Raw genomic sequence first — 576,716 nt, forward strand, 5'->3', positions numbered from 1 at the left:
CAAACACAGTTTGACAAAACAGTATAGAAACTACCATTTTTTAAAAGGTGTATGTGTGTGTATGGTGGAGCTATTTTAGCTAAACAACAATAATACTGTAACATAAGTCTATAAGGGCAGGTATATTCTGTTTTGTTTTATTTGCCATAGTATCTCCGGAACTTAAAGCAATGATTGGCAGATGGTAGGCATGCAATAAATATTTGTTGACTGAATGAATAATGTAACTATATGAGAAGTTGCCTCCTGAAGTATATGCCCTAGATTTACTTTTGCAAGATGCTTTTTTAGCTGGGTCTCTGAAACCTGACAGCCACTAACTGTATCTTATAGCCCCAGTTTTGCAAAGCCTCAGAAGCAGCCAAAGATGTGAATCACAGGAACCTTCTAAATTTGGTGAAACCTTACACTTGCTTTATTTTAATTTCTCAAAAGCCAGTTTTAGAAGATACCAACAAAGGAACTTGAACTCTTAGGTCACTCTTAGGTCTGTAGAGAGCCATGTTATGTACACCTGGATGCACCTGCTGCTTAACTCTGGGTGTCTGCAGCCTTTACACTTTCCCTCAGGTAGGATGTGATCTGCTAAGAAGGCTGCTTCGATCACCAATATACAGTCATAAAAGTTGTAGTTTATTGCCACCTCTTTGCATTTATTGTCAGGGAGATGATGGAGATTAAACTTGGGGCTTTATGTATATACTCACAGGTATTTTGCTCTCATCCATAGCCCTGATTTCTCAATATACTAGAAGTATCAAATGACATTTGGGCAAATACCAGGCTTAAATAATTCAACATGACTCATTGTCCCTCCATGTATCTTTAAAAGATGTTTTCAAAAGAGAATTTTTCCTCCTATTGATTTACTCTTACAAAAATATCTTGCCATATTTTTAGCACTCAATATACTTTTGAGAAAATACTTTTTATATGCACAATTACTTACAGGCTGTGAATGTGAGAGAAGTAATGCTAAAAGTAATCTAAATAACTAGAAATGAAATTCACGATTCTGTCAGAAATGAATTTTTCACTCTGAAAAAAATCAGAATCATCAATTTATTATCTCTCCTTTTTATAGATTTCTAGTGAAAGATTCATCCTGGTTCTTTTAAGCTAGATCCTTGTCAGTCTTTATAACTACCTTAACTCTATAAGAAAACACCAATGGGGCTTCCAGGGGAGTTGTGTGCTAGAATACTCCTGCCATAAGGTCCAAGGAGAAGAAATTGCTCTCTAGAGAACAGTCTAAACTAGTCCAACAGTTTGCTTCAGGGAAGCCTGAAGTAACAGCATGTTCTCACTTTGTTTCAAAAAATAAAAACACATGTAGTAGCATGAGTTCAATTTCTATGAATGTGCTACATGTTGGCTAGAAGACATAAAGTCCTTAGTTTTTGCACAAGAATTCATCCAATATTAGGAAGACTTTCTAGTTTTCCATTTTCCTTTGCAGTACTCTAATACTTTGTGTGTATATTAGATAGGGAGACATTTTGCTATCAGTAAGATTAGGAAATCTTACCAGTCATGGCATAAGCAAGAATGGCCTCCTTTCTAACTTGGCACAAAGTTTGTGTGTAGATGGTCTGGAGGTTTAAGCAGCAGCTTACCTCTATCACAGAGGGTTTAGCTTCTTTGGGATTTACCATTTTGCCATGTTTAGTATAGTGCTTGTTTCTCATAGTTTCAGGATGGCTGCTGTAGCTCCTGGCATTGTGTCTGGGCTCACAGCAAAGAAAAGGAGAGGTAAGTGTGAAGTCAACTGTGCCTACACTTTAGGCAGTTCTCTAATAAGTCCAGTAGTAAATGTTGACATTTCCTTAAATTGTGCCAGGATGTTACTTACAAAAGACAAACTTGAAGTTGCTTATCTCATTTTGTCCTTCATATTGTTTGTCATTCAGGATTTCCCCCACCTGTGAATGAGTCTATTTATCTATCTTTGGAGAAATTGTGCTGTGTTTGCTTCTTCAAAAAAGTAATTGGATTCTTCTGTGGATTTCTGACCAGTGCTCTAACCTCACCCATCACCTCTTCTCCAGCCCAAGGGAAATCTGAGCTTTATTTATAAAGGAAAGAGTCAATTGACAGGCCAGAGACAGGCAGTAATGAAATGCTGGACTCAGGTGGTGGCAGCTTCAGCTCCTTTCACAGGACACTGAACAAGAATGAAGACTCAAGGGCACCTTTCAGGGAAAAGCAGAGATGAGGATTGTACTGGAGTGGGGGAGGTGGCTATGCTGAAGCTCCCATCAGCCTTTGTCTTTCAGAAACATTCCCAGCTGTGCAATTAGCCTGGTTTATGGAAGAATGGAACAGTTCACTGTAAAGATGCAATGTGCTGCAAACTATTTTATAACCTCAAAGGGCTTCAGACGTAATCTATGAGGCAATGAAAAGTATGAATGTTTCACAGATTATCTCCCAACCTTAGGGTCCCAGGAGTACCCCTTTTCAAGTCTGTGGTTTATGCTCCTTTGGGCATGGAGGTTGGATCACTATTTTGGGAACCGACAACAGAACAGTCAGTTTGGCTGTGTTCATGCTCTTGAGTGTATTTAAGCAGCCACAAAATTTGGCTTCTTAATATGAAATGACACCTGATATGAAACTGTCCCCTAAGGAGGTGTCAAATACAAAAATTCACCAGAGACTAGGGAGCATGAGTCCAGATGATCGTGCACACAGACCCAAGGCTTATCTCTGTGTAGTAAAAGAAACTGGTAAAGTGAAAGTTGTAACAAATTTGAAATAGTATCCCATATGCTTTATTGGGGAAAAAAATCATCATCAGGGGCTTAGTCAGAGGATGGAAAGCGTTGCAGAGCCCATGTCAAAAATATTTCAGAGAATACTTAATATTTACTTAGTGTTTGTGAATATCCAGGAACTATGTTAAGCATTTTTAAAGCATTATTTCATAGGCTCATGACTAAATTATTTGAAGAAACTGCTATTATGATCCCCATGTTACAGTTAAGAAAACTGACGTTTAGAAAGACCAAATAATGCATAGTTAACCCATGTCTGTCTGAGTTCATTGCCCCGAAATCTTAACTGATAGACCCTGTTTAAAATTCATCACAAATTTCAAACAGGCATTATACCAACTATAACTGAGAAATAATCATCTGGAAAATGTTAATAGTCAGAACTATCATTAAATAGACTTGAGGTACATGCATTCAAAGTAATTCAAAGATTTGCCCCATATAGTAAACAATTTCAGAATATCCTGTTTGTCAAAATGATAGCCTTTCCTTTGAAAATACAAGTCTTTAAAAATACAGGTACCATGCCCCTTTTTTTTTTTGTTTATTTTACATTTTAGCACAATGCTTATGAGACTTCTGCTATCCTTTAGACCCTCGTTTTCATCTATTCGGTTGTTTCAAATGTCCGAATGCTGTTAAGTAAAGGTACATGGCTGTCCAAAATTTTCCTACTAAAAGTTACTTTAACTCACATGGTTAAAAGGTTCAATATCTCCTCAAAAAAAGCACTGTGTGGGTCAGGGCAAGGCACTTAAAAATAAAGTGCAAAAGCTTGAGCAGCAATGTTAGTTCTGAGAGCATTAATATTTATTTTCCCCACTAGAGGACAGTGCTTGAAAGAGTAACAGTGCTTACCTCTGAGGTTAGGCAGTACTAAGGACTAGAACAATCACTCCTTTGTTACTTTCCCTAACCCACGTGCACAGCATATAAAGATTTTATTTCTTTGGAGGAAAAAGGAGAAATAAATATGTTTGCTCTAACTTGAGGCAGAAATCAATGACGATGCTGTCTTAATTTGCTGAGCACAGAAAATGAGAAATTCCAGTACAATTTAATATTCAGAATTACTAAAGAATAAACGAAAGAGGATAGCCTTGTAAACATATATTAAATCCTTTTACAATAAACTCTTTTACAAAAGGGAGCTGTGACTAAATGCTCAGAAAAAAATCTCAGATCCCCTGATTTGATGATCACTGGAACTTACTATGGCCAACAAATTATTTCAAAGATATCTTATTTTCCTCCCTCAGTGTAACAGTCATGCATGTTGTATGGTATAAAATACCAATTCAAAAATTATTTAGTATTATAAAATGGTTAAGCATTGTTCTTTGCAGAAGGGGCTGAGTATTGGAGGGAAAATACTTAAAGGAGGTTTTGAAGGTAGATTTTTAAAGGCTATAAAACCCCTTTTTTGGATACCTGCGTGAGTCTTCCAGCAAGAACATCATTAATTAGGCAGACTGCCAGGTGGAGGCATTGATTCTTTAAACCAAAATTAAGCCCCATAACCCCAGGGCTTGACCTTTGATTCAACAAAGATGACAAGGACTCTGAGGGACTACTTGAGCATTCATACTTTTCAAAAGGGGCTGGTGGGAGTGAAGGGAGAAGGGAAAAAGAAGTGACAGAGTAAAGAATTTATCACAGGATACAGTCAACTCAGCAAGGAGTGACTGAGTGCCTACAGTCACAGAACTGGAGAATATTAGGGAGTCTGGCACTATGCAGGGTGCAGGAAGAAATTAAATGGATGCAGTCAACAATCCAAATGTAACATGAGGGATACAGAGAAAGTAGAAAAAGGTCAGATGTAAGAGTGTAATGAAGGGTATTAATTTCACCCCAATTCAAGTAAGTCTACTTCCTTCTAAAAGCTTACATTGCAGCGGAAAAGACATCCCAATACCCAACTGACCATTCACTCCCCTAGCTGGAGGGCACCCTGAGGAGTATTAGGTGTTCATTCTCATTCATTTCAGCCCTAGACCTGAACAGAACAATTTGGTGGACCTTGAAAGCAGTATTCTAAGAAAAATCACTATCATCTGGAAAGTGAAGCATTTTTTTCCAACCCATCCTTACTGTCCCTGCCCAGGACAACCACTGTGTGCAACACAGTTTCCTTCTCAAAATGAGATTACAAGCATACCCACTCACAGTGGCAGTGTGTGGATGGACAGGAAACATGAGTAGAAGCAACTCTTATGCTCTTCACAGAGCTCTTTCTGTTAGGGGTCCATCATGATCTCATAGATTGCTAATTTCCAAGGAAAAAGCTTTTTGTAGCTTTCATTTTGGATGTGCAAAAATTTAGCCAGAGATACATGGACACCTGATTATTTCAGGAATCTTCAACTTTAAAAATATTAAAGCAGGAATCATTTTTAAAAATTCAATAATTGTCTTTCAAATTAATTAGTTGCACTTGTAGAATATGAGATCTGGAAGGGATCTTAGAGATCTTTTATGTATTCTGCTCACTCACCCTTCCACTCCCAAGTATGAATAAGGAAATAGCAATTGAAATGTTTTACTCACATCAAGAGCATATTTTTTGAAGAAATGGTCTTCTAAGAGTCTTAGCCCTGTAAGTTGTTTAGCTGAGAACTATAAATATGAGATTACATGTATATATAAAGGTAAAGTGACTTAAACTCATCACGTTATCCAATGGCATTTGCTTGCTAAGGAATTCTACACTGTACAACTAATCCGAAATATATTTATAAGAACTACTGAAGTTCCAATATCAAGGGTAATAAAAACTGTGCACAAATACTATTTATTATATGTAGTCACTGACCAACCAGGTTATTTCTAGTCTTATCAAAATCAAGATGCCAATAAAATGTCTCCCTATCCTTCCAACCTCCTCATTAAAATGCATTAAATTTGTTTTTCTCACACATAGAAAGATAAGGTAATTAATTACAGGGACTGCTTATCAGCAAAATGTGAAATAGCAGGCATCACTAACTGGAGTTTTAGGGCAGATTGGTCATGAGAATTTTATTTCACAATTACTGAAAATAAATATGCAGCAAATAGAAGGCAAGGGATTATATTCTCTCCAGAAAGCAGAAAAATGGAGCAGTTGATTCTGCTAAGTGGGCAGCCAGCTCTTGGGTGTTGTTTTCTTGTCTGTCAGTCGAGATATCCAAAGATGGGGGTGATGATTGGGAAATGGATTCTTTTTTTTTTTTTTTTGGTACTGGGTATCAAACACCGGTCTTTGCGCTTGCATAGCAGGCGGCGAAACCACTGAGCTAAATCCCCGGCCCAAGGGAAATGGATTCTTAACCATGGGTGTCAGTCAATAACTTCAGTCTTGAAAAATGACCATATCAATATTGGAGTCATTTGCATTCAATTTCTGCAAATTTACATGTCATGGTCACAGGTTTTAATTTCTGCCACAGAATAAATCAGTGAAAATCACTTGTGTTGACCTGAAAGTTTTCGGCCTAATTCATCGGAAATATCTATATCTTTGTCCGTATCTGTATATGTATATTCAGTGAGTAAGTTGAATCACAGCCCCTAATTAGCAAAATAAGTACTGGATATTGGGAAGACATTATTCTTTTTCCTTTTTTGATTAGGAAGGAATATTTTTAATATATTTGAGTGTTCATGGAGGACAAGGAGCTTAAATTCACAAGTTCTTATGCTAAAACAACTGTTTTTGCAGAATACATCATTCTATGTGTATTGTCTACCAATCTGTATACATATCTATCTACCTATTTGCCTACCTTTCTCCTTATTAAGAGTGCTTTCCCGAAGCTTTTTTTCAGCTGTAGAACATTTAAAAACTTATCTGCAAATGTAAGATACAAACAGAGATGCTCTGGCTGGATCTGAAGAGAAGCCCATACTCAGGCTGATCCTACTGTGTCCCTGCTTCCCTTCTCCCCATCTTTTCCTTGGAAGAAGAGAGATGTGTGTGTTTGGGAAAGGAGCCCTGGTGGCTGAGGGAATAGCTGTGACACTGTGGTGGCTACTTTTGGTAATCTCAAAGGGAAATGCCTGCAAACAGCCCCTGCAACAATAATAAAACAAGCTACTTCAAATTTTACTAACCCCAGTGATGAAGAATTCATAATCAAATATGCAATGCCCACTTTTAAGTTGTACTGACTGGAAACAAACAAAATCAACAAACATTTTACATAACAAATCAAGTATTAAATATCCCCCAAATCATAGCCTTTGCATAAAAAGGACACTGAAGCCAGTGAGGGGAAGAATAATTCAGAAAGAATAAATTGTTGGCCCTTTATAAAGAAAGTATCTCAATTTACAGTTTCTAATTTATTTGCTTGCATTTTTTAAAACTTCAATGTATAAAGAAACCTATTTTAGCTGTTGTTCAATACTTTATATTTTGGCCCAGTGGTGTTTAATTACATATCTGATTCAGGGTTGGTTGGGGACTAAAAGCTCTCAGAGGACGGAACTCACAGCTGCTTAACCTCATTCCTCAGCCAATTGCTACAAATCATTAGGTGCTCAGGGCCTTGGGGCCACAACCCTTTCTGTTGCTTCCTTTTAAAACCTCCTTGTTCTCCCTCTGCTCTCCAGTTAGACTTTTTAATAAGAGTAAACTATTTTCCTCCATAAAAAGTTCCAGATGCAGAATTTTCTTGTGGAGCAGATGTCATGTATGACCTAAAATGTAAAAGATGTTTGGTTTTAGCCCTAATAATTGTAAGACACTTTGAAGTCATCTGCTATGAGTGATCCAAAACATGGTGAATGTTTAAATTTTAAAAAATAACCTTTGTTATGGTACAAGACACAGTACCATTAATTCCCCTCAAAATACTCACCATTGTTTTGAACACACTTATCATACTGTTCTTGCCACTTTCGGAAGTAGTTCTGGAAGTCCCAGCTCATGAATATCTTTAGTTGTACTGTCACGACTGCCTCAATGTCCTAAATTAATTAAAAACATTTATCTTTCATGGTCGCTTTGAGTTTGGGGATAAGCCAGATGTCACATTGTGCCAGATCTATTGAATAAGGTGGATGAAGACTCACCATAAAGCTTTTTATAGCCTGACTTTTTATTGAATGACCCTAGAAAGTAGCACTCACTCTATTTTTCATCATTCCTCATAAAGACACTTGAAAAGTAGTAAGAACAATGAGATAAGTAGGCTCAAAGTGAGGGGGATTAATGGCAATGTGTTTTTCACTGTAATAATTTTTTTAAAAAAGTAACACTCATTGTATATTTTGATCACATCTCATAGCTGTATTACAATGGCAAAGTGTTGTACTTCTTAATTTTTTAAGTAGAACATTCAACCCTGGAAGTAACTCATTAGATTATTCCAATAAAGCCCAGCCAATCATATCTTATAATCCCAGGGGCAACATTTTAAAGTAAACATTAGAAGAAATAGGTGAGTAGATGAGTTACAATTGCCTATGACAATGTAATGGCCAGGGTGGGCATGGGTGTCTTCTTAAACATGGACTCAGCTTCCCTCTGCAACTTGTGCAGATTGCATTCAATTCTCAGGTGCTTTCTAGGTCAGGAAGAAGGATGCTGTTACCTTGAAATTAGTATCTCTTAGTGAATTTAGATCAGTGCATTAGTCCCAGGAATTTTAGCAAGTTCCAGTACTTGGACAGCAAGCTCAACCCTACGGAGATCTCTCTTCTCACATGTATGTTTTGGGAAGGAAGAGCTAAAAGGTGGGGAGAAGTGACTTTTAATTGATTTTTAAAATATCAATTATTTTCAGATATCAGAGTCCTTAAGGCTTTAAATGAGCACTTATTTAGAATAATTGGTAATCATCCATTCATTCAATAATTCTTTCAGCAGATGTTTATCGTGTGTCTGACATATACCAGGCATTGGGCCAAGTTTGGTTTAAAATGAACAAGGTACTTGTCCTTCCTCAAAGTTTATAGGCTTGTGCTGCAGACATGGAACTAAGCAAAAAGGACTGATAGTGTATAGGCAAAAAATGCACAGGGTCTTGACAAGAACAGAGAAGGGCACCACAAACAGTCCTGAAGGGGAGAGGGACTCTGACATGAGTTGGGGTAGGGGAAGTGGATATAAGAGTGATGAGGAGTGAGGAGGAAGAGAGAGGGAAGTGAGGAGGAAGTGAGGAGGAAGAGATAACCAGGCACCAGGGTTTGAAGGGTCTTGTGAATCAAATTAATTTATCTGCCCTTGATCTACTTTTGTTTCTCAGACTTTGATATCTTGGTATGGCCAACTCCTCCAAACTACAAGATAAACAAGAAATGTCTTCTGGGACCATTGCTTTTGCTATGTGGAATGTAAAATATTTGTTACTAAAGGGTTAGGATGCAAAATCTACATACATTTATTAAACAAATCATGAGATTTAATATATTTTGTGCATGTAGTAGGTAACTGCAGGTTCTACCTCCAGATCTGCTCTCTCCTGCCATTAGGGCGAACCCTTAGGGAAACGTTTACAAAGCATATTGTGATGAGGAACTATTTAGGAGTTTTAAGCAGACCAATGACAGGAGCCAATCTATAGTTTAGAAAGACCTCAGGCTGTGAGGAAGATAATGATTTAGAAAGGAGTGACAGTGAAAGCAATTAGAGCTGCTAGGGGCCTATTTCAGTCACTGGTAAGAGAAATTATACCGGCTCCATCTCAGGTGGTTTCAACAGGGATTAAAAATGATTTGCAAGATACTAGAGTAATGAAATCAATGGGATAATTGTTGATTTATCTATTGATTTAATAAACTGTTATCGACTGGCTACCATGTTCTGGGCAGTGTTCTAAGAACACAGCAGGACAGAACAAAGGAACAGTCCTGCCTCTCTGGGGCCTATATTCTAGGGCAAAGAGATAGGCAAAATGAAACAAACAAGACATTAACTCCATTGTGTCAATCAGCCATAAATGCTCCCAAGGGAATGAACTGGGTAAAATGATATTTCCTTGAGGAGCAGGTAAGGTGGCCTGAAGTGGGATTTGGAGAATGAAAATAAAAGGAGGCAAACATGGTGAGTGAATGACAGTATCCTATATTGAGACCAGGGACACAATAAGAAGCAGTACTGTGTTTGATAAAATGATGTTGATTTCAGTTTGGAAGATTTAGAACGGTATATGCACAGGAGAATTGCTTTAGAATCTGTACTAAAACTATAAAGAGGTGATAGAAAAACAAATACTAGGGACCAACGGAGCATGAATGATGGTTTGGATGACAGATCATTTATTCTTTATTAGCTTAAAATCGTTGTCATTTGTGTAATAAATGGCAGGTTTCTCTGTGGCCAGTTGATGCAGTCAATTGTGTGATAGTTTGACTTGGTACATGTGCTCCTCTGCTTTTATTAGTGGAAATAACTCTGTGTGCACATAAGGAGCTTCAATCAGTGCTTTGTTCTGGGCGTACTTCAGACAGCACTTCCTCACTGTCCACCTGAACTTCAAATGCCACCTGCACTTGTTCCCAGAGACTCCGGCTATAATGAGGGCTGTGGCCAGCAGCTCCGGGAAGCCATTAAGATACTGAAGGAGGCTGGTGTTCTTCCTTGCAAGTTCCCTAGAGCCTCAGTTAGGGAATTTAAAACCCCAAATTCCAAGTATGTGTTGACATTGAAAACCCCTAATGTTTTCCTCCCTAGAAAATGTGAGACAATAAAACCTCCAGGATGTAAAAGGAGGAAACCCAAAAAACTCTTTCTAGTAAGAAGAGGAGGGACAGTATATAAACAACCTTTCATCCACCTTCACCCTCCACCAGTTCTTCCACCACTACAAAATGCTTTTCTTCAACCAATATTGCTTAATAATGTTAACATTTATGTTGACCTTTAACTTGGTCGTCTGGCTAGAGACACTTCTTTGTGAGACAGATTTAGTTAGGATCTGCTCATTGGTTTATACTGAAATCGTTCCTAACTGTAAAAGCCACAGACCTCACTTATGAAGTCTTCCAACATCAACACTAAAGAACGCCCTACCTTCAAGAAAGGGTTCCTTCTTGAAAGAGCAGTTTGAGTAAATGAAAGCATGTTTTCTGATGTGCAGCATTAAATAGGTGTTTTCACAGGTCGCTGCATTACAGTAGATGGAAATGAGTGGTTTCCTCCCAACCATGCAGTTAAATGTTAAGAACAGGTTTAAAAGCCATCATGTGCTGGGCAGAGCCTGAAAGACAAACATCTCTGGAGGAGGTTGGCCTGTTAATTGGTTATTCAGAAAGAGTAGATATTAAAAAGAAGAAATTAGAATATGAAATTGATAACATATGTTTATCCAGATAACATATGTATATTCCAGAGTTAAATGTGGCTCCCCCTCTAGTGTTTGTCTTGGTTTTTCTGTGTTTTTCCCCATATATTCAGTGTCAAGAAATTCCTGGTGCATACCCAAACTCCGAGGCTATTTTTATACTTGTCTAGGTTTCAATGGTATAGAAACCAAAACTCCCTAATTTTCTAAGTCTAGACATGAGGGGATGTCCAGTGACCAATTATGTGTGCCCACTTTTTGTTTCTTTTTCTGGGAAAAGTCAGATTCTATTAATACATTTCTATAATCATACCTTTCCAAACCAAAGACTGGATGCATCTGTCACCTTTCTTAAGAATGAGATGAAACCCAGCCAGGTACATTACTGAGGGATGCTGTATGTCATTTCCATATTAGGCTCACACTTTAAAAAGTAGTTTTAATTTGATGTTAAAATAACACAAGGTATTGTGTTTCCAGTTTAAAGATATGAGGGAACTGAAATTTTAAAAAAATGTCATTTGCCTAATGTGATTTAATACTAGCAAGAAGAATATTCCAACTTGAGGTCTTTTAATTCCAAAGATGTTCTGTTTTCTTTGTGTGGGGGTCTGTTTCCTACATAGAGAAAGCAGAGGGAGAAAATTAATTTAAAAGCCAGCGAAGACATACACTAAGAAAATCTGCACAGACTGTGTATGTTGGCAGATGTGGCCGGCCAGTACTGGGACCAGAGTATACCAATGGGTTGGCCTTGGTCTTGGTACATTTATGATGGCTTAGGTCATGGCTCTCTATCGTGCAAACTTCAAAATTTGATGTGAGTTATATTCCAAAGTTAATCCAGTTGTGTATATCTTTCTTTTTCAGATAGCACCAAGATGTGTATACAACCAGAACAATCTTTAAACTTGTAAAATAAGAAATATAACAACCAAGTTGAATGGACAATCATGTTTACATGACCTGCACATTCTCTTTCCATACTCACAAAGGTAAGTTGCATGAGACGGCAAATTGTGGCTAGAACAAGCAAGCTTTTGTGTATGATTCAAAAGTATACCACGTCAGACTTCAATAGCCATGCACACAATTGGGAATGGATTATTAAGTTTATTAGGCCAAGATTTGAATCAGCCTAATGCTTAGATCTAGATTGCCAGTGTTTGCCTCTGGCACTCCATTTTCCAATGCTTCTTTGGCTAAAAATCTCTCTTTAACTCACTACATTAGCACAATTAATTAGACTATTGCCAACCCTTGAGGCCAAGGACTCATTTTGATTTTTTTCTTTAGATTTCACGAAGTACATTTGTGTTTAGCCACTGTATTGTTCATAGCTCAATTTTCAGATGGCAGCCATTATTTTTATTTAAATCTAGTCTCCAATCCCACCTAGAGGGTTGAGACTTTAGCTATAGCTGGGACAACAAAACAGCCCAATTTTTATTAGGTTGACATAATAAATCAGACAAAAAACTAAAAATATGGAAATGATACAAAGCTATTTCTTAATCCACTGCTTCATTGAGAAAAATTTCAATCACTTCATTTATAACATAAAACTATTATTTTGGAGAATACTTCTTTCATAAGGAGTTATACAAAATTTAAATAAAAATTCTGCCAGCAAGTGAATTTTTTAAATTCTGCTTTTACTATATCAGAGCCTCAACTTCCATCTGTAAATACTGAAGATGAATTTACCATCGCTGTAAAAAGATAATAACTGGCACTTTTCCAGTATAATTGCTCAAAGACAGGAGAGCATTATGTAGACTGCAAACACTTGCACAAAGGATGTGGCTAATGTATGAGGTAAAGCAAGGGCATGAGAGAGGAAATAACACTTTTAAACTCATTACAAACATTATAAAAAGATCATTTCAAAAGATAGTGTCGTTGAGTTAGGAAGGTTAGATTCCAAAACACAATTACACTCCCATGAATAGAAAAAGGTGTGCTGCACTTGTGGACATCAGAAAGCCCACCAAATTTCAATCTGGATTATGTTATATACATATTGGTGAGGAAAGATGGACAGGCAGTAATTACTTATAGGGGATCACTACTAGTGATGAGATAAGGATGTGAATGGGACCAAATCTGCCCATTTTTCAGTCCAGAAGAAATGGAGGCAGGACAGAGAGTGAACCCAACATTGGCTCCGAGAGCTGGACTTACAGGTGAACTAGCCAGGGATGGTGACATTCAGGAGCAGGAAGATGTCTCTTCCCCAAAACAATCCTGCCGTTATTCTCTGCCAGGGAAATTCCCCCACTGAACTTCTCCATGGCAGTGCTATTCTTTCCTCAAACTCAAAATACCATTGGTAATAAAAAGGTATTAAGCTGCTGCCAATTATTTATTTCTTAGTAGGAAATAATATGAACATTTATTTAACAAAAGCTTATTTATGTATCAGGTCCTGTAATACCTATTGGGGAGCCAATATGCAACTAATACAGACATAAGTCTTTGTCTCATGGATCTTAGGTCCTAGTAGGGGAGACAATCATCCATCAAATAACCCCTAAATGAGTGATGCAGGCTAAGATAAGAGTTGTGCAGAGAAAAGGTTAGTTTTAAAAGAAGGAATGACTTCATTTAGGCCTGTAAGTTTCAGGAGGAAAGGAGCATTGAGCTGATTGTTGACAGATGAACAGGAGATAACTAGGTAAAGAGAAGGATAGCAAATCACATTACAAAAAATAATAGTGTGCTCACTATCCATAAAAAGGAATCCTCTTTAATCATAAAGGGAATCAAGTACTGATAAATGGTACAGCATGGTGAAACTTGAAAATGTTATACTAAAAAATCACTTATGTGAAATGTCTATAATAAGCAAATCCATAGAGACAGAAGTCAGGTTAGCATTTGGCAGGGCCTGGGGATAGGCAGGATTGAGAAATAACTGTGTAATAGAAATAGACTTTCTTTGGGGAGGATAGAAATGTTCTAGACCTGAATAATGGTGATTGTTACATAACATTACAAACATAATGGAATGTAGTTGAGTTGTCCACTTTAAAATGGCTACAGTGGTGAATTGTAGGTTGTGTCTATTTTACAATATGAGAGAGAGAGAGAGAAGAAAGGAAGAAAGGAAGGAAGGAAGGAAGGGAGGGAAAAAAGAAAGAAAAGAGAACCATGCTCAAAGGTCCTCCTTTGGGCAGGAGTGAGCACTGTCACTTTTAGGAACTGAGAGATGGTGGTGTGGATGAGGGGTAGAGACTTTGGGGGAGGAGGAAGACATGAGGTCGAACAAGACCATGTAGAGACATGGAGCCCAGCTTCAGATTTGGCCTTTATCCTAAGGGCAAAAAGGGTTCACCATGTGCAAACCAAAAAATGTAATATATCACATAAACAGAAGCAAAAACAAAAATCACACGATCATCTCAGTAGATACAATAAAAGGTCTTTGTCAAAATCCAACATTCATCCACGACAAAAACTCTGAAGAAAATAAGTATAGAAAGGCTTTACCTCATTCTGATAAAAGCCATTTATGAAAAATCCACTGCCAACATCATACTAAATGGGGAAACTCTGAAAGCATTTCCTCTAAAATCAGTAACTAAACAAGGGTGTCCACTCTTACTACTTCAGTTCAACACAGTACTTGAAACTTTTTATCCAAGAGCAGTCAGGCAAGAGAAATAATAATAAAAACAGGATATATATAGGAAAGGAAAAATTCAAACTATCCTTATTTACAGATAACACAATCCTTTACACAGAAGACCCAAAAAATTAAAACAAAAGATTCCTACAACTAATAAAGAAATTCAGCAAAGTCGCAGGATACAAAATCCACACAGAAAAATCAATAGTGTTCCTATATGCCAATAATAAATCCACCTGGAAAGAAATCAGGAAAACAACACCATTCATAACAACTTCACAAAAATGTCTGAGGAATTAAACTAACCAAGGAAGTTCAAGACTTTTATAACAAAATTATGGTACGTTGAAAAAAGGAGATCAAAAAGATCTCAAAAAATGGAATGGCATCCCTGTTCCTGGATAGGCAAAACCAATATTCCCAAAATGGCCATATTACCAAAACTTTTATATATATATATACACACACAGTTGATGCAATTCCAATCAAAATACCAATAGCCTACCTTACAGAACTAGAAAACACAAACATAAAATTTATGTGGAACCAGAAGAGATCCAGAATAGCAAAAACAATCCTAGGCAATAAGAACAAAGCAGGAAGAATCATGATCCTGGATTTCAAGTTATGTCAAAAGCTACAGTGATAAAAACAGCACGGTTCTGGCACAAAAACTGATACATGAATCAACAGAATAAACAACTCCAGACGCATTTAGCCATTTGATCTTTGACAAATGGGCTAAAAACACACTAGAGGGAAAATAGTCTCTAACAAATGGTGCTAGGAAAACTGTTTGTCCACATGTAGAAGATTGAATCTAGACCCATTATCTCTCACCATGTACCAACATAAAATCAAAATGGATCAAAGACCTTGATATTAAAACAGAAACAATCTGCTGAAGGATAAAATAGGTAAAACTCTTGAAGTCACTGGAATAGACAAGGACTTTCTGAATAGAACCCTAGTTGCCTAAGAAATAGAAACAAAAATCAATAAATGGGACAATATCAAATTAAACAGCAAAAGAAACAGACAAAATGAAGAGACAACTTACAGAATGGCACAAAATTGTTATCAGCTACTTTTGGGACAAAGGACTAATACCTGGAATACATATTAAAAAATTAGACTCAAAATAAAATAGACTCAAAATAAAAGACTTAATCAAAAAATGGGCAATTTAAATGAGTAGACACTTCTCAGAAGAATTACATATGCCCAATAAGTACATTCAAATAATGATCAGCATCTTTGGTCATTAAAGAAATGCAAATGAAAACAACAGTGAGATTTCATCTTACTCCAGAAAAAATTGCCACCATCAAGAACTCAGAAAAACAATAAATGCTGGCAAGGCTGTGGGGGAAAAGAAATCCTTCTACATTGTTGGTGGTTATGTAATCTAGAAGAACCATTAAGAAAAGCATTACAGAAATTCCTCAAAAAACTAAAACTGGAAATTACATTTGACCCAGTATTCCCCTTCTAGTTATCTTTCTGAAAGTTAAAAACATCAAATTATAGTGAAACATGCATTCCCAAGTTTATAGCAGCACTACTCATAATAGCCAAGCCTTGAAAGCAGACTATATGCCCATCAAAAGATGAATGTATAAATAAAATGTGGTATATATCTATATATACACAGTTCTCTTAATGTGGTATATTACATTTATTGATTTGGATATGTTGAGCCATCTCTACATCCCTGGGATGAATCCTATTTGCCCATGGTGTATTATCTTCTTGATGATTTGCTGCATTCTGTTGCTAGTATCTTATTGAGGATTTTTGCATGTATGATTATTAAGGAGATTGGCTTGTAGTTCTTTTTTGTTGGATCCTCCTCTGCTTGTTGTAATGGGGTAATGCTTGCTTCCAGGAATGACTATGAGAATACCGCTTCCCTTTCAATTTCATTAAAGAGTTTGAGGAGTAGTGGCATTAGATCTTTAAAGGTCTTGTAGGATGCAGCAGTGAATGTGACCAGACTTGGGCTTTTCTTTGTTGGTAGTTTTAAAAAAAAATTTCTTTAACTTCATTGACTGATACTGGATTATTTAGAATTTTTACATCTTCTTGATTCAGCTTCGATAATTCATATGTATCTAGGAATCTGTCCATTTCTTCTGAGTTTTCCATCTTATCAGCATATAGGTTCTCAAAGGTACTGATAATCTTCTGGGTTTCTGCAGGATCTATTGTGATTTCACCTTTTTCATTCTTAATTGTGTGTATTTGAGTCTTTTCTTTCCTTTTTGTATAACATTGGCTAAGGGTATGTCTATTTTATTTAATCTTTCAAAGAACCAACTCTTTGCTTCATTAATTCTTTGTATTGTTTTCTTAGTCTCAATTACATTAACTTCTGCTCTAATCTTTATATTTTCCTTCTACTATGGCCTTTTGGTTTAACTGGCTCTTTTTTCCCCCTAAAACCTTGAGTTCAACATTAAGTTATTTATTTGAGCTTGCTCTTTTTTTCTGATGTAGCAATTCACCACTATAAATTTCCCTCATACAGCTGCTTTCACTGTATCCCATAAGTTCTGGTATATCATGTCTGTTTAATTGTAGAAACTGTCTAATTTCTTCTTTAATTTTGTCTCTGACTCATTGGTTGTTTTGCAGAGTATTTTTTAATTTCCATGTGTTTATGTAGTTTTTATCTTTCTTTTTGTCATTTATTTCCAATTTCACTACATTATGCTCTGATGATATGCATGGGATAATTGCAGTTCCTTTGCATTTACTTAAGCATGTTCTATTAGCTAGTATATGGAGATCATCCCATGTGCTTCTGAGAAGAATGTGTATTCTGTTGCTGTGGGGTGGATGACTCTGTAGATATCTAAGTCCGTTTATTCAAAGGTTTGGTTCAGTTCTAATATTTCTCTGTTAATTTTTGTCTAGTTGATCTGTCTATTTGTGACAGAGGGATATTGAGGTCCCTCATTACAGTTGGATTAATGGTTATCTGATTTTTCATCTCCATTATTGTTTGTTTTATATATGCCAGTATTTGGTGCATATATATTTATGATTGTTATCTCTTCCTCTTGGATTCCCTTCACAAGTATGTAGAAACCTTCTTTGTCCCTTCTGATCAGTCTTGACTTGAAATCCACTCTATCTTTAAATATAATAACTATCCCTGCCTTTTATGAGGTTCCTGTCGAATAAAGTATTGTTTTCTATCCTTTGACTTTCAGTCTACAAATTTTTTGTATGGAGCATATTGTTGGGTCTTGTTTCTTGATCCATTCTGCCTATTGGTTTCTTTTGATTGGTGAATTCAGACCACTCATATTGATGGTTATAACTGATACTGAATTATCCTTGTCATTATATTATTTTCCTGTTGTTCATTCCCTTTCTTTCCCTTCTTTTTAATAGGTTGCTTTCCCTGATGGATTTATTCTATTTGGATTCTTGTGGTCCTTGTATTTTTCTAAAATATCCTTCAGAACTTTTAGAGTGCTGGGTTAGTGATCATGAATTTCTTCAGGTGTTCTTTATCATAGAAGTATTTTATTTCTCCATCAAGTTTGAAAGATAACTTTGCTAGGTACATCAATCTGCATTGGAGGCTGTTTTCTTTTAGGGCTTGAAATACTTCACTCCAAGTTCTCCTTGACTTAAAGGTTAGTGTTGAGAAGTCTGTTGTGATTCTGATGGGTTTCCCTTTATAGATGATTTGTTTCTTTTCTCTAACAACTTTTAATATTCTGTTCTTGTGTTGATCTCTGGAATCCTGACTATTATATGCCTTGGGGTAGTTTTTTTCTGATCATAGCTATTTGGACTTCTATATACCTCATTTATCTGTGTGTCAAATTCTTTTTCCATGACTGGAAAGTTTTCTGCTATTACTTCTGTGAACAAGTTTTTTATGGTGTTTTTGCTGTTCTGACTTTTCACTGATTCAAATTCATCTTATATTATTCTTTGCATCATCTAGCAGCTGTTGGATTGAGTTTTCATGGTCCCTTGTTATTTTTAAGAAATCTTTCCTTTGGTGATTGCCAACAACAACCCTGTCTTCTAGATCTGATATTCTCTCTTCACATTGGTTGATTCTGCTGTGTATACTTTCAGTGGAATTTTTAATCTCTTGGATATCTGTTTGAATCTGTTCTATGACATCCAGTTCTATCCTTTGTTGTGCATTCATGGTTTTTGTGTCCTTCCTAAGCTCCTCAATTTTTTTATCTGTATCTACTCTAGATTTTACTAATTATTTCCTATATTATGCTCATCACCTCTTTAATTATCTATGTAATTATTTGTGTTTTGGTTTTGTCAAACAACTTGTTCATCTGTTTTGCTACTTCCCCTACTACCATTTCAGAAAGTTCAGCTGGGTGGCTTCTGTTTCTTCTACCTTAATGCTCCCTTGATTTGCCTTGGGGGTGTTGGGTTGTATCTTGCTTCTGTATTTTCTCATTTTCTATTGTGTTTGTTTGGTTTTTTTCTGCATTGAGGCTTCAAAATTGCTTATGGTAGATAGTTTTTATTACTAGTATCAAGGCCTTTTAAGGAAATGACTACTTTTCAGAGATGTCATCTAGGCATAGCTGGCTTTTGGCCTTTGAGTCTGTCCCAGGATCTTGACTCTTTTGTTTATTAGGGATAAAAGGTTGCAGTTTATTTGGCCTTGCACTCAGTTCTTTAGTACTGGGCTGTAGTATTGTTTATGACCCCAAGACAATCTAGATATTGGCATACAAGAAAGATTAATTGATCACAACAACTATGTCACTTTGGGTAAAGTACTACAATCAGTAATAACAATAACATCAAACACAGGCTGGAAAATGACAAACTGCAATAACTAATAATTTTCCACCTTTAACCCTAGGTACAAGATTTATAGTTATACAACAAAATCTAAGACAGATCAGAAAATTATATACATAAGCATCCACCAAATAGAATAATTTTACCCTAAGGGGAGAAAATTTTAAAGGGAAAAATAGAGAAATAAAAAAGATTAGAGAAAATAGACAAAAAGATTAGAAGCAAGGCTGAAGGACAAAGGAAGATTACCCAAGCCTCAGGAAACTGGTGATGAAGGCAGGAGGGAAGGAAAGAAGGAGAAAAAAAATAAAAGAACAAAACAAAACAAGACAAAAAAACAACATTCACACAAAATAAATAAAAACAACCAATCAAATAAAACAAAAACAAACTGAACAAAAATTTTAAAAAGACCAAAAGCAAAGAGAAAAAATTTCTATGGTTTCAAGTCTGTAGTTATCTTCTGGGATAGACAGTTTTGTGGTATTGTCCAATTGAGGGTGTAACTCTGTTCCTGCTGGTAGACAAGGGAGGCAATCAGAGCCCAGATCCATCCTGGATAATTCCCAAAAGTCAGCAGTAGGATAAGAGCATGATGCCAGTTCTTGGACTTTCAAAACCACAGAAATTTAGGGTGAACCTGGCCTCTGATCATGAGGGTAAGGCCTGAATAATTTAGCTTATAGCACCCTGAGTGTCTCTTGCCAGCCTGACCACAGCTCCCTGACCATCCATGTCTCCCATGGTAGGCCTTTACTCAGTCATTGTGGGAGTTTAACACTGGGCACTCTGAGATGAAGTCAACCTGTGACTGCTCTGAGTCCCAGGTTCAGTTGGACCCTCCCTAGAATGGCATCCAATCAGGCATCCTTTCCACAGGATATGGCAGATGCTTGGACTGGAGTCACCATCAGCTGTTGAAGTGCATGGTATCCACTGCTCTGTTCCCCTGGTGTATTTCTCCCTGAAGGCCTCTGGGATTGCCAACTTTCACTGTGTCTCTGTAGATTCAATCTTCGTGTCTCTTGACATGAACCAGGAGATGAGGAGAAAGTGCAGATTGCCCTATGTTTTTTTCTGTGTTGTAGTCTGTCTCTTCAATTTCTCTGTAGGCTCCAATTTTCTTGTCAGATCCTTTGTAGGTTCCAGAGATCCACCTCCCTTTTTTTCTTCTTCCCCAAGTTGTTATTTTCCAGTGTCTTGATTCCAAATCTTGAAGAGACTGATTCATTGCTGCTTACTATCCCATCGTCTTCCCAGAAATCCCTCTAGCATTTCAAGTTCCCAAATAGAGTATACTACAACTACTCATGGGGGTCAGGCAATACTCTCATATCTGTGTTCCCTAGTATTGGTAACATCAGCATGAAACCTTAGCTTTTTTTCTAATGTATTCTTTTCTGCTGAGGATGGGCATTTAAAAATCTAGGATACAGGAACATTAATTATACTCAATGGGAAAAAAAAGCTTAATATTCATGCCCTTAAGATCCTCATTTGGCTCATTCCTTCACCTCTAAAAATTTTGATAAAATGTCACCTTGGCCACATCATCTAATACATGTCCCCTTATTTCCCCAGTCATCTTTGTCCTAGTTTATTTTTTTCTCTAGCACATATTACATACTATCACCCTATATCATTTAATTTATCATTTGTTATTGTCAGTCTTTTTTCATAAGAATTCCAACTCCATAGGATAAAAATGTTTGTTCATTATGTTTACAACTTATCACTATCTCCTAGAGCAAGACACAAGTTGGCACTATATAAATATTTGTTCAATGAATAAATGAATCCATAAATGAATTTTACAGCAACATAAGCACAGTTATATTGTGATATGAACTGCAAAATATGTATGAATTGAAAATATCACACATCAATGAGAATACATTAATTTTTATATAATGTGGTATGCATTTTTCACTGTAATAAAAATTTAAATGAAAATTTTATAATTTTACAAATAATATTATAAGGATGCAAATCAGTATCACTTGATATATACATAGAAAAATTATTGAATCACTAACATTAAGTATTATATATAGCATCTAAAATCTGCATTATACTCTAAGCATACAGTCCATACTTGGGGAAACATTAGTGTAAGAAGGGTAAAAATATTCTAGATTAGAGATTACTAACCCCAAAGCCTGGAAGAGACTGGAGAAACTACTTCATTATAGAAATTAACCAGAAGGTGAGAGGGGTTTACACTTGTTCTTAGCTTCACTAGGATGCAGCAGGGGTCTTTACCACTTCTACACAGCTCCTCCATCACAATGTGTGTCCTTGCTCCTAACCCTACTGTATCCTTCACAATTAAGCAAATCATCACTGGCATTTCCCTGTCCCTGAGCTTTTGTTTATCTTGAATATTTTCTTTGTTTTTTGGTTCCTTTACCCTCATAGCTCAGACTCATTTTAAATGTCACAGTTTCCATGAATGCTTTCTGTTTCTTTTGTAGTATTCTTATTATATTGCCCTTTTTGTACTTGCCTTACATTTCCTATCTTCTTGAGCTTATGTGAAGAAATGCCTCATTTTTAAACTTTACCTGTAGCATTATGCCTTATAAGTAGTTTGTACTCAATTTATTTTATTTTTTTTGCAATGAACTAACTCTTATTACTACTTGAGAACAAAGCCCTGAAAATGTGATGCTGGTGGTCTTTCTATGTTATAGGGCCCATCTGTTTGCTATCACCTGTTTCCCACCTACTGTCATTACTAGCACAAAACTCCATCTGCTGCTCCTTCTCTTCCAAACCTGACTTGGCATTAAATCTGTCAAACTCTATATCAGACTTGCCTAGTCAGCATTACTTTTACTTAATGATTTTTACTAATTGCTATTTTATTTGCCTTTTGACAGTATCTGTAAGATGTAAGTTTACTAATACTGCATCAGGACAATTTGTCACTAGTTACACATTCAGGTTTAGAAATGAAGTGTGAGTGGAGGTTACAGACCGCAGAGTGTGACCTTGGAAGATCATTTCACTTTTGTGGTTTTCAGTGTTCTCAGCTTTATGATAAGAGAATTAGGGACAATGTCTCCAAAGACAGTGTTCCAAATGTAACATCTCTGATAACAAATATTCATCCTTTAGGGCATCCTCATCCCATAACCTTCACAACTCTTTCCTGACCTCTATCCTGATGAAAGCAAATCCCTTGAATTCCTATCATCTTTATTCTCACTTATTTCACTGGATACTTTGTCCTGCATTGTAGTCAGGATAGCTGTTCCGTTCTCTATTATACTAACCTCTTCCCATAAACAAGGGGTTTTTTGAAAGCAGTAATACAATGCCTCGCCAAGTTTGTTACAGATAATACGTGCAGTACACAATAAATATTTGACTAAAAATGAATTACTGGTCATGATGGTACACGGCTATAATCTGAGCTACTTGGGAGACTGAGGCAGGAATATCATGAGTTTAAGGCTAGTCTGGGCCATGGAACAAGATCCTCACTCAAGCAAAACAAAACAATAAAATAAAATAAAAATGAATAGATTAATGAATAAACTGAAAGAATATGACACTGTGATAGTTCAGTGATGAAAGAAAAACGAAAACCCAAAAAAATGCTACTGAATGGATAATTAAAGAAATTTGAGGGAGGGTTATGAATTTTAGTCACCCTATAAGTGACTCCAGAAAACAAGTATAATGTATAATTTAAACATAATAGCAACATACAGCACATTTAATATGTAACTATTAACTATGGAGAAAAGGAGGAGCAATGGAGACAGAAGGTTCTAAGGATGGGTGTATGGCTTTCATTCTGACCTTGATAGTTTGAATGAAGTATGATCTAAAACTATAATGGAGGTGTAATTTTCTAAAACTTTATTACAGTAAAAGACACATTGCCATTAATTTCCCTTAAAATATTCACCCTTGCTTCAAACTCACTCATACAGCCATTCTTGCCACTTTCTGAATTCTGGAAGTCTTCTTTTGTGAGTGTTTTTATTGCACTGTCATGGATTCCTCAATATCCTAAATAGAATAAAAATGATTACCCTTCATGGTGTTTTTAACCTTGGGGAACAGCCAGAAGTCACACAGTGACAAATCCTGTCAATAAAGTGGATGAGGACAGGCTGTCGTGTTTTTAAGAGTCTGTCTCCCACTGGATGTCACTTGGAATTGGCATTCACCATATATTTTATCATACTTTGTAAAGACACTCTCAAAAGTAAACTTTCAGAACTTCTTCAGAAAGTGGCAAGAATGATAGGATAAAGGTGATCGGGAGTATTTTGAGGAGGAATGATGGCAATGTCTTTTACTGTAATAAGTTTTTAAAATGTAAAACATTCATTGTATGTCTCAGTCATACCCTAGTATGACTTTGGCAAAGCTGTGTAACTTTGTTTTAGCTGTATCATCTTGAGAATATCTGCTTTGTAGAGTTATTGTGAGCATTAAATGAGTATCTAGTGTGAATTAAGTTCTCAATAAATATTTGTGTTTATCTCACAATTGGTACTGAAATATGTCTTGTCCTTTAATACTTGAAATGGTGGTAAAGGAAGCTTTCCCCTAGAAGCAATGTGACTTTTATGACTATTGAATATGTTCTATTTGCATCTTTATATTAATACAAACATAGCAACTTAAAAATAGATAAAAAGCACTGAGACACTTTAAAGGTGACCTGGATTCTTGCTCATCCCACTATGTTTTTTCAGGTTGAGAATCCTGCAATATTTTCTTGTTTAAAAAACTTTTAAAGTGTGAACTGAACACTACAGTTATTTTCTTAATAATATATGCACATCAGGGAGAAAATGCATGAGTACTATCTTAGTCCACTCAGGGCTGCTATATCAACAAACATTCATTTCTTTGTCGTTCTGGAGGCTGGGAAATCAAGGCACTACAGATTCCATATCTGGTGAAGGTCCACTTCCTGGTTCATAGAGGGCCTTATTTTCTCTATGTCTTCACATAGTAGAAGGGGCCTTGATCATGATAGAAAACCACTTACCACTGAACTACGAGTTTGCACTCCCCAGGCCCAGAATCATTTTTATAAGGGTACTAATTCTATTCTGTGAGATCAACCTCTAATGACCAAACCACCTCCCCAAGACCTCTTCCCAATACCATCACACTAAGGATTAGGTTTCAATATATAAATTTTAGAGGGACACAACATTTAATCAACAGAAACATGAATATTTTACCTTAAAACTTCAGAAATTAAATTGTACAATATTCTTTTCTTTTTTCAGAAACATTTTCCTTTCTGAGACAATTAAACAATTTCCCAAAATCTGTCTTTTAGAGTAAATTTGTGAGATTTAAATTAGTGATTAGGTCATAGGCTTCAGGATTGGACAGATGATGAATCACATTTCAGCCACATAAAACTCAACATGTTACTTCATCTTTCTAAGCCTCAGCTTCTCCATCTGTGATAGGGTAATAAACAGCTTCCTTACTCAAAAGGTTATTGTAAAGATTAAATGAGATCACATAGAAAGCACTGAGTATCAGAAAACAAAGGATAAATGCACAGGACAGCTATTTTGATTTCTAATGTAATACTCTTGTAATTATATCAGCAAAATGGTTAATTTTAAGCCCATTTAGGAATACTGCATTTCATAAGGAGGTTCCAGGTTTCTATAATACCAACTGATTGAACGATTAAAGGGATATTTTTTTGAAAGGCAAAATTTTGATTGGGCAATGAAGTCTTTTTAACAAGGTTTTATATCCTAGGATAACGATACCACCACAGTGAGTTTCAATATCATCTCTCATTCCAGAAAGACTGAGAATCCATGGAATTGTTTGCCTTAAATACAGACAGCTTTACTTTCAGAGTAACAGGAATAGAATGCAATATTTAGGCAAGAATGTGGGAGTGTTTCTGAGACAATTAGATCTCTGCCAAACTTTCCCAGCTAGAGTATGAGCTCTCGTAGTGTCTCTGACAGCATCTAGAACTGAAAGAGTTGCCTCCAGGTCAACAGCATAGTCATTTACATCATTTTCTCTTCTGCTCCCTTTCCCTGGCTTCTCACTCAGTTGGCCATTGAAGGATCAAGTCCAGGAAAGCACATAAAAAATTCAGCAATACAGCACAACCTAACCATATAACAAGGTGACTTTACGGGTGGCTTAAAACATGAGGAATTTCTTCTGAGAAAAAGGCAATGATATCGTAAGTAGTTTGAGAAAAATCGTTTTATAAGATATTTTGGAGGTAGGTTGATAATTTATGATGATAAAGTGCCACAATAAAAAAAAGCCCCTCAGATTTAGTAATGAGCAAAGTAACAGTCTCTGATTTTATTGACCCTCTTGAATCTGCTTTAATTCGCAACATTCCATTGACAGCTCATGGAGCTATGTATGCATATCTTTTCATTTCTACACAGAAGTCATGCTCAGAAGCCCTCAAGCTGTTTTAAAATGCCAGACTTCCAGCTGCCATTCTCCTAGAATACAGCAAATTTGTAATTTCTTCACACATTTTCATAAATGGCTTGAATGCATAAGAAAGTCTTTATGAGGCGAAGGTTACCATGAACTTTGATTGTGAGTGACCAATTACCTACTACCAGCCCTTATCACCCGATCTCTTCATAGAGAAGGAGAGGATACAGAAATGTCATTAAAGAAATCTAATATCACCAAAAAAGATGAAACAAGAGACATCTGACTAACTCTATAAACTACAAGTAATAGGGTACATCTGTGTCTCTTCCTTATTAGGTCATTAAGCCAGGGAAAACAGAGGGACATTAACAACCTCAGTACTTAAAATACCGTAAACACTCAGCATTTAGTTTTCTCTCTTCTTTCTCTTTCTCTTCCTCTCCTTTCATTTCTTCTCTCCTTTCCTCCACTCTTTGCATGCCCTCTGGCTTCCCCTGTCTCTCATGTGAAAACTTTATTACTTGAATAACATATACAAATTTGCAATGTTCAACTTTCGGAGTCTGGAAATTTTACTTAACATAATGGTTCCTAGTTCCATCCATTTTCCTAGAAATTATATGATGTTATTCTTCTTTATGGCCAAGTAATAGCCCATTTGTATACATACCACATTTTCTTTATTTATTTATCTGTTGGTGGGTATTGAAGCTGTTTCTAAAGCTTATCTATTGTGAATTGCATTGCTATGCACATATATACCACTGTACTATGCAGTCTTTAACCCTTTTGAGAATTTGCCCAAGAGTGGTATTGCTGTGTCAAATGGTACTTCTATGTTTAGTCCTTTAAGGAATCACCATCTGATTTCTTCAGTGATTGTACTAGTTGACATTCCCAACAACAATGTAGAAGGGTTTCTTTTTCCTCATATTTTCACAAGCATAAGTATTCTGACTGAAGTGAGATGGAATTTCAATATAGATTTAATTTGCCTTTTTCTAAAGGCCAAAGACATTGAACATTTTTTATATAGAATTTGGCCACTTGAACTTCTTTGGGGAAGCATTAGTCAGTTCATTTGCATATTTTCTCTTATATGAGAAACCAAAAAAAATAAATAAATGAATATAATAAAATAAAATAAAGGAGAGAGGTCAAGAAACAAGGAAGTAGACTTATGGCGACAGAAAGGGACAAGAGAGAGTGGAGAAAACAGAAAGGGGACCAATGGGCTCAAAACTGATTAAGATAGGTTAAATGCATGTATCAACTTCCCAAAATAAATCCTATTGTTATATAACATTAACATGTACTAATAAAATATAATTAAATTTTTAAAAATTATTAAAAATCTGAAGTCCTATCTGTCACCTAGAATGGCGTCTAACATGTTAGAGACACTTAAAAAAAAAGAATTAAAACATTTAAGAAATTGTAACTATAAGACATTTCTATATAATGGAAATGCTGCTTAGCATTTCAATTATTTAAAACATTTACATCTCACATGCTGAATATATACAGTCTTCAAATATCTAGAGTACTTTTGTATTAAAAATTCGCTTGTAATGTGATTTGGGCTAATTCAGAGAAATATATGAATCAGTAATCATGGAAAGATGAAAACTACAGCAGCCCTTCTGCTGTGACATCTCACTTCAAATTTAGTCAAGCATTATCTCTACATGTATGTGAAACAAATAAAAGTAAAAAGAAGTTTATTCTTATATGAATAAACTCTCAACAAACTCACATAGAAATCTAGGTAACTCTGTCTTTCGTAAAGTATTTATTTTCTTTGAAAGATATTCAATCTTTGAAGTAAAAGCACAGCTTTTACTAAGTTTGGTTTCTTTTTTCTCAGCACAGGTACCACCACTCCAAATTTGGTAAATTTTATTACATTTGCTGTTTCATTTTCAGGGCAACTTCTGATATAGAAAAGATTTACTGAGTCCTGAGTAGCCCATCTCTCTGTGAATGCAGCAGATTTAGTCCTGAGCCAATAAGAAAAGAAATTTGATGATTTAAAAAATTGTACCTGCCTGGGGAAAAATATTTTAACAATAAATATTATATACTGTATTGGATAGTACAGAATGCAATGTAAGTGACTGCTATGACTCTAATATTATGCACATGTTTTTCTCCACTCTTTTACTGCATGTTCAGAGCCTTCAGGAGGCCATCTGGCAACACTCAGTTTCCTTTCCCTTCTTTCCGTTAGTACTAAATTGTGCTGCTTCTCATTTCCTCAGCCATGTGCCCTTTAATGAATTAATTGAAGCAGTCTGAGCTTAATATGATACTGTCCCTAGATTACATTTGTGTTTTCATTGGACTTTGGTGCTGCCACCTCAGATATTGAGGAGGAATGGGAGTTTGCAGCCCCATACTGAGATCACCTGGAGAGGGGTTTCCCAGAGCCACTCAAGTCCACTAAGATGAAGGGAGGAGTTAGGAGAGGTTTTTATTTTTGAGTGAGCAAATTATATGTGTGTGGAAAAGCGATGAAAGTAGAATTCTGTGGTGTATAGACACACTTCTAAACAGTTGTAACCCTGATGCTCTAACTGAAGTGTAATACAATAAGAATAACGGATCTGCATTAAACTTTTCTGAGTTACTAAAAGCATTTCCAAGAAAAAATTCCCCCAAATATGTTTTTCAACACACACAGCCATCTCACCCCGCCCAACATACACACCTGTTAGCACAGATTGCTTAAAAATTTTCGGAGGTTAATAGCACCAGATGGTGTGAGATGTGGGTTTCTCAGTATAGACAGACATCAGGAAAGCAGTTAAAGGTCGAAGTCAGATTGGCCTTCTGGTTAACATATGTACAGTCCAAATGCTGTTAAAAAAAGAAAAAGAAAAGAGTTGTTCCTGTGATACTGACTCTCTCAGGGTAAGCACTACTGATAATTTAATGTTTCAAGAAATCACATACTGAAATAACGTCTTTTTTAAAAATTAATTTTATTGATATACTTTAGGCATACAATTCGTTCACATTTATCATTGGGTGCTTGTACCTGTACATGATGTATCTTGGTTCTTATTTTTTTCCCCATTACCTGTGCGCCCTTCACCCCCTCTGCCCTTCCCTATTTACATAGACATCATTTCCATTTTTTTTTCTTTTCTCATAGTTTTTCCTTTCCCTCTTTTCCTTTCCCCTTCCCCTCCCTTCACTCCTTCATCTTTGGACCTTTTTTTCCTATTTCAAATTATCAAATATTCATTTTAATCATTTTAACTCTTGTTTACACTATCAGTTTCTCACACTAGTGAAACTATTCGGTATTTACACGTGTGTCCTGTTTATTTCACTTAAGAGTATGTCCTCAATATGCATCCATTTAGCTATAAATGACTCTAGTTTTTCGTTCTTTATGGCTGAGTAGTACTCCATTTTATTAAAACACCACATTTTCTTTACCCAGTTTCCAGTTGATGGGCACTTGGTCTTCTTCCAAGCTTTAGCTCTTACAAACTATCCCGCTATGAACATGGGTGCACATATATCACTGTGGTATGATTCTTTTAATTCTTTTGGGAAGATACCCAGCAGGGGAATACCTGGGTCAAATGGGACCTCTAGTCCTAGTTCTTTGAGGTATCTCCATACTGACTTCTACAGTGGTTGCACCAGTCTGCACTCCCACCAGTAATGGAGAAGGGTTCCTTTCTCCCCACAACCCCGCCAGAATTTGTTATTGGTTGATTTCTTGATAGCAGCCATTCTTTCTGGGCTGAGATGGAATCTCAGTGTTGTTTTCATCTGCATCTCTTGAATGACCAGTGATGTTGAACATTTTTTCATATATTTGTTTGCTGCTTTTACTTCCTTGTCTGAGAAATGTCTATTCATTTCAGATGGCCATTTTTGAATTGGGTCTTTGAATTTGGGGGGTCTGATTTTTTTTCAATTCTTTATATATTCTAGATAGTAGTCCTTTGTCTGAGGTACAGCTGCTAAATTTTTTTCCCATATTGTAGGTTGTCTGTTAGCTCTGTTGGTGTTTTCTTTTGCAGTGCAGAAGCTTTTTAATAAGATGAGATCCCCGTTGTTGATTCTTTCTGCTACTTCCCGTGATACTGAGGTTTTGTTCATGAAGTCTTTTCCTATGCCAATGTCTTCAAGAGTTCTACCTAACTTATCTTCCAGCAAGTTTAGTGTTTCTGTCTTAATAGTTAGATCTTTAATCCACTTTGATCTTAGTTTAGTGCATGGTGATAGATATGGGTCTAATTTCAATCTTTGGCAGGTTGAAATTCAGTTTTTCCAACACCATTTATTAAAGAGGCTATCTTTCCTCCAATGATGGTGGTTGGCTCCTTTGTCAAAGATGAGGTGGCTGAGCATGTCTGAAGTTATTTCTGCATCTTCTAATCTATTCCACTGATCCCCAGGTCTGTTCCTTTGCCAGTACTGTGCTGATTTTATCACAGTAGCTTTGTAATATAGTTTCAAGTTGGGGATTGTGATATCCCCAGCCATATCTCTGTTGCTTAGAATTGCTTTAGCTATTCTAGGTCTCTTATGGTTCCAAATGAATTTTTGAATTGTTTTCTCTAGTTTTGTGAAGTATATTGTTCAAATTTCAATTGGCATTGCATTGAATCTATATAGTAGTTTTGGAAGTATGGGCATTTTCACTATATTGGTTCTTCCTACCCAGGAGCAAGGGATATCTTTCCATTTTCTTGTATCCTCTTCAATCTCTCTTTTCAGAGTGCTGTAGTTTTCTGTGTAGAGGTCTTTTGCTTCCTCTGTTAGATTGGTTTCTAGATATTTCTTTTTTTGGATGCTATTGTAAAAGGAATTGTTTCCCTAATTTCTCTCTCAGTGAGTCTGTTATCTGTGTACAAGAAGGCTATTGTTTTTTGAGTGTTGACCTTGTATCCAGCTACTCTACTGAATCTGTCAATTAAGTCTAGAAGTCTTTTGGCAGAGTTTCTTGGGTCTTCTATGTAAAGCATCATATCATCAGCAAATAATGACAGTTTAACTTCTTCTTTTCCTATCTTTATTCCTTTTATTTCTTTCTCTTTTCTAATTCCTGTGGCTAATGTTTCCAGAACTATATTGAACAGGAGTGGTGATAGTGGGCATCCTTGTCTTGTTACTGATTTTAGCGTGAAAGTTTTCAGTTTTTGACCATTTAGTATGATATTGGCTGTTGGTTTTTCATAGATAGCCTTAATCAGGTTAAGACAGAGACCTTCTATTCCAATTTTCTGTAGGGTTTTTATCATGAATGGGTGCTGGATTTTGTTGAATGCTTTTTCTGCATCTATTGAGATGATCATATGGTTTTTGTCCTTGACTCTGTTAATATAGTGTATTACATTTATTGATTTATGAATGTTGAACCATCCTTGCTTTCCTGGGATAAATCCAACTTGGTTAGGGTGTATGATCTTATTGATGACCCTCTGTATTGTATTTGCCAGTATCTTATTGAGGATTTTTACATCTATGTTCATTAGGGAGATTGGCCTGTAGTTCTCTTTTTGGGTTGGGTCTTTCCCTGGTTTTGGAATCAAAGTAACACTTGCCTCCAGGGATGAATTTGGAAGTATTGCTTCCCTTTCAATTTCCTTGATGAGTTTAAAGAGTAATGATGTTAGTTCTTCTTTAAATGTCTTGTAAAATTCAGCAGTGAAGCCATCCGGACCTGAGCTTTTCTTTGTTGGTAAATATTTTATTACATTTTAAATTTCACTCATTGTAATTGGGGTGTTTAGAATTCTATATCTTCTTCATTTAACTTTGGCAATTTGTATGTATCTAGGAATCTGTCCATTTCTTCTGTGTTTTCCATTTTATTAGTATAGAGATTCTCAAAGTAGGTATTGATGATCTTCTGGATTTCTGTTGGATCTGTTGTGACTTCACCTTTTTCATTCTTAATTGCATGTATTTGTGCCTTTTCTTTCCTTTGTTTGATAAGGTTGGCTAAAGGTTTATCGATTTTATTTATTCTTTCAAAAAACCAACTCTTTGATTCATTGGTTTTTTGTATTGTTCTCTTAGTCTCCATTGAATTGGTTTCTGCCCTAATCTTTATAATTTCCTCTCTTGTATGAGCTTTGGATTCGTTATGCTCTTCTTTTTCTAGGAGCTTGAGGTTCTACATTAGGTTATTTATCTGAATTTTCTCTGTTTTCCTAATATGGGCATTCACTGCTATGAATTTCCCGCATAGAACTGCTTTCATTGTGTCCCATAGATTCCCGTATGTTGTACTGGCATTGTCATTTACTTGTAGAAACTGTTTAATTTCTTCAATTACTTCTGTGACCCATTGGTTGTTCAAGAGGGTGTTATTCAGTTTCCATGTGTTTGTTGGGGTTTTGTGGTTTCTTATGTTATTGATCTCCAATTTTATTGCACTATGGTCTGATAATATACAGGGGGTAACTTCAATTCTTTTACATTTACTTAGATATGTCCTATGAGCTAGCATGTGGTCTATTTTGGAGAATGACCCATGTGCAGCTGAAAAGAATGTGTATTCCAACTTTTTGGAGTGGAACACTCTGTAAACATCTATTAAGTCCATTTGTTCAATAGCTTGGTTCAGTTCCAAAATTTCCTGTTATCTTTTTGTCTAGATGACCTATCTATTCGTGATAGTGGGGTATTGAGGTCCCCCACTATAACTGTGTTAGTGTTTATTTGGTTTTTCATGTCTATTAACATTTGTTTTGTATAGTTGGGGGCATTCATATTTGGTGCATATATATTTAGGATTGTCATCTCTTCCTCTTGGATTGTTCCCTTCACAAGGATGTAGTAACCATCTTTGTCTCTCTTAATTAGTTTTGGGTTGAAATCTACTTTGTCTGCAAATAAGATTGCTACCCCTGCTTTCTTCTGGGTTTCTGTGGCATGGAGAACTGTTCTCCATCCTTTTTCTTTCAGTCTATGAGTTTCTTTTTAAGTTAGGTGTGTTTCTTGTATACAGCATATTGTTGCATTTTCCTTTTTAATCCATTCTGCCAATCTATTTCTTTTGATTGGTGAATTGAGGCCATTAACATTGAAGGTTATAATTGATAGATATTGATTTATCCTTGTCATGATGTTTTACTTTTGTTGGCTCTTTTATTTCTTATTTTTTCCCCCTAGTGTCTTACTTGCCTGGTGGCTTCCCTCTGTTGGGCCTCATGGAGTTGTGACTTTCATTGCTTTTTTCTAGGATATTGTTTAGAATTGCTTGTAGTGCTGGTTTGGTATTCATGAAATTTCTCAGATGTTCTTTGTCATGGAAGTATCTAATTTCCCCATTGATTTTGAAAGATAATTTTGCAGGATACAACAGTCTAGGTTGGAAGTTATTTTCTTTTAGGGCTTGAAATACTTCACTCCAGGCTCTCCTTGATTTGAGGGTTTGTGTTGAGAAGTCTGCTGTGATTCTGATGGGCTTTCCTTTGTAAGTGATTTGTTTCTTTTCTCTAACTGCTTGTAGGATTTTGTTTTTCTGTTGGGTTTCTGGGATCTTGATTATTATATGTCTAGATGTAGATTTTTTTTTGATCATGGCTAGTTGGAGTTCTATATGCCTCACTTATCTGTATGTCCATTTCTCTACCTCTGTCTGGGAAGTTTTCTACTATTCTGTGAACAGTTTTTTTATGTCAATTGTGCTTTCTCCTGTTTTTTCATGGACTCCTATCAGTCTTATGTTATTCTTCTTTGCATTGTCTAGCAGTTGGTGGATTGATTTCTCATGGTCCCTTACTATTTTTAAGAAATCTCTATTTTCATGATCTCTAACCATGATCCTGTCTTCTATATCTGATATTCTATCTTCAGATTCCCTTAATCTGCTGTGGATACTTTCAATGGAGTTTTTGATCTCCTGAATATCTGTTTGAATCTGTTTCATGGATTCCATTTCTTTCTTATGATGGGCGATCATGGTTTCCATTTTTTTCTTATGCTGGGTATTCATGGCTTCCAGCATGTTTCTGAGCTCATCTGTTTTTTTATCTGTTTCTGTTCTAGATCCTCTAATCATGTCTTTCATTCTGCTCACCATCTCTGTGGATATCTGGGAGATTATTTCTGCTTTGAATTTTTCTAGAGCCTCATTCATCTGTTTTCTATCTTCTTGTGCTATCAGTTCAGGGTATCCAGGTGGTTGGTTTTGGGACTTTTCCATCTCATTTCCCCCAGGATTTACCCTTGGTGGGGTGGAAGTCTGAGTTTGTGCCTTGCTTAAATGTCTTCTCATTTTTGTTTCTGGTACTGTCCTTGGTTTAACTCCTGAGTTGATAGTTTGAAATTGCTTATTGTAGGTATCTTTGTTGCTTGTAATTCGAACCCTTATGAAATGATTGCTTCTCAGAGGTGTCTTCCAGATATAGCTGGTCTTTAAGTTTTGAGTCTCTAATGACACTAAGGCTATCTCATTTTCCTTATACTAGGAAGGTTCATTGACTAGATCAATACCAACACCTTAGCCCAAGTGATATAATCAGCAACACCATTGCATCAAGTACATCTTTCAAAATGACATTTTGTGGTAGTTATTAATCTATCACCTTTAGCTGTGTGAATTAAATCAAGATCAAGGACCAACCCAACATATAGTGAATAAACTCTTCAATATAACAACTTTACCCTTTGGGATGGGGAGTTAGAAGGGGTTGGGGAGGGAGGATAGATGGGAAGAAGTATAGGGGAAGGTTAGCAGTGTGGTCAGAGGATACAGGTGAGAAGGAAAAGAGAATACTAGGAAAATAAAGAAGAACTCCGAATGAGGACCAAGACAGGGACAAAAAGGGAAGATGAACAATGTGGGAGAGCAAGAGAGTGAATGTAAGAGAGAGAGAAAGGAAAGAGAAAAGAAAGAAGAAAAGAGAAGAAAAAAGGAGAGAAAACCAAATATTTGCAAAGAGTAGGGAAAAAAATTAAAGATAAGAGGAGCAAAAGAAAAGAAAAGAGAAAAAAACCAAAATAATAAAACTAATTTTGGGTATAAAAAATAACCATGAAATGAAGGGCCTCTTTCAGGGTATGTCTCCGCTGTTACAATAGACAACGTGGGTTGCAGTGTGCAGATATATGTCAATGAGTCTCAGAAAGCTAGTTGCAGACTCATGAGATTCAGACAGATTTCTGGCTGCAAGTCCCATGTTGAGCTCCCTCTCCTCCTGTAGGGTTGAACTCTGCAGAGTTGTATTGCAGGTTCCAGCTTCCCTTCCCCTGAAGATAGTCCCTGTCCTGATGGGAGGGAAGATGACTCCAACTTACCCAGTACAGTGGTCTGGTGGTCCGGTGTCCTCTGCGTCTTTGTAGTGTGGAGCCAGGTGGCTGTACAGAAGAGCGGGGCGGGGGGGTGGGGGTGGTTTTCCAGTGGATTGCTGCTGGGGCGCGGGCTGATTCAGCGCATTCCGCGCAACTCTCGATGTTGCTACGGCATCCACAGGCCTGCCTGTCTCTGGAATAACTTCTTAATAAAAAAGAACACACTTGAGAAATTACCAAGAATGATAAACTCTATGGTGGCTCCAAGAGACTGAGTTCTTATGAATCCTTTGATGTCATGAATTAGTCATAAAGCCACACAAAGTGAATTTAAAAATTTGAAAACAGCTGAATGTACTGATCCTCACAGCAGGGAAGAGTCAGTCTCTTATTCCCACCACATCCAAACACTTCTAAGAAAATATATCTTTAATAAGTTCTCATCCATTCCAATTTTCCAAATTATATATAGGGCTTTTTAAAAATGTTTCTTACAGAACTAATGTACCACAAACGTACCAAACTCATACTGCTACAGACAACTCTATTACTAATCCAGCAAAATGTTTTTGGCACAAAAGAACATATGGGAAAGGTCAATGGGAACTGTGCTTTTCACATGCTTGAAGATTATCAGGTAAGTTATGGCATGTACAATGTACACATATACAATACAGGTAGAATTGCCACTCATGGTTGGGTAAGTTGTGTAGTGTACAATTTACATGGGCATCTGTGACAGCTTGTAAATAAAGTAATGAACAATAGGAGTTGAATGATGAGAGATGTTTGTTCTACATGAAAGATCAGGAAGGATTTCCTGGAAAAAATTATGTTTAGGCTCTGAATTAGTTGAAAGGATTTAGACACATAAACATTGTAATGATGGTAGAAGAAACTCAGCTAGAGGAACAGGATGAATTGACATCCATGGCCAAGGATTCACTAACTGATTTCAGTTCTACACAGTGTGATCAGCATGTGCCACTCCTACCAAACTTGTCCATGAGACTCCTTTTTGTATCTGCTGATTCCCTTGTCAGGTATGTGGTCCTTCCCACCCACCACTTCTCTCGGGTAACTCACCTGAGGGTCTCAGCTTAGACTTTACTGCCTATCACCCACTTTTCACTCCAGCCATTTCTATATATCCCTGTGATTCATCTCTTGTATCACCTGCCACATGTGTCCTGAATAGCTTTCTTATCTGGATCCCACACAGAAGTATGGGGCAAAGATGCTGTTCACCTTGTTCTACAATAGTAACACAGTGCATGATAGCTAGTACATACTCAGCAAACAATTTTTGCATGGCTTACATGAAGATTTTTTGTTACATCAAATTAAAATATGTATTTAAGAAATATGAACCTGTGCCATATACGCAAATGTTTGTACAATTCAACATTGTCAATAGTGCCTTGATTTTAATAAAAAAGAACTACAGATGGTACAAAGGCTTATCTCTTTAATTTCTCAAACTCCACTTTTAGAACATTTGTGTTTTCTTTTCAACTAAATAAATAAAGTCTCCCCCACTCCCATTAATCTTCACATGGAAGGAATATAAAAATTCATGAGTAGAGAGAGCATATAATTTACCCATTGATCCCTTCATCCAAAAAACACTCTCTTCATGCCAGGATTGTTCTAGACACTGGGGACACAGTTGGAAACAGGATGGAGAGCATGGTAGGGGGAGATAAACACATAAACATACAATAATCAAAAAGATTGGGGATGGAACATGTTATCAAGAAAACAATATAGGGTTTGTGACAGATGGGGACATGAAAGAGCCAAATTTGAGTAAAGGAAGGAATATTTAAGACAAGGCAAGGACCTTAAGAAGTAAGTAAGAACAAGAATTTTGGAAAAATACATTTGGAGCCCATGGAACACAGTTTTAAAATACAAAGTTTAAATGTTCCGCTTTCAGGAAATATAAACTTATTGGCCGGGGATTTAGCTCAGTGGTTCCAGTGCCTGCCTCGCAAGCGCAAGGTCCTGAGTTCGATCCCTGATACCAAAAAAAAAAAAGAAATATAAATTTATTGATGCCACAGGGAAGTCTAATCTATGCTTCTGCAGTTTCCCCTTCTCTGTCTCTCTCTTTCCTCCCCCACAGATTTGCTGCTTGTCTAGCTTGGAAACAACACCTCACAGTCTCAGGAGCAAGTCCTTGAAATGGGACAGGTGAGAGAGTGCTGAAGTTTGAATGTGTCTCTCAAAGTTCACGTGTTGAAAACTTTATCCCCAGTGCAACAGTGTTGAGAGCCAGGGGCTTTAAGAGATTAGGCCACAGGTTCAGCCCTTTTGGCTGGACTAATGTCAGCATCAGGAGCGTATTCATTACAGTGAGTGGGGTCTTTACAAAAGGTGAGTGTGGCTGCCTCTCTTACCCTGCACCCCACCATGCAATGCCTTCTGCATGTCACTAATCACCATGCATTAAGAAGGCCCTCGCCAGATTCAGCCCCTCACTCTTCACCTTCCTTGTCTCCAGAACTGTGAGCCAAATAAAATTCTGTTAGTTATGAATTACCTAGTCTATGGTATTCCATTATAGCAGCATAAAACGGGCTGAGACACATGGACAGCTTTACTTTTTATTTTAAATTCCATCCCCATTTCTGATTTATATAACACTAAAGAGCTCTCTTCCAACTTGAACCGGCTTCAGGTTTTCAAACCACCAATACTGGGCTTGGCTAATAGAAGATGAAAGTAATTTACTGTTGGAAGCATATGAGGATTTACTGACATGATGGAAATGCCAGAGAATCAGGCTAAACAATGGGCAGAAACATGGAGGCTATGTGCACATAGCCACATCCCTAGCATGTGTATCTTCTCAAGGCACAGAGTCGGACATTAGTGCTCCCTGATACACACAACCAGAACTGCCATGCTGCCAGGTGGCTACAAGACCATTAAGTTCCCATCTCACTCCACCGCCACCACTGCCAAGAACAATTCCTCAATATTCTTTTGCCTTCATATCTCTCCTTCCAGGCCGAATTATTACATGCCTTTGCCTTGATTTTCTAATGTTGAAAACTGGCACACTGATATCCATTTTATATTGCTACTGTTGGGCTGTAATTAGATAAGTCAGAATATGACTATTGTGTTATTTACATAGTTTTTGCTCCTATTTTGAGCTCATAGGGGTCATTGGATAAGCAAAGTAGCTACTTATACCTTTATTCCAATTCTAATTGCTGTTTCCATTGCGGGGTTTCCATCTTCTCCCTTTCATCTTTTCTTCCCTCACTATCTCTTCTGTCTCCTCCCATATTTTCTTTAACAAATCTTAATTTTCAGACTTACGTGTTTTATAAATAATCACTGGCCAATCTTACAATTTTATTTCAGTTTATGAGGCAAAAGAATGTCTCAGGTGTAATTATGAGGACTTTATCCTTCCTTGCCATATTTTTTAATTGATAGATTTGTTGTTGAAGGAAAATGCACGTTTTATCCTTGTGGTTTTTAAAATATTGATAAATCCAAAAACAGCCTGAAAAACTGGAGGTTATGAAGATTATTCTCTAGATCACTTTTTGGGCCTTAGAACCACTGATATCTTTGGCCACATAATTCTTTGTGGTTGAGGCTATATTGTGCACTGAGAGATGCTTAGCAGCCTTGCTGGCTGCAAGTATTTCCCTTCTCTCCCACACCAGTGTGACAACCAAAAACATCTCTTGGGGTGCAGTGGTGCATGCCTGTAATCCAGCTACTCAGAAGGCTGAGGCAGAAAGATCCAAAGTTGAGACCAGCCCATACAATGTAAAGAGACCCTGTCTCAAAATAAAAAACTAAAAGGGCTGAGATGTAGCTCGGTAGTAGGGTGTTTACCTAGCATGTGCTAGGCCTTAGGCTCAATCCCCAGTACTAAAAAAAAAGTTTCCCTGGGGGTAAACTGTCCTGGTTGAGAGCATTTTACCCATGATTACTTTGCAGATGACTTACATTTATCCTACTCTGTCCTTACCATGAGGATTTTTTCTAAATAGTATTTAAATATTTTGTTCCAACGTAGGTTACTTTGACCACTCTTTGAATAAGGGAACTAAGTTTTCCAGTTTGTAACCACAAACTACCTCTTGGACCTCATATGAGGCTGACATAGCTTGAGGGTGGGGTTGTAGGCCATGCCCTGGTAATTCTAGTCCATACTCTGTCTATAAAACAATTCAAATAGATCCTTTCTACATATGAAAAGTAAGCTCACTACTGTTCAAATTTTATAATTCCTTATTTGTAAAATATCTTGGATTGTAGGATTCATGAGACTTTATTTTTACTTAAATTACATTAAATTTTCCCAAGTTCTTAATAAACCATAAGTGGCACATGTATTCACATTCACTTTATTCCTCAGAATTACTCACAAATTTTAAGTCTAAGAATGTTGTTGAGTGTTATGATACATCAGAATCATCTTGGGAGTGTATTAAAATAAACATTCTTTTTTTTTTTTTTGGTACCAGGGATAGAACTCTGGTCCTTGCACTTGCGAGGCAGGCAGCAGAACCACTGAGCTAAATCCTCAGCCCTAAAATAAATATTCTTGACCCTCTGCTCCATAGTATGGCTTTGAATATGAGTAGGAGACCTCCTGTGATGGAATCAATTATAGTCAAGCATCTCAGTGAATTCTGCAGCAAATTGTCAATATCCATTGAGAAAGATTGGCTTAAGCCTTCTTCACATTTAGGACACAAAGATTTTCTAAATCACTGCCAGCAGGCATGTTCACCATCCAAAATAACACATTGCTATTGACAGCTCGATCATGAACTTGAGACACATAAAGAGCACCAGGGGTTCATTTGAGCTTTCTATTTAGCTAAATTTGTAGTTTTGCTTCTGGTAATTAAATGATGCACCACTGGGAATTGAATAGCTTGTCTTATAAGCCAGCTGGGACCTTCAAAAGATGGATGTGTGATGCTGTAGTGCTAGACTTTAATAATACATTAGCTATAATAACCTTCACTATTTTAGAAAATCCTCTCCCTATTCCCCAAATTTGTTACTTTCTAAAGTCTTTCACTATATCACTTGAGGTGACAGACAATCATCTGGATATAACTATCTTTTATTTGAAGTGCGCATCATATCAATTTTAGAAAAAAATTTAAGTAACAAGAGATATGGATTAAATGAAAATTCTACCACAGTGTGATGTTGCTAATCCAAAGCTCTTAATTGCAGTGACAACTGGATGATCAATGACTAAATTTGTGTTTTTAGTTATTGACAACTACTTCTGGTGGCTATAAAATTTGATTAAATTTTAATTATAAGGTACATTCAAAAGTTTTAAAAAATATCAAAACAGTCTATGATGAAAAAGAAGCAATTCTTATAATTGAAATTTTAAATCTAAAATCACTATTTCTAAACTCACTGTTTCTTCTTTATTTATTTTTCTTTTTTGATATTTGCCTATTTTTATTTTTTATTGTTATTTTTTATTAGTACATGTTTATACTACTTCTAACAGTATATTTTCAAGGATAGTATAACATTAGTCACATTTAACTGAACAAGGGAATTGTGTTATATAGAACTTTTTTAAAACAATAAATTTAATTATTACATAAAAGGAATAGTAAAATTTCTGAATTAATGTAGCTTCTATTTACATCATATATACTAGTACCTATAATTAACATGTTCTTAGCAAGTGCATCCTTTCCTAATTAAAAATATGCAAGCTAATCCCATAATGAAGACTTAAAGTTCTAAACAAACTATAGAAGATGCAGAAGTAGGTTTATCACATGGAAAGCTGCAGGATTGTCTGTAAACAAAGTTAATATCAGATATTGTTTAAGTCTAATTTCGGCAGTGTGTGTTTCAGTGATTACTTAGCATATATACCAAAATAGATTTTTTCCCACAGACTGCTTCTACCCAAAATTATTTGTATAGTATGTGTCAGTAGCTCAAGAAACAACTGATAAGCTATTCTTATCCTCTACAGAGACTACATAGAATAGAAGCAGAAGGAAAGGCAGAAGTCTTCTTATTCTGGGCTGCTCATCTTAGAAATAATTATGATTTATTTACCACCATCCCCTGATAAATGTTGTTAGAAAACATAAGCACACAGGAAAGGTAAAAAGAATGAAGCATCTTAGAAGACCATTGAGTAACAAGTGTCTTCACTTCACAAGAAGCACATACAGTGAAAAACACGTATTATGATTTATGGTCAAGTTACAAAAAGGAAGCAGATCCTCTGCCTTGCAGAACACCAGTAAATGAGTAGAGCAGTGCCACTGACCGCACAGGAAAAGCAGAAGGACATGTGTTTTGGGGTCCAAAGATGCATGGCCTATGCTTATTAAATTTGAAAAGCCAATCCAGTTGTAAGCTGTAAGGCTCATAGGGAAACAGAAATAAAACCAAAGAAAGGACTTGGGAATTTGTACATGTCAGTGGAAAGCAAAGGAGCACATATGTTTTCCAAGGGAGACAGCTATAGAGATAATACTTCCCCAGATCCCTAAAAATGAAAGCTTCAAGAATACTTGTGTAGTAGAGGGAGAGAGGGAAAGCAGGCATCTGAGAATACAGGCAAAATTCTGCACATTTCTAGAATGTTCCAAGGCAGAGAAGTACATTTTAAGGAAAGGGCTGGTCAGCTGCGTTAGCAATGCATTTAAAGACCAAGGATAAACCAAAGGCAGATGACATTACAATGAACCCAGTGAAAAGTAATTAAAGCAGTTTGTGCAGAGTTAAAAGCAAATTTGAAGGAAGACCATTTGGTGACGATCCCCCAGGGATTATGGCAGTGACACTTTATATTTCATCTCCAGTTCAGCCTGAACAGATGGCACAAATGAGACAATCTTCATACAAGGTTTCATCTGGATTTATCACCTAGTCAGTCCCATTTCCTTATTTGCTTCCAGAAGAGCTAGAATCTAACCTCATCTGCATTCCCAGAGGAGGCAGAATAAGATTCATTAATAAGATGTTTGAGATGAGACTGCGTATGGTTGTGGAAAGAAAACTTTATGAATTAGCAACATGATATGCTACATAGTACAATCTCTCACCATCACAGAGATGGAATTTAATGCTCTATAATGTCGCTGTACTTTAAATGACATAATTGGTGTCAGAATTGCCAGGTTTTAGCCTCTTAAAATTGGCTATTAAAAAGTAAGATTGATAAAATTATTTTCACATCAAATATTAGGGTGGTTTTTCTCTAAGAAATGGAAACAAGATACTTTAAAATTTTCAGATTTAACAAATACTAAACTGAACCTTTTCACAATAATAAATCTCTGTGTAGTATACCAAAATTCTCTAGTCTATCCTAGGGGTTTGAAATAAAGTCTGAAATTAACACATTTTATTGCTATAAAATACTTCAAATTTTCTCTTGATATATGGCACTCCCTCCAGATTTTGTTTGTCCTGATTTTATTAATGTGATTTCACTTAATCATATTTTATTATATACTATGGAGCATTACAAATTAAGAAATAAGACTGTGATTTAATTAGTTATAGTCCAGAGATTATGTCTTTTGACTAATGAAAGTAATTTCTTCGGTTATAACAGAAATAATCCTTTTATAGACATTATTTTTTATGAACGGGTAATAATCTTTTGTTTTATAGAGTTATCTCTGGTTATAAATAAAAGAATACTTCATTGAACAATCACCACATTTTCACAATAACTAAAAGTTAGTAAACAAACCAAGTATGGAATGTGACAGAGCTCCAAGAATGATCTAGAATGATCTGGGGTTTTTTTCTCCCTGGTCTCAGCAGTGGAGGAAAGCATTACCAGAGACAGAGAGATCAATAGCACCCAGATTCTATATATTAGAATTCAGTCATTCTAAGTGAAACTAAATATTTTCTCTCAATTCTAATTTTAAAATTCCTAGGCAAAAGACTGGTTCAGGTTTCATCTATCCTTAGACAAATCAACTCTGGCCACAGACTAGGTCTACAGCACAAACTGTGATTTCTGACACAACCTATCAACAACGAACAGGAGTCATGGACACACTGAACAAAATGGCTGCCCTGAATCAACAGCCATTCTGATGGAGAAATAATGTATGCCACAAGAGGCCACCCTACAGAGTAACAAAATAATTCACTGATTAGGTCACCCAAATTTTTTAAAAAGTCAACATACATAAAAGAAAGCTACAAACATGACTATTATTTGAGCCAGCTTAAATATTCTTAACGAAACAGTCTGCTATTTTGGTGATGTGTAAGCACACTGCAGTTAATTTTAGTAGTCTATTGGGGGATCAAAATGGAATATTAGATGAGTAGGATGACAAATTTTTAAAAACACAAGATAGATGCTCTTATCTAATCACTGATTCATGACAGAGGAAGTTCAGGGTTTAGAATTCTTTTATGTTGTTCTGGAAGGCATTTGAATAGTTGAACCAACTGTTTCATATCTGCTTTCCTCCACTGTCGAGACCAGGAAGTAAAAACCTATCTTCCCTATGTCTCCTAAAGCCACAGATGGCTGTTACACAAGTCTAGCTGCCCTTTCTACTTGGGGAATAACTGAAGTACACCAACCATCCCTAAGGATGGCATAGGAAAAGAGGAGAAAATGAAAAGCCATGGGCTGCTTATGCTTAGACCTCCTGATGTGTGAGGCAGACAAATTCCTTAACTTTTATAAGCCACCCTATAGTGTTGTCCTGGAACCCAAACTGAACACAATCCACTGAATCTAGCTATTCTAATACCAGAAGGAAGACACCAAATCACCCCGCTGCAGACAGGCAAGTCTGCCCACACCCTGCCGAGGTCCCCAGTCGCGCGGAACACACACCGAATCAGCCCGCTGCAGACAGGCAGGTCTGTGCACGCCCTACTGAGGTCCTGAGTCATGCGGAAGACGCCGAATCACCCCACTGCAGACAGGCAGCCACCTAATTCCACATTACCAAGGCACAGAGGACACCAGACCACCAGACCAAGGTACTGAGTCCCACTGTTCCCGGCCCAGAGGTAGGGGCTTCTGAGCCATCGTCCCACTGCTCCTGGCCCAGAGGAAGGGGCTTCCGGGCCACCATCCCTCCCACCGCTCCAGGCCCAGAGGGAGGGGCTTCTGAGCAACCATCCCACTGCTCCTGGTCCAGAGGAAGGGGTTTCCCAGCCACCATCCCTCCTGCTGCTCCCAGCCCGCAGGAAAGGGCTTTGGGTCACCATCCCTACCGCTGCTCCCGGCCCCTGTCCCACCTCACCCACCTCAGAGGAGGTAATCCATGCAGGCGCTAACAGCCCCCGTTCCAGTTGAAATGAGAAAACACGTAAATAAGTCTCAAAACCAGACTTCCAGATCACCTATAGCAACCCCAAAGGGAAATGAGATGGAACACTCTGATACTCAACCACCTGGACCCACTGAACTGGCAACAAAAGGGGATCTGGAAAAAATGAAATCAGAAATAATTTCTCAGATAACAGGAGAAATTGTGCCCCTAGTGCAAGACATGATTAATAAACCTAGAGAGGAGCTGAGAAACATGATAGAATCCCAACATAAGAAACAAATGGAATCCATAAAACAGATGCAAATAGATTTCCAGGAGATGAAAAACTCCACTGAAAGTCTGCACAGCAGAATGAGCCAGTGTGAGGACAGAATTTCAGATATAGAAGATAAGATTACAATTAGTGACCAGGAAAAGAAAAATTGCTTCAAAATTATAAGGGAACATGAGAAATCAATCCAGCAGCTGCTAGATGATGCAAAAAAGAATAACATAAGACTGATTGGGCTCAATGAAGAAACAGGAGAGAGTGGAGATGACATAAAAAATCTCTTCACAGAAATAATGGCAGAAAACTTCCCAAGCAGAGGAAAAGAGCTTGACATACAGATAAGTGAGGCATAGAGGACTCCAAATAGCCTTGATCAAAAAAAATCTACACATAGGAATATAATTGTTAAGATTCCAGAAACACAACAGAAGAACAAAGTTCTCCAAGCAGTCAGAGAAAAGAAACAAATCACATACAAAGGAAAGCCCATCAGAATCACAGCAGACTTCTCAACACAAACTATCAAGGCAAGAAGAGCTTGGAGTGACATATTCCAAGCCCTAAAAGAAAACAACCTCCAACCCAGATTGATGCACTCTAATTCCAGAAAAGTGGCAAACATAAGTGTGTGCCTTGATTCTAAAGGTAGTCAAATTTCATTGCTAATCTTTCTGCCCTTGTGATAGTTAATATCATCTGTCAACTTGACAGAGTGACAAGATATTATCCTGAGGTCTGTGAGGATATTTCTGGATAAAATTAATATTTGAATTCATTGACTGAATAAAACAGCTTGCTTTCCTTAATGTGTGTGGACCTCACCCAACTAAAGACCTGAATAGACTAAAAAGGCTGAATAAGAGGAAATTCCTTCTGTCTGACTACATAAGCTGAGAAATTTGTCTTTTCCTCCTTTTAGACTCAAAATGAAAAACTGACTCTTGAATCTTGATCCTACCAGCCTTCAGACTGGAATTTGCACAACTGAGTTTCCTGGATCTCAGACCTTTGCACTCAGAATAGAAATATAAGATCAGCTCTCCTGGCTGCAGATCATAAATTTCTCTGCCTTCATAACATGTGGGCTAAATCCTCCCTTAGGGGTGTTTGTGTGTGTGTGTGTGTGTGTGTGAGAGAGAGAGAGAGAGAGAGAGAGAGAGAGAGAGAGAGAGAGAGAGAGATTTTTCCAAATTCTCTGGAGGATACTGACTACTTGGGAGATACTGTAAACTGAAAAATAGTTCTCTCAAAGATACCCATGTCTAGCTGAGGATTTAGGTCAGTAGTTCCGCCGCCTGGCTCACAAGTGCAAGGTCCCAAGTTCGATCTCCAGGACCAAAAAAACACAAAATATCCAGACCTTAGAATATGTTATATTACATACTTAAAAGAATCTTTCAGGTAGAATTAATGATCTCGAGATGGGAAGATTACCCTGGATTATTTGGGTAGGCCCGATGTAACCACAAGGGTCCTCATAGGAAGAGGAAGAGAGTCGGAGAAATGGAGAGATGTGCAAATGCAAGCACAAGTCACAGAGGAAAGAAGATGTACACTGCAGACTGAATGTGAAAGAAGGCACCATGAACCAAGGAAAGTAGGCAGCCTCTGAAAACTAGAAAAGACAAGAAAATGGATTCTTCCCTAACATCTCCATAAATAATGCATCTTGTAGAGTAGACTTCTGACTGCTGTGATTATAAAAAACTAAACTTGTGCTGGGGATTTAGCTCAGTGGTTCTGCCACCTGCCTCGTAAGCGTAAGGTCCCGAGTTCCATCCCCATTACCAAAAAAAAACAAAAACAAAAAACTAAACTTGTTATACTATTAAATGTGTGGCAATTCATTACTACAGAAACAACAGGGGCTTTAATTAACAACAGTATCAAAATAACTGAACTCCTGCATGAGTTCCCAAGGAATCACACAACCTCTAAGCACCTCCAAATCCATGCACAACTCTGCAGAGGCAGCAGGAGATTGTATCCTTTCAGGAAAGTAAGTGGCCTTTCTGATCTAATAAAAATAGCAGGTCAAATCTGGATTTTTTTTTTTTATCCAAAATTGACTTTTGAACTTAGCCACTCTAAAGTTTTTTTGTTTTGTTTTGCGTTTTGTTTTTTTGTACCGCGAGGATTGAACTCAGGACCTTGCGCTTTCGAGGCAGATGGTGGCACCACTGAGCTAAATCCCTGGCCCAACCCTGAAGTTTTTGTGATGAGGTTGTATCTACTGAGTGGAAATTTCATTCATGTGACATTTAATATAGAACTCTCTGAATGCATGATTACTTTTTGGAGATCAGATATTACCTCATTATCAGATTTACAGAAAGTAGCAATGTAATTATAAAGCAGCTATTTTCAGCACACTCTGCCAGGTTATTGCTCTGCCAAATCATTATGCCCTGGGAAACAACTCATGGTATTATTGAAAACAAGTTGGGTCTCATGAGCAATCAGTTCAGATAATTGCATCTTTATTATTGACAGTTCCCTTAGGAATTTTGAGTCTCGAGATCTATTCTGCCCTGGGAGGGCAATTCATTAAGATTTCTACCCTGAGTCAGTTTTAATTAAATTGTGCTCCTTTTCTCTTTAGCATCGCATAGCTCATTTTTCTTAGCAGGTCACAGTTATTGTAGAAATCCAGCTGTTCAATTAGCCTGAGAACCCCTCATATCTATCATTCAAGGAACTTCCCCTTGATTTATAAGGTCAGTAGTTTATTAAGGTGACTGAACATAAAGAATATGCTTTCTTCTCTGTAAAAAGAAAGCCATAAACAAGAAAGGAAGAAACAAAATAAAAGAAAGATATGACAAATATCTCAGTTTGCATCTTTTAGAAAATAAAATTGGTATTTAGAGACATTCATAAACTAACACCATGCCTGTGGCAACAATACTAGTATTATTAAATGATTTGTTTTTAGCTTTCTTCATTCTGAAATTAAATTGCCTTGTGATTAGAATGATATGATAGACACACTTCTGGAAGATTCATAGTTTTTCATCCCTTTTCCATTACAATTCTCTTAACAGACTACAGTCATTTTTTATAGACAAAAATGAGATAGGTTTGTTTGTTCCTTATTTGTTTTTACAGAAAAGCAATAATGCACCATTAACTGCCTCTCTCATTAGTTGTCATTATCAGTCTTGAGAGTGATAACTTTTTTGAGCAATACAGGTTCTCCCTCGCTGTGGGTTAAAAAAAAGTCTCTTTGTTTATCCAGAAATCTAACAAATATTCATTGAGTGTCTTCTTTGTGAAAGGCCTAGTACAAGACACTGCACAGAATATATAATTGTCAAAGATAGTCTTTACTTTCTGGCAATTACTAAGGTAAGTTATACATGCTGACTCTCATTCTCTGTCTCAAAGAGCTCCGAACCCATGGCTTTTCCTCCCCCACCTCCCCACCACTATCTTTGGAAGGGAATGTGTGATAATAGCAATAGGGATAAGGAGAAAAATATTACCATGAGATACATCTAAAAAGAAAAATGCAAAAGAACTTAGCAACTGAATGGCCCTAATGGTAATACTGAGGGTAAATTTTTAAAACTAATTTTTCCTTGAGTTTTTAAAAAATATATATGCCTATTTAAAAGCAAAAACTAAGACATTGTCTTATAGAGCTTAAAATAGGTAGATAGATGCAGATGTATGGAATGCACGTGAAAGCTAGAACATAAAAAAATGAATAGAATGGGGATAAATGGAAATATACATCATTGTTAAAAGATTAATAAATTAATGTGAAGTGGCATATTTACTTTAACTAAACTGTATTTTATTTCCTACAACACCTTTAAAATTAATATCAAAAGGTATAGCTAAAAGGTCAATTCATCAACAAAAATAGAATTCTGAAAATTATGAAGAAAACTAATAAAGAAAAGAAATAGAGGGCAGAGAAGATATACTGAAAACAAAACAAAACTAACACTATCAATAATTGCATTAAAAGTTAAAGAAAAATAGAGTCTGATAAAAAATGGCAGGGATTTCTAGGACAAAAGCAAAACCCAACTATTTTCTGTCAATAGGAGATACAGACAGGTTTAGATTAAATAGATAGAGAAAGAGAGGCATGCAAACAGGCTTAGTGGCTATACAGCATCAGATAAAAGAGACTCTAAGACAAAGAAGTGCTATCACATATAAATAAGGAACTTCATCCTCACAAAAGTATCAATCTATTAGGAAGATATACCAATCATAAATGTGTATGTACTTAAGAATAGAATAACAAAAGAACTAAAAAGATCGACAAAGTTAAAGGGAGAAATAGCTTCACAAACATGGGTACTCCATTTTCTCAGCAAGTAATAGAACAGTTAGACAATTAGTAAAAGCACAAGAGAGTTGAAAAACAAAATTACCTTTTTCTCATTGTTTATTTTAGAACAGTACATCCGAATTTGGTCCATTAAACCCCTTTTCAAATGTATATAGTATGTTTATAAAGGAACCATATCTTAGACAAAAGACAAATCTACTAAATGTTAAAAGGATTGAAATTATTCAGAGGGTGTTGTTCTTGAACTACAATAGAAAACAGAAAACAAGATGTCTAAAAAGCTCTCTGATATATGCAAATTAAACAATATAATGCTAAATAAGACAGAAAACCAAACTCACAAGAGGGATTGGAAAATACTTTGAATTGAATAAAAACAATAACACACAAACAGGTCAGGGATGGAGCCCAATAGTCGAATGCATGCTTAATATGTGCAAGGTCCTGGGTTTCATCTCCAGCACCACAAAAGAAGGGAAGGGAGGGGAGGGGAAGAAAGAGGAGGCAGAAGGGGTAGGGGGAAGGCCAGGGGAGGGAGAAAATTTGTAGAGTGCAACTGAAATAATGCTTAAGCAAAAATTTATGGCTTTAAATGCTTCTATTACAATGAAAGAAAAATCTAAAATGAATGAAGATCTATCCTGGGAAACTATAAAAAGAACAAAATACAAGAAAGTAAATATAAGAAAGAAAATAATAAACTTAAAAAATAGAAATTAATGAAAGAGAAAACACAAAAACAATAGAATAAAGTTTAAAGCTCATTCTTCAAAAAGTTTAAGGAGATATGAAAGCACTAGCTAGACTAAATTAAGAATAAATAGAGATGATAAATTATAAATATTGAGAAGCAAAATATTATCCAATAAAGTTGGTGCTGAAGAACAGTGGGGGAAGTTCAGTAATTTGAATCAATGTTTCTGGGTAAATTGGATATCCATTTGGAAATAAAGTAGAATCTTAACACTCTACCTCTCACTACACAGAAAAATCAATTCCAAATAGATCTTAGACTTAAATATGATAGACAAAACAATAAAGACTCTAGAGGAAGACATGGAAATATTTTCATGATCCAGTATATTTTTTAAATAAGAAAGAAAACTTGAATTACATTAGCATTGAGAATTTCTTTTCATTAAAAGACACTATAGGGCCGGGGATGTAGCTCAGCGGCACCCTGCCTGCCTGGCCAGTGCAAGGTCCTGAGTTTGATCCCTGGTACAAAAAAAAAAAAAAAGCACAGTTTAAATATGGAGATTGGAGGTGATATTTGCAGAACACATAACTAACTAAAAAGGTTGTATCTAGAAAAAAATATATATATATATATATTAAAACTTCAATAAAGCAAGAACAGGCAATGTGATAGAAAAATGAAATGAGCAAGACTTAAGCAGCCATTTCACAAAATAAAATTCAAATGGCCCATAAATGGTATATCAGCACAGGAAAAGATGTTCAACCTTATTCATACTGCATTGTCATTATAACCCTAAATGGAGACATTAAGAAAACTGATAATACCAGATGCTTGCAGGGACATGGGACAATGGGAACTCTGATACAACACTGACAGAAGTCTAGATTGATACAACCCTTTTCCAAAACAATTATCCACTAAGTTTGATTTATGCAAAGCTAATCGTCACCACTACTTCTACTCCTAGATATATACCCAATACAAATGCATGCACATGAATGGCCAAAGATGCAGACAAGAAAGTTCACAGAAATATTATTCGTAGTAGGCAGAAATTAAAAAATCTCAAATGTTTACATAGAGCAGAATGAAAAAATGTAGAATAACCATGTAATGAAATAATATACATCAGTAAAAAAGAATTAATCATAGCTACATGCAACAATAATGGCGCATCTCACAAATACAACGTTGGACTAAGAAACTATACACAAAATAATATATACTGTGGGCATTTATATACCTTTTAGAAATGGGCAAAATCAAACTATTATGTTTAGAAATGTATTCCTGGGTACCAAACAATAAAGAAAACCAAAGAAGTAATTACCATAGAAGCTGGCATAATAATTATTTTTGAGCTTTGAGCTGGAAGTGACAGGAACCTGCATGACGAGGCCGGTTAGGTATAAGAAATGCACTTGTCTGTGCCCCAGGGGGGTGATTATATCAGCGTATTTCCTAGAAAAATTATTTTGCTATATATTTTTTACTTTGTCTGCTTTCTCATTCTGTGTTATTTTGGAATGGGGAAAAAAGTTAAAAAAGAAAAAGAAGCCAAGGAAGTCTGTCAATTCATTTTAAAGTGCTGCAAAAAGATCAAATGGGAAAAACAGCTTTAACATTTGATAGTTACAAGTGATGCACATCTTTTGGAAAAAATAGTTTTGGGAAAGTGATGAAGACAAGGGGTCAAATAGCCAGCAGCCAGGAGTCAAAGATTACAGGAAGCTGAAGTAGTAAGTTCTTCCTACACCACCTTTGAGGGAAAGAAGAAAAAAGGCAAAATGAGGGTTAGGAAGGATATTGCTATTTCCTCCTCTTCCCTCTGTCCACCTTTCCATTCCCCTTCCCCTTCTCCTTCCCCTTCTGCTTTACCTTCTCCCCCTCCTTCTTCCTGGCATATGTGTGGAGTGAGAGGAGTTGAGAGCACATTTGTAGGCAAAGAGAAATGAACCATTTGGAAGAGAAATGGTAACAAAGTACAACTAGGTGAAGTGATAATTCCCTACATTGTGGTCTCCAGACTTTCACCAGATTACATTGCCTTTTGCCCTTTGCTCTAACACGAAACAGAACATGTGGTAAATGAGGTAGAAATGAGAGAAAGAAGAAGGAAAAGATAGCTCACAACTCACTCTCCATTTTCCATCCCTGGCTTCCCAGCCAAGAGTAGATGAGAGAGGAAAGGAATGGGAGCAGTACTATACTGAGTAAGGTGTAAACATTTTGAAATAAATTGGGCTAGGTTTGCAGTTCTGAATGAGGAATGTGTTGTTTACACCTAAAATTCCCCTAAGAAGCAATGATATTGATTAGTGTTCAGGCAGCAGGGCAAGGATGAGGCAAAATTCAACAAAATTTAAAGACAGGCCAGAAGAACAAAGTTTGGCAATCTGTTACATAGAATGGTGACTATAAGCTCAATTTAATCATCCCATAATGTAAACATATTGCACTCACATTGTGCCCCTAATAGAGTTTTCATCAATTAAAAGTACAGTGAAAAACCACATAAAGACAATGGTGAAAGATGAATGAAGCTAGTTATTGATTCCCCTGTAGCGTATGCTGTGGTTACCACTCTCTCTCCATAACCTTTTCAGAGCTAAAGCCCCAATTTCCCCAGTACTGTGGGTGTTGGCAGCTGAGTGCTCATAGCACAGTCCCTTTCTCAGGATTTCCTGTAGCCAAGGGGAGCCCCCCATCTGAGCCCCTGCCCCTTCCCAGGGGAGACAGTACCGGTATCTGGCTGCCCTCGCAAGACACTGTGAGGGGCCCTCCCAGAGCTCCCCATAAAATGAAGCAAGACTTTGGCTGTGACTGCTGCTCAGCTTTTCCTTTTACCTCAGGGTTTCTCACATTCAGCATTACTGATATTTTGAGTTGCACAACTCCTTGTTATGGTCACCACCCTGTGTGTTATAGGGTATTTAGAAGTATTCTTGGCCTCTACCCACTAGATACAAGTATGTCTCTAGAAGTTGCTAAATACATCGTGAAATGCAGAATGTTACCCAGTAGAGAACCATGATGCAATCTTACCTCCTTCATACCCCACAGATGTTGATCCTAAAGGGTTCCCCAATAAACTTCCTGCATGCAACTCACTGGATCTGTGGCACACCCCAATGAGGCTTCACTCAGTAAACATAACTATTTATTTATTGGTAAATCATACCATATTACTGTAATTATATTATGTACTCTATAGAGTAAAAACAAAAACAGTTTCAGGTGAGATAAAAATAAACATAATTAGTAGTTCTTTGTTTTTATCCTGCTCCCCAAAAGTGTTTAGTAGTCCCTCCTAGGGAGCCTAATTTCTATATTAGAGACAGATGCCCTAGGAGCTGGGAGGAAGCTGCAAAAAGAACGTGAGTGGAAGGCTTAGTCTTGGTAACCCTGTGAGTCAGGAGAAAAAGGAATAAGAATTTAAATAAAGATTCCAGCAGTGTTATGATGATAGGTGGCAAGATAGAAAAAGTCATAATGTATATCCAGATTACATCAGATAAAGAGAATAGGCATTAATACGTATCAGACACGGAGAACTTGTGCCTAAACAAAGTAGTAGACTCAGTGTTGGGTGTGTCTGACAGTGCTTACAAGCTACCCATTAAGACAAACATCCAAAAACTAGATCTCCCTACTCTTATTAAAATCCTATTTTAAAAGAAGAAATATAGCAGGAGCAGACATTCTCCTACTTAAAGGACATAGCAGGCCAAGCTACAAAGAAATGCAAAATACAAATGAACATAGTAAAAAAGATACAACAGCACTAGTAGTTAAAAACTCAAAACTATAATTAGATAGCATTTTCCTCTTCTCATATTGCAGCTATTCTTTCTGGGGGGGGAGCTATTTTATTTTTATATAACACTTTTGTTTTCCTTAGACTCTTTTATTGGTACATTTTAGATATACAGTACATTTACATTTATCATTGGGTACTTGTACCTTTGCATGATATATCTTGGTTCTTATTTTTTCCCCATTTCCTGTCCTCCACCCCCTCCACTCTTCCTTACTTACAAAGACTTTCTTTCCATTTTTTTCCTTTTCTTATAATTTTTCCTTTCCCTTCTTTCCTTTCCCCTACCCCTCCCACTTCCCCTACCCCTTTGGACCTTTTCTTCCTATTTCCCATTATCAGTTATTCATTTTAATCATTATTTACACTTTCAGTTTCTCAGACTATTGCAGTTATTTTGTAGGTAGTGCATTGAAGACTTAGAACAAATTGTTACAACTTTTATGGAAAATAACCAGAGAAATTTGGCAAAATTTATCACAAGTCTTAAAACTTGCATATTTTTAATGATTCTGTTTATAGAAATGCATTTTTCACAAATATCAGAAATGTGAGCAAGTAGGAATATATTTATTGTGATATGATTAACAGGAAGGGCAGTGGATTTAAATTATACCTCTTTGAGGGAATAATTAAATATATCCTAGTACATTCATTCAAAAGAGTGATTTGTGCCATACAAATTACACAAAGGATTTAAATAATTCAAAGAATATTCAGTGATATAGAGAAGGATAATAATACAATATTAAAAATACACAGTAAACACAAAACTGGAGATAAAACATAATTCCACCTTTGTACAGAAAAACACTGGAGAGTCATAAAAAACATTAAAACACTTGTAGAAGTTAGTTTTATAATGCTAAAAATATATATTTGCTATTCCTTTGTCTCAAGTTTTTTGCAAATAACAGTACTTTATATAACAATAGGTGACAATTTATATAAAACAAATATTGTTTTTAAGAGAGCAGATGAATTTACCTATAGTGTGAAAGTTTATAATTACAGTAGAATTAATGGAGAAACTTTAACTTATCTTTGGAAACATTGCAGTATAATTAACAAGAATATATAGAAAGCACAAAATATTTGGAGCTGGATAGACATATTTTACTCTTGGTTCATTCACTTATTTATGTTGTATTTGGAGCTTCCTAATCTAGTGGCTATAAATCTTCCCCTGCAGCCCTCTGGTGTGACATTGATGAGCTAATATACTCAATGTGCCTGGCATGTCTAATATTAAATAAGTTTTCCATAAAAGTTAGGTCCTATCCCCTTACTAATACTCAAATCTTACCCATTTGTCTTTCAGTTTTGATTTTTTTGCCTATGGTCAAATCGGTGTTGCTGTTATTTCCATTATGACCAATTAAAACTTAATTCCATCAGGGCCTATGCATGTAAAGTGAATTTAAAATGACATTTGACATGGCTGAATATAAAAGTACTTCTCCCTCGAGTATGATTAATTAAGGGAATAAAACATTCATTCAAAGAGGACTTAAAACTATGTTGGCTGAATTGAAAATTATTTCATCTTACTAATCATTTCAATTAGAAGTCAAACAAATAGTACATTGAGATGATTAAATTGAGTCAATTTGTTAATTAGATAATACTCTAATTACCCACTTTTTTCTTTATTAGGAACTTTAAAAGGAAAAATAGTATCATATTATTGTGAATGGCAAAATAAAACTTTCTCATTGAACTATTTCATAAACTCTTCTTGCATGTTATTATTATTTATGATTAACAATAGTTAATAGTTAATGGAATCAATAAATAGTGATATGTAATAAATATTTGTTGCTGATAATTTTTTATTTTAACTGAGTTGATTATAAAAAACTTGAGTGAACACCTGGTAGCATATTTCCAAAATATCAGGTTGTTTAAATACACACAAAACAGTACTATACATTGGTACACAGATATTTTAGATTAAGACAGTTTTTTGTACAATGATTTTGTACTGGCCTATATTTTTATCATCTGAAGCAAACAATATTTGTCATGAGACCTTCAATTAACCAAAAAACTGGTTAAGTGAATTTTCTTTTTGAGGGCATTACATTCTATTTCTCTCTATCACAAAGCTGAAAAGTTGAGCAGTGATGTTTGCCTGCTTGTTCTTTTCAGCTGAATGGAATGGAAAATTACACAAAATTGAACAAAGGAACTGCCTTGACCTTCTCTATTGCCTGGAAATGGAAGTGTTTATTCAAGCATCTACGTGGTGGCCCTGGTTCATGATGCCCTTGAATTAATATAAACTGTTTTCTCAGAGGTGTAAGATAAGCAGCTCAAGGCATATGCTTTCTTCACTTTGCCTCTGCTGAACTTCTCCATTTAGCACAACTCATTGGTCCTGAAAGAAAAATCCCCCGTGTCTGTCCCATCTCACCTGGACTCCCGCAGTGGGCACTGAAAGGCTCTGTTAACTTCCACCTTGGTCTTTTTATGACCCATTCTCCACAGAACACCAGAAGTATTTTTTTTAATGTGAAAAAAATCGTTTCCCCCTTTTATTAAACTAACTCCCAAACTGGCTGCCAATTGTGATTAGAATAAAATTTGCCCCTTTCGTAGTCCACAAGAGCCTATAAAACCCAGGTTCTACACATTACCCCTTTCCCACCTGGTTGGCCACAATGTTCTCTTCCCTATTCAAGTCCATTCCCATCGGAGGACCCCCATCTGCTCTTCTCTCTGTCTGGAATGTCTTGCTCTACACCTTCCATGGCTGCCTCAGTTTTTGCATTTAGGTCTCAGCTCAATATCATCATCAAATATCTTCCTTTCAGAGATTTTTTTTTTTAACCTCCTAATTCAAAGTGCAGTGGCCTGGCTCCTTAGTTACTTACCCATAGGCCTGTTATTTTCATTCTGCTTATTGCTAGCTGACATTATTTTATTCATTTATTGCATTGTTTTTCTTTCTACCCCTCACTGAAGCCTTGCTCCATAAAGGCAAGTATCTTGTTGATGATATTCACTGCTATCTCCTTAATATCTAAGACAGTGACAAATACTACTTAGTCCAGAAATTTTTAAAATTTATTTTTATTTACTTACTTGTTTTTGCAATACTGGGAATTGAACTCAGGGCCTTTGCACTGATCTACATCCCCAGATCTTTTATAATTCTTCTAAAATTCTGAGACAGGATCTGTTAGATAGCTAAAATGTCCAGGCTGAACTTGAACTTCCCATATATTCCTGCCTTATATTAAGAGTCCTGGATCAGAGATAATTTTTTACATGAACAAATAAATTTATCTGTAGAATAAATCAATCAGGGTTGTTTCTGTTTATGCAAGCAATAGAAACTTACTCTTGCCAATTGAAGCAGAAAGATATTTACTGAAAGGTAAAATGCTAATTTTTGTGCAAATTTAAGTCTGCACCACTGATCACCAGGCTAGATATTTGGTCACACATTATCCTGGGTGTTTCTGTGAGGCTGTTTTGGTATGAAATTAATATTTAAATCAGTGAACTAAGTAAAGAGGACTCTTCACCTCTCATGCTGAAAGTCTGAGTAAAATAAAAAGGCTGACTTCTCCCAGAGAAAGAGCAAAGACTTCCTGACTAACTGCCTTTGAGATATTTGCTTTTCCTTTGAGACTTCAAAAGAACACCGACTCTTCCTGTCTCAAACTTCCCCAGTTTCAGACTAGGACAGTAGCATCAAATCTCCTGTGTACCCAGCTTGCTGACTCACCCTAGAGATCTTAGGATTTATTATCTTCTGTACCATGTGAACCAATGCCCCAGGATAAATCTCTTATCCACACATACGCACTCACGCACATACAGATATGTGCAGTTGGTTGTTTCTTTGGAGAACTCAAGTGAAACAACAAATAAAAAGTGGCTCACAAAACAGCGAGTAGAGCTAAAGAAACAGGGTTAAAGAATAGGCAGGAAACAAAGCCATAACATCAGAATCACAACCATTTTGGCACTAGGGTACAGTCTGGCTGGAATGACACTACCTTAAGCCCTGTTGGTCATGGCCACAGAACACCCTCGAAGCATTCCCACCACCATAGCTGCTACTGGATGTTGTTTGTTGGTGCTCCCATACCACAATGAATGTTCACTCTCCTTGTTTTTTTATTTCTCTTTCTTCATGCTTAAGATTCCTTGCAGCAACAATCTTAGATGAGAGTAAGTTATGAAAACAATAATTTCTAGACTTTGAAGTTTTGTAATGCAGAGTATGCCTTGTCTCCAAGAATATCATAAGATTTGAAAAGAAAATAATTGCTTCTTATTTTTAATGATTAGCCATGACCTAGAGATACATTGATCTGGTTATATCTATAGAAAATCTGTTCATTTAATCAATAATCATATATTGACTTCTAATCCCTATATGATAAATCTTTTCTGAGCTAATGAATGGCCATAGAATCATAACCAGAATCTTGAGACTGGCTATAATTAGCCCCATGAAATATGAAAAGCCCTACAAATCTAATGATCTCAAGTACCCATAGGCAGCTATTAAGGCTGATGAAAAAATATAACCTCTACTCCAACACCAAGACTTTGTAATCATGTGCTCTCCTTTTTGGGTGCCATTCACAGTGGAGATGGGTTTGGAGCCACACTGCATGACTACACAAAGGACTTGGAGCCTTGATTTCTTTGCCTATAAAATGAAATTAATAAAATTATAATAATAGCTTTCCACTACTGCCTCAAGTTTTTCTGAGGAGCCTATAAGATGATACATGAGTAGGCTTGGAAGACTAAAAGATAAGAAAAGTACAAGAAAATATCAATATTATTGTTAGATAAGTAGCAAGACTTTAACAACTAGAGGGAATATCTGTTCTAATTATATGGGCTACTATCTTAATCCATTCTGTACTGCCATAGCAAAGATTCCTGAGAGTGAGTAATTTATTTGATTGGTTGATTGAGTGTTTGTGTGTGTTGCTAGGGATCAAATCCAAGGCTTCACCCATGAGACACACTCTCTACCACTAAACTACAACCCCAGATCAAGACTGGATAATTTAAAAAGAAAAGGAATTTATTTTCTTACAGTTCTGAAGATTTTAAGTCCAAGATCAAGGTGACTGCAGGTTTGGTTGTCAGGTGAGAGCATCTCTCTGCTACCAAGATGGCACCCTATTGTTGTATCCTCCAGAGAAGACGTCTGCACCTTCACATGATGAAAAGCAGAAGAGCAAGCAACCCAAACACTGATGTCCAGTTTACAAAGGCCTTGATTCAATTCAGAAAGGAGTCTTGATGACCTAATTACATTTTAAAAGCTCACTATAGCTTAATAAAGCTTGATGTCTTAATACCATCACATGAGTTAAATTCATTCCACAATGGAATTTGGGAGGGGACACATTCTAACCACAGCTACCATTTGTTTATCTCTTGTCTGTGCTCTAAACATCCATGGCCCCTCGTCCTCCATTCCAGCAACTCCTGTCAACCTAGCTAATAACAAATATCCTTCGTCTTCTAGATCCTCTCAAGGGCCCTGTCCTTCCCTCTCAGCCTCATGCTTCATATGAAGAGATTTTAGCTAACCCACCCCTATTCCAGTCTCCCTGCACAAGGAAGAGGGATTTATTTGACTGATGAGTTTGGGGGACAAAAGGGACCCCTTTTAGACAATAAGTACCAATAATTCATTTTTGCCCTAAATACCACCTTGGTCATTTCATTGTATTCTGTGACAATACCTCTGTAGGGAAATAAAATTATCACTATAATATATATTATTTATACACATTATTTTTTACTCATTGTAAAAATCTTAAGTCGTGGAGATTTGACTAGTTCCTGCTATAGCTGGCTATCTATATTTAATACATGAACTATTGTATTTTGTATTAATTACAGCCAAATGCAACTTCATAATATCTTATTAGCTCTGCCTTTATTCACAATCTAAAACTTACAGACCTCTCTACTTAGAACAGTTTAAAATACACATTCATTTTAAGTACTAGCATGATAAGACATGGAGAATGTGACACAGAAAGAATAAACAGCAGTGTCGGTGCCCACAGTGCAAGAGCAGCACCATGGGCAGATTTTTTTTTAAGGCTCAGGTCAACAGGGAATAGAAAGAAGAAAACACAAATGTCTCTGCCCTGCTAGAAGTCTTTCCTCTGTGTGCTCTTTCCTGGCAGATGAAAAGCAGAGAAGCGCCAGCCTGTATTGCTCCCCAGGGACTGGAAAGAACAAAAGAAAAGTAAACACTCCTCTGCTTCCAAGAATGACATTTAGGAAAGAATAGGTTGTCTTTTTGTTTCTTCATCTTCTTCTTCCTTTGTTATTAAACACGATTAGTGATAAGGGGGAAATGCTTTTTAAAATTTTTAGTTTTGGGGAAGAGTTAGTTTGTTTTTAAATGACAGCAGAAGTTATTTTGTTTCCCTCCTTCAAATTGCCTAATGAAGTGTTTGGTTGTTAATTCTTGAATAGCTTGAGTCTTTCGTGGTGCAATTGAAATCTAAGACCTCCCATTTTGTTCAAATGATATATTATCCCATGCACTATAGGGAGTACCTATAGTTAATGCTGATTACAAGTAACTTTTCTTTGCAACCTAACTTCTTCTCTTGAAGTTTTATATGTAGGACTTCAGCATATTTTTTATTGTACTAGGGTTTAGCACATTCATGATGGGAGATAATTCTTATGTCTCGCTGCCAGGTGGTTCAAGCTGGCAAGAATGTGTTAAATGCTCGTCCCTCTATGCCCTAAAATTTATTGTTGAAATTCTAATTCTCAAGGTGATAGTATTAGGACCTGCAGCCTTTTGGGGGTGATTAGATCATGAAGGTGGAGCCCTCATGAAAGAGACTACCATCTTTATAAAAGAGACTTGAAAGAGGACACAGTTTGAACATGTCATCTACAAGATAGCAGGTTTTCACCAGATACAAATCTGGCTTTTATCTTAGATTTCCTAGCTTTCAGAACTACAGTACAAGAAATAAATTTCTGTTGTTTATAAGCCACCTAGTTCATAGTATTTTGTTAGAGCAGCCCACACTAGGACACATATCCACTCCAAAGATTTGGCATGTTAGGCAATTCTTGGACAGACTCAAGGTTAATAAGAATATTATCATTCCACACCTCTGACCTTAGTAACAGTGCCAGGCTCCTGGACCTGACAGTGTGAAGTGATTTCAGGTACTGAAATGGATGACTAAAACCAACCACTGCTCAGCCCCAGACTACAGTGAGAGAGGGGCATCTACTACCCTGTCTGTTTCATGAGCCCTGTCCCAAATAGAAGCCTATGTGCAGGAGCCATTTTCTTATCCAATCCAACAATTACCGCTGCCAAAATAATGTCCAAATCCTACATTCAGTATCCTCATCCTCTAAATACTAGCATGTTAAGACAAGTACCATTCTGAAATCCTTTACTTATGTTTCTTCCTTTCAGTGGGGGTCTTTCTCCAAGATGAATTATCTAAAGAGAAGAGAATCTTCTTCAGTTTCTGCTAATTAGATCCACAAATGCCTTTGACTTTAAAAACACAAAGTAACCCTTCACATCCTATTCTTCACCCTTGATGTCTTTAATGCTCTATTCTTATGAGCTTGCCCTAATCCTCCAGTTATTCATTTTCGTATCTTTCTAGGGAGCTTTTCCTCTTTCTTCCATTGCAGGAATTACCCAGGCTTCCATCCCTGGCTCTCTGCTTATCACATCCTATACTGTAATTCATAAACCCAGTGCTTACAGGTATCTGTAGATAACAAATAAATGAAGCAGATGTTAGGAGAGACAAACCATGTGGCTCTTTTAATCTTTAGTGGTTTTTTTCATCTTGAATACAGTAAAAAAATACCTTTTCACTTATAAGGAAACAAACAAAAGCACAATCTTGAATGCATCTGCTATTAAGTGTGAGGGTGATAAGAAGGAGCGGGCGATTTTGTGGAGAAACAGGGAGCAGCTACTTCTCACTTCCAGCCAGTGTGGACCAGTAGGTAATGTGACTATTAGCAAATTTTTTTTCCATTTCTCAAAAGGATATGGAAATTTAGACTTTTATTTAAAATCTTTGATATTTAAAAATTTTGTTCAAGCCTAACAATTTGCATATCAGAGAGAGCCTACCCAAGAGAGTCCATCTCCATGCCAGGGATGGCCAGTGGGTCTCTATTCGGCAGCTCCTTTATCACAGATTACTAGCGTCAGTGCTTTTTTAAATTTTATTTATTTATTTATTTATTTATTTATTTATTTATGTATTTGTACTGGGGATAAAACTCGGGACCTTGTGCTTGCGAGGCAGGCAGCAGAACCACCGAGCTAAATCCCTGGCCCGAGTCAGTGCTGTTTAAACTGCAGAGGGTAACCCATTGTGGGATCACATAATCAGTATAATGGGATGTAAGTAGCAATTTTATATAGCATAGAATTGCATAAGAGAAAATAAAATTGAAAACAATAGAATACACATGTAATAAGGGTAGGTATTGTTACAAGAAACATAGGCATATGTGTGTGTGTGTATAGTTGGTCACTATAAAAATATCTCTTCCTGCCTGTAGTCAAAGGGTTTAAATGTCACTACTGTCTAACGGTGGATTGCCATTTGAATGCCAATGATCATAAAATCTGTGTCTGTAGGAAAAATTTTGAATTTGAACTGCAGTCCTGTGTTTTCAAATATCTGCTCTACTATCATGTGGATGCTTCACAGGTCTTCCAAATGCAGTTGTCCTAATGACAGAATGATTAAAATAATGGGCCTCGTAGTCAGACAGATCTTGGGATTTCTCAGCCTGTTTTCTCATCTTTAAAATCAGGATAATTGAGCTGAGTGGGATTTAAGAATTTGTTCTTAAAATAGTGCAAGGAACATAACAAAAATAAATATTTCTTGAGAAGCAAGCTTGTTCCAGGCATTGTTCTAGGCACTAGAGATTGATGAGAAAATTCAGCCCCTCCATTTAAGACAGGGCTGCTTTTCAGTAGTTTGAGAAAGAAAGTTAAAATCAGCAAAACATTCCTTCAAGTTTTACTGAACAGATACAGTAATCCTTTTAATCTGTATTCTATCAGTACCCTTTTCAAATAAGCTCTTTGAAGTTTACTAACTTATGACCACAAGGATGACCTTCTACTTCCTGCTGAGTGTCAGAAGCTCTTCTCTCCCCACCTGAGTGTCATGAGATCTTCTTGCCCAGCAAGGTACAAGGCAATTCTCAGAAAAATCAAAACTGTACTTCACTATGCAACAGAATCTGCAATGTCGCTGTGTTAAGGAGCTCAGCAAGTGAGACGATGTCCTTCCCTACTGTGAAGTTTGCCAATAGTGACCCATAAAATGGATCACTAAATGATCATAAAATGATTTTGGCTGGAATCGTGACACTGTCTGTGTTTCTATGATAAAGTATGATGATGAGGGAGGAAAAGAATGAACATACCATTCCTTCCTTTCTTTCCCTTCTTTGACCTACTTCCTTTTTTTCCTATATTCCAGGCTCAATGACTCACATTTGAACTAGGGCCCACAACAGATCCATCTGTTCCAGTTTGAAGACTCCACTCTCCCCCATTTCTAAAATCCATCCACTCTCCACTCTTCCTGCCACTGGGTTATGCCAGACTCTGTCATCATTCCTCCAGGTCCTGTGGCAATCTATGATTGATGCTTGCTTCCAGACCCATCCCTCTTTCCACACATCCACCCTGAAAACACAGACTTCTAACATGAATTCTGGTCATGTCCCTTCATTTTCTAACCCTTGCATAACTTGCCATTGTTATCTGTAGAAAGTCTAAGTTCTTAATAGATATACCTGACCCTTCATGATCTTGTCCTTACTCAACTCTCAAGTATCATCTGGTCTCGCATTCTGTCTGCCTGTCCAGTAGAATGAGTGGCAGTTTCTAATACTCTTATTTCTGTATTGGGGATTGAGGCCAGGGCCTCACACTGAGCTATATTCCCAGTCCTTTATATTTTTTTATGCTTTTGAACTTGGTGATGCTCTTGTCTCAGACTCTTCAATAGGCGGCTGTATAGACAGACACCAACACACTGGGCTCCATGACTTTAAAGCTTTCTGTCACTTCTGAGCTCTTATATAGGCCACTTTTCATCCTAGAAATCTTTTTGCAGTCTCTGCTTTCCTAATTTCTCACATACCCACCTCAAATACTTAATATTTCCACCCTTCAATTGGGTACCCCATGAGCTTTTTACTTTTCTTGATTCTCTCCCTAACTGATATGGCTTGTGTCTAGATGTGCCCCCAAAGCCTCATGCAGCCATAGGTGGGGCTTTTCAGAGGTGGCTGGGTACAGAGTGTGTGATCCTGGTGTTAAGTGTGTGATGTTGAGATCAAGGGTGTGTGATTACTAAATTAGTCCACTGATTGGTTTTTGCATAGTTCTACTGGATAATGGGAAGGCCCTCCCTGGGTGTGAGTGCTACCTGCCCTAAAGGTGGGTAGCCTGGATAAAATATAAGGACAGAAAGAGGGTTGCTGCCTCTGTTTGTCACTTGCTGCTTCCTGCTTTGGCTGTCTTCTGCCTGGCAGGAAATGTTTCTCCTCTGTGACACCCCTCTGCCATGGAGCCAGCCAATAATGAGCTGAAACCTCCACAAACTGTGAGCCAAAATAAACCTTTCCTCCTTTAATTCTGGGCATTGGGTATTTTGTCTCATCAATGAGAAGAGTAACTAAGCCAATAACTAAATAAGTAAATTGCCTAGCAGATAAGTGGTCCCTATATTTGTTTCCTATTGCTTTAATAACAACTTGTCAAAAACATAGTAGTAGCCTAAAACCAATACAAATTTATTATCTTCTATAAGTCAGGAGTTTGACAAGTATCATCTGGTCAAAACTAAGGTATAAAATAAAATAGAAACATCAACTAGTCAAGGCATCAGCAGGGCTGCATGCTTTTCTGTAAGCTCCAGGAGGTACCTATGTCTTTGCCTTTTCAAATTGTTGGAGGGCATCCACACACATGCTTTAGCTTGTGATCTTCTTATTATCTTTAACAAATAGCAAAGGTGAGTGAGTCCCCATATTGCATCACCCTGACCTCCTTTGCCTCTCTCTTCCACTTTTAATGTCCCTTATAATTACATATCTCTTAGATAATCTAGGACAGTCTCTTATTTTGAGACTTTCTGATTCATGATGTTAATTCTCCTTTGCCATGTAAGGTAATATCTTCATAGGTTTCAGGGATTAGAACATGAACATCTTTGGGAAGGAAGGTACTATGCAGAATATCACAGACCCATCAATTGTTTGTATATGGATATGTAATTAAGGTGTGTGGTGGATCATTTTGGTAGTGAGTGGCTACTGCTCTTGCCCAGCCAATACTTGTGTTCTTTATGTGAACATCTTCACATTTCTAGGAAAGCTACTCTTCCCTTCATTTCATAGTCTAATGACTGTACGAGTTAAGGTAATTCTGATTGCTATTTCATATACTACCCCAAATATAGTTGCCTCAACAAACAACAACAAAAAATATTTTTATGTAAAGACCCATTGAGTATTTCTGGATTGAATGTTCTCCAGGTGGTCAAGTGGCTCAGAGGATTAGAGGCTCAGGTTCCTCCCATCTTGTGACTTTCCATCTGCAATACATAATTGCCAATATCATCTGGGAATTTTGTTCAGTCCATTCGGATGGGAACAGAAATGAGCATGAATATGTAAGGGAGATTTTTATAGGCCATATCAGGAAGTCACATACATCGTTTCTCATACTATAAGGAACAGATGTCAGTCCTGACTAATGAGAACAGAAATCAGAAATGCTATCCAGTCACACCTAGGAAGACAGGAAATAGGCAAGAAGACCATCTAGCAGTTCCTGCCACAATGAGACATCTGTGTCCAGGAATCCCTTGGCCAAGGGTTATGCTTATAATGGGGGTTAAGTCATTCATGAACCTTGAGTCACCCTCAATTAAAATTATGCTTAGTTATAGGAACCAAAAAATACACCTCAGCAGTTCAATTGAATATAGGAATTTAAGGTCCAAGCTAAGATGTTTGGGGATAGTAGGCTAAGCAATGTATGCCAGCTCGTTGAGTTATTAGACAGCCGAGTCTCCACCATTTTCCTTCACCATCATGCAGCTACAGAAACTTTAGCTATCTCTTCCACCTTCTGAGCAAAAAGAAGGTAAAAAGTGGAGGATTGGAAAATTCTGCCCAGAGCTTTAACTGTGCCTGTACACACCCCCAACTAGGGGATTTGGAAATTAAATATGTTCCTTTCATAGATTCCAATAGTGGAAGCCAAGAGAGGGATCTGAACAGATGCCCACTGAACATCTGTCTGTCTGCACAGTTGGAATGTTTAGAGCTGATTATCCCTAATGAATCCTTAACTGTTAAAATTCCTCCACCTAAATCTCCGGTGCTCTTCTGGTTCCAATTTCTTCAGTCTGGTTCTTAAGACTCTTCTTCTACTTCTCTGAGATATTTTCTTTTTCCAATAAATTCCTTTTACTGTTTTAATTTGTAAAAGTTAATTTCTTTGGTGATGCCACCTAACAAATGATTCTGGATATTTAAAGCAGCTATCAAGCTCCATATTTTTACAGTTCAGAACTCACACTTAGTCTTGTCAATAGAATGCCCCAGCAGCAATTTGAAATTGGAAATTTATAAGAACACTTGGCTATCCAAAATAGGCTTTTAAATATCCAAAATATGCTTTTTGGAAATGGAAATATTCATTCAGTGGGGTATTCAGGTAAAATGTTTCTATTTTCATTCTTGAAATCCATTCTTATTTCTGAGGAGAATCACTTGAACTATCACACTGAAACTTACTCGTATATTGTCTCTTTGCATAAAAAATCAGGTGGACTGAAAAAAGAAGATATTTTTGTGGCTTCTGTAATATCAGTAGTTTCTTCCCTTATGAGCCAGTCCCACTCCTCCACCCATCAGATATATGCCTTTCAAGTTTTACAGGAAGAAAAAGAAAAAAGAAAAAAAGAGAAAAAGTACTATATCAAATTATGGCTGATTTTTCCTTTATTAACAACCTTTAATTTTTGATATTTTGACTTAGCCATTTGACTGTTGCAAGAACCTTTTTTTAAAGGTCCTTGAGCAGAAAAACAGGTTACTATCCGAAACTTAATGCTGAGTGAAAACATGACTATTTGGGACAAAAAGCCATGCACAACTGAAATGGACATTTGTTAAACTTGCCATCCTGCATATATTTGCCTGTCAACAACATTCCAATTTTCCCTAGGGTAAACCACCATAATTCACTCTAAGTCCCTGTGGTTTTGATAGGACTGATCACACCCCAAGTCCCTGGGATTGTCAGTCCTGCTGGTTCAGACAATGCATGTTTAGAGCCAATAAGAATTAGAATTTGGATTTTTTCTCTTGGAAAATTATTGGTTTTTTTAACCATAATTGTTAAGAAGCATTGATGTAATACTGAACCTCTTTCACCTGTTTGAGATGAACCTGCCAATTGATCTGATATTTATAGTACTGACATCCATTTGAAGCTCTGAGTTCATACGAAAACCAGCTTTACTTCTGGGGATTTTAGGATTTAGAATCTATAAATCCCCTCGACCAGTCAGGGTTCAATTTTTTATCACTTGCAATTGAAAGGATCCCAACAGACACAGTTATGACATCTATAGTGACCTTTGTGCACTATATCCAAATCAGCACCAAAAGGATCTAGTAAGGAAAGTTCTTTTAAGTGCTGCTACTGCAAATCTACAAATTACATGAACCTTTTAAAAAGAAAGTATAGTCACCAGGCATATAGAATAAAATATAATCCAGAAAGCAAAGTTTGTCCAATTTTGTTCCTTTAGCTATTAGAATACCAAAGCACAAAAAATTATTGCACACCCCAAACAAATGAACTCAATGTATTATTATTCAAGCAGCTCCAGTAATTTATATCCAGGGCTTTTTAGCTTTATGCCATGAAGTACTTCACTCAAACTAAATGTATAGAAAAACAAAAATAGGAGCTACAGCATGTATGGCCAGTATACAGCCCTGCCTGATCTCCTTCCCTTACTCTGACCACACCCCAATTTTCCCAAACTGTCTTATATATGACAGAATAAAACAAACAGATCTAAACGACCTTAGGTGACTGACCATTTAGCAGCTTAGTCATAGTGTGTGACACAAGCACATTACAACATCTTGGATTTAATGACTTTCTAAAGAGCTCCCATCCTAGTCCCCAAAACTAGCTTTGAACTCCAAAGCACTTAGGATAAGTCTAAAAGAAGGTCTAGTAAGAGTTCTTAATGAAAATTAAATTATTATGAAATTCATAATTGTGAACGTTAGAAATGTTAAACACCTCTCATAATAGATTTTCTTTCTTGGCATTATTTGATAACTCAACATGGACTACTAAATACAATGTGCCAGTAGTTGCCAGGGAAAAAAATTCAGCAGTCTTTGAAGATAGATAAAATCTGAAGACTCAGATTTTAGTATTGGGGAGACCGTGAACTAGAGAATTCAAAGTGAGAACAATATATAAACTATATTATTACAGGAACAAGGAACCAATATTTAGTTGGCTACACTAAAGAAAGAGAAGAGACCAACTTAATAAAACAAAAGAAAAATCAATCACTTGTGTTTGACTTGGAATACCCTCTGATCCACACTCTTTACATTCAATCTTTCTCCACACTAATCTCAGTAACCTGGGGACAGCTTGAAAGTAGGAAGTTGGAGGCCTTGAGGTCATTAATAGAGATTTGACCAATGCACTGAGGCTAGTTCACGTAGTTAACAGAGCCAAGGGCTTGGATGGCTGTGTCCATTCTCTTATCTCCTTCCAGGCCCATCTAACACAGGCTCCTCCTCCCCCCCAACTGCAATCTCTTCTCTTTCTGTCATTTCCGCTGCCCTTGTCACCACCCCCTCTTTTCCCACTGAACTATTTTAGTTATGAGAAGCAGAGTAGCTGACACAATTAGAGCAGTTAAAGAAGGATGAATGATCCTATTTGTCCCAAATTAAAGGAAGCCTCCAGAAGTGCTCACAGAAAGCACACAGTCCTCTACACTGTCTGCTACCCTAAGATTCTCTCTTAACTATATGGGCTTTCGAGCAACTTGCCTACAAGCCTTACTGTTGTCCTGTGTCCTAACACAAAATATGTGCTAAAACATAGGAAGGAGAAGCATATAAGTAAATGATAGATAGAATATAGATAATTCAACAGAAAGTAACATGAAATTAACATCCAGGTATTCAGGTCTTCTGATGTTCAATCATTTTGTCTAAAAAAATTTTTTTTTGCATTACTTCTAACTCTTAGGGCCACTAATGGATGTCACTTTTAAATGCCTCTTAAGAAAGTCAAGAGAAAAATTTTGCTTCTTAAGCAAATTCAGTCTTATTTGTACAAATTTCTTGAATAGATGGTTAATAACAATTGATCATTATACAGTATTTATTACGGAACCAGAATACATAGACCATAAAGGAGGGAGCATCTGAAAACATTCACTCCAAGGAATGAAAATATGCAAAGTCAGGAGCTGTGTAGATAAAGCTGTTCAGTTCAATATTTAATCAATGGCATTAATTGAGCACATACTATAAGGTAAGCATTGTATTATAAACTTGTACAATAGCAACAAAGATCTCTCTGTGCATATACCAAGATGTAATTCCTCAGGAGTTGATTCTTGTGATTGTGTTGCATTTAAATCAACAAAAATTTCTATCCTCTCTTCCATTGCTCACAAAAATTCTTGCCAGATCCAGGGGAAAATTTGTTACGCTTCTTGATCCTTTGCTATATTCGGGTACTCTGAAGCTTGGGCGAATATCTCACACTTTGACCCAGGAGAACCTCCCCTCATTCCTGCCCCAATCATTGCTATCTTGGCCTCTTGACTGCACTCCACACATAGCTACCACAACAGGTTTCATTTGTTGATCATCTTTATTCTGTCATATGTTTAAATAGATCTTGTCTCCAGAGATCATCAAATCTAAAGGAAAAGTAAGAAATACAAAGATTTCAATAGTGATACCATGTAATACGTCATAACAGAGCTGGGTACATGTTTCCATGGAAGTCTGAAAGAGAGAATAACTCCTGGTAGGATAGAAGAGGGCAGGACCCAGGGCAGGGACAGAATGAGGACACTTTGAGAAGTGTCATTTCCCCAGGACAGAAAGCTGAGAGTACCAGGAATCCTTCCTTAAAAGGTATAAATCAAAACATAAGAAAAGCTGTAATTTTTGTCTCCAAGTACAAAAAAATGCTCTGTTTTATCACTTTTTTCCCCTCAACAAGTGCCCTCACAAGTTCTTGACAGTAATTTACAATTACTACACATAGAGTTTCCTGAGTTTTATTGCATCTGCAGGCACTAAAGTATCACTTTCTCCATTTGTCACCTCCTCTACCACTTCCCTCACACAAACATTAGCAGAAATATAAGCTCCTTTTAGGGTTAAAAAAAAAAAAATCCCACACCCAAGCAAATCCAGAGAACTCAAAAAATCTATGACACGTCTGTAACATGGTCTGAGAAATGTATTCAGAACTACAACAAACTATAAGAAGATGAACATAAAAGTTAAATTTAAAAATCTTTAAGAAGTATTTAAGATCATCTTTGTAGATTTTATATATTTGGGGAGAAATAAATATGTATAAAGAAGCAAACAATTCTAAGCTACATGAAGTAAAAAAAATTTATTTATCATATGGAGTGGTTTTGCTTTAAAATGCACCAAAACGAGAAATTTAGAATATTGATTACAATGTAATTTTCAAGACCTCTTAAGAATGTCTCCCTTGCTCCAATGGAGCAATGTAGTTTTTCAATTAATTTGGTGAATAAATATTACCCTTTAATGATATCTCATTAGCCTGACACAAATTGGGTCACTCTGTTCTTTATCATTCAAGGTACATTTTTATTATAAGATGATAAATTCTAGGAAATAGGGTTCATAATGGAAAAGTAATTGCCCCAGAAGAGATGTGCATAACTTATAATCTTGTAAATTAATTCTGCCTGAGCTGCCTTCCAGTACTCCAGGGAAACAATAATTAACAAAGGGAAACCCACCAAATGGCAGGAGAAGAAACAGGAGTGCAGCCTCACACTCATCCCAGGCATAGCCCAGAATTTCATCAGGATGCAAAGCAAAATCTTTTTTTCCTAAATAGTAATTTCATTAAAATACATGCGGCAAATGAAGGTATGAGTACAAAAAAAGCAGTAAAAAGATCATAGAAAGAGTGGGGCTATAGAAACCACACTAACAGCTGCTGATAAATTTGAACATTCAGGTAGAGTTATGGGTAGTTTTGCAGTCTTATGTGCAGAAAAGATTATGCAGCATACTTTATTAATGTCATTTTATCAAAGTTACAGGTGCTAAAACCTAATTCCTCCTTGAGCTTTGGTGTTTGCCTTCTTATTCTAATTATAAAACAAGTAAATAATTACAAGCATTTGTGAAGGAGATTTAAATAATGTTGATTCATTTCTACTTACAAATTTGGTAACCTAAACACCTTGAAATATTCATAAATTTATATACTCTATTTACTTCTAAGTTAATAGGTCTGATTGACAAACTCAAAATCCTTAAGTAATTCAGATAATTCAAATTAACTTTATGCATATGGTGAAACTTGAGTCTCTTTAATATTCTAGTACTATATATAACCTTAGTGATATTCAACAAAATTTTTATTTAGTTACACTTTTGAAATCAAAATTAGAAGATCATCACTCTAATTTACCAGGTTTCTTCAAATTCTTAGAATACTGACTATGCATAAACTTCAAGTGTAATATTAATGCTATGGTTATGGTTCTTTTAGATCTTTTTATACTGCTTCTCTGTGCGGGAAACAATTGCATTCTTTATTAATTAGATGACTTTTTACCAGCGGTTTTGTCTAGGAATGAGACTGCCACACTTTGGATATCCAGGCCGATTCTCACCACTTAGTATTTAAATGGTTAGTATTTGAAGAGTCACCTTAGCATCCTTGAGATGGCCCAGTGGCTAGAGACTTAGACAAAAACTTAATTTTTAACAAAAATTCATAAACTCCATTTCTTACTACACACATCTCCAGGGTCCAAGATACCAATTGTGTTGTGGTTTAGTTCTAAAATATCAGCTCAAAGTCTCAAATGTTTATAAAGTTACTGGGTCACGGAGGTGCTGTACTCATTAGTAGAGATTCATTCATTGATGAGTTCCATAGCTAAACGTGCTATTAGAACGCTGGGGCCTGGTTGGAGGGGGGTCACTGGGGGCGTGGTCTGGGAGGGTGTGTCCTTGCCCCTGGCTCCTCCCTTCTCTCTCTGTTTTCTTGCTGCCCTGGGACTACAGCTTTCCTCTGCCATGTCATTTCACTGTGTTTCTCCCTGGAACCCAGCCAACTTTGGACTTAAACTACTGGCAACTGTGAGCCAAATAAATCCCTCCTTCTTTAAGTTGTGGATGTTGAATATTGTGTCCCAGTGATGGGAAAGTGCCTAATACAAATGGAGTCTTTATAATCACTTTGAGAGCTCTATGCAATTTTTAATCCCTACTCCTACCTTCTCTTCCTCTCTTATCTTTAAAACCCCTAGTGCCCTCTCTCATATTCATTCTTCTTCACCTCCACTAGTATATTTTAAATTTTTAGTTTGATTAGTAAACATCTATAGTACATAATTGTTACATTCACTGTGGGGAGCTGGTATGTGTACATAACACATCTTAATTCTTTTTATGTCCCCTTCCCTTCATCTCTTGGTCCTCATTTTATTTTCTTGACGGTTTGGCTACTTGCCTGACGTGCTTCTTCAGTCTCAGAGCCTTTGTACCGGCTGTTTCTTCTGCTTGGAATACTCATTCTCCCAGATGTATGTATGAATTGCTTTCTGATGACCCAGATTTTTGCTCAAATATCACTTTCTCAGAAAAGATTCTCCCAACCACCCCACTTAAAATTACTAGCCTGCCCTCTATCTACCCTGCCACTCTTCCTTATTCTCTTCTCGTTCCATTTATTTTTTCCCATATCTGAATACTATGTATTTTATTATCAGCTTTATTGCCTGTTTTTCACAAAGGCTCATGAGGCATAGTATTTCTTTTTCTCTTTTGTTTAGTGTTGAACCTTCATCACCAAGTGCAGTGCCCAACATTGAGAAGGTTCATAAAAACTGTGTTCTGAATGAATGAGTAAAATGAAAGAAGCAGCTAACTTTGTTTGTTTGGGTTTTTTTTTTTTGGTACCAGGGATTGAACTTGGGACCTTGCGCTTGCAAGGCAGGCAGCGGAACCACTGAACTAAATCCGCGGCCCAAGAAGCAGCTAACTTTGGCCACAAAGAAAGACCATGCTGGCCTTACACTTTTTAGAGAGAGGAGCTTCATACTTTTATTTTATTTTTTTGAAGTAAAACATTTATTGGTACATTTTAGATGTACATAATGATCACATTCATCATAGGAAATTTGTACCTGAAAGTGATATATCTTTCTTCTTTTTTTCCCCATTCCCCTCCCCTCCATTTGACCCCTCTTCCTTTTCTTATTTACAAAAGATTTGTTTCCATATTTTCTTTCTATTCTTTTTTTTTCTTGTCTTTTCTTTCCTACAAAGTTGTACAAGTGCTTAAGCAGCAGGTTCCCCAAGCACATGTGGATTTGGAAACAGCCTTCTTTGTGCTTCCACGCAGCCTGGGATGACCTCCGACTATTTCCAGCCATTACTGATGGAAATTATTCACATTCAAAAGTTTATCACATTTCTTGAAAAATATTCCTTAATCAGAATTTTTGCTTTTTAAAATCAGCCTTCTCTTTTAATTAATCCAAAGTGGTCACTGAAGCTTATATATCCCAGGGTGATTCACTGAGTTTCTTTACCACAAACTCCCATTTTTCTCATTTGTACCATTAGCCATCAGTGGGGCTGAGAGAGAAATAAATTGTTTTCTCATGATGAAAGGTCTGAATAAACTAATTAGGTCAGTCAATTCCCTGAGTGCAAGGGCTAAATTTTCTTTCTTGGATATGTACCACATATTTGCAAACCACAGCACAGTTAGTTATCAAATATTCTGCAAATGTTCCCATGTGGAACTCTCTCTGAGGACAATCAGTGGAGCCTGATACATTCAGAAAGGCCGCTGCCTGCATTTTTATTGTGCAGGAAGCCACTGTGTGAGAGAAGACTATTCCTCAGCTTCTTTTGTTACTGTGAATATAGGAACAGAGCACAAGAAGAGCTAACCCCACATCCCACACTGTCCTGAATATCTGGCCACCTGCTTTATCTTTGTTATGGCAAGTACAGGATTATGGGGTGAGGGGTGGAAATTACTTACTATTCATATTCTTCTATCATATACATTATATAGGAAGATGAATTTCTGCCCTGACTTGTACTATCCTGAGGAAGACAAATTAAGTACCCTTAATAAGAAGAATTCACAAACGTTCTATACACTAACCCAGTGGCAGTGAACCTATGGCATGCGTGCCGCAGAGGGCTGCTTGTTGTCACTGAAAGCTCTAAAAGGTTTGCCATCTCTGTACTAAGCCATGGTATAGGCTCAGTGAAAAGGCCCACAAAATACACCCTTGGAGTAAAAGTGAAGGTCAATGGCACCTCTGAGGAAAAGCTCAGGCTGAAACTTAGGGCTTTCAAAGCCATCTTTCTTTTGAATATTGTTTTCCTTAAACCAAAAAGTAAGCATGTAATTTGTGAATGTCTGTAGATGCCATATTTGATGATAGGAAGCCTTCCATTCTTGTAGTAAGAAATAAACCAAAGAACAGTAATGACCTTGTGGAGTTGTCTTTCTGCAGTGGACACTGTTCAGTATATTTAAAGAAAATAGGGCCCCTCCTTTTTAAGACTAGGCCCTAAGATTTATTTCAAGAAGACCTTGAAGGGTGATTGCCATATAAGGTTACTGCCACTGAAGAAAGAAGAGACTTCCTAGATCTAACATTGAGAGTCTGTCTCACCCCAGAAAGAATGGCTATCAAGAAGTCACCGAATAACAATGCTGGTGAGGCTACAAGGGAAAAGGAATCCTTCTCCACTGTTGGTGGGAGGGTAAATTTGTACAAACACTACAGAAATTCCTCAAAAAACTAAAACTAGAAGTTCCATTTGACCTAGGTATTCCCCTTCTAGGTATCTTCCCAAAAGAATTAGAAGCATCATACCATGGTGATACATATATACCCATGTGTATAGCAGCAAAATTTATAATAGATTAATCTTAGAATCAATCCATTAACAGATGAATGGATAAAGAAAATGTGGTACTAATATACAATGGAGTACTACTCCACCATAAAGAAAGACAAACATGAGACATTTTTAGGTAAATGGATGAAACTCTACACCATAATCTTAAGGGAAATAAATCACACACACAAGTTTAAATAACACATTGTTTCCTTGTGTGAGAAACCCAAAGTATAAATAAGGGGCAAAATGGAGGATATATATTAGGAAGTATGAAGAACTTTTTCTGGCTTTATTTATTTTATTAGCACGTTAACAATTCATACAGTTTACAATCATCTTGGTGAGTCATTGCATGTATGTATTACAGCTTGGTTTTTTAAATTCCCTTCTCCTTCCCTCCCCTTCTCCCCTCCTCCTCTAGCTCCCCTATCATCTTTTTCATACTTGTTGATATCATTTTTCTTAGCTCATGTCATGACACACAATGTTTACACTGATTTGAGTTATTAGGATCCTATACGTGGCACATCTTTATTCCTCTCATTTCCCCTTTCCCTCCCCCTCACCCCTCTCCTTGTTCCCTTGGACCACTTCCCTATTGGATGAGATCTGTCCCCTTGTCACTTTCTCTCCAACTTTTATCATTTTCTTTGTCCTTTGCTTCACTCAAATGGGAGATACCATATGGTATTTAAGCTTGTGTGTCTCATTTATTTCACTCAATATTATGTTTTCCAGGTGTATCCATTTTCCTACAATGTTTCAAATTTGTCATTCTCTATGGCTGAGCACTATTCCATTATATATAGATATCAAAGATATTTTGTTTATCCAATCATCTGTTGGTGGGAATACAGGCTGCTTCTAGGATTTAGCTATTAGGAATTGTGCTGCTGTAAACATTGGTATGTACGTATCACTGTAGTATGGTGACTTAAGCTCTTTGGGAAGATACCTAGCAGGGGAATACCTGGGTTGTGTAAAATTTCTAATCTCAATTCTTTGAGAAATCTATATTCTGATTTCAATAATGGCTATACTAGCTTGCATTCCCACCAACAATGCAGGAGAGTTCCTTTTTTGGTACAGCCATGCCAATATTTGTTATTGTTTGATTTCCTAATGATTGCCATTCTTTCAAGAGTAAGATGGAATCTTAGCATTGTTTTAATTTGGATTTCTCTAATGGCTAGAGATGTTGAGCATTTTTTCATACATTTGCTGATCATTTGTATTTCTTCCCTTGTGGAGTGTGTTCATTTCTTGCCCATTTCTTGACTGGATCTTTGATTTTAGGTGGTTTAATTTTTTGAGTTCTGTGTATATTCTAGATACTAGTCTTCTATCTGAGGAGTAGCTGGCAAAATTTTTTTTTCCCATTCTTTTGGTTGTTTCTCCACACTACTGATTGATTCTTTTGCTGTACAGAAGGTTTTTAGCCTGATATAATCCATTTGTTGATTCTTGCTGCTATAGGAAGAACTTTTTCAAATGAGAAAGGGAACAAGAGATGAGGGGGAAGGGAAAGTGATTTATAAAAAAAGAGTAATTGATGGAAAAATGGAACTAGAGCTTTTGTAAATGAGGAGAGGAGGAAGAGTTGAAAGGAGGAGAAGGGGACCATAAAAAGGGAATTAAGATGTGTTATGTACATGTACAAATCCCCTGTGATGAACGTAATCATTATATACTTCAAACATGTACAAATAAAAATAAATAAATTAAAAACAACAACAACAAAAAGAAATGAGAGTTTGGATTTTCATCTAGATGGACTCATTCTTGTTTTGAAAAAATGCTTTATCTAGACCCTGCAGTTTCAGAGAAATGAATGAAATATAGGTCTATAGCTTATGAAATAACTGAATCATCATTTACCTGAGTGCTGTTGCTGAAAGTGAATGTGATACTACATATCATCTCTCTTTCAACTGCTTTATGCTTTTGCATATATTGTGGTTCAGTGATCCCAGCTACCTCTAAATTTATTAGTGACGATTTTCTGCTTCTCTTTGTCATTTTTTTCTTGTTGTCTTAGGATAATTTATAAAAGGATTAAGTGACAAAATAACTTTATTTTGCAGTTTAAAAACTAAAAGTGGATTGCTGCAATTTATTGTGCCTTATCATTATAGTAACTGTATGAGATGGGTATCCTGGTGTTACGGTTTAGATTTAAAAGGCCCCCCAAAATTCTCCTGTGTGTGGATGGTGCTTAGATCATGGGGAACCTCTACTCATCAATGGATTCACCCATTGATAAACCCAGTAGCCAAATGTCCTGTTGAGCAAGTAGTGGGGCCTGGTTGGAAGCAGATCACTGGGGTGTGACCTGGAAGGGTGCACTGTTGTCTCTGAACCCTCCCTCTGTCTGCTTCCTCCCTGCCATGGGTCCATCACCTTTTCCTCTGCCACGCCCTTCTGCTATGCTATCTGCCTTGGAACCAGAGGACCATGGTCTGAAATTGGAAGCCAAAATAAAGTTGAGTATTGAGCATTCTGCTCCAGTAACAAGAAAGAGACAAAGACAACTGGAAAGGTAGAATTTGATATAAATAGAACTAAAGAGAAAATTTCTGCCTTTAGGAGAGGCATGGGCTGATCCTCACTTAGATCATAAACCCTTATAAGCTTTTTGGAGGAAAAAGTTTGGCTTGCTTGGCATTGTTCACATTGCAAGGGCTGAAATGCCGCAGATCTGTTTACTCCCTCTGTGAGGGTTTATTCAGTTTGATAGAAATCAAAGAAGAAAGGGGAATGGCAGTCTGGGTACTAGAAGGAGGGAAAGTGAGAAGGGGAAAAATATGAAGAAAGAACAGAAAGGGAAGAGGGAGAGGGGGTGAAGGAAGAAAATACAGAGGGAAGGAGGGAGGAAAAAAGGGGAGAATGGGTCGTGGGGTTCATGAAGAGCATGGCCATAGCTAGCAACAGAAAAGAAGGTCACCTAGTGAGAAGCTCCCTCTGTCCCCAGGGCTGGGAAACTGCAGAGCAGCAGACTCCTCCTGAGGCTTGATCTTGTGCTGGGCTGGGTTGCACCTGCCTCTGCCCACTGACACGTCCTTCTCTCTTCAATGGAAAAGCTATCCCACTGCTCTCTAAAGCCAATCCTCCCATCTACTCTACCACTGAGGGAGTTTGATGACCATCCCTCCTTCTTGTTTACTCAATTTCTGTCTCCTGGATTCTTCCCAGAAGCTTTTAAATACAAGCAAATCACTTCAGTCTTCAAAAAACCTCCTTCAACTTCACTTTTAACTCAGCACCCCTTTGTCTTCCTCCACTCCTTCATAGTTAAAGATTTCAAAAGCATTATCAATTCCTCTGTTTCCATATTCTCCCTACCTAATCTTGCCACAGCTCACTTCAATCTGACTCCCATCCCTGTTGCACCATTAAAACAGCCCTGGCTTTGGAAGTTACCAATGACCCCAAGAACCTTAGACAGGCACTAAGCCTTATGACCCCTTAGGCATTCCGAAATGTGGGGAAGAGAAGGACACAGACATTTTACTTGGCCCTGGAAAGCAAAGGTAACCCCAGGAGACTGGAAACTCAGGACACCGGCCCAGCATCCTAGTGTTCACACAGATGTTGCTCTGGCAGGCTCATAAGAGGAGCTGCCAGACCATAGATGAAGTCAGACTTCATTCGTGGGCTTAAAATCTGGCAGCTCAGCAAAAGCATTCACAACAAACCCCTTCTACTTCAGTTTATCTAAAGTTGAGGTCAGGATTCTATATCCTATAGACACTCCTTACTGCCACAACCCCATTCAATTCTGATTGATATATGACCAGATTTGGGAAGCATGGGACCAAATAACCCTTAAGATATTGTTCACCCCTGCATTTTTTTGAATCTCTAAAAATACAACTGAGATTTTGCTAAATAGAGGCCATGTAATCTTTGAATCAAGTCATAGATTATTAATTATTTTATAAAACGAAGATCTGATGAAATCCTTTTTATCCACAAAGCACTGAACTACTTCTAAGTACAGTAAATGTATTCATTAGGAAGGAAATGAGGTTGGGTTGATACAACCTCTTCCCTTAATGAATTATAATACAAAATGATTAGAAAAATTATATGTCAAAAAAATAATTAGGGACACATAAGGCATTATATGAACTAAAATATCCAGTTATCTATCCATCAACATAACTAAGCATCCAGAAAGGTCCCTATCTACAAATATAGGGAGTACCTTTGACCTGTTGCACCTTACCCTTCTCACCCCTTTGTGAACTTTAACCTCCTATCTCTTTCTTATATAGCACTACATCTCTATTTGTAATGCCTTTCTATGATTTTGCATACATTTTCACTTCAGATATTTATCATGTACAATTTTGCTGCATATAGCAGGAGTTTACCAATCAAACAAAAGAAGAGTGACTGTTAGCTTCTCAAAATGATTTCTATTTTGCACCAAAACCCGGAGATGTCTACAAGGCAATGAAGAACAGGAAGGGCAACAGAAATGAGAAAAGGAATCTGCAGAAAGGAAAAGTAGGAATGCGGTAGCAGAGGTTGATTATGGTGGGATGATATAAAAACAGTAACCACACTGGAAATAGAAAAGTAGCAGTTAATTCTCAAGAAACTAAGAGAAAAGACAGAAATTATAGCCAGTGTTTTTCCTCAGTGGCCTGTGACATCCCAAGTATATGCCACCTCTAGCAAGTGTTAGAAATGAAAGGTGGGAATAAAAAGGAGGAGAAGAAAATGGAAACATGTGAAGATTCAGTAGAAACCCCTGAAGGAGTCATTTTGGTCCCAAGACCTTCCCGGTCCGTGGGCAGGAGGGTGAGGCACATTTGTCACACATGAGAGTTAAGTGATAACGTCATCATTCTATCCCATACCCCATGGGCCTTTATCATTTCCTGTATCTAGACATTCCTTCCAGTGAAATATTACTTCATACTCCAAAGATTGCCTTGAATAAGTACTTATGATGCTAATGTACTCATATTAACAGGTAGAGAAAAAGACAGTCATAGCCACAATTCATTGACTAGTTTACAAAAGCCAGATTCTTTGATAAATTATGTCATTTGCAACTCGTGTCAAGCTAATAATGTACATACTCTTATCCTTCTCCTTTTACATTTGAAAAACCAGCTGGTAAGTGTTTAAGAACCAAAAAAGCCCTATTTGTAGCATTTACTAATTTCTATTATGCAAATATTCCCATTTGGGGCAACTTAAACTACCACCATGCTGTCACTGAATGCAGAGTTCGAAAGAGTTGTACAGTAACAAACCCTTGTACAATATTGCCACTATACCATAAAATAGATTTTAAAAAATAGCCTCTAGAGCATATAGTAAAATGTAGAAAAATAAATAGGAAATGTTGACTTTGAAATATTTATTCACTTTAGTTTAAACACAATTGGTTTAATTATAAATTAATGTATTTCAACTTTTAATAATGACTATGTCTGACAATCATCACACAAAGTTTTCGAAAACCCCATGACAGCTCTCATGAGCCAGCTCCACCACTCTTCTCTCAGTCCATGTGATTTGGAATACAGTTTCACCCATAACAACACAACTTTGAACCATTCTTAAAAGAATCACACCACGGTGATAAATGTCCACCCATGTTCATAGCAGCACAGTTTGTGATAGCTAAAACTTGGAAGCAGCCCAAATGCCCATCAACTGGAGACTGGATCAAGAAAATGTGGTTTTTTATAAAATGGAGTACTACTCAGCCATAAAGAATGAGAAATTAGAGACATTTATTGCTAAATGGATGCACATTGAGGCGACACTCTTAAGTGAAATAAATAGGACACAGATGTGTAAATACTGGATTGTTTCTCTAGTGTGAGAAACTGAAAGTGTAAATAAAGACTGAAAGGTATAATAGATAATGTGAAATAGGAAGAAAAGGGGCAAAGGGGAAGGGGAAGTGGGAGGGGTAGGGGAAAGGAAAGAAGGGAATGGAATTAATATGAGAAAATGAGAAAATGGAAACAAAGTCTTTGTAAATAGGGAGGGATGGAGAGGTGGAAGGGAGGGCAGAGGAATGGGGAAAAAATAAGAACCAAGAGAGATTATGTAAAGGTGCAAATTCCTAATGATGAATGTCATTATATTGTATACCTAAAATGTACCAATAAAATTAATTTTTAAAAAAGAGAAGACAATGGATATTTTTAAAATATCATGCCTTTTTAATTAAGGATTGAACCTTATATTTTAAATTTTGTCCCCAGGGCCTCAGAGATCCAGCTACTAGGGCATGAAGTTATCAGTCCTCTTACAAAGAAGCGTAGGATACAGATCAACAGACTAAGGATGAGGGTCATAGGAAGCAAATCCCTGTATGAAAGCCAGTATGTGACAAGAGGAATCAAACCATGTCCAAGAATGCCTGAACTAATATAAAGATAGCTCTTCCTACACTGTATATCCAGACAAGACTGAAATTAAATCCTGGAGGTGGAGGCTTTTGAAACTGCAGGGCAGGATAGGCAAGTGATTGGGCTCGACCACAGGAACGAACCCTGGGGCTACCTCTCCTACATCCCGACCCCCTTTCTTATATACATTGTTGTCATGAGGGGCAAGCACTGGGGATGCTGACTTCAACAGTTCTTAGGGCTCAAGAAAATCAGAGCATTCCTACCACCTGGCCACACATGTTTGGATCAGCAAGCAGAAGGGAGGGTTTGCTGAGGCTTTGTGGTAAATTGTAATTAATTCTTCAGGAAGTGGATGGACCCAGGCTTGTCAGCCACTCTACTGGGACAGCAGCCTTAACAGGAAGCTACTCCACTGAGCGTCAGAGGAAAGGAAAGAACTAGGTCCTTGACAAGGCAATTGTGCCTTTGAATCAAATACCTAAAACTTGTGGGCTTTCAGCCAATACCTCTTTCATGGCTTAAGCCAATTTGAATTGCGTTTTTTTGCACAGCATTGTAACTGGTACAATTTTAGAAGTAATCGAGCAGATGTTCTCTGAAAATGGAACCTGCTGGAGGAAAGTAGGGGAATGAGAAGGGAGAGGAGGCTGGAAGAGCTAATGGAGACCACACCAATACCCGCAGAAGTGCCTTTTTAGGAAGTACAGGCATGGCAGGTGAGACAGAGAACAAGCCTTCCTATCTTCACAAGGTATGGCCATCTGCAGAGGAATGGGCTGGGACCAGCTGAGCATGGCCCTGCCCTTTCCTCCCTGTGACAGTTATGGAAAGGAATTCCTCCATTTCCTAGTGAGCAGCGGCTCCACCCATTGCACCAGCTTTCTGTGCCGGCCTGATGTTGACTCCTCAATCAGGTATGGTATCTAGAGGAAATGAATGCCAACTTGCAAAGGTAAAAAGGCAAAGGGAGGTTCTTTCCAATTTGCCCCTGGAGAAACTGACAAGACAGATAGATGTAAGTAAAATTGCCAAGTAATCCCTGTATGAGGTATAAATCATGACCACACAGTTCTTTGAGAAATTTGCCTTCACTCTCAAATGTGATATTCTTTTTGGTTTATTCTACAATTAGTTAATAAAGATATCTAGAATCAAATCAATGTACATAATGAGGCAATCAAAATCAGAGATGTGTGCTATACTTCGACTGGAGATGCTGTTCCTTGATAATTCCACAGGTAAGGGGAGAGTAAGGGACAGGGGGAGAGAGAGGGTGGGGGCAGGCCTCCTAATATCTGCTTCTAGGGCTTGTCCCCAATGACCTAATTTCCTTCCACAAGCCTTGTCTCCCGGAGGCCGCCCCACAGCCTCTTGTATCAACATAAAACAGAGCCAATGGAGCAGAAAGGCAAGAATAATACACAGTGGAAATCTAGGACTTGCATGGTCAGTCCCTCAGAAGTATACCCCTCTCCAGTTTTCAAGAGGAAATAAGAGAAAAATGTCTGAAACTGCCCTTCATTAGTGAACCTGTGTGGCTTAGTATTTGGCAGTAACATGTTAGCAATTCAGTCAGATTTTCTAAAAGTATTTATCTTTGCAGATAGTCCGGCAATAATTTCAGATACACAGCCTCTGATGACACTTTCCTGATGTTTGCTTTTTGAGAAGTTCCTTTTTTTAAAATTAAATTTATCTTCTCTTGTGTCTTTTTCCCTCCTTCCAGAAGTCTTATGCAAGTTTGTGTCAGAACCTGATCCATAAGCTGTTTTTCTACCTCTTCAAGAAAAATGATGGGGAGAGAATTCAAATGTGCATCCCTCAGGACACTCTCAGGTGTCTGGGACCTGGTAGTTTTGAGGCCAAGGCTATGTCAAGCTGGAAAGGCCTGAATTACAGAGACTCTTCCAATACCCAATGCCTCACAGCCTCTTTGTCCGTCCAGAGAAGACTGCAAATATTGTCTAATGTATGAAGTAATTTTCTTATAAATATGAAAGGAAATTCTTGCTAGTCTTTTTATATTATTATCTACTTCGTTGTAAAGGCAATTTGAGATAAATTTGCCATCAAATGAGCATTTGAGAGAGGCAAAGTGTCATAACAGTGAGCGCAGACCCCAAGGTTAGACAAAATGAGTGTGAATCCAGGTTTACTCATTGATCAGATCTATGAATTCTGGCAACTTACTTAATCTCTCTGACCCTTGCTTTCCTTTGCTATTAAAAGGAACTACTGACATCTGCATTTTAGGGCACTTGTACGGATTAGGAATTATCTACATAACACAGTGGCTGGTATAATAAAGCAGACATTACACTTATTGTTTTCAAAGTTACTATAGTTCAAACACTTGGAAACCAACTTATGCTTCTAAGTCACTAGATGCCCCTAAAGTATTTTTCCCCATAAAAATTTCTGTAATTGTACACATTGGCCATGAATCAATTTATGAATCAAGAACAATATGTATAAAGTAATCCTATTCTAGCTTAAAAATAAATTCTAATAATTTGCCCCAAAAAAGGAAACAATCAAGCTTTCCATTAAGACAAATTCAGTAACTACAAAAGCAGACAGAGCTAGACAAAGGAAGATAGTACTATTCTTTCCACGAGTGTGTGACTCATTCTCAATTCAAAGATGGAGCACAGAAAGGAAATATTCATTTACCCACGGGGTTGCTCAGAGCCCGCAGGATGCAGACAACACCCCACTCAGTTCTTACATATCCAGACAAAATGTGATGTCCTTCTTCACTGGACTCCATCCCATTTTTGCAGGTGTAACTTTTATGAGCAAGACTGAAAAGGGAAAAAATGTGTCTATTTGGGAATGCATTCAAAGCCTGTTAAGATGACACATTTACTTAAATTTCTCTTTAACCTTCAGGACACAGGACAGTCTCTTAACTGTGCTAGAGAAGCAAGGGCACAAGGCCAAAAACATCACAAAATGAATATGATACTTCAAAAATGCCTGAAAAGGACAGGTGTGCTTTTCAAGAAGCCTTTTCCCTCAGTGGCTTTTGTGTACAACCCGGATGTAGCTGTTAAACCAAGGCGTTCTGACTTTGCCGACTGGTAGATATAATTTTCATATTGTATATGGGAAGATAATGCTCCCAATGTATTGGACAGTTGTCCCTGTGTTATCGAGCAGCCCTATTCTCTTATTTCACTAACAAATGTGCAGACAAACACACATTGTTACAACTACAAGGAAATCATTAGCTTGTGTTTGAAATTTAAGCCTCCCCATTCTTAAGAGTGGAGCTGTATCTGGGTGGTAGAGAGACATGGCACCAGCAGTATCCTTTCTTTCCAGCCTCCAGAACTCTACAATAGCTAATGTATTGCAGTGTGTAATTCTGATCCCAGCTACACAATTACTGTGGCATAGAATGCTCCCATAAAAAGAGTGGATTTCATTTTAAAATGAAATATTCAAAACAGAAATCCTTCTTTTGCTTTCAAATCTTCCTCCCTCTTGTGGCCAACAAATATTAATCAAACTAAGGACAAAATAGATGAAGGAATGTTTTCTGTGGATTTCAATGCCTTTCTACCAAGACACTACCTGTTTTCATTTAAACCTACTTCATTTCTTTGAGATGAGACAATTTAGACAAAGTTATGATAAGCTACCAATATCATAGCAGAACCAGCAGATTTAAGATCAGAATTCTATTGCCTGCTTGTCCTTTCATGCAATTCCTTTCTACTTTCAGCAGAAAAATCCCCTCTTGCAGCTACTTCCATCTTTGGAATATTTATAGGCTGATGTCCTACTTAGTCATCACTGAGATAAGCTGCAATCTTTTAATCATTTATCAGAAGTCATTTTCTCTATCTACTTAATCATTTCAAATTACTTCTGATCCACCCAATGGGTCTACATCCCTTAGACATAAGATTTCAAAACCAGAGCTTAGCCCTCAAGGGAGAAAGAAGGAGGTCAGGTAATATCAAGATTCTTGGTAATAGCATGTATTCTCACAGGTGACTCCACAAAGGTGCTGCGGATTCTTCAATTACATCTCACCGTCTGGGGCAGGCTGCAATCTTTACCAGAGCTCTAGGAATGGCACTGGATCATGGAAGAAACTGCACTACTTTTTTGTTGTTGTTGCTGTTGTTGGTACCGAGGATTAAACCCAGGGCCTTGAATAAGTGCTCTACCACCTAGCTACATCTTAAGCACTTCTTTGTTTTTGAGACAGGGTCTCGTTAAGTTGTCCAGGCTGATATTAAACAATCCTCCTGCCTTCTGAGTAGCTGGGAATACAGGCTGCCCCACCACATGTGGCAACTGTACTTCTTTTGAGCCCAGGCTGCAAACTTTGCCTTCCCATGTCCTACCTACGTAACCGAGGCAAGCTATTTAATGTATCTAAATTTTAGGGCCTTTGCTGAAATAGCTTGGGGAAAATACTATGTCATAAGATTCTTGTGGGAATTAAATTCGATAATATACATAAATGTTCTGTATATTATATCTTCCTGTATAAACTACATCCATATCTAGTATGTATAGCATTCCCATCAATCCAAAAGTACAAAAAGTAAACTAACTTCTCTTACTTTACTCCAGGTTACCAGAAAATTTTCCTACCTTTCCTTTATGTTTTCAAAATTCATCCATCTCTTTCTATCGATCTGAGTTACACGGAGGTCAGCCACTACCTGACCTGAACTGCCATCATTTCTTACCAGACGGTGGGATGGCCTCCCCTGACTCATCTCCCTGCTTCTTACAATCCATCCTCTACACTGTAGCAATGTCATCTTTTAAAAGATTGGTTGGGTCTGTCCACTTCATTGCATAAAACCTGGCATAGGCTTCCTTCCACACCTAAAAAAAAAAAATCCATGTTTACCGTGGACTACAGGGCCCTATGTGATCTCTCCCTGCCTGTATCTCTCAAGTTATCAACCCCCACTCCCCCATCACTGATCCTGCCTTTAGCCACACAGATCTCTTGTTCTCTTGAGCTCACTAAACTTATTAACTACAGACCTAGAGTTTTGAGCTTACCATCCTCTGAGGCTTAGATGTTCTTCCCTCAACTCTTCCTGTGGCTGGTTTCTCCTCATAATTAGTCTAAAAGCAGATGTCACCTCCTTCAAGAAGCCTCCCCTGGTTGCCTAATCTTGTTTTATCTCTCTCTCATACCTCCCCCAACACAGTTTCTTTATAGCACATTACTTTCTCTTATTTTCTTTATGGTATTTATCACTATTTGAAGCTATCACATTTATTTGTCTACTTCTAGAATGTCTGTCTTTCCCAACAAAATGTCAGCCCCTTGAAAGAAGGACCTCTGTCTCCCTTACCTATCTCAATATTGTCACCTCCTGAAATAGTGCCTGTTATAAAGTAGACACTCAATAAATAGATGACAAATAGATAAAATGGTATTCTAAAGCCTGTCCTAGAATTGAGCTCTGTCAATACTTTCTAAAAGTATGAAGTCCCCATACAGGATAAGGAAATCTTAACATGTTCTCACAAAAATTTAATATCTCAGGCCTAAATTTTGCATGGCCAGAAAATTCTGGAGCGTTTTAAAGGGGTTTAAAACACAGAGAATATGTTAGCCTGGCTTTGCCACTTCCTATCTATGTGACCTTGGACAAGTCAGTTAACATATTAAAACTGGTTTTTCTCATCTAAAAATGTAAGAATAATAACACATACACTAGAGGGTATTGTGAAGATTAAGTGAACTAAGCCTTTAGCCCAGTTCCTGGAACATTGTACACAAAAATAAATAGTGGTTATTATTATTCTGGTTATTGTTATTACTGTAATTAATTCTGGCATCCTGCTTTACAAAGAACATTGACAAATTGGGGCTCATTCAGAAGAGAACAAACAATCTAGTGAAGGGTCTGGAAACCACAACTTGTGAGGAATAATTGAAAGAGCTGAGGATGTTTACCTTGGAAAAAGACAAATTTTAAGAGGAACATGATAGTTTTTTTAAACACTGAAAAGAACTGCCTATGGAAGACAGGTTTATATTTATTCAATGTTATTTTTGGAACATACAATTAGAACCAAAGAGTGACAGTTAAATCTTAAACTCTTGCTGATCTAATAACCAAACTGTCCAAAACCAAAATATACTGAATTTTATTAATAAAAGTAAAAAGATTTATGCAATAGTTATATAAATTTATAAAAGTTATGTAGCACATGAAACTATTTACAATTACCGCAATGAAGATTCTGCATCAATATGAAAACTGTGCAGTTAAATGAAAAAATAAAGCAGACTATAAAATGTATGCATATATTCCATGATCTAAGAGAGAAGTGAGAATATAAGAACAAACACATACAAAGGAAATAGTTCGCTTGATAAAGTAATACGTTTCCTTTCACTCCATATGCTAAAGCAGAGGCAGGACAACTTCCTAGAAGTTATAGCATGCAAGAAATGATGTCTCATGGAAAGCACTAGACAGGGTGAATCCTTAAAATATTTGAAAACACTATAGGCCTAGGATCCTATGAAATATATTGTTGAATTGTGGTGATGTAAAATAATGTTTTTTAAAAAGTCAAATGAACAATAATCCCTTCAGATATCTTCTTATCCCATTAAAAACAGTCAAAACTATTTACTCCTCAGAGACCCAGAGAGCTGGGCTTATGGTCTTACAGGGGCATTGTGGCATCAGGTAGGACATCTGTCCCTGCTGTTTATTTTCTCCTTCAGCAAGGGCCTGTCAGCCTCTCTCAACCTTGTTTCCTTTATCCTTCCCTAAAAAGAAAGAAGGTGCAAACTTTCTAGGTCCAAAGTCTATGATTCATCTAGATTATTTTGTTGCATAAATAGGAACTTAGGAATTCAAAGCTACTGGGACTTTGTAAATAAGGAATTTCCAAGAATACCAACAAGGAAATAATTTTATTTGAATTTCGGTCCAATAATCAGAGAGGTTCCTTGGCCTCTGCCAAGTCCAAAGAGTAATAAATGATTCCTTTGATAATTGGATGAGTAAAAAGCTGAAAACTCAAGAGACAGGCTTCCACAGTAAGGTTTACCAGGAAAGTCCCAATCTTTATACCTCCAGTAGTCATTTGCATTGTTTTTTTAGCCTCAGATGGAAAAGCTGCTCTTCTTCACTGTCGTCAAAGTTCCAGGCATAGCTCCCAGACTGTCTTCTTCTCCTCCAAGAGTCAACGGAAGGAAGACTTCCAAGCACTGACAACACTATCTGGTCCTTGCCTGAGGTTAACCTACTTCCCACCACACGTGACTCATAATGGTGGTGAAAACATGTGTCTTTCCTCTTCCAGTCATTGGACCATGAGATGTGCTTCCTTTACCAGGCAGTGTAGATGCTACAAAGCAGTAAACCCACAGAAGTGCTCAAGACATCATGAAGATAAAATGGGACAGAAGACTGGAGAATAGCCTCATTCTCTTCCAACCATTGGTTATAATTCACACAGACTATCTTGTGGGAACAGAACAAAGTACGTGTTGCTGTGCCATGCTGCTCTTGGGAATATTCTCTGTGGTCTGCACTCTAGAAGGAAACATTGTAATCTGACAATGGCCAAGAGGCCCCTGCTCACATATCCAGAATTGACCCATAGAGTCCTCAAGACAATGACCTCAAGCCCAGATATTTACCACCTGAATAGAAAATGACTTTTTTCAGAGTTTAGAATTTTTTGTAAATATTTTTATAATTGAGATGAAATTCCCATGCTTCAAATTAACCATTATAAAATGAACAGTTCAGATCTACATTATTCAACCATCACCTCTGTCTGGTTTTAAAATAATTTCATTTTTCCAAAATAAAATCTTGTATCCATCAAGAAGTTACTCCCAATTCTCCTCTCTCCCCCATTACTGGCACCTATCAAATATTCTCTCTATATATAAATTTACCTATTCTAGATATTTCATATAAAGGGAGTCATATAATATGTGACATTTTTATTCTGGGAAGATACACTTTTAATCATTCCACAGTATATACTTTAGGAAGAAGCCAAATCTATACAAAGTAATAGACAAAGCCAATCATATCAATTTACCTAAATAATCATTTATGAAGACTTGGCACTTGTAAAACATCTAAAGTGTTTTATTAACAAAATAAAAAGACCTATTAACTGTCTTCAAACTCAGACAGCCTATATTTAGGAAGAGGAAAGCAAAGAAAGGGAACTAGGATCCAAATCTAGGAGGCAACTGATTTTTGGCAGCTGGAAGTGTGGTACACAGGGAAGCTTGAAGCTTTTCGGGCTCTCTTTGTCCACATCAAAGAATGGTACTTCTATTAGGATTTGTGGTTGCTGGCTCCAGAAATTCAATTAAATTAGCTTAACTCAAAGGGGGAGAAATAAATTATGGGGACACAAATGTAACTCACATCTAATAGTAAGGATTGAGCCCAAAGGCAAAAGAAAAGCTCAGGAACATCTGTTTCTCATCTTGATTTCTTTGTCTGATTTAATAAAATATTAGAGTAGGCAGCTTATAAACAACAAGTTCATTTCTCACAGTTCTCTGGGCTGGGAAGCCCAAGATCAAGGCTCTAGCAGAGCTGTCTGATGCAGACCTCTTCCTCACAGGCAGCTGTTGTCTTGATCTAACTTCACGTGCCAGAAGAGACTAGGAATTTCTCTCTAGTTGTTTTTGAGGGTTTTTCTTTTTAAATAAGGGCATTCGTGCCATTCAGGAAGCATCTTTATGACTTTATCACTTCCCCAAAGCCCTACTTCCAAATATCAATACCTTGGGGGTTAGAATATCAACATACAGGCTTGCAGGGGAAGTCAACACTCCATCCATGGCAGCTCCAGTGTGCTGCACCTCACTTCTTTGCTCTCTGTTCTCATTCTGGCCAAAAGATGACCACCCCGTGACTCCCAAGTTTATGCCTTTCTTCAGGCAGGTTGTCACTGAGTTGCCCAGGCTGGCCTGAAACTGCTGACCTTCTTGCCTCACCCTCCTCAGTAGCTGAGATTACAGGTGTGTGCCATCACACCTAGCTTATGCCTTTGTTCAAGAGAGACCACACAGGGCCTTAACTCAGTGGTGCCCTGTCTGCCTCAAAAGCGCAAGGTCCTGAGTTTGATCCCTGTACTGCAGGAAAAAAAAAAAAAAAGGCAGCAGCACATGAGGCTCAGAATGTGAGCTCAAGAGTTAGAAGTGAGTCTAGATGCTAATTCTGCTGGGCGTAGTGCCACACGCCTGTAATTCCAGCACTTGGGAGGCTGAGGCCATGAGTTCGAGGCCAGCCTATGCCACATAGTGAGTTCAAGTTCACCCTGAACTACACAGCAAGACCCTGTTTCTAAATAAATAAATAAATAAATGCTAATTCTGCCATACTGACCCTGTGACACTGGACAAGTATTTAATCTCTTGGGCTTCAGTTTCCTCATCAGCAATAACACAGAAGGTTCTTAAGAAATTTGATTAAGAAAACACATATAAAGATCCATGTCTAGCACATAAATGTTCAATAAATATTAATGATTTCATATTATTGTTTCCACTATTATTTAAGAGGCCAGTCCCAACTGAGTAAATCTTAGTTATAAATACAGATTTCTAGGAAAGAGATTCTGATTGATCCAATATGGGTCAGGTGCTCACCTCTGCTGCCCAAATCACAGCCAGAGTATAGAGTTACACTGAGAAACAGAGCTAGCAGGTACACAGTCCTATGTTACAGACGGGAAGAGAAGATGCCAGGAACCAGAGCAAAGAGCAGTGGGGTGAGAAGTCAAAGGCTCTCTCGGCTCAAAACACAGCAGCCTATGGAACCCAGGGCTTAAGAATGAGAAACCTGTCACAGGCCTTTTGGTCTTAGCTCAAGGACTCTCTCAAGTAACCTTGAAACTTTCTGTTATTGCTCATTTAATTCAGTTGGTATCGATCAGTTAACCTCCTGTGCTTTTTAAAAATTGCTTTAGCTTGTTTGGGGTTAATTTATTCTCTCCCTGACCTTTAGTTTTAAATTTTACTTTATCTTAATTGCTCTTACCTCATGGTTCACTTGCTGTATTCTACTTTCTTTTATTTTATTTTCTGAGGTTTTTTTTCTGGAAGGTGAGTGGGTCATTTATTTAATCTAGTGTCTTGTATCATTTTATCTATATTTAACTATTCCATCTTACTTTTTATTGTTTTATTGCTGTTTTTAAATCATTTTTGTTGTCTATAATTTCAGGTTGTCTAAAATACTGACAGAAAAAGGGTAGGAAGATGGGCATTATATGCTTGGAAATGTTACTGGGAACAAATTTCCATTCCACCCATTATATAGGGTCTCAGGGCCAGAAGCTGACTATACAAACCTCCCAAGATCTCAGTGTAATTCCACCTATGGCCCCCAGTGCCAGGAGTTTCACATCAGTCTGCACTTTATCCAGGGAGACTGGAAACCATACTTTGTTTCTCCTCCCCTGGATAAAGCATCTCCCTCCAGCAGACTGAGTAGGCAAGGAACTCCATCCCTCTGGAGAACAAACAGCTTGCAGCTCTGTCCAAGACTGTACTGCAGACGAAGGAGGCATTGCTGGGAGCTGCAGGACTCAGCCCCAAAACCTCTTTTCTGTGCACATTCAGTCTTTGCTTGATCTCTTTGATACAATACACATGCTGATGACTCCCACTGTGTATTTTCAGAACCAAACATCTCTTGAATTCTATCAAGTTAACTTTCCATTTGACATTTCAATTTTAATGTCTAATAAGCATCACAAATTTAACATGTCCAAAACTAAGCTATCGATTCCCACCCCCACTCCCACCTGCCCCTGAACCAGCTCATCCAAAATAGTGTTTCCATCTTGGATAGTGTTAACACCATTCTTCTAGTCACATAGGCAAAACACTAGGGGCTATCTTATGTTAATTCCTTCCTCTAATACCCCATCTCCAATCAATCAGCAAATCCTGTTGATTCTACTTCAAACTTCAAACCATCATGACCATTCACTGGAATATTACAGTAGTATACTGAGTAAATATAGGGAAAAATAAAATTTTTTTCTATGCTATCATTCAATGGTCAACACTTTTGTGGCCCCATTATGTGTGGTTTTCCTCACACACCAAGCAAGCTATCAATTCTGTGGCAGATTCTCCAGCAGACACCAACTGGGTATTCTCTAATTCAATTCAATTCTGACATAGTTATAGTAAGTAATAGGTTCACCTATACATCTGACCAGCTATAAATTAGAGTTCCCACCACCCACTCCTTGGGCTTGATTAATGTGTTAGGACAGCTCAAGGAACTCAGGGAAACACTTACGTTACTGGCTTATTTAAAAGATATCACAACTGACACAAGTGAACATCAGATGAAGAGGCAGGTAGGCAGTGGCATGGGAGGTGCAAAGTTTTCTTGCCCTCTCTAGGAACACCACCCTCCAGGAAATCCATATATTCAGCTATCTGAAAGCTCCCTGAAACCAGACCTTTTGAGTTTTTATGGAGACTTTATCACATAGGCATGATTAATCCTTAGACCACATCCCTTCTCCCCACAGATTTGGGAGAGGGGAGTGAAGTTGGAAAGTCCCATTATATTAGTCATGCCTTGGTCTTTCTTGTAACCACAGCTCCATCCTGAAGCTATCTGGGGGCTTCCAGCTAACAGTCAACTCTAGCCTACAAAACACACAGCACTTTGGAGAGTCTAAGGATTTTAGGAGTACATTCCAAGAAATGGGGGCAAAGATCAAAAGCATATTTGACCGCATCACACACACTTATTGTCTCCCTCTTTCCATCCCTACCTTCCAAAGTCTATTCAAGTTACAGTTAGAATGATCCTTTAGAAATATATGTTCTATCATGTTTTTCTGCTGAGAAGCCTCCAGGGAGTCTGCATCTCATTGATACTAAAAGCTGCATTATTGACTATGAGGTACAGGTTCACATGATCTTCTCTACCAGCTAACTATTTACTCCCCAAGCTACCTTATCTAACCTCGTTCCCTACCATTTTCTCCTGGTCATTCCATCGCAGCTCTGCTGGTTTCCTTGCTGCTTCTGTGACACCAATCATAATCCTGTTATAGAACCTTTATATTTGCTCTTCTCTCCTTTTGAAACTCTTTTCCACCAGACACTCATTTTCTGCTCAGATGTCACTTTATCATCCTGTACAGAACAGTTCCACCCCATCATTCTAGCTCCTTCCCTACTTTAGTTTTTCTTTGTAATACTTATCCCCATCTGCCACATCTGTTTACTATGTGTCTCCCTTAATTAAGATGCAACCTCCATTAGAAGAAAGGATTTTTTTTCAATTTGCTTCCTACTGCATCCCAATGTGTAGAATAGTGCCTGGCACTAGAAGATGCTCATTAGTTTTTTGAAGACTTATTGAATGATTAAATAAATGATTTAAAATATCTTGGTATTATAATTCAAGCAGCATTTTCAAATACTGTGTATATGTAGGGCAAATGGGAAAGAGAAGAAAGTAAAAAAGAAGTCATCAACTGTTGAATGAACTCCTATTGTTTGCCAGGCATTGCAATGGATGTCTTTTGTGGTTATTGTTTTTATCCTAAATTTTATAAGATAAATGATTATATTGGATGAGATTTACTGTGTTTTCTGAAATGTTTCTTCCCTTATTCATTATCTTTCCACTCAAGCAATAGCACCTGCAAGATATACAGACTTTCGAAAATGAGTCTATTTGTTATACATTTTTCCTCCTAGCTTTATGGCAGGTAAAGGTGGGTTGACCATATTTATTCTGGTGAGTTAAAAATAAAATGTGAGCCATAAGTAAGGGTATAAAATACGACTACATAATGAAAGAAGGAATTATCTTCAACACATAAAATCAGACTACTTTGGTAAAAAGATTACATTTGATCTGGGTCTCAACAAAGTGACAAGCTTTGTAAACTTAGATGTTTGATATAAGGTAAGCTATATATGAAGAATAACAAAGGATTCTTAAAGTGCACATTGTGCAAATAACCTTTGAGTAAATATGAGACACTTTCAAAGGTACCTATCCCCATTCCCACCTACTGTTACTTATTCTCTTGTGTAATGCTATCCACTTGGAGATGAACGGAACTTAGGATTTACTGCTAGCCAACAGAATGTGGCCAAGTGGGTGGATGTTACTTCAATAATTAGGTTACATAAGATTGTAGACTCTCTGTTTCTTTCTCAGTGAGTATACTTTGATGAAAGAAGCTGTCATGTTGGCTAAATCCATGTAGTAAAAAATTGAGTCTCTAGCTGGCAGGGAGCCAGCACCTGAGGCCCTCAATTGAACTGCCTTCCCCAGTCAAGCTTTCATACAAGAGCTTTGTCTTCCATGACACCTTGATTCCAGCCTGTGAGAGATTCTAATGCAGAGGACCCAGCTAAGCTGTGCCAGGATTCCTGGTTCAAAGAAACAATGAGGTAATAAATATATATTACTTTAAACTGGTAAGTTATTTGTTACAAAACAAGAAATAACTAGTCCAGTTAGGGACTAATAAAAAATGTACACTTTTCCCCAAATCTTTTTTGAAAGACATCATTAAACTTATAATTCAAGCATCCATTTAATAAATATTCATTAGGAGTGTTTTGTATGCAATTATCATTATAGTTGCTATAAACGTTAGAAATATCAATCAGAAGAAGATGCTTCATTCAGGGTATAAGACACATGCAACTAGATAGAACTGGATCAGTAGGTTGAGACCATGTTATGAAGCTCCCAGAACTCTGAGAAAAGTACCAAGAGTTGGTACATTTTTTTTTTTGAGTTGGTACATTTTTAAAAATATTGTTCAAACTCTATTGCCAAAAATAACATAATCCTAATGTTCTTTTTGAAGCCTTCCTCATCCCACAGCTAATACTTTTAAATATTGGACCAATGTAAAAACTTCCCATGCTTTGATCATGTTCAAATTCATTCAAGAATACTTATCCATTCCCTTCTTTCCTTTCCCCTACCCCTCTCAGTTCTCCTTCCGGGAGGGCAGGGGAATGGGGTAAAAATAAGAACCAAGATATATCATGTAAAGGTGAAAATTCCCGATGATGAATGTCATCATATTGTATACCTAAAATGTACCAATAAACTTGATGAATAAAAAAAAAGAATACTTATCCAAAGTCTTCATGAAACAGCTCATTGCATTTCATAATGTGATGGGAAGACCGACATATTAAAATTAAGAGATTAACAGCACCAATAAATTACACTGTGCATTTTTACTATGAATGAATTATTCTGTTTAATGTGTTTGTTTGCAATAGAGAAAAAAGCCTTCCACATTTTTATTTCTGAAAATGTCACTGTCTTGGAGTATTTATTCATCAGTGTTTGGAGTAGGCCACATGGTCATAAAATATGTACTTATATCTAATTTGTACACAGCTTTTACTTGTTATTTCATAGAAGGTAGTTGAAATGGAACTTGAACAGACAATTTTCCCTTGTATATTTACCAGCATGCAATCACTTAGAAAATTCATTCAAGAACATCTTGAAATTAATCTTCTCTGGAGGCTCTCTCTACATAATTTCTGTGAGTTACAAAATTCTTTGTAGAGGTTCTCAAGGTGTTTGAAAATCATTCTGTTCACCCAGCAAGATGTGTTGCATTTTCTAGCCTTTCTTATATTACTTCAAAAAATAGTACAAGTTTACTATCTTCCACACTTAATAATAAAAGTATCCTGAGATCCTTTGAAATTGTGCTTCAATATTTAAATGCTCCAAACAACATATAACCAAGTATCCCTCAGGCTTTAAAAGTAACAACAGTGTTTTTGACCTTGTCTCTTTCAATTTTGCACTGTGTACATCTCATTACACTTACAGCACACATAATCCCATGACACCAACCTGTTCAACAATCAAATTGCCATCTCCATACCTTCAGAACTAAAAACTATTTATAATTCAGTGTCACAGTTTAATTTTTTTGGTTGATGATACTAAAGGACCTGGAAAAAATTAATGGGGTTCAGCAGAGGTACAGTCTTAACCAAGGTTTATAATTGATATCTGAAAAATGTAGCCTATCCCTTCTTGAGAGACAGTCTAATTAGGTGAGGTCTGTATGTCCACACAAGGAAGGACGAGGAGCAGCCCTGAACGCCCTGAGGACTTAAATCTCCTTGACTCTTTCTCCATTAGAAGAGTTCCCTGGAAGCAAGAGAGGTAGCAATGAAAGACCCTTCAAACATATTTGTAATTTACATGTGTCATTCTCTAATGAGTGTTCAAGAGTTTGGTGGTTTTCTCTTTTAAATTGTATGTGTGTATATGTGCACACCCAGGCAAACACTTATTCACTTAAAATTATTTAAACTTGACAGTAGCATTCACTTTGGAATTTTTTTTTTTTTTTGGTACTGGGGATTGAACTCAGCACCTTGTGCTTGCTAGGCAGGCAGCAGAACCACTGAGCTAAATCCCCGGCCCTGGAATATTTCTAAATAGTAAATTCCTTAATTCACTTAAAGTGACTTCACAATACAATTGATATTAAATTATTTTTAATAAGTCCCCTTAAGAACCATAATTTGATTTATAAATTATATTTTATAACCCTGTACTTTAAAGTTTGCATATACAGTACTTAATAAAATGAGTTGTATGAATTTTTAAAAATTATTAATGAATTTACTTTTTCTAACTTATGAAGCAACTATTTTATGAAAAGTTTAATTTTTCCTATATTATATTTTTATTAGTGCATATTAATTTTACAAAATATTGAGTTTTATTGTGGTATTTTCATATATACATAATATTATGGACAGCTAAGTTAAGTAAAAATATTCTAGGCAGTCAGAGAGGGCTAGGCCTTCAAGAGAGTCAGTGCAAAAGATAAAAACACATTACAACCCTGGCCTGACACACATCCCTTAGAGGCCAGGCCTCAAGCTAAAAACAAAATGACCACACCTACATATGTCCCCAAAGGACAAGATAGGTGATAACACTGGGCCTAATGAAGTCTGGACATCAGTCACCCCAGTGGGTGACCAAGACCTCTGGACTTCTCATTTCCTAGAAAAAGTCTTTGTTCTTCCATACACACTTGTTACATGACCTGTTCCTCCACTGGATCACTATTACCTAAGCAACTATACTTGTAACCTTACTGGTTAACCTTATTGGTTGATAATAGTTTTAAGTCACATTGTACCCACATGGTTTTGCTCTATAAAACTTCCCTGTAAAGTGTGTTCCTTGACTACCCAATTGGGACCCCTCTTTTCTCTCAGGAGCTATCCTCTCAATAAATACTTCCTACTCTTAACCTCCATTATTCCTAGAATTTATTCTTTGATTTTAGAGAACACAAACTCAGCATATCAGACATCTAACAGGTTGAGAATTATATTTCCCTTGTATCATTTGAAGGTCCTATTTCACCTCCTACATCATCCCTGCGTCAGTATGACATCCTCTGATCATATCCATTCCCCTTGTTACACTCCCTTACATCCCCCATCACTTTCTCCAATAGCTTCTAAAAAGGTTATTTTTTTATTATCTTTTCCTTCTTCAAAGACATTTTTCTTCCTTTGTTTCCAAATGTACTGCTTAAAATAAAAAAGTTGCTTTGAGACCTCCTGTGTTTTTAACTACACCAACTCCCTTTTCATTTCAGCCTTTCAAGATAAAAAAAAATGCTCCTAACTTTTGCTGTTACAAGATAAATGTCAAATCTTTTCAATACTTTCTTCATAATTTCTCTGGATATTAAAGTTGAAAATTTCCCATACTCACAATATCCTATACACGTACCTCTTAAGTTTCATGTATTACTTATAATATTCACCCCCAATCTTGCTTTCTATGCATTTTAATTTAAAAGCTTATGCATTATTTTTATCCAACACACTCCATAATAAATACACTAGTATATTCATATCCATTCATTCTAAGCACTTTAATTTTCTATTGATTACCAGAGGCAAAATAATTCAGCAAACCTAAATTTAGTACTAAATTTAGAAAAATAAGTAAGTGAAGTGGTAATCAAGATACAACATTCCTATCCAAAATCATTAATTCCAGAAAAACAGTGACCATGTGGTGTTATTACTTTTTGTATTCTGTGTGGCTCACAAATTTTCTGGGAGGTATGCACTATGATTTTTCCCATTTTGTTGATGAGGTCACAACATTAGTAGTAGTAAAGCCAAGGTCCAAACCCAAGTGTGGAGTGTATATTCTGAATTATTATGCTGTGCTGCCTCTTGTAAGCATCAAAAAGTTCTACAGCTCTTAGAATTAGACTCTGTTACATACATAAGAATTTAGTTGACTTAACATAGAAAAAAAGAAAATGAATTTTATACCATTACAAGAAGATTTTTAAAGTGATAGAATATTATCATATAATCTCAATCAAGCATAGAAAAACAGTTATGACATTAAACATTTAGATCTTGGAAAATCATAAACATAATTTCTGCTGCAGCATTTACCCTCTCTCAAATATTGCAGCACTGTAATTATAGGCATATAAATGCAGCAAGTTAATGGAAGGGTCCACTCCTACAGGTAGAAGAAGATTGAGATCAATATTATGCTATTACTGCTTGCTTTGCACATCAGAGGAAACATGGGAGACAAATGCCAAGGAGCCACAGTGGAAATCAGTACATTCAGCAAACAGTTGGCCTTATCTCTGAGATACCAGTCCATAGATCCTAAGTACTTTTCTTTCTAGAAAACCATGTGACTAATTTTTCCTTTAAAAACTCAGATTTATCTTTCACATGCTGACCTTCATTATAACGATCCACTGTAGGCTGGAAGACAGGACTTTAGTACCTGTTAGTTGCTTATGAATGGGTGCTAAGTCCTGACATTGTTCTACACGAGTAATGTTGGGGTAGCAAAGACCCCAAAGGGATGACGCACAAAGTCAGCAGGAATCACTAGATGGAAGACATGAAACAGTTCTGGTTCCGGGTAGGTGCCCCTCACTGAAGTTAAGCCTTAAAGGAGTGCGAGGTGGTGGGAGTGTGCCGCTGGTACCTGGCAAGTCTCCGTAATTATTCACAACCTTTGCCATTATGAGGCTTGAGTAATCCTCACCCTTCTCCCCAAAACATATAAAAAGATCCAATCTCAGAAAATGCTTCTTCTTTAAGAAAAAGTGAAAAAAGAAAAGAATAATTTTAGTTACTAGTGCCAGCTGAGGGAATTGAATTTTGAAGTAGCCAAGAGCTAAAATGTTTTCTTAAATCTTCATTTTGGAAAATCAGAGTATGAAAAGGTTTGGAGTGTGCTCATCTCCAGAATGAAGTTTCGGCTGCACAAATAGAAGGCACACTGCAGTACTACACTGCTATTGGCTTCTGCAGCTGCATGTAAGTTGGCAGGAATAATGGCCGAGCACATTCCAGAACTAAGTAGCTGTTTGAAATGGAGACTTAGGAATCTCAGCTAGGAAAAGAAGTTTTGTGGACTAATTCTTATGCATAAAGTCTAAAGACACAAACACTACCTCTGTACTACTGTGAAGCAACCTAGCACCTAACACAGTGTATCATCTAAATAACTTGTCAAGATGCATATACTAGGTAAAGATTGCTAAAGAATGATGAGATTTTAGTTTTCTCCAACACTAGTCTGTCCACGGTTTTGTTCAATGTTAAACAACTTAACATTTATTGAGCATCTAATTTGGCAAAGGCATGCTAATCCTAACATATCTATATGCACAAAGTAAGGTGTCATTGTGCTAAGTGGAAGTATGACAATGACCTCACTTGATTATCTCTATTCTATTATAGAAATTGTCTGCACAGTGCTTTTATAGACTACCCTGTGTGTGTGTGTGTGTGTGTGTATGTGTGTGTGTGTGTTCTACTAATAATCACATCCTCACTAAGCACTGGTCCCACTTTATAGGTGAAGAAATAAAGCATAAAAAACTTCCTAGATTTGCATAGATTTGAGTAATAGAGCCAAGGCTTGAACCTAAATTGATCTTACTAGGCCACTTCAGGATCCCCTATGGGAGCTGCTTCCCAATAGGGCCTTTCAAAATTAAAAGTGTTGTTTTCTCAGAAGCCAAATGGAACTCTGTCATTCAAACTTCATCTAAGCTATTCTTGGAATTATAAATATCACTTTCAAATTCTAGAAGAGAAACAACTTTCTTTTCTGATTATTTTAATTAGATAACATGCCATTCATATGATATATATGTAATGAATATTCTTGCCCTTAGAGTAGGAGTTAAACTACTGGTTTTAGAGTCAGACCATTTAATGCCATAATACTAGCCTGGGGGGGGGGGGTGACACTGGGCAGGCTACATTACTTCTATGGCCCCTTTTATCTCCTTATCTGTAAAAGGGGGTAAATGAAAAGTCTACAGAGCATATTTAGCATAATGTCTATCACATCTTTAGCAATCAGCAGATATTATTTCTTTTCATATTTTCTGTTTCCTTTTATTCAGGCTATATTACATCAGTGAATATATAAGATCAAGATATTGACTATGGCCAAGGAGAAAAAAGACTAATGTATACCGAGCTCAATTCACACATAAACATTCTATGATTTTCCCTAATGTAGACTCCTGTCCTTCATGTGGTTTATTAGTGAGTAAAACTTCTCCCAAGTTCATGAACAGGTATAGCCACAGGAGAACCGCAAAGTAAAGATGAGCAAGTAAAGCTTATCTTTCTTGTTCTTAATGTCCAAGTGCTACATAACAGCAGCACATTAACAGGCTCTTTCTCTTTCCATAATAAAGCCTGATTTTAAGAAAGGATGGAACCTTTGTTTGTATTAAGATGAAAGTAAGTGAATTCTACTCAATAACAAATGTATTCTAAATGGACAATTTTAAATGATTATATCTTGAAATCTTCCAAGAATGCCTAAAAGTATCATGCATTTCAAATTTAAAACCTTGTACATAAATTATCTAACTCTCTGGATGTACCTCTGGGAAATGAGAAAATGCTCAATCAGGGGCAGTGGGGCATGGTAGGGCTCACCCAGGGAAACAGTAAATAACTGCTTTAAAGTAATTCTAACAGAACTACTAAATTCTGAAGCTATGTTATAGCCAAGGAATACAGTAGGTCATTTTTCTTTGTTACTAGATCAAGATTTCTTTTTACATCCTGTGTGTTTAGTGAAAAGAGATGAATGTCCAGCCTAATCCTGAAAATGAAAAGCTAGAGATCAGGGCAGCTTCTTTTAAAAACACGTTATTGAGATAGAAGTTAAAAACATGAATAAGGCTTCAGTTGACTGAAAAACCCTCTTGCTTTCCATTTATCACAAGTCAGTGCCCATGAACTTCTTGAAACATACCCTTCTGCTCCTATTCCGTGCCTAACACTCTGAGACCTAGTGGACTGTGTGCCTTGAACTCAAAGTGACTCTTCCTAAAGCCCTGGACACTAACTGCCTTCCACTTTGTCCACTTAAGGATCAATATCATGAGCTCCATGAGGAAAACTGTTAGATAACATTAAACTGATTTTCCTATTGACTTAGAATTTTAGCAGAAGCCCAAGTACTGAGCAGAACTACACTCAAACAAGTTGAGTGGAGATCATTAATTCAAAGCAGGGACCTTGAAACTGTCGTTATATGAGTCTCCAATACACACATAGGTGGAGTTTGGCTCCTCAGCTCTACTTTAAGAATGTGCATAGTGGCGGGCTGGGGATTTAGCTCAGTGGTTCCATCGCCTGCCTCACAAGCGCAAGGATACGAGTCCGATCCCCAGTACCAAAAAAAAAAAAAGAATGTGCATGGTGAAGGTTCCTCAGTGACACTCCTCCATAGGTTATGCACCTCCCTGACACACACTGGTATAGGGGGAAGGAGGGAGTTCTACTCCTGTGCAATTCAAACCAAACAAAGAGAGATGCAGAGGCCCACCTAGAGAGCTACACTTGGGTCTCCTGAAAGTTTGGTGGCACAAACTGCTCATCTGCTTGCCTCTTGTCATGTCCAAATCATTTAATAAAGTACCTTAGGGCTAAAAATTATATCTGACTCAGACCTGAAAAAATTATAACATGAGAGTCTGATTCAATACCCTAGAAAAGAGCTAGGAAGAGGCCTTCAATGGAAGTTAACTGTCCTCCCACCAATGATGGAACAAAAGTGTAGGCTTTCTAATAGCCAAATATGGATTCTGTGGAAGGCAGCTGAGCTTTGATCACCTTTATAGGAATTCTGAATAAGAAGCCTATCTGCAGGGTGAAGGGATACCCACAGAGAGAATCTGGGGAGTGTGGACCATTGGAAGCCAGAGGCTGAGAAGAAAATTGTAGGAGTTGTCACCCATTAGCAGGGAACTGCAGATGGACAAGCCACAGTCACAGGACTTTCCTAAGTACCCATAACATCTCACCACACGCCCTTATCTGCAGACCTTGTTAGTGCAAATTTCTCCCACCCATCCTTCCCCTTAGCAATCTCAGCGAATCCACAGACAGCTAGAAATGAGGAAGGTGTACAAGAACTGGGAGAAGAGCAAAAGAGATAATCAAGTTTATCTTCCCATTGCAGAATTTTAGCAAAAATCGAGATGGGATGAATAAGATGAAAAATTAAAAAGTGTATATTGAGCTAGATTTGACTTTTTACTACTTGGAAATGATCATGAATATGACATGAAAGACTATGGAGTCCACCTGAGATTTTACCCAAGGGAAGAAAAGAAAATTAAGCAGAATAAGTTTAAAGGCATAGGAATGGGAAAGAATCAGGTTGTTATCTGCTTGCTTGCTGTCAAGCCCAATTCATTTAATAAACTGTTATATTATGTTTATGAAAATTCTGCTACTAGTACTTAGGGGCTATATTGAATTTCCATAAATAATAATAGCAGTGATACCTTATGTTTATGTTGACAGCTGGAATGTGTCAGACATTTGCTAAATCTTTTTATAAGCATTATCATTTGAGCTTAATAATCATCTTATGAAATTCATTAAACCCATTTGCAGTTAGGGGAAGTAAAGCTTCAGGTAACTAACCTGATCAAGGTCACACAGTTAGGACAACTTAAACTCAGTAAGTCTGCCTCCAAAGCCTAAATTCTTAATCAGTAGGTTTTCTTCGTAAAACACTGGATTAGGCATTATACAAAATGATAAAATTGTAGTGACTTTACTGTCTACATCTATGCCATATCCATTTATCATATTATTTTGTATTTAAAAATTCTCGTATCTTCTACATTTTTATCTGGATGGTAAGAATAAAAATTTCAGCAATGAGGGAAATAGTCTATATGTGTGCTGTCCAATACAGTAGTCACTAGACACATGGGACTACAAAACACTTAAAAATGGCTAGTACAACTGAGTAACTAAATTTTTAATTAACTTCAAGTTTAAATAGCCATATGTGGCTAGTATCTATAATTTTTGAATTCTCAAATATAATACTGCAGTCATATCTTGGCCTATCTCCAACTGTCAGATCCTGGAACCCTGAAAACAATTCAGAGGACAGCAACTAGGATAAAGGATTTGGAAAGGTAGTAACACGAAAGAACATGGAGCAGTTAGCCAAGAAAAGAGAATGCAATGGGTTGTATGGGGGTGCTGCCTTCAATCAGTAGAATGCTTTTCTTGCAGGAGAGTGAGTCAAGTTATCTGCATTATTCCAAAGGGAGGAATAAAGGTGGAATTTAAGAGGAGATCAGGTGGCCTCAATTTAAGCAAGAATAAGAGATTGAGCAATTAGGTAGAATTCATTGCTGAAGAAGTGACGCAGTCCAAACATGAGTTATGTTCAAGCAGGTAGTGATAAATCTAAAATTCCAAATTTTAAGTTATAGTTAAAACTAGAGACCATATATTTTAGTGGCATTTAAGGAGAATTTCTCATGGGAATTATAACTACACAAAAGCCTGGGTTAGCAATTTGGTTTTCCTTGGAGCAAAACAAAAAGGAGGATGTTTTGTGAAAACTACATTTATATGTTAGTTGCCATAAATTTAAGTTATATGTGTATTTTATCATCAAAATCTGAGAATTTATTTAAACACATTTCCTGAAAAAGGCAAAGAACTTTCCATTATGTTTCATAGTTTAACATTTCTAAAGAGCACTGATGGGTAAGTTAATTGTAACGCCTGATATTTGTTGGAATTTGTTGAAAATTATGTGTATTCTAGTAAGGCTGAAAATTGGTTTTAGAGGAGGCAGAATTTTCTCATTAATCTTATAAAAACTAGTCCAACTTAAGGTATCACTGACATACTTCAACCTATATAACCTATATAAAGTATAGATACTAAGTAAATTATTTTAGAATTAGGAAAATACCCAAAAGCACCCCTCTTTGTAAATATTTTTTGCAAGTAAGGTAAATATGATTCTAAACAATTAATTTTATTTATTTATTTGTTATTTTTTCAGTATCGGGGATCGAACTCAGGACTTTGTATTTGCCAGACAGGTGTGGCGCCACTGAGCTACATCCCCAGCCCTAAACAATTAATTTTAAAATACAATGCCCAAATCTTATTTCTCTGTCCTTTTTTTGTGTGTGTGCTGGGGATCAAACTCAGGACCTTGCACTTGTGAGGCAGGCGCAGTACCACTGAGCTAAATTCCAGCTCCCAAATCTTATTTTTCAAAACCTATGTTTTCTCATTTTTTGCCAGAAATTCTCTCTTCTTCCTTTTTTTGTTATCCAACTCCTACCTGTTCTTTGAGGCCCTATGCAAGCTTTTTCACCATGAAGACTTTCCAGGTGGCCTTGGCCTTACTAGAGTTTATACCATGGACATGCCTGCCTTACTCTATGGTACACACTGCAGTCCTTATATGATCTCTATAATGTTCTTCATCCTTGTATATGTTTTCTATTTGACTGTATTGTCTTACACCTGCTCTAGCATGGTGTTTTACATTAAAAGCCACATGCTGATTAATTGATTAAGTTAGGAAATCCATAGGTGGAGAATAGGTCAGAAAAAGAATTTCTCAGTTATCTTTGCTGTATAACAAATTAACCCAAAACATAGTGGTTTCAACCAACCATTATACTATATTTACAGATGCTTAATTGTCAATCAAGGTCAGTGGAAGCAAGACTTGATATCAGACGTGTCTGTCTGACTCTGGAGTCCAGATTTTACTCATGAAGCTGCACTGACTCTATCAGATAACATTCTCTGCTTGAAGAGTTCAAAGTTTTCAATCCTATAACTCTTGTAAATTCCTACACCTACCTGGTATTTTTAGATTTTCTTTATTTTCTAGTATAACTTTTATTCTATTTTTGAATCATACTTTAAGACTCAGCCCCTGTTCTGAAGTGAATGTATTATTGCATGCAATTGGGAGAGATTTATTTGACTGCTTGCCTAGGTGATGGTTTTCTCCAATTTATTGGGCAGCACAGTTACTCCTCCTGCCAGAATTTTTTCCTTCCAGTTAAACACAAATTAGCGAAACCTAAGATCCCCAAGGACTAATTAAAGAGAAACTGTCAAACTTTTTTGGAAAAGAGCATTTCCACATAGATTTACCTAGAGCTATGCTTATCAATATGTAAAAAGCTAAGAACAAATATTTCAAGTAGTGATTAACAGTCTAAATGAAATTGCACATGTGCTCAAGAGCCTATTTTATATACTAATAATGGAAGGTACAATTGTGGATAGACTGCTCCATATTTATTTCCTTGGAGATTCAAATGCAGCAAACAAGTTAAGTCGGCACTCAAATGAATTGATTTTTTCCCCCCTGAAATGGACTCAAGTTTCATCCCTACTTTCCAAATTCTTTTTTTGTTTTGCCAGCCAGCTATCCCTTTTTTTTTTGCACAAGAACAGAAAGCCACAAATTGCCTAAAGGCAGGTGGTCTAGCTTTGAAAAATGCTAATATACACTATTCAATATTCCAAGGTGTTTATTATTTTAAATTAATTTTATTCATATATTTTAGGTATACAATATAATGACATTCATCATTGGAAATTTGCACCTTTACATAATCTTTCTTGATTCTTATTTTGTCCCCATTCCCCTGCCTTCCCTTCATCCCCTCCATCCCTTATGTACAATTTGTTTCCATTTTTTTTATTTTCCAATATTACTTATTCCCTTCTTTCTTTTCCTCTACCCTTCCCATTTCCCCTTCCCCTTTGCCCCTTTTGTTCATATTTCACATTATCTATTTTACATTTTAATCCTTATTTACACTTTCAGAGAAACTATTTGGTATTTACACGTGTGTCCTATTTATTTCACTTAAGAGTATCACCTCAATGTGCATCAAATTAGCTATCAATATCTCTAATTTCTCATTTTTTATGGCTGAGTAGTACTCCATTTTATTTTTAAAAAAAAAACAAAAAACCACATTTTCTTTATCCAGTCTCCAGTTGATGGGCAATTGGGCTGCTTCTAAGTTTTAGCTATTACAAATTGTGCTGCTATGAACATGGGTGCACATATATCACTGTGGTGTGATTCTTTTAATTCTTTGCGGAAGATACCCAGCAGGGGAATAGCTGGGTCAAATAGGACTTCCAGTCCTAATTCTTTGAGGTATCTCCATATTGATTTCCACACTGGTTGTACCAGTCTACAATTCCACCAGCAGTGGACCAGGGTTCCTCTTTCCCCACAGCCCCGCCAGCATTTCTTATTGGTTGACTTCATGAGAGCAACCATTCATTCTGGAGTGAGGTAGAATCTCAGCATTGTTTTCATTTGCATCTCTCGAATAACCAGTGATGTTGAACACTTTTTCATATTTTCATTTCCTGTTTGTACTTCTTTGTTTGAGAAATGTCTGTTCATTTCAGATGCCCATTTTTGGATTGGGTCTTTAAATTTGGGAGATCTGATTTTTTTAAGTTCTTTATAGAGTCTAGATAGTAGACCTTTGTCTGAGGAACAGCAGGTGAAAAATTTTTCCCACACTGTGGGTTGTCTCTTCACAAAGTTGGTGGTTTCTCTTGCTGTGCAGAAGCTTTTTAATAAGAAGAGACCTCACTCCCCACTTGTTGATTGTGGTAGTTCACAGGCAACTGAGGTTTTGTTCATAAAATCTTATCCTACACCAATGTCTTCAAGAGTTCTACCTTACCTCTGTTCCAGCCAGTTCAGCATTTCTGTTTTAATATTTAGACCTCTAATCTACTTTGATTTTTAGTTTAGTGCATGGTGAGAGATATAGCTCTAGTTTTAATCTTTGGCAAGTTGAAACCCAATTTTTCCAGCACCATTTATTAAAGAGGCTATCTTTCCTCCAGTGAGGGTATTTGGCTCCTTTGTTGAAGATGAGGTGGCTGAGTGTGTCTGGAGTTGTTTCTGCACCTTCTAATCTGTTCCACTGGTCCTCAGGTCTGTTTCTTTGACAGTACCATGCTGTTTTTATCACAGTACCTTTGTAGTAAAGTTTCAAATTGGAAGTTTTCATACCCTCTTCCATGTCTCTGTTGCCTAGAATTGCTTTTGCTATTCTAAGTCTCTTCTTGTTCCAAATGAATTTTTGGATTGTTTTTTCAAGGTCCATGAAGTATGCTGCTGGGATCTAAATTGGGATTGCATTGAATCTATATACCAGTTTTGGAGGTATGGCCATTTTCACTATGTTGATTCTTCCTACTCAGGAGCAAGGGATGTCTTTCCATTTTTTGATATCTTCAATCTCTCTTTTCAGAGTGCTATAGTTTTCAGAGAAGAGGTCTTTGATTTCTTTCATCAGGTTGATTCCTAGGTACTTCAGTTTCATGGGTGCTATTGTGAAAGGAACTTTTGCCCGATTTCTGTCTCAGTGAGTCTATTGTTTGTATAGAGGAAAGCTACTGATATTTGTGTGTTGACCTTGTGTCCAGCTACTTTACTGAATTTGGATATGAAGCCTAGAAGACTTTTGGTGGAGTTCTTGGGGTCTTCTATATAGAGTATCATGTCATCTGCAAATAATGACAATTTGACTTCATTTCTTATCTTTAATCTTTTTATTTCTTTCTCTTGCCTAATTGCTGTGGCTAATGTTTCAAAAACTATATTGAACAGGAGTGGTGATAGTGTACATCTTTGTTTTGTTCCTGATTTTAGTGTGAAGGATTTCAGTTTTTGACCATTGAGTATGATATTGGCTGTTGGTTTTCCATAGATGGTTTTTATCAGATTGAGGTAGAGAATGTCTATTTCAATCTTTGTAGGGTTTTTATTATAAATGTGTGTTGGATTTTGTCAAATGCTTTTTCTGCATCTATTGAGATGATCATATGGTTTTTGTCCTTCATTCTATTGACATAGTGTATTACATTAATTGATTTGCATATGTTGAACCATCCCTGCATCCCTGAGATGAATTCCACTTGCTCAGGGTGTATGATCTTCTTGATGATCTTCTGTATTCTATTTGCCAGTACCTTATTGAGGATTGTTGCATCTATGTTCATTAGTGAGATTGGCCTATAGTTCTCTTTTTTGGTTAGGTCTTTCTTTGCTTTGGGGATCAAGGTGATGCTTGCTTCCAGGAGTGAATTCGAGAGTACTGCTTGCTTCCCTTTCAATTTCGTTGAAGAGTTTAAACAGTAGTGGCAGTAGTTTCCCTCTAAATGTCTTATAAAATTCAGCAGTGAAGCCATCAGGATCTGGGCTTTTCTTAGTTGCTAAGTTTTAATTACATTTTCAATTTCATTGATTGTTATTGGATTGTTTAGAATTTTTAGGTCTTCCTGGTTCAACTTTGGTAATTCATACGTATCTAGGAATCTGTCCATTTCTTCTGTGTTTTCCATCTTTTTGGCGTATAGGTTCTGGAAGTAGGTATTGATGATCCTCTGGATTTCTGCTGGGTCTGTTGTAATTTCACCCTTTCCATTCCTAATTGTATGGATTTGGGCCTTTTCTTTCCTTTTTTTGATAAGGTTGGCTAAGGGTTTGTCAATTTTGTTTATTCTTTCAAAGAACCAACTCCTGGCTTCATTGATTTTTTGTATCATTCTTAGTCTCCATTACATTGTTTTCTGCTCTTATCTTCATAATTTCCTCCTTGTATGAGCTTTGGGTTTGTCCTGCTCTTCTTTTTCTAGAAGCATGAGGTTCAGTATCAGGTTGTTTAATTGGGCTCACTCTGTTTTCCTAATATGAGTATTAACTGCTCTGAATTTCCCTGATAAGACTACTTTCATTGTGTTCCATAGATTCTGGTATGTTGCATTGTCATAGTCATTTAATTGAAGGAACTGTCTGATTTCCTCTTTAATTTCCTCTGTGACCCATTGGTTATTCAGAAGTGTGTTGTTCAACTTCCATGTGTTTATGAAATTCTTACAGTTCATTTTGCTGTTGATCTCCAATTTCATCGCACTATGGTCTGATAATTTACAGGAGATAACTTCAATTCCTTTGGACTTACTTAAATATGTTCTATAAGCAAGTATTTATTTTGGAGAATGACCCATGTGCAGCTGAAAGAATGTGTATTCTGATTTTGTGGAATGGAACACTCTGTAAACATCTGTTAAGTTCATTTGTTCAAGGGTTTTATTGAGTTCTAGTATTTCGTTGTTTACTTTTTGTCCAGTTGATCTATCTATTTGTGATAATAGGGTATTGAGGTCCCCCACTACTATTGTAGTAGTGCTTATTTGATTTTTCTTGTCTGTTAGTATTTGTTTTTTATAGTTATGTGACCAGTGTTTGGTGCATAGATATTTGTGATTGTCATCTTTTCTTCTTGGATTATTCCCTTTACAAGGATCTCGTGTCCTTCTTTGTCACTCTTAATCAGTGTTGCTTTGAAATCCACTTGATCTGCAAAGAGGATAGCTACTCCTGCTTTTTTTCAGGTTCTTGTCACATGGAATATTGTTTTCCACCCTTTAACTTTCAGTCTATGAGTTTCTTTTTGAATTAAGTATGTTTCTTGTATGCAGCTTGTTGTTGGATTGCTTCTTGACCCATTCTGCCAGTCTATTTCTTTTGATTGGTTAACTGAGATCATTAACATTGATTGTTATAACTCATACGTATTGACTTATCATTGACATGACGTTTTCTTTTTGTTGGATTCTCCCCCCTTTGCATTTAATTTCTTGTCTTGCCCAATAGATTCATTCTGCTGGGCTTCCTGGGGTTGTGATCCTCATTGTCTAAAATTTTTTGGAGAGCTGGTTTGGTATTCATGAAGTTCCTAAGGTGCTCTTTGTCATGAAAGTATCTTATTTCTCCATCCATTTTGAAAGATAGTTTTGCAGGGTATATCAATGTGGGTTGGAGGTTGTTTTCCTTTCAGACTTGAAATATGTCACTCCAAGCTCTTCTTGCCTTGAGGGTTTTCATTAAGAAGTCTGCTGTGATTCTGATGGGCTTTCCCTTGCATGTTATTTGTTTCTTTTCTCTAACTGCTTGTAGAATTTTGTTCTTCTGTTGGGTTTCTGGAATCTTAAATATTATATTTCTATGTGCAGATTTTTTATTATCAAGGCTAGTTGGAGTCCTATATGCCTCACTTATCTGTATGTCAAGTTCTTTTCCTCTACTTGGGAAGTTGTCTGCCATCACTTCTCTGAACAGTTTTTTTATGATGTCTTCACTCTCTCCAGTTTCTTCATTGACTCTAATCAGTCTTGTGTTATTCTTCTTTGCATCATCTAGCAGCTGCTGGATTGATGTCTCATGGTCCCTTACTATTTTTAAGAAATTTTTCTTTTCCTGGTCACTAATTGCAATCTTATCTTCTATATCTGAAATTCTGTCTTCACATTGGCTCATTCTGCTGTGTAGACTTTCTATGGAGTTTTTAATCTCCTGGAAATCTGTTTGCATCTGTTTATGGATTCCATTTTTTTCCTATGTTGGAATTCCATCATGCTCCTCAGCTCCTCTATTATTTTGTGTCCTTTCTAGATTTATTAATCATATCTTACACTATGGGCACAATCTCTGCTGTTATCTCAGAAATTATTTCTGATTTCATTTTTTCCAGTTCCTCTTTTGTTGCCAGTTCAGGGAGTCCAGGTGGTTGAGTGCCAGACTGTTCCATCTTGTTTCCCTTTGGGGTTGCTTTAGGTGATCTGGAAGTCTGGTTTTGAGACTTGTTTACATTTCTTCTCATTTCAACAGGGGGAGGAGGGATGTGTGCTGCTGGCACCCACATGGCTCACCTCCTTGCTGCTGGGGGCAGTTGTACAGAGGCCCAGGAGGTTCACGTCCTCTGCGCTTCAGGCAGCTTTGCTCCTCAGGGCTGGGGGCAGTGGAATAGTGGCCCGGAATGTTCTCAACCTTTTTCTCTTTGAATCCCAGCATTCAATAAAAAGACCCTGGTGCTATAGCTTCTTCAGAGGCAGCAGTACCTTAGTAGTTGAAGCTGTCAATATGGAGCCTGTGGGCACTGTTCTGTCAACTTTGTCTTCTTTAGCATATGTGCTGCTGAAGCGAGCACAACTTTGTCTTCTTCAGTTAGTTCTAGCTGCTTCCTCTATGTCTGATCCCCATAAGCTCAAGGAGGGAAGATTTATTTTAGTTCACAGTTTGTAGAAGTTTCGATCTGTAGAGGCAGGACAGCATGGCAGAGCAGCATGGCAGGCAGGAAGCAGGGCTTCCAAGGTGTTTAAATGAGCTCTGATTTTTTTGTTTAGCCTTAGGAGGGAAACAAAAAATTGGCTTCCCTTCAGCCTGAGCAAGGGGACTAGGTATTCTGAACGTTAACTTAAAAACCAAGAAATAAGAAAAAACATTTCAGGTAATGTAACAGCTGCTGAGCTCTATAGAACTCATTACTTAAACCATCTTGGATAGCTGTGGAGTGAAACACAGAAAAGACTTTAGCTAGTACAGGTTCCTGGGTAGATTTCAAATGTCCCATTCTAAGATGCTGAGTGGATATATTAGTGGAAGTTGTACATCTGGAACAATCACAAAATAACTGGGATGGAAAAAGAAGGAAAGATGACATTGTGCGTAACAGTCACTGAACACAGTGACCCATGAAATGAAAGGGTGAGTTTGATAGTATTGGGGTCCTTTCATAAATTTCCTACATTGTAGACTATGAAAGCTAAAAGGAATCTCAAAATAACTTTCTGCACAACTTTCTTATTATCTATCTATCTGTACATATCAATGTGTAGAAAGCTAAGAACAGATACACACACATATATATGTATAGGTAGAGAATTTTCATATATATTATTTCATTGAATTTTCACACAATGTGAGAGGTTCAAAAAGGAACCAGTCCATTTTAGAGATAATATATTTTCTCAAATGCAATTAAATGTAGAGACTTTAATGTCCTAATATTAGCTACATAGGTAATGATACCAAAAAACAAACAAAAACAAAAACAAAAGTCAGGCCTCCAACTTTCCAGCCCTATAGTTTTCCTACTAGTGAAAATGTCCCAGGTAAACATAAATACTTTATATTTAATATGCATATATGTGTGAGTGTGTGTGTGTTATCTACACTGGAAATTCAGTGATTATGTCTATTGACTATTACCAAGTACAAATATTTCTCATGTTGTGTTATATACAGTGCTACCTTAGAATAGTGTCATTTTATAACAGATCCCTTTGTTTAAAAAAAAAAAGTCCATTTTAGAAAACAAAGCATAGACAATGGGCACACAGTAGCATGGTTACATAGGTGTCAAAATTTAAAACCAAACAGCCAGTAAACAACTTGCTTCACTTTTTTTGCCTATTATAAGAAAGATATAGCTATTGAAAAGCAAAGAAAAGTTTCTTTTCCTTTTTCAGTCACCACATTTTTCTTAACCATTATCTTAACCCTTTCCTCTTACTGGAGAAGGAAAAGCTTATTTTATTCATCAGTCCCTCTGTCCATTCATTCCTTGCTATTTATTGGGCACATAATCCATGCCAGAACTATGCTAGAGGTAGTGTATATAATGAGGACCAAGACATGCCAAGAAATTTCCAATCTAGTGGAAGGTGAGGAAAAGTAAAATGGCTTTTACAATAGAGTGTAATAGGGCTATGTTTAGAATAGTACATCTTGGCTGCCTGTAACCCTTACTGAGGAGGTCAAGAGAAAATCTTCTCAAGAAAAGGATTCTAATTGGAGACCTAGAAGGAGACAGAGGAAAGAATATTTAAGGGGGTGGTAGATTTAAAGGAGTGAACACAAAGAGTTTCCTCTCAAGAGAAGTGAAAAGAGCTAGTGGGAAAGATCACAGGGGCAACTGTGGGAAAAGGTGAGATCAAAATGGGAGACCAGGACATGTCTCTGAAAGGTGCAAGCCCCGCCAAGGCCTTGATCTCAATCTTAAAGGCACGCGGAAGATAGTTAAAGGGTTTCATTCAGAAAGCTATAGACATATACAAGTTTCAAAGAAAAGACTCAGACCAATCAGGGAACCAATTAGGGGGTTGTTACTGCAATCCAGGTGAGAGAAAGCAGGGGCCTAAAATGTTTCACAAACTATTCAGTTAGCAGGAGAAAATTTTGTGTCCTCATTTCTACATTTTGGTATACATTCTTTACCGCCTATTACAGAGGAATCGTGTCCTGTTGAACATTTTAAGATATATGTAAACGAATGCAGACACATTTCAGGGCCAGTTGCCCCCAGAACTGCCCTGTCCTCTGAATCCCATCAGCCCTCTCTTACTTTGAAGATGACCTGCAGGGGCTGGCCAGGCTCAATCACACCACCTTTGGCCTGTAACTTCCCCCAGGCCACTTTTTCAGATCTTTTTCCTAGATCTAATTTATCTTTCTCCTCCATCAGCCCTAAGCTTTCTGCACATTTTCTTAACCCAGACGCTTTTTCCATAAGACTCTTATTATTTTGACCTCTGCTCTCTGAAATGGAAGTTTGACACAGACACATTCTTTTTGGTAACAAAGGAGTTACTGATCATAAGTTTGTTCATGCAGTACATTTCAACTTGCTCCTTGCACTTCTGTCCACGAGTTGATCTTCCCTTGGGCTGACATAGTCCCTGAGACTGGCAGCCTCTCTGCAGCTGTGTTCATATAGAAATGGCCTTGAGCAGCACAGCCTCAGAGCACATCTTGGCAGGAATGTTGTAGAAGTGAAGAATCAGCCACAGGAGGAAGCCAGAGCACTAGAAGATTTTGTACTCTCTACTGGAGCATTACTCCCTAAAAATTCATCAGACCACACATTCCACACCCACAAAAACATGCATCACACTTTGAAGATGATGAAAGTTAAATCTCACATGATTTTAACCAAATTCACATTCTACCACAAAAGGATATGAAAATGGATTTTGTCTGAAAAGAAAATAGTCAGCATGGTTTTTGGCAATATAACAATGGAAAAAACTAATGTGATTAGGCTAATTCAATCATGTTCTGAGTATCTATACTTATTAAAGTTAATATGGGTAAAAGTTAGATTCCAAAAGAGTTTGACTCTGTTGAAGAGAAACTAAACTGAATTTGAAGAGGCCATATTTGGACCGAATTTCACTATCTCAAAAATGGTATTATTTAAAGTCACAGTACTCTGACATTGGGAAATCTATGTACAGGTTTAAGCCACAAGGCCTTAGTAAACTACAACATGAGGCAGTGAAGTTTCCCTAGAAGGAAACTGACATTCTCACTGTCAATAATGTCACAAAGATATCAACCCTGAGACAAAAAATGAGGGCTTTGAGAAAGAACAAAGACTACCCTTCCCTTTTTTACATTAGGAACTCATCTCAACAAACTGAAGCCTGCATGCTCTACTAGCAAGATAGTGACCAGGTAGGAGGTGAGTGTGTCCTCTAGCAGGGGTGAAGCAAGAATCAGTACAGTGAGGATCTCCAAACAGATAGGGAACAGAGGCAGCAATTTTAAGATTCTCCATACAGGTTGTAATTCTTCCATTCTTTTCACCATAAACAACCCTAGATATGCTTAAAGTCCTGAAAATCTGAAAATAATGAAATGTAGTCCCTGGTCTTTGCTTTAGGAAGGGAAATTAAAGGAGAAGAACAGGCTCCAGGTTGGCACAAACAGGTCCAGTGCAGCTTTTTAGCCTTCTCCAAGGCCAAGGTGGGAAAAAACTGTGCCCACAGAGTGGTGCTCTCAAAGGGCAGCAGCAAACGGCTTGCCACAGGTAGGTTCTGCAGCAACCAGCACCGAGCCAGTGAGTACAGATGGCCCTGCCACAAGGGCAGAGGACAGCAAGCAGGGAGACCAGGCCCAGTGTCTTTCCGAAAATGTCACCAGCTCATGAGTCAGAACACACAGTCACAGTGGTTTGGGCCATTGCACAGTTTTAAATTGTTTTTGTTCTTATTCATTGTTTAATTTATATCTGTGGTGGATCATTGGTTAAAGACAGGAAGCAAAAGAACACTGATGTTGAAATACACATTTATAGGGACCATTAAAAAAAAGATAATTCTATAAATTTCCTAAAGATTTGCTTTAGCAAACACAGATTGCATTCAACTAATCAAAATATTTATGCAGCATGTCAAGGAGTCCCTAGATCCACAAAAACCAATGTCAAATGGAAAAACATCTTGCCAATAATATGAAATTTGGTTTTTGTCTAACAGAATGAAAGATTATCCATAACAATATGTCTTGTTTGAGAAGAAAGGCTAGCAAAGAACAATTTAGTTCTTTTCTTTCAACTTGTATTTTAGGAACAAAACCATGAAAATTATACAAATAAAGCAATTCATGATTTTAAGAGAAAAGTGCAAGAAGCTTAAACTTATAAAATAAGCAGTTTTGTTATGTCACCACAAGTAGTTAGATTTTAATCTGTATTTTAAGGTACTTTTAGTCTCAAACTAAACATTGACAGATATCACTTTAAGTTTCTGGTCCCTTTATAATGCCTTTAGATACATGATTAATTTTTTTAAATTGAGTAGAAAATGTCACTCATTAAATTGGGAAAATTAAGATGTATTTTATATAACTATTATTCAGATTGAATGTAAACATCCTATAGTTAGAATAGCTGCATAATTTATCATTAAAACTGAAAGTTTTGAGACTAGAAAGGGCTATTAATAACTAATAATTACAATGTAATATATAAAAATTTAAGCATATCCTGAAGAAATCAGGACTTTTAGTTACACTCTTAGTATAAATTATAATATATTTATTTTTAATTTTTCAAAAATTATTTATTCTGCAACACAGATAATGAGATGATTTTTTAAAATGTGTTAGTGATTTGGTTAGGGAATTCAACTATATGAGACTGTAAAAGAATTTTAAGCCAAAAAGGGATACCTGAAATAGATTATGCTATTTTAATTTAATCCCTTCACTTCACAAATGAAGATCCTAAATCTAAGCAAGCTAAAGATCCTGACCAAAGTATGGCATTGACGACAATTTGGATTTGGAATGTCCTGCAAAGACGTATGTTTTAAGATTTGGTTGCCAGCCTGTGCCACTCTACAAAGGTGGTAGAACCTTTAGGAGGCACAGGACCTAGTGGGAGGAAGTTTGGACATTGAGGGATATTAGGAAACTAGTCTCATCTTTCTATTTTGCTTCTCAGCTGCTATCAGAGGAGCAGCCTCTTCCACCACACACTCCCACCATGATGTACTCTGCTGCCACAGGGCCAAAGCAACAGAGCCAAGTGACCATGGACTGAAACCTCTGAAATCATTAGCCAAAATAAATATTTTCCTTTATTAAGTTGATTTTCTCAGGTATTTTGTTATACCAATGGAAAGACAACTAACTCAACATTGAAGCTAGAGAAAACTTTCATGCCCTTAATTTATACCTATTTTCTAGAGGTCAGGTAGTAAATCTACAACCTTCATTGAAAAAATGAGTCCAGGAGTTAAAAATATAATTTAAAAAATTACTTCCCAAACTTTAACTAGTGTGAAATAATTGGCCACTTAATAAAATCATGAAAAATAATTCTTTTTGTCAATATTCTAAGGATTTGTACTGTGTCTATTCATGGAAATTCTCAGTAACAGGAAGGCTTACCAAGGGCATCAGAGGTGAGAAGAAAGTTCTGAACTGGCCACTTGGCAGTAGTGACCTGAACAGTCTTATCTGGAGGCTCATTAGGAAGGCTAGGATCTAACAGAACAAACAGTAAGCCTGCAAGCTCATCCCTACCCTTCCAAAGTGGTGGTTCAGTTAAGCAATCACTGAGTATGAGAGAGGGCACTGAAAATATGATGATCTTGTGTCCAAATGTAGGAGATATAAAATCTGGATAAGTAGAGCCAATCTGCAGTAGCATACAGAATCTCTCTGCTACAAAAATAATGCTAAGACAGAGGTAGATCAATGGTGTCTAGTAGTCAGAAGAGACTTTCATTCTCATTCTGTCCATTTACAAACAGGACCAACCCCAAAGAATTCAGTAGAGCTCAGAATCCTTGAGGAATCGTAGGGAGGAATGTAATCAGGTGTAGAATATCCTACTAAAGGGTAGAATGAACATTTTGAGCTATTATTTGGAAAACTAAAGGTTATATTTGTATTTCAGGTAGGAAATATCACATTATTCTTACAGAAGCTGTTCTCAAGGGGTATTTTCATTATACTTAAATTAAAATTTTGTGAAATAAAGCTAAAATAGAATGATAACTGGTAAATTTAGACATAGATTATCTATATGGATGACTGAATGATTTCAATGTATAGAATTATAATATATTAGTTGACAAATTGGAATAACCAGAAAAGAAAATAAGCAGTATTCTGATTAAAAAAAATAAAGGCAAGAAATGAGGAGAATAATGCAGAAAAGTGAAACATAATAAACATGAAGGTGGCCAATGAAAACATGTTAGGTGGGAAAATTATTCCATTGTTATTTAGCTGCAGTTTTTCTTGTTTTACTTTATTTTGTTTTCACAGTGAACATTTTACATAGCCCACGGAATCCTATAGAGAAGACGGGAAAGGAACTGAAAGCAGAAAATTTGAACTGAAATCATAGCACTGCTACTGACCTTGAGCAAATCACTTTTTTTCTTTGTTCCCTTTTACTAAGAGTAGAAACGTCATACTTGCAGGCCCCGTTGAAAGAAACAAATATGATTATTAACTAATCATGCCAACCAAATTTGCTAATTTCTTTCTAAGAATATTTTAAATAATCTTGAAAAACAAAGGAAGAATGTATAGAAAAGTGAAGAAATGTTAAAGGAAATGTGCAACCCTGAGAAGTCTTGTAATGAGTTAAGAGCTATTTAAAAGAGCTTATTAGCATTTGATAACCTTTGCAGTTGGCAAAGCCTTCTTCTGAAGATTCTATTATTATGTGGTATACAGGTTGCAATTAATGAAAGAGGGGAGAATGAAAACTCAATCTATCAGAAAATTGCCAGTTAGCAGGAAGGGATTAAGAATATAATTGCAATTTGAGAAAAAGCATTAATAATTAAAAAGTCAAGATGATTCTACTCCTTAGGAACTCATGTTACAGGGAGTTTATAATGTAAATTATATCTTTTACTAGCTATGGAAAGGGAAAACTTTATCCCTGAGCACATAGTCTTCTAAAAGAGAATAGCCTTTTTCCTCTATCTTCTGCTGTTTTATCTGGACATCACTATCATCTTTATGAGCCATTCACTGAATGTACCAGACCCCCACATAAATTGTAAATTATTGTTTATGTGCTAAAAATTTTTAAAAAAATATTAAACAAGGAATCCAAGCAGCAAATAAGGACTAGACATAAAGAATAAACCACAAACATCAAATTTTTGAGCCTATATCAGGGTCATCATCACCATCATAACATTTATTGTATCCACTGTCACAAATGCTAGGGCATTCCTTAACCTTTCTCCTAACAAATTCCAGAAATCTGCAGACATTATTTTAAACATGTTGAATTTGAGCTACATAGATACCTGTTACTTTCTGTCATTTTTTGCTGCCCCCATTTCAACAGCTGTGGCAATGATGCCTGGAGAAATAGCAGAATCATCAAGCAGGCATCCAGATCAATTCCATGAGCAATTTCAGTAAATTATGTCTTCTCTACTTTTTCAGGTCAGACCAGATTGGCTTACTTCACATTCCAGTGTTCTAACAAATAGAGAGAATAGTCCTCACCGCCAATTTAACTGCCCTGTAGTATTATCTTTATGCCCAAAACATCTGAAGACATTCCAGATATTACTAGTAAACTAAATCCAACAGCACATTAAGAAGATTATTGGCCATGATCAAGGAGAATTCATTCCAGGGATGCAAGGATGTTTCAACATAAACAAACAAATAAATATGATACATGTGTTATGCCATATAAAAAAAGAATAAAGCATTACATTATGTGACTTCAAAATATAATATAAAGCTATAGTCGTCAAAACAGAATGAGATTTACATAAAATCAGAGACATAGATCATTGAAACAGAAAAGACAGCCTACAGTCAACTGGTTTTTATAAAGATAGTAAAAACACACATTAGAGAAAGAACACTTTCAATAAATGATGCTAAGAAAATTGGGTTTACAAACAGAAGATTGAAATTAACCCCTATATCTCTTAACAACTATAAAAATCAGTTCTACATTGATTAAAGATTTAAATGTAAGACCTGAAACTATGAAACTACTCAAAAAAACACACACAAAAAACAAAAGGAAAACACTTTGTGATATAGGAATGGACAAGAATTTTTTGAACAAACCCCCGAAATACAGGAAGCAAAAGCAATAAAAGACAAGATTACATCAAAGCAGAAAGCTTCTGCACAACAAACAGTCATCAGAGTTCATACATAATCTACAAAGTGGGAGAAAATACCTTTAAAAGGCTAATATCCAGGATACAGAAATAAGTAAGAAGAAAATTTCAATACCAAAAATATAGTACCTGATTAAAGAATGGGTAGTAGATCTAAGAAAAGATAAAAATGGCCAATAGTTATATGAAAATAATGTCCAGCATCACTAATCACCAGGGAAATGCAAATCAAAAGCCCCACATATCACCTTGCTCCAATAAGAAAGGCTATTACCAAAAAGACAAAAGATAAGACATCCTGGTGAAGATACAGAGAAAAGGGAATCCTTGCCCACTGTCGGTACAAGGCAAATTAGTACAACCATTATGGGAAACGGTATCAAATTTCCTCAAAAAAAGTCCAGCAGTCCTACTATTGAGTATATATTCAAGGAAAATAAAATCAGTATTCTTAAGAGACATGTGCAGTTCCATATTTATTGAAACACTATTCACAATAGCCGAGAAATGAGAACAACCGAAGCACCCACAATCGATGAATAAAGAAAATGTGGCATATATATATATAATATATATATATATTATTCAGCCATAAAAAAAGAACAAAATCCTGTCATTTGCACCAACATGGATAAAACTGGGGATCATTATATGAAGTAAAATAAACTAGGCACAGAAAGACAAGTCATATATCATTCATATGTGGAATATTTTTAAAAGTTGAATTTTTATGACTTTTTTATTATTAATTTTATTGGTACATTTTAGGGATACAATATAATGACATTCATCATTGGAAATTTGCACCTTTATATACTCCATTTTGGTTCTTTTTTTCCCCATTCCCCTGCCTTCCCTCCACCCCTCCCTGTTTACAAAGACTTTGTTTGCATTTTTTTTCATTTTCTCATATTAATTCCATTCCCTTCTTTCCTTTCCCCTTCTCCTCCCACTTTTCCTTTTCCTTTTCCCCTTTTCTTCCTATTTCACTTTATCTATTTTACCTTTTAGTCTTTATTTACACTTTCAGTTTCTCACACCAGAGAAACTATTTGGTATTTACACATGTGTGTCCTGTTTATTTCACTTAAGAGTGTCGCCTCAATGTGCATCCATTTAGCTATAAATGTCTCTAGTTTCCTTTTCTTTAGGGCTGAGTAGTACTGAGCCATAAAAGTTGATTTTATAGAAACTGAGAGTCGAATGGTGGCTACCAGTGGCTGGGAAAAGTAAAGAGGAGGGAGAGATGGGGAAAAATTGGTCAATAGGTACTAAGTTGTAGTTAAATACAAGTTCTAGCATGCTACTATACAGTAGAGTGACTATAGATAAAATTATGTACTGTATATTTCAAAAATTTAGAAGAAAGAATTCTAAATGTTTTCACCATAAAGAAATAATGATACATATCTGAGAAGACAGATATTTTAACCTGATTTAAACATTATAACCTGATTTAAATATTACGTGGCATTCCATTACTTTATATATGTTTGTTTTATGTATTAATTTAAAATAAATTGTAAAATGTATAATAATAAAATAATTACCAAAAAACAGACATTCCCATAAAACAATTCACTTTTTTTTCCAAATCTGTAATTGTTCTGTTAAAAACTGTGGTTTATAAAATATTAGAAAGCCACTTGTTTCCTACTTGCACTATTTAAATTTCTTCCTGAGGATAATTCTTCCCAGACTTTGGATGAAAACTTCAGAAGGCCACTTTTCAGAGGCTAGCTTAACAAAATAAAGGGCTGAGTGAATACACTTATGAAAAGCAGGACAAGTCTATGTCTACTGTGAATACAACATAAATTATCATTTCTTTGTCCCTCCACATATGTAATTCCTTATCATTCTCAGGAAGTCCCATCTCTACCCAGAGATGGGTATTGGACTCCATCTGTCTCTCTCTCTCCTCCTAGACAGTCCACAGACCACAATATTCTCAGGAGTACATATCTAAACTCTGAGCTATGTTGACTAACGCAAGAAAAATCAGTGGAAGACTTCAGCACAAGGTAGGGCTTAGCCTCCAGGACATAGCAGAGTTTACCATGATTTTAGAACTTTTGACAAGGAAACTTAAAAATAGTCTAGTGAGAATATGCTTCCACGCTGCCCAGTCATACTAATATACCTTAAGGCTAAAGACACCATATGATACTGGCAATGGAGCAAGAAACTGAAAACAAAATTTAAATGTTAATTCTCAGTGACAAGTTTTACCCAAAGCAAATTTTTTAACCACTTAAGTAACTGTTCTAAAATTTTAGGGTGGCATTACTGAAGTCCCAAAAGTTCAATAAGACCTTTCTTTATTACTTTCCGAAAACCTATAGGATAATCTCCCTGATGAGGCTGAAGACATAACCAAGAGTCAAGTATGTCTTCTTTGAGAAAATTCAAGAAGCTATCATAATGGATCATCCCATAACTGATGCCATCTAGGGGTCTCTCTCAAGGCTTTTACCCTTTAAGTTTAATGCAATAAAGTCTAATTTATATATAACCTATGTGCTTCAGTCTTCACTTTTTACTAATTTCAATCTTGTCTTTTGTATGCCCAATTTACTTAAATTAGTCACATTCCTGTTATAGGGACAAAATAGCAGATATGCAGTATAAAGGAGGAGAGGATTATTTTGGCTCATGATTCAGTGTATTCAGTACATGGTGTCTGGCTCCAAGGCAAAAATGCCATACCAGAACAACAGGGTAGAGGAAAGCTGTTCACCACATGGGGGTCAGGAAGCAGAGAGAGAAGGGAAGAGCTGGAGACAAGAAAACACCCTTTCAGGTTATACCCCCCAGTGACTTACCCCTTCTGACCAGATCCCACCCAGAATGTAAGACTTTTGGGAGACATTTTAGATCTAAACTATAACAACACTCCAAGGCTCTATTTGCGCATCAGCATATTCAGTAAATTCATTATACTACAATGGGTTTTATACACAGACTCCAAGAGCAAGAATTCATTTTCAGTCAGCACAGGATGTATGCTTATACATAATGACTTAATAAAAACACACACATGTATGAATATAACTGAACAAAAACATGAGTCACAATAATTACCCTAACGCACGTGATGCATTTTGAAATTTGCTATTCTATTTTTAATATGCATTTTCATGAGCTGATTAGCTGATCTAATAATGGCTTTCATGCTCAAGTTTAAGCCCAATTTTCTCTACTTCTAATTTACAAATTGTAGGCTGGAATCCATCAGTGCAAAATTAATGAAATTCATTATAGAATTATCTGGCCTTTAGACTCAACACCCAGTTTCTTTCTTTCTTTACTTTCGGCCCAAGAAGAACCATTGTGTCAAGTATGTTATAGAGTTCTCGATCTCTGAATTCAAAAAGGAAGTAATCTTGGCTTTTAAGTAAATCTAAGAGTAAAGGGCTTGTTTCATCAGAAAGACACCTAGACACTATATACACGCATATGTATACAAACACACACATACACACAGGTATTATGGCAGAGATGAGGTGTTGGAAGGGTGTATTCCAATTATACAATAGTGATTGTCTCAGGAATGTAAGACTGAGGGAAAGAATAAAAAGGAAGAGTTTTTACAGTACTCACTTATTGTTTAAAATAGATTTGTTTTGTTATTATAATTTTTAAATTAATTGTCTTCAGTCTTTAAATTTTTTAAATTATGAAAATAAATATTTTAATCTCTCTTGCCACCTTCTAAAGAAAATCAATTTAATAATTTAATGCATTTTTTATCTTTTCTTTTATGAACATGCAAAAACACATACATCCACACATATATACAGAGCACTATTACAGTAAACATATATTTTCATTCTTTTTCATTTAGCATTACAATAACATATTTATTCATGTTGTTAAAAATTCTTCAACAAATTAATTTTTTATAATTGTAAAAATTCATCAAACATGTTTCATAAAAGAGAAAAGTAATTATTTCCAGAATTTTTAATAAACAACGTAATTAGAAACTATCAAGAAAAGCATAAATTATTAAATTTATACCACAGTCCTGTGTAACACAGACATGAATTTCAAATACATGTACATGATTAATAACCAAATAATAGTTTAATAAGAAACATGTCTTAGTATCACTAAGCAGTTTTTATTCAGTCTTCAGTAAAACAGTTCACACAAATGGTCAGGACTTTGAGATTTAATCATTTAAAGTGACTTAGAAAGTTTTCAAAGAAATAAAATCTAATGAGGTTTAATAAAGTAGCATGGGTAGGTTATACAGAAAAACAACACCATGCTATTAAATGGGGGAGGGCTCCAGAATGGGCATAGGTTTAACATATTGCACTTGAGGTAGCTGTAAAAACTTAGCAGTCATGTGTAAGTAGACAGCTAGGACTGTGCCTGATGCTCAAAAAAGATGAAATATTCCAACTGTATATTTAGCAATAGAGGCCAGCGTCATGACTAGTGAATGAGACCAGGCAAGCACACTGTGTAGAATGAGAAAAGTAGACCATGGTTAGACAGAATAACCAGAACTAGGTCTTCCAGCCTGGCCCTACCTCTTTCTCCTTTAGCTTTAAAGACAGTTCATATGCATCATACCTATTGCATTCCTGAGCATAATGTAAACTTTTGAAGGGCATGTACTTCTCTTCTTCAGTGGTATGCAATACACAGTTGTATGCTAAAAGAACTCTGGACTTCTATTTCTAGTAATAACAGTGTCCATAATTCAGATAACCCTGTATACATTACACACAGTATCTTTTCTAAGGGAACTGGAGACATAATAAAATTGTGAGAAATTATTAGGCATGATCCAGAAGAAAAAATAAATCAAAAGAGGTGAGACAGACCAGAAGCACCAAACTCTCCCCTTTTTCCTGTGCAGGCCAGGGGGACTATGGTTTAGCAATGGCTTCCATGACCCACCCCCTCACTTCCCTTCACTTCCCCTACCACCCTCCCCATAGACTGAAACAACTTGCCTCTTGCCTCAGTGTCCTCGTGCCATCCCTGAGTTTGCTTCGCAGCCTCTCTCCAGGTCACTCCAACAGGAGATGCAGCCCAGGGGTCAGCCGCGGTGCCCCTCCCCCACTCCTGTCTGTCGCATTTTTGAAGGGGTTACTACTAACCCGGCTAAATCAGGAAAGGAGGGCTCTGTGCCCACCATTTATATCCTCAACTTCACCAAGCTCCAGTAAGCTATAATGAATGCAGCTAGCCCTCCTGAAGATGGTTTCAGCCCTGTCATTCTTCCACCTATGTCAGTCCAACAGATCAAGATACCCTGCCCTCTAATTGAATCTGGCCATGACAGTTGTGGCTGTTCCACAACCCCTGCACTCACTTGAACAAATCACAGGCCTACACTTGGGTGCAATCAACAGGCCCGAATTTAAACAAATCAAGGGTCTTGAGTTGCTCTATATAAGCAACATTCTCTTCATACCTCTTGTTGGTCCCAGAGGGCACTCTCTACTGTAATGACCCGTTGTGCTGCCACCCAGGTTCTGTTAAAATAAAGACTTGTTCTGGTGGGTCTATAAATCTGCTTGTGCTTTATTTCTCTGGTAAAGTGGCTGGGAAGATCCTATAAATCTACTCTTGAGTAGTATGCACAGAATGGTTATTTCAAAAGAAAGAACAATAAACACTAGGGGCTGTTATCTCTGAAGAGATCCAGAGGCCAACAGCCAATGAAAATCAGCAACAGGGACCAGAACCCTGACAGCATTCAGCATTGTCTGGCATCATACAGTGGCATTAAGACTGATAACAGAGCTGTACCTCACTGATTCATGATTTCCATCTGAATCTAGCAAAAGAACTTTTAACCAACTAGCAACAGAGGCAAAAACAGGATTTTGAAAGAGGATGCTAAAAGGCGAAGAGGCTAAGGGGAGCTCCTGACAATATCACAGGAAAAGCTGGAAGCCACAACCTGCTTGGGAATATAAAGAAGTGTTGATTAATCCCATGCACTGTGGGTTATGACTCTCAAGGCATACAGGTGAATGAGAAATGGTCCCTCACTGAAATTACAGTCAAGCTTTTAACTCTCTTAACTCTAGAAATTAAATTGAGATCACCCTTGGTTGTAAATATCCAGAGACAACTGTTGAAGAAAATATTATCTCTAGAGAAATATATTATACTGGGCCTCAATTTCTACAAACAGTGTTTAAGTACAACACCTGGCTCACAACCAAAAACATTCATGCATGTGAAAAGACAAAATAAAATAAAGGTGAATCAACAAAAACCACAGGACATTTAGAAGGCTTGTAAGGGCAAAAGGTTGATGTTATCCAACAAAGACTTTAAAATAAATCTGTTTACTATGATTAAGTTTATAAAGATACAATTGGGAACTTTGACAGAGATAGAAACTATGAAAAAGGTCTTTAATCCATTTTGATTTTAGTTTAGTGCATGGTGAGAGATATAGGTCTAGTTTTAATCTTTGGCAAGTTGAAGCCCAATTTTTCCAGCACCATTTCTTAAAGAGGCTATCTTTCCTCCAGTGAGGGTGTTTGGCTCCTTCATTGAAGATGAGATGACTGAGTGCGTCTGGCATTGTTTCTGCATCTTCTAATCTGTTCCACTGGTCCTCAGGTCTGTTTCTTTGCCAGTACCATGCTGTTTTTATTACAGTAGCTTTGTAGTATAGTTGCAGGTTGGGGACTGTGATACCCCCTGCCATGTCTCTGTTACCTAGAATAGCTTTTGCTATTCTGGGTCTCTTCTTGTTCCAAATGAATTTTTGGAAATGGATGCACATTGAGGAGATACTCTTTAGTGAAATAAATAGGACACACATGTATAAATACCGAATAGTTTCTCTGGTGTGAGAAACTGAAAGTGTAAATAAGGACTAAAATGTATAATAGATAATGTGAAATAGGAAGAAAAGGGGCAAAGGGGAAAGGGAAGTGGGAAGGGTAGGGGAAAGGAAAGAAGGGAATGGAATTAATATGAGAAAATGGAAAAATAGGAACAAAATCTTTGTAAATAGGGAGGGATGGAAGTGTTGAAGGGAGAGCTGGGCAAGGGTGAAAAATAAGAACCAAGAGAGACTATGTAAAGGTGCAAATTTCCAATGATGAATGTCATTATATTGTATACCTAAAATGTACCAATGATTAGAATGAATAATCGATAATGCAAAATAGAAAGAAAGGGTCCAAAGGGGTAGGGGTAGTGGGGGGGCAGGGGAAAGGAATGAAGGGAAAGGAAAAATGATGAGAAATGGAAAAAATGGACATAAAGTCTGTGTAAATAGGGAAGGGTGGAGGGGGTGAAGGGAGGGCTAGGAATGGGGGGAAAAAAAGAAACTATGAAAAAGGACATAATATACTTAAAAACACACTGAAATTCTAGAAATAAAAATACAACAAACAAAATTAGGAACTCAATGATGGATTTAACAATAGCTTAGACATAAATAAAAGAATTGGAGATACAATACAAATCAAAGGAAACAAGCTAGATTAAGGCACAAAGCAAAAAAAAGAAGCAATATTGAAACAATAGTTAAGGGTATTCTAAAACAATACATTCCAAGACATAGATTTAAGAAACTTTACAATCCCAAGCAAGTTAAATAAAAAGAAATCCATGTGTAGCCCTGATCAATATCAAGAACAAAAAAGATCATGCAAAACAGCAGAGATTAGGAAGATTACCTCAAGGGGGCAATGATTACACTGAAAATTGACTTCTCAACAGAACCAGTAGAATCTAGAAGATCCATATTTGAAATACTGAAGGAAAATGTTAAAAAGTGAAAATCTGTTTCCCACTGAAATTTATATGTTGAAGTCTTAATTCTCAGTGGAATTGTATTTGGACATAAATTCAATGAGGAAATAACAAAGTTAAATGAAGTTGTAAGAGTGAGCCCCTAATCCAACAGGACTTGTGCCCTTGTGAAAAAAGAGAGTGCTCTAGTTTTATCTCTCTCTGTCATGTAAGTAGGCAGTAAGTAGGCAGTTAGCAAGACAGGAAGAGAACCCTCTCTAGGAATCAAATTAGCCTGCACTTGATTTTGTACTTCACAGAACCCAGAATCACAAGAATACAAATTTCTGTTGTGTAAGCCCCTTCATCTGAGGTACATTGTTACAGCAGCCCTAGCAGACTAATCCTGAAAATTGGAGCTGCTCTTCTTTGTGTCTGGAATGTTCCCCTAAAGTTTGTGTGTTAGAGTCTTGGTCCCCAGAGGATTGCTTTGAGAGGTGGTAAAACTTTTAAGAAGTAGTACCTAGTTGGGAGGTCTTCCAGTCTTTATGAGCATGCTCTGTGGGAGAACTGTGCGACCCCAGACCTCTCTCTCTCTTTCACTTCCTCCCATCACGAAGTGAGTAGTTTTGACACAATCTGCACCATGATGTTTTACCTCACCACAGGCCCAAAAGCAATAGGTCCAACTGACCATGTACTGAAACCCCTGAAACTGTGAGTCGAAACTAATTCGTCCTCTTTTTAAATTGATGATCTCAGGTATATTTTATAATAAAAGAAGGCTAGTTGACACAATTGCTAATTTATAATTCTAGTGAAGGTGAATTGACATTTTTGGATAAAGTGAGAAAATTGATTACCAGCAGATTGATGCTAAAAGAAATACCCAAGGCATTTTTGAAGGAAGAGAATGAAACAAGATGAAAGGTCAAGGGGCAGAAGAGGATAAGGAAGAGGGATATACAGTATTTATTGCATCAGATTCATATATAATAATGTTTATAGTAATGTTGCTCATAATTTCCTAAAACTGATAACATCTGAGTTTTTATGAACATTAGAGCCAAGAAATAAATTACAATGTAGTGTAAGCCACTTAAAATTGACAAATTATTATATATAAAAATATGGAAAAAAATCTCATAAATATCTCACAAATATAATTTTTGCAAAGAATCTCAGACACATAAGAATGCATGATCCCATCTGAAAATAGACATTACTAAATCACAGCATTTAGAGATATGAGTGGTTGATAAAACTTTAAAGGTAAGCAAAAAAAGTGACACTAAAAGTTAGGGCAGAGTCGCGCGAAGACACCGAATCACCCCGCTGCAGACAGGCAGCCACCTGGTTCCACACTACAAAGATGTAGAGGGCACCAGACCACCAGACCAAGGTACTGAGTCCCACTGCTCCCAGCCCAGAGGTAGGGGCTTCTGAGCTGCCGTCCCACTGCTCTTGGTCCTGAGGAAGGGGCTTTCTGGTCACCATCCCTCCCGCTACTCCCAGCCCACAGGAAAGGGTGTTTGGGTCACCATCCCTACCGCGTCTCCTGGCCCCTGTCCCACCTCTCCCAGCTCAGAGGAGGTAATCCATGCAGGCGCTAACAGCCCCCCACCCCAGTCGAAATGAGAAAACATGTAAATAAGTCTCAAAACCAGACTTCCAGATCACCTACAACAACCCCAAAGGGAAATGAGATGGAACACTCTGATACTCAACCACCTGGACCCACTGAACTGGCAACAAAAGGAGATCTGGAAAACATGAAATCAGAAATAATTTCTCAGATAACAGGAGAAATTGTGCCCCTAGTGCAAGACATGATTAATAAATCTAGAGAGGAGCTCAGAAACATGATGGAATCCCAACATAAGAAACAAATGGAATCCATAAAATAGATGCAAATAGATTTCCAGGACATGAAAAACTCCATTGAAAGTCTACACAGCAGAATGAGCCAATGTGAGGACAGAATTTCAGATATAGAAGATAAGATTGCAATTAGTGACCAGGAAAAGAAAAATTGCTGCAAAATTATAAGGGAACATGAGAAATCAATCCAGCAACTGCTAGATGAGGCAAATAAGAATAACATAAGACTGATTGGAGTCAATGAAGAAACAGGAGAGAGTGGAGATGACATGAAAAATCTCTTCACAGAAATAATGGCAGAAAACTTCCCAAGCAGGGGAAAAGAACTTGACATACAGATAAGTGAGGCATATAGGACTCCAAGTAGCCTTGATCAAAAAAAATCTACCCATAGGCATATAATTGTTAAGATTCCAGAAACTCAACAGAAGAACAAAGTTCTCCAAGCAGTCAGAGAAAAGAAACAAATCACATACAAAGGAAAACCCATCAGAATCACAGCAGACTTCTCAACACAAACCATCAAGGCAAGAAGAGCTTGGAGTGACATATTCCAAGCCCTAAAAGAAAACAGCCTCCAACCCAGACTGATGTACCCTGCAAAACTATCTTTCAAAATGGATGGAGAAATAAGATACTTTCAGGACAAAGAGCACCTTAGGAACTTAGTGAATACCAAACCAGCACTCCAAAGAATTTTACACAATAGCCTAGGAACAGACATTGAGGATCACAACCCCAGGAAGCAAAGCAGAATGAACCCATCTGGCATGACAAGAAATTAAATGTAAAGGGGGAGAACCCAACAAAAAGAAAAAGTCATGGCAATGATAAGTCAATATGTTTCAGTTATAACCATCAATGTTAATGGTCTCAATTCACCAATCAAAAGAAATAGACTGGCAGAATGGATCAAGAAGCAAAATCCAACAATATGCTGCATACAAGAAACACACTTCATTCAAAAGGAAACTCATAGACTGAAAGTTAAAGGGTGGAAAACAATACTCCATGCGACAGGAACCCGAAAAAAAGCAGGAGTAGCTATCTTCTTTGCAGATCAAGTAGATTTCAAACCAACACTGATTAAGAGAGACAAAGAAGGACACTATATCCTTGTAAAGGGAACAATCCAAGAGGAAGAGATGACAATCATAAATAGCTATGCACCAAACACTAGTGCACCCAACTATATAAAACAAATACTAATGGACATGAAAAGTCATATATGCACTAATACAATTGTAGTGGGGGACCTCAACACCCCATTGTCACAAATAGATAGATCAACTAGACTAAAAACAAGTAATGAAATACTGGAACTCAATCGAACTCTTGAACAAATGAACTTAAGAGATGTTTACAGAGTCTTCCACCCCACAAAATCAGAATACACATTCTTCTCAGCTGCACATGGGTCATTCTCAAAAATAGACCAGAGACTCACACATAGAACATGTTTAAGTAAGTGCAAAGGAATTGAAGGTATCCCCTGTACGTTATCAGACCATAGGGCGATGAAATTGGAGATCCATAGCAAAAGAAACTCAAAAAATTTCATAAACAAATGGAAATTGAACAACACACTTCTGAATAACAAATGGGTCACAGAGGAAATTAAAGAAGAAATCAGACAGTTCCTTCAATTAAATGACAATACAACATATCGGAATCTATGGGACACAATGAAAGCAGTCTTACAAGGGAAATTCATAGCAGTGAATAAGCATATTAGGAAAACAGAACAAGCCCAATTAAACAACCTGATGCTGAACCTCAAGCTTCTAGAAAAAGAAGAGCAAGACAACCCCAAAGCTCATACAAGGGAGGAAATTATAAAGATCAGAGGAGAAATCAATGCAATGGAGACTAAGAGAAAGATACAAAAAATCAATGAAGCCAAGAGTTGGTTCTTCGAAAGGATCAACAAAATTGACAAACCTGTAGCCAATCTTGTCAGAAAAAGGAAAGAAAAGGCCCAAATCCATGCAATTAGGAATGAAAAGGGTGAAATTACAACAGACCCAGCAGATATCCAGAGGATCATCAATACCTACTTCCAGAACCTATATGCCAATAAGATGGACAACACAGAAGAAATGGACAGATTCCTAGATATATATGAATTACCAAAGTTGAATAAAGAAGACCTAAAAACTCTGAATAACCCAATACAAACCAATGAAATTGAAAATGTAATTAAAAACTTCTCAACTAAGAAAAGCCCGGGCCCTGATGGCTTCACTGCTGAATTCTACAAGACATTTAGAGAGGAACTGCTGTCACTACTGTTTAAACTCTTCAATGAAATTGAAAGGGAAGCAGTACTCCTGAATTCATTCCTGGAAGCAAGCATCACCTTGATCCCCAAAGCAGAGAAAGACCCAACTGAAAAAAGAGAACTATAGGCCAATCTCACTAATGAACATAGATGCAAAAGTCCTTAATAAGATACTGGCAAACAGAATGCAGAAGATCATCAAGAAGATCATACACCCTGATCAAGTGGGATTCATCCCAGGGATGCAGGGATGGTTCAACATATGCAAATCAACCAATGTAATACACTATATCAATAGAGCCAAGGACAAAAACCACATGATTATCTCCATAGACGCAGAAAAAGCATTGGACAAAATCCAACATGCATTTATGATAAAAACCCTACAAAAAATCAGAATAGATGGTCTCTACCTCAAACTGATAGAAGCCATCTATGAAAAACCAACAGCCAATATCATACTAAATGGTCAAAAACTGAAATCCTTCACACTAAAATCAGGAACAAGACAAGGATGTCCACTATCACCACTCTTGTTCAATATAGTTCTGGAAACATTAGCCATGCCAATTAGACAAGAGAAAGAAATGAAAGAAATAAAGATAAGAAATGAAGAAGTCAAATTGTCATTATTTGCAGATGACATGATACTCTATGTAGAAGACCCCAAGAACTCCACCAAAAGTCTTCTAGGCTTAATAACCAAATTCAGTATAGTAGCTGGTTACAAGATCAACACAAAAAAATCAATAGCTTTCCTCTACACAAATGACAGACTCACTGAGAGAAAAATAGGGCAAATAATTCCTTTCACAATGGCATCCAAAAAACTGAAATACCTAGGAATCAACCTAAGGGAAAAAATCAAAGACCTCTTCTCTGAAAACTATGGCACTCTGAAAAGAGAGATTGAAGATGGTATCAGAAAATGGACAGACATCCCCTGCTCCTGGGTAGGAAGGATTAATAGAGTGAAAATGGCCATACTTCCAAAACTGCTATATAGATTTAATGCAATCCCAATTTAGATCCCAGCAGCATACTTCATGGACCTTGAGAAAACAATCCAAAAATTCATTTGGAACAAAAAGAGACCCAGAAAAGCAAAAGCTATTCTAGGTAACAGAGACATGGCAGGGGGTATCACAATCCCCAACCTGCAACTATACTACAAAGCTACTGTGATAAAAACAGCATGGTACTGGCAAAGAAACAGACTTGAGGACCAGTGGAACAGATTAGAAGATGCAGAAATAACGCCAGACACACTCAGCCATCTCATCTTCCACAAAGCAGCCAAACACCCTCACTGGAGAAAAGATTGCCTCTTTAAGAAATGGTGCTGGAAAAATTAGACTTCAACTTGCCAAAGATTAAAACTAGACCTATATCTCTCACCATGTACTAAACTAAAATCAAAATGGATTAAAGATCTAAATATTAAAATAGAAACTCTGAACCAGTTGGAACAGAGATTAGGTAACCCTTGAAGACATTGGTGTAGGAAAAGATTTCATGAACAAAACTTCGGTTGCCTGTGAACTAGCACAAACAATCAACAAGTGGGATCTCTTCTTATTAAAAGGCTTCTGCACAGCAAGAGAAACCACCAGCAGTGTGAAGAGACAATCCACAATGTGGGAAATAATCTTCACCTGCTCTTTCTCAGACAAAGGTCTACTATCTCAAATCTATAAAGAACTTAAAAAGATCAGACCTCCCAAATTTAAAGACCCAATCCAAAAATGGGCATCTAAAATGAACAGACATTTCTCACACAAAGAAGTAGAAATAGCAAGTAGATACATGAAAAAATGTTCAACATCACTGGTCATTCGAGAGATGCAAATGAAAACAACGCTGAGATTCCACTTCACTCCAGAAAGAATGGCGGCTATCATGAAATCCACCAATAACAAATGCTGGCAGGGCTGTGGGGAAAGAGGAACCCTGCTCCACTGCTGGTGGGAGTGTAGACTGGTGCGAGCACTGTGGAAATCAGTATGGAGATACCTCAAAGAACTAGGACTGGAAGTCCCATTTGACACCACTATTCCACTGCTGGGGATCTTCCCCAAAGAATTAAAAGTATCATACCACAGTGATATATGTGCGCTCATGTTCATAGCAGCACAGTTTGTAATAGCTAAAACTTGGAAGCAGCCCAAATGCCCATCAACTGGAGACTGAATAAAGAAAATGTGTTTTTTTTATAAAATGGAGTTCTCCTCAGCCATAAAAAATGAGAAATTAGAGACATTTATAGCTAAGTGGATGCACATTGAGGCAGTACTCTTAAGTGAAATAAATAGGACACACACGAATAAATTCCGAATAGTTTCTGTGGTGTGAGAAACTGAAAGTGTAAATAAGGACTAAATGTGTAATAGGTAATGTGAAATAGGAAGAAAAGGGGCAAAGGGGGAGGAAGTGGGAGGGCTAGAGAAAAGGATAGAAGGGAATGGGATTAATATGAGAAAATGGAAAAATAGGAACAAAATCTTTGTAAATAGGGAGGACTGGAGGAGTTGAAGGGAAAGGGTGAAAAATAAGAACCAAGAGAGACTATGTAAAGGTGCAAATTTCCAATGATGAATGTCATTATATATACCTAAAATGTATCAATGATTAGAATGAATAATCGATAATGTAAAATAGGAAGAAAAGGTCCAAAGGGGTAGGGGTAGTGTGAGGGGCAGTTGAAAGGAAAAATGCTGAGAAATGGAAGAAATGGAAATAAAGTCTTTGTAAATAGGGAAGGGTGGAGGGCGTGAAGGGAGGGCTAGGAATGGGGAAAAAATAAGAACCAAGATGCATTATGTAAAGGTACAATTCCCAATGAGAAATGTAATTGTGTTTTATACCTACAATGTACCAATAAAAGAATTTAATAAAAAAAAAAGTTAAGGCAGGAGTAATCTTTGTCAAGGAGAGGTGGAAATTATAATAACTGGAAAGGAGATTTAAGAGGCTGTTTCCATTTCTACTTCTTGGCAATGTTCTATTTCTTGACCTGAGATGGTAGTTATACAGACAATAACTTCGTAATAGTTTATTGAACTGTGAGTTTTGTTTATTGTGTGTTTTGTTTTGGCTTTATGTCTCTTTTTTAAATGTTTAAAATAAATAAAGTCCTTTGTGAAAATTAATGATCCTTCCTGAAGTGATCTGGATTAGGTAGTGAATTAGTCAATTAAAAGTTCACCAACATAAAAATCATTTAAACAATGATGCTTATCTAATAAAATAGTTAATTTTGCAGCTCCACTCCTAGGTATTTATCCAAAGGAAATAAAGACATGTCCACAGGAAAGACTCCTGACACAAACATAGACTACTGACTACTGACATAGTTCCTTTATATACAGTAGATGCAAACTTGAAACAATACAAATGTGCAGCAACATAATTTGCACTATACCTATAAAATATACTGGTGAGCAATTGTTAACATATTTGTGCAAAGAACTACTATTCAGCAATATAGAGGATTGCACTACCGATTTACCCAACCACATGAATGAATCAATCCACTGATGTGTTGACAACTGGCTCTTAAGGGTAGGAAACACTCTGAGATGTAGCAATAGGGGTGAGGGAGATCTCTTCTTCTATCAAATAGACACCAATGCCCACAGCTACTAGAGTCCTAAATTGTTTCAATAGGACCTATAAACCTGTGCTTTATCAAATACTTCATTATTAATGTGTCTACAGTACTTTAAACATGTATAGTTTTGTCTGTTGGAGAATGCATTTTCAGTCCCCTCATATACATGTTTCAGTCTTCCAACAGTAGCAGTTCTATGCAGTGACATCTGTGGATAGAAGGAACATACCCTAGAAATTTATAAACTCAGTACTTCTGCATAAGCCATGATGCCAAACTCCTCCAAAAACCTGAAGAAGGCCCAACACAAAAGAGTGCATGCTGCATGATTTAATTAATATGAAATTTGAGAAAATTAATATAAAGTGAAAAATGTATTAAAAGTAGTCATTTTGAGGGCTAGTAGGTGGTTTGTATAAATAAAAGGCATCTACCCTGGGAAATAGGAACTTTAGACCTACAATCTTATTCACTCATCCAAAAGGTGGAAAGGAAGAAATAAAACTGGGCACAAGTCTATTTATGTGTTTATCTAGGCTGAACTCACCCTAAACAAAAGGTTGCTGTCTGTTGCATTGTTTTACCTCCTGGAGAGGAAGTTAGAATATGAATAAAGAATGATTACTTTTGTTCACTAAGAGACTATGGTCAGATATATTCTAGCCAATGGATATCCTTAAGTGAATATCAATGGGCCTTCCTCTTAGACCCTTAAAAGTCAAAAGAACAGGATAGAATAGCAACTGTTTGACTGACATATCCACAGACTACCTCTGAACACCTGTCCAGGCTGCTCCTAAGGCCCACAGTTCTGTTCAGGTGTATCTTTTAGGAAATTTAGGTAATCTGACCCTTCTATCCCCTCTCAAGGTTAAGGAAACTTAATTTCATACATAATAATAGAAATAGCTGTTATTAATAAAGTTTAACTTCCACTGTGAATCATCTCATTTGATCTTCCCAATAATCCTGACAGTGAGGGGAGATCTGCTATTATTGTTATCCATGTTGTCAAAAGTGGGAAAACGAGGCCCAGATGATTTGAATAAGTAGCTTCAGATTGCTTAGCTAACAAAAGGTACAGCCTGGATCCCAACCCCTGTAATCTGACGCCAGAGTGCACAGTATTAACCACTGACCAATAACTTGATTAACACTATGTAGTGAGGTAGGAGGAAAACATCAACAAAATACAACTATCCTTCCTTACGGATATAGTAGTCTTAGCCAGCCAGCTGAAAGTTATAGCTGATGTACATTGGTCTAAATCTGGCAAGTAATCCAAAATGTCTAAAAGACAGTGAGAACAAAAATAGTGTGATTATCATCTTGAGAAAACAGCAGAGACATTTTTACATCACAAGATTCAAAATAGAATGGCTCACAAGAGTTCTGGATTTTTTTCTGGCAAAAAGAGAAGTAAGAGTAAAAGGTGAGGACAGATTTTTTTTTTTTTTGGTACCGGGGATTGAACTCGGATCCTTGAGCTTGCTCAGCAGGTGGCAAAACCACTGAGCTAAATCCTCGGCCCTAGGACAGATATTTTTTAATGATATTTTCTCTTTTTTTAAAGGATATTTTCTTTTCTTTTAGAACAATACCATTTTTGCCCTGGCAAAAAGAGATTAAAGTGTTTCACTGTATATTCTTGCTACTTACATCAGACATGAATTATCAGAATTCAAATACCATGTAGTATACACTGCAGTCACTTACTTTACCAATTCAGTTTTATTTTTTACACACTCAGATACCTTTCTCTCCTGCTCCTGAGACAAACAAACTATTAATAGAAATAAACCACATATAAGTGAGTAAGTGTTTATACAGGTATAATATAAATATATATTTCTATCTTATCAAAATACAGACTTCTAGCAAGGTCAGAAAGTACAGACCACATTAAAATTATTGCCTTAAAACACAAATGTTCAAAGATCCCTAGGATAAATATTTACAAGAATAAATATTTCATTGTAAAAAAGAACTCCTGGTTTACCATTTCAAGATCCCCTCCACCCTTGATCAAATGTATTAAAAGCATTACAAAAGAAAATGGCATAATTAGACACTGACCTTGGACAAGTCACTACAATTCTTTAATCTTAAGACAAGGGGGTGGGCGTCAAGGTTTTGACATTGCATTCTCTTTCAATCTTATTTAGGTCTCCACTATGACACAGTTGGGATGAGAAGTACAATGAAAGAGATTTTCTTTATATCCATTCAGATTTCTCATTCATTTCCCTATTTTGCATGGAGATTCCCACAAAATGGTAGAGGTTGAGCTAAGTGAAATGTTTGGCATCTCTGGTGGTTTGCCACTAGCACTGCATCTGCGTTTTGAAAAGCTATGAAACTTTAGAGGTATGGATTCCAAAGCCTAGTGAAGCTGGGACTGTTGTGATAAATCTTGTAAAAAAAAAATTAAAATTAAAAAAAAAAAACACCTAGGAGAGCAATAGAAAAAAGCATCTGGGTAACACAGGAAACTCCAGCTGATTGGAAATAAATGGGCTCTGTGCTCAGCAACAGCTGCAACAACAGCGGGCTGAGGCTGGATAGGTGGATGAGCGCAGAGTTAGCTGGGCTGGGGCCTGGAATTTCCCGAAATGAAATCCGAGAACTGTTTAGGTTGACCTTCTCTCCCAGCACAGTGACCCTTAAGAAATAAGAGATGACACATCCCAAAGCACACTGAACTTTTACAACAGCAGCTCAAAAAAAAAAGTAAAAGTTGGAAAATGCATGGGAGTCTTCTTGTAATGTTGGAAGAATAAACTAGTTGATTGGACTGCCTTCTGTTTGGGGAATAAACAAAGAGATTATTTAAAAATCATATATGCTGGGGCTGCTATGGAATGTACAGTTTCCAGAAAACAGATTTATCTGTTGATTATAACCAGGCTTCCTACACTGCAGGACCCACTTTCACATAGCAGTCAGGGTTACAATGACATAAAACAGAACGCCATGAACTGTGTTTAGAAAGACTGATCTGCAAAACAAAATGTGCTTGGGAGAAAGACTGAAATGTTTGGAGAAATACACATAAGCAAGTACAGTATAAGTGGGGAAATAATGTTCTATTTCAGTAACATGACAGCCTCCTCAGCAGTGTTTTCAATAGGATTTAAGAAAGAGCTTTCTTAGCAGGGAAGTCATGTAAGTGGAGTCACCTCCCAAGTAAGTGTATAAAGATATACCTTAAAAGGGTCCTCTAAAATAGCTTCCTATAAGGAGGCTATTTCCAAGTGAGGATATTCTGAGGGGCAGGCCCTCCAGTTACCCATTTACATAGAGCCTTAAAATCATGGGACTTAGAGCTGGACTTGATAGTGCACACCTGTAATCCTAGCACTGTGGGAGGCCAAGGGAAGAGGATCACAAGTTTAAGACCAGCCTAGGCAATTTAGCGACTTAGCAAGACCTTGCTCAAAATAAGGGGGGGGGGGGCTGGGTATGTAGCTCAGTTCAAAGCCCCTGGGTTCAATCCCCAGTACTAAATTAAAAAATGGGGGCACCTAGCAAGATAGACTAGAGTGGCAACTAGACATACCTGTCCTCAATAAGATTTCTCTTCTATCCATGACTGTGTCAGTCACTTGGCCCTTGCTTTGCTCTGTTGGGTATTTACACGCTGAAGTATTTTGTTAAAAAAAAAGTGCCTCACTTTCACAAGTCTAATGAAATAACAGCTGTCATGAGGACAATCTAGCAGGAAATGCATGGAAATGTAATTCACCAGAATTACTCAATAGGGAGAGACCTTCCTTGGAAGCCATCAGACCCTTGTTTTTCATATGTTGCTCTGGGCACCTGTATTCTTTGTAATGTAATGATCAGAGAAAACAGAGATAACACTGATTCTGTAACAAACAATGTATACAGATGTAATGATTTTAATAAACTCTTACTTTGATTGCAGCACCATAAATGAATGAATGACAAAATTAAAAGAATTATCTGTAATCAGTATATTCTTTTCCCATTCTATCTTAAATCCACTGCAATGTGTTTGACCTCAATGCTAACAACTGTTCTTATGACTGCTAATAGTTACATTACCATTCCTGTGCTTGGTTTCCAGTCTTCAGTCTTACTTATTTTATCAACATTATCTGGCATAGCTGATCACTCTCTCCTTCTTGAACCACTTTCTTCACTCTGTTCTAAAGCATCACACTCCAGATCGTCTCTTGCCTTAGGACCTAGCCCTTCTTATTGTTCCTTCATCTTTCATTCATCCAACCTCTACATACTGAAGTGAATTTGTAAGAGCCCTCAGTAATTCACTAGCCTAAGGGAAAACAAAGAGGAGAGCACTAATTGAGTATACTGGGGACACATTTCTTAGCAGGGAATCCCCTGAGGTGCTGCATTTGAAATGGAGACAAGTCACTGCCTGTGCTTCCTCAAGTCTTCAGGAAAGCAGGCTGTTCCTATGACCACATCTCTTCTGCAATATGGGAAAGAGAGTAAATTTCTCTCTAGGGGCTCTTTATCTTACTCAAATGCTGAACCTTCACTATAGGGTGGCCATAAAGTTTGGAAACATAGGCAAATACTAGCCATTTTAAGTGCTCAATGATGCCTGTCATGGGTGGACTAAGAGTAAGTTGTTCAGAGTGATTTCATCTGGTGGCCCCCACTGCACCAAGGTGGTGGCCTTGAACTCCTTTGTGGAGGAGACTGATGGAGAGCAGCATCGTGCACCATGATCGTTGCGATTTTGCACAATGTGTTGGAATGACCGTGCTACATATTATAAAGTATTAACCAATAAACTTACATAAATTTTCCTATGTTTCCACATTTTTTTAGGCACTCTGTAGAATCTTCTTCCACTGAGCAAGAGAGGTAAATGAGTCCTGACCTATTCCGGTTCTCCAGTTCTAAAAGCTTATTGACAATATGCGTAGAAATCTTAGCTCTTGGAAAAACAAAGGGGTTTCTGACCTTTACAAAGCTCCCCAGAGAATGAACAAGAAAATTAATATTCATATAGTCTTTGTTGTGTGCTAGACATAGTACTAGAAACTTTCACACTTCAACTCTGTTTAACCCTTATGAATTCATAAGGCAGAGACTGTGCTTAATCCTCATTCCTACTCTAGAAAGTAGATGTGAGTACTTTTAGGCTTCAGGAGATTAAGGAACTAGAATAAATTCATTCCCTCTAGTTCTAAAGCTAAGTTTTTCTTTTCCAGTCCATAATTCTACAAATGTGTAAACAAAGGCTCCAAAAGGCGAAAATTTTCCCTAAAACTTCATAGCCTATATATAGCAAAGCTGACACTCAACCCAAGTCTTTCTTATCTTGGACTCACGTGTTCATTCTACTGTACAGCAGAATTAATATATATCTGTCTTAAAACCAGAGGTAATGAGGGAAGATAGGAGAAAGTCAGGAGAGGATTTGGGATCTGAGTCTTCATGCTGGAGAAGAATGATCTTGACGCATTAAAGAAAATAGGAGACTTCAGAACACTCTTTATTCTGTATTTCTACAAACCTGAGAAGTGGAGCTGGAATAGTTCCACAATGAGGCCTAAATTAAAGGCAAAATCACTGCATCATTATTCCAATGGAGAGGAGTACATGCTAATGAGGTCAGGGTCAAGATTTCAGACTGCCCAATCTTCATCTGTTCTAGAGCCAAACGGCAAAGTCTCCCCTACACCAACAACTCAGAACTTATCCCATTGGACCTGGAAGAAAGTATGAATCAGCACATCGGAAGAGCAGAGTTCGAGCACTGCCATGGCTAGTTGATTCCTATTATACTCAAAGGAAAGCCCTGTATATTGTACAGAGGGACAAAAAGTATGCTCTTCTTCTGTGGATTGTGTCAGAGGCAAAGCTCCTAGGATGTGTAATCCAATCATTAGGCCCAGAAGAAGATTCCCTGCTGCTCTTAAAAACCTTTTATTTCCTTCCAGTCCTTCCTATCCCCTTGGAGGCACAGAGTTCTCTGGGAAATAAACTCATGCAGCCTGGCATAATACAACAGGAGAACTGAGCCTCCAGAACTCAGGGGCACTAAATGTGATTAGCACCTTGCTTCAGAAATTCTGAGATCAGACCAGATTTCACACAATTTTGAATGTTTCAGAGAAGTACTTTTAGAAAAGAGATAAAGTTTGAGGACATGTAGGACCTCCATTAGATTGGAAGTGTCTATTCTCTTTAGCTCTCACTAATAGAGGTCAAGACACGTGTCCTCATAAAATGAAGGGTATAGCAAGGTACTAGCCTTGACTTTTATATGGTCATAAAAATCAAAGTGACATTTCTCAGGAAATTATGATTATTCAGTGCAGCAAATATTACACCAAACTGTTTTCTTTTAGGGAGTGGAGCGAGAAAAGTAATGCATTCCCTCTGCAAGGTTTCAAATGAAGAACAAAAGCAGCTCTGTCTGCAGTTTATTTCCAGGTGATTGTGATTATACTGACTCATTCTTTTGCCTTAAAAGGGGGCTGGTCTCTGAAAGAGACAGCTGGCCTTCTTGGTTAGATTTCCTGGCAGCATGGACTAGACAAGTCCTGAGTTCTTTTTCACACCCAGATGGTATGAGGCTAGTGTGTTTAAACTGTTTTATAAAATAAGTGTTTGTTATGTTTGTTGCCTGCTCTGGAAATCAAGGCTGAAACTCTTAGGTCCCAAAGCCTAAAGCACATGGTCCACAGCATATGGTCCTTGCTTACTTCCTTTCTTTCTTAATATATATGTTTGCACATGCACATTGTTAGTCAGGAGTTGATCTCTACTCAAAGGAGGCTTGGTTGTCTAGTTAAACAGTCCAAACGCTGATGGAAAATGCTGGTCTGACCTGCCTGCCACTGTGGCCCAGAGGTATTTAATATTCTAGTTGTCTTTCACCACCTTGCATAGCTATAAAGCAATGGCATCTAGTAATGCTGGAAAGAGTCATAAATTCCATCTATGTTCATAGAAATGAGCTAGTGTGTACCGTAAACAAAGGAAAACAGCCACCAAGACTCTTCAATCCACCAACAGTTTAGTCTAGCAATGCCATGAAATGTCCCAAAGTACAGGGAAATGTGTGTGCAGACATTAAATATCCAGTCCAATGAATTAGCCACCTACTTATTAAAGAAATATACCTTGGTTTAGAAGTGGCACATTTCTACCTGCTAAACGCTTCTTTGCTCAGATACTCTCTGCTAGCGAGAGGTAAGTTTGAGAAATTTTTTTGTGCACCATGGATCACTGTCTGGTGCTCACTTTAATCACAGTTAAGTTATGGAATTAGTGAGGACAATGGTCCTTTGCTTCCATATGCCCCCTCCCCAGAACATGGAAACTGAAATTTGCCCCATCACTAATTGAATCAGACTGACCACTACACTGAATTATCTACTTACAAGGAAGTCTTGCTCTTGTACTCATGTGGAGGGACAAGGGAATCCATTTGTGGCATATCGGACACAGCCTTACTTCACTACAGATAAAGGTGCTTTTAGAAAACTAAAAGTTCAGAACCTCACTTTGGGAAAAAATTTTGTCAACTATTCCTCAGATGGAAGACTAATATCTAGAACCCTAAAAAACTAGACCCCTCCACAATAAAAGATCCAATAAAAAAACATGCAACTGGAATGAATACACTTCTCAGAAGAAGTACAAATGGCCAATAAATACACAAAAAAGGTTCAACATCTCTAGCCATTAGAGAAACACAAATTAAAATAACTCTGAGGTTTCATCCTACTCCTGAAAAAAGGATACCATCAAGAAATCACACAGTAATGAATGCTGGAGAGGCTGCAGAGAAAGAAAGAACCCTTCTACATTGCTGCTAAGAATATAAAATTGTACAATCACTATGGAAATCAGAATAGAGATTTCTTAAAAAAACTAAAAAGAAATTCCATTTAGCCCAGCTATTCCCCTTCTAGGTATCTTCCCAAAAGAGACATCTTATTACTGTGATACATACATACCCATGTTTAGAGTAGCACATTTCAGAATAGCTAAATCTTGGTTGCAGCCTATATGCTCATCAACAAAAAAATGGATAAAAGCGGCATTTATACCCAATGGAGTACTACTGTGCCATAAAGAAGGATAAACTTTAGTCATTTATTGGAAAATGAATGTACTTTGAAATTATAATGTTAAGTGAAATAAATCAGACACACAAGCTTAAATATCACATGATTTCTCTTATGTAAGAAAGCCAAAATATAGGTCTGGGGATGTACCTCAGTGGCACCACACCTGCCTTGCAAGTACAAGGTCCTGGGTTCAATCCCCAGTACCAAAGAAAGAAACCCCAAATAGAAATAAATTATAGAGAAAAATGAAAGATAATAGGAAACAGGGAAACATGTCTTTTGCAAAAGGGAAAAGGACCAAGAGCTGGAGGGAGGGGGATGAAAAAAAGAATGAAGGTGTCATGTACATGGACCAACTCCCCATGATGAAGGTGATCATTATGTACTATAAGCATGGACTAAAATAAGGAAAGAGCAGGCCAGGTGTGATGGTGCACACCTGTAATCCCAGCACTTGGGAAACTGAAGCAGGAGGATCCCCATGAGTTCAAGGCCAGCCTGAGCTATAGAGTGAGTTCAAGGCAAGCCTGAACTGCATAGCAAGACCCTGTCTCAAAAATAAAAAGTAAAAGAAAAAACATGAATTAGGCAATGTGAACTGATGGATGCTATGCTCAGAAGGGAAAACCAAGCTGGATTTATTGACAGAAGGCAAGTATTTCCTTACCTATATTTGCAAATACCCTCCTTCCTCCACTCTGACTTTAAGCTTTCCAGTTTCTCTTCTCTGATCAACATAAATAGAAGGCAATGCTAAGATTAGTGATTTTAAAATAAAACTTGAAACAAAGGAGAAATAAATTTTGAATTGTAGAATTTACCTATTTGTCCTTATTTGTATGTCGCATTATTTTGGGCTTCATTCTACAGTTTTTTGTGTGGTGTGACAATGTACCAACTTCTCAAAATGCTTATTGTTATTGGTCAATAAATGTCATAAATTACCCAGGTACTATGCAATTCATTTTTTATTTTTAATGCCAATGAATTTCGTGTATAACTAATAAATAGATTATCAATATCTTAGAGTTCTTTTAAGTGTGTAAAACTTGCTAATGTGCAGAATAAATGTGTTTATTACCTAGGCCAGTGGTGGCCAACCTATGGCATGCATGTTACTATGTTTTTCTTTTAAAACAAAAGATGTTAATGTATGAATTGTTTTTTCTAAGCTAAAGCCTCAGTATTCAGGTTTAATTACAGTGTTGGCACTTTGTGATAAATAAGTGGATTTGGGGTTGCAGTTTGGCACTCAGTCTCTAAAAGGTTCACTGTCACTGACTTAAGACTATTCACTTTCCATAAAAGACCAATAGGAGAGGCTGGAGAATTTCAAGTCACAATTCAATTATAACTTTTGCTTAATTTTCCTCTGGGGTTCATGGTTAATTCCCTTACAGTTTCAGCCTAAGTGGAGATTTAATCAGAATACTATAATTTCTCTGTAATATCATATCTCAATAGCATTACCTTGAAACTGGGTAAGTTTCCAAGTATACAAAAAGCAAAGGCAAGTTGAACAACTTTTCAAAGGCTTTTGTGTGCTCTTTTCTAACCAAGGGACTTTTATTTACTTTGACTTATGGTTCTAGAAGCTTAGAAAAACCCTTGCTGGTGCTGCTGCAAATACTCAATAACTTCTCTTCAAATTGTCTAAATGTTAAACAAATGCCATTCATAATTAACTGAAAATTATCAAATGCCAGATTTGTAGCTTTTGGTGCCTATCTTCCTGACATTTTTTTAAAAGTTGGTTCATACTAAAAATGAAAAAACAGGAATATATATCCTCAGTTATCTAGCACAAGAACTGTTGTAGTTGGTTGTTTCTTAGTACGAGAAAGTTGATCATTTGAAGCTTCAAGAGCTATCAAGACAGAAATAGGCAGGAACCTCTGGTGTCTGTCTTTTCTACTTATTTGTTGAGTGGTCTTAACTCTTTAAACTTCAGTTTCTACATCTGTAAGATGGGAATAATTTACTTGGGAGACAATGAAAAACATACCTGATACATTATAAATATCGATTACAAAATTATGTTATTATGACAGAGGTTCTGCCTTTCCCCCCCACTGCTATTCAGACCCCGGAGGAAAAAAAATGCTTAAGGCCTTTTCTCACAAGAACAGATGAAGCAGCAAACAGAAACATCATCTGTCATCTTTGCACCGCTCATTTCCTTCTCCCTCTCAGATGCCTCCTGCTGCCTGCCAGGCAGTCTCCACTACCCGGTTATCATAGCCACAGCTTCTCTTCTTCACGGCATGTTTCTACTTTCCTTAGTTCTTTTGCCTTTCTCTCCTGATTTCCTTGACTTCTTTGATACCAATTAATAACAATACCAATTAATATATTCGTTACCCTTCCATTAGAGACTCAAAACCTAAAGACCAGCTATATCTGGAAGACTACTCTGAGAAGCAATCATTCTAAATACAAGCAACAAAGATAATTACAATAAGCAATATTGAAGTATCAACCTAGGAATTAAACCAAAACCAGCACCACCAACAAAAATAAAAATGAGAAGACACCTAAGCAATGTGCAAACCCAGAATTTCAGCTCACCAAAGGCTAATTCTGGAGGAAACGAGGTGGAAAAATCTGATAATCAACCACCTGGACACCCTGAACTCATAGTACAGGAAGTAACAAAACGATGAATGAGGCTCTAGAAAACTTCAAAACAGAGATAATTTCCCAGATAACTACAGAGATGGTGAGCAGAATGAAAGACATGATTAGAGACTCTAGAACAGAAACAGATAAAAAAAAAATAGATGAGCTCAGGACCATGATGGAAGCCATGAATGCCCAGCATAGGAAAGAAATGGAAACCATAATGTGCAATATACGAAAGAAATGGAATCCATGAAACAGATTCAAACAGATATCCAGGAGATTAAAAACTCTTTTGAAAGTATTTGAAGCAGAACGAGCCAATGTGAAGAGAGAATATCAAATATAGAAGACAGGATTGTAGTTAGTGACCATGAAAAGAGAGATCTCTTAAAAATAGTAAGGGCCATGGATTTAGCACCTGCCTCAAAAGAGCAAGGTCCTGAGTTCAATCCCTGCCAGACACACACACACAAATAGTAAGGGACCATGAGAAATCAATCCAACAGCTCCTACATGACACAAAGAAGAATAACATAAGCCTGATAGGAGTCCAAGAAAAAGCAGGAGAAAGTACAAATGACATTAAAATATTGTTCACAGAATTAATGACAGAAAACTTCCCAAACAGAGCCAAAGAATTAGACATACAGATAAGTGAGGCATATAGGATTCCAACTAGCCATGATCAGAAAAAATCTACACCTAGACATATAATAGTCAAGATCCCAGAAACCCAACAGAAGAACAAAATACTACATGCAGTTAGAGAAAAGAAACAAATCACATACAAAGGAAAGCCCATCAGAATCACAGCTGACTTTTCAACACAAACCCTCAAGTCAAGGAAAGCCTGGAGTGAGATATTTCAAACCCTAAAAGTAAACAACCTCCAACCTAGGCTGATGTATCCTGCAAAACTATCTTTCAAAATTGATGGAGAAATAAGATACTTCCACAACAAAGAACACCTAAGAAACTTCATGAATACCAAAACAGCACTCCAAACAATTCAAAACAATATCCTAGAAAAAGACAATGAAGGTCACAACTCCATGAGGCCCAATAGAGCAAAGCCATCAGGCAAGGCAAGAAATGAAAGGGAGAGGGGGAAAATTAAAAATAAAAGAGCTAACAACAGGAAAATAACATGACAAGGATAAGTCAATACATATCAGTTATAACCATCAATGTTAATTACCTCAATTCACCAATCAAAAGAAATAGACTGGCAGAATGGGTCAAGAAGTAAAATATAATAATATGCTATGTACAAGACACACACTTAATCCAAAAAGAAATTCATAGACTGAAAGTAAAAGGATGGAAAATGGTTCTCCATGTGACAGGAACCCAGGAAAAAGCAGGGGTAGCTATCTTATTCGCAGACAAAGTAGATTTCAAACCAAAACTAATTAAGCGAGACAAAGAAGGCCACTACATCCTTGTAAAGGGAACAATCCAAGAGGAAGAGATGACAATCATAAATATATATGCACCAAATACTAATGTCCTCAACTATACAAAACAAATATTAAGGGACATGAAAAACCAAATAAGCACTAATACAATTGTAGTGGGGGACCTCAGTACCCCCACTGTCACAAAGAGACAAATGATCTAGACAAAATTCAACAATGAAATACTAGAACTGAAGCAAGCTTTTGAACAAATGGATTTAATAGATGTCTACAGAGTGTTCCACCCAACAAAATCAGAATATACATTCTTTTCAGCTGCACATGGGTCATTCTCCAAAGTAGACCACACACTCACTCATAGAACATGTTTAAGTAAATGCAAAGGAATTGAAGTTATCCCCTGTGTATTATCAGACCACAGTGCAATTAAATAGGAGATCAATAGCATAAGAAATGGCAAGAACTCCACAAACACATGGAAATGGAATAACACTCTCCTGAACAACCAATGGGTCACAGAAGAAATTAAAGAAGAAATTAGACAGTTTCTACAATTAAATAATAATGTCAATACAACATACAGGAATCTATGGGACACAATGAAAGCAGTTCTATGAAGGAAATTCATAGGAGTGAATACCCATACTAGGAAACCAGAGTTCAATCAACCTAATGCTGAACCTCAAGCTCCTAGAAAAGTAAGAGTAAGACAAACCCAAAGGTTGTACAAGGGAGGAAATTATAAACATCAGACCAGAAATCAATGCAATGGGACTAAGAGAATGAAACAAAAATATCAATGAATACAAGAGTTGGTTTTTTGAAAGACTAAATAAAATCCATAAACCCTTAGCCAACCTTATCAAAAGAAGGAAAAAGGGGCCAAAGATTTAGCTCAGTGGTTCCAGTGCCTACCATGAAAGTGCAAGATCCCGAGTTCAATCCCAGGTACCAAAAACAAAAAAAAAAAAGGAAAGAAAAGGCTCAAATCCATGCAATTAGGAATGAAAAAGGTGAAGTCACAATATATCCAGCAGAAATCCAGAGGATCATCAATACCTGCTTTGAGAACCTATACTCTAATAAAATGGAAAATACAAAAGAAATGGACAGATTTCTAGATACATAGGAATTACCAAAGTTGAACGAAGAAGATACAAAAATTCTAAACATACCAATTATAATAAGTGAAATTGAAAATGTAATTAAAAATTCACCAACAAAGAAAAGCCCAGGTCCTGATGGCTTCACTGCTGAATTCTACAAGACATTTAGAGAAGAACTATTGCCACTACTCTTTAAACTTCTCAATGAAATTGAAAGGGAAGCAATACTTCCAAATTCTTTCCTGGAAGCAAGTGTTACTTTGATTCCAAAAGCAGAGAAAGACCCAACCAAATAAGAGAACTACAGGCCAATCTCCCTAATGAACATAGATGCAAAAATCCTCAATAAAATACTGGAAAACAGAATACAGAGGATCATCAAGAAGATCATACACCCTGACCAACTCAGATTTATTCCAGGGATGCAAAGATGGTTCAACATACATAAGTCAATAAATGTAATACACTATGTTAACAGAGCCAAGGACAAAAACCATAAGATCATCTAAATAGATGTAGAAAAAGCATTTGACAAAATCCAACACCCCTTCATGATAAAAAAAAAAAACCCTGAACAAAATTGGAATAGATGGTCTTTATCTCAATCTGATTAAAGCTATGCATGAAAAAACCAAGAGTCAACATCATACTAATGGTCAAAAACTGAAAGTTTTCACGTTAAAATCAGGAACAAGACAAGGATGTCCAGCATCCCCACTCTTGTTCAATATAGTTCTGGAAACATTAGCCACAGCAATTATACAAGAGAAAGAAATAAAAGAAATAAAGATAAGAAAGGACTATTTAAACTAATTATTTGCTGATGACATGATACTCTACATAGAAGAGCCAAAAAACTCTGCCAAAGGACTTCTAGACTTAACTGACAGATTCAGTAGAGTAGTTGGATACAAGGTCAACATTCAAAAATCAATAGCCTTCTTGTACACAGATAACAGACTCACTGAGAGAGAAATTAGGGAAATAATTCCTTTCAAAATAGCATCCAAAAAAAAAAAAAGAAATATCTAGAAATCAATCTAATGAAAAAAGACCTCTACATTTAAAACTGCAGCACTCTGAAAAAAGCGATCAAAGAGGATATAAGAAAATGGAAAGACATCCCCTGTTCCTGGGTAGAAAAAACCAATATAGTGAAAATGGCCATACTTCCAAAACCGCTATAAGATTCAATCCAATTCCAATTGAAATCCCAACTGTATATATCATGGAACTAGAGAAAACAATCCAAAAATTCATTTGGAACCAGAATAGCAAAAGCAATTCTAGGCAACAGAGCCATGGCAGGGGGTATCACAATTCCCATCTTGAAACTGTACTACAAAGCCACTGTGATAAAAACAGCATAGTACTGGCAAAGAAACAGACCCAAGGATCAGTGGAATAGATTAGAAGATGCAGAAACAACTCTAGACATACTCAGCCACCTCATCTTTCAAAAAGGAGCCAACCATCCTCACAGGAGGAAAGATAGCCTCTTTAATAAATAGTGTTGGAAAAATTGGATTTCAACCTGCCAAAGATTAAAACTAGACCCCTATCTTTCACCAAGCACTAAACTAAAATCAAAGTGGATCAAACATCTAAATATTAAAACAGAAACACTAAACTTGCTGGAAGATAGGTTAGGTAGAACTCTTGAAGACTTTGGCATAGGAAAAGACTTTATGAAAAAACCTCAGTAGTATGGGAACTAGCACAAAGAATCAACAACTGGGATCTCATCTTATTAAAAAGCTTCTGGGGCTGGGAATTTAGCTCAGTGCTGCCGCCACCTGCCTTGCAAGCGCAAGGTCCTGAGTTCGATCCCTAGTACCAAAAAAAGAAAGCTTCTGCACTGCAAGAGAAACCACCAACAAAGCTAAGAGACAAGCTACAATGTGGGGAAAAAAAATTCTATCAGCTGTTCCTCAGACAAAGGCCAAGTATCAAGAATGTATAAAGAACTTTAAAAAATCAGACCCCCCAAATATAAAGACCCAATTCAAAAATGGGCATCTGAAATGAACAGACATTTCTCAGACAAAGACACAGAAACAGTAAATAAACATATGTTGAACTGTTCAACATCACTGGCCATTCGAGAGTTGCAGATGAAAACAACACTGAGATTCCATCTTACTCCAGAAAGAATGGCTGCTATCAAGAAATCAACCAATAACAAGTGCTGTCCAGGTTGTAAGGAGAAAGGAACCCTTCTCCCTTGTTGGTGGGAATGCAGACTGGTGCAACCTCTGTGGAAATCAATATGGAGACACCCCAAAGAACTAGGATTAGAGGTCCCATTTGACCCAGCTATTCCTCTGCTGGGTATTTTCCCCAAAGAATTAAAAGAATCATACCACAGCAATATATGTGCACCCATGTTTATAGCAGCACAGTTTGTAATAGCTAAAGCCTGGAAACAGCCCAATTGCCCATCAACTGGAGACTGGATAAAGAAGATTTTTTTTAATATAAAATGAAGTACTACTCAGCCATAAACAATGAGAATCTAGAGACATTTATAGCTAAATGGATGCACATTGAGGCCATACTCTTAAGTGAAATAAACAGGACACGGGTGTGTAAACACCGAATAGTTTCTCTAGTGTGAAAAACTAAAAGTGTAAATGAGGATCAAAATGTATAATAGATAATGTGAAATAGGAAGAAAAGGTCTAAAGGGGTAAAGGAAGTGGGAGGGGTAGGGGAAAGGAAGAAGGGAAAGGAAAAAATATGACAACAGGAAAAAATTGAAACAAAGTCTATGTAAATAAGGAGGGGTGGAGGGGTTAAAGGGAGGGCAGGGTAATGGGAAAAAATAAGAACCAAGATACATCATGTAAAGGTACAAGTTCCTAATGATGAATGTAACTGTATTGTATACCTAAAATGTACCAATAAACTTAAAAATAATACATATGTATATATATGTATATATGTTTCTCTTCCTCTCTTTCCTTCCTGACTATGGAAAACATTCCAACCCCACCATGCTGATCTTTGGTTCTTAAAAGCTTCCTTCCCTGCCACAAATTACTGTCATTGTCTCTTTCTGTTCAGAAAGCTTAAGGGTGAAAAATAATTCTGATGATGACTTGCTTGGGGTCTTGATGCATCTAGTGACAAAAGTCATAATCACAATCAACTACTTGCTTCTATCATTTTTCTTAATTCTGAAAATCTATCTTTCATGTAATTGTGAAAAATATCAGTCTTTTTTATTAATAACAATTGTGAATATCCTGCGTGTCGAGAATTTACCAGGTATTGTTCTGAGTGTTTTAATTGTAAAATCTCGTTTCCTTTTCATCCCAAGAGATGATGATGATGATGATGATGATGATGATGATGATGATGATGATGATAATGATGATTCATTCCTATTCCACAGAAAAGAATCTGAGGCTCAGAAAGTTATCTGGCTATTCAAGTGTTCACATACAATCACTGATCCATCTTGCTTAAGAGTCTTAGCCCTTAACTCCATATACTATTCTACTTCTTACAAATGTACTCATAGAAAGTCCTCTGGGCTGATGAAACTTCAAATGAGAGAATTCTCAACTGAGATTTCCTGTTTAACAGAAACAGTAGTCATTTAATGAAATGTATACAAACAAAAATTTGTCTGCCTTCTTCCTCTCATTGGACTATGTTATCCATCTCTATTTAAAGACAATCACAAAAATCCAATTAAGAATTTATTTTAAAGATGTCATTATGGGTTACAAACCCCTCTGACACTACTGGTTTCTCTTTTTTTTGTATTAAATTCTTTTATTGGTACATTGTAGGTATACAACACAATTACATTTCTCATTGGGAATTGTACCTTTACATAATGCATCTTGGTTCTTATTTTTTCCCCATTCCTAGCCCTCCCTTCATGCCCTCCACCCTTCCCTATTTACAAAGACTTTATTTCCATTTTTTCCATTTCTCAGCATCTTTCCTTTCCCTTCTTTCCTTCCCCCTGCCCCTCCCACTACCCCTACCCCTTTGGACCTTTTCTTCCTATTTTACATTATCGATTATTCATTCTAATCATTGGTACATTTTAGGTATACAATATAATGACATTAATCATTGGAAATTTGCACCTTTACATAGCCTCTCTTGGTTCTTATTTTTCACCCTTGCCCAGCCCTCCCTTCAAACCCTCCAGTCCTCCCTATTTACAAAGATTTTGTTCCTATTTTTCCATTTTCTCATATTAATCCCATTCCCTTCTATCCTTTCCCCTAGCCCTCCCACTTCCTTCCCCTTTGCCCCTTTTCTTCCTATTTCACATTACCTGTTATACATTTAGTCCTTATTTACACTTTCAGTTTCTCACACCAGAGAAACTATTCGGTATATACACATGTGATGACACTATTGATTTCTGCAAAGTGTCAGAAAGTCCACTTGTGCACCAAGCAGACTACATATCTGATCTATGAATAAAAAAATCTAAGTAGAGTCTGTTGACAGGAATGATAATACAAGCAAACTTTTTAAATTTACAGAATTCAGGGCTGGGAGTATAGCTCAGTGGTAAAGTGCTTGTTTAGATGTGAAAAGCTCTACATTTAATCCCCAGTATTGAAAAAAATTCTGAATTTGGAGTCTTGTAGTCATTTTTAATCACTTTTTAATTTTCTCTATCAATGGATGGCCAAAATAAAGCAATTATCATTATAGTAATTGATATTTTACCTGGAAAGTGTTTAGACTCAAGAAATAGTGATCTGGAAATGACTAGATATGAGGTACCTGTTATTTTGAAAGGCGGAGCTGGCAGCCCAAATTTGAATGGGGCTCTCTACATTCTAACTCATTGCTTTGTAGGGCTGGTGTAGCTCAGTGATAAACAGGGCTGATGCTGACTGATTGTGTGAACTTTGGCAATTTATTTCACTTCTCTGTTCCTTAGATCCCTCTTCTATAAAATGGGAAAGCAATAATGTTTACCTGTTGTAAGAATTTTTAAAAAGGATTAAAGTCATGCCCTTAGAAAAGGGTTGGGCACAGAGTGAGGTTTCAGACAATGTTTTGTGTCCAATGCCCTTGCTAGAAGCAAATCCAATCGTGTTAAGGATTCACAGTCTAAATAGTGGAGTCATTTCCAACTTTGGTCATGACAGAATGCTATGTTTATGCTAACTCCTGTGTGCTCCTAATTCCTCTTACTACAGTTCAATTTTTTTTCGTAACATTTATCACACTGTCACGTATCATCTATTCATTGTTTATTGCTTATTAACTATCCCCCCAATAGAATGTAAGTGCTCTACAAAGGTGGAAAGATCCACCTATTACTTTATGTATAGATCAGTGCATGGTACGGAATCATTGTCCAATAAATATTGACTAAAAATATACAGTTTGTCAAATACCTTTCTTAAAATTCTCTTCTACTTTTCTATAGCCTGCTTCTCTTTCAAACTCTGTTCTCCAAATAATAAGAACAGGAATATAATAACATTTATTTGGCACATTCTGAATTCTAGGTACTGTGCCCAGCATGACAAATGCATTATTTCATTTAACCCTATGAAATAAGTATTACTTTTACCCCCATTTTACAGAGTCAGAAAGGATAAGGCACTTGTTTCAGGTGACACAGCTAGTTAAAGAAGGAACCAGACTAGAGCCCTGAGCTGATCTTGATCTTAACTGTGAAATCAGGGCTTTCTGAATATGACTTTGGGCCTGGCACAGTGTTTCTTCCCATAAAAGATGGAACATGAATATTATGGTCTAGAAAATGTTCACTAAAATTCTCATGTGTTCAGAGGTGAGGCTTTTGGAAGGTAATTGTATCATGGGAGAGCTAAACTCATCAGTGGGTTAATCTATTGATGTGATCATAATTGAATGTGCCATTTAGGAGATAGGACCTAGTTGGAGAAGTTTGGTCATGGGGGCATGACCTGAGAGGGTGCATTCTTGTCCTTGACCTTTTCTTTTCTCCTGGCTCTCTTACTTCTCTTTGTGCTTCCAGGTTGTCATAGATTGAGCAGTTTTTCTCTGACACCATTCCATTTCTGCCATGGAGCCGGTCAACCTTGGACTGAAACCTCTGAAACTGTGAGGCAAAATAAACCTCTTCTCCTTTAAGTTGAGAGTGTCAGGTATTTTGTCCCAAGAATGGAAATGTAACTAACACACTGAGTCCTACAGGCAGGACTGGGCCCCAGGGGAGGGGCTTTCTCTGCACACACTAGGAACAGAATCTCCACAGAGTCAGTAAAGTGAACCTGAGGCCCACTCTGCTTACTCACATGCTAAAATACCATTCTACAGTAATAATGTGCCTATCTTCTAGTTCATTGCATTTACTCTGTCATTGTGGATTCATGTCCAGTGCATGCTCATCCACCAACCTGACCTCTGAGCAAGGATAAAATGGAATCCTGCACACATACAACCCTGAATATTTAGCAGCATTTACCACTCAGTATTAATTAACTTGAATCATCCATGAAGATTTGGCTTTGCAAGGCATTTGCCTGACTCTAGCAGCAAGGTCCTATAAGATTATGTCTCTGAGCTATTGGAATAATTAATTTCACTAGCAGTGAAGGAGAAGCCCATTGGGATTTGCAAATGAGATGTGGGATTTAACCATGTCCTGGTTTCTATGGCAACCATGGCTTCAGTGACAACCAGGCAGGGAGGGCATGGAGTTACCAAATTCTTGGCCCCCTTGTCTAGCCTTGGTCACTTCCAGTTCACTCAAAGCAGAATTGGTTAGTACAGCTGAGAATATACTCATTTTATGGGAATGTGTAGAGCACTGTATTCAGAAACACAGGGTGGTGTTCACGGGGTGGAGGGGTGCCCTAGAGCTTTCTGGCAATGAGACCTCATAAAGAAACAGCTGAGTGAATGTTATGAGATCAGAGGTATAGGGCCAAGTACTGATAGAGGTAATCATCAAAACTGTCCCATGGAGCCGGCATGTGGCACACACCTGTAATCTCAGATACTTGGGAGCCTGAAGCAGGAGGATCACAAGTTTGAGTCCAGCCTGGGAAATTTAGCAAGACCCTGTCTCAAAATAAAACAGTTTTTAAAAGGCTAGGTATGTAGCTCAGTGGTAAAGCACCCCTGGGTTCAATCCCCAGTACCAAAAAACAAACAGAACTATCCCACGGTGTCCCAGCGAGGCCATGCATCTCTACTGGTTTGTGACAGGACAGCCATGCAGTAATAGAGAAGGAAAAGGGTCTCCACCACCACTTGCAGGCAGGGATGCCTGGGTCAGACTGAGCTGCACAAAAGTTCTCTCTACCAATTTTTCCCGCCCTTCCATTAACCCAGCTGATATTAATAGTCATTAAATGGAGTCACATTTCTTAAGGACGATTCCCCTGTTCCTCCTTAACTATCCATGTAAGTAAATCAGGCTCAATTCAGGGGCAAATAATCTCCTTGATTACTGAATAAAAATGGATCAATTGGTATTTTCATGAGTGAAATCTAGAATTAAAAGAACAACCTAGCGTTACTAGTTTTTACCAAGCAGTTTTTACCAAAAACTGCTTTTAGGTAAATTAGCAGTAATAAGTAGTCACATACATGATCCATATAAGAATAATTTATTTTCCTGAGCAGCAGGGTAGTTAAAGAAAGAAAAAGAAATACTTCACTTCAGTACTTATGTGAACTTGAGCTATATGAATTGGAAAAGCAGGAGAGCTGCTTTCCAGTTATCTAGGAGAAGGCAAGTTATTTTTCTTTCTATCCACCTAAACATGTTAAGGTAAGGAGATAAACATGGGTAAACAGGTAGGTGAATAGATGGATAAGTAAATTTATTCAATAAATATTTATTCAACACTTATTGTGTTCCAGGCAGCAGGAACATAGAAATGATCAAAGATAAAAATGGAGCATATAGTCTAGTGGAATAATATATAAATGACTTAATAAATTCCAAATGTGTCTGACAACTCCTGAGTCACTGTTAATTGTTTCACACACCACCATAGTGCATTTGCACCTGTGTAAACCAATAAAAATTAGTATTCTTATGCTGTAAAATTATTTCTGACATTGAAATCAAATTTACTTACCTTTATACTAATGAATGCTAGAATCATGGATGAAGCCCAAGGTTAAATCTAACGGAAGGTATTAAAATGAAAGTAGTATTTATTTCTTTCCTGTGAATGATAACAGATATTGCCAAAGAATACCAGGTGTGCTTTGTGCTGAAATGTAGTCACAAAGCAAAAGAAGACTGGTATATATCAGGCCACTTATGACAATGGCCATTATGACAACTTGGATTTTGCTTACTAAAAATAAGTACCAAAGGAAATGGAATTATTTATGGATACATGTTATGGCACCAGTAACTATAATTTCTGAAAGAAATTGTAGCTGTCTAGGAAAACAACCCTGAGATGATTTTTTCCCATGAAAATTTGTGTTACAACCAATAAAACACTGGAACCAGACCTTTAAATTCTAGTACTGACCATCCTGGTATGTGTATTTTAGGGACAAAATTAGATAGAAAGAAAAATTTCCTCTTAAATTTGTTTCTTCTTTGGAATTTTTAAGTTAAAAAAATAGATCATTTAACTACAATAGAAACTCTGTGGGGCTGAAGAGAATGAAGCAGAGGGGAAGCTGATTAGGTAATGGAGCTGAGTTTGCTGGGAATAACATAGTGAAATGTCCTGAGTCAACTGCTATTCTCAGATTTTCAAGTTCTGAAATTTAATTTCTGTCACGGTACACAGAGCTGTTTAGTCCTTAGGAAGCCATTCAGAAAAGGATCAAAATCACAAGATTCTAGTGTATAATGCAGAATGCTATTTTATGAATCAAAGTTCTGTCTTGATAGTTTATGCATTCTGAGGAACATGATGCTAAGACCACTAAATTATACATCAAAAGGCTTTAATTAAAACCAAGGAATTGAATGATCTCAAGACATGAGATTTCCCATGCTAAAATAAATTTATTTCTCTCTAAAAAATGGCATAGCACAGAAGCTAAGAGGTTAAGATCTGTATGAGACTGGGCGGGGGATTTAGCTCAGTGGTTCCGCAGCCTGCCTTGCAAGTGCAAGGACCCGAGTTCAATCCCAGGTACCAAAACAAAACAAAACAAAACAAAAAACAGAGAGACTAGAGTAAGGTCCAAATTCCATGAGTCATCTGTATTAACATTGGGAAGCCTCACTATTGCTGAGTTCGCTTTTCTGATGTATGAATTTGGGGGAGAAGGTCCACTTAAATCATTTAATACAATGAGTGGCACATAGGAAGTATTCAATAAGGATTCAACATTACTACATTCCTATAAAAGAAATGATACTGGTTTTCTGGGATGAACATCTATCTTAATAGAGTTATGATGTGAATTAATTAGGACACTCAAGAAACATTAACTGTTACTAGGTGCCTAGCTAAAGCACCAGGATGTTTTATGCAGTCACCTTCACCTTGATAGCACTTCTTGACAGACACTACAACTTCCTGCTCTCAAAATTGTTTCCATGAAACGCCACTGATCACATTACCATTACCTCAGGCAACTTGCAATCCAGTTCCATGGGAAGACAGTTTCTTTTCTTCCTATGGCTGGCAGCCACTCTGAGCTTGGGGGTGTTCTAAATCTCTCAAGCAAGTTACTTGGACAAGAGTATAAAGTTTGTCCATTGTTGGTCACCAGTTTCAGCCTCTAAACTTGCAGGTGAGTTTTCCTGACCATGGTATGAAACCCACGATTTAAAAAAGAGGAAGGAAAGGATCTCTATCTGGATCACTTGAGCATCTGGGTAAAAAGGCAGACGTCTTGGGATGGTTGGAATGGTGGCTGAGGACAGAAAGGGGCAGAGGTGTTCTGGGAAGGGGCAAGGCAAACATTCCAGGGTATTAGAAAGGTTCCTTGACTTGATTTGAGTAGTGGCTACACAGATGGACATATGAGTGAACATTCCTTGACCTGTGCACTTAAGGCGAGAGTAGTTTACTGTGAATAGGCAACACGGTGTTTGATTAAACACCAGCTAAAAGGTTTGCCCTCATCCCAGATCTTTTGAGTCAGAATCTCTAAGAAAATGACATCTGACTTAATTCCTAATATGCACTTTCAGATGATTCTAATGTACACTGAATCCCTGATCCAAAAATTAAAGCACAGTTTATATATCAAAGACCAAGAAAAATAATCTGAAATCAAGCCCATCCCAGGAAATGTGAAATAAACACCACAAATACCAGTATTCATAAGTTGGAAACCTTGGTGGTTTGAGTCAAAAAACCAACATCTGTTTCTTGTGCTACCTGATAGGTCTCCACATGCTGCTCTAACATGAAAATTGGACAGAGCCACAGGGAGGTGAGGACCTGACCCGCTGTGAGATGCGAGCAGCAGGGTTCTGTTCATAGCATTCACCTTTGCCACCAGGGCCTCAGGCAGATAACTCCTCTCTCCAATCTGATAACATCCAGGAGCAGGTCAAGTTACTGGGGGTTGAATTACAATGCAGCACATTTGGGAAGAGCACTTGTCAAGAACATACCTCCTCTCAAATAAGCAGGGGTCTGTTCTGAAAGGGAGAAAAAGAATCTGCCTAATGGAGCTTTTTGAAAGCTTAGATAAAAGATTTTCCTCTGTGTGGCTGCCTGCAGTGTGATGATTCTGAATGAAAGCCCTGCTGGCTCACAAACAGATGCTCTATGTTCGAGAGAATGAACTGGGAGAACTTTTAGAGATGGTCCAAGATTGCTGCAAGGATTTGTCTACTAAAGTCTCCTTTGGCGGTGGTGTTTGATTACACTGCACCATTTTCTTGCGGTATTCACCGTGGAGTTAACAGGGGTGTGTGTGGGCAGGGCCAAACAAACCTCAGAGGGCCCTTTGTGCCTGTGTTCCTGCATACAGACGGGGAGGATACCCAATGACGACGCACTGTAGGACAAACTATAGAACCCTTTACCTGCTTCTTGTGTTTTGTTTCCAACTCTGAATTTATATAGCACTCTTTTAATAAAGGGGCCTGACTGAACAAATGTTTTCTGGGTTGCAAGCAGAATGAGAAAATGCAAATCTAGGCTCTCCCTGTGGACAGTACGGCTAGGGTTACAATGAAAAGAAATCCCCAGCACAACCTTCATTACTCATCCTCTGCACCTTATAAAATGTCCCCCTTCCCCATTCACAATAATCATTTCCTTCAGCTTGAGCTCTACTCGCATCATCACACCTATTATTGCAAATCTATAATAACATAGTGTAGATTTCCTAAGGGAAATGGCAAAATGACTCAGGGTATTTATCTGTTGGCAAAACCGTGCTTTCCTCTGAAACTGTTGTATATACACAGATCTTTCTCCTCACATGAATCACTGTGTTTTCCAGATGGAAAAGACCCTGAGGATAATCTACAGCACTTTAACACATAGAGAAACAGAGGCCCAGGAAGACAAACTTATTCCCAGTTACACAGCAATGACGGATAAAACCTGAATCTCCGTTACTGTCCTCCAAATCAGGACTGTTTTGATCACTAATATTTTGTCAGTACCTCTAATCTTTTTAAAAAATAGGTTTGAATTTTACAGAAGTTTTAGATTCACAGCAACACTGAACGCAGGTTAGAGAAATTTCCCATATATTCCTCCCCACACACATAACCCCTGGTCTGTTTAAATTCTTGGTAACTGGCCCAATTCATGGAGGTTAAACCAATTCAATACCTTTCCCTGTCTGTGTTTATATTTTTCCAGAATGAGATACCAGACAGGAGAGAATGCCCTATTGGAGTCACTTGGGAAGGACCTTAAACACTGTCCTCATTTTCCTGCCACTCAAATTCACTTGCATAGTTCACCCCCAGCAACTAATTCTATTCTTTCTCTCTTGGCAGTAGATCATGTACCCCACTGCCAACATTACCTTTCCTTCTTAACCTTTGGGATATTTCCACTTCTGCTTTCCTAGGATCCATCATACACAGACTCTTTCAGTGCATAGAAAATTTATTGATTACTTTGAAACAGTTCACATTTTCCCCTAAGTGATTGTCATCAGTTTTATCACATGAAAGCATGGGTTACTTTGGGGTTCTTACTAGTCTGTTGCTACATTTCACTGGCCTCCTAAAAACTGAATGACAAAGATGTCCACCCTATTCAGTAAGCTGAAAATTTCCACTGTGCTCCATTATACCCCACTGTCCCAACCATGAATACACATGTTCAGGATGAATCATTCACTTCCTGCCAAGAACAATCAGCAGGTGAGCTGTGGCTTCCTTTGGTTTGTCACTTCTTAGTCTTGACCATTTATTTAATTTTTAAATGTTCAACTACGGTATATGATTTTAATTAATTAAATCCGAGATTACTATAGGCAAATGTCCTGTTCAATCTGATGACAGAGGTTACATGTAAAATACACATAAGCAACTCAAGAATTTAGGATTTGCCAACTAATGTTTATCTTAGCCTACTTGTTTTTAATTAAGCATTGACATGATCCATGGTAGTTGCAGTTTGTGCAGTTTACAATGGAGAACCTCAAACATTTCAGCAATGTTAGGTAGCTTAGTTTTGATGGATGAAAAAGTCAAAACAGCAAGTCCAAGGTCATGAGGCAAGCCAAGGCCATGAATGAGAAAATAGGGGGTAAAATATGTGCCAAAGCCTCCTGTCCAGACAGCCAAAATCTTGAAATTGTTCACAACAGATATGTAAATTGTCATCCCATACTCCGTGCTTAGCCAAATTTCCCAGCATTAATGCCTGAGCCCTTTCCCCTTAGGTTTCCCAGATGTTAAGCCATGCATTCTCTCTCACCTGCTTCTCCAGATCTGCACTGTCAGCAGCATCCAGAGCTTACATTCACACTTCTGCTCTTTCTTCCCACAGCCTCAACAAGAAAATGGAGATGAGCCACAAAAAGGCTAGAGATCCTTTACCTAGGTCTTCTAATTTTTAATTATTAGAAAGAGAGGCAATAACATGTAGTGGAAAGAATACTGGATTTGGTGTCAGGAACCATGAAGAAGTCCAACTCTGCCACTTATCAGCTCTGGCTTTCAACAAGTCACTGACATGGATTAATCTCATAGAACGCCAACGTCCTCCTCACTAACATGGCTTCAGCACACTGGATTACTGTCAGGTACAGGATTATTGAAAACCATATTGTATCATGTGGATGTAAAATAGTCTGAGAATGATTCCTCTAGGACTGAGGGTGAAGTGACACTAAAAGGGCTTATGAGGGCTTTAGTGGCTCCTATACACAAAGCTGATAATTATGAGAGGTTTTCATTAGCAGAGAGATGAATGAGTCAGAGTTCTAGGCTGAATGAAAGAAATGCATTTGAAAGTTTATTTCTATTCCTAAATATATGCTTTGAGACACACAGTTTAAATTTCTTATCCAAAGAAACTAATGCTTTGGAACGCCATGAAGCCACATGGCTCCTTGTGCCCCTGGAATTGCACCCTGGATGCATCTCTGTCTGCATCCAGGGAAGCCATCAGAGGTATATTATAATTGTCTCATTCTTGGTCTGCCTCCTTCTGACCAACACTTTGCTTTATTTCTTGTTTCCCTAGTGCTTATGATACTGCTGGCTATATTGTAAGCACCCTATAAATATTTGCTGGGTGAATGAATCAACTTCTTCTTTTCAAGGATAGATTTTTGGGGAAGCTGATAAATTACGTCCTAATTACCATTGACTTCCACTTGATAAAACTGAAAAAGGCAAAGTGATAGCTTTAAAAGTCAGATGGCTAGGGACAAATTGTTAGTCCAATCTGGCTCTGAACCTTTCCACTTATTGCTCAAAAACTCTTTTCTGATGCTCATATTATAAATGTTATTTCATCACAGGTAGGCCTGTGTTTGCATATGAACACTGCCAATGGCTTATTCTGCCCACTTAATTCCTGTAGTCCACAATTATAAATATAAGAAAACTTGCTCTGGTCTTCCACATTCCACAATGTCTGTGTCACACATAAATTTCCCTTTGAAATTAGTGAGCATTCTCTGCCAGAAGATGTCCTGGGGATGGGACAGGAAGGGAGGGAGAGGAGAGAGAAAGAATCAGAGTCACCATCTGTTGACAATACTCTTGTGCAGAGCCAGTTCTGAAGATTAATGACATGTCACGCATCCTCCAGCGTCTGGTAACAAAAACAGGCTGCTGTCCCAGAATTCGTCAGAGCAGTTGTTGCCCCATGGAAGATGTACTGTGTCAGCCAGCACTCCAGTGGGGTCCAGGAAGGCAGTTCCTGCCAAAAGCTGGATGATATGTAACAGTGATCCAGGAAAAACAACTTTCACCAAAATTCAAATGTGGAAGTGATCATTTTTCCCTGAGGACTGTAGAGGGGCTATAAAGCACCGACCTTCCAAAATGACCCTGCATAATTCTTTTTTCTTTTTATAAAGAGAATTTGCATTTCATCAGAACTTCATAGATATACAGATATAGATATCCCTTTCTCTTCCTATTTTCAGAGAAATAAAGTTTGTATTCTTGTAATGAAAACAGGCCCAGGGAGTCACCAAGTCTCCACCCCTGGATTCTCTAGTTGGTTAAATTATTGGCATTGCTGCTGATCTAAGGCAAATATGGGTCTGAGCTTTATTGACAGCCTACTGTTTAATGACTCACTTTGCTGTCTCATCAAGAATTCACCCAGTCGAAGGGCTACACTTTCTCAAAGTAATTGCATGCCTTCCCCACATCTCATCTGGGCTCTCTTTAATTTTCAAAGCCCTGCTCAGCAACCTTTGAAAATCTGAGCCCTTTACCACCTGGTGCTCCAGGGACATTTTTAAGAGGGACAGTTCTGCCTGTTGTTCTGTTAACCTAAGAACAAACCATCTGGTCCCAGCAGTGGACCTTCTGGTCCCAGTGGAGTGGCTTGAACACTGACTTGTATGGAAGGGATGGAGCAGGGAAACTGGAAAGTTCCCAAGCTCCCCCAGATCATGGCTTTATAATGTGGCATCATTATTCTGTTTGAAGTGAAGTTTTTGGACTTTAGCTTTGCTAATTTCAAATATAAGCAGAAATAATTGATTACTTGCCAGCTTGAAGGATCTGATTTTCAAGAGCAGACATCCAAATAAAAATAGTTTGGCAGTAGCAGTTGTGAGGTGCTGAAATGATCGGTCTCATTGAAGAAGGCAATTTGGGCCACATTTTCAGACTCTTCTTATGTGACTTTGTGTAAATCATTTAACCTCTCTGGGCCTCAAATTCTCTAACTCTAGAACTAAACTCAATCTAGTAAATATGTTTTCAGCCATGGAAAATGAGCAGTGATTTGTTTAGATTGGCACATATGGGAGGTGATATCTGTTTAGATTAGCATTTTTCTGCTAGAACTTTCTGTAACCGGACACTTTCTATATTTGAGCTTTCTAGTATGCTGGCTCCTAGACACATGGAGACCTTTTGTGCTCTTGAAATGCTATGACTGAGGAAATGGATTATTCATTTTATTTAATTTTAATTAATTTAAACATAAACATTTGCCTAGCTGCAAGTACATTGGACAGTGCAGTTTTGATTATTTCTAAAGTTCCTTGCTAAAAGTTGTTTGGATGGTTTTTAAACTTAGCTAAAGTCCCACAGTGAACCTTCCTTGTTCCACCTACCCTGAAATTTACTTCAGAAATAACATGGTATAAATGACTTCAATGGTTTTTAAAATTTATTTATTATTAGTACATGTTTGCCATACATAGTGCTTACATTCATCAGAAGGAATTCGTACCTGTACATAATATATATTAATACTTTTGTCTCAATTACCCTCCCCTCCCTTCAACCCTTCTTCCTCTCCCATTAACAAAAGTGGTTTCCGTGGGTTTTTTTCAATTCTTTTTAAAAATTCTTTTTCCCTTCCTTACCCTCATCTTGTTCCCATTTGAAAAAGTTCTTCCTACTTCTATTTTTTTCCATTAACTTTATTGGTGCATTTTAGGTATACAGTACAGTTACATTCATCATTAGGATCTTGTACCTTTACCTAACCATGTGGATAAGTGTGTTACATTTGTGGGGTCCACTGGAAAGAACATTTGCCTTGAAATCTTGCAGATATGAGCTTAAATTATAGCTCTGTCACTTCTTGTCTATGATGTGAATGACAGATAACCCAACCTAATTTGAATTTAGATTGTACATCTGCAAGTGAGGGCAATAGTCTTTACCCTGCAAAGATGTTATGAGAATTACATGTCAAATATTTGTTATATTAATAATAATCATCAGAATTTATTCATATATAAACCAGATCAAAGTCAATGGTAATTTATAGAGTATCTGAGGTCTTTCTCAGGCAAGTGAGAATGGCTGCCACACCTGGAAAAGACTCTCAAGATCCTAAATAGTATCGCAAGTAGAATGCACAAGGAGGTCCTTTCAGTATCAGAATCAATGCCTTGCTGATCTAGCTTCTTAGTCAGTGCCCCTTTATATTTACCATAATGCAAGTATGGTCATACTATAATAAGTCAATATAAAACTGTATTCAACTTAATAGTTAAAATCCATGTTGAACATGGTGCTCAGTACCAAATATGCAATTTTTACTTAATCCTTAAAGCCAACTAGTAAGACATTGCTATCTCTGTGACAGTTGAAACTGACAGAAGTCAATCAAATTTTCAAGGTCACACACCAAATGAGACTTCAAGATTTCAGGAAATATTGTTGATGGTAGAATTACTGTGCCATTTATCTTTCATGGTAAGATAACTCATGTTGACAATTTATGGGAAGTTTCACACATGAAAGTTCTTCTGCACTGAACTTGGTTAGTTCTATGGTTCAAATGTCCTGAAGAGGTGGATCAGAGTGGACTTTTGACTTCACACTTTCCACTGTAGCTGCCAGGACCATGGATCTGCTGTGGATGACAGCTCAAGGCAACAAGGTCATTGGCTGTTGCTGTCCCAGGCCCATAGTCACAGACTAAATGGCTCCAGATCTGCACAGCTGGCATTGTTATTGAGGGCAGAGGCATCAAAAATGGCTGTCAAATTTCTCAATTTTCATTAAAGCAGCAAGATAGTTTTTCAGTTTGGACTTATTTCTATTCTGTAGCTAATTTTGTTCTTTGAGCAAAGCAGTTGGGGATTCTGTGGCAACACACATCATTATAATTTTATTCTCAGATGAGATGGAATGGCTTATATTTAATCTATTAGTCCTATAATTCATTGGTTGTTTCATTAACTTATTTTAAATTTTGTTTTCTCATTTAAAATTCACTCATTAAGTTCTCCCTATGTAGTGACATATTGACAGGCCTCATATTATCATGCCAAGAATGTGAATGTTTTGGTTAAGTAAACATGATATTACATACTGCCTTTATAATTTACTTTTTTAATGACCAACAATGGCATATATGACTGTTAAGAGCATTAGTTTTGGGATCAGACAGATATGGCTTTGAAATGCCAGTTCTGCTATTTACTAGATCTGTGACTGAGGACAAGTTTCTCTAAGCTTTAGCTTCTCCATCAGTAAAGTGGAAAAAATAACACCTACTTTACAATATTCTTATGGAGAATCAAAGTAAAATGTGGATCTAGCACACTTCATATAATATCTGACAGATAATAGGTGCTCAGTAAATTTATATGTCTTCCCTCTGCCACCATGTCTCAGGCACTGTTGAAATCAATATCTTTAAGATTTACAAATGCCAGAAAACAGGGAATAAAGGGGGGGGAAACTTAACATATTAAGCACTTACCTTGTTTCAATCCATGTTTTAGACACTTTATATTATGATAGCATTACATTTAAATAAATATATACATTCATTCAATAATATTTATTTATGTCTGCTATGTACTAGTCACTCACTCTCACACTGGAGATACAGCAATGAATGAAATGGACCAGTTTTGCCTTGTGCTTAAATTCTATAAATCGATGTTTTCTGCTATACTTTGCTATACAAATGAAAAGCTGTAGAAATCAGAGAAGGTTTCATAGACAATGGAATGTTTGACTAGGGTTTCAAAGGCCACTGGGTTCAGGTTTTATGGAGGGAGTGGGGATGGGAAGAACTCACAGGCAATGACCCAAAGCAAGAAAAGGCAGGACCTGTGTGTGTGGAAGCAGTGAGTCTGAGTTGGTCATTGGGTGGGATAGGTAAAAGTGAGTAACAGGAAATCTTCAGGAAATGCATATGGAAACCAGATGGCAGTGCACACTGAAAAGCAGGGTGAGGGGAATAGGGCCTGGGCTTCTTTTGTAAACCACTGAGAGCCATATAAGTTTACTGAACAAGGAGATAATAGAATCAGGGAATTACTTCAGAAATATTAATTGGGCAACAGTGTGTGAAATACATTAAAGGAGAGGGGGAGAGATTGAGAGGAGACTAGGGAGACAGAAAGACTTAGGAAGTTGTTAATTAAACATCACGGTCTATTTAGGTTTCTTTATGGCCAATGACCTTCACCAGGTTCAGGTAAATCATTTTCAACAGAGTTTGTAAAGCTAAACATGAGGAAAAAGAAAGAAAGAAAGATAGATTTCATCTGAGAAAGCATTACATGATATCATACAGAGAATAAATTCCTTTGATACATAAGATATTTAGTATCCTCAGTAGAACAAACTAAATCAAGCATAAAAGTTTGAGAAAATCTGAGAAGATAGGTATTATGTTATTAATTTTCAAATTGAGTTGATTCCTAGACAAAGCTTTAAAATTTTTGTCACAAATTGTGATAAAAAGTCAATTTTAAAATAAGAATAAAGCAAAACATTTCCATAAGAATACTTGCAAGGTGGTAAATGCCCCAGCTCATATTGATCCTTGAGGTTATCAGCAGTTTCTGCTCTTCCTGGTTGGCAGTGCTGTTGATTTAGGTCTGGTTCTCAATTGATGGAAACAACTCATTCCAAGACCAACTGGTGTCACACAGCTTTGTGCCTTCAGAACATTACCTGCCTTTACTACTTTCTGCAAGCAAACTCAACCTATTTCAGATTAAGGCCATTCTTTGCTCCCCTCTCAACCCACCTAACCCAATCTGCTGTTGTCCTGCCTTTCTATTTATTCAGTAAATATTTACTAAGCACCTACTTGTAATCAACTCTATACAGACCACTGGAGCTTTGCAAAGGCTCCACCAATCAACAAAACCTTCAAATCACCTTCAATGCCCCTCATCCTCCCAGAAATGAAGAGCTGCTGAATTCTACTCTCAAGTGCCTTTCATATCCTCTGCCCCCTTCACTTCATTGGTCCTGCCTTAGTGTGGGCCTTCATGAACCATTCCTGAACCATTACAAAGCATCCTAACTCACTTTTCCACCACCACCCCCATACACACCCATCTCTCCCTCTCCTGGATCTCCTAATGTGATTTTTGAGACTCTTGCCACTCAAAGTGTGTGGTCTGCAGACCCAAGCAGTATTATCACCTGGCAGCTGGTTAGAAATGCAGGCTCACCATAGAATCTGCATTTTAACAGAGCTCCAGGTGATTCATATGCACATCTAAGTTCCAGATATACTGAAAGCACAAATCTAATCTTATCCCCATTTGACATTCCAGTGCAAGGGCCAACAAATTACTGCCTGCAGGCCTAATCTGGCTTGAACATGCTGTGGAGAATAATGATGGAGGGAAAACCAAAAGGAGAGTAATATGTCACAACACAAAAATTATATGAAGTTCAAATATCAGTGTTCATTTGTAGTTTTGTTGGAAAATACCCATGCTCATTTATATACTGCTGATGACTGCTTCGGCATACAATGGCAGAGTTGAATAGTTGAAGGACACTGTTTAGACAGCAAGTCCTGAAATATTTACTAAAATCTCTAGCCTTTTACAGATTACATTTATTAACCCTTCTTCTGGAAGGAACCTATATGAAAAAAGACAAGAAAAATAAATGTTATGTGATATGAAGGGAAAAAATAAAGACCGGAACAGAATTCTCCTGCACAACCACTGCAGGTGCTAATGCCCTTTTGTGATCCTACATGTCCACTATTGGTACAGTTTTTACAGAGCAGGCATTCACCAGTTACATTCATTCACTTTGCGGCTGCCAAATTTCCCTTAGAAGAATAGAAGGGCAGGTTTGTATCATGAGAAGAGCAGGATTGCACATAGGTTTAGAAATGAGAATCTCAGGATCAATTGTTTCATGAGCACTATTTCCACTTAGGTCCTTATTCCTAAAGGGAAAAACATCATCTTCTGGTTCTGGAGAACTAACTGAATTACTGCTGGGACTCATATTCTTACAGTGGCCAATGATTCCTCCACTAAAAGGAATGTCTAAAGATCCCAAAGTTCAGTGTTGTAAATACTAATACCCATTCTACCTTCAAACCTCTCTCTTCTCACATTCCCTTATTTCATGGCTGTACGAAATACTAAAGGATCAGTTCAGATTTCATTGGTCTTTCCAAATGCAGATTCTTCTGGAGTAACCTAAGAGAAATGTTTCCAGTGGTTTGCTCTGTACCTGATACATTTCTTTAAGGTCACTTTGTACCTCAGAAGCAGGTATGAGAAAATAGCCTAAATTCCAGTTCCATTCCAGTATGAGAAAGATGTAGAAGTGCATACACCAAGAACCTTCAAGAGGAGTTGTAACAGAGGAACTCAATGTGCTAATTCAGAAAGTAGACAACTTTCTACACTTTCTTCCCTGTCTTCACATTGTCTAGAAAAATTATGTTACCAGCTGACAGCAGTGGTTATCCAACATATCAAGTGCTCTAGTAGGTCCCTGGCCTGCAATAAAATAAGATCTTGCTCCTGTTCTAGAGAAATAAATGGCCTTGGGCAAAAGGCAGATGTGGAAGCAGATGATCACAAACCAGCACTGTGTGAGCTAGAGGTCTGAGTGAGAAATGGTACTATGAGAAGACAGAGATAAGGCTAACCCCAGACTCACAGTATCAGAAAGCCCTCTCAATGAGCAAGTCTGACCTGAATTCTGAAGGACCTACAGAATTCAGCCAGGTAAAGGGACGGAAGTTAAGATACAAATAGTATTCAAGGCAGAGAGATATTAAAGATGAAAGACTATGGCCCATTTGAATGCAGGAGTGAAGGCAGTAGCAAGAGCAGAGAGGAGAAAGTCTGGCAGGGTCAGATAAATAAAGAATGCTGTACCTGATATTACCAGAGACTTTGGAGTCTATACTGAGGATGAAGGGGATGTAGGTTCTTGGTGGGGTGGGATGATCAGAGTTGCATTTTACAAAGCAAATTCTATCTGCTTTGATACTGCTTTGCACTGAAGAAAAGCAAGTTTGGAGATAAGGAGAAGAATTAAGAGGACATTGCAAGGAGAAATGATGGTGAGATGAGCCCTGGTGAAGTGGAAGGTAGTAGAAAGAACAGGCCAAGGTCACCAGTATATTACCCTGCAGGTTACCCTCTACAAATCACTTTCCCAAGGAGTGAATGGTGGCTGAAAATCATACTGCAGTCTATTGGCCAACTATTGTGTCCCTGTAGGGAGAGAGGAAAGGGACCCTTTTCTATTCATCAGTCGGACAAGGTATCATCTTGTTATTCTTACGATCACCATTTTTGACCACAGTGCTAAAAGCCCTGTCAAAGATGACTATTTCTAGAGATTTGTTTTTAATAAGGTCTCACTGTGTATCCAGGCTGGTCTAGAACTCACTGTGTAGTCCAGGCTGGCCTCAAACTCACAATCTTCCTTCCTCAGCCTCCCAAGAGCTAGGATTAGAGGAGTGCTCAACCTGTGCCCCACCCCTTATCCTAGAGATGCTTAGTGAGGAAGGGTGATCAAGTACAGTAGGTCGAGGGAGAGAATTCCCAGAGGACCCCAAAATATTTGGTCTCATCATCCACTAAGCCAGGCAATACTTTGTCAGTTTACCCAGTTCCACTTTGCTTGTCTAATCCCATTCCTTTCTTGCTATAATGAATACCTTAAATTAATTCAAATTGATCCATTTAAGTAAATATATATACTTCATTTATATATAAATTTTTACTCCTTTTATTCTTTTCTTTTCCCTTTTCAGTTTATGCTACATATGAAACAACATGGTATAGTGTGAGCAAAATAAGCTTTATCATGGGACAAACTATTAACTACAATGTGTCACCAGCTGTGAGACCTATTGCTGTTCTGAGCTCAGTTGATTAATTTGTAAAGTGGAGATAATGATGCTATCCTGTAGCGCTGCTACATAAGCCACCATCTATATAAACCATCTAACCTAGAGTCCAACTTGTACAATAGAGGCCATTCAATATCTGAAACTACTTTTGTTATTATTTACTGATCAAATATTCTGTAGCATACTTCTTTTTCCATTCCTATTCTCTCGAGCTTTATAGTCCTGTCTTCCTCTTCTTTTATATTGCCAAAATTATCACAACAGTCAATAGTTTTATAGGCTATAATAAGCTTGCCTAGTTGTAAAACCCTTTTATCTAAAGAACTTCTCAAACGTACACGCTCAGCTCATAAAACTCCACTGATGATTCTAAAAACATATCCAAAATAAAACTCCTTAAAAATGATAATAGATTTCAAATTATGCGTATTGACAATGTGTGTGCTTACTTAGAAATATTTCCTGAAATTTATCAGAATAGGAAGGAAGTTAAAGGAAGAGGAATATAGATGTTGTTTGACTACGTAGGTTATATCACTTTCCATCACTTTCCTATCATTTTACCTTATGTAGTTTTGTATAGAGAGTATAAATATGTACTATATGTCTGGCACTATGTTGGATAATTTATGAATATCTTCTAGAAAATTTATGCATGGCTCCTCCTCTTGAGAAATGGGACTTCATTTTTTTTATCAGTTGGAGAATTTGGAAAGTTTAATTCTATTTAAGTAAGACTGTATTTACTGAAACAATTAGATAGGAAGCAAGATCTTAGTCAAGAATTTTTGGTTAATCTTCAGCAGCTTATACATAAAAAGATATTACTGGAAACACTTTCACATTTATTTATCCTCAGATAATGTGGTCTATTTTCATTCTGAGAATAAAATAAAGAATTTTACAGAAATAAATGCTTGCATGACTGACTGAGTCATACCATGTAGATTTTTTCCAGTAAGCTACATTATGCTGGATACTGCTCAAAAAGGAAAATGTCAAATGCACTGGGGTTCAGTCTGGCATGTGGGTGGGTTTACTCAAGCACAGAAATCAAATACAGGCATTGGAGCGAATACCTTGGGAAACAACAGAATGGCTTACAAATCAGAGCTGGAATTTCAGAAGTTCTTTTTCAGCTGAATCCTAGTAATGCAATATAAATAATACACAAGTGAGGACTTCAATGACATTTGTTGTATTTCTTTCTTAAAATCCCAAAGTTGAAAAAAAGTGAGATATTAGAAAATTCATCCTTTCTCCTATGCTGTGTCAATGAAATGTGACTCTGATAGATTTCTATACTTCTGCTTAATAATTCTGATCTGGGCATGCTGGTGCATCACTACAATTCCAGCACTCTGGGAAGCTGAGGTAGAAGGATCACAAGTTTGAGCCCAGCTTAGGAAATTAGTGTCTTATTGAGTGAGATTGTCTCACAAAGTATCAGGGGAAGGAGAGGAGTGGCTGGGGATGTACCTCAGTGTGAAGACTTGAGTTTAAGCCTCAGTGCTGAAAAAAAAAATCTAGCAATGGAGAGCTCACGACCTTGTAGCACAGCACCCACCCTCCAGGTTCCTTTGTTAGACAACTGTAATACAGAGAAAGGAATCTGGAATAATATAAATCAAGACAATAACAGCAGTTACCTATAGGTGGGTGAAATAATAAATTTTTTTGTTGCTATTCTTTTGCCGATCTGCATTTTCTAAATTTTCTTTAATGAATCTTTTTATGTAAAAATACTTTAAAATGGTGAAAAATTCAAATATTAACATTGAGATTATCCTAACTTTTCATTCTAAAAATCAAGGTAAAGATCAGTTGGCTGAAAATTAGGCACCCAAATTACCAATGTTCTAAAAATCTGTGACAGGGAATAGCAATCTTAGCTACATCAATACATAAACCAAGATAATATTGATGAAATTATTTCTGGCTAAATTGTTCTTAGTCAAAGAATATGTTATTCAAACATTCTTCTGCTAAACATCATAGTACCCTAAAAATGCCAAAAGTTTTAGTAACTATCACTCACTAGGCTAAACTAATATTTCTCCAAATCACCAAAAATGCAATATGTCCTATAGTTACCTAAATGATATTTTTATTGTACAGGTAAAAATTTATCTCTGTTACCTTTGATTGTATCACCTTTCATTCCTCCTTCTTACAAGGCACTAAGGAAAGTGTTCAAGATGTTCTGTGTTTGGTGGTAAAGGGTCATTCCTGGATGAGAAAGACCACTTTCTTCAGATCGCATTTTGATCATGTCACTCAGGTCTCCTCACCACTGTTTCTGCTTCTGTACATCCAGGTTCTTGGCCTTCCCTCCTTGTTCCTGGTAAATTATTAGCCAACTCCAAGTAAATAATATGCTCTAAAACAGATCGTATGCATTGAACATCTACTATGTGCCCAGCACTTTACATAGTTTACTGAACTCAACAGACCAGTTGGTAAGTTTCATTATCTGCATTTTGATAGTGTAAATAAAGGCTCAGAGATTAAGTAATTTTCCTGAAGTCACATAGTTATTCATTGACAAGAGTAGGATTTGAATCTACATCTGAGTTGTTTATATGCTAATGCTGTCTCACAATATTAACTGGCTTTGGTGTCCTGCCCTTCACCTTGCTCTCTGGTCTCAGATACTCTGTAACCTATTCCCTGATTTCTAACCCAAACCTGAATACCCTAGTATTTTCCCTTTGTACTATCCATAATTATGTTGGATCCAGTGCTTCCTGTTCTATCTAGAATTTGGGTATCCAATGTTCAAGGATTACCTTCAAGATATATGAGTTTATATTTGCTCATCTATATTTTCTTCTAAGCCATTGATAATGCTTGTGAAATATTTAAAAAGAACTTTTCTACACTGATATGTCTCCATGAAGATGATTTGAGTATATATTAAATAACCCACAATTCACCTTCTTGTCCATGAACATATTTTAACAAATTTTATCAAATACTTTGCTGAAATCAAAGCCTACAACATTCCCTCTGCTCTATCATCATGGTAATTTTCAAAGACTAACTTTGGTACACAAATTGGACAGAAGAGACAAGAGAAAGAAAGCAGAGGCCAATTTGGAAACTCATTTACAGAAGGCAAGTGAAAATTTAGAATTACTCTTAAGTAGCACCATGGTTACAGAGTGAAAAAGATATACTAAATAAGATTTTAAAGGTAATATCTATGAGATTTATCAACTAATTAGATGTTTAGGAATAAAAGGGAAGAATCAAAATTACTCATTTTTACCACCAAATGGCTTGAGGAATAAAGATATCATTTTAAAAAAGAAAACTTGGAGAAATCTGGGGTAAAGAGGAGAATGATGTATTTGATAATGTAACATGATGAACTTGAGGTGCCTATGAAATATTCAAATGGCCACTTATCATGAACAGTTGAAAATATTTGATTGGAGCAAAAATGAAAGATCTAGCCAGGGGAAAGTTTCAATCTCTGTCCTTTCATCATTTGCTTTATTTTTTTCTCTTCTAATTTCCAGTTTTATATACATAACTTAAATTTCCCAGAACTCCACCAGCCACAGGTCATGTTAACAATAAGACAATACAGGGCCGGGGATTTAGCTCAGTGGTTTCACTGCCTGCTGCACAAGTGCAAGGACCAGAGTTCAATCCCTGGTACCAAAAAAACCCAAACAAAAACAAAAACAATAAAGACAATATTGACTGGCTCATGTCAGTGCTGACCTCAGAAAGCCTCCCCCACCATTACCTCCACTCCCATCAATAGGGTTGGAGCAGAAATCCCACCTCCATTGGCTGTGGCTGCCACACTGTAGGCCCTGTAGTCACTGCTGACCCCACCAGTAGCACTTTGAGACCTTCAAGTGCCACAGTTGTGGTCCCCAGAGTAGTGGGAAAAACAAGCCTTTCTCCTTTGCATACCTGCATTATGAACCATCTCCAATGTAGAGCAACCTGTGCCCCAATGTTTTAAAGAAACTGCTTGGTCAATTCCAGATTCAGTTCCTATGTGGAATCCACACTTGACTCAAGCCAGGAATGACTCACAAATTCTGAACATGAACATATATTCTGAGAGGAACTCAACTTGGAGCTATGTCTGGTTAGTCGTGATTATTTGCAGGACAAGTTTTAATCATAATTCAGTCATTCTGAATAAATGATTGAATATCATTTATTGATAAATCATAATCCAACAACTTAACATTTGAATCTTTTTTTTTTTGGTACTGGGGATAAAACTTGGGACCTTGCACTTGCGAGGCAGGCTGCAGAACCACTGAGCTAAATCCCTGGCCCTTAACATTTGAATCTTAACAATTCCATGTAATTTACTAAAAGTTTACCATTTCACTTTCTACATCTTTACACTTTAAATCTGAGAAATAATTAAAAGAAATAATCTAATTTCTTTAGCTATGAGAGCCCATAGCATAGCACATAGATTTTTGAACTATGATCAAATGATTCAAGGAAAGCCATGAGAAATAGATGTTATTTCTTTTTTAGATCCACTATCACCCATAGCTCAGATAGGGTGATTTTTGCACACTCCAGAAGTTTAAAGTTGCTGGGCATGGAAGTACACACCTATAATCCCAGCTCGCAGGAGGGTGAAGCAGGAGGACTATAGCAAGTTCAAGGCCAGCCTGGGCTACATACTGAGGTCAAGGCCAGCCTGAACTGCATAGCAAGACTCTATCTGAAGAAAATAAAAAATAAAAGTTTAAAGTCTGACTCAGGCTACAGATGCAGTGAAAATAGAAACTCTATGAAATCAGATGAGATAGTTCTAGTTGGTGCATAGATAATCCAAAGAAAACAAGTATCACAAAAAAAAAGCACATATTTTAAGTGGACTTGATTATCAAGATAAAGCTTAAAAGGAGAAAAATAGTTTTAATTCTAAAAATTTTGCCTGTCATTTGCTTTTGTGTCCAAGTTGCTGGTTAATTTAGAGAGCCAAGTAAATCAATGAATTATTATCCTCATGCGTGCTTAGTCCTTTGCCTGGAAGTAAAATTTCCTTCATATACTTTATCTCATTCTATCTAGTTAAAGAGAGCACAGAAAAGAAAAGGTTAGACATAGTATTAAAGCTACCTAATAATAATTAGTATGGAGCTGGAGTAATGCTCTAGATTCCAATTAATGTGTACCTAAATGAAATCTGTGTGCTTCAAACACAGTGGATACCTTGTGGTTTGCAGATGCTGAATTTAGCAGATCAAGGAAATCATCTCCACACAAGCTTTATGTGAAGTAGCCTCCTGACAACAGTTACACAGTGAGGGTGAATGCTGTGGGATTGTCAATCTGTCCGCTTGGGAGAGGGAGCTCTCTGCCTTTTATTTCCAAGAAGGAGGTCATCTTTATGCATAGTCTTTTGCCTTTATTTAATTCCTCTGGATTGTTTCTCCTGGATCAGAATCATGAGTGAAAATTGAAAAGCTGTAATGCCGCACCTGAGAGGGTTTATATCTCTCAGTGGGGGAAAGCCAATGTCAAAACTATAAACCACTGGATACCTGAAATAGGTATAGATTCTAAAAGTCAAAACCCAAACACAGTGCTCTTTTTGTATTTCTTTATATGAGTGAAATACCAAAGCAAGCCAGAAGTCTTCGATGGACCTGGGATTTTTCCATTCGCACAAATACACCCACACATACTACATCCTGTCTCATCTGATCCCTCTGTCTGTCCCTCACTCCTTTCTTGCAAACACTGCCATTCAGTAGCAGCCCACTGCATTTATTTTTTGGAAACTAGAATCTGAAAAAGTAAATGTAAAGTATAAAGGTGTGTACACATTTTTCACTTCTTTGTTTAAGTACTAGGGATTAAACCAGGGACTTCTACATTCCAGCCTTTTTAATTTATTTTTCATTTAATTGTATTGGTACATTTTAAGTATACAATATAATGACATTCATCATTGGAAATTTATACCTTTACATAATCTCTCTTGGTTCTTATTTTTTCCCCATTCCCCGGCCCTCCCTTCAACCCCTCCATCCCTCCCTATTTACGAACACTTTGTTTCCATTTTTTATTTTCTCATATTAATTTCATTCCCTTCTTTCGTTTCCCCTACCCTTCCCATTTCCCCTTCCTCTTTGCCCCTTTTCTTCCTATTTCACATTATCTATTATACCTTTTAGTCCTTATTTACACTTTCAGTTTCTCACACCAGGGAAACTATTCGGTATTTACACATGTGTGTCCTATTTATTTCATTTAAAAGAGTATTGCCTCAATGTGCACCCAATTAGCTATAAATGTCTCTAATTTCTCATTTTTGATGGCTGAGAAGTACTCCATTTTATTTTTTAAAACCACATTTTCTTTATCCAGTCTCCAGTTGATGGGCATTTGGCTGCTTCCAAGTTTTAGCTATTATAAACTGTGCTGGTATGAACATGGACGCACATATATCACTGTGGTATGATTCTTTTAATTCTTTGGGGAAGATCCCCAGCAGGGGAATAGCTGGGTCAAATGGGACTTCCAGTCCTAGTTCTTTGAGGTATCTCCATACTGATTTCCACAGTGGTTCCACCAGTCTGTACTCTCACCAGAGTGGAGCAGTGTTTCTCTTTCCCCACAGCCCCACCAGCATTTGTTATTGGTTGATTTCATGATAGCAGCCATTCTCTCCAGGATGAGGTGGAATCTCAGTGTTGTTTTCATTTGCATCTCTCGAATGACCAGTGATGTTGAACATTTTTTCATATGTTTATTTGTTATTTCTACTTCTTTGTCTGAGAAATATCTTTTCATTTCAGATGTCCATTTTTGAATTGGGTCTTTAAATTTGGGAGATCTGATTTCTTTAAGTTCTTCACAGATTTTAGCTAGTAGACCTTTGTCTGAGGAACAGCAAGTGAAAATTTTTTCCCACAATATGGATTGTCTCTTCACATTGTTGGTCATATCTCTTGCTGTGCAGAAGCTTTTTTATTATTAATTTCATTGGTACATTTAAGGTATACAATATAATGACATTCATCATTGGAAATTTGCACCTTTACATAATCCATCTTGGTTCTTATTTTTCCCCATTCCCCTGCACTCCCTTCAACCCCTCCACTCCTCAAGATTCATACTGTAGTGATATATGTGCACCCATGTTCATAGCAGCACAATTCATGATAGCTAAAACTTGGAAACAACTCAATTGCCCATCAACTGGAGACTGGATAAAGAAAATGTGGGGTTTTTAAAATAAAAAACCACAACAATAAAAAAAACAGCCATAAAGAATGAGAAACTAGAGATATTTATAGCTAAGTGGATGTACATTGAGGTGATACTCTTAAGTGAAATAAATAGGACATAATAAGGACTAAAAGGTATAATAGATAATGTGAAATAGGAAGAAAAGGTGCAAAGCAGAAGTGGGAGGGATAGGGATAAAGAAATAAGGGAATGGAATTAATGAGAGAAAAAGAAGCTTTTTAATAAGAAGAGATCCCACTTGTTCATTGTTTGTGCTAGTTCACGGGCAACAGAGCTTTAGTTCATAAAATCTTTTCCTATACCAGTGTCTTCAAGAGTTCTACCTAACCTCTGTTGCAGTTGGTTCAGCATTTCAGTTTTAATATTTAGATCTTTAATCCATTTTGACTTTAGTTTAGTGCATGGTGAGAGATATGGGTCTAGTTTTAATCTTTGGCAAGTTGAAGCCCAGTTTTTCCAGCACCATTTATTAAAGAGGTTATTTTTCCTACAGTGAGGGTGTTTGGCTCATTTGTCAAAGATGAGGTGGCTGAGTGTGTCTGAAGTTGTTTCTGCATCTTCTAATCTGTTCCACTGGTCCTCAGGTCTGTTTCTTTGCCAGTACCATGCTGTTTTTATCACAGTAGCTTTGTAGTATAGTTTCAAGTTGGGGATTGTGATACGCCCTGCCATGTCTCTGTTGCGTAGAATTGCTTTTGCTATTCTAGGTCTCTTCTTGTTCGAAATGAATTTTTGGATTGTTTTTTCAAGGTCCATGAAGTATGCTGCTGGGATCTAAATTGGGATTGCACTGAATCTATATAGCAGTTTTGGAAGTATGGCCATTTTCAATATGTTGATTCTTCCTATCCAGAAGCAAGGGATGTCTTTCCATTTTCTGATATCATCTTCAATCTCTCGTTTCACAGTGCTACAGTTTTCAGAGAAGAGGCCTTTGATTTCTTTTGTTAGGTTGATTCCTAGGTATTTTGGCTTTTTGGATGCAATTGTGAGAGGAATTGTTTGCCCTATTTCTCTCTCAGTGAGTCTGTCATTGGTGTAGAGGAAAGCTATTGATTTTTGTGTGTTGACCTTGTAACCAGCTACTTGACTGAATTTGGTTATTAAGTCTAGAAGACTTTTGGTGGAGTTCTTGGGGTCTTCTATATAGAGAATCATGTCATCTGCAAATAATGACAATTTGAACTCTTCATTTTCTATCTTTATTTCTTTTATTTCTTTCTCTTGTCTAATTGCCATGGCTAATGTTTCCAGAACTATACTAAACAGGAGTGGTGATAGTGGACATCCTTGTCTTGTTCCTGATTTGAGTGTGAAGGATTTCAGTTTTTGACCATTGAGTATGATATTGGCTGTTGGCTTTTCCTAGATGGCTTTTATCAGTTTGAGGTAGAGACCATCTATTCCAATTTTATGTAGTGTTTTATCATAAATGCATGTTAGAGTTTGTCAAATGCTTTTTCTGCATCTATTGAGATGATCATATGGTTTTTGTCCTTGACTATATTGATATGCTATATTACATATTTTGATTTGCGTGTGTTGAACCATCCCTACATCCCTGGGATGAATCCCACTTGCTCAGGGTGCAAGATCTTCTTGATGATCTCCTGCATTCTATTTGCCAGTATCTTATTAAGGATTTTTGCATCTATGTTCATTGTGAGACTGGCCTATAGCTCTCTTTTTCAGTTGGGTCTTTCTCTGCTTTGGGAATCAAGGTGATGCTTGCTTCCAGGAATGAATTCAGGAGTATTGCTTCCCTTTCAATTTCATTGAAGAGTTTAAACAGTAGTGGCAGCAGTTCCTCTCTAAATGTCTTGTAGAATTCAGTGGTGAAGCCATCAGGACTTGGGATTTTCTTAGTTGGTAAGTGTTTAATTACGTTTTCAATTTCATTGATTGACATTGGGTTGTTTAGAATTTTTAGGTCTTCTTCATTCAACTTTGGCAATTCATATGTATCTAGGAATCTGTCCATTTCTTCTGTGTTTTCCCTCTTATTGGCATATAGGTTCTTGAAGTAGGTGTTGATGATCCTCTGGATTTCTGCTGGGTCTGTTGTAATTTCACCCTTTTCATTCCTAATTGTATGGATTTGGGCCTTTTCCTTCCTTTTTCTGATAAGGTTGGCTAAAGGTTTGTCAATTTTGTATATTCTTTCAAAGAACCAATTCTTGGGTTCATTGATTTTTTTTGTATCATTCTCTTAGTCTCCATTGCATTGATTTCTGCTCTGATCTGTATAACTTCCTCTCTTGAATGAGCTTCAGGTTTGCCCTGCTCTTCTTTTTCTAGAAGCTTGAGGTTAACATTAGGTTGCTAAATTGGACTTGCTCTGTTTTCCTAATATGAGTATTCACTGCTATGAATTTCTCTGGTAAGACTGCTTTCATTGTGTCCCATAGATTCTGATATGTTGTATTGTCATTGTCATTTAATTGAAGGAACTGTCTGATTTCTTCTTTAATTTCCTCTGTGACCCACTGGTTATTCAGATGTGTGTTGTTCAATTTCCATGTATTTATGAAATTCTTGTGCCATCTTTTGCTATTGATCTCCAATTTCATTGCACTATGGTCTGATAATATACAGGGGATAACTTCAATTCCTTTGTACTTATTTAAACATATTCTATAAGCAAGTATGTAGTCTATTTTGGAGAACGATCTGTGTGCAGCTGAAAAGAATTTATTTTCTGATTTTGTGGGATGGAACACTCTGTAAACATCTGTTAAGTTCATCTGTTCAAGAGTTTGATTGTGTTCTAGTATTTCCTTGTTTATTTTTTTGTCTAGTTGATCAGTGCGTGACAGTGGGGTAATTGAGGTTCCCCACTACTATTGTATTAGTGCTTATTTGATTTTTCTTGTCTGTTAGTATTTGTTTATATAGTTGGGTGCACTAGTGTTTGTTGCATATATGTTCATGATTGTCATCTCTTCCTCTCGCATTGTTCCCTTTACAAGGATGTAGTGTCCTTCTTTGTCGCTCTTAATCAGTGTTGGTTTGAAATCCACTTGATCTGCAAAGAGGATAGCTACTCCTGCTTTTTTTCAGGTTCTTGTCACATGGAGTATTATTTTCCACCCTTTAACTTTCAGTCTATGAGTTTCTTTTTGAATTGTGTTTCTGGTATGCAGCATATGGTTGGATCTTACTTCTTGATCCATTCTGCCAGTCTATTTCTTTTGATTGGTGAATTGATACCATTAACACTGATGGTTATAACTTAAACATATTGACTTATCATTGTCATGACTTTTTTCTTTTTGTTGGATTCTCTTCCTTTGTGTTTAATTTCTTGTCATGTCCCACAGATTCATTCTGCTGGGCTTCCTGGGGTTGTGATCCTCATTGTCTTTTCCTAGGATATTCTCTAAAATTTTTTGGAGTGCTGGTTTGGTATTCATAGAGTTCCTAACGTGCTCTTTGTCATGAAAGTATCTTATTTCTCCATCCATTTTGAAAGATAGTTTTGCAGGGTACATCAATCTGGGTTGGAGGCTGTTTTCCTTTAGGGCTTGAAATATGTCACTCCAAGCTCTTCTTGCCTTCAGGGTTTGAGTTTGAGAAGTCTGCTATGATTCTGATGGGCTTTACCTTGTATGTTATTTGTTTCTTTTCTCTAATGGCTTGTAGAATTTTGTTTTTCTCTTGGGTTTCTGGAATCTTAACTATTATATGCCTATGTGCAGATGTTTTTTGATCATGGGTAGTTGGAGTCCTATATGCTTCACTTATCTGTATCTCAAGTTCTTTTCTCCTGCTTGGGAAGCTTTCTGCCATCACTTCTCTGAACAGTTTTTTTATGATGTCTGCACTCTCTCCAGTTTCTTCATTGACTCTAATCAGTCTTGTGTTATTCTTCTTTGCATCATCTAGCAGCTGCTGGATTGATGTCTTGTGGTCCCTTGCTATTTTTAAGAAATTTTTCTTTTCCTGTTCACTAATTGCAATCTTATCTTCTATATCTGAAATTCTGTCCTCACACTGGCTCATTCTGCTGTGTAGACTTTCAAGGGAGTTTTTAATCTCCTGGAAATCTGTTTGCATCTGTTTATGGATTTCATTTTTTTCCTATGTTGGAATTCCATCATGATCCTCAGCTCCTCTATTATTTTATTTGTGTCCTCTCTAGATTTATTAATCATATCTTACACTATAGGCACAATCTCTGCTGTTACCTGAGAAATTATTTCTGATTTCATTTTTTCCAGTTCCTCTTTTGTTGCCAGTTCAGGGAGTCCAGGTGGTTGAGTGCCAGACTGTTCCATCTTGTTTCCCTTTGGGGTTGCTTTAGGTGATCTGGAAGTCTGGTTTTGAGACTTGTTTACATGTATGTCTTCTCATTTCAATGGGGGCTGAGGGGGGAAGAGGGGAAGGATGTGTGCTGCCAGTGCCCACATGGCTCACCTTCTCAGTGCTGGGGGCAGTGGTACAGGGACCCCCGGAAGGTTCACCTCATCTGCCGCCTTTTTTATTTTTTTGAGACAAGATCTCACCAAATTGTTCAGACTGGGCTTGAATTTGGAACTATCCTGCCTCACTTTCCTAGATTGCTGAGATTGCACCACCATTCCAGTTATACTTCTGTATTCAAAAATATTGGTGTTTTCAATGCTCAGGTACAATACAATCAGTAGGCTCTATGTGGCCAGTTGTTTGTGGGTTACCTGTAGTCTGGTAATTTAGAAACCCTGAAATAAAGACAAATTATCAGAACAAAACTGGGGAGACAATACCACTTTTCCATTTATAGATAAGTATTGTAAGACTCAGAAATGTCAAATAGGTTATCCAAGATCAAGATGTGGAAGTGGGCTTTGAGCCACATATTTGTGATTCCAAAGTTCATACTCTTACAACTACATACTACTGTGCTGCTTCATTATTTTTTCATGTATTGCTCAGTGAACCAGTATTTCCTCTGACTACTTTAAAAATCCTATCCAGGAGTATGTAAAACAACTTAATTCAGAAAAAGAGTAGGAAATACACAAGCAAAGCACAAAATTCCCAATCATGTAACTAATCAATCTATCATAACAGAACCTGTGATTCATCTAACCTCTGAGAAGCAATAAATAGGAGAATGGTTACCTCTCCAAGCTACTATCCATTTACTATTGAATATTTGTGTCCTAATCCCACTTCTGAACTGCAATTCATACTGAAACAAAAACATAATTATCTGTTGCTTAAACAATAAGACATTTATTTGCATATGCTTTTTAAAAAATCTCTGAGTTAAAAGACCTAGGCATAATGACAGAGCCATTCTCTCTTCCTAGTGTTTTCTATGTATTATCTTACTATTGCTTATAATAATCCTATGGATTACAGTCCTCTCAGGCCCTGTTTCTAATATTATTATTCTCTGGTTCTTGTGTATGCCCAAGAAGCCAAGCGCTGCATTATTCTCCAGGCCAGGACATAATTAATTGTCTCTGAATGCACATAAGTTGAAGTAAACAAAATGAAGGCATAAATTTACATTTTTAACAACTATGGTGCTCATTTAAGAAATAACTGAATGATGCCATCATTGTGGAATTAAGAAATAAAACTAATTTAACTGAGGGTCACTCCAACACTTTTCTACTCTATACAGAATTAAGCCCACCCTAGGGAATACTTAAGAGGAAACACTGAAAAATTTCAGGAAGCCCAAAAAAATAGAAAATCAGGAAAAATAAAACTGACTGAAAATAGTAAAGTGGGGGACTTTCCAGAGCTTAACAGTAAAGGTGAAGGACAAATCTAATATAATTCTTTGCTATTTTTGGAAAGAATTATTTTCTATACAGGGATGGGGGATGTAGTATTTCTTATCTAATGATTCAGATTAAATAGGTGAGGATCAGAATTTGTTAATATTAAGTTCAGCCAGTAAGTGACAGAAATGACAAAGTTGCAGTGATAGAAGTACATTTCTTGGGTTCACAGAGTCTGAGAGATGACAAGTCATTGCTCATAAGAAACTACATTTGGCTACCGAGGTCCTGAGTCCTGTGGAACATGCAGAATCAGCCCACACCCTGGCAACAATCCACTGGACCCCCACCCCCACTCCTCTGTACAGCCACCTAGTTCCACACTACAAACACGCAGAGGACACTGGACCACCAGAGCACGGTACTGAGTCCCGCTGCTCCCCACCCAGAGGTAGGAGCTTCTGAGCCACTGTCCCACTGCTCCTGGTCCACAGGAAGGGGCTTCCTGGCCACCATCCCTCCTGCTGCTCCCAGCCCAGAGGATAGGGCTTTTGGGCCACCTTCTGTCCCTCTGCTCCTGGCCAGAGGAAGAGGCTTCCAGGCCACCATCCCTCCCACTGTTCCCGGCCCAGAGGTAAGGGCTGCTGAGCCACCATCCCACTGCTCCTGGACCAAAGGAAGGGGCTTCCCAGCCACCATCCCTCATGCTGCTCCCAGCCCACAGGAAAGGGTGTTTGGGCCACCATCCCTACCGCTGCTCCTGGCCCCTGTCCCACCTCTCCCAGCTCAGAGGAGGTAATCCATGCAGGCGCCACAGTGACCACCCCAGTTGAAATGAGAAAACATGTAAATAAGTCTCAAAACCAGACTTCCAGATCACCTACAACAACCCCAAAGGGAAATGAGATGAAACACTCTGATACTCAACCACCTGGACCCACTGAACTGGCAACAAAAGGGGATCTGGAAAAAATGAAATCAGAAATAATTTCTCAGATAACAAGAGAAATTGTGCCCCTAGTGCAAGACATGATTAATAAATCTAGAGAGGAGCTCAGGAACATGATGGAATCCCAACATAAGAAATAAATGGAATCCATAAAATAGATGCAAATAGATTTTTAGGACATGAAAAACTCCATTGAAAGTCTACACAGCAGAATGAGCCAATGTGAGGACAGAATTTCAGATATAGAAGATAAGATTACAATTAGTGACCAGGAAAAGAAAAATTGCTTCAAAATTATAAGGGAACATGAGAAATCAATCCAGCAGCTGCTAGATGAGGCAAAGAAGAATAACATAAGACTGATTGGAATCAATGAAGAAACAGGAGAGAGTGGAGATGACATAAAAAAAACTCTTCACAGAAATAATGGCAGAAAACTTCCCAAGTAGGGGAAAAGAGCTTGACATACAGATAAGTGAGGCATATAGGATTCCAAATAGCCTTGATCAAAAAAAATCTACACATAGCCATATAATTGTTAAGATTCCAGAAACTCAACAGAAGAACAAAGTTCTACAAGCAGTCAGAGAAAAGAAACAAATCACATACAAAGGAAAGCCCATCAGAATCACAGCAGACTTCTCAACACAAACCATCAAGGCAAGAAGAGCTTGGAGTGACATATTCCAAGCCCTAAAAGAAAACAGCCTCCAACCCAGATTGATGGACCCTGCAAAACTATCTTTCAAAATGGATGGAGAAATAAGATATTTTCATGACAAAGAGCACCTTAGGAACTTCGTGAATACCAAACCAGCACTCCAAAGAATTTTACACAATAGCCTAGCAACAGACATTGAGGATCACAACCCCAGGAAGCAAAGCAGAATGAACCCATCTGGCATGACAAGAAATTAAATGGAAAGGGGGAGAGCCCAACAAAAAGAAAAAGTCATGGCAATGACAAGTCAATACGTTACAGTTATAACCATCAATGTTAATGGTCTCAATTCACCAATCAAAAGAAATAGACTGGCAGAATGGATCAAGAAGCAAAATCCAACAATATGCTGCATAAAAAAAACACACTTAATTCAAAAGGAAACTCATAGACTGAAAGTTAAAGGGTGGAAAACAATGCTCCATGCGACAGGAACCCGAAAAAAAGCAGGAGTAGCTATCATCTTTGCAGATAAAGTGGATTTCAAACCAACACTGATTAAGAGTGACAAAGAAGGACACTATATCCTTGTAAACAGAACAATCCAAGAGGAAGAGATGACAATCATAAATAGCTATGCATCAAACACTAGTGCACCCAACTATATAAAACAAATACTAACGGACCTGAAAAGTCATATATGCACTAATACAATTGTAGTGGGGGACCTCAACACCCCACTGTCACACATAGATAGATCAACTATACAAAAAATAAGTAATGAAATACTAGAACTCAATCGAACTCTTGAACAAATGAACTTAACAGATTTTTACAGAGTCTTCCACCCCACAAAATCAGAATACACATTCTTCTCAGCTGCACATGGGTCATTCTCCAAAATAGACCACATACTCACACATAGAACATGTTTAAATAAGTGTAAAGGAATTGAAGTTATCCCCTGTATATTATCAAACCATAGTGTGATGAAATTGGAGATCCATAGCAAAAGAAACTCAAAAAATTTCATAAACAAATGGAAATTGAACAACACACTTCTGAATAATCAATGGGTCAGAGAGGGAATTAAAGAAGAAATCAGACAGTTCCTTCAATTAAATGTCAATGACAATGCAACATATCGGAATCTATGGGACACAATGAAAGCAGTCTTATGAGGGAAATTCATAGCAGTGAATATGCATATTAGGAAAACAGAATGAGCCCAATTAAATAACCTGATGTTGCACCTTAAGCTTCTAGAAAAAGAAGAACAGGACAACCCCAGAGTTCATCCAAGGGAGGAAATTATAAAGATCAGAGGAGAAATCAATGCAATGGAGACTAAGAGAACAATACAAAAAATCAATGAAGCCAAGAGTTGGTTCTTGGAAAGAATCAACAAAATTGATAAACCCTTAGCCAACCTTGTCAGAAAAAGGAAAGAAAAGGCCCAAATGCATGCAATTAGGAATGAAAAGGGTGAAATTACAACAGACCCAGCAGAAATCCAGAGGATCATCAATACCTACTTCCAGAACCTATATGCCAATAAGATGGACAACACAGAAGAAATGGACAGATTCCTAGATACATATGAATTACCAAAGTTGAATGAAGAAGACCTCAAAACTCTGAACAACCCAATATCAACCAATGAAATTGAAAATGTAATTAAAAACTTATCAACTAAGAAAAGCCCAGGCCCTGATGGCTTCACTGCTGAATTCTACAAGACATTTAGAGAGGAACTGCTGTCACTACTGTTTAAACTCTTCAATGAAATTGAAAGGGAAGCAATACTCCTGAATTCATTCCTGGAAGCAAGCATCACCTTGATCCCCAAATCACAGAAAGACCCAACTGAAAAAAAGAGAACTATAAGCCAATCTCACTAATGAACATAGATGCAAAAATCCTTAATAAGATACTGGTAAACAGAATGCAGAAGATCATCAAGAAGATCATACACCCTGATCAAGTGGGATTCATCCCAGGGATGCAGGGATGGTTTAATATATGCAAATCAATCAATGTAATACACTATATCAATAGAGCCAAGGACAAAAACCATATGATTATCTCCATAGACGCAGAAAAAGCATTGGACAAAATCCAACATGCATTTATGATAAAAACCCTACAAAAAATTGGAATAGATGGTCACTATCTCAAACTGATAGAAGACATCTATGAAAAACCAACAGCCAATATCATACTAAATGGTCAAAAGCTGAAATCCTTCACACTAAATTCAGGAACAAGACAAGGATGTCCACTATCACCACTCTTGTTCAATATAGTGCTAGAAACATTAGCCATGGCAATTAGACAAGAGAAAGAAATAAAAGGAATAAATATAGAAAATGAAGAAGTCAAATTGTCATTATTTGCAGATGATATGATACTCTATATAGAAGACCCCAAGAACTCCATGAAAAGTCTTCTAGACTTAATAACCAAATTCAGTCAAGTAGCTGGTTACAAGGTCAACACACAAAAATCAATAGCTTTCCTCTACATAAATGACAGACTCACTGAGAGAGAAATAGGGCAAATAATTCCTTTCACAATAGCATCCAAAAAACTGAAATACCTAGGAATCAACCTAACGAAAGAAATCAAAGACCTCTTCTCTGAAAACTATGGCACTCTGAAAAGAGAGATTGAAGATGATATCAGAAAATGGACAGACATCCCCTGCTCCTGGGTAGGAAGGATTAATATAGTGAAAATGGCCATACTTCCAAAACTGCTATATAGATTTAATGCAATCCCAATTTAGATCCCAGCAGCATACTTCATGGACCTTGAGAAAACAATCCAAAAATTCATTTGGAACAAAAAGAGACCCAGAATAACAAAAGCTATTCTAGGTAACAGAGACATGGCAGGGGGTATCACAATCCCCAGCCTGCAACTATACTACAAAGCTACTGTGATAAAAACAGCATGGTACTGGCAAAGAAACAGACCTGAGGACCAGTGGAACAGATTAGAAGATGCAGAAACAGCGCCAGACACACTCAGCCATCTCATCTTCCACAAAGGAGCCAAACACCCTCACTGGAGGAAAGATAGCCTCTTTAAGAAATGGTGCTGGAAAAATTGGGTTTCAACTTGCCAAAGATTAAAACTAGACCTATATCTCTCACCATGTACTAAACTAAAATCAAAATGGATTAAAGATCTAAATATTAAAATAGAAACTCTGAACCAGTCGAAACAGAGGTTAGGTAGAACCCTTGAAGACATTGGTGTAGGAAAAGATTTATGAACAAAACCTCAGTTGCCCATGAACTAGCACAAACAATCAACAAGTGGGATCTCTTCTCATTAAAAGGCTTCTGTACAGCAAGAGTAACCACCAGCAGTGTGAAGAGACAACCCACAATGTGGGAAAAAATCTTCACCTGCTCTTCCTCAGACAAAGGTCTACTATCTCGAATCTATAAAGAACTTAAAAAGATCAGACCTTCCAAATTTAAAGACCCAATCTGAAAATGAGCATCTGAAATGAACAGACATTTCTCAGACAAGGAAGTAGAAATAGCAAATAAATACATGAAAAAATGGTCAACATCACTGGTCATTGAAGAGATGCAAATGAAAACAACGCTGAGATTCCACTTCACTCCAGAAAGAATGGCTGCTATCATGAAATCCACCAATAACAAATGCTGGCAGGGCTGTGGGGAAAGAGGAACCCTGCTCCACTGCTGGTGGGAGTGTAGACTGGTGCAACCACTGTGGAAATCAGTATGGAGATACCTCAAAGAACTAGGACTGGAAGTCCCATTTGACCCCGCTATTCCACTGCTGAGGATCTTCCCCAAAGAATTAAAAGAATCATACCATAATGATATATGTGCACCCATGTTCATAGCAGCACAGTTTGTGATAGCTAAAACTTGGAAACAGCCCAAATGCCCATCAACTGGAGACTGGATGAAGAAAATGTGTTTTTTAATAAAATGGAGTTCTCAGCCATAAAAAATGAGAAATTAGAGACAATGTGGATGCACATTGAGGCAATACTCTTAAGTGAAATAAATAGGACACACATGTATAAGTAACGAATAATTTCTCTGGTGTGAGAAACTGAAAGTGTAAATAAGGACTAAATGTATAATAGGTAATGTAAAATAGGAAGAAAAGGGGCAAAGGGGAAGGAAGTGGGAGGGCTAGGGGAAAGGATAGAAGGGAATGGCATTAATATGAGAAAATGGAAAAATAGGAACAAAATCTTTGTAAATAGGGAGGACTGGAGGGGTTGAAGGGAGGGCTGGGCAAGGGTGAAAAATAAGAACCAAGAGAGACTACGCAAAGCTGCAAATTTCCAATGATGAATGTCATTATATTGTATATCTAAAATGTACCAATGATTAGAATGAATAATCAATAATGCAAAATAGGAAGAAAAGGTCCAAAGGGGTAGGGGTAATGGGAGGGGCAGGGGAAAGGAAAGAAGGGAAGGGAAAAATGATGAGAAATGGAAAAAAATGGAAATAAAGTCTTTGTAAATAGGGAAGGGTGGAGAGGGTGAAGGGAGGGCTAGGAATGGGGAAAAAATAAGAATCAAGATGCATCATGTAAAGGTACAATTCCCAATGAGAAATCTAATTGTGTTGTATACCTACAATGTACCAATAAAAGAATTTAATAAAAAAAGAAAAGAAAAGAAACTACACCTGTAGTGTGTGGCCTCCTCTGTATTGCCCAAAATGGCTGCTTAATCTCCAGACATCATGTCTGCACTCTATTCAGCAGTAAAAATTAAAGCATGTTCTTTCGTTTTAAGAACAGATGTTAGAAATTTCACATGATACTTCTGCTAACATTCCATTGGCCAGTCACATGCCAATACCTTTTCAAAAGAGAATCTGGGAAATGTAGTTCTAATTCCAGATAGCCAAATGCCCAGCTACAAATTGTAGGGTGTTACTAATAAGAGGAGAAAATGCATATTAGGGGCAACTAGTGCAGTTTCCCCCGGAAATCCCATAGGGTATTGTTTTAGGAAAAAAGAAGATCCTACATAAGACCTTTACCTATTAAGGTCTATAGAAGGCTGGATTCACTTATTGAGGGATGTAGTGTCTTTGTTTTTGGATATTCCTAAGAAAGATAAAATTAAAATCTCTTTTACCTGATGTTTTGTCAGAGGCTGAAGGCATGAGTTTGGAAATCTTGGAAGTCCTAACCAACTTCCAAGACAGTGGATAGAGAAGGCTGGGGTACAAGAGTGAGCAAAACCAGGTGTCTAGAGTTTATATAACATTGGAAGTATTTATCAAGCACATAGTATCTACCAAGTATTATGCTAAATACTTTGCATGTATTATTTTACTGCTTATAATAATACTATGGAGCAGCATTAATCTATTCTCATTTAATAGACAAGTGAACTCATTCATTAAAGTTAAGTAGCTACATAAAAATTAAATGAGTTGCTGCATATCAAAGAGATAGTAAGCTGAAAAACTGGATTGGTCTGATTCCAGAGCTCAAGAAATCACAAACTACCTCGCACTGTCACTTTTCTGCACCTGAAATGCTCGCCAGTGCTTCTCCCTCCCCCACTGCTTCTCTGGCAAGATCCCATTCATCTTAAAAAAGAAATCCAATTATCAGCACTCTAAGAAGTCCTCCTTAACTCTCCTGGACACTAAATCACTCCCTTTTGCCCAACACTATACCTTCCATCCCTACATCTAGCTCTGTCTTCTCCCTGTTATACTGAGACAGCAGCACAAATAGGTGTGGGAAAGGATTACTTAAGCAGTAGTTAACATTTAGAGAGAAAATCAATCTAGATGTCAAATTAGATCATAAACCAAAATAAATAGAGGTGAATTAAGGGGCTAAAGGTTTTTTATAAAAAATCAAAGCATGAAAGAGATTAAATAAGAGCAAATATTTATCAACACCCGAGAGGGGGAAGACCTTCTAAGTTTCAAAGGAATGAACAAAATCATAAAGAAAAAGATCAATGAGTATTACCATGTGAACTTGTTTAAAATGTCTGTAGGTTAATATATAACCAAAATTACAAGGAATTTTTAAAAACTAGGAAAACACATTTGCCTCAAATATTATTTTTAAAGTTTTCTCTCATATTTGAAATTATTGAAATAAATAGATACAATAATATTAGGATCTACTACAGCTTCACACACTAATGTAAACAACTCCTACAAACAACATATTGCACAAAACAATCCAGTCATAAGAGTTCAGAGTATTATCCCATTTACATACATATCAAAACCAGGCACAACTATTTTTGAATGCCTTTATAGTCAACATTCAGAAAAGTAAGAAAAGTGCTATCAAAAGTCAGGGTTGTGTGGTGGATTGAGACACGAGGAGACAGCAATGGAAGTAACTGTAAAAGAAGGGGCACATCAACCTCGGAACAGGTGACAGGAAGTGGATGAAGAGGAGACAATGTTTACATGTCGTTATTTAACTTAAATGCTCCAGCTGTGCTTGCACAGAAGTTCACTGTACACTTATCCTTCAAACTGAATCTACATTTTACAGTCTTCTTTGTGAACAATAGTCATGCTTGGCTTTTTGTTTATTTGTTTCAGTTACCCACACTTTCAGTCAACTGCACTCTGAAAATATTAGGTGGAAAATTCCAGAAGTAAAAAATGTAGACATCTTAAATTGGGTGTCACTCTGAGTAGCACGATGAAATTGTCCTATACTATCCCACCCAGAATGGACATCATTCCTTTGTCTCATGTATCCATACTGTACATGCTACCTACTTGTTAGTCACTTAGTAGCCACCTTGGTTTCCAAATCAACCTAGTCATGGTGTCTCAGAGCTTGTGTTCAAGTGACCCTTATTTATTATTTATTATTATACTTAATGATGACCCCAAAGCACAAGAGTAGTGATGCTGAAACCTTAAAGTGCTTCTTTGACATGGCAAAATTTCTCAAAAAAGAAAAAGCCATATGCTAAGGTTGCATAGCTCTATGGTCAGAACAAATCTTTTATCTGTGAAACTGTAAAAAAGGAAAATTAAAATCATGCTAGTTTTGGTATCACAACTCAAACTAAAAGCATTCATCCACAGTGCTCGATAAGTACTTAGTTAAGATGAGAAGGTGTTAAATTTGTATATGCACAGGTATATATAGAAAAAACATATAATATATATAAAGTTTGGTACTATCTGTGGTTTCAGGTATACATGGTGGGGGTCTTACAATATATCTCCCACAGATAAGGGGAGACTCCTGTATGTAGTTTGGGACATTAATATAAAAATACTCAAATCTTTTACCTAAAGAAAAAACTAACAGAAATATTCCAAAGGGTTAATGGTGAAGTCTATAGAAGGTGAATGTTATGGTTGGTATCCAAGGTTTAAAGGAATTTATTGCATCAAAGATTTGAGAAGATTTGAGATGTTACCTAAAATGTTCATTGTGTTGAAGGCTTGGTTGCCAGCTGATGGGCTTCTGAGAAGTGACTGAATCATGGTGCATTATCTTCATCAATGGATGAATCCTTTGATGAATACATAGCTGAATGCAACGTTAGGAGGTGGGTCCTATTTGAGAAGCAGGTCACTGGAGATGTAACCTGGAAGGGTGTATCTTGTCCCTGGCCCCTGCCTCAGATGCTCTTTGCTTCCTGGTTGCCATGAGATAAGCAATTTCCCTCCAATATGCCCTTTCATCATAATGTTCCTGCCTCACCATGGACCTAAAAGCAACAGAGCCAGAAGACCACAGAATGAAACTTCTGAAACCATAAGCCAAAATAAACCTTTCCTTCCTTGAGCTGTTCTGGCAGGTATTTTGTCACAGCAATGAAAAGCTAACACAGTGGGAGCTATGGTAAACTTCTTTAGGTTTCTTTTATTAAATTTCTCTGAATATTCTAAATCCTTCATAATGAGAATACATCATATATATCTTTTTTTGTCTCTATCTCTCCTTTTCCCCCTACCTCTCTTGTTCTCCTTCCTTCCTTCTTTCCTTCCTTCTTCCTTTCTTTTTTTTCTATCAAGTTTCTTGAAAGTACCAAACCTAGGGCCAGGGGATTTAGCTCAGTGGTGCTACGCCTACCTTGCAAGTGTAAGGCCCTGAGTTTGAGCCCTAGTACTAGAAAAAAAAAAAGTACTGATCCTGGCCCAGTACAAGACCTACTCCCCAGCCAGAATTCTGATTTTGCAATACTCAACCTTTTATCATTTATGTTATCTCTGCCTTGATTTATACCTTCTTTCCAACTATGATTTATAACATTATTTTCCATCTCATGGTTCACTTTTTGCTTTCCCAACTTGGTGTTGTGCTGGGATGGATAACAATTTCTCATATATCTGTTGTGGCATTGTATCAACCTTTCTAAAGCCTCCCTTAGGACAGCTCCATATGCACTGTCTAGCTGTCCTGAGAATCAGTGGGCAAAGATGTTCTAAGTTTTGATTCTATGATGAGTGCTCATTATATACACTTTATTTCCATTAAAGGGACTTCTATTCAGGGATTGCTATGCCTAGTCTAGATATACTTTAACATGGTGTAGTGGTTTAAAGTACTGAATTTAGGGTCACATAGACTGGGGTTTGAGTTTTGGTATTGCCATCCAGTTGTTAGGTGACCTTAAGCAACTTATTCTTTTTATCTCCTTCCTCTTCTGAAAAATTGAATAATGACAACAGCTACCTGAAAGCTTGTAAATATTAAATTAAATGATCCATGTAAAATGCTTAGTGCCTAGCAAACAAAAAGTGCTCCATTAATGTTCTTACACAGGTTCATCCTCTTCTCATTTATAATTTAATATTAGAAATATTAGCACTTCTCATTTCTAATTTAATATTCTAATAGAAGGCAAAACACCCAGAACATTTTACTTAATTTCATTAGTTTTTTCCTTACTTGTCACCTGCTGAACCAACAACTTTGTCTAAGAATGCTCTTCAAGAAATGCTACTTTCAAATCTTTTCTATGCATTAAATCCCTTTAAGCAAGTGTAAGAGGCACTAGAGTCCTAAAGGAAGTAGGAGCACTGTATACATGGGACGATGTTGCTAGAGAACTGGAAAGAGAGGCAGCCAGTACTGAAAGTAGGTGTACAAAATGCCATCATGAGAAATTGGTGTCAGAGTAACTGCGAACTCCTAGAGTACCAGGAATCAAAACACAGAGCCTGGAAACATTTAAAGCTACTTGTAAGGTAATTATGCCAAACCTAGGAAGAAAGATCATGGAAAATAAAAATAGTGACCAAAGTTTGACAGCATGATGTTCTTAAATGGATGGCTTTGCTTTAGTTCATTGGCTGACTCAGTGAAAGCCATGAGCCAATTCTGTTGTTCTGCATTTTGAGAATATGATAATTGATTGTCTGATTCACTTCATTGTTTGGTCACCTTATAAATATGCAATGTATCCCCCAAGATTATCATGAAGCAGTTGCCTCAATTACATGGTAAAAGACAAAATATGCTCATTCACCTTTGATTACTTAGCTGGAGATCCCTTGTGTTTCCATGCTGGAAAGACCCGGTCTCTTTTGGCTTCCTACTGTAGGAAACCTGGACCCACTGCTGGGGTGAAACTAGTTTCTCTGCGGGTGAAAATGCTCCTACAAATTAAATTACATTTAGATCCTAGGACATGTTATTCAAAACACCTTGGAGCTCAGCTTCTTACAATGGTGTCTAAAAATGCAAAACAAGAAGCTCTATTTTGTGATTAAAATCAATGATTTCCTCATGTAGGAAACGCAAAATGCAATTATATTTTGGATAGGGTTGAGCAGTAACTATAACAGTCTAACAAGGTTATCAGAACTTAACATGTTAAATTAATATCCAAGGATGAAGGCTTACCAGTTCCACATTGTATTTTACCTGATTATCTGCAAGTACATAGATATGGGTTTTGCTCCATTTTCTGGCTCAGAAAGGGACCAAAATAGACATAGGCTTAGAAGAAGGTAAGTGTTTCTCAGCACAACTGTATCTAACTTGAATGTACTGCACAGAAAAGACACAAAGACTGGCTGAAGTATTCCATGCTTAACTATGTGTTTAACATTTATAGGTCATTTAGTCCTCATCTGCATTATAATTTTGCTGTGTGCCATAAATGCAAAATGAGTTTTCGCACTTTTTGAAATATAACTTCAGTTTATTACATTTCCATAAAGCTGTCCAATATTTACTAGGGTTTTTATAACTTTGTTGAATGATTTTCTTCGACTGCCAACAAAATGCCATTACCATAGTAACAGTGTAATTTTCTGTATCCCATTTTCAGGTTTCTTTGGTTTCATTGAAGTGGTACATTTTCCATTTTGCAGTACATAAAATTGTTAAGGTGACAGTTGAATACTGTTATGGCTATAGTAAGTACATTGACAGAAATTTTATTGTTGGGCCATCTGAAATAATTATTGGGAAAAGCTTCAAGATATAGTGAATGGCTTAGAAAATTCAAATTTGCCGCTTTAAGCAAATGACAGAGGGAGAACATTTTGAAAGTTGAGCTTTCCTTCTGGACATCTCTTGAAACTCTTGAGGTCCAAAAGTAAAGCAATCCCTTCTTTCCAGTGTTAGAGGATACCCCAGAAATGGGCACTCTAGATCCCCATCTTGCTCTGGGATGCTCAGTTTTCCTAATTTAAAGAAAGATAACTATAAATGAAAACCAAACCCCAGTTGGGTCAATATACTTCCAAGTTTCAAATACAAGGACAAGTATCAGCACACACCTCTATCGCTCTATTCATTTTTATTCCCATCACAGGATAATCACAAACTGTGATTAAAGATTTTTAAAACTTTATTTGTATGTTTGTTTTTATCTGTTATACAGCACGTGATCAAAATATAAGAAGAATGTCAGTGCCCATGCCATCTAACAGAAAGACAGGTTCATAAAAATCATGACAGTGCATCCTTAGCATTGTAGTAACTGATCTGGCACCATATGACTTCTGGCTCTTCCCCAAAGTCAAAATGACCATGAAAGGTAAATATTTTAGTTCAATTCTAGACACTAAGGCAGCTATGGCAGCACAAGTAAAGACACAAAAAAGGACTTCCAGAACTGTTTCAGAAAGTGGCAAGAACAATGGCATGAGTGTGTTTGAAGCAAGGGGGACTGTTTTGAGGGAGAAAATGCCAATATGTCTTGTACTGCGATGCATTTTTAAAGTTTAACATTCACTGTAATTTTCAATCATACCTTGTAGCTCGTCACACTCAAACCAGAGAAGAGTAGTGAGTTTTATGAAACCGGGTACCCTTTTCTACCTTTTTTCTTATATTCTGAGCATCAAGCACACTGTCTAGCACATAAGAGGTATAGAATAAATTCCAGTAAATGAGTAGTTGATGTAACTCTCCTCGCGTGTGTAGTGTCCTCAATCCTGCAGACCCCCAGTTATCCCCCCCAAAAATGAAATGAAAACAAACAATAAAATATTATTTTCTTTCAGGAAGAATAAACTTTAGATAGTTATTTTTTTTCTTTTTCTTTCTTTCTTTCTTTCTTTTTTCTTTTTGGTTTTTTGAGGCAGGGTCTCAATATTCAGTCCAGCTGGCCTTGAACTGGCAGCAGTCTCAGCCTCCCAAGTGCTGGGATCACAGGCATGTGCCACCACGCCTAGCAAGGTAGTTACTTTAAGACTTAACTATACAGAATCTTTTTCTTTAAGCAGCTTCAATTCCAAATGTACCTCGGACACCAACCACTCCCAGACTAAGATCCTTGTCCCAGTCCCATCAGCCCCTCCCTGATCACCTGGCCCAGACGACTGGCTTTCACAGTAGATGTCTCTGTCTCTAGCAACCAACACTGCAAAGCTGCTTCTCCTGACTCAGCTTTTGCCTTAGACCCACCTCCACACCATGGCAGCTTGATTCACCAAGCGGTGTTTCCATACTGAAAGCTTTGACTACAGCAGAAAGGATGTCTCTGTCCCACTTTTTCTGTGAAGACACTGATTTCCCACATGGAAAGATATAATCCATGAAGATCTTGAAGGAGAGAACAATAAATCTGGTATCCAACTTTCAGAATTGTTTTCCTAATCTAAAGAAAGATAACTATAAATAAAAACTAGTGCTGTCAGTACACTTTCAAGTTTCAAATTACAAGGACAAGTTTTAAGTGCCAAGAAATCTGTTACCAATATCAGGTATCTTCATGTGGGAAAATCCCTATTGTTCAAACTAGCAGACCATACTAGTAGATCTAATCAAGGTGTTAGTGAGAATGCTCAAAACACAGTGCTAATGACGTCAGGCTCAGGAACCACGCCCACTAGGTCCAGTTGGCTGGTTCTCTTTTGTAGCCTTGGCTCTACCACTCACTCAGTAGCTCTTCTTATTCCAATGATCACAAGAGGAATCTAGTAAGAAAACAAGGGTAGATAGCACCAGGAGAAAACAAGGGTAGATAGCACCAGAAGGAGAAAGGCATCTCAGCTCTCCCATTTCATTCACAAGGAACCAGAGGATAATTTTCACATATGAAGGACAGTATGTTACCTAAGACATTAGTAGTAATATCAGTAAGACAAAATGTTAATAAATGATCTAAACAATTTAGGTATCAAATCCCAATTTTAATCCATTGTTCAAAGGTTGATTTGGTTACTTTGTAGCATTCTGGGGAAAATAGTTTTTTACTTATAAAAAAATAAAATATCAAAACAAAAAAAAATTATCTAAATGCTATTCTCAGTGAATCACATGACGATGAATGAATACAAGGGGTATGGGAGTTTTAGTACTTGAGTGTGTTATTCTATTTCCAAAAAAAAGGTCCTATAGGTGTGGTTTCTAAAATTCAAATTTATAAACATGAGTATAGGGCATTGTGATTAATTTCACAATGAACATTTAGTTATTGGTGTCAAATGAAAAGACAGAAGACTTTCAAATATAATTTCAAACATTGGAGAGAATGGAACCAGCTGGAGAAGCCAACTATTTTCATTTAATATTGTTATTTCCAAAAGAAAGGAGTACTTCTATTTCTTTATAACTCTCACTTTCTCTGTTAGTTCTGCAAGAGGAAAATTGTGTGATACTCTTCTAGTTTTTACTTCTTGGATTGATTGATAACAATATATTTCCTTTTCTCATATTAATGAAAAAACAGCTTTGCTCTATAAGTTACTATTTAATGAAAATACAATGTAATAAAGTTAATACAGTTTTATTATCCTGAAATTCCCTGTCCCACAATCAATATTAATTAAATATACTATAATAAATGGATTCATAATGAAGAAGTAATCAAAAAATGCAACCATCTATGGCCAGGGCTTCACTACTGACATATATTACCACCTTATTGACATTTCAGCATAACTATTCAGCCCGAATTGTAGAAGGACAGAATAGTTGATTCCTTGGAATTAGTTCTGTTTTCCTTGTGACATAAATTTATGTGAGGCGGATCTATTGTATTCATCAGTTCATTCAACAAGTATTTATTGCTTCATCACCTTGTACCAAGTCTTGTGCTATGTGTACAAAATATATAATGAGGATGACCGATTTCACAACTCAGGAGTGGAAACAGGTAAATAATAGCTGCAATAGAATGAGGTAAGTGCTAATACAGGTGCCCCACACAAGAAAATATTCTTAGCCAGGTTCAGTGGCTCATGCCTATAATCCCAGGACTCAGGGAGGCTGAGACAGAGGTATTGCAAGTTTGCATCTTACCTGAGAAACTTAACAAGACTCTGTGTCAAAAAATAAAAAGAGCTGGTATGTAGCTCAGTGGAAGAGCATCCCTGCTTTCAGTCTTCAGTATGAGAAAGAAAGGGGGAGGAGAGAGAAAGATAGACAGACAGAATATTCTTAATAGTGTGACTGCCCAGGAGGGGCACATGAAGCATACACATTTGTGATCTTGCTCTACCCTTTTCTAGCAATGTCCAAAAGACCAGTTTCCAAAGAGTTAGCAGAACTGCAGTGAGTTTTGCCATTCCATAGTAAAATGAGATAACTGTTCTGAAAATTAGTTTCCATAAAGTTAATGTTATCCCATTTAAAGACATTTTTTTACCCTAAGAATGTGTCCTTTCTTTCTGAAATTGTGGATATCATAGAGCTGTTATGAAACCTTCTCTCCTTAATTGCTCTAATACATAGTCAGCATCTCTATGTGAGCTCTTCAAAATACTTCTGAAATTTTTATTGTCAGTTAAATCTAAAATTCCTGGAGTCGTTTATGTGCAACAAGACCAACTGGACCACGAAGAGGGAAAGCGAGCGTGGTGGCTGACTTACCAGCGGACTCTTAACAATAGCAGCTTCCATATTTAATATGATCAAGAGCAGTGCTGAGTGAATTAATCAAAATATCAGTCAAAATGGAACATCCTAAAAGGGTATGTATTTTGAGACTATAATATTTTAACTTAAAATCTGCATTAACTATTGCAGAGGGTCTTTCCTTCAATTATGGATTTTCCAGCTAGAGTTTTAAGTACTCCTTCTAGCATGAACTGTACCTGAAACTAATGGCCCAGAATGTACCGTTTTAGCTTATTTTAAAGTAGTACAATTCAAAGACACCTGTGAAATAAAATGACTGTACAGGTAATGTAGAATTTTATTATTTTCCCTCAAGTTTTTATGATTTATCTCACGCCTCATTGGACAGTTTCACATTACTTAACTTTATTGTCATCCAAACATTCCACTTTGTTTTCAGGGACCAAGTCTCCCTGTGCCCTTGAAGCTCATCACTTGTATAATACTTACATCATTACAATTACAACTAAGTAAACAAGTTGGAGAATGAACAAAACTGACGCTTGGTATGCCTGCTATCTAACAGTGGTAGCAAAAGTGCTAGACTCAACAAGACAAGGTTTCTCAACCCTCAACAGAGCAGCATCTTGGGGTACCACAGATCATGCTTTGAGTGTTAAGCCCTAAAACAATGATGCTCTGTCCTGGCTGCACATTGATCACCTAAGTCCCATGCTAGGAGATTCTAACGTCAGTGGTCTGGTGTCAGGCCTTGACATTGTGATTATAAACACTTGCCAGATGACCGCCTTGTAGTAGAATCTATCCAACAAGTCTGAACATTCCCAGTGATGTGAGAATCAGGGCATCTGCCTTAGAGAGAGAAGCGAGTGAGCCAGTTATTCTACCAAGTAAATTCTTTACTTGAACTCAGTTAAAAGAAATATACTAATATAATCAATGGATACCACTCTCTTAGCTGACATCCCTCAGGTTCAACATGTTTTAAGGTGTTGGGTTTTTTTGGTTTTTGTTTTGAGACATAGTCTCCCTAGGTTGGACTCAAACTTGTGATCCTCCTGCTTTAGCCTCCCAGAGTACTGGGATTACAGGTGTGCACCACCACACCCAGCTTTGTTTCATTTTTAAGTGACTTCTGAGGCTTCTGATTTCCACTGTACAAAAATCATTAAATTCATGATACAATATGTGGGCAATTAGAATTCATCATCTGTAAGATTAATTACTTTTTCTAAATATGTGTCTATGATCTAAGACTGTTTTGTGTGAGATTTATTCAGTAATGATTTTGGTCCCTTGAAACACATTAAAAAATGATCAGCTGTCATTTTTGTAAATGTAGTTTAATTGGAACAGAATCACACTTATTAATTTACATATTACCCATTGTCTGTGGCTTTGAGGCTCTGATAGCAGAATTGAGTTGCTGTGACAGAGTATATGGCCCACAGAGACTAAAATATTTACTATCTGAACCATGAAAGAAAAAGTTAGCCAACGCCTCCCATTAAAGAACCAACATCAAAACTCAACCATCACTTGGGCCAGGGATTTAGCTCAGTGGTTCCACTGCTTACCTCGTAAGCACAAGGTCCCAAGTTCAATCCCTGGTACAAAAAAAAACCCAAAAAACTCAGCCATCCCCATTACCAGCAAACAGTCCAACCTGATAACTGTACACAGGAGCAATAAGGCTAGTCTAAAAATCAGTAAAACGCTCTAGGTTTCTTTTTAATGATTCCCCTTTAGATCTGGAAAAGTCACTGTCACCAGGGACTCCTGAAGGTTGGCCAGAGTGTGGCTATGAACTCAGTAGGAAGATGAAATGCAGCTCCTAATCAAGGCATGGCAGTGGAAAGTAGGTTCATGAGAAATCCAGCTCTGAGCAGTGATGTGGATCCAGAAATGGATTCCATCTCTAATTCCCTTTTGTGCTGGGTTTATGCCCAGCCATAGATCTTTTTAATGCAGAGGCAGTTACTTCAGCCTAAGGTCCAATCTTTCAGCAGGCGAGTTTCTAGGCACTGTTTCCTTCACATTATTCAAACTGGGCCTACTAATTGACTGTCTTTTGTTTAGAATCCAAAATGGAAGATTATCCTTTTCATCAGTTTTCTCAGAAGTCTGCAAATGTACTATTTATTGTGTACAAAGTTCTACTTAAGTAACATTCAATCATCTTTCCAACAAATTTCAATGAGCAATGTTCCTGGAGATGCTTAACAACCTGTAATGCCTATTCATTATGCAGAATGCTTCTGACAAATGGCTAATGTAGGAACTCTCTAGGCTTATAATTTCTTTAGATGAATTTTCTTGACAATGTTGAAAAATGAGCACTCCTGTTTGTAAATGAGTATATCATGCATTTCCACCAGCTATTCTTAAAGCTGCCTTTGTCCGGGCTGTGTGGAAGGAGAAGACAAATCAATTGTATTATAGGTTATTTGGGGGGAGTATAAAAATACCATTAAAGCATATATATCAGCATATTATATATATTTATATATTTTATTATATTATATATATGGAGAGAGAGAGAGAAGTCCATTTCATTTGAAGCGGTGGCTACATCAAAAACTATCATTAGTTACTTTTGTTAAAAGTTTCCCCAAATAAGCAGTTTTAACTTTTGTTAAAAGTTTTCCCCAAATAATTCAAAACCTGACTGTTGATGACACTGGAGTAGAATAGTGATTACCAGAGGTGAGGAAGGGGAAGGGGAAGGAAACAGAGGAAGGCTGAATGATAAATGCTAAAATACATTAAATAGGAAGAATAAGTTCCAGTCCTCTGTACCCCAGTAGGGTGGCTATAATTTCATGACAATTTATCATGCTTTTATAAAAAAGAAAAAGAGAGGATTCAGAAGGTTCCGAACACAGCAAAATGATAAATGTTGAAGAAGTTGGTAATGCTTCTTACCCTGATTTGATTATTACTGTACACATGTATCAAATTACTACATTGTATCCCATAAAATTGTACAATTCTCACATGTAGATTTTTAAAACAGCACTGATTGTTATCACTCTGCTAAAATAAAAACCTTCACATAAATTATATAATTCTATAAAACAGTCAAAAATCATTTGACTAGTATGATTTTTGTCTGTTTTAGGTTTATAATGAAAGACAAGGCATAGATTGAGCACTTACGATAAAAAGTACTTTCACCAGGTGTACAAAGATGAACAAGATGCCTGTCCTAAGTAAATTTGGCCATTCATAGGTGTCAGGTTCTCTTGGTACCTCTACTAAACCTTTACATCAGAGGTAAATGAGAACTACTGGCGCCCTGTGGTACAACTTAACCACTATTGCTTTATTATCATTAAAGCAAGCGTCAGAGTAACCCTGCCAACCATGCATTGACTAGCATGGATGCAAATCACTCAGCACACACAATGCCATTCATCCTGTCCCCATAGGCTCAATGAAGTCCTAGCTGTCTGCCCTCTATGCACTCAGGACTATGTGCCAGCAGGTTTCAGCTCACCATCTAGCCTAGATTCCCTTTGTTAAGTGAGGGAAACACAAAGCTAAGAGAAGTCCCAGATCTAGAGCACATTCCTGAAGGACCTAGCTGCTGGGCTAGCCATGTATTCACACTCCATTCAGAAGGGCATAGGTGCTGTACTACCTTTCTAGACAATTCATTCATGTCAAATACCATTCGCTTCACCCATGAAAAAAATACAGTACTTCTGTTATCCCCTGATGTCAATTTAGATAGCAACTTGTAAGTGATTATATTATACTAACTCTTCTAAAGTGTTGACTACAGGACCTTTAAATGCCAACTGAACACCTTCTGAGGTTGTTCCTGATGAAGACACTTAATCTAGCTGTTCCTAGAATGTAGACTTCATTACTGAATGACACATATACACATCATGGTATCTATGAGGATGTATTCTGAATAAATTAAAGGCAACAGAGCGTATCTAGGCTTCGCAGTATCCTAATATTTACATGTACAAAAATTTAATTGTATAGAGACAACAAAAGGATTCACTCAGCCTGGGATTTTAGAAACACTTCACAAAAGGACATGATATTTGAATGGAGTCTTGAAATTCACTACAGAAAAAAAGAATTGGACACAAAAGAAAGCCAGGTTGAAATAACAGCTTACATAAGAACAAGTAGACAAAACTAGTCTGCATGGTCGTGCATGTTCTGTGAGAAATTCAGAGTAGATGAAACCTGGAGGGAATGGAGAAAGGGGAGAAGTAGATAAGGAAAAGTGAGTTCATAAGTAACAAATGGCTCAGGCTGACTTTGCTTCCTTCCTTTTATCCAGTCATACATTAGCAGGAGCGCAGTTCGAGTCAGAATTTGTCACTTCTTGGTCATCCAACCTTGGGCAAGTGATCTTTTGAGGTTCATTGTCTAAAATGTTGATTCACAGACCCAACTAATCAAAATATAATTTCCTAGGGCCCATCCCACACCTCTGTGATCAGACTCTCTGGAGGCGGCTCCAGGAATCTGTGCTTTTTAAATGCCCACTTTGTGAATCACTGTCTTGAATACAGTATTATGTGCATGAATTTGCCTTTGTAAAATATATTGAAAGTGAATGTTATTTCTTTTGGCCTTATTTCTTCCAAGAAGGAAAAAAAGAGAGAGGGTGACCTGGTGAGTCCGAAGTAGTTAAAACAAAATCTGTATAATCCTTTAGCTGGTTGTGGCGTTTGTAGAAGGAAGGAGAGATTATCCAAAGGTAAGCGACTTCTCTTCCTCTGAAGCAATATTGGTGTGATGTGAATCAAACCATTCATGCAGAGAACAAAAGCACTTTTGATTCCAGGAGCCAGTTAAGATGGTAACTTAAATAAACAGGGAGGAAAGGAGATATGACAAAAGGTCAACTTAGTCATAGCTTCTTGAGCTTCAATTGAAGTAGTGCCTAAGGCTGAATAGCTGAATTGAGTTTGCAATCATTTCACCTTTCCACAGGTTCCCAGCCTGAAGTCATCAGATCTGGGAAGCTAATTCGGAGGGAGGTCTGGAAGTTATTTGCAATATTTAAAACTGTCTAGTGGAGTGCTTCTCAAAGTATGGTTCCAAGATCAGAGAGATCTGGGCCACCTGGATAGTGAGCACAATGCTCACTGAAAACGAAGATTCCAAGATCCCACCACAAGGGATCATATTTCAGATTGTTTGGTATGAGACTTGAACATGTCTTTCTTTTAAAACACCAGATGATTTTGAGAGAACTGATTTGTAATGACTAACTAAAATAGTCATAAATACCATCGAAAACTCCTCTGCTTTGGCTGAAATTATCAAGTCAGTATGGATTCTCTTTCTTCACTCAGGCTAAGTAGAAGTTCTAATAATCAGATATATCTTCAATTAATACAAGTGAAGAAATAAGTTTCTATGTAATAAAGCCCACTTGCTTAGTAAAATAAAAATCTATCATAACGCGTCTACAGAGAAAATTTCTTGTAACAGAATTTTTGATAATGAAAAACTTAAAATGACTTCTGGCTGCTCTCCTCTCACATTCTCTGCTAAATAAGTTTTTTCTAGAAACATCAGAGCAGAAAAATACTAATAGAAGCAATTTACTCCCCTATTCCTCCACTCAACATTTCTCCGCATATCCTTATCCTCCATGTAACCCACTATTTTTCAAATGGAAATGGTTCTCCCAGTTGGTATTAGCCAGGTATCTGATGTCCTATGAGGGAATCTAGACTTCGGAAATATTCTTCTGGAGAGTAAAACACCAATGACTTGCCTCTCCTTGGTATTTCCAGAGCCAAGTTTGTTAAGAATTTACCAAATGGTTCCTGGGTGTTTTCTCCTAATGTCAATTACCAGTAAAATGACTTTTAGAAGTTCTGACTTGTATCAGAAAAAAAAAGAGCAGGCTAAAAGCTAGTCCAGGATCATTTTTTTTTCCCCATTAACTATATTGGTACATTTTAGGTATACAATACAGTTACATTCATCATTGGGATCTTGTACCATTACATGAGTCTCTTGGTTCTTATTTTTTTCCCCTTCCCTTGCCCTCCCTTCACCCCCTCCACCCTTACCTATTTGCAAAGACCTTGTTTCCATTTTTTTCCTCTTCTCATATTTTTTCCTTTCCCTTTCTTCCCTTCCCCTACCCCTCCCAATTCCCCTGCTCTTTTAGACCTTTTCTTCCTGTTTCACAATATCAGTTATACATTTTTTAAATTACAATATTAAGATCTAGGAGACATTACCACAGATTTTACAGAATTTAAAAGGATATAGAAAGCACATTACAAAAATCTTTTTTGAAATAAATTTGACAACTTCTAAGAAGTACCTTGGAAGACAAATTAATGAAACTAACTCTGGAGGAAATATAAAATTTGAATATCACCTATTAAAGAAAGTATATTCCTAGCTTGAAAACTTACCTATATGACAACAACAGGCTCATAAACATTTTAACTGATAAATTATATCACACATTTAAAGCAGAGAAAAGAAGGAACACTTTTCCCCTCATTTTAGGAAATCAACATTGTGCTAATCCTAAAACTGGATAAAGATAATAAAAGAAAAAAGTATGAACATAGAAATTTGTTTAACACAACAAACTCTTAGAAGTCAGATCTGGCAGTATGTAGAAAGTGGTTTTGTTATAGGGATGGCAGTGTTGGTTCAGCATTGGAAGATCCACCCCCCAAAGTAATCATTTTAATGGAGGAAAGGAGAAAGCCATATGATCCTGTCACTAGCTAGAGAAAGAGTATTGGACTAAATTCTACAGCTGTTCATGGTAAAAGCTATCAGGAGACTAGAAGTAGAACAGAACCTTCTCAACAGATCAAAGACATGTACTCCATACTTCCAACAAAAACTTCTTCTATGAATGGAGACGATACAATGCTTTCTCCCTAAAGTGGGGAACAAGGGCATATATGCCTACTCTTCATCTGTCCATTAGACTTTGAAACATAGGTCTAAACCAAAATAGTCTGGCAATAAAATGACACAACTAGGATAGGATTGACAAGGCAGAAGCAAAATCTTTATATGTAGATGAAATGATCATCTACAGAGAAAATACTAAGAAATCTCTAGGAGCCCCTAGAACTTGTACTTGAATTTAGCAGGATTAGAAAACACAAGGTATATATAAAAATTCAGTTCTGTGTATACTTGCTATAAATGAAGAATTGGATATTGAAATTTTAAAGTTATGTAGGAGTACAAAGGACCCAGAAAAGCCAAAAACAAAAACAAAAACAGTATTGTAAGACACTTAGCACTCAATTTTAAGACTTCTTCTAAAGCTACAGTAATCAAGGCAGTGTTGGTGTAAGGAAAGATATATAGATCATGTGAATAAAACAGAATCTAGAAATAGAACCACACATATATGGTCCACTGAGTTTTGAAAGATTATTTAACATTAGCATTTTATAGAATATAAACTTGATTCAAGAACTGAGGAAGAGATAGTGGTGAGGGGGAGAGTGCAGTGGGGTGAGGGATTTTATGGATTCCATTTTGTTTCTTATGTTGGGATTCCATCATGTTCCTCAGAGCCTCTATTTTTTTATCTATGTCCTCTCTAGATTTATTAATCATGTCTTGCACCATGAGCAAAATCTCTGCTGTAATCTGAGTAATTATTTCTGATTTCATTTTTCCCAGATCCTCTTTTGTTGCCAGTTCAGAGAGTCCAGGTGGTTGAGCATCAGAGTGTTCCATCTCGTTTCCCTTTGGGGTTGCTGTAGGTGATCTGGAAGTCTGTTTTTGAGGCTTGTTTATGTGTCTTCTCATTTCCAGGGGTGGGGGGGGGTGTGCTCTGGCACCCACGCAGCTCACCTTCTGTGCCCTAGGAGTTTGGGATGGCAGCAGGGGAGCTTCCTTCCGGGTGCTGGAACCTGCTGAGCTTCACTGCCCTAGGAGCCTGAGATGGAGGCAGGGAGCTTCCTTACAGGTGTTGGGACCCGCTCACGTTCTTGGCCCTAGGAGCCTGGGATGGCAGCGGGGGAGCTTCGCTAGTCCAGTATCGTTTTAACAACCGTATAGTCATGTGATTCTAAGAACATAAAATATAAAACATGAGATTTCATCAAGTTCAATGGTCCCTAAAATTCAATGGAAAATGCAGATATATATTTAGAGCCACGGAAGTGAAACATCTAATCCAACAATATAAGGGTTGTAGATTGCCAAGTAGAAAATTAAAGATCCTGAGTATGAAATCACCACCTCCCCTGCAGTTATGAATTTATTGACCTGGCATTTATAATAGAGTTCCATCAGTATTTCCAGTAAAAATCTCTTGTAATTATTCAACCTTAAGTTAATAGCAAAAGTACGTGGAAAGATATTTCCAACTAGCTGAAATCAAATTGGTTAAGAACAATCATGGGGGGCTGGGGATTTAGCTCAGTGGTTTTGCCACTTGCTACACAAGTGCAAGGACCCGAGTTCAATCCCTGGTACCAAAAAACAAACAAGAACAATCATGGGATCCTTTTTTTTTTTTTTGGCTTAAATTCTTTTATTGGTACATTTTAAGTATACAATACATTTCCATTTATCATTGGGTGCTTGTACCGGTACATGATGTATCTTGGTTCTTATTTTTTCCCCATTACCTGTGTACCCTTCACCCCCTCCACCCTTCCCTATTTACATAGACTTCATTTCCATTTTTTTTTCTTTTCTCATAATTTTTCCTTTCCATTCTTTCCTTTCCCCATCTCCTCCCATCACTCCTACCCCCTTGGACCTTTTCCTATTTCAAAGTATCAATTATTAGTTATTAATCCTTTTAGTCCTTATTTACACTCTCAGTTTCTTACACTAGAGAAACTATTTGGTATTTACACGAGTGTCTTATTTATTTCACTTAAGAGTATGGCCTCAATATCCATCCATTTAGCTATAAATGACTCTAGTTTCTTTGTTTTTTATAGCTGAGTAGTACTCCATTCATAGGATCCTTTTGGTAGAAAACAGTAGCAGTCAGTTATTCACCCACAACCTCACCACTGGGTTATTATGAGGACTAAAACCAAATTCTGCCACACATGCAGACAACAGAGAAGGGATAAGAAGATTTGTATGCTCTTCACTCACCGTAGACACTGTCTCAAATATTGTACCCAAACTATGTGCCTTTAATATTACTAATTCTACACATATGAGCATACTTCTATCATTTATTATGCTAGTAAGCTACTATTTCAAAATATTTTGCTATTATTCATTATTTTAATCAGTCAAAATGTCTGGTGTTGAGCTGACATTGAGATAACTAAAGCCTTGCAAAAGCTGTCTGTGGAATGCAACTTTGCTGATCAAATGCAAATTTATGGCCCTTGCAATCTAACATTTTGTTCAGTGCTACTGAGTGCCCCTGGAATTTAGCTTAAACGAACACACACATAGACACACACACTTGGGGCTTAAAGTGGTAGCCGGGCATGATTTAATCATTCTCTTAGCACTAATGTGTATATTTTCACCTTGGGAATATTTAAAATTTTATATCAAAACAAAATATATTATTGTATGAAGAAAGCTGAGTATATTTGAAAATTTTTGTGCTTCTAATGTTTAATAATCTTATTATCATAATATAATTATTTATTCCAATTTAAAATGTGTTTAAAAAACAGATTTATAAATCTAAATTAAAATCATATTAATGTTACGTACAGCACTAGGATTTTAAACAGATTTTAGTTTTATTGCAGTTATGAATGTACTTCTTATAAGTATTAAATATATAAAGGTTTTGACAGTTAATGCCTTTTTAGACATTTTCAGATCTATAAAATGCATAAACTTAGTTAAAATATTTACTGATATTTCAATTACTAATATGTAAATGGTGACAAGTATTATTCAACAGCCATGAAAGTAGTTGTTCAAATTCATTAGATTTTTAATATACAATAAGATTTTCATATTGAATTTTTAAATAACAGAACTTTTGTATTTATACTTTTACTAAACTGAATATAGGTTTCTGAGATCAAGGTGAACCCATGCATTGAATGGCTTTTTTTCTACACATAAAATTCACCATGTAGCCCCAAAAGTTCACTGTTAACAACTTTGAGCAAACTGTCCTTTTGCTAAGTTGCAAAAAGTCTTGCAACATTTCTCACTTACTAATATTAGAATATCTCCTTTAGAAGCTACAGAAAGAAGAATCAAGAAATTCTGTTCTAGGGCTTATAGCATGAACCTGGGTGCTATCAGAATCAGTGTTGTAAGACTACAGCTCAGTTATAGAGATCATTTCTTTGAATTTATAGATGAAGCATCAAACTGAGAGCCAAGAAGGCTGACTTGCCTATCATGACTCTACAAACCAGCAGTGGAGCCAGGATTAAATACAGATCTCATAACTCCCAACTCAGGATTCGTTTTGGTATTAATGAATATTTCTTAATTGGTTGCTATTAACCAGGCACTGTTTCAAAACTCTGAGGATACCACAGTAATAAAGACAAATCTTTAATTTCTTAGAGGATGGAAATTAATGATAAATACATATGTACAGGGGAAAATGTGAATGGTGTTAAAATCTTTCAAACAAAAGAAGGGGTCATGAAGAAAATATGCATCTAGCATGTGGCTGGTGGATGGGTTGTGATACTTTTATTTAGGATAGCCAGGAGGAACATCACCCCTGCATTACTGACATTTCAAATATCAGATGTTAAAGAAGAAAAAAAAATCTTCCTCTACCCTTCCAGGTTCTTGATTGGGGCCTCTGTTACAAAAGACTAGTGAGAAAAATAAACAAATTTTTTACATGTGTGCCATGCATGTAACACATAGGAGTACTCAGTACCAGTATTCTAAGAGTTGGCTTGGAACTTAGCTTATATAGCATTGTTAACAAAGAATAAGAAACTTATTGGGAAACAATAGAGCAAAGAAGTGTTTCAGGTTTCCAAGAGTAATAATGTTAACTACAGATGCTCCTCAACCTAAGATGGGGTTACGTCCCTATAAACATAGTGTAAATTGAAAATACTGTAAGTCAAAAGTGCATTTAATATCCCTAACCTGCCAAACAGTGCAAAGTACTGGTTGTTTACCCTCTTGATCTTGGGCCTGACTGGAAGCTGTAGCTTGCCCTTAACAACATACCCTTAGCTCAGCAAAAGATTGAAATTCCAAATTTAAAGTATGGCTTCTACTGGATATGTACTGCATTGTAAAGTCAAAAAGTCAGGAGGTGATTTAGGTGAACCATCCTAAATCCTCAACTATCTGTATATAGAGCAAGGTTTGTTTTCAGCCTTCTGTGCATGGTTATCTCTGGACCAAAAAGAGTCTAGAGTTGTCTCCAGTAAAAAGGAGAAGGAGGTAGAGAGAACTTTTCTTTTATTTGCTACTTTTTACTTACCTTGAGCTCAAAATAAAACATTTGTCATAGATGCATATTTAGGAATGACAAGTGCTGATCTCCATCACTAGCAAAGAGCTATGGAGATAACATTTCTGGCATCACAGAACATGTCAGGTGCAAACATCCTGGGATGGAGTACAGCTTGGAAAATGGGGAGATGAATATGGAAACTTTAAGGTAATGCAAAGTTGGTTGGATTTTATTCTAAATGAAATATGGAGCTACTGGAAAGTGTTCAGCAAAGAGAAACATAATCAAATTTAGCTTTTTAAGGAATTGACTGAGCTGCTATGAGAACATTCAATAAGAGCTTGAGACTAGTAAGAAGAAAGTTGTCACCATCCTCCAGATGAGAATGATGGTGATGTAAACAGCATGGTGGTCTAGCAGATGGGAAGAAATAGGAAATCCTGGGTTTATTTGGGGGATAGGTCCTGCAAGGTGTTTATCAAAACATTTTTCTCTGTGACTAATAGATGTTTTTTGCATCCAGTTGGTGGTCTCTGCATAATGGTTAATGAAATAATGAAAAGGCAGCAGTGATAATTTGCAAAACTTAGGATCCTTATATATTTAAAATATCATAAAAGGACAGAAATTTTTAGTTATTTCCAAATGAACATACTCCTAGCACTAGATATGGCCCACCTTAACTTCCCTCTTCAGTCAGAGCCTCCGTGGATGATAGTAGCGCTTCAGAACTGGATGTACTAGTGGCTCAATAAACAGCTAGGTAAAGAGAGAAGGCTTCATGGAGAGACAGACCTGGACCCAAGTAGAAACTTGGTCCCAAACTTAGTTGTGTGATTTCCAGCAAGTTACCTGATTTCTTTGACTCTTGGTTTTATTGTCTAAAAGACAACAGGTTATTTTAAGTGCCTAAAATATCTTGCACGATGTCTGATTGTATGTTGGGTATTCAGAAAGGGTAGTTATTATTCTTAGCTGTTTTTCTGTGATCTCTTTCATTTTCCTAATGAGATTATAACAGAAACTGATGGCCTACAGCCATTTGAGCTTAAAAGAAAGTGTATAATGTTCCAAGAGAGGAAGCTGGGAGGAATTCAATTATAATGTAAATATCTTCTGCTAGGTCTGCAAATATTTAGAATAGATGGGCACTTATCAGAGGGTGACCTAGAGCTATGACTTCAAAGTTGGTCTCTTAAGGCCTGTGGAATTACAGCCCCTAATACTCAACATCTTAATTAAAACTTTCATTCTGAGAGAATCTAGGACAGAGAAAAACCAAAGTGGTCCCCAGGATGCTGAAATTATCCAGAGCATAAAATAAGAGCTTCAAGGTCAAAGACTACTTAACTGAGCTTCATAGAGATATTTTCAGACTTCAAAATCTTAAAATTAAAATCATTAGATTAAATATAATTCTGGCAATAGTATTGAATCCAGGTCAGTTCAGCCAAATCAGACTTCTTTTCTCTGCTGAACACCTATAATTTGTAATATGTATTTAAATGTTCCCTTTTTGGTATCTTCAACTCTACAATTAATAGGAGAATAAATCATATGATAATTTATTGGTTCTGTCCACAAATATCACCACCTTTCATTTTCAGAGTCTTTCATCAGACTCTGACCTTTTCGAGTTTCAAATTTGTTATCTTAAAGGTCAAGTACCTCCACTTCTTATGGGTAGCAATAGCCCTACAAAATGAGTAGATAATTTTCAAATGTTTCCTTTTGTTTTTCCTTTACTCTCATCTCACAGCTCTGTATCCACAGACGGAATTCACACATCTTTGATATTCAAAGAATCTTGCAAACACAATTACTAACTAATCTCAAATACCACCAAGCATAGATGATGTACCAGGACTGTACACTGTCTTTTCTTCCCTTTCAACAGCTTAGCACAATAACGGCAGTAAGAAACTAGTGCAGAGTAACCAAAATGTTACACAGCTCACTATTACGTGGATTCTAACATCTTATAGATCATATCAAATTATTCTAACTGATGAATTCTACTCAAGATGGTTTTTAGTCAAGTCCCCTAAAAAACATACTTGTGCAAGGGGAAAGAGAACAGTAAGTTTAAAAAGTTAAGGTGTGTTATGTACATGTAGCGACTCCCACATGGAATGCAATCATTATGCACTGCAAATATGTACTAATAAAAAATTTTAACATATACTGATGCAGAGAGATTTTTCTGCTGATATATACATATGTATCTTGTGTTGTTTTGCACAAAAATAACAATTAATACTCACATAATGTTAACCATGCATTGAGGGCAGTTCTCAGGACTTTCTATATATTAACTGTTTAATCCTAATAAAATCCTATAAGGAAAGTATCATTATTATTTCCCTTCACAGATGGGGAATAGAGGAGCAAGAGGTTAAGTAGTTTGCTAAACATCATTAGTTACGAATTGAAACACACTAGATATGGCTCCATAAACTAGGCCCTTAGTCCCTACAGTTTTTCAACTTTGGCACTATTAACATTTTGACACTTTGGACCAGATAGTTTTTTGTTGCTAGGGGTTGTATTGTGTAGTGTAGGCTGATTAGCAGTATCCTTAGGCTCCACCTACTAGCTTCCAATAGAAGCAATACTACTGTACCCCTCCCCCCATGACAACTAAAAATGTCTCCAGACATTGTTAAATGTCCTCCGTGGGGCAAAGCCAGCTCCTATTACTACCTGCTGAGATTCACTGCGCTACACCATAGTATTATTGCATTTTAAAAAGCAAAGGATTAACCAGGTCTGCAATTGTAGAAGAGAGGTTCCCCTCTCTCGAAAAGGGGAATATCACCATGAGTCAAATGGAACCTCACTCAATTAATATTGACCTTAATTCTGACACGCTTTCCCTGTCCCCTCTCTCATTTTCTCTTCCATTGTAGGAAACTTTCTCCTTTAAGATCATAGCTTGTTTAGCTGGTAGTTTTGCTCTTTCCATTACATCTGCATGTGAAGCATTAAAAGAAATGTGTGTCATCTTATGCAGTATCTAAGGAGGATTTCAAAAACATCCCACAGGACATCGAAAGTTCCTTTATTTGCATTTGCTTTCAGAAAGGAAGCATTTTTTTCTCTTTCCACTTTCTTGCCCCTCCCCTTCCCCTGTTTTGTACTGAGACATGAACCCAGGAAGCACTAAGCTATATAACCAGTCCTTTTTAATTTTGAGACAGGGTCTCACTAATTCACTAGTTACCTAGACTGGCCTTGAACTTGTAATCCTCCTACCTCAGCCTCCCCAGTAGCCAAGATTGCAGACAAGTACACCATACTTGGCTTTCCTTTTTCACTTTCAGCAGGCTATTGCTGCCTTATTTCCTGAAGAGTGGGTTAAAAACTTGTGCGGTTCATTGGACACTAAAGATTTATGTGCTTATATAATACTACTCAAGTTCTGCCTGGATGTTGTGCACAGGAAAGCATTGGATAGGTTTTCACTGTTCTTTAATATTTTCTGGGGCTAATAATGTTGGTTTGAAAATAAGGAAAACATTTTCTCTGCTTCTCAAATCTCTATAACCAAGAGGATGCCTATGGTGATCTTGAAAACTACTGCCGGAGTGAACATGCCTTGTGGCCAATGTCTGGTGAGTAGGTAGGAAATCCCACCTGATCAAAAAACAATGGTAGAGCTGTTTTTGTGAAGCCTGTTTTCCATGGACTCAACCCAAGCAAAGCACGCCATACATAAACCATCGGCCAGGGTGAAATCTTTCAGAAATCATGCTATGCTCAAATAGAATAAAAACATTCGGCTCTGGGTCATCAGGCTTTGGAAATTTCTTATACTGCTGGAATTTTTTCCTTCAGGTAATGATTTTGTTCAATATTGTTGCAATACATATTATTCAGTATTTGGCACGAGCCTGAAACTATGATGCTTATCCTACACCGCCCCGCCCCCAACTTCTCCTGCAGTTACTATAGTGAAATTTCAGGTAAGGTAGAAATTAAAATTCCATTGTTCCTCTTACAAAGAACAAACTGTAACCTACCTATCCTCAATGAGAAACAGATTCCTCAACAGTAAAAAAAAGTTGGATTGCTAGATAAACTCTAAGGTTTCCTACAACTACAGAGTCCTATGATTTTTTTAACACATATTTTAGCTTACATTTATTGAGCTCTTATTATGTCGTTAACTGTTCTAAACACTTTACACATATTATTGCATTTAAGTTTCAAAACAGGTTGCCACACTATAAATGAGGAGTAATTCTATAATTTACCTCAGTGCAGTGTTTCCCAAGAGGCAGTCTCCTTCCAGGTAGGTGGAGAATTATATACATAGGCAGCAGAGTGGCATGTGCCGCAGCAGCCTTGCTGACCCCTCTCAGCACATGTCACAGGTCCTGGCACATAAAAGGAAGTTAATAGACACTGATAAAATTTGTAAAATAAAGAATGAAATTGAGTATCTTTCTAATAAAGTGTATCAGCGAGGATTGGAAGGTAGCATGTGCAAGCTTAGAACTCACTCAAAATCTATATTCTGAGTTTCAAGAAAACTAAGCTTTTCATTATTATATGAGCTTCTGATGTGTCAAGATTACCTTTCACTCACTTTTTAAAATTAAATACCTTCGCGTGATGGAAGAATTAAAAAATATAATTGACTCTCGTTTCTCACAGATAATTCTGGAGTATATGAGAGTTTCATTTTCTAATCCTGGTTCATATAATCAGAGAATATATATTTGAGAGACTATATTTAACTGCAATCTTATTTTGAAGCTTTTCATCAAAAGGAAAACTTTTGTAGATGTCTCAGAAATCATGTTTTTGTGAAGTGAAATAATATATTCTGATACTTTTGACAAACATCAAAGAGGAAAATGTGTTCTAGATGAGTAAAATATCAAGCTAATGCTATGGTGTGTTTAAATTCAAATGACCCTTTTGAGATACTTGAACAGTGTTCAAAACTAAAATTTATCAATAAAAATTAAATTAGGGCTCGCTCAGCCCACTTGCAACCCAGAGGCCAAACCGGTGAGGACCCCCGGGCACGCCCACCAGCCTCCAGCTTGTCCACATGGACACCTGCAACAACAGCACCCCCCAACTGGCCTCTTGGCTGTACAGCTACTTGGATCCATGCTAGAGGTACAGGGGGGCATAAAGGCCATTGTCCTGAGCTGTAGAAGTGAACAACAGAGAGAGGGCCTCTCTCAGGCTCCCTGATGAAAACTGAAGCCCACTGGAAAAGTGAAGAGAATCTCTGCAATAAAGGCACACCAGACCACCATACTTGGTAAGTTGGAGGGATCATCCCCACCCATCAGAACCTGGACTATCTTCAGGGGAAAGGGAGCTGGAACCTGTAGTAGAACTTTGCAGACTTCAACCCTGCAGGAGATCAGGGAGCTCAATTTGAGACTTGCAGCCAGAAATCTGCCTGAATCTCACGGGTCTGTGACTGGCTTACTGAGACTCATTGACTTATAACTGCACACTGCTGCCCACATTTTCTATTGTGACAGCAGAGACATACCCTGAAGGAGTCCTTTCATTTTTATTTTTTATTTGTTATTTTCAAAATTACCACTATTTTTTTGCTCTTATTTTTAATTTTTTTTTCTTTGCTACTCTTTTAAAATTTTTTATTTTTCCTCTCTTTTCTTTCTTTTCTCTTTCCTTTCTCTCTCTCTGCCTCACTCCCTTTCTGTCCCACATTGTTCTTCATCTCCCTTTGTGTTCCTGTTCTGCCCCTAATTCATATTTCTTCTTTATCTTTCTTTTCTTCTTTTGCCCTCTCTTGCCTGTGCCTTCTGGCCTCACTGATAACCTTCCCCTATCCTTCTACCTACCTATCCCTCCCTCTCCAAAGTCTTCTAACTCGCAATCCCAAAGGGTAAAGTTGCTACACTGAAGAGTTTATTCACTATAAATATATGTTGGGTTGGTCCTTGATTTTGATTTAATTCACACAGTTAAAGGTGATAGATTAATAATTACCACAAATTGTCATTTTCTAAGAGGTACTTGATGCTATTGTGCTGCTGATTGTATCACTTGAGCTAAGGTGTTGTGATTGATCTAATCAGTAGTCTTTCCTGGTATAATGAAAATGAGACAGCCTCAGAGCCATTAGAGACTCAAAACCTAAAGACCAGCTATATCTGGAAGACACCTCTGGGAAGCAATAATTCCATAATGGTTCTAGTTGCAAGCAAAAAAGATACTTACAATAAGCAGTTTCGAAGTATCAACCCAGGAAATAAACCAAGGACAGTACCAAAAACAAAAAGGAGAAGACATTTCAGCAAGCCCCAAACTTAGACTTCTACCCCAAAAAAGGCAAATTCTGGGGGAAACAAAGTGGAAAAGTCTGATAATCGACCACCTGGACACCCTGAATTGATAGCACAGGAAGTAACAAAGCAGATGAATGAGGCTCTAGAAAAATTCAAAGCAGAAATAATTTCCCAGATAACTACAGAGATGGTGAGCAGAGTGAAAGACATGATTAGAGGCTCTAGGACAGAAACAGATTTTAAAAAAAACAGATGAGCTCAGAAACATGCTGGAAGCCATGAATGCCCAGCATAGGAAAGAAATGGAAACCATGATCGCTCAACATAAGAAAGAAATGGAATCCATGAAACCAATTCAAACAGATATTCAGGAGATTAAAAACTCCATTGAAAGTATGCACAGCAGATTAAGGGAATTTGAAGATAGAATATCAGATATAGAAGACAGGATCACGGTAAAGGACCATGAAAACAACGATCTCTTCAAAATAGTAAGGGACCATGAGAAATCAATCCAGCAGCTGCTAGATGATATAAAAAAGAATAACATAAGACTGATAGGAGTCCACGAAAAAACAGGAGAAAGTACAATTGACACAAAAAACTGTTCACAGAAGTAATTAGAAAACTCCCAGACAGAGGTAGAGAATTGGACATACAGATAAATGAGGCATATAGAACTCCAACTAGCCATGATCAAAAAAATCTACACCTAGACATATAATAGTCAAGATCCCAGAAAACCAACAGAAGAACAAAATCCTACAGGCAATTAGAGAAAAGAAACAAATCACCTACAAAGGAAAGCCCATCAGAATGATGGCAGACTTCTCAACACACACCCTCAACTCAAGGAGAGCCTGGAGTGAAGTATTTCAAGCCCTAAAAGAAAATAACTTCCAACCTAGACTGTTGTATCCTGCAAAATTATCTTTCAAAATCAATGGGGAAATTAGATACTTCCATGACAAAGAGCACCTGAGAAATTTCATGAACACCAAACCAGCACTCCAAATAATTCTAAGCAATATCCTAGAAAAAGACAATGAAGATCACAACTCCATGAGGCCCAACAGAAGGAAGCCACCAGGCAAGGAAAGAAACTAAAGAGAAAAGGGGAAAAATAAGAAATAAAAGAGTCAACAACAGCAAAACATCATGACAAGGATGAGTCAATATCTATCAATTATAATTCTCAATGTTAATGACCTCAATTCACCAATCAAAAGAAATAGACTGACAGAATGGATTAAGAAGCAAAATCCAGCAATATACTGTATACAAGAAACACACCTAACTCAAAAAGATATTCATAGACTGAAAGTAAAAGGATGGAAAACAGTTCTCCATGTTACAGGAATGTAAAAAAAAAGGAGTAAAATCTTATTTGCAGACAAAGTAGATTTCAAACCAAAACTAATTAAGAGAAACAAAGATGGTCACTACATCCTTGTGAAGGGAACAATCCAAGAGGAAGAGATGACAGTCCTCAATATACATGCACCAAATATGAATGCCCCCAATTATACAAAAAAAATATTAATGGACATGAAAAATCAAATAAGCACTAATACAATTGTAGTGGGGGACTTCAATACCCCAATATCACAAATAGACAGATCATCTAGAAAAAAATTAACAACAAAATTCTAGAACTGAACCAAGCTATTGAAAAAATTGACTTAATAGATGTTTACAGAGTGTTCCACCCCCACAAAATCAGAATACACATTCTTTTCAGCTGCACACGGGTCATTCTCCAAAATAGATCACATGCTAGCTCATAGGACATGTCTAAGTAAATGTAAAAGAATTGAAGTTACCCCTTGTATATTATCAGACAATAGTGTAATAAAATTGGAGGTCAATAACATAAGAAACCACAAAACTCCCACAAACACATGGAAATTGATTAACATCCTCCTGAACAACCAATGAGTCACAGAGGAAATTAAAGAAGAAATTAGACAGTTTTTACAAGTAAATGACAATGCCAGTACAACATACAGGAATCTATGGGACACAATGAAAACAGTTCTACATAGGAAATTCATAGCAGTGAATGCTCATATTAGGAAAACAGAGAGAACTCAGATAAATAACCTAATGCAGAACTGTAAGCTCCTAGAAAAAGAAAAGCATAACAAACCCAAAGCTTTTACAAGAGGGGAAATTATAAAGATCTGAGCAGAAATCAATGCAATGGAGACTAAGAGAATGATACAAAAAATTTAATGAATCAAAGAGTTGGGTTTTCGAAAAAGTAAATAAAATCAATAAACCTTTAGCCAACTTTATCAAAAAAAAAGGAAAGAAAAGGCTCAAATCCATGCAATTAAGAATGAAAAAGGTGAAGTCACAAGAGACCCAGCAGAAATCCAGAGGATCATCAATACCTACTTTGAGAACCTGTACTCTAATAAAATGGAAAACACAGAAGAAATGGACAGATTCCTAGATACATACAAATTGCCAAAGTTAAATGAAGAAGATATAGAAATTCTAAACACCCCAATTACAGTGACTGAAATTGAAAATGTAATAAAAAAATTCACCAACAAAGAAAAGCCCAGGTCCTGATGGCTACACTGCTGAATTCTGCAAGACATTTAAAGAAGTACTATGGCCATTACTCTTCAAATTCATCAAGGAAATTGAAAAGGAAGCAAGGCTTCCAAATTTATTCCAGGAAGCAAGTGTTACTTTGATTCCAAAACCAGGGAAAGACCCAAGCCAAAAAGAAAACTACAGGCCAATCTCACTAATGAACATAGATGCAAAAATCCTCAACAAGATATTGGCAAACAGAATACAGAGAGTCATCAAGAAGATCATACACCCTGACCAAGTTGGATTTATCCCAGGGATGCAAGGATGGTTCAACATTCATAAATCAATAAATGTAATACACTATATTAATAGAGTCAAGGACAAAAACCATATGATCATCTCAATAGATGCAGAAAAGGCATTTGACAAAATCCAACACCCATTCATGATAAAAACACTACAGAAAATTGGAATAGAAGGTCTTTATCTCAACCTAATTAAGGCTATCTATGAAAAACGAACAGCCAATGTCATACTAAATGGTCAAAAACTGAAAACTTTCATGCTAAAATCAGGAACAAGACAAGGATGCCCACTATCACCACTCCTGCTCAATATAGTTCTGGAAACATTAGCCACAGCCATTAGAAAAGAGAAAGAAATAAAAGGAATAAATATAGGAAAGGAAGAAGTTAAGCTGTCATTATTTGCTGATGATATGATGCTTTACATAGAAGACCCAAAAAACTCTGCCAAAAGACTTCTAGACTTAATTGACAGATTCAGTAGAGTAGCTGGTATAAGGTCAACACTCAAAAAACAATACCCTTCTTATACACAAATAGCAGACTCACTGAAAGAGAAATTCGAGAAACAATTCCTTTTACAATAGCATCCAAAAAAATGAAATATCTGGGAATTAACCTCATAAAGGAAGCAAAAGACTTCTACACTGAAAACTACAGCACTCTGAAAAAGGAGATCAAGGAGGATATAAGAAAATGGAAAGACATCCCTTGTTCTTGGGTAGGAAGAACAAATATAGTGAAAATGGCCATACTTCCAAAACTATTATATGGATTTAATGCAATGCTGATTGAAATTCCAACAATATACTTCACAGAACTAGAGAAAAGAACCCAAAAATTCATTTGGAACCGGAAGAGACCTAGAAAAACAAAAGCAATTCTAGGCAACAGAGACATAGCTGGTGGTATCACAATCCCCAACTTGAAACTATACTACAAAGCTACTGTGATAAAAAACAGCATGGTACTGGCAAAGAAACAGACCCAAGGATCAGTGGAATAGATTAGAAGATGCAGAAACAACTTCAGACATACTCAGCCACCTCATCTTTGACAAAGGAGCCAACCACCATCATTGGAGGAAAGATAGCCTATTTAATAAATGGTGTTGAAAAAAGTGGATTTCAACCTGCCAAAGATTGAAACTAGACCCATTCCTATCACCATCCACTAAAATAAGATCAAAGTGGATTAAAGATCTGAATATTAAGACAGAAACACTAAACTTGCTGGAAGATAAGTTAGGTAGAACTCTTGAAGACATTGGCATAGGAAAAGACTTCATAAACAAAACCTCAGCATCACGGGAAGTAGCAGAAAGAATCAGCAATGGGGATCTCATCTTATTAAAAAGCTTCTGCACTGCAAAAGAAACCACCAACAGAGCTAACAGACAACCTACATTATGGGAAAAAAATTTTAGCAGCTGTACCTCAGACAAAGGACTACTATCTAGAATATATAAAGAACTGAAAAAAATCAGACCCCCCAAATTCAAAGACCCAATTCAAAAATGGGCATCTGAAATGAACAGACATTTCTCAGACAAAGAAGTAAAAGCAGCAAGCAAATGTATGAAAAATGTTTAACATCACTGGTCATTCGAGAGATGCAGATGAAAACAACGCTGAGATTCCACCTCACCCCAGAAAAAATGGCTGCTATCAAGAAATCAACCAATAACAAATGCTGGCGGGGGTGTGGGGAGAAAGGAACCCTTCTCCATTGTTGGTAGGAGTGCAGACTGGTGCAACCACTGTGGAAATCAGTATGGAGATACCTCAAAGAACTAGGACTAGAGGTCTCATTTGACCCAACTATTCCTCTGCTGGGTATTTTCCCAAAAGAATTAAAAGAATCATACCACAGCGATATATGTGCACCCATATTTATAGCGGCACAGTTTGTAATAGCTAAAGCTTGGAAACAGCCCAAATGCCCATCAACTGGAAACTGGATAAAGAAGATGTGGGTTTTTTTATAAAATGGAGTACTACTCAGCCATAAAGAGAAACTAGAGATATTTATAGCTAAATGGATGCATATTGAGGCCATACTCTTAAGTGAAATAAATAGGACACACATATGTAAATACCGAATAGTTTCTAGTGTGAGAAACTTAAAGTGTAATTAAGGTTTAAAATGATTAAAATGAATAATTGATGATTTGAAATAGTAAAAGGTCCAAAGGCATAGGGGTGGTGGGAGGGAAAGGGGAAAGGAAGTAGGAAAAGAAAAAATTATGAGAAAAGAAAAAAAATGGAAATGAAATCTATGCAAATAGGAAAGAGTGGAGGGGTGAAGGATGCACAGGTAATGGGGGAAAAAATGAAAACCGAGATACATCATGTACAGGTACAAGCACCCAATGATTAATGTAAACGCATTGTATACCTAAAATGTACCAATAAAAGAATTTTTTAAAAAAATTAAATTAGGTCTCAACATTCAATAATTTACTCTTGTTATTCTCACTGTTAATTTTCTCCTGTTATTTTCATGTGGTATTTTCATAAGATAAAGTCCATGTTTCAGTGTCAATGATGCCAAAATGAAACACTCACCAAAGAATGAGCACTTAAAAATAGTGAGAAGAGTACTGAAAGAATAATACTCAGATCTGTTTCTGAGTTAATTTCCATTATGGTTTGGATCTATACCACTACTCAAGAGCCTCCTGTGTTCAGAGGTGGAGCTTTTGGAAGGTGATTGGACCATGGCTGCATGGTAGCTGCCTTGCTGTTCAGAGGTGTTACCTGGAAGGGTCTATATTCCTCCTTGGCTTCTCCTTTCACTCTCTGCTTCTTGGCTGTCATGAGGTGAAGTTTTCCTCAGCCTAGGTGCTTCCATCCATGCCCTTTCCGCCTTGGAGCCAACCAGCTATGGACTGAATCCTCTAAAAGCTGTGAGCCAAAGTAAATCTCTCCTACTTTAAATCATGGGTTTTGAGTATTTTGCCCCCATGAAAAGAAAGTGACAAAAACAGTGTCGAACATTAAATAAAAGAAAAGTAATCAACCCAAAGTGATTCTATATTGCCAAGTCTTACAGACATTATGTATCATTAAAACAATGAGGTCTACATTCAAAAACATGTATCTATACATTTTTCATTCAGACATACACTTATATGTCACTTTGACTAATTTCTTAATAGCAAAGCTTTTGTTCCTTTGAGTTTTGATGATAATCTAGGATTCTATAATCTAATAATCAAAGATATGAAAGAAATTGATATTCAAGATAACCAAATTGGACGTTAGAGGAAAAACATTCTCTAGTTAATTTCTCTCCCACTGAATGCTCAAGCTTTATTTGGCTGCCTTTTCAAAAAAATCAGTCCTTAATAAAACATTTATCCATAGTCACAATTAACCTTTTCTAACTGAAGAAAACCCAAATTAGATTTTCCATTTAAAACCTGTTCTATAGAGGATTTTGACCAATAAACAATTTGGTTTTGAGCTAAGAAAGGCAAAAATAGTTATTTTCGACTAGTTCACTCATCTATTTCTTCAAATATTTGTCAGCTGTGTTCTATATTATAAATATAGTATGAGGTAATGAGGGTACACTAATCAACAAACAGACTTCCCAATCTTGACGTGACAGAAAGGATCAATTAAGGACAGAGCCAGTTATCATAATCAGTGACAAGTACTATAACCTAGACTGGCAACCAGTCTCCAGGGGTCTGAGAAAAATTCCCAGTGAAAATGACATCTGTGCTGAAATCTAAAAGACCAATACAAGACATCAAAGGAGAATATGGCAGAGTGGGAGAGTAGGAGAGATTCAGATAGAGAATTTGTTTCAGAAAGGAATCAAGATTGGCAGGTGGAGCAGGGTGCACTCCAGAAACTACAAGCTATCTGTTACTCCAGGATAAGTAGAATGCTTTGCAATTTCTTTGACGTAGATTAAGATAGCTAAACTAACTTCTGGGAACTTATACAATATTTGGAAATATTTTTTCCAGCTCTCAAATTTGATGGCATACTATTTCTTTTTACTTTTACTTTCTTCATGCCATGTTCTCCTCCTCTGCATGATCTCTGCAGTCTGGCTGCTTCAAAATCCCCACTTCTGACTACATCATTATCACACTGCAGGGCCAAGGAAGACTAGATGAGAGGGTTGGTGTCTACCATGTGGTGCTTAAAGTTCAACTCCCAGCTGCCCACATTTTTTCAGCCCACAGAATTCCACTGTTCTCCTATTAGGAAGAAAAGGATTACAAGATTAGTTTCATGATACCACTTCTAGCCTACCATATATAGTAAGAGGAAATAATAAAATGTGATTTCTATGACAGCTTTTGTTATTCAGGCCAGATCTGCTGGGGAGGGAGCAAGGGTCTCAATGTAGATAGATCTAGGAGGATATTATTACAGCTGAGAGCTACAGGGGTTAATATCCCTTTAAGCCTCCACAAACAGCAGTCAGAGTATGGAAATAAGGCACAAAACACTTGCTCAAGTTTTTAAAAACTAACATCATGGAGACTCTGGAAGTCTGTCTTTTGTGGGTAGTGCAGAGTCCTTAAAGTAAATAGTGAAACAGGTTTAGAAGACACTCCTAACCATGTTCCTTCCTAGCTTTGACTTTAACTGCATGGGAAAAAGAAGAAATTTTATCAAAATCCTTTATTTTTTTCAAGGCTCAACTGCCCCCCAAGAAGCCTTCCTGAAAACACATAGTCAGAATCATTGTCAGTAACACTAAAGGAGAGATTTCTTGGGCATCAGAAGAAAAATGAGTATTCTTTCCAATCATTACCTTCCCAAGGAAATTGGGTAAGCCTGCTAAAGGGAATCCCTAAAATCTGTGTTGGTCTTTAAATTTGTGAACCAATAATGAATATTTTATTTAAGTGAACATTTTGAGATTTGGACTTGCAAACGTGGGCTAACAGTGGGGTTGGATTATTTTAGGCATAATAAAGAGAGGAAAACCTGGCAGTTTTAGGAACTGTAAAGTATGGAAGAAGAACTGAGTTTAGGAAACTGAGCGAAGGCTCCAGCTTCAGGAAACCATTATACTACATTATCTGGAGAGAAGCTTTGGCCCATTCTTTTGAGTTCTTGTGTCTCTCCTATGAAGGAGAAAAATCTGTAATCCTTGGAGAAGAAACGAAGCATGACCTGGGGACAAGAACCCATCAGTCCCACATGGATCCAGCTAACACAGCACCGGACCTTTGCAAAGTAGGAGTAAGAAGTGGCTGTGGAGAAAAGATAGAAAAGGAAGGGAAATAAACAGACAAAATGGTTAATGTCCTATAGGGTGGCCTGTCAGTAAGGGAAACTATTTCTCTGAGGCAACATGGTCCAAAGAACTTTCGAAAGTGAAGTGCTAATATTCAGTGCTACCTAGCTTGTCTTTCTGGATAGCAATCTCCTCCTTAAAAATGCAATGAAACCTGCTGTACCTGCAAAGGTTGAGAATAATCGGCTATTTCTATAAGGTCAAGAAAAGCAGTTCAGGACTGGGGATTTAGCTCAGTGGCACCACACCTGCCTCACAAGCACAAGGTCTTGAGTTCGATCCCTGGTACAAAAAATAAAAAGAAAAGCAGGTAAGCAGGTCAGCTCCATGTCTTCATTCACAAGCAACAAAGCAATGATGACATAGTCAAGAGAGAAAAATATAAATCTGTAACATAAGCAGGAACCAGATATGTCGCCTTGAGAAATAAACCCACCAGAAATTTGCATTGTCATGTATTATGAATCTGACTTTTCTCAATTCTAGCATCGGGTGTAGAGCAGGTAATCTTAATCTAACTCTCAGGAGCAGGTGACCCAAACAACTGTCCCTAAGGTGATATCTTATTCTGCTGAAGCCTGTAGATGTGATTTGAAGGATGTAACAAGGACCTTCTAACAAAAATATCTTCCTTTGATCTATGCCAGAGCTTAAAATCAACACTATCATCCTGTCTTTAGATAAAGAATGAAAATCTGTTGAAATGCAATCATATTCTCATACCCATTACAATAGGTGCTAAAAAAAAAATAGTGTTAGCAGAGATGAAAAGAAGCTCTAAATCTTGTGCACTGTTTGTGGGATTGTAAAATGGTACAACTCCTATGTAAAATAGTACGGAAGTTCCACAAAAAATTAAAATAGAACTACAATATAATACAGTAATCTCATTTCTAGGAATATATTCAAAAGAATTGAAAGCAGAATCTAAAGAAATATAGTATCCTAACACTCACATTTATTGCAGCACTGTTCACAATATCCAAGAGGCAGAAGCAACTCAAATGTCCATCAACAGATGAATAGACAAAGGGTACTCTATTTATACAATTGAATGCTCTGCTGCCTTAAAAAGAAAGGAAATCTTTTCATATGCTATGACATGGATGAACTTTGAGGACATTATGCTAAGCAAAATAAGCCCCTCACAAAGGATAATACTATATTCCATTTACAAAAGATATCTAAAGTAGTTGATCCATAGGTATGAAAAGTAGAATGGTGGTTATCAGGGGTTGGCCTGTAGAAGAAATGGGGAGTTGTTGCTTAATGAGTATACAGTTTCAGTTTTGCAAGATGAACAAGTTCTGGGGATGTGCTTTATAACTAGGTAGATGCATTTACCATACCAAACTGAAAATGCTTAAGATAGTACATTTTATGATTTTTATCACAATAAAAACACAGACATATTCTGTATAAACAGTCACTTTAAGCCAATCCCCTTTATACGTTATTGTCTATCAGAGTAGCTTTATTCTCTGAAGGACAGTTGCCTCAATTTTGATGAGTGAGAATCAGAGCAAGGAGCTACTAGGGAAGGCAGGCTCTGGGTATATTCCCAGAAGTCTCCAGGCTTCCAGGAAAAGGACGGATGTGGCCTAGATGTTAGTAGCTCATATAAGCATGGGGAGGTGGCTGCTGGGAAGACAGGAAGCATACAAGAAAAGAGAGGGGCAACACAAAGACATGAGAAAATGCAGTAAAATGCATTTTATTCTTCCTATTTTCCTTCAAGCTGCTATCCTTGGGTGACCTCAATAATTCACAGGCAGAGGGAACTTGCCTCTGAAAAGGCTGCCCTCAGTGACACTAAGAATAACATGACTTGAAGGGCACTTCTGGCAAGTGTACTTACTCCAGCTGAGCTTCCAGAACCACAGAGGCAGATTTCAAACTTTGTCCATGAGCTGTGAATGCACCCTGCTGAACTTCGTAGGCCCAGCTGGTGGTTATTTTTAGGCACGTTCCTCTTTCCATGACTGACTGGGAACTCTGAAATATGGAAGGAGACAGGAGAACTGGGTCCAGGAGCCAAAGTGAAGTCTCCATTTTTAGGGAACCATTGCAGCTGGGGAGAAGCTTTGGCTGCAGTCTTCCAGGTTTCTTTCTGCCTCTAAGGGGAGAGAAGTCTGTTGGCCTTAGGCAGGAAAGGGGCCAGGGACTTGAAGTTTAGGAAATCCTAAGAACACATGGGTCCCCAGCCTGCCTAGGCTTGCCCTGGCCACTCACCCATGAGCAAGATTCCAAGCTTTGAACTATTCATCAACTGCTCAGGCCTTGTCCACTCTGCAGGGGAGCCAAGTTTGCCTAGCATGGAGCTCTAGTTTCCTCAGAAGGCACCTGACAGAAAAGCTCAGGGTGTGCAGCAAGGAAGTATAGGTGTTCTAAGAGGTCACAGACCTCAGACCATTCACTCAGGTATTGTATGTCAAAAAAAATATATACATTAGTTATTTTTATTCTCATTAGATCAATATAATCCCAACTCTAAGCCTCATTTGTATAGGACTATGAATAAGTTAGGCATTAGGCCTTCTTGGAGCCCTTTTCCAAGGTGGAAAGGCCCTGGGGTCTCACAAAGCTCCAACTCAGGCAATCCCCTTGAGTTGTCAGACAGGCTCACCCTGGCACTGGCTGAGACACCTGTTGTTCTAATCTTCTTTGCCAAGACTGGAAATCTCAAGTGAAATGGTAGAACCTAACCTGCCTAATGGTACCGTCAACACTTTCCTCCTGAGGCTTTGCCGCATTTTGACCAGAGTACAAGTTCTGAGGACAAGATCTCTCTCTCTCTCTCTCCTTCCCAGTCTCTGGAAACATTTCCTTTCAACCTCATTGCTTCTTGCAAGTCCTGTCCCTCTCCAGCACTGCCCCCCAAGGACGCTTCAACTGTTAGACAGAACTTGAAATTTCATGCAGGCCTATTCTGCTTCCAACCCTTATAAATCTCAGAGATTAAGAACTATGAAGCTTAGCCAATATTACAGGTCAGGGTCTTTCTCTGAATGAAAGTGCAGGGAGGTTAAATGCTGTGCACCGTATTGTGGGCAAAACCTGGAAAAGCAACCAGGTGTGCTGATTGTAAACAAGTGTTCTTTCCATAAGTCAGAGCAATGCAGCAAATGCTGGGTTTGGACTCAACAGGCAAGAAACTGAAGGCTCACTTGTGTTTTATTATCAACAGTGGGAAAACTGAATAAAACCAGTTAATGGCAGGCACAGAGCCAGCATTGACTTGATTAGATCTTCATTCTTGTGGTTACCAGCCAGTGCCATCCAGGGAGAGCTGGAATCTGGAAAAGAAGCTGAGCTGCCAAAGTAGCCAGCACCTGGGTTAACCCGTTTCTGCTGCTCAATTCAAGCAAGCAAGCAGAGACTAGAGGAAGGCAGGAAGACGACTCTGAGCCTGGCATCTGGAGAGGCCAAGTTTTACTGAGTGTGCACATTCCTCAACTTCCATCTGGAGATAAAAATTTGTTCTCCTATCAAAAGCTTTCTCACCTAGGAGATGTCCTATTCGGAGACAAAGGCTAGGTGACAGGTTGCCTTCGCAGTGTGTATTTCTCTTAAGTCAGCTTCAGACAATTGGAAGCTAGACGGGATTAGGAAACAGGGCTGTCTAGAGAGATATTGGGAAAGAGGCCTTCTGTTCTTTGATTCTCTTACTTCCCTTGCAGACCACTTCACATTCCTCAGACATTTCGACCTTCTTGTGCTCAGCGCCACTATGCTGTCTAACTAGATCTCTCTCAGTGTGCCACCCGACCGGAACTGTCCAAGAACTCCCTCAAGTACAAAAAACAATACCACCCCCTTCATCCTTATCAAAATCGCCACATTCTCAGTGTCACACTGTCACGAATGGGATGGCAGTAGTGAATAGGCTCATACACATCATTTCTTCTGAAATATGGGCCCTACAAATAACTTTATGTGGAAGAAGTGCTCCAGTGAAGTATAAACTCTACTATGAAATTGAGAATTTTTGTCAGCTTTGTTCACCACTGTGATTTGAGAGAAAATTATCTCATTAAACAAAACAAGTCAGTGATAATAATATGGCTTACAATGAGCCTCGGAGAAATATTTAGTAATGTTTGCTAGTTTGGAATGTAGTAACACATTATTTTTGATACTTTTGAAATTCTTGGAAATAATAACAATGACAAAAAAGGACTATAATTTTATAATTCATTTAACCTTAATTTATTTACATTCAAAAAACTAATAGTCTATTAAGCTCAAAAAGAGTAAGATATAGATACATAAGGCAAAGGGGCCACTATTAGGAGAAAGTGATATAATTGATAGATAAAAGATCTGTCAAAGTAGGATCTCTTAGATAAAGTGAACATGGTCTAGTGCAAAATTTTTCAAAATTTGTCATGTTGTAGAATCAATTTATCAAGTTTCAACTTTTGCTTCTAATGGCAAAAAATGGAAAGGAATGGAATGGAGCACACTGCAGAGAGTAAGTCAGTTCACACATTTGTATAATATATATGCATTTGTATAATATAAAATATAATTTTTACTATGGATTGTGCTCTAAAATGTTTGAAAACTACAATTGTGGGGCACTGGTTTTAAAGTCCTTTTTAAGCTCAGGATTTTTATGTGGCAGATGAAGACATAAAATAGACCAAAGCAAATCTATCTTTGCTGAAGGCATTGGAAGGGACTAAGATTCATCCCTGTCAGCTCACTACAATCACCTCTCCTCTGAGCAGCACAACTTAAAAATCATTGGTGCAGATATTACACTTCACCAGTTCCCTTAGCATAAGCATCAAATTGATCTTAGAATTTAGGTTTGAGGGACCAAATAATAGCACAATCTATCTCGCTCAAATTCTGAACTAAGAGGTACAATAGAGTCTAGCAGATGAGAATCAGTGTCAACAGGGGACTAATAAAGTCTAGGTTAGGCAGTGTCACTTAGGTGTTTGACACCAGTGGTTTCCTAATCTGAACAACAAAATTAAATAGACGAATTAGTTACAGTAGCACTGGAAACTGGGAAGACCTCAATGCAACCGCACTCAGAGGCAGAAGCTCAGGGCAGACATGCCCAACCCAAGAGCAGAGGGGAGGGAAAGGCTGCGCAAGCCATGCAAAGGAGCCAGAAGTGTTGTATTAATAGATGCCCCTCTCTGGGGAATCAAGAAGCAGTTGGTAAGGGATTTCCTCTCCATAACTCTTAGCAAAGCAAAGTATGCTTTTCCTTCATAGCCCTGCAGGTGGAATTTATGTCTGCCTCCCTTGCTAGAATATAAACTTTTTGAAAGCGTGCTGCATAAATAACATTGATCTATAAAGGCTGTTGATATAATAGTCAGAATATCTGTACCCCAGTTCTGATATTTGAAAATTGAATCACAGTCATCAAATTTCAGCAAAATTGACCAGGCCCACTCTTGGAAATATTTGGAAAACTGCCTTCGCTAACCCTGGCTGATCAAAAGAAAAAAAAAATTTTTGGCTTATTGAAGGAAAAGGAGCACTGAAAAGCAAGAAGTGCATCCTCATAGGAAAGAACAAGAGCACAGCTTCCCCCTACTGGAAAGTCCCCAGTCAATCAGTTTCCAAGAAGAGAAGCTTTTCTCTCACTTGGTCTCACACAAACTCCACTCAGAAACTGCAAATCATGTCTTTCATCTTCTGTGAGAAAAGAGCTTTCATTTATCAAGCCTGCCTTTACCATGGTTTTTGCCTTTCCAATGTACAGTGGTGAGGCAGTTTCAATGAATGAATCCACAAGGCACAGGTATTTGACAAAACTCATGGCCACATTTCCCCATGACACAGGTCTATGCTTTTAGGAGGCACCAGGTCTTAAGGGTCTCATTAACAGCAGATGTGTGGTCAAGAGGTTATATATGTGAACACTAAGAACAGCCTCCTGGCAAAATCTTTCTCCACTTATATTGTAACTCTTCTGTGGGAAGGCTATGACAACAATTTAGATTTGAATATATTTAAAGGGACAAGCCTGTTTGACCTTTATATCACATCCCTTTTGGACTTACAACCCATCAATAAGAGACACTATTGCTTTAAACTGAAATTAATCTTACCCTTTCTGCAAAAAAGCCCTGTTTGGACAATGTCACCATATGAAATTGTTTCTAATAAAAAAGCACTAGAATGAATGATAAACTCAACAGTTGAGGAAAGTAGTTTTCTCTAAAGGTGAACCATACAATGGTGAACAAAGGGTTCAAATACTCAGAAGATGGCAGTTAGTTATATAACATTCTTTTTGTTAAATTAGGTGGGTTCATGGGGTTTAGTTTTATTTTTATTATTTATATTTATATATACTGAATTTTTATCTGTATTTTTAATTCCATTTTCAAATAAATCGGTAGGTTTTATTTGACAAACATAACCTATAAATCCGTATCTCACTGATTAACCCTAGCTGTCCATTCACTCCTCAAATGCCTCAAGTGCCTATTATGTGTAAATCACCATGCTAGGTTTTGATGGTATAAGGCCAAATGAGATGTGACCTTCTTTTGAAAGAGTTTTCAGTCTAGTTGCCTAAAAAATTTACATCAGCTAAGAAATATATACCTGTACGTGAATGAATCTGATAAAAATTCAGAACACCAAATTAATTTAGCACAGCAGGATTTCTCTCAAGCTTTCTGTCCTATGTAATTGACCTCAGGAATTTTGCACAGACACAGAAAGGGTCAGATAAAAATCATAAAGCTGACAGCTCTGAAAGTGTCTGAAGCAGGACATGCAATTTTCTAGGTACATCTGAGGCTGCAGGGTACCCCTCTGTGCCATGTTCTGTCTTTCTGACAAGCGATGAATTAACACCATAGCTAAGAAACTGCACCATGAAATGCTGGCCAGCTCATTGAGAAAACTTGCTTGTTTGAAATCATCTCTTAAAATATACACCCATTGCCCATAGCCTCAAGAAAGTAGCATATAGTCATTTGGAAATATGAGTGTTACCATGTGCATGAAGCTCATCTCTATTAATCTGGAAAGTCATTTCCTTTGCTTTGAACTAATTTGATTTGGTTTGCTTAAGGGCCTCAATTCCTTTCTTCCATTTTTCATTTTAAAGCTGCTGTGAAACTCAGCCCTCGGCCCACACAGAGTTCCAAATCATTTTACCTCCTTGCTCATGCATCCCACATTTCATACCTGCACCATACAAGTCATTTTTATTTGCAATTATTCTGTAACTGTGAGAAAAATAGGTGTTAGATTACACAGAGGTAAGATAGATACTTAATGCACTAAAGTATTTTTAAGAAATGTTACTGAATGAGTATCGTGAATCTATCAGCAAAATGATCATTATATTCAAGTAAGAAATGTCTGATGAAAGTGTAGCTTCAGAGAACCAGAAAAGTAAAGCAGAAAGAATACGGAAGTTAGCATTGGGGCTACTTTTTAAAAAATTCTGCTTCTTCCATTTGTTAGTCACATGACTCTGGGCAAATTCTTCATCTTTAAAATAGGGCTACAAATCATATCCTTGAGAGCTAAATGATACAATGAAAGCCCACACACCAGTAGCAGATGATAAGTGCTTAATAACCCAAATCTCATGAGGCTCATGATGTGACATGTGTGTAGAGGCAATGATGAAATATAACTGATAAACATAAACCTGAAGTGATTATCATCTGCTACAATCTCTGTTGCTGAATTTTTTGAACACTCAAAATCAATTTTAGAACTCAATATCCTTTAGGTAAGCACTGAATGACTTCTATTGTAGAATAACATATGGCAGTGATTTTTCAATTTTAGTCTGTACATACACATAAATAACCTGGAGTTTGTGAAAAATGTAAGGTAGTGGGTTCCCCCTCTTGTTTCCCTGGTGTGGTCAGTAATCCATACCCTAAGGAACCTCCAAGATAATTCTGATAAAGTAGTCTTCAACCATATTTTCATCAAGTTTACCTCATCTACAATATATTTATGCATGTAAAGGGGATTTTTAAAGGAATGACTCATGTCAACTCATTTTCTGCACTAAAAACTATCACTCCTAGGACATCAGGAGAAATGGCAGCAATGGTCGAAGACTTCTAGGAATCTGCTCCTCTATAAAATCAATAAGAATATGGGCAAAATTCATCAAAATCAGCTTTTTTCAGAACTCTGCAAGTTAGCTAAAGGCTTACAACAATCTGAAAATCATTTATTCAACATAAATGGCTGAATAACAAGAATAAGCTGTCTGGGGTTTTATGTTTTAGTTTTGCTGCACGGGGGAATGAACTCAGGGCTTACACATGCTAGGCAAGTGCTCTACCACTGAGTTATACACACAGACTTGTTCAAAGCTTTAATTTGCCTTATTCCCATTCTGCCTTTCACAGTTCTGTAACAGTACTGAAAACCAATAACCTTGAATAGCAGTAGCCATGAAAAACTGTTACCACTAGAACAGTTAAACAGAAAGCCATTGAGAAAATAAAAGACTCGCACAACACTGGAAGCCTATGAGATCCAATGGGTGTGCAAGGAGGACTCCAACAACCACAGCAGAATGCATGTCCATCTCAGGTGCCCATGGAACACTCTCCAGGATAGACCATGTGTTAGGCCATAAGGCATCTCTCAGGTGGTAGGCCACACCTGTACTCCCAGCATTCGAGAGGCTGAAGCAGGAGTACTGCCAGAAGTTCAAGGCAAGACTGGACTTCATAGTGAGTTCAAGGGCAGCCTGAACTACATAGTGAGCCCTATCTAAAAAAAAAAAAGGTAAAAAAAGATTAAAATCATACAAAGTATGTTCTCTGACCATAAGGGAGTGAAATTATATATCAGAAATGCAGAGAAATTTGAGAAATAAACCAAAAAATCCTGAAAATTAAACACTATAGTTAGAAATAATCAATAAAGAAAAAAATAAAAGGAAAATTAGAAAACACTTTGAGATTAATAAAAATGAGAAGATCTCATACCTAGGATATATCTAAAGTCACGCTTACAGAGAAATTTATGCCAATAAATACCTACTTAAAAAGGAAAGAAAATAAATCCCAGCACTGTGGGAAGCTGAGGTAGGAGGATCTGCAAGTTTGGACCCAGCCTGGGAAACCTAGTGACTCAGTGAGACTCAGTCTCAAAATAAAAACTAAAATACAAATTCAAAAGTTTGGGAATATAGCTCAGTGCAAAGGATCTGTAACTTAAAAAAAAAATACCTAGGGAGACTAGAAGAAAAAGAGCAAACTAAATCAAAATCAAGCAAAAGGAAGAAATAATAGAGATTAGAGTATAAATAAATGAGAAATAAAAAAACAATATAGAATATCATTGAACCAAAAGTTGGTTCTTTGAAAACACTGATAAAAATGGTAAATCTTTACTTAGCTAGACTAACAGGGAAAAAAGACTAAATTTCAGAAGGAGCCACTGGTAAATTCTACTAAGCATTTTAGGAAAAACTAATACCACTTCTTCACACTTTTTTTTTTAAATCAGAAAAGTAGAGAATATTTCCCAATTCATTCTCTGAGACCTGTATTACCCAGATAACAGAACCAAAGACATCGTGAGAAAACTACAAACCAATATCCTTTATGAAGGTAGAGCCAAAATCTTTAACAAAATACTACAAGCTGAATCCTGCAATGTATAAAATGAATTATGCACCATAACTGTACTGTTCAGCTTTCCTATTGCTGGGACAAAAATGCTTGACATCCATTAATTAAAAGGAGAGGAGGTTTATTTTGGCTCACAGTTTCAGAGGTTTCAGTCCATGGTCTGTGGGCTCCAAGGCAAAAATGTCATGATGAAAGGGTATAGTACAGGAAAGCTACTCATTTGTGGCATCAGGGAAGCAGGAGAAAAGTCAGAGAGAATAAGGGACCAGATATAGTCTTCAAAATCACACCCCAGTGGCCCACTTGGACACACCCACAAATGTGCTTTATAATCCCCTAGGTGTCACACAAGCCAATCAAGTTGACAATCAGGATTAATAATCACAATGACCAAATAAGATTTGCTCAAGAAATTGGAGTATGTTCATTATAAGAAAAGTCAATCGGGCCAGGAATTTAGCTCAGTGGTTCTGCTGCCTGCCTCGCAAGCACAAGGTCCTGAGTTCGATCCCCGGTACCAAAAAAAAAAAAACAAAGAAAAGTCAATCAATGCAATATACCATATTAATAGAATAATGAACCATTATGGTTTGAGTCTGGATGTCCCCTCAAAGCCTCATTTGGTCAGAGGTGGCTGAATCTGGAATGTGTGATGTTCAGATTAAGAGTGGGTGATTACTAAACCACTACACATGAGTGAGTAGTTTAGCACCACCCTAATCCCTGTACTCTAAATGGGATAAAAGAGGCAGAAAGGCATGGTGAAGCTCTCTCTTGTTGCCTTTGCTACCTTGTGTGCACCATGTTGTTTCTCCTCAGCCATGACTGTCTGGCATGCACCCTGCCTTGGAGCCAACAAATTATGGACTAAAACCTCTATGAACTGTAAGCCAAATAAACCTCTTCTCCTTTAACTTTGGGTGTCAGGTATTTTGTCTTAGCAATGAGAGAAAAGTAACTAACACATGAACAAAAACCATATGATCATATCAAAAGCCATTGACAAAGAATTTGATAAAACCCAACAACCTATCAAGATAAAAACATACTCAGAATAGAAGGGAGCTTCCTCAATCTGATGAACAGCATCTATGAAAACCCCACAGATAACATCACATTTAACGGTGAAAGACTGAAAATATTTCACTAAGATTAGAAACAAAATTTGGATGTCTTGCTTTCATTGCTTCTGTCCAACATTGCATGAGACATTTTAGCAAGTGCAATCAGGCAATCAATCAATCAATGGCATGCAGGTGGAAAGAAAGAAATAGCACATCTCCATAGATAACATGATCTTGTATATTAAAATCCTAAGGAATACACACAAACAAAAGAAAAGACTGTTAGAAATAATTTAAAACTTGACCAAGACTTCAGGCTATAAAATTAATGTATAAAAGAAAATGCATTTTTATATTCCAACAATGAACAATCTAAAACTGAATTAAGAAAAAGTTAATTTACAACACCATTCAAAAGAATAAGATGCTTGGGAATAAGTTTAATCAAGGATACTACAGTTGTATCCTTGTATCCTGAAAACTACAAAACATCATTGAAATAAATTAAAGAAATGGAAATAAATCCATATCTGATGGATAGGAAGACTTAAAATAATATTGCCCAAATTTATTTATAGACTCAACCCAATTCCTATCAAAATCCAGCTGCAATTTTTACAGACATACCAATACAAAAATTCAATGGAAATACAAGGAACCCAAAAAGCCAAAACGTAATCTTGAAGAGTCAGAGTAAAGTTTGAAGACTAACACTTCCAGATTTTAAAACTTATTCATAGCTATAATAATGATGCTTGTGTTTTTATCATAGAATAAATTAACAGACTTAGGATATAATTAATCCAGTACATTTATCAAGTGTCATTTCATTAAGAGTGTCAAGACCACTCAATGGAAGAAATGATACTCTCTCAACAAATGAATTTAGAACAACTGAAAGTGAAAATGCAAAATAATGAACTTGAGCAGCCTATCTGAAACTATATACAAAAAATAATGTAAAAATTGATTAAATATTTAATTTAAAAAGATAAAACTCCTAGAAAAAACATAAGTAAATCTTCATAACCTTGAGTTCAGCAATGATTCATTAGATATGACACCAAAAGCATAAGCAAATGAAAAATCAGATAAATGAGACTATGTTAAAGTTTAAAACTGTAGTTCAAAGGACACTGTCAGAAAATTAAAAACAAAATCCACAAAATGAGAGAAAATATGTGTATATTATATATCTGTAAGGACTTACTTATATCCATCATATATATATACATAGAACTCTTACAACCCAACCATAAAATGATACTCAGTTTTATTTAATGGGCAAAGGAAATAAAAAAGATTTTTCTCCAAAAAAAGCAGCATCCAATAAACACATGAAAAAATACTCAACAATAATCATTAAGGAAATGCAAACCAAAATAATGGCATACCACTTCACACCTAGTAGAATGGGTATAGTTAAAAAAACTTTTTAAGGATGTGCAGAAATTTGAGCATTGCTGGTGGAAATTTTAAAATATTGCAGCTGCTTTTGAAAATAGTTCTTTGAAAAGTTTAACAATCAATTTCCCATGTGTGCAGCAATTCTACATCTAAGTATACAACCAAGAGAATAAAAAACGTACCCACACAAAAACAAATGTTCATACCAGCATTATCCATTGTAGCCAAAAAGTAAAAACTAGAAAGCTTGTTTGCCAAGCAGCCCACTGCCTGAGAGTCAGGCTTTGAGATTAAATTGATCTGGGTTCCAAGCCCTTTTCTGTTGTTTGTTACTATGAGACCTTAAGCAAAGGTTTTAACCTTGTTTGACTCTAGTTTTCTCATCTAAAAACTATGACTAATAATGTTACCTATCCTGCTATGAAGGTTAAGTGAGGTAACACATGTCGAACACATGTAAGCAGGATCTTGGGAAATTGCTGGGTATTTAGTAGTTTTCCAAAGCAAATGTAGAGACTTTTACAAAGTAGCTTGTATATTGTCATATATCCTTTTTGAGTTAAAGTTTAAGTTATTTTTATAACAATATTTTTCTGTGCTTATAGAGATCTTTCTTGCAAAGAAGTGAGAGAAAAAACTCACTTCCCTACAGTGAGCTGCACCACTCTTAGGGGAGAGGGCAACAGGTTCAAATATTGTACAGGACTGTCTCTAGTAACTGACCAGACAATCCAAGGAGAATGTCATTGCTTGTAGCTCTTGAAAATAAATATCAATTCTGAGAGAGGGAAGACTTTGTTACTTATCTCGCTTTTACTGGAGAACACCATTGTCACAAGAGGTTGACTAACAGAATCTACATCTTATTTTTAATTTGCTGTTCTTACACTTTTGTCTATCCTTGGTCTTCCATTTCATGATAGAAGGGCTGACCTCCTTTCCCTTTCAAATCAATGACTTAACATTAGCATTCTTTGAAATATCAGTGTTCTCCTTATTGCAGTTCTAGTGAGCACCAAGGAAAACACTCCAAGAATTCAGGATACAAATTTCAGGAAGCACCTTATATTAGTTTTCATTTCTCTTATATTACAATTGGGTAAACAATCTATTTTGTTATTTTTTATCATCCAATAAGATAATTCTTAAATATTTTAACCGAAATATTAAATTTTTACTTGAAAAATATAGTGCTTACAGTGCTCAAATTTTTACTTGAAAAATACAGTCCCAGTGGATAATTGACACTAGAAATATCGGCCTCCCTCCTGATTCAGGGTCTCCTCTGAAGATTTTATGGGACAGTACACAGACAGAAATGCCTACATATCACAGAAACAAAAAATGATAATTTCATTTCCACTAGAAATGGTGCTTAAGTATTTCAATTATATGTGTGGAGAAATTTGAACTATCATACATTGCTGGTGGAAATGTAAAATATTACTTAGCCAACTGCATAAATTTGTCAAACACATGAAAATATACACCTCCAGGTATAAATTACATTGTGTATAAACTATTTTTCAATTTAATAAAGAAACCCCTGTTTGTAAAAGCCCTAACTTTAGTGTCTACAAACATACACACCAAATCATAAAGAACTGATCACATATCAGAGGCATGCTTAGCTCTAGGCAGTGGAACATGAACAAGCTAGACATAGTACTTGGCCTCAAGAACTTATATCTAAAGTGAGAGACTGATTTTTTAAAAATCACAGGAGAAACATATGATGACAAATTTGGGTAAGTACAATGAAGGAAGCAATGAGAACAGACAACGCAGAGACCTAAGTTAGACTTTTCTGATTACATGGCATATTAATCCATTTTTAATTGCTATAATGAAATATTTGAAGCTGGGTAACCTTATAGAGAAAAAAAGGTTTAGTTTACTCACTGTTCTAGGGGTTCAAGGCCATAGTGCTGGAACTGGCTAGGTCTGGTGAGAAATTTGTGGTGGATGGAGTTACAACAGTGATCATGTACAGAGAAACAAGAAATCACACTGCTAGACAGGGAGCCAGAGGGTGAGTCAGGAATCAGACTCAGGTTTTATAACAACTCACTCTTATAAGAATTCAGGGTCCCATAATAACTATTTTAATCCCTTCTGAGTATGTCCCCAGTGGCCTAAAGACTCCCATCTAGGACCTACTTCTTAAAGTACCACCACTACCACCCTGAGGACCAAGTTCCTAACACATGAAGGAGGACAAACCCTCCGAGGAGAAGCCAAGTCATATTAGAGCATATGTGTTTTTATTTAAATTTTCTTAAATGGCAAGATTTGTCTGTAGGATAACAGGGTCGTCTAGAGACCAGAAGAACATGGGTCTTTTCATTGGTCACTTGGGTCCATGAAAATGGGAGAAGCTAAAGTGAAAGCCTGCAAAATAATGAGTAGGGAGAGAAGTACTTTAAGCCAACAGGGAGTCTCCTTGTATTAAAATTCCAGAACATTTTCATTCCCTCTGGAGCTCCTGGACAAGGGAATAAATCTGTACACCAGATTGTTACTCATGGAAAATGCATTTTTAATTAAGTTCATTTGTATGTTATTAATAAAAATGTGCAATATTTATGAGCTTGATTCTTGTCTGCTCCTTGCCTCTCATTCTATTTAATTAGCTGTGTGTAGGAGGTGCTGAATTGCAAGAGCTCCTTTTTTTATAGTGATATTCCTAATTCAGTTTGGGATGAGTTTGGAACACAACACAAAGAAAATTAAACTATTCCTTTGGCTCTAATATAAAGGGAACTCTGTGGGCTCACGCCTTCACTAAGATTGCTCCCACGTTTAGATTCCATTCTATGCCTGTTGATTAAGATGAGAAAGAACCTGCCTCATGAGGACAATATTTTCAGCCTTACTGAAAATATTCATCACTGAGTAATATGAAAATTAACAACACACTTTATTTAAAAACTACCATATGCATATATACATGCATATGTATGTGTAAGAACACACATTCTTCGAGAAAAGAAGGAAATTCAATTTTGAACATTTTAAAAGGAGTGAACAATACAATCTTCAATATCGTCATCCCCAAGGCAGACCAAAGAAACATAATAGTAACAGCTAACGCTTACCTAGTGCTTGGGCCAGGCATTCTTGTACAAGCTTTACACATACTAACTCATTTTAGACTCTCAGTACCCCTATCCGGTCAATACTGCTGTCACTAGCCTCATTTCACAGATAGGAAAACTGAGACTCAAAAAGGCTATGTAATTTGCCAGATCATACAGTTTAACAATAGAGGTGTTCGGCCTATTTGGCTCCAAACGTATCACCAGCATTCCGTTAGCGGTATGTCAGATTTATCAATTATATATACATATGTACATGTTTTGATGCCCAGGGAAGTAGCTTAATATTAGCCATGTATGTAGATATGTATGTTTGAGATTCTTACCATGGATTAATTTTGTTTATTCCTCTAATCAGACATAACTTCCCTCTTACTAAGAAAAATACAATTTGATTAGGTAAATAATCAAAAGCTTCAAAGATATTAAGTAGATGTTTTGTACATATTCATGAATTGAAACTCTGAAAAATTAAAATTCTGTGCATTTTCATGTTATTATATATTAAAAGAAGGACAGGGTGAAGTTAATCACAGGGAGAGAGGGTAATGAAGACTTGTACTAGAAATGTTACCTTTTATTTTACTGACCTAAAGCTTCTTATTAACATAGAGTTCAACAACACTTGTGAAATTTAATCCTCTCTCCTGGGCCCCATCTTTCTTCCTCTTCCTCCTATGTTTTAAGTTTTCAGGCCACAGTTGGGCTGGATGGTATGGTAACCAAGGTTGGTCTTCTCAACTTCCCTTCCTGCTCTCAGTAAGACCCACTTACTAGGGGAACCTCCCCTCCACTGGCTTTCCAGGCTCCAGTTACAGGTCCCACAACTCTTTCCACATCATCAGCCTCCTTCATCACCCCACAGGCCACTAAGTCTTCCTGGGAAAGCAATGCCAGTGTGCCATCTGCTCTTCACTTCCATTTCCAGCGTTTTTACACATTGTTTACCCACTGGGTTAAATAAAAGAAGTAGCAATAGCTTGAAATACAAAGAATAAATTTCCTCTTTCAAACAGTATCTAAACAATGTTTTTGGATGGGAATTGCACTTGAATGTCATGATCAAAGGCATATGACAAGCTGTGGGTACAGAACTTGGACAAATCAATAAAAAGGTGAAATGAAAGATATTTTCAAAATAGAAGGTGACAAAGCAGTAAGTGTGAGGCTTTGGCAGTGTTTGGGGGATAACAATCATGTTAGCCACCAGATATGACTGTATTTGTTGAATGAATACTAAAACAGCATTGTTGTCAAACACTGAGCATGGGGAGCGAGGGAATTGTAACACAAAGTAAGTGTCTTTAAAGTGTTAGTGTTCTAACTGGAGTAAAATACATGTGTACAAATAATAGGTGTGGCAAAATGTCATCTAAATTAAACATGGAAGTGCTAAGAACAAAGTGTTGACTAGAAGGATATGAGGCTCACCAGGCTTCTGGGAAACGCTGAGTTTTGAAACAAATTTTGAAGATGAAAACAGAAGGCAATTAGTAGTGAAGAAGTGGGGGGACTTCTACAGATTATCACATAAAAAGGTATTCTGAAATCTGGTCCAGCACAAATTAAAATTGTGATCGTTGACTGTCATTAATGGGAGAAATTATTTCAAAGAATTCAATGGATTTTTGTTTTGTTTTTAGTTTAGCTGAAAGTGGAGACAATATTAATATGAGCCATAATTTGAGTATGTAAAGTAAAGCCCACATTCACATCTAGAATAGAAAATATGAGACTAAATGGCTCTGAATGACATGGTCCATGGTTATCTTCAGTATGAACTAAAGTGTCTTTCTGAGGGCAGAGAGGATTGCCTTAAAATTCTGTGGCAAGTAAAGACTTGATAGGGTTGCAAGTAGGAGTGACACAGTCAAAGGCCATAGCGTGTTAAACTGGTGTCTGCTATATGGTGGGAGAACTGGGTTTAGAGGGATGTTGAAAGAGGGAGATGACAGTCAGGGACCTCCTCTCTAGGGGGCTGCCAGTGAGCTATAAAGAGAGTTTATATCCAGATCATTTTCCTTTTTTGCAGAGAAATCTCCAAAGCATGGGAATCATTTTACTAAATACTTATTTTTAATAGTATATGTGTGTGATATATAATAGTTACACTCATCTTGAGGAATTGGTACCTACACTTATCACATCATAAGCCTTTTTATTTCCCCTGCCCCTTTCCTTCCTCCTAACTCCCCCATACCCAGATCTCCTTCCATCTTCACAAAATCTATTTCCAAGTTTTCTATCATCTTTTATTTTGCTCTTTAAATTATTTATATTTTATGTTTCTCATATAAGAGAAACCATGCAATATTTAACCTTCTGTGATGTTTCACTTAACATGATGGTGTAAAGGTGCATTTATTTTCCTATAAATGAGTCTCAAATTTATTCTTTTTTATGGCTGAGATATCGCATTTCCTTTACTTATTTATCTGTTGATAAGCCTATAAGCCACTTCCGAGATCTAGCTATTATGAGTTGTGCTACTATAAGCATGTATCACTGTAATATGCTGTCTTCAACTCTTTGAAAAGATACCCAGAAGAGGTATATCTGGGTCAACTGATATTTCTATTTTTAGTTTTTTGAGGAATCACCCTACTGTTTTCCATAAGTGATGGAACTAGTTTGTACTCCCATAAAAAAATATAAAAGTGTTCCTTTTTCCCCACAACTCTGTCAGCATTTTTTCTGAGTTCTTAATAATCACCATTCTTCCTGGAATAAGATAAAATTTCAGTGCTGTTTTTATTTGCATCTCTCCAGTGACCAAAGACATTGACTATTTTTTCATGTTCTTATAGCCATTTGTACTTCTTCTTCTGAGAAGTGTCTATACATTTCAGTTGCCCATTTTTTATACATAGAGGACCCAAAAGCCCTTACCAGAAGGATACAAAGTCCACACACAAAAATCAATAGTGTTCCTGTCAACAGCAATGAACCCACAGAAGAAAAATAATCCCATTCATAGCAGCTTCAAAAGAAATTAAATACCTAGGAATTACCCTAACCAAGGAAGTGAAAAACTTGTATGATGAAAACTATAGTGCACTGAAAAAAGAAGAGGACATTAGCAAAACAAACTGGGTGTAGTGGGGCACACCTGTAAACCCAGTACTCAGGAGGCTGAGGCAGGAGGACTGCCATGAGTTTGAGGCCAGCCTGGGCTACATAGTGAGTTTAAAGCCAGCCTTAGCTACATAGTGAGACCTTGTCTCAAAAACAACAACAAAGAAAATGGCAAGTAATCTCCTGTTCCTAGATAGGCAGAACCAATATTGTCAGACCTCCATTTTATTGACTACACATTCTGGTGTTAGAAATGCTTATAAAAGTAACTGTATCCATAGTGAGGCTTAAGCAATCTGAGTAAATTTAGCAGTTCAAAACTGCCAAAGTCCATGCATAAAGAGGCCTGGAGGGTTAAGCCAGACAGAGAGGAGGCAAGTGAAGACACTGTAAAGGCTGGACTTCTTGCCCATTAGAGGACAGGAAAGAGCTGGTAAGCTGTTACTGGGTATTGAACAGAAGATAACTTCTGGAGCCTGGAGAGCTTGAGTTATCTCAGAGTTGATCACATACAAGACCATGAAACTCCAGGTTTGGGACTTCATTAGTTAAAAGCCTGGAGATGCACCACTCACTGGATATCCAAGAAATGTGCTGTAGCTAGCTGTAATTAGCTGTGAAACGCTGAGCAATTTAGCTGACTGCTCTGAGCCTCAGTTTCATCACTTACAAAATGAAGGGAATTAAATAATCAGATAACAGTTCAAGTTCTGTAATTCTATCCCTTTTCTCCCTTGGTGTCTTGTATAATAGAACACATGAAAAAAATGGAACTCAAACTCTAAGAGAAATAGGAAGTCACTGTAGTATCAGGTATCCATCTGGTCAACAGCTAATACACTACTTTGCCTTATCTTTATATATAATTTACCTATTGTTTTAGGATCTCTCTCTCTCTCTGTCTCTCTCTCTCTCTGTCTCTCTCTGTCTCTCTCTCTCTCTTCCTCTTTCTCCCCTAAGTACATTTCCTTCAGTGTTCTCTTTTTTATCTTAAAGTACTAATCATTTGCTTTATTTACTATCTGTCTTCTCAATTAAAATATAAGTGTCATGAAAGTTTGTTTTCCTTACTGATGTATTTCAGCACCTAACACAGTATCTGTACACTTGATAAATATTACTAAGTAAAGAAAAGAGTGAGTGATGTTCCTTGTATCTTCCCCTTTTTAGAAAAACAGATACTGAAGTATCTGTTTTACATTTTTTATATCATGTTTTTACATTTTATATACCATAAATTATAATTCAAAAGCAAGGTGATAAGGTTACCTAGTAATTCTTTTGATCACCAACCATGTAAATACTAATAGTATCCAATAGATTTGATTCCAGTTAAAGTACCTTGTCACATAAAGTATGTTGTCCCAGGATTATAAAAATAATTGCTTTATGAGTTGAGATAGCTCACAATTTCTGGTGAGATTTTGATTTTTTGTTTCTTCCCTTTGTTTCACTTCTAATGATCCAAGCCCTTGATAATATGGAAAATACCAGAAGAAAAATATGGCAGACTGAATAGGAATGAGGAATCAAAGTTAGAACCTCCTAAGGCTTCCTTGTCTCATGAGATTATGGCACCATTATTACCTCTTTCAATTATCGATAACCATGAAGATGCTACTGTAATCAAAGAACAATGGCGTGAATTTAAAAAGCCAAAGAGCATCTTTTTGCCCACATTTAAAGAAAAACAAATCCTGTACCACAGAGCAAAATTCAGTACTCTGTGCCCTAAGCCTATTTTGAGGCCCTAAGAGAGTTCAAAGGTCCATGTAAAACTCTCAAGTTAAAGGTTCCTAAGAGAAATAAAATTCTTTTGAGGCCTACAAAACAATTTAATCTCATCAATAATACTGGTAAAGATTATCCAACAACATATTATTTTTAGTGGTGAAAATTAAATTCAGTTTTATCCACAATTATTTTTAAAAGAGAAATGAGCCAGAGTTAGTGTTGGAAGAAGTCTAAAGGAAGAGAAGGAAGTTGAGAGAGTCAGTAAATTTTTCAATTTGACATCACTTTGAAGTAAAACTTTAGTCTATGGGCATACTATCCTGAACATGTCTAATCTCATCTGAAGTAAAACTTTAGGGATGGGGGCCTTATTATATATGGAGAGAACCTCAAAATTTTTCCAACATCAGCTCTGAATGCATCCTAGTAGGCTCTGGGCAGTAGAAAACTCTGAAACATTGACTAAACGGGCAATGGAGACTTCTTAACACTTGGAGTTATGTTGCTAGTGCACACATTTTCAAAACATAGGCCCAAGGGTACGTTGCTAGTTTCACCAAGGACTTTTTGTCTTTTGCACAGCTAAAATAATTTTTCATATTCAAAAAATTTCTTCTCCTAGACCTTGAGTTTCTTCAGATAAAAACTCTAATTATTAAGTCCCTATAAGAGATCAACATGTATACAAATACAATTTGTATTCTCATTCAAAAGCACTTTCCCACTCTGCTCCATCTTCTATAAACACATCTCCATGAATTGCTTGTCTTTCACTCCACACACACACACACACACACACACACACACACACACACACCTATATACACATACCATACTTTGGTAACAGCCCATACAGTGGACCCTCAAGTTATGATTGGCCTGACATATAAACAACTTGGGCTACCACCAGAATTTTAGTTTTAACTTACAACCAAAGTATTAAGTTACAACCTAAATGCCAGCCACTTGTGCTTCCAGATGGTCTCAGATACAGATTTAACCCTTAAAGAGATCTAGAAGGAACATTACAACATTCTTTCCTGAGTGGGGTTGAGAAATCCTGGGCCAATGTCTCTCTAAGGACACAGATCTGCCTGTATAAAGGAGAGAGATTGTGAAGGCTGTGTAGTGGAGCCTGAGCCTTCATTGACCAAGTTGAGTTACAATCAGCCCTAGTGAACAAATTGAGTGCATAAGTCAAGGGTCCACTGTATATAGTAAGGACTTGAACTTCTTAGGGACAAGACTAATGTGTTCAATGTCTAGATTGGGCACCCACCCTCTGGGCATCCATTTGCCATCACAGCCTTAGTCCTGCCCTATTCTTAGACATTGACTTTGGTTTTTGTTTTCCTATTTTCACTTTTACTCTTTGACTCTAGCATGTGATGCAATTTTTGTTGTTGTTGTTAAATTCTTTTATTGGTACATTGTAGGTATACAACACAATTACATTTCTCATTGGGAACTGTACCTTTACATAATGCATCTTGGTTCTTATTTTTTCCCCATTCCTAGCCCTCCCTTCATGCCCTCCACCCTTCCCTATTTACAAAGACTTTACTTCCATTTTTTCCATTTCTCATCATTTTTCCTTTCCCTTCTTTCCTTTCCCCTGCCCCTCCCACTACCCCTACCCCTTTGGACCTTTTCTTTCTATTTTACATTATCGATTATTCATTCTAATCAATGGTACATTTTAGGTATACAATATAATGACATTCATCATTGGAAATTTGCACCTTTACATAGTCTCTCTTGGTTCTCATTTTTCACCCTTGCCCAGCCCTCCCTTCGACCCCTCCATTCCTCCCTATTTACAAAGATTTTGTTCCTCTTTTTCCATTTTCTCATATTAATCCCATTCCCTTCTATCCTTTCCCCCAGCCCTCCCACTTCCTTCCCCTTTGCCCCTTTTCTTCCTATTTCGAGCATGTGATGTAATTTATCTCTTCTCTTAACAGTGATTCTGGTTCTAATATTTATCTCATGTCCCTGTTACTTCAAGTCTGTCTGCACTATATCTTCCTATAAACACTTGATCAATAAAAATGAACCTAAATTTTTTATAAGTTCTATAACCTTCCATCTAATAGATACTTAAGCAACTTTTTAAAATTGAGCCAGGCATGGTGGTAGTACATGCCTGTTATACCAGCACTCAGGAGGCTGAGACAGGAAGCTAAACCATGGACTGGAGGCCAAGCTGGACTACATAGTGAGGTCAAGGCCAGCCTAAACTACACAGTGAGGTCCAGTCTCAAAAAATAAAACAACAACAACAACAAAACTTCTTTAAATTGAGAAGACGAATGAACAAAATGGGGAGTATTCCTGAATCATATAATTGTTCTATTTTTAATTTCTTTTAAAACCTCCAAACTACTTTCCACAATGTTGTACCAATCTACATTCCCACCAAGAGTGTGCTAAGGTTCCTTATCCTTACACTTTTCCCAACATTTGATATCTGTTATCTTGATAACAGCCATTCTAACAGGAGTAAGGTCATATTTTATTATGATTTTGATTTGCATTTCCCTGATGGTGAATGATTTGAGCATCTTTTTCATATACCTGTTGGCAATTTTTATTCTTCTTTGGAGAAATGTCTATTGAAATTCCTTGCTCATTTTTAATTGGATTACTTGGGGATTTTTTTTCTATTTTGATATGTGAGTTCCTTATATTTTTTTGGATATTAATCCTTATCTGATATGTAGCTTCCAAATATTTTCTCCCAATCTATGGGTGGCTGTGCCAGCTTGTTGACTTCTGCTGTTGTTGTTGTTGTTGCTGTTATTGTTAAATTTTTACTTTTATTGGTACAAGTTTGCAGTATGTAATGATTGCATTCCTCATGGGGAGTGGTTACACATACATAACACATCTAAATTCTTTTTTCCCCTTTTTAAATTCTGTTCTTTTAATTGATATAATCCCATTTGTTTAATTTTGCTTTTGGTGAGATATTAAAAAAAATTTTACCAAGTCCAAATCAAGGTCCACTGCCTGGATGTATTTTCTAGTAGTCTTATATTTTTGGAGTCTTATGCTTATAAACTTTGACCTCATTTTTGTGTATGGCGTAAGGGCTCAGTTTCATTATTCTGCATATTGCTAGCCAGTTTTCCCAACGCTGTTTCTTAGTTCAGTGGTAAAGTGTTTACCTCAGACCCACAAGGCCCTGGATTTGCCCCTAGCACTGAAAAACAACAGGAATTAAAATTATACCCATTTATTATCTTACAGTTTTGCAAGCCAGAAATCCAAGTAGGCTCCACCTTGTACTCTGCTTAGGGTCTCACAAGGCTGAAATCAAGATGTTGGTTAGCCTGGGTTGTTATCTGAAGGCTCTGGGGAAGCATCCACTTCCAAATTCATTGCAGTTATTGTCTGAGTTCATTTTCTTGCACTTCCAGGATGAAAGTCCTTCGTCCCCTGTTAGCTGTCAGGTCAGATCTCTTCTCAGCTCCAAAAGGCCACCCGCGTTTCTTAGCATGTATCGCCATTTTCAAAGTTAACAACAGTGTGTCAAATGTATCTCTTGCTTCAAATCTCTTTATATCTTTGAAATGGTTTGGACCTGCTTAAAGTATGCCCCAAAAAGGTTCATATGTTGAAGGCTGAGGCCCCAAGGTAGCAGTACTGGGAGGTGGTGGGATATTTAAGAGATGGGGCTTACTGGGAAGGCTTTAGATCAAGTAAGGTTGTGCCACAGAAGGGACTGTGAGACACTCCTCCCTCTCTCCAGCTTCCTGTTTCTAAAGATAATCTCTCTTACATACACATAGTCTTGCCATGATGTGATCCAGTCAAGGGAGACCTTAACCAAGCTGAGCCAATACCAGTGTTGTACCCTAAAATCCCCCAAACTGAGCTATAATAACCTTTTTTACTTATAAAGTTACCCTGCCTTAGTTATTTCATGATAGTCAGCCTAAAAAAACAGACCACTTTCACTCCTACTTCCTCCCCAACTGCCACCAGCCAGAGAGAGCTCTGCTTTTAAAGACTAATGTGTTTATAATGGGCCCACTGGATATAGCAAGATAATCTCCTTATCTTAAGGTTAACCTTGCTATATAATGGAAGGGAAGAAAAATATTTCTTTTCTCAATCCTCATAGGCTCTGAACTGGGACATAACAAAGTACAGATCAATACAAGAAAAGCAAGCAATTTTAATAACACATGGTATGTGTCACACAGGACAGAAGCAGCTCTCTGGAAAGTAACTTTCAGCCGTGGCTTAAGAGACTCTGTCTTAAATATTTTAAAATAAGCAATAAATCCTAGAGTGACAAGACAAAGGAGCAATAAATTTCAAACTGTGGAGGCAGGGAAACTATGTGAAAGTCTTAAAGTCTGCTCTGATTCCTCTGGGCTCTGCAGCTGTCATCTCTGAACTGAGAAGCAGCTGCCTTCAGTAAGGGAGGATTTGCTTTTCCAGCTTCAGGTGGGAAAACGGAGGAGGAGAGGAAGACCTTTTATCTATGTGAATCCCTATCTTGCCATTGAGCAATCAGAGGGAAAGGCAGAGACCTTCTGCTTTTTAATTATCTTTAGCTAGATGATTCTTAATATTTTAGGAAGCATAATCAGAGATCTTTCATCGATCACATTCATTGCTTCTGGAGACTGGGATCCTGGGGAGGGCAATTTAGAAATCTCAACTTGACAAATTCTACCATTGGACTTTAACCAAAACACATTGTTGAGACATACCCATTTATATACACTATGTACTTGGTACATATTTTTCTATATTGAGAACTTGCTTTCCCCCAAGGATTGCATACTTTGAAAAATCAGGGATCTTTGGATAATCATAAATTTAGATGACTTCATTTTTGAAGCAAGTAAGAAACTCTTATCCCCATTTTAGACTTAAGCTCCTAAACCCAGACATTTTAAGTGGGACTTGCCTAAGACCCCATGGCTCCTGGTGGCAGAAAGAGAGCAAAATTTTGCTGCTCCTCTTCACAGCATCAACACATTTAAACAAGGCTTTATTCTTGTCTAAGGTATTCTCCAAAGCTGCTGGAAATCCTGTGGGTATCTCTAATTGCTTAGTTGCTGAGCTGCTCTACTCAAGTACAAACCTGCATCTCCTGCAACCAGCCAGAGTCAGACTTAATATGGAAAGATCTCTAAAATATATTGTTTAGTGACCCAAAAAAGAGCCTGGTGCCAAGAAGAGTAAATAATGTGCTATCTTTTCAGGAAAAAATAAAGTGGAAATAAGAATATATGCATATGCTTATACATACATTAAGAGACTAAAATACCAAGAGACTAATTAAAATGATTACTACTTTTTTAGAGCAGAAGAAATGGTAGATGGAGAAAGGGATGAGATTAATATTATCTAGATTTTATAAATAGGACACACGTGTAAATACCGAATAGTTTCTCTAGTGTGAGAAGCTGAAAGTGTAAAGAAGGACTAAAAGGTATAATAGATAATGTGAAATAGGAAGAAAAGGGACAAAGGGGAAGGGGAAGCGGGAGGGCTAGGGGAAAGGAAAGAAGGGAATGGAATTAATATGAGAAAATGAAAAAATGGAAACAAAATCTTTGAAAATAGGGAGGGATGGAGGGGTAGAAGAGAGGGCAGGGGAAGGGGGAAAAATAAGAACCAGGAGAGATTATGTGAAGGTGCAAATTTCCAATGATGAATGTCATTATATTGTATACCTAATATGTACCCTTAAAATTAATTTTTTAAAAATTATCTAGATTTTAAATTTCATTTTTATTTTGACCTCAAAATATTATACCTCTGAAGAATAAATTTTTAAAAGCAAAAGCATAATAATTAAGATTTATCTGTATAATCCATTAAAAAGATTACCGCCACTTATTTCTAGGAAATAGATCTCACTTGAGAGGACAGAAAAACATGTTGGAAACAATGAGGACATGCTACATCCACCCAAACAAAATCTGTCTGCCATGTGACTGAGGACCACCGGCTCCCAGCGAAGCAGAAAGGAACCAAGGGCACAGGTGGTGTTCTGAGGATTAGTCTTTCCCAGAGACTGATTTATATTCCCCTCTCGTTCCTATATAGACCCCAGAAACTCGTCAGGGAGCCCAGCGTCTGAGGGGAGGAAAACGCAGGATGTGATTGCCTTCCTCACCCAGGACAAGGTTTCCTTCTCCTGGTTTCAGATTCACACTATTTGACTTACACATTTACCTCCTTTTTTACGTTTACCTTCTTTTACATTTATATCGTTTACATTTGGTAGGCGAGATCTGTTCTCCTTTTTATGTTAATTGGAATCGGCTGCTTTGGGCTCTGACACAGACATTTAGCACTAACAGTCAATTGCTCTTTCCTCAGCCATCTGGCAAAACAGTTGAAACCAGCAATTTTCTGAGTCAGAATTAGACTTCTGAAAATGAATGTGCACATAGGCAAACCCTCCTAGAAGTGCAAAATCAAAGAAGAGCCAGGTATTCGGATGCTATAAATCCAACTCTGGAGTGAGAGGATCTCAAAGAGGGGGCCCCTGCAGTACTTTAGCTGTTTGACACCACCGTCTCTCTCCCCGTGTGCAAAGCAGGGCTGGGGATAAGACTGCATCTCTCCCATACCTTCCATCCTGAATAGGAGGAGTGGCCCTGGCCATGGCCCTCGCCCTCCTTTCAGATAGGTGTGCTCACTTAAATATGCTCACATTTAGTGCGGGAGCAGCCCCTGCAATTTCAGCAAGGGCTGGTGGCTTTTGTATGGCATCTTCTGATTCTTCAAGCTCTTTGTTCGTCTCCCTTCCCTTCATGTTTTCTGGCTTTATCTGCCCTTTAATGTTGGTTAGCCTTGCCTTCTATTCTCAGTCCATCTTACACCATTACAATTATTCTTCTATTTGCAGGGTTGAGACATTTAAAGGCCTAAAGTTCTCATGCAAGTCACTTCTTAAGAGGGAGGACTCATTCTAGATCCTTTCCAACCCTGGCTGATTTTTTACATGGGGCCATTCCAGGTTTCATGGAGGAGCACCAAACTTTCTTCACACCAAGGTAGTAGCAATTCTATACCTGGCTGTCATTGCCTGCTTCCCAACTGACATCTCCTGCCAAAGGCTCCTCCCAAAACCAGGCCAGAACATATCACACACAGACACACTAGAGTCAGTGGCTTGAAAGCCACACAAGTATTAGTGAGTCACAAATCATGTGCTTTCAGATAAAGGCTATGTGATCCCTAAATCTTCCACACATTTATGATAACCCTTATGGTCTTATTTGACCCTACTTATCCTCTATGTAGAAATTGCAAATAATACACAAGTGCTCATCAGGTTAATCCAGAACTGCACCTGTGCCCAGGTGTGCCTGCCCATGTATAGCTCCCACTAAAGAACTATGCCCCAGCTCTAACCTTCTTCCATCTTTGGAGCCCTCTCGCTCTGCTTTAACTCTGGTCTTGGGGTCCACATCAACAGGAGGGAAGGCTGTTATGGCTGAGACAGAACATACAAAAACCGTCTAACACAAGATCCAGGTAGTATGGTCCTTCCTCATCTGTGTACCCTGCCATAAGTAGGCTATGGTCTCCTTTCTGTTGCTCATTCTGTGTTTTAAATTTATTCAATGAACTATATAATTCTAGCATATTCATTAGATCTGTGAGCCTTTCTCTGCTGTAACTTCTGTAAAACTTTGCATGGCATGGTACTTGCAGGCTGCCATCATGTTGGGGCTTAGTAAGTGATACCCCCAGGTATGATGCTTCAACATGCTAAGCTAAAGCAGCAAGCAACCTCAATGTCTAATTTTTCCCAGCTTCCTTTCTTTCAAACTGATTTCTCTCCTGACCTGCAGAAAGAGGCTTTCTCTAAATTTTCCTTCTCTACTTAAAGACCAGATCGCCAAAGAGGAACACAGTTTTCTTTGGTCTTCTTACTGAAATTTCACTAAGCAAAGAAGAATAAACTCATATCACAGAGGAAGGGACTGAAATCAACCACCAAACCAGTCCAGAGAAGAGCTTTGTCCCTGCCTGTTGTCTTTCATTTACACCTATGTTTGTCTGTTTTCCACAACTGTAACAAAAACTTGAGATAAATCAACTTATAGAGATAAAAACTTTATTTTGGCTCTCAATTTGGGAGATTTCAGTCCATGACTGGTTAGCCCCATTGCTCTGGGTCTATGACAATGCATCATGGTAGGAGAGTATATGTGGCAGAGTATAGCAGTTCATCTCACGCCTGGGATGGAAAGAGACTCTCACAATCCCCTTTGAGGGCACACTCTCAATAGCCAGACGACCTCCAGTAGGCCCACATCAAAGCTTCCACCACCTCCCAGGAGCACCAAAATGAGAACTAAGCCTTTAAAACACGGACTTTGGGAGACATTTCAGACCCAAACTTATAGCACAGCCCACTCATTTTCCCTAGAGTTCACTTACTCTCCCTCTGAAAGAACTCTCCATCCCTTGCACAAACACAAACCTCATGCTCTCCTCTCCCCTATGGAGACAGTGTTTAAGCCTCAACCATCTGGCCCTTCTTTGAGATTCATATTTTGTGTGATTCCCGTGCACGTATGCATGTTAAACTTGTATGCCTTTTCTCCTGTGAATCTGTCCATTGTTAAAAGACTTAAAGACTCAAACCTGTGGATGAAGATGGAGAAATTCTCTTTGCCCCTACAGTTGCATTAAAGTAGTTTCCCACAAGATAGCATTTCACTGGCTGATCTCGTTTTCTGTGAAATGTCTTTTCATTTCTATTTCACCTTATGATTATAAATTACTCCTCTTTTTTTAAGTTTTCAGATTTCCCTTTGTAATTTTATAATCTAGAAAGTAATTGTGCTTTTCAAAAAGGTAAAATGATCCACAGTCATTAAAGGCCAAGTACTAAGTCTTGTTAAGCAATATCCAGACTAATCTCCTATAGGGTAGGATAGTCATCAAGTTTGGCTTCTCACCTTGCTTTAGAGATTATCTGCTCACTCTCCATCTCCTCACTTCCCTCGTCATCAGGCATTGATGATTTATCCACAGATCTCAGACTACTCTACAGCACAGCACTGGCTCAGTGCTGGGTTCTTGCTACTACTATCTACTGCAATTCAGGTGGAAAATAGTTGGGGAGGAGCTGTGGGTGAAAGCTTTAGTAAGACAGGCTAGCCAATCTAAAAAGGGCTCAGCCTCTGACACTGGAGACAGATTGCAATGTGTATCTCTCTGGACCCCAATTTTGAACTGTCTTCCTTTTGCTGACATATTCATTCTCCAAACTAAACAGTGTAATTACTTAAATTTCTTCAGAGACAAGCACAGATCTTTCAGTACCTTTCCTGAGGTTCCCAATTCAGGCCAACTTGATTTAACTTGGAGTGTTTATAGTCTGTGATCACTGTATAGGTCATTGTATAGGGTTTCCTTTCTCTGGCATTTTCCATTTTCATTCTCAAAGGATGGAAAATGCCAACATTTTCAATTTTTCAATATCAAAGGATGGAAAATGCCAACATCAAACTATTAAGAAACTTCGCATTTAAATAAACCCAGATTTCTTGCTTGTGTTGAAAAATGAGAGCTCTGGATCTGCAATCTCCTCTGACGATAATAATAGGCTGCCATCTTTAGACAGGCCATGCCATTGCCAGGTCCCCACAGGCCCTAACTACACTTGACCAGTTCATTTATTTACATTTCCTGCATGGCTGAACTGTTGATTACAATATTCCTGGTCACTGTCTTATGTTTTACCCAAAGTACCATCCACTTGTTATCCATCATCTCTAACATGTGACCATTCATGTGACCTAATTCTCCTCCCCCAGGTTCCTGCTTTTTGTACATGGTCTTTGATACTTTGACTGCCTTACCTTACCTTACTTTGTCTTTTGTTCCCCACTTTCCTATGCACGTGAAGCTCCTTGTTCTTGGTCTGTGTGTGTTTCTTCAGACCTCTGTTTGACCTTGACCAGTTCTGTAGTTACTCTTCCCTTAAGCTAATAATCTGTCCTGACATCCAGAGCTGCTGGATGCCTGAGGCATTACCTTTTGGTGTTCATATGTTCACTTCCAGCTTTTCAATAAAGGGGTCACCACATCGACCTGGCAAACACTGTCAGAACCCCAGAAGCTTTTTTAAAAACTAGTCAAGTGTTTTGGTAGCCTAGTTCTAAAGCCCTCAGGCCTGCGACCTATCAATGCAGCTGGTACCAAACACCTCCTGAGGTTCAATAAAGCCCTGAGAAAATAATGAGATAAAATGGCTTGACCTTCAGGTGTAAGATCTCTCCTTTCCTTCCCAGCCTGTAGCTGGTTCAGATTATTTTTATCATTTTTCAAAGCAACAACATTTATTTCCTCTGCTTCAGTGAGCTGTGCAGATGCAAGGTCTAGAAGGAATATTTAGTGGTCGCCATGGTTACCATTAGTCATATGAAGTTATAGCTTGTGTGCTGATTCCTCACTTCACAGCTGTAAAAAGAAAGCATGCTCCAAAAGAGCAGGCTTGCTGGGGCTCTAAAGACTCATTTTGTAGTGCATCCAGTTCCTCTGATAATTTATCTTGATCTGTGAGTTTAATTCACACTTTAAAGATATGGGCCAATATGGTTTCATAGGACATGAAAGCTAAAAGGGAATTTAGAGATAATTTAGCTTCAGCCTCTTATCTTATAAATAAGGAAACTGAGGCTCAGAAAAAGAAGGGACTTAGACCTGCATAGTAAGTCAATTAAAGTCATCAAAGGAGGTATAATTAGTCAATACCAGGAGCAAGGCTCTTTCTATATCTCCTACATTTCACATTCTAAATAAAGTAGAAACTCAATCATGTAAAGCTCGAAGAATGATAAGGACTCTCCCAGTTCCCTGGGAGGCATGGAAATCTGATCCAGCATGGAGGGACTGGACTTCTTAAAAATCACACTAGAACCAAAGCCCACAGATGGTCTCCAAAACTACACTAGGCTTGGAATATCTATTTATGATTAGTTATGTTCAAATGGTATAAACAGTCACTATTTCTGCTGGTCTGACCAGTTTTCTGAAATGTGGTGCCCCACAGCATTGTACTTCTTTCTGGGGTCCTGACTTTTTGTATCCCAGAGTGGGTCCACCCTCCAGGCTCAGTATTCAATAGAACCTAATTTCCATCAAGCCAGGGACTATGGCTATTATTAAATTGCTTTATAATTGGGTATAAAAATAAAAGTATATAGAAAATATTTTAAACGAGAAGTGCCCTACGGTCTCCTCACTCTCTGTGAGCAACTTTTTGAGTGGCTACTTGGTCTTCCCAAAACCATTTCTCATAAGTCCCCTACCCAACTATTTTCAACTTGAATTACAATAGACACACTTCCAAATAAGGCTTTCTAACTGTTTTATGAATTCAATATTTAGCTAGGGTTTTTTTGCCTAATTCACTTCAACATTAGATGATCTACACAAATAGTTCTTCACAGATCTTATTTCTAACCATTCCTCACTGAAAGGAACCAGTTCTCTTCAAAGGGAAAAGACTAAAACAAAAGCTTTGAATACTAAAAAGTAAAGAAGTGATCAAAAGATTGATGAGGTATATCAAAAGGACTCAGGGCAAGCTTTAAAGAAAGTCACTGGCCAAATGTGGGACAATTATAATTTCAAAATGAATTAATTGACAGTATTGTTATAATTTAATGAAAATAAGAACCATTAATTCAGATAGATAGGTAGAAAGGCTAACTTGTAGTACAATGCTAGCTAATATAAACATGAAATTCATCGATGGATACTGAAACTATTGGAAAAAAATACAGAGAGAACAGGACATTAAATCATCTTAATATGTCTCCCTACAGATGCAAAGAGAAATGGTAATTTTAGAGTGAAAACACCTGGCATCTTGGACCCTCAAGTTAGGACCAGCCTGACATACGAACAACTTGGGTTATGACTAGAATTTTAGTTTTAACTTACAACCAAAGTATTGAGTTACCATTCAAATGCCAGCTGCTTGTGCTTCCAGATGTTCTCAGATACAGATTTAACCCTCAAAGAGTTCTAGAAGGAACATTACAACATTCTTTCCTGCATGTGGTTAATTGAGAAATCCTGGGTCAGTGTCTAAGGACGCTGAGATCTGCCTGTACACGGGAGAGAGACTTTGAAGGCTGTGTAGAGGAACCTGAGCCTTCATTGACCAATGTGAATTACAACCAGCCCTTGGGAACGAATTGGTTCATAAGTCAAGGGTTCGCTGTATATGCCTCCTGAAGTGAGACACTACTGGGAAGACAATATCATCATCATGGTATGCCTGGACAAATGCAGCATCTCAATTTCATCATGAGAAAACCTCAGGTAAACTGAAATTTTGAAAAAATTCCTACCAAATACCTGGCCTGTTTTTCTTTGAAAAAGAGAAGTTTTTCTTTCAGTGTCATGAAAAATAAAGCTGAGGAACTGTTGTAAACTAAAAGATACTAAAGAGATATGACAACTAAAAGCAATCAATGATCCTGGACTGCATGCTGCTTCAGAGAGAAAACAACCTGATATAGAAACGTTATTAGTATAATTTTTGAAATTTAAACATTGTCTATCTAGTAAATAAAAACACTGTATCAATGTTAATTTCCTAAGTTTGATCATGATATTGTGAATCTATAAGAGATAAAGGGATATAATTAAATTAACACTCAAACAAGTAAATAATCATTTAACTACAATTTCAGTTCCAGCAAAAGATACAGGAAGATTTATCCTTTAAGAAAACATTGAGTAATATTAATGTTAATGTTTATGAACACTTTGTGTGGTTACATAGTTTCCATCTTATAGAAAATCAGATTTTCTAAGTACAGAAATCCCAGCATCATATGTTCTTCCCAAAATGTTGTTAACATCCTCCATCAAGTCATAGGGTATATTTTCCTTCTTTGAGAACTTTAGAAGGCTTTTAACTGCCCTGATCACTATACTACTACAGAAGACATGGCTCATGACTTCTGAGGCTAAGTTACAAAGAGTACTGAAAAGTCTACCTTGTCTCTTTGGTTGCTTGCTTTGGAGATGATAAGAAATGGCAATGCAAAAAATGCAACAGGAGCACAGGGCTCCACAAAGACATTCCCAAGACCTCTTATCTGCCACACGGACTGGAGGTTGGGAGGAGCTCTTGTAGTCCTACAGAGTCGTACCAAACAGGCACCAACCCTAACTCACCTTTCCTCAGAAATAACTATAATCTATAACTACATTTTGTTCAAGGAAACTCAATTACATGCCTTGATAATTGAATTGATGGGCAAAATAGACATTACCATCTAAGATTTTAAACTAAAAGTTTTGCAAATACCATATAAAAGTATGTTTAATGCACTCAGTCTGCTATTCTGGTATTGATATAGATGACAACTGATTAGGCACATATTTTTTTCTGCGTAGTAAAAGCTTGCCAGTTCTGTGTCTTCCTTGATGTTTCTAGCATTTTTGTCCTTGTGTACCTTGTTCACTCCAGGTATGAATCACTGTGTAATAAATAATAACAACAGATTTTCTCTTCAGTGCTTTCTTTCTTTCTGCTTTCTGAAGTCTTTCAATTCTCTAAGACACGCTAGTTCTGCATCCTTCAAATACCATTTAAAGACCCTCACAAACTTTCCCCTTCCTTGAGCATTGCTAACATTCAAAATCTGACTACATATATATTTTTTTCCTATTGTATCATGGAAACTGTAAGGTCTTTGACAAGGGTCTATATGTCCCATTGAAATATCACCCCTTACCTCCCATGTGCACCTAGCACAATCTTACATATGTAGTATTGTATTAATAAAGACTTGCCAATTTACTGATGATCCTAAAGTACTGTTATCCTATTTATATGGATAACTTTTCTTTAATCTTCTACAAATAACATTTGAAAAAAATGTAAGTTTCCTTTACCCTAGTCAAAGAAGCTGGCCTGGTGAGTGATATATTGTAAAGGAGATGTCCGTAGTCCCTGTGCTTACCCAGAGCTACCTTACCACCTTACATGTCCCTCCTTCCCTCTTAACCTCACATTTAAGATAAATTAGGTAGATTCTGTGTCTTCTTCTCTCCTCTCTTTTAAATTGGCATGAAGATTGGGAGGAATGCTCTAATTCTCCTAGACTATTCACTATAAACTTTAATTAAGCCAGTGTAAATTCAGTCAGACAAGTTAGACTATAAAAAGATTCCAGCATTAACATCTCTGTTTGGGGATATTCAAACATGAAATTTATCTAGCATATCTAAGAAGGGATGACAACTTCACCTCCCCAAGGACTCAAGAAATAATAGCATCTATTAAAAATGAAAAAAAGACATTATAAAAGTAAAAGAGGCACCCTTATTTCCCAGGGAAAAAATAAATATATGCAATCTCTGGAAATGACTTATGTCACCACCAAGACAAGAAACTACCTATTGAGCCAACCAGGTGAGTTTCCTTGTCATTTGAAAAGAGAAAGAGAAAAGTCAGGTGGACCTTTGAACAATAAAAATAGGAGTTCAGACCCTGAGTGAAAATCATGACCCATTCAGCCTTTAACTCACAGCTTTGAATACTATCCCCAAATCACCTTTGGAAGAACAGGGTAGTCATGGAGAAAGAAGACACAGAGAAAGGATGGAGAAGAGAGAACAAGGATACATAATTTTGATCACTCTCAATTAGCAAGATCCTGCCCCAGGGCATGGGCTTTAATTCCATACAAAGCCTTCAGCTCTGACACTAAATATGTTCAGATAATTACTTGGCCAGTAATATACACCAAATCCCCAAACTCCAGTGATTCATCTTGAAAAGCTCCTAAACAAGCACCAACTCGGGGATCACTGACACTGCTTCCCTGAGATTGAGAAATGAAAACACTTTAGAGCTGCTAATCACTGGGCAGAATTTGGGGTGAGGTCATGTTTGGAAATAGGAGATGAACCAATAGGAAAGATTAATGGGGCTTTGGAAAAGCAAGTTTAAACAACGTGCTCATGAATCTGGAGTAATTGTAAACCAATCAAAAACCAAAAGACATGGCTGTTTTATGACCTTATATTTTGAGCCACTCTGTGAAACAGCTGCATCTTACTGCCTTACTGGCTATACTGGATCAATGAAGGTTGACGAGACGAAGATACAGTCTCAATGCTCCCTGCACTAAGAGAAAGAAGAGGAAGACAATTAGAAGAGGAAGAGGAGGAAGGGGGGAAGAGAAAAGTGAGGATTCAGTGCTAAAGAAGCACTGTAAATTTCAGTGGTTTTTAAAAATTCTATAAATCTACCTTTCACTAAAATCTTTAACAGTGTCATATATCCAGCATAATCATTTTTATAAGATATCGACTTACTGGAATTTTGGCTAAGCAGTGCCAGTCTTCTCCATAATTCTGATACAGTGAAAAAAGACAAGTGTTTCAAGCAATGATTAGCAACCTTAAGTTTTATGATACAAGTGGCTCGACCTGAGAGAATGGATATGGAAGTTAAGAAAACTGATTCAAGTTACTACTTCTCTAGGATGCCTGGAAATTAATATGAGTGGTTGAAAATCAGCATTAAATCATTCTGTTGACTTTTATTTAACCAAATAAATATTTTCAGTTCCCTACAATTTTTCACTGTAGGACTCAAAAAGCTATTGTCATTTTTCATAAAAGTTAATCTGGGGGCTGGGGATTTAGCTCAGTGGTTTTGCCGCCTGGTGCTCAAGCGCAAGGACCCGAGTTCGATCCCCAATACCAAAAAATAATAATAATAATAATCTGGAAAGACTTTTTTTTTTTTTTTTTTTTTTTGGTACCGGGATCGAACTTGGGTCCTTGAGCTTGCTAGGCAGACGGTGAAACCACTGAGCTAAATCCCCAGCTCAAGACTTTGATTTTTATATGGCCAATCTATGAAAGTTTTGTAATGGGGGTTTATTGTTTTATATATGTACTGGGCAAAAATTACAAAAGTCCTATACGTTGGATACTCGGTGTCAAGAATTTTTGTCAAATTTCAGTCAGTACAGTGAAGTTTTCTTTTATCTCAACTGCTGATAATTTTAGACCAAACCCTAAGCAATAGGATGAGCATAGAGGCAGCTCATTTCTCCATATTCAAGCTGCACATGGGATCAAGAGTTATTTTCATTTGGGGAATTAGGCCAGGTACAGCTCTGGAATCATCCTATAAGGATACAATGAAATTAATCACCCAATAGAGTGGTTTGGACTCTTAAAGCCAGCTGCTAGAAAAGAGGCAACTCCAGTACTACACACACACACACACACACACACACACCCACAACACTCCATGTGTAGAACTAGGGAAGATAGGAATTGAACTGAACAGAGATCAGGCCCAGCCAGATCATCTGAGGGTATCTAAAGAGATTCTCCTGCTGGACATCAACCTCTGGATCATAAGAGGGAAACCCTAGGTGCACAAATGGCCCAAATAGAAAGGAACTTGACCCATTCACATTCTTGCAAAGAAAAGAGTAACACTGTGGGGGGCCTAGGGTGTGGTCATGAAATTCCATATCCCTCTAATATTCTGTGTTTGCAAGCTTCTAGCTCTACTTGGGCCTAGGAGAGATGCAGAGAATCTTGTGGGTATCTGAGAATACTGGAACCAACTAGGACTGGTGGCAATTGGTCAGCAACCATTCCAAGTGGACCCTCTGCGGATGGAGGAAACAACTGGCTTCAACTGGATCAGGGTGGTGGCTCCAGGGCTGAGATGAAATGTTCCGAGAGGAATGAGAAAGAGGTATCAGCCTTTCAAGCATGGCAGCCAGGCAGCCTGCTTAGAGCATGGCAGGTGTGCGTCAGAGGCAGAATGAAGGAAAGAGTGAGAAATCAGGAAGAGAGAAGGGCTCTTTTAAGCTTTCCACATTTGTAACAGTAAAAAAAGCCTGTATTGCCAGGGGCTGCTATGACCGCAATCCATATGGGTTCTCAAACTGCAGCAGTGAAGAAAATAGAGCAAATGTCCTCTTTCATTTTAAATACAATGGTGTAAAATTCAAAGACAGGTTTGTACAATTTTTCATTCATTTAACATACCCTATACTAGACGCTCTGCTAAACACAGGATTTTTTTCAATTATCCAACTGAAAAGCACATATTAACCCAATTAAGTAATTCTCCCATTTCCCCTTGCCCTCTTAAGTTACCATATCTCTGTTTCCAGAGCCTGCCTGATCCCTGACACTGGTTTTCATCATCAAAGTATGTCCTCCAATCTTAATATTTCCAGTGTTAACTTTTCTATTACCTAGCTATGTAACACCAGTATCAGAAAAGTCATTAAATTATCTTGAGGCCCTTCTTTTTTCCTTTATACCATAAAGGAATAGAACTCCACAATAACCAAGGTCCCTCTGAAACTTAGGGCAACGAGTTCAGAGCCATGTCTCCACAAGGTAATTAGAAATAGGGATTCTTCCGTCCTGGAATGGGAAAGAATGTTAACACTGGAGGCCTGTGGATTATGAAAAATCACCCCAGGCAATATGGAGCTTGTCATGCTCAATGATTAAATGAGTGGAGGGAGTTTGCATGTCCAGCAAAAATCCTGCCCTGGCCTGCAATAAAACATTCACCCAAGAGGGAAAGTGAAATCACATGATTTATGGATTGCTAGAAATGGCATTCCTCTCATGTTTTTATAGAACACCCCAGTGTTATAATTAAGGAACTCAGTGGGGAGCCTCTGCTCGCTGCTAACTAAATGAATTCTGATGTGCTTGGATCTGTAAAAAGTGTGATTGTATGATATTCCTGATTTTTAGTGTTCTCTCTTGATAGTTCAAATCAACAGCAGTTTGCCTCAGCTTAGCTTTGATTATCTAATTAGAGCCTAATTGCTTAGCTTTTTATGAATAACCAACCACCTGCTCTAAGTATGACTTTTCCTTACCTAGAAGATAACCTTTCATATGTATCTGTTTGTGCCCCCTGCAAAATAAATAAAATTCTGCATGTGGAGCTTGAGACAGACCTCTGAAAAAATCACCTGATTGTAGGGGTCACAGTAAGCCATGGACATAATGGAAAATGTTGAAGTTTTCTTAAGTTCTAAATAATTTTTCTAGGATCATCTAACTATATTGAAAAGTGTACTTGGAGAATCAGTTCCAGCTCTGCAATTTACTAGGATTTGACCTTGGGTAGGCTGTGGAATTGCAATCAAATTTAATTTACTCACCTAATAAGAGTTACAATTAATAGCCATTACACAAAATTGATGTGATGATACAGTGTGTTTACTTATGTTAAAATCCAGCATTATTCTGACATTATCCTACTTCCTAATAAAAGTAACAGTCACCATTTATTATATAGCTACTGTCTGCCAGGTTCTGAGCTATGAACATCAAATACATTAGATTTAGAGGTCAAATCAGTCCTGCAAGATGAATCCTATATATTAACTGGGTCCCACTGAAGAGGAGACTGAGGCACAAAGAGGCAAAACCACTGGCCCAAGGTCCTCCTTCCAGGTAAACAGACCTGGGATAGCTAATGCATCTTGTTATTTTCATATGCATCAGGATATATGAGTATCAAAAATGTCTAATTTGAAATCTATATTCCTCTTGGACAACAGTGAACCCACTTCAGAGAAAAAGATATCATTGATGAAAAGAGAAAATTTTCACAATGATATGCTCAAGGGAAGAAAGGACTCAAAGTCCCCCTCATACCCTCCCACTCACAAATCATGTTGGCAGATGGCTTGATAGGGACAGAGATAAAGAGAGAAAAAGAAGCACAGCCACAGGGCTGTTGGCACGGACCCTCAGCTGGAGCCCCAAGGCTGCTGATTTCCCTGGATTCGTGCTTTCTACAGTGGCTTCGGCATGGAGCAAGTGGACTGTCCTTACTTTTGTGGGAAGCTTAGGAACTGAATTCATAGGCCAGCCTCTAAAGACACCTTAGTCACCAAGAAGGAAGGATATTTTACTCATTAATATGTGAAATGGAATGTTGCTACACAACCTGAGCTGAAAGAGGTCTTAAGTAGGCAAGTTCACAGACTGCTGGAGTCATCAGGTTTCCAGTACCATTTGGAACATTAGAGTCAACACTCATGTGATCTTGCAACAAAACTCCTTTAGGAAATATGAGGTCTGTGATTTCTATCATGCTGCGTATCCATCACCTTCAATTACTGTTCCTAATATAAGATCCCGCAGCCATCTTTCCTGTTCCTAGCCACTAACACTAAACTAATATTTGGATCAGGGGAGAAGCAAATGCCTCAATTCGCTACTCATTCCCAAATCTTTGTGCTGTCCCCTCTAAAACTCAATTTCCAGGTATCAGAGTTTAGTGCATCTTCAACCTCCTGAAGGGAATCTCCATCACCCCCACTGAACTCACACCTTGGCCTCCTGCTGAGTATACTTTCTGTTCTACGGGCCTCTCCAGGGCAGCTTTTGGTCTTCCAACCCTCACTTGCTGTGAGGCTTGGAGATGAGACAGTATTCTACTAGCTTTCTAGTATTCAGTTAAATTATTCTTCCCTTAACCAACAAACTCTGCACTCTACAACTTGTGCCTTCTGGTGGACAGTCCTAAATGCCTTTCTCTTATTATCATCAACCACTTCCCTCACATTTATCTCCAAACTTAAAACAGCACCTGATTCACACACACCTTTCCACACCCAGTCATAGTAACATCCTGAGTGATTTCAGAGTTCACTGCTTACCCCCAAAAAATGCCTTACTCCACACGTCCTAGGCTCCTCACTCCACTAACCTTCAATTTTACTCTAATTCTGTCACCCACATGCATAACCACACCTGGAAATTTGTCATACCACAGAATTGCTTCACTGATGAAAATTTAATCTCCAATGTCCCACAGACTGACCACATAACCTACTTAAACTTCCGGTTCTCTCTGTGAATTCCTTTCAACTTGTTTTGCAACTTCATGAAAAATGCTAGTGCCCTGACCCGTTGTCCCATGCATCCATTTTCCCCAATCAATTCCTTTCTGTCTTCGCTTAACTTTTCAGCCTAAACTCGATAGTTTTAATCATTCTTTTATTAATATTTTTTCATTTTCTTGCTCTACTGTATTTCCTCCAAATGAATCCACCAAAATCTTAACTTGAATCACTCCTACACCTGTCCTTTCTCTCTGATCTTATTAGCTAGGCAAAGCAGGAGAAAAATTGTACAATATGCTTCTACAAACCCATGATGTTCATCCCAGTTACTACCTCTATTAATCTTCTATGTGTCCACACCATCATTCTCCTTACTCCTAGTAGATATCCTTATGTCTACCTTCACAAAGAAAACAGTAAGATCAGGCAGGAACTCTTACCTTCCAGTGCCTCTCCTCCTTCTGTATTTCATCCAGCATCTTTCATAACCTCCTTCCCACCCATTCCCAGCAACAGAATCCTTTCTCTTGTCCAAAACTAGCCCTACAGCCCTAACCACTTTTCCTCTTTTCTCCTGCTTCCCCACAATCTTTAGTTCAAAGAAATTGAAAAATATCATGACCTGAATAAAAATGAAAACATCAGGACTGGGGATTTAGCTCAGTAGTTTCACCACCTGCCTTGCAAGCACAAGGACCCAAGTTCGATCCCTGGTACCAAAAAAATAATAATAATAATAAACAAATAAATAAATAAAAATGAAAACATCAAAATTTGTGAGATTCTACTAAATTATTACATAGGAGAAATTTTTCATTGATTTTACATATTAAAAAAGATTTCAAATCAATGAACTTATTTCTACTTTAAGAGACTAGATTTAAACTGTACAAGTGGTTCCCAAAATAGATGAAAGCAAATAATAAAGATGAGAGGGAGCAATGAAATTTTTTTAAAAACAGAAAAAAAATAGCAGAGGAAATCATAGCAAATGTCCATTCTCAAGAAGAACAATAAGTGTTTCTCTGAGAGGCTGATCAAAACTGAAAAAGAGAGAAAGAGAGGAAAAAAGAAGGCACAAATTACCAATCTCAGGCACTAGAGAAGTGATTTTTGAAAGATTTAATATAATGTTATAAAGAACTTTATATCAATAATTTGACAACTTAAATGAAATAGAAAATTCCTTGAAAATACAAATTAAAAAGGACCACTTAAAAAGTATCATCTATAGCCACATATTTACTAAAGAAATTGAATTTATAGTTCAAAACCTTCCAATTAATGAAAACTTTAAGCTCAAATGGCTTGACTGCTGAATTCTTTTAAACATTTAAGAAAAACATCTGTAGTAAACATAGAAATACAATTAATTTTTGTATTACCTTGACTCCCACAGCCTTGATAAATTTACGCATTTTTCTAACATGTTTGTATGCTCCATTCCATACAAACTTACAGAAAATTGAAAAGAATGGTTCTCCATTCAGAGACCAAAATCATCATAATACCAAAACCTGATAATGACATTACAATAAATAAACATTATATTCCAATATATTCTTAAATGTAATGTTAATAGCCTCAATAAAACTGTATCAAATAAATCCAACAATACATTAAAAGGTCAATGCAACATGACCAAGCAAACAAAACAGTTGATCCTACATCCAAAAATTCTCAAGGTGACTTATCATATTCCCAAAATAAAAAACAAAAAACATATGATCATCTCAAAATATAACACAAAAACTTTCTCTAAATATTGTCAAATACAGAAAAGGTATTTGACAAAAATCTCAAACCCACTCATAAAAGTTTTCAGCAAACTAGAAATTAATTTCCTCAACTTGACAAAAGGTGTCTATGAAAAACCTAAATGCAGGCCAAGGATTTAGCTCAGTGGCTCCACACTTGTCTCACAAGTGCAAGGTCCTAAGTTTGATCCTTGGTACCAGAAAAAAAAACAAAAACTTAAATGTGATAACATCACACTTAGTGAATAATTCATAGATTTTTCCCTAAGCTCAGAAACAAAACAAGGATGTTTCTTCTTGCCACTTCTTTTCAATGTCATACTGGAGATTCTGAGATTCTTTTACTAATGAGCAAAATAAGGAAATAAAAGTTATTCAGACTAGAAAGAGGTAAAATTGTCTTTATTCACAGGCAAAATGATCATTTATGTGGCAAATCTGATAGAACCTACAATAATATTGGGAAAAAGAAGTAATTTTATCCAGATTACAGGAATCAAGTGTATTTCTATGTACAGTAGTAGTAATGAATGATCAGAAAGAGAACCTAAAATGTAATGGTACTCCTAATAACATCAAAAAATAAAAAATGTCTAGGGAAAAATCTGACAGAAGCTGTAAAAGACCTATATACTGAAAACTACACACTACTAAGAGACATTAGAGAAGACCTAAATTAGTGGAGATACATAGTACATTCACGAGTCAACAACCTGACTACTTTTACCCAGGCATAGTAATGCATGCCTGTAATTCCAGCTACCTAGAAAACTGAAGCAATAGGATCTCAAGCTTGAAGTCAGCCCGGACAACTCTGAAATGAAATGAAATAAGATAAGATAAAATAAAATAAAAAGGGCTGAGGAAGTGCTCAGTGGTATAGCACTTGTCCAGTATGCACTAGGCCCTGGGTTCAATCTCAATACTGAAAACAAAAGCAAAACAAATGCCTTGAATAGTTTTAAGATGTCAATTCTCAGATTCAAAGCAACCCCAATCAAAATTCCAACCAACTTTTTTGGTAGAAGTTGACAAACTGATTCTAAAAGTCATTTGGATATGCAAAGTATCTATAGTAGCTAAAACATCTTTTAAGTAAGGACAAAGTTGAAAGACTGGCACTACTTGATTTTAAAACTTATTTTTAAAGTTACATTTGTCAAAACAGTGCTCTGTAGTATTGGCATAAAGATAGGCATATAGATTAACAGAAGTTCAGACATAAACATCCTATGTATAGACAACTGGTTCTTTTGTTTTTTTGTTTGTTTTTTGTACCAGGGATCAAACTCAGGACCTTGCGCTTGTGAGGCAGGTGGTGGCACCATTGAGTTAAATCCCCGGCCCGACAACTGGTTCTTAATAAAGACACAAAGAAAAGTAGTAAAAAGTTACTCTTTAATAATAAAGTCGCTCTATAAATAGTGCAGAAACAACTGGACATCCTTATGTATCCTCATATCATTTATATAAATTAATTCAAAATGGATCCTGGGTCAAAATGTAGAGTTAAGACTCTAGAATTTTTAGAAGAAGGCACTGGGAAGAACCTTCATGCTCTTGAATTGAAAAAAAATTTTAGATATCATAACAAATGCATGATCCTAAAAGAACAAACTGTTAAGGTGGACTTCATCAAAATGTAAAATGTCTTTTCAAAAGACAATGTTAAGAAAATGAGAAGACAAGTTGAAGACTGGAGAAAATACATGCAAATCACCTGATTTAAAAAACTGTGTCCAGGGGCCAGGGATTTAGCTCAGCGGTTCTGCCACCTGCCTCACAAACAGGGTCCCAAGTTCGATCTCCGGCACCAAAAAACAAAAACTATTCTGTCCAAATTATTTAAGTGACTCTCAAAACTCAGTAGGAAGAAAAAAAAAAGTCAGTAGGAAGAAAATAACTCAATAAAAGTGGGCAAAAGATTTTAAGAGAAACTTCTTAATAAAAGATATATAGATGGCAAACAACCATGAAAAATATTCAGCATCATTAGTCAATTAAAAAATGCAAATTAAAACCACAATGAAATATTACCATACATCTATAAAAACTACTCAAATTAAAAGGACTGATCATAGCATGGGTGGGTAATACCGTGAGGTAGTTAGAATTCTCATCCCTCCTGCTGGAAAAATAAAAGGGGACAATCAATTTAGGGAATATTTTGGTAGTTTCTTAAAAAGTTTCATATATACGATTATAGGGTCCAGCCATTGTACTCCTAGATATTTAACCAAGACAAATGAAAGTGACTGTTTATACAATAATTGTAAACAAATACTCATAGCAGTTTTATTAATAAAAGCCCAAAATGCAAAATATCTCAAAATGTTTATCAGAATATCAATGGATAAATAAATGATGATATATGAATATTTATATATTCCTCACCAATAAATGAACTATTGATACATGTGACTACAAAGAAAAATCTCAAAGTAATTAAACACAGTGAAAGAAAACATAAAAAAATAGCTCTAGAAGAAAAATGCATGCATATTACATGATTCTATTTTTATAAATTTCTACAAAAAGCTAAGTAACTTAGGTAACTGGAAGTAGATCAATGGTTGCCTGGAAAGCAGGGAAGAATGAAGGAAAAGAACCAGGGATTATGAAGGGAAAATAGAAGATTTTTTTAGAGGTGGTGAATATTTTTATTTTCTTGATAACGGTGATGATTTCACATGTGTAAATATGTGTTAAAACTATCATTGTACATTTTAATGCATGTAGCTCATCATATGTCAATGATACTTTAATAAAACTGCTTTACAAAATCACTTATGAGGAAGAAATTTTAAATGCTTTGCTTTTTTAGGAAAGTCCATTTGTGAACTTCATTATTTAAATGCTATTACAAACTAATTTCTTGTGACAAGGTTCACAAATGATGGTGACACATCACTGCCTCAGAGTACTATGGCTGACAATGACCCCTCTCTCCTGTTTATTGAACTGTCACACCAGGAGGTAAGAAGACACTGTTGGCTACTCTGATGGTTGGCAGAGCAGCTGAGAATGAAATCTGGGTGCTTTGGCATTGGATTTAGCACATATGGATGGGAACATTTCATCAGGGCCAGAATTTCAAGGGAAACCAGACTCAGGTAGGAGGAAATAGAAACCGCTCTGGGCATTGATCAGGAGAGTTAACAGAATGATGTGCTATTCTAGAAATGCTTGCTGTTCCAGCATTAAGATGTGATCTGTGATCCAGGATGTGATTTCTTGCAGTCCAGTTGTCTCTGGTGCCAAGTCCTTCTGAGATGGAAATGTACACCTGGCCTCACGGAGAAGAGATATAACAGCAATTGGTAGCTTTGGTCATTATGTGATCACAAGGAACTCACTCAGAATAAGCAGCTCCTTTCCTTTATCCATCCCAGTGTCTGACAGGGGTTTAGGCCTATCCAGTTTGAGTCAGTCCCACTAGCAGTTGACACCAAGCTACCTCCTTGCAGCTGCCCTCGCCACGTCAGATCATATGGGGTTTTGACTTTGGTTCAGTATCAGTCACTGGTCCTCAGTCAGGACGAGAACATCAAGATTTGTTTCCATGGGGGCACATGGCTTAAGCCAAAGATACTTTCCTCAGAAGACACTAAGGAGATGGCAGGATCCAGAGAGTGAAGATAAATATAGATAATTATAAAAGCTGCAGAAGGGAGATTTGGCTCTGGATATAAAAATCACATTTTTTGCTGTTTGTTTGTTTGTTTGAGCAGCACTGGGGACTGAAGCCAAGGCCTTTGCGCTGAGCTACATCCCAGCCCTTTCTTTTCTTTTTCTTTTTTTCTTCTTTTTTTAATTTTTATTTTGAGATACAGTCTCACAAAGTTGCTAAGTTGCCCAGTCTGGGCTCAAATTTTCAATCTCCTGCCTTAATCTCCCCAAATACTGAGATCAGAGTCATGTGCCATCAGGTTCATTAAAAATTATACTTTTAGTAGGGAAAAAGAAAGAAGGGAAAGGAAAAAATATGAGAAAAGAAAAAAAAATGGAAACAAAATCTTTGTGAATACGGAGGAGTGGAGGGCTTGAAGGGAGGGCAGGGGAATGGGGAAAAAAATAAGAGCCAAGATACATCATGCAAAGGTACAAATTCCCAATGATGAATGTAATTGTACTGTATAAGTAAAATGTACCAATAAACTTAATTAAAAAATTATACTTTTAAAGCACTTTTTTATTTTGTCTATCATATGCTTTATTTCTTGCTATTGCTATTTTTACTGTCTTAGGCCAACTGATCTGATATCACACATTTCCTGTAAACATACACAATTGATATAGAGATCATCGCTCATTATCAATGCCAGGACAGCACCCCCTATGTCAACACTCATTAAAACTCAGGGCCAGGGATTTAGCTCAGTGGTTTCCCCACCTGCTGCGCAAGCGCAAGGACCCAAGTTCGATCCCGGTACCAAAAACAAAAAACAATTCAGTCTGTTATATAAAATGGCACACCATTTGCATATGACCTACACACATCCTCCTATCTATTTGAAATCGTGTCTAGATTATTTATAATAATACAATGTAAATGATATGTAAATAGCTGTCATACTGTATTGTTCAGAGAATAATAAGAAAAAATTCTGTACATGTTAAGTATCAATGAAATTGTTTACAACTATTTTTGACCTGTGACTGATTGAACGTGGATTTGGAACCCACTGTTATAGAGGGTCCACTATGTGATTTATGTATTTGTGATAGTTTTATAATTACTCAACTCATCCTGTCTCCAGATTACTTTTTTTAAGTACCAAACTCCACTTTAGGGGAAAGAAAATAGAAATAGGGTTAACATCCTTAAATCCTCATCCCTTAACTTTAGTTGTTCTCATAAATAAAAGTCCACAAAAAGTCTGGCAGTTTATCCTGTATCATAACATAACAAGCACAGACGGTGTATAGAGTCTCATGATTATATTCCTGGCCCTGCAGAATTCCATAGATATTATAAGCAAGGTATAAGAAGATAAACTCTTTAGAACATTTAGTAATCTTTGAACAGATTCATAACATTTTGATGTTCCTTAGTACACTTTAAACTTCTCATCCAAAATATATCAATAAGAACCTAGAACACTTAAACTTCCCATCCAAATATCAATTAAACTGTCAGGCATTATGTTCTCAGTATTATTAAGCAGTTTTAGTTATTCTGTTAGCAACTGTATGAGTTTATTATTTCCATTTTTACGGAAGAAAGAACTAAAGATAGAGAAATTGTCCAATTTCACATAGTGAGTAAGAGGCAGCATTGACCTTGAGTCAAAACTTATCAGATTCCAGAGCTGAAGTTTGAATTTGAATAATAATGCATATTTTGCCTCCCCACACATACCTATCTTGCATACAAGTCAGGCTCTTTTTGCCCTCATTTTTCTTACTTTTCCTGCTACATGGAGGAGTTTTAAAGGAAGTAGTCCTAATAAGTCATTACAACTGTTTTTTGAAAATTAAATGAATTTCTTAAATGTCATTGATATTAATAGTAATAATAAAAATAAAATGTCAGAAAACCTCACATCTAATGGTATCATATGTTTTACAAATTCAATGATAATGCAAACAATGCAATATGGCGTACAATAAAATGTAAGACAGATATTTTCCTACTAATTCCAGTAGCTGGTGTTTTATACAATAACTGACAGAAGACCTAAGCCCTTTCTTTGCAAATCAATTTTATTGCCTATGGAATAACTTTAGTTTTGCTAACAAAACTTATGTAAATAAAAATAAAATATATATTAACATTTAAAATATTAGATTTATCATCAATAGAATATGTAGTGATTGAAAAATATAATCCGTTTTATAGGGCAAGCTTACATTTCATAACCACATTCATATATGAACATCAATTGGTTTCTGTTTCATGTCAAAAATACCATCTGATTAGTCTAGGAGGTACAGAATGGTGATATATTCAAATTAGGAGTCTAACCCAGGGATTTAGCTCAGTGGTTCTGCCACCTGCTTCACAGCCTCAAGGTTCCAAGTTCGATCCCCAGTACCAAAAAAAAAAAAAAAAAATTAGGAGTCTGATAGAGGGTCAAACAGTGCAACATAATATTTAGTTAAGTCACAGAATTTTGACTTTGTTCCTCATGTGTTCTATTTTTTAGCCCCACTAATAGTAAACACTATTGCAGTTGGCAGCCCAGCATTTTCTTTCTCAAGCAGAGAAATGTGACATAGTTCGCACACCAACTCACTCTAGATTTTCTAAATTCCAATTGAGCCATGCTCTCTAGGCTGGGCTTTGGAAATGTGAATTGCTATCAAAGAGGAAGTAAGATAAAACATTAGGCTGAGTTCATTTTAGGCCACTGACTTATCTAAATCTCTATTCCAAGAAAAGAAAAAGCAAAGCAACCCTAGTCCCCTTTTTTCCCTCAGGAGTCATACTTGAGAGTCATACTTGAATTTGTCATTTCATCTCTTCTTAGCTACTAAACAAAATGGAATCAGTAAAATTCCCTGCAGTATCTTCTATAGCATATGCATACATTTCCATTGTGTGTGCTGCTGCTTTATTGAGCCAATTTGAGAAAGAAAAAAATGAAATGATAAATATATAAAAATGATTAACCCGAAGCTTCACTTCACAAAGGCCTAGTATGACATCAAAATTTCAGAAGTGGACTGCCTTGAGAAGCTACTTGGCCTGCAGATCAAAGTTGTTTTTAAAAATTAAGCCATCTTTATAAAATGACCATCCTGAGTTAATGTTCTCTGTGACTCTCAAATCTTTTCACATCGCAATTAAACATGTGAATTTTCCATGGTGAAGGAGAATTTAGTAAAAGTCAAAGAATGTTGAATTTAGAGTCCAACTTGAGATGATACTTGACTCTACTGACCTTGGACAAATCTATCAACCATCTGGTCTACCTTTGCTCATCTATGTGATAAGATCACCCCACCCATGCACCATGTTCACTTGGTGATTTAGAAAGTTTAAATTGCATGTGAAAATGCATTAATAGACATAAAGAATAATGCAAATGTTAATGACTATTATAGGTAGGGGGACTTAACCTTAGCTAACAGAGAACCATGTGTTGTGAAGAAGGTAGATGGACATTATCTTCCATTGAAGACACTCTATGCACTAGGCATGGTGAAAGTGCTTCACATACATGATTTCACTTAATTTATCTGAGTCACTTACCCAAAGCTATTTGTAAAAGGTCACTTTAGAGCTGGTGCCATGTCATCTTGATTTCAAAATCCATGATCTTTTTACCAACACTCTGCTACGTTCACAGGATATCAGTTGTCAGTGTATAAAATTATTTGGGAGTTTGAATTAAATTTTGGGCTCTCAGGTTTCAGAAAAACTTAAATATGTGCTATATTAAAATCTTGACCCCTTTCACATGAGAGTTTATGACACCAAGTCAATCTTTCACTTGATGTCTCAGAAAGGGTCATAAATAACAGCATTCTGCCCTGGCTGGGCTCAGAACCAACAGTGAGACTGACACAAACCAGAGCCTGATGGAGACAGGCACACATTCATTACTGACAGAAGTGAGACTACAGGGTGTATCACGGCTCCCGCAGCCTCAGGGAACTTCCTCCTGTGCCACCCTGGCATGCAGCCTTACCCCCCTCACTGGCATTGTTTGATATCCACAGGCATTGCCTAAGGCCGGCAGCTTGCTCTGGAACAGACAGCTGATGAGAATGCATCCTTCTGGTGGGAAGACAGGAGTGAAAGAGACGGGCAGAAGCTTAGTTTAGCATGTTCATTAATCAAACTCTTTAATTGGAGTCCTGCTCCAATGAGCCTAAGGAAAGGGGCCAAGAGGACCTGGAAGTGTTCTTTCCCAAATCTGCCTTCCCTGAAAAGAGAGTGAATTTCCAGTCCTTCTGCAGAAAAATGATGAGTGGGGAGTGGAACCGTTTTTCTTGATATTCTATTTTTAAAATGGGAAAAAACAAAGGTCTTTTCTAGAAATCCAAGTCAAGGATGATTGGTTTGCTCTTCTATTTATACTATTTGGAAATAACTAGAAGATAAATCTTACAGCATAATACCCAAATACCTATTTGGTGTGTCAATTCATTTTGGGGATGGCTCCTTCCCTCAGAGTTCCTTAATGGTCATCTAAAAGTTCAGATCAGTTGTTTCTATACCCACAAGATATGTGAATGAACTTTTTCTGAATCAGTCAACTTCGCTGTAGCTACTTCCTTTTAGCCAACCAAGCCTGTGGTCAGAATGAGACTGAGTCTCACTGTGTTGTGGAAATGTCAGCTGGGCCATACATGCGTGTTTATTAAACACCTACTGTTCTCTAGGCACTGAGGAAACAGAGCTTCTCCAGGAGCCTCCCTTCTTTAGATGAAGAGGAGGATAGAAAGAAAGTAATCAAACAAGATATTTTATGTTACTGATGGCAGTCTAAAGAAGAGAAATAGGATAGTATGATGGAAGAGGCCTTAATTACGATAAGAATGATGAGAGGGAGCTGCACTGTAAGGATCTGGGGAAGAAGGAAATTGCCTAGAGATCCTGTGAGGTGCAGGACCCTGATATCTATTCAAGTGGCAAAGAGAAGACCAGAGCTTTGGGGAGAAGGAAGAAAAGGTGGGAGGGTGCAGCAAAACAGGCCAAAGAGGGAGCCAGCAATTGGACACTGTGAGTCTGCTGGGAAACTTGAAGGAGTTTGGATTATACTCTTGGTCTAATGGGAGGCCGTCAGAGAGTTGGACCAGGACATAGCTTGACATGATCTTCATAGGATCACTCTTGCTGCTGAGAAAAGCACTGACTGCAGGTGGACAGAGGAGAATGGGGCCAATGACCACCATAGGGAAGACTTGAGAGGCATGGCAGAGGGGCAGAATTACTCTGCTTTGGAATGCATTAAATTTGAGGTGCTTGTCAAGCTCAGTGTTAATAAGATAATTAAACATATGAGTCTGGCTTTAGGACAATGCTAGAAGTATGCATTTGAGAGTCATCAGGACCTGTGAAACCAGCTGAGGAGAAAATAAAGAAAAGAAACAGAACTCTGAAAAACTCTGCTATTTACACCTCATAGAGAGGTACCTCTAAAGGAGATACTGGGAAAGTTCATTGTGGAAGAATATAGTGACAAGGAAGTCTAGACAAGACTACAAGGCAGGATACAAGCAACAAAGTCAGGTCTGCTAATTGAGAAGAGGACAAGTAACCTCTGCTTTGTCAGGACATAGTCACTGTACTGTGACATGATCTGTTGCAGTAGAGTGTGGGGACAAAGGTGACTGGACTTCTAAAGTCTTCTCCCATCTTATGGTTCTATGATTTCGATGACCTGCTCCCAGCTATAAACATCCTTTGGGGGCTCTTTTTGTTTCCCTTACTTCCACTAATTCAAAGCAATATGGATTTCACTTGAAGAAAAATTAAATAAAATGAATGAATCCACTCAATTTATCCCTAGGTCTTCTAAATGCTCAGCCACAATTCTTATTAGTTTAGCCTTCTTCAGCCATAAGGATGCCTTGGTAGAAGCAAGTATTTACAGTGTTTTCTCAGATTTCACTCAGTGAATTACCTCACTCAACAGAAGAAGGCCTTGCAGGTCTGGTTTAACCACCTCTCCTCAGCTCCAACTAAAATCTGCTATAGATCTTTCCTAGTGTCACCCTATTCTTTGAGGTGAATCAGCCTTGCAAGTTGGAGAGAAAGCATAATTTTATTAAGAGTTTGCAGAGCTACCATTCTATTTGTTCCAAGTTGAATATGTGTTAAGAGATAGATATTAGTTCATGTCTTACAAAAAGAAGGATATGTGCCTTAGTTCATTACTGCTGTTATAATAAAATCTATAAATCAGGTAGCTTATAAATAACAGAAATTTATTTCTCACAATTCTGAAAGTCCAAGATCAAGGTTCCAGCAGATTCAGTGTCTGCTGAGGGACCATTTCCTGGTTCATAGATGGCACCTTATGGCTGTATAGGCTTACAGGATCAGAAGCAGAAGAGTCTTCAATGGCCTCTCCTCAAATTATAGTGGAAGAATCCACAATGGTCATCTGCATGCTGAAAAGCCAGAAGATCCAGTAGCTTCTCACCTCAATAAGATGGAAACTGCAGAACAAAAGGGTACAGCACCAATCAAAGGTTGAAGACCTAGAAGCTCACTGGAGTCGCCAGTTTGAGTCTTCAATGGAAAGCTGAAGAAACTGGAGACCAATATCCAAAGGCAATAAATAGTAAGGACTGGAACACTTCCAAACTAGGAATACATTCTTCTTCTTTCCATTTTTATTCCATCCAGGATACAAGCCTTTTGGTTGGTGCCACCCACTTCCAAGGTAGGTCTTCTTCTCCCAGTTTGTTGGTCTACATGGCAGTCATCCATGTAGATCTATGCTTTAGTAATCTGCTAGGTATTTCTTAATCTGTTCAAGTTGACACATCATGATTAGCAATCACAACATGAATTCAAGGGCACACAAACATCCGGACCACAGCAGTACACGTACGCATCTGCATGGGTGTGTGTATAAATATCCACAAACTCACACACTCTTCAATCAGTGTGTGATTGTATGGTTCACACTGGCTCCATAGGAATCTGATGCAATTGCTTTTGATCAGTGAGGAGGGCAGTTTTGCTTCCCAGCTGACATTTGCTATGATCTGCTTGTCATAGGGAAGTGCAACCAGTATCTAGTGAGGAAAGGCCTGGGATGCTGTTCAACATTCAGACAACCGCTTCCCCACAACTGAGACTTTCCCAACCCAAAACGTCGAGAGTGGTGAGGTACAGAAACCCTGCTATCACGATGGAAGGTAGTGAGCACGAACATAAACTGAATATTACACAGACAGCTCAGGTGGCACGGCAACTTCACTCCCAGGCCGGCTCTGCCCACGTAACTGATCAATCCTGTAATCACAGCAGCTCTAAGTGTTGTGGGTGAAGATACCAGCTATGATGCACCTCACTTGCTCACTCAGATGCCTGAGCCAGCTGATGGCCATAGAAAATCATTCTCTAAATTTAAACATCACTTGATATATATCATGCTAGTCTAGCTTCACTCAAACTTCACTATACGTAAGTATCAGCCTGGCCTCATGGACTTTTTTCTCCTTTCTAATTCAAGTGTTTTTCTCACATCACCTGCTTGGCCCAGGGTTGCAAGCAGCCTTGCAGGCTTTATGGAATACTGACCACAGTGCTAAAGATCTTGCTACCAATTAAATTGCATCATTTGTCCCTGCTGGCCCCTAAAGAGTCATCTATCCTCCCAGTGCCAGGCGTAGGAGGAGCTAACCCCATAGGGCCAGACGGGAGAACAAGTGATCAAAGTGAAATTATCAACAAATACTCAAAGAAGCTGGCAACATCATATGGGAGCCGTAATACCCTCTTCTTTCCTGGGCCCAACAATGGGAGCATTTGAAAATGCCCACAAGCTTTCTTGTATTTAAAAAAAAATGCTTCTTGAGACTCAAATCCCAGTTGAAAATTTAGCTGGCAGTAAAGAACCTATCAGCAAACCCCAAGGTCAACCACATATCTAGTCTTTTTTTACAGCATGATCACATTTTTTTAATCCTGTGCTTGGCAGGGAGAGACTTAAACAATATTTATATTATATTCTTAAACTAAACCTGAGTCTAGAGAAAAAATATAACTCAATGTCCCCAACAACACACTGAAGAGCTGCTGGGTGGAGGAGGTTACCACAATCAGAGAGACAGCTTGGGTTTCAATTTAATTCTTATTTGTTCAAATGCCAAAGTAATTTTTCCATGAGGAGAATGAGGTCATTCTTCACAGAAAGGAATCACTGTCTCAAAATTCATATGACCAGGAAACACAAGACCAATATAATGAGAGGTTTCAGAAATGTGAACTAAATAAAGTGGATTTAAGATGACAAATCTGTACATGTGGTTTAAGCCCCAAAGATATATTAACAGCATATCATGAATCCCTCACTTTTTTTTATAGAAATGGCATTCTCCCACATGCAGCCTACCCTGTATTACACAACAATGGGTTTTTCCAAACAAGCCTCATGGGAACCTCAGCAAGCTTGTCCCCAGGGCTTGTTTGGTGCCCTGGGGGAGGCAAGTCTCTGGTTGGTGTGGTGAGGCCCTGAAATACGTTAAGGCGGTACCCAGATTCTTACAAATATAGAAATACAGACAATAACAGACAGGGAGAGGAAACAGAAAGGCCTCAACATAGCTGGGCGCAGTGATACAAGCCTCTAATCCCAGCTACTTAGGAGGCTGATACAGGGCAATAACAAATTCAAGGCCAGTCTGGGTAACATAGAAAAACCTTATCTCAAAATGAAAAAGGGTGAGCACTTGCCTAGCATGTGTGAGGCTCTGGGTTCAACACCCAGTACTGAAAAACAAAACTGCCACAAGACTGTCAACTCATTTATGTCTTCCTTTTTTATTGCCTCGCCTACCTTCCCGAATCATGGACACAGTTTAACAAATATGAGCATAAAGAGCTTCGGCTGTTGGAATCTCAGCTTTGCCTGCACCAGCTCTTCAACTTGAGGAATGTTGTGTAACTCTCTGTTACTTCGTTTCCTCACTGTTAAAATGGTAAATAAGGCTGAGGGTGGTGGCACATGCTGTAATCCCAGCATTACGGAGGCTGGGGCGGTAGGAGGATCAGAAGTTTGGGCCCAGCCTGGGCAATTTAGCAAGACTCTGTCTCAAAATTTACAAATTTTAAAAAGAGCTGGGGATGTAGCTCAGTGTGAAGCTCCTGGGTTCAATTCTCAGTACAAAACAAACCAAAATTTAAAAAGGTGAATAATAATGGCCAATTAGGGCCACTGTGATTGTTAAATAAGAAAATGGGTATGGACTTAACAAAGAACCCAACACTTGATAAGTTTGTGAATACTAATCACATTTACACTGTATTTTATTGTTCACTATTTGGATTCAATAACTCAAAAAAGCAAAATATATTCGAAATGAATCTGATTAAGACTCATTGTAAGAAACAAAAGCTCAAAAATGTATGATGCATCTCTACGGTTATGCAGCTAGTAAGCAACAGGGTGAGATTAAAGCCCAGCTTTCCTGAACCTGAGATTAATGCTCTTGGTACAAGGTAGAAAGGAGATAGTGTAAATTTTTCTGAAGACGTATACTTCATTCTCCCGCCAGAGAAACTGTGGCTAGTTCCAGGTAGTAGAGGCATGCCTTCATTCAGCAGACCAGGCATTAGTTACAGGAGAAACAGCTGGGCTGGACAAGACTCATCACACACTCACCCCATGCTCAAAACAAGCCATTATCCAGCAAGAGCAGATTGAGACCATCTGTCACTCCAGGCACATATGGCCCCACTAGATTGTAAGAACGAGATTGTCACAAAAGGTCATTAAATATACATCACTTTTCCGTGATGAGCTCTAAGCAGACACAATTATCCTCCCATTTTATCTCCAATCCTCTAACTCTCTCCAGCACTTAGAGAAACTGAGGTCAAAGAAACCAGGAGTTCTCTTGCATGCCCCGCGGCAGATACCTGAAAGTTCCATTCATTTGCTTCCTTTTCTTTGGATGAGTCTAAATTCTTTTTTTAAGACATGTTTTACATTGTCTTCATAAACAATTCTGGAAAGTAAAGGTTTATAATGTAACATAAAGGTTGAGTTTGCTTTAAGTACTTGAGAAAAGCTGAAAAATAAAGAGGACTAGGTCAATCACTTAGGGGGATAGAACTGTAACAAGAAACAACAGACAAGAAAGAGCCAGTTGAAAAAAAGTGCTAGTGAGGCTATAGGGAACACTTGCAGAACCACTAAATGATCTATCAATCCCACTACCAGGTATATATCCAAAGGAAATGAAATCAGTATGTCACAGAGACAACTGCACTACCATGTTAATTGCAGCATTATCCATAATAGTCAAAGACCTGGAATCAATGGATGAATGGATGGAACAAAATAAGCCAAGCACAAAAAGACAAATACTACATGATGCCACATCTCACTTGTACGTGGAATCTTTTAAAACATTGAAATCATGGAAGCAAAGAGTAAAATGCTGGTCACAGCATTTTAACAGGGAAAGATTCAGGGAGATGTTGGTAATGTACTGAAAATTTTCATTTAGATAAGAGCACTAAGTCCAGAAGTTCTGTTGTACAACATGGTGACTGCAGTTGACAATGTACTATGTCTTGAACATTGATGACATTTTAAGTGTTCCTTATGGCATACACGTTGCACACACACAAAAAACTGAGGTGATACATATGTTAATTAGCTCAATTTAACCAATTCTTACTGTATAAATATCTCAAAACATAATGTACACTTATGTACAACATTTAAAATATAAATTTTTGTTTGTCAACTAAAATTAATATTAAAAATACTTTCTTACTTGGATCCTGAAAATATGGACAATCACTTAAATACTACAAAAGAACCAAGCAAGTTGTTTTTGTTTTTGTTTATTTTTTTTATTTGTTTGTTTGCAATGCTGGGGATTGAAACCACATCCTTTCCACTGAGGTACATCCTCAGCCCTTTTTTTATGAGACAGGGTCACAGTCACTAAGTTGCCCAGGCTGGACTCAAACCTGTGACTCCTCCTTCAGCCAGCCAGACCCAATCAAGTTTTGAAAAAAACAAACAAAAAACCTCTGGTAAAAATGCATGCTTTTAAAACATGGTCATATGTTCTTTGATATTTATTCTGATAAGAAGTTAAGTCTATGTATTGTCACTTTGATTACAGGCAAGCTTACAACTGGTAAGCCTAAATGTGAACGGCACCAGTGACACTATATGACTTTGGAGGCTGTATCACAAAAGGCTATGCAACTCTCCCTTATTCCTAAGAATGCTAACACCCAAAGCCATCTTGTGTGAGAAGTCTGGATATCAGCAGCCTCCACACTGGGAAGAAGCCCAGTTCCGATCCAGACACAAGTAGGTGCCCCAGTTGACAGTCGCATCGTCCCACCAGGACACCCAAGAGTCCCACACCCCAGTCATTCCAGTCTTCCCAGCTAAGGCCCCAGCTATCATAGGGCAAAGACAAAGCCATTGCTACTGAAATAGGAGATGAAATATGAAAACATTATATCTCCCAACCTGTTAGATGTCTGATACACGGAGTTCGTGCTCTCTAAAATCAAAGAATGAATTTTAAGAACATCGGAAGTTATAAGTAGGAAAAATTGAGAGGATAGCTCCTGAGAGGCAGTGTCAGTCCCAATTGGGTGGCCGGGGACCCCATTTTACAGGGGAGTTTTACAGAGCAAAACCCATGTGGCTACAACGTGGGTTATAGCTATGATTAACCAATAAGGTTACAAGTACAGCTGCTTAGGTAATAATGAATGATCCAGTGGTGGAACAAGTCATGTAACAAGTGTATATGGAAAGAACAAAGTCTTTTTCTAGGAAACAATGGGTCCAGAAGTCTTGGTCACCCACCAGGGTTGCTGATGTTTATCTAGACTGCATTAGGCCCGGTGTTTGTCTTTCAAGGAAGTATGAGGGCCTGGTCATTTTGTCTGTATCTTGAGGCCTGATGTGTCTCTGGCCACATTGTTATGTCTTTTACCTTTGTCCTGACTCTCTAACTGCCTATATATTTCTACCTAACTTAGCTGTCTATAATACCATTCTGCATTTCTTCAATTTCTCAGCCACAGAATCTATCAGTATAATAAAATGAATCTTGTTTTGTACTCAGAGTTTGTGAGATAGTGGAAATATGCCTGGATTTTTTTTTTTTTTTTTTTTTTTTTGGTACTAGGGATCGAACTCAGGACCTTGCACTTTCAAGCCAGGCGCTGGAACCACTGAGCTAAATCCCTGGCCTTGCCTGGCTTTTTTCTTCTTCTTTTTTTTTGGTACCAGGGATCAAACTCAGGTCCTTGTGCACTTGGCTATTCTTAATGAATGAAAGAGAAGAAAGAGAACTGGTTCTCTGCCACCCTATGTTTAATGTATGCTACCTTATTTACTCCTCTCAGAAATCCCATGGGTTAGCGGTTATTTTTCACACCTCATAAGTGAGAAAATTGAGGCTCTGAGAACTTTAAAACAACTTACTCAGGGATGAAGCTGAAATCTGCTCCTGGGACTCTTTGTCCCCTCTGATGTTTACCCCATATCTCACACCTGTTCTTTCAGCTACAGGTTGATCCCAAAATCACAGAACGACTGAAAGCAAAATGACAATGAGTCATTTTTGAGTTCCTTTTTGTGGCAAGTACTGTTCTTAGTATTCATATGAGTGAGTCTCATAAACCCATAACTGGCCTTTCCTCCAATCTCACATCTACCCTTATCTACTTTTTCTTTCCCACACCAAAGGTAGTTTTCAAAATGCACATCTTGGGCCGGGGATTTAGCTCAGTAGTTTCACTGCCTGCTGCGCAAGCTCAAGGACCCGAGTTCGATCCCCGGTACCAAAAGAAACCAAAACAAAATGCATGTCTTTCAGGGGAGTTTTCACATCTCCTTAAACTCATTTTGAAGGCTTCTTCCTTTGCCATGCCACAGTGATTCACAAGCCTGGCCAGTGGCTGGTACTGAGCCCAGCTGCGTGGAGGTCAATTAGGACACACTATAAAAGCACCAGTCCCCAGGCCTTTACTCCAGAGTCTGACTGAGAAAGCACCCCGCTGGCTCCTGTATGCAGCCATGTTGAGAAACACTAGCCAAGAGAGTAACAACCAAACTCCTTGACATGGCATTTGAAGCCTGGCATATCCTGGCTCCTAACAACCTCTCCCACCTCACTGTCTGGCACTCCCTCACCTTTTCGGCTCATTCAGCAAACACATCCTTTGAGGCCTCCTAATCTGTCTGTATGTCCTTAAGGCATCTTCCCCAGGGCACAGCCTGACTGAATGTGCTCTCCCTCCTGTCGCTCCCCTCCCAAGCACAGTTGGCTCCCTTCTCTGTGTTCCTGTGGCCCCCCACCTCCACTGCCTTAGCTCATAGCTAAGTGATGTGCCGAAGCCAGAGGCCCAGTCTTATTCACTTCAGAGTCCCCATGGTTAGCACAGTGCCCCATTTATCAATGATATTCAACAAATGTTTGCTGAATGAATAATCCAATGTGTTCCCCTTCAGCTTTTCCTGCCAAGAAACGCAGAGCCAAATTCAGTTACCAAGTATAGTAATTAGCTCATCCCAGGTGCCTGGTAACATCTGCTCCCTGTTTCTTTGAGATGGTCTCTGTTCTCTTTTTAGCCATAATTGACCTATTTCACATTGGGTTTCATTTGATATGCTCTTTCACATCATTTTGAAAGAGGATGATTTATTAATTCTGAATAAATCAATGGATATATCAGTTTCTCAAAATATACCTGTGTTGGGATAGCATAGGAGTAAAGAGAAAACGCTACTGAGAAATATGCCACACTTCTCAACTCAAATGAGTAATACTTTTTTCAGTATTTTTATCTTTTTTTTCTATCTTTTTTTATCCTTTTATTGGTACATTTTAGGTGTACAATATAGTGACATTCATCATTTGAGATATGCACCTTTACATACTCTCTTGGTTCTTCTTTTTTCCCCCTTCCCCTGCCCTACCTTCAACCCCCTCCATCCCTATTTACAAAGACTTTGTTTCCAGTTTTTCATTTTCTCATATTAATTTCATTCCCTTCTTTCTTTTCCCCTACCCCTCCCACTTTCCCCTCCCCTTTGCCCCTTTTCTTCCTATTTCACATTAACTATTATATCTTTTAGTCCTTATTTACACTTTCAGTTTCTCACACCAGAGAAACTATTCAGTATTTACATATGTGTGTCCTATTTATTTCACTTAAGAGTATTGCCTCAATGTGCATCCATTTAGCTATAAATGTCTCTAATTTCTCATTTTTGATGGCTGAGTAGTACTCCATTTTATTTAAAAAACCACATTTTCTTGATCCAGTCTCCAGTTGATGGGCATTTGGGCTGTTTCCAAGTTTTAGCTATTACAAACTGTGCTGCTATGAACATGGGTATCACTGTGGTATGATTCTTTTAATTCTTTGGGGAAGATACCCAGCAGGGGACTAGTGGGGTCAAATGAGACTTCCAGTCCTAGTTCTTTGAGGTATCTCCATACTGATTTCCACAGTAGTTGCACCAGGCTACACTCCCACCAACAGTGGAGCAGTGTTCCTCTTTCCCCACAGCCCCACCAGCATTTGTTGTTGGTTGATTTCATGATAGCAGCCATTCTTTCTGGAGTGAAGTGGAATCTCAGTGTTGTTTTCATTCACATCTCTCGAATGACCAGTGATGTTGAACATTTTTTCATATGTTTATTTGCCATGTCTACTTCTTTGTCAGAAATGTCTGTTCATTTCAGATGCCCATTTTTGGATTGGGTCTTTAAATTTGGGAGGTCTGATTTTTTTAAGTTCTTTATAGATTCAAGATAGTAGACCTTTATCTGAGGAAGAGCAGGTGAAGATTTTTTCCTACATTGTGAGTTGTCTCTTCACACTGCTGGTGGTTTCTCTTGCTGTACAGAAGCTTTTTAGTAAAAAGAGATCCCACTTGTTGATTGTTTGTGCTAGTTCATGGGCAACTGAGGTTTAGTTCATGGGCAACTGAGGTTTTGTTCATAAAGTCTTTTCCTACCTCAATGTCTTCAAGAATTCTACCTAACCTCTGTTCCAGCAGGTTCAGCGTTTCTGTTTTTATATTTAGATCTGTAATCCATTTCTATTTTAGTTCATGGTGAGAGATATAGGTCTAGTTTTAATCTTTGGAAAGTTGAAACCCAATTTCTCCAGCACCATTTATTAAAGAGACTGTCTTTCCTCCAGCGAGGGTGTTTGGTTCCTTTGTCAAAGATGAGCTGAGTGTGTCTGGAGTTGTTTCTGCATCTTCTATGCATCTTCTAATCTGTTCCACTGGTCTTCAGGTCTGTTTCTCTGCCAGTACCATGCTGTTTTTATCACAGTAGTTTTGTAGTATAGTTTCAAGTTGGGGGTTGCAATACCCCCTGGCATGTCTCTAGACATGTTACCTAGAATTGCTTTTGCTATTCTGGGTCTCTTCTTGTTCCAAATGTATATTTGGATTGTTTTCTCAAGGTCCATGAAGTATGCTGCTGGGATTTCAATTGGGATTTCATTGAATCTATATAGCAATTTGGGAAGTATAGCCATTTTCACTATGTTGATCCTTCCTACCCAGGAGCAAGGGATGTCCTTCCATTTTCTGATATCCCCTTCAATATCTTTTTTCAATCTTGTATAGTTTTCAGAGAAGACGTCTTTGATTTCTTTTGTTAGGTTGATTCCTAGGTATTTCAGTTTTTTTGGTGCTATTGTGAAAGGAATTGTTAGCCCTATTTCTCTCTCAGTGAGTCTGTTGTTCCTGTAGAGGAAGGCTATTGATTTTTGTGTGTTGACCTTGTATCCAGCTACTTTACTGAATTTGGTTATTAAGTCTAGAAGACTTTTGGTGGAGTTCTTGGGGTCTTCTATGTAGAGTATCATGTCATCTGCAAATAATGACAATTTGACTTCATTTCCTATCTTTATTCCTTCTATTTCTTTCTCTTGTCTAATTGCTGTGGCTAATGTTTCCAAAACTATATTGAACAGGAGTGGTGATAGTGGACATCCTTGTCTTGTTCCTGATTTTAGTGTGAAGGATTTCAGTTTTTGACCATTTAGTATGATATTGGCTGTTGGTTTTTCATAGATGGCTTTTATCAGATTGAGGTAGAGACTGTCTATTCCAAATTTTTTGTAGGGTTTTTATCATAAGCGTGTGTTGAATTTTGTTAAATGCTTTTTCTGCATCTATTGAGATGATCATATGGTTTTTGTCCTTCATTCTATTGACATAGTGTATTACATTGATTGATTTGCGTATGTTGAACCATCCCTGTATCCCTGGGATGAATCCCACTTGGTCAGGGTGTATGATCTTCTTGATGATCTTCTGCATTCTGTTTGACAGTTTCTTATTAAGGATTTTTGCATCTATGTTCATTGTGAGACTGGCCTATAGTTCTCTCTTTCAGTTGGATCTTTCTCTGCTTTGGGGATCAAGGTGATGCTTGCTTCCAGGAATGATTTCGGGAGTATTGCTTCCCTTTCAATTTCGTTGAAGTGTTTAAACAGCAGTGGCAGTAGTTCCTCTCTAAATGTCTTGTAGAATTCAGTGGTGAAGCCATCAGGACCCGGGCTTTTCTTAGTTGAGAAGTTTTTAATTACATTTTCAATTTCATTGATTGATATTGGGATGTTTAGAATTTTTAGGTCTTCTTCATTCAACTTTGGTAATTCATACATGTCTAGGAATCTGTCCATTTCTTCTGTGTTTTCCATCTTATTGGCATATACGTTCTTGAAGAAGGTATTGATGATTCTCTGGATTTCTGCTGGGTCTGTTGTAATTTCACCCTTTTCATTCCTAAGTGCATGGATTTGGGCCTTTTCTTTCATTTTTCTGATAAGGTTGGCTAAGGGTTTGTCAATTTTCTTTATTCTTTCGAAGAACCAACTCTTGGCTTCATTGATTTTTTTGTATTGTTTTCTTAGTCTCCATTGCATTGATTTCTGCCCTGATCTTTATAATTTCCTCCCTTGAATGAGCTTCAGGTTTGTCCTGTTCTTCTTTTTCTAGAAGCTTGAGGTTCAGCATCAGGTTGCTTAATTGGGCTCACTCTGTTTTCCTAATATGAGTATTCACTGCTATGAATTTCCCTCATAAGACCGCTTTCATTGTGTCCCATAGATTCTGATAAGTTTTATTGTCATTGTTATTTACTTGAAGGAACTGTCTGATTTCTTCTTTAATTTCCTCTGTGACCCATTGGTTATTCAGAAGTGTGTTGATCAATTTCCATGTGTTTATGAAATTTTTCCAGTTTCTTTTGCTGTTGATCTCCAATTTCATCGCACTGTGGTCTGATAATATACAGGGGATAACTTTGATTCCTTTGCACTTACCTAAATATGTTCTATGAGCTAGTATGTGGTCTATTTTCAAGAATGACCAGTGTGCAGCTGAAAAGAATGTGTACTCTGATTTTTGTGGGGTGAAAGTCTGTAAACATCTGTTAAGTTCATATGTTCAAGAGTTTGATTGAGTTCTACTATTTCATTGGTTGTTTTTTGTCTAGTTGATCTATCTATTTGTGACAATGGGGTATTGAGGTCCCCCACTACTGTTGTATTAGTGCTTATATGGTTTTTCATGTCCATTAGTATTTGTTTTATATAGTTGGGTGCACTAGTGTTTGGTGCATAGATAATTATGATTGTCATCTCTTTCTCTTGGATTGTTCCCTTTACAAGGATATAGTGTCCTTCTTTGTCTCTCTTAATCAGTGTGAGTTTGAAATGCACTTGGTCTGCAAAGAAAATAGCTACTCCTGCTTTTTTTGGGGTTCCTGTCACGTGGAATATTGTTTTCCACCCTTTAACTTTCAGTCTATGAGGTTTTTTTAAAATTAAGTGTGTTTCTGTATGCAGCATATTGTTGGATCTTGCTTCTTGACCCAGTCTCCTCTGGGCTGGGAGCCATGGCATGCCTACCCGAAAGTGTCCTCTGGGCTGGTAGCTGTGGCACACTGACCCAGAGGCCTCCTCTGTGCTGGGAGCCACAGCATGCCCACTTGAAAGGGTCCTCTAAGCTGGGAGCTTATCAGAAATAATTTCTCACATAACATATCCTGTATTTCTTTATAGTTGTGCCTGCATTGCATGTCTGAATCGTCTCCCCAGGTGCTTCCCACGCAGCCTGCAGCCAGCAGAAATCCTAAAGCACAGTGGTCTACTCAGCTGGGGAAGCTGTCAGTACTGTGGTCTGGACCTGAGCTAAGGAGCCAGCCTTTTCAGTATTTTTAAATGAATAAAAATAAAAACTGTGAGGAAATAACCAGCAATCTAAATGATGAGTCATTCAACCAATAGCATCTACTTTGTACAAGGCACCCTGGTGACATGGGTGGCAAAGACATGACTAAGAGGTCAGAAATCAAAGCTGACAGTAGGTCAGGTGAGGACTGTATATGTACACAGTCTTGCAAATTATAAAGAGTTAATGGTTGTACTAAGAATTCAAACAGACACGATATCTACCAGTCGGGTCAGAGAAGGCTTCACAAAGGCCATACAATCAGACCTGTACCTTACACCATGAACAGGATTTTGGCATATAAAGAGGGCTAGACAGAGGCAGGAAATCAATAATGAAATTGGAAGGCAAACCGCTCCTTGCCTGGATAACACTATCCAAGATTCATGAAGCTCTTACTATGCTAAGCCTATGAGCTAAGCAGATAAAGCAATTGAGTCTTAGAAGTTAAATGACTAGCCCAAGGTCACACAGCTACCACATGGCTGAGCTGGGATTGAATCAAAGCAGATGCTAAGGCTTCATGCTTAAGCCATCACAGACTCTATTCACGGAACAAAGACTTATTTCTGTAATGGAAGATGAGGCCAGAAAGTCAGGCTAGAGTTGAACAGTAAAGGGCTTCAAAGCCAGGAAATGACCCTGACTTTGGTCACGTTAGCAATGAAAAGCAACTGATGACTTTTTTGTTTTTTATTTTTGTTTGATTTGGTTTGGTTTGGTTTGGTTTTTTGAGACAGACTCTCGCTTTGTTGTGCAGGTTGGGTTTGAACTCACTATGCAGCCCAGGCTGGCCTCAGACTCATGGTGATCCCCTGCCTCACCTTCCCAAGATGGTGGGATTACAGGTGTGCACAACCACACTCAGTCTGATGACTTTTTTTTGGTACTGGGGATCAAACTTGGGTCCTTGTGCTTGCAAGACTGATGACTTTTTAAGAAGAAATAAAAAGACATATTTGACAGGCATGATGTGCTTACTGAATGAATTAATCAGTGAATCAATTAATGAATTTTTAAGGTATATTAATCAAGCAGCCTGAATATATAGTAGATTGGAAGTAAGATATATTAAAAGAATGAAAGCCATAGCTCAATAAAACAACAAAAAAACAGGAAACATGGGCCTGAATGGGATAGTAACCAAGAGAAAGAAAAGGAACAAGCATGGAGCATGACCAGGCTTGAACAAGTGTCATGCTCCTGAAATATGCAAGAAAAAAGCAACCAAATAAACATGGTAGGTGTATGGGAGAAGAGATTCCGGATCTGGCAGGACCCCTAATGGAAGTGTTCTTTAGGATGAGGACACAGGATGGTGGCCAGGGATGAAAAAATTGGATTATGGGTCACCCACATCGAAGAAATCATCCAATCCATGACATGAAGAAAATTGCCAAGAGTAAGTGAGTATATGAAGACAAGTGGGTCTTATACATAACATTGAGAAAGAGTATAAGGTGTAAGAGGAGTCAGAAAAATGGCAGGTAACATAAATAAGGTCAAGAAGAAAAGCATTTTAAGAGGAGTGAAATTGGGGAGGGCAGGCTGAAAATGTTTGAGAAAGAGAACTGACAAAAAAGGTCATTTGATCTATTAAGTGACAAGTGACCACTGAGACAGGCAATGGTGGATGAAAAGGAAGAAGCACAATAGCAAGAAGTTGAAGACTGGTAAAGAGTGACAAAGTGTAATACAGGTCAGGGACTGTAAATTTAGATTCCAGCCAAAGGGGCCAGACAGATAATAAAGAAGGGAAAAAAGGCTGAGTATAAGATCCATGTAGTCCTCTGGGCTTTTCACTTCCCACATTTGACGCAGACATTGGTATAGAAAAACTAAGCAAAGCAAGAATGTGAGGCAGTGATAAATGGCAGCTAGCCAACAGGGAATGGTGAGCCACAGTAAACTGGAGAATGCATGCCCCATCTCCCTCACAGCAGAAACTAAAACTCGGCTCCAAGAGCCTGTCATCATGAGAGTACCAGCCAATGTTGCCAGTTCCCCAGTATGTCGAGAGAAAGAAAGATTCAGATTTTTATGCAAATCCCCTAATTTTTAAATGTTGGGGAAAAAATATGGCCTGGGCCAACAAATCAGGCTTATAGGCACCCTTCTGCTCATTGCCTGCCAGTCTAAGACCTCCTGGATCCATTGTTTTCATTAAGTCTGGCAATGAAAGAAGAGAAAAGTAGAAGGTGATTTGACAGGTAACAGAATTGAGTGAAGGATTTTTATAAATGCTTTCTTTGTTTTAAAATTATAAAGAACTGAGACCCACACCCCAACCCCCCACCCAGCCAAAAAGAAGATATCCTCATGATCAACAGGAAGAGAGTTGAAGGTCCATGAAAAGGGATGCACGGGGATTTAGCTCAGTGGTTTGACCACCTGCTGTGCAAGCACAAGGACCCAAGTTCAATCCCCCGTACCAAAAAAAAAAAGGGATGCAAACTAAAATAGTAAGGATTGGTTTTATTTTGTTGTGTTTTGGTATACTTTTTAAATAAATAACAATCAAGAAATACCTCCATTAAGTAAAATTCAGAATTAATTGTTCAACAAGAAATGATAATCAAAAAATATGCTGATGGGCCAGGATTTTGCTCAGTGGTTCCACTGCCTGCCTTGAAAGCCCAAGGACCCAAATTCGAGCCCCGATACCAAAAAAAATATATGTTGCTGTTACTTCCTCTTGTAAAGAGGCAGTTCATATAGGAAAACAGACCCCACTGTCAGCTAGGAAAATTGCATTATTAAAACAAAAGCTTTTGTGCCTGTGATGTGCCAATGGTGACTGTCACCATGGATAAAGGATACATCACTGAGTAGCCAGCAAATCTCCTTTCAAACAGTGGAAAACCCCCTTCTGTGAGAAGTAACTTAGATTTGGCACTCAAAATTCCTAAATTTTTCATCATTTGGAAGCTGGTGAATGTCTTCAGTGTACCAACCACAGACAGCCAGAATTTATCTAATTGTCCTGATAAAGCTGCCAGTGCTTGTTCTCCAAGTTGCCACAGTGAAGAGAGGGGAAGCAAGAGAGAGCAGGGAGTCTCTAGATTTTGGAAGCCATGACATGTAGGGCATGACTCAGGCTGGTTCTGAAAAGTCTTCCATACATCCATTCTCCAGACAAAACTAAGGCGAATTCAAATTAGGTGAATTGGTTGCCAAATTAGTTTTATATGTTTTCCAGCCCAGTATGACTCAGGAAAATTAGAGTTCTGGATGGAAGGAAAAAAGGAAGGAAGGAAGGGAGGGAAGGAGGGAGGAAAAGAAGGGAGCGTATGCGTGTGTGTGTGTGTGTGTGTGTGTGTGTAAGGCACATTTCTTAAATGTCTTTCCAAATGCTGTGAAGAAATAATTCTTCTTTCTTACCTGGTAGTCGTCTTGTTTTCTGGGTTGTTTTTAACTGAGGAAGAAAAATGCTCATCTGCCAGCAGGGACGGAGTGGTGGGCTGGCGTCGTGTGTGTCCCTGTGGCCCAGCCTGGCCTGGCCCTCTGCCTCCTTGCCCGCCCACCAGCCCACCAGCCACACCCTGAGCAGAGCAAGGGGCACCTCTTCTTGCTCTAAGTCAGGAGTCTCAAGTGACATTTTTTCAATTAAGAGAAAAACCCCATTTCTAACCTTGACATGCTCCAGAGGTCCTGCCCCTCCCCTGTCCTCTGCTGCTGCTAATGACAATATAATGGCTTACTCTGCTACTCGAGAGCTATTTTTATGTAATTAATGTATGCTTTCTTGTTTATAAATGCTTGATTTTAAAAAGGAAAAAGAAACGTGGCATATTTATCTACTTCACTGGGTACCTGTCACTCCTCCTACCCCCTTGGAATACATGACATTATACAATAAAGGATTGGAGAGCAAAAAAAAAATTCTTCTCAATATATCAGTGCTCTAATACACTGATATTCTTCCCCTTAGCTTTCAAGGTTCCCACCTTACATATCCAACTAATTCTCCATTATTCCCAAAGAATGTCCTTTGTTCCTGCAGGCCAGCCATCCTAGAAGGGTGGTAATCTACAAAGACACCATCTATTTATCAAATATTTAGAGAGCACATATTATGTGCTGGCACTATTCAAGGTGAAGGGAATCAACAGTGCTGTTTGATGTTTGTCACTGACATGACCATGGTCCCTGCCCTCATCATACATACCAAGTTTGGTTCTACTTCTTCCATCACCCTCACTCCCCGGGGCAGGAACACCCACATTCCTGCTCTTTGCCTAAAAATATTTCCTGTCCTTCCTTTTCCAGTAAACTCTCCCTCTCTATTACTGATTAGTCTATCAACCTCTTCTCTAACCTCATCAACTCTTACAAGCCTACAAAAGTAACACAGCATTTAATGATATATTGCCCTGCATCACTTGTTGTTGTCTCCAGAATGCCAACTTTATCTTTCTAGCTAGGCTATAAAGCCCTTGAGGAAAAGCAGCATCTCCTTAATTTCTTCTCTGCCTTCTAGATGAACTAACATAAAACTCATGCATTCTAAGAATGTATTGTAGATGACTGAATGCTTTTAAAATTGAATTTAAGAGTAGTTTATTTGCAGTTTATATTCATTTCTATGGCTGCTATAACAAACTACAACAAACTTGGTGACTTGAAATAACAGAATGCATTGTTTCGGTATGAAGTATGTTTCAGTATGAAGAACACAAATCTGAACCAATATCAGTAGAGCCAAATCAGTGTGTCCATAGGGATGAATTTATTTGAGAAGCTCTAGGAGAGAATTCATTTCTTGCCTCTTCCAGCTCCCAGTGGCTGTCAGAAATCCTTGGCTTGTGACCTCATCATCCAGTGCTGGTCCACGTGATCATATTGCCTTCTTGTCTGCCTGTGTCAAACCTCTCACAGCCTCTCTGCTATAAGGACAGTAGTGATTACATTCAGAGTCCTCCTACATAATACAGAATAATCTCCCCACCTCAAAATCTTAAATCACATTTGCAAGGACCCTATTTCATATAAGGGATCCTTTACAGGTTCCTGGGATTAAAGTCTGATATCTTTTAGCGGCCATTATTCAGCCTACCACACCCTTAGAGTTAGGTCCTTTGGTTTAATAATTTTGTAGCAAAAAAAAAAATACCAAAGCCAATTAAAATCAGGAAGAAAACTAATATCTCTTTTTTATTCATTAAGTTTATTGGTACATTTTAGGTGTACATTATGATCACATTCATCACTGGGAGTTTCTATCTGTACATGATATATTTTGGTTCTTGGTTTTTCCCTATTCTCCTTCTCTTCCTTCCACCCCTCCACCCCTCCCTACTTACAAAAGCTTTGTTTTCATTTTTCCCTCTTTTCTCATATTTTTTCTTTCCCTTCTTTCCTTCCCCCCCTAGAATATTAATATCTCTTATTCAGGAAATTCAAATATCCAATAACCAGTCACAAGTCAAGAAATAATGCAAAACAGATATCACAAGAGTTAGCCAAGAAAAAAGGCATCATAGAGTTTAAAATTACCAAAAGGATACTCTGTAAGTCAAAAATGTTGGTATCATTTTTTAATATGTCCCACAAGATCAAAAGATTATTTCAAAGTAAGAAATCTGGAAAGGCCATAAATGCAGGCAAATTTTTTCCTAAGGAAAAGTCTTCCTAGTGGCATTTGGCTCTAAGGTTAATCCTAAAACTACAGGTAGAAATAATATCCATTCCTTCTATGACAAGGTCAGTTAGGCCACAGGCAGACTATGTTCTGTATAGGCTGGAATTAAGCATAACCAGAAAATGACTTGGCCTTGGGTTTACTATGTATCCAGGAAACTGGGGTGGAATCCCTAAGAAGATAGAAGTTTCCTTCTGAAGGTCAAATCATAAAGAGAATATATAAAGTCTGAACAGAGTATTATATGAGACAAATGATCACTTGGTGAGTATACTCTAAAAAGGAGAAAAGTTCTAGTTTTAAGAGTTTGAGTTGAATATTTTTTCATCTATTTATTAGCCATTTATACTTCTTCATCTGAGAAGTGTCTGTTCATTTCAGTTGCCCATTTTTTGATTGGGTCTTTTATTTTGAGAAGTCTAACTTTTTTGAGTTCTTTATAGATGCTAGATATTAGTTCTTTGTCTCAGGAATAGCTGGCAAAATTTTTCCAGGTAGGTTCTTTCTTTACTCTGTTGGTTGTTTCTTTTGCTGTGCAGAAGGGTTTTAATTTGACATGATCACTTTGTTGATTCTTCATGATATATCTTGGGAAATTGTGGTTCTGTTCAGAAAGTTCTCACCTATGCCTATGTCTTCAAGAGTTTTACCTATTTTATCTTCCAGCAGATTAAGTGTTTCTGTTTTAGCACTTGATCCAGTTTGATTTTGGTTTAGTATATGATAAAAAACATGGGTATAGATTCAATCTTCTGTATGTGGATAGCCAGTTTTCCCAGTATGATTTGTTAAAGAGACTATCTTTCCTCTAGTATATGCTTTTGGTCCCCGTTGTCAAAGATCAGATAACTAAATGTGCCTGGGATTGTTTCTGCATCCTCAGTTGTGGTCCATTAATAAACATGTCTGCTTTTGTGCCAGTACCATACTGTTTTTATCACTGTAGCTTTGTCATATAACTTGAAGTCCAAGGTTATGATGCCTCCCACTTTACTCTTATTGCCCAGAATGCACCTTGAGACCACAATGTCAAGTGAAATAAATCAGACACCCAAGCTTAAATATTGCCTGGTTTCTCTTCTATAAGAAACCCAAAACATAAATAAAGGGCAAAATAAAAGCTAGATAAGGGAAGGGCATCAAAAAAAGGAGGAAGGAGGGCTAAGGGTTTGGCTCAGTGGTTCCACCGCCTGCCTTGCAAGCACAGGGTCCTGAGTTTGATCCCCAGTACTAAAAAAAAAAAAAAAAAAAAAAAAAAAAAAAGAGGGAGGAGAGAGAAAGGAGAAGGAAAGGGGATTTAAAAAATTAAGATGTGCTATGTAAATATTCCAACTCTTTACAAGAAATATAATCATTATGTATTGAAAACATGTACTAATAAAAAAACAAAAATTAAGAGTTTCAGTTATACTAGATTGGATTATTTTGCAATAACTAGATGTTATGCAAAAACACAGAAATAGTTTCCAAGACTACTGCTACAAACAGTAGAAAACATCTGACAAAAGGCCACTTCAAGGTCCAGGAAAGTACTGGAAGATCCAAGAAAGTACTGTTGTCAAACCAACTTAGTCAAACTGCAATTAGTTGAAATGTCCATTTGGTTATCTTAGAAAATCCAGATACCACTTTTCCATAGGAGGATTTGTGTTTTCTCAGACACTACTTTTACTTACAAGCTTCTAATGAAAGAATCCCATTCATCATTTAAAATGAAAATATAAATCCACAGGAATGTTTAACCATCATCCACTTCCTCTGCAGGTTACCCAAGAACTGGTATCGTGTTAGGAACTGTGGAAGTAAAATTCACTAGAACAAAGTATGCTCCGGTCCCCACTCATATTGAGGCTGAAAAAGGTATAGTACATTACAAAATGGCTTTCAACAGAAGTACTTTTTCTCTAGTGTTTTTGAAAGAAATTTTCTCATTATACGGAAAATTTTCTTAGGAGAAACAACATCTCTTCCAAAGAAATCAGATCAAAGAGGCAATTCTTGACTATCATCAGTGTAACTCAATTCATTTCCTCCACCTCCTCAAGACCCCAGTTAGTCCCCCCTGGGGTCTCAGTTTAATTCTCATGTTGGTTTATGGACTTTAAATTATTTTCACATCATGACATGTCAACCATTTATCTACCTTCTTTAAGCTCAACCTTGGAGCCAGAAACATAAACATCCTTCAGGGAGGCGGCTTTGTTTGTCCAGACTCTGTCCTCTGGAAAACTTATGATCAGCAGGAAATGAAAACAACCAGCATCGCTTTTGTTTTCACTGATTTTGGTGACATTTTGAAAATGGAGCCGCTAAACCAAACCAAATCTCGGGACTCATTCTGACCAAAATCCAAAACAAGGAACTTCACGTGGAACGTTCAAAACTCAATTGTCTCCATCTACAACTGAATAAAAAGCTCAGATTAAAACTGGCAACGATTTACTTCCTACAAACATGCTTTGTTCCTGCCTAACTTGTCAGCTCATAGAAAAAGAAAGAAAGAAAGAAAGAAAGAAAGAAAGAAAGAAAGAAAGAAAGAAAGAAAGAAAGAAAGAGAAACGCCTCTGTACAAGCAGCTGTCTCATTCAAGACGCTGAATCCTTTCATGGCCGTCAATACAAATGTGTTACACAGAACCCAGTCCTGGACCATTGCTCTAAAGTGCTGGCCCTAAGTGTGGGCCTCCCTGGCTCCCTGGTATGCCTTTCTTCTAATGTGATGACTTGCATTTTCAATAAATGATTACAAAAATCCCATGCTCTGCATGGAACCCCGCTATCTCTGTTTTCCCAGAAGCCTGATTGTGGAAACAGCCAGCCCTAGAGGCAAAATAGAGAAGGACTCTGACATTTTCAACTCTTAATCCTAGCTCTTGCTTTTAACTGCTCTAGGATCATTTAATGTCTTTACATCTTTAAATGTTTCCTTAGTAAGTTGAGCAATTTGCAATAACCACCCTGGGCTAGTTTACTAGAGAGAAGTCAAATCAAAATTATGGCAAACTATTTTCCAAATATACAGTGGATGATGAATAACAATTATGTCTTTCCCAATGAACCAGTAAATAAATTGATGTCACATCGGAGATGCCTCATTATGTCCTGGATTATTTAGAGAGACACCACCAATCCAACCTCAACATGAGTGGTAATGTATACCAATGGACAGACAGAGAGCTGGACAGTAGCTAAAAACAAAAATTCTCCTTCACTTCACTCTTTGTGGCTTTGATTTGCTCCTCTTCCTTCACTTTGCTTCTCTTCTCATCCCATTCTGCAAGTCTCCTCTCAGACTCAAACTCTGCTATTGCCAACTCCATTAGCCCTGACCTAATGGAAAGACAATTCCAGGAGCTCAGAATGCATACACATAATTCTCAGTCCTGACATGCATTAGCTGGCTGACCTAGGATCTATCACTTCAGAGCTTCAGTTTCCTCAACTACTAAAATGGGAGAGACGTGTCTTTTTAACACCACAGGATCCTTCAGAGGTCTTTTCCATCTGGGTTTTTTGTTTGTTTGTTTGTTTGGTACAGGGATCTAACTCAGGACCTTGCTCTTGCGAGGCAGATGGCAGAACCACTGAGCTAAATCCCAGGCCCATCTGGGTTCTTTTGGGTATAATGTTAGATAATCAGTGAGGGTTGAAACACTGCAGTTGCCCTGTGGCAATGTCTCTTTCAGCCCTATAACCAGAGCGTTGGAGTCAGTCCTGACAACAGAACCCATAAAACATCTCAGAGAGGCAGAAGACATTTAAAAATCATTTTGAGCATATATTATGTATTAGAAATGACTCTATAAGTTGTTATGGGCTGAAAAATGTCCTACCAAAATTCATATGTTCAAATTCCCAATCCCCAAAACTTCAAAATGTGACTTTATTTGGAGATAGGATCTTTAAAGAGATAGTTAAGGTTAAATGAGGTTATTATGATGGCCCTTATCCAATATCCGTGGTGTCTTTATAAGAGGAGATTAGGACATAATACAAACAGAGCAAACCATGGGGAAAAGATGTCATCTATAAGCCAACAGGAGAGGCTTCAGAGAAAACCACCCCTGCAGACACTATTAAGGCATCTTCTAGCATCCAGAATTGTGCATAAGTTTCTGTTGTTTAAACCGCACCGGCTGGGGTACTCACTATGGCAGCTCTAACAAACTAATACTTTACTCAGTGTCATTCCTCTCCTCAGAAACCATCTCCACCTAGAACATCTCCACAATTTAAAATTTAACAGATCTTGTTCACCAGTTTTACATATAAACAAAAGAGATGGCTTATTAAGTTTTCATATTTCTACTCTAATTAGCCTTTTTCTCCATTCTTTCTCTTCCAATGTTAGAACATACCTTCTGAAGTCCTGAATGATAAGAAATTCATCATTTCCTGTTTATATCAATCACGACAGGTTAGTTATGCTACAGTAGCAAACTTTCTGAAATCTTAAGAGTTTTTTCTTTCTTTTTCTAACAATTAGAAGTTTAGCTTTGCCTAAACCCCAATCTACCTTTCAGAGTTTCTTCTTATTTCTGAGGCATGAAAACTAGGTCACCACATTTTCTTTTTCTCTCCTCTCTCTTCTCTTCTTCTCTCTCTGAAATCCTGTACTGACTTCAGAACTTCAAATCATAAGCTAAAAAATAAAACTACATCAATTTGATGTGTGAGATGATGAGGGTAATGCATTTGCTTTCTTCAGCGTTCATACTGTCTGTGGGGTTCAGTTAGACACCTGAACCTGGGTGCCAACTATCTGGATTTGTTTGCTGCTTACCATCAAAAGTATAAGAAAAGCCTATAAAAAATGGAGAAGTAGGCCGGGGATGTAGCTCAGTGGCACCCCACCTGCCTCACAAGCGCGAAGTCCTGAGTTCAATCCCCAGTACCAAAAACAAACAAACAAATAAATGGAGAAGTGAGTTTATTCACAACATGCCCAACTTGTGAAGGCAGCTATCCACCCCCAACTCCAACACACAGAAATGCTCCCATTTACAGAAAGGGTGGAACAAAGGCTGGGAAATACGCACATGTAGACTTAGGATGTTGGCCCACCATAGAGCCCAGAAATTAATCTTCCTTGGCACCAGGATTGGAGGTAGCAGTTTCCACTCTGAGGATGAGATAACTGGAGAAATAGCTTATTCTTTTTTAAAAAAAAAAAAAAAAAAGGTACTTTTTATAGATCCATCTTAATCTTCCAGCAACGTTCATGACCTTGGAGTTGTCTCTGCTGTGTACAGGGCAAAAGCCCTGGGCAAAGTGAGTGACTCTTACAGAATTCTCCTTCTACCTTTCTCTCTGCCTCTAATTTTCCTGGACTAGAGGACAAAAGGAAAGAGTAGCAGCAGCAGACCTCCCGCTTATCCTCTCCTCTCTTACTGCAAAGCCAATGCCAGACTCAGGGCAAACAGCTGGGTAATTGGAGCAATTAACCCCTTTTAAAGTGAGGCAACAGGGAAGCACTGGGCCAGGACCTATGCTTCACTAGCTGCTCCTCTGAGTGAAAATGATGCATCCTGGACTCTCCTCTGGGCTTTTCACTGTCACCCTGGGCCCCAGGGCACTACTGGGGTAACCAGCCTCACACTTTACCTGCTGGGGATTGTATACCCGCTTCTCCCCAGCTCAATCTAGAAGCCTTTAATGGCTGTATGTGGACTTGTGTATGTTTTCTTCGATTATAAAGCAAAGTCAAGAGCTCTCCTGTTTCATTAACGTTTAGATGAGTGTCCTGGGCCACTGAGCAAAGCTAAACTAAAACTAAGAAATATCATTCAGCTTTTTATCATCACTTCCAACTGAAGCTACTGCATTGTCACAACTACCAGCAAAACACTTTACATTTGTATCATCCTTTACAGGTTAGAAAGCACTTTTGCACGTTTTCATTTGATTTCTCTAATAACCTAGGGCAATTTTTCATCATGTTATTGAAGAAAAGGTGAGGTTTACAGAAGTAAATGATAAAGGTACTCAAAGTGTCACAACTATTAAGTGATAAAGCTGAGGTTCTACCACAAATCTTCATAAGCCTTTGTGTTACCTGACCTATAGCAGGGCTTGGAATTTAGTTATAGAGACCCAAGAACTATCTAGACTGTGCCAGACACAGTAATGGGTGTTTTCTCACATGCAATCAGATATAAACTCCACGGCACCCTACAATGGCCAAGGGACTGCAACATATTTCTGTTTATGCATTCCTTCATTGCATGAAGAGGGCTGGGAAAGCGCTGTGGTCATGGCAATACATGAGCCCAAAGAGACAAAGATAATTAGATGAGTGCTTATTATTCTCACTTAACATATAAGAAAAAGGAGATCGAAAGAAGATATGTGAATAGCTAACAGGGGAACTTCAAGTGGAACCTAAAGTCAAATCCGGTATTATTTCCCAGTATCACAGCAGATGGATGGATGGTAAATCAACTGTTAACCACAAGCCCGCTGAGGGAATTTTTCTCCTCCAAAAGCAATTATTTGATTCACCGATTCCTGGCTGAGCTCTTTTGTATTCTAACATCTATACCTTTAGTACAAGGGAGTGACAAAAGGTAATCCAAGGAAGACCTGAAAATGACTGAAACGCAGATGTAAAAATACCAGTGGGCAATGCCTCACACAGAGACAATTACAGCAAAATAGTCCAAGTCTGATGGAATTAACCTTATGCCAACTGAAGGAGCAGCTTAATAACTCCCCTTGTCAGAGATTTTTCCAGATGAATGAACTAAAGACAGGCCTGAGTCACAAGAACAATAAAGGCAGGTAAAAACTTGCACTGAACAAAGACAGAGACCCATTCTTGTGATTGGCAAGACATGGTTCAGCAACACAGTGAGATGGTCCCATTCTCTGCGACTCACATGATTCTCTTCCAGAAAGACGTTACTGTCAGGATATGAGTAGCTAGCTCAAATAATTGCAGGGTGCTCTCTGCCACTGGGCCTCTCATTTCCGTGGAGATCACATCTCCTCATAATCAGAGGTGTTTTTTCATACGATCCAGCCAAAGAACCCATGTCTTTGATATCTCAGGCAAATTAGGGGTGGTAAGGAAGAGAAACAAGTAGAGGAAATTAAGATTCTGTCTGGGTAGATTTTCTGAGACGGGAATATAGATATAACAGCTAACATATTACACAACCATCACTGTGTTATGGCTTGGCTTGCCTTTTTTCAATCCTCATAGCAACCCCATAAGGTAGGTAGAATTGCAACCCCATTTTTTTAAAGTGGGGAAACTAAGACAGGGAGAGGTTAAGAAACTTGCCCAAGGGGCCGGGGATTTAGCTCAATGGTTTCGCCACCTGCTGCACAAACGCAAAGACCCGAGTTTGATCCCCGGTACCAAAAAAAAGAAGGAAACTTGCCCAAAACCACACAACTAGTAATGGCTGAGACAGAATTCAGACCCAGCTGTGCAGGGCATCAAAGCACCAGAGGCTTTACTCATCTATTCACTCTTCCAAAAGCCTGCCCTTAGAAGAACTGGGGCAACAAGGAGGTAGAAATGGCATGCAGACTGATGTAACCACCATGGAAATCAGTGTGGAGACGCCTCAAAAAACTAAAACTAGGGCCGGGGATTTAGCTCAGTGGCACTGCACCTGCCTCACAAGTGCAAGGTCCTGAGTTTAATCCCTGGTACAAAAAAAAACAAAACTAAAACTAGAGGTTCCGTTTGACTCAGCTCTTCCCTTTCTTGGTATCTTTCCAAAAGAATTTAAAGCATCATACCACAGCAATATATGCACACCCAGTTTGTAATAGCTAAATCTTGGAAACAACCCAAATGCCCATCAACCAATGAATGGATAAAGAAGACGTGTTTTTGTATAAAGGGGAATACTACTCTGCAATAAAGAAGGATAAACTGGAGACATTTCTAGGTCAATGGATGCACCTTGAGACCATACTCTCAAGTTGAAATAAATCAGACACACATGTTCAAATATCACATTGTTTCTCTGGTGTGAAAAACCAGAAGGGTAAATAAGGACCAAAATGTATAATAGGTATTGTAAAATAGGAAGGAAAGGGGACTAGGGAGGGGGGAGGGAGAAAGAAAGGAAGGGAAAAGAAAAAAAGAGATAAAAGGAAAAAGTGGAAACAACACTTTTGTAAATAAAAAGGGGAAGAGAGACTGAAGGGAGGGGCGGAGAATGGGAAAAAAATAAGAATCAAAATATATCATGTACAGGTATAAATTCCCTATAATTAATGTTATCATTATGTATATTTAAAATGTACCAATAAACTAACTTAAAAAATAAAAATGACATTTTTTCTTTTATAGTGTGTATTTTCATAATTATGAATAATCATATTCTAGAATCCACCTTTTCACAAAAAAATTCCACATCCATCATGCCATCCTAAAATAGTTCCATCTCCTCCTGGTAGGAAGAGTCTGATTTTGAGATTATTTGCTTGGTATCTGGATGCCAGCAAAGGAAATCCATTCCCTTCCACAAACACTGAGGGCCCACTCTGCGGGATTTTTTTTTTTTTTTTTTTTTGGTATCAGGGATTGAACTCGGGACCTTGAGCTTTCGAAGCAGGCGGCAGAGCCACTGAGCTAAATCCCCGGCCCCCTCCACTCTGCATCAAACATCAAGCAGGGTGATGGGAATGCGAAGCTTACCGGAATCACCACAGATAACTGAATGGCTGAATGATTTTATCTACCTGAAACCAACAAATCCCAGTTCTCCTGTAACTCACAGTTTGTAGTAGTTATCACAAAACATTGAGAAGCACTTTAAGAGTCAAAGGTAGCTCCTGGCTTAATTTCCCCTAGTCTGCCACATTCACCCAGCAGCTAATATGGCTCTGGCTCTGACAGCAGCACTACATCTTGGACTACAGGTTGGAAAACTTTTTCTGGACCATGTTCAGATTTGTGGTCCAGAAAAATCTCTACCACAACTACCCAAGTTGTCACTGCTGCACAAAAGCAGCCACACACAACATGTAACCAAGTGGGCGTGATTGGGTTCCAAGAAAACTTTACCTAGGAAAACAGGTGGCAGGCTAGATTTGGTCTGCAGACTAGAACTTGCCAGCCTCCCAACCTGTCCCTAAAGAAAAGTGCCATCCACACCCACCCTGGTCTACTGTCTTGACACCCTGCCCCCAGGATCATGGAAGGCTTTTTCAAAGTCACAGATCTATGGATAGTGGTTAATAACTGCACAGCCACTGACCAAATGCAACAGTAATAGCTAAAGTGAACTCCAAAGCAGACTAACTTGACCAGCACAATAGCCACTGATATAAACCTCCCTACTTAACTCTTCCCTTACTCCTCTCACGTTCCTATGACATTTATCACAATAGAGAAAAGAGATATTTTTCATTATTTTTAGTTTCAAAGTTTATGTCCAAAATGTTGCCTTCTAAACTAAGGTATATTTTATATTTTTTATTCAAGAAAAAAACACCTTAATGAAGGTATTTCTTTTTATTCTGTTATTTGTAGGTTGCCAAGAAAGAAAGCAGCCCCTGTTTACTATTGGACCTATTACAATCGAGATCTAGAATGTCCTCCAAAATTCTCGTGTGCTCAGAAGCAGGGATTTCGGAAGGTAAGTGGATCATGGGGGTGTTAAGCTCATCAGCAGATTGATCCACTGATGAATCCATAGCCAAATGGTCTGTTAGGAGGTGGGGGTCTAGTCAAAAGAAGTAGGTCACTAGGGACAAAACTCAGAAGGGTATATCTCCTCTCAGGTCTCTTTCTTTCTCTTTCTCCTCCCTCCCTTCCCCGGACCTTCGCTTTTTTGGAAGCCATAAAAGAGCAGGTTTCATTCACCATGCCCCTCTACCATGCCATTTCTGCCTTGAATCCAGTCTACTATAGATTGAACTGAGAGCCAAAATAATCCACTCTTCCTTAAAGTCCAGCAATAAGAAAGTAATTCAGACAGCACCACATGCCATTATTCTAGTTTGGGGACCTCTGGAAAAGGAGAAAGGGACCAGGCCATGTCCTTTCCTTCCACAGCGCCCTGCTCTCATCCAGGACCTATGTGAGCTCCTTGGAAATGTAGAATACAGAGAAAAAAACTAGAAATAATGGAGGAAAGGGAATAGAACAATGACATGACAACTGTTCACTCTGTAAATTTATTTTCATTTTTCTTCTGTCCTTTCCTGTTTTCCAAACTTTCTTTTGACAAGAGGCCAGAAAGTTCTGCTAGAAATCTGTACTTCAAGCAAGAAGGAGGTAGAAACTGCATCCTCAGACTTAGTATGCAGTTTTTTGCCTGCCTCAGAACCTGCATACTGAGTTTGAGGATCTCCATGCCTAGACAGGCTCCCTCCGTAATTTAGCTGAACCCTTGTATCTTTGCCTAACCAGTCAGCCCACACAGGTGGCTATTCTCCAGCCATTTCTATATATTCTCTACTTTATTTGCCTTATTTTGCCTGCTTGCAGTTTCAGTAAACACTTCAATTATATATTTTAAAGTGCTTGATCATGGGTCATATACAGAAAGGCCATATAGGGATATAATTGTTTTAATCAATAAGGAAAAAATCACGGTAGGGATCATTAGCTGGAACATCTGGTGTTTCCTTTATATAATGGGAGATGAAAAGAAATATTCCAAACCAAGGATTTCATAACTTTGCCCCTTACAGTGAAATTTGTTTGAAAAGCCATAGAGGTATAAGAGTAAATCTACCTCAAGTATGGTGACCTCAATACAATAGAATGGAATGATCGGACCCCTAAAAGAAGCAGATTCAAGGGCTGGGGATTTAGCTCAATGGTTCTAGGGCCTGCCTTGCAAGCACAAGGTCCTGAGTTCGATCCTACAAAAAAAAAAAAAAAGCAGATTCAGGAATGTCAAAGAAATATCAGCTCACTGCCTGGAACAAAAGGTTATTCTTGGGGCAGGGATTTAGCTCAGTGGTGCCACTGCCTGCCTCTCAAGCTCAGGGTCCCAAGTTCGATTCCCGGTACAAAAAAAAAGGTTATTCCTCATCTCTGGGTTATTAAAAGAATCAAACTGGGCTAGGGATTTAGCTCAGTGGTTCTGCCACCTGACTCACAAGCACAAGGACCTGAGTTCAATCCTCAGTACTGTTAGACCCAACGAGGAAGAACCAACCAGAGACCGATATTAAATCCACACAGGAGTTTATTACTGGCCCGGACCTGAGCCGAGCATTGGACTCAAGCCCCGACTGGGGGGAGACAAACATGTTTTATACACCTTTGAGGCCAACAGTTTCTATGACCCCCCATAGGATAAAACTACCAAAGCAAGCGAAAGGTACAGAAGGGGAACGTCCTGCTGTTAGAACATTTGTAAAACAATAGTTGATTAACGGTTATTTCTAAAGAGACTTTCTAAGGGGAGGAGGTTTCTAAGTTTCCTCCTTCTGAGTTCATCTAAAGGGCAGGCAGGTGGATCAAGCAGCAATATGGAGTCTGTCTTGCTAACTAGGGTCCTTCAGGTACCAAAAAAAAAGAATCAAACCAGGGGAATCAAAAGAAAAACCAAACACAAGTACCAAGGTCACAACCAACTTGGTAGGCCTTGATGTCCTACACTCAGACAGGTCTGCATGTCTGGAAGGCCTGGCCTTCCTTCCTGAGACAGGGAGAAGAGAGATGCTGTAAAAGAAAAACTTCATGGAAGGAGTAGTGGGCAAATTATGCCAGCTGCTCAGTCAGCACACTGCACATTGGTTTCTTTGCTAGCAACTGCGTAGCAGCTACAGCATAAGTAACAGCAGTGGCAGGTGGTAAACATAAGATAAAAATAACAATAGCAATAGCTTCCAATTGTTGAATACCTATATGGCCAGGACTTCTACTGGGCATTTTCACATGTATTATCAAATTTATCCCTCATGATTTATCAGATAAATGGTGTTATCCTTATTGTACAACTGGAAAAAATTATATCAATGATAAAAAAAACCCTAGTTCATGATTACACTGTTAATAGAAAGAATCATGATTCAAATCCAGGTCCACGTAAATCTAAGGTTTAGGGGCAAGCATCTCTAGCTCTCAAGTTTGCCACTACTTTCACAGAATCAAGTTGAACAAATCAAAAGTTACTACTACTGTGCACGGCAGGCGCATCCACATGACTCTGGAAGAGAGGTCCCGGGTCACAGGGGCCCCGCACCATCCAGCCCTAGCCAAGCACATCCTCAGGATGCCAGAGGGAGAGGTCCCGGGTAGCAGGAAGCCCTGCCCCATATAGCCTGCACCCATGGGGCGATCCACTTAGCCAGCGGGCTCCTGCAGGACACCCTCCTCCCCCTCTCCACTGGCTTCTTGGCTGTACCTCCACCTGGTTTCACACTACAAAGTCACAGGGGACACCAGACCACTAGACCACTGTACTGGGTAAGTTGGGGGGATCATCACATCCCATTGGAACCTGGACTATTGTCAGGGGAAGGGCAGCTGGAAAGTGAAGTACAACCTTGCAGAGTTCAACCCTACTGGAGGAGAGGGAGCTCAACTTGGGACTTGCAGTCAGAAATCTGCTTGAATCTCACGGGTCTGTGACTAGCTTGCTGAGACTCACTGACTTATCTCTGCACACTGCTGCCCACGTTGTCTACTGTGACAGCAGAAACATACCCTGAAGGACGCCCTTCATTTTCATTTTTATTTTTTATTTCCAAAATTAGTATTATTTGTTTTTCTCTCTCATTTTTAATTTTTTTCCTACTCTTCACAAATTTTTGTTTTTCTCTTCTTTTTCTTTTCTTCTTTCTTTTCTCTTTCCTTTCTCTCTCTCTCTCACTCACTCTTGTGCTATCCCACATTGTTCTTCATATCCCTTTTTGTTTCTGTTCTGGCCCTAATTTGGATTTCTTCTTTATTTTTCTTTTATTCTCTTTTTCCTTCTCTCACCTGTATCCTCTAGCCTCACTGCTAACCTTCCCCTATCCTTCTGCCTATCTATCCCACCCTCGCCAACTCCTTCCAACTCTCCATCCTGAAGGGTAAAGTTGCTATATTGAAGAGTTTATTCACTATAAACATATGTTGGGTTGGTCCTTGATTTTGATTTAATTCACACAGTTAAAGGTGATAGATTAATAACTACCACAAATTGTCATTTTCTAAAATGTACTTGATGCTATAGTGTTGCTGATTGTATCACTTGGGCTAAGGTGTTGTTATTGATCTAGTCAATGGTCCTTCCTGGTATAATGAAAATGAGAGAGCCTCAGAGTCATTAGAGACTCAAAGCCTAAAGACCAGCTATATCTGGAAGACACCTCTGAGAAGCAATCATTCCATAAGGGTTCTAATTACAACCAACAAAGATACTTACAATAAGCAATTTCAAAGTATCAACCCAGGAATGAAACCAAGGACAGTACCAAAAACAAAAAGGAGAAGACATTTAAGTAAGTCCCAAACTCAGACTTGCATCCCAACAAGGATAAACTCTGGGGGAAATGAAGTGGAAAAGTCTGATAACCAACCACCTGGACACCCTGAACTGATAGCACAGGAAGAAACAAAACAGATGAATGAGGCTTTAGAAAAATTCAAAGCAGAAATAATCTCCCAGATAACTACAGAAATGGTGAGCAGAGTGAAAGACATGATTAGAGGCTCTAGAACAGAAACAGATAAAAAAAATAGATGAGCTCAGAAACATGCTGGAAGCCATGAATGCCCAGCATAAGAAAGAAATGGAAACCATGATCGCTCAACATAGGAAAGAAATGGAATCCATGAAACCAATTCAAACAGATATTTAGGAGATTAAAAACTCCATTGAAAGTATGCACAGCAGATTAAGGGAATTTGAAGATAGAATATCAGATATAGAAGACAGGATCACAGTAAAGGACCATGAAAACAGCGATCTCTTCAAAGTAGTAAGGGACTGTGAGAAATCAATCCAGCAGCTGCTAGATGATGCAAAGAAGAATAACATAAGACTGATAAGAGTCCACGAAAAAACAGGACAAAGTACAATTGACACAAAAAACTGTTCACAGAAGTAATAGTAGAAAACTTCCCAGACAGAGGTGGAGAATTGGACATACAGATAAGTGAGGCATATAGAATTCCAAATAGCCATGATCAAAAAAAAATCTACACCTAGACATATAATAGTCAAGATCCCAGAAAACCAACAGAAGAACAAAATCCTACAGGCAGTTAGAGAAAAGAAACAAATCACCTACAAAGGAAAGCCCATCATAATCACAGCAGACTTCTCAACACAAACCCGCAAGTCAAAGAGAGCCCGGAGGGAAGTATTTCAAGCCCTAAAAGAAAATAACTTCCAACCTTCACTGTTGTATCCTGCAAAATTATCTTTCAAAATTGATGGGGAAATTAGATACTTCCATGACAAAGAACACCTGAGAAATTTCATGAACACCAAACCAGCACTATAAGCAATTCTAAACAATACCCTAGAAAAAAACAATGAAAGTCATGACTCCATGAGGCCGAACAGAGGGAAGCCAGCAGCCAAGGTAAGAAATTGAAGGGAAAGGGGGAAAAATAAATAAAAGAGCCAACAAAAGTAAAACATCATGACAAGGATGAGTCAATATCTATCAATTATAACCATCAATGTAAATGGCCTCAATTCACCAATCAAAAGAAATAGACTAGCAGAATGGATTAAGAAGCAAAATCCAACAATATGCTGTGTACAAGAAACACACCTAGTTCAAAAAGAAACTCACAGACTGAAAGCAAAAGGATGGAAAACAGTTCTCCATGCCACAGGAACCCAGAAAAAGGCAAGGGTAGCAATATTATCTGCAGACAAAGTAGATTTCAAACCAAAACTAATTAAGACAGACAAAGAAAGTCACTACATCCTTATGAAGGGAACAATCCAAGAGGAAGAGATGACAATCATAAATATATATGCACCAAATACAAATCCCTCCAACTATGCAAAACAAATATTAATGGACATGAAAAACCAAATAAGCACTAACACAATTGTAGTGGGGGACCTCAATACCCCACTAGCACTAATAGACACATCATCTAGAAAAAAAATTAACAATGAAATTCTAGAACTGAACCAAGCTATTGAACAAATGGACTTAATAGATGTTTACAGAGTGTTCCATCCCACAAAATCAGAATACACATTCTTTTCGGCTACATGACCACATGCTAGCTCATAGGACATGTTTAAGTAAATGTAAAAGAATTGAAGTAACCCCCTGTATATTATCAGATGATAGTGCAATAAAATTGGAGGTCAGTAGCATAAGAAACCGCAAAACTCCCACAAACACATGGAAACTGAATAACACCCTCCTGAAGAACCAATGGGTCACAGAGGAAATTAAAGAAGAAATTAGACAGTTTCTACAAGTAAATGATAATGCCAGTACAACATACAGGAATCTATGGGACACAATGAAAGTAGTTCTACAAGGGAAATTCATAGCAGTGAATGCCCATATTAGGAAGACAGAGAGAACTCAGATAAATAACCTAATGCAGAACCTCAAACTCCTAGAAAAAGAAGAGAACAACAAATCCAAAGCTCATACAAGAAAGGCAATTATAAAGACCAGAGCAGAAATCAATGCAATGGAGACTAAGACAACAATACAAAAAAAAAAAAAAATCAATGAATCAAAGAGTTGGTTTGAGCCCGGGATTTAGCTGAGTGGTTTTGCCGCCTGCTGTGCAAGTGCAAAGACCCGAGTTCGATCCCCAGTAGCAAAAAAAAAAAAAGAGTTGGTTCTTCAAAACAATAAATAAAATTGATAAACCTTTAGCCAACCTTATCAAAAAAAGGAAAGAAAAGGCTCAAATCCATGCAATTAAGAACAAAAAGAGTGAAGTCACAACAGACCCAGCAGAAATCCAGAGGATCATCAATACCTACTTTGAGAACCTGTACTCTAATAAAATGGAAAACACAGAAGAAATGGACAGGTTCCTAGATAGATGTGAATTGCAAAAGTTATATGAAGAAGATGTAGAAATTCTAAGCACTCCAATTACAATGAGTGAAACTGAAAATGTAATAAAAAATTTGCCAACAAAGAAAAGCCCAGATCCTGATGGCTTCACTGCTGAATTCTGTAAGACATTTAAAGAAGAACTATCACCATTACTCTTTAAACTCATCAAGGAAATTGAAAGGGAAGCAAGGCTTCCAAATTCATTCCTGGAAGCAAGTGTTACTGTGATTCCAAAACCAGGGAAAGACCCAACCCAAAAAGAGAACTACAGGCCAATTTCCCTAATGAACATAGATGCAAAAATCCTCAACAAGATACTGGCAAACACAATACAGAGGGTCATCAAGAAGATCATACACCCTGACCAAGTCAGGTTTATCCCAGGGATGCAAGGATGGTTCAATATTCGTAAATCAATAAATGTAATACACTATATTAACAGAGTCAAGGACAAAAACCATATGATTATCTCAATAGATGCAGAAAAGGCATTTGACAAAATCCAACACCCATTCATGATAAAAAACACTACAGAAAATTGGAATAAAAGGTCTTTATCTCAACCTGATTAAAGCTATCTATGAAAAATCAACAGTCAACATCATACTGTATGGTCAAAAACTGAAAACTTTCACGCTAAAATCAGGAACAAGACAAGTATGCCCACTATCACCACTCCTGTTCAGTATAGTTCTGGAAACATTAGCCACAGCAATTAGGAAAGAGAAAGAAATAAAAGGAATAAAGATAGGAAAGGAAGAAGTGAAACTGTCATTATTTGCTGACGATATGATACTTTACATAGAAGACCCAAAAAACTCTGCCAAAAGACTTCTAGACCTAATTGACAGATTCAGTTGAGTAGCTGGATACAATGTCAACACTCAAAAAACAATAGCCTTCTTTTACACAAATAACAGACTCACTGAGAGAGAAATTAGGGAAACAATTTCTTTTACAGTAGCATCCAAAAAAATGAATCTAGAAATCAATCTAACAAAGGAAGGAAAAGACCTCTACACTGAAAACTACAGCACTCTGGAAAAAGAGATCAAAGAGAATATAATAAAATGGAAAGACATCCATTGCTCCTGGGTAGGAAGAACCAATATAGTGAAAAAGGCCATACTTCCAAAACTGCTATATAGATTTAATGCAATGCCGATTGAAATTCCAACAATATACCTCACAGAACTGGAGAAAACAATCCAAAAATTCATATGGAACCAGAAGAGACCTAGAATAGCAAAAGCACTTCCAAGAAACAGAGACATGGCAGGGGGTATCACAATTCCCAACTTGAAACTGCAAAGCATGGTTCTGGCAAAAAACAGCATGGTTCTGGCAAAAGAACAGATCTGAGGATCAGTGTAGTAGATTACAAGATGCAGAAACAACTCCAGACATACTCAGCCACCTCATCTTTTACAAAGGAGCAACCATCATCATTGGAGGAAAGATAGCCTATTTAATAAATGGTGTTGGAAAAACTGGATTTCAACCTGCCAAAGATTAAAACTAGACCCATACCCATCACCATGCACTAAACTAAGATTGAAGTGGATTAAAGATCTAAATATTAAAACAGAAATACTAAACTTGCTGGAAGATAAGTTAGGTAGAACTCTGAAAACATTGGCATAGGAGAAGACTTTATGAACAAAACCTCAGTAGCTCAAGAACTAGCACAAAGAATCAACAACTGGGATCTCATCTTATTAAAAAGCTTCTGCACTGCAAGAGAGACCACCAACAGAGCTAAGAGACAACCTACAATGTGGAAAAAAAATTTTAGCAGCTGTACCTCAGACAAAGGACTACTATCTAGAATATATAAAAACTGAAAAAAATCAGACTCCCCCAAAGTCAAAGACCCAATTCAAAAATGGGCATCTGAAATGAACAGACATTTCTCAGACAAAGAAGTAAAAGCAGCAAATAAACATATGAAAAAATGTTCAACATCACTGGTCATTAGAGAGATGCAGATGAAAACAACACTGAGATTCCACCTCACCCCAGAAAGAATGGCTGCTATCAAGAAATCAACCAATAACAAATGCTAGTGGGGGTGTGGGGAGAAAGGAACCCTTCTCCATTACTGGGGGGAGCGCAGGCTGGTGCAACCACTGTGGAAATCAGTATGGAGATACCTCAGAGAACTAGGACTAGTGGTTCCATTTGACCCAGCTATTCCCCTCCTGGGAATCTTCCTAAAAGAAGTAAAAGAATCATACCATGGTGATATATGTGCACCCATGTTTACAGCAGCACAGTTTGTAATAGCTAAAGCTTAGAAACAACCCAAGTGCCCATCAACTGGAAACCGGATAAAGATGTGGGTTTTTTTTATAAAATGGAGTACTACTCAGCCATAAAAAACAAGAAACTAGAGACATTTATAGCTAAATGGATGCATTTTGAGGCCATACTCTTAAGTGAAATAAATAGGACACATATGTGTAAATACCAAATAGTTTCTCTAGTGGGAGAAACTGAAAGTGTAAATAAGGTTTAAAATGATTAAAATGAATAATTGATAATTTGAAATAGGAAGAAAGGTCCAAAGGTGTAGGGGTAGTGCATGGGGAAGGGGGAAGGAAAGAAGGGATAGGAAAAATTACTAAAAAAGAAAAAAAAATGGAAATGAAATCTACGTAAATAGGGAAGGGTGGAGGGGGTAAAGTGTGCACAGGAAATGGGGAAAAAATAAGAACCAAGATACATCATGTACAGGTACAAGCACCCATTGATAAATGTAAATGTATTGTATACCTTAAATGTACCAATAAAAGAACTTAAGAATAAAAAAAAAAAGTTACTACTACTAATGATCCAACAAGTGATTTTTAGGGGATTGCCTAGAGGTGGCTACAAAACTTCACATCACTTGAAGCCTTTATACACTACCTCCATACACATGCTGCTAGAGAAACAAGACCCTTCACTTCCTGTCTGCTTATGCATCTAAATCTCTCACTGACAGCCTAACTATTAGCAAAGAATAGTAAGGATTTTGTTTCTGGCCCTGACAGGCAAAGATTATAGTAGAGAGCAAGAATGATTCTGCACTGCCCAAAGGCATAGTAAGGAACCATCGTTGCAACCACCTGGAATTTAGGAAAATGTACAGGAATCCTTGTACTCCACTACCGAGGACTCTGTACTGGGGGTGTGATGACAAGTTCGGCTACAGTTCAGTGGAAGCAGCTGGTGGCATCAAAGCCAAAGAATGATTGTCTTAGCCACTATTTTGCCCCCTGACTTATATTCTCAAGTTCTCAGGATCTGGCAAGATAATTTTTTTGTAGGTTGAAATTTTCAAGCGTCTATGGAAGAAAACAAACACATTGCAAAAGTCTCTTTCCAGCCCTTCTTCTCCTTACCAGAATCCCTTCTGAGAAGCTGGCACACTAAGAACTTTAATTAATTAATGATATAAGAACTCTGGGCTTTGTCGTCCCTCTTAATGAAAACTCCTACCATTGGCTGCCTACTTTTCTACTTTAATTTTTTCTGGAAAGATTTAATTTCAATGACTGAATTACCTGAAATGACTGAAGAGACACTTTGGTTAATTTTTAACTTTAATTCAATAATTAAAGTTATATTATTTTCTATTTCCTGAAGGAATTTAATTTCAATTCTCATAACTCTTTCTTACCTCTGTTTCATAATAGCATACTTAAACTAGTAGTTCTTGATTTTTCAAGTTAGATAGTATATAATGACTCTATACTATTGAAAATCAGGAATTAGCTTTCTTATGCTTCAACATAAAACCCACATGCACATGATTCTCACTTTTCCATTGATCCTCCCAATATAAATTTTTTAGTTAAGTCGATACTATGGTTTGGAAACATTTGTTTAATTATGTCCCCCCAAGGGAATACTGCATTGAAGGCTCCATCCTCAGGGCAGTCTTTGGGAGGTGAGCCTAGTAGAAGGTTCTTAGGTCTTTGGGAACACACCCTAGGAAGGAATTATGGGACCTTAGTGTCTCTTCCTGACTTCCTGTTTGGTGATACAAGCATGTACACACACACACACACACACACACACACACACAAGCACTCCTTCCATGATATGCCATCTTCCACCATCTTCATCAGAGACCAAATTAATAGAGCTATCTGATCTTGGACTTGATGCTCCAAAACTGTGAGCTAAATAAACCTTTTCTCTTTATAAAGTTAGCTGCCTCAAGAATTTCACTGTAGTAACTCAGAACTGACTAATATAGTCAGTATTCAGTATTACATTATTGTGATTATTGAATTCTTATTCCAGATGTATCACTTAATTTTCTCTCTTTTCCTACAACTTTTTTGTCTTTCTCAGTATTTGAAATTTTTTCCTTTGCTGAGTTTTTCAGTAATCACTACTTCATTTGCAAACTCTTGACTATAAAGAATAATCTTCTCTCAATAAGCTGAAATAGGTTTCTCAGTTTCAGGTGTTCTTGGAGATACCCTACCCCTCCAGACTTTCCATTCTCCTGTCCCAGTATAGAATGGTTACTCTCTGGGCTTGCTGCCCAGCTCACACTCTGAGATCACCAACCAGGGAACTGGACACTATACCTCATTAAGTATTCCTGAGCACCTTTCATGATGTAATCAGTTATTATTGTTGTTGTTGGTAGTGATGGTGGTTTTCTCCCCAGATCGGCTACAGGCTACTAGGTTCCCCACCAAATCATGAACCTCCCATACACACCGTTTTGAGATGATCCCACATATGTCTCAGGCATGTAGCTATAGGAGACTGGTACATTCCAGTGATCAGGAGGCTCCCAATATCCCTGTTGTCTGCCTGAGTGGGAGACAATAAAAATAAAATAAAAATGTGTGGGAAGGATTTCTGAGAAAGTTATCCAAACTGTTTGTGAAGATAGATGTTAACATTATTTCCTTAAACACAGGATGCCAGAAAAACAGAAAATCAGAGATTGCAATAAGTGGTACAATATAAATATTAGTTTCAAAGTGCCAATATTTTTCTCTTTTTAAAGATAACTGCTTTGTACTAAGAGATATCTCCTATGCAGGTGAGTTCTTTATAGGCTAGTGAGTGATCAAGTCTTTTTCAAAATCCATTTTCCAGGGCCAGGGATTTAGCTCAGTGGTTCTGTTGCCTGCCTCACAAGTGCAAGGACCCAAGTTCGATCCCCAGTACCAAAAATAACAAAATCTATTATCCAAAATCATGTCTATGGCCATTACTCAATGGAGTTCAGACTTTGGTTCTCTTCCTCAAATTCAAATGTTAGATAATAGCTAGATTATTACAAAAGTATGGAACTGTAGCTCAAATACTGAATGTCCTCCAAAGGATCCTGTGTGCTAAAGGATTGCCTCCAGGGTGGTGCCCTTTTGAGCTGGTGGACCATTTAGGAGGTGAGGCCTGGTGGAAGGCCCTTAGGTAAGTGGAAGCATACCACCCAAGGGGACTGTAGGACTCTGGCCTGTCCTCTCTTCCTCTTTGCTCTCTGGCTCATGATGTGATGATGCTCCACAAAAAGCTCACACCTATGATGTGTTGTTTTCACTAGAGGTCAAAATGGTTACTTGATCTTGAACTGGAATCTCTAAAACTGTGAGCTGAAATAACCCTTTTCTCTTTAAAACTCAAGTATCCCAGGTGTTTCATTATAGCAACATGAAGCTGACACTCATTTCATCAGCTGAGACTTCCTGGAATGCCAAATAGGAAGAGAAAGGGAAAAAAGCATTATTTTGCTACACATTTCACAGAGAATATAAAATGAAACTGATTTAGATCTAGAGTGAGGGTTATTTTTCACCATTGCACACAGACCACAGCAGAGTTCATTGCACCATAAATACTATGTACTATGTTTACACATGCATGTATATAATATCTACTGTGTGATATCAGGCTTAGATAGTGTTTTAATCACTTAGCCATTCTCATGTTCTATTTTTACCCTACTAAGAGTAAAGTAGCAATAGATTTCTATGATTATAAGCCCTCTTCACCCTTAAAAGAATCATATAAATCAATTTTTAAAAGGTTTTATATTTTCAGTTCTTCTCTAAGGTAAAGAACCAGTTGCATGTAATAAACTACATTACTCTTAAATATGTAGCTTAATAAATATTTACACATTTAAACATCCATGTTATCACCATCCAGATCAAAGTAGAAAATATTTCTTTTACCTAGAAAGTTTCCTTATGCCTGCATACAAGTTTGGTACATTTTCAATGATAAACAAATTTTATTCCTTACATATTACTTTCTACACTTGATCTTAACCAAAAGGCCAAGCAGCAATGCACATATTACTTTCTATTAGTGAGAATATTTAATTAAACAGAACTTTGACCACTTCAGGGAGACAAGAGGACTAGCATTTATCATCCAAATGTAATTTGCCAAGTTCTTTAACATTTCATGTTGATCCTGTTAAGCAGGTATAATTATCTCCATCAAGCCAATGAAAAAGCTTTGGCTCTAAGAGTTTAAGGGAACTTGTCAATGTTTAAGGGCCCATAAACAATTCGAGAGAGAGAGAGAGAGAGAGAGAGAGAGAGAGAGAGTGTTTGTGTCTGTGTGTTTTTGTGTCTGTGTGTGTGTGTGGCTTATATTTTGTTTTTTAACCAACTATTATTTATTTATGTCTAATTCAGAAATACAGTAATACAGGATAAATTAAATCTATCCTATGTAAATCTATTCAGTAATGCAGGATAAATTAATAAATATCCTATTTATCCTATTTAAATCTATTCAGTAATACAGGATAAATTAAATCTATTGAAAAATGTAATATAAAAATAACTAATAATTATTAGTTTACCTTCAAAATACCTTAATGGACAAAAAGAGAAAGCTCATGCTCGTGTTCTAACTATACTTTAAAAACAAAATGATATAGCTTTTAATCTCTTTGAAATGGTCACCTTTGGTACTGATTTTCAGGTCCAGAAGTAAAGAAACAGTGTTAACTAGGCTATTTGGATGACCTCAAATTCACCCAATCATCTGGACTGGGAATCAAACATCCCAGGTCATGGGAATAGTAGTTTTAGGGTACTCTGCTTAAGTAATCCTTAAATACTAACCAATTTTTGTGATTTCAGAACTTTATGACCAAATGTCCTGCTTTGTCTGAAGCAGTGTTAGCAGTGAAAGACCATTGTCCCAGGAAACCCCTCAGTCTCTGGCAAACAGGAATGGCTCGTCACCCTCCTGAACAACTTCCAAAGTACTTTAACTGTTGGTTTTGGTCTCTGAAATTTCAAAGGATGTTTGGGAAAGTGGATATGATCACAAAAGGAAATTGTGTGACTTTGTTCACCAAAAAAGAGTTTTTGTGTTTCTTTTTTTGAGACAAGGTCTCACCATGCAGTTTAGGCTAGTCTTGAACTCACTATGTAGCCCAAGCTGGCCTCAAACTCAGTGATCCTCCTGCCTCAGCCTCCCAAGTGCTAGGATTATAGGCACAGGCATGCACCACCACACCTGGCTTCAAAAAAAAAGTTTTGAAAAAGAATAAAGATGTATCTGCTATGTACACCTAAGGAAGCAGCAGAAGAGGAATGCAGTTTCTGGGAAAAGGGACTCAGTGCTGCCTGACTGGGAAAGGATGGTGACCCCTCCCTGTGTGCCCTTTGGATGTGCACTTATCATTACACTAGTCCGTGTCCTGAACCATGCTCCTTGGTAGGTCTTGAGGGGCTGTAGGATGGGTGGCAAGGAAGTAATGGAGATGATTGCAAACACCCTCACCTGCATTAACTAGCTTTGGGCTTAGCCATTTTACATTTGGCTTCTTTACAAGATTTCATTTGAATAACAGGTACTATGATATTTTTGAAAGTCTGAAACCCATATCACTAATCCTTTTACTTATGGTCTGTAAATAGCAATCCTTTGTGAACAGTTCTTTCCAGAAGAGGAACGTGAAATTCTGCTGGGAACCCAAAGATGTCAAAGGAATCAGGTTCAAATCCTGACTCCATACTTGCTCCCTGTGACTATGAGCAAGTTTCTCTGACCCTGTAAGCCTTAATATCACCATATGTTTCTAAGGTTTTTTTTAATACCTCTTAGCCTTAATATCTTCATGTGTGAATATATTAGCCCAGGATTGGTGTGAGGATTAAAAGTTGGAGCACTCATGAATGTAACTAGCATTGGACCTGCGTACACATCAAACACACAATAACTGTCTGATCTGAGACAGAGGCTAAGTATTAAGAGCATTGATCTGGTAGCAGTCTTCAGCCCACATGGATGCTCCTACATTGGCCCTCCTGCTCCACCCCAAGCTCAGCAAGCAGTAGCAGACCTTAGAGAAAAATGTATGGCTAAGCTTCAGATCTTCCAGATGCCAATTAAGAGCCAACTCTGGGCTTAATCAATGGGGACTATGATTGGAATTGTCCCTGGGTTCAGAAATCAACACAGAGGTCCTACAGCAAAGAGGACAAGTGTATGAGGAGGCAAACAGAATGGAGATGGGGGAGGAGCGGTCGGTTGGCCTCCACATCGTCATGACTGGGAGGAGCAGAGTTGGTTCACCACAAAATAGGACTCATCAGTGATCAGAATACTCTCAGGAATTCTGATTCAGATGAGGAAGAGGCAATGTTGGCAGGGAGCCAAGAGAAAGAGGGACTAAAGGCAGAAAGGAAGCAGGAAGGTGAACACAGAGATGGAGAAAATAAACAGAATCATTGAGGAGTCCCACCCCTGAAAACATTGCCATTGAGTAAAGAGAGAAGCTTTTATTTTAACATTTTCAGTAAACCACATTTACCAATACTTAAAAGACATACACTTCCCACAAGCAGATGGTATATTTGTGGGATACACATTAACAAAATTTAGCCTTAGCACTCTATACAAGATCATAACCTGCATGTAACATCTGCTAAGTACAGCCTGGGAAGCCCCACTGTATCAGCATTAATAATCTGGAAAGCCTCCACCAAACTCCTTCACCAGCCACCTGGGCTGCTCAGTAACTCTGGCACCATTCCCAATCTCAATCAGGAACTCTAATGGCACTAGTCTAGGTGGCCATCAACAGATGAATGGATAAAGAAAATGAAGTGCATATGCAATGGACCCTTGACTTATGAACTGAATTCATTCCTGAGGGCTGGTTGTAACTCCAGTTAGTCAACTGAAGGCTCAGACTCTTCTACACAGCCTTCAAAGTCTCTCTCCTGTATACAGGCAGATTTCAGTGTCCTTAGAGAGACATTGGCCAAGGATTTCTCAATTAACCCCATACAGGAAAGGATGTCATAATGTTCCTTCCAGAACTCTTTAAGGGTTAAATCTGTATCTGAGACCATCTGCAAACACAAGCAGCTAGCATTGGGGTCATAACTTAAGACTTTGTTCATAAGTTAAAACTAAAATTTCAGAGGTAACCCAAGTTGTTCATATGTCAGACCAGTTGTAACTCAAGGGTCCACTATACCTGATGCCATATTTCTCAGTCACTTAAAAGAACAAAATTTCATCATTTACAGAAAAATAGATCTGGAGATCATAATGTTCAGTGAAATAAGCCAGACTCAGAAAGACAAATATCACATGTTCTCCCTAATATGTGGAATCTAAAAGAGATGACAAGATAGTAGAAGGAAGGCTATTATTAGACAAGAGGAAAAGAAGAAGTGGAAAGAAACAGGAGTGTAAGGCCAGGTAATTGGGGACTGGATATGAACAAAATACATTTACACATTGAAATCCCCCAAAACACATGTGAAACAGAGGGGAAGAGCCAGGTGAGGGTGTGATGGAGGAGGAATGATTAAGGTATGTTATGTGTATGTACAAATTTGCCAAAATGAAATCCACTCATCTGTGTAACCAATATGCAATAATTTTTAAATTAGGGGGAAAAAGAACTCTACCCTCTAGACAACTCCAGTTTCAACAACAATTGATGAATATTTATAGCCATTGTCGAGTTGGCTCTGACAAAATTTAAATACATTCAATAGTAACTCCCTTAATCAACTTTTACCTACACTTAGCCAAACTTAACTATTAATCAACACTACATGGTGATATCATTTCTCTCTCAGGACACATGAGAGAGTAAAAAAGGATGCTCTTAATAACTACGTAAGCCAATGCAATATGCACAAACTGGGACCTGCGGTTACACCTCACATTTTCTTGTGACTCTTAAAACCCATGTAAAACTGTACACAACTGACTTGTGTAGCTGTATTAAATATGATGTCAACTGATGAAACTTAAATGCAAAAACAAAAAGTCATTTCTCTAAAAATATAGTCAAATGTCTCAAATCACCCGAAAGTGAGTTGCTTTAAATCTGTCCATATATGTATGGGTATTCATAAAAGATTAGAAGAAATGTGTAATAGAACTCGAGTCTACACAGAGACTACATTTAGTTTACATCATAAATGTTTTTTTAAGATCTTGCTCCACTCGAAGGAAATTGAAACTGCATGTCGTAAATGATGCATAGCGAGGGTGGTTTATGTAAGAATGAGGACATGGAACTCCAAACAATGAACTCATAGCAATGAAAAATTGGACCTGAAAGATCATCCATGCACTTTAAACCAAAACATGTAAAAGTACATACATGCTCTTTTTGCAATTCCCCATTTCAGCAGATTTTTGCAATTAACCAATCAACCTCTGGTTTCTACCTTGACTCTTGCCAAAATTACAATTGTTCTTCTGCCTTCATATTTGACCCAGATCTTATAGTAAAAGGTCTCTTTCCCCAAAAAAAGGATATTTCACATCACACTGCAAAAATTATTTCAAAGCAAACTCATTCATCACACTTTTATTTAGGTGATGAGTCTCAGGAAGGGCATTCTACCCCGACTGAAAAAAGACTTCAGGAGATAGATGAAACTAGAAACATCTGCTGTTCTGCAAACAATGCTTCCAGGCAATGGAAATGTGTATAAGAGTTTACATAGCCATAACTTTCTATAATAAACAAATTATGGTGCAATAAGAAATTTTATAGAAAAGAAAAAGGGGAAAGAGATTACTGCCAAAACACATATAATTTAACAAGACAAAGAAGTACTCAGGCGTGACAAATAAAGGAGAAAAATAACATAGAGCTCACTGTCATTGAAAATGAATTCAAAGTCAACAATTTAGGTGAGGTATGTAAGGCTGAGGGTGGGATGATACGGGGAAGAAAGAGGAAGTCAGTACAGTACGGAAGAGTGTTTAGGAAGAGGAAGATAACAATAATCTTACCCAGGTCCTTAAATATGCTGGTCCTTTTTACAGAAATAATTTACTAGGAAATAAATCCATTCCTGTTCTCAGTACTATTAAAAAGATGTGAAGAAAATAATAATAATGCCACCTACAAATTTCACTTTATGTCAGGCACTGTTTAAAGTCCTTTATATTCATTCATTCATTTAATAAAACAGGGTGAAAGTTTAGAAAGCAGTGAGAGAGCTGGGGACATGAATATGATCAAAATACATTACACACATGGAAACCTCTCCAAAAACATGATGGAGGGCAACAGGGGTGATGAGGAAGGGGAATGATTAAAGTATGTTATGTGAATATACAAATCTGCCAAAATGAAATCCATTAGCCTGTATAACCAATATGCACTAATAGAAACAATGTGGGGAAAAAAAGAAATGGAAAATTAGTCCTATGAGGATATTAATTCTCAGAGGACCAGATAAGGAGAAAATGGTTTATATTATGACAAAGACACATCAGCCAGATAGAAAGAAGAAATTATTTGACTATTGAGTGGATCAAATACTAGAAAAGAATTTTGAGGGTACTGTGATTCCAAAAGACCATTGCCCACTGAAGAGAGCTGAGGTATGAGGAAGCCAAGAAAGACACAGGGAGACTGACAGGGTAAATCCAAGACAACTGGGCAAGGCCCAGCTGAGCACCAGGCCTAGAAGGAAATCCAAACCAAAATGCCAAGCCAACAGGCCACAAAAAGAAGGTTGTCAGGCCATAGAAGCTGAGCCAAGAGTCATGGAATGGGGTGTAACCCATGAAAGAGCATCATGAAGGCAAAAAGGCAGAAGCTCTAAAAGCCAATTGTGCAACGTGTTCATCTCAGCAGACTGTCAACTACTCTGCCTTGGATTTTTTGCAACCACGCAGCTCACTTAAAGGAGTCCTGCTTGTGGACTGTTACCTAACATTAAGACTTTTCCAGGAAAATGCACTGGGCTAAGTAGGCACTTTCTCTAAATGGCTTAGTTATTTAACTTCTCATCTAAAATCAGGGTTTGAAGGCTGGGGATTTAGCTCATTGGTTCCAGCGCCTGCCTCACAAGCACAAGGTCCCAAGTTTGATCCCTGGTACCAAAAAAATAAAAAATAAAAATAAAAACAGGGTTTGAACATGGTCCCAATGTCTCCACAAACTTTAGGACTCTCTGCAAAAAGTGTAAAAGATGAAAGAAAAGAAGGTACAACAAAAGAAAGGAATGAGAACTCCTAATTGCCATTAAGTTTATTTTTATGTTTTAATACAAATGAGCTAACTAAATGTGGGAATAAATGAGAAATCATACAGTAAACCTAGTAATAGCAATGAGGATCTGAAACCACAGTCTATGCAGAACAGGTAAATCAAAATCACCTAGGAAGCTTTTAAGAAAACATATTCTCAGATATTTTCTCCAAACCTGCTACATCAGAATCTCTCAGGATTGGCCTAGTTATCTCTATTTTTCAAAACTCTTCAGGATTTCTGATACACAAATAGACTTGGGAACTTCTGACTTTGTAGACTCTCCCAGGGTTCAGGGCCTTGTACCTAAAATGAGTGAGAGCTTTTTACCCAGCTCTCTTCTCAGGAGCCTAGAAGAGTAGTGTTGGTTGATTCCATTTATCCAGAAATTTCATGATGATAGGAAAACTAGGTTTTTTTTAAAAAAGAGGATCTTATGAGGAAAATGAGACAATTTTAAGAAAATGCAAACCCCTGTGAAGAAGTGAATGGAATATATATAGAATTGTAAGCACAAATAAGTTTTGTAAAATATAAATAATTGCAAGTATAAATGCCCTCCTTATAAGACACTGGAGAAGCCTTTACTCAGAGCCACTTAGAAGAAAAACCCTGTCCTCAACTGAGTCCAAATCTGCACTTCCGGTCATTTTCATTAACCTTGGTCTTTTTCGACAATTTCCTGCTATCAGTGCTAATATGCTCATTGTAAGGGACTCTGTTTTTCTGTCTGCAGTTACTCCAAGTCTAAAGCCTAATACACAGATTCTTCTTTCACTTAAATTATCGACTATATTTTTATTGGTGTTTCTATCTGTATTCCTAATTGCTTTTGTGTACACCTACATAAAGGTACAACCTTCCTTATGAGTGAAACACTGTTCTCAGATTTTCAGATTCTTCTGTCTCAGGAAGAGAGAAAGAGAGGGAGAGAGGAGGGAAGAGAGGGACAGAGAGAGAGAGGAGAAATCACTTCTGAATTGAGTATTTAACCTTCATTACTATATTGCATGTATGAAAATTCACTTTACATGGGTCCTTCTTTTATAGTCATAATGTACTGCAACTGGTTCTCTCATCTTTTATCTATCATAGGATACTATTTATTTAATTACCATGAGTTGTAACAGGTATAAGAGGACAAAGAATCTGCACTGTCTATTTGTAGGGAACAGGGAAAGGGGACGTTACCAGAACCTCTGCAGTGAGTCCTAGTCTCCTGTGATCCACGGCAGCACAAGGCGAATTACAGGAAAGGTAGAAAAATGAGACTGAGAAGAAGCTGAGCTTTGGGTCTGATCAGTGCTGCTCTGGGCGGCAAAGACGAAAGCCCCTCGCTTACTGCACCTTTTATTCAGTACTCAGTACATCGGGAGAAACAAATGTAACAAATGACTTGCAGAGAGTTCAGTACATCCCCATAAACAAGATGTAGCAATCCAAGAACAATGGGGAATTGCGTAGATGTTTGTTCGTCTTCAACTGGTATAATCTTGTCCTGGAGAATCACAGCATTACTGTATCATTGAGGTCTCTGTGACCAGAGCGCAAAATGGAATTGTCTCGGAATTCCATAGCTGGGCTGTAGGCAGGAGAACTAGGCTAACCAAATGATTTTTCCCTAAAATTATGTAGCATTGCTCCCGACAGTCCATTGTCGAGTCACCCCTAACTAAGTTGGTGCCTGGCTCATATAAGTAGTTCAAAACTGTTTGTTGAATGTTTTCTGCTTTTACTACAAAATAACACCTATACAGGTCCAGTCTGTCCCTCAGCCCTCAGAGAACAGAATTGGTATCACAATCAATATATATATATATTGAGTATATACTCAATACTGAGCCCAGTGCTGGCCCAGAGGAGTTAGGTAGCAAATGTTTGATGAATGACTGAATAACCTAAGGCAAAACTGACCAAGCCATGTGATTCACTTCATTGTTCAATAGCTTGCACAAAAGAGTTGCCTCAGCTTGTGTGTAACCTGAATCAAATCAGAGAATTCAGCAGACATTCTCTGAGCATGAATAGTCTGGCTTGTGAAACAGCTGAATGTCTAAACATTTCCAAGTTCCCAAATTATATGTAGACTAAATAATTTGGAATCAGGAATTGTCCTTTTTAGGGGTATTAGTACTCAGAATACCAACTCATACGCTATTAAATCCAGGAAACAAAGTATATGTCCATTTGCTAAATCCATGATTTTTTTTACAGCATCATCTGAGATGAGTCAAAACCAAAAAGGTCATTAGTGTCAGAAATGTAATCACTGATTTCCTGCTCACTTGAAAGCTGAGAGATAGAGTTTGGGAACTGAGATTTACAGGTCAAATATTCCTCCTCCCACCCCACTACCCTTAAACACACTGCATCAAGTGAAGTTAGGCAGACTATGAAAAACAAGATTTTCCTGTTTCCAATTTCGAATATAAAACAGTCAACTATAGGAAACAAGACATGATTCACGGTAATGTAAACACTTTATTGGTAGTGAGTCAATAAATATAGATCACCTGTGAGGACAATCTGAAATAATTTTAGGTGTAGAATAAAAAATAAAAATTACAGCTAACATCTAAAAGCATTTGCTGTTTGGCAAGCCTTGCACTCACTACATGGACCATGTGACAGTTAATTTTAGGTGTCATTTGGACTGGGTTAGGAATACCCAGATGGCTGGAAAAACAGTATTTCTGGGTGTGTCGAGAAGGGTGTTTCTGGAAGAGATTAGCATCTGAATCCATAGTCTGAGTAAAGAAATCCCACCCACCAATGTGGGTGGGTGTCATCCAGTCCATTCAGAGCCTGGATAGAACAGAAAGGCACAGGAAAGGTGAGTTTGCTCCTTTCAGGAGCTGGGAGATCCAGCTTCACCTGCCTCAGACATCTGAACTCTGGGTTCTCAGGCTGTCAGCCTCAGGCTGAGTCACACCACAGCTGTCCTGGTTCTCAGCTGCATTACACTCCCAGCTTTTCTAGCTTGTAGACAGCATATCATAGGATTTCTCAGCCTCCATAATCACATGATGTAATTCCCATTTAAAAACATCTCCTCATATCTGTATTTATATATTCTACTCTTTCTGCTTCTCTGGAGAATCCTAATACAGAACATATTTCATTAAATCTTCACAGTAACCCAAGAGGTACATTCTATTATTATTGCCATTTTATAAATAAAGAAACTGACATTCATAGAACTTTCCCAAGATCACACATTATACAAATGATGAGGCCAGGGTTCAGTTGTAGGCAGATGCTCTGGTCTTCCTGGCTTTGCCCTTCTAGAAGCCTCCACTTCAGCTCCTGCTTTGGCTATCAATTACAGAAGCAAATCTGCTCATTAGATTTGCGATGGGATAGTTCTGAGTTGCAGTTGAGACGTCAGGGCTAGGTCTGAGTTGTCACTCAACTCTGCAGATAGTGTTTATTGGAAGGGGGTCAGTTACCAAGAGCAGAAGTATTGAGAAAATTGTTTCATCTGTGTTTAGTACATATTTCCACAGGAAAAATTAAGGCTAAATTGGTTTCTCAGAGCATTTTCAGACCTATGAAGAGATGGTAAGTACATTATTTGGTGTCAGCCCTTAGATGAGTTTGATGGAACCGATAACAAATGCTACCGGCTCCATGCAGCTGTGAACTGAACTGCTGGATGAGGCCGGCTGGAAAACAGTTCACCTATGGGACACTACTCAGGGAAAAGATTATCGTTAAGTCTTTTGTTTCCTGAGGAGAGCAATGTTAATAGAAATAACAGAGATTCAGATAAGCTAAAGGCTTCAGGGTAGTAGGTGATTCATGAGTAAAAGATCTGCCTTCCTTTAAGTGATTCATGCACGGCAAAATGTAACAAGATTAGCAAGGAGCCAATAAGATGCTAAGAAGACTCTTTTTTCCTGACCCTCCTAGGACTAGTTTTATAGAAGTGACTGTTTGAGAGAAAGTTTGAAATATTGGACAACTTCTCTAAGAATCAGCCTTGGGAGACACAGGTAATATTCTCACCCTCCTTTTTCCCTCATTTTGTCTCAGAATGGTTGTGTTTCCACCCATACCCTAGACTATGGGACAGTCTTCTCCCCTGTGAACTGCATGGAACTCAAAGCTCTGCTTGTGCACCAGATTTCTTTTGTTTCAAAAGAAACATTAGTGGTGTTCACTGATTTTTTTCTCTTCTTCACTCAGATTGAAACTCAGGCTCTCCTTGGGTCTTGGCCCACCAGCCTTAAGACTGGGATTATACCGCTGGCTCTCCTGGGTCTCCAGCTTGCTAACCCATCCTGCATCCTGGTACATTCATTCTCACCTCCATAAATGCATGAGACAATTCCGTATATTAAATATCTGTATATACATAACACATATTTATTGATTCTGTTTCTCTGGAGAACCATGACTAATATGGTTCCTTTGAACTTCAGCCTCTCGCACGCATGACACACCTTTGGACCCTGTTACCCTGTTATCACCTGGATCTAAAATTCATCACCCATTCTCACCACAACCTCTTATCCCTTCAGGTCCCTGGACTCTTGACACCCACCACACCTTCCTTTGACTAATTGAAACCTCTCATTCTTGACCAACTTCTCCTTAAGCCCCTGCTATATTTCCTGCCTTAACTGACGGGGCCTCAGGTCCATCACTCATCATTTTTCTCAACTTTCTTGCCTATAGTCAGCCACTTTCACCCAGTAAAACCCAAATTCTGAATCAATCTCATCCCCTGCCTACTATTCCACAGTTAGAGCCAAGCTGCTCAGTGCTCCTGGGGAAAATCAGAAAACCACGTGTGCCCTCCTACAAAATTTGGCTTTACTAGCAGCACTCTTTCTGGTTTCTCCTCCACTCTCTCTGGTTATCCACTCTCAGCCTCTGATGGGGCTTTTCTGTCTCACTTGGCCTGAAGGTTCATCCTCCAGTCTCTTCCCCCAGGATACTCTTTCTGGATGATTTCATCATCCCTCATGCCTTTAACGACTTCTGGGCTGATTACGCACTAATCTACATCAGGTACTGACCTCTCCCTGAATCCTGATCCAATTTCCTCCTAAGCAGCTTCAGACACTCCAACCTCAACACCTACAAAAGGAGCTCTTATCTACTTTCATTTCAACTACCAGTAACAACTACCCTGTTCTTCTTGTATCTCCTATCTCAGTAAATAACACCATTCATCTAGTTGTTCGAAATAGGAACCTGGACTCATTTCTACACCCAAATATTCACTAAAATCTGCATATTAATATCTTTCAATTGGTGTTCCTATCTTTCATATCTTCCAATTGGTGCCCTTAATAAAGTTTCCTAACTTTAATTTTTTTTTTCCTCATATGTATCAATGCTTCAGCCTTATTTGGCCTTCTTTAATCTGAAATGAGCTTTCTAGTAATTCATTCAATTAATATATCTGAGCGCCTACTATGCATCAGGGATACTACTGAAAATATAATGAGAAATAGACACAGTGTCTGCTCTCATAAGACTTATACTCTCTCGTGTTTTCTAAAGAATAGATTTGATATTCCTGCCTTACAGACATGCAGTCTGGGTCAGACCAGACTTTGATTTGAAGCCCAGTTCCTCCACTATCCCATACATGCTTGGGCAGGTTAATAACTCTAAGCTTTATCTTTCTCATCTGTAATACAAGGACAGTGAGATTGCCTTCATCCGGGAAGCTACTCATACATACAGTGTGAACAGTGACATTTTACTGATGGTCTCTGTTCTGATTTGATGTCACCAATCCTGACCATGGCATACCACTTGTTAAATATTTTACTTAACTCATAGGGTTAGAATGAGGATTAAGTGAGCCAATCATGTGAAACACATAGAATGGCACTAGCGTGGAAATAGAAAGATATGGCACAGGATTATTTACAGCTATTTTCTCCACCATGGAACTGCACAGTCTTAAAACACACTGGGCTTACCTCTATCAAAGCTCACTGCCTCTCTGATTAGCATTATCTGTTCTTCAAGTACTAAACAAATATGTGTTGAAGAACTCTGCGAGTCAGGATATATATAATCTCTAAAGGCAGTTCTGAAAGTTGCATATAGACAAATCCCATCTCTGACCATAGATGATATGTCACATTCTCACTGTAATTTGACAACTTTAGGTGTTTGACTCTTTGGGAGGAAAGAACCGTCCTACACGCATATCTTAAGAGGAGAATCTATAAGTCTGTCCACAGCTTGAAACCTGGATACTGAAATCTAAACTACACTTAGTCAGAGCTCAAATCTTTTCTTTAAAGTCAAAATTTTTTTGCATGTAACCCGTTAGAGATAAAATGATAGAAGAAATTAAAGGGAGCAAAACAAGAAACTTTTTGTTTATTATATGAGAAAAAACAATTTAGGTAAGCTGGAAAATAACTCATCTGAAATGAAAAATGCTGGCTCTAAATCTTGTTTAGCATTGAGTCTCGAGGAACATAGCAACTCCATTGTGAATCCATTCTTCCCCCACAGCCAGATCTATAAATTAGAAATAATATTATGTGTCCTGGCTAGTCTCACCACAGTTTAATGAGATTATTTCTAGGAAATGGTTTGACTTCAAAACTTATAGGAAAATTCAAAGAACTTTTATTATAAAAGGCTTCAATTTGATTAAAAAACCCTCCATGCCTGCTTTGTGAGTCATACAAATTTCCCACTGACTTTCTATGTGTCTCTATTATCAGCATTAAATATTTATTTAAAGTCTATTGAAGTAAAAAATTATGCTCCCAGCCTAAGGTGATTTCTAATGACTATTTAGTTTTTATGATGATTTTTAAAATTTGCATTAATAATAAAAGAATCTAATGTTAAATTGAAGGTTATTAACATTGGCCTCCTTTCAAGTTTTCTGAATGTTGAAAAGATCTTTTTTCTTTTCTTTTTACCATATCTTTCATTAATTGTGTGAGAATAAAATTACACTTAATTATTATTTAAAATTCTATAGCACATTTGTGTAGACAAAGCTCTGTTGTACCTTAATTCAAGTAGCTATGATTTACTGCCTTCTCAACATCCACTTCATGTCTATAAGCATTTCAAATAGGAAAGAAAGAAAGAAAGAAAGAAAGAAAGAAAGAAAGAAAGAAAGAAAGACAGACAGACAAATGTCCCTCCCCAATCTGCTCCTTGTGCAGTCCAGTCTTTACCAACTAAACAAATTGTTTGGGTCATTTTGGAAGTCATTTTCAATACCTTCTTTCTTTTCACATTGGATTAACATGTCAGCTGTACTCTCAAAATACATCCCCAAACATACCCCAAACCTGGTCTATTCACTGTCACTCCGCACCTGAATCATCACAGTAGAATAATAACTGATTTTCCTTCCCCGCTCAGTCCATTCTTAGCACAGCATCCAAAGTAATTCCAAAGAAACTAATTTACAAGATATCTTCCTTTTTGCTTAACCCTAACTAACCTCTTACCACTACCATGGTTGCCCAAATACCCAGAGCAAAAGCCAAACTCTACACAATGACTATGAGGGCTCCCTTAAATGTTCTAGTCCTTCAACCACCATACCTGCTCCACTGGGGCTTCGTACTCTGAATGCTGTCTGTATCTTACCCTGGATATCTGCATGGCATTTCCCACACGTTCCTGCAGTATTATTCAAATGCCACCTTCAAGTACCTTCCCTGGCAACTTTATCTAAAATTACAACTCCCACTCCCCTTCCTACTTTATTCTCCTACCCCTCAACACTACACATCACCCCCTTATCACAACAAAATGTTATCACCTGCCTCCCTCTCTAGAATGTAAAGTATAGGAACACAGATATTTTTATCCTTTTTATCCACTATTTATAATAATATAGAGCCTCAATAAATATTAGTCCTCAAAAATATATCTCAAAAGAAGTTCTGGCTACCTTCAGCAGGACAATGGCTTCTGCTTTTAAACTCTCATCCTGCCAGGAATAGTATAGTACCCTAGTGCACATTTCAGACTATGAGAGCAGAAGAGCAACTATAGGCAAGGGGAGCTGGGTGGAAAGGAAAACCATGCTCTGACTTATACATGATCCCTCTTGGTGACTCTGGGTGCTTCATGCTGGCTAGAACAAACACACAGTTTTCTGAAGAAATAAGAGCACTTGATCAGAACCACATATGTCATGGGGCAGTGAAACGTCTCAGGAGAGGTTGATTCCAGGGTCAGCTTAATTTCCCCATTGAGTAATTGACCAGAACAGAACAGCATTGTTTCCCTTAGACCCATTTCTTAATGCAATGATTTTATTATGAGTTTGAGAATTGTTATTTGTTAGGTGAAGACTATGAAATTAAACCCACAATTTCAAAAGAAAAACTTTGTTAGTACTTTTTTTCTAATGGTCTATGGGCAGGCTGGTAATTTTGTCCAGTCTCACGCCTACTCAAAACCTAGGAGATTTGTCCTCAATGACACCCCACCAAGGATGAATCTGAAAAGTCATACACGTAATTCAGATCAACAAGTCCCTGACAACAAAATGCAAAGATCATAGTCCTTATACCATGCAACTATTGCCAGCAGCGGACTTTTGCCATGCTGGATTACCAGATCTGATTTTTCAGAAAAAGATAGGGTTTAGATTCATGTGAAATCATTCAAATGCAAAAAGTTGGCCTTTAATTCAGATTTTTTAATAAACTACCACTATCACCATACTCTGTGGGCCAAAGAAAACAGCCTCTAACCACATTCAGCAGGGACTCCACCTCTGCTTTACAAACTGATGAAAACTAAACCCAATTCTGAGAAAGTAAACCAATATAACTAAACTGTCTGCCTTAATCTTGTGTTAAATTCCTTCCTCTTGAAAATAGACTTCATAAATATCCCAGAAAGCTAAGCCATAGCATCCTTGGCTCCATATCTTAAAACTCAGTATGCATAGGCAACATGGTGGTACATGCCCATAATCTCAGCACTCTGGGAGACTGAGGGAGGAGGTTCACAAGCTGGAGCACAGCTTGACCAACATAGTGACTTAGTGAGACTCCTTCAAAATTCAAAAAGGGTAGGGAAATACCCCAGTGAGAAGACCCTGGGTTCATTCCCCAGTACCACAAAAAGAAAAGAGCCCTTCAGCATCCATGTGAGTATGTTCTATCCTTCAATTTGTTCGGCAGAATGAGTAGGGAACCCGTCTCCACCAGAGGTGAGGTTCATTAGTCCTTTGTAGAGTCCTAGGTGCTCTTCAAAGGTGCAGTGGTAGAGGCTGAGACCAGAGAGAATGGCAGGGAAATTCCAGTGATAGCAAGGGGAAAATAGAGAATGCTCTGGTTTCCAGAGAAGGGGGGAGGAGACAGCTGATTTGTGCATAAGGAACACAACCCAAACTGAGAAAGGAAGGATTACTTATTCCCTAAATCATTTAATAGACTATGAGCCTCCCAAAAGCTAACAATATCTAATCCATCTATGTATTCCTAGACTCCATTACCATCTCTGACACACAGTAGGGATTCCACTGGCTACTGGGGGGAACCAGAGCAGAGTTGTATCATATGCCAGATTAAAGAAAAATTCACAATTAAACATAAACTGGTGGCTTCAAAACCTCCCTGGGAAAAGTGCAATGTGAAATTTTAACACTTCAGGACAGAGCTGCAATTCGCAATTTCAGAATACAGAATTTATTGTTCTTTAAATTATCATAATGAAAGAAAAGGTAAAAGATGAAAAAATAAAATCTAATGTTCATGGTTTATAAATTTCAAGAAGCAGGAAAGAAAAATCCAGTCCCAACTAGGAATAGGTTAAAGCAACTATAAATCCACAGAGATTTGAATAAAACTATTTTATACCATTGTTTTCCCCAGACATCTTTTTAATGCAATGATTTTATCAAGGGTTTGAGACCTGTTATTTGTTAGATGAAGGCTATGTAATTAAACCTACCATTTCAAAAGAAAAGCTTTGTGGATCCTTTTGTTTTGTTTTGTTTTTAATCTTCTATGACTGAGCTGGTAATTTTTTCCTGTCTCACACCTACTCAAAACCCAGGAGATTTGTCCTTGATGCCTGGCATGAATATAATTACAGTACAGTTCTCTAGTGCATAGTTCAACCACAGCAGACAACTATTGATTTGTGTGCCTATCAACATACTTTTCTCTACTCTGGGAGTTGTTAAAATGCATTAACAACCTCAGATTTCATGTTTTGAATATGACAACAGTGGGAGTGTTGGTTGTTTGGCTTTATATTTTTCTTTTTCTTTTCTTTTCTTTCCAAGACCTGAGATAAACCTTTGCTGAGCTGGGAAGCTCCACCGATGTGTTGCAACAAATTCATGTTCAATTTCACACTGGGTCACACACAATCAGAAGAAAGACATAACCATGGCTTTGGGGAGAGCTGGACGGTCGTCGCAAGGCTGATTGCACAGAAAGCTCTCCCGCTCCTGGCTCCCACAGGGACTTTGGGAAAGCACATCTTCTCTTTCACAACTGAGACAACTTCTCAGCACACAGACTTCAGTGAATTCAAAAGATGGTTTTTCACATGTTTTTCTGATATCATTATTTCGATGATAATAATAATACGAACTGTTCATCCCCTTCTTGTTTGCATGAAACACTCTGCTACGAGACCACATAGTACAATGGAAAAGGACAAAAGTAGGCAAGTGGGAAGCCCTGGGTATAATACTGGCTCTGCCATGACCATGGGACATCATATACCTTCTCTGGACTCCAGTTTTTCTATCTACAAAAAAGGGACTGGGCATTACTGGCTTTCAAATAATGGACCACAGAAGTTAGAGAATTAATAGGTCTCTAGGATCTTATTCCTCTCACTAAACTTTAGCCACCACAAATTAATTCTTATCTGTTTATAGCTCAGATTTCCATATTAGATTTTCCGTACAAAAAGTGGTTTGTAGCTTTATAAGCTTGAAGAAAACTTCTCTGACCTTTCCAATTCTCACTTCCTATGATTCTGTGACTTTTCTCTATGACTATTAGGCAGACTCAATTTCCTGAAGGGCATGTGTTCATTAATGCAGGTCACTGTGGAAAATGGGAAACTGGTTCATGCATGATAGTTTTCTTTAATATAATCACCACTATCAGCAAAATATGAATTTATTAAGCACCTATTCATGTACTGTGCCATTAAGGTTACTTTTTTTTTTAGCACAAGCAAAGCTTACAAGTTTTGTTTTAAATTTAAGGGACTGAGTGATTTTAAAGATTTTGGAAAAGGAAAATCCTAACATTCTTTCAATGTAGTATAACTTCTAGGAAGCAGAGGCAGAAGTGAAAACGGATAATGTATTTGAAAATGTTTTTGTAACACACCTTGGAAAAGCCGAGAAGCAATTAAACAGTTTTATCTTGAACAGATGTTATAGGGAATATTAATGGTTGTCTGTAGTTCCAAACAGAAAAGTATCATGGCTCTAGGTAAATAATGAGATTTCAACCAATCTAAGTGAGAAGTGATTCTTCCCAGGAAAGGGGGTCTAAATATCTACCATCCATTATCACTGAGGCAGAAAAAAACATTGGTCACTCGGGCAATAGAAAATTCCAAGGAACACACAGGTAAGAAGGTAAAATACAGAGTTCACACTAGGAAAATAGGACTTTGCAGTGTTGCATATCCACAGAATTCAGAATTCTCAGTTCACACTAAAAGGGAGCAAAAGCTACCACAGAAATTAACTGACACAAACCCAATATTCAAAAGGGATCTAAATAAATACTTCAACAAAGACTAAAATTTAGTAATGAAGATTATAAGCCGGAAGGAAACCTCTTGGATCTGACCACAAAGAATAAAAAGAAATGGATCACAATGCACTAAAATAGAGACAGTTGACTTATCCATACTGGTAGGTATTATCACTATGTCCTCTGTTATTAAAAACCAGAGATTAATACTGAAATCAGCTCAGAACTCTTTTGTATACCATTTCCATCCAAATTATAGAAGAAACATTGTCACCAAGACTGGAAAACAGTTTTTTGGTTGTTTTTGTTTTGCTTCATTTGGTACCAGGGATTGAACTCGGGACCTTGCATTTGCAAGGCAGGCGGTGGCACATCTGAGCTAAATCCCTGGGCCTAGAAAACAGTTTTTAAAAATCAAGAAACCACTAATCTCTCCCTCTTTCTCTTCCTATCTACTTCTACCTTGATTTTTCTACTTTGTGAGCCAGTTTGGCTGACAAATTGTGCAATTCAGTTCTACTCTTTATTTATCACAATTCTTGATGTGTTGCATCTTCCAAAATAAAGTACCTAAATGCCGCAAAACTAGAATAGAATATGAAAAGATGCCTCCTACCAAAGAGAAAAAGCTCAAGTCCTCCAGAGTTTAGATAACTTTGAGTGTTCTAATGGGGAGCTTCAAAATTTTGATAATCTTATACACAACTGATACTTATGGATCTCCTCTCAAACACCACAGAAATTTCTAGAAGGTAGCCCCTAAGTTATTAAAAATCTATTATATATCATGGGAGTTAAGTTTTGAAAATGTGCACCATGTAGCATTCAGTATCCCAGGCACACTCATTCAACTAGGTGACTATATAATAAATGAAAAATCACTTCAAAGGCAGGTAGTTCACGACCAGTAGTCTGGCTACAACAGGTGATGATTCTATAGCTCCTGGAACCAAAGAAAAGCAGCCTATGGAATCTGTTTAAATCCAAGTCTGTTGAGATAAACATTATGCCAAATGTTTCTAGCCTTCAATATCTCCAGGCATGTGGAAGGACTCTTTTCTTGTATGTAACCATGTGATTCATCATGGTCAGTGACTATAAAGGAAATAAGTCAGTCCCAAAATGGAGCATTCAGTTTTTAATGTAAGACCTTTAAGAGCTCTCTCATCCCTCTTACATGGTGAAGAGAGGTGTTAGTGACAGTAATGCTCTATCTACTTAGGTCTCAGAGTGACTCTGATGAATGGAGCCCAACTCCTAGGTGTAGACACACAATGTACATGTAGCACAAGACAAGTTAACCTTTGTTGCTTTAGGTTTCTGAGACCAAGGGATAATTTGTTATACAGCACTACCTAGTCTACCCTGACTGACACAATGCTCCATAAGTTTGAATCTCTGTTCAGGAGGAATATACACAGTAATGGACTACCACAACAGACTCTAAGAACTTAGCTTCCTTGGAATCCCCCAAGTCCAAAATTGTGGCTAGACTCTCAGAGGATTTCAGGCTGACTCCCATAGCTCCTAAACTCCACATCTCCAAGCAGTACTCTTTTCTCTTGTTTTTTTAAATTGAGTGTAATTGAAAATTTTAAAAAATATATTTAAGGTATACAACATCATGTTTTGAGATTCATATGTATTTTGAAATGATTATCAAAATCAAGATATTAACCTATCCATCACCTCACATTCTTATTCTTAATTTCCTCTGCTAAGCAGTACTCTTAAACCAGAGGGACATGGAAGGTCTGTGAGCTTTCTACTGTTCGCTCCACCAACTCAAGGATGGGTTACTCCCCATTTTCTCCCCCCTCCAAACAAAAATGTTGTGAATACTAGGTTCACCTGCAAAAATAAAATATTAAATCATGTAAAGTGCCTTGAGAGAATTTAGAATAAAAGTCATTTGTAGCTTCCTTAGGATATGAAGTTTGATAAATTTATTCCTTTTTCAGTACGAAAACTAACTTATTCCTTGGCATAAGATATTTTTCCTCACAAAGCATTTATCTCAGGCAGTTCACAATTATTCCATAATTATTTTGAAAAAAATATTTCTTAAAAGTAGGGTTCTTATTTTAATGAGGGAGGAATTCAGTTCATTTTTTTGTTTAAACTTGCTGTTCATTTATTGTAGCACTGGGTTGTCATGATAACTACCTCTAAAAGCAGATCTCCTTGACATTTTACCACAACCCTGAGGCATTTGGGATTGTTTCTACTCATTTTCCCCCAAGATCTATGATTTCAAATTATTTCAAAGGATTTTAATGTGAGTGCATTTTGTTCACACAAAAGACTCTTCTAGCTAGGCATCGCATCAAGCTAGAAACAACTTGACAGAAACTGCCATTAACAGACAGCTACAAGAAAAACAAAATAAAATGAGAAATGTTGAAACGCTGTTTATTTTTTCTTTCTTTTTTAAAGCTGACAGAGGCAATGGAAACAACTTAAGTAAGATAGTCAGGTAACCTCTTACCTTCAACAACCACAAGCTTTGCAAAATATTCCCTAAATACAACATGTGGGGTAAGGTTTTATATTTAGCTGTTTGTTTCCCTTTGGTCTTCTCTTATGGCAGTAAGATGTTTCTTAAAGGCCTAAAACCTTTCCTTGTACCTAAGAATTGCCCTAGATTTTGTGAATTATTGCAAATGGTAATCACAAGTGTAAATGAGGAATTGGTAACACAAGTACCCATCTGTGCATGCAATTAACTGCTGTGAGCAAGTAATTGCTTGTTTTTCCAAGAGCCTACTTAGAAACCTTGGTTTTAGCATGTGTTTTTTGAATAATTCTGTCATAACACGCAGCAAAACTTTTTTCCTGGGACAAATACTTTACATAAGCTACCAAACAACCCATAATTTTTAGTCTTATAAAGATCATATCTAAAAAGCCAACCCCACCATAATTGATTTTAAAAAGAGCCTCACACTTCTAAGACACACTCAGGGCATTTTCCAAGCAGATCAGGAAAGCCCAGCATGGCTAATGCTCACTGGGATGCTCCTGTCCAAGCACTCTCAAGAGATTTCTGAAGCTTTTGATAGTAATGTTTTCATTACTTCATTCAACAGAGAATATGCTTGTTGAATACCTACCATATACAAAGCTTTCTGTTGTAAGATTTATGGAGAATACAGAAATGAATTCAAGCATGGAATTTTCTCTTAAACTTGCAATCAATCAGGAAATAGAAGATGTGAAGCTATCCAAAACACAAATAGCTGTAATTCAAAGTTTGTGAAGATACCTATTACTTTATCAATCCAAACCTGCCCCCAAAAATAGGCATATATTTTGCATTTAAAAAAATATAAAAAGTATCTTTGGATCTGAGCTTGCATCGAGCTGTGTCACTGCCTCCTCTCACCAAAATGTCCTGATTGCCTTCCCTTCACCAAGTCACCAGGCTCCTGAATGGTCATCAACACTTCTCTTCAGCTACTATTGACTTTGCTCCCCCACCTGCTGCTAAAAGCCTTAATCTATAGCGATTTTTTATACTACACCAAGCTGCTACTTCTTGGCTTTTACAAAATATCCTGTTCCTCTCATCATTGCCCTTTCCCCTGAAGTACTACCTACATATTAACAACTCTCAAATTACAATTTTCCGCCCCAACCTCTCCCCTGAAGCCCATACTTGTCAGCATTTCCTCTTAGGTATTTCATAGTCACATCAGATTTTGTTTGCTAAAACCAACCCCAATCCATTCCTCCATTGCCTTATCATTTCCCTATCTCAGTAATGGACAGTACCAAATTTTGTAATCATCCTTTCACCCCCTCTTTCTCTCACACTGGACATTCAGTCCGTTAGCAAATCTTTGACTCTAACTTCAGAGAGATCCAGACTCCACCACTTCTCACATCTCCACCACCATCACCCTGGGCCAATGCTGTTATTCCAGGCCTGAATTGTTCCCACTGCCTCCTAACTGGGCTTCCTTTTTCCTCCCTACCCCCTCCAAAATTATTCTCCCATTTAGTCATTGGAGTGGCCCTTTTAAAAGCAAATTATGTCACTCTTCTGATCAAAAACCTCAAATGGCTTCCTTTCTCCCTCTGAGTCAAGCAGAATTCCTAACAAGAATCTGCAAGATCCTTCATGATCTGCCCCACAACCCATCCTGCTGTTAACATCCCCACTACCACCATCACCTCTAGTCACTATGACTCAGCAAAGCTGGCTTCCTTATTGCTCCTTGCACACACGAAGTACACTCCTGTTCTCACTCATGGATTCTCATCCCCAGGAATCTATGTGGCTCCTTCCTACACTACTTGTAGATCTCTTATCCACAGAGGTCTTATCAGAGAGCTTATTGCCCAAGCACTCAGGAATACAGTTCCTACCCTCTGCCCAAAACTACCATTCCCAGTTGCTAACTTCTTTTTTATCTGTAACTCTTCTTGCTATGATACATGCTAAGCCCTGAGAGAGCTGAAGTTTTGTTCTGCTAGGTTTTCTAGCATCTCAGACAGTACCTAGCATGTACTTCTATCTGTGAGTGAGTGAATAAATGAATAAATGCATATTCCTAAGGTTAAAGTATTTATCTACTTTATAATTTAAGAATTCATTTTGGACTTACAAAAGGATGTCTTTTTTATTTGTATCCCTCTCTTGAAAAAAAAGGAAAAAAAAGAGCACAGAGGAGGTGAGCCGCTCCCAGCGCACAGGAGGAGGCTTCCAGGCCACCGTACCACCCCCTCCCCCAGCACAGAGGTGGTAAGCTGCTCCCAGGGCACAGGAGGAGACTTCCGGGCCACCATACCACCTCTGCCAGCTCAGAGGAGGTGAGACACTCCCAGCACACAGGAGGAGGCTTCCAGGCCACCCTAGCATCTCCCCTCCCAGCACAGAGGAGGTGAGCCGCTCCCAGGGCACAAGAGGAGGTTTCTGGGTCATGGTACCACCCCCACCAGCACAGAGGAGGTGAGCTGCTCCCAGGGCACAGGAGGCTTCCAGGCCTCCATACTACCTCTGCCAGCACAGAGGAGGTGAGCCGCTCCCAGGGTACAAGAGGAGTCTTCTGGGCCACTGTACCACCCCTGCCAGCACAGAGGAGGTGAGCCGCTCCCAGGGTACAAGAGGAGGCTTCCAGGCCACTGTACCACACCCTACCCCCAGCACAGAGGCGGTGAGCCACTCCCAGGGCACAGGAAGAGGCTTCTGGGCCACCATAACACCCCTGTCAGCTCAGAGGAGCTGAGCCACTCCCAGGGCACAGGAGGATTCTGGACCATGGTACCTCCCCCACCGGCACAGAGGAGGTGAGCCACTCCCAGGGTACAAGAGGAGGCTTCCTGGCTACCATACCACCCCTGCCAGCCCAGAGGAGGTGAGCCACTCCCAGCCCACAGGAGGAGGCTTCTGAGCCGCCGTACCACCCCTGCCAGCTGAAGGGGGATGAGCCACTCCCAGCACACAGGAGTAGGCTTCCGAGCTGCCGTACCACCTCCCCCCCAGCACAGAAGAGGTGAGCCGTGCAGATGCCAGCAGTACCCCTCCCCCCAGCATTGAAATGAGAAGACATGTAAACAAGTTTCAAAACTAGACTTTCAGATCACTTAAAACAACCCCAAAGGGAAACGAGATGGAACACTGTGACCCTCAACCACCTGGACTCCATGAACTGGCAACAAAAGAGGATCTGGAAAAAATGAAATCAGAAATAATTTCTCAGATAACCGCAGAGATTGGGCCCATAGTGCAAGATATGATTAATAAATCTAGAGAGGACACAGAGAAGCTGAAGAACATGGCAGAATCTCAATATAGGAAACAAATGGAATCCATAAAACAGATGCAAATAGATTTCCAGGACATGAAAAACTCCACTGAAAGTCTATGAAGCAGAATGAACCAATGTGAGGACAGAATTTTAGATATAGAAGATAAGATTGCAATTAGTGACCAGGAAAAGAAAAATTCCTTTAAAATTGTAAGGGACCACAAGAAATCAATCCAGCAGCTGCTAGACAATGCAAAGAAGAAGAATATAAGACTGATTAGAGTCAATGAAGAAATAAGAGAGAGTGCAGATGACATAAAAAATCTGTTCACAGAAGTGATGGCAGAAAACTTCCCAAGCAGGGGAAAAGAACTTGACATACAAATAAGTGAGGCATATAGGACTCCAAGTAGCCATGATCAAAAAAAATCTACACATAGGCATGTAATAGTTAAGATTCCAGAAACCAAACAGAAGAACAAAATTCTACAAGCAGTTAGAGAAAAAAAAACAAATCACAAAAGCCCATCAGAATCACAGCAGACTTCTCAATGCAAACCCTCAAGGCAAGAAGATCTTGGAGTGATGTATTTCAAGCCCTAAAAGAAAACAATCTCCAACCCAGATTGATGTACCCTGCAAAATTATCTTTCAAAATTGATGGGGAAATAAGATACTTTCATGACAAAGAGCACCTTAGGAACTTCATGAATACCCAACCAGCACTCCAAAACATTTTAGACAATATCCTAGGAAAAGACAATGAGGATCACAACAGCAGGAAACCCAGTAGAATGAATCCACTGGGTGCAACAAGAAATTAAATGCAAAAGGGGAGAATCCAACAAACACGAAAAGTCATGACAATGATAAGTCAGTATGTTTAAGTTATAACCATCAATGTCAATGGTCTCAATTCACCAATCAAAAGAAATAGACTGACAGAATGGGTCAAGAAGCAAGACCCAACAATATGCTGCATACAATATCCTAGGAAAAGACAATGAGGATCACAACCCCAGAAAGCCCAGCAGAATGAATCCATTGGGTGTGACAAATTAAACACAAAGGGGGAGAATCCAACAAAAATAAAAAGTCAAGACAAGGCTTTTAAAACTTTTAACTTCATCTCCCTAATGAGTATATAATTCAATCTTGTTATTGTTCATGATTAGTATTTTTCTGGTTCTAGTGTTGCACACCTTTCCTTGTGCTATACTGGCTATTTATCATCTTCTTGTGTCTACTTTTTAATTGAGTTGTCTATTAATGAGCTGTAAGAGTTCTTTATATATTCTGGTCATAGATTATATACATTATAAATATGGTCTGTTTAAGGACTACTTTTCATTTTAACGATGTCATTTAAAGTTCTAAATTTTGATGGAATCTCATTTATCAATTTTTTTCCATTTGCTGAAAACACTATTTTTTCCTCTGCTCTTGAATTCAGTTTATATTCTATAAAATGTTAATGTTAAATAATCTTTCAAAACTCAGTGGACCATATATGTGTGGTTCTATTTCTAGATTCTCTGTTTTATTCCAATGATCCATATGTCTTTCCTTACACCAACACTGCTTTGATTACTGTCGCTTTAGAAAAAGTCTTAAAATTAGATACTAAATGTCTTCCAACACTGTTTTTGTTTTTGTTTTTGTTTTTAACTTTTCTAGGTCCTTTGTACTCCTACATAACTTTTAAATTTCAATATCCAATTCTTCATTTATAGCAAGTATACACAGACCTGAATTTTTATATATACCTTGTGTTTTCTAATCCTGCTAAATTCAGATACAAGTTCTAGGGGCTCCTAGAGATTTCTTAGTATTTTCTCTGTAGGTGATCATTTCATCTACATATAAAGATTTTGCTTCTCCCTTGCCAATCCTATCCTAATTGTGTCATTTTATTGCCATTTATTCAAAAAAGATTTTTGTAATATGCTTTCTATATCCTTTTCTGTAAGATCTGTGGTAATGTCTTCTAGATCTTGATAATGTAATTTTAAAAATGTATAATTGATATTGTGTAATAGGAAGAAAAGGTCTAAAGGAGTTGGGGAAGTGGGAGGGGTAGGGTAAAGGAAAGAAGGGAAAAGAAAAAATATGAGAAAAACAAAAAAATGGAAACAGTCTTTGCAAATAGGGAAGGGTGGAGGGGGTGAAGGGAGGGCAGGGGAAGGGGAAAAAATAAGAACCAAGATACTCATGTAAAGGTACAAGATCCCAATGATGAATGTAACTGTATTCTATATGTATTCTAAAATGTACCAATAAACTTAATGGAAAAATAAGAAGAAAAGAAAAAGGAACAATGTCTCATAGAATTACTGTCAAAAATCATGTACCAGCATCCTAAAATCCAGTGTAAGTTTGTTAAGTCTCTGATCCCAGGTTGAATTCCCTGCCTTTGAAGGATACTTCACAAGAAGCTGAAGGAAATCACTGTTTGAGCCTTTACCTCATTGTACTGGTGCCCAGATTTCAGTCACCATTCTCTTCCTATTCTCTCCCAAGCCAACCATCAGGTCTTCACAGTGATAAGACTTCTGGTCAGCCCAGGTCTCCTGCCTTATGCATCCCCTGGAAAACTCATTACACAGATGAAAAAAATGACATGAAAAAGTAAATTTTGTCTGTAAACTCACACTTAACCACCAATAAACTCAAAAAGCAACAACCTGACCAGGGCATGGTAGCACACTGGTAGTCGCTGCACTCTGGCAGGCTGAGGAGGCAGGAGGACTGTAAGTTTGAGTCTAGCCTGGGTAATTTAGTGAGACCCTATCTCAAAGTAAAAAATATTTTAAGAGGCCTGGGCAATGTAGCTCACTGGAAAGGCCCCGGATTCAATCCCCAGTACCAAAAATAAAATTAAATTAAAAATTCAATACTTGTCTTCATCACTAAGAAAATGAAACACTATCTTCCTCATTGAATAATTAAAAATGCTAAGAAGGAGCAAGAAAGTGTAAGTGCTTCGAAGAAATAATAAGGGACAAAATCATCAGGCTCCAGCCACTTAAAAAAGTATAAATGAAAAGGATACTCTCCCAGATCCTAAGAAAGATTACAAATTATCTATGAATTGGTGTGCTAAACAAAAGACTATGCTTTGGCAAAATTGGAGTATCATTTTTAAAGATTTAATTTATTCCATCATTTCTAAGATGGGAAACTTGGAACCATTATCTAACCTCAGCATACGTTTAAAAAATTCCAGTATTTAGATGGAAAATATCTCTTCCATCTAAACTAATGGCTTGGTTTTTAAATTCTAGTTCAAAATATTAATTGTATAAGTATTTGTTTTCAAATTCTATACCAATAAAGTAGGTATCTATATTTTTAAAATACAGCAGATCACAGGGCACAATCCTACTGTTTAAGATTTGAGAAAGAAGGGACCAAGAATAGAATGAATTATTTAAAAAGGCAAAACTCTATAACATAAACATTTGTTTGCTGTAGCTTAACTACTGCCCTTTCTACATGAAAAAAGAACATGAAATTTTTCTTATGAAACATTCTCACAATGGCAAAGCAAAGCTATGTAGAAAGAACAAGGGAGCAGGAAACAATAGGAGGCACCTTTTGCAATAAATAACTTGGTGGTTTCTGCTCCCACACCAGAAAATCATATAGCTGCAATAAAAGTACAATTACATGGGGTACTCTGAGCAGTGAACTCACAGATTTTTCCCTGGAGTTCTAGTTGTACAAAAAGGACATTAAGTAAAGTGCCATATGTTCACATTTTCATTTTAATTACCTCTTTAAAATGTTAGGATTTTTGAGCCATGTGGGAGTCATGTACATTTTCAATCACATAGGACTCGATATTTTAAATCATTAAATTCTCATGACACTTTCCTGCAGTTTGTACACCACACTATCTATATTTAATATTATGTGCTTAAATAACTTGCCTAAGACTATTTAACAAGTTAGTAAAAGAACAAAACTGAGGCTTGGACAACAATTCTGCATTCTAGCTGAATAACTCCAGGTGGGAATCTAAACCTCTGTGGGTCCCTATAAAAAAGGAGAGTTGGACCACAGAATCACAGAATCTCCACCAGCCCTAACAGTTAGTGATTTCCTAATCTTGATTTTAAGCGTGAATATTTTACCTCTCTCTTGTGTCTAAGACCCTCAAAATTCATCATTAGCTTTCTATAAAAGCTTCCTGAGTTCTCTACCAACCAAAAACCCCATTCATATGGGTTCTTACTGCTTTTATATTTTCTCAGAAGAGACCTTTGACATGGGTAAAGATGAGCACCTTTTCTGTCACGCTCTCCGACAGTCTGTAGTACACCCCTACCACACTCAAATCACAAAGCTGCCTTCTTTCATCTCTCAGCTATCACTGACTTAAAGAATTCTGATTCTCCTTTATTGTTCTCCATAGTCTGTTTTCCTACACTTTGATAATTTCCTTTATCTTTCAATTACCCATTTCCCAATAATAAGAAAGCCTGACTGATGCTGAGTAGAAAATTCTGCTACATGTGTGTTTTAACGCAATCCAAGGAAATACGGTTCTTTTCTTTTAATTAATCATTTTAAGCTATATCACTGCCTCATATCTGCTTTCCATTTCAGTATCTCCAAATCTTTCGGGTCATTCTGTCCATAATCAGTAACTATTCACTTCATTCTCCTCCAGACATAAAATAACTTACATCCAATGGTGAGAAAAAGGTCTGGCTAGTATGTCATTGTTTGAGTTACATCTCCTTTCATTTCATAGGTTGAAGTCCACTAAATGTGACTATATTTGAAGATAAGGCCTTTAGTGAGGAAATTAAAGTTAAATTAAGTCACTAATGTGGTCCCTATCTAATATGACTTCTATCTTTATAAGGGAAAGAAATTTGGACCTGGACATGTGCAGATGGAAGACAACATGGAAATGGAGGAAAAAGACGGGGAGAAAGGCCTCAGAAGAAACAAACCTGTTGACATCCTAGTCTCAGACTTGTAGCCTCCAGGACTGTGAGAAAATAAATTTCCATTGTTTAAGCCACCCATTTTGTGGTACTTTGTTATAGCAGACCTAGAAACTTAATATAAGCCCTTTCCTGATTATGACCTTGAGTAGAAAATGACATCGCTGCCCTCCACACTCTTGGCTGGTAGGAAAAGGAGAAAGGTAGTAAATGTGCCTCACTCCAGCACACACACAATGTTGGTGCACATAGCATTACACCATCCTCTGTCACTCTCACTCCCATTGATACAGGTGGACAGGTTGAAGCCTTTCTCAAAAAGAGAAGCACACTTTTTGTTAATTTAAACTAGATCTTCAGTGTTTGTTTATTTTACTTTTTTTCTTTACACTCATAGAATCATTAACAGCCTAATAAATCTCAAGTAGGTAGCTAAATAGCTAAAGATAATCTCAAGGAAGAATGGACCAATTGACTCTGGTCGTCTTTCTCTAATCTCACCCTCAGTGACCATTGATTTTATTGCTTTCCTACTCAAAGCTTATATTCTGCAGCTCCAATTCACTAACAGCCCAAGGAAAGTTGAACTCCTTTTCAGAGATGCCTACTGCAGTCAACCCTGTACATCTGTACCTTCCACACCCACGAATGCAACTAATCACAGATTGAAAATATTTGGGGAAAAATGAATCTATACTAATTATATGAGGACTTTTTTCTTGTCATTGCTTCCTTAAAAATACAGTATAGTAGCTATTTAAAAAATATTTGCACATTTTTAGATATTAAAAATAATCTAGGGATTAAAGTAGCAGGAAGGTTATGCATAGGTTGTATGCAAATACTGTGTCATTTTATATAAGGAACTGAGAGCATCTGAGGATTTGAGTATTTGTAGGGTGGGTCTGGAGGATTGTCCTAGAACCAGTCTTCCACAGGTACCTGGGGACAATTGTATTTGAGCCTGGGACCAAGAGTGGAAGAAGAAAGACTTACTCTGAGGAATAAAAAGCTTAATATTTTGACCTTTTTGTTTTTCCATCTATTCCCTTTCTTCAGAAGATATTTATTGACCACCTTGTGTATTCAAGGTTAGACAACTGATAAACAACAAATCAACACAACAAACAATAAATCCACATATTAAAAAACTGTAAGAAGACGCACCAGGCATAGTGGCACACACCTGTAATCCCAGCTACACAGGATTCTGAGGCTGGATGATATCAAGTTGAAGGCCAGCCGGGGCAACTTAGTGAGACCTGTTACAAAATTTTAAAAAATAAATAAGTAAATAAAGTGAGGTATTTCAAGCCCTAAAAGAAAACAACCTCCAAACTAGACTGATGCCTACAAAACTATCTTTCAAAATTGATGTGGAAATAAGATACTTCCATGACAAAGAACACCTGAGAAACTTCATGAATACCCAAACAGCACTCCAAACAATTCTAAACAATATCCTAGAAAAAGATAATGAAGGTCACAACTCCATGAGGCCCATCAGAGCAAATTCATCAGACAAGGCAAGAAATTAAAGGGAGAGGGAGAAAAATAAAAAAGAACAAACAAGAGGAAAATAACATGACAATAGTAAGTCAATACATATGAGTTATAACCATCAATGTTAATGGCTTCAATTCACCAATCAAAAGAAATAGACTGGCAGAATAGGTCAAGAAGCAAAATGCAACAATATGCTGTAAATAAGAAATGCACCTAGTTCAAAAAGAAACTCATAGACTGAAAGTAAAAGGATGAAAAACAGTTCTCCATGTGACAGGAACCTGGAAAAAAAGCAGGGGTAGCTATCTTATTTGCAGACAAAGTAAACTTCAAACCAAAACTAATTAAGAGAGACAAAGAAGGTCACTACATCCTTGTAAAGGGAACAATCCAAGAGGAAGAGATGAAAATCATAAATATATATGCACCAAATACTAATGTCCCCAACTATACAAAACAAATATTGGGGGACATGAAAAAACAAATAAATAGGAATATAATAGTAGTGGGGGACCTCAATACCCCACTGTCACAAATAGACAGATCATCTAGACAAAAAATCAACAACGAAATACTAGAACTGAACCAAGCTTTTGAACAAATGGACTTAATAGATGCCTACAGAGTGTTCCACCCTACAAAATCAGAATATACATTCTTTTCAGCTGCACATGGGTCATTCTCCAAAATAGACCACACACTCACTCATACAACATATTTAAGTAAATGCAAAGGAATTGAAGTTATCCTGTATATATTATCAGACCATAGTGCAATTAAATTGGCAATCAATAGCATAAGAAATGGCAAGAACTTCACAAACACATGAAAACTGAATAACACTCTCCTGAACAACCAATGGGTCACAGAGGAAATTAAAGAAGAAATTAGACAGTTTCTACAATTAAATGATAATACCAATACAACATACAGGAATCTATGGGACACAATGAAAGCAGTTCTATGAGGGAAATTCATAGCAGTGAATCCCCACACTAGGAAAACAGAATGTTCTCAAATAAACAACCTAATGCTGAACCTCAAGCTCCTAGAAAAAGAAGAGCAACACAAACCCAAAGCTCGTTCAAGAGAGGAAATTATAAAGATCAGAGCAGAAATCAATGCAACGGAGACTAAGAGAACAATACAAAAAATCAACTAATCGAAGAGTTGGTTTTTCAAAAGAATAAATAAAATTGATAAACCCTTAGCCAACCTTACCAGAAAAAGGAAAGAAAAAGCCCAAATCCATGCAATTAGGAATGAAAAAGGTGAAGTCAGAACAGATCCATTAGAAATCCAGAGGATCATCAATACCTGCTTCAAGAACCTGTACTCTAATAAAATGGAAAACACAGAAGAAATGAGCAGATTTCTAGATACATATGAATTACCAAAGTTGAATGAAGAAGATATAAAAACTCTAAACACCCCAATTACAATGAGTGAAATTGAAAATGCAATTAAAAATTTACCAGCAAAGAAAAGCCCAGGTCCTGATGGCTTCACTACTGAATTCTACAAAATATTTAGAGAAGAACTATTGCCACTACTCCTTAAACTTTTCAATGAAATTGAAAGGGAAGCAATACTTCCAAATTCATTACTGGAAGCAAGTGTTACTTTGATTCCAAAAGCAAAGAAAGACCCAACCCAAAAAGAGAACTACAGGCCAATCTTACTAATGAAAACAGATGCAAAAGTCCTCAATAAGATACTGGCAAATAGAATGCAGAAGATCATCAAGAAGATTATATACCCTGACCAAGTTGGATTTATCCCAGGGATACAAGGATGGTTCAACATATGTAAATCAATAAATATAATACACTATATTAACAGAGTCAAGGACGAAAACCATTCAATCATCTCAATAGATGCAGAAAAGGCATTCAACAAAATTCAACACCCATTCATGATTAAAAAGCCTGCAGACAATTGGAATAGATGGTCTCTAACTCAACTTGATAAAGGCTATCTATGAAACACCAACAGCAAATTTCATACTAAATGATGAAAAACTAAAAACCTTCATGCTAAAATCAGGAACAAGACAAGGATGTCCACTATCATCACTCCTGTTCAATATACTTTTCAAAACATTAGTCCCAGCAATTAGACAAGAGAAAGAAATAAAAGAAATAAAGATAGGAAAGGAAGAAGTTAAACTGTCATATTTGCTGATGATATGATACTCTACATAGAAGACCCAAAAAACACTGCCAAAAGACTTCTATACTTAATTGACAGATTCAATAGAGTAGGTGGATACAAGGTCAAAAATCAATAGCCAAGCTCAAAAATCAATAGCCTGCTCGTACACAAATAACAAACTCATTGAAAGAGAAATTAGAGAAACAATCCCTTTCACAATAGCATCCACAAAAATGAAATACCTACCCAAAGAATTAAAAGAATCATACCACAGTGATATATGTGCACCCATGTTTATAACAGCACGGTTTGTAATAGCTAAAGCTTGGAAACAGCCCAAGTGCCCAGCAACTGGAAACTGGATAAAGAAGATTTGGTATTTTTATAAAATGGAGTACTGCTCAGCCATAAAGCACGAGAAACTAGAGACATTTATGGCTAAATGGATGCATATTGAGGCCATAATCTTAAGTGAAATAAATAGGACACACAGGTGTAAATACTGAATAGTTTCTCTAGTGTGAGAAACTGAAAGTGTAAATAAGGAGTAAAATGAATAATTGATAATTTGAAATAGGAAAAAGTCCAAAGGTATAGTGGTGGTGGGAGGGAAAGGGGAAAGGGAAGAAGGGAAAGGAAAAATTATGAGAAAAAAAAAAAAAGGAAACGAAATCTATGTAAATAGGGAAGGGTGGAAGAGGTGAAGGGCACACAGATAATGGGGGAAAAAATAAAAACTAAGATACATCATGTACAGGTACAAACAACCAATGATAAATGTAAATGTATTGTATACATAAAATGTACCAATAAAAGAATTTTAAAAATAAATTTTTTTTAAAATAAAAATAAAATAAAATATTTATACAATGAAATATCTAGGAATCAATCTTATGAAGGAAGCAAAAGACCTCTACATTGAGAACTACAGCACTTTGAGAAAAGAGATCAAAGAGGATGTAAGAAAATGGAAAGACATCCCCTGTTCCTGTGTAGGAAAAACCAATATAGTGAAAATGGCCATACTTCCAAAACTGCTATACAGATTCAATGCAATCCTGATTGAAATCCCAACAGCATATTTCACAGAACTAGAGAAAACAATCCAAAAGTTCATCTGGAACCAGAAGAGACCTAGAACAGCAAAAGCAATTGTAGGCAACAGAGTCATGGCAGGGGGTATCACAATTCCCAACTTGAAACTGTACTACAAACCCACTGTGATAAAAACAGCATGGTACTGGCAAAGAAACAGATCCAAGGATCAGTGGAATAGATTAGAAGATGCAGAAACAACTTCAGACATACTCAGCTGCCTCATCTTTGACAAAGGAGCCAACCACCTCACAGGAGGAAAGATAGCCTCTTTAATAAATGGTGTTGGAAAAATTAGATTTCAGCCTGCCAAAGATTAAAACTAGACCCCTATCTTTTGCCATGCACTAACCTAAAATCCAAGTGGATTAAAGATCTAAATATTAAAATAGAAACACTAAGAAGGTAAGTTAGGCAGAACTCTTGAAGACATTGGCATAGGAAAGAACTTTATGAACAAATCCTCAGTAGCACGGGAACTAGCACAAAGAATCAACAACTGGGATCTCATCTTATTAAAAAGCTTCTCCACTGCAAGAGAAACCACCAACAGAGCTAAGAGACAACCTACAATGTGGGGAAAAAAATTTTACCAGCTATTCCTCAGACGAAAGTCTACTATGTAGAATATATAAAGAACTCAAAAAAATCAGACTCCCCCAAATATAAAGACCCAATTCAAAAATGGGCATCTGAAATGAACAGACATTTCTCAGACAAAGACATAAAAGCAGCAAATAAACACATGAAAAAATGTTCAACATCACTGGTCATTTGAGAGATGCAGATGAAAACAACACTGAGATTCCACCTCACCCCAGAAAGAATGGCTGCTATCATGAAATCAACCAATAACAAATTCTGGTGGGGTTGTGGGGAGAAGGGAGCCCTTCTCCATTGTTGGTGAGAGTGCAGACAGGTGTAACCACTGCGGAAATCAATATGGAGATACCTCAAACAACTAGGATTGGAGTCCCATTTGACCTAGCTATTCCTCTACTGGGTATCTTCCTGAAAGAATTACAAGAATCATACCACAGTGTTATATGTGCAGCCATGTTTATAGCGGCAGGGTTTGTAGTAGCAAAAAGTTGGAAACAGTCCAATCGCCTATCAACTGGAGACTGGATAAAAAAGATGTGGGGTTTTTTTTATAAAATGGAGTACTACTCAGCCATAAAGAAGGAGAAACTAGAGACATCTATAGCTAAGTGGATGCACATTGAGGCCATACTCTTAAGTAAAATAAATGAGACATGTGTAAATACTGAATAGTTTCTCTGGTGTGAAAAACTAAAAGTGTAAAAAAGAATCGAAATGTATAATTGATATTGTGAAATAGGAAGAAAATGTCTAAAGGAATAGGGGAAGTGGGAGGGGTAGGGGAAAGGAAAAAAGGGAATGAAATTAATATGAGAAAATGAAAAAATGCAAACAAAGTTTTTGTAAATAGGGAAGGGTGGAGGGGTGAAGGGAGGGCAGGGGAATGGGGAAAAAATAAGAACCAAGATACATCATGTAAAGGTACAAGATCCCAATGATGACTGTAACTGTACTGTATACCTAAAATGTACCAATAAACTAAATGGCAAAAAAAAAGAAAACAAGAAAAAATAAATAAAATAAAAATCCCCGAGTATATAGGTTAAGGGTAGAATAGTTACCTAGTATGCATGAGGCCCTGGCTACAGCCCTCAGTACTTTAAAAAAATGGATTAGAAGTATCCACCAATAGCTAGATCATGAAGATTTTTAAGGGAAGAATAAGAAATTACAGAGATCAGAATTTTAAGACCATGAGAGACAAAATACTCCAAAGACCAGATGCTCTATTTCTCCAGAACATTTTACATGTTATAAGCTTAGAAAATCAAAACAAATACATCACATCTGTTTATACAGATATTCAGATGTGATATGCAAACCACAGTCATGTACAAAAATCTCTTTCCCTCTGCCTCCTCTCCCTGACACATATGTTGATCCGTTCCTTAGCAAATTCCCCAAGCAGAAATAATTTACATTCATATTCTGCAGCCAAATCATTTTACAAGTCTATTTCAATGTTTTGGGCCTTCTAACACTAGGCTGTGTCTGTTATCTTCTTTGAAACAAGTTTTCACGAGGCAAAGGGAAAAAACAAGCACACACTGGGCGGTAAGCAGTTTCTCTCGTCTGGGTTAGGGCACTGGAGGTGGTGTCAGCAGCACTGCTGAGGGGGGCTCACCCCAAAGGAACAGGACTGCTTTTTCAGGCAGCACAGTGAGAGAACTACTCAGAAGGCTACAGGAAGGGGAAAGATCCCGAACCCCCTCAAGAGAGCAAGAGAGCGCTCAAGGCAGTGGCGGTCTCTCACCAGGCACGTGATCAGGAACAAAGGAATCTTTATTCATCGCTTTCTGCTGCACTAGTTTGCTTTATATTCCTTATAAACAGCTGAAAAAGACCATGCACAGCCCTATCAATCAGCTGAGAAAGAGATGAAAGTTTTCAGAAGAGAGGAGCTGTCATTTCTGAGAACAGTTTATTCACTTTATAAAATAATCTTTAAAGAAAAGAACTCCATAGGACTGATCTTGTAATTACAAAGGGATAAATACATCTATGTAATACACCAATTTCACTTTGGATTAAATACTCTCACTAAAAGCTTGCTATTCAGCAAATAGATCTTAATTTGGAAATGGCTTCTCTCCCTAACATATGTCTTCTAGTTATCCCTGCCCTTAAGTTATGCCCTGTCCCCAAGTTTCATTTATTTGAGAATGTGCAAGAAGAAAAATACACAAGCTCTCAGAGATGAAGTTGAGGGCCCTAGATATGTTCCATTTGCTACCAACCAAGCACTGTGTTCTCAAAAATGTTGACTGATTATCTGTAACTTTATGATCATACTGTCATATAGATTATTCTTTAAACTTATCCAAAAATTCCAATGCATTTTAATCCTAACCATGAATCCTATCCCAACTTTGAGTAAGGAATATAAGCAAGATGACCTCAGAGTTTGTGGTGTACCCCTAAAGTGCCAAGGACAAAGTGGGAACAGATACTCAATAAATATTTATTGAAACCACACAACCATAACCCTGGGAACTCTATCATCCAAAACATTTTCAATTACAACCTCTTCTGGATTTAGCTCAGTGGTTCTGGTGCCTGCCTCACAAGCACAAGGTTCCGAGTTCAAAAAAAAATTACAACCTCTTCTAATTTATTTTAGGTTTAAAACAAGCATAGAAATAGTGCCTGGCTCCTAACTGGTTCTGTTTTTGCTGATTCATTTTAACATAGGGCCCCTTACTAAGCCCACAGGTAGCCCTCCTATATTTATATGAATAGACCAAGGGCTTTCTGAGTCCACTTCCCTCTCCCAATATTTCTGTATGGATCAGTCCTTCTTCTTGGGAATTCTGGAAATTATTATAAACCCCCATTGCAGAAAATTTCTTTCAATTTGAAGTTGTTTATCCCAGGGTGGGGGAGGAAGGGTAACTAAAGGGAAAGAAAACCCTTCAGTCTTCTCAAGAACTATTTATTTTTCACCAGTGTTTTTGGTTTCTTTTCCTTGAAATCCTGTAACAGAAAGATATTTACCCAATATTTTAATATTTTAGCTTCGTGTTATTTCTCAACTTTGAAATCAATGGAGATACTTTAACACATGACATTTAGATGGATGCCATCTCAAAGGTAGACTGATGACATGGGGAAATGTGGCTCCTAAGTTGGTGCCAAGTTGGAGTTCCTCCTGTTGGAAAAATCATCTGCTCCACATGTCATTTCTTTGCAAGATAGGGAGGAACCAAGCATTCTACACAACACTTCTGTGTTAATGTGCGCTATAGTGGGCATTTTTTCTCTCTCTGGTGTTCATTATTTCAGATGTTTCCCCAATATTTAGGGCTCTCCAGGAATCACCATTTTTTCAAAATAGTGATTGTCTTCCAGACAAATTTTCACCCAGTTTCTTCTTAAAGTTTCTTCACAAAAAGTTTAAAGCTAATCCGTTCAATTTTATACAAAATAAGAAGACATGGATTTTTTGTTTGATCATACTCCTAAGGCTCCTAAGCCTTCTTTTAGGTCCATCTTCATACCTCCCTGTAAAATCCAGTTTTAGCAAAGAACCCTGCTAATAGTGAGGACCCTCCCCACCCTCAGCACTCAGAAATCTCCGTATCTGATGGGCTCCTCATCTGCCATCATCCCCCAGGGATGCCTGATCACCCTGGCCAGTCTTTAGCAAGAATTCAGTTAGGTCACTTTAGCCAAAATGCCCCTTTACCTCTGTTGTTTCCTCTAATAATTTTCCATCTACTGATCCCTGCCCATTCTACTCTTTGGCTGTAATGTTCCGCTTGTCCGTCATACATGAAGTGTGATCAAAATATATAGTGAAAATTTAAATTTTTAAAACTGTATCACAATAAAAAATATATTGTCATTAATTCTCTTCAAAATACTCCTCTCCCATCAAATACATTTATCTCATAGTTCTTGCCACTTTCTAAGGCAGTTTTGGAAGTCTTCTCTTGTGTCTTTATGAAGTATGTTCAAAAATCTGGTGAAAGACATTGCTGCATACACCTAATGGTGTATTAATGGTGTTAAAACATCATTGTGTTTCCTCATCCACCTTATTCACTGGATCTGGCACTGTGTGTGTGACTTCTGGCTCTTCCCCAAAGTCAAAAGCCCAGGTAAGGTAAATGTTTTGAATCAATTCAGGAGACTGAAGAAGCCACAACACAACTAAAAGCACTCGTGAAAGAGGACTGCTTCAGAAAGTGGCAAGAACAGTGAAATAAATGTGTTCGAAGTAAAAGGGAATATTCTGAGGGTGATTAATGGTACTACATCTTTTATTTAACAAATATTTTGAATTTAAACCTTGTTTGTATTTTTTTATCTTTTTCATATTAAGAGTTTGGGGCTGGGGATTTAGCTCAGTGGTTCCGGTGCCTGCCTTGCAAGCACAAGGTCCCGAGTTTGATCCCCGGTACCAAAAAAAGAGTGGAGCTTAATTTCTCTCTACTACTGTAAAAGTCCCTTTGCAGTAGGATATATATGTCAAAGTGGTTCTAAAAAAATATTTTCTCATACCATATTTTAACAAGTGTCATTAAATAGTATTTTCTTTAACAGAGAGGAAAAGGAGGAAGTGGTGTCAAGAATTTTTGTCTTTTGATGAAAACATATGAATATTACACGTTATGACTTCCTTTCCTCGGCATTTCCATTAAGCTAAGAGGCCTAGTCTGGTAAACTGAGAAGTCAACATTGGGCCAGCACAATCCTCTCTTTACAGAAGGGAGGCGTCAGCCCACAGTCCTAACTCCTCCCTTCAACCTTGTCATTCCTCTGCTCCTATGCTGCCCTGCTGCCAAGTAAGTGAGCTAAGCTGACCTCTTACGTAGGGGGCATTCTCCTAAAGTGGAATGGATTCTCCTGCCTTCTGATGAGACAGGGACCAGGAAAAGAATTATATTCTGCATTACACATATTTTAATATTATATTCTTACGCAATATGAATAGTGTATGTATTTGTTTTTAACAGTTTTCTCCTCTAAAAGGTCTCCTTCATCAGAGGATAGTATCTCCTTAAGGAAGGTTTTATTTATCATGGTTTTTCCAATGCCTTATACATCACAGATGCTCAATAAATAATTGTCCATCTTCACATATTGTTTGCTCCTTTGCAGAGGCATCTGGAACTCAGCAGAGGAGACGGAGTCAATGAGAAGGAACTTAACAAATCTCGCTCCCAGGAGCAGCATTTGATAAGATAATAGGAGAGGAGTGTCCTCTAGAACCACCAAATGAGAAAAGCCCTAAAACAAGATGTGCCATGGAACCAGGGCCAAGTGTCAGCAATAAGAGGTAAATATCTTACAAAGTGTTACTCTAAGTCAAAACCAGACACTCAAATGCCATCTTAGAACCCAGAGTAACGTCCAAGGGTGGGGAATTAGCTTAGCAGTCGGGGTTGTCCTTACCACTGTCACCATCACCACCACCGTCACTCAGGAGCTGAATAACACCAGCCATCAGCCTCCTTCTTTTCTCTGTGTCTCAGTGACGCTACTTCCCTCTCCCTCCTTTACACCCCTCAACATCTTTTCTTTGATCTTGATAGGTTCTGCCCACAACCAGCCCCATGTCCTCTGAAAGATAACCAATCACTCATTCAGAATCGCTTCTTCCATAACACTCTATCAATTCAGACATTGAAGTCCACACCGTTTCTCCTTGTTACCCACAGGCACTTAAGCAGGCCCAATAAGCCAAAGCAGGACTAACCGACAGTGCCTGAGTAACTGATACGAATAACCTAGGTTTGGTCTGTGACCTATAAAGAATTTCACAGAAGCTTCCAGACCCTTGCTGCTAGCTGCCATGAAGAATAGCTGTATTTACTTTCTGATGTCTGTCATGGTTTCTATTACAATGGCATGCTGTGTCCTGGTACCTCTATCTCTACTACACGGATGGCCTATGTTCTGGAGGTTAGGCAAAAGAAAAATACGACAATAACAACAATAAAAAGAACACTATACAGTCCTGAGGATGTCTTACAATGAGAACCCTTATTGGAAGGACTGTGGCATAGAAATGTAGATCACTGGCATCAGATTTGAATCTTAGCTCTATTGTAAGACTTTGAAGCTAATGAATTTCTCTGGGCCTGCCTGGTTTTTAACCTGTAAATGGGGACAATAATACCACTGTCCCTCACAGGATTACTGTAGACATCTCTGCTCTCCATAAATGTGCCAACAACACAATCCACAAAAGTGCCATTGATTCTTCCTTCACTTATCATTTATCTTCATCAGATCCTTGAGGAACCTGGTCTGAGGAAGTGAACAACACTAGACTGGGAGATATTCTACCCATTCTGTTGGTTATTTGTAACCATATTTAAGCGTATTTGATTTGTTTGTTTGTTTGTTTTTGAGACAGAATCTTGCTATGTCACCCAGACTGGCCTTGAACATGTGATCCTCCTGACTCAGCCTCCCAAGTGCTGGGACAGGCATGTGTCACCAGAGCTGGCTCATGTATTTTATTTTTAAACAACTGCAGCCTGACTTCTTTCATATAATGGATTATGTTCCAGGAAAATGATCTCCACTAATTTCTATGACTGATAGACAGAGGGAGCCTAAAAGTTTACAAAGCCAGTGGTTCCTAAGCTGAGGTCTATGCATACCCTGGAGTTCTCATGGGCCAGAAATGTATCCATTCACTGTGCTTCATATGAAAACTGAATGGACAGTGCTATGCTTGTATCCATATCCACATACATGTAAACACACACAGATATATCCCCATATATTCATACACATCTAGTGTTACTGCTTCAACTAAATAGATTGTACACATAGATACTATTAATAAAATATAAGTTTATTTAAAAGCATTATTTAATGTATAAAGATTTTGTTTTTTCTCAGTTAATATTTACTATTATAATATTTAGTGGTTTTTACCTTAATGTTAATGTTAATATCTGAAATTCGTCACTGATATTATTAGTAATGTTTACTATTAATATATAGCTAACACTATGTGCCAGGCACTGTTCTAATCACTTAACATATATTAACTTATGAAATCCCTCCAATGACCTTATAAGGTACAGTATCATCACTTCCAGCTGATATATTAGAAAACAGGCACAGAGAGGTTAGGGAACTTGTCACAGAGCTAGTGACAGAGCTGGGATTCAAATTTGAGTAGCTGTTCCAGAATCCAAGCTCTTTATTTTCATATTCAATCAGTTAAAAACTCAGCTCTGCAGTGATATATTGGTACCACTATTTTCAACCAGGGTATTATTGGTAACCTTAACATTGACTTCATTTTCTATGAAAATGGGCATATTTCTAAGTAGGTATAATCTGAGATGTATGTGTGTAATCTGGCATATAAATGACCTAGCATAGAAGTAGGAAATCTATGGTAGCTATTTCATATAAAGAGTATATAAATTTAAACAACAATAACAAAAACACTTGCTTCTGCCTGATCTATCCACATATGCTACTGTTTAAGGAAGTCACAGAAGTCAGAACAAGTTTCCATTAATGGCACTCCTTCGATCCTCACTTTGTCTCTATCTTGTGGCTTTTACCTTCCCAATATTGAGCTATTTACCCATTTGCTAAATTGAAAAGTAACAACAACCATAACAGATGCAATAAAAATAGAAGGATGCATTTTAACTTTTCACCTCTATGCTTGAGATATGTTCAAATTCACACCCAAGTCCTATTTAACTTAAGGAGCACTCAAGAATATTCAGTGACTCTCTCCCATGTACTAGGAATTAGATCCAAAGTTGTAAATATATGAATAGAATTAAGAATGCACCAATTCTGTTACAGGCAGGCCATTAGCTCAATTTAGAACTAAACTGCAAAGTAGAATGTGATCAGTACCCTATCAAAGGGACAAAATTCTATACATGTTCTGAACAGGGAGACATGACTTCAAGAGAATCAGTCATCTGATAGGAAGCACTCCTCATAACTCTCTACTATGGGCTGTCTAGTGTCCCATAGCCTGGAATCCATGTGGATATCAGAAAACAAGACCTCCCTTTGTACCTGCAGCCACCTTTACTTCCTGGAACCAACTCATCTCAGGCTACAAAGGTGACCATCTTATTTCATGTTTTCTACTGATCCTCTTCCACTTTCTCCTAGTTTCTTTCTTTGATATATTCAACATTTTTTGTCCTCTCCTTTCTCTTCATCATTGTCCTTTTTCTCTTACTTTATGCCATTTCCCAGGATTATTTCCAGAAAGTGACTAATACTTATTAGCCATTTCAGAAATAGTGTTTTCCAATTCTGTCTCCAAATTTTAAGTATTTATATTATTTAGAAACTTCTAGCATTGGGCCAGGGATTTAGCTCAGTGGTTCTGCTGCCTGCCTCACAAGAGTAAGGACCCAAGTTCAATCCCCAGCACCAAAAAAAAAAAGAAAGAAACTTCTAGCATCTTAAAACTGAAATATTCTATCTGTGAATAGCCTAAAAGAACCCTTTTTTTATCCTCCTGAATTGTAATCTGAGTCAGAGATGCTAGATAAAGCAAGGTCAAGGTTTTGGAAAACTAAGGAATCTCAAAGTTTAGAAGAGAGAAAAAGCACCAAGAGAAAAATCACTCCCATTGCACGATACATGGACTTTGGAGAAAAGTACAGTACAGGCAAAGACCTACTTAGAGTCAATAATTACAAAGGTTACTGCTCTATACTCTTTCCTCCAGAAAACCTAGATTTTTACTTGTCTTTAAGCATCCTAGTACTTATTTTTTAATAATTTGTACACTTTCCATTTTGACTGAGTGCCAATCTTTTGAGCTAAAAATACTTGGGCTAATTTGAGCCCCCCTGGGATGTAAAAATAAATGTTACATTTAAAGTCCAGAGGAATTTTCAGGTTTAACTTTTTATGCTTTGTTTGGGAGGACAATGTTGATGCCATTTACAAACTTGGCAAGGTATGCTTAGGAAATAATTTTAATTATCCACTGCCTTGTCTTAAAGATAATGATCAAATGAGAAGTTCACCTAGATCACAAAAGTTTTCTGTGTTCTAGCGTGAACTTTCTCACTAATATAGTGATTAACTCATTCCACTTCTCTGGCTTCAGTTTTCTCAGCTGTATTTAGCAACCAAAAGGTGTTCTGTAATTTTTGGTTGTATTAATTAATAATACATGCTGCTTTGTAAGATTATTATGAAGAGCTACATGTTAAACCCCCACTGGAGTGAGTCACAGATGTCTAGTTACGATTGCATGCCCTCGCACAGAGCTAGAAGCATCAAAAATATAGTGAATTAGTGACACAGACTAATAAGGTTCATAATAGTCGCCCTGTCTTACAAAGTTATTAAGAAGAACTTCATTTTAGGTCCCCCATGAAGACAAAATATGTAGATCATACCACCATATCACCAATGCCTAAGACTTTGGCATTTTTAGGTGTTCAATTAGTAATTTTTAATGACAGCTCAGTAAAAATGGATGCAAAATTGCCTCAAAAAGTACAAAGTACAAATACTGACATGAAGCATTAAGAGTTTTTCCTTTGCACACCTATATCAACAACCTCAGTTAAAAAATAAAAAGGTTTAAAAATAAAAAAATAAAAAGGGTCTGAGTTAGGTATTGTCTAGGCCACTAACAGTTTACTCCTAAGAGTATGAAACACAGTGATTTACAAGAGAATGAAATAAAACCTGTTGACTCACAACTGGCTTTCAAGTTGCAAACTTGTAGTAAAGCTCCATATAGCCCAAGGACACACAGTGACAGTGGTTATATTTCTAAGGAACATAATCCAGATTTTATTCTGGGTGGATAAGCCAGGACATTTCCAGCCCCAAGTAACACAAAATCCTGACTTAAAAGCTTAAACCCCAAAGAACATCAAATAGCTCAAGTAGCAAGAAGTGCTGAAGTAGGACAACTTCAAAATGGGTCAAGTTTGGGGCTCCACATTATTGTATTGTCAAAGTCCCAGGTTATTTCCTTGTTTTAGTTCTACCATCAACTGCAGTGTCTTCAGCTGGTTACTCTCAGAGTTAAAAGATCTGTCTCTGACCAGGTGACACTAGGAGAAAAAGAAGAAGGGCAATGGGAACCGTGGGGGGAAGGGGAAGAGGAAAAGCAAGGAGAAGGAAAAGAGGGAGGAAGAGGAGGAAAAGAAGAATAAAAAGGAGGAGGAAAAGAAAAAGAGGAAGAAGGAGAAGACTCTTTTCTAGTAACATGTTTATCAACAAGGAAAACATTTCCAGAAGCATCCCAGATAAGTTCCGCTCACATCTCATTGGCTGGAATTATATCATTTGTCTTTTTCTAAACCAATTACTGTCAGGAAAATGAAAGTATTACATGCCACTGGCCGAGCCTAAAGATGGCCCTTTGCCCTTTATCTCTTCCCTGCTCCCTTTCTCCTCTCTGCTCCCTTTCTCCTCCTTACTCCCTTTCCCCTCCATAGACCCCGGATGGCACAGCCCCAGGAGATAGTTACATGGTGTATCCTTCCCTGTTCCCTTCCTACGCATGCCCCATCACAAAATAATAACGCTAAGTTCGGCCTAGGCCACATAGGCCAAGCAGCACTATTTGCCCCCCCACACACACACACACCTTCTCTTCCTCTTTGCCTCCCACTATAAATAAAGAACGTGTGGTGCTCCAGGTGGCCATTAGTTCCCAACAAGCTATGGTTCCACCTGGTCCCAGCTATCAAGAGTAATCTTGGTCTCATCGTCTTTCTTCATCCACTGCTCTCCCCAGCTTCAGACCCTACACTGTGTGGGTCATGGCAATTACGATTGGTTTAGACCTGTTAGGATTTATTCCTGGGACTAAATAAAGATAGGAGCAGTCTTCTCTGAGTTTTATGGATGAAGGAGGTGTCAGGAATAAGGAGATATAGGGCCTGGTAATTAGATAAGGTGGGCAGCATTATCTGCTACAGCAAGAGAAATACTGTGCTTGCAAGTGTTATCTGATGCATGTAATTACAATCTTTGTGGGCCTAAAACAAAATTTTTTGAAAATTTGATATTTTGTCTTCTGTAAAGACCTAAAGGAAGACAGCTGGAAAAGATATATTAAACTTGCTCTACAGTGGATATTGTTTCCATTTATAAGTCATGTTTTCTCCAGTGACTCTCTACATTGCCTTTGATCCACAGTAACAAAAAAATTACACATCTCAACCTTCTGTGCACCACAAACACACACACACACAATTTTCAACCTTCAGTGAAACAACAGTTGCTCTTACTACTTGTGAAACAGACTTACATTTTCTATGCTTCTATTTTATTTCTATTTCTATTTTGCTTCACTTTTTTAAAACTGCTCATCCTAAACTAGTAAATGTCAGGGCCCAGTATCCAATCTGCTGTTATGACCCACTCTTATAATTCACTGTTTGAAAAGAGCCTATTCACGCTGCTGGCAAGTCTCATTGGTTTTTTTAATAAATAACATGAAAGCATTATTTATGAAATGCTATCATGATACTATTTCATTTAACCCTGAAAGTATCATTATAAACTCCATTTTAGAGATAAGAAAACAAAACTTTTAGTATGAGAGATTTTTCAGGATCATACAGCCAGGGGGAATAGGGGGACATGGCAGACTTCAAAAGTTGGACTTAAAATAAGTATTTTAAAAAGAAAAGAAGCAATATGATATTTACTTCAGTAAAATCTTTAGATTTCCTCAAATGGCAGCTATAGAAGTAAAAATGTGTTTCTCGTCTTGTATAATTAAAAATGGCCAAGTACAATTGTTCATGGCTAATTACCCCTGCCAGACCCAATGGAAAATCATACAGTTCATCAGACAATCCATTAGATCTAATTAAAGGAAATTATTTTGAGATGACTCTAAAGCCTATTGGAGAATGTTTTGTGTTATAATTTCTAAAATGTTGTAGAGCAGATACAGCTTATGAACTCTAAGAGCTTACAAAACTGGAATGCTAATCTGGAGAGAGAAAAACTCTTGATCTGCCCCATCTCCTCTATGGCTGATTCCGGGAAGCAAGATGGCTCCAAATGTTCCCTGTCAGTCATCAAACTGTCTTTTCTGTATGGCATTAAAGTTATTATTTGCACTATTAAATACTAAGCAGGAAAATTCCTTTGAGCTTCTTGTGTAACATTTATTTTTCTAGACAAAGGACAAAACCAACTAATGAACTGTGAGCCCAAAGACACAAAGAAGATGAACAAACTCTGCGTCTCACTTTAGACAACTGTGGTATTGCAGGCCACACCTACACGGTGACATGTACACAAATGTCCTCTCAAATCTCCTTTAAGAGAAAACAGAGCAGAGGCTTTGCAGAGTCTGCCTTTGACTGGGGCAGACACACAGTAATGCTTAACCCCTGACTATCCAGTTTTCAATGTGTCCAGGTGAGGAAGCTAACCGGGGCAAGACAGTGGAGCAGCTGCAGAAATCAGAGAAGGGGAAGCAGGAGCCAGAGATAAACAATTGCAGGGTCTTTCAAACTCTGCTCTGACAAATGGAGAAGCTGACAAGCCAACAAGCAGTGATACAGAGGTCACAATGCACATGATTAACTGCACCAGCAACGCTGTTAAATCTAAAGATGTCCTGCACAAATAGTAAAGAATTGTCCTCACCTCAGTGGTGACCAACAGACTCCTAAACAATATGACTTCTTTGTAACGTTTTTTAAAAACTCATGAAACCCAAAGAGCTCTGAACCCAAAAGACTATATTTTCAGAACCAAAATCATAACTTAAACTCCATCAAAGATACATTGTTGTTTTATTTTTTTTGTTTCCATGAAAAACGGTATATAAATAAATTACTAAGCTGTACTGGTTATGGATTTACTAAATCACTTCTGTTGAATAGAATAAAGTAACATATGCTAGATGCTGGCCAGAAAATCCAGGAAATATAGCCTTCAGAAAATGGAAATGGTAAAAATATTGCAGATTTGCTTCTATGCAATTCGATAGTGACTATTTCTATTCCCCATAACTGCAAAGCAATCAAAATAGGAAATTTACAAGACATCGAAACAAAATCATCCACATAAGAAAAATTCTCACATATTTTCCCCAACTTCTACATTAAAACTCAGACTCTATGGGTACAAATATAATTTGTATTTCTCTGATAACTTCCTCATGAGATTTCTCTTATGCTGGAAAATACTGTTATCTGAAGTTATTTGATGCATCATTTGAGAAAAATAGCAGAATCTTTACCAGAGAGAGAACAAATTGTTCCAATAAGTTTAAGTTTATATTCAAATTTCCATGCTAGAAATTTTATTCTGTGTGAAAAGAGATACACCTACCCATTATCTGTGCACTGTGCATGTCAACATGTCAAGATCATCAGTTCCTCTGGTCCTCTAGAAAAGTCAATGAGCCTGGGATCCCAAGGAACAAGAAATGCAAGAGAAATTCAGGTCCCTTAATGGAAAAAGAGAAAAAATAAAGAGATAATTCAAGTGGTCTGTGAAATAATAGACCAGAAAATATACTCTATAATCCCAAGACAGAATGTGGTGCTCAGCTTTGCAAATCAGCAAAAATACGAGGGACTGAGATGAAACCTCTTCCTCAGGCACCTTCAGCAAATGGGGTTAATTTAGGGATAATTAACAGGACTCCACTCCCATGGGCTCTTCCAGAACTGCAAGCCTTCTATCTACTTCTTCAACAACTTTGGAGTAGTACTGCACACACAATGACCCAGCACCAGCAGAAACAACTAGGTGAGTATCTGCCCCAGAGAAGCAAGAACCTAGAAAATGTCCAATATCCAAATGAGATCTCTGTTCTGGTGGCCTTAGGAATATGCAAGAATTTCACATCCTGGGCTAGGAAGGACAATGAAGCAGAAAGTCTCTTACAAGCCTTTGACCCTTGATAGAAGTAGCAAGCACATACTAGAGTCCAGACAATGTTATAATCATAGTACTAGTATTAAGGCATTTAATCATCACAACTATTCTATGAAGAAGCTAGCGGGCCAGCAAGCGCAAGGTCCTAATTTCGATCCCCGGCACCAAAAAAAAAAAAAAAGAAGAAGAAGCTAGGCATCATTATGCTTATCTTACAAATGAGGAAACCAAAATTTACCAAGGCTAAATAAATTACTTGAGTTCACAAAGCTATGGTGGAACTAGGAGCCCAATACAGAAAGTCTAACCACAGATCCTGTGCTCTGTAACTGTGACACTATGGTGCCTATTTCTACATCTATATCTGTAGTACATCTGTTTATATGATAGAGTGTTATTCCATATCCAATCTGTACACAGAAGCTGAATTGTCCTAAGGTGTATACTTTTAGTAGCAGCACTTCAGGGTTATAAAAAGAATGGTAAGCATGATAAGAAAAATAAAATAACAAGGTCAAAAGATTGCCAAGCCTAGAGTCCTACGGAAGACACCAAATCACCCCCCTGCAGACAGGCAAGTCTGTGCATGCCCTACCCAGGTCTTGAGTTGCACAGAACAAGCTGAATCACCCCACTGCAGACAGGCAGCCACCTGGTTCCACACTACAAAGACGCAGAGGACTCCAGACCACCAGACCAAGGTACTGAGTCCCCCTGCTTCCAGCCCAGAGGTAGGGGCTTCTGAGCTGCCATCCCACTGCTCCTGGTCCAGAGAAAGGGGCTTCCCGGTAACCATCCCTCCCACTGCTCCCAGCCCAGAGGAAAGGGCTTTTGGGCCACCTTCTGTCCTGCTGCTCCTGGCCCAGAGGAGGAGGCTTCCAGGCCACCATCCCTCCCACCACTCCCGGCCCAGAGGGAGGGGCTTCTGAGCCACCATCCCACTGCTCCTGGTCCAGAGGAAGGGGCTTCCCGGCCACCATCCCTCCAGCTGCTCCCAGCCCACAGGAAAGGGCTTTTGGGTCACCATCCCTACCACTGCTCCCAGCCCCTGTCCCACCTCTCCCAGCTCAGAGGAGGTAATCTGTGCAGGTGCTAACAGCCCGCCGCCCCAGTCGAAATGAGAAAACATGTAAATAAGTCTCAAAACCAGACTTCCAGATCATGTACAGCAACCCCAAAGGGAAATGAGATGGAACATGCTGATACTCAACCACCTGGACCCACTGAACTGGCAACAAAAGGGGATCTGGAAAACATGAAATCAGAAATAATTTCTCAGATAACAGGAGAAATTGTGCCCCTAGTACAAGACATGATTAATAAATCTAGAGAGCTGAGGAACATGATGGAATCCCAACATAAGAAACAAATGGAATCCATAAAACAGATGCAAATAGATTTCCAGGACATGAAAATCTCCATTGAAAGTCTACACAGCAGAATGAGCCAATGTGAGGAGAGAATTTCAGATATAGAAGATAAGATTGCAATTAGTGACCAGGAAAAGAAAAATTGCTTCAAAATTATAAGGGAACATGAGAAATCAATCCAGCAGCTGCTAGATGATGCAAAGAAGAAAAACGTAAGACTGATTGGGCTCAATGAAGAAACAGGAGAGAGTGGAGATGACATAAAAAATCTCTTCACAGAAATAATGGTAGAATCGCTTCTCGGCCTTTTGGCTAAGATCAAGTGCAGAAATAATGGCAGAAAACTTTCCAAACAGGGGAAAAGAGCTTGACATACAGATAAGTGAGGCATATAGGACTCCAAATAGCCTTGATCAAAAAAAATCCACACATAGGCATATAATTGTTAAGATTCCAGAAACACAACAGAAGAACAAAGTTCTCCAAGCAGTCAGAGAAAAGAAACAAATCACATACAAAGGAAAGCCCATCAGAATCACAGCAGACTTCTCAACACAAACCATCAAGGCAAGAAGAGCTTGGAGTGACATATTCCAAGCCCTAAAAGGAAACAGCCTCCAACCCAGATTGATGTACCCTGCAAAACTATCTTTCAAACTGGATGGGGAAATAAGATACTTTCATGACAAAGAGCACCTTAGGAATTTCGTGAATACCAAACCAGCACTCCAAAGAATTTTACACAATAGCCTAGCAACAGACATTGAGGATCACAACCCCAGGAAGCAAAGCAGAATGAACCCATCTGGCATGACAAGAAATTAAATGGAAAGGGGGAGAGCCCAACAAAAAGAAAAAGTCATGGCAATGACAAGTTGAAACGTTTCGGTTATAACCATCAATGTTAATGGTCTCAATTCACCAATCAAAAGAAATAGACTGGCAGAATGGGTCAAGAAACAAAATCTAACAATATGCTGCATACAAGAAACACACTTCATTCAAAAGGAAACTCATAGACTGAAAGTTAAAGGGTGGAAAACAATACTGCATGCGACGGGAACCCGAAAAAAAGCAGGAGTAGCTGTCATCTTTGCAGATCAAGTAGATTTCAAACCAACACTGATTAAGAGAGATGAAGAAGGACACTACATCCTTGTAAAGGGAAGAATCCAAGAGGAAGAGATGACAATCATAAATAGCTATGCACCAAACACTAGTGCACCCAACTATATAAAACAAATACTAACAGACATGAAAAGTCATATATGCACTAATACAATTGTAGTGGGGGGCCTCAACACCCCACTGTCACAAATAGATAGATCAACTAGACTAAAAATAAGTAATGAAATACTAGAACTCAATCGAACTCATGAACAAATGAACTTAACAGATGTTTACAGAGTCTTCCACCCCACAAAATCAGAATACACATTCTTCTCAGCTGCACATGGGTCATTCTCCAAAACAGACCACATACTCACACATCGAACATGTTTAAGTAAGTGCAAAGGAATTGCAGTTATCCCCTGTATATTATCAGACCATAGTGCGATGAAATTGGAGACCCATAGCAAAAGAAACTCAAAAAATTTCATAAACATGTGGAAATTGAACAACACACTTCTGAATATCCAATGGGTCACAGAGGAAATTAAAGAAGAAATAAGACAGTTCCTTCAATTAAATGACAATGACAATACAACATATCAGAATCTATGGGACACAATGAAAGCAGTCTTACGAGGGAAATTCATAGCAGTGAATAAGCATATTAGGAAAACAGAATGAGTCCAATTAAACAACCTGATGCTGAACCTCAAGCTTCTAGAAAAAGAAAAGCAGGACAACCCCAAAGCTCATACAAGGGAGGAAATTATAAAGATCAGAGGAGAAATCAATGCAATGGAGACTAAGAGAATGATACAAAAAATCAATGAAGCCAAGAGTTGGTTCTTCGAAAGAATCAACAAAATTGACAAACCTTTAGCCAACCTTGTCAGAAAAAGGAAAGAAAAGGCCCAAATCCATGCAATTAAGAATGAAAAGGGTGAAATGACAACAGACCCAGCAGAAATCCAGAGGATCATCAATACCTACTTCCAGAACCTATACGCCAATAAGATGGACAACACAGAAGAAATGGACAGATTCCTAGATACATATTAATTACCAAAGTTGAATGAAGAAGACCTAAAAGTTCTGAACAACCCAATATCAACCAATGAAATTGAAAATGTAATTAAAAACTTCTCCACTAAGAAAATCCCGGGCCCTGATGGCTTCACTGCTGAATTCTATAAGACATTTAGAGAGGAACTGCTGCCACTACTGTTTAAACTCTTCAATGAAATTGAAAGGGAAGCAATACTCCCAAATTCATTCCTGGAAGCAAGCATCACCTTGATCCCCAAAGCAGAGAAAGACCCAACTGAAAAAGAGAACTATAGGCCAATCTCACTAATGAACATAGATGCAAAAATCCTTAATAAGATACTGGCAAACAGAATGCAAAAGATCATCGGAAGATCATACACCCTGATCAAGTGGGATTCATTCCAGGGATGCAGGGATGGTTTAATATATGCAAATCAATCAATGTAATACACTATATCAATAGGCCCAAGGACAAAACCATATGATTATCTCCATAGAAGCAGAAAAAGCATTGGACAAAATCCAACATGCATTTATGATAAAAACCCTACAAAAAATTGGAATAGATGGTCTCTACTTCAAACTGATAGAAGCCATCTAGGAAAAACCAACAGCCAATATCATACTCAATGGTCAAAAACTGAAATCCTTCACACTCAAATCAGGAACAAGACAAGGATGTCCACTATCACCACTCTTGTTCAACATAGTGCTGGAAACATTAGCCACGGCAATTAGACAAGAGAAAGAAATAAAAGGAATAAAGATAGGAAATGAAGAAGTCAAATTGTCATTATTTGCAGATGACATGATACTCTACATAGAAGACCCCAAGAACTCCACCAAAAGTCTTCTAGACTTAATAACCTAATTCAGTCAAGTAGGTGGTTACAAACTCAACACACAAAAATCAATAGCTTTCCTCTACACCAATGACAGACTCACTGAGAGAGAAATAGGGCAAATAATTCCTTTCACAATAGCATCCAAAAACTGAAATACCTAGGAATCATCCTAATGAAAGAAATCAAAGACCTCTTCTCTGAAAACTATGGCACTCTGAAAAGAGAGATTGAAGATGATATCAGAAAATGGACAGACATCCCCTGCTCCTGGGTAGGAAGGATTAATAGAGTGAAAATGGCCATACTTCCAAAACTGCTATATAGATTTAATGCAATTCCAATTGAGATCCCAGCAGCATACTTCATAGACCTCGAGAAAACAATCCAAAAATTCATTTGGAGCAAGAAGAGACCCAGAATAGCAAAAGCAATTCTAGGTAACAGAGACATGGCAGGGGGTATCACAATCCCCAACCTGCAACTATACTACAAAGTTACTGTGATCAAAACAGCATGATACTGGCAAAGAAACAGACCTGAGGACCAGTGGAACAGATTAGAAGATGCAGAAACAGCGCCAGACACACTCAGCCATCTCATCTTCGACAAAGGAGCCAAACACCCTCACTGGAGGAAAGATAGCCTCTTTAAGAAATGGTGCTGGAACAATTGGGCTTCAACTTGCCAAAGATTAAAACTAGACCTGTATCTCTCACCATGCACTACACTAAAATCAAAATGGATTAAAGATCTAAATATTAAAATAGAAACTCTGGACCAGTTGGAACAGAGGTTAGGTAGAACCCTTGAAGACATCGGTGTAGGAAAAGATTTTATGAACAAAACCTCAGTTGCCCGTGAACTAGCACAAACAATCAACAAGTGGGATCTCTTCTTATTAAAAGGCTTCTGCACAGCAAGAGAAACCACCAGCAGTGTGAAGAGACAACCCACAATGTGGGAAAAAATCTTCACCTGCTCTTTCTCAGACAAAGGTCTACTATCTCGAATCTATAAAGAACTTAAAAAGATCAGACCTCCCAAATTTAAAGACCCAATCCAAAAATGGGCATCTGAAATGAACAGACATTTCTCAGACAAAGAAGTAGAAATAGCAAATAAATACATGAAAAAATGCTCAACATCACTGGTCATTCAAGAGATGCAAATGAAAACAACTCTGAGATTCCACTTCACTCCAGAAAGAATGGCTGCTATCATGAAATCAACCAATAACAAATGCTGGTGGGGCTGTGGGGAAAGAGGAACCCTGCTCCACTGCTGGTGGGAGTGTAGACTGGTGCAAGCACTGTGGAAATCAGTATGGAGATACCTCAAAGAACTAGGACTGGAAGTCCCATTTGACCCTGCTATTCCACTGCTGGGGATCTTCCCCAAAGAATTAAAAGAATCATACCACAGTGATATATGTGCACACATGTTCATAGCAGCACGGTTTGTAATAGCTAAAACTTTGAAACAGCCCCAATGCCCATCAACTGGAGACTAGATAAAGAAAATGTGGGTTTTTCATAAAATGGAGTACTACTCAGCCATAAAAAATGAGAAATTTGAGACATTTATGGCTATGTGGATGCACATTGAGGGAATACTCTTAAGTGAAATAAATAGGACGCACGTGTGTAAATACAGAATAGTTTCTCTGGTGTGAGAAACTGAAAGTGTAAATAAGAACTAAATGTATAATAGGTCATGTGAAATAGGAAGAAAAGGGGCAAAGGGGAACGAAGTGGGAGGGCTAGGGGAAAGGACAGAAGGGAATGGGATTAATATGAGAAAATGGAAAAATAGGAAGAAAATCTTTGTAAATAGGGAGGAATGGAGGGGTTGAAGGGAGGGCTGGGCAAGGGTGAACGATGGGAACCAAGAGAGACTATGTAAAGGTGCAAATTTCCAATGATGAATGTCATTATATTGTATACCTAAAATGTACCAATGATTAGAATGAATAATCGATAATGTAAAATAGGAAGAAAAGGTCCAAAGGGGTAGGGGTAGTGGGAGGGGCAGGGGAAAGGAAAGAAGGGAAAGGAAAAATGCTGAGAAATGGAAAAAATGGAAATAAAGTCTTTGTAAGTAGGGAAGAGTGGAGGGCGTGAAGGGAGGCCTAGGAATGGGGAAAAAATGAGAACCAAGATGCATCATGTAAAGGTACAATTCCCAATGAGAAATGTAATTGTGTTGTATACCTACAATGTACCAATAAAAGAATTTAATAAAAAAAAAAAAGATTGCCAAGCCTAGAGATAGATTAGAGAAATTCCCCTACAGATTTAGCAGGTCTCCAGAGGATTCAATCTGCCAAATAAATAGAATACATTCCCCTGAAGGAGTCATTAATGTTAATAATGGTGAATGTGTGACTTTGCTCACTGTGTACTTGGTACTATGGATCAGATTGAGGGACAAATATGAACTTCAACTTTGTAGGAATTAGGTCACAATTTCCCTGGTAGCCAGTGTTTATTAAGAGAATCCATATCAGTTAATCGCACAAGCAGCATAGTCTCACCAGTGCCATTCTGATGCTGAGTGTGCAAAGGGGCGTCCCTGAAGTGTGTGAGAATAGTCCAGACTGCTATGTCCCAGCAGTCTTTTTCCTTCTGGAACACCAGTGTCCCCTGCTTCACAACCATAAGCAAACTGACAGAAGGGCCTCCAACACATCACCCGATGCTGTTTGCACCTTCAGGAAGATGGGTACTTACTGAAACCACAAAATCGATAATTTTTAGCTCCGTGGTTTGCCTTCCCAGGGACAAATTGTTCATCTTATCCTTGGGTACCTTGTCTACATGTTTTACAGCGCCAACAGTAAACAAATTCTCTTTTCTGCCCGAGGGAAACATTTATTTTAAATTAAATCCATTTTCCTCAAACGCTTCATGAGCACAGAATAGTTTGGGGCCTTCCTCACAGGAGTACCTATCACTGTAAACAAAGTCATAGTATTTCTTCACACTTTTTATCATGTATCATTTTTGTTACATTTCCTGGAGATTTCTCTAAACATTTTTTGGTTGTTCCATATGAAAATAACTTTTTTTAAAAAATCATATTGAAATAATACATTTCACAATGCAAAACAGAGAGATACCAAAATGTCCAAAGGAAAAAAATATTTTAAAACCCACAATCCCACTTCTCAGAGATAGCAATTTAGTTTAACAGCTACTTTAGTCTAAACCTTTCGAGTCTCAGATGCCAGTACTCATTTGGCTTTTATGACTGTTTTTCCATCTTCCTAATTTTTACTCTTCACCACAGAGTCAGTCTTCAACCCAAATCTGCACATGGATTTTGTAGGCTATAAATTCTCTGAAATTATATACAAGATTTTATGTAGATACTTACATGCTTTCTTCCCAAGAAGGGAGTTGACTGCTTTCATCAGATTCCCAAAGGAATATATAAGCTAAAAACATCTGATTCTTATTTAACATCATGATTTTAACAGCCATATACTATTCCACCATATAACTTATTATCTTATTATCAATTATATTCCAATAAACATTTTTGGAACTAAATCTTTTCATATACAGTATATCCAATTATTTCATTAGGGGGAAAAATCCTGATATTGGAGTTGCTCCAAGAATATTCTCAGTTGAAGCCTTTTAATACATTTTGTCACATTACCCTATAGAAAAGTCATATAATTTATAGTCCCATCAAAATTATGGGAATGTTCTTTCTTCAAACTACCACTGACAGTATTATTTTTTTAACTTCTCCAATCATATTAGCTAAACAAAAATACTAATGTTTGAATCTTTCTCTTTTTAAGCTCAAGGGGCAATATTATTTATAGCACACCAGTAACTATTTTATATATTCAGAGCATAAAGGAAGAATTAGACCCATCCTGGCTGGTCTTAGCTTTATTCCACACAAAGATATGATGTTGCTGATTCTCAGAATGATCCACTCTCACCCACAACTCTTTCAGAATACTGGCTGTGGCTAGCAATTCTTGCAATGATTTTTATGGTTTTGGTTCTAGTCCTTAGTCTCACCCTTCAATAAATGCATTATTTGTCTAGGACTGTGGTTCCAATTCAAAATTATCACATTGATCTATTAGATACGGTCTATGAGATATCATCTACAGACTAAATACACACATCTCCAACATCTTTAATCAAGATGTCTGGGATCCCAAGGGGGATTAAGATCACTTGACATGTATCTCTCATGTTGATGCCAGGTCTTGGAAATGAAGCTTCTGAGAGAAAATTAAGTAAATTTTCTACCTGCCTAACCTAAACTAGACTCTGGCTGTATAGCACATGCCTAAGTCAATAGCGATAAGTGTAAACAGAAAGCCTTTATTGTGATCAAGAGTATAAGCACTTGCTTTTAGACATCCTGGGTTAAATCCAACTCCTTCACTTGATATTTGTATAACCCTTGGCATGTACCTCCCTGAGTCTGAGCTTCACCACACGTAGAACAGACTTCCGAAAGCACTTACTTGGTGAGTTCGCTAGGGGTTTGCCATCATGCTGGTTGTGGGGAAATTACAATGCTCTTTCTACACAGTATTTGCAGATTCCTCTGTGTAAAACAGGAACTCCACATGGCCTCCTCCACACAATTTCTCTATCTCCCACACCATGCCTTCCTTTTCCCCATTACATATCTTAACATCTGATGTAGGATGTACTGGTTTGTTATTCATCTGCCTCCTCATTAGAATAAAAGCCCTGGAGAGGCAGTATTTCTCCATTTGATCATTGCTTCAGTGAGGTACAGTGGGAAATAAATGAATAGGAGGCAGTGAGGGTGCTGATACCAATGTGGTAGTTTCCAAGAGCTGCCATAACGAAGTACCACCAATGGAGCGGGGTAAACAATGGAAATGTATCATCTCACACTCCTGGAGGCTAGAAGTTGAAGGGGTCAGAAGATCTTTCTATCTGAGGGATGTGATGGAGAATCTTCCACACCTCTCACCTACCTCATGGTGGTTTGCTGCACTGTTTGGTGTTCCATGGTTTGTAGATCTATCATCCTATCTCTAGCTTCATGTTCACCTGGCCTTCTCGGTATATGTTTATCTGTCTCTGTGTCCAAATTTACCCATTTTATAAGGACACAATCATACTGGATTAGGGTACACCATAATGGACTAATTTTAACTTGATCATCTTCAAAGACTCTGTTTCCAAATGAGGTCACAGGCACTGGGGATTAGAACTTGCAGGTTTGTGGGAGGGACACAACTCAATCCATCACAAACAGGGAGCCCAGTGCCAGGCATACTGTTGGCACTCAATAACTATTAACTCTTCCTGTTTGCTAATGTTATAGGATCATTATCTTACAGAGAAAACTAAATTCACCTAGCATGACAAGTTCTCACAAGTCACCATGACATAACCTCAGTCTGGACTTGCTACCCTGCCCCCCATGACTTTGACTCATGAGGAAGAGGCACAACTATGAAATCAAAGCCTTTACAATTATCATGCTCTCACACATTGTCTACATTCAAGAAAGGAGAGGCCAAAGGCAATTATTTATCCAAGGTCTTATAGTTAGTTAAAGCAAAAGCAGGACTAAAATCCAGGATTTCCTACCCGATTGCTGTCTATCTTTATATAAATCAACCTACATACATTTAAAATGATGATGATAATGATCATGATGATGATCATGATGATGATGGGCACATGTAAAAATAAATTGATTATAGAAATATTTCACTCATAGATCCATTGGAATAGTTATTACCAAGTAAAAACAAAAAGACTGGAAAAATAAATGAAGAACTCTGTGACCAAAATTAACTGCTACATTTTCAACAAATTTAAGGTTTCATCTATTTTAAAACACAGCATTATGGCATCCACCACCAAAAAAGAAAAAACACTGTCAATTTTAAGAAAGAAAAATTGCTTCCCAAATTCCAAGGTGTTGAGCTGTGAAAATGTACGAATCTCATAAGCCAGGAAACAATATCCGGAGTCACTGCACCAAATCTTTTATTTATGTCAGTTGCCTTTCCTAAACTGGTTCAGTGTAATACAGCTGATGGAGGGACAGGGAAAAATGAATTTTAAGATACACAGCTCTGTTAATCCAAGCCCCCTCAAGAGACGTAACATATCTTCCTGATGTTTCTACCAAACCGAGCATGTGTCTTGTACTTCCAGGGACAAGAAGTAACCAGCAGGAGAGAACATTTGAATCAAAGAGATGAGAGTGAAGAATAAAGGCATGCAGAGTGATTCCCAGCCAAAGCAAACACATATAAGCAGAGGGAAGAGGGTGCATGACATTTCCTTCACAAACTCTCTGAAGGAAAATTACAAAGAATTCGTCAATTGCTATCTGGAACTAAAACAGCTGTAGTCATCATGAGCCCGATGTGAGGGCTAAGAACCTGCGAGATTTGCTCTTGCTGTCTCTAGCTTGGCAGAAAACCAGAGCTGCCTCTGGCTGGTATTTACAAGGAACTGGTGAGGGGCCAATTGGCTGCTCCAGGCATGTTTCTGTATCATTCATCACACACAAAATGCTCTGCAGCTGGAAGGGAGTCACGATTGGCCACAGCCAATCAAGCCTAGGCAACATGGCTAGCCTTCCTCCCTTTCTCCACTCAGCCCCTTCGAGGGTAAACAGTTGGTCAAAGCCCAACAGTGTTCAGTGAGAAAGAACCAAGAAGTGTACAGGAGGATGGTTAAGGTAGTGATAACTTGCTGTGACAGTTTTTTTAGTAGGTATTTATTCAACACCTACTGTGTCCTTGCTTCTGGGGATACAGTGATTAAAAAAAAAAAAAAGCACATATACCCTAGTATAATGCCTTTGGGTTCATTTTGTGCCCTAGACTCTTTACATTAATTTCCAGTGGCAAGGGAGAGAAAGTGCTACGGTTTGTCTCTTTTCCTTTCGTCTCTTCTCTGTTTCAGCTTTTCCATGAATCAGGCATGGGAATGCCGACTCAGGGAAACCCAGGAAAACAAGAAAAAGAGTAAATATATCATCATAACCTTGGAAATTTGGCAAGTGGCTCACAGCAGAACAGGGAAGGAAGGTAGATAAGATAGAGCTTAACAAAAGCAGAGTGGCCTCACAGCTTCCAACCATGTGCTGAGTAAGTTGGCACAATTAACTTGAGAGGAGAAACACTGGTGGCCATTCAAGCTGACAGTGGGAGCTGGACAGTTGACATTTACAACAATTCTCAGTGCAAACCAAGGCGCTTGCCCCCAGAAATGGAATTTCATAGATTTACCCTTTGAAATGCCATTTCTCCGACTAGTCTGGGTCAGCAGTTAAACTGAAAGAGAAATAGTTCTATTATTTGGCAGTCTCCCCCCTCCCCCAAGCATTTAGTTCATTAGATGAGAAAGACCTTTAAAAAGTCTGATTCTGGTGTGGTCATCAGGCAAACAAAATGAGAAAATATCAAAGAACAATCCCCATTCCAGAAATGATTAAAACAAATACTTCCTCTGAAGTCCCTGGTGTTCCAAGTTGAGAGGGGAAAGCTCACAGTCCAGGTGTCCTGGCTTCATTCCAGCTCTGCAAATACCATGTCAGCATGCTCCGATAACTCCCATGGCTTCACCTTGAATAAGCAAAACTTTCCATGCCATTGCCACCTGCTGTCCCACGGAAACAGATTAAAACCCAGAGTTGCCATTCATAAGTTGGGTGACTTTGAAAGGTCACAAGGCCTTAAGCAAAGTCTCAAAGCTTTGCACCACCTATAGAATGTGACCCATATACAACAATTGTTTCCCCTCAAATGCTTTATCCTTTTTTTCCCTCATAGCACTTAATAATATGTGAAATGAGCTTATTATTGGTTTGCTTATTTCCAGTCAGCATCCCAAGAACAAAAACTATATGTGTGCTAATTCATTTCTGAATCCTTGGCCCTTAAAGTAATTCCCAGTACCTAACAGATGTTCATTAGATATCTGTTAAGGAAATAAATAAAAGTTATTCAATTATTTGAGCCAAAATCCTATGATGATAATAATAAAAGTATGTATCATATGGGATTGATTAAAGATCAAATAAAATCACATTAATGAAAACAAAGCCTAGCATATTATGAGGCCCTCAAGAAATATTAATTTTTATAAATACATATTTGCACACTTTTTAAATTACTGATGATGTAGACATGGACAAAAAGCATTTCATCTCAATATGTTTGCCTCAATTTCACCAAAACCTTCAAAAGCTAAGGGTATGAGTTGGTGTGAGAGTAAAAGTGATTATACAGTTTCACTTGCTCTTGTTCCTGTGTTCACATTTCAAAACTCCAACCCCTCTCCAGAATTAATATTTCTTTGCAATTGTTCTGTCAGTGGGCTAGATCAGGAGTTAACAGAACATGTTGTCCAAGCGCCCATTCTCTTTTCCTCTAACCCCTCCTGCACGCAGAGGTAAATGCAGAAGGCTGCCCCAGGGCTCTCATAGCCACAGCCCCTGAGGACCTGTCCTCAGACACAGGGCCCTCTCTGGGTGGCAGACACACTGTTCCCTACACAGAAGAGGAAGGATCCCTTAATACCTGCTTGGGCCCAGGCCAAGCCAAAGCGGCTATTTAAAAACTCCCCAGTCTGTAGTCAAAGTAGATGAGACACATAAGAAGTCTCTCCCTATTCATCTCCACAAAGGGTAGAGTCCTGGCACACATACTAACAAAATTTTCAGGCAGACACAAAAACAGTCAAAAAGGCCTGGGGATGTAGCTCAGTGGTAGAGCACTTGCCTAGCATGTATGAATCTCTGGATTCAATCCCTAGTACTCCAGAAAATGAAAAAGTCCTAGAGTTTATTCTTAAACTTAATATACTCTGTTGATTTGGGCCTCTGAAAAGAACCTGCCTGAAAGTTTCACCAGCAGCAGGTGGGCCAATATTCAGGTAACTGCAGCTCACTTCCAGTCAGAATCAGGAAACACTGTCCACTGAGCACCTGACGAGTGACCCAAAAGCTCCAGAACACGAGCATAAGGACTTCTGCATAAGCAGAAGACTCTCATGAGCTTTGCTTTAGATAACACCTCTGGATGTGTGGGTCATGATGGTGACAGTTCCCTAAGTTGTGCTTCAAGAACTTTTGTTTATCGCAAGCCTGTTGAAACCACTGAGCCTTTATGGACAAATGTCCAATGAGTGACTGTTTGACAGCAGAGGACCACCAGTCCACCCACAGGGCATTTCTGAATATATGAAGAGCCAGGAAGTTTGAACCTGCACGCACAGGTCACAGATTACTTCACTTTTCTTTCCAATCACCTTTGCCCACACCTTAGACTGCCACGCTGCTAATGCTGCTGCTGTTGCTGCACTTTTTTTTTTCTTCTCCTCAGTACTGGGTATTGAACCTAGGGAGCTACAGTCCTAGCCCCTTTTTATTTTTTTAAATTTTGAAACAGTTTCACTAAGTTGCCCAGGTTGATCTTGAACTCACAATCTTCTTGCCTGAACCTCCACAAGTAGCTGGAATTGCAGGCATAGGCCACCCATTCCCAACTAGACCATACACTTCTTTATTCCATAAATACTTCTTATAAATTTATTCCATAAATACTTCTTATCTTTGGATCACTTCTTGGCCTTTTGGCTAAGATTGAGTCTAAATCTTATCTTTGGAGAGGTGGATTTGAGAGTGGCTCTTTTATCTCCATGCTTGGCTGTCTTATGAATAGACTATCTTTTACAAAATTCAGTTGTTGGAATATTGCACAGCAAGCAAAATAGTCCTGGTTTTAATAAGAAGCATCTTTTTTTTCAGTACTAGAGATGAATGAATCCAGGACTTTCACACTGAGCTACAACAACAGCTCTTTTTTCAATTTTTTATTGTGAGACGGAGTTTCACTAGGTCACTAAATTACCCAGGCTGGGCTCAAACTTGCAATCCTCCTGCCTCAGCTGCCTCCCAGAGTGCTAGGGTTACAGGTGTGTACCACCGCTTATGAGGCCCTTAATCCCTGTCCGATGAGATGCTGGAGGTACCTGTTCAATATTGTGGGCAACTCATGTACCATAAACAGCTTTTATTTCAGCAAAGGAAAAGAAATTTCTAACACTCCTTGCCCTAATTATCCAACCCTTCAAGACTAATCAGAAATAAAATTAGCTAAAGGACTTAGAGAAAGTAGATTCCTTTATACACTTATGTTTATTTCATTTTTATGCTTCTGAGAAAGTTTTAATTCTGGAAGTCTGAATGTAATAGACCTGAATAATAAACACCCATCATCCAGTTTCAACAATGATGAATTCCTAGCCAATCTTACCCATCTCACCTTCCCTCTTCCCTAAATCCAAAACTCAACTTATATTAAGCTAATCCCATGTATCATACCATTTCATCCCCAGATGCACAAGTATGAAGCTCTGAAAGATAACAAATTCACACCTGAAAACTGTTACACACCTAAAAGTCAGCAATATTTTAGGATGAAAGATGCTTTTAAATGCAAACTAATTAACCACTGTGTGCTTTCAATCCTAATTATCCCAGATTGTGCATGAAAACTGAGTGACAGATGGATTACGCTGTCTAAATCATACATTTTTAAGTTAACCACACTTTTTTCAACTGTATCTCAAGGCAATACTACTTCTATTTCTCAGAACCCCTCCAGAAAACAGCTCTTTCAGCACCCATTTATGTGGGCCCTGCCACGTGTCCTCAAAGCCCTGCAAATCATAAAACATTTTCCTCCTTTATCCATCAAAATCCTTCAATTCAATAAAGTCACCCCCAAGAGCCTTGCTATCAGCTGACCAAACATCCCCTGATGGGTTCAAATTTCAGCTTTTATCCAGAGCCACCTCTACCCACATTCAGGTGCACAGTGTTTTGACACGGTGTGTCAGCCCAATAAATCAAGGTTGCATAAAGCCCAAATATGATTATATCTTCAATTATGTCCTCATATTGATTGAATAATGTCCTTTGTCTTTCATTAAGACAATGGTCAATCTACATTCATTTCATAAGGATCAGGTTAATTATTAAGTAAAATGTCATAAAACTATGTAGTTTGGCCTTGTGGTCTTCTGCCATCTAATTGTGTGATCATTCCCCACTTTCCCCTAAAGGGCTACCTCAAACTACATTTTGACATTAAGACTGTTTTGAGCTGAAGACAACTGAGAATTAAAAGATGCAGGAAGATGGGCCGAGGATTTAGCTCAGTGGTTCTGCCACCTGCCTTGCAAGCGCAAGGATCCGAGTTGGATCCCCAGTACCAAAAAAAGAAAGAAAAAAAAAGATGCAGGAAGAGAGCTCCATCTTCCCCTTATCTGCCTAACAGTCATATTAAAGATGAGAGTTGATACCAACATCTGTTTGCATAAACAGACCTTACTAACACAGCCATTATCTTCCATTGATTCCCCTCTATATTTCCTAGTAAGTTTCCCACAATTTGTCATCCTTTACAACCAAGTTGTCTTTCCTTCGTTAAAAGGGAATATAAACCCCTAGTCTAACTGCTTTTTTGAATTTCACTTCTTTAATATGAATTTCTGTACAAGTAAATATTAATGAAAATTATGTACCTTTTCTACGTTAATCTTCCTTTTGCTAGTTTAATTTGCAGGTTCAATTGATCCAAAGAGGGTAAAGGGAAAGGTTTTCTTCCTCAATAGTTCTCTGGGCCTCCATATTTTCTAAAATTGTGCTATTTCTATCTCTAATATTTCCAGCATTCCAAGTTCTATGTCTTTTGCTTATGTTGCTTTTCAGAGGCAAAAAAATAATCTGAAATAATTTATACGTGGACATGATTAACTACTAATGGCTTAATATGACATATTTATAATATTTCACTGAAAATGCATTATAAATTTAGCATAAAATTTTGTTAGAGAAAACACTGTCATTGTAATGCCAACCAATATAAAAAATAAAGAAAAGAAAAAAACTTTAAAAAAAATTTTTGGTACATGTTTGCTGTATGTAATGTTTACATTCCTTCTGTGGAGTCGGTAGAAATACATAGCACATCCCATTTCCTTTTATTCATTCTGTATCCCTTCAAATGGAAGTGGGTCAAAGGATGGGTAGAGGTGGGAGGGAGGGAAGGGAAAGTGGATGAAAAAAAATTTAGATGTGATATACACATGTACCAACTTCTCACAAGGAATGTAAACACTACATACTACACACATGTACTAATAAACTAAAATTATATTACCTCTTTCTGAGAAAAATAAAGTCATGTTTAATTATCTAACTCAATTGAAAAGCTCTCTAAGAATATAATTTGTGGAAGTGAGACTGGGTAAGGGGAAAGATAGTGAGGAGGGAGCTGTCCTAACACCTCAGATCACTCTTCTGATACTACTTCCTTGCCAGAGTTTGGAGTGTGAGCAACTTTCAGACTAAGAAGTAAGCAAAATAATAAGCAGACATATAAAATTAACTCTCAATTAGCCTCAATAACTAGAGTCAGGAAATGCTTGATTAGCCAAATACCCTGAGAGATCAGATTATTAGAGTGCAGTTTCTGGAAATTACAGGAACGATAAAGGTGACACCTTTCTTTTACCAGATGAGGACAAGACGAGGCTGTCTTTTATTAAGTAGAATCAGATTTGTCTACTCTCTAATGAAAATGCTTACTTGTTTAAGCTTTATTTCCTCATCCTTCAGCACTCAATTCTTGAACAGCAAGATTAATGACCAAATAACAGGATGACAAGAAATAAAGAGGTTTTGATACTCCTACAATTTAACAATCAAGACATAACTAAATCATTCTCCTCTCCCTCACAGTGTCCAGTGTATCCCATTGAAAAGGGCTATGGACCCATCCAGAGCATGTAGTGCGCCTCTCTTCTTCCATTTTCTCACTGATTACCCTGATTGGTAACAAGAAAATTCAAAGGTCTCGGAATACAAACTGGAATCCTGGGGAGAGAAGACAGGAGGCATGTTCCTGTCAAAGCCTTTTCTCTCATGTCCAACTTGAGGTGAATTCCTGAAAAAGTGAGATGTCAAGTTACTCTTTTGTGTGTCTTCCCAGGAGAAAAGAGCCAGACTGGCAGGTCACATATTCATGGGCTCTTGACCAAGTATACAGAGATGTCCTTGGCTTGTTGGAGATGGAAGAGATCATTAGTAAGTTGTGACCTCCCCTCTTGCATTTCTTTGTCCCTGCCAACTCAAATAACAGATTTGGAGGAGAAAAGGAGGGAGAACATGGCAATATATCATATAAAAAGTGTCAAATATTGAAAAAAAAGACACTCGCCAGGGATTTAGCTCAGTGGTTCCGGCGCCTCACAAGTACAAGGTCCCAAGTCCAATCCCCAGTATCAAAAAAAAAAAAAAAAAAAAAAAAAACCAGGAAGAACAAGCACAAAACAAAAAGGTCGGTTTCCAAATGGTACATCCATATATTTTCATAAGCCATCTGCTGACTCGAGTCTGGGGAGCCATTATATAGTCTGGGAAGGATAAGTGGCCTAGTTCTTCAACAGAATAAAATAAAAACAGGTCCAAACAAGCTTTACTCATTGACCTAAACACAGGTCCTTAGGTTACAGGAGGGATTTCCAAAGCTATGCTTCCATACTAGTAATGCTGTTTCCAAAAAAGGCAAAACTAGTTTCAGATGGAAAAATGTAGCCTAAATTTCTTGAATTATTTTCATATTTGCTTTGTTGTTTTTCCTAAAGAGAGCCTATAAATCACTGATTCCTTTGTATCTTCTTCTATACAGTACTGAACAGACTGCTCAAAGGGGAGAAACTTTCATCCTATACTAACAGTTTAGGTTTGGCCACCATATACCTAACAGGGCAGGCAGAGTGTTGCTCTTACAGCCTTTCTACCCACTCCAGTGCCGGCTTCTTGTTCCCAGCAGCAGCTTGAGATGGGCTGCCTTGCAGAAATGACTGCTACTTTCACACCCTCGTTCTCTCTAACTGTGAACACCAGCCTAGCATGCATTTTGTATGATACAATAAACTCCATAAGTCCTTGGAGGTTTAGAGACCCCATTTATATAAACAGCTACCAGATTATCATGTCAGGTGATTCCCCCATCCTGTGCACTGCAAACAAGCTTGAGAGGAGCAGAGGATATCACCAGCAGGCTTACTACAGTGCTTTTAATTTTTATTCTGGGTAGAGGCAAGAGAATCCTTTTTCCTCTCTCCTGTTAAGGTTCAGTATTTGAGTCTGAGCAATGAACTGACAATCAGCCTATTAACAGGAGAAAAGCATACATTTATTATGTGCACAAGCCATTGCAAGATGGTAAGTACTCAATAATCCACTGAGATGAGAAGCTTATCTATCCATTTCACAGGGGAGAAGAAATGAGGAATTTTATAGGAATAGTAAACAATTTTTAGGAAAGATGAATGGGCCTGAAAAGCAAATTAATTTGGAACAAAGTTTGTCTGGGCTCTGGAAGTGGTGTCCACTCTAGTCTTTCTTCCATTCTTGTGCCTCAGTGTCTCCTGGTTGATGTGTAGGGAAGAGTTCACAACAACCAAATGTTTCCTAGAGGATCTGGTCTTTAAGGTAGAAGGTAACTGCAGACAAGGCCCTTCACTTCATTTGCTGTTTCAAAGGGGCTCTCAGATGAAAGTCCAAAGGGCCATACTTTGGGGTGTCATGGGCCACGTGCATCAAATAAATAGCCTGATCCAGCTGGGGATTTAGCTCAGTGGTTTCGCCACCTGCTGCACAGGAGCAAGGACCCGAGTTTGATCCCCGGTACCAAAAAATAAATAAATAAATAGCCTGATCCAGATAAGACTTTGTTCTAGGCATCTCTTAAGTAAGTAAAAATCTCCTTCTGTCTCCATTGACAACCATTTTAGAACGTCCTCACACTATTCCAATACAATGCAAAAGATTCTCTAAGTAAACAGATGGTCACCACAAAAAAAAGCAATGAGCTAAAAATATTTGGAACAATGAAGACCTGATCATATAAGCCACTGGTTCAGTACTAACACAGTTGGTACAAACAGTTATTTAAACTTATTTCAGCTCTATTATCAATTAAGTTATTTTAAGCAATGAAGTAGTTTTTCTGGAAATGTAAGCTTGGTAAACTGAGTGATTGAAGATCTTATAAAAAGAGGATATGCTACTTTAAATTGAAGCAAGAAAATCTAGGCATGGTGGTGTGTACATATGTAATCCTAGCTACTCAGCAGGCTGAGGCAAGAAGATCTCAAATTTGAGGCCAGCCAGGATGTTGTGGTTTAGATCTAGAAGGTCCCCCAAAGGCTTCATGTGTTCAGAAGTTGGGCTTTTGGAAGATGACTGGGTGAAGGGAGCACTATAATCATCAGTGGATTAATCCATAGACAAATTCATAGTTGAATGTGCTCTTACGGGGTGGGCCTGGTCAGAAGTGGTGGGTCACTGGGGGCATGACCTGGAAGGGTATATATTCCCTTTCCCTGCTTCTCCCTTCTTTCTCTGCTTCCTGGCCACCATGGTGTGAGTGACTTTCCTATGCCAGATCCTTCTGCCAGACCATTTCTGTCTTGGACTCAGTCACCATGGACTGAAAACACACACCAAAATAAACTTCTCCTTAAAGTTGTGGGTGTCAGGTACTGTGTCTCAGCAACAATAAAATGATTAGGACAGATTTTGGTACTGAGAGCGGACTGGTTGCTGTGACTGTACCTGACCATGTTGTTTAGAAGCCTTTTGAACTCATTTTGGGAGGAGTTTGGAGAGATTAAGAGATGCCAACTGGAGAAGCTCTAAAGTGCCGTAAGCCAAGCTTGATGGGAGATTTTGGTTGGAGATCAGAAGACTAGATGCTGTAAAAATGTGCAGAGTAAAGGCCAGTCTCAGGAGTCTTCAGTTGAGAACAAAGACTCCACTGGCAGTTGGACTTGGGGCCATGTGTGTAATGCTCTGGCAGAAAATTTGTCTTCATTTTTCCTGTGTCTTAAGACTTTACAGGACACTGAAGCTAAGGGCAGCTAACAAATTAATCTGGCAGAGGAAGCTCAACAATCAGGCTGTGATGTGGATACTGCTGTCAGCTTTTAGCCAGATTTATACTGAGAAACAGGAGCAAAATGCCCAGTTTCAAAGTCTTCAGTTTTTCCAGGAAGGAAATGCCTCCAAAATTGAAGCAAAGAAGAGGATGGTTGCTGAGAAGATAAGCATTAAGAAGAAGCCAAGTACTGTACATCAAAACAATAGGAAAGATGCCTTGAAGTCGCCTCAGAAATCATTAAAGACCTACCCCTCACTGGCTCAAGGGTGTAAAAGGATAAAGGTAAACTCCTTTGAAAAATGGAAACAAAGTCTTTATAAATAGGGTAGGGAGTATGGGGTGAAGGGAGGGCAGGGGAATGGGGAAAAAATAAGAACCAAGATACATCATGTAAAGGTACAAGGTCCCAATGATGAATGTAACTGTATTGTATACAAGACTTTGAGAAGAGAGCCCCCAAAGAACCCTGTTCAAAAAGGGCCAAATAGGGAATTGGTTCCTTGTAATTCGTTTCATAGTACTCAGCCATGCAGGCATTCAGAGGCCTCTGTAGCCATAATCCAAGGGGCCTCAGCTACAGCTCTATTGGGTGGCATACTTTGGCATCATCCACATGGTGCTGGTCTTGGAGGCATGCCACTGAGATTTCAGCAGAAGGCCTGAGAGGCCAGGCAGTATGCCCCCAAGAGCATGGTGCATACAGCCATGAAAGTGAAGACAAAAGTGCAGTAGAGACCCCAGGAAGTTGAAGAAGCCAGGAACATGGAATGTTCTAAGGAAAGCCACAAGCAGTAAGTAGAACCAGCCCAACAGGGGTGGGACCGTCTAACCTCTTCGGAGCTCACATATTGCCAAGACCTGTCCTCAGTGCTGTACAGAGAGTTACAGGATTTAATGTTTCCCCTGATGGATTTGTCTGATTCCTATTCTCTTGGTCTTCTTTTTGGAATGGGAATATGTACCCTATACCATTGTATGTCAGCAGTGTTTAACTTTCTTTTTTTATTTTTGCAGGTGCTCACAGCTAAGAGTTTGTCCTGAGTCTCAGAGGGGACTTCAGACTTTTCAGGAACACTGGAAACTGCTAAAACTCTGGTGACTTTAGAGATGGACCAAATGTATTTTGCATAAAGAGATGGACATGATTTTTTTTTCAGGGGCCAGAAGCAAAATGTTATGGTTAAAATCTAGAATGTCTTCCAAAGGCCTCATGAGAAGCAGCCCTGGCCTGGGAGAGAGGGTGGTTTGGGTTTGGAAGGTGGCTGGATCACAGAGGTGCTAAATTTATAGTGGATTAATCCACAGATGAATCCACAGCTGAATGTGCTGGTAGAAGTTGTGCCTGGTGAGAAGAAGTGAGTCACTGAGGATGAGATTTGGAAAAGTATATCTCCCTTCCCACCTCCTCCCTTCTGTCTCTGCTTCCTGGCCACCATAACATTGGCAGTTTTTCTATCCCACATCCTTTCACCATGCCATTTCTACCCTGGAGCCAGCTGACCATGGGCTGAAAACATGAGGCAAAATAAACTCCCATTTTAAAGTGTAGGTGTCATGTATTGTGTTTCAGCAATGAAAAGGTACCTAAGACACAGGACTACTTAGCAAGACCCTGTCTCAAAAAAAAAAAAATTTGAACGAACAAAGTATGAATGCCTTACATCAGCATCTTCAAACTCTTTGGACTTACTATAAGAAGTGGATTTCACATGACCCCCACATACACATTTATGGACAGACAATTAAGACAAAATTTTTATACAACGGTACCCACTTGTGTTGTTTTCTATTCAATTTTCTCCTTTCAAAAAATTTTGCTGCAATTTGAAACCCATGATACTGGGTTGAGGACCCCACTAGTAGGTTGAGACTGACAGTTTTTTTCTTTAATCATGTTTTAAATTATATCAAGAAAAAACTACAAAAACTACACTGTCTATTTCTCTAATATCTATGGCCTCTCACTGAAAGCACAAGTCTCATATTATTACAAATGTAGTATTATGTTATAGGGGTGAAAGAAGTGATAGGAGGGGTTTAAAAATAGTATAAATCAGAAAGTAGCATATAAAGGGGCGGGAATTTAGTTCAGTGGTTCCACTGCCTGCCTCGCAAGCGCAAGGACCCTAGTTCAATCCCCGGTACCAAAAAAAAAAGCAAGCATATAAAAACTTTTAGAGACATTTATAAAGTATCCAAAAGTGACCTCACCCAACAAATGATTTCTCACAGTATTTTCTCAGTTCTTCCAGGAACTAGGCACTGTGGAAGCTCAGGTGGGGGAGGCTGGCAAGAGAATTAAAGGTACTTTTTGCTGCCACATGTTCATCACCTGGAACAGACCCCGCACACACATTTGGAGCACAAGAGCAGCATGAGTCAGGGCTGCTTCTCAACTCTTGGTTGCAGGATGGGAAGTCCAGCTACCCATGAGCTCAGTTCCCACACAGGCCATGGAAGAAGGCCTGATCCCTCTGCCTGGTCTCTCCAGCCCCCTACCCACCCCAGGAACAGGCTGTAGCACCACAAAATTTCTCCAGCCAAGCCCTGTCTACTCATCTTTAAAATGTGCCGTTAAGAAAAAGGAAATTGTTTATCATCCAGGGTCTACATTTTATCATTGATAAATATTCTCTTGGCAGGGATAAAGAGTTTAGAAAGCACATTCTCCAGCCCCAACATTCTCCTGCCATTTTCTTCCTTATTCTCCAAAGAGAAGAAAGAGATAGAGGGAGAAAAAGGGGAATGGTTAGCAAGAGGAGGAGGAAGGAGAAGAGGAGGAGAAAAAAGGAAGAAAATAGGGAAGGACAGTACTAAAGCTAGGATCTAATCAGATTTTATTTCAGATAAATCCCCCCAATTTTTCCTTGCACCTTTGCAAGGGATCTTTTAAGTCCACTTGGACTAAAAATATTTGGAGCCATGGCTGGGGGTTTTTTTATATTCAAAAAAAAGAACAAAATTGATGGAACATATTTTAGTGCCTTTCTAGAAGTGATGAGGAATAATCCGTAAAAGGTATAAAGACAACCAAACCATTACTGATTTGTCTAAAATAGGCTCCTGTTTCTTAACCATTTCCATGGGTCCTCCACCCCATTGGCTCAGTTTCTTCCTCTTCTTTTAATCAATTGAAATGTCCAAAAGTCTCTAGCTAACAGTAGAGTTAATTAGTTGTTTTCCAAATGATTCTACTCTTTGGGGTGGTAGTGGGTGGATCAAGCATCTAAGAATACAGTAATTTAGCAAAGATGGCAAGCAAAGACTATAAATATTTTGTAAAGAATTAAACATAGAGTGAACTCAACCTCTCTCCATCTAATTCCAAAGGCCTTCAAGCCTTCTCTTAATGACATCTTGATCCTCTTCAATACATCACTTCAACTGATTGCCTGCTCTGTGTCTGTTGCCAGCTTTTACATGTGAGCAGACTCTATTTCACCACCAGGCAAGTGGTGCTTCCAAGCCAATCAGGGAAAAGTGCATACCTTCAGATGAGTCTAACATACGTGTTTGTTCTCACACCCCATTTTGATATTTCATGTATAACTTAATTCTCTGCAGGGTATCAGCAGGGCCCACTTTGTTGAATTTTCTCCTCCCAGCAGCAATCCAAGACAACAGCTAGGTATGTGACTAGCTCTTTGTTCATTTTAGAAACTCATTAAAAACTTCAACTCAGAGTCCAAATGAAGCCATATGGCCTCATAGGAGGGAAAACATCTTTTCTAGTAGAAATTAGCTTGACCATAGGGAAAACATACACCTTAAATGTATGCTCCTATAGAAGGACACCAGCAACATGACATTTGTTACCTCCCAGAGTACCTTCCTAGATCAGGTTTTCTCTGAGAGAGTTATGTCATCATGAATGTGCTACCAGGAGTCAGAACTGGGCTTCCCCCAGCTTTGCCCTTGACTAGCTTCCTGGCCTTGAACATGTCAGTAAACCTATCTTGAAATCTGTTTCCTTAAACACACACAAATGAAATCTCACCTGAGAAATGTTGGCACTTGATTAAATGATCTCTAAAATGTTTTCCATTTATAATATCCTATTCTAAAAATGGGAACATACATATTTGTTAAGAAACCCAAGGCAATGCTAGTCTGTATTTTGATGTATATGGACTAAATCAGGGTGAACCAACATTAACACAAAATTTAAGAGTTTATTAACTAAAGGGTAACATTTCTAAGATCAAAAATTTTAGGTCAGTTGGCAGTTTTCAATAGGTAGAAAGATTGGTCCTTATGTTTCAAAGTTATATGAATATGGGAAAATGACTTATTACCAGTGCTTGTGTGTGACAGGAATTGTATGTCTTGACCTCTGAGACAGTTGTTTTTATCTGTACATAAAAAATCTGAATTATTTCAGTAACTGGATTTTTGCTTTTGCAAGGTCTTAAAATAGAGCTGTTTGAGGGAACTCTGCTATATCACTCATTATATGTTTTGTCCATAACAGAGTTTTGGACAGATTTATTCTAGTTAAGCTGTAAGTGTTGATGTAAACTTGTTTTGATTAAAGAATTTTTCTATCAAAAGAAGAAACCCATAACAAATATGTATGGATTAAAAAAAAAATTGTCAGCTCCCCTGAAGCATAACAAATGTCCCTTGAATGTGGAACAGAGACTAATTTCAGAGCTCACAACTTCCAAGTCAGGGTCACTCATTCCTTCCTTTTTCAGACAGTCAATAAAATTGATGGAACATCTGCTACATACCACACACTATCTGGAGCCTACATGAACCTTTCACTGAGGGCAAAAGATTTAAAGCCCAGCAGCTCTATAAAGAAGTGAAACATGGTTGGAAGAGTAGAGAAGAAAAGGAAATATGTCAGCATACTCCATGCAATAAGGGACTCTCCACTATTTCTCACATAAATACCCATGAACTTATAAGACACTTAGTGCTGATAGACAACTAGAAGAAGGTGTACTTTAAAAGAATAGACTTTATTTTTAGAACAATTTTAGGCTTACAACAAACCTGAGTAGTAAGTGCAGAGCCTTTCCATATACCTCTACCTTCCACGCATGGACAGCTCCCCACCATCTCTGTCAGAGTAGTTTATTTGTTACAAATGATGAGCCTACATTGACACAGCATTGTACTTACTTTTTCAACAGATGAGGTTCACAAATAACAGTGATTATCAAAATACAAAATCATCATTCAGTCTTTAGGATGTTTAACTAATCTGTTTCTTACTTCCTAACCCAATCTCTCTTAATCCTTAATGAAGCAGAGAGGAAGGAAATATGACCCAAGATGCTACTGAAAGTCTGAGGACAAAATAGTAAACTATCAAGCTCACATCAGGAGAGGAAATTTCCCTTGAGATACATGGCTACATTTGAGTGTTTTCCCCTCCAACTCTTCTCACTCTTAACCCTCCTTCCAACACACACACACACACACACACACACACACACACACATACCCCTTATCATTCTAACTCAGACATCCTCCATAAGTTTTTCCTTTGACCGAGAGGTTGGAGGCTATATTATAAGAATCCTTTTAGATCACTGATAATCCTAATTTAGCCATGGCCCAAGGATGGGAACAAATACTACAGCAATTCTCTGAATTAGCCAGCAGTACAACCCGCACAATGAGATGTCATAAAGTCTTCAAATTACCCAGAACTTCCATCACCTAAACCATTAAGAGTCAGATTCAGATACAGGTGTGTGCCACCTTCTTTCCTTGAGAATCACTGTGCCCTGCTGAGACAGAGACATTAAATGCAGTGAGCAAAGTTAGAAAGACAGGTTAGGTATTCCTACACCACATTGTTATGCACAATACAAAAGTAGAAAGCTGCAATCAATTAGCATCATCTCTTCATTTATCTCAGTATTTATTCTAACCAAAATTCTTTAAAAGCTTGGCAAACATAACAAATTAAAGCCACAAAAAGCTGGGTATGGCGGTGCACACCTGTAATCTCAGTCCTTGGAAGGCTAAATCAAGAGGATTGCCTGCAAGTTTAAGGTCCTTATGAACTACATAGTTCAAGGCCAGCCTGAATTACCTAGTGAGAACCTATCTCAAAAACAAATATACCCACAAATAAAACCACACATAATTGCACAGTCAGCAATTATGCTGTCATATAGTGAATATGTGAATTAGAGTTTTAAATGTAGGGGGAAATTGGCCCCTATTCAGTGAACCAAGAAACTTAATATGAATTTGCATTAAGAATAAAAACACTTTTTTGATAGACTCTACTTATTTATAAGCATTTTGTTTTATTTATCAGGTATAATTTCAGCAAAAAATCCTTTTTTTGAGGGCTTCACTATTTTAAGAAACAGGAAAAGGAGGACACAATAAATATTTTTGGTTTTCATTCAAATGCTTGAAGTTCTTAGTCAACTTTTTGTGAGTGACAAATATTTAAGATAATCAACTTAAAGGAAAAAATATTTATTTTGGCTCATGGTTTCAGACATTTTAGTCCATGGTCAGTTTGCTTTTGGGCCTGTGGTGAGGCAGCACATCATGGTGGGAACTGTATGGTGGACTGAGCAGTTCACCACAAGGTGGCCAGGAAGCAAAGAGAAAAACAAGAAGAGGCATGGAACTCAATATCCCCCTGAAGGTCATACACTCAACTTCCTTCCACTAGGCCTCACCCATTAAAAGTTCCACTACTTGCCAATATCACCATGGGCTGGAAACCAAGCCTCTAGCACATGGGCTTTTGAGGAACATTCAAGATCCAAACTATAATGGTGATATTTCCAACTCTCTCTTCCTTGTTCTGTCTGACTTTTCTCTCCCCTGGGTAGGTAGTTAAGGGAACCAGGGACAGGAGCTATTGTCTAGATTTGAGCTCACAGATCAGGACTGGGTCCAATGAAAGAAACTAAGACCTAATCCCAAATACCTTATAAATTTTGTGCCTGGTTACCTTCACTTCTCTGGCCCAGGATCCTCATCTGTTACAAAGGATATACTGTATTCTATGATCTTGGGGGTTTCTTCCAGCTTTATAACCTGGAAGGTAAGAGGGGTAACCAATTCAGTTGGTATACCAGTCTGGGGTTTTCAATACTAAGGAATCTTCTAGAGAATTACTTATAATCAATAAACATTTAAGAACACCACCCTATAAAGTTAATTACAGGCTTTCTCTTGCTACAAATGTGTCTCTGAGCAGCTAACCCTTCTTAGAAGCAAGAAAATGTCCCCTAGTCAATTTTGAGTCATCAGTTTCTCAGTCTTTTCCTGCTTCCTGGTTCATTTTTAGTCATGTTCTTGTATAGCTTAAAGGATGTTGAGTGATTTTTACCTGTATTCTTTTATATCCTCTGAAAGGGATTTTCTCTGCTGGTTGCAAAATTTTCTAAGTGCTTTTCTTTCTCCCGTGCTCTTTTTTTTTCCTATCTTCTCTCTTTTTCCCTCTGTTTGTTTCCCCTGTGTTTGTACATTCTATGCATAACATGAAGCTTACTGCTGCTTCTGTTCCTGAATATTCTCCTCTAGGAAGATTTCGTGCAGTGCACAAGGGCTTGAGACACTGCCATGACTGTCCCTAAGATTCCACCTCTGCATTGCCTACTTCCCCACCCCTTATCTCACACACACATGCACGCGCGCGAGCGCACACACACACACACACACACACACACTGGGTCCTTCTATTTCATAGGTAAAGATCTCAGAACACGTGCTCTTAATATCACTTTTTAATTAAGCTCGGATAGCAGCAATTGGAAGCCTTAAGGTTCAATCTTGCCCACAGTCATGTTCTCTGACCTACACCATGCTTTATTATTCACAAAAAAATCCAGGTGTGTGTTCTTGAAGCTCTGGGCCAAACTCACTGCAGCAATCAACTGGAGATGAAAGTGCCTTTCATCTCATCACAATGCTCAACTCCAGGGTAGGTGCTATTTGTTACTCACTAGGGATGCTCACTTCCTATATTCCACCTATATTCTGCTATCCCATTTCTCTGTAAGAAAACAATTTTAAACTTACCTCAGACAACTCTATGTGGTCTGGGGGAACAAGACTTGTATGTTAGTCTGTTTTCTGTTGCTATAACAAAATGCCTGAAGTGGGTGATTTATAAAGAGAAGGGGCTTGTTTAACTCACAGCTTTGGAGTCTGAAAGTCCAAGATCAGGTAGCCCCATGGATTCAGCCTCAGTGAGGACCTTATGGTGTGTGGCCTCATGGTAAGAGCGCATGCAGAACAGGTCACATGGTAAGACAGGATGCCAGAGGTAGCTTCAGGGCTTGGGCTTACTGTTTCATAACAACTCACTCATGCAAGGACTAACCCAGGTCCTTCAAGAACTACATTAATCCCTTCTGAGGGCATTACCCCTAATGATCTAATCACCTTCCACTAAGTTCCATCTCTTAAAGGTTCCACTACCTTCCAACATTGCCACACTGAGAAACAAGCTTTCTATACATGAACCCTTGGGGGACATCCCCAAACCATATCCAAACTGAGCAACTCGCTTTCTGAGAGTTATCAGAAACTTTACACAAGAAACTTTAAACCCAAAGTTTCTAGATCTACTATTTGAATTGTCTTCACAGACAAGACCTTCTATTCATGTAAAATGTGGCCTTACTGAACTAGAAGTGATATCTCTCCTTTTATATACACAGAAGTTAGCGATAATGACAATAGCAAGAAACAGGGAGGGGAATAGGAAACATTATTTATAGACGGTAAGGAGTAATGCCTTTTTTAGTGATTGCAAAAATGAAAGTTCATTATGCTCACCTTGACACGAAATATGTACTAACATGCACTAAAAATACGGCCTCTGCCGTTTAGCTTTAATACACCAAAAACAAATCCAGGCAAAGATGTGGACAAGCTTACCTTCCTTCCATTGTTTGCAATCAATGAGCATTTCTCTTTCCAACACACAGGACTAGCGTGTGTTTCTGCTGCTCCTCCTGGGCCTGCTGGAGACATCACTAAGAGTTGGGACATCTTTCCACCCTGATCCCACCTGGGGAGCCTTCAATTCCCTGCTCATTCTGAGGTTCTGGCAGCCCAACTCTGGGAGCACCTGGATGCCAGGTTGAAGCTGCATCTCCTTCTGCCCTAAGAGCCTCCAGTTGCCTTCTGGAAACTAAGGAGTAGCTCTTTAAAATATGTCACAGCAGGGATACAGGTGAGGGGACACTTGGGGACAGCTAGCAAGGAATGTAAATTGAAAAAGATGAAGATAGACTTTCGCTGATTCTGTCAGGAACACTAGATACTTCCAAAACACAGAAGGAAGAAATTTTTTCTTAACTTGCCATCTCTGATTCTTGGAGGAAATCAGGTTTATGTTTAGTTATAGTTAGAACACTAGTAATCTCAAGGGTCTGCTTGAGTCTTGAAAGTAAGCTGTAGAGATAAGTGGTCTCCAAGGGGTAGACCATGAAATCAAGGGACCACAGAGGTGCAGTAGTCATGTCAGTGCAATCTACAGTCTCTAAGACCACCTCATACTCCCAAGGCCACTTGCTCTTGAGTGGGAAGAATTTATATTTAACAGATACATATTTAATACATTATTTCATAAATATATATCTTGGCAGGAAAAGGTGAAGAGATTTGTGGAGGGCAGTCATTGTTAAATCATACAACATAGATAACCACTTATACTTCCTACAGCTGCCATGAATATGGCCATTAATGTGGGCATGAAAAAGACCAATCCAGTGCTTAGTACTATGTGAGGCTGATTCAGACTGAGCCAACACTTATTGAGCCTTCTTATCTGCCCAGCATTGTACCAGAGGGTTTCATATAAATTGTCTTAAATTTCAAAATAACCCTATGTGCTAAATCTTCTTAGAGCCATATCCAGTTGGAGATTTTGAGGGTACCCAGTTAACAAATAGCACAATTCTCAGCATGTATCATGTAATCCTGAAATGAGCTGTGAACAGCAGTGAGAAGTGGAGGACCAAAGAGTTCTATCAGACCAAGGACACAGTTAGTATGGTTCACACAATTTTTTAATACAGTGCTACATTTAAAATCTGACAGAGTTCCTATAAATTATTAGGTTCATCATTTCTTTTGAAAACCAAGTAGACCTTGCAACATTAAGCCAACATGGCAATGATTCACTGAAACTAAAGAGAGCTGGGTTGATTACATGGAAAACATCTTCTTGAGTTTACCCCAACCTCTAGCCCCCTACACATCAACATACATGCATGCATGGATGCATGAGCATACACATACACACACACACACACACACACACACACACACACCCCTACACTCTCTGAATGGTGCACACTCAATTGGCTTCACTCACAGGGCAACCAGCCTGACATCTGGCCATAGATGACATCTGTGTTCTTTGCTTATCCTGGACCTTAACCTTGGAGTGGTCACATTTTTTAGCTCATTTTCCACCAATTGACATGGTGTCAACTGTTCACATTCATTCTCACTCCCTTTTAAAGTCCCCTTTTCTTTAACTAGCGCCAGCTGCTTCTGGTGAACTTTATGCCATCGTCCTTTCCATACTGTTGATGTACTGAGTAGCTGTCTCACCCAATCTCTAGCCTGGCATCATTGTCCCAAAGAGCAGGGTTTTTCAGGGTCTGGCTAAAGGCCAGAAGACTGTCAAATTCCTGTGAATCTAAAACCTGGCATATTAATTGATTAAAGAAATTTAACAATTTCTTGGCACTACCAATTCTTCTCTTCCCACAACCATCTTCATTGCTGTTTGCCTATTTATCTGTCATTTGTATCCTTCAGACCCAGAAAATGGCCAGTAAAATACTATGAAAAGCAAAATCCAAAGAATACTTTTTCTTCCCTAAACACAACATACTAAATACATTAAAAATATCTAGTCATTATACATTGTCTGCTTGCTTGGAATTACGTTATATATCATAAATATATATAATTATTATGTGTCAATTAAAAATTAAAAGAATATTTAAAATTCTAAAACAAGACAATCTTTCATTTTAAAAAAGTCTCTGCATTTCTTTCCACCCTTCCTCTACCCAGAAAGATGATCTGAATATTTACAGAGTAATGAAGAGTCCAAGGCACAGTCTTTGGAAAAGCTTTTAAGGCATTGCATGACATGCAAAGACACTTTCTAAAAATGTGTATATTAAATGACAAGCAAAAATGTGATTGCTATATGTTAATTAGGTATGCTTCCAAAAAATACAGAAAGAAAAGCTCTAACTGAAAACATGAAAAAATGGTGTGTTTATTGCTAAATTAACTGTGAGGCAGCCAAATAACTAATCATTTAAGTAATCCACTCTCTAAGTGGTCTCAGTTTCAATCTGCCCTACAAGGAATTCTGCTGTTGGGCTAAAAATGGTAGTAACATGTTAATATGTGTTTACTCATTTATACATTAATTCACTCAAAAAATAATTAGCAGGCTTAAAAGACTCAAGCCTAGTAGTCACACTGTTGTAGGTAAGATGGTCATCCCGTATTTTCCATGTTAACTGTTTTCCATTGCATCTGGCTGATGGCATTGCCTATTTTAATGTTCGTGACCCATATAGCTGAGCCAGGACTGTTGCTGTAACAAGTTCCCATGAAATGTCAACCATCAAGCCCTGGGCCTCCCAGAAGTTCCAAACTATCTTCCCATGCCTCTGACTTTGGACATCATAAAACAGTCCTGACTGACTTTCTTCCCCGTGAACCAACTGCTTTAATCTTACAGAAAGAGGCTGCCTAAAATTAGCTTCCTATGTAGCAGTTTAGAGAGCAAGATTAAAAGTGAATTAAATGGATAAGTGAATCATGAGTCTGTCAATAAATCAGAAAAGGCAAAGAAAACTGGAACTTGTTAGAAGCTTTAAAATAATCCTTCCACGGAAACACTAATGAATGTTTGCTTCTTTTGTTTTACAGAATAAGGATTCAAGATCAGGCAAAAGGAGTGTCTGATTATTAGCCACTTTTCTCCATTAATGCAAACAAGTCAAAGTATACTCTTGTGCAATATGAAAGCTATTGTTGTACTGGGAATATATAAAAACACCCATTTGTGATGGACTCAGGTGTGAAGAGATGCTTTGCCAACGCTGCCTGAGCATGTGGTGACTAGATGGATGGTGGGATGAGGAAAGAAATGACAAAGTCACAAGTAACAACGAAAGAAATTCAGTCCAGGATTTAAAATTTGCTAAAAGCAAGCTATAATCCAAAAATCTAAATAAAAAATAAAGATAAATTACTGAAAACAATTAAAAGTACACCAGATTCTGCTATGGTAAAGAATTTGCAAAAAATGCTACTTGGGGCTACAGTATTAGTGAAGGAAGTTAGTACTGAAGACAAAATTCACTGAAATATTTTGGCTCTGTTGGAACAAAAATAGCATTCTCTTTTAAGAAACTGATATTGTGGAGACTTGGTGATATTCTAGGAAATGAAATGAGATAATGTTTTCAAAATAGCCCCATGATAATGTTAATGAGTAATTTCAGTTTGTGTTTTTTTGTAGTTCTTATCACTATATTATGTGGTTCATGAGCAGTACTGATAAAGAGGCAAGAAAAAAGGTGTCAGAATGTTTAAAAAACAAATAAATAAATTCCTCCCTCTCGCTAAAGAAAGTAGCAGCCACTGCTGATGGATAAAAACTTAACACTACTAATTCATGGAGAAAATAGATTTTATTGTTTCTTAGCTGCCCCAAAGATCCTGGACTAGTGTTCATCAACACTGAATTCGTACCAGAGAGGAAACAGGATCCTAAATCATTCAAGCTGGTAGAGGCTTTAAACATCATCTGACCCAGGCCCATCTCGTAGATACCCAGAGATATTAAGTAACTTGCCTCATTTACACAGCACAAGAACTGCAAAGCTGAATCTATGGAACTAGATCTTCTCCTTTCTCTCCTGCCTTATTCTACTTCTCCTTTTCTTTTAAAAACAATAAATATTGGGGAATTTTTTTCTCCATAGCTCAGTTGCAAATCTGCAAAAATATAGAAAACCGTCTCCCCTAGTTCTATTTGCTCACCTCCCATTCGCTTCTATCTGTGGGCCACTGTGCTGCCTATTTCTGGGCTTTATGTTTTCTTTGATGGTTTCATCCACCTTCAAGGCAGAGATAGTTGTTTTCTTGGCTCAGCTCCTACAGCAACTCGTACCTTTGTCATGTTATTTATCACCTTGCTCTTTAACCACCAGATAGCCTTTCTAGCTCTTGCCAAATCCACAACACTGATTTCTCAGAAGTAGTGACTTTGTCTTATTGATCTTTGCAGATGCCATGGCACACAGCACTTAGTGACAATCAATAACTGTTTCCTGAAAAAATAAGCAAATGTTACCAAATTTCTAATTCTCTGAATGTTAAGAAATAGTAGGCAGCCAAAATAACATAGTAACACAGGATAACACAGTGGTACCTTGAGTCAGGAACTTAATTCTTTCCATGATTCTGGTCACCAACCAAATTAAATGAGAACTGAATCAAATTCAGTGGTTAGGTTCAAGGTTGACTTTATCAGGAAATTTGATTCAATTTTATATATCTAGTCTTTATAAATATTTTTTTCTAATAGCAAATGATTTATGATTTGGTGCTGTACAATTTCTGTAATAATAATAATAAGTGACCATAAATGGGCTTACTAACCCTGAGAGGGATATATAGCAAATCATGTCTGTGACTAAAATTTAAAAACTTGTCTCTGAATTTCCTCTCTACCTTCTTTCCCCAAAGGCCTTACCCCTAGATTTATTCACTGTCCACTCAAGTTGGAAGCTCAGCTCAAACACTATCCCTCCAAGAGACTTTCCTTGACTTCCTTGGTGACACCAAAACACCTTATCAGGGTCTTCTCTGAAGTCTAACAGTATTTCTTCTCTACCTCTCTTGTGCAGTCAACCTATTATTATTAACTGTATTCTATTTACTTAAGCAGATATTTTAACCCTTCTATCCCACTAAGTAACTTGAGGAAAGGATTTCTATCTTTATATCCTGAAGATGCCAACATAGGGCCTTGCCCGATGCAGGTCCTCTCTAAACAGTGTTTTGCATTTATAAACAGGACTCTTGGATTACCTTCTTAAAGATAGTAAGCCACCAACAAATCTTCATCTGTAAAATGAAAATGTCTCTTCTGGCTGGGAACTCCATGACTTGGGGAACCTGGATCAGGTTATCTCAGAGAAATCAACAAGTGAAAGAGAACAGGCACAGGGTGAGCAAGGCTTATCACAAGGGATTTTTCATGGCAGCTAGATAAAATTGTGCCTAATGTAGGCTAGAGGTCAGAGAAAACTTCCTAGAAGATGTGACTCCTGACCACAAGTGCCAAGGTTGAGCTAAATAAAAAGAAGGAAGGACATTCTAATTGAAAGGGGCATGAAGTAACTGTGCACAATTTAGGGGTCAGAAAACAGACTTTCTGGAAATGCAAGAAATTAGAATATAAGGTATAAGATGGGGAGAGAAAAAGAGGAAGTTAAAGAGGTAAGGCAGCCAAATCAATAGGGCTTCATACTTTGCTACTTTGTTTCTTTTCCTGCAGAAATGAAGAGTTTGAAGGAGGTCATGCACTATAGAAACATGACAGCTTGGTTAGCAGTGTGGGAAATGGATCAGAAGCAGGTCATAGGCATGACCCATTATGCTTTTGTAATATTGCAGTAATTTGTCTAAGACAAAAGAAGCTTTAGGGAATAGACCATAAAAAGAATAATATTAAGATTATCAGGGCTGGGGATTTAGCTTAGTGGTTCCACTGCCTGCCTCGAAAGGGCAAGGTCCCGAGTTTGATCCCCAGTACAAAAAAAACACCCAAAAACAAGATTATCAGAGGCTGAGGCGGGAGGATCACAAGTTCGAACCCAGACTGGGCAATTTAGCAACTCAGTAACATCTTGTCTGAAAATAAAAATAAAAGGGCAAGGGATAAAAGGGTCAGTGTGAAGGCCTAGGATTCAATCCCTGGTACTAGAAAAAAACAATCAGTATCACTTGCTGATTTGTTAAAAATGGAAGCAAAGAGAGCAGGTTGGGAGAAGAGCTTATCAAAGATAATTATCAAATTTCTGGCTTGAGCAACTAGGTAGGTGGTGTTAGAATGAGGCCCCAGACTCTGCCAGAAAGAATGCACTCACACAGCAGCAAGAGAACTCAATAAGGCAAAGTTTGAAGTTTACTTCTGCAGAAGGGCAACCGTGCACTCAAACCCAAGGCAGCAGGCACACCAAGTGGTGGGGAAGGGTTTTAACCCTGCATGCATGGGAAGCAGCTATCCTTTAAATTCACTGGCTGAATTCAAAAGCTTACAATATAGTGCAGTTGGCAAGGGGAGGATCTGAAGGGTTGCTGAGGGGAAGGAAGGGGGAAGGACAGAAAGTCCTTGGCAATTGATAAGCTATCTTGGTCTATAGCTATGTTTCCAGAATTTAAGTGGAGTGGGCATTTCCCATAATTTCAGGGTGTTTGGGAGGGGCTGCCTAGGGTGGACTAGAGTCTAAAATGGAGGCACTCCTGTTTACATCCTTTGATAGAAAAGACAGGGTCACAGTTTCTCACAGTGATCATAGCATTCACAAAGTTAGATAAGCCAGAAAGAGGCAGAAGTTTAAGTGGGAAGATAATGAAATAAGTTTAAGCTATGTAAAGTTTGAAGAGTACACAGGTGGCTACAAAGGTTTAGTTCTTAAAGAGAGATTTCAGAGCTAGAGACTCATAGGAATAGATGAGATCATCCAGGGAAAGTGTGTAGCTCTCACAAAATACTTAAACTTCAGGGCACAGGCAGAAAGAAAAACCTTCAGACAAGTTATGAAGTTGGAATCAGACAGTTAAGAGAAAAACCAGAAAAGATAAAGTCATAAAAGATGGAGAATGTTTCAAGAAGCAGTGAGAGCTGAGGATGTGGCTCAAGGGTAGAGCACATGTCTAGCATGTACAAGGAGGCCATAGGTTCGATCTCCAGCACCCAAACAAGGCGAAACAAAGAAATAAGCAACAAGTGAGCAACACCGTCAAATGCTACAGAAATATCAATTTACACAACAAGATAACAATTTACACAACAGCCACTTCATTTAGCCAGAGAAGGATTATATTGTCCTTAGAAAGCAAAGCACTGTTTTTGTGGAGTGACAAAAACTGAAGCCAGGAGTGAGTTAGGGAGTGCATGGACATCACAAGAGTGGAAAAAGTGGATGCAGGGAACTGTTTCGAAGCCTGGCTTTCAAAGGAAGATGAGAGATGAAACCAAAATGAGATACAAGACTAAAAAGAAGTTTGGAGGAGACTGTGTTATTTGGCTGGTTAGTGTGGTTTCATAGTCAAGATGATGTGAAAAAGTCAAGGAGAGGCTAAGGACACAGGAGAGGGAACATTCAAAAAACTAGAGGGCACTCGCCAAGAAGGCAAGCGGGAAGGGACCCAGGAAATACACCCGATGGAAGAACTGGCCTTAGGATCCAGAATGATCAGTTTGCCTGGGAAGCAAGCAGAGGAGGAATGATGGATCTAAGTTCCAATAGTGCTACAGATAAGAGGGCAGGTAGTTAAGCAGCTCCTCCCGTAAATCCCGATCACTGGCAGAAATGAGAGTCACAGTACTGTGGTGATAATTTCAAAAAACAATCATGAGACCCAGTTTGTTCAACCATTGGAGGAATAAAAAGCAAGAAAACAGAGAAAAGGAGGGGAATCTTTTACAGTAAAAGAACTTAATAGACATCCTAATTCAAACAAAACATCCAAAAGCAATCGGGGAAATATAAAAACTACCTGTATGTCTAATGACATTTTTTGCTTAGACAATGCTATTGTGGTTAATTTTTAAAGATCCTTTTGTTTCAGACTACATAAATAATATGATGTCAAGGATTTAAAATAATTGGAATAATAATTTGCTTTAAAACAACCTGGATGTGAGATAAAAACTATAAATGAAACAAAATCATCATAAGCTAAATGATAAATATATGGAAATTTATAATACTCTTTTATGCACTTTTTTTTTTTTGGTACTGGGGATTGAACTCGGGTCCTTGTGCTTGCAAGGCAGGCAGCGGAACCACTGAGCTAAATCCCCGGCCCCATTTTATGCACTTTTATGTGTTACTATTTTTCCATAATAAAAAATCTTTAACTGAAAATATACCTTTAAAACCAGAAGAAAAAATACGACAATGGTGGGAAATGAAAAGAAGAAATAGCTTACAACCAATGAAAAGATTGCTCAGCAGCTTATAACATGGCTAAAGTTGAAAACAATAAATTTGTGTGACAATATTGAGTGGCTTTTTCTCACCATCATTCAGACCTTCATGTGAAAGTGAAGGATTTGCATAGACACAGGGAAGGATCTAGAAGGATGTGACAGCAGAAGTTGAAAGGGATGGGTTAGAATTGACTAGAGAAAAATTGAAGCAGTAAGCCATTAACTTGTCTAGACTAGATGGGAAGGAAGCAACTAATAGGCTAAGAGAGAAAAGGGAAATGGAAGTCCCAATGAAAATGCATGGCTGGAATACAGGGGTAAGCAGGCCAGTCATTGGAGTTTAGCTTTCAGTTCTGAGGGATTACAAGGTCAAGTGTAATTGTAAATGCCTACGAAGTCCCTATATAAAGGGATGGCTGCAAAGGAATGGAAGCCATAGTCAAATAGAATTAAGAGAGTGATAAAATTGTGACATTTGTGTTGTGAATGGGTCCTAAAATTTCCCCTTTTGAGGCTAGCTCATCAGTTTGAAAAAGATTACTTTTGTTGTGTTCTCTCTCTGTCTGCCTCTGTCTCTCTCTATGTCTCTATCGCTATCTCTCTGTCTCTCTGTCTCCCTCTCCCTCTCCCACATTCAGAATCTCTCTAGGATAGCACCTGGCACTGAGAAGATGCTTTCAAAAATGATTTTTGAATTGGAGTCATGAACGAAAGGACTATGTCACTAATTTTTCAGCATCATGTCTTCAAGGTTCCACTCACCACTGGATAGAAGGTTCACTGGGAGTGGGAGGAAGAGATGGAGGGAACAAATGAATGAATGTGCACAAAGTAGGATTCAGAGAGTAAAAGACATTTTAAAGGAATGAAGAGTAAAATCTATGAGGAAAAGCTCCAAGAAGTTCACCTTAACAGTCTTTTATACCTGAACTACTGTACAAGCTGTGACTGGATTAATAACTGTCTCCAAGTATAGGAGAGGTACTTCAAGGGCTGGGAAAACAAGGGGAGATTGTTTGCCCAGGGCCCTGCCTGGGTGCTGTTGTGCTGGAAAGCTCAGCCAAGTCTAAGTGGGAGTGTTTTAGATCACCCCAGCTTGAGGTCATCTCCGGTTCAGAAACCAGTGGGCAGGACAGGAATCCTGGCCTCTAAGAACCCCTTTAACTTTCTAGTGGACTAGAAAAAGCACCCCACTCTACCACTGGTCTGTTTCCCCAGGAGTCTCAAGGAGAAATTTGCATATTTGAGACTATAATAGGATATTATAACTGGAAATGTAAACTGTCACTGTTCATTGTTGTTTCATTTATTCAACAAATATTCCCCATGTAGTAGATGCTTCTCCTCATTTACCGAGATGAATTCTTCATCAACCCAGAAAAATTATATGAGAGAAAATAGTTTAAATTGAAGAAGTCATTTAGAAAGGGCATAACACAGAAACTTAAAAAAGAAATTATACACTGTCAGGTTACGAATAAAATTTTATTGATGATAATCTCAAAATTGGGTGAAATATTGGCCAGATACTAGGTCATATGCTTTACATAAATTCTTATCTCACCATCACAACAGCCCTGGGATCCAGGTATTACTATGATTGCTATTTACTAATGTGGGAGTGAAGGAAAATTTCCCCTCTGCCCTCTGAAGATTGGCTGGAATGAACTGACAAAGGCAAATAGCTGGAGAAAAGACATATAATCACATACTGTCATTAATCACTAGCCCAGCAGGATTCAGAAACTTAGATACTCCTTTACCATACGGAAGGGGAGAAGGGAGAATGAAGACAATTTTAAAGGCAATAGTAAGTGATTTTTAGGGGACTTCACTGAAGCTGAAGAAATATACAGTGGCCTGGAATGAAGTCCACTGGGCTTGGCAAAATAAACAGTGGATTGTAAATTATTCTCTTAGAAATGCTGAATGGGACTGAAAATAGAAGACAATGGTGTATCACAAAAGTCAGCCAGGTGTGTTGACACACTTCATTTAGTCTTTCTTACTGTGATATGAATTTAGTTAATGAAAACTCAGGGAAGGAACCAGAGGTAATTGTTTTCTTCTTTGGTGGGTGGAACTTTTAGCAAACAAGGAATTATCACTGAACAGCCTCTTGCAGCATCTGCTGCTCTCTATGTTCCTTTAGTTAAAAAAAAAAAAAAAAAAACAGGCAGTACACCAGGGTGCTATATTTTGTGGTGACAGTCCCAGGACTCTTTCACAGGTGAGGAAATAGGCTGAAAGATTAAATGATTTGCCCAAGATTACACAGCTAGTAGGAAATGGGCCCCAGACTCTCTGACACTAAAGCATATGTTCCCAACTGCTGCTCTAAACAGCTTTAGCAAACCTTATGGAGAACATAATAAGATGTAAATTACCCCCACCCAGACAGATGAAGAGACAGGAGATACTACAGGAAGGACTGAGTCTTTGAGGAGTTTGAGGAATTTCTTACAATTTCTCTCTGGTAGCTAGAGTCAGTCATGAAATTTCTATTTTCAAGAAAAGAAAGTTGCATGTCACAAATCCAGAAAATCCTCTCAGGGATCATTTAGGCCACTACCTATTAAAGAGCAGAAATAGAAAAGAAGGAACTCCAGAGCTAAAGTCCATGAGTTCCTATTTCCTCATGAATGAAAGAGAATAGTACGTAAATATGAGCTTTGCATAAGCCAGACATTCTTTCAAGTCCAGTTTATCTGCGCTATGAGTCACTTCCTTTCTAAAGTAAGTATTAAAAGAGGTAGAGGCACATAGTCATTACACAGCACATATCTTCTTAAAAGACCTTTTCTTCTCATTCAAAAATAAGAAGGCAAAGGGCTTCTCCTTTGACAAAACAGCAACATCATTTTGCATATTTAGAAATGAACTAGTGAGATCTAGAGGTAGATAGGTGACAGAAGGGAAGCCTTTGGTCTGCAGGCCTTAACCTGACACTCATAAAGGACTCTGCATAGCAAGAAGCCTTTGAGTGACTCAGGTAAGATTTATCTCTTCCAAAAGGAAGTTAACCCCACATTATCCAAGGCAGCGAAGTTACTGTACTCATGAAACTTTGGAGGAAATCTTAGAGTAACCCAAGGCCAGAAAATGGAAAAGGAAACAAAGCATAAACTTATCCATGACATTTCAACAGAAGAATAGATATAGTAGCATTCTGGGATAGCATTTTTTAAAAAAATGAACAGGAAAGTGAACAATCAATTCCTCATCCCAGTGCCGGCTGTAGGTCTCGTCCAGCCCCTGTGATGACTTATCAGGGTTGATTCATTTCTCAGGAGTTAAAGATTAGACTTGAAGAGTGAAGTAGGAGAAAAAGAAAGCAAGCAACTAGAAATAGAAGCACATTTCCATTGCCGTGGAAACTTTATAGGCCTAATTCATCCTTTCTATTAATAGTTACCAGGTTCAAATTGATCTCAAATGACCTCTGCTTACAGGGATCAACAATTTGGGAAACAGGAGTTGGCGGAAGGAATCAGGTTTATCCAAATCCCACCCTGAAGAAGGTAGAGGGGCTTATTTCCACCTAGGATCGCTATATTGGAGCAGGGATACTCAGGGGCCTAAAAGGCTTTTACAGGAGGGAAGGTTTGTAGAATGAGCAGGAAGGCTACCTGCTGGACAACATCTTTGTCATCCAGATGTGTACCTTCTTTCTTCTCTGACAGACCTTTGCAAGGGACTTGACCTCCTGAAGCTAGTTAAGGAAAACCTAAGGAAGGGCTTTTCTTCACCAAAAAGAATTATGGAGGGGCAGAGTGCAAAGGAGGGGGTACAAGGGCCAGTTTCAAAAGATCCTCTGTTACACTACATGTCTTGCCTATGAAATACATCCAACAATGTCTCAGACTCTTCCAGTGTCCATGTTATAATGCTCAAAATGAATGGGCCACTGGCACCAAAGTTAGAAGGCCTTGGTATGTCCAACATAACAGAACAAAATTTGATTGAGCATCTATACCATGTTATAATAAGTACAGTGCGAGTGCCAAGTGTACAGCAATAAGCAAAATAACTCATTTCTTGGTTCACATGGAGCTGTGGTCCAATGGAAGAGATTGACAAGTTCAGAGGTAATTCCAATGTGAACGCTAAATGCTTTCATTGGAAGACAAGGGGTAGAACAGTTGTTACAAAAGCTCAAGAAAGGTCTTAGGCAGTGGTCTTCTCAGAGAGAATAATGTCCACGCTGAGACACACATGATAATTTAGAGTAAAGAAAGTCTGTCAAGAAAAGGAACACTCAGGGGAAAGATACTATTTTGATGCCATGGTATACAGACAAATTGAAATGTCTCCAATCTATCTCATAAAAGAAACAAACCCCATGTCATTTAAGAACAGGGTATTTTTTCTATTTTTAGTGCTTTATCAATCCTTTTCATGCCTTATGAGGAAAACAGTAGTTCTTTGCCCCTTAAATGGGAATCTTCCCTCACTTTATTTAATATATAATTTGTTTACCTGAAGTAGACAAACCACATGATAAGACTTCAGAGTGTTGGGAAGGCCTTCAACCCTAAAATTCTTCCTGACTTGCTCTTAAATGTTTTTAAGCATATTGATAAGACTCAATATGTGACTATTACGTGCAAAAAATAAATTTAAAAGCACATACATAGGAACAAGTAAAAGAAGTTTTAAGAAATACTCCTAGGACACTAAAGAAGGAATAATGAAAACAATAACAGCTAGTATTAGTTAAATGTTTGCCCTGCACAGGTACTTTTTTCCAAATTTTCTACGGGTGTTAAGTTGATTAGTTCACACAGTGGGAGATTCTACTGATCACTATATCTTATGGATGAGTTATTGAAAGTACAGTTAACTTGCCCAAGGTCATACAACTAGCAAGTGTAGAGACAGGATTTGAACTCAGGCAGTCTGACCACAAGTCTAGGAATTTATCTGTAATGCCAGCCAATTAGACCAAAGCCAGGCACCAACTTTGCCTCATAGCTCTGCCTCTGGCTGATTCTATGTGGGCCAAAGCTGAACTGGAAGTTTTTATCAGATACACAAAGCAACACAACTCTTTCCTTCTCTACCTGTTAAATCCTGAAGGCTGGGTAGGGAAGAGAAAGGCTCTCTGCTCTCTGAAGGTGGACTAAAGAGTCTATGAAATAAACTGACAGTGGATTAGCAGGATATAAACCATCTTAATTACACTCATATGCATGGAAGTCTCACAAAATGTGAGACTCAAAGGACGGCCATACTACTGAAGTATTTTGTTTTTTGTTTTTCCATAACAGCAATCAAAGTCAGGACCTTGCACTTGCCAGGCAGGTGCAGCACCACTGAGCTACATCCTGGCCCTCAATTGAAGTTTATATAGCATAAATAAATAGGGAATCAGGGCTTCTTGGGGAGTAACACTACCCTCCCATCCCCCTACACAAGCTAGAGGAGAGGAGTGAGGGAAGGAAGTGAACAGCAACAAAAACAAAGGTCTAGTTATGCAAAGAAGGAATCTATCAGGTAATCAAAGTCTCTGGATCAGCCCTGAGAAGAACAGGTGATAGCTGCCTCCTCTGTGACATTCAGATGATCTGTCTTCAGTCAGATTGAGAAACTGGAAGGAAAACACCACTCCCTGCATTTACAGGTCCTCAAGAGCTCTCAGTTTGAAATAATCCACGTATTTAAATGGCATACTTTGATGTATCATCTTCTGAATTCTGTGATAGCTTTCATATTGCTGAGACCAAATACCCAACATCCTTAGCTTGAAGGAAGAGAGGTTTATTTTGGCTCACAGTTTCAGAGGTTTCAGGCCGTGGTCAGCTAGCTCAAGTCAGCAACATCATGGGAAAGGGAATGGCCGATTAAAGCTGCTCATTTCATGGTAGCCAGGAAGCAGAGCAAAAGAGAAGCATGCCCTCCAAAGGCATACTCCCAGTGACCCGTGCCTTCCTCCTAACACACATGGAGCTATGACTATCAGTGGATTAATCTGCTGATAAGTACAGCACAACCCCCTGCCCAATCCAGTCACCTCTTCAGGAGTTTGTTATCGGGTCAAGTCAACAATCAAGATTAACTGGCACAAGTTCCAACAGATCTCTCCCCAATTTCCCAAAATAGGTTATTTCTTTTGGGGGACTCTGATATTCTTTCAGAGAAAAGAACAATTTGGAGTCCTTGGGACTGTTTCCTTAGCAATACTGTAGTTAGAGTTAGGGATATAGCTCAGTGGTAGAGCACTTGCCTGGCATGCATGAGGCCCTGAGTTCCATCCCTAACACAGGAAAAGAAAAAAAGATGAAGCAGACCATGCTTGTGTTAGAGTCACCCAATTCCTGACACAAACTGGCTAAGGCTGCTTTTCTGTGGAAAATCCACAACCATTTTAAGCCATTCATTTGTCTTTATTAGAAGAATTAAGCTGGTTGGATATACTATGGAAAACTCATCTTTAAATAATTTGTATAACACTCAGAAAATTATTTTAAGGAAAAGTTTGAACTATCTTCCTCTTCTTTGGTAAAAGCTCTAAGTGAGAGATTTATTTACCTGATAGGAAAATCGAGCCATTCGGTTTTGCTGCTTTGCTTTTAAAATACCAGTTACAGGCCATATGTTACTACATGAACAAAATGCTGCGTGTTTAAAGTAACGAGAAGCACAAGCTACTTCTACCATTCTTTTTACATCAAATTTAGTATCATTTTATTAGTTAGAAAAAAAATCTGGAGGAAAAGTTTTTAAGAATATTTCAGTTTAATGGATTAAAGATCTAAATATAAAGACAGAAACATTCAACTGGCTGGAACAGAAGTTAGGTAGAACTCTTGAAGACATTGGGGTAGGAAAAGACTTTATGAACAAAACTTCAGTTGCCTGTAAACTAGCACAAACAATCAACAAGTGGGATCTCTTTTTACAAAAAAGCTTCTGCACAGCAAGAGAAACCACCAGCAGTGTGAACAGACATCCCACAATGTGGCAAAAACTTTTCACCAGAGGTCCTTCAGAAAAAGGTCTACTATCTAGAATATATAAAGAACTTTAAAAAATCAGACCGCCCAAATTTAAAGACCCAATCCAAAAATGGGCATCTGAAATGGACAGACATTTCTCACACAAAGAAGTGGACATGGCAAATAAACATATGAATAAATGTTCAACATCACTGGTCATTCCAGAAATGCAAATGAAAACAACACTGAGATTCTACCTCACCTCAGAAATAATGGCTGCTATCACGAAATCAACCAACAACAAATGTGGGTGAGGCTGTGGGGAAAGAGGAACCCTGTTCCACTGCTGGTGGGAGTGTAGACTGGTGCAACCACTGTGGAAATCAGTATGGAGATGCCTCAAAGAACTAGGACTGGAAGTCCCATTTGACCCAGCTATTCCCCTGATGGGGATCTTCCCCAAACAATTAAAAGAATCATACCACAGTGATATATGTGCACCCATGTTCATAGCAGCACAGTTTGTAATAGCTAAAACTTGGAAACAGACCAAATACCCATCAACTGGAGACTGGATCAGGAAAACGTGGGTTTTTTTATAAAATGGAGTACTACTCAGCCATTAAAAACGAGAAATTAGAGATATTTATTGCTAAATGGATGCACATTGAGGCAATACTCTTAAGTGAAATAAACAGGACACATATATGTAAACACCGAATAGTTTCTCTAGTGTGAGAAACTGAAAGTGTAAATAAGGACTAAAAGGTATAATAGATAATGTAAAATAGGAAGAAAAGGGCAAAGGGGAAGGGGAAGTGGGAGGGGTAGGGGAAAGGAAAGAAGGGGATGGAATTAATATGAGAAAATGGAAAAAAGGAAACAAAGTCTTTATAAATAGCGAGGGATGGAGGGGTTGAAGGGAGGGCTGGGCAAGGGTGAAAAATAAGAACCAAGAGAGATTATGTAAAGTTGCATATCTCCAGTGATAAATGTCATTATATTGTACACCTAAAATATACCAATGAAAGAATATACAAAAAAAATTTTCAGTTTATTTTTGTCTGTAAGTAACAGAAACCTCTCCTCACCACAGCTGAACCAAAAAAAATGGGCTTCTCTGGCTAATGGGCACATGTGCCTTTGTGGACTCACTTTCACTCTCTATGAGGTCTTTATTCCTTTTTTATACTTAGTTAAAAATACATATTATTGTAATTATTTCAGTTAATAGTTGTATGTTTTGTTTTGTTTTTTTGGTACCAGGGATCAAACTCAGGACCTTGCGCTTGTGAGGTAGGCTCTGTGTCACTGAGCTAAATCTCCAGCCCTACAATTAATAGTTGTAAAAAGAAAAGAGATCAAAATTTAAAAATGCTTCATGAACTTTCTTGTTCTGAGTGCTCTCAGAACCTCATTTCCATTTTTCCCAACTAGATCAAAGCTGGTGAAAAGTGCTCAGTAAAGGACTATGTAAACATTGTTTGTTTAAAATAATTGAGCCTTTCTGATAACATTAAATAACTCCTACAGAATTGGTAGAACCTTCTTTTCCAGATAAGCAGCTGTGAAGGCTGGTAGGGAAGCTGTATGCAATCGCCCATTATCAGTTGATTTTATGGAAACTATATCCAAAAGACCAAGCAACCACTGAAGTCTGTGAGTTGGCACTGTTCTAGAAACCAGTTTCAATAACTTCATATCCCAATTTAATTTTACTTAAAGATATTTTATCAAGAACAAAGGCTTTCATAACAGTGTAATTCCTTAGCAATAGAAAGGGAAACAAATAACAAACTTATCTGTATGAAGTTTTTAGCAAGAGTTAAAAATAGCTTTGCAAATCTGAGTTTATGTGTTTGTCCATTTTAAATTAGTCTAAATCATAACCTAGATGCCTGAAAACATTACCAGGAATGCATATAACTGTACATACAATGCATACAATACCAGGAATGTTAGCCTTTAAAATGTCAATAACTTCCATATTAGTAAAATTATGTTTTAAGATATTTTATATCTATTTTACCATTTTGTTCTTTCAACCCACTCTAAATTGTCAATCATGAGTGATAAGGTTTGATTAAGTTTCTCCCAGAGGCTCCTAGGATAAAGGCTTGATGCTCAGATGATTGCTACTGGAAGTGGTAGAAATCTTTAAAGATGGGGCATAAAGGGAGACGTCAGGTCATTGGTGGCATGCCCTCAAAGGGAACTGGGTTGCTTATCTATTGCTCTCCTTCTCTCTTTGCTTCTTGGCAGCCATGAGGCTAGAAGATTCCTCTGCCATGTGCTCCCACTACTATGTAATGACTCACCACAGGCCCAAAAGCAATACAACCAAATGACTACAGACTAAAACCTCAAGACTCCAAGCCAAAATAAACCTTTTCTCTTTATAAATTGATTTACCTCAGTTTGTTACAATAACAGAAAACTGATGAATGCAATAGGCATTCTGAATTTCTCTTTTGGTCTTGAAATTTTGACATGTTGACTTTAACAAATTAAACATTCCTCTTCTCACATATATTGGTTGATACTCTATCTTGTAAACAAGCTTCTCAAGGAACTAGTACAATGGGAACACAGTGCTTACCCTGATTTTTAAATAAGAGTAATGCCATATTTTTGAAACAGTAGATTCAGGGAGCAAAAAAGTGATACATACCACTTTCTAAAACAAAACCCACTTATTACTTTCATCACTACTCACTGTCCTCATTGAGAAAAAAAACAAAACTGTTATGTTCCTGATATAACTTTAGGCTTAACTATAGAATGGGTATTCTACAGAAATAAACATTTCTATATCTATAAAGGTCATTATCACTTTTATTCTGATGTTAAATGTTGAAACATTAAGATAAACATTTGAGCTCATTTGTATTTGCAGCTTCCAAATAGGAATTGTTAGGGCCGGGGATTTAGCTCAGTGGTTCCAGCACCTGCCTTAGTTGGATCCCTGGTACCAAAAAAAAAAAAAAATTGGGGAACCAAATAGGAATTGTTATACACATAATACGTGCAATGCATTTCCTTTCTGGTAGCAACTACTTACTCATAGAAACTGATCATACCTCTCTAAATGGAAGAGACTAAGACAGAATTGTCACAGTCTCAAATATGTGTATCTGTTGCATTTAAAGTAGCATATTTATCATGACTGGTTTTTTTTCAATAAGCAAAACAATTTGAGGTTATGCTGTATCTCCAAAATTTCAAAGATGTAAATGTATCATTCCAAAAAGTAGTTGAATTCAAGTGGCTCATTATTGAAGGACAAGGGGTCAGATTCATTCAAGCAATAACAAACAACACTGATTGAATTCCACTATTTTTAGTTCAGGTTCTTTTCTTATTTAAAGAACTGAGCTTCTTTCAGACCAATTCAGTCCTTTTCCTCAAACTATTTATATGAATGGATATAACTTTTTAATGCAAAAACTATATGTATACAAGATTTATTCATTGACTGTCAGTATTGAAGGACACTAAACACTGATTTTTCCATTTACATAAAAATCCAAGACTACTGTAAAGACTTTGTTCACTCTGACTTCCTTTAAGAATAAGAGCAGAAAAAAGAATAAGAGCAGGAGGGCCAGGGATTTAGCTCAGTGGCACTGTGCCTTCCTCGCCAGCACAAGGTCTTGAGTTCGATCCCCAGTACCAGAAAAGAAAAAAAAAAAAGAAAGAAAAGAATAAGAACAGGAGCCTGATGTGATGGTCCAACACCTCTAATGATCTGAGAGGCTAAGGCAGGAAGATCACAAGTTCCAGCCCAGCCTGGGAAATTTAATAACAATAAGACCTTCCTCCCACCCTCAAAAAAGGAAGAAAAATAAATTTAAAAGGGCTGGGACTGTAGCTCAGTGTGAAGGCGCTGGATTCAATCCTCACTACTAAATAAATAAAAATTTTTAAAGGAGGAGGGCAAGTGGGCTGGGGCTGTGGTTCAGGGATAAAGGACTTGCCTAGCATGTATAAGGCCCTGGGCTCAATCCATGAACAGCAAAAATGGCAGATTTAAACACTTATTTACATGAGAAAATAGTTTCATTTGTTGTTTACAGATGCCTTTGAAAAATGGTTACATATGAGCCTCCACAAAAATGTTGGTAAAATCATGACTATTCAGCATTAGGCAAAAAGCAGAAGAAAAATTCTTAGAAGTCTTTCTCAACAAACAGTAAAAGATTAAATTTAACTGTCAAAGAAAAGTATGTAAATGGTTACAAATATGACATAAATGTAGAATGAACACATGGTAGCTCATATTCAGCTCATTAAGCCAACAGAATGTGTAGGCTGGTTTAAAGCACATTTGGGAATCTGGCTATTTACAGAAATTTATAAAAGAGAATGTATGAGTAAGATTTCTCCTCCAAATCAAAACCGTGATAGACCATATACTTAGCACGTACTACACCCAGAGTTCAATCCCCAACATCAAACAGACAACTGGTTAATGTCCTACAGGGCAATGAAAACTTAATCTTTAGGGTTATCTTTTATATAGGACTTGAATCTACAAATTAACATATAAGTTCACAGAGTTCAGGTTTTGTCAACAGTAAATAGTGCATTAAATTATCAAATAATTGTATAATCCTTGGTGGCTTCTTAAACATTTCCCCAGTGGGAAGTTCATAAAATATGTTGTCCTCTTTTTCCCTTATTTCTAAGCTTGGGATTATTTTTCTCGGTGCCTCTGAACTTTTACTTAAAACAAATAAAAATGATATCCTAGTACATTGAAAGAATAGTTACAAAAGTCTTTTCCAAACGTAGGAACGTGGAAGTGATTTGGGGAAGTAAAGTTTAACTTGGTTTTTTCTCACTTCTGATTTGAAACAATGTTTCTCCACCTCATAAGCTACAAAATTTGTCTCCCTTCTGTCTCTTCTTACTCTATCAAAGACTGATAGGGGCTGGGGATTTAGTTTAGTGGTTCAGCTGCCTGCCTCAAAAGCCCAAAGTCCTGCGTTCAATCCCCAGTACCAAAAAAAAAAAGACTGAAAGATTTCTGGCAAAGCCTTCTGTCTCTCACATTGGCAAAAATCATACAAATTGCTATCCTACCTTTACAAGAAACACTAACATCCAACAGGTCTGTGAGACCTGTGAGAGAATGCCTTCCTGTTGTTGTTGTTGTTGTTACTAGGGATTGAACCCAGGGCCTTCACACTATCACCAACCTTTTTTTATTTTTTGAGTCAAGTCTCACTAAGTCACTAAGTCATCCAGGCTAGGCTCAAACTTGCAATCCTCCTGCCTCAGCCTCCCAGAGGGCTGGTTTTACAGGTACGCACCACCATGCCCAGTGAGAATACTTCTTTTAAGTACCCACAAGTCTTCACTCCCTCAGCCTTGCCATGCATTAATGACCAATCAACTGTCTTTCTTCATAACCACTCTTTTTCTCTTAGAAAGCCAAAACTATTCTCCAAGTAAAATGAACACTGCGCCTTTAACATTCTCTTAGGTCTTATTTTCAAATATAAAATTTCTTTTGGTTCCTTTTGAATTTTTCTTTATCTGCTAGACTAAAATGCTCTCCTAAAACTCGGTTAAATCTAGAACTAAGTACTCTCACAAACACTGAAACCAAGATACATCATGTACAGGTACAAGCACCCAATGATAAATGTCAATGTATTGTATACCTAAAATGTACCAATAAAAGAATTTTTTAAAAAAAGATTACCTTTCTTTTGCTGATTTATACTTCTCAGAATAAAAGTTTAGACTTCGGTAGTAAATTAATTGAACACAGGTGAATGGTTTGGAAATTCAGAAAAAGATGTCAATGAAAAACAAATAATTATAAAAACAAACATACAAACAAGTGATTGCTTTGGGCAGGAGACTTGTCATTTGTTGAACAGGCTAGACTATCCAATCCTCCTTAACCAGAAATTCTCTAGTGATCTGAAGCAGTGTGACTGAAGACCAGTTTTTAAATTATGTGTTGGCAAGTTGCCTTATGTTTAAAAAAAAAAAAAAATGCCTGATTATGTTATGCCAAATGATAGCAACATGAAATCCTAATTTATTATTCTGCCACATTTTCACTCCAAGGGCATCAAAGAAATGGTCATCTAATTTGCCAGTAAAGCCAATGGAAAAATTTAAACCTTTCTTCCTCCAACACAGTTTCTAAGGGTCTAATGGGTAAAGGTAATGAATGTTATAATCTGTAATATGAAAACTGCCCTGCCCTTTGTGATTTGAATTTTCTCATGTATCAAATAGGAAAACTTGCCCTTTTATCTACAGGAGAAATAAACCAAAAGAGATATTTGAACTACCAAAACTTCTTTAATAATGTTCTTGCTCTGCTACAGGAAGGCACAACACTCAGTGAGGGAGCAAGCCCTGGCCCGGCCTCCAGGGCGCACTCTGGACTGCCTCAAAAACGAGTCCCAGGAAGACCAAGCTGAAAGAGAAGGCCTAGCATGTAAATGTCTCATTAGCCTGGGCCTGGGCTTGTTGCCCAGCTCCAATTGGGTTCCCAGTAACCTTTTTTAGGCTTGAGGCCAGGATTTATTTTTATGTTAGATCTTGAAGAATTCATTCAGTGCCCACAAATCCCATGGTATTGTGAAACTACAGATTCAACAGAGGTCTGTCAAAGAGAGGTGTAAGTAGGGTAGCCAGAAGAAAGAGAAAGACAAAATACCACAAAGACACTTAATGAGGTACAGAGCCCTTCTCCTTTGGGTCCGAACAAAGCAAGTTTGATCTACCAGTCAATCTCTGGAGCTAAATTCCCACACCAGCTCCAGATAATTTGTTGCCCTGCCTCCAAGAAAAAACCTTCCTGTAGAAAGCAGTGTAGGGACAGAAAACAGCAGACAGGGAATTGATTTGCTGATCATTGAGTGTTTCTACCCCTACACCAGGTGCTTTGGCTCATTTATTCTTCAAAACAACCCCAGGAGGAAGGATAAGAAACATTGTGGCAACAACTCCAGTCCTTACCTCTAATTTAATGGACAAACCCAGGCCATGTGTAAAACTTGGGAAACCAACTACAGTGCCAGAATTGATTACATAACTTGAATAAAACCAGATTTAATGCTTCCTTTGCACTTGATCTCATCACAGGCTCATTAGTAAGGACAGAAATTTATGCAAAATGAATTGCACATAGGAAGGGCTACTTAGCATTCTTGCAGGATGCATAATAAGACTCTCCCAGTTACCTTGAATACACAGTCAGCTGAATACCTACACAGCTATGGCTCACAAAGGGATTCATTCTCATTCATTCTTCCCCCACCCATCTGCAAGCTCGGGAGAGCCTTCAGTTGAACACTAATGGCCAACTTCTTGATCCCATCCACAATTCTCCCAGCCTCCAAGGAAAGGTGGATTGGGTTATCTGGAGTAATCAGTCATCTTGGAATAACAGGAACTGTGGGACCCCAAAATATTTCTTTGGCATATTTCAACATGATCATCCTGAGAGGTCACAGACTGTTTCTGTCCAAAGTCCCTCTTTTACTCTGCTACCACCTACTTTCCCCACGAAGCCAAAGCCCCTACCTTTCTGTTTAGCTCTGTACAACTGGGTTGGGAGTGGACCTCAGAGGTCAAGTGTTTGCCTGGCATGCAGAAGGCCCTGGGTCAGATCATCAGCACCAAGGGGGAAGGGGAAAAAAAAGACAGGCACTATATAAACTTCTTAAAGCCTCATACTGTATGTGTGTGACTCCCATATTTAGGCACATTAATAAGTTTGGTACAGTTTCTTTACCCCTGTTAATTTGCCTATTGTTAATTAATTTCAAAGATTAAATTATAAAACCTTCAGAGGGCAAAGAACAAATTGAAAACATCCCCAACAGAATCATCTGTCCTGGAGAAAAAAATAGCACACAACAGGATGCCCAACATCATAGGTGATTTGGGGAAAAAGAAAGGAAAGAAGGAAGTTAATTTTGCAATACATTTTTAAGGCTGCAATCTATGAACCTAACAAGATGAGGACATTGGAAAACTTTGATGGTAGCAATAAATTAAACCCAAAATATAAATAAAGAGCAAAATAAAAGTTAGATAATAGGAAGTAGGGAGATAGATCTTTCTCAGATAGGAAGAGGATCAAGAAATGGAGGAAAGGGAGAGAGAAGAGGGAAAGGGAATGATAAAAGGAATTAAGATGTGTTGTGTACATGCACCAACTCCACAAAAAGAATATAAACATTATGTACTAGAAACATGTACTAATAAAAGAAAGTCTTCAACTGCTCTCCATTCTCAATGGAAGCAATGCCCTTCAATACTCATTCCTTCATCCACCCAAATATTTAGATATTTGTTGGTTCTGTGCACTACATACCATTCTAGGAGCTTAGAAGCAGTGACCAAGGCAACCACAATGACATAATGTTCTCCTCTCAACCTTATAGATGTGTGCTGGTTAGAAAGAAGTTATAAAATGGAGAGAAACTGGAAGGAGGAATCCCTTGAATCCTTTTAACTGAATGGGATATATATCCTACTTTTCAATGTGTATGAATACACATACATTAGGCTTTTTTTTTTTGGTACTGGGGATCAAACTCGGGTCCTTGCGCTTGCACAGCAGGCGGCAAAACCACCGAGCTAAATCCCCAGCCCCTTTTTTTCTGCTATTACAATAAATGTGGCTGAGACTGGAAATTTTTATAAAGATGTTTATTGAGCTCAGTCTAGGAGACTGATGGTCCAAACGGCATGCTGCACATCTGGCAAGAGCCTCATGGTGAAGCAAATGACACCATGGTCAGAGTGCATAGTAGAAAGAGATCACATGGTGAAGCCAGAAGCTGGAGACTGAGAAGGAGTCACCTGGCTTTCACAGAATAAATCACTCTCTGCGAAATGAACTAGAGTCCTGAGGAGCTATGTAGTCCCGTCTAAGGGCAGGAACCCCAATAACCTCCCACTAGGCTCTACTTGGTAAACGTCCCCTTAACATGGCTACACTGAGGACCAAGCTTCCAATACATGAATCCCTGGTGACAAACCTCATATAAACTATAGTACCATGTGTACTTATTATTTTTCCCAAATAATACTATACTGCACATATTACGTTGCAACCACTTAATTCAGTTGACATATTGTAAGTCACTTCTGTATGTTGCAGTCTGGTTAAAGACTAATTTTCTAAGTCTATAGGTGGGAATAGAAGCTTTTTCCTCTTCTAACAAGTGAGCTAGACTCAGCAGATGGGGGTAGGGTAGGAATAAGATTATGTGGGTCCCTAAAGCCACCTGCCTGTCACCCTGGTTTGCTGCCCAGGATAGAGCAAGTGCTATAGTTCCCACAGCTCCCAGTTGACTGGAGGCTACATGTGAATAGCACCCAGAGAGCTGCAAGTGTCTACAGGCCCCATTCATAGCCCTGGGTTCACCTGGGTCAGGCAGGGGAGGGACAGATTTCTACCAGTGGGTGTAACAACAGCACACAGCCTGGAATGCTTGACCAGTGCATCAGATTACCTGAGAGGGAGGCCAAAGTTTAACTGGGTGTGGTTTTGGCTCATATGGAGAACAACAGGGCAAGTGTGGGCTATCAGTGCATGGTGAAATAACCTGCAATTTTGTCCACATTATATGTTACTTAAAGCCCATCACATTATTATTATTTGAGTTAGCACTTCTGCCTAAATTCAATACATAGTGCTTCAAAACAGTTGCAAAATTTAAGATACAAGTCTTTAAATAACTCAAGAGAGGTCTGGTGCCAAAAAAGGTAAGTGTCCTTGGCCCGGGGATTTAGCTCAGTGGTTTCGCCACCTGCTGCTCAAGTGCAAGGACCCAAGTTCGATCCCCAGTACCAAAAGAAAAGAAAAAAAAAAAAAGGTAAGCGTCCAGCCAGGTATGGCAAAGCACACCTGTAATCCTAGCGCTCTAGGAGGTTGAGACAGAAGGAACACAGGAACATGAGTTTGAGCCTAGCCTGGGCAACTGGGTGACTTTAGGGTCTCAAACTAAAAATAAAAAAGGGTAGGGATGTAACTCAGGGTGAAGACTCAGTCAGTCCCCAGGACAGATGAGGAGCAGACTCCACACTAAAGAGAATAATCTCTGGAGCCATATCCCATAATTTATTTTCTTTGTGGTCCTCGGGATTGAACCTAAAGCCTTCACACTGAGCTACATTCCCAGCCCTTTTTTATTTTGAGACACTAAATCACCCAGGCTGGGCTCAAACTCACCATCCTCTTGCCTTAACCTCCCACAGTGCTGGGATCCCAGCAGATTCTTTGTTTACAATGGGGCCTCACTGTGTTGCCCAGGCTGGCCTCAAAATCACAGTCTTCCTACCTGCTAGCCTTCCAAGTAGCTAATATTACATGCACACACCGATGCACTCGGCTTGCAGGATCATTTTTAATGACTGTCTCTTACTCCATTGGATAAGTTCTCCAAAGTTTATTTTACCAAATTTTTTCTGGAAAAAAAATTTTATTACCCAAATTTCTTACTCTTAACAATCCTGCAGTGATTGATCATCTTGGTTGCTAAATGCTTGTGAATCTGCTTTATTATGGCCTTAGGATAAATTCTTTCAAGTATAATGTTCAATGTAAAGAATATATACATTTTTATGGCTTTTAATATCAAATTACCCCTTCAGAAAAGGTACAATCTTTACTCCCAGTAGTCTTGTGTGAAAATATTTATTTCCCTATAATTTTCTCAACCTTGATATTATCACAAAATAAAACTGCTAATTTGATAAGTGAAAAAAAAAATAAGTTAGCTGTTTTCCTTTTTTTTTTTGGTACCGGTGATCAAACTCAGGTTCTCACGCTTGAGCAGCAGGTGGTGAAACCACTGACCTAATCCCCGGCCGTAGCTGTTTTCTTTTCTATTCATTTCTAATGAGACTATAGATGTTTATGTGTTTGTTTGCTATTTACTTATTTTGTAAGTTAATTGTTCATGTACTTTATTCGTGTTCTTTGTGCAGTAAGGCTATTAACATGTCACATGTATATATTCTGCAAAGACAAATTTTTATAATTTTTAGATTACACCTAATAGTTTTGCCCTTTACGTCCTGGAAATCATATCAGTTATCCCTTTTTATCCTCATTGAATGCATTTACAATTTTCCCAATCATATTTCTAAAAGGCTGTATTATTTTGAATAATCATATTTTGAATAATTTTGTATGTGACCCAACTTAGAGGGTTGTAGCAAGAAATCTTTTTCAAATTCATATGATCTAGTCTTGTATTTTCCACTTTTTCGACTGTGCTCAAAATAAGACATTTTACGTTATGATCCAGGATACCTGATGTGAATATATGTAAATATACACATGCAAACATTGTAAGTAAACATATATGTCTACGTGTATAATATAAACAAAAGTTTTGTAAAACAGTAATATCTGTAATACCTGCCTTGTGTACATTTATTTTTTTCTTTTTTCTAGTGCAGTTGATCCCAATGAAGTTAGGTTTATAAACCATTCAGACCCAACCCACAACTGGAGAAATGTCATAATAGTTAAAGATGCCCTAGATCCAGGAACAACATGGAAGAATGAATTTTCCCCTAGAAAACTCCTTGTCTTTCGAGTCTAGCTAATTAATAGTAAACATTATTATTATCATAGCATTTTTGCATGCTTGTCATGTGCTTATTAAGTATTACATATACATTATCTCATTTAATCCTCATGACTTCTATAAGGTAGAAATTATTACTATTCTCATTGACAGATGAGGAAACTGAGGCAGAGAGATTAATAAACGTTCTCAAGTTCCTATGGCTAGAACATGGTGGAGCCAGATTTTGAATTACGCTGCCCAGTTCTAGAAACTTTTATTTTCTACTCCTCTGGCCTTCCTTCCACTCACTTTGCTGCAGCCTGATTGGGGGGAGGGATAAGAGGACTGATTTCTAAGGAAGGGAGAAAACTGATTGCAAATTTTAGCACTAAAGATACAGAATAATAAGGATTCTAATAAAGCTAAGGTACTGAGAGAAGAAAAGTGTTGGGGAAGAGAGAATAAGAATGAAGAAGATTCCGCAATCAGAGTAGTCATAGGCAGTGTGCAAAGAACCTGTTCTCTCCCAAAATCTTCTCTCTCCTGTCCAAGGAGGAGTAGGTATAATAAACATGAAGCCAATATGAACCAAATGCAGAAAGAATATTAGGACATCAATCAGCACAAAAGAGATGTCTGAAATGAAACTACAGCCTAAACACATGTATGCAAGTATTTGTCTATCCTGTTTTTTCAAGACACCATCTATTATCTTTATTGGAGCATGTAGGTAAGGGTGAGAGACAAAGGGAGTAGAAGCCAAATTTGAGAATAAGAACTGCAATGGAGGCTACTCCAGGTAAAACTTGGCACTTTTATATGAATTGAGTCACTGGAGTTGCTGCCTGATCTTAGCAGAGTCCAGACCCTTAAAACAGAATCTCACAGAATGTAGATTTTTCTAGTCCCTCATTCCAAGCCTCTTTTTCTTTCCTTTGATGCTCCATTATCTATGTTTAAGTTGAATACTCAACTTGTTCTAGTGGAAGAGTATGGTGGTTTGGCTTGTAATGAAAAGTATACCATCAAAGTGGCAGGAAGTCTACTCATGCAAGTCTTTAAAAATTGCCACAGTAATTCAGGCTGGCATCTAATAACATCACAACCAGGAAGTCCATTTTTAGATCTAATCTACATCCATCTTGCTGCAACTTATAAATAAATTTTGCCTTCCCACCCCAGCCCCAGAGTGTTTGATGCCCAAGGAAAATACAAAACAGTAATTGAGTGCATACCTTGCAGAGCCACCAGAAGAATTTATTAATTTGCACAGAACACACTGTGATCCTCAAATAAAAGGTGCCACATTTGTACAAAGCCTCACTAATTTTTTTACAAATTAGTCTGATAATTAAACTCCTGTTAAGTCATTGCAAGCACTTACTTCATTACTCAATAATTCCTATCCAAAAAAGAAAATCCAGGTCATATACTTATTTTATTGTTGGAGAGACATATACAATAAACCTTTGTCTAAAGACCCAGGGCCCTGAGCTCTTGCTGAGATGAATTAGGAACAATGCTTCCAAATCATTTGTGCCAGAGAAAAACGTGCTTCAGTATCCCAGGTGTGAGCTGAAAGTGGGAGGGCTGGGTTGCACATTAACTCTCTAACTTCCCCTAGATAGCCAGGTGACAGCTGCAGTGTGGTTTCTTTGAAGTATGACATTCCAAGCGACACTTCAAAGAGCCCAGGCCTCTGAGGCAGATATGTTTCCCCACCACACCTGGTACCTGCCCGCCCCACTGCAGCAGCTGGCCAACAGCAAGCTCCTAAGAACCAGCCTGGGGTCTCGCTAATGAAGTACATCCAACTGACACTGTTCCAAAGGGACAAACCAAGCCCAGAGATGAACCAAGTGTTTTCAACTCTGTCCTTTCTAAAAGGAGCCCCTCTTCCAGTGGAGTCAGATCTTCAGCTCTGACAGCAGCAAGTAGAAAATTTTGACTGCAAAGTCTGCTGTGTGAAAATCAAACCTTATTCACACAGGCAAGAGGTTGGAACATGCTGCTAAAGGAAGGCGTAGTTAAAAGTGAAATGTAAGCAGAATGCTAAGGTTGCAAATTCTGCTACAGATATAAATGGGAAACAACCATTATAATTGAAGCCAACTTGCCAAAGGGAGCACTTTGAGGTCAGATCTAAAATAGGAAAAGAACCCCAGCTTCCATCCAAGTTTGTTAAAAAGTACTTAGCACATACATTATGCTCTACACCACAGTGCCTTTGCCAATCACCCTCCTGTAGCTCTACTGAGTAACAAGTACTCCTGAGTCTCCACTATATATGTATGGGTTTGGAGAAGAGAATAAAACACATGCTCCATGGAAAACTGTGATCAAGATTATTAGTTGCAATCTTCCTTGTCCAGCTTCTGGCATCTAAAAACAAACATCCTTAGGTTTGAGTCAGAGCCTTTCCATTTGCTGACTGGGAAACTCTGGGCAAACTGACTTAACTTTCTTGCCTCGGTTCCACCCTCAGGAAGGAGGATTCAATGAGTGAATTCATGTACAGGGGGTAGGAGAGTGTGCAGCACTTAGCCACAGCTCAACAAATATTAGCTAATATTCTTACGGCTGTTTTTCAGGGAAGAAGGTAATAAGACGGGATGTGGTCTTGCCAAAACCACCATCCCACCCAGCTCTTGGACCATACTGATTGCCAATGAACTGTATCAATACTCCCGAGTCACTTATTTCTGAAGGAAGAAAGGTCTCTTGCCAGCTGCTGTGTTTAAAGGTAGAATGTTGTGAACTGAAGGAACCAGAGCCTCCCACATATTCTCCTGCAGCATGCGGAATGGAAGCCAGCGCAGTGGACCTCACCCTGCTGAGGTACAGCAGTAACCGGAGAACACCTGTACTGACGCCACCCACTGCGGCCCTGTGGTGAGCGTGCAGAGTGCTCAGCTCATGGGCTTGTGGTAAGGATTACATAAGATCATTAATGCAATGCCCTTAGCATACTGACTGGCATGTATTAAGGGCTGACTCCATGAGTGTTCACCTCTTGTATTTTTTATGTTAAGATATAACCACTGTCCCGAAAACGGCAATTATTTCCCATCAATATATCTGCTCCCATCACTGAGCTAGCTCTTCCACATTACACAAGATAACTGTAGAAGGAAGAAGACAAAAGCAGAAAGTGAAGGGCTTGTAAATTTTTAAACCCTCACACGCATTACAGAATATTAGAAAAAGTGGAGAGGGGCTGGGAGTGTAGCTCAGTGGTGATACAACAATACAGCTTGCCTAGCATGCTCTAGGGCCTGGCTTCCATCCCCAACAGCACCAAGAAAAAGGGGAGGGATATAGATAAGGACCTGAGCTTCAGTCTTGACTTTGCAACTTACTAATCAAGTTACTTAACCCATGCCTCAGTGTTCCCATCTATAAAATGGAGCAGGGAGTTGGGAAAGTTAAATGTGTTTACAATACATAGTCCAATGCCTGATTTACCAGAGCTAATAAGATACATTCGTGACAGCAACTTTATCTATGGGTTCTCCTTTCACATATTTTATATATTCCTTTTAGCAGGTGCTTTCTCAATTGGCTGTCCACAAAAGTAGCATAAGACTACATGACAGAAAACGTCATTATTTTTTTCAGAAAGATTGACCCAGTGTAAGAGTTAGAAAACCGAATGTGTCAGCATATCCTCGTTTCTTATAGGCAAGCCTATCCCAGCCAGCACAGAAAAAGCAGAAATTTACTTTGGTTAACACTACCCTTGCCTTTCTCCCAGTACCTCCTCATGTCTTTGTCTTTACTACCAGCCAGGCAGGGCTCTCTTTTAACCCGGTGTGTGCACATGCATATGCAGACATACACAGCTTGAGTGTGGAGAGAGCCCTCCTCTCTTTTCACATAAGCAGGGGTATGTGGCACAGTGGGGGAGAGAGTCCTCAGCTTTCAGGCTAGGCACGCCTGTGACTTCCCAAATGCAATCCCTTTTCCAGATTAATCCAATTTTGTTAAGACTCCACCCCTGTCATTCTACCTTCTTTGCCAAGGCCAAGGCACATACTGTACATTCTCCCCCTAACCTTCTTTAAATACTCCTACCCAGACTCTCTCCTGTAATACTTTAATCCTCTGTTGAGCTTCTCAATGGCTCTGGTAAGCATCTACATCCAGCATTTCCACCTCCTCCTCCTCCACTGAATAACAACTCCATGAGTAATATTGCTACTACCACTATCATAATAGCTACCTTCATCAGGGTATTGTGCTAAGGGCTATAGATATACCATATCATTACATTTATTACAACAACTCTGTAAAGTATTATTTTTTTTATTTTGCAAATAAGAAAACAGACTTGAGAAAGCTTGGATAAAGTGTCCAAAGCCATTAAACTAAAATATAGAAGCTCTGGGATTTCAACCAGAGGAGTTCATTCATTCATATATCTATCAGTTCATAATTACTGAGTGTACTTTCTGTGCTAGTAACACAGTTAGGAATTGGTTATTAACAAACAAGTGAATGCAATTCCTATTTTAGAGGGACCTGTCTTTATTATGACTCCAAACCCAGTTTCTTTACCACTACACATATCACCTCCCACAGCAGAGACCCAAGTGTCATCCCAGGGTAGTATATCTTAACCTGGAAAAAGACTGGCACCTGGTTTACCTGGAGACTATAACTTGACATATCCAGAACTGCCCAGCCTGAGCCAAAGTAAAATCTTATAAATAATTCTAGAAAACCCAGACTAACTTCTGGAAGTGCAATCCTGAAAGACTAAGGCCTCTACCTTCGAGTTCTGCTCAATTTGAATTCGGCATTAACAGTGGGTGTCTGTGTCTGTCACATGCGGTTGACCACACTCCCCTTTCCAGCACAACCTTTCACCTGCCTGCGGGACCGTTTCTAAGAGACACTCCAGTTTTCTTGTTGGGTTGAGTTTGCCTCACTTCCAGGATTGTTTCTATATTTGTTTCTTCCTACCCACAGCCAGGCCAGACAGGCAGGTTCTTATTTAGTATTTTAATGCGATTTTAGAAACCTTGAAAAACTAACTCCACCTCTCCTTCTCCAAGGATCCTGCACTGGACAACTCCGGTACCACAAAGAACACAATGTCTCTGAGAGGTGTCCCCTGGGATGGGAGACTCTACCCTGCCTCCCCATGAACACCATGGGTTCCTTACACACCCTAAATGAACCAACATTTCCTTAATTTTTAATTTTAATGTAATGCAAGTAGATATTAATAAAGAAAATACTAAAAAGCACTCTCCTTACTTCTATGAAAATATAAAACAGAATTTCATAATAACATAGAGAATAACAATAGTTAATACACTGTGTACCATAATCTTAAAAGAATGGTCAAAATGTTACTCCAAGTACAAATTATAGACAAAAAAGACTGTCTTACAAAAACGAAATAAACGGATAATAGCACAAAATTCTCTTTTCAATGAACTAAGAGAAACTACTTTGAAAATTGTAAATGTAAACACTCTTCTAAAAAAGATCATAGTCACACTTCATCTGGTGACATTTGGGGGTGCGAGTGGTAAGGAATTAGGGGTGGAATTAAAAATGGTAGCCAGAATTGAACAAGAATTTGAAAATTAGGGAAATAGTACTGAGGTCACCAGAAATGAGCATTGCCCACACCTGACTCCCTGGACCAAAGGTGGACCTGGTTTTCAAAATGACAGATATTTCAATCAAGGGTGAGTTAAACTTAAGGCACTGCTTTCTTGTCCTGATTTCACTGTCACATGTTCCCATAGATAAAATTCGGACATGTTTTTAGGGAAAAAACCCATGATTTCCATTGTATCAACCTATCATATATTTTCTAGTTCTCAGAAAATTTATTGTAATGTGCTGACATGCATATCATTTTGAAGGGACAACTCAAGTTTCAGAAAAGAGGCATTTCATGGAAGTGTTCAGAAGGAAATATAGCCTGTCTTCCAAGAATAAGATTGTTTTCATTTAATATTCATTAAAGTGTGACTTGCTTTCAGCTCATAAATCTTGAAAACAGATTCTGCCCCCCAGTATACTGTTTTCATTGGCTAAGTCACTTTTTCTTTCCCCTGACACTTCATAGTTTGTGTTTAAATATGAGGCACAGCTGGGTTTGCCAGTGGGGGTTTCTGGTTTTGCTTTACAAGAAAACACAGAACAAAATCCTCAAAGATTAACAGCAGGTGTTCTATTTTCACCTCACTCTGAAACAGTATGTTGTTCAGTAATGAAAAAGGTAAGACACTGAAATACTCAGCCTAGCAGGACAGAAAATAAAAGACTTGGCTGTGGCAGTTTCAAAGGGCAGGTACACATCTCTAAAGATGCATTTAGCCTGTCTATTCCTTTTAAAGAAATTGTCAGTGATAACAACACAAACTTGAGAAAGAATGTCTCACCTCAAACTGCAGAAAGTACTCATGACAAAGTTTTGGAGGTGATGATAGCAAGAGTATGACCGTTAACAGATATTATGAGGATGCACATCCCATATTCCTTTCTGCTCATGTGGCAGGTATGGGTTAATAACACTCAAAAGCAATCAACTCAAGTTCCTATCGCACCAAAGGAGACAGAATGACCAAGGCACTGAGCATAAAGAACACTGCACAGTTAGAGCCAGCTTTGACCTAACATGTGGCTCGTGCCTTCCCTATGTGGTGCTCACTTGCCAGGTAGTTCTTGAAGGGAAATAATAAAAATAAGGATAAAGATGATGATAGCTAAGATTTATCAACTGCCAATATGGATCAGACCCTGTTCTAAGCACTCTACTAGTAGTGACTCGATCCCAACAGTGACTCCATGCACAGGTACAGTAATTGTTGCCTTTGTAGAGATGAGGAACCAAAGCCTGAGGATTCTCACCTGGGCTCCTCTGAGTTCAGAACGAAGGGAAAAGACACATCTAGTTTTCACACCTCAGTCACATACCTAGAACATACATGTGTTAAGTGATACTGAATAGCTGTTGTTCAATACTATTTGTCACACTGAGTTGATATATCACTGGACCTGAACATGAGTATTCAAAGCCCTCACTTCCTTGATTACACATACATTTTCCTTCTCTCGTAGGAGATACTTTTTTTGGAACTGCAATATTTCAAACCATGAAATAATTCTTTTTTTTTTTTTTTTTTTTTTTTGGTACTGGGGATCAAACTCAGATCAAACTCAGATCAAACTGTACTTGCGAGGCAGACACGGTACCAGTGAGCTAAATCCCCGGCCCCCAAACCATGAAATAATTCTAAGGGGAAATTTTTTATGCTCCTATATGGTAGGCTTTTATTCTCTTTTCTCTCTGCCTGTGGAAAACTTCCACATATTTTTTAAGGCTCACTGCTTCCTTCTCTGGAAGAGTTCCCTGACAACTGTATATTAAACTGCTCCCTCCTGAGCTCTGCTCATTTCAGGGTGTGTCTGCTCACCTGGGGGTCCTGTTTGGAGAAAAGTTGATTTTTAAATTTGGGATGGAGCATGGGGTTCTGTATGTTTAACATCCCAGTGATGCCAATGTTCTTGGCCATGCACCACATGTGGAGTAGACACAATTTGACACAATTTACAGTGTGATGAGTTGAGAACCTCTTTCACCTGACTAGACTGTGAGTTCTTTGTAGGTAGGGGCTGCTTCTTACACCTCCTTCTATCTGGCACATAATTCTACTTTGATGATTTCAAAGCACTCTCAAAATTAGGGAAGTTACAATCTATAGTGTCTGAAGAACCAATTTCATTCTCCTGCTCAGGAAAGCTGAGGCTTGAAGAACTTGGAAACTTGCCCAGTGTTTCCAGGTTATCCCACATTCCTGTCCGTGGTTGGAATTTCTAGTGTGATTCACTCCAGTCCTGCCTTGTGAGCTTAAGATTAATCTTTTCCAGTAGAGCATTGGGAAATGAGTGTGGGTAGATGTATTAGGTGGTCACAGTGACTGGGGAATCCCAGGCAACTAGCAGGACCTGTGGAGCTACTATGCAGGACAGTCCAACACAATAAAGAATTGTTTCACCCAAAATTCTGGTTAGTGAAACTCACAGGAGGTACCTAGTGCTCTTAAAACCAGTAAGTAGTCCCAAATCTTGGCTTGAAACTTCCAGGAGCAGAGACACAGCCCATCTAGTGGTTGGGGCAAGCACAGGAATCTAGGATCTGCCCTGATGGCTCCACGGACAAGAACAATTTACCTCACTCCTTTTCTGTTCCTTCCTCCACAAAATGAAGATGATAGTGTCTACTTCACTAGATAATGGGAGAAACTGCAAGCAAAGTACACAGTGAACTTTCAATAACTACTAGCTTTTCATTATTGCATTCACTTTTTTATTGGTTATTCTTCAACTTGTTCGTTTGAAACATAGCAATGGGTCAGGCATACTGGCACACACCTGTAATCCCAGCACTTGGGGAGACTGAGGCAGGATCAAGAATTCAAGAACAGGCCTAATCAGCCCACTGCAGACAGGCAGGTCTGTGCACGCCCTACCGAGGTCCTGAGTCGCGCGGAAGACACCAAATCACCCCGCTGCAGACAGGCAGCCACCTGATTCCGCACTACAAAGATTCAGAGGACACCAGACCACCAGACCAAGGTACTGAGTCCCACTGTTCCCAGCCCAGAGGTAGGGGATTCTGGGCCCTCGTCCCACTGCTCCTGGTCCAGAGGAAGGGGCTTCCCGGTCACCATCCCTCCCGCTGCTCCCAGCCCAGAGGAAAGGGCTTTTGGGCCACCTTCTGTCCCGCTGCTCCTGGCCCAGAGGAAGGGGCTTCTGAGCCACCATCCCACTGCTCCTGGTCCAGAGGAAGGGGTTTCCCAGCCACCACCATCTCTCCGGCTGCTCCCAGCCCACACGAAAGGGCTTTTGGGTCACCATCCCTATCGCTTCTCCTGGCCCCTGTCCCACCTCACCCAGCTCAGAGGAGGTAATCCGTGCAGGCGCTAACAGCCCTCCACCCCAGTCGAAATGAGAAAACACGTAAATAAGTCTCACAACCAGACTTCCAGATCACCTACAACAACCCCAAAGGGAAAGGAGATGGAACACTCTGATACTCAACCACCTGGACCCACTGAACTGGCAACAAAAGGGGATCTGGAAAAAATGAAATCAGAAATAATTTCTCAGAAAACAGGAGAAATTGTGCCCCTAGTGCAAGACATGATTAATAAATCTAGAGAGGAGCTCAGGAACATGATGGAATCTCAACATAAGAAACAAATGGAATCCATAAAACAGATGCAAATAGATTTTCAGGACATGAAAAACTCCATTGAAAGTCTACACAGCAGAATGAGCCAATGTGAGGACAGAATTTCAGATATAGAAGATAAGATTGCAATTAGTGACCAGGAAAAGAAAAATTGCTTCAGAATTGTAAGGGAACATGAGAAATCAATCCAGCAGCTGCTAGATGAGGCAAAAAAGAATAACATAAGACTGATTGGGCTCAATGAAGAAACAGGAGAGAGTGCAGATGACATAAAAAACCTCTTCACAGAAATAATGGCAGAAAACTTCCCAAGTAGGGGAAAAGAGCTTGACATACAGATAAGTGAGGCATATAGGACTCTAAACAGCCGTGATCAAAAAGATCTGCACATAGGCATATAATTGTTAAGATTCCAGAAACTCAACAGAAGAACAAAGTTCTCCAAGCAGTCAGAGAAAAGAAACAAATCACATACAAAGGAAAGCCCATCAGAATCACAGCAGACTTCTCAACACAAACCATCAAGGCAAGAAGAGCTTGGAATGACATATTCCAAGCCCTAAAAGAAAACAGCCTCCAACCCAGATTGACGTACCCTGAAAAACTATCTTTCAAAATGGATGGAGAAATAAGATACTTTCAGGACAAAGAGGACCTTAGGAACTTCATGAATACCAAACCAGCACTCCAAAGAATTTTACACAATAGCCTAGCAACAGGCATTGAGGATCACAACCCCAGGAAGCAAAGCAGAATGAACCCATCTGGCATGACAAGAAATTAAATGGAAAGAGGGAGAACCCAACAAAAAGAAAAAGTCATGGCAATGACAAGTCAATATGCTTCAGTTATAACCATCAAAGTTAATGGTCTCAATTCACCAATCAAAAGAAATAGACTGGCAGAATGGGTCAAGAAGCAAAATCCAACAATATGCTGCATACAAGAAACATACTTAATTCAAAAGGAAACTCATAGACTGAAAATTAAAGGGTGGAAAACAATGCTCCATGTGACAGGAACCCGAAAAAAAGCAGGAGTAGCTATCCTCTTGGCAGATCAAGTAGATTTCAAACCAACACTGATTAAGAGAGATGAAGAAGGACATTACATCCTTGTAAAGGGAAGAATCCAAGAGGAAGAGATGACAATCATAAATATCTATGCACCAAACACTAGTGCACCCAACTATATAAAACAAATACTAACGGACATGAAAAGTCATATATGCACTAATACAATTGTAGTGGGGGACCTCAACACCCCACTGTCACAAATAGGTAGATCAACTAGACTAAAAATAAGTAATGAAATACTGGAACTCAATCGAACTCTTGAACAAATGAACTTAACAGATATTTACAGAGTCTTCTACCCCACAAAATAAGAATACACACTCTTCTCAGCTGCACATGGGCCATTCTCCAAAATAGACCACATACTCACACATAGAACATGTTTAAGTAAGTGCAAAGGAATTGCAGTTATCCCCTGTATATTATCAGACCATAGTGCGATGAAATTGGAGATCCATAGCAAAAGAAACTCAAAAAATTTCATAAACATGTGGAAATTGAACAACACACTTCTGAATAACCAATGGGTCACAGAGGAAATTAAAGAAGAAATCAGACAGTTCCTTCAATTAAATGACAATGACAATACAACATATCAGAATCTATGGGACACAATGAAAGCAGTCTTACGAGGGAAATTCATAGCAGTGAATACTCATATTAGGAAAACAGAACGATCCCAATTAAACAACCTGATGCTGAACCTCAAGCTTCTAGAAAAAGAAGAGCAAGACAACCCCAAAGCTCATACAAGGGAGGAAATTATAAAGATCAGAGGAGAAATCAATGCAATGGAGACTAAGAGAACGATACAAAAAAATCAATGAAGCCAAGAGTTGGTTCTTCGAAAGGATCAACAAAATTGGTACACGCTTATCCAACCTTGTCAGAAAAAGGAAAGAAAAGGCCCAAATCCATGCAATTAAGAATGAAAAGGGTGAAATTACAACAGACCCAGCAGAAATCCAGAGGATCATCAATACCTACTTCCAGAACCTATACGCCAATAAGATGGACAACACAGAAGAAATGGACAGATTCCTAGATACATATGAATTACCAAAGTTGAATGAAGAAGACCTAAAAGTTCTGAACAACCCAATATCAACCAATGAAATTGAAAATGTAATTAAAAACTTCTCCACTAAGAAAATCCCGGGCCCTGATGGCTTCACTGCTGAATTCTATAAGACATTTAGAGAGGAACTGCTGCCACTACTGTTTAAACTCTTCAATGAAATTGAAAGGGAAGCAATACTCCCAAATTCATTCCTGGAAGCAAGCATCACCTTGATCCCCAAAGCAGAGAAAGACACAACTGAAAAAGAGAACTATAGGCCAATCTCACTAACGAACATAGATGCAAAAATCCTTCATAAGATACTGGCAAATAGAATGCAGAAGATCATCAAGAAGATCATACACCCTGATCAAGTGGGATTCATCCCAGGGATGCAGGGATGGTTCAATATATGAAAATCAATTAATGTAATACACTATATCAATAGAGCCAAGGACAAAAACCATATGATTATCTCCATAGATGTAGAAAAAGCATTTGACAAAATCCAACATGCATTTATGATAAAAACCCTACAAAAAATTGGAATAGATGGTCTCTACCTCAAACTGATAGAAGCCATCTATGAAAAACCAACAGCCAATATCATACTCAATGGTCAAAAACTGAAATCCTTCACACTCAAATCAGGAACAAGACAAGGATGTCCACTATCACCACTCTTGTTCAACATAGTGCTGGAAACATTAGCCACGGCAATTAGACAAGAGAAAGAAATAAAAGGAATAAAGATAGGAAATGAAGAAGTCAAATTGTCATTATTTGCAGATGACATGATACTCTACATAGAAGACCCCAAGAACTCCACCAAAAGTCTTCTAGACTTAATAACCAAATTCAGTCAAGTAGCTGGTTACAAGGTCAACACACAAAAATCAATAGCTTTCATCTACACCAATGACAGACTCACTGAGAGAGAAACAGGGCAAATAATTCCTTTCACAATAGCATCCAAAAAACTGAAATACCTAGGAATCATCCTAATGAAAGAAATCAAAGACCTCTTCTCTGAAAACTATGGCACTCTGAAAAGAGAGATTGAAGATGATATCAGAAAATGGACAGACATCCCCTGCTCCTGGGTAGGAAGGATTAATAGAGTGAAAATGGCCATACTTCCAAAACTGCTATATAGATTTAATGCAATTCCAATTGAGATCCCAGCAGCATACTTCATAGACCTCGAGAAAACAATCCAAAAATTCATTTGGAGCAAGAAGAGACCCAGAATAGCAAAAGCAATTCTAGGTAACAGAGACATGGCAGGGGGTATCACAATCCCCAACCTGCAACTATACTACAAAGCTACTGTGATCAAAACAGCATGATACTGGCAAAGAAACAGACCTGAGGACCAGTGGAACAGATTAGAAGATGCAGAAACAGCGCCAGACACACTCAGCCATCTCATCTTCGACAAAGGAGCCAAACACCCTCACTGGAGGAAAGATAGCCTCTTTAAGAAATGGTGCTGGAACAATTGGGCTTCAACTTGCCAAAGATTAAAACTAGACCTGTATCTCTCACCATGCACTACACTAAAATCAAAATGGATTAAAGATCTAAATATTAAAATAGAAACTCTGGACCAGTTGGAACAGAGGTTAGGTAGAACCCTTGAAGACATCGGTGTAGGAAAAGATTTTATGAACAAAACCTCAGTTGCCCGTGAACTAGCACAAACAATCAACAAGTGGGATCTCTTCTTATTAAAAGGCTTCTGCACAGCAAGAGAAACCACCAGCAGTGTGAAGAGACAACCCACAATGTGGGAAAAAATCTTCACCTGCTCTTCCTCAGACAAAGGTCTACTATCTCGAATCTATAAAGAACTTAAAAAGATCAGACCTCCCAAATTTAAAGACCCAATCCAAAAATGGGCATCTGAAATGAACAGACATTTCTCAGACAAAGAAGTAGAAATAGCAAATAAACACATGGAAAAATGCTCAACATCACTGGTCATTCAAGAGATGCAAATGAAAACAACTCTGAGATTCCACTTCACTCCAGAAAGAATGGCTGCTATCATGAAATCAACCAATAACAAATGCTGGCGGGGCTGTGGGGAAAGAGGAACCCTGCCCCACTGCTGGTGGGAGTGTAGACTGGTGCAAGCACTGTGGAAATCAGTATGGAGATACCTCAAAGAACTAGGACTGGAAGTCCCATTTGACCCTGCTATTCCACTGCTGGGGATCTTCCCCAAAGAATTAAAAGAATCATACCACAGTGATATATGTGCACCCATGTTCATAGCAGCACAGTTTGTAATAGCTAAAACTTTGAAACAGCCCCAGTGCCCATCAACTGGAGACTGGATAAAGAAAATGTGGGTTTTTCATAAAATGGAGTACTACTCAGCCATAAAAAATGAGAAATTTGAGACATTTATGGCTATGTGGATGCACATTGAGGGAATACTCTTAAGTGAAATAAATAGGACACACATGTGTAAATACAGAATAGTTTCTCTGGTGTGAGAAACTGAAAGTGTAAATAAGGACTAAATATATAATAGGTAATGTGAAATAGGAAGAAAAGGGGCAAAGGGGAAGGAAGTGGGAGGGCTAGGGGAAAGGATAGAAGGGAATGGGATTAATATGAAAAAATGGAAAAATAGGAACAAAATCTTTGTAAATAGGGAGGAATGGAGGGGTTGAAGGGAGGGCTAGACAAGGGTGAAAAATAAGAACCAAGTGAGACTATGTAAAGCTGCAAATTTCCAATGATGAATGTCATTATGTTATATACCTAAAATGTACCAATTATTAGAATGAATAATCGATAATGCAAAATAGGAAGAAAAGGTCCAAAGGGGTAGGGGTAGTGGGAGGGGCAGGGGAAAGGAAAGAAGGGAAAGGAAAAATTGATGAGAAATGGAAAAAATGGAAATAAAGTCTTTGTAAATAGGGAAGGGTGGAGGGCGTGAAGGGAGGGCTAGGAATGGGGAAAAAATAAGAACCAAGATGCATTATGTAAAGGTACAATTCCCAATGAGAAATGTAATTGTGTTGTATATCTAAAATGTACCAATAAAAGAATTTAATACAAAAAAAAAAAAGAATTCAAGAACAACCTGGGCAACTTAGTAAGATCTTGTCTTGAAAATTAAGGGTGGGGGCTCGGAAGTAGCTTAGGGTGAAAGCTCTAGGCTCAATCCCCAGTACTACCAACAAACAAATAAAAACTCTGAAATGGTCAAAATTATTAACTCATCTCCCACCTAAACTAGGGAAAAGCCATTTTGTCAGAGCCACCATGGTTCAAAAGGTAATGTTTGTCTTCAGAGTCTGTTTAGCTCCCCCCATACATTCCCTTCCTGAAGCTCCACTATTCTTCTGTAGCCCCCAGGTCCAATGCTTCAGCAGAAATGGGGGTAAAGGAGTGGTGGGAGCTACTCTTTAACAAAACTCACCCAAGTACATTCCTCTGAAACTACTGCCACAAGATTATAACACCATCCCTGCCAGGGAACTTGCATATGTGCAATAGCCCTGCACACATCCAATATCTTATCCAAAGAATAACTTCAAAGGGAGAGAGGCAGACTGAGAAGAGGGCCATGAACCCTTTATCTGGAAAACTACTCCAACATTTGATGAGCTCCTACTTGTATCTTAGGGTCACCTCAGACATGATGTACTCTGTAACACTGTCACATCTTCAACCCCCACTCAATCTCCTTCAAAGTTGGGTAAATCTCTGGGTCCCACTACTACCAACATCTGACTCCACTGCCTTATACTGTCATTCTTCACATCCATATGTGACACAGTGTCCACCAGCCTACCCCTTCGAAGGTTCTCCTTACTCTGACAAATGTGGGGAAATTTGGAGCAGGTGGCTGCCTCCAGGCTGTCCTTAGCCTCCACACCTCTCCTACTTTTCCCAGTGGCTTTTGAGGCTCCAGGTGACAGTCCCCAGTACTGCTACTTTATTATGCAGAGCACAAAGCTCTCTCTGAATCTCATTATCTACTCACAGGCAATAGCCCTACCCATGGAGAAGTCGAGGTCAGCTATTCACACAAGAGGAGTTCAAGTTCAAGTTTTAAGGGTTGTTTTGTTTTATTTTTGTGCTGAGACAGGGTCTTAGCCTTGAACTCTGGATTTTCAGGTCTCAACCCCAAACACCTGAGATTACAGGTGTGTACCACCATGTCCAGCTCAAGTCCAATTTTTGAATCAAAGAGACATCATAGCTGGGTCAATTATGTTATCTCCTAGTGTGTGAAACAGTAAGTTTTGTTCTAATGGTAATTTTTTTCCTTTCTTTTGTTTTTGTCCAATCACAAGCTCTGAACCAGACATAGACTGTTCACTTAAACCAAGACAGAAGCTACTTAAGGCAGAGATTGTGCCATCTTCATCTTATTATTTTTAGGCATTAATACAGTACCTGGCACCAAGTTACTGAGAGGGAAGAGGGCTTGGGCATAGAACCTTTTTGACAACATGCCCTAACCACACCATTTTGGCAAGCAATCCCTCCAAGTGTGGGTTATTCCAGCCTGCTGGGAACTTCTATTTACCAGACCCTGATGCAATCAGAGAGAGGGCTGTGCCAAATAAGCAAGAAGGCATATTAAATAGGCTTTGACTTTTACCACACCTGCATAATAATGTTTAAAATTTGATTTTGCTATTTTTAGTTAGACCAAGGAATAATATATTGTTAAACTGTTGTAATTTATACTTATAATAGCAAATTTGCAATTATAGTTTTGGGTTCCTCTATAGGAACGATGCACCTAGCTTTGATATTGTAACATGCATGTAATGTATTTGGTTGGATAATTACTCTGCCTATTTATGATAAAGGGAAAGGATTTGGAAATTATGGTCAGAAAGAATTTTGTGTCTATTTCAATCACTACATCAACATATCTGAATATTTAAAAGAAGAATATATTAAACTATAATATTTTACTTTGTTTTTATTTCAAGTATCCTTGATATTTTTAATCTGAATTTCCATTCTTAATGTGTTTTAGGCAGGCCACCATGGTGAAGCAAACAGGCTTTAGAATTAGGGAAACACTGTTTCAAAACCCAGCCCTATCACTTCCTCCATGTATGCCTTTACACAGGTGTTAGTTCAGAATTATAAGCCATATCCCAAAACATTCTGATTAGTAAGTCTAAGATGGGGCCTGGCAATGTATTTTCTACCTTTCATTTTTGAAATAATTCTATAATTATAGAAAAGTTGCAAAAATAGTAGAATTCTACTAAGCTCAGCTTCCCCTAAAATTGGTATAGTACATAACTGCAAAATAATTATCAATATTAAAAATTAACACTGGTACAATGCTATTGTAATTCGGAGAAATATTCTATTTTCAACAGTTTCTCTACTAACATCTTTGTTCTTTTCTAGGATTTCATATTCCATTTTGTCAGGTGCCCTTAACTGTCTCCAAACTGTACCTGTTCCTTGGTCTTTCCTTAACTCATGACCTTCCCACTTCTGGAGAATAATGGTTGATATTTTGTAGAATTTTGCTCAATTTGTGTTCACCTAATGTTTTCTCATGATGACACTGGTGTTTTTTATCTTTAGCAAGAAACCACAGAAGGAAAGTACCTCTCATGCTGCATGGTATGTAAGATATTATTATATCTTACAAGTAATGTTAATCCTGATTACTTAGTTTGGGTGGTATCTACTGAGTTTCCCCATGTCAACTTACTGGTTTTTTGTTGGCTATGATTTGGATGTGGATTGTCTCTCAGTGTTGCATGTGTTGGAAGCCTGGTCGCACTAGTGAAATTTGGAGGTGGTAGAATCTTTCAAAGGTGGGGTTTAGTGCAACACTATTAAGTCACTAGGACTACTGCCCATGGATTTTTCATGGAGTGAGTTTGTTCCTGTAACTAGCAAGACTGTAAAAAGCAAGACTGGTCCCTCTCCACTCTCTGGCTTCCTATCTCACCACGTCTCTCCCTCCAGCCTGTGCCCCTGCAATGATGATGCCTTGCACCCTAAAGCCCTCACTGGAGTCACACTGATGTTAGTGCCATGTCCTAAACATTCAGAACATGAGCTAAATAAATCTTTCTTCCACTTATAAAATACCCAGCCTCATGTATTTCATTATAGTTACAGAAAATGGATTAATAAGAGAGATATTTTGAAGCTCTGCAAACATTATGTTCTTCCCAAACTTTTGCACATTGATGCCTGAAACAATCTCCCTCCTACAATTATTAGTTTGAATCTCTAAGAAAGAATTCTATGAGGAAGTATTATCTCTTCAATGTATTTATTTATTCAACTACTTATTGTATCAGTACAAAGTCATAGGTATTTATTTTATGAGTTTTAATTCAATGGTATCATTATTTTGTTGTTCAAGATAATCTAAGTTTTTAAAACCTGGTTTAAAAAAAACCATTGACTTAGCCTCTCTGTTTCCTCATCTGTAAAATGAAAGGGTTGTCATAAAGATTAATAGTTTCGGCTGGGGATTTAGCTCAGTGGTTCCACTGCCTGCCTCACAGGTGCAAGGTCCTGAGTTTGATCCCCGGTACAAAAAAAAAATTAATAAATCCATGCATATAAGTCTCATCCACTGCTTAGCATATCATAGACTCTCATTATATATTGCCATATTGTCGTGATAACCATTACATAAGTGCAGGTGTCAGATCCAGAGGAGATCCAGAGGAGATCCAGTAGCATAATGAAGTGTTGTCAGGCATGAAACATATGTTGGGAAGACAAATCAGGCAGACATTCCACTTTGGAATAAGAGGGAGAGGACAAGCCACTAATGTTGGGCAAACCACTTCCCTACTGGAATTCCACTTCCACAGTGGAGGTTCTGTCCAATTCTAACACTGTGCTAAACTAAACCATATTAGACATATGGAAGGATGAGGGAACTTGCACAAAATCAAGAAACAAGTCAATGATGTGTCCACAATGACTGCTAGAAGAAACTAATATCCATTAAAACATAATCTAAGAGTTCTCTGCAAAAAGCATTGAGAACAAGAAAGATGGGTCTCTTTTCTTATTAGGCTCATCCTCTATCTCCTAGTAAAATCTCTATTATGTCCTGCCTTTGTGTTTTACGTGTGGCATTTATTATTAGTATTCCTATTAATGACAAACACAAACAACTTTTTTTCATAGCATTTTTAAGTTCATAATTGTCCTTTAAACACTCATGGAAAAAATAAAAACACTTATAGATGAAATAAATTGTACTGTACATTTGTACTGTTGTATATCACAAGGAACTGACAACACCTGACCCTCAGTATGAGACCAAAAAAACTGTTTGTTAAATGAATGATTCAAGAATGAACAAATGAATGACCATAGAGATTACAAAAATAGATAGGGAGTATTTCATAAGAGGATAACAACAGTATAATCATGTTGGAGGAGTTGTGGAACAGAGCCCGGGTTGGGGAAGTTGCAAAGTTCTCCCTCAACTCTCCCCGATGAAAGGGCACAGTCCAGAGACTATGAAGTAGGGCTGTTACTGCTACTGTCATTCCAACTTCCCCCTCTGAAAATGCCCTTTAACCTGGAGCACTGAAACACATGGTGAATGATAGCTGCTGGCTCAAAGTCCTGGCTGTAGTGATGGCTCTGTGCCTCATCCAGGTTCCACATTTAGTGTGACACAAATGTTACTCTCTCCTAAAGTTAAAGACATGGATTGGGACAATTTGTAAGCACCTCTGAAAACGTCTGCTACATGCTCCCTAAATAACGCCTCCAGACAGCCTCCAAAATTAAATCCCTGCCTCATTTGTTTTCCCAGCACCTGCTCTCGACTGACCAAATGGTTTCACACAAGCCTTTACCCTGCTGTCTTCTCAGAGGAAGCCACTGGCTAAAGGAACCACCCTGAGCAACTGCCTCACAGGAAAGACCAACACTTAACAAAATCCTGGTCCTGCTCCAGTTACATACTTGCAAGGTCCAAGGTGGCATGCATTTCACCAAACTGTACTCCACAGTGAATAGCATAGTGGATGTTACCAAGTTAATCCCACTCCATGTTGTCTTTGTTGTTTTCTAACATTCAGCTTACCACACCTACTACAGACTGAGGGCATTACACACAGGTAGGCAGACATGCAGTGTCAGGAAACACACCCAGCAAGTGGCCTTGGATCAAACTTAAATTTATGATCATCTTCCCTGAGTTCCTGGTGGAGGCACCATGCCTTGAAGCCATTTATCCACTAGCCTTGTCAGTGTTCTAAAGAAGAAAAATATTGGGGGCTTTAAATCTATTACTTCTAATAAACTCAAGAAATTTTTTTTAACAGAACTGGAAGCTCTTTAAAAAAAAAAAAAAAGGTTGCCAAGGGCACTCCAAGGTCATCAGCCATATGATATTAGAAGTTTGGTAAGTTGGCTTTAATTACCAGAGGTGGCCATTTCTAATTTGGTGATCCTTGATAGTTTCTTAAGCTTTCTGAAATGTAATGGCCTCCATTACAAAGTAAAGACAATAAATAATTATCCTGTAGCGTTTTTAGTATTTAATAAAGATAATGGAATTCAAAAGTACCTGCACAGGGTAGAAGTACAATAAATGTTAGTTTTATTTCCCTTCTTTAACAAATCTGCCTGAGCCTATCACAAAAATGAAAGCACAGTAAAAGTGGTTAAGAATCAGGTTATATGTTCCATTCCCACTTGTCTTCTTTTTCCATCTCAGCAAAGAATATGTCAGACCAAAGAAGATCAAAGAATCCTTAGGGTGAGTTCCAGGGATGAAGAAATATGCTCAAATAGCAAGTATGTTCCAGAGGTAGGCAGCCAAGGGGGGAAGTCCAGGATCAGTAAATAGACCCTTTCCATTCCAAGTTCTGCAGAGTTTAGAACCCCTTGGGACACTTCTCAGATAAATTAAATAAGAGGGTGAGGGGGCGGGGATTTAGCTCAGTGGTTCTGGCGCCTGGCCCCCAAGTGCAAGGACCCGAGTTTGATCTCTGGTACCTAAATAAAAGGGGGGGGGGGTATAAGGAGAAGAAGAGTCCTACTTCCCATAACAAATTATTTAACTCTACTCGCAGCTCAAGGACCCCAGAGCACAAGAGTGATACCATTCACAGTTCCATGCTTGTTTCATCTCTTCATTGTCATTATTTTAAACATGCGTTTCCGCAGGAGTATTCTTAGTTCCTGACACAGGATACAGGGGTAAGCAGTTCTGTGGAATTTTGGGGTGGGGAGAAAACAGTACACACTCACACACATGCAACTCCAGCCCAATGTCATCCTGTGCTCATTACTTAATACAAATGAATTGCATAGTGCCACTGGCAGAAGATAGAAGTGATATTGCTTTAACAATAATAATGACTTTGCATACACAGTGGTAAGAAAAGCAAGGAAGTGATTCGCACAAAGTCAGGATAGAGATACCCCAGGAGGGTGGGAAGAGGTGTGCTGCAAAGGTAAACAAAGGATGGGCTTCTGGGCTGGCCAGTTTTATTTCTTGATGTAGGGTGTTCACGTTGTAGTTATTCATTATAATGTGCATTTGTTTTCTGTTTGGATGTTCTATTTCATAATTTTTAGAGGTTAAAAAAGAAAATAACAACCTCCCTTCATTGAGAAAATGACACCTTGCTGCAAATCTTAGCTCTAGGTATTTGAACATTATCTTCCTCAGTTGATGTCTATGTTCCTCCCACAGATTGTTACTCTAGAAGAATAAGAAGAGGGTAGATTTTTGAAGAGCCAGGAGTAGATGGCTCTTAACACTTCAGTTATAGATGACATTATAGAGAATGTGTTAATATGAAGGTATGTTTGAGATATATCTTAAAAGATGAATTCCTTCAGTCAGAACTCAGAAGAACTCCAGGAATATACAAGAAAGTTCTTCAAAGGGCAAGCAGCCTTCACAAATCAGTCATCAGACACAAAGAAAGAAAATACAAATCGGCTTATGAAATCATCAGAAAAAAATACAAAATTTTAAAGGCAATATTAAGAAGTCAGTTCTCCCAATTCAGGGTATAGCGGAGACTTAGGGCCTCTATGTGAAGAATATCCCTCCTGTGTTTGGCATCTGAGTGACTCACTCAGAAAACCATCCACTGCGTGCAGCAAAGAGGAAATGAATCATGGAAGTTTCTGAACTTTGCCCTTGTCATTCCACACAGGGAAACCACCCACAGACAGTCTCAACAGAGCTGGAGACAGGGCAGTCACACAAGGAATACACAGAAATGATGCAAATCCATTGGCAGTGGAAAGCAAGAGAATCGGGTCAGGGAGTACAATGTAGGAGTTGCAAATGTAGAATAAACATTGGTTATATATCATGTGCAAATTCTCTCTGATGAATGTGATCATAATGTATACCTAAAATGTACCAATAAACTTAATTAATAAAATAAATATTTAAAACATTGATTTTATGATACAGAAAACTTAGAGGTTGAATTGGCATCAAGGACAATTGTCAGTATCCAGTGTCCTGGTGTCTTGTGCAGTGATCTGAACTCCTTACACCCTTAGCCAGGGTGGGGGTGGAGGAGGGGCAGCATGAAGGAAAACAATGACCTTTGAATCTCCATCTTCTGTTTGGTATTTGGAGAATTTGCTTGCCTTGCTTCAAGGAAGTCAACCAAACTAATGTCAGCATGAAAGTCAGAAGGGATTTGATAGAGTTGCTCACACATTAAGAGGAAGGAAATCCCAATGCCTTTATTTTGAAAGGCAGTGAGTTTACAAGTAGCGTCCAAGAGTACTAATGAAATCTGAAGAATAATCCACAGCCCAATACTTCAGGCTACGATCTCAGTTTTAAACAAAATCAGAATGACTTCCAAATGCTAATCTGAAAGCTAAATATAGTTCATCCGAAAATATGTACAGAGTAGAAAGCAAATACTTAGCAAGGACGAGAAGAAAAATCTCTGCTTGCCTACAGTAGTGCTGGCTTTTGAGGATTGCATGCTAAGGTGAGAGTGCTCTCAGCTTCTCTGCTCACACATCAATGGCAAGAATATAGATGACTACCTGCTGAGTCCCAGAGTTCAAAGATATTTCCTTTCACCCCAAGTGAGTTTGTAGGGCAGTCTCTCTCCTGATATGATAATACAGCTTCCTACATACTTAATCATAAAAGAAGATACCATCCCTCATAAAACAGCACGTAGGCCTTTGCCCTTGAGATGAACTTGGCTAAGAAACCTTACACTTGCTGGTTACAAGAGTGGGAATCAGGCACTCATTTGCTACACAGCTTAATTCAGAGCACTCTCCATGCTCAGTAACTCAGGGTGGCAGAGAGCATTAGATATTAGATGATGCTCTGGCCAAAGCTTAAGAAGGAAGATTGGGACTGACCATAGAACCTTTCCTCTCTTCCACTCCCCTCTTCCCACTCTGGACACTTTCATAGTCTCTCTTCTTAGCTACTCCAACATCATTCTACTTTATTAAATTAGAGAAAGGAGATAAGTCACTTCCAGGTAGACAGAACCTTTATTGGTCCACACCCTACTATTGCTCTCAGCCTTTACTGTTGGTAACAGAAATGATTCAGTCTTCTCTCACAGCACAGAATAACAGTATGATCCTTTCCTCACTCTTACATGACTTACATACTGGAATTTTCTCTCCATTCTTTTGTTGTTGTTGTTTTTGGTTTTTTTGGTACCGGGAATCAAACTCAGGTACTTGGGCTTGTGCAGCAGGCGGTGAAACCACTGAGCTAAATCCCCAGCCCTATCTCTCCATTCTTAATGAACTTCTATCTCCATTTCTGTCAACATTTTCAACTAATAAAATAGCATCTCTTTCAAATTATAATTTTTTTTTTGAGACAGAGTCTCACTATATAGTTCAAGCTGGCTTTCAGTTTACTATGTAGCCCAGGCTGGCCTCAAACTCGAGGCAATCCTCCTGCCTTAGCCTCCCAAGTGCTGGGATGACAGCCATCCACCACCACACCCAGCTTCAAATTATAATTTTAAAACAGCTATTACATATTCAGTACTTACCAGATGCCAAGTACTATGCTAAATTTGTTAGAGACATTAGTCATTTTAATCTTCACAATAACCATATTAGATAAGTACTATTCTGATAGTACTTGATAGGTGGGATAAAAAGCAACCAGCAAGTGAAAGCGCCAGAATTCAAGCCCAGAGGTGGTTAGCTTCAGAATCTTTACTACACGCTGGGGGCCCTAGAAGGCTGAATACAGCAGCAGCAATGGAATTATGAATTTGTTGCCACCTGATGTCAGTCACATTTTTCTTACATCTGAGTATATGATCGTAGTAGGCAGCAGAGGGGGAAACATAATAAAGTCTTATTTCCATATGGTCATCCCACCTGACACCTATAAATTTTCTGTATTTCTTTCTTATGTGTAAGCCATGAGAAAGGAAGAAGGATACCAGCAAAAGTCCAAGCAGTTTCTAGCCTATTTCTCTATTTCCTGATAATGAGGAATTTGACCTCTATGACAAGATGATCTTTCAAGCTTGACAGAAAAAAGCCCCATCAGAAACACCTCATCAAGCACACATGAAAAGGGGTTGATTGAGTTTAACTTCCAATTTGGAATTCATCTTCTGACCTGCTGTTTGGAATACCAGTAAAGATACCAAACCATTCTCATCTTCTACCACCATTTTTAACCTGAATTAACATATTAACAATTTATTGAGTATCTCTTATATGCATTAGGACTGTATCAAGCACTATGTAGAAATAACTGAAGAAATAAACAGTATGTCTTGAATGAGCACATGTTCCCTGTAGCTTGGCATTCAATAGTTTTTTAGTCTGTTGCAGGTGTACAGTTGCTTTTTTTATTCAGGGCCTCCCTATATTCAAAACAATACTGTTTAAAAATCAGCAGCTTAATGTCAGGGATGGAGCTTAGTAGTAGAGCACTTGCCTAGCATGCACAAGGCCTAGAGTTTCATCGCCACCACCATTAAAAAGAAAAAAGAAAAAACAGAAGCTTAGAGAGCCAGGATTTCTTTTGGTTAATCAGGGTACTGACTCTGGGAATAGAGAGATGGTATTATAATATGGCAAAAGCAATCCAATGTTTAGATTTCAAACAAGTATTACAAATTTTCTAGGAAAACTAAAATCTCTGAGAGAAGAGAAACAAATTGTGTTGATTCTCTTCTGCTGATTTAGTTTTCGGCCCCATATTGCACTAGGATGTACTGTCTGTAAGAGCACAGGCACTAAATTAGTTCTGGTTCATATCCTGAGCATCTGATTAAGCCTTCTAAGAATCTCCAACTATAAAACGGATTGTAAGAACTGAATGAGTCTTCTATGTGAAGAACTACCAGTGCCTAGCACAGAAAAAGAGCGTTCAATACCTGTGGCTTACAAAAAAGAAAAAAGATACCCTTGCTGTGTTTATCCAGGCTACAAATTTGAAAGCTACACTTCCAAAGACAAGATAGCCCATGGAAGATCACCACAAAAATACAGTCCACAAAGTAGATTTTGCCCTAAGAAAGTTTATTTAGTACCCACTCAAGGGGGCATAGTGATTATCAATCAACTTCTTTAAAAGTTCACCCCTATCACATTCGCCAGGAACCCAAAGTGGAAAAACTATTGAGACATCATTGTATGAAGATGAGAACTTGTCCTCACTGAGCACGAACTGTCATCAAAGAAAAGGGGTTTTGAATTCAAATCTAGCTTAGCAGAAAAACAGAGCCAGAGGCCATGCAAACTAGAACTAAATCTGAGCTCAAGTTAACTCAACTGTTGAAAAACTTGAACCAAGTGACTTGCGCCATGTAGGTCTCCTACATCCAGATCTCTTGACTAAACAATATCTTTCAAAAAGTAAACCAGTGGGAAACTTTCAAATAGCATTCGATAATCTTGAAAAGAAATACTAATGGCAATTGTTGTCTATTTATCTGGACTGGCAGCCACAGGCTTGACGGAGAGAGCAGCATCAGAACTTTCCCAAATCAAGTTCTGTTATTAGGAATGTATTATTGCTTTCTGCATGAAACTGAAAAACCCACAAGTAGCCTAATGAAGCTTAAAAAACGAAAAACTCCATTCTAACCCTTATCAATTAGAGTCAGATAGAATAAAAATGCAAAACAAATTTCAGTATATAACAAACCATAAGAAATAAAATGGGGAAGGATAAAAGGGGAGAATACATAACAAAACAAGCCAAAGAGAAAATTGCCAAGTTCTCACAGAACCTACAGAGAAGGGGAGGAGAGAACATAGAGGCAGACAGGAAAAGAACCAAGAAGGAAACTGTGGGAAAATGTGAAAGAGCCTTGAGGAGGAGCCAAGTTTTAGTGGGAGGGAGAGATGAAGTGATAATATCCGCTGCTGCCTGAGCTCTGAAAGGAATCCAGAGTCCAGCTCAGACCTTGAGGAAAGGAAAAGGACACACAAGAGGCAGTGCTGAGTGGAGCCAGACAGGAAGAGCCCATCAATGTGGCTCTCTTGTGCTGCTATTATGAATAAGAACAACAATAAACATCAACAAAAAAGATTTATTTCACTCCTCCATAGAAAGATTTTTTTCCTTCTGAGGTAATTTGTAGCAAGAGCAACTCATATATACATATGCATGCATATATACATATAATATTTTTTCTTATGAGAGGAAGTGGTAAGAACAGCTAAACCTTACAGCACTACATAAGACTAAGGGACAGAACTGAGAGGGGAGCGTTAAGTGCCTCAGCCATGCTTTGGCAGCTCGAAGTATGCAGATGTGACCTCCAGATGTGACTCTTGCACAGGTCACCAGAGAACTCTAAGCCTTCCTTCCCTGGGATTTGAGATATACAAAGCATCAGTAGCTGCCTCTACTTATCAGCTCACAAAGATAGTCACAGTCCTCAGTAAAGTCACCTGAGCAGGATGGAGGACACCACTTTCTTTCAAATGGCCTTCCTGCCCATTCTTCATCCTTACTTTCATTTTTCTTTTCCACTTGGGTGAAAGGATGCAATTCCAGATTTTTCTATTTGAGAAACATAAACTACCAACTTCATGTTTCCACTTGGCTATCTAATAGACCCCTCAGGCTTAGGTCAAAAATGAATTTATGATCTTCTCGTGCATTCTCACTACTCCATCGCCCAAACCAACTCTGCTCCAACTAAAGTTTCCTCCCCTCGTTTAAAGGCAACCCCATCATTCTTCAGATTATTTTCTGTTCATGCCCCACATTCAACCCATCAGCAAACGTTCCGTATTGGTTTCCCATCAGAGTACACCCAGCCCATTGCTCCTCATCACGTCCATTATCTCTCCCCTCAGGTTTGCCATAACCTCCTTCCTGAACTCCCTGGGCCTGTTCTTGTCCTTCAGCACAAAACACAGCAGGCCAACTGGTCCTTCCAAACTTTAAGGAAGGTCACAGCGTCTCTCCAGTAACTTCTAGTCACAGTTGGAGTGAAAGCTAAAGTTCCTACAGTGGCCTAAAGGCCTTGCACCTTCCTTCTGGTCCCCAGAAGCTGTTTGACTTCATCTATTTCTAGTCTCCCCTTCCTCTCTCCTCTCCAGCCATGGGCCACCTTTCACTCCCTTGAATCTGCTAGATGTTGGCAAATTTATGAAATAAAAGCACAGGATACTGTAATCTTTTAGTATAAATAAATCCCAAATTTTTCACAACACATAATTTTTATGTACTGTTCATCTAATTTCGTATTTAACTGGGTATACTCTATTTTATCTCGCATGCCCCAGTGCACGCCCCCCCAGGCCCTTTGAACTACTGTTCCTGCTGCCTGGAACACCCTTCCTCTGACATTTATGTGGTTTGCCCTCTCACCTACTTAAATCTTTTGCTCAAATGTCACCTTTCTAGTGAAGCAGATTCCAGTCACATGAAAAATTATAATCTGGTGCTACCTATTCCTGTCTCTGCTTTATTTTTCTCTAAAACATGATTTACTTGAATATACAGTACTTGATCTCCCACAACTAGAGTAAAGTAAACTTTGGGAGAGCAACAATGGCTTCGGTGTTGCTCTGCTTTGTTCATTGCTGTATCCCCAGCACCTAGAACATTACCTGACACTTGGTAGATGAATGTTTGTTAAGTGAATGAATGAACAAATGAACTTCTCAAAGTTATTGATAATAAGACAGTCCACAACAAATTGCCACTGATGCAAGGATTTAATAATCTACCATTTACTCATTTGTCAACTACTAAAAGAAGGCTATTCCCTCCCCAAACAGCAACCTCACAATAAACCACCTTTTTGGTTACCTATAGTAGGGATTATCTTGTTTGATACTGACTTTAAATATGAAAACTCCAAGCTTCATAAAAGGCATGCAATGAATGAATTAGCTTGCTTGCTTAGTGCTTTATAGTTTACAAAATACTTTCACCTATCAAAGGCCTTAAATGCTATAGGACCAGATTAAAAGACATTTCACAACAAAAAAACTTGGATCACATGATAATAGATTACATTTGCAAAGATAAGAATATCCAACCTAAAATGATTTGGCACAGACTCAATAATACTATCACGCTGAATCTATCCTCTGAAATCTGGCTGAAATTGTTGATACTGTGAGAAATAACTTGTGATGATCTATTAGCAGTGGACAACACCTTGCTGGTGTGTGTGTGTGTGTGTGTGTGTGTGTGGTTTTAAGAAACAAATACTGTAGTTTGCATCACATATCCTGAATAAAGCCAGCCCAATTAATTATTGAGCTTATATCAGCTTTATAATCATCAAAGTCTCTTCAGTGTTTATATTAGGGCATGAGGAAAGTGTACATTCCTCTGTGCATCAGAGCGAGAAAATGACAGCCCTCCTAATCTTCACTTGTGTGGGGGAAAGTCATTCAGAAAGCTAACCCATTCAGCTAGGACAAGCGAGATTCCTGGAGGATGTGTGCAAGATGTCGCTGAGCATTGTGTGCCTCTGCTCACACTGGCACCACCTGGGAAGTGTTAGTATTTACTGGGATAAATATTCCAACATAATTGATGTAGTGTGCACCCTGGATCCCAGGACTTTTTAACGCTCCCCAGGTTAGTATAATAAAGAGCCCAGGTTGAAACTGCTATTTTAGTCTCCTGAAAATGCACAGTGAATGAAATAAACCTGTTCCTACTTCCTCTGAGCATGTACAGTTCCAGGTTTATGAACTCTCCAGAATACAGTGAAGTAGATGAGTCTGAAGTGGCAGAAAAAACTCTCAGATTTTATCCAAAATCAGTGTGTACTGTTTGAGAGGGGGAAAAAATAATCGGGGCTTTAATATAAACAAAGGAAGTTTCAGTACAGCAGTCCTGGGAAACTCCCCAATTTAACATAGCCTCTTAGGGATTCTCACACGCCATAACTGTGGCAGCAGAAATAATAGCTGACAATGTGCTCTTTATTCACACCAAACATACCACTGGACTTCAAAAGAAAAATCAACATTTACAGTTTAATTACTGTTTATTCCCTGTATTCAAATCAGCTTTCTTTGGCTGCCCCCTTCCAAATGCTTAGAAGGGGATTTAATCAGCTGATCTAATTTTTCCAAAGAATAGAAGGTTATTATGATAGCATACTGAAATAAATTAAGCAAATGCTAAAGGAATTGTATGAAGAATGATTACTTTGAATATTTTTTAAAACCTAAGATGCAGTTCATTTTTTAAGACAATAATTTAGGGATCAAAAAAACTCATTCCTATTTCTTAATGGAGTTTTGACTTACATGTATGACAGCAGAATGAAGTTCCTTATTGTTTGTTATCACTGTGGTACCATCTGCACCAGTGCTATCCAACAGAAATACAATGCCAGCCACTTCGTAATTTAACTCTTTTTAGACACATTAAACAGCAGGCAGGGGGCCGGGGATTTAGCTCAGTGGTTCCGCTGCCTGCGCGGCAAGACCAAGGACCCGAATTCCATCCCTGGTATCAAAAAAAACCACTTTAATTGGGCCGGGGATTTGGCTCAGTGGTGCTGCCGCCTGCCTCGCATGCCCAAGGCCCTGAGTTCGATCCCCCAGCAGACAGGAGCTCGTAAAAATAACTTTAGTAATTTATTTAGTTCTAATCAAAGATAGCCAAATAGAGATACTGTCCGTTCTTTTTTCATTTTTGTACTACGCCTGTGAAACAGGATGGGTACATTATATTCTATAGCACATCTCGGTGCACACTTGGCACATTTCAAGTGCCCAATAGCCAGATGTAGTAGGAGATAATATCCTAGAGACTACACGTCTACAAACGCCTGAAAATTAAAGTGAACATATTCCCTTCTGGGTCTTTACTTTTTGGCAAAGCACTTTTAGCTGTGCTACACAGCTGGGATTTATGACAAATGACATATACTGAGCACTTTCTACCTTTTAAGATTTTTTGTGACTTGGTTGGAAATGGAAACTATAGCTTGGCCACTTTCTGCACTATCATAATTCACAGAGTTCATCATTAGTCAAAAAGAAAGGACCTGATTGATCCTACTTCTCAGTGCTCTCTGAAAATTATTGGTAGTTTTCTCAACATATAACCTTCTCCTGTAGGAATAGTTGCTTTAACACCTTCTTTCCCTGTGTTAGTAATATTCGTTCACCACACTCTGTTTTGTTAAATGCAGTCTTTGAAAAATGTAAGCTCCCACTTTTTAGGCGTTTAAAAGGAGCTTAACATCTGTTCAGATCCCCAGATCAGTATCATACAAGATGCTGTCAGTAGAGTCGGCCTCTTAATGCAAGAACCTACCATTGTAGACAGTGTTTTTACAAAACTAGAGACACTTGAGCCCATATTTAACCTTCAATGACCTATCCAACAGGACTGGTTCAAATTTAACCTAGATTAACTTCCCATAATATATAGAAGGGATCCAAGCAATCTTTATCGAGGCCTCTCTCCACAGCCTCTTTGAAGTTACATTATTTCTTAATCACCCTTCAGCCATTGGTAAATACATGACCTTCTCCAAGTCAAACAAAGTCTCCATGTTCTCCAGCTAGAGGATGATGTCAACAGAAAAAAAGTACAGGAAACATTTATATTTATGCCCCAAGTCAATGCAGTGTAAGCCTTGCCTCAGATTTTAAGAAAAGCAAATCAGATAACTAAAGATGACAGGGAGTTTTTCACAAGGATGAATTTCAAAACCCCCGTTATCAGTTTTGTCATTTACCCAAATCACTGGAGTGTAGTCATTATGCACTGTGCAAATATAATTTGCCTTCTTTCAATGGCTTCATTTTTCCACACATGAAGATCTGCATTTTAAAGAAACTTTGCACATAGCAGGGCCTTGAGAAAAAGGATGAAGAATTCTGAAGACTGAAGGACGTATCTCTTCCTTTTCTTTGAGGAATACGGACACCATTAGAAAGAATTTATCTTTTGATATAGGCATTTATAGAATAAGAAACTACCATGAATCCCTATGACTTATATATCAAGCCTGAACTCCCTCCATAGTCTGACCTTGCACAATGCACCATTTTATCTCATTACTTATTGTCATACAACCTCCCCTCCAATCAGGGTGGCGCTTTACTGTCCTTTATCCCACTCCCTCACACCCTACCACATCCTTGTTACTGCCTGCATACCTTTACTCCCCATTTTCTACCTCCTCCCCAAATACCCTCAACCCACAAGTGAATCCATAAATAAGTGTGCATGAAGATGTTGCATTTTATAGCTTCTCGCATCTAGGTTTGGGTTTGCTAGGCTACAATTCCTAAGGCTCCTCTATCCACAATCACAATAATCACTGCCTCAATTGACATTGCAATATATTTAGAATTCATGAAGGAATGCCTGATTGAAGTGGTAGAAGGAAAAGAGTTCTTCATTCAAGAAAATAATAAATTGCGTAAGCATATCTTTAGGTGAAGTATCTGAGTTTTTATTGTCATAAAGTATACATAACACAAAGCTTACCAAGGTAACCATTTCTAAATGCACAATTCAGTGACCTTAACTATAATCACATTGTTGTGCAACTATCACCACCATCCATTTCTAGAACATTTTCCTCCTCCCCAAATAAAACTCTGTACCTGTGAAGTAATTACTCTTCACTCCTCTCAGCTCCTGATAGTCACTATTCTACATTCCATCTATGAATTTCACCACTCCAGGATCCTTGTATAAGAGCATTCTTGTGGTATTTGTCCTTTCATGTGTGACTCATTTCACTTAGCATAATGTCTTCAAGGTCCATCCATGCTGTAGCAACTGTCAGAACTCCATTCCTTCCCAAGGCTAACCGATCTTCCATTGTATGTATATGCCATATTTCATTTATTTACTCCTCTATTCATAGCCAGTTGGGCTGTTTCTTCCTGTTGGCTATTGTGAATGATACTGCTGTGAACACTGGTTACACAAAAATCTGTTCAAGTATCTGCTTTCAATTCTTCTGTGTATACACCCAAAACTGGAATTGGTGAATTATATGGAAATTCAATGTTTAATTTTGTAAGGATCAACATGGTGTTTTTCTCAGGGGCTGCACTGTTACATTTCCATTAACAGTGATGGCGAACCTTTTAGTGACGAGTGCCCAAACTGCAACCCCAAACCGATTTATTTATCGCAAAGCGCCAACACTGTATTTAAATCTGAATACTGAGGTTTTAGTTTAGAAAAAACAACTGTTATCTGATGCTCAGCTGCTGGGGCAACTTGGATTGCATGCTGACAAGAGGGCTCTGTGTGCTTGCTGCGACACATGTGCTATAGGTTCACCACCCCTGCACTAGCATAGGTATATATTTTTTCAGTATAAAGAAAGAGCAAAGTTGGACTTCACTCATTGACACTTAACTGTTTTTAATCACTGTTTAATTTCATCCTAATAGTACCAAGTATGGTAACAACAAAACTGTGCCCTTAATCCTGAGCCTTTCTCAGAATTGTGGGATTGAAGGGATTCAAGGCATCAGAATCAGTCTTTGCATGCAGTTTTCTTTGGTCTTTTCTTTCTTTGTTTTGGGGGGATGGGTGCGGGCAAAAAGCCAATTTGAGACAAATTATCAAAAAGAAGAACTCATTTTCCCATTTGCCCTTTGAAGCTTCCTCTTAACAACCTCTGCTTCCCATCCCCCTCGTGGCAAAATAGAATTCCCATCATTTGCTAAAAACAAAGTTCAGAAGTTTCCATAGCAATTTGCTATTAAATGTTCATGAATAGCCCTTTTTAAAATTTGAAGAGTATTCTATTTCCCTATCCCAGTTATCTCTGACCCTGATCAATCTTGCATCTGCCAACAATTAATTGAATTAAGTTTTAAATACTAGCCCCACTGACTACTTCTTCTCAGCTTGGGTACAGGATTATGATGTTATTTATATCACAGTTGGTGATCAGAAATTAACATCTTAAACCACATGTAGCAAAACACTAAACTCGTGTAAAAGGAACTTTTTTTTTTGAGAGAGTGTCTCGCTTTGTGGGACAGGCTGGCCTTGAACTCGAAGCGGTTCTCCTGCCTCAACCTCCTAAGTGCTAGGATTACAGCCATGCACCACCACACCTGGCAATATTTTTATTTTTTTAAATCCTAGTGGGGACTGAACCCCAGGATCTTTACTTTGAACTACATTCCCAGCCCTTTTTTTACTTTTTATTTTGAGACAGAATTTTGATAAGTCACTAAGCTTCCCAGGCTGGGCTGAAGCTCGAGATCCTCCTGCTTCAGCTCCCCAGAATACTGGGATTACAGGGGTATGCCACCACATCTGACTAAAGGTAGTTCTTAAATACTTACCTTCACCACTTCCATTTATATTCGTCTCTTCTTTGACTCGTGTCTTATATAAAGGCTGTATCACAACATATAGCACTCAGTTCCATTCCAATAATAAATGTTCCCTTAATTTTGTGTATTTTCATCACGTTTTCCCAAGCACAGTGTGAATTCTTTCAAAGCAGGTTCTGGATTTTATGTTTCTTTTCACTCCCTAGCTGTACCATACAGCTCTTATTTATTGGCCCCCCCAAAAATACTTGCCCAGCTGTTTGATTGCTTGAGCTTCACATTGGCTCGAACTGTGGGTGTTCAATAAAATATTAAGCAACAAGCTCTTTCTCCATTAATGAATCCTACTTGAACTTCATGCTTTCTTCAAGCATCCTGATTCACTGAATCTGGTATTTGAGCCAATGATCCACCCACACTCACAGTGACAAAGGGCACAGATAAAGCACATTCCTTGCTGCCTTATACCTTGGTTGTGCTACATTGCTGAAGTCATTTAAGTAGATTTCACCCTGTCTTGAAATCCCAGACAACAGGCAATCAGGGAGTAGCCCCAAAAAGGGAAATACTTGAAGGTCCTACCAGTAATTCTTCAAGGAAGAACCAGTTTTAAGTGAGAAAGAAGCCTTTAGCAAGTCCACTTTTTGTATAAGTAAAGCAGTAGTAAGTGCCCCTTTTGGAACTCTAGACTTCTGGACCTCTTACTGTCCACAACATTCATTCATCACTAATTTTATGCAATTTAGTATTGCCAATTTCCTATATTTGTCATTCTAGACATTCCTTGAAAGCGGAGGATTGGATTTCATAGACACTTGGGTATTCCACCAATAGTCATGGATATCACACATTACTTGCATGAGTAATCTTAGATACCTCATGGTTCCTTGTAGTAATATCTTGAGTATCTCATCATGCCTTTCACTAAGAATTTCTCAGATACTTCACCATCCTCAGAATCTCCAAGAATGACTCATCTTGGCTTGGCCTGGGGCAGGTTCTCTGGCCTTCCTAGAATTAGAGACATTTGTCCCTGCTATAGGAGGCAATTTTAACAGATGGCTTCTTGGAAAATTTCCTGGAAAACACACATTGTGATCTGACTCCTAGAGTGAAATTCAGCAATCATCCTTTTTAAAAATTGTGATAGGGCCAGGGATTTAGCTCAGTGGTGCTACCACCTCCCTTGCAAGTGCAAGGACCCAAGGACCCAAGTTCGATCCCAGTAAAAAAAAAAAAAAAATATATATATATATATATATATATATATATATAAAATGCAACGCAAGCCAGATGTGGTGGAGCATACTTGTTATCCCTGCACTCAGAGGTTAAAGCAGGAGGACTACCACAAGTTTGAGGCCAGCCTGAACTACATGGTGAGACCCTTTTTTATTAAAAAAAAAAAAAAAAACCACATGCAACATGAAATTTACCATCATAACCATTTTTATAACTGTGCAGTACTGTAATGTTAAGTATATTTCCATTGTTGTAAAACAGATCATCGTCATACATTTTTTAGTCTCAAAATTTCTATTTATTTATTTATTTATTTATTTTAGAGATAGAGTCTTATTATATAATGCAGGCTGCCTTTGAACTCACAATCCTCCCGCTTTAGCCTCCTGAGTGCCAGGATTACAGGCACGTGTCACTATGCTCACTCAAAATGTTTCAGCTAGGGCTGGGGATTTAGCTCAGTGGTTTTACCACCTGCTGCGCAAGTGAAAGGCCCCGAGTTCGATCCCCAGTACCAAAAAAAAAGTCCTCAGAGTTCTAGCTATTTTACCACTTCCCTTGTAATATAGATATTATTATCTCAATTTAAATTTTGAACTAATTTTAGATTTACATAAAAGTCCCCAAAAATACTACAGAAATCTTCCATATGTCCCTCACATTGCTTCCTCTAATGTTGTATATAACCATAGCTCAATTATCAAAGACCAAAAGTTAACACTGATGCAGCAATATTAAAGCAGGCCTTATTCAAATTTCACAAATTTTTCTGTTACTGTCCTTCTTCTGGTCCAAGACCCAACCTAACAACACACATTGCATTTGGTGAGTTTCCTTAGCCTCCTTCTGTTTCTGAGTCCTAGTCTTCTCTGTTTGTCCTGACTTGACGCTTTGGAAGATTACTGGTCCCTTGATTTCGTTTGTCTGATGCTTTCTTATGGTTAAAGTGAACTTATGCAATTTGAGCAAACATACTAGAGAAACAAGGTTTGTCTTTCTCAAAGCATAATATTCAGTTATGGGCTCAATTTTCAAGATAAAGATTCTGAGTTTCACTGAAGACTACGGAGTTAGTGAGTAGCAAAACCCGGATGTGAAACCAAGTTTTCCTTGGACTCTGTCATTCACTGCCTCTGCATAGGAATGGGACAAGAACACATCTGTGATTTTGTGGAAGCTAGTTTGGGAGGCCTGGGAGGCCAAAGAGATGAGTTAGGGCTCTGCCTTGCAGAGATCAGACAATTACTAGAAGGTCTTGAGCGAGGAAAGCAGTAAGATGTCAAAAGCAGTGTTTGAGGTGATTAATCTGACTGTAATATAAAAAATGGATGGAAAGGGAAGAGCTAGTGTGGAGGAAATGGTAAGACTCTAAGGAGACGAAAGGTAAGAAGAGCCCACCAGCTCCTCTCCAGGTGTGCAGTCAGGACAGGCCACATCACAACATTGCCAGGGCCTTGTTTTTAAAATGTCACACATGAACCAGAATCTCTGAGTACAGTGTCGAATATTTGCATTTTTAACATTCTCCCTAGGTGATTTTTATTTTTATTTTTGGTACCGGGAATCGAACTTGGGACCTTGTGCTTTCGAGGCAGGCACCGGAACCACTGAACTAAATCCCCAGGCACCCTCAGGTAATTCTTAACAAATTAACTAATTTAAATACTATGGTCCCTCTGTATCCATAGGAGATTGGTACCAAGGCTCACCACAGATACCAGATTCCATGGTGCTTATGTCCCTTATATCGTATAAAATGGTGTAACATTTGGGTATACCTACACACATCCTTCCATATACTTTAAGTCATCTCTAGATTACTTATAATTCCTAATACAATGTAAATGTCATGTTAATAACTGTTATGTGGTATTGTTTAGGGAATAGTGACAAGAAAAAAGTCTGTACATGTTCAGTACAATTACTTTTTCAAATATTTTCAATTTGAGGTTGGTTGAATCATGGATAGGGGACTTGTGGATATGGAGGACTGACTATATTACAAAAAGATCAGCTAGGTCAGCAAACCTCTGTAAAGAGCCAGTAAATATTTCAGGCTTTGCAGGCCTACAAAAGGGGGCTTTGAAATTCCTCCCACCAGAATTGATTGTATCATTTGTAAGGCCCACTGCAAAATAAAAACATAGGGTCCCTTGTTCAAGATAAAAATATTTTTTCACATACTGGGGATTAAACTCAGTGACCCAAACACTAGGCAAGCAACTCCAACTGAGCCATATCCTCAGGGAAAAAAATATATCAATAATTTTAAGATGGCTACAGCAGAGCATTAAGCTGAGCACATTTTCTAAAATGAGGGCCTTGTGGAATGGCACAGGTCCCACAGGTGAAGCTACACCTGTTTCATGACTGTTTGGCTCTGCAAAGTCATAGACAAGTAAATGAATGAACAAGTACAATGGCAGCAGGATTCAACCTGAGTCTGTTGTCTGCCGATCCCTGAGATACACCATTTTTTTTAGTATGTCAGCATGCTCCTTAAGCTAACTTAAGCACACTCAGAAAGCTAACTTTAAAACTAAGAAAAAAACACGAAACAAAATGAAAGTGCATATTTGCTGCATAATCACAAATTCATTCAGGAGCTACTTTAGCTAGGTAAGTATTCCAGTATATTTTATTTTTATTGATATTCTTACTTAATGTAAGAGAATGAATAGGTTGCATTAAATGGAGAAAGTAACAGCAGTGTTAGACCCTGAAAGGACATCGCGTGGTTCAGGACTTCTCTGATGCAAGCCTTATTCTGAGTTTATTTATCTATATACTATAACTCCCTTCAAATTTTACTTCAAAGAAAACTGTAATCTGTTAAATTTCACAAAATGATCCAAAAGGTAAAGACAGTTTACATTTGTGTCAGAAATCAATTTGTGTATGGTAATACACTTTTTTATCAGAGTAACCCAACAAGGATTTAGAATGCAATTGAAAGTTAAAAAAAAAAAAATAGTAACTCTCAACTAGCAATTGCAGCTTTTCCCCTGATGTAACACTCCAGCTACAGCATTCCATGTGTTTTGCTGTGTCTGACCTCCTATTACTGTCTCTTGCCAGAAGGCATTTCAGGCCTTAGCCTCTCTCCACTAACAAAATTAAAATCATTAAAAAAAAAAAAACATGGTATACTTAAATTTTATAACATTTATGAAAAGCAACCAGCTCGTGTTATTCAAAACATGTTTGCTTTGTGTTTTTTAATGATAAAACTACACAAAACCAAAAATTTTAAAAGACATCCTTAGTTTATCAGAGGAGTTTTTAAAAATGCTTCCTGGCATTTTTTTCCAGTCTTAATTGTTCTGGTGCTCATGGCCATGACTGTTTTAGAAAAACATATGCTGCACAGCTGCAAATGCAAACCTGATTACCTCTAAATTAATAACATGCAGGAGGCAACACTCGCAGCTGTGAAGAGAGAGGCCCCTGTGCAATACAATCTCCCCAACATTTGTAACTGTTTATCTTGTTATAAATATCTTTAAATAATCATAATAAAAAGTCCCTGCAGAGGGGGAAAGAATAACAAAACAAAAACGCTCACCACTGCCTCTTCTTTGTTCTCGGCCAGCCACTTGGGGTAAATATCATCTGAGGCCAAATTGTTTTTCCTTTTTGATCCTCTGGATCAGAGAACATGCAGTCTTTCAGCAGAAAAGAGGATCCCACAGGGAATCCTGCGGAGCACCTTCATGTCCGGGAGCTGGCATTTTCAGTCTATGTACCTCCTGTCAAACACGGGAAGCCAAAGAAAAGTCACAGCCGGGAATTTCTGCTTAAAGTTCATCTTTCAAGAGTAAAACTAATGTGCCATGTAAAGGGAGGACTGAGGGGTAAGGGGTCATTTTCTGGAAAGACGGGCTTTCTTTCAACAGGCACCAAAAGGAAGAAAAAGAAAGAATGTGATAACTAGCGTCTAAACAACTTTTGGTTTGGCCTGACCAAAGACTAACATCTGAGTCCTGAAGAACAATTAGTAAACCTGTAAGTTTTGTTGAGCTCAGGTTAAACTAATTCTCCTCACACTGTGTAAGAACTTTCCAGAGATCCAAAAACAACTGTACAGAGTGGCTCTGCTTAAGTCTATGGTAGCTAAGTAGCAAGATACATTCTTCCGAAACCATGGAGAACTGAGTACTGACTGATAGGGCAAGGACTGCTTTAAGATTGGAAGAAAGAGAAGAGTAAGGGGTAAGTTACAACTCCAATTACCTAACCTCTCTGAGTTCTTTGTCCTTCTTCCTATAAAATGGGTTTAATAAGGCTCACCTTGTTGTGAAGATTAAATGAGATTGTGAAAGTGCCCAACACATAGGAGGCCCACAAATATTAGCTGAATCTAAAAGAAATTATGAAAAGTCTATTATGGAGGGTGATCAATCAGTAATATTCTATTAAAGGTTTGCTATTGAGCTGCACCACCAAGCCTAAGAGCAGCAGCTGTTGCAGAGCCAGATGAAATGGTTTGTGGCTGATCACAGAGGTAGGAGAACTAATTGTTGGGGCTTGATGTGTTAAGGCAGAGGCAGCTGGCTTTTCTCCAATTTCATAGGCCTCTTACCTACCTGGGCACAGGTAGATTATTTTCTCTCCCTCGCCACTAAGCTCAGCCCTATAAATGAGAACCCACCAGCAAAACATAGAGAAAAAAATATACTCCACAAAAACCTCTTATGCATGTTCTTCCTTGCTCTTTTCCAGTTTCAGCTGGTATGCATAGAACCTGCAGGGAAACTCTGAAAGTTATGTGTTAAAGATGCCAAAACCTCAGTACATCATGACATTGTCAAGCAGAACCTCACCTCCAACCTCAAAGCCTCTTCGACTGTGAAATAAACTTCATTGTTCTGCTACTTTTAAGAGTTTTTCTTACCAAAGTTTAAAATAACAACCAAAGCTGATCTAACTGGAGCTCCATGATGAAAGCAGTCTAACAAAGTGTCATTCCTGGGAGTAAGAAAGTATCTTTGTCACTTTCTCATTGCTGAGATACAATATTTGATGTCCACAACTTAAAAGAATAGAGGTTTATTTTGGCCCAAGGTTACAGTCCATGGCCAGCCAGCTCGAAGGCAGAGCAGCATAGCAGAGAGGCCTAGTAGAGGAAAAGCTGCTCACATCATGGCCACCAGGAAGCAGAGAGAAGGGAGGAACCAGGAAGGGAAATGTACCCTTCTGGGTCACAACGCTAGTGACCTGCCTATCTGACAAGGCCCTGCCTCCTAAAAGCAAGTCCCCTATACCACCTTCCCTAATTCAGTCACCTTCCAAAAGCCCCACCTATGTGCACATGAGCCCTTTTGGGGACATTCTCAATCTAAACCATAACAGAAAGGATAATAAAATAACTACTGTTTAGTGAGTACCCATTAAGTGCCCTTATATAATAATAATAATTTATAGAATTCTTACTGTGTGCCAGGAACTGTTCCAAGCACTTTATGAGTATTAACAAAGTTTAATTCTCTACTAGAGTTCTCTAATAAAGTTATGGAATTTCCTAACTCTATTAGGTAGGTATTATCATTATTCATACTCCACAGATGGGTAAACCAAGGCATAAGTGTTTAACTTGCCTGACACCATGTAGCTGTGTATAAGATCTCACATGCTTCTTTGAATGACTAACTCTGTGAGGTAGGTATTATCATCCCCACTTTGAGGAAGGGAACACTGAGACAGAGAAGACCAGTGTATAGCTGTGCTCACACTGCCAGAGAGTTGGAGCTCCTGCGGCTGACACCCAGGAACTTCCAAGGGCCACTGTCCTTTCACTCTGCCACACTCCTCCAGGTCTGAAGTTAGGATGGGGCCTGCAGACCTGTTAGGATTTGGAGAGGCAGGGAGAGGACTATCTACTGTTAGTGTCAGTGCTAATTATGCAGTGGGCTCATCCACTTCTCTAGCTTTCATTAGATGCAGTGATACTCTTCCACAGAATAAATACCAAGCTTGTGATTTCACTAATCTGTGTGAATCCCACAGGTGTTACATTTCCTGAGGGGACCAAAGCCTTTCTGTGAGCTTTCTCATATGAGAATCAAGGCTGAGGGCCTCCCAAGGAACTGAATTAATAGTGATGGATTGGTTAACAAATTCTTAAGAAGCCACTTTTAATTAATTGCTCTTTTTTCTAATTTAAAGAAAATCAGCACCAAGGATGCCAAAGGACATTGCAGGCAGGTCCCCCAACAGCTGCCCTTTGTGAGGGTAAATAGAGTGAGTGCAGACACTCCTGGGAGGTTTGTCTTTGACTTGGGCTCCTTTCTCTACCTGCATGGCCTCCTCAGCGGCTACTGCTCTCCATCCACATCCGCCTCCTTGTCCTATCTTTAATTCAGGATAGGTTTATGTAAGTCATTTCCAGTCACACTGATTGATTACATAGTAACATGAACAAATTTCAATCCAGTACTTCAAGAGCATTTGTCTTTTAAGGCTTTTATCTATGTCTGACCTGGGGGCAAAAATCCATGATCCCCTGCTAACCAAGTTTCATGTAGTCCTTGACAGGCTGAGAACTAGTAATCTAAAGAGCCTCTACCAGACTTTTCAAGTCACATTTATTAGTTTATTCACCAGTGGATTCATTCAGTGGAACAATTCTGTCTTATTCAAGTTTTTAATTAGAAACCTTATCAAAGTTCTTGATAAGTAGAAAATATTTAATAAATGTTTGTTGTATGAAATAAATAAATGAAAAGGGAGAGAGTTGATGGACTAAAACCATGCAGTCATAATCTCTGTCCCTGAAATACTCTCGCACATACACATGCACACACCCACTAACATATACATATACACCACCACCATATACATACATGTACATACAAATGCATTCATCCACAGATACTATTCACATGTACCCCATCCATACATGTGCACACATTCACACACACCATGTATCAGAGGGTGATCAATCCTCTGCCTAGAAAGGGGGACAGTGGAGGGTAAAGAAAGAAAGACAATAGAGACTTGCATAATTTCAAAGTATACGCGGAGGGGGGGCTGGGAGGTCAGCACCTGCGAGTGGGCAAAAACAAAGACACTCCCGAGCTAGCCATTATTTATTGGGTACACTCAATAATTGGAGGACATATCCAGTGACTTAGGGGATAAGGCGGTGAGCCTATGTTGATGAGGATCTTAGGTCTTGAGGATCTTATGTTGATGAGGGGAGTAAGAAGAGCTTCTTACAGTAGTAGGTGGGATGAGATAGCAGGTTAATAAAGAAGTTGTCCTTCCCCCAGGTGAAACCTTTCCCATTTTTTATTACCTGGTTCTCAAAGAATGTCTTTGAAAGGGTGTCTTCTGCTGATGTACTCTTGCCCTTAAGTGTCACAGTATCACAGGACCAATGAGGCCTCAACTTGTGATTGATGAAAAACAAAGTTATGTTTCCCCATGCCATAGCCAGCTCACAGACAAGGTGACATTAGGCCTTAGACAGCTATAGTCATACTTTAATTATGAAATGATTTTTCAAAAAAAATTATGTAGAATGGCTCTAGACACCATGCACAAACATACTATACATACCATACCACATACATGGTTTCCTAAGTATTGGCCCAGAAATCACTACAAAGGACACTGCTTGGGAGAAGTGGAGACAAGAGTTGCCTATCCTTGTCCCTAAATTGCTTCACAACATCTGGAGTAGGGATCCTCCCATCCTGCCCTTCACTGGCTGGAGTGGGCTCTTGTTTTCTCATTCTTGCCTTTCCTTGTGCTCAAGCAGCTCCAATCCTCCTGCTGCTCAAGATATTTAGGCATATATTTTGTGTTTCTACCAATACTTAAATACCCTAGGCTGAGGATGTAGCTAAGTGGTAGAGCACTTGCCTAGATGTGTGAGGCCTTGCATTAATCCCCAGCACTGTGGAGAGGGAAGGAGAGAAAGAGGAGAGGAAGAAAGACATCTTTGGGGATATAACTCAGTTGTAGAGCACTTGCATGGCATGTACAAGGCCCTGGGATTGACTGCCATCAACACCTCCAAAAAAAAAAAAGCCCTCCAGTCAGTAGTAAATGTTCTAGACCTTACTTCTGTCATCCAAGATAAAATACCCTTACCTCCTCTTCTTATCCTCACCTCTGTTGATGGAGTTTTTAACAAGGTGAAGGACACTGTATAATTGACAGAGGTATTACAGTATTCTTTACAATAACACTTGTCATTTCCCAAGTAAATAAAAATAGAATAGTAACAGCTGGTATGTTTTAGGCCCTTATGAGGCACAAAGGCTTCACATTCACTTCTTCATTTAGTCCCCCAACAATTCATGAAGATAGATTTTACTTTTATTGTCCCTTCTTTATGGATGAGGAACAAAATCTTAGAGGCATTAAATTGCCCATGGTCACACAGTGGGCAAGCTGGGACTAAAGTTCACAAAATCAGAAAACAAAACAAATGATGTTACTACCAATGTGCCAGTTATTCTAAATATGCCAGTTATCATCTGGCTTAGCAGATAGAGTATTAGCTTGGAGTCCAGAGACCATGGTTTGGATTCTGATTTTCATCACTGGCTACCTCAGGCAAATTCTTTAACCTTTATGTTGCCTCATCTATAAAGTTCAGATAATAGTAACTGATTTATAAGTTTATCCTAAGAATTAAAGGAGGTAAGGTACATGACACATCTTATTATGATAGTGCCTGGCATCACAAAGAGGTCAGTAATGTTTCTTCATGTTTCCACACTACTGCGGCCCTCATCCACTGACCACATGTTGGAGGAAAATACATTAAGTTCTCTACCTGTGTCACAAGAAAAGCAGCCTGCTGATCAGATTGAGCCATTAAAGACAAAACCAGAACACACAGGAGGTGAGCCACTCCCAATGCAAAGAGGAGGCTTCTGGGCCGCTGATCCACCCCTGCCAGCACACAGGAGGTGAGCCATGTGGGCACCAACAGCACCCGCCTCCCCCCCACCCCGTCCAAAATGAGAAGACACGTAAACAAGTCTCAAAACCAGATTTCCAGATCACCTACAGCAACCCCAAAGAGAAACGAGATGGAACACTCTTGATACTCAACAACCTGGATTCCCTGAAATAGCAACAAAAGGGGATCTGAAAAAAATGGAATCAGAAATAATTTCTCAGATAACAGCAGAGATTGTGCTCATAGTGCAAGACATGATTAATAAATCTAGAGAGGAGCTGAGGAACATGATGGAATCCCAACATAGAAAACAAATGGAATCCATAAAAGAGATGCAAACAGATTTCCAGGAAATTAAAAACTCCATTGAAAGTCTACACAGCAGAATGAGCCAATGTGAGGACAGAATTTCAGATATAGAAGATAAGATTCCACCCAGAAGGAAGTTCCACCACCACCATCCCAGGCTCCTAGGGCAGAGAAGCTCAGCTGGTCCCAGCACCTGGTCCCAGAACCCGGAAGGAAGCTCCCCGCCTCCATCCCAGGCTCCTAGGGCAGAGAAGGTGAGCTGTGTGGGTGCCACAAGCACCCCCTCCTATGGAAATGAGAAGACACATAAACAAGTCTCAAAAACAGACTTCTGGATCACCTACAGCAACCCCAAAGGGAAACGAGATGGAACAATCTGATACTCAACCACCTAGACTCTCTGAACTGGCAACAAAAGAGGATCTGGAAAAAATGAAATCAGAAATAATTACTCAGATAACAGCAAAGATTTTGCTCATGGTGCAAGACATGATTAATAAATCTAGAGAGGACACAGTAAAAAAATAGAAGATCTGAGGAACATGATGGAATCCCAACATAGGAAACAAATGGAATCCATAAAACAGATACAAACAGATTTCCAAGAGATTAAAAACTCCATCAAAAGTCTGCACAGCAGAATGAACCAATGTGAGGATAGAATTTCAGATATAGAAGATAAGATTGCAATTACTGACCAGGAAAAGAAAAATTGCTTTAAAATTATAAGGGAACATGAGAAATCAATCCAGCAGCTGCTAGACAATGCAAAGAAGAATAACATAAGACTGATTGGAGTCAATGAAGAAAGAGGAGAGAGTGCAGGTGACATAAAAATACCCTTCACAGAAGTGATAGCAGAAAACTTCCCAAGGAGGGGAAAAGAACTTGACATACAGATAAGTGAGGCATATAGGACTCCAGCTAGCCTTAATCAAAAACAATCTACACATAGGCATATAATAGTTAGGATTCCTGAAATCCAACAGAAGAACAAAATTCTACAAGCAGTGAGAGAAAATAAACAAATCACATACAAAGGAAAGCCCATCAGAATCACAGCAGACTTCTCAATGCAAACCCTCAAGGCAAGAACAGCTTGGAGTAATGTATTTCAAGCCCTAAAGGAAAACAGCCTCCAACCCAGATTGATGTACCCTGCAAAACTATCTTTCAAAATGGATGGAGAAATAAGATACTTTCATGACAAAGAGCACCTCAGGAACTTCATGAATACCAAACCGGCACTCCAAAACATTTTAGACAATACCCTAGGAAAAGACAATGAGGATCACAACCCCAGGAAACCCAGCAGAATGAATCCATTGGGTGTGACAAATTAAACGCAAAGGGAGAGAATCCAACAAAAAGAATCAGTCGTGACAAGGCTTTTAAAATTTTTGACTTCATCTCCCTAATGAGTGTATAATTCAATCTTATTATTGTACTGATTAGTATTTTTCTGATTCTAGAGTTGCACACCATTCCTTGTGCTATACTGGCTATTTATCATCTCCTTATGTCTACATTTTAATTGGGTTGTCTATTAATGAGCTCTAAGAATTCTTTATATATTCTGGTCATAGGTTATATGAATTGTAAATATGGTCTGTTTAAGGACTACTTTTCATTTTAATGATGTCATTTAAAGTTCTAAATTTTGATGGAATCTCATTTATCAATTTTTTTCTTTTATACATCATGTTTTTTGTATCCTAGGTAGTTCTTGCCTACCCTGAATTCATAAATATTTTCCCTTATAATTTCTTCTTAAAGTTTTATACGTTTAGGCTTTCATATTTAGGTTCATAGATCCTTTCAAGTTATTTTCATGTATGGAAAAAAAAGGTTGAGGTTAATTTTTTATATATGGATACCAGGTGTTTTAGCCGTTTGCTGCAAACACTATCTCTTCCTCAGCTCTTGAATTGAGTTTATATTCTATAAAATGCTAATGTTAAATAATCTTTCAAAACTCAGTGGACCATATATGTGTGGTTCTATTTCTAGATTCTCTGTTTTATTCCAATGATCCACATGTCTTTCCTTACACCAACACTGCCTTGATTACTGTAGCTTTAGAAGAAGTCTTAAAATTAGGTACTAAACGTCTTACAACACTGTTTTTGTTTTTGTTTTTAACTTTTCTAGGTCCTCTGTACTCCTACATAACTTTTAAATTTCAATATCCAATTCTTCATTTATAGCAAGTATGCACAGACCTGAATTTTTATATATACCTTGTGTTTTCTAATCCTGCTAAATTCAAGTACAAGTTCTAGGGGCTCCTAGAGATTTCTTAGTATTTTCTCTGTAGATGATCATTTCATCTACATATAAAGATTTTGCTTCTACCTTGCCAATCCTATCCTAGTTGTGTCATTTTATTGCCAGACTATTTTGTTTGGGCCTAGGTTTCAAAGTTTAATGGACAGATAAAGATTAAGCATATCTGCCCTTGTTCCCCACCTGAAGGAGAAAGCATTGTGTCTTCTCCATTTATATAAGGCGTTCTTGCTGGAAGTATGGAGTACATGTCTTTAATCTGTTGAGAAGGTTCTGTTCTACTTCTAGGCTCCTGATGGCTTTTACCATGAACAACTGTAGAATTTAGTCCAATACTTTTTCTCCAACTAGTGACAGGATCATATGGCTTTCTCCTTTCCTCTGTTTAAATGATGACTTTTGGGGGTGGATCTTCCAATGCTGAACCAACACTGCCATTCCTATAACAAAACCACTTTCTACATCCTGCCACATCTGACTTCCAATAGTTTGTTTTGTTAAACAAATTTCTATCTATGTTCATACGTTTTTCTTCTATTATCTTTATCCAGTTTTAGGATTAGCACAAATGTTGAGTTCCTAAAATGAGGGGAGAAGTGTTCCTTCTTTTTTCTGCTTTAATTGTTTGATATAATTTATTAGTTAAAATGTGTATGAGCCTGTTGTTGTCATATAGGTAGGTTTTCAAGCTAGGAATATACTTTCTTTAATAGGTGCTATTCAAATTTTATATTTCCTCCAGAGTTAGTTTCATTAATTTGTCTTCCAAGGTACTTCTTAGAAGTTGTCAAATTTATTTCAAAAAAGATTTTTGTAATGTGCTTTCTATATCCTTTTAAATTCTGTAAAATCTGTGGTAATGTCTCCTAGTTCTTAATATTGTAATTTAAAAAATGTAAAACTGATATTGTGTAACAGGAAGAAAAGGTCTAAAAGACCAGGGGAATTGGGAGGTGTAGGGGAAGGGAAAAAAGGAAAATGAAAAAATATGAAAAGAGGAAAAAAATGGAAACAAGGTCTTTGCAAATAGGGAAGGGTGGAGAGGATGAAGGGAGAGCAAGGGAAGGGGAAAAAAATAAGAACCAAGATACTCATGTAATGGTACAAGATCCCAATGATGAATGTAACTGTATTATACACCTAAAATGTACCAATAAACTTAATGGAGGGAAAATAAAGACAAAACCAGATATTTCTGTCTCAGGAGATAGGGATATCACAGGGCAGATAGTCTTTACCAAATGCACTGCAGAAAAGCAGAGATGGTGGTTTGGGGTGTGTTTCCACCACCCCAGCTGTTGGCACCTCCTCTAGAAGCTTTTATTCAGATGGTCACTGTTCCTCACCTTGCTTGGATTTTAGACTCTCTGTGTGTAATGTATTGGCACAAGACAGTTCAAAAGCCAATGAATCTTGGCTTTTTATAGACATAATCTAAAACAACAACTATTTCCTTTCTGTTTATTAAAGCCACAGAAATTTTGGATAAATGTAAACTGAGAGAAAAGATTCGCTTGTTTGGAGATGTAGCTCAAGGACAGAGCATTTGCCTAGCATGCCTGACGCCTTGAGTTTGATTCCCAGCACCAAAAAAGAAAAAGAACATTTGTATTTATATAGAAGCAGAGTCAAGAATGATTATGTCTGATAGTAAATAATTAAAACTATTGACTTCTTATTCTTGGGTTTCAATTATTTGACTATTTATGAAAAAGCAGATTTTTTTACCTAGCTTGTGGAGCTGACCACACCAATCCTTAATATCCTTTTAGAAGCCCAAACACAGTATGGATTAACAAGAACTTGTTTCTTGGCTCAAGAATAGGTTGTCTGAAATATAATGAGTGAATTTCGGGTAAGCAAATGCAAACAGAACTGTCAGTCTGCTGAAACCTCGCTTCCCTGCTGAGGTTCTTGTTTAACTGAATAGAGATATACTTCATTCTATTAGGAATTATTACTTTCTTAAAATTTTGTAGTAGAAGTAGTGCCACAAATTGTACACATGCACAGTATTTAACCCAATGCATGGCATATGGTAAGCACTCACTAACTTTAGCTGGTTACGAGGCCTGCCGAAGTACTAGAAGTGATAGAAGTATCTGTCTCCTAGTGTCAGGTACAAAATGTATTTCTTCATATACATTTCTAATTTCAAAATAAGGCCTATGTGCAGAACAAGAGTTACCCTCACCATTTTACAAGTGAGGATACATGTGCTGTAAGATAGCAACTCTACAGAGTGATACAGCTGAAGATTTGGGGGACTTGAACTAACTCCAGATGCATACATGCCATGCTCTGGGAGACCCAGCTGTGCTGAACAGGATTAACTGGGAAATTAGCAGGGTTGCGTCAAGACTATGATCACCAAACTGGGCGGCACGGTGGTCCAAACCTGTAATGTCAGTACTCTGGGAGGCTCACCGAAGAGGAGCCCAAGTTGAAGTCCAACCTGGGAAGACTTGGTGACTTAGTAAGATTGTGTCTCAAAATAAAAATGAATTTAAAAGGCTGGGGATGTAGCTCTGTGTTAAGGCCTTGGGTTCAATCTCCAGCACTGCCAAAAAGAAAAAGACTATGACACTAGAAACTTGGTCTGTGTGGATATCAAAGGAGATTGGCAACCTGGCCATCTTGGCCTCTCACTCCCTTCTCCCCCTTCCTCATATCTCTGCCATCTCCCTTCTCTACCTGAGAACTAGAGAACACTGCGGGCAGGAAGCCAGGGGCTGGGAGCTAGGTTGCACACAACCTATGGTAACAGAACATGTGCAATTATTATTTTTTTTTTCCAGTGCTGGGGATCAAACTCAGCACTGAGCTGTATCCCAAGCCCCATGTGAGCTTTTCTTGGTTAGAGAGAGAATACCCTGGCATAGAAGGTGCTATGAGGTGCCAAAATTCAGGAGGGCCTTTTCCTGTTTGCTGAGGCTGATGTTCATGTATATAGATTGCTATTCTTTGAAGCTGGTCTGCTTTGTTTATAGTTATACCCTACTCATTAGGAAACAGGGACTTTGGGAGTAGAGTATTCTGGGAATACTTCCTGTCAGGTTTTTCCCAGCCTCTCATTGGAATGCCTCTAGAATCCATGTTGTAGCTCTGGGGGTGGTACAACGACATGCCCAAAGGGACTCTGGCTTTGTGCTCAAAAGGATTCCCACCATTCAACCTCAAAAATAGCTCAGGGGTTACAAAAATCTCATTGCAATAGTGCCTGTTACTGCTTAAAAACACATCTGGCCTGGTTTCTACAAGTCACTCATAAAGAATTATTTTGCTACTTGCTTTTTAAATTACATGTCACTGTTGGGTACTGATCTGTTCAGTTATTTTGGAAATGTTGAGAAATGGGGTGAGCTACTAGGATTCTTCTATCTGTGTACGGAGCACCTAAGCCTCTGAGGGGAAGAAGCAAGGGACTTGGGTCTTGACAAGGAGACACCTGTTAGACTGAGATTACCACCCCTGAGCCAAGAGGGGAGTCAAAGGCTGCCCTGCTTTCCTGGAGGAGCAGAGGAAGAGGTGAGAAGAAGACAAATGGATTACCAGGGACCACCCTGAGGGAAAGACTGTGGAGGACAGGTCCTGGGTGGGGACCCACAGTGACGGACAGTTTGGAGTATCATAGGACACTTTTAAATGTCACAGACAATGGGATCTCAAATGGTGTCTGATCCTGGCCCAGGTAAGTCTCGGGGGGGAGGCACTTTACATGGAAAAAGCCAAACTCACCTCCGCAGACCTCAAAAGGTCCATGGGGGTCACTGGAGAGACAAACCAAGACTTCCACATCAGAGGACACAGCAGGAGCCATTGCTGGTAACACAGGGTATGATTGAAAACTATGTTGAATGTTTAAATTTTAAGAATTTATTATAGTACAAGACACATTGCCACCCTCTCTTAGGATACTCCCCCTCCCTTTGAACACATTTATCTCATCATACTTGCCCCTTTCTAAAGCAGTTCTGGAAGTCCTCTTAAGAGAGGGTCTCCAGTTGTGCTGTCACAGCTGCCTTGATTTACTGACTCAACTCAAAATGTTTACCTTTCATGGTCATTTTGACTTTGGGGAAGAGCCAGACTCACACAGTGCCAGATCCAGTGACTATGGGGGATGAGGACTCATCATCATGTTTTTACAAGCTTGCTGTTCAGTTAGACGATACTGGGCAGAAGCATTCATCATATTTTTAATCATGCCTCACAAAGACACTGAAAACATGAAAGAGGACTTCCAGAACTGCTTCACAGAATGGCAAGAATGATGGAGTAAGTGTGTGAGAGGTGAAGAGAGGTATTTTGAGGGGGATTAATGGCAATGTATATGTTACTGTAATACAATTTTTAAAATTTATTCACCATGTATTTCAATCATGCTGTGTAACTTTGATTAAAGGTCAACTCCAAGTATTCAATGAGCTGCCTAGACCCTCTGGAAAGGGGGCGAGCTGGCAACAGTGAGAGATTGGATGAAGCCAGTACCGCTCACTGCTGCCCAAGCCACGATGGTCTCAGTGACCTGGGTCTAGGATGTTCAGATATGGCATTAGTTAGTTCAGCTCCTCTCCCTTCCCACCACCTGTGCTTACCCTGTCTGAGTTCACCACAGGCCTCCGTCTTTTCTCAGCTGTGATTCTGACCCTCCACTGCCCCTCGCCATCTCTCAGCTCTTTCCCCAGCTGGTGCTGTGCCACCATACACAGCCCAACTGCACACACTGCCGAGGACAGCAGTGCTGCCCCACACCTGGTGTTCTGGCCTGCTCCCTGCTCACATCCCATAAATGCCATCAGAGAAGCTCTTTCTGGAAAGTTCTGTGAGCACCTCACATGAGCTAGGCAGATGTATACTAAGAGTCACTATGCCAAGTAGTCCTGGGGCAAAGATCAAAGATGAAGGTTCCCGTTCACAGAAGCCATGTCCAGTGCAAGGTCTCTAGGGGATATATTCCTGGCACACAGGGTGGGGAGCAGAGCACTGAAACACAGCTGTTAGGAAGGGGCTCACCCCTGGGGAGCAGCGTCATCTCCTCAAGAGGCCATGGCTAGAACCAAGCAAAATGTAAGCCTCCTCTTGACCCTTCTAAGCCATTCACCTTTAATGTCTTTGTAACAGCTGGAGTTTCCAGTCACACTCAGAATTGCTCCCTTTCTGCTTCCCTGTCAGTCTGTCTTGCTTTTGGTGTCTCTGTTCTATTACTCCGGTCCTCTAAGAAAGTGTCTTCCATACACGATGTCTCACCCACTGCACACTTGAAAATCGCCCCTCAAATGGAGGTGTGTAGAAGAATCCTTGTGATAAAGAGACGCCTTTCCTATCTAAAGAGAACCTAGATTCTACACCCTTCTGAGGCCTGTTTTCTGCAGACTGAAGCCAGGAGCTGTCTCAGGGCTCTGCAGAGTCTCCGAAGGCAAATGAGACATACAGCTGGGAGCAGAAAGGAAAAGGACAGCTTCCCCTTCCATGCTCCCATGCTGAGCATTAGCACCCTCTGTCCTGAGTGGCAGCCCTAGCTTCATATCCTGGGCCCCTAAGGGTTGGGTCTGATTCCAGAAGTGTTCCAGGGTGACGAAGAAGCTGGAGAAAACTGACTTAAGGGGTCTCATGGTGATATTTTGTAGCCAGAGTAACAAGCCAGAGGTGGAATGGAATCAGAGAAGAGAGGCAGAGAAGGTGGGCATCAGGGTAGCACCCCTTCTGCAATGACATAGAGACCCCTAAGAGCACCTATTTTTAAGAAAGAAAGAAGCAAAAGGGCCCAATAGGCCTTTGATAAGTTGCTCCCCAAAAATCAAGGAGTGGGTGAAGGCCATGTGGTGAGTGGGCTGATTCTTGTGTCCCCAGGCCCCTGCTAAGATTTTAGGCTACCTGGGTGTGTTCAGTGCCAGCAGCCTTCACCCCGTTGGCTGGATAATCCTCCCCCAAGTCTTCCTGTTCACTATAGCCTATAGGTTTCCTCGGATATGGCGCAGGGTTCGGACTTAGCCAAGTGGGGACTCTGGGATGAGGAGAGGTTCTCATTAATTCCCCAGGAAGGGGTGTTTGTTGCAGTTGGAGACATAACTCCCATTCCACTCCTTATAAAGGCATGTGTTTTTCTTGAATAAATGTTGAAAGGAGTCGTCATGTTCTTTTCCCTCAATTCACAAGCCCATCCTTTTATGAATAAAATGATAAGGTCAAGCCTCCAGACTTTTGGATGGTCTGGTCTGGAGACAGACCCTGCAGCCTGTGAGATAGCCCATGGCTCCACACTCGTGACAAAGCCATACAGGCCGCAGGCTGTGCCCCCATCCCCCATCCCCTCCACCCACCGCCCACCACCCTCTTCTCCCTGGACAAAGAGAAGCTTGGCTGCAGTTGGCCTCTCCCATTCTGCTTTCCCCCAAAGGCTGAAGTCAGTCTCCTGGCTGAAGGACAAGGGACTCTGAGTCTCCCAGCTCCGCATCAAATCACAGGTTTCCTCCATTTGCCGCTAATTGCCCTCTCGCCTTGGGAACTTACTAGACTTCTATAAGCTTCTGTTTTCTTATCAATAAAAGAGAGATAACAATACCTACTTCCAAGTACTGTTATGATAAAGGACCTGTCATAAAGTGTTTTAAAAACTTCTATTATTGTTAAAGTTTATTATTTCCTCATTTGTGATTCTCCGCAGTTATATAACTGAAGTAGAACACTGCTCGTTAAAGCCCTCAGATAATAAAAAATTCAGCTTCAATAAACTTTTTGCCTAAATCAACATCCATTTTCACTTCGGGCCATGGTGTAGCAAATGATTCTAGGTCATGTTAGAATACTTTCCAACCTCTCCTAATAATCTGGTACTTTGATCATTTGACATCATTCTTCACTCTGAACGGTAGTTCTCACTGGGGTTTAAGCTATACTGGGCTGTCAAAACAACCAAAACCAAAACAAGGCCCAATGAAGTAACATGTCTCCTTGCCTTTCGTTCTTTTTCCTAAAAGGAGAGAGAAAAACACAGAGTAAAAATGAATGGCTTTTAAATTGTTGGAGATTTTTGCACCCTGTGGCTCCAGCAGATTAGAATAAAGAGGTCATGAAATGGGAGTGCTGTTCAGCAGGCAGTAGAGACAGGCACTTCCTAGATTTTTAGCTTGAATGGAAAGAGGATTCCCAGCAGGGAAACACATCTTTAGTGTTGTATCTAACTATGCTGACTAGATGAACTGAAGAGTCCAGTTTTGGATCTATGGGTATACACTGGTGTTGGAAACCCCTTTCTTTCTCATCCCCCTCAAGGCAAAGAGATACTATAAAAGATTTTGTAAAAGTCCCTCTCATTTAGAAATGAAGCAGATATTAAGCATTAAGGCTTGAAAAAGGAAATGCTGGGGTGGGTTCATGTCGTATGCACCCATCACACTCTTTGATCATCTACTACCGTACAAAGTCTTTTGTCTATCTCTTTAAATCCTCACAATAGCTCTGTAGGACAAGTTTTACTATTCCCATCTTACTGGTAAGGAAGCTGAAGTTCGGAAGTGTTAGGTCACTTGTACAGTCATGTTAGCTCATGAGAGGCAAAGCAAAGATTTGGACCCAGGATCCCCAGATTTGTACTTTTTCCAAAGAAAAGCAACTGCATATAGAAATGCTTAAAAATTGTAAAATATTATAATTTAAAGGGGGAGATTTAAAATAGGTCTTTGTTTTAAAGATAAGAGAAATATGGGGCCAGGGATTTAGCTCAGTGGTTCCACTGCTTGCCTTGTAAACGCAAGGACCCAAGTTCGATCGCTGGTACCAAATAAATAAATAAAATAAAGATAAAAGTACTAAATCTAGAGAGGCAAACTCAAGTGCTTAGGATCATACAGCTTGTTAGTAGCAAAGCTAAGGCTAGAATCCAGGATTCTTTCCACTACTCTTTATCTTTTTTTAAATTTATTTATTTATTTGCAGTAACATGGGTTGAACCCAGGACTTTCACACTTAGCTACATCCCCAACCCATTTTTTTGTATTTTATTTTGTGACAGAGTCTCACTAAGTTGTTAAATTGACCAAGCTAGGCTTGAATTTGTGACCCTTTTACCTCAGCCTCCCAGAGTGCTGGGATTACAGGTGTGCGCCACTACACCCAGCTTTGTTTTTTAAAATAAATTTTATTGTATATACTCAAGGTAAATAATACACATACATATATAAAGGGTTATTATAGTGAAACAAATAAACATATCCATAATTTCACATAATTATTTTCCCTCTGTGAAAAGCAGCTATAATTTACTCATTTAGCAAAAATCCTGAATACAAAACACTATTATTAGTAAAAGTTCTTATGTTGCACAGCAGATCTTTTGACTTATTCATCATTATATATATATATACATATATATGCTATTTTGAATCCTTTGATCTATATCCCATTTCCTTCCCCCAGTCTTGACCCTGATAACCAGTTTTCTTCTCTATCTCTACATAGTTGCTTTAAGTTTTTAGAATTACCTTCTGTATCTGGCTTATCTCAAAATATACCTTCTAGGTTTATCTATATCGTGGCAAATAGCAGAATCTCCTCCTTATGAAGGCTGAATAATATTTCACATATACATAAAAATACTCCAGTTTCTTTATGCATTTGTACATTGATGGACTCTATCTTGGTTCTTATGAATAGTGCTGCAATGAACATGGGAGTACATGTGTATTCATGAAGTAGAGATTTCATTTCTTTTGGCAATAGATTACTGAGGCATACAGTAGTTTTACTTTTAATTTCTTTAGGAACCTCCATACTGTTTTTCATGATAGCTGCACCAATCCATGTTTCCCCCAACAGTATACAAGGGTTTTTCATTTTCTCCACTTGTTACCTCAATCCACAACTGTTTGGTGACCTATCCTCAAGGTATGAGAAGGTTCCAGAATACAGGAAAAACTAAGATATGCCTCTTGTTAAGCATGAATGAGAAGTGCGCCTCTCTTCTCCTATCTGCGCACTGCGCATCATGGGGTAAAATCCAGAGCAGTGAGGAACACGAGGCTTCAAAGAGATCTGGCCACTGGGAAATCACCAAGTTCCACAGGACAGGCTCTAGCTTTAGTGCTCCAGTTTCTTCTGAGACCCTTGGATCTTCCTTGTGCCTGTCCCATGGAAATATGACTCTGAGAGGAAAGCATGGAGAGCAACTTCATTTTTATGTTTTAAAAATTCGTTCTGGAAATAGGAAAAAAGGTCCAAAGATAAAGGAGTGAAGGGAGGGGAAGGGGAAAGGAAAAGAGGGAAAGGAAAAACTATGAGAAAAGAAAAAAAATGGAAATGAAATCTATGTAAATAGGGAAGGTTGGAGGGGGTGAAGGGCGCACAGGTAATGGGGAAAAAAAAATAAGAACCAAGATATACAGGTACAAACACCCAATGATAAATGTAAACAAATTGTATACCTAAAATGTACCAATAACATGTACCAATAAAATTTTTTTTTAAATTAGTTCTGGAACAGGGGATTTAGCTCAGTGGTTCTGGCACCTGCCTCACAAGTGCAAGGTCCTGAGTTCGATCCCCAGTACCAAAAAAATATATAGTTCTAAAATCTTTGTAAATAAGGAGGGCTGGAGGGGTTGAAGGGAGGGCTGGGCAACGCTGAAAAATAAGAACCAAGAGAGACTATGTAAAGTTGCAAATTTCCAATGATGAATGTCATTATATTGTATACCTAAAATGTACCAATGATTAGAATGAATAATCGATAATGCAAAATAGGAAGAAAAGGTCCAAAGGGGTAGGGGTAGTGGGAGGGGCAGGGGAAAGGAAAGAAGGGAAAGGAAAAATGCTGAGAAATGGAAATAAAGTCTTTGTAAATAGGGAAGGGTGGAGGGCGTGAAGGGAGGGCTAGGAATGGGGAAAAAATAACCAAGATGCATTATGTAAAGGTACAAGTCCCAATGAGAAATGTAATTGTGTTGTATACCTACAATGTAACAATAAAAGAATTTAATACAAAAAAAGAAAAAAAAGAAAAAATATATATATAGTTCTGTTCTATTTAAATTGTTCAGATGTTTTAAAAGCTGGTGGCGGGTAGGTCAGGCATTTAGCTCAGTGGTGGCTCTGTGCCTGCCTTGCAAGAGCAAGGTCCTGAGTTTGATCCCCAGTACCCAAAAAAAAAAAAAAAAATGGTGCATCATTACAACAGAAACGTGTTTAAAAGGAAAGCACAGACCTTAGAAAAAATTGTGACAATACTTAAAAGACTGTAGGTTAATGTTCCCAAGCATGGTCCATTTTTGTGAGAGGTCTGCCTTGCGTTTCGTTGCTAGGACAGGGGCACAGGTTGGACAATGCAAAGCACAAAGGCAGCAGAGTTAGACACCTAGACAACACTCCTTGTCCCACTGTCTGCTAAAAAGTTCCTTTGACTCTTTAATCTTCAATTTCTTATCTATTAAATATAATAAGCGTAGTAAGCATATAAGGGTAATAAGAACTATGGTAGAGACCGACAATTTTCTTTTCAATAACCACTCTCTTCTTTGCTAACAGTACCTTCATTTTATTTGGAATGGCAATGTGGCCTGCTGAAAGGATACATCTCTGGCCCTCCATTGCAACTCTGGATACTGAATGAGTTGTGAGTGGAAGTCACCATGTAAGAGTTCCAAAATTTCGCTAAAAAGAATTGTTTATCTGAAAGATATTCCCTTTTTCTCTTTCCCCCATTTGTTTCTTCCTGTCCAGTACTCAGATAAGGTGACTGGAACTCCGGCAGCCATTTTGGATCATGAGACTGAAAGTCCCAGAGAAGAGAAAGATAGGAAACTGTATCTATGATGACCAAAAGTCATCTTACTAGCACTGAACCACTTACCGGACTTCAAGATTTCTTTTACAGAAAAGAGAAGTAGATCTGTACCTTAGTATTCTTACTCAGATTTACCTGTAATAATAGTCAAACCCAATGCTGATCGAAGGACCTATACTAATAGATACTTCATATTTTAAGAAGATAATCCATATAAAACATGTGGTATAGTGGCTGCCATTTAGTAAGTACCCAATAAATGTTAGTTGCTATTATTGCTATTACTAATACTCTAATACTGTACTAACCTCTATGATTAGACTATACCACCATTGTGATGTTTCATCTTCCTCCTGCCTCAGATATAAGTTCCTTGAGATCAAACCTTATGTCTTACTACGAATTCTATGTTTGCCATTCTGCCCTTCACAGAGTTTGAAAACAAAATCATCGGGCCAGGGATTTAGGTCAGTGGTTTCGCCGCCTGCTGCGCAAGCGCAAGGACCCGAGTTCGATCCCTGGTACCAAAAAATAAATAAAAATAAAACAAAATCATCTTCTTCAGTTAATGTTTTAGTTAAATCTACTGATTGGGGCCAAGATTTATCAATCATTGATAATAAAACCTCGAGAAAGGTTTCAGTTTTTACATAGAGTTCTGTATTCTCTTATTCTTGTTTTGTAGTTTGTATCATTTTATTTATATGAGAATTAGCAACCAATTTTGTTAAGGTGTGTTGTTAATTATCTTTTTTGGGGCCGGGGATTTAGCTTAGTGGTTTCAACACCTGCTACGCAAGCGCAAGGACCCGAGTTCGATCCTTGGTACCAAAAAAAAAAAATTATCTTTTTTGCAGAAAAAATTAATATGCATAAAACCATGAAAAATATGGGAACCTGGATCCAAAAAAATCTGCCACACCCAATGATACATCTTTAGCAGCTTTGTTATTATTTTAGCTATCACTTATTGAACCTTAATTGAACCTAATTATTGAACCTAATTGCGAGCTCAACACTGGGATAAGCATTTTATGTGTTTTGTCTGAATTAATCTGAAAGATCGATCTTGGGAGAGAGGTTTGATTACCTCCCTCTCTTATTGTAGGGTTAGGATCTATGAGGAAAGTCTGGTGAATGTCAGCTTTTCAAACTCAAGCCAAATTACAGAAAATATTTAAGAGATTCTAGACTATAGAAATCTCATGGAATTTTCACTGGATGTTGTGTTTATTTCCTTTTCAGAGACTCATCTAAAGGAGAAACAAAGTCTTCAAAAGTAAGAAGAAAATTTAATTCGTTTGCTAACAGCTTTACTGAGGCATAATTAATATACAAAAATCTATACACGTCTAATTATACAATTTGATGATTTTGAAAGGAAAGCTTAATTTTTCATTTCCTTTTCCTCTAAAAATATCTTTCTTTCTAAGAAATAACAATGTTTTAATCACTTGTGGGGTTTTTTTGTTTTTTTGATACCAGGGCTCAAACTCGGGACCTTGCGCTTGGGAGGCAGGCTGGAGCACCACTGGGCTATATCCCCAGCCCTTAATCACTTGTTAGAAACAAATCAAAGTTTTAAAGGTCCATGGGAAGCTTACATCCTGAGAAAAGATTTTTCTTCTCATGGAAGAGAAATGTCTTTGGTATATGGGAAGAGCAAGAATTGAAGGCTTTAGGAAAATTCCTTCCTTCCCCTTCCATTTTCTTGCAAAATCTCTTCTTCACTTACTGGGCTGCTGGGAGCCCCCTTGCATTACCTCTCACTGACTACAAATCACTCCCTTCCACTTTATAATTGATTAATTTCATATCTTTCATTCACAATCATCCTTTGTCTCACATCCCAGTTCTATGTGTTCATTTGTGTGCTGTAAATCTGAAGTGAGGATGTTGATTTTATATGCAAATTAAACTCTCACAGATAAGAGGGCGCTCTGATTATGACAGTGACATAGTCATGAATTAGTTTAGGACACAGAGAACCAACTAATCCCACAAAAGCTGTCTTGGAGACCTATTTTACACAGTCATTTGATTCAACTGAATATTGTATTTTAAAGCCACATAGAAGTCAAAGTGTTTTCCCAGGCTCTTGGAGTGCCCGGGTCAAGAATGCTGACAATCTGCTGTCTGAGAGAGAGGCTGTCAGCGTTCTCCTCTATGGACCTTCCCAGTCATCACTTGCAGCAGAACAAGCAGGCCACCCGCTGCCTTGTGACGGGCGCCTTGACTCCAGGAGGGTGCCAAGTGCTATGAATGAAACTCCGGAAAAGGTCATTTTCTGCTAGGGGAATATTGGCATCATTTGAGCACATCCATAATTTCAAATTTAAAAATAGAGTACATAGGGATCCATCCCCTTCTCTCCTGTGAGTTCTGAAAGCTTCTCCAAATTGAACTCTTCATGAGAAAACATGTCTGGTTAGAGGATTTCAATGTCCTGGGTAAGTTAAATAAAATAAATCAATATATAAATCCTGCTCTTTGTAATTTAATTTGGGATTTGCAAATGGCATTCACCTAGTTCCCGGCAAGGGCAGCAACCAGTTTTACCATACCACCTAGCAAGATCTCATGGTTGGCTACAGATCTGTGACTCAACAAACTTTTTCAGGAAATACTTCCCTTGATACCTACACAAAGAGGCCAGGAAAGCCAGGCAGCTACCTACTCAAATAACTGTACAAACTTTCAAATCACTTCTACATTTTTCAACTCCACAGATAATTTCAAGATCTCAGGAATGACCAACTAGCTACACTGGAAACATTCCATGAACATTTTAGGAGCCATGAGATAAAATAAATACCAATGGCTTTTTAATCCACTTTCTAAACGAATGATTTTCAATGAATTTTTTAAAAAGAATATATTCTAACAACTACACTTTAAAATATGTCCATTTCAAAATATGTTTCTGGTTTCTTTTGTGAATCGACCCCTTGTTTAAGGTTTTTTAACCTTCATGGATTATATTTGAAAGGACTAAATCATGGTTTTCATTTTTTAAATTGTTATAATTAAAATGAAAATTTCTATTTTTTGATAAAAAGATATGACAAATCTTTTTAATTCTGACGCTAAAAAGATTATGGATGGTGTCTAAAAACTTGAAGCAATCATTTGCAAAAATAATCACCTTGAATTTTATAAATTGTCCTTCAAACCTTACGATGTAGTAGTGATACAGTGAAAAGGATCTTAATTAAGAATCAAAGGGGCTGGATTCAGGTTCCAATGCTACCTTTGACTTTAAATGCCTATATGCTGTTGGTTAGGTTAACTGATATCACCTGTCTTCATTTTTTTCTGTAAAATGGATAGGTATGGATGGTGTTTTGGCATTCCTAAAATGCCATTATCAGCTCTGATTTCAAACTCAACATTTATGTGGGTAGAGGAAAGGTATTACCATCTAAAATTTTATAGAGAACAAATGTAAACCCACGTCCACCAGCTGCCAGGACAGTCACAAACCTTAAGTCTTCCACTGGCTATCTGTCACTTTTTATAGGCATCAAGAACTTCATTTAGGGGCTGGGGATTTAGTTCAGCAGTTCTGCCACCTGCCTCTCAAGCACAAGGTCCTGAGTTTGATCCCCAGTGCCAAAAAAAAACAACAAAAAAAACTTCATTTAAACCTCTGGCAAGAATTACAATTATCAAACTCATTCGCATGGATGCAAATGCAATCCATACGGTGATATCCATCTTACACATCAACTCTGCTGTTAGAAACTAAGAGGAAATCACTGAATGGTCTTCCCACTGAACTGAAGTCATTCCCTCTAGTAATGATGTTAAAACCCCACAACAGGAAATGATGAAGGGACCTGGTGTCCCCCTGCTTTGTAACAGGTGTTCAGGCAGAAGAGGACTCATCCTCAGAACAGGATGCTCAGAGTGCTGGCCTGGTAGCTCTGCTCAGTGCCGTGTTGAGCCCTTGGGTGCCAGGTTCCACACAAAAAAACTGACCAACCAGCTTTCATGGACCATGAAAATTACTATAGTAGCAAGAAAAGTGTGTGTGTGTGTGTGTGTGTGTGTGTGTGTGTTTGTGTGTGTTAAGGGGGATAATACTCAAAAGGTATGTAGTATATGAGCCTACTTGGACAGACTAATAAAAGTAACCACAGCCAACTTTGTAGAAATGAACATTTCTTTACCAGCTTAAAAAGAAAACATGCCTTAAACTGTTAGGAGTTTGACTCCTTTGACTGTGGTGAGTCATAGAGCTGGTCTTCTCTTTGGAGGAATGAGTCAGCCCAGACGAGGTAAGCCACACTAATGGTTAGAATTTGCTACGGCAAAGTTCAAAACACTTGCAAAATAACTGAACTGTCAGCTTGAGTAGGAACAAACTGTTTGAACTACAAGCTTAAGGAGAAAACCAGTAGAGGACAGTGACATAATTAAAGCATTGACACTCCCAAAGAGTCATTTCCTTTTTCTTTCTGTACAACAGTTGAATACTCATTTATTAGTTGCTTCAGAGGCACAGGATGTCTAGTCTTAAAGGACGTCAGTGTGTGTTTGCTCACTCTCTTAAATGACTTTGGCAGGGGTTGAAAGTGTGCAACACAGGCACATAGACTGTTTTTTCAAGCTTCTGTTTTCAGTCTAACTAAATGTCAAATACTACAGGTAAATGACCTAGAGGGGGAAAACCATTCTCACTCCTACTCCATCTCAGAAGCAGTTAAATCTGACACTGCATCAAGGGTTAACAAAATAGACTTTTCTGTCCTCAGGTCCTAACAATTCCTTCAGGATAAAATCAGACCTGGATCACCCTCCAACCAATGAGATCTACCTCCAAAACCCATCCCGATATAAACTCTGTTCTCCTGCCTCAGCCCTCCAGAGTACTGGGTTTATAAGTGTGCATCACCAGGCCCCACTACCAGGTTCACTTTGTAGGTAGTAAGGCTAGAGCTGCAGGACACTCATGCCATGAGACTTACATAATACTGACCTTTCTGTGTGATCAGTAAGGCTATACAACTGGGTCCGTGAGAAATCAGCAAAGCAAACAATCAATCTACTGCTGAATAGATTGACATGGCCAATGAGTTCATTATTCAGGCTCTCACCTGTAATTCTGGAGAAAAAAAATAATTCTGGACAGCAGCAATGTTTTATTCATATGATTCCTTCCATTTTAACATAAATGTATTATTGGCTCAAATTCTACAAGAAAAGGGAATTAATTGATATTCCTTCTTAGTTACAATAACATCCTCTTGAAATCAAATTATTTGGATCAGAATACACATATGAGGGCTGAGAATGTGGCTCAGAGGTAGAGCACTTGCCTAGCATGTGCAAGGGCCTGGGTTCAATCCCCAACATGAGAATGAGGGCGGGGATACTCTTGTAGAATACAGATATGGATAGAAATATATAATACCTAATTTCTTTTAAAGTGATATCCAGATAATAAAGTGTTTTCATTTTGATAATACTTTAATGTAAGATAAGTAAATCATCAAGTGTGGCTCTGCTACTTGAACACATGTAAGTTCCACTGCTACTTCCCAGAATGTTCATAATCACTCCTCATGGGCAGGGCTATTATTCCCACCTACACACGTACAGATGAAGAAGGCTCAGAGAGATTAAGTGACTGCCTAATGCCACAAGACTGCAGAGAGCCCGAACTAGAATCCCAGTCAATGCACTTTCCAACAAGACATACACACGAAGATGTTCACTGCAGCAGAACTAATAGCAGAAACTCTTTAAGTGGCAATAGGCAAATGAATGAAATATTACATCAATTCAATGGGATATTATGTTGTTATTAAAATTAAGTCTTTGAAATATAATAGTGAGGATCATAGCCACTGTTTACCGAATGCTTACTTAGTGACAGAAATGTGACGGCCCTTCAATGTGAACTAATTTTGGTTTCAAATCCCATGAGATAGGTACTGCCATTGTCTACATTTTACACATGAAAATCAAGACTAAAATAAAGTAAAGCACTTGCCCAAGGGAACACAGCTAATAAGAACACGACTATATGCCTCTAAAGCAGAGTTTTTCAACCTTGACATGATTATCATTTGGGGGCAGGTAATTCTTTGTTGTGGGGGGATCTCCTGGGCATTGTAGGATATTTAGCAGCATCCATTCTACCCAACAGTTGTGAAAACCAAAAATGCTAACCCAAATATTGCTAAATGTCTCTGGGGGAACAAAATTGCCCCAGGCTGAGACCACTATTAAAAACCTACGTTTAACCATTATGCTATATACTCCCCTCCCAACACCAGCAGCCTTCGTACAGAAACCTGATGATGGTGGAGAGACAGACATGATCAGAGACAGGATTCCCAAAGAAACAGGCCTGAGAGTCTGCGAATTGACTGCAAGAGGTTGGGGAGGGATGGACTATGAGTAGTGTTCTTGAGAATTTCACCTGTGAGGAAGCCAGGGAAGCAGAATTGGGCAGAGGGAAAGTTGAACCACTATGTTGTTGAGAAAGGCCTTATCCAGTTCTGAAGGGAGCTATGGAGCTGGGGCAGCCTTTCTACAATCGTGCTGACTGGAGACTACAGGTCCTGGCCTTTATCTACTCCCCATAGTCCACTCACTGGATGTGTGTCACCTCCAAGGTGGGTGTATGTTCTAGAGCAAGATGGTGCTCTGTGAGAATGATTCAGGGGAAAGCATTCACTGAGAGGTGACAGCCACCAATACTCCCACATTTGTGCCCTCTAAGTGGAGATCTGAGTGAAGCCCCACAGCTACATATGAGTATTTTGATTGTATAACTGTAAATAATTTAAAATATATGGATAGTAATATATTAAAATAGCCATTAAAATGGCAGTGCTATAATTTATTAGCCTCTTTTTAAAAAAATTAAATACAAGGATGTCATCATACTGATCATACTATTCCAGCCATTTAAAAACAAGTGCTGAAACTTCAGAAAATTCAATTTATAGCTTCAAAATACCATGTATTATAAATTTATATTACTATAATGATTCTCAAAACTGTCATGACCAAGGACCTTCCTTTTGGAGCAATGTCAGACACTGTTCCAGGCACTCCTATGTGCATTAACTTATTAAATCACCTCAATAACTCTGAGGTAAGTACTTTCATTGATGCCATTATAGAAAAATAAATTAAATTCCCAAGAGGTTAGATAATTTAAGATCTACATAGCAATTCATGGTAGAACGAGGGCTTGAATCCATGTACTAGAACTCTTAAATCTCAGCTCTTACCAACCCAGTTTGACCACCTCCTATATACACTTATTTCACATAGTATCCCTGACATCCTTATAACTTCTGATTTTGGTTCCTTTAAAAAGACAGAGAGTAGAATAATAAAGTTGCCATTAACACTGTGCTAAACGATAAAAAAAAAGCTTTATAGTTTCTATTTTAAAGTCTTTTGAGATTTAAAGTCATTTAGATACCATATAGTTTGTAAGAATAAACTGATTATATTTTTCTGTAAAGAATCAAGCTCATCTTCTTTTTTCAACATAAAACAGGAAGCTTTACAGACACCTGCTTGAAGAATGATTCTCTTAAGAGTCAAAGCTTTACACTCCCAAGAGGCCTAAAACTCAAGAGAAAATTGCCTTCAAGCTAATCCACCAGGGACCAGATCTCCTCCTCTGTGGGACCCATGGAAAATTCAACTCAAGTTCATTAGTATTCTGAAAGCTAATTATTTCATCAAAAGATGAGTGAAACTTCTATCTTCAAAATTCGTAATTAATTTCTAACTTCAAAAATGGTCTTTTTCTTCCCAGAATGATCATGGTGCTTTCCACAGCCAAGCCCTTTAGAACCTGGTCCCCAAGGAACACAGCATTATGTGTCTGGTGAATGAGGCCTTCAAAAGGTCCACAGGTCAATTGTCTCAATAGATACTTTATTTGAAATGGAATGCATTTTGAAAATATGAAAAATAAATCACATCTTTGCAAAATCATTTAAGAGACATATTTACACAAATTCTGACCACACTATTAAGTTCACAAATGTTGTGGTTGGTAAAGCATTTGGTACATAGTGGCACTTGCTTTCCAGAAGCTGGTGGTTGCATATTCTGAAACTTGAAGTAGAAGGCTGACCATGGAATGTAACAGAATAATTTTATCTTTCTTTAAAAACCTGCTTTCCATTTTCCAGCCAATCACCAACAGGCCAATTTCAGAGCACTGGACAGTAGGTCAACTTTTACATAGATGCTTCTCATGTCCAGGAAATCTTCTTTAATTGGGCAAGAATGCCCTTGTTTTGTTTCTGCAGTGCTGGGGATCAAACCCACCACCTGGCATATGCTAAGCAAGTGCTGTACTCCTGAGCTATGCCCCCAACCTCAAGAATAACCTTTCTAAGAAAGCTCTGTTGGGGTCTGTACTCTACCTGACAGATCACTTTATGACCCAATCTTTTATAAATCTGGACTGGCTACTCAAACACTGCAGATCAAAAAGTCACTCTTCATGTCAAGAATTTAGAAAATAGTTCCTAAAAACTTATCCAACACATTTCTACAATTAAGAGATCTTAAGTACATAGGTATATTTCTCTTGGAAGAATCACAGATGAACTCGATATCAATATCTATAACGTCCAAATTTAAAACATAATATGCTGAAGGTATTTATTGGTAAAGCAAAAGCCAAAGAGTTTTGCACTTACAAAAATATAAAAAAGCAAATGCTCACAGGCCTATCCTATCCCATAGAGCTGTTTTGTGGAATTGCTCCATGTTCACTGAAGTCTTAGGCCCTTCTACTATGCCTACTACTGAACATGTCAACATCCACACCCTAACTAAATCACATCACTAGCCCAGAGACAGAAAGTAAGTGAGGAATTTGAACACATATACTGGTAAACGTGTTCACTATCAGATTTTAAATCTGATAGCACTCTGTAGTGCTTGGTACATGAGAGCAAAAAGAGTTAAAACAGGCCTTTCAATTGAAACCAGACTTCCTGCAGTGTTTACGTGTAGGGCAACTCCTTTAAGCAATATATAGGGGGTTTTGTTTTCTCCTTTTTGAAATCATCATTGGAAAAATATGTGAAGTGAAATGATAAATTTGGCTTGATTCATACATGAATAGAGAATCTCAGCTTGCTCAATGGGGAAAACTTTAATTGAAAGGGCTCCTTATAGACATTTACTCTGTGACCTCAATACTCCTAGCAGGGCATGAGGAGATAGATCTTAATGGATTTCTGCTAAGAAAGTACACTTAAGGAGCTTCATGATGCTGATCCTGTCACAGGACTAGCTGTTCTCAGGAACATGAGAGCAAGTAAAGGGAAGCACTCAGTGAGACAAGAGAAACGACCTCCTGGCTGCTGAAAAGCACATATTTTTTTCCTTCTTTCAGTCATTTCTCCCAACAAATAGTTACTGAGCCAACTGTGCAGGAGGCTGGGTGCCAATACAAGTTCAAGGACTAAAGTTCAGTTTCCAGATGGGACATTTCTTCAGTTTTTCAACTTTTACTTTTATGTTTGTTTAAGGGGTGGGCTGTCTATTACACCCACATTTTTACTCTTGTTCTTGGGTTTAAAGTATTTTTATCTTTTTCTATAAAGCTGCCTTGTCAGGCCTCGTAGTACCTTAGGGTTTGTATCATTTTCTTATAGGTAGGACAGGTGTTACTGAGATATTAAATGATGTGCATTTGTATTTAGTTTTGTTGAACATGCTTGGTTTTTTGCTCTGGAAAAAATTATTAAGCCATAATAATTTCAGTTATTGAAACAAAAAAGCCATCCTACCTTTTCTAATTTCTAAAATTTCACAGATAAACACTAAGTCAGGTTCAAACCAGAGAGACATTAAGAGGGTCAATTCAATGTAAATGTTACAGCATTAGGGACAAGAAAAAGGAACAAGAAACCATGATTCTGGCAGCCCATTAAGAATCATGGCTATTGTGGTTAAAAAACAAAAACAAACAAACAAATAAGCTTCAAGCAACCAAGACAGAACCAGGGCATATTTTTTCAACAATGAGATTATCTTATGCTATATATATAAGATAAAAACATACAAATACATTTTTACAAACCTACATTATTCTTAATTTTCATAGTATTTGGTATGGATTTTATCTTTTGTAACAAGAGTTCAGAAGAAAGATTCTCTAATTAGAAAGAGCTGTAGATTAATTTGGATTATTATAACCTGCATGTATTAAAACTACAATACTATGAGGCATTCCTTAAAAAACACAGTAGCAGTTCTCAGGAAGCCAAATCAAACTGGACTTCAGCCATCTTTCAATCTGGCTCACTGAGCTGTCATATATACATATTATATCTTTAAATCCTGGCAGCAAGTTTTCACAGCTGCAGCCTGAGCAGCCCCTAAAAGTAGGACTCCAGTTTCGTCTGCCATTTGCTGAAGTTTTAATTTTCCCCACAACTTTTTGGATAAGAAATATGCTCTCAAAATTTCATCATTGAAATTTCATTGAAATTTTTTTCTAGATGAACTGCACACCTCAGCAGCAGTCTAATGCTGACCAGTCTTCTCCGCCCCACCTCACTCCCACATCTTGGGCTGTGGATTGAACGCAGGGCCTTCACCCTGGCTACATCACCAGTCCTGTTCTTCTTTTTATTTTGAGACAGGGTCTCCCTAAGTTGCCCAGGCTAAGTTCAAATTTTCCCTCCTCCTGCCTCAACCTCCCGGAGTCCTGTATTGCACCACCACACCTGGCTTGACCATTTCAGTTTGAACGCTGGAAAAATACTGACCAAGACTCTGTGAAAGACAATGAAAACCAGAGAACCATTAGTAAAGCCATGCAGAAAGGAAGTGATTTTCAGCCCCAGGAGAATTTGGGATCATCTATGGATCTTTTAAAATGAAGTAGCATCTGCCTTGAGGATTCTTACATCCTTTTGATTTCACACAGAAGAGGGTTTGTTCTACCTTTAGAAGCACATCCTTTCCCAGACTACCCCTTAGACTCCTGAACAACTTACTGCTAAAACAAGGCTGGAGTTGTTTTCTTACTGAAAATCCCTTGTTTATCCAGTCCTTCCTTTTTTGATCTCTGAGTCTAGCTAATCTAAGGAAACATACTTTCCTCAAATTTCTCACAGAATAGAGAAAAACAGCTAGTTTTGAAGATAAACATTATTTTCTCTGTGGAAATAAAAAAAATTATGACTCCTAGTCCATTGATATATTTACAAACTGTATTTTAAACCCTAAGTAAACAGGTCAGAAAATATGGTTCAAGTCAAGTGTGCAAAACTCTTGGTGGAGGATATTCTAGTCTGCAAAGGGGCACAAATACTCTCAAACAAGTAGAATTATTCTCTTTCTCCCCACTACAATTGTGAACTAAAACATCTAATGTATTCATTTTCATAAGTCACAATCAAAAGGACTTTTTTCTTTCCTTTTCATTCCTTTTTTTTCCCCTTGGTGTTAGGGGTTACACTCAGAGCCTGGCACTCTCACACTAAGCTATACATCCAGCTCCAAAAGGATTCTTATTAAACCTTCACACACAGAAGACAGAAGCTCCTACAACAGACCCAGTTCTACCACGTATTCAAGACATGATCATCTTCCTCTCAATAGGGTTGTATCTTAAATATTTTGAAAGCAGGAATCATTACTACTGGTTTTCTTTTAGAAAAGCGTTATCTTGGGCATTATATGTCATAATTACACAATTTTGAGCTTTTAGTTTTAAAAACTTTTGTACACAGTAGATATTTAAGGAAGAAACCTCAGAGAAAAAAAATAGTGTCAGATTTTAATTTTAACCACCTGGCATAACAATGAAAGTGTCAGACCTTCTGAAAATGCCCTAGGAATACTGAATGAATTCTTAATGTTTTCCCCTCCACCGCCCATTTTTCTTTCCCAAGATTAGAACTTACTACGGAGTAGGTTTTTTAAAATAAAGTTTCTTTTTTGGAAAATGGCCTACATTCAGAAATGTCTTAGAACAAATATTAAAAAACTAATAAATAATCATAAACCAAAATACATTAGAATAAAATAAAATTACAGTACATCATCGCTCCTAGAAGGTCCACTATGTTATAAGATCCTTTCAAAGGTTCATAAGTAAAGTCTTCTCGACTTAGAATCGCTTCCTGCACGGTGCCGATGAATATGCAGAAAACTAAGGAAACGAAAGTTATCAGTCAGGTGATGTTCAAACTACTTGATCTGGTGCGGGGCGGGAGACTATTTTGTTTTTGATCCAAGTGAAGACAATAGAACTGAGTTCGTCCGACTTCCTCAAGTCCTCAAAACCTGGAAAGAAATGACACTGAATGAAGTAGGTGGCTCAGAATCCTCCGAGACCCAGTTCTCTTCGGGTCAGTCGAGTGGACAAAGAGTGCTCAGAGACACCAGGTCGCTCCCTGGTCGGGGCCCAGACCCACACAGTTTAGGGGCGCAGAGGTGCACACCACCGACGAGGGCAGAAGGGGAGGGCGCGGTCTTTTCCTCTGCTGAGCCTCTCCTCGCTCCAGCTTGTCTTCTTTCCACCTCCCCAGAAACTTAGAATGATTTCTCATTTGTCCACCCAAGAGGTGAACGGTGGGCCAGCTTCCCATTCCTTCCAACACGCGCGCGACCCGCTCCTCCCTCTGCACCCGAGCGGCGAGGCTCTTACCTACCTTGTCCTGCCGGAGCGCTGCCCCCTTCAGGCAGAGTTGGAGGTGCTGCGGAGAAGCCGGTGGCCGTGCGGCTGGGAGAGCGGCTGCGAGTGCGGTGGTTGGTGCGGGTGTGGTAGTGGGTGCGGATGCTGGTGCTGGTGTGGGTGCGGGTGCGAGTGAGGATGCGAGTACGCGTGGAGCTGCTGAGGCTGAGGTTTGGGCTGGGGCTGAGCCTGTGGCTGGGGCTGGAGCTGAGGCTGAGGCTGGGGCTGGGGCTGGGGCTGGGGCTGGGGCTGGATCTGCGGCTGTGGGGGCTGCTGCTGGACCAGGTGCTGCTGCTTCTGTCGCGTGGACTTGACCGCCAGGATGGCCTGACGGTTCTTGTATTGCACCATCTGCAGAGTGATCTCCGCGTTCCAGCCCTGGTCCTGAGGACACCGAAAGTCGATCTCCTTGCCCTCTGCCATCACCACAGTGAAGTACATATACTTGCCCTTGCGCTCCACGCAGTCCACAGTCTTCATGTTGGAAAAGTGCAATTCCTTGAGCTTGACCGGTGGCTCAAGGCCAGCGACAGCTGGGCAGCTGGGTTGGGACGGCTCGGGTGTCCCTGGCCCGGGCTGTTGCTGCTGCTGTTGCTGGTGTTGTAGCTGCTTGGGCGGGATGAGCAACAACCCCTCTTCAGTGAGGATGCAGCACTTTTTCTTCCAGAGCTGCAGGAGCCCGTCGCTGCGCTTCTCCAGCACGCCTTCCTTTAGCGCCTTGCAGCCGCTGCTCTCCAGCATCCTCCCGGCATAAGGGGGCCCGCCGATCGGCTCGGCCTCTCCGCTTCCAGCCGCCCGGGCCGGGGGCAGCAGCAGCAGCCGCGCGCCGTCCTCTTCCCAGCGGCTCCCACGGCCGCCGGCCCGGAGCGCGCAGAGGAGGCTGACACGCAGGAGGCAGAGTGGCGGCGGCTCGGGGTCCCGGCAGAGCTGCAGCCGCGTCCTGATGTGCCACCAGGTCCCGGAGGTACGAGCTGCCTGGCCTCTGCCGTGCTCTTGCGAGCGCTCAGTGAAGGGCACTGGCCGGGCCCCCTCGCGGCGCTTTTGAATGGGCCATCCTCCCCACCCCCGAGTGACACCCAGCGGAAAAGGCGGCTCCTGGCGCCCGCACCGCGGGGAAAAGCCCAGCTCGGCAAGGCGCTCGGCTGCCGGCGCACGCCTCATTAACTTGGGGCCTTCCCAAAGCCGCGCGAACACGCCCCCAGCGTCCCTTGCTCCGCCCCTCGTCACCCACTCACTTCCGCGCTTTTTCGCCCGCAAGGCGGCAGGAACCGAGCCCCGGAAACTGCTCTTCTCCACCCTGGGCGATAAGAGGACGCCCCAGCTGCCTAGCGAAGAATGCCGATGCCCAGAGGGTGCTGAAAGGTCGTCCCTACTGTCCCGCTTCTCCCTGCCCGGTGGGCCTCTCCGCTGACAGCCAAAGTGAGGAGAGCGCAGGGCAGGCAGGTAACAGCTACAAGGCAGTGTTTGGAATACAAAGCTGTCTTCTAACCTCGGCTTTGCGCTGGGTTGAGATCCTGCAAAAGTGCCCTGGTCTGAGATCAGAAGTCCCTTGCAAGTATCTCCCTCAGACCCATACGTAAACATCTTAGTTTACAAAGGCTGAAGGCCTTTGTTCGTGGCCATTGAGTTGCTCTTCTTGGGTCAATAAGGACTACCGTTTGTCCAGGCTGGGAAGGGCAGTAAGGTGGACCCTCTTCAGGTGATGTCCTTTGTCTCGACCAGGGAGCTCAGGCACTAGCCAGTCTCCTCCACCTGGACCACAAGCGCTCTTGCTTCCGCGAAGACCCGACTACACACCCTGCAGTGTCTTTTAGAAGTTACTCAGCTAACTACAAACCCGGGGAATGTCCGGTGCTGCAAGATCCCACATTTCAAAGCACAGCCCGGCCCTCCAGACTCCTGGTCAGCCTTGACAGTCCCCTTCTACAAGGGTCTAATGGGTCAAATCTGTCTTGAAACTTAGGTGACCCCGGGAAGGTAGAGCCCTGCCGCCCCCACACACACACCTCCTTCCTACATATGGAGGGGGCCAGAAAGGGGGTATAAACCGAGGTCTAGCGTCCTGTTAAGTCCTTCATTAAATAAGGACCCGTACCAATATACCGACCCTGAAGACGACATGGAGAATTGCAATAAACTACGGGTACACAAGTTATAGTTGGCCAGGGTAGGAGAAAAGGCTGCTGCTGTGCCCAAAGTGGAAGAAGGGGGAGTTTAGCTCTCCTGCTCATTAAATGGCTAGGAAAACAGAATTCAAGAGAAAAGAAAGTGAGAGATGAGTTTAGAGTTAAGCAAGAGTCAAATCCCTTTTCATGTTAACAAATTCAAATTTTTAGGCATGGTGGCACTTGGCTGTAATCCCAGCACTCGGGAGGGAGGGAGGGAGGTGGAGGCAGGGAGTTCGAGGCCAGCCTGGACTAGTCAATTCAAGGCCAGCTTGAACTATGGCAAGCCCTTGTCTCAAAAAACCAAAATAAATAAATTCAAATTTTTTAACCTAACTCCATGGAAATCAGAAAAAGCCTTTTTTCTTTTTTCAGGCAGTCTCACCGAATTTCTAAAGTGCCCAGGCTGAGTTCAAACTTACCATCCTGCCTCACCCTTCAGTCCTGAATCTTAATCTAAGGAACAATGTCTGATAAAATGGGACAATTTCAGCACAATCATGAGTCCAAATAAACTGCACCCAGTAAGATCCCATGCCCTTCACAGTTAAAAGTCCTTTAAAGAAAAAGGCAATCATAAGTATGTAAAGATTTCTAGTAAGATCGTGAAAAGAAAAAGCTTTACAATTCTATAAGACAAACACTAGAACATTTCATTTTCTTTCTCTGCCTTTAGAACTGAGCATTCCAGAGAATTTCTACATTACCAGCTGTTCATCCTTTTAATAATGACATTCTTTAGCTCATTTGGAAAAGATACTTCCTTTAAGTCCTTAATTCAGTCTCTGAGGGCAGGTGAGTTGACAGACATTTCATATGGAAAAATATAAGCTTCACTGGGAAAACTGGAAGGCCAACCTATTTTCTTAGAACTCAAGTGTGGAGTTACCTAGCCTTCTGCAGTTTGCCAGAATGTAGCAAATGCTTTCTGAATTATCCGAAAATGTCTGAATAGCAGTACAATTTTCAAAAGCACCCACTTAATAACTACAAACTTTAAATCTCAGAATTTTCTACTGGGTATTTCACAATGCTCTAGCAATTCTAAAATCAGCTCAAGTCTGTAGGTTCTCACTGCCCACAATGCATCAATTATTAGAAATCTTAGTATAAGACAACTTTGCCCTTAATTTGTTTCAAGTTATCACCAACTCGATGAAATGGCCGTATTTGCCTATTTTTAAGGAAATTCACACAAAAAAGTGTTATAGGTTGTACACGTAATGAAAACACATGTCACTTCCAGGTTGAAGTTTGGAAAGCTAGCTTACAAAGTCATTCGTTTGGTAAACAAATATGAAATGGCTAACTCAAGTTTCATTTAACAGATGGTGATAAAATTGTTATTTTCTGCTTATATAAAGGTCATCACCCCCGACATCAAGGTTCTTACACTTGGGTTTTCAATCTGCTGTCATCACTTTCTCAGTGTTCTCCACAAGCTCCTCTGCTCCCCATCTCAGTCCTTGGTTCTCTTTACACTCAATTCTTTGTTGATCTTTTCCAGTCTCATTACATGCCAGACTCCCTAATTTACACCCTTAGCTTATATTCAACTGCTTTTTGCCAGAGTAACTACTACAGTTAAAGAACAATTAACATAGCCAGGCATGGTGGTGCATCCCTGTAATCTCAGCACTCAGGAGGCTGAGACAGGTGGATGGAAACGAGTTCAAGGCCAGCCTAACATGCCAGGCAAGGAGCGTGTACTAGTGACGTTCACTTAGTTCACCAGAGAAGTCTTTGAAAGGATTTAGAAGTGGGGTTCATAGAGCTTTTGCGTCAAAAAAAGAAAAAGACTTGCAAGCACAAGGACCAGAGTTTGATCCTGGGTACCAAAAAAAAAAAAAAAGAAAGAAAAAAGTACTCTAGATAAATCTACAGGTTTGTACATATTAAACTCCTGGCTAGACCGAGTCCAATAGAGTCCAATGACATATCCATCTGGGACACTTATTCTAGACTGCATTCCAGGTACCCAGGACTGCCAGTGGGCTCCAGACTTTCCCAAGGAATTCAGTGCCACCACCATGTAGTGATGTACATGGGGGCTAGACAGTTTGAGTACGTAAGCTCCACACAAACGTGCGGAGACTTAGTTCAGAGTGAGGCGTGACAAGAGACAGAAGGTGGAACATGGTTTGAAGATCAGCTCTGCTCACAAGTTACCTTCTGGCATAAATTTAAGCCTTCTCGGTTCTTCTAAAAGGATGTATTTGTCAGACAGGAGCATCAGACATATCTTAACAAAACTTCAAATGCACAGTATCCCCACTGTACTCCTGCCCAGGCTTGCCAATGTGGTAGAAGTACACCTGCCTCTTTGTAGTTTAATACCTAAATCTGCACACTTAGTCAGGAACCACCTGATTCCCCATCATTTATCCCATAGTATTACCTTTTAACGTATTAACATCTACTCCTAAACTCTTCCAGAAGTACCGTTTCATATGAAATTTCAAACTTGATAAACTATTCACCTTAAAAACAATTTCTTAAAATGCTTGTCATTTCCAGTAACCCATCCTACTTTTAAAACAAGATTATGAAAACTCCCAAAACTTGCAATACCAATATATATTTGGTCTATTTTTAAATGGATACATATGCCAGGCCTTGATTCTTAATTGCTGTTATAGTCCATAGATGCCATCTAAAATAAGTCCCACATACCTTTTCCCAAGTAACTTATTCTGAGATATTTATATAAACTAGCATTCTTTTGTCTAGTAGGAGTAAACAGTAATGAAACTCGTTTTTGGTACCAGGAATCGAATTCAGGACCTTGTGCTTGCAAGGCAGCCAATGGCACCACTGAGCTAAATCCCCAGCCCAAAACTCAAGTTTTATTTGGTAGTCAAATACTTGCTTACAGGGATTTAATGAAACTTTTAACATTTAATGGAACTGAATAGAGCAAAAGTCAAAGTTTCTCAATAGCTGAAAAACCACTCATAAAAATGTTATGTCACTCCCATCAGTGTATAAAGCACAACCAAATCCATATTAGAGTGACAAGGTTAAATTCACTTTGGCTACCCTGCCTAGCTGATGAACGCCCCCTAGTGACCAACTTGCATAACACAACTGAACACAAGGCTTAGTGTTATATTCAACTATTAAAAATGGTATTATAACCTTTGTATGGATCAAGTAATGTTAATCAGCAGTTTCTACAATTTCTGTGCCAGTAACCCAATTTAGGTTCTCATTTCCCTCATCTAGGGTGTAAAGAAACCCAACAATTGGATCCATATTATCACATAAATTGTTACCTGTCTTCCTCTATGAAAAACTTTCCATCACCTCCCATCATATGGCATTCCTGTTTCTTTCCCCGGCAAATGAGGTTCTCTACAAGTCCCAAAGTCCCACTAGCTGTTAGTTTTTATCCCTCCCACTTAGTCTTAAGTGAGCTCCAGCCCTGCATCTACTTACACTGACAACTAAAACTGAGTTGATTGAAACTTTTACTAGAAATACTCAAAATAGGGCAAAAAGGCTGAAGACATTTTGATGTCTAACAACTAGAGGCTGGTGATGTGTTTTTATTCATTTTGAAGTGACAAATGAAAATGCAGGATGAAGAGTAGGGTTTTGGCTCTTTTTAGCTCTAAACTTAAAACTGGGATATTCAAGGGGCAAAGATAGGGATATAACTCTAAGGCTTAAAAGGAACCAGTATGTTGTCACAAAACTGCTACCACTTGAATTCAAAACTCTGATATCTGGCCCTGGGATGAAATAGAGGCATGAGATACTCCAATGACTTTGGACACTAGACATATTTATTGGTGAATACTTTAGTTTGAGCATTGCTCTGGCTAAATAGCATTCAGGCCTCTAGCCCACATTTAGAGACCATGAACACTTAAACTTCCTAAGACTGCTTCTATTTAGGCCAGGTAAATGCTCCTGTTGGCAACTCAAGTATTTGATGGCCACTTGGGTAAATTCTTCTATGTGAGGGATATTCTAAGGCTGACTCCCTCTTTTGCTGTCCCCAACTTCAGACTTCAGTGTATTACAACACAGCATGCAGTCTTCAGACACTATTCACCTTGAGTTATTGATCTGTAACAAAACATGACATGTTTAGGCAAGAGGACAAGTAGCAGTGCTTGTAGACAATTTCAAAAAAAACCCTGACAATGGAAAAATGACACTGGGTGGTATAATTGATAAGATTATTCCTGATAAGGAACTCAGACACTTCCAGGCCAAGAATCAGAAGTTGCAATTACAGATGACAGGATTACAGAAAGGGTCAAGAATCAAAAGGGCTAAAAATAAGAGTGGGGTAGGCCAGGTCTAGAAATATGAAAAATTTACTGAAATACAACTCAGGAAATCTTTCTGCAGCAAGCTTCTGCAGTGCCACTACATGTGCTACAAAAGGCAAATCCCACTCGAGAGAAATTTCTTAATCTATAATTGATTTGAATTAACATCACACGTCACAACCTGCAAAATACGTATTTTTTAGTAAGTATGTACTTTTGCTTGTCAGTCTCAACCTCCTATGTGTGGGTATAATCTGTGAAAGGTTGTCTTGCAAACTACTGAAAATACTTGGATGAAATCTAGGTTCCTGGTCACAGGTGATCTTCTGGGACTTCATTCCAGTATTTTCTGTCTTGGGCCTGTTCACTTATTTCTAAAATGCAGATACTTGATTTTGTAGTCCAGGATATTCTTTTATTTTTATAAATGTCTTGTCAATGTTTTTGTAAACACCAAGTTATTCAAACCATTTGTGGCATATACAAACAAGGTTAAGGCCGGGGATTTAGCTCAGTGATTTCACTGCCCGCCTTGCAAGCACCAGGATCCGAGTTTGATCCCCAGTACCAAAAAAGAAAACAAAACAAAAACAAACATGGTTAGCGCACTAAACAAGGACACCACATACATCTTCCAAATTCCAACCCCAGTGCTTGCGGTTGGGAAATTCATTAGTGACAAAGTACCCCTGAGGTGTCTTGAACTGGTAGAACCAATTCAGAACACAAAATAGGTATCAATGAAAAAAATTCTATGTTGAAGTAATAACACATGCACAAAAAGTCATAACAGGAAACAAAACAAAAAGTCAGACAAAGCTGAGAGTAAAGACAGGCTGGATGCCAATCTCCAGCTTGTTCTGAAGGTTGTAAATTAACCTAAGCCAACTCAACAGAAAAGACTTGGCCTCCCTCTAGTTTTGAAATTTTGTATGACTAGCCTACTCCAAGTATAAAACCACATCTGATCTCAAGACAGACTTCTACTTCAAAAATATTTCCCATGTCCAAGAATCCAACATTAGAACTAAGATGGACCAAGAAAGAATCAAAATTATATCAACTGTTATTCATAATTTCAGAGTTACAGGAAAAACTGCAAATCAACAAACTATAACAAAAATACCAATCTGGAATCTGACTTAAGGGATTCACTACAGAAAAACTTGAATCCATTAAGTCTGCATGCAAGATTAAGGGAAATGAATTTCTCTAAACAGCTCGTGTTGTACCATCTTATTCCCTACTCCCCAAACCTCAGCCCTTATTCTTGTCATTTTACCTACATTCCAGTTTCTTACATATAATCACAGGGCCTTTATTAGCCCTGAGGCCTACTTCAAATGTTATTACCTTCCAACAGCCAACTCTATCAATCATGTCTTACTTTGGTTGTTCCACCTAAAATTGCAGTTTACAACTCCTATGCATATTTGAGATCTCTGCTAAAAGGTTTCAAGTAAGTTTTGAGTATTCTATTAAAAAACACTCTCATTAAGTTTATCACGGCCACAATTCCTAATTTTATCATGAATAATACTTTCAAATCTGTCAACTTGCTTGGCACTTTTTTCTTCCTTTGGTACCGGGAATCGAACTCAGGACCTTGACAGCTTGTGAGGCTGGCAGCAGCACCACTGAGCTAATTCCCTTGCTCCAGGCACTTTCATTTTTAATCACTTATTCTAAGATTTTTAAAAAAACAAGAAAAAGCACTGCTTTTAAGTGACATTTACTAAGTTTCAAAATAAAGTTCAAAACACTCACAAAAGCTACCAATGCTCAATTTGTAATACGAAAAGGTGCAGACTTATTTCTTACAAATAATTTGTTTCTAAATTGTGGAGCCATTTCTATTATACTCAAGAATTTTATAGTTGGTATGTTCTAAAAAACTTCAAAGTGCAGTAGGTGTCAAAAAGAAATGATACACATTATACTGGTAATGAAAATAAATTACAGTAAAACCTTGGATTGTTGAGTAACTTGTTTCACAAGACAAGCAAAAATTTCTACCAAATTTTAACTTGCTAAGAGTGGTGTCTTGCAGTACAAGTAGTATGTGACACCAAACATCACAGGATCAACACTGAGCCAATGCTTTTCTCTCCCCACCACCCACCCTCTTTGTGGGTGATCATATCCCAACAGCAAGAGTTATCTCAACGTCAGAGGGAAAGGCAGAAGAACCCATTTCAAATGAGATTAGGGAGATGTGGGAAAATGCAAAATTTTGCAGAAAAGCACCCAAAAGGAGGCAAAAAGCACATGTCATTGGATAGGTTTATTAAAGTTACATGGTCCCCGTTACCAAAAAAGAAAAGTTACATGAAAAGAGGGCCAGGGATTTAGCTCAGTGGCTCTGCTGCCTGCCTCACAAGCACAAGGTCTCGAGTTCAATCTCCAGTACCAAAAAATAAAAAAAGTTACATGAAAAGAAAAGGATTCCACCAAGCCAATAGCAGTGATTCCATCAGTGATAAAGTTGTTCTACACAATTAACCCTCCTCTTGTCTCCTTCAGACCACTCACAAAAGTCTTCAAAGCTAAGTGCAGGTTAATTTATATTTTTATATTGTGTATTTTATTACTTTGTATTATATTACAGTATTGTAATCACTTTTATATTAGTATTTTGGGGTTGAGGAAGGAATCATCCAAGTTTCCATTATTTCTTTCAGGAAGACTCATGTTTGATTACAAGCCATGTTTCCGAAACATTTATGCTCTCAAACCAAGGTATCACCATACATCAATTTGGACGAACAGTTAACCTTAAGGAAAATAATTTTATGGAACAAAGATGTTTTCATTTTTCCAAAGTCACATTAAGCATTAAGTGAACTTGTCTTTTATCCAGGTTATACTTTAATATCTAGATTTTTAGACCAGTATACAAAAAAAACCAGTATACATCTATTCAGTTAACTTCAGTTACTAATTTACCATTATTGTTTACATTTACTTTTTAGGTATGAGACTTTGTGTTTGAAACAACAATTACCTAAATTATGAACACTTATTTTCAAATCAAAATTGACCTCATTACCACATACATACACACACACACACACACACACACATATATATATATATATATATATATATATATAGTGGCAGAAGACTTCTTAAAAACTGAAATATATATATATATTTTTATCTTTTCTAAAGTTCCTACAAAGAACACAGGCTTCTTCTAAACTGTTTTGTACATTTAAAATAACATTTGGCCTGATTTAAATAGTTAATATAAAGGCTAAAATTTGTTTCACAACTAACCCATAAAAATGTACTCAAATTCTAAACCAAGCCCTCAAATCACAGCAAAGAGTATTTGAATATTAGCTTCATAGTTCTGTATGGCATGGTAAGGTTTTCACAAACAGTAACCCAAATTTTGATAATGGGTACAGCCTGCAACTGAGATAAACCCACAAATCCACAGTCTTACAAACAGCAGTAATACTGTTAATTCAGTTATCTTAGGGACTCTGTCACATGGCAATCACTATCATTAACCTAGTCACAGAATCATGAAAGTATTTTTATCAAAGTTAGTATCTCCTTTTCATGTTTGTTAAATGAGCTCAAAAGGAAAGAGGTAGAATCCCATTTTTAAGTACCAACTCTCCAATTCCAAGTAATTAAGGTATTTTCACATGTAAAATAGTAATACTAGTACCAATTTAGTGAACTAAGAATTTTAAGAAATTACAGATTTAACTGTCAGATAGCTGTTACACTAACAACTAAGCAATGTGTGGAACTGCTGCTCTGTGCTGTTTACCTGAATAACCAAAAGTCCCAGTTTTTTTTTTTTCCTAAATAGATGACTAGATGGGATTTTTAGCATTTCTAGAGCTTACTGATAAGTCAGAGAATGGGGTCAGTGGAAACTAAAACTAGAGAATGTAAAGAGAAACTCTGACGTGTCAAGAATGTCTGTAGATAACCAAGAATAAAATCCTTCAGGAACTGCAGAGTATCTTTCTAGTTTTCAAAGAACTCTACTTAGCAGGGATAAGGAGGTTGTTCTCGTAATTACACAGATTTACAGGTCAAAGCCTGTTTAGACATCTCTGCTCTTCAATCTTCAAAAACAGCAGTGTATATTCGTATTCTTTTAAAAAATCCAAATGTCACCAGAATATTTTATAAAATTAAGTCCAAATTTTATTTAAGGATTTCAAATTACATATTTCAAATTTCTAAAATGGAATAGAACCATCTTGGAATGAAGAAATGGCATAAATGAACACTGACATCCCTTGAAATTCAAATTTTACAAAGAAAACAATTCCTCTGCAAACCACAACCCCATTACGTAACAAGATGAAATATCATCTACCTCTTCACTTTGGCAATAGCTATTTCCTAAAGGAACAAGAAAAAGTGATTTTGTCACTTCTTTAAGTTAATTAAAAATGGGATTCTATCTTTAGATTAAAATTTTAAAGATCAGAAAAAGCTATGTTTAGATGAAATATGGGTACAAAAATATCAACACAGAATGTCTAATCAAAATTCTGAAAATAAAAAGGAAAAAAACTACTGTGATTGGTTAAGGATTTCCAGTAGTTAAGATTCTCAAGAGGTATGGATAGTTCCACACAAATGTGTTCACATTTTAAGTCCTTAATACTAAATTTTCAAAAAGAAAACTATCACCTGTAAAAATGTATCAACTCAAAGTAATTTTATTAACAGCAGGAACTCTAGAACTTTCTCTTGAATTAGTGCACTCTATCAAAAATAAGTTCATTCCCCCCAAATTAACAGTAATTAGCCTGAGGTATTTTAAATGTGGCTCTAAAGTTTCAAACTCAATGGCATTCCCCTCCCCAAAATGGTCTTATTACCACTTTAGGCCCATAATCTCTATACTATTTACTACAATATGTTCATCTAGAATATCGGAGGAAAAAAAGATCCTTGGACTTTTTGAAACAAACCCATCCCCATCCATTTTCACTAAAATAGTAGCCACATGAATTCTGAGTGTTATATGGCCAGATCCACAAAAGGGCTGTTTAAACTTCATTTTCCAGTTTAATTATCAAAGCCTGGTGTGAATAAAATTCTGAGTATCACACTGTGGTACAAATAGGTTCAAATTTCTGAGGCTTTAAGTGAGACTGAGAAACAGTTCATGAAATTTAACGTACTATGCCTTAACACATCTGTGAGGTAGTTAAGTAAACAGTACTACCCATTTTAATACACAGTAAACAGAAACATGGGTAAATGACATAGCTAAGCAATTAAGGATCAGAATAGACCAGAGGCTTAGGGCTTTCTCACTAGTTATAATCCAAAACTATGAAATTTAACTTTTCTTCTTTTAAAAAATGTATCAAACCATTTAGGTTTTATGCTTTTACTTTTTGTTTTCCACTTGCTTATCAGATCTTCCAAAGTTGGCTCTTTTTCCTTCACTATGTTAAACTGGGCACAATTATCATGAATCCAAGTTAAGCCTCTGTTTCTAACCTGAATTAGTACAAAATTAAGACATTACCTTGTGAGAACTAAAATTGCATTTAACATTTTTATTTTAGACAGCAAACAACAAAAATAAACAACCAAAAAAACGTGAAATAGGCTCATCAAATGATGTAAAGTCATCCTTTCCAGGAAAGCAGAAGGTAGACCCTATCACAAAAAAAAGATGCTTAGTTAATAGATGTTAAATTTAGAAGTACACTAAAATAGTATCAGTTTAACTTCTGCAAATTCTAGGTTTTATTCACTTCCCTGTGGTAACCATAACCATGTAAGTTAGGCTTCCTTATAATCAACTATCACCTACAATATAAAAATCCATTAATAAGCTAACAATTATGAGATTTGGTCTTACTGGAAATTCTTAACCATAAGTTCATTTTTTTTCCCTTTAAATGATGAATTGTCTTAATATAAGTCACTGCATTTTTATAACACAAAAAAAATGAAAACCACAACTATGCTACCGACTTAAACCCACTCTACTACTAGCAGGCAAACTTTTGGTTCTTCAGGAAAAAGTTAATTTTCATAGTTATACTCCAATTATTCTATGATGCAAAGAACCCAATTGCAGCAATGAATGGACATGCTTCAGAGAATCTGTGCATTCAACGTATCTGACAGTAAAACTATAGTTAAAATGCTAAACAAATCGGTCTTTAAAATATCAATTCCCTTAAAAAAAAATTAGTCTACCAAGAAAATACAAAAACATAAGGCTGTAAGTAAATAATAGTTGTGTTTAGGCTATTACAGTGCAGGTTATCCTCAAGGCCACACACATCCTGCTTCACTGCTGCTTGCACTCTGCTGGGTTTTGCTCCTTCTGTTAAAGGAAAAGAAGAAGTCAATCTAACTTCTACCTACTTTGATGTATTTCTCAACAGACTACCTTTATCACAATATCTCACTTCAGTCGAAATTTTTACCTAATTAAAATGATACAGAACAATGATGGCAATTACCCAGTCTTACCAAGTCAATAAAATGCTACAAGAAAGCCTAAAATCTCACAATGCACCATTAATTCCACAATACACTAAATCATCTTAAAATAACTTGGTAGCCATTTTACCAGTTATGCTGTTTTATCTTCAAAGATACTAATTTCATCTATACATGGCTATTAGGATTATTTCATACCTGTCACACTATTTGATTTTAAGTTACTTTCTTACAAAATCTGCCACTTAGGTACGATCTGGGTATTTTTCGGCACTGAATACAGTAAGTCCCCACTTACAAACAAGTTTCAATTTGTTTGACAAAGTGAGTCTTATACAGTACACCTGTGAAAGTCCACAACTCGAATGTTTGTAAGTCAGGGACTCACTGTACATGAACTTTAGACAAATCCTAAGTTTCAATGAATCTTGATAATTCATTATGTATTTTGTAGTTGGTAAAAGTATTACAAATTAAACTTCCAGGAATTATTGACTGGGACCCTGAGGAACTAACAAATTAACAGTGGCTGGGAAAATGTTAACAAGAACACTACTCCCCAGTTTCCAAGCACTCTCACTTTCGGTCCCCTAAAACTAATTTTGTTTATAAGCTTTCCTTTAGAGGGAAAACAGGCTAAGGCCACAACTAATAAATGTATAACACTTAAAACTGCAGGGGAAAAAAAGCCCCAAATAAAATGCCATTAAAAATAGAATGCTAAAAAAATAAAAAGATACAATGCTAAGGGAACATCCACTGAAATTTGTGTACTGTTCAAAATACAAGTACGGGCTGGAAAGGAGGGGAGGTATACACCAATGGGCTTTTCTAGTAAGTGTAATGGAGAAAAATAAAACTATATTCTTACTTTAGCTTGCCTTGAGTTTAACAAAACAGCACTAATTTTGCTCACCTTTGGGTCATAGTCTGGATCATTTTCCTCATCTTCTTCTTCCCCTTCCTATATTAAAGTTCAAAATGCATCCATGAAGTAGGTATACAGCAGAAAAAAAATGGCTCATAATGTCGGGGAAATTCAATACATTTTACTCTATGGGTTAACAGATTTTCATGATTACAGAGTTTGGTGATAATACAATTTAATTTGCAAGTTTCTAATATGAAAAATTTCCCAACACAACTTGAGACATCCAGAGAGCTTTTATTGAAAAGATTTACTGCAGCCAACGTTGGAAAAGTTTACTGCAGCTTTTGACTTCTTCAAAGAGCTGATAACCCTGCAGCAGAACAAAATTATTTGAAATAAAAAAAAATGTTGCTGAGTTTTACAATTTATTTATTGAAACCTTAATACATACATTGTTTGGCTGTAGAATTCTAAAGTCAATTTATTTTCCAAAATTTATCCCAAATCACAGAAAGATTATAGCAAAGGAATACATAAGTCACTCAATTTGCTTCTCAATGTGTTAAACACAATTATTTGCTCATTTGGTAAACATTACCTCATCTGCTTCTTCACCTTCTTCATCATACTGAAGAGAAAACAGGATAAATATGAATGAATATAACATGTGAGAATACTGTAACACCCACCCCTTTAAATACTTTAATATAGTGCTCACTTCGGCAGCACCTATACTAAACATTTAAATCTAAAAGGTGAAAACAAAAAACACCTCTTAAAGTGACCGATTATAAATTAAAGCACATACTAGCTGAAGGAAATCACCTAGCGCTATTATCTATAACCTCATAAAATTAAACAGTATAATTACATGGATAAAGTGTAATTAGACAACTATTATTATAAGTATCACTGGCTTATACCTGTGTGAAACACACTGCACACAACAGCTAAAACCTGTAAGGGCAGCCTCATTTTACCTTAATCATTATTTAATATAAATTTAGATGACAATTCTATGCCCCTAAATAAATGTTAAACAGTAAATAAGTCCTAATTGTATTTTATGTGGCCATATGCAACACAGAGCTCTAATAACATTAACTACAAGTTCCATTAATTCAAAATAACTTTCCTATTAGCAGGAAAAAAAGATTAAATCCAAAGATCCTAAGAACCCATACTTAAGACTCAGAGAAGGTATCTAAGATTATCACTAATTAGCCCAACTTTACTTTCTCTATGTCTTAATTTTTTTTTTTTGTACCGGGGATTGAACTCAGTCCTTGCATTTGGGCGGCGGCACTACTGAGCTAAATCCCTGGCCCTCTATGTTTTACTTTTAAAAAGTTCAATCTAACTTAGCAATTCTGATTACCAAACTATTTTCCTTTGAAAATATCAAACCCTAACCAAATTATTTCACTGCAGGATTCAAATTTACTCACATCATCATCATCATCTTCAATAGCTTCTCCAGTGAAGTACAACACTGATCTTGGAATTATACGCTCACGTAAAAAGTGACCAATTTCAAAGTCTGCAGCAAGGATAGCTTCGGCATCATCATCCTATTTTTTAAAAGGAAAATAAAAGCACATAATTTGAAAATAACTGTAATTTGACATATGTGAACTGTCTACATTTAAGTCATGATGAAGAAACTCGAGCTAGGGGTGCAGTTAGTGAAGAGCATCTACTCATCATCTGTTAACCCCTGGCTTCCATCCCCAGCACTGAAAAAAAAGAAACCCTCAACTTTATGTTTTACTTTCTGTCAATCTAAAATTAGCTCATATTCATGTAGATCAAGTAGTCATCTACATATGCTAGCTTTATATATTTTTCATAAAAAGTTAGTAGAAAATAAGTAAAATAGAGGCTGGGGATTTAGCTCAGTGGTTTCGCCGCCTGCTGCACAAGCCCAAGGACCCGAGCTCAATGCCCGGTACCAAAAAAAAAGAAAAGAAGTAAAATAAGGACCAGGGATGTAGCTAATGGTAGAGAGCTTGCATAGCATGTGTAAGGCACTGGGTTCAAACCCTAGTACCACCAGAGGGAGGGAATGAGGGAGGGAGGGAGGAGAAATTGTGGTAAATAAAAATTAAGAACTATTGCCTAGCTTTTCAGGGGGCTTAAACAGTAAAATATAAATGTAACTTTGTTACATGACAATTTTCCACTGAAAACACACATTGGAATACCAAAAGAAAAAAAATCTCAGGCTTTCATAGGTAACATTAAGTATATGGGAAATAAGAGACCATGGTACCCAAGTGGCTTGTACAGTTAAAGTATAGTTGTAATCTATTTAATGCCAAAGTAGAGTCCTACTTAATGACTACAATAAATCAACTAAGCCAGTCTAGGATTTCTATATAATGGTAAAGCACAGCACAGATATAATTGACATTATTAAAAATAATTTTTAAATTTAAGTATCTGGATGCACACCTGTATTCCCAACACTCAGGTGGCTGAGGCAGGAGGATCACTGTGAGTTTGAGGCCAGCCTGGGCTATATAGGGTTTCAATACCACCCTTATCCTATTTAAGTTCTCATAATAAACAATGAGTTACACAAAATACGAGTCATCAACATAATCCACATGACTAAACAAAAATTTATTGAAATGGGTGTATATGTTTAAGACTATTAAGGAATTCTAATCACAAACGGAGGCTTTCTGTGCACAACTTGTGAGATTTTTCTGCCACCATCAGTTTTTAGTAGTAAATGTTTAAAGTGTACTCAACACAAACCTCAACCCATCCACTGACATGAAAATTGTGTGATGCTCCATCTTAATGCTCCTAAGTAGTTCTTAACCTACAATTCACACACTGTTATATATTTCCATAGACAGTTTGACAGAAGACATTTTGACTCACGCCAGTTAATACTCTTTCCAGACACTACTAGTCTTTCGGGAATCTGGTCTAAGCTTTAGTCAACATTATTCAAATTCAAAAAGTGTTCAAATTAATACAATTTCTAATTTCATATACATACAAAACTGCTTAAACTATCACAGTTAAATTAGAAACCATGGCCAATAGAAAACAAATTCAAAACATGCCAGGCCTATCCCTGCCTGTTGTAGCCTTCTTTGAGGTTTTTCCTCACTCCAGAATACATGGCAAGAACAGAAACATTTCACAGTTCTTAGCTATGCCACATATATGAACAAATATGGCCACAGTATGATAACATATCTCCACTGAAACAAGGACAGCAAAGAGTTCCAACCATAATTCAGTTAGGAGTTCAATCAGTAGTATAAATGACATAATACATTCTATTTTCATTAAGGAAGAAAACAATTTTAGAAAAGAAAGTGTTTCCTGTCAATGTTTCTCAGTAGTGACACCAACATCATCTTGAATGAACACTTTTTCAGATCCTGAAAGGTCTGCCCTATGGACTGCAGGCCTTAGAAGATATGCTAGAAGCAGGCTGGAGATGTGGGGTTCAGTAGCAGAGTTCTCACCTAGTATGCAAAATGCCCAGAATTCAACCCCCAGCACAATGCAAACAACCTGTCTAAACAATGCTAGCAGAACCATCCCACTCTACTTTTGTGGACCACAGCTTCAATCTCATATAGTCAACAACTCCATAAATTAACAATTCCACTTACCAGATCTCCACTCTCAGGAACTGCAAAATTGAAAAAAGAAATTAAAATGAGTAGGAAATTCAACAAAGCTCAAAGGAAAACAACCATCAATACCCAAACTAAAACACTATTTACCTTCAGGAGGAGCAAAAAAATTAAAGAAAGAATCATTGGAAACTGTTTTAGTCACAGTACGAACTGTCCCACGTCCCTTATGTTTCTGCTTCTTTTTAATGGTTTTCAAAGTGACATTCTTTCCTTTTTTCCAATCTATCTGGCACCTTGCAAAATAAAGGGAAAATATATTTTTACCACAATTAGCACTTTCAATTACTAGATTTTTAGAAGTGTTGTATTTCAACTTCCAAGTTTTTTTGAGAAGGTAATTAGTTCAAATGTTTTTTGTCACAGAACTGGAAAAATTTTATTTTTAACCAAACCTTTAAAATATACATGATTAGCAAAACTACAAAATAATATAGTTAATAGTGTACTCTTTTACAAATATAGGTGCTGTTATAGTCATCGGCACTAATAAAACTGAAGGAAAATGGCACATTTTACTGAAATGCTTGACAAACTATGTATGCATCAAACACACACAATGGAAATACATTAAGTACAACAACAAAAACGAATACAACATTCTGTTAAAGTACTAAAACTAACTCACCCTGTACAGCCCATAATTTCTGGTCCATCAAATGAAAAGGGATCAGAATCATCTGGTTCAGATCTCATCCTATATGTCTTTGTCAACACTTCATTTGTGAAATATTCATTGGGTTCAAAGTGAAATTCTAAGATAAAACTCTTTTTAAAAAAAGCATAAAAGTTAGTTTAATTCTTTCATCATGAATTTTAATGCATTTATAAAGAGCTTAACCTGTGGCTTTTATAATATAAAGAATTCTGAATGTTTTCCTTACCCTAAAATATAATGACATGTAAGAGAAATCCTAAGTTATGTTTTAAAAATAGCAAAATGCTTTATAACTATCATTTAGGCTGAAATACACATGAAATGACTAAGTCTCCCTTCTTTCTCATCTCCCCACAAAGGAGACTTTTAAATATGAAACTAGAACCTGAACTTGACACAGAAGAAGTTCAACCATAGGAATCTACAGCCTACTTTTATAGTAGTTTTGCCCATTGTTAACATAATACCATTAGTTTTTAGGAAAGGCTGTCAGCTGCTCTTTCCTCCTGGAGGAGTGAGTCCCTCTAATATCATTTCTTTATGTAACTGCCAGACATGTGACTTTTTTGCAGTCTATGTAACTACTTATTCATGTTGTGCTGACATTATTTTTTAATCTACTTTAATCCAAGATCAGTGATTATATTTTAAAAAGCTTAAGTTCATAGAAGAAAAAGTAGTAACTGCAGTATCACAATTGCTAACATCCAGATATTTATTTCCTACAATTATAGTTTCAGCAGTTCCTTTTTCCTTCTCACCTTCATCCCTAACTCTTGAATGTCATCTATTTTTAAACTTTCACTGGGCGTGGTGGCACACACTTGTAATCCCAACACTAGAGAGGGAGGATGAGGATCACTGAGAGTTCTTGGCCAGCCTGGGCTACAGTGCATTCAAGACTAGCCTAAACTACTTAGTGTAACCCTATCTCAAAAAAAAAAAACAAACCCCACATATTTTCAAAGTTGTTTTTTTTACCATAGGCTGGCCAGCATCTGAGAACTTCACTTTAATGTCCTTCAAATGCTTCAGAATAGGTTCATCATGTTCCTTCAAATTGAAAGAGTAATAAAATTGAGTAATGTGGCATTTTAAGATGAATGTTCTTACTAAACAAACACTAGATTGAGACACAGTATTTTTTACAGTAATAAAGTAACCTTAAGAATTACTCTCCATATTACGACCTACAGTGATACTAGCCTATGCTATAGTTCTGTCACTAACACAGAAAAACACACTAAACAAATAACTACAGCATTGCACAAGATCAACAGTCTAAAAAATAGAAAACTAGGGTCGGGGATTTAGCTCAGTGGCGCCGTGCCTGCCTCCAAGTGCAAGGTCCTGAGTTTGATCCCCGGTACCAAAAAATAAAAAAATAAAAAATAAATAAATTTAAATAGGATGTGTGACTGCTTTAAAGTTCCCTGGTTACAACTGCTGGCTTTTCTAGCTGCTTTTTCCTTTTCACTCTGCTAAAGTAGAAGGGCAATAAGCAGTCACTACATTGAGATAATTTCTTTTTCTCAATGTAACTTAACAAGTACTACCAAAGAAATGATAAGAGGTGCAAGAAATGCTGAAGAGGCAAGGTATCCCTAAGAAAGTGACTGTATTGGTTTCCCAGAGAATACAACTGTAAATGAGTTAAATATCTTCACAGTATTCTTTTTTAAATGCACATTTTGGACAGGTGTGGTGGCGCAAGGCAGGAAGATCACAGAGTTCGAAGCTAGCCTGGGCTACATATACATAGAGAGGCCCTGTCTCAACACCCCCCAACCCCCGCCAAAAAAAGCTAATTTCTCAAATTTCCTAGAAGAGTTCTAGCCCCAGAATGAAAAGCTCTTTTGGGGCAACAAAAAACTTGGTTAAGATTCTCTCTGTCCTATCCTACCTCCATATTAAGCAATGTAAAGACAATGCACTGGGTTATAAGAAAGCATCAGTCAATAACTATCAATTACCAATGAGACTATTTATTTCATCATCTAATTTTAAAAAATGAACTGTAGTTTATTTGGCTGCAAATAAAGAGAAAAAAACCTGTAATTTTAATTCTACAGATTATGCTATTTCAAAAAAGAACAATCATTCTTTAAAGGTCAATACTGAGAACAGTCATAGCCATTTAAATTTCAAAGGTTTATCTTTCAGGTGAAGTAGTGTTTTTATGAATAAAATTACCTGAACCATGTCACTGAGCAAGTCAACATTCTTAAAAACAGTCAACCAAAATTCAGGAATTCCTTTAGGATCTTCTTTTTCTTCATCTTTTTTTTCATCTTCAATCTTGGCCTTTTCTTTCAGCTCCTCCTTGGTAAGTAATAGTATATATTATGGAATACCTACATTAAACCTCTTGAAAAACTCTTGTATGTCCCCTTAAATTACACAAGCAGTGCCCTAAGTGTAAAAAATTAACACACCTAGAACCACTAATTATAACTTTCAGCCAAAAAAGTTCTAGTTTAGTTAGGGAAAGACTGTTACCCATTCCATTGACACTGCTGCTAGGCCAGGCATGGTGGCACATTCCCTAATCCCAGCATTATGGGAGGCTGAACCAAGAGGATGAAAGTTGAAGCCTAGCCTGAGCAATTTAGACCCTCTTCAAAATAAAAAAATAAAGGGCAGAGAATGGTAGCTCAGAGTGAAGGCCCTGGGTTCAATCTCCAGTACCACCACCACCAAAAAAAAAATTCCTGCTACCATATCCCTCCAAAAAGACCACCGGGACCACGCAGCATAGGCAAAAACATTTTATAAAGAAAAGCATTAAAAAAAAGACTTTTAAACACAGCAAACGGGAAAAGCAAAATATTGTCTTGTGCAGTAATGGTGAGTGAACCTTTTAGTTTTCAATATTAAAAACAGTTGGCTGTGGCACACATGCCATAGGTTCACCACCACTTGTCTAGTCTGTCATGCTGTGGTATATTTAATCAAAATATTTCATTATTTAATCTACCAATACTAGAACAGCTATGCTAGAAAGCAGCACTGTATTTGTCTCACAGCTAACATTCACTGGTAACAACTCACTTAACTCTCCATTCACTTGAAAAATAGCAACAAACCTTTGCCTGTTGTCTGAAAGTTTAAAAGAAAAATCTGCATGCATAAACTTGAAATCTTACAAAAACATACGGAAAAAATGACTGGGTATATATAGACAGTGCCAGGCTGAACAACAGCTCATCTGCACTATACATCTTGCAAGAAAGAGACCATTTCCTAGGTATAAAAACACCACTAACTATATTAACACTGTATTTCATCAACAAACGCTAACATTTCAGACAACTTAAAAGATAGTTATCTAAAATTACAGTACAAGGCTGAGGATTTAGCTCAGTGGTTCCGCCGCCTGCCTCGCAAGCACAAGGACCCAAGTTCAATCCCCGGTAGTAAAAAAAATAAAATAAAATTATAGTAAAATAAAGTTGATACTGACCGAAACTTCTTCTTCCTCATCTGGTTTCCACTCACATTCTTCTTCCGTAGGTTCATAAATTGCATTAATGATCTCAAATCGCTAAAATAATAATAGAAGCCTGCATAAAAACACTAGAATCCAAGCTTAACATTAGGGATTTCTTACTAAGAACTGATAGATTTAATCAATGAATACCAAGACACTAATAGTCTTTGTAGTTTTCCTAAGTACTTCTGATACCCACTTTAGTACTACACCAGCTGAAAGTTTATTTGTACTTCCAAGCTTGTCTTCTAGAATTTTAGATAAATAGTAGAGAGAATTACCTTATCAAATAGAGGCTGGTAGAGAACAGCATACTTCCTTTCAAGATCATGAACTTCCTCATAGAATTTGGCTTCTATCTGTGCACATTTAACTTGAAGGTTTTTGAGAGCATTCACTCTTCTTTTAACTACCCTAGGCAAGCTGAAAAGTTAGAAACCAGTTACATAGCATCATAATAAAAAACACCAGTCATACTTCTTTAATCATACTGAAATTGAAGCATCAAAGTGAATGAATAAGCTTCCTCTTTGAAGGAAAAGGTGCAGTTAAAGTGATTCAAGACCGATATAAATTCATTCATCCTTTTTAAAATAGTTCAAAAGTAGAAATTTAGTCAGGTAATGCAAATTTCTAAAAAAAGAAATTATTGTAGTCAACCCTAACCTCTGTAAATGTAATCAAGGCCAGTGTTAAACTTATTACTAATGATACCTCAATTCTAAAATGCAACAGTTTATCATGACTATCTTAAATGAGAATAATTGTGCTATTTCCTTTTTTACTTTACACCTCACCTGTAGTAATTAGAGCAAAGGACAGAAACATATGTACTTTGGAGAAAAGGACAATATATCATTACTTTCTATCTTAGTCTAATTTGGTATTTGAAATCACATTAAATAAAAATGTAATAGGGCTGGGGATTTAGCTCAGTGGTTCCGCCTCCTGCCTCGCAAGTACAAGGTCCTGAGTTCGATCCCCAGTACCAAACAAACAAACAAAAATGTAGTATATTGTGAAGAGGGAACACAACTTTTTAATCTCGAGAAATCTGTTACTTAAAAATCACATAAATCTTTTAAATAACAGATTTATTAAAATATAATCCAAATGTCATATAATATGCTATGGACACTGTTTTTTTTTAAACTATACACTTAGGTTATGAAGATGCTTAAAAATTAATAAACCCTCTACCATCCTGCAAAATGTTCACACTCCAAATTTACCTAATGTCAGGGAATCTATGTAACATACCCAGAATCCACATTAAAATTTCCTGTAACAGATTTTTGTAAATCAAGTAATTCTCTCTCTTAGCCAGTACTTTGGTAAGATTATTACAAATATTAAACATTTAAAATTTCAACTTTCTCTTACAGGAAAAAATAATGTTCTGCCTTCCACCAAAATGTTGAACTATCATGGGCTCCTGTCTTTCTCTCCCATCCCATAATTAACACTAAAAGCTTTAGAACCAAGAAGAAAGCAACTATTTCATCACCTCACCCCGCCCCCCCTACACACACACACACACACACACACACAAACACACACAGACCTGCACACACCCCCAACAAGCAACTTTTGAGTAAAGCTAAAGGCCAACTTTAACTGGTGTAGGGTGAGCTGCAACCTGGGGACAGGATGGAGTAGGTGACAGTGTAGAACAGGTTGGAGAAAGCCATTTTTGCAAAAAATCCTTTTCAAGTTCTGGTCTTGCCTTGAAAACAAGGGTTCTTGTCACCCTTCACAAGAACCCAATGCCAGAGTTCCTAGGATACATGAAGAACTGATAAAAGCTTTCCCTCTCTCCCTCCCCTCCCCCACCCAAGTTAGGTATAATGGACTAGAAAATCAAAGGAGAATTCTCTCCCTCCCCCCTAGCAAAGCAAACCAGAATAACTGCCTGGAACTGTCAAAATTTGAGTCTAACTGGTATCCTGTTTAGGCTCATCCTGTCCCCTTCTTAAACTTCAACACTGTGCAGACCACAATGTGACCTTCACTCCTCCCTCCAACAGTTTGAGTGAATGACATTATCCAGTTTATGTGATCTTCAAAGGCCAAAACAACATCCATGAAAGATTAGCTAAAGAACTTAAACAAGACTGTGAATACACTTAGAGATGAAAAAAGATATTATGAAACAAGACTAAGAAATCTAAAATAAAGTGGGAATATGACCACCTGGCTCGCAAGTCCAAGGTCTGATCCCTGGTACCAAAAAAAAGTGGGAATGTGACTAAAACAAGCAAACTGGATGAAGATAGATTTAACTGAATACAAAGTTTATTTATGAGGTTGAAAAGCTCTCCCAAAAGACAGCCTTAAAGAAAACAGAAAAGCTCGGACTATGAATGAGAAAAGTACCAATAGCTGAGTAACAAAAAAGGAAACAAACAGCCTAAGAAATGTGAATAATCAGGGAAAATTTTTAGTAACCATATTTATTAATATCAAAAACAAAAGACAATTGTAAACTATTCAGTGGAAAAAGTCCAAATAACTTTACAAAGGAAAAGGAAACAGACTAACACCAGACATCAAACAAAACACTGCACAGAAGAAAAAAGTTAATTTTTTAAGATTTTTAAGAACTTTGAATTTATAATTTTATAACCAAACTATTATTCAGATGTGAAAGCAAGATAAAAATTTGCTCAGGCTTCACAGGAGGTAGCCAGATATGCATTATATTCATTAAAAATAATTTCAGACATAAAAATAAGAAATTCTATATAAATATCAGATACAGTATACGTGGTCAAATAGCTCAGTAAATATTTCATTGTTGCATTAAAGGAAAAAATTAGATGACCAGAAAAAATAAAACACTACAGATGTTGGTATATTTAATAAATCAGTGAATGAACTTACATATTAAATTACTACAGTAACTAAAAACAGAATCCATTAACTTTGCAACAGCAGAAAACAACCTGATCTATACAAATGGAAACAGAAAAGTAGGGGAAAAAGAAAGTACAATAAATTAAAAATGAGGGAAAGAAAGATGAAAGTGCTATGTCCAAAAACAGTGTAATTTCAAAAAATGTAAATCTGAACTTACTAATAAAGAAGCAAACATTCCTACTAGAAGACACAGGATCGAAAAAGATGTACTACATTTTTAGTCAAGAAAAATGAGAACTGGAATAGGTATCTTAAAAAACACAACGGGGGTGGGGAGCCATAAATATAAAGCAGGACATATTAGTTTAACAAGACAGGCCCAATAATACAGCTTCAAAATGTACAAGCTCGGGCTGGGGATTTAGCTCAGTGGTTTCGCCAGTGCAAGGACCCGAGTTCGATCCCTGGTACCAAAAAAAAAAAAAAAAAAAAGTACAACCTCACAACTGAGAGGATTACAGACAGAAAGAAATTAACTGGTGATACTATTTTCCCCAGAAATTGTTAGATCAAGCAGATAATAAGAAGAGAATCTGAAAAACATAATAAACTTAAGCTATTAATCTCAGCATATATATCATCATACCCAACATTTACAGGACATTTACAAAAACTGAGTACACTAAGGCTATAAAGAACCCAGATTAAAGAAAAAGTAGCAATGAACCAAGTATCAACTGAACAAATGAAGGAAGAAAAAGCAAATCTAAATCAGTAAGGTTCAGGGCCTTATGCGTGCTAAGCAAGCATCCTACCACTGAGCTACACAACAATAAAGCCAGAAATCAATGAGCAGCAGTAACAAAAATGTAGAAAAGGAAATCAAAAGCAAAATGAGGGATCCAAGAATCAATAAAAATCAAGACAACTACTCAGGCTGAGATGCAAAATACAGATTATGAAAGGGAAAATAATCTTTTTCTAAAAATCAGAAAGCATACACCAATCAATTTAAAACCCAGATAAATTACATCTACATTTAGAATATAAAAGTCCAGGGCTCACAGGAGAACGTGAATAAAGTATCTAGAATGTTAAAAAAAAAAAAAGTAGCCCACAACTCCCCAGATGCTCTAATCCCCAAACTCCAAAAGCCCAAGTAAATTTTCAGAATTTTATTTTTATCTTACCCAAGTTATTGCAGAAAATGGAGGCATGGGGGACATGACATAAAAGCAGATGTTTATTTCAGTAGAAATCTTATTTCAATTGAAATCTTCACTCCCTACGTGGCACTCCCTGCAAGTTTATGCACACACACACATTACATACATGCACACACTAATGACTGAGGACTCCAAATAAAATAAACACTCAACAGTATAACAACACATTATGATTAAATTTACTCCAGAAAAGACTAGTTTGACACCCAAAATACTTATTTAATATTTACTTAACAGAGTAATGATAAAATTCAAGAGCATTTAAAGGGGTTAGAGATGGTGGCATACACCCGTAATCCCAGCTATTCAGAATGTTGGGAGGAGGACTATTAAAAGTTAGAAGCCAGCTTGAGCAATTTAGAGAGACCTTATTTCAAAACAAAAGAGCTAGGATGTAGTTCAACACTCCCTTGGTTCGATCCCTAGTACCACTACTGGGATGGGGGTAGAGGGACGCTGAAGGCTGGAATGCTGCAGCATTTGTTGGCGTGTGCAAAGGCCCTGGGTTTAATCACTGGCACCAAAGAATGGAAAAAAAGAGGAACTGAATTTAATGGGCAGACTTTATAACCATTTCCAGTGACTGGAAGTAAGACAAGTGCCTACGTTTAATTCTAATGTTCAACACAGTACTGAACATCCTGGCCGATGTCATAAAGACAGGAAAATGTGATACAGTGTAATATGGAAGATTAGAACTAAAACTGCTATTATTTGCAAATAAGCTCTTTAGAGAGAGTATGGACAAAACAAATTACTACAATAAATTTATCAAAGTTACTGGATACAAGATCAACTCATTAAAAAAATCATCAGCACTCCACTGTGTATCAGAAATAGCCAACTAAAAACGCAATTTAAAAATTACAATAGCAGCACATCTGAATTATACAGAAATGAATGTAACCAACTTTATAAAAACAGTGAAATTGTAAGACACTATGATAAAGTATATAGATAAGACAGTATTAAAAATACATACTTTTCTGTTAATCTATATAAATTCAGTGTAATTCTTAGCAAAATTTTAAGAATTTAAAAATATTTGAGAACCTTGATAAATTTAAATGTATGTGGGATGCGGGTCTGGTTAGGTCAACCTTGCCATTGTGTTTGGGAATGGGAAAGTAGGGAAGGAAACAACGTTTCTTGCCAGATAATAAGACACACTGTAAGCCATAGAAATTAAGTGTGACAGTGACAAAAGAATGGCCAAAAAAGACTAATGAAACAGGAAGATTGTGTCTGAGAGTGGGGAAATGTGAAAGAAAGCAACCTGTTTCACCAGATATTAAGACATAGTACAAAGTCATAGTAATTAAGAGACAATGACAAAAGAACAGACAAAAAGACCAATGAAACAGAAGAGTGGTACACAAAGACAAATGCAAGTGTTTATAAGAACTTGATATACAATAGTCAGCACATAAATGAGGAAATGAATTAATAGTTTAAAAACTAGCTCACTAAAAAATAGAGTGGGAGAGAAACTGGATGCTTACACTAAATACAAAGGTGGACTCTAGAGAGATCAAAGTCCTAAATGTGAATGGTAATACCACTACTATATTAGACAACAGGCAACATAGACAGAACTAGGAAGGACTTCCTAAAATTTCAAAAACAAAAGCCATAGGCAAAAATGTACTAACATAAAAACTAAGGATTTGTTTAATGTAGGAGTCCATGGATAAAGTTAGTAGAAATGACACAAAATATCATTTACAAAATCTAAAACTAGTAAGAGAATAACAACTAGAATACCTAAGAACTTCTACAAAATATGAAAGGCACTGAAATTCCAATAAGATAATGGACAAAGGGTACAAATGGGATACCTAAGTCTCACAAGCTTTACAAAAAGAAATCAAAATTCATTAGAAATCAGAAAATATAAATAAGCCCATATCTAATGGCCCATATTTACCTACATAACTACCAGTGATCTCACTAAAATGTATATATTCCAAAGTTCTTTCGGTTCCTTAAGAGGATATGCATAAGAATGCCCACCACAATACAGTGTGTGCTGATGGAGACAGGAGCCCATCGAAGGAAAAGCAGGTAGTAGGACACATACCAGAGAACCAGGTAACATTAAGAAGCTTGTAAGTAGAGATACATTTGGACAGTAATAGATACCTATGATCCATATCTAATGTGAATGGGTCTTAAAAGCATAGAGGAGAGCCGGGGATTTAGCTCAGTGGTTCTGCCACCCGCCTCGCAAGTGCAAGGACCCGAGTTCGATCTCTGGTACAAAAAAAAAAAAAAAAATCGTAGAGCAGAGTTATAAGCAGAATAAGATATTTAGGCTCTTAATGATTTATGGCACAAATGAAATAAATCCATATTTCTTCTAATTCTGTGCATTTCTAACAAAAGTACAAGTGTACTTGTGAACTTGAACCAAAATAAACTTTAAAAGACCAACTCTAAATAATAAGCCTAACAGCCATTAAGTTTTCACCATTACATACAAAAATCTTAGATGAGTTTTAAAACAGGTACACCTGTAATGTTGATTATAGAAAGATAAAATAGAAGGATGGAAAAGAAGACTTGTACCTTTCAATGTATCCTGTTGGTGTGTCTACCAGACCATCAAGTCTTTCTTGAAGGGCTGCAAGAATCTGAGGATTTTGCATCATCTGAACAGTCAGCTGACGTGCTTTAAAAAAAAAGGGGGGGCATGGAAAGGATTTTATGAAAATGTTTTTCATGAAGTTATCCTATTTATTGGCCCATAAAGAGCAGAAATGGGCAGAGTGAGCTAAAGAAAATGTACTCTAGGAAAACTCAATGTCCAGGAAAATTCAAATTCCTAATGATCACAGCACTTCTCAAGGCTACTTCCACAATTACTATGAACAATATCCTTTCTCTTCCTAGGATCTTGTTTCACCTTGGGAAGCTCAAAACTTCATCCAGATGCCTATCTATGGTTCTTGATAGTCCTTAGAAGGCAAACAACAGATATCTGAAAACTGCAAATATAGTGAGCTTTAACCCTGGGACAAAGATGGGAGTGAGTGATGTGGATGCTTATGTTTGATGCCCATGTGGTGTACCTGTGTGTAAACCAAAAAAGGTATAGTTGACACAAAGGCTGTAACTAAAGCCAAGCATACTAATGGCTTTTACTTCAATCCAAATATAATCTAGATTTATGCAAAACAATTCTGTTGGTATCTTCTTTATCAATACAGATTATTACATAAAGTAGCCATTGATTTTCTACAGTATGTTCCTGAAGGCTAATTTACTTCTGCTTTAACTCAATTACTAGATGATATAAAGTTGTAATTATTACCAAGCAATTAGAAACATCAATAATGGCCACCAAGGACATAGTCTCATATCTGTTAAGAAAACATTGAAAGATTAAAGCTTAAATTCATAAGTCATTTCCATCTGACTTAAAAATGAAAATAGTCATCTGATGCTTGAATATTCTTTGCCCAGATCTACAGAGTATAACCTAAAGTAGTACAATTCTTCATCACCACCACTACTGCTTTACAAAATTACCTGTTGAGGTGAATTTTGAATTGCTTTGTCTATTAATTAATGTCTGTTTTTTTAAAGAATTGATTTTTAGGGCCGGGGATTTAGCTCAGTGGTTTTGCTGCCTGCTGTGCAGGCGGCAAGGACCCAAGTTCAATCTCCGGTACCAAAAAGAAAGAAAGAAAGAAAGAATTGATTTTTAAGACAGACATACTACATATTTTCTACACATGAAACACTAAACACTGTTTAGAAGCACTACCATAAGCCCCTTAATAACCCTCCATTCCCACCACCTGGAAAATTTCTAATTAAGATAGATAACTGAGAGCTATGCCCCAGCAGCTGAAGATTCAGCGACTTTTGATGGGTCACATCCATTATCTTCCTCCCTTCTCTCTCGAACTAACTCACTCAACACACACACAGACAGTTACTGCACTGGAGGTATGAACAAGTAGATAAAGGACAACAGTAGATAGATAGATAGATAATGGACAGGGAGATCCAGAAGGGAATGGTACTTCTAACTCTCCTCTAGAAGACATGTTCCAGCAACCACTGGGTCCTGAAGTAATTTAAAATAATACCTTTGATTTTTGTTTCTTCACCAGTTTCTTCTTCTTCTACTTCTTCAACATCATCCAAATCTTGATCAAGTTCAGACTGTTCTTTGCTACAATATCATAGCATCACACCATGGTTCATTTGTACCAATTACCAAAACAATATATACAAAAACAAATTCATTTTTAAAATAAATGTTTCTTTCAAAGATGACAAATTAAAAAGGTAATTCAATTTTCTAACTTCACATGTAAACAAGTACTTAAATGTTCACTTAAAAGCCAAATACAAAGTTTACACATCAAGATTTTAAAATGTGATTTAACAGGATTTTGGGAGAATATGGCATCACATGCTTTTGATATAATTTCTACTGACTCCATTCTTCTGTTCTGAGTAACTGCTAGTTCCTTCTTAGTATATGCAACTAAATTTCCTAGCCTACTTTGTAGCCAGATATGGTTATATGACTATTTTTTTGGCAGAGATTTTTTTCTTTTTAAGTAGAACTGTGAGGAAGAATCCTTACAGAATGGCCGATAACTAGAATGTCTCTTTGTCCATGCTCTCACCCTTCCTCCCATCTAGAATAAGGATGTGATGACTGCGGCTCCATGCAGTCCCATGCAGTGACCAAGTATCCTAGAAAATATACACCATCAAGCCAAGGATGAAGGAGTCTGGAAAACAGAAGGATCTAGAGCTAGCTGACTAGATCTAGATCTCTGATGACTATGAAGCAACTATACCAGTCTGTACTATCTCTGGATTTTCCTTTTTCTTTACTTCACAGAAAAGATGGTAAAGAATTGAGCCCCCTGAGCCTATTTCTTGCTTAGTGCAAAGCAAGGAAAATGCCATTGAGAAGGTAAAAAGTAGTAAAATAGCATGCTCCTCACTTTTGTCTTAAAGGATCGCAAAAATTATGTCTGGAAAAGGAACTTGTATCTAGCATCAAAAAGGGAAGCTGAGTGTCATGGCCCACGCCTATAATCCCAGCACTCAGGAGGCTGTGGCAGGAGGATCATAAGTTTGAGGCCAGCCTGGGCTGCATACTGAGTTCAAGGCCAGCCTGACAACATAGCAAACCTTGTCTCAAAAAAAGGGGGCGAGGGGTTAAGGATACCTAAAGTCAATAAACAGTTCTTGATGTGTGCTTATATTTTAACTTATGAATTAGAGATTTAGCTTCCATGTCTAAATAGCATCTGAAAAATTTTCCTACAAAGTCAAATATAAGCTTTCATATAGGAACAAGTAAAGAAAAGGTATTAGGTTAGCAAAATTTAGGTTCCTGCCAGCTAAAAAAAGAAATTTAGCCATCAAAGTGTATGCATACTTAAGCGCTAAAGGCCACTGCCAACAACCTGGAGCAGACCTTCCTCTAGTACCCTTAATCACTTACTGAACATCTACCTACATCTTAAGGCTTCAAAAACAAGTATCCACAAATGATTCAGACGGCCAACACAGCCTCAAATGCCTAAAACATTTATTCTCAAACCCTTAACAGTTTACTGACTTGGTTTAACTATTCCCTTTCTCTCATCCTCCTAGGGCTAATAGGCACCCAAAATTTAGTAACATTGAGAGGGAGAAATCAAGCCATAACAACCAACTTACTTATTTCTAAAAGCTTTCAAAATGAGCGCTCACCTGCAGGGTGATGGCAGATTATACACATGCATTCAGATTTTAATCCTCCCAAAAATCTTTCTAAACAGACAAACATGGAAAGACAAGAAGAGCAGCAAAACTTAGAAAGCTGGAAAATAGGAATGAAATCTAAACTAGCAGTGGGAAAAAGCTCAGGATGAATCTAAATAGAGTCTTCAAGGACAAGAACTGGTAGCATCAAATACACTACTATAACCAGGGCTGAAGGTGGCTAAAATAAAGACTACATAAAAGCTGCTATGCAGTTCAATACTCAGAGATCCTCTCCTGTACCCTAGCAAAAAATAAGGCAGTTTCTTTTCTAGAAAGAATTAAGATTCACAACTAAAACTGAGGGACCAGACACAATTTACAGAGGATCTAATATAATGATGGGTTGTGTACACAACAGATAGATGCTGAATGTGTATAGACCCCTCCCTGCCTGCCTTCTCTTAATCATCTTCAACACTAGAGGGTTGGTCCTATACCCTATACACTACTCACTCAGAAATCTGACCAACTCAGAAAAATACCACTCTGACATTGGGTGTTCTCACAACAAATGCCCACTGTGATGACCCTACACCAACCACCAGGTCCCAAAGTAATAAGCACGTCTACCCAACCCCCAAATTTTCTAATCAGCTTTAAAAGAAAATTTCAATAGACCCTATTCCAACCCCTCAACATAATGCCAATCTTAATGACCAGATAACAATTACCTCATATGTAAAGAAAGCTACTGAGATGAAAACACATAGAAAGAAAACTTTAAGATCAAACAGATTATATGAAGATGAAATATCTACAAAAAAAGGTATTCCCATCAATGATACAAGAACAGAATGCTATAAAAACACAACAAAGAACAAAAAAGCTCCTAGAAAATAAAACTATACTTTACTATATTATAGTAAAATTTACTATACACTACACTATGTAAAACTTTACTATACCAAGTAAAACTACATTTTAAAACAATCTATGAATGGATGTTTCCTCAGCTCTGACCAGAAAGAGCAGAGACAAAAATGGAAAATATGACAGAGATAAGATTTTTAAAATAGAAAATGGGAAAATTTCAAAACTCCAAACAAGTATTTTAAAAATTATCACATATAAATTATCAAGAATTATCACTGAACTTCACAGGAACAGTGGAAGCAAAGTGACAACAGACAGTGCCCTCAAAATCCTGAAGAAAAATAAGTACCTTAGAATTCTACATCTAAATCATCAAGCATAAAGTAGAATAGTAGTCATTTTCAATCTTATCACACATCAAAATAATTTACTGCCCTTATACTCTTCTAAGGTAGGAAAGAACCAAGAGAAAAGAATGCAAAGTACAGCAAACTCAGGAGAAACAAAAGGAAACCCCAACAAAGAGATACTCCAACAAAGACAGCTTTGTAACCAAAATTAAGCAATCCAAATTAGGTAGTATGACTCGGGAGACAATCTTCACTTTGAGAACCAGTACCACTAAACTGTCTGACCTCTTATTTTTTTGTGCTAAAAACAGCATGCATGCATGAAAATATTGGCCCCAATTCTCATGTGTACTTGGATATACTAAATAAAATTTACTTGTGGTAAAGTTTTCTGACCTCCCACTTCCATGCCTTGATCCTTCAAACAGCTATGAACAATCCTATCATCCTACTCAATCCCAAGTACTCGGCCTTAACCTACTGAGGTGGCAGGCTACTGTAAAATTAAATATTATGCAGCTCATCCCATTCTCCTCAACCACATTTCTCCAAGACATCCATCTACACTAGGAACTGACTATACAACAACTTAAAACCTGTGTTTATAGGAATATATGTTTCTCAATACATTAACAAACTACATCACACCCTGCTCAATTATCACTTCCAGCACGGGCCCTTGAGAAGCCTCAGGAAAGTTTAAAACAGATTATGACCCAGACAGTTTCTTTGCTAATTTTACTGACCTATTTTGAAACTTTCAACGAATAGTAGTAATACAGCTTTACACAGCTATGTTTGTGCTATCATCAGATCTTCAAAAGTAAACACTAAGAATTGATAAGCTAAAGAAAAGCAGAAAAGTGAATTAGACAAAAAGCAGGATAGTGCTTACACCTCTAGAGATGAAAGGCTGAAAGATGGAGAATGCAACTGAGAAGGGGCACACAGAGCTTCTAATAGTAATGTTCTAGTTAACTTGTTCTTAAGTACTTTGTTACTGTTCAAACTCTACTTGTAGATTGTATATGTATCTTGTATGTGCAACACATTACAATCCAAGTAGAAAATATTTGGGAAATACATATATGGTAAAAATAAAATGCTCAAGTATTTATGATCTACTAATACAATCACCAGATTCCTAAGAAAAAACACTGACAAATGGTTTACCTAAAGATGGTGATTATTTATACATCTTACGTTGAATATACTATACCTAACTTTAATAATAGCAAGTACCAACCAGCAGTCATTATACATTTTCATAAAATTTGTACAGCTATCAACTACATCAGAACACAAACTGATGCCAAATCTCCGCAAAAGAACCAACAGATCAGTTACTTACTTGTCAATGTCTGCCATGTTGTAAGAACTGCAAATATCTATGGAGAGAAACACCAGTGTTAAAAAAAAAAAAAGCAACATATAAGACTTCTCTACTAGCTGTCAAAAATTTCAGAAAAATTGCTTAAAGCAACCAAGTTACACTACGTTTTCACAATTTATCAAATGAAGACTTATGTCATAAGAACCTAAAATTCACTATTATACAAAAGGAACAGTATGAAGAGTCTTCATTCAAATTCTTTATTTTTTTAGGTTTCTTAGTATCCTAGAACAAATTCACTTCATTTTAAACCTATTAATTTATCAAATTGACCTTTCAGAAATCTGCTACTTACTGGACTTTATAATGTCCCTGGACATCTTAATTTCTGCATCAGAAGTCAAACATTTATACTTCATGATAATTATAAAGTTCTGAGTCTCAATCTGTCAGGTAAGCCTTGCTGATCTCCTTCAAGTGTACCTTATATCATATCACTGATGACCAGGCACCACTGGCACCCCTCATCCTCTGATAGGATGCCGGCACAAAACACCTTAGCATATCCGACCTCCACTAAGTTCCTTCCCACCAAAAACAAAACTTAAGGTAAATGTGCTATATTTCGGTAGAAAAACTGTTGAATGCTTTAAGTGTAACAGATTACTAAAAAAAAAAAAATCTATTTGCCAGTATCTTATTAAGGATTTTTACATCTATGTTCATTAGGGAGACTGCCCTATAGTTCTCCCTTTCGGTTGGGTCTTTCTCTGCTTTGGGGATCAAGGTGATGCTTACTTCCAGGAATGAATTTGGGAGTATTGCTTCCCTTTCAATTTCACTGAAGAGTTTAAACAGTAGTGGCAGTAGTTCCTCTCTGAATGTCTTGTAGAATTCAGCAGTGAAGCCATCAGGGCCCGGGCTTTTCTTAGTTGTTAAGTTTTTAATTACATTTTCAATTTCATTGGTTGATATTGGGTTGTTTAGAATTTTTAGGTCTTCATTCAACTTTGGTAATTCATATGTATAGGACACACATGTATAAATACCGAATAGTTTCTCTGGTGTGAGAAACTGAAAGTGTAAATAAGGACTAAAATGTGTAATAGGTAATGTGAAACAGGAAGAAAAGGCGCAAAGGGGAAGGAAGTGGGAGGGGTAGGGGAAAGGAAAGAAGGGAATGGGATTAATATGAGAAAATGGAAAAAGAGGAACAAAATCTTTGTAAATAGGGAGGAATGGAGGGGTTGAAGGGAGGGCTGGGCAAGGGTGAAAAATAAGAACCAAGAGAGATTATCTAAAGGTGCAAATTTCCAATGATGAATGTCATTATATTGTATACCTCAAATGTATCAATGATTAGAATGAATAATTGATAATGCAAAATAGGAAGAAAAGGTCCAAAAGGGTATGGGTAGTGGGAGGGGCAGGGGAAAGGAAAGAAGGAAAAGGAAAAATGATGAGAAATGGAAAAAATGGAAATAAAGTCTTTGTAAATAGAGAAGGGTGGAGGGGGTGAAGGGAGGGCTAGGAATGGGGAAAAAATAAGGACCAAGATACATCATATAAAGGTACAAGTTTCCAATGAGAAATGTAATTGTGTTGCATACCTAAAATGTACCAATAAAACAATTAAAAAAAAATCTAACCCAAGCTTAGATAGAATACCAGATTAAAATCAAGTTTTTCTTTGAAAAATTAAAATCTTGGTATTGAACCCACAAAATCTTACAAAATGTATTACTCTTATATTAACTTATATACTACACGACAAAAAACGAGTTAAGAAAAGTTGTTAGGCCAGGCTTGGTGGCATGTGCCTATAACCCCAGCACTCAGGAGGATCAATGAGTTTGGGGACAGCCTGCGCTATTTACTGAGGGCAAGGCTAGTCTGAACTACATGGTGAGACTCTTTCTCAAAAAACCAATAAAAGAGGAAGAAAAAGAAAAATATTGGTTCTCAGTCAAAGAAATGCAGTTTGTCTATCAAATCAAGGATTGTCTTTCAATGCACAGAAAACTGTTAATATGCATTTGTAAATCCAGAATAACATTCCTGTAACTAGCTCTTTTCTGAAGAGCAATGGGCCACAGGAATATGAGGACACGCCATAAAAATATACACATAGGTGATCAAATATGGTGAATGTTTAAACTTTTAAAACTTTTAACCAGGCACGACGACACATACCTGTAATCCCAGCACTTGGGAGGTTGAGGCAGGATCACTGAAAGCTCAAGACCAGCCTGGGCTACATAGCCAGTTCAAGGCCAGCCTGGACTACACAGTGAGAGCCTGTCTCAAAAAAACCTAAATAAATTTTTTAAAAATTTTATTACAATAAGACATGCTGCCATCAATCCCCCTCAAAATGCTCACTTTGAACACTTATTCCATCATTGTTAATGTCTTTTACTGTAATATTCTTTTTAATATTAACATTCAATTTTTATCACCCCTTGTATCTCACATACATAGATACGTATAATGCATACCTACTCACTATACATATATATATATATATTTATATATTTTCTAAAGTCTTTGCTCCTCCTGTCTACCAAAAAGGTTTTTTCAAAACCCTGTTGAGCAAGTCCTACAACACATGCTTTGGCCCTCAGCTCAAAATTTTACTTAGGAGTACAACATTATTTTACTTCTTAGACCAACACAGTGGTGCATACCTGTAACCCCAGCAACAGTACTCAAGAGGCTAAAGAAGAGGATTACAAGTTCATGTCCAGCCTGAATAACTTGGTGAAATCCTGCCTCAAAAAAAAAAAAAAAAAAAAAAATTGGTCTAGAGATATAGCTGAGTGACAGGATCACTTGCTTAGTATGTGCAAAACTCCTGGGTGCAATACTCATTAATTGGGCTATGATGTAGCTCAGCGGTGGCACAGTGCCTCCCTGGCAAGTGCAAGGCCCTGAGTTCAGTTCCTGGTACCAAAAGAAAAAAATACTCATTAATTAACGCAAAAGTTTTTCACAGCTGTTTAAGTTAAATATTTCTTCATTGTACAAACTCCTATAAAGCTTCATTTCTTTCCATCCTAAAATGTCTCAAGTATGTAATTATAAATTAGTGTGACTTAAAAGTCTACCTCTCCCAACTAACCAAACCATAAGACTCACAATACAGCAATTCCATAGGCTTTTGCCAATCACTACCCTGTATTTTCAAGGTAGTACACATAACTTGTATGTTATAAACTTGCGTTACCATGGAACATACACACAATGGAAGGCCTTTTAGTCAAGTCAAGCAGCTAGCAGAGTTGATATAAGAACACCAAAGCAAGAGATAGGATATATGGCAAGACTCCATTTTAATATGAAAAAAAAAACGCATTGTATGGATACTTTCCTATAAATAAAACCTTTACATATTATTTTATTTTATGGTGCCAGGGAACTGATCTTGCACATTTAAGTACATAACCTATCACTGAGATATACCATCAGCCCCCTAAATAAAACCTTTCTACAAAGTATACCAGAAACCCTGCACTAAATCCGTAAGAAGAACTGGGGGGAAATGAGAACTTAAATTTTTCACTCTGCATTATTTGATTTTCCAATACACAGAAATTTACTTGATACATTTTGGGATGCATTAGGTTAAATGTGTAGAGTTTATAAACCTAGCACTATCAAACACACAAAAAGAAAAAATCCCAAAGCTTATAAATGTACAACTATTATGTTTTTAAGTCTCGTGTAAAAAAAAAAAAACCCTATTAAAGATTCAAGAAATAAATCCATGTAAAAGACAGCCAGAGTTTCATATCTAGTAAGTACTCAATAAACAAGCTGTTTTATCTAGTCCATTTTGAATTATCCTTAGCATGTAGTCACTGGTTTTGCAAAATAATTAACTCAGGCAATAGTTAAAAGCAGACTTCTAGTTTTGACACTTTGCATCATGGTATGTAACATGTCTGAAACTAGGTAAGAGGCATAGAGGAACTCTGAACCATGTGAAACTTTTCTATAATATAAATTTTAAAATTAAAAAAGATTCTTAATACTCCAGGCCCAGATTCTGAACCAACATGTCCAATGAAGACCCAAAAGTGTACATTCTGAACTAGACCCCAGCTTCTGAGGCAGATGGTTCTCAGATTAACAGATCATACTAATACGGTTAGCATTTTCAAATGCAACTGACAAAATCAATGACAAGTTTGTCAAACATGAAACTGCATTACAAACTCTGTGAAAAACTTCCACTCTTGATAGTTAAAAGCTTCATAAGACCAACTCTACCGATGAAATAAAAAGTACAGAAAATTTGTTAAAATCTTAAAAGCAGGCTGGGGATTTAGCTCAGCGACGTACACCTGCCTCGCACAGGGTCCTGAGTTTGATCCCCAGTATCAAGAAAAAAAAAAAAAAAGCCAGGGTTTAGCTCAGTGGTTCCACTGCCTGCCTTGCAAGCACAAGGTCCTGAGTTCGATCCCAGTACCAAATTTTTTTTTTTTAATCTTAAAAGCACTGAAACACTAAACTGAAGGCAAAACAGAAAGCCACTTTTGCCCTGAAGTCAAGTGCCACTATCAGCAAATGTGTTTTCATCACCTTGTGGTGACATTAAAATCCCATTCCTGTCCAACAAGAGGAATCTTTATGTCAGCTCTCCCAAATTAAGGAGGATCCCCAAAGAGCTATATTCTCAGAGAAATTAAACCTCCTAGACAAACAGCCCAAATTCATTTCATTTTCACTACCGTCTCTAACCAACTGCAAGCTGTAACCTTAAAATGCACCAGTGTGCTCACCAGTACTTGCATATCCAAATGTAAGTGAAAGGTACCTTCATCCTAGACCTCAAATAATTCATTTAAGTAATTTTCAAGAGCAACAGAAACTATTCCTACAAACACAACGATTAACTATCACTGTCAGAGTATAAACAAACTGCAAAGAGCCAAAGGGCTTACCAAGTGTGAAAATACAGTATCTGGAGCTACAGGTAACTCAGCAGCAAAACGCTTACCAAGCATGGAGCAGGTTCTGAATTCCATGAGAGGGAGGAAGAGGAGGGCCTTAGACACAGGGCTGTCCAGCCTGGTCCAATTAAGCTAACTGGAAGGTAGGCCAAAACACTGTCAGTGTGAAAAAGGAAGAACAGTATCTGTAAGGAATAAGCCATTTGAAAGGGTAATACAATGGACCCTTGACTTACGAACTGGATCGGTTCTGAGAGCTGGTTGCAACTAAGTCAATACAGCTGAGATCTGGATGTTTACCTGGTCACATGCTATAGATAACAAGAAGCAGATGAATCTTCCATTAACCTGATTAACCCAAGTTGTTCTTATGTCAGGCTGGTCAAAAACTTGAGGGTCCACTGTACAGCAAATTTAGAAAAGAACTTAACTTTCAGATAAAAATAACTGACATCAACTAAATGAGTTGGCTTAAGAGGAATCAGATACAGAGAAGAGAAAAGTGAGCAGGAAGGCAGCTTAGAAGAAATACATCAAAATATGGCAAGATACTAAAGGATGGAAAATCATGCGATATATTTCATTGAAAACTTCCTTCTTTTAGTCTCATTGCAATACTAACAAAGACTTCAAACAAGTTATAAATATAGGCAACAGGAGAGAACCCAGAATTTTCCAAAACTGATGAAAAATGTCAACTCTGAGATTGAAGAAGTCCTACAAATCCTACTTAAGATATATAAAAAATACACACTTGGGGCCAGGGAGTTAGCTCAGTGGTTCCGCTGCCTGCCTCCCATGCACAAGGACCCAAGTTCGTTCCCTACTACCGAAGAAAAAAAAAAAAAACACACACACACAAACTTAGCTGTATAAATAAAAAAGGGCCGGGGATTTAGCTCTGTGGTACCACTCCTGCCTGACAAGCGCAAGGTCCTGAGTTCGATCCCAGGTACCGGGAAAATAAAAATAGGAAAATGCCATGGACAAAAACTATACACAGAATATATACACAGAATGCGGCTTTCTTTTTAATAATAGACACCATGGAGGTACACACCTGTAATCCCAGCACTCAGATGAGGCAGGATTACTCTGAGTTTGAGGCCAGCCTGGGCTACACAGTGAATTCAAGGCCAGCCTGAACTACATAGCAAGACGGCCTCAAAAAAAAAAAAGGACACTAAAACAGACCACAGAATTCTCAGTATGTTAAAAATAATAATCATAGAATACAACATGCAATCAAAAACTTTTGAAGGCAAAGCAAATACTTTAAGATAAAAACACCTCCAAACATTCTTACTAAAATATTCTGTTTTGGCCAGGGATTTAATTTAGCTCAGTGGTTCCACCGCCTGCCCCGCAAAAGCGCAAGGACCCGAGTTCGATCCCCTGTACCAAAAAAAATATTATTCTGTTGAGTACACTCTTCAGAAAGAAGGCAAGTGATTCCAGATGTACAGAAATGAGGAAAAACACCTAACTATCTAGAGATTTTTTGTTTACAGACAGGATCCCCCTATGTTACCCATGCTAGTCTAGATCTCCTAGGCTCAAGTGATGCTTAGGCCTCAGCCTCCCCAGTGCTGGGATTACAGGTGCATGCCACATGTCCAGCTAAATATTTTTTACAAATAGTAGCACCATTGTGTAGTGCCTTAAAACAACCATAATCTTCAAGTTACTGGTGTGAACAGGAGGAAGGAAATGTATTAAAGTGTTCTAATCCTAAATACACAATGTTGTAAATTTCTGTAACAATCCCTGTAGGATTAGGAACAGTACATGTAACTTCCCAAATAAATCAATGAAAAGACATACTTTTAAAACAACTCTAAAAGAAAATGATTGGCCAAGTAGGAAGCACAAATAGATTCAAACCTAAACTTCATAGTACTTAAATCAAATGTAAAACTGAAGGCTCCCCTGGCTTTAAGAAAATCCAATGACAACCTGGTTCCTGACATTCCTGAAGGCAAAGCTGAAAAGTGTAGCATGCTGTGTCCTGCTGTGAGTTACTCCATGTTGTATAAAACAGTAGCACTCAGGGTGTGCTTTGTTTTGAGTGACTGCATTTAATGAAACAGCACTTTGCTCCATTTTGAGTGCAAATGCTGAGTAAACAACTCGTATGTATAAAAAGGTAATCACCAGATGTTGGACACACCACACTTCAAGAACAACTCCCACCTCCACAGCACAATCATGAGGCATAAACTGATAAATCATACTAGTAAAAAACTGACACCTAAAACTTACCAATGTTAAATTAAGGGCATGTGATGAATCTAAGTTTTATCAGGGGGAAAAAAAACACGGCTGTATGCTCATTGGATACACCAAACCAACAAATAACGATCTCCTCACCTGGATCATGTAAAAGGAGGGACACCCAACACTGGGATGGCAGCAGTACATGGACCTATCATCTCTTTAGTCCACCTGGTAAACTTTATCGAGGTTGACAAACCATAAACTGGCTGCCTCCCAGCTTTAGCTCAGTTAGATCTCCTTAACTAAGGAGGTCCACTTGAACTACCACCTGTAGTACAGACTCAAGACTTGAGACCAACTCCTGTGCTTGGCTGTCAACAAGCCCCAAGTTGGTTTTATAATCTCACTAGCCACCTGTGATTTTTCACATCTCTGTTAACTCCTTCTTAATCATTCTGTTAACCTATATATGGTATTATTGTGTGAAATGTCATGTGTGAGTTGAGTCTAGTAATTAAAATTGGAATGAAAGAATCTGTGATTACCCAGCTCTCTCACTACTGAGTGAACCTTGAGTACTCCACCAGAAAAGGCCTATAAAATTAAGTACTTCATGAATTTATTGTTATTCCATTAAATTCTGACATTGGGAAAGACATAAAGGTATCCCGTATACATTACTATCATAGCACTTCACAACAGAATATTTGAAAATGAAGAAAATATTCCATTAAAGAAAAGATGAGAAATGGCTGACTGATTTTGTGGTCTTGTAATATCAAGATGTCCATGTACCTATCAATGAACTTACTACCATTCTGGTAAACCTTACTCTGAATAAATTCCCCATACCATCAAGAAGGAAGTTAACATTAATGGAGCCCACTCTGTAAGGGAATATTATAGGCTTTCCTCTTAATTGCAGATAAAATATTAAGAGCCTGCTTGGCAACACAATCCTTTAGAAAGGAGGACTTACAATCTGACTTTCAAAACCAATGCCCAGCCCAGTACTCCAAAAATGAGAGTACCTTCCCAATCAGCCTGTTCAGATTACACATTCACAACCCAGTTATTATTCCTTTACAGAAAATGACAATTTCATAAAAAGCCAATTATTAAAAGATGAAAATGGTTTAAAGCAGAAGAGGGAACAAATAACTCCCAAGGACAGATTTTCCTTTACCTTAGAACCCCCCATCTCATTTCAAAAGACTTCAAACCAAATTTGTGTAACAGACATGGCTTTTCTTTTAAAACATTTACTATTCGGCTCCAATACAGCCTCATAGTTTAAACAGTACTATTTTCTTACAATCACTTAATAGTCAACTTAGATCTGTCACTATTAAAGACTCCCAAGCAAAATGGCAAAAATGGACTATTTGAGACTCTCAATCAGGTGTATCATCTAATCCAACAGGAGAAGCAATCCAAGTTGGGCTGATGTTTGGCAAAAATTCACACAAGTTAACAATTTATCCACATGTGACTTCCAAAGTTACATGTATATGTAGCATATGCACATAGACATAAGGCTAAGATGTCATTAATCAGGGCCGGGGATGCAGCTCAGTGTGGCACAGCACTTGCCTGGCAAGTGTGAGGTCCTGGGTTCGATCCCCAATACCAAAAAACAAACAAAAAAAGACATTAATCAACTATACATAAACAAACTCCATGTTGGAATCAAATCTCATGATTATAGTATGCAGCTTTTCACCAGAGCACAGTGGAACCCAAGATAAGCAGGCTTTTCAATTCCACACTGAACAGTTCAAAGTCAGGGGAGCATCCTTCAAAACTCTCATCATTGTTACCATAGCTCATTTCTGAAACCCTGAATAACTGCTTAACCACTGCTAAAATGTTAATGCTAAAAAATTTTTAAATTTTAATGCTACCTACCTCTAAGAGGATTAATGTGTTAATACAAGTACCAAAATTTCTAACAATGCCCAAATAATCACCCCATAACTGTTTATTGTTTTTCTATGTATTTTTTACTCTAGAAAATACAATGGCACCCTTTTCCAGTAAAAATTAGTACGTACCTAACTTCCAAATAAGAAATATACCTAAATAAGTAGCGGTAAAAGGCACAGTTAGAAACCAAAGGAGGTCACTTTCTTTGACAAGTTCAATACTGCAATGTGGTCTAATAGTCTGCAGTCAATGTACTAAGGAACTTATCGAGATAAAGCAATAAATATCTTCCACTTTCTAAACTCCACACTTACTCAGATCAAACTCGTTTGAAATGGGACTTAATAGAAGTTCTTAAGGTTTTTTGGGTAAAGAATGGTTATATATTACTATATATACGGCCCAACCTACTTTTTTCCTCACAACATTCACATTTTATACACAGCAATATATACAAGCAATTCGCTTATGCAATATACATAAGCAATTTGCTTGCTTTGTTCATGTTGTAAGATACATGTTTAAATACGCGTTTCTACTCTGGACTTGAGCCATGTACTTTAACTTGAGCAATTCCAAATAAAACTTTAAGACACAAGAAGTCCTGAAGATGACTAAAATCTTCATTTGCCTCCAGTTTTACACAAATTTAATCTACGTACCAGATTTTCCCTTACCCAATCAAAGATAATGAATATCGCTTCCCAAGATAAGGAGTATTAAACTGGCAAGAAGATAGGACAGATGCTAGTTTCAAAAGATATTTTTACAGTATTTTTTAAAAAACAGCAAATTCACCGCCTGCCTCGCAAGCACAAGGCCCTGAGTTCGATCCCCGGTACCAAAACAAAAAGCAGCAAATGCTTACAGCTCTCCTTAAACCAAGCAGTGCAAATTACAAAATTCAAATGTAGTCTTTTCAGAACGCCTCAGAACAGTGACAGTATAAAATAGGGGCTCCTTGTAGACAGCCTTCGATTCTTTGTGCTGTGACAGCATTTGGGGAGGGGGAAATCAAACCTAGGTCCCCTCTTCTCTCCACTGCCAATCCTGAGACCGGTGCACTTACAAGGCAGCAAGACAGACCTGGCTCGGTCAGTTTATATTACTATCTCATTGCACTTCATATTTCTTCAACCCCAACCCCATTCATCTTAAAAAGGAATTAGGTAACTAAGTGCCTTGTTCTCGGTACTTCAGTAAAGGAATTAATTTGTTAAAAGGCCTAAAGAAGTTAAAACCATTTTTGCAGGCCATTTTACTTTCATCTTAGAACCCTTTGGTGATTTAGATCGATTAGGATTCAAATCTCTCGAAACAAAAAAACTCTTGCCAAGAAATATCTTAATTACTACTATACCTGGATACATAACACAATCTTTCGTTAACAAGAGCGAAAATCAGCGCTACACGTGTTAATTCTTTAAGATTTTAGCCGTGGAAGACCCTCCTCCAACACCCATCTGATAACATTTCCCTCTGGTACCCAAAAAGTCCAAAGAGAAGCCAAGCTGTTTAAAACCGAGGGATTTATTAGCTCACTTTTCATTTTTGCCTCGTGCCATCTCCACAACTTTCAATAAAGTGAGGCCACTCCCAGGCAGGGGTCTCCAGTCAGGCCCGGAACGCGACCACTCAGCCCTCACCACGTGCCGAGGGGAGCCGCCGGGGGTTCCCCTCCGCACCGCCGCCTCCAGGGGGCGGAGAGCCCGAAGCCCCGCAGCCGCCCCCAACCCGCGCCACCTCGGGCCCGGCCCTCCCCAGCCCCTCCCTCCCGTCGGAATTCGCAGCCTCCGCCGTCCTTTCCGGGCCCCGCGGCCTCCCTGCGGGCACTATTTGACGAGAAGCTGGTGCGTCCCGGAGGAAGGCCCCGCACCCGGCCTGCATTCCGGGCGCCTCCCAGTGCCTCACGGCGCGGCCGCCGACTCCTCGGGGCATCCGGGAGTCGCTGCGGCCTCCCTCCTCCCCACGCGGAGAACCCGGAGGGGCTCAGAGAACCTCAGCCCCGCCAGGCCGCGCCAACCCTGCGTCGCCACAGCCTTCACTAAAAAGAGCGCCGGACCCTGGGCCCCTCAGGCTGCGGGGTGGCTGCCAACGGCTCCGGCCTCGACACGACCCGGAGGCCCCGGCGCTCTACTCCCCTCATCCAGTTCCTCCCCTCCGCGCAGGCCTCCCCGCTAACTCCAGATTCCCCCTTCCCCTCAGCCCACCATCCGTTACCAGCAGCTAGTTCGGGGAGTCAGGCGGCGGGAGCTGCGCAGGGAGTGACTAAGGGCGGCCGCGGCGGCAGGAGGACCAGGAGGCGGCACCGCGAGCAGATGGCGCTAAAAAAGACCCGAGAGCCCGCCGCTCGCGCTCATATACAATTAGCGTCAGCACGTAGGGCCTGCTTTGCGCCCGCCCCCTGGCCTCGCGGTCTCCTAGCAACGCGATTGTGAGGCGGGCCTGAGCTGGGTTGCCAGAACTGTCCTCCTTTCCAGGAGACCTCCTTACCCAGGCGGCGGGCTCTTCCCAGCTCAAGGCTTGGGCTCTTCGGATTTCCGCCTTGATTTACCCTCCTCCCCTATTATGTACCCTGCCAGGCTGCACTAAAAAGAAATCTCAACCCCTTCCGTTATGGGCCAGAAACCTAACCCGCGTGCCTCTTCCCTTGCCCACTTCGTTCCAGTTGTCATTGGACCGTGAGGGGTAAGGATGGGGGAGCCCTTGCTGTATCGTGGATGTCCCATTCCTAACCTAGCCTAATTGAGGCAACTGCCCAAACTCGGTAACCATTTTACCTCCCCACCCAGAAATAACGATTCTTTCCTCGTGACCACCTGGGCAGCATCTTCTGCCTTTGCTTAAGTCAGTGGGTCTCTGCACCTTCTGTGTGGTGTTCTTCATCCTACTGAGGTAAGATTGAAGAACTGAAAATAAGACAGGAGTCAAGGAAAATTGTAATTTTAAAATTGTAGTTTTAAGGGCCGGGGATTTAGCTCAGTGGTTCTGCCGCCTGCCTCTCAAGCACAAGGTCCCGAGTTCAATCCCAGGTACCAAAAAATAAATTAAAAATTGTAGTTTTAAGAAAACTGCAAGTTCAGGACACAATCCAAGTTATCAAAGGTTGTCAATATCTGTACTCCCTAGGCTTAGGAGCAGGTATTTCAGAAACTCAAGACTCAGTTTATTCTCCTCTCTTATGCTAATTTACTAACTTGACAGAAAACTTAAATTGGCCAACACCCTAATTCCCTCAAGATTAAGGCATAAACTAAGAGGAAAGAGGATTTGTAGGAGGAACATAGAGACTGTACTTGCAAATACCAAAAGGATATTTTAAAAGCAAGATAAAGCTTGGTATCTCTGCCTTTCAAATCTCCCTTATTTATTACCTTAAAACTCTGGGATCAGATCCCTGCTCACTTCCGTAGGTAGACATGGTAATCACTGTTATGGTTTAGATCTAAAATGGCCCCCAAAACCTCATGTATCTGAAAGATGATTGGATAACAGAGGTGGGTAATGGACTTAGGTAGGAGCAGGCCATAAGAGGTGGGTCACTGTGAGTGTGAACTGGAAGGGTATATCTCCCTTCCTCACTCCTCTTTTGACTCTCTCACCTTCCTGGATGCTATGAGATGAGTAGCTTTCCTCTGCCCAGAGCCTTCTTCCATGGCATTCTGCCTTGAAGCTGACTGACTATAGACTGAAACCTCTGCAAACCATGAACCAAAACAAATCCCTCCTCCTTTAAATTGTGGGTGTCAGGTATTTTAACACAACAACAAGGAAAATAAGACAGATTTTGGTGCCAGGAGTAGGATCCCTGCTTTAACTGTAACTAACTATGTGGTTCCAAAATCTTTGGAAACAGTTAATGGGAGGAGTTTGGAAAGGTTTGAAGATGTGATGCAAGAAGCAGCCCTAGAACTTTGTAAGCCAAGCTTGCTGGGAGATTTTGGTTGGAGCTCAGAAGACCAGAATGCTAATAGAAATCCAGATGGTAAAGACCAGGATCAGGAAGTTTCATTTGGGAACAAGGCCTCCATTGGCAGTTGGACTGCAGACCACATGTGCTATACTCTGGCAGAAAATTTGTCTACATTTTGCTTATGTCTTGAGACTGCAGGAGACTGAGATTTGTAAAAGGCAGCAAACTAATTAATTTGGTGGAGGAAATTTCTAGGCACCCCAATGTTGGGCTTGTGGAATGGATGCTTTTTTTTTCTTTTGTTACTAGGGATAGAACTCCGGACCTTGCACTTGTGAGGCAGGTGGCAGAACCACTGAGCTAAATCCCAGGCCCTGACATGGATGCTTTTGAGGACTTTTATCCAAGTTTATACTGAAAATCAAGAGAAAAGGCCCATTTTGAAGTTTTTTGGTTTTGCCAGAAAGAAAACACCAGCAAGGATGGAGCAAAGGAAAGCTCAGTTGGTGAAAAGATTGGCATTAAAAAGGAGAAAGGTTGGGCTGGAAATTTAGCTCAGTGGTGCCAACGCCTGCCTCACAAGCACAAGGTCCGGAGTTTGATCCCTGATACCCAAAAAAACATAAAAACAAAAATTTTAAAAAATAAAAAGAGGACAAGTACTTTAGATCAGGACACTATGAAAAGTACTTTGAGGGCATGTGAGGAACCAGCAAGGCCCCACCCTTTACAGGCTCCAGACTGTAAAAGGAAAAGACTTTGCTTTGAGAAGATAGCCTCAGGGCACCAGGTTCCAAAACACATTGGGAATGTGTACCCCTGACTTCAGTTCATAGCATAGCCATCTAGACAACTGAGCAATGTCTGCAGCCATGATTCAAGCAAGCTACTACTTGAGCTGGTACCAGACCTTACCATCGTCTGCATGATGCTGGTTTTACAAGCATACAGAATGCGAGCTTTGGGGTCCAGGAGTCTTCCACTCAGATTTTAAAAGGCAGCCTGGGAGGCCAGACAGAGTGGCCCCAACAGAGCTGAGTGTAAAGCTGAAAGTGCAGTGGAGACCCCAGAAATTTGGAGAAACCAGGATAATGGGATGTCTAAGGAAAGCTGCAAGGAGTGAGCAAAGTCAGCCCAAGAGAGAAGCCATGAGGGCTACAACTACCAGCAATCCTGAAAGACCATCCAATCCCTTTGGAGTTTATATTTCACCACAGTTTGCTGTGGGCACTGAACGCTGACCTACAGGGTTCACAGTTTGCCCTGTTGGGAGTTTGGTACCAGGGACTGAACTCAGGACCTTCTGCTTTTGAGGCAGGTGGCAAAACCACTGAGCTAAATCCCAGGCTGCCCTGTTGGGTTTTGATATTGCTTTGGTCCCATTCCTTTCTATCCCCCTGTTCCTCCCCTTTGGAATGGGAGTATTTTTCCCTGTTGCTTTGTATGTTGGCAGGCTTTTACCTCTTGATTTTTACAGGGGTTCACAGTTAAGAGTTTATCTTAAGTCTCAGAGAAGGCTTTGGACTTGGGCTTTTAAGCAATTTGCGAAATCTGTGAATTTCTGTGAAAATTTTGGTGACACAGATGAACTAAATGAATTTGCATAAAGAGATAGGCATGAGTCTTTGGGGAGTTATGAACAGAATGTTACAGTTTATATCTAGATGTCCCCCAAGAGTTTCGTGCACTCATAGATGCAGCTTTAGGAAGGTGATTGGATTATGGAAGAGTATAACTGACTTACTGTTGGGGGGAGGGCCTAGTTAGAAGAGGTAGTGTATATCTCCCTTCCTGGCTCCTTTCTTGACTCTCTCTGCTTCCCTGCCATACAATGAGCAACTCTTTGCCGTGCCCCTCATCATGCTGTCCTGCCTTGGAGCCAGATCACTAGGGACTAAAAAGTTAAACCTCTCTTCCTTTAAGTTGTGGGTGTCAGGTATTGTGTCTCAGCAATGAGAAAGTAATTAAAGCAATCATTTAAGGAATGAATCCCTTCACTGCAAGGTTTATTAGCCCTAACTCTGCCAAGTCTATCTCATCTCTTTCTAAGACTGAGTATATCAACATAAGAGTAAATAATTTTCAGGGTTTGCAAGGATATTCAATTACTTTCAAATCTCCTATTCCAGACTGTATTAGACTGATGCCTAGGTAAGGCTACTGGAATCCTCACATTTAGCACCACTCTCTTCTATTTTTAAGGATGCAGTTTTTTTCTTTGACACTCCACAGCCTTGCTGTAATTAGTAGTTTTTCACACTCTACAGATGTCTTAGTACATTCATTCATTTTGTTTCTTCATATGTAATTTTTTTGTTTTTCTCAGCCATCTTTCTTCATATACACCCTACTCAATATTGACATAAAGCCAAGAAAGATTATAATGACATTGATATGGTTTTTCAAAAAGAACCAACTATACATAAATAAGATAAACCAGTACTCAATATATACATAAGCTTGGCACAATCTGATGTCTTTCTTATTTTTTATTTTTTATTTTTTTGAGGGGGAGCCAGAGATCGAATTCAGCACCTTGTGCTTGCCAGGCAGACTCAGTGCCACTGAGCTACATCCTCAGCCCCCAGCACTGTCTGATTTCAATGGGAGCCCCAAGTGCATTGTCTTCGAATCAAAGCTATGCATAATGCAAGGTAATTAGCATATTTTAATAAACTAAACTTTCATCGCCTTTCCATAAACTTTATGGTGATAGAATTTCTGAGGCAAAGTTTATATCCCACTCCAGGAAGCCTCATCAATTTCAGGTACTTCATAGCTCCAAGACTATTAATTTCTTAGATTTCACCCCCCAATACCTCCATAATTAAGAGTTGATCATTACTAGTTTATATATTACTCCTCACTTTTCTCCATCCTTTTTCTTAATGTACCCAGCAACTAAACAGTGAAAAACTGCTAATAATGCATTCCTTTTTAATGTAGTCTTTTGAACCATAGTTTGTAAATTAAAACCTTTACTATTTAAGTCCAAAAAAGACCAATCATATGTATTCATTCAAAATACTTATGTGCTGCACTCACTTGAGACACTGGAAATTTAGCATTGAACAAGAAAGACAAGGTTCTTTTTTGTTTTTTTCATACTGGGGTTGGAACTTGGGTCCTTGCGCTGGTGAGGCAGGCGGTGGAACCACTGAGCTAAATCTCCAGCCCAAGACAAGGTTCTTGATCTTATTAAACTTATGTCCTAATGGGGCAGAGCTAGTGATAAGTAATAAAATAATTTCTAATGCTGGTAAGTGAAAGAACTATTTGAAAAAAATGAGAGGAAGACCCAATTTGTTTCTGTTTTTCATAATTCTGAAGGCTAAAATCTGAAATCAAGTTGTTGGCAGAGTTGGTCAGGGAGCTGGAAGGGAAGGATCTTTTCTGATCTGTAGGTGATCACCTTCTCCTTGTGTCTTTCCTCTATGTGTGTGTCCATGTCCAGATTTCCCATTTTAATAAGGACATTCATCAAATTAGGGCCCACCATAAGGACCTTATTTTATTTTAATGACTTCATTTTAATTTGTCCATCTCTGCAAATACTGGATTGCCAAATAAAGTCACATTACGAGGTACTGCAGGTTAGAAATTTAACACATGAATTTTAGAGTGATATAAATAACTAAATAATTGTAGGTAATGGTAGTCAGGTTTCTCATTATCAAAGACAATGTCACAAATAAACAAGTGAAGAAGGCTAAAACAAACACTTGGTGCTGGATTAGGATCAGAGATATCACTACAAATTTGTTTTTAGATAGATATAGAATAAACAGCAGTGGCACAGTGCCTGCCTGATAGGTGTGAGGTTCTGAGTTTGATCCCCAGTACCAAAAAAAAGAAGAAGAAGAGATTACCTGTATGTGTATGTGTGTGTTTGTGTGTGTGTGTGTGCGATAATAGACATACACCCATTTCCTAGCTTTCTCCACTGACATACCCTAGAAGCAGTGACATGTCAGTAGCAGCATGCTTACCTAATCTTAGTTTCTAAATATCATTTGCCAATTCAAAAAGGAAAAATACAAGATGAGTCAATCAATTTGTAATGTTGGAAACGAAAACACTTGGATAAAATCAATGAAGAGGAAGGAAAAGAGAGACAGAGGAATGTCAGAAGGACACAGAAGCCAATCCAAAATATCTGAAGCAGTTTCAGCAACAAAATAGTGATACTATTAAAATCTTCATGCAAAGAATAAAATAAATAGCCATGATTCCATAATGATGTAAAATTTCTGTCCCTTTGCTTGTGGCCTAGACTAAATTATTCATTTTTAGATTGGTGTGTTGAGACCATTAACATTGATGGTTATAACTGATACATATTGAGTTATCATTGTCATGACTTTTTCTTTTTGTTCGATCCTCTCCCTTTGCTTTTAATTTCTTGTCATGCCTGGTGGATTCATTCTGCTGGGCTTCCTGGGGTTGTGATCCTTGTTATCTTTTCCTAGGATTTTGTCTAAAATTTTTTGGAGTGCTGGTTTGGTATTCATGAAGTTCCTAAGATGCTCTTTGGCATGAAAGTACCTTATTTCACAATCAATTTTGAAAGATAGTTTTGATAGTACATCAATCTGGGTTGGAGGTTGTTTTCCTTTAGGGCTTGAAACACATCACTCCAAGTTCTTCTTGCCTTGAGGGTTTGCATTGAGAAGTCTGCTGTGATTCTAATGGGCTTTCCTTTGTATGTGATTTGTTTCTATTCTCTGCTTGTAGAATTTTGTTTTTCTGTTGGGTTTCTGGAATCTTAACAATTATATGCCTATGTGTAGATTTTTTTTTGATCAAGGCTAGTTTGAGTTCTATATGCCTCACTTGTCTGTATGTCAAGTTCCCCTGCTTGGGAAGTTTTCTGCCATCACTTCTATCAGCAATTTTTTTATGTCATCTGCACTGTCTCCTGTTTCTTCATTGACTCCAATCAGTCTTATGTTATTTTTGTTTGCATCATTTAGCAGCTGGTGGATTGATATCTGATGGTCCCTTACAATTTGAAAGAATTTTTGCTTTCCTGCTCACTAATTGCAATCTTATCTTCTATATCTGAAATTCTGCCTTCACATTGGCTCATTCTGCTGCATAGACATTCAATGGAGTTTTTAATCTCCTGAAAATCTGTTTGCATCTGTTTTATGAATTCAATTTGTTTCCTAAGTTGGCATTCCACCATGACCCTCAGCTCCTCTATTTTTTAATCTGTATCCTCTCTAGATTTATTAATCATGGCTTGCACCGTGGGCACAATCTTTGCTGTTATGTGAGAAATTATTTCTGATTTCATTTTTTCCAGATCCTCTTCCATTGTTAATTCATGGAGTCCAGGTGGTTGAGTATCAGAGTATTGCATCTCCTTTCCTTTGGGGTTGCTGTAGGTGATCTGGAAGTCTGGTTCTGAGGCTTGTCTACAAGACGTCTCATTTCGGGGCAGGGGGTGTTGTTCCTGGTGCCCCCGCAGATCACCTCCTCCTGTCTGGGAGCTGTGGCATGCTGACCTGGAAGTCTCCCCGGGGCTGCGAGCCTGGCATGCTGACCCTGAGACCTCCTCTGTGGTGGAAGCTGTGGCATGCCTACTGGGAATACTTCTCCTGCCTGGGAGCTCTGGCCCACTCATGTGGAAATCCCCTCCATTCTGCAAGCCCTGGCATGATGGTCCGAGGCCTCTCCTGTGGTGGGAACTGTTGCACTGCTACTTGGAATACTGCTCCTGGCTGCAAGCCGAGGCACACAGACCCCGAGGCCTCCTCTTTGGTGGGAGCTGTGGGACGCCTATTTGGAATACTCCTGCTGGTTGAGAGCTATGGCACGATGACCTGGAAGTCTCCACCGGGCTGTGAGGCATGGAACGCTAACTCCTAGGCATCCTCTCTGGGAGAGCTGTGGCAAGACTACTTGGAATACTCCTTGTGGATGGGGGCTGTTGCACACTCACCTGGAAGACTCCTCCATGCTATGAGCCATGGAATGATGATCCGAGGTCTCCTATATGGTGAAAGCTGCGGCACACCTACTTGGAAGATTCCTCCTGGCTTGGAGCTGTGGCACACTCAACTACATGTCTCCTCAGGGCTGTGAGCAATGGTACACCAACCCCAAAGTGTCCTCTGTGGTTGGAGCTGTGGCACGCAGACTGAAATAATGCTGGCTGAGAGCTATGGCATGCTGACATGGAGGTCTCCTCTAGGCTGTGAGCCGTGGCACGCTGACCCCGAGGCCTACTCTGTGGTTGCATCTTTGGCACACAAATTGGAATAATCCTGCTGAGAGCTATGGCACGCTGACCTGGAAGCCTCCTCCAAGCTTCGAGCTGTGGCACAACAACCCTGAGTCCTCCTCTGTGGTTGGAGCTGTGGCATGCCTACTGGGAATACTCCTCCTGGCTGGGAGCTATGACATGCTCATCTGGATGGCTCCTCTGGGCTGCAAGCCATGGCACGCTGACGCTGAGGCCTACTCTGTGGTTGGATCTGTTGCATGCAGATTGGAATACTGCTGGCTGAGAGCTGTGGCACCCTGACCTGGAAGAATCCTCTGCTCTTCCAGATGTGGCACGCCCACCCTGAGGCCTCCGCTGTGGTTGGAGCTGTGGCACTCAGATTGGAATGCTCTTGCTGGCTGAGGATGGTGGTATGCTGAACTGGAAGACTCCTCCAGAGTTTCAACTGTGGCACAGCAACCCTGAGGGCTCCTCTGTGGTTGGAGCTGTGGCACGCCTACTGGGAATACTCCTCCTGGCTGGAAACCGTGGCAAGCTGACCTAGATGTCTCCTCTGGGCTGCGATCCGTGGCCCGCTGACCCCGAGGCCTAATCTGTGGTTGCATCTTTGGCACGCAACTTGGAATAATCCTGCTGGCTGAGAGCTGTGGCACCCTGACCTGGAAGACTCCTTGGGGCTTCGATCTGTTGCACGCCGACTCTGAGGATTCCTCTGTGGTTGGCGCTGTGGAATGCCTACTTGGAATACTCCTCCTGGCTTGGAGCTATGGCACGTTGACCTGGATGTTTCTTCTGGGCTGTGAGCAATGGCATGCTGACCCCGAGGCCTCCTCTTTGGTGGGAGCTGTGGCACGCGGATTGGAATACTCCTGCTGGCTGAGAACAGTGCCACGCTGACCTGGAAGACTCGTCCAGCTTTAGAGATGTGGCATGCCGACCGTGAGGCCTCCTCTGTGGTTGGAGCTGTGGCATACCTACTTGGAATACTCCTGCTGGCTTGGATCTATGGCATGCTCACCTGGATGTCTCCTCTGGGCTGCCAGCAATGGCTCACTGACACCGAGGCCTACTCTGTGATTGGATCTGTTGCACACAGATTGGAATACTGCTGGCTGAGAGCTGTGGCACGCTGACCTGGATGTATCCTCTGGTCTGCGAGCCTTGGCACACTGATCCCGAGGTCTATTCTCTGTTTGCATCTGTGGCACACAAATTGGAATAATCCTTCTGGTTGAGAGCTGTGGCACCCTGACCTGGAAGACTCCTTGGGGCTTCGGTATGTGTTTTGCGGACTCTGAGGATTCCTCTGTGGTTGGCACTGTGGAATGCCTACTTGGAATACTCCTCCTGTCTTGAAGCTATGGCACGCTGACCTGGATGTTTCCTCTGGGCTGCGAGCAATGGATTGCCAACCTCAAGGCCTCCTCTTTGGTGGGAGCTGTGGCACGCAGATTAGAATACTCCTGCTGACTGAGAACAGTGGCACGCTGACCTGGAAGACTCCTCCAGGCTTCGAGATGTGGCTCGCCGACCCTGAGGCCTCCTCTGTGGTTGGAACTGTGGCACGCCTACTGGGAATACTCCTCCTGGCTGGGTGCTGTCGCAAGCTGACCTGCATGTCTCCTCTGGGCTGTGAGCCATGGCATGCTGACCCCAAGGTCTCCTCTGTGGTTGGATCTGTTGCACGCAGGTTGGACTACTGCTGGCTGAGTGGTGTAGCATGCTGTCCTGGATGTCTCCTCTGGGCTGCGATCCGTGGCCCGCTGACCCCGAGGCCTAATCTGTGGTTGCATCTTTGGCACGCAACTTGGAATAATCCTGCTGGCTGAGAACAGTGGCACCCTGACCTGGAAGACTCCTTGGGGCTTTGATCTGTTGCACACTGACCCTGAGGCCTCCTCCATTGTTGCATCTGTGGCATGCCTACTGGGAATACTCCTCCTGGCTGAGAGCTGTGGCACGCTGACCTGCATGTATCCTCTGGTCTGCGAGCCTTGGCATGTGTTGGGAGCAATGTTACATAATTCTAGGGAAAAATCATTTGGTTAGCCTAGTTCTCTTGCCTACAGCCCAGCTGCAGAATAACTCCAGTTTGGCCTCCGGTCACAACTGAGACTTCAGTGATCCAGTGATGCTGTGATTCTCCAGGGCAAGAAACATCCTGGAAGCTGAAAACATCCTGCGGGAACAAACATCTGCTCAGGTCCTCATTGTTCTTGGACTGTTAACATCTTGTTTACCGGAGATGTTCTGAACTCTCTGCAAGCCTTTTGTTACACCTTGTTTATCCCAATGTGAACTACTGAACTCTCTGCAAGTCATTTGTTACATTTGTTTCTCCCAATGTACTGAACTCTCTGCAAGTCATTTGTTACGTTTGTTTCTCCCGATGTACTGAATACAAGGTGCAGTAAGCTGGGGGCTTTCGTCTTTGCTGCCCAGAGCAGCACTGATCAGACCCAAAGCTCAGCTTCTCAGTCTCATTTTTCTACCTTTCCTGTAATTCACCGTGTGCTGCCGTGGCTCGCAGGAGACCAGGACTAACTGCAGAGGTTCTGGTAACGTCCTCTTACCCTGCTCCCTACATTTGGCGACCAACTTGGATGTGAATCGGATCCAGGGGCGAACTCGCCTGTGAGACAAACTTGGAGTAAGAGAGGCAGCACACGGATCTCCCAGGATGATTTCCGGACTAGGACGAGGGACACTGGTGGTAAGTGTGTCCAGCTGGGGGTAATTTTCTATCTTTGCTGAGTTATAACTATGGGTCAGTCTCTGTCAACAGAACAGCGTAACTTTGCCAAATTACTTAAGTCGCTGTTAAAGCAAGCTATGTACCCACTACCTAAGGGTGCTGTGATAGATTTGTTAAAAGACATGCAAATGTATGTCTCATCTCTTCCCCAGGAAGGGACAACTAACTTAATAGCATGGGAACGTGTAGGTACTGTTCTCCTTGAGGCTCAGCGAAGGGGTGATCGTCTCTCCCCCTGAACGCTCCTTACTTGGGCCTTAGTCCACTCTGCTCTCAAATTCTCTCAGTCAGTTCAGGAGACCTCGGCTACCCCTCCCCCCACCAACCCTTCTGTCCAGGTTTCCCCTTGTTCGGTTTCTCCGGTTTGCTTTCATCTCACTGCGGCTTCTGCTCCACCGCCACAGTGCACTGAGGAAGACCCTAACTCTCTAGCCCCTCAGCCATCTCTCAAAGGTCTAGCTACCCCTCTTGTGAAGCCCTCTTCTGGGGCCACTCCCTATCGCCGTACCCTGCAAAAGGCTGTGACATCGAGCAAGGTGGTGGGAGACCCTTTGTGCTTTCCTGTCTCAGTTTTGCCTGATCCTGATGACCCAGAGGTGGACATGTATGTTCATGCCTCATTTGATTTTAACATCCTAAAGGACCTCAGGCAGAGCATGCTAACTAATGGTGTCCAAAGCCCCTATACAGTGGGTTTGTTGGACAAGGTACTTCAGACTTATTCTCTGGTTCCTCATGATGTTTTTCACCTTGCCAAAACGTGCCTATCCCCAGCTCAGTATCTCCACTTTGAGGTGGAACTTCGTTCTTTAATCAGGGAACAGGCTCATAAAAATGCTCAGGGAGATGCTCAGCCAAGAGAAGTTACTATCGACATGTTATTGGGCACAAGTGACTTTTCGGATTTAAGCAGGTAGGCCTGTTGCCCAGCATTACTCTTCCGCCAGCTAGAGGACCTCCTGCAGAGGGCTTGGGCTTCTGTGCCAGTTGAGGGTGCACTGACGAAATCTTTTACTCAAATCATGCAAGGGCTGGTGGAGACTTACACAGAATTTGTAGCAAGATTACAACAAACTGTTAGGAGAAAGATTTCTAATTCCCAGGCAGCAGACATCCTGATCTTACAGCTAGCCTATGAAAATGCTAATATGGGTTGCAAACAGGCAATAAATCCTGTTCGCTCCTCTAAAGATCTTGGAGCATATATTAAGGCATGCCAGAATATTCGGTCTCCTTTATACAATTCAGCTCTGATGGCTCAAGCCATCTCCCAACATTTACGCAGTACACATAGTGATTTAAAATGTTTTAATTGTGGAAAAATGGGGCATCTCAGAAAAAACTGCAAAATAAAAGTGGCTTTACAAGCTGACCCAGAGCCACTGAGTCAGGCATCCTGAGAAAACAAGTTACCGCCTAGCCTTTGCCCTCGATGCCAAAAAGGCATTCACTGGGCTAAAGATTGCCGCTCCAAATATGATAGGGATGGGGCACTGCTGCCGGGAAATGGAAATTGAGCCCTTCCCCAGGCTCAGGAAACAATAGGGGATCAGGGCCAGGGAGCCCCAGTCCCCCTGAGTCAGCGGTACCCAGTTCAGACCCGTGCACAAGTACAAAATCAGACATGGGTGTCCGGAGGGACATTTCTTCCCTCATCAGGGAAACACTGGGAAGCTCAGGAATAGATCTTTCTGCTGCTCAGAGAGTTCACCTGCTGGGAGGTGAGACTCCGGTATCTGTCCCCACAGGAATTCATGGGCCCCCACCCCCCGGAACCATTGGCTTGATACTTGGAAAATTCTCTCTAACTTTGAAAGGCATTACTGTTATTCCAGCTATTGTTGATTCTGATTGTACCTCAGAATTGTGTGTTCCTGTTAGCTCCACAGGACTTTGGGTAATAGAACAAGGAGATTATATTGCACAATTGTTGCTCTTGCCTAAACCACAATTAAATAATGTTAGCCTTAAAAATTCCCAAGAGGATCCTCAGCCAGAAATTCCTCAAGAAGAGATTTATATCACCCAAGAGATTTCCAAAAACCGCCCCATGTGCAAAATTAAATTGAATGGCAAATTCTTTACGGGATTGATAGACACAGGCACGGATGTGTCCATGATTGGCACATGTTTTTGGCCATCATCTTGGGGGAAAAAACCAACTAAAACATCTCTGGTAGGCCTTGGCGCCTCCCAACAAGTTTTACAAAGCTCCATTCCTCTGCCTTATGAAGGGCCTGATGGTCAATTGGGATATATTTGTCCTTACATAGCTCCCATATCTGTAAACTTATGGGGCAGAGATTTGTTGGAAGAATGGAGAATTGTAGTGACTACTTTGCCCCCTGAAACTTCACCGGGCCAACAGATGATGTCTAAAATGGGATATGAACCAGGAAAAGGACTGGGCAAGCAACTTCAGGGAACAACACAGCCTATAGAACAGAAACAAAAAAATATTCGCTTTGGAATTGGATATGATCAAAATTTTTAGTTGGGGCTATTGAAGAAGTTTCTCCACCCAAGGCAGCCTTGCCTTTACAATGGAAATCAAATGATCCCATTTGGGTTAATCAATGGCCCCTACCTCAGGAGAAACTAACCATTTTACAACAACTAATATTAGAGCAAGTTAACAAGAGGCATTTAGAACCATCTGTGAGCCCTTGGAACACACCTATCTTTGTTATTCCTAAAAGGTCAGGCAAATGGCATTTGCTTCAGGACTTACGTACAGTTAATGCAAGCCTCATTCCAATGGGGGCACTGCAATCTGGCTTACCAAACCCAGTGGCAATCCCCCAGAAGTGGCTGCTTATAATTATAGATTTAAAAGACTGCTTCTTTAACATTCCTTTGTGGCCAAGTGACCGACCTCGATTTGCCTTTTTGGTACCTAGCACGAATTTTAAAGAACCGATGAAGTGCATTCAGTGGACTGTGTTGCCTCAAGGAATGGCTAACAGCCCCACATTGTGTCAGCTTTTTGTAGCACAGGCTCTTCAAGCTACTCATAAATTATTCCCTACTGTATATTTAACACATTATATGGATGACATACTAATCTCTGCAAATACACAACAGCTACTTTTACATGCCTTTGCTGTTGCAAAGAAAGATTTAGTGCATTTTGGATTGTGCATAGCACCTGAAAAAGTTCAACTATCTGAGCCTTATATTTACCTGGGTACCTTGTTATCAGAATGATCGGTTAAGCCACAAAAGATACAATTTAGGACAGACAAATTAAAAACATTAAATGATTTTCAAAAATTATTAGGTGATATTAATTGGATTAGGCCTAAGATAGGGATAGCAACTTTTCCATTGCAGAATTTGTACAAAATATTACAGGGAGATTCTGATCTTAATTCCCCTCGAAAATTAACTCTGGAGGCACAAAAGGAGTTACAATTAATAGAACAAAACATACATAACCGTCAGGTTTTTCGTATCAACTCTAATTATCCAGTTTATTGTTTGTGCTTAACACCCCCCACTCACCTACAGGCTTAATAGGGCAATGGTATGAGAAACGGGTCTTTCCCATGGAATGGTTGTTATCTAACCAGTTAGTGAAATCTCTACAATTATATCTAGAACAAATTGCAAAAATAGTTTCCTTGGGACGTAATCATACCCGACAATTATTTGGTGCTGACCCTCATTTCATCATTATTCCAATTGATAAGGATCAAATGCAGATGCTGCTACAGACTGCTTTATATTGGCAAGTAGCCTTTGCAGATTTCATTGGACACATAGATAATCATTACCCTAGTGATCCTCTGTTTCAGCTTTTTTCATGACATGAGTTCATTCTCCCCAAGATTACTCAATTTCAGCCACTGCAGGGTTCCTCAACCTATTTTACTGATGGCTCCTCTAAGGGCCAAGCAGCAATTTGGAGCTCTTCCTTCAGTTATGTGTTGCCTACAACTGGTCTCTCTGCTCAATGGTCAGAGTTGCTAGCCATTTTATTTGTGATTGAAAACTTTCCCTCCCAACCTCTCAATATTTTAAGTGATTCCTTTTATGCAGTTTGCTTGACTCAAAGATTGGAAGGAGTTATGGTCTGCTCTACCTTAGAACCCAAATTATTAAACCTGTTTTTAAGATTACAAAAGGCCATATGTCAAAGAACTGCTCCCTTTTATATTGGACATATTTGATCACATACGAACCTTCCTGGGCCACTTTCCTATGGCGATGCACAAGCAGATCAGCTTATAGGATTCCTTGCTGCTTTTGATCAGGCTAAGGAATCACATAGCTATTTCCATCAAAACTCCAAGGCATTACAACATGATTTTCAGCTATCTCAAGCTCAGGCATGACAGATAGTTATGGCTTGTCCTAGTTGCCACCAGATTCCATGGCCCATTCCCCCTGAGGGAACTAACCCTCGAGGCCTAGCCACCAATATGATTTGGCAGATGGATGTGACACATGTCCCCTCTTTTGGAAAGTCTCGATTTGTACATGTCTCTATAGATACATTTTCACACATAGTACATGCCACGTGTCACTCTGGTGAGAAAGGTCACCATGTTCAACAACACTGCTTGTCTGCCTTTGCTGCCATGGGAGTGCCCAAAAATATTAAAACTGACAATGGTCCATCATATGTTAATGAATTTATCCAAAAATTCTTTCTTATTTGGCATGTTAAGCATAGTACTGGTATCCCGTATAATCCACAAGGACAAGCCATAGTAGAAAGGGCCCATGCCACCCTCAAACATCAATTACTTAAACAATCACAAGGAAATCAGCTGCCTCCACAAGCTCATTTAGATCTAGCTGTTTTTGTACTCAATTTTTTGAATCCTGTAGCAGGTTCCACACAGCCACCTGCTATGCTCCATTGGCAAAAGGATGGCATGGTTAAGACTCAAAATCCACAAGTCCTTTGAAAAGATGTCCAAACAGGTAAGTGGAATGGCCCCTCTGCCTTAATAACTTGGGGGAGAGGTTTTGCCTGTGTCCTAACAGATAATGAGAAAACCTTGTGGCTGCCCTCCTGGAACATGAGACCATGGGTCACGCTGGTGGAACCGCCAACATCTCGCAGAATGAGTGATAGCACCCTGGCTGAGGGCAATGAGCCAGCTGCACCTCAGGGACCCACCTCACCAGCGACAACCAACAAATCCATGGCAGGGTCCAGGACTGAGATGATGCCCCCAGAGGAATGATAATTATAGATTTATGGTAAAAAATTTGTAAAGGTGGGGGACAACTTCAAAATGCTCTTTTTATATTTACAGGTATAAAAGCGCTTTCATTTCTTCTGATTCTAATCTCAAGAGATCTCTGTTAATTGACTATTCCAAAGTTTTTGACCAGTCATATACAATTATAAATCTAATAATCATAAAAAGAATATTATAATTCAATTGGCCAAATACATTTGAGTGCACTCTAATTTTATAAATTGTCTTATATGTTTGTCTGTTGTCTGTTTGTTTGTACAGTTGAACTCATTTTTTTTTCTTTTCTCTTTTCCTTTTCACCTTCTGAAAAAAAAATTTTTTTTTCTTAAAAGATATTCACCTATTATTAAATTGGCTTACAGATAAATGTTATTAAATTAAAGGCATGCCCTCCTTCCCAGGTTGCTAATTGATCAAAGTGCCACCGAGATTTATTTTATAAAAGTAATGTGTATTGCCACCTACATGCAATAATCAAATTGCAATAAGCAGTTGTAAAATAACAAGATATATATATTCATATTATTTGTTTGTCAAAGTAAATAGAGACTGTGGGTACTCCCTTTGGTGAATAAAGAAGTGGCCACTCAGAAAATAATTATTCTAGTCTTAGTTCACTAAAGGGACCCCCTAGTAATTTTTATAATCTTATGGGAGACACACCACAACAAATACTGTCTCAATATGTTATTATAAATTGATTACATTGGTTATCATTGAAGTTTAAATTCTAAATATGTTATAAATTGATTACATTGGTTATCATTGAAGTTTAAATTCTAAATATGTTATAAATTGATTACATTGGTTATCAATGATGTTTAAACGCTAAATATGTTATTGTAAAATGTTTACATTGGTTAAGTTCTGAGTATGTTATTGTAATATGTCCACATTGGTCATCTTCAAAAGCTTAATTTCTGTGTCATAAAAAAGAGAGTGTTATTAGAAAGATGGTTTTGGTACCAAACTACAGTGAAGAACATAAGGCTTTATGTAACTGTGATATTTATTACTGCTCCTTTTCTGGTGTTCAAAATGTATTCATGCCCTCTAATTGTATGGGTCTTCCAACATATTGTTTATGGTAATAACCTTTTGATTCAGGTATTTGCCCCTCTCTTATGCTCCAGCCACCTATGATAATAGGCACACTTGTATGCTGATATATTTTCCTTAGATGACTTCCTATAAAAAGCTACTCAGGGATTCAACCACAAGAACAACTATCATTGGCAATAATAACAGTTTAACTATATTTTTATTCCAAAATGCTTATATCCAGGTAAAATTATAATATTTGAGTTCACTACTCCTCTTACAATGCTAATGTTAATTGATCTTCTCTTCTGGGTGTTCAACAACCAAAGTTTAGAGACCAAAACTGAAGAGGTATCTGGGCTGAGAAGGCAGCCAATATTTTGGCCCTGGCCCTCCAAGGTCAACAACAATAGCAAAAAGATCCAGGACATGAGGGAACCATCTCCAAGATCCTACATTTTTGGTGAGTCACCCAACCTCCCAAGCAGGGAGGTTGCTGAACACCAAAACAGTAAAGATCCAACAAAAAGTGTGCCAAAGGAATGTCACCTGGAGGAAAAAATCTCCCCTGCTTTCGCAGGAAGCAACACAGTCAAGCAAGGCCATGACATATCCTGATGGCTGACACTGACAGAAGAGCTAAGAGGCTCTATGCATGGTTCCAAGACAGTGCCTGTGGAGACTTAATTGACCTTGTTGGATAGCAAGAGATTGACTTTATTTAATATAGGTCTCACTGTAACTTGGTCTTGAACATCCTGTACAAAAGTATAACTATATAAGACAATAGCTATTTGAGTTCAGCAAAAGTTTTAAGTTTTTTTAGCCAACATTGTTTTAAGAAAAAAAATAAATTTATTATTTGATTTTTCATCCTTTTACAGCCCCAATTAATAGAAATTATGCTTATAGACAGCTAAGCCAGTCAAACACACTATAGATCCTCACAATATATAGGGTCAAGGTATTGTTGGGTGTGCTCACTTTTCCTAAAAACACCTTCACATAAAACAAAAAGAAAGGGAGATATGTTGGGAGCAATGCTACATAATTCTAGGGAAAAATCATTTGGTTAGCCTAGTTCTCTTGCCTGCAGCCCAGCTACAGAACAACTCCAGTTTGGCCTCTGGTCACAACTGAGACTTCAGTGATCCAGTGATGGTGTGATTCTCCAGGACAAGAAACATCCTGGAAGCTGAAAACATCCTGGGGGAACAAACATCTGCTCAGGTCCTCATTGTTCTTGGACTGTTAACATCTTGTTTACCGGAGATGTTCTGAACTCTCTGCAAGCCTTTTGTTACACCTTGTTTATTCCAATGTGAACTACTGAACTCTCTGCAAGTCATTTGTTACATTTGTTTCTCCCAATGTACTGAATACAAGGTGCAGTAAGTTGGGGGCTTTCATCTTTGCTGCCCAGAGCAGCATTGATCAGTCCCAAAGCTCAGCTTCTTCTCAGTCTCATTTATCTACCTTTCCTGTAATTCGTCGTGTGCTGCCGTGGCTCGCAGGAGACCAGGACTAACTGTAGAGGTTCTGGTAATGTCCCCTTCCCTTGTCCCTACAGGCACGCTGATCCCGAGGTCTACTCTGTGGTTGCATCTGTGGCACGCAAATTGGAATAATCCTGCTGGCTGAGAGCTGTGGCACGTTGACTTGGAAGACTCCTCCACTCTTTGAGCTGTGGCACACCGACCCTGAGGCCTCCTCGGTGGTTGGAGCTGAGGCACGCCTACTGGGAATACTCCTCCTGGCTTGGAGCCATGGAAAGCTGAACTGGATGTATCCTCTGGGCTGTGAGCCATGGCACGGTGACCCCAAGGCCACATCTGTGGTTGGATCTGTTGCACGCAGGTTGGAATGCTGCTGGCTGAGAGCTGTGGCACGCTGACCTGGATGTATCCTCTGGTCCGCGAGTTTTGGCACGCTGATGCCAAGGTCTACTCTCTGGTTGCATCTGTGGCACACATATTGGAATAATCCTGCTGGCTGAGAGCTGTGGCAGGCTGACTTGGAAAACTCTTCCGCCCTTCGAGCTGTAGCACACCAACCCTGAGGCCTCCTCTGTGGTTGGAGCTGTGGCACGCCTACTGGGAATACTCCTCCTTGCTGGGAGCTATGGCATGCTCATCTGGATGTCTCCTCTGGGCTGCGAGCTGTGGCACACTGACCCTGAGGCCTACTCTGTGGTTGGCTTTGTTGCACGCATATTGGAATACTGCAGGCTGAGAGCTGTGGCACGCTGACCTGGATGTCTCCTCTGGGCGGTGAGCCATGGCACGCTGACCCCGAGGTCTACTCTCTGGTTGCATCTGTGGCACACAAATTGGAATAATCCTGCTGGCTGAGAGCTGTGCACCCTGACCTGGAAGGCTCGTCGGGGCTTCAATCTGTTGCACGCTGACCCCGAGTTCTCCTCTGTGGTTGGATCTGTTGCACGCAGATTGGAATACTGCTGGCTGAGAGCTGTGGCACGCGGATATGGATGCATCCTCTGGGCTGCGAGCCATGGCACGCTGATCCCGAGTTCCCATCTGTGGTTGGATCTATTGCACGCAGATTGGAATACTGCTGGCTGAGAGCTGTGACACGCTGACCTCGATGTCTCCTCTGGGCGGTGAGCCATGGCACGCTGACCCCGAGGTCTACTCTCTGGTTGCATCTGTGGCACACAAATTGGAATAATCCTGCTGGCTGAGAGCTGTGGCACCCTGACCTGGAAGGCTCGTCGGGGCTTCAATCTGTTGCACGCTGACCCCGAGTTCTCCTCTGTGGTTGGCTCTGTTGCACACAGGTTGGAATACTGATGGCTGGGAGCTGTGGCATGCTGATCTGGATGTCTCCTCTGGTCTGCGAGCCTTGGCACACTGATCCCGAGGTCTACTCTCTGGTTGCATGTGTGGCACACAAATTGGAATAATACTGCTGGCTGAGAGCTGTGGCACGCTGACTTGGAAGACAACTCTACTCTTCGAGCTGTGGCACACCAACCTTGAGGCCTCCTCTGTGGTTGGAGCTGTGGCACGCCTACTTGGAATACTTCTCCTGGCTTGGAACTATGACATGCACACCTTGATATCTCCTCTGGTCTGCGAGCCGTGGCACGCTGACCCTGAGGGCTAATCTGTGGTTTCATTTTTGGCATGCAAACTGGAATAATCCTGCTGGCTGAGAGCTGTGGCACCCTGGCCTGGAAGACTCCTCGGGGCTTCAATCTGTTGCACGCTGACCCTGAGGCCTCTTCTGTGGTTGGAGCTGTGGCACGCCTACTGGGAATACTCCTCCTGGCTTGGAGCTATGGCAAGCTGAACTGAATGTATCCTCTGTGCTGTGAGCCATGGCACGCTGACCCCGATGTCTCCTCTGTCGTTGGATCTGTTGCACACAGATTGGAATGCTGCTGGCTGAGAGCTGTGGCACACTGACCTGGATGTATCCTCTGGTCTGCGAGCCTTGGCACACTGATCCCGAGGTCTATTCTCTGTTTGCATGTGTGGCACACAAATTGGGATAATCCTTCTGGTTGAGAGCTGCGGGACCCTGACCTGGAAGACTCCTTGGGGCTTCGATCTATTGCACACTGATCCTGAGGCCTCTTCTGTGGTTGGAGCTGTTTCACGCCTACTGGGAATACTCCTCCTGGCTCCGAGCCATGGCAAGCTGAACTGAATGTATCCTCTGTGCTGTGAGCCATGGCACGCTGACCCCGATGTCTCCTCTGTCGTTGGATCTGTTGCACACAGATTAGAATGCTGCTGGCTGAGAGCTGTGGCACACTAACCTGGATGTATCCTCTGGTCTGCGAGCCTTGGCACACTGATCCCGAGGTCTATTCTCTGTTTGCATGTGTGGCACACAAATTGGGATAATCCTTCTGGTTGAGAGCTGCGGAACCCTGACCTGGAAGACTCCTTGGGGCTTTGATCTGTTGCACGCTGACCCTGAGGCCTCCTCTGTGGTTGGAGCTGTGGCACGCCTACTGGGAATACTCCTCCTGGCTTGGAGACATGTCAAGCTGAACTGGATGTCTCCTCTGGGCTGCGAGCTGTGGCACGCTGACCCCGAGGCCTACTCTGCGGTTGGCTTTGTTGCACACACATTGGAATACTGCAGGCTGAGAGCTGTGGCACGCTGACCTGGAAGACTGTTCCGGTCTTTGAGCTGTGGCACACCAACCCTGAGGCCTCCTCTGCAGTTGCAGCTGTGTCACGCCTACTGGGAATACTCCTCCTTGCTGGGAGCTATGGCATGCTCATCTGGAGGTATCCTCTGGGCTGCGAGCTGTGGCACGCTGACCCCGAGGCCTACTCTGTGGTTGGCTTTGTTGCACACATATTGGAATACTGCAGGCTGAGAGATGTGGCACGCTGACCTGGATGTCTCCTCTGGGCAGTGAGCCATGGCATGCTGACCCTGAGGTTTCCTGTGTGGTGGGATCTGTTGCACGCAGATTGGAATACTGCTGACTGGGAGCTGTGGCACGCTGACATGGATGTCTCCTCTGGGCTGCGAGCCCTGGCACACTGATCCCGAGTTCCCATCTGTGGTTGGATCTATTGCACGCAGATTAGAATACTGCTAGCTGAGAGCTGTGACACGCTGACCTCGATGTCTCCTCTGGGCGGTGAGCCATGGCACGCTGACCCCGAGGTCTACTCTCTGGTTGCATCCGTGGCACACAAATTGGAATAATCCTGCTGGCTGAGAGCTGTGGCACACTGACTTGGAAGACACCTCTACTCTTCTAGCTGTGGCACACCAACCCTGAGGCCTCCTCTGTGGTTGGAGCTGTGGCACGCTTACTTGGAATACTTCTCCTGGCTTGGAACTATGGCATGCACACCTTGATATCTCCTCTGGTCTGCGAGCCGTGGCACGCTGACCCTGAGGGCTAATCTGTGGTTTCATTTTGGGCACGCAAACTGGAATAATCCTGCTGGCTGAGAGCTGTGGCACCCTGGCCTGGAAGACTCCTCGGGGCTTCAATCTGTTGCACGCTGACCCTGAGGCCTCCTCTGCAGTTGGAGCTGTGGCACGCCTACTGGCAATACTCCTCCTGGCTTGGAACTATGGCAAGCTGAACTGGATGTATCCTCTGCGCTCTGAGCCATTGCACGCTGACCCCGAGGTCTCCTCTGTCGTTGGATCTGTTGCACGAAGGTTGGAATACTGCTGGCTGAGAGCTGTGGCACGCTAACCTGGATGTATCCTCTGGTCTGCGAGCCTTGGCACACTGATCCCGAGGTCTACTCTCTGGTTGCATCTGTGGTACACAAATTGAAATAATCCTTCTGGTTGAGAGCTGTGGCACCCTGACCTGGAAGACTCCTTGGGGCTTCGATCTATTGCACGCTGATCCTGAGGCCTCTTCTGTGGTTGGAGCTGTTTCACGCCTACTGGGAATACTCCTCCTGGCTTGGAACTCTGGCATGCACACCTTGATGTCTCCTCTGGGCTGCGAGCCATGGCACACTGATCCCGAGGTCTACTCTCTGGTTGCATCCGTGGCACACAAATTGGAATAATCCTGCTGGCTGAGAGCTGTGGCACGCTGACCTGGATGTATCCTCTGGTCTGCGAGCCTTGGCACCCTGATCCTTAGGTCTAATCTCTGGTTGCATCCGTGGCACACAAATTGGAATAATCCTGTTGGCTGAGAGCTGTGGCACGCTGACGTGGAAGACTCCTCTGCTCTTCGAGCTGTGGCACACCAACCCTGAGGCCTCCTCTGTGGTTGGAGCTGTGGCACACCTACTGTGACTACTCCTCCTTTCTGGGAGCTATGGCATGGTCATCTGGATGTCTTCTGTGGGCTGCGAGCTGTGGCACGCTGAGCCTGAAGGCCTACTCTGTGGTTGGCTTTGTTGCACGCATATTGGAGTACTGCAGGCTGAGAGCTGTGGCACGCAGATCTGGATGTCTCCACTGGGAGGTGAACCATAGCATGCTGACCTCGAGTTCTCCTCTGTGCTTGGATGTGTTGCACGCAGGTTGGAATACTGCTGGCTGAGAGCTGTGGCACGCTGATCTGGATGTCTCCTCTGGTCTGTGAGCTTTGGAACACTGATCCCGAGGTCTACTCTCTGGTTGCATCGGTGGCACACAAATTGGAATAATCCTGCTGTCTGAGAGCTGTGGCACCCTGACCTGGAAGACTCCTAGGGGCTTCGATCCGTTGTATGCTGACCCTGAGTCCTCCTCTGTGGTTGGAGCTGTGGCATGCCTACTGGGAATACTCCTCCTTGCTGGGAGCTATGGCATGCTCATCTGGATGTCTCCTCTGGGCTGCGAGCTGTGGCACTGACCCCGAGGCCTCTTCCGTGGTTGGAGCTGTTGCACGCACATTGGAATACTGCTGGCTGAGAGCTGTGGCATGTTGATCTGGATGTATCCTCTGGTCTGCGAGCCTTGGCACACTGATCCCGAAGTCTACTCTCTTGTTGAATCTGTGGCACACAAATTGGAATAATCCTGCTGGCTGAGAGCTGTGACACGCTGACTTGGAACACACGTCCACTCTTCTAGCTGTGTCACACCAACCCTGAGGCCTCCTCTGTGGTTGCAGCTGTGGCACGCCTACTTGGAATACTCCTCCTGGCTTGGAGACATGTCAAGCTGAACTGGATGTCTCCTCTGGGCTGCGAGCTGTGGCACGCTGACCCTGAGGACTACTCTGCGGTTGGCTTTGTTGCACACACATTGGAATACTGCAGGCTGAGAGCTGTGGCACGCTGACCTTGAAGACTCCTCTGGGCTTAGAGATGTGGCACGCCCAACCTGAGGCCTCCTCTGTGGTGGGAGCTGTGGCACGCCTATTGGGAATACTCCTGCTGGCTTGGAGCTATGGCATGCTCACCTTGATGTCTCGTCTGGGCTGCCAGCAATGGCTCGCCGACCCTGAGGTCTCCTCTGTGGTTGGACCTGTGGCACGCAAATTGGAATCTTTCTGGCTGAGAGCTGTGGCACGCTGACTTGGAAGACTGTTCTGGTCTTCGAGCTGTGGCACACCAACCCTGAGGCCTCCTCTGCAGTTGGAGCTGTGGCACACCTACTGTGAATACTCCTCCTTGCTGGGAGCTATGGCATGGTCATCTGGATGTCTCCTCTGGGCTGCGAGCTGTGGCACGCTGAGCCTGAAGGCCTACTCTGTGGTTCGCTTTGTTGCACGCATATTGGAGTACTGCAGGCTGAGAGCTGTGGCACGCAGATCTGGATGTCTCCACTGGGAGGTGAGCCATAGCATGCTGACCTCGAGTTCTCCCCTGTGCTTGGATCTGTTGCACGCAGGTTGGAATACTGCTGGCTGAGAGCTGTGGCATGCTGATCTGGATGTATCCTCTGGTCTGCGAGCCTTGGCACACTGATCCCGAGGTCTACTCTCTGGTTGCATCTGTGGTACACAAATTGAAATAATCCTGCTGTCTGAGAGCTGTGGCACACTGACTTGGAAGACACCTCCACTCTTCGAGCTGTGGCACACCAACCCTGAGGCCTCCTCTGTGGTTGGAGCTGTGGCATGCCTACTTGGAATACTCCCCCTGGCTTGGATCTATGGCACGCACACCTTGATATCTCCTCTGGGCTGCGAGCCATGGCATGCTTACCCTGAGGGCTAATCTGTGGTTTCATTTTTGACACGCAAACTGGAATAATCCTGCTGGCTGAGAGCTGTGGCACCCTGACCTTGAAGACTCCTCAGGGCTTCAATCTGTTGCACGCTGACCCTGAGGCCTCTTCTGTGGTTGGAGCTGTGGCACGCCTACTGGGAATACTCCGCCTGGCTCCGAGCCATGTCAAGCTGAACTGGATGTCTCCTCTGGGCTGCGAGCTGTGGCACGCTGACCCCGAGGCCTACTCTGCGGTTGGCTTTGTTGCACACACATTGGAATACTGCAGGCTGAGAGCTGTGGCACGCTGACCTGGATGTCTCCTCTGGGCAGTGAGCCATGGAATGCTGACCCTGAGGTTTCCTGTGTGGTGGGATCTGTTGCACGCAGATTGGAATACTGCTGACTGGGAGCTGTGACACGCTGACCTCGATGTCTCCTCTGGGCGGTGAGCCATGGCACGCTGACCCCGAGGTCTACTCTCTGGTTGCATCTGTGGCACACATTGGAATAATCCCGCTGGCTGAGAGCTGTGGCACCCTGACCTGGAAGGCTCGTCGGGGCTTCGATCTGTTGCACGCTGACCCCGAGTTCTCCTCTGTGGTTGGATCTGTTGCACGCAGGTTGGAATACTGATGGCTGGGAGCTGTGGCATGCTGATCTGGATGTATCCTCTGGTCTGCGAGCCTTGGCACACTGATCCCGAGGTCTACTCTCTGGTTGCATGTGTGGCACACAAATTGGAATAATCCTGCTGGCTGAGAGCTGTGGCACGCTGACTTGGAAGACACCTCTACTCTTCTAGCTGTGGCACACCAACCCTGAGGCCTCCTCTGTGGTTGGAGCTGTGGCACGCTTACTTGGAATACTTCTCCTGGCTTGGAACTATGGCATGCACACCTTGATATCTCCTCTGGTCTGCGAGCCGTGGCACGCTGACCCTGAGGGCTAATCTGTGATTTCATTTTGGGCACGCAAACTGGAATAATCCTGCTGGCTGAGAGCTGTGGCACCCTGGCCTGGAAGACTCCTCGGGGCTTCAATCTGTTGCACGCTGACCCTGAGGCCTCCTCTGCAGTTGGAGCTGTGGCACGCCTACTGGCAATACTCCTCCTGGCTTGGAACTATGGCAAGCTGAACTGGATGTATCCTCTGCGCTCTGAGCCATTGCACGCTGACCCCGAGGTCTCCTCTGTCGTTGGATCTGTTGCACGAAGGTTGGAATACTGCTGGCTGAGAGCTGTGGCATGCTGATCTGGATGTATCCTCTGGTCTGCGAGCCTTGGCACACTGATCCCGAGGTCTACTCTCTGGTTGCATCTGTGGTACACAAATTGAAATAATCCTGCTGTCTGAGAGCTGTGGCACACTGACTTGGAAGACACCTCCACTCTTCGAGCTGTGGCACACCAACCCTGAGGCCTCCTCTGTGGTTGGAGCTGTGGCATGCCTACTTGGAATACTCCCCCTGGCTTGGATCTATGGCACGCACACCTTGATATCTCCTCTGGGCTGCGAGCCATGGCACGCTTACCCTGAGGGCTAATCTGTGGTTTCATTTTTGACACGCAAACTGGAATAATCCTGCTGGCTGAGAGCTGTGGCACCCTGACCTTGAAGACTCCTCAGGGCTTCAATCTGTTGCTCGCTGACCCTGAGGCCTCTTCTGTGGTTGGAGCTGTGGCACGCCTACTGGGAATACTCCTCCTGGCTTGGAGACATGTCAAGCTGAACTGGATGTCTCCTCTGGGCTGCGAGCTGTGGCACGCTGACCCCGAGGCCTACTCTGCGGTTGGCTTTGTTGCACACACATTGGAATACTGCAGGCTGAGAGCTGTGGCACGCTGACCTGGAAGACTGTTCCGGTCTTTGAGCTGTGGCACACCAACCCTGAGGCCTCCTCTGCAGTTGCAGCTGTGTCACGCCTACTGGGAATACTCCTCCTTGCTGGGAGCTATGGCATGCTCATCTGGAGGTATCCTCTGGGCTGCGAGCTGTGGCACGCTGACCCCGAGGCCTACTCTGTGGTTGGCTTTGTTGCACACATATTGGAATACTGCAGGCTGAGAGATGTGGCACGCTGACCTGGATGTCTCCTCTGGGCAGTGAGCCATGGCATGCTGACCCTGAGGTTTCCTGTGTGGTGGGATCTGTTGCACGCAGATTGGAATACTGCTGACTGGGAGCTGTGGCACGCTGACATGGATGTCTCCTCTGGGCTGCGAGCCCTGGCACACTGATCCCGAGTTCCCATCTGTGGTTGGATCTATTGCACGCAGATTGGAATACTGCTGGCTGAGAGCTGTGACACGCTGACCTCGATGTCTCCTCTGGGCGGTGAGCCATGGCACGCTGACCCCGAGGTCTACTCTCTGGTTGCATCTGTGGCACACATTGGAATAATCCCGCTGGCTGAGAGCTGTGGCACCCTGACCTGGAAGGCTCGTCGGGGCTTCGATCTGTTGCACGCTGACCCCGAGTTCTCCTCTGTGGTTGGATCTGTTGCACGCAGGTTGGAATACTGATGGCTGGGAGCTGTGGCATGCTGATCTGGATGTCTCCTCTGGTCTGTGAGCTTTGGCACACTGATCCCGAGGTCTACTCTCTGGTTGCATCGGTGGAACACAAAGTGGAATAATCCTGCTGTCTGAGAGCTGTGGCACCCTGACCTGGAAGACTCCTAGGGGCTTCGATCCGTTGTATGCTGACCCTGAGTCCTCCTCTGTGGTTGGAGCTGTGGCATGCCTACTGGGAATACTCCTCCTTGCTGGGAGCTATGGCATGCTCATCTGGATGTCTCCTCTGGGCTGCGAGCTGTGGCACTGACCCCGAGGCCTCTTCCGTGGTTGGAGCTGTTGCACGCACATTGGAATACTGCTGGCTGAGAGCTGTGGCATGTTGATCTGGATGTATCCTCTGGTCTACGAGCCTTGGCACACTGATCCCGAAGTCTACTCTCTTGTTGAATCTGTGGCACACAAATTGGAATAATCCTGCTGGCTGAGAGCTGTGACACGCTGACTTGGAAGACTGTTTTGGTCTTCGAGCTGTGGCACACCAACCCTGAGGCCTCCTCTGCAGTTGGAGCTGTGGCACACCTACTGTGAATACTCCTCCTTGCTGGGAGCTATGGCATGGTCATCTGGATGTCTCCTCTGGGCTGCGAGCTGTGGCACGCTGAGCCTGAAGGCCTACTCTGTGGTTCGCTTTGTTGCACGCATATTGGAGTACTGCAGGCTGAGAGCTGTGGCACGCAGATCTGGATGTCTCCACTGGGAGGTGAGCCATAGCATGCTGACCTCGAGTTCTCCCCTGTGCTTGGATCTGTTGCACGCAGGTTGGAATACTGCTGGCTGAGAGCTGTGGCATGCTGATCTGGATGTATCCTCTGGTCTGCGAGCCTTGGCACACTGATCCCGAGGTCTACTCTCTGGTTGCATCTGTGGTACACAAATTGAAATAATCCTGCTGTCTGAGAGCTGTGGCACACTGACTTGGAAGACACCTCCACTCTTCGAGCTGTGGCACACCAACCCTGAGGCCTCCTCTGTGGTTGGAGCTGTGGCATGCCTACTTGGAATACTCCCCCTGGCTTGGATCTATGGCACGCACACCTTGATATCTCCTCTGGGCTGCGAGCCATGGCACGCTTACCCTGAGGGCTAATCTGTGGTTTCATTTTTGACACGCAAACTGGAATAATCCTGCTGGCTGAGAGCTGTGGCACCCTGACCTTGAAGACTCCTCAGGGCTTCAATCTGTTGCACGCTGACCCTGAGGCCTCTTCTGTGGTTGGAGCTGTGGCACGCCTACTGGGAATACTCCTCCTGGCTCCGAGCCATGGCAAGCTGAACTGAATGTATCCTCTGTGCTGTGAGCCATGGCACGCTGACCCCGAGGTCTCCTCTGTCGTTGGATCTGTTGCACACAGATTGGAATACTGCTGACTGGGAGCTGTGGCACGCTGACATGGATGTCTCCTCTGGGCTGCGAGCCCTGGCACACTGATCCCGAGTTCCCATCTGTGGTTGGATCTATTGCACGCAGATTGGAATACTGCTGGCTGAGAGCTGTGACACGCTGACCTCGATGTCTCCTCTGGGCGGTGAGCCATGGCACGCTGACCCCGAGGTCTACTCTCTGGTTGCATCTGTGGCACACATTGGAATAATCCCTCTGGCTGAGAGCTGTGGCACCCTGACCTGGAAGGCTCGTCGGGGCTTCGATCTGTTGCACCCTGACCCCGAGTTCTCCTCTGTGGTTGGATCTGTTGCACGCAGGTTGGAATACTGATGGCTGGGAGCTGTGGCATGCTGATCTGGATGTATCCTCTGGTCTGCGAGCCTTGGCACACTGATCCCGAGGTCTACTCTCTGGTTGCATGTGTGGCACACAAATTGGAATAATCCTGCTGGCTGAGAGCTGTGGCACGCTGACTTGGAAGACAACTCTACTCTTCGAGCTGTGGCACACCAACCTTGAGGCCTCCTCTGTGGTTGGAGCTGTGGCACGCCTACTTGGAATACTTCTCCTGGCTTGGACCTATGGCCTGCACACCTTGATATCTCCTCTGGTCTGCGAGCCGTGGCACGCTGACCCTGAGGGCTAATCTGTGGTTTCATTTTTGGCATGCAAACTGGAGTAATCCTGCTGGCTGAGAGCTGTGGTACCCTGGCCTGGAAGACTCCTCGGGGCTTCCATCTGTTGCACGCTGACCCTGAGGCCTCTTCTGTGGTTGGAGCTGTGGCTCGCCTACTGGCAATACTCCTGCTGGCTTGGAGCTATGGCAAGCTGAACTGAATGTATCCTCTGTGCTGTGAGCCATGGCACGCTGACCCCGAGGTCTCCTCTGTCATTGGATCTGTTGCACACAGATTGGAATACTGCTGGCTGAGAGCTGTGGCACGCTGACCTGGATGTATCCTCTGGTCTGCGAGCCTTGGCACACTGATCCCGAGGTCTAGTCTCTGTTTGCATGTGTGGCACACAAATTGGGATAATCCTTCTGGTTGAGAGCTGCGGGACCCTGACCTGGAAGACTCCTTGGGGCTTTGATCTGTTGCACGCTGACCCTGAGGCCTCTTCTGTGGTTGGAGCTGTTTCACGCCTACTGGGAATACTCCTCCTGGCTTGGAACTCTGGCATGCACACCTTGATGTCTCCTCTGGGCTGCGAGCCATGGCACACTGATCCTGAGGTCTACTCTCTGGTTGCATCCGTGGCACACAAATTGGAATAATCCTGCTGGCTGAGAGCTGTGGCACGCTGACCTGGATGTATCCTCTGGTCTGCGAGCCTTGGCACCCTGATCCTTAGGTCTAATCTCTGGTTGCATCTGTGGCACACAAATTGGAATAATCCTGTTGACTGAGAGCTGTGGCACGCTGACGTGGAAGACTCCTCTGCTCTTCGAGCTGTGGCACACCAACCCTGAGGCCTCCTCTGTGGTTGGAGCTGTGGCACGCCTACTTGGAATAGTCCTCCTGGCTTGGAGACATGTCAAGCTGAACTGGATGTCTCCTCTGGGCTGCGAGCTGTGGCACGCTGACCCCGAGGCCTACTCTGCGGTTGGCTTTGTTGCACACACATTGGAATACTGCAGGCTGAGAGCTGTGGCACGCTGACCTGGAAGACTGTTCCGGTCTTTGAGCTGTGGCACACCAACCCTGAGGCCTCCTCTGCAGTTGCAGCTGTGTCACGCCTACTGGGAATACTCCTCCTTGCTGGGAGCTATGGCATGCTCATCTGGATGTCTCCTCTGGGCTGCGAGCTGTGGCACTGACCCCGAGGCCTCTTCCGTGGTTGGAGCTGTTGCACGCACATTGGAATACTGCTGGCTGAGAGCTGTGGCATGTTGATCTGGATGTATCCTCTGGTCTGCGAGCCTTGGCACACTGATCCCGAGGTCTACTCTCTGGTTGCATGTGTGGCACACAAATTGGAATAATCCTGCTGGCTGAGAGCTGTGGCACACTGACTTGGAAGACACCTCTACTCTTCTAGCTGTGGCACACCAACCCTGAGGCCTCCTCTGTGGTTGGAGCTGTGGCACGCTTACTTGGAATACTTCTCCTGGCTTGGAACTATGGCATGCACACCTTGATATCTCCTCTGGTCTGCGAGCCGTGGCACGCTGACCCTGAGGGCTAATCTGTGGTTTCATTTTGGGCACGCAAACTGGAATAATCCTGCTGGCTGAGAGCTGTGGCACCCTGGCCTGGAAGACTCCTCGGGGCTTCAATCTGTTGCACGCTGACCCTGAGGCCTCCTCTGCAGTTGGAGCTGTGGCACGCCTACTGGCAATACTCCTCCTGGCTTGGAACTATGGCAAGCTGAACTGGATGTATCCTCTGCGCTCTGAGCCATTGCACGCTGACCCCGAGGTCTCCTCTGTCGTTGGATCTGTTGCACGAAGGTTGGAATACTGCTGGCTGAGAGCTGTGGCACGCTAACCTGGATGTATCCTCTGGTCTGCGAGCCTTGGCACCCTGATCCTTAGGTCTAATCTCTGTTTGCATGTGTGGCACACAAATTGGGATAATCCTTCTGGTTGAGAGCTGTGGCACCCTGACCTGGAAGACTCCTTGGGGCTTCGATCTATTGCACGCTGACCCTGAGGCCTCTTCTGTGGTTGGAGCTGTTTCACGCCTACTGGGAATACTCCTCCTGGCTTGGAACTCTGGCATGCACACCTTGATGTCTCCTCTGGGCTGCGAGCCATGGCACACTGATCCCGAGGTCTACTCTCTGGTTGCATCCGTGGCACACAAATTGGAATAATCCTGCTGGCTGAGAGCTGTGGCATGCTGACCTGGATGTATCCTCTGGTCTGCGAGCCTTGGCACCCTGATCCTTAGGTCTAATCTCTGGTTGCATCTGTGGCACACAAATTGGAATAATCCTGTTGACTGAGAGCTGTGGCACGCTGACGTGGAAGACTCCTCTGCTCTTCGAGCTGTGGCACACCAACCCTGAGGCCTCCTCTGTGGTTGGAGCTGTGGCACACCTACTGTGACTACTCCTCCTTTCTGGGAGCTATGGCATGGTCATCTGGATGTCTTCTGTGGGCTGTGAGCTGTGGCACGCTGAGCCTGAAGGCCTACTCTGTGGTTGGCTTTGTTGCACGCATATTGGAGTACTGCAGGCTGAGAGCTGTGGCACGCAGATCTGGATGTCTCCACTGGGAGGTGAGCCATAGCATGCTGACCTCGAGTTCTCCCCTGTGCTTGGATCTGTTGCACGCAGGTTGGAATACTGCTGGCTGAGAGCTGTGGCATGCTGATCTGGATGTATCCTCTGGTCTGCGAGCCTTGGCACACTGATCCCGAGGTCTACTCTCTGGTTGCATCTGTGGTACACAAATTGAAATAATCCTGCTGTCTGAGAGCTGTGGCACACTGACTTGGAAGACACCTCCACTCTTCGAGCTGTGGCACACCAACCCTGAGGCCTCCTCTGTGGTTGGAGCTGTGGCATGCCTACTTGGAATACTCCCCCTGGCTTGGATCTATGGCACGCACACCTTGATATCTCCTCTGGGCTGCGAGCCATGGCACGCTTACCCTGAGGGCTAATCTGTGGTTTCATTTTTGACACGCAAACTGGAATAATCCTGCTGGCTGAGAGCTGTGGCACCCTGACCTTGAAGACTCCTCAGGGCTTCAATCTGTTGCACGCTGACCCTGAGGCCTCTTCTGTGGTTGGAGCTGTGGCACGCCTACTGGGAATACTCCTCCTGGCTCCGAGCCATGGCAAGCTGAACTGAATGTATCCTCTGTGCTGTGAGCCATGGCACGCTGACCCCGAGGTCTCCTCTGTCGTTGGATCTGTTGCACACAGATTGGAATACTGCTGACTGGGAGCTGTGGCACGCTGACATGGATGTCTCCTCTGGGCTGCGAGCCCTGGCACACTGATCCCGAGTTCCCATCTGTGGTTGGATCTATTGCACGCAGATTGGAATACTGCTGGCTGAGAGCTGTGACACGCTGACCTCGATGTCTCCTCTGGGCGGTGAGCCATGGCACGCTGACCCCGAGGTCTACTCTCTGGTTGCATCTGTGGCACACATTGGAATAATCCCGCTGGCTGAGAGCTGTGGCACCCTGACCTGGAAGGCTCGTCGGGGCTTCGATCTGTTGCACGCTGACCCCGAGTTCTCCTCTGTGGTTGGATCTGTTGCACGCAGGTTGGAATACTGATGGCTGGGAGCTGTGGCATGCTGATCTGGATGTATCCTCTGGTCTGCGAGCCTTGGCACACTGATCCCGAGGTCTACTCTCTGGTTGCATGTGTGGCACACAAATTGGAATAATCCTGCTGGCTGAGAGCTGTGGCACGCTGACTTGGAAGACAACTCTACTCTTCGAGCTGTGGCACACCAACCTTGAGGCCTCCTCTGTGGTTGGAGCTGTGGCACGCCTACTTGGAATACTTCTCCTGGCTTGGACCTATGGCCTGCACACCTTGATATCTCCTCTGGTCTGCGAGCCGTGGCACGCTGACCCTGAGGGCTAATCTGTGGTTTCATTTTTGGCATGCAAACTGGAGTAATCCTGCTGGCTGAGAGCTGTGGTACCCTGGCCTGGAAGACTCCTCGGGGCTTCCATCTGTTGCACGCTGACCCTGAGGCCTCTTCTGTGGTTGGAGCTGTGACTCGCCTACTGGCAATACTCCTGCTGGCTTGGAGCTATGGCAAGCTGAACTGAATGTATCCTCTGTGCTGTGAGCCATGGCACGCTGACCCCGAGGTCTCCTCTGTCATTGGATCTGTTGCACACAGATTGGAATACTGCTGGCTGAGAGCTGTGGCACGCTGACCTGGATGTATCCTCTGGTCTGCGAGCCTTGGCACACTGATCCCGAGGTCTAGTCTCTGTTTGCATGTGTGGCACACAAATTGGGATAATCCTTCTGGTTGAGAGCTGCGGGACCCTGACCTGGAAGACTCCTTGGGGCTTTGATCTGTTGCACGCTGACCCTGAGGCCTCTTCTGTGGTTGGAGCTGTTTCACGCCTACTGGGAATACTCCTCCTGGCTTGGAACTCTGGCATGCACACCTTGATGTCTCCTCTGGGCTGCGAGCCATGGCACACTGATCCCGAGGTCTACTCTCTGGTTGCATCCGTGGCACACAAATTGGAATAATCCTGCTGGCTGAGAGCTGTGGCACGCTGACCTGGATGTATCCTCTGGTCTGCGAGCCTTGGCACCCTGATCCTTAGGTCTAATCTCTGGTTGCATCTGTGGCACACAAATTGGAATAATCCTGTTGACTGAGAGCTCTGGCACGCTGACGTGGAAGACTCCTCTGCTCTTCGAGCTGTGGCACACCAACCCTGAGGCCTCCTCTGTGGTTGGAGCTGTGGCACGCCTACTTGGAATAGTCCTCCTGGCTTGGAGACATGTCAAGCTGAACTGGATGTCTCCTCTGGGCTGCGAGCTGTGGCACGCTGACCCCGAGGCCTACTCTGCGGTTGGCTTTGTTGCACACACATTGGAATACTGCAGGCTGAGAGCTGTGGCACGCTGACCTGGAAGACTGTTCCGGTCTTTGAGCTGTGGCACACCAACCCTGAGGCCTCCTCTGCAGTTGCAGCTGTGTCACGCCTACTGGGAATACTCCTCCTTGCTGGGAGCTATGGCATGCTCATCTGGATGTCTCCTCTGGGCTGCGAGCTGTGGCACTGACCCCGAGGCCTCTTCCGTGGTTGGAGCTGTTGCACGCACATTGGAATACTGCTGGCTGAGAGCTGTGGCATGTTGATCTGGATGTATCCTCTGGTCTGCGAGCCTTGGCACACTGATCCCGAGGTCTACTCTCTGGTTGCATGTGTGGCACACAAATTGGAATAATCCTGCTGGCTGAGAGCTGTGGCACACTGACTTGGAAGACACCTCTACTCTTCTAGCTGTGGCACACCAACCCTGAGGCCTCCTCTGTGGTTGGAGCTGTGGCACGCTTACTTGGAATACTTCTCCTGGCTTGGAACTATGGCATGCACACCTTGATATCTCCTCTGGTCTGCGAGCCGTGGCACGCTGACCCTGAGGGCTAATCTGTGGTTTCATTTTGGGCACGCAAACTGGAATAATCCTGCTGGCTGAGAGCTGTGGCACCCTGGCCTGGAAGACTCCTCGGGGCTTCAATCTGTTGCACGCTGACCCTGAGGCCTCCTCTGCAGTTGGAGCTGTGGCACGCCTACTGGCAATACTCCTCCTGGCTTGGAACTATGGCAAGCTGAACTGGATGTATCCTCTGCGCTCTGAGCCATTGCACGCTGACCCCGAGGTCTCCTCTGTCGTTGGATCTGTTGCACGAAGGTTGGAATACTGCTGGCTGAGAGCTGTGGCACGCTAACCTGGATGTATCCTCTGGTCTGCGAGCCTTGGCACCCTGATCCTTAGGTCTAATCTCTGTTTGCATGTGTGGCACACAAATTGGGATAATCCTTCTGGTTGAGAGCTGTGGCACCCTGACCTGGAAGACTCCTTGGGGCTTCGATCTATTGCACGCTGACCCTGAGGCCTCTTCTGTGGTTGGAGCTGTTTCACGCCTACTGGGAATACTCCTCCTGGCTTGGAACTCTGGCATGCACACCTTGATGTCTCCTCTGGGCTGCGAGCCATGGCACACTGATCCCGAGGTCTACTCTCTGGTTGCATCCGTGGCACACAAATTGGAATAATCCTGCTGGCTGAGAGCTGTGGCATGCTGACCTGGATGTATCCTCTGGTCTGCGAGCCTTGGCACCCTGATCCTTAGGTCTAATCTCTGGTTGCATCTGTGGCACACAAATTGGAATAATCCTGCTGGCTGAGAGCTGTGACACGCTGACTTGGAACACACGTCCACTCTTCTAGCTGTGGCACAACAACCCTGAGGCCTCCTCTGTGGTTGGAGCTGTGGCACGCCTACTGGGAATACTCCTCCTGGCTTGGAGACATGTCAAGCTGAACTGGATGTCTCCTCTGGGCTGCGAGCTGTGGCACGCTGACCCCGAGGACTACTCTGCGGTTGGCTTTGTTGCACACACATTGGAATACTGCAGGCTGAGAGCTGTGGCACGCTGACCTTGAAGACTCCTCTGGGCTTAGAAATGTGGCACGCCCAACCTGAGGCCTCCTCTGTGGTGGGAGCTGTGGCACACCTATTGGGAATACTCCTGCTGGCTTGGAGCTATGGCATGCTCACCTTGATGTCTCGTCTGGGCTGCCAGCAATGGCTCGCCGACCCTGAGGTCTCCTCTGTGGTTGGACCTGTGGCACACAAATTGGAATCTTTCTGGCTGAGAGCTGTGGCACGCTGACTTGGAAGACTGTTCTGGTCTTCGAGCTGTGGCACACCAACCCTGAGGCCTCCTCTGCAGTTGGAGCTGTGGCACACCTACTGTGAATACTCCTCCTTGCTGGGAGCTATGGCATGGTCATCTGGATGTCTCCTCTGGGCTGCGAGCTGTGGCACGCTGAGCCTGAAGGCCTACTCTGTGGTTCGCTTTGTTGCACGCATATTGGAGTACTGCAGGCTGAGAGCTGTGGCACGCAGATCTGGATGTCTCCACTGGGAGGTGAGCCATAGCATGCTGACCTCGAGTTCTCCCCTGTGCTTGGATCTGTTGCACGCAGGTTGGAATACTGCTGGCTGAGAGCTGTGGCATGCTGATCTGGATGTATCCTCTGGTCTGCGAGCCTTGGCACACTGATCCCGAGGTCTACTCTCTGGTTGCATCTGTGGTACACAAATTGAAATAATCCTGCTGTCTGAGAGCTGTGGCACACTGACTTGGAAGACACCTCCACTCTTCGAGCTGTGGCACACCAACCCTGAGGCCTCCTCTGTGGTTGGAGCTGTGGCATGCCTACTTGGAATACTCCCCTGGCTTGGATCTATGGCACGCACACCTTGATATCTCCTCTGGGCTGCGAGCCATGGCACGCTTACCCTGAGGGCTAATCTGTGGTTTCATTTTTGACACGCAAACTGGAATAATCCTGCTGGCTGAGAGCTGTGGCACCCTGACCTTGAAGACTCCTCAGGGCTTCAATCTGTTGCTCGCTGACCCTGAGGCCTCTTCTGTGGTTGGAGCTGTGGCACGCCTACTGGGAATACTCCTCCTGGCTTGGAGACATGTCAAGCTGAACTGGATGTCTCCTCTGGGCTGCGAGCTGTGGCATGCTGACCCCGAGGCCTACTCTGCGGTTGGCTTTGTTGCACACACATTGGAATACTGCAGGCTGAGAGCTGTGGCACGCTGACCTGGAAGACTGTTCCGGTCTTTGAGCTGTGGCACACCAACCCTGAGGCCTCCTCTGCAGTTGCAGCTGTGTCACGCCTACTGGGAATACTCCTCCTTGCTGGGAGCTATGGCATGCTCATCTGGAGGTATCCTCTGGGCTGCGAGCTGTGGCACGCTGACCCCGAGGCCTACTCTGTGGTTGGCTTTGTTGCACACATATTGGAATACTGCAGGCTGAGAGATGTGGCACGCTGACCTGGATGTCTCCTCTGGGCAGTGAGCCATGGCATGCTGACCCTGAGGTTTCCTGTGTGGTGGGATCTGTTGCACGCAGATTGGAATACTGCTGACTGGGAGCTGTGGCACGCTGACATGGATGTCTCCTCTGGGCTGCGAGCCCTGGCACACTGATCCCGAGTTCCCATCTGTGGTTGGATCTATTGCACGCAGATTGGAATACTGCTGGCTGAGAGCTGTGACACGCTGACCTCGATGTCTCCTCTGGGCGGTGAGCCATGGCACGCTGACCCCGAGGTCTACTCTCTGGTTGCATCTGTGGCACACATTGGAATAATCCCGCTGGCTGAGAGCTGTGGCACCCTGACCTGGAAGGCTCATCGGGGCTTCGATCTGTTGCACGCTGACCCCGAGTTCTCCTCTGTGGTTGGATCTGTTGCACGCAGGTTGGAATACTGATGGCTGGGAGCTGTGGCATGCTGATCTGGATGTCTCCTCTGGTCTGTGAGCTTTGGCACACTGATCCCGAGGTCTACTCTCTGGTTGCATCAGTGGAACACAAAGTGGAATAATCCTGCTGTCTGAGAGCTGTGGCACCCTGACCTGGAAGACTCCTAGGGGCTTCGATCCGTTGTATGCTGACCCTGAGTCCTCCTCTGTGGTTGGAGCTGTGGCATGCCTACTGGGAATACTCCTCCTTGCTGGGAGCTATGGCATGCTCATCTGGATGTCTCCTCTGGGCTGCGAGCTGTGGCACTGACCCCGAGGCCTCTTCCGTGGTTGGAGCTGTTGCACACACATTGGAATACTGCTGGCTGAGAGCTGTGGCATGTTGATCTGGATGTATCCTCTGGTCTGCGAGCCTTGGCACACTGATCCCGAAGTCTACTCTCTTGTTGAATCTGTGGCACACAAATTGGAATAATCCTGCTGGCTGAGAGCTGTGACACGCTGACTTGGAAGACTGTTCTGGTCTTCGAGCTGTGGCACACCAACCCTGAGGCCTCCTCTGCAGTTGGAGCTGTGGCACACCTACTGTGAATACTCCTCCTTGCTGGGAGCTATGGCATGGTCATCTGGATGTCTCCTCTGGGCTGCGAGCTGTGGCACGCTGAGCCTGAAGGCCTACTCTGTGGTTCGCTTTGTTGCACGCATATTGGAGTACTGCAGGCTGAGAGCTGTGGCACGCAGATTTGGATGTCTCCACTGGGAGGTGAGCCATAGCATGCTGACCTCGAGTTCTCCCCTGTGCTTGGATCTGTTGCACGCAGGTTGGAATACTGCTGGCTGAGAGCTGTGGCATGCTGATCTGGATGTATCCTCTGGTCTGCGAGCCTTGGCACACTGATCCCGAGGTCTACTCTCTGGTTGCATCTGTGGTACACAAATTGAAATAATCCTGCTGTCTGAGAGCTGTGGCACACTGACTTGGAAGACACCTCCACTCTTCGAGCTGTGGCACACCAACCCTGAGGCCTCCTCTGTGGTTGGAGCTGTGGCATGCCTACTTGGAATACTCCCCCTGGCTTGGATCTATGGCACGCACACCTTGATATCTCCTCTGGGCTGCGAGCCATGGCACGCTTACCCTGAGGGCTAATCTGTGGTTTCATTTTTGACACGCAAACTGGAATAATCCTGCTGGCTGAGAGCTGTGGCACCCTGACCTTGAAGACTCCTCAGGGCTTCAATCTGTTGCACGCTGACCCTGAGGCCTCTTCTGTGGTTGGAGCTGTGGCACGCCTACTGGGAATACTCCTCCTGGCTCCGAGCCATGGCAAGCTGAACTGAATGTATCCTCTGTGCTGTGAGCCATGGCACGCTGACCCCGAGGTCTCCTCTGTCGTTGGATCTGTTGCACACAGATTGGAATACTGCTGACTGGGAGCTGTGGCACGCTGACATGGATGTCTCCTCTGGGCTGCGAGCCCTGGCACACTGATCCCGAGTTCCCATCTGTGGTTGGATCTATTGCACGCAGATTGGAATACTGCTGGCTGAGAGCTGTGACACGCTGACCTCGATGTCTCCTCTGGGCGGTGAGCCATGGCACGCTGACCCCGAGGTCTACTCTCTGGTTGCATCTGTGGCACACATTGGAATAATCCCGCTGGCTGAGAGCTGTGGCACCCTGACCTGGAAGGCTCGTCGGGGCTTCGATCTGTTGCACGCTGACCCGAGTTCTCCTCTGTGGTTGGATCTGTTGCACGCAGGTTGGAATACTGATGGCTGGGAGCTGTGGCATGCTGATCTGGATGTATCCTCTGGTCTGCGAGCCTTGGCACACTGATCCCGAGGTCTACTCTCTGGTTGCATGTGTGGCACACAAATTGGAATAATCCTGCTGGCTGAGAGCTGTGGCACGCTGACTTGGAAGACAACTCTACTCTTCGAGCTGTGGCACACCAACCTTGAGGCCTCCTCTGTGGTTGGAGCTGTGGCACGCCTACTTGGAATACTTCTCCTGGCTTGGACCTATGGCCTGCACACCTTGATATCTCCTCTGGTCTGCGAGCCGTGGCACGCTGACCCTGAGGGCTAATCTGTGGTTTCATTTTTGGCATGCAAACTGGAGTAATCCTGCTGGCTGAGAGCTGTGGTACCCTGGCCTGGAAGACTCCTCGGGGCTTCCATCTGTTGCACGCTGACCCTGAGGCCTCTTCTGTGGTTGGAGCTGTGGCTCGCCTACTGGCAATACTCCTGCTGGCTTGGAGCTATGGCAAGCTGAACTGAATGTATCCTCTGTGCTGTGAGCCATGGCACGCTGACCCCGAGGTCTCCTCTGTCATTGGATCTGTTGCACACAGATTGGAATACTGCTGGCTGAGAGCTGTGGCACGCTGACCTGGATGTATCCTCTGGTGTGCGAGCCTTGGCACACTGATCCCGAGGTCTAGTCTCTGTTTGCATGTGTGGCACACAAATTGGGATAATCCTTCTGGTTGAGAGCTGCGGGACCCTGACCTGGAAGACTCCTTGGGGCTTTGATCTGTTGCACGCTGACCCTGAGGCCTCTTCTGTGGTTGGAGCTGTTTCACGCCTACTGGGAATACTCCTCCTGGCTTGGAACTCTGGCATGCACACCTTGATGTCTCCTCTGGGCTGCGAGCCATGGCACACTGATCCCGAGGTCTACTCTCTGGTTGCATCCGTGGCACACAAATTGGAATAATCCTGCTGGCTGAGAGCTGTGGCACGCTGACCTGGATGTATCCTCTGGTCTGCGAGCCTTGGCACCCTGATCCTTAGGTCTAATCTCTGGTTGCATCTGTGGCACACAAATTGGGATAATCCTGTTGACTGAGAGCTGTGGCACGCTGACGTGGAAGACTCCTCTGCTCTTCGAGCTGTGGCACACCAACCCTGAGGCCTCCTCTGTGGTTGGAGCTGTGGCACGCCTACTTGGAATAGTCCTCCTGGCTTGGAGACATGTCAAGCTGAACTGGATGTCTCCTCTGGGCTGCGAGCTGTGGCACGCTGACCCCGAGGCCTACTCTGCGGTTGGCTTTGTTGCACACACATTGGAATACTGCAGGCTGAGAGCTGTGGCACGCTGACCTGGAAGACTGTTCCGGTCTTTGAGCTGTGGCACACCAACCCTGAGGCCTCCTCTGCAGTTGCAGCTGTGTCACGCCTACTGGGAATACTCCTCCTTGCTGGGAGCTATGGCATGCTCATCTGGATGTCTCCTCTGGGCTGCGAGCTGTGGCACTGACCCCGAGGCCTCTTCCGTGGTTGGAGCTGTTGCACGCACATTGGAATACTGCTGGCTGAGAGCTGTGGCATGTTGATCTGGATGTATCCTCTGGTCTGCGAGCCTTGGCACACTGATCCCGAGGTCTACTCTCTGGTTACATGTGTGGCACACAAATTGGAATAATCCTGCTGGCTGAGAGCTGTGGCACACTGACTTGGAAGACACCTCTACTCTTCTAGCTGTGGCACACCAACCCTGAGGCCTCCTCTGTGGTTGGAGCTGTGGCACGCTTACTTGGAATACTTCTCCTGGCTTGGAACTATGGCATGCACACCTTGATATCTCCTCTGGTCTGCGAGCCGTGGCACGCTGACCCTGAGGGCTAATCTGTGGTTTCATTTTGGGCACGCAAACTGGAATAATCCTGCTGGCTGAGAGCTGTGGCACCCTGGCCTGGAAGACTCCTCGGGGCTTCAATCTGTTGCACGCTGACCCTGAGGCCTCCTCTGCAGTTGGAGCTGTGGCACGCCTACTGGCAATACTCCTCCTGGCTTGGAACTATGGCAAGCTGAACTGGATGTATCCTCTGCGCTCTGAGCCATTGCACGCTGACCCCGAGGTCTCCTCTGTCGTTGGATCTGTTGCACGAAGGTTGGAATACTGCTGGCT

At 38.9% G+C, this 576,716-nt stretch overlaps 2 protein-coding genes and 2 long non-coding RNA genes across 20 annotated transcripts in view; 1 reads left to right on the forward strand and 3 right to left on the reverse strand.

Annotated features, from left to right (window-relative positions):
- Nucleotides 1-205,927: 205,927 nt before the first annotated feature.
- On the reverse strand, nucleotides 205,928-459,378 carry LOC110349224 (uncharacterized). The gene is made up of 4 exons (XR_015443472.1): nucleotides 458,651-459,378; nucleotides 315,265-315,360; nucleotides 215,273-215,395; nucleotides 205,928-207,704 (listed from the first exon to the last, which is right to left on the reverse strand). It is a non-coding gene; the product is annotated as an uncharacterized LOC110349224 (long non-coding RNA).
- Nucleotides 459,379-485,267: 25,889 nt separating this feature from the next.
- On the reverse strand, nucleotides 485,268-492,558 carry Phlda1 (pleckstrin homology like domain family A member 1). 2 transcript variants are annotated; one of them, XM_004845014.4, is made up of 2 exons: nucleotides 490,043-492,558; nucleotides 485,268-489,674 (listed from the first exon to the last, which is right to left on the reverse strand). In XM_004845014.4, exon 1 carries the CDS (start codon nucleotides 491,647-491,649, stop codon nucleotides 490,069-490,071), a length of 1,581 nt encoding a protein of 526 aa, XP_004845071.3. In that variant the 5' UTR covers nucleotides 491,650-492,558; the 3' UTR covers nucleotides 485,268-489,674; nucleotides 490,043-490,068. The 2 variants fall into 2 exon arrangements, with proteins under 2 accessions (XP_004845071.3, XP_004845072.3); XM_004845015.4 differs by having other exon boundaries at nucleotides 489,145-489,674; nucleotides 490,039-492,558.
- Nucleotides 492,559-495,996: 3,438 nt separating this feature from the next.
- Nap1l1 (nucleosome assembly protein 1 like 1) lies at nucleotides 495,997-535,609 on the reverse strand. 16 transcript variants are annotated; one of them, XM_021258509.2, is made up of 16 exons: nucleotides 535,331-535,609; nucleotides 524,031-524,067; nucleotides 519,830-519,915; nucleotides 518,301-518,403; nucleotides 511,929-512,070; nucleotides 511,621-511,701; nucleotides 510,351-510,479; nucleotides 509,139-509,210; nucleotides 508,128-508,267; nucleotides 507,590-507,735; nucleotides 507,476-507,495; nucleotides 505,283-505,405; nucleotides 504,433-504,462; nucleotides 503,880-503,927; nucleotides 502,773-502,844; nucleotides 495,997-496,304 (listed from the first exon to the last, which is right to left on the reverse strand). In XM_021258509.2, the coding sequence occupies exons 2-15, from the start codon at nucleotides 524,045-524,047 to the stop codon at nucleotides 502,809-502,811; spliced, it is 1,173 nt and encodes a 390-aa protein (XP_021114168.1). In that variant the 5' UTR covers nucleotides 524,048-524,067; nucleotides 535,331-535,609; the 3' UTR covers nucleotides 495,997-496,304; nucleotides 502,773-502,808. The 16 variants fall into 16 exon arrangements, 15 of the variants coding, with proteins under 15 accessions (XP_021114168.1, XP_087048574.1, XP_087048582.1 ...); XM_087192452.1 differs by lacking the exon at nucleotides 495,997-496,304 and adding an exon at nucleotides 502,043-502,165; XM_021258513.2 differs by lacking the exon at nucleotides 495,997-496,304 and adding an exon at nucleotides 526,700-526,780 and having other exon boundaries at nucleotides 502,043-502,844; nucleotides 535,331-535,489.
- A 38,922-nt stretch (nucleotides 535,610-574,531) lies between these two features.
- Nucleotides 574,532-576,716, forward strand: part of LOC147823669 (uncharacterized) — a 19,109-nt gene continuing 16,924 nt past the window's right edge. Inside the window, exon 1 of the long non-coding RNA XR_015443474.1 lies at nucleotides 574,532-576,716. This exon is cut by the window's right edge and continues 767 nt beyond it. This is a non-coding gene — a long non-coding RNA (uncharacterized LOC147823669).

Source organism: Heterocephalus glaber, unplaced genomic scaffold, assembly GCF_053883595.1.
Source record: "Heterocephalus glaber isolate CG9 unplaced genomic scaffold, H.glaber_assembly_v1.0 deba00001571, whole genome shotgun sequence".
NCBI classification, from domain to species: Eukaryota; Metazoa; Chordata; class Mammalia; order Rodentia; family Bathyergidae; genus Heterocephalus; species Heterocephalus glaber.

Bases quoted from the DNA above. Each gene is read 5' to 3' on its own strand.
- Phlda1 (XM_004845014.4), bottom strand. From the start codon at position 491,649: ATGTTTACGTATGGGTCTGAGGGAGATACTTGCAAGGGACTTCTGATC.
- Nap1l1 (XM_087192448.1), bottom strand. From the start codon at position 521,494: ATGCATGTGTATAATCTGCCATCACCCTGCAG. The intron at 512,071-518,300 runs GTACAAGTCTTC...CTAACTTTTCAG, and splicing joins CCAACAGGATACATTGAAAG to CTTGCCTAGGGTAGTTAAAA. The intron at 502,845-503,879 runs GTGAGCAAAATT...TTCCTTTAACAG, and splicing joins ATCCAGACTATGACCCAAAG to AAGGAGCAAAACCCAGCAGA.